General features: G+C 38.4%; 16 protein-coding genes and 1 pseudogene across 67 annotated transcripts in view; 10 read left to right on the forward strand and 7 right to left on the reverse strand.

The window, feature by feature from the left end:
- Nucleotides 1–56799, reverse strand: part of cacna2d3a (calcium channel, voltage-dependent, alpha 2/delta subunit 3a) — a 196633-nt gene extending 139834 nt beyond the window's left edge. For 2 of the 3 annotated variants that reach the window (XM_053236172.1, XM_053236171.1), the window contains exons 1-4: nucleotides 56205–56798; nucleotides 55421–55502; nucleotides 17615–17731; nucleotides 4100–4159 (exon numbers count right to left, since the gene is read on the reverse strand). In XM_053236172.1, coding sequence (XP_053092147.1) covers nucleotides 4100–4159; nucleotides 17615–17731; nucleotides 55421–55502; nucleotides 56205–56317 — 372 coding nt within the window. In that variant the 5' untranslated portion in view covers nucleotides 56318–56798. Of the gene's footprint in view, nucleotides 1–4099; nucleotides 4160–17614; nucleotides 17732–55420; nucleotides 55503–56204 lie in introns of all 3 variants that reach the window. The other variant, XM_026925413.3, reaches the window with a different exon arrangement.
- Nucleotides 56800–81425: 24626 nt separating this feature from the next.
- On the forward strand, nucleotides 81426–85489 carry parapinopsina (parapinopsin a). The gene is made up of 4 exons (XM_034306776.2): nucleotides 81426–82023; nucleotides 82256–82584; nucleotides 82998–83240; nucleotides 85130–85489. The coding sequence occupies exons 1-4, from the start codon at nucleotides 81684–81686 to the stop codon at nucleotides 85256–85258; spliced, it is 1041 nt and encodes a 346-aa protein (XP_034162667.1). The 5' UTR covers nucleotides 81426–81683; the 3' UTR covers nucleotides 85259–85489.
- Nucleotides 85490–88487: 2998 nt separating this feature from the next.
- On the forward strand, nucleotides 88488–92465 carry LOC113533337 (ATP-sensitive inward rectifier potassium channel 1). Its single transcript, XM_026925409.3, has 2 exons — nucleotides 88488–88674; nucleotides 90248–92465. Exon 2 carries the CDS (start codon nucleotides 90270–90272, stop codon nucleotides 91389–91391), a length of 1122 nt encoding a protein of 373 aa, XP_026781210.3. The 5' UTR covers nucleotides 88488–88674; nucleotides 90248–90269; the 3' UTR covers nucleotides 91392–92465.
- Nucleotides 92466–96648: 4183 nt separating this feature from the next.
- On the forward strand, nucleotides 96649–99789 carry selenok (selenoprotein K). 3 transcript variants are annotated; one of them, XM_026925562.3, is made up of 5 exons: nucleotides 96649–96771; nucleotides 98497–98587; nucleotides 98685–98762; nucleotides 99035–99124; nucleotides 99225–99789. In XM_026925562.3, the coding sequence occupies exons 1-5, from the start codon at nucleotides 96753–96755 to the stop codon at nucleotides 99226–99228; spliced, it is 282 nt and encodes a 93-aa protein (XP_026781363.1). In that variant the 5' UTR covers nucleotides 96649–96752; the 3' UTR covers nucleotides 99229–99789. The 3 variants fall into 3 exon arrangements, with proteins under 3 accessions (XP_026781363.1, XP_053092092.1, XP_053092093.1); XM_053236117.1 differs by lacking the exon at nucleotides 99225–99789 and having other exon boundaries at nucleotides 99035–99128; XM_053236118.1 differs by lacking the exon at nucleotides 99225–99789 and having other exon boundaries at nucleotides 99035–99119.
- A 1129-nt stretch (nucleotides 99790–100918) lies between these two features.
- actr8 (actin related protein 8) lies at nucleotides 100919–109774 on the forward strand. The gene is made up of 13 exons (XM_026925240.3): nucleotides 100919–101119; nucleotides 101997–102167; nucleotides 102348–102458; nucleotides 102554–102658; nucleotides 103543–103716; nucleotides 104561–104654; nucleotides 104836–104968; nucleotides 105333–105486; nucleotides 105578–105673; nucleotides 106058–106198; nucleotides 106400–106658; nucleotides 107227–107390; nucleotides 109230–109774. The coding sequence occupies exons 1-13, from the start codon at nucleotides 100988–100990 to the stop codon at nucleotides 109371–109373; spliced, it is 1878 nt and encodes a 625-aa protein (XP_026781041.1). The 5' UTR covers nucleotides 100919–100987; the 3' UTR covers nucleotides 109374–109774.
- Nucleotides 109775–110111: 337 nt separating this feature from the next.
- LOC113533248 (interleukin-17 receptor B) lies at nucleotides 110112–120364 on the reverse strand. Its single transcript, XM_026925242.3, has 13 exons — nucleotides 119031–120364; nucleotides 118905–118929; nucleotides 116214–116351; nucleotides 115647–115771; nucleotides 115318–115453; nucleotides 115110–115205; nucleotides 114279–114412; nucleotides 114103–114171; nucleotides 113874–113940; nucleotides 113101–113127; nucleotides 112950–113024; nucleotides 111524–111820; nucleotides 110112–110573 (listed from the first exon to the last, which is right to left on the reverse strand). The coding sequence occupies exons 1-13, from the start codon at nucleotides 119145–119147 to the stop codon at nucleotides 110212–110214; spliced, it is 1668 nt and encodes a 555-aa protein (XP_026781043.3). The 5' UTR covers nucleotides 119148–120364; the 3' UTR covers nucleotides 110112–110211.
- On the forward strand, nucleotides 116383–135515 carry chdh (choline dehydrogenase). 2 transcript variants are annotated; one of them, XM_053236115.1, is made up of 9 exons: nucleotides 116383–118469; nucleotides 121073–121320; nucleotides 123836–124570; nucleotides 125445–125596; nucleotides 126823–126952; nucleotides 127459–127593; nucleotides 128874–129016; nucleotides 130801–130903; nucleotides 133516–135515. In XM_053236115.1, the coding sequence occupies exons 3-9, from the start codon at nucleotides 123862–123864 to the stop codon at nucleotides 133932–133934; spliced, it is 1791 nt and encodes a 596-aa protein (XP_053092090.1). In that variant the 5' UTR covers nucleotides 116383–118469; nucleotides 121073–121320; nucleotides 123836–123861; the 3' UTR covers nucleotides 133935–135515. The 2 variants fall into 2 exon arrangements, with proteins under 2 accessions (XP_053092090.1, XP_026781042.3); XM_026925241.3 differs by lacking the exon at nucleotides 116383–118469 and having other exon boundaries at nucleotides 120603–121320.
- On the reverse strand, nucleotides 135292–253884 carry cacna1db (calcium channel, voltage-dependent, L type, alpha 1D subunit, b). Of its 27 annotated transcripts, none has more exons than XM_053236095.1 (51): nucleotides 253609–253884; nucleotides 236577–236916; nucleotides 235960–236065; nucleotides 194749–194888; nucleotides 191190–191329; nucleotides 189963–190115; nucleotides 189533–189729; nucleotides 185724–185827; nucleotides 184920–185089; nucleotides 181390–181467; nucleotides 180838–180925; nucleotides 179042–179068; nucleotides 178537–178697; nucleotides 177170–177395; nucleotides 176143–176350; nucleotides 175364–175484; nucleotides 174139–174253; nucleotides 173454–173511; nucleotides 173300–173354; nucleotides 173070–173196; nucleotides 172065–172194; nucleotides 169710–169769; nucleotides 169577–169636; nucleotides 166632–166738; nucleotides 166227–166314; nucleotides 164486–164593; nucleotides 164335–164387; nucleotides 162398–162544; nucleotides 162027–162228; nucleotides 161322–161480; nucleotides 161077–161187; nucleotides 160723–160806; nucleotides 159049–159132; nucleotides 157554–157589; nucleotides 156735–156863; nucleotides 156552–156617; nucleotides 156303–156394; nucleotides 154176–154335; nucleotides 153965–154092; nucleotides 153781–153877; nucleotides 153235–153337; nucleotides 151905–152006; nucleotides 148587–148720; nucleotides 147803–147919; nucleotides 146655–147028; nucleotides 145007–145033; nucleotides 144628–144771; nucleotides 143746–143906; nucleotides 143219–143340; nucleotides 141687–141995; nucleotides 135292–141491 (listed from the first exon to the last, which is right to left on the reverse strand). In XM_053236095.1, the coding sequence occupies exons 1-51, from the start codon at nucleotides 253754–253756 to the stop codon at nucleotides 141204–141206; spliced, it is 6744 nt and encodes a 2247-aa protein (XP_053092070.1). In that variant the 5' UTR covers nucleotides 253757–253884; the 3' UTR covers nucleotides 135292–141203. The 27 variants fall into 27 exon arrangements, with proteins under 27 accessions (XP_053092070.1, XP_053092078.1, XP_053092077.1 ...); XM_053236103.1 differs by lacking the exon at nucleotides 253609–253884 and adding an exon at nucleotides 250512–250649 and having other exon boundaries at nucleotides 179030–179068; XM_053236102.1 differs by lacking the exon at nucleotides 253609–253884 and adding an exon at nucleotides 245935–247482 and having other exon boundaries at nucleotides 179030–179068.
- Nucleotides 249438–261027, forward strand: dcp1a (decapping mRNA 1A). The gene is made up of 10 exons (XM_026925298.3): nucleotides 249438–249979; nucleotides 251196–251236; nucleotides 251382–251509; nucleotides 254359–254425; nucleotides 254986–255115; nucleotides 255241–255351; nucleotides 257271–257717; nucleotides 257880–257939; nucleotides 259013–259219; nucleotides 259360–261027. Exons 1-10 carry the CDS (start codon nucleotides 249743–249745, stop codon nucleotides 259438–259440), a joined length of 1509 nt encoding a protein of 502 aa, XP_026781099.2. The 5' UTR covers nucleotides 249438–249742; the 3' UTR covers nucleotides 259441–261027.
- A 6982-nt stretch (nucleotides 261028–268009) lies between these two features.
- tkta (transketolase a) lies at nucleotides 268010–285198 on the forward strand. The gene is made up of 14 exons (XM_034306267.2): nucleotides 268010–268233; nucleotides 269515–269632; nucleotides 270693–270806; nucleotides 271844–271941; nucleotides 273272–273463; nucleotides 273958–274076; nucleotides 274802–274995; nucleotides 275240–275404; nucleotides 277533–277689; nucleotides 278802–278932; nucleotides 279568–279651; nucleotides 280157–280250; nucleotides 282023–282145; nucleotides 284068–285198. Exons 1-14 carry the CDS (start codon nucleotides 268127–268129, stop codon nucleotides 284253–284255), a joined length of 1884 nt encoding a protein of 627 aa, XP_034162158.2. The 5' UTR covers nucleotides 268010–268126; the 3' UTR covers nucleotides 284256–285198.
- A 3106-nt stretch (nucleotides 285199–288304) lies between these two features.
- Nucleotides 288305–316778, reverse strand: gnb1a (guanine nucleotide binding protein (G protein), beta polypeptide 1a). The gene is made up of 11 exons (XM_026925261.3): nucleotides 316260–316778; nucleotides 299031–299143; nucleotides 298406–298444; nucleotides 298181–298287; nucleotides 296650–296713; nucleotides 295941–296103; nucleotides 295570–295636; nucleotides 294959–295160; nucleotides 293315–293531; nucleotides 291983–292098; nucleotides 288305–290269 (listed from the first exon to the last, which is right to left on the reverse strand). The coding sequence occupies exons 2-10, from the start codon at nucleotides 299085–299087 to the stop codon at nucleotides 291992–291994; spliced, it is 1023 nt and encodes a 340-aa protein (XP_026781062.1). The 5' UTR covers nucleotides 299088–299143; nucleotides 316260–316778; the 3' UTR covers nucleotides 288305–290269; nucleotides 291983–291991.
- A 9792-nt stretch (nucleotides 316779–326570) lies between these two features.
- Nucleotides 326571–379129, reverse strand: cfap74 (cilia and flagella associated protein 74). 2 transcript variants are annotated; one of them, XM_026925149.3, is made up of 39 exons: nucleotides 379050–379129; nucleotides 376295–376423; nucleotides 376123–376210; nucleotides 375902–376048; nucleotides 374915–375013; nucleotides 374731–374835; nucleotides 373394–373567; nucleotides 373041–373151; nucleotides 372858–372960; nucleotides 371732–371889; nucleotides 369846–370050; nucleotides 369229–369435; nucleotides 368647–368805; nucleotides 368402–368520; nucleotides 364796–364862; nucleotides 362178–362267; nucleotides 361870–362046; nucleotides 361632–361740; nucleotides 361389–361519; nucleotides 358116–358238; nucleotides 357914–358035; nucleotides 349436–349564; nucleotides 345491–345578; nucleotides 343907–344080; nucleotides 340628–340761; nucleotides 339497–339773; nucleotides 339335–339430; nucleotides 339032–339183; nucleotides 338259–338393; nucleotides 337564–337673; nucleotides 337409–337464; nucleotides 336431–336550; nucleotides 335736–335891; nucleotides 333834–333963; nucleotides 332885–333039; nucleotides 329176–329314; nucleotides 328691–328818; nucleotides 328364–328498; nucleotides 326571–326766 (listed from the first exon to the last, which is right to left on the reverse strand). In XM_026925149.3, exons 2-39 carry the CDS (start codon nucleotides 376377–376379, stop codon nucleotides 326656–326658), a joined length of 5004 nt encoding a protein of 1667 aa, XP_026780950.3. In that variant the 5' UTR covers nucleotides 376380–376423; nucleotides 379050–379129; the 3' UTR covers nucleotides 326571–326655. The 2 variants fall into 2 exon arrangements, 1 of the variants encoding a protein (XP_026780950.3); XR_008302121.1 differs by lacking the exons at nucleotides 326571–326766; nucleotides 329176–329314 and having other exon boundaries at nucleotides 328374–328498.
- A 5406-nt stretch (nucleotides 379130–384535) lies between these two features.
- gabrd (gamma-aminobutyric acid type A receptor subunit delta) lies at nucleotides 384536–409682 on the forward strand. Its single transcript, XM_026925859.3, has 9 exons — nucleotides 384536–384871; nucleotides 400444–400559; nucleotides 401351–401418; nucleotides 403107–403327; nucleotides 403821–403903; nucleotides 404890–405027; nucleotides 405223–405378; nucleotides 406397–406605; nucleotides 408427–409682. The coding sequence occupies exons 2-9, from the start codon at nucleotides 400448–400450 to the stop codon at nucleotides 408709–408711; spliced, it is 1272 nt and encodes a 423-aa protein (XP_026781660.2). The 5' UTR covers nucleotides 384536–384871; nucleotides 400444–400447; the 3' UTR covers nucleotides 408712–409682.
- Nucleotides 409683–425114: 15432 nt separating this feature from the next.
- LOC113533118 (membrane-associated guanylate kinase, WW and PDZ domain-containing protein 1-like) lies at nucleotides 425115–535602 on the forward strand. Of its 19 annotated transcripts, none has more exons than XM_053235858.1 (24): nucleotides 425115–425950; nucleotides 449951–450067; nucleotides 491760–491879; nucleotides 492753–492962; nucleotides 495537–495720; nucleotides 496746–496828; nucleotides 497773–497823; nucleotides 499783–499840; nucleotides 500060–500163; nucleotides 502307–502426; nucleotides 502818–503003; nucleotides 503848–504489; nucleotides 514877–514911; nucleotides 516939–517206; nucleotides 520704–520795; nucleotides 521118–521310; nucleotides 522189–522512; nucleotides 523815–524018; nucleotides 526169–526256; nucleotides 526534–526588; nucleotides 527567–527710; nucleotides 529214–529352; nucleotides 530971–531059; nucleotides 532608–532808. In XM_053235858.1, the coding sequence occupies exons 1-24, from the start codon at nucleotides 425656–425658 to the stop codon at nucleotides 532662–532664; spliced, it is 3858 nt and encodes a 1285-aa protein (XP_053091833.1). In that variant the 5' UTR covers nucleotides 425115–425655; the 3' UTR covers nucleotides 532665–532808. The 19 variants fall into 19 exon arrangements, 18 of the variants coding, with proteins under 18 accessions (XP_053091833.1, XP_053091831.1, XP_053091830.1 ...); XM_053235856.1 differs by having other exon boundaries at nucleotides 425118–425950; nucleotides 495501–495720; nucleotides 497770–497823; nucleotides 499780–499840; nucleotides 523812–524018; XR_008302134.1 differs by lacking the exon at nucleotides 530971–531059 and adding an exon at nucleotides 533796–535602 and having other exon boundaries at nucleotides 425120–425950; nucleotides 495501–495720; nucleotides 497770–497823; ... (1 more) ...; nucleotides 523812–524018; nucleotides 532608–533673.
- A 4683-nt stretch (nucleotides 535603–540285) lies between these two features.
- LOC113533345 (rhodopsin) lies at nucleotides 540286–541819 on the reverse strand. The gene has a single exon (XM_026925421.3). It carries the CDS (start codon nucleotides 541720–541722, stop codon nucleotides 540658–540660), a length of 1065 nt encoding a protein of 354 aa, XP_026781222.1. The 5' UTR covers nucleotides 541723–541819; the 3' UTR covers nucleotides 540286–540657.
- A 12900-nt stretch (nucleotides 541820–554719) lies between these two features.
- On the reverse strand, nucleotides 554720–555859 carry LOC113533437 (nuclear receptor subfamily 1 group D member 2-like; annotated as a pseudogene).
- Nucleotides 555860–573219: 17360 nt separating this feature from the next.
- LOC117597835 (cytosolic phospholipase A2 gamma) overlaps nucleotides 573220–576716 on the forward strand; it is a 20457-nt gene continuing 16960 nt past the window's right edge. The window contains exons 1-3 of one of the 2 annotated variants that reach the window (XM_034306704.2): nucleotides 573220–573344; nucleotides 576305–576339; nucleotides 576569–576677. In XM_034306704.2, coding sequence (XP_034162595.2) covers nucleotides 576305–576339; nucleotides 576569–576677 — 144 coding nt within the window. In that variant the 5' untranslated portion in view covers nucleotides 573220–573344. Of the gene's footprint in view, nucleotides 573345–576304; nucleotides 576340–576555; nucleotides 576678–576716 lie in introns of both variants that reach the window. The other variant, XM_053235821.1, reaches the window with a different exon arrangement.

Below are 576716 nucleotides of genomic sequence, written 5' to 3' on the forward strand. Positions count from 1 at the left end.
GCATCTGTGGGATATGCTGGACAAACAAGTCCGATCCATGGAAGTCCCACCTCGCAACTTACAGGACTTAAAGGATCTGCTGCTAACATCTTGGTGCCAGATACCACAGCACACCTTCAGAGGTCTTGTGGAGTCCATGCCTCAACAAATTAGAGCTGTTTTGGTGGCACAAGGGGGACCTACACAGTATTAGGCAGGTGGTTCTAATTTTATGGCTGATTGGTGTATAGATGAAGTAGGTATAAAAGCTTGTTGCTTGTAATTTGATAGCATTAATACGACACTAAACTACAGTCAGGTCCAGAAGTATTTGGACAATGACAGTTTTTGTGATTTTGCCTTTATACACCACCACAATGGATTTGAAATAAAACGATCAAGATGTGATCGAAGTGTAGACTTTCAGCTTTATTTTAAGAGGTTCCACAAAAATATGGCGTTTACCATTTAGGAATTACAGCCATTTTCAGCAAAGTACCTCTATTTTCAGGGGCTCAAAGGTATTTGGACAATTGACTGACAAGAAGTTAATTGACTAGGTACGGTCCATTCCCTTGTTACTCAAGACTTTTCGAAGGCAAAGAAATGGAATATTCTTCAATGGCCAAGTCAGTCGCCTGATCTCAACCCAATAGAGAATGCTTTTCACTTACTGAAGACAAGACTGAAGGCAGAAAGACCCACAAACAAGCAGCAACTGAAGGTGGCTGCAGTGAAGGCCTGGCAAAGCATCTCCAGGGAGGAAACTCAGAATTTGAGTTTTGAGAACATGGGCTCCAGACTTCAGGCAGTCATTGACTGCAGAGGATTTTCATCCAAGTATTAAAATTATAGCTATATTTACAATTATGTCACTTTGTAAAAATGCCCATGAGCCCCTGAAAATGGAGGTACTTTGTTGAAAATGGCTGTAATTCCTAAATGGTAAATGCCATATTTCTGTGGAATCTCTTAAAATAAAGCTGAAAGTCTGCACTTCTATCACATCTTGATTGTTTTATTTCAAATCCATTGTGGTGGTGTATAAAGGCAAAATCACAAAAACACTGTAATTGTTCAAAAACTTCCGGACCTGACTGTATATACTGCTACAGACATTTTCTATGAAGCAAGTACTGTGTACTATTAATTGTAGGAACATGTGCATTCCACAAAAGCATAAAAGTCAATAACATTCTGCCGTTCTCTCCCTAAAACCTGCAAAGAATCACAAGACTACTGCAAGGGTATTTCAGTGTATTGTGAAAGTAAAAATAACTTGCTGGTCAAAAACTATGTGGTTGACACTAATACTTTTGACTCTGGAGGACACTGACCATTGATTCAGATTCAAACCCCCTGGACCTATCTAACATCTGGACATGTTTGGCCATTCCCCTCTCATTATCATATAGTCATTGAGGAGATTAGGAAATGTTTGCATGTAATAATGCAGCTCTTTTCAAAGATTCAGGTCATTTGGTTCAGCTCACCAATAAGAGCCAGCTCTTTCGGCTCCTAAACAGAAATATCAAGAAATAGGCTTAATAACCTCATTTTTGTTTTATCAGAATCTCATCAAAAAGAAATATTTGATGAATTATAATTTTAGCAGTGCGTGTGCGTGCATGCAGAGGCCAGGGAAGAAAGGGAAGAATCACATGGATGAGTCACCATATTTAAGTGACACAATTGAGTGTAATTCCTTGTTTCATGCTCTCCCTTTCTCTCTCTCTCTCTCTCTCTCTCTTTGTCTCTTTATGTGTGCACTAATGTATTTTGAATGCCTTAAGCTTCATGCATGCAAATGTCAGATGCTGAAACAGGTGTATGCGTGGGTTCACCAGTACATGGAAGTTCAAGAGTGAGAAAAAAAGAGATATATTCTTTCTCCCTCTGTGTTGAGGTGGAAGCATCATGAAAATATTGCATGTGTCTGCGTGTTTGGTTCCCCATATTCATGAAAATAAGCACACATACATCGATATGAAAGGGAAAACATCATATTGCCTGAGGCTGCTGAGGCAAAATAAAGTCATCCAAATCCTCCAGTTTTTGCATGTGGGACTCAATAAGAAAATGGGTTCACATATTAAAAAAAAAAAAAGATGATTATTAGCCAATAGTCTGAAAAAGCCACAAGGGAGATACAAGCACTTTTTATGAAAGATATTTTTTGTTCATAGAAGCTGATAGTGTTACCCATTCATTTTCAAATCAAAATGTCAGATTTGATTTGCGAAGGCGAGGTCACACGCTTTGAATATGAAAACAACTCGATGAAAAAAATGTGGAAAAATGTCCTACATTAATGAAACAATTTTGTATATCAATGGTCGTTCCACTCGCCCATGCTGATTCACTCAACATTAAACAGTTGTATTACATTTGAAAGTGCCATTTAGCGGCTGATACGTCTGTACAAGTCCATTTGCTGCAGAGGCTTAACTGATTTAAGTGACTAGGCTGTGGGCGAGAGCAGTGTGTGGTTCTCATCTTTAGAATGCTGGCAAAGAGATAGGTATGGGTAACTAAATATGGTGATATGGACTAGACGAAAGCCAAACTGTGATGAAAGCAAGTGTCTCTCAGTATGAAAGTTAAAGATGTCCATTTTCAAATGATGTTCTATCAATGTACTGTTTTAGATTTCAAAATTAAATTAGTCCAAATTTAAGTGACATGGTGACAACCATTTGAATTGAGGTTTTAAGTATAACATATTTTAAACAATAGTAACACAGTGATGAGGTTAAATTTTACAGCAACGTGTATACACTCACCATCCACTTTATTAGGAACACCTATACACCTGCACATTCATGCAGTTATCTAATCAGCCAATCCTGTGGCAGCAGCGCAATGAAAAAATCATGCGGATACAGGTTACGAGTCTCAGTTAATGTTCAAATCGAGTATCAGAATGAAAAAAAAAAATCTCTGTGACTTTGATCATGGCCTGGATGTTGGTACCAGATGGGCTGGTTTGAGTATTTCAGAAACTGCTGATCTACTGGGATTTTCACACACAACAGTCTCTAGAGTTTACATACAATGGTGCGATAAACAAAAATCACTGAGTGAGCAACGGTTCTGTGGGTGGAAACGCCTTGTTGATAAGAGAGGTCAGAGGCAAATGGCCAGATTGACTCGAGCTGCAAGTAAGGATATAGTAACTCAAATAATTAATCTTTACAACCGTGGTGAGCAAAAAAGGATCCTTGCATGCACAAAACATTGAACCTTGAGGTGGATGAGCTACAACAGCAGAAGACCACATGGAACAGGGTTCCACTCCTGTCAGCCAAGAGCAGGAATCTGAGGCTATCATGAGCACAGGCTCACCTCAACTGGACCGCTGAATATTAGAAAGAAAAAAAATCACCTGGTCTTTTTCCAGTCTTCAAATATCCACTTCTGGTGAGTCTGTGCCCATGATAGCGCATGGAAGACTTCAGAGAAGTGAGTAATTTAATGCGTATGGTGGCTGATCAAACAGAGATGCATAACACCAGGACAGCTCTTAGTACACATTAATAATTTAATTGTGTTTGGCAGAGTAAACACACTAAGGAACAGAGAAACGATATTTATTAAATTTTCAGCAGTTTCATCCTCCATACTACATAGGGAAATGTCCATGGTACTGAATGTTTTTCATAAGAAACAAAATGGATTCTTGGTTGCACTGCTGCAGAAATGGATAACCTTTATCGTCTTTGTGTACCCGTGACTTTTGCTTAAGATTTTACTAGTTACTAATTTAACCTTGATATAATTTAGTTTATATGTTCACTGCTTGGAAAAAGCATGCACCAATTTTATCACAAGTACACAACTAGTTATAAAATGAGGCTGTTTCCATTTAATCTCAGTTGATAAGGTTGCTAAAGTCAGTAATCAGTTGATAATCTATGTTGACTTATATACTAAGTACTGACCTCTGTTCTGTTCAGAATGACAGACGATGTCCAGACTAGGAGGACAGATAGCTAAAGAGTGTTTAATCGTAAACACGGATTTTGAACACCTCATGTAAAATTCCAAAGCCAGGCAGTGACTGACAGTATCTGCTTATGAATTAGTGACCTTGCTGTGGTAAGGTAGAACTGTTTCTCACCTGCAGGTTGGGGTCTTCCTCATGCTGTAGGTGGGCCTCTTCTGCTGCTTCTACCAAACGCTGGAGAGACAGTGACAGAGAGAGAGAGAGAGAGAGAGAGAGAAAGAGAGGGGGGAGAAAATGAGAGCATATGATAAATGACACATATTGCACAAGGGTTTATGATTCATTGCACACACATTGTACAAGGAGGAGTTGATTCATTGCACAGTTTCAGTGATAGTAAACAATGCTTTTCATGATGCAGAAATTTACTCTCTTAACTAGAAACATAATTATGTCACTTCATGATTAACGTAGCAGCATAATTAGCCTTGTTGGACAACACTGCATAATATGCGCACTTCTTTTCTAGGTTTTCAGTTGATTGACTTTGAAAACGTATACAAGCGGTCTAACGCAATGCCACTATCTGTATCTTTTTAGTGCTCCATATATTCATATCTTTATTTGAATTTAAACCAGAAATGGGTGTGGCCTAACAAACTCTACCATTATGCCCCTGGAAATACTGGAAAATACTGTGAAAAAAACATCATCGGAAATGGCAACACTGTATGCATGGTCTGTGAATTCTAGCTCTGACAGATCCTCAACCTCAGCTGCATCATTCAAGTTTATAATTGGACTGAACTAGATATTTGGGCAAGACTGTTATTTATATTTCCACCTGCCTGCAATATTATGTAAAGAATATATTTGGTTAGATCAAAAAAAAAAATAAAAACTAGTAGCCTAGTTTAATCTACCTTGACCCTAACCAGACAGTTACTAAGAATGAATAAATGAAACCTGTAAATGCCTTCCACGTAAATCAATGTGGTCATGGTTTGTCCCAGTAGCACCATATCTGATCTCTCACTTGTAAAAACCTTCCACCCGATGTTTTTTCAACTACGTTCTCCCAAATTTGGTCACTTGCCAATGTCCACCCACCAGAAGCTCTCTCCATCATATGACAGCTACCAACCAGGAAGGGCGAAGGCTAACACATACTTCCTCTGAGACATGTTAAGCCAGCCACATCAGCCACAGAGTGAGGAAAGTGCTATCGACCCTCTTCCATATACATGACATTAGACACCCATGTTTGTCTAATGTTGCTTTGATGGACAGGAGAGAGACTATGTCATCCCTCCCACCTAGAGAGCACAGGCAGTCTTTCTCCCTTGGGTCCTGGCAGCGGATGGCTATGGCATTGTTGGGAGATCAAACTTGATCTCACCAACTTTTTTAATGTGTTCCATGATATCCTAATTCCGATGCACACCTAGTCTCAACCAGATACCCTAAAACTATTGTATCTGTTTAGAACACATTATCTATTCATTTCTAATTAATGTACCGGTATACTGTACACAAACATAAACACTTGAACACATCTCTAGTTAGTGTTCTAAGAATATACATGCCTCTCTCTCATAAATAGAGACTTTCATAGCAGACATTGAATAATATGTTTTTAGATGAATAACTGAATAATTAACCAGGAATTTAACAGGTTAATTAGCTCACAAGCTGAGCCAGGGTAGCAGGAGATTTTTCTATCTGATGGTTTGGTTCCGGTGAGGTTTGACACACAAAGAGAAGACAGCTGCAATATCACACATTTACATTTTTCTTTTTTTTTTTCTCAACATTGCATGAATCTATTTCTTTGTCTTGCTTCTCTTGTTTGGAAGAAAGCCAGTTATTACTTTGTTCTGTCACAAATATCCTATACAAAAATGTATGAAAGAAAAACAGCCTTAGCGACTACTTTCAGTTCCTTCTTTCTACAACACAGGCAAACAAACCACATAACGTCTTTCTGTATCACAATACACCAAGTTTCCCATATCACTCAAACCAAGCTATGAGAAGTCGATTTCTTATCCAGAGAGGCCTATGACCCATGACTAAGTTTTCTATTCCAAGGCAACAGTATTGTCTGCTCCAGTCTTTTGTGTGTGTGTGTGTGTGTGTGTGTGTGCGTGCACGTGCGTGTGTGTGTGCGTGTGTGTGTGTGTGTGCGTTATATCCGCTATAATAATGGGAAAGTATGAGGATTTACATAATATATAGGGACAGAATCACTAGCAAATATTATTAAGAAAGCTGTGCACTAATATACACAAATACTTCACAAATGAGCAAGCTGTTGTGTGTTTATAATGGAGGATTAATCCTGGACAAATTATTTTTAGATTTTAAGCGGAAAACCTACAGTAGACTTACAGGACCTACAGTAGGCCAGTGGTTTTTCTTCTGGATCATTGATCAGACAATATTCAGAAACATTGTTACTGCACTATTTTTTGAGAGGGAGCCAAAACATAACGCATTAAAAAAAAAAAAAGTCATGCAAGAGAGAAACATTCTGGCACAAGCATATATTGCAAAAGCACAAGCAACGTATCAAAATTTTGCTTGAATGCTTTGTATGTCACGTTCTACACCAACATACTAATAGATCAACCAAGCCCACCTATACCACTATACTATTTGAATAACAGTTCTACATACTAAATAATCTATTATAATCTTACCTCTTCTGTAAAGATATTGAGTGTAGCCCAATTCATGCATAAAGTTCATGCGTTTCACAACATATGATTAGACTTCAAACTATTTTAAAATAATTTTTAGGCTGGAATTTTTTTAGGCTATTAAGTATGCAGATACTTTCCATGTTTTGAAAATACCCACATTACTGTACACCATTACCATGTAATTTGCGAGCTTAATTGTGTTTGCAGAGAAGAGAAGTTTCATGAGCCCATAGTTTATATTGATATAAAATTATTTATTATATATCAATCTTATTCAAATAGAGTAGTGGTAAAGATTTGCTTGGTTAAATTACACTGGTGGAGAACACAACATGCAGAACATTCGAGTGAAATTTAGATACCTCATACGAAGCTCATATGAAGTGATAATTTGAATGCTACGAGATACTAACAGCATAGATACTGATGACTATTATGTAAATAAATTAGCTATTTTAATACATTTAAAAACCTATAACAAGGAAGTCATTCAAGTAAATTTCAGTATGTAGTTTCGTTGTTTTCTGATCTCGTACTAATTTCTTCCAAATCTGGCTATTTCATTAATAATTATAAGGTTTAGCCATATGTTGAATTTGACGACTAACATTGTACTGTGCTTTAAGAAATAACCAGCTAGTGCTGGGCGATTAATTTAGTTAATTCAAATTAATGTTTTAACACGATTTTCAAAATGTTATAACTGAGATTTTACATGTTTATATATTTACATATTTAAATTTTTAATTAAAACATCCATAAATGCTATTTAGAAGTTTAAACCAATATAAAGGAAAAACACAGCCTTCTTAACCTGATAAACACCTCCTATAGCCTGCCCTACATCCAAATACTGCACACTTAGAAAAAAAAAAAAGCCAGGATAAACAGGCAGACGAAGTGGGAAGTGGAGGCCCCCATGTTTGTATTTTGTTAGCAACAAGCTAGGCAGCTAACTCAGATGTGATACATATTTTCTTTCTCAAATAGCAAACTGTATAGTCAGTGTTTTAGACTACAAATATGCCTGTATGTTGACTAATCTAAAGTCTAAAATCTAAAGACTAATCTAAGACTAAGACTAATCTAAATCTAATACTTGTATATACAATGTAACTCAATTAAAGGTAAGAAGCAACCATGCTGATTTGATGTCACTCTGTAAATGGGGAAGGAACTCAGATTTGAGAAGAATACCCCAAGCTGACTTCTAAGTTGTGGTGGCATTTCATGTCAAGAAAGACATGGTCCCCATTTACTCTGCTGAGAAGGAAGAGTTCACTAAAATGTGCAAAAATAGTAACGACGCCATCTCTAGCAAATAGTGCAAATCATGTTTTTTTTTTTAAATATCCATTCTTTAAATATTCTTTATTTAAAAGAACCATTGTTAGCACTATTTGCTATAGATGGTGCTGTTACTATTTTTCCAAAGGCCATTCTAATAAATAAAAAAGTTTTATAAATGAATTGTGTAATTTTTCAATTGTATTATGTAAGAACAAAAAAAAAATGAACTCCTAATCGAGAAAGTTTTTTTTTTTGGTTTGGTTTTTTTTTGCAATATCGCCCAGCCCTGCATAAAGCCCAGATTGGCTCTTTTGTGAACAACACATACCTGTCAGCCTTTCCTGCCTGAATAGAATCCACAAAGGCCAGAGGCAGGAAATTTCAACCAAGAAAAGAGGTCAGCCAAAAGCTAGGATGCATGCTTCTCACATTTATCATCCACTAGTAAGTTCATGCTGTTTATCTACAGAGTTAATATTTGTATTTTCTGTCCCTTCTGTGTCTCACAAATGGGTTAATAAGAATGGATTGTGTTTTGTAACAAATAATATTGCTATATTTTAAATATATTTATATTTATTTGTGTTGAATAATCACAATATTAAAAAAAAGATGAAGAATATGAAAATATTAGGATGTAAATTTGACTTGTTTCCATTGTTTATGTCTGTTAGTATGGTCAAAACTATGTGACAGTATTTTGTCTGTAATAGATCATTTTTTTTATATCCACAAGAATGACTAATCAAACCATACTGCAAGAGCAGATCATTGGGGTGGGCCAGTTTCAGGTTTGAACATTTACGAGCTGTATAAATGAGACATGTCAAGGAAACCAAAATAAAAATATAAGGCTTATTCCTAGTTGCTTGTGTGCTCAACCCTATTTTGGATCCTCCTTTAAAATACTGCTTGTTTTTTCCCTGCCTTGCTACAGGTTTCAACACCCTTTGTAAAAATCCAGAAAATCTTTATATTAACTAAGATCTCTTTAGATATCTCTTTAAGATCTCTTTAGAAGTTAGTTAGTTAAGAGATCTAAAGAGATCTTTCTTAATGAAGATCTCTTTAGATCTCTTAACTAACTAACTTATTTCCAAATCCAGATACTTCTTTAATAATGAGAAGGTGTGGCTATATGTTGATAGTGTCATGTTTGAACATCTTAGAGCCGTATGAATGTGATAGCTGCGCCTATTTCCAGGGTTCCTAGGCCCAGTTCTGAGGACTTCTGATGAAATTTTATTGTGTTCTCTGTAATGTTCCACATCAGCATGTAACCCAAGCCTTTCAAGTTGGGTCAGGTGAATTAGAGCTTGCAAAAATGCGAAACTGCAGTTCTATACACTTGAAGTTGGAACTCAATGCCTTTAATAACGAATACCAAAACTGCAAGTGTCAAGAGAAGCAGATTCATATTTAAATATTGTGGATCTTTTTCAAAAACTCACAAAGCAACATTAATGAAATTAAGGATTAATATTAAAATTAACATTAATTTAAATTAGAACATGTCTACAGATTAGTTAGTATTAGCACTTACTGTTATTTTATACAATTTTCTTTGTTAAACAACATCATTTTTCAAAATCTATTTATTACTAGTCTTAGTTTATGTGGAGCATCTTCTTTATAAGTCCCTGCATATGAGCTGTTAATACAGAAACAATAATTTATTAGAACGAGTGTATTAATATTACATTTATACATCTGAGCAGTTGAGGGGTTTGGTTGAGGAGAGATGGGTGATGTAATCACACCACCACTGATAATTCCAAGACAGCTTACACAGTGAGTGTACATACTTCTACATACTGTATATACACTCTGTACCTTTTCCAACCCTGACTAAAATATGGAAAACTTTTGTTATGGGAATCAGAGTATTTATGTTACTCATACAGTATGTACGCTGCTCAGACTTTAAGGCTTAACCTTTAAAACCTGTGTTTAGATGCTTTGGTGCAACATCCTTATCAGCTTATTCAGTGCTAATCTTTTTTTCATGTCTGGTTTATATTTCACTACGCTTAGCATATAAGGAGGTTACATTTAAGAAGCATGATTCAGAGATAAATCAGTTGATCTTGTAGCCTGCATATCAGTTACGCAATCAAAAAGGTAAGAAACGGGCAAGCCTTTGCAACTTGAACAATGAACATGTCAATTATTGTTTCATGAACTTAATTAATGAATCAATGCAATGTTAAATGCAGAAGTGAATATTTATGTCATAAATCTTACATACACAGAGTTTATGTAAGACGTTTGGGGACGATTAACTTTTCAAAATGCCTTTCATATATTAACTCTTTCGTTGTTGGCATGCAATAACTAAATAAATAAATATGGAGCTCATCAGAGACTTTCTCTCTCTTTTAAACTGTCTGATCAAATTACTCCCAAAACAGCTTAACTGAGTTATGGTTGGGTGAGAACACTTCAGGAGACTCAATATCTTATTTCCATTCAAATATCTCTTGAAAATCAACCATCATTCAGAAAATGATCTGATTCAGAAAATTATCATTCAGAAGCCTATTTGCAATAAACAATGCAAAATAAAAATCTTTGCTTTTTTCTTTTAGAAATAAATGCATAAACATGTCTAGAAATGGATTTTATAATCTCATATTTAGTTTATTGTGATCTTAAAATAGGAAACAGGAAATCTTATTTTGACTATAAGAAAGGTATTTCCACTTGCTAAGATATTTTTGCAGTGTAAACCCTGACCTATTTTTACTAGCATGAGGATATGTTTTTGCAAGAGACTACAAAGCAATTCTATAAGTCACTCTGAATAAGTTTGGTTGATATAGAGTGCTGTTGTGCGAACTGTGTGAAGAGTTCTAAAAAAGTGAGCTTTGTAGCAACTGTACAAAAAAACTAAAAAGTATTACAGTTATACACCAGTATAACACATTAGCTTTCACAATAACACAAGACCTAAGCCCAATTTTCTGATATCCCTGTGTATGCACACAAACCTATACACAAATCCACACACTCAGTCATGCAGATTGCTCATCCATCCAACCGAGTGTTTATCTCCTGGTTTCTACACTGCCATTTATCGGTTGCTAGCACCTGCTGATTGGAGACGCACACCATGATGATGATGTACTGTGTGTGTGTGTGTGTGTGTGTGTGTGTGTGAACAATGACTGCTCCTCTTAGCGATGCAAAAACACACACTCAAGAAATAATCAACTTACAGCTCTCTCTTAATCTCTTATCTCACACAGTAGCATCACATTTATTTTGTTTTGTGTGTGTATGTGTGTGTGTTTGTGTGTGTCCATTAATCCATTGTGCATTTGTGTTCTAATGTCTTGAAAAAGCAAGGGTTACTTTTTAATAACAGTTGACTAAGAAGGGAATAAAACATAATGTGTTGTGCTGTTATAGGAAAATAATCAATGACAAAGTACACAGCATGATGATGTACTGTGTGTGTGTGTGTGTGTGTGTGTGTGTGTGCATGTGTATGTGAACAACGACTGCTCCTCTTAGCTACACAAAAACACACACTCAAAGAGCAACAATCAATAAACAATAAACTTACAACTCTCTCTTAATCTCTTATTTCTCACGGTAGCGTCACGTCTATTTTGTTTTCTGTGTGTGTATACATAAAGCTGAAAGTCTGCACTTATATATACATACATAGATAGATAGATAGATAGATATAGATAGATAGATATAGATAATAGATATATATGTGTGTAATATTAGAAATGAACTAAATTAACTAATAAACATACCTTAAAGTGTGGACTTTCAGCTTTAATTTGAGGGTATTTACATCCAAATCAGGTAAAAAGTATAAGAAATTACAGGACTTTTTATGTGAGACATTCCCCACCCTCCCCCCACCACCATCACCACCACCACCACCATCACCACCACCACACCTCCCAATCTCTGGGACTGAAAATAATTGGACAAAGTAACATAATCATAAATTAAATTGTCTTTTTGATATACCTACTTTCAAATCCAGGACTCTTTCTTAGTGTGTTTTTTCTCTTTTATAACAGCAATTTGTCAGTCATACACGTCATACTTAAACGTCGTACTAATGTGTAGTTTCATTTATTGTTCGTTCCTGTTATCACTTACTCCATATGGTGAAAATTTTGTGGACATCTGACCATCACACCCATATGTGCTTATTGAACATCCCATTCCAAATTTAATCCCCCCTTGCTGTTATATTAACCTCCACTCTACTAAGAAGGCTTTCCACTAGATTTTGGAGCGTGACAGTGGGGATTTGCACATTCAGCTAAAAGAGCATTAGAGATGTCAGGCACTGATGTCAGAGCAAGGAAGCCTGAGGTGCAGTCAGTGATCCAGTTCATCCCAACGGTGTTCAGTGGGGTTGAGGTCAGGGCTCTGTGCAGACTCAAGTTCTTCCACTCCAAACATTTCTGCGATATAACTGACATTATCAGGGTGCAGCAGTGGAGAGAGGTCTAGGGGTAACATCCCTGTAATTTGTAAATGATGTTGTTCTCGTGGCACTATCTGAAGTAGACCACTGACACACACTTGAATGTTTCTCTGCTGAGTGAGAAGTGGCTAGAATGTGAATCAGCATGTCCAAGTCTAAAGCCATGGTAAACTCCTAGTGGAGGGATTATATCTTACAGTTGGATTAGGAAAGTATGGGGATTGCCCAGGAGGAGCGGAAATCTGTAGCCGGTGATAGAGAAGTATGCACTGACCTTCTCAGCCATAGAAACCACCACCAGGAAAAGTGGAGGGAAAATGAATGACTGACCTAATGAATAAATGACTAGTAATGTTTATGAGGTAATACTGACATATTACTATAGTAAGATTTATTTTTCCCTTGACATTAGGCATATTAAATACAGTGAATCATAATGCTTATTTGTGGTCAGTAATGCTTATTAGATGGTAATGACACATTATGAAACAATGATTTAGTTCTCACATTACATCTAGTACATTAAACACAGTGATGTAACCCTAATGGCTGTTTCAGATTTGATAGATTGTAGTATACATTAGTAATAGTCTTAACTAAAGGTGTGATGTAGTGTCAAGTGTTCCTTTTCGAAATACATAAATCATTTCTATTTTACAATTTAATACGAGAAAAATGGTAATTTTATGTCGGCTACATGAAGAAATACGTCAATGACTAAACTATGAAAGATAGCTGGTGGGTGGAGGAAGATGTGAGCGAGTGAATGAATATCCCAGCATGCTGATCCATCCAGGCGTGACTGACAGGAAATTGCTCTGAATGATCATTGCTTGTTTGCAGCACACACACTGCACAAAAATGTATTAAAGCACTGAATTCGTGTGTTATTTATGTATATATAAACAAAGAAATGAACAGTAACTAATGCATCAATGTTAATGCAGAAGCCTACATGCTAACAAGTGCATTACCTAAGATATAACACATGACGGATCATGCTGTTATATAAAAATAATACACACCTGATGCATCATGCATAATGTGTCATGTGATGATGATCCGCTGAAATACAAAGTTGAAGTGGACTATTTTTTGCATAACTGCACGGTCTGGAGTGTGTTATTCCACGTATACCACAGTGATTTGCCAAAGATTACAATGTTCAGGTTATTTATGAATGACTCATCACACTTTATGTTTTTAAAGTTCATGTTTAACATCCACGAGACAAGTTAGTTCCCTCACCAGCCTCTCCTTTTCTTTCTCGGTCTCAAAATTTACAGCATGTCATTTTACCGAGAAACCAGAAATCTTAAACTCTTCTGTCTTGAATACTTTCCTGTGCTGGGAAACTTTACAAAGCACTGTGACTGTTACAAAGCACTCACAGCCGAGACTCCTTTCATAAATGTTAAATAAATGTCTAACAAAAAACCTCACCATACCAACTTCTTTGTTAAATAACAACATGCGTTTTAAATCCATTTATTATTAGTCTCAGATTATGTGGAGGATCTGCCATACATGTCCCTGTGTATGACTGCTTCTGTAAAAACAATAATGTATTTGTTCATGTTACAGCTGAAACTACTGCCTGAGCCATGCAGTTATACAATTATGCACACCTTGTGACCAATCAGATTCGAGAACTCAACAGCGATGTGGTACAATTAATTTTGTATCACAATTCCGTAGAATTATCAATTCCGATTGGTCAGAAGATGTTTCATTTTCTATAACAGCATCTCTGACAATAGTGCTGTCTGCAAGGCAAATTGCAGGTTTATATTAATCTTTTTGTTCTAATACATTATTGTTTCTATAGTAACAATTCACAAAGGTACTTGGCAGTATGAGTATGAGTATGGTTTTCATGGGAAGACATTTATTTAGCATTTTTGGAAGCAATCTCTAGTGTCGTCTTGTTCCATAACATTACACGTAACTATAAAAGGGTTAAAAGTGTGAGCACAGAAAGAATTTAAAAGTATGTGTCGTTCTTTAATTAAAATATAATTCAGCATGTGCAGTTATTGGAAAATCAAACCCATCGATTTTCACACACACACACACACAAACATGAATTGGAAAACAGGATTCATAAGTATGCACACAACCCTCCTAACTACACACTGGCACAATATATCAAACACCTACACATTTCAATGTACTTCTTAATTATAGCATACAGCATGCCAACATTCTCTCATTCTCTCATACTGTCATTCTGTTCACACACACACACACACACACACACACAAAATCCGATTACTCTGCCAGGAGTATTTAACAACTGGTGGGTTACTTTACCTGAGGCCATTTAAGCACTTACACACAGCTCATGGATTAAACACAGAGTAACATCAAACGCTGCCCTTATACACACTGACACAGTGCAGCAGAACAGACTCATTTTTATTAAAGACTTTTTATTAAAGACATTCCTGTTCATTTCACCGTACTCACAATCTAAAACCAGTTGCACATCATAAGGATTTTTACAATCTACTTTATGGTCTATTTTTAATATTATTTGGAAAATATTAGGAAAGTAATTTCAATTTATTAACTAAATACTTTAACTAATGGAATCAAAAGAGCACATCTGGAAACTTGACAAACTTTGAATGCTAAGGTGGTATAATAATAGTTTCTTATAAATCTTTCAATTATTAATGATTTAAAATGATTGAGAACCCATTACTCATTTACTAGCACCTGCACATTTGATAATCTGTAGAGTTTAAAACACTCTGTAAGGAATATGTTTAGATATAACTTATGAATACATTTAGAAATGTCTTGACAGTCAAATTAGTTATATGACTTGAATCCATGTTGTAAAATATTGTTAAACAGTTGTTGTTTTTTTTAACTTCATACATCATCTTTGTAATTTACTAATTGTGTTCTATATATACATTTATAATTGTATTGATATGTATCCCTATATATTAAATATTTATTGGTATTTAAACATTTTAGGAGCTCAGGGACATGTGAAATTCCACAAAATAACAGAAGCTCAGATTCAAGTCCTGTACTGTGGAGTATGAAGCAGCAACACTACCTGCTGGGCCACTGTGTACAACACCATTACATATATTAATTAATTAGATCATTATTTGAAATTAGTTATACCCTAATTTCTTTACTCATTCATTTATAAATGTTAGTACTAATGATGTACCAATCCAGTAATGAGTATCAGTACAGAACTGATTGTAGCCTGATATGGTGTACCGGTAATCATATCAGATTTGATGTACTGTTTAATCTAAACAATTTAAATATTTTAAGATGCAAACACATTATATTGACTAACAACACAGATCATGCTTAAGAAAACAAGACAACTGGTTTTAAATCCTGCAGCCATCATTCCTACTTATAACTTAGTAACAGAAGCTACATTAATTACTGTTAGAGTGTCAGTATTATTTGAGTAACATGATCTAAATACTGCATTATACTTATTATACTTATTATTAATAATATTTCCCATTTAGAGGTTCAGAAGCATCTCATGAGCCAATGGAAGGAACTTTTTTAAATAAAGAATAGTACCATATAAATGAGTACATGCACAGTCAGCTAAATCTATATAGCAAATAATACAATTTGAGCTACAAACTCTTCCATAGAGTTTAGTGGTAGTCAACTTCCATTGACTTAGTGGTAGGTTTAATGTAACTCACAGTTCAGGTAGGTCCTTAAACCAATATACATAGTGAAGTGATGAGTCTTCTCAATTACCAAGGCATTTTTTTGTAATTGCACACTATGCACTACATTCTTAGACCATACACTATCAAGTACCTGGATGTTTGTAGGGTAATAGCATCTCAACTTCAGCACTAATGTTTTGTACATACCGTAAGTATACCTGTCATGTTCCAAAGTATTTTTATTGAATATTTTGTCAAACATGAGACATATAATACAGTTAGACATCTTTTTCATTTTTAAAATAACATCCCTACCCACGACAATTCCCCTTGTTGCACAATTATACATTTAAGCTTTCTAATATGAAAAAAAATAATAAATTCTACTCCTCTGAGGTAACTGAGGGGTCCATCTTCTTTATCTGATCTAAAACAGGTTGCCAGGTAATGTAAAACATGTTGGTACAGCCTCTTATAGTTTGCCATATTTTTTCTAAGGCCATATAATGTAGTAAGTCCTTAAGCCATTGCTTGAAGGTTGGAGGGGATTTTTCTTTCCATTTGAGCAGTATTAACCTCCGGGCTAAAAGCATAGTAAAAGCAATCAGATTTTTCTTACTTTGATTAAAACTTAAGGATCGTGGTATGATACTAAATATTGAAATTATGGCCTCAGGCTCTATACATGTCTTTAATGTATCAGAGAGAAATTTAAATACCAACTGCCAGAAATCTTTTAATTTTGGACAAAGCCAAAACATATGAGATAGCATAGCTGGCTCAATTTCACACCTATCACAGTTAGAGTCTAAATTTGGTTTGAATTTGGCTAACGTCACTTTGGACCAATGCAGTCTGTGAACAATTTTAAATTGAATTACTCTATGTTTTAGACAAATTGAAGATGAATAAATATTATTTAAGACAGACTGCCACATTTCTTCTGATAGTTCTATATCTAATTCCACCTCTCATTTTCTTTTTAATTGAGCTAGGGGTTCCAGGTTATGAGAATTGATTACAGAATGAATTTTACCAATGGCTCCTTTGGAATATGGACTCAGGTCCATAACAGACTCAAGAAGGGAACAGGGAGGCAACGAAGGAAAGTGGCTCAATGAAGAAGACACAAAGCCACGAAGCTGAAGATATCTAAAAAAGTGGGAGTCAGGAATTTGGAACTTCATTTTCACTTGACTGAATGATGCAAAGTCTCCATCAATAAACATATCTTTTAATGTCCTAAGACCTTTCACAGACCAAATATTAAAGGTTTCATCCATAATAATTATAATAATTCCTTGAGTGCAAAACTTCTTCTAAATTGTGCCCATATTTTGAATGAGTGTTTAACCACTGGATTTGAAGAAAGTTTAAATATTGGTTCGGGTGGTGGGAGTTTTGAGCAGAGCAGGGCATGAAGAGAGGCCGGCCGACATGACATATAACATCCAATATAACATTGCACGGATGTATACCTGTCATGTTAAGACAAAATAGATAAAGAGAATATATTGATCAATATATATTTCATATCATTCAAATCAGCCTACCACACACCCACCTTCATAGCGTCTGCTTTTTTACGAAACATCTCCTCCATGTTTTCTGCCAGTTTCTTCACAAGTTTGAGCCCATCAATTTCCTCAACCCGTACTGAACGCTCGAACTCTTTGTATTTCTGAAAGAGGTACAGAAAGGGAGAGAAAATTCATCAAACTGACACACTGCCATGACAGTTTATTTCCAGTAATGAACAGTATCATGTTATCAGCATTGGGAATAACCAGTAATTGCGAAACAGTTAATATATATGTCTGATCGTAATCCAGGTTACACAGTGCTTATTTTGTAAAACATGAGGAACTGGAACAAAAAGCAAGATGTGGACAGGGAGGGAAAAGGTCCTGGAATGAACAGACTAGGAATGTAACTGAATATGAATATATTATTCCGATTGAGTATGTGGCTGAAACTAGGTGGATTTTTTTTCCCCATGTTTGTTTGGTTTTATATTTCTTTGTACCTGCCCACAATATTTTCTAATGAATTTAGCTGTCTCTATTTCCTAAAATAAAAAAAATAAAAACTAGTATCGTAATGTAAAGCACCGCAACCCTGACCAGGCAGGACGCTGTAAAGTCACTGCACAGTGCCACACATTCATGTTAATGAGAGTGGTCTATGTTTGTTCTGCGAGCTTCATATCTGGCTCACGCCTGCAAGAAAAAAAAAAAACTCCTCTCTTTTTTGTTACCCAGTGCACATCTCTAGTCTCGACCAGATGCCCTGTGTGAATCTTTCTAGCGAGCAAAGAAAAGAAAAAAAGAACTGTCCACCTCCAATTTGTATCTGTATTTAAAACATTACCAAGTAAAGCATAATTAGAAGACTAAAAAAAAAAAAAACTATGTATGCCTACATGTTCATTGTTATTACAATAACAAATAGTTACAATTACAGTTACAAGTTATTACAGTTACAATTAGTTATGGTCATTGTTACAGTATGTCACTGGACATACACTCATGATGTCTGCTCTAAAATAGATTTATTATTATTATTATTATTATTATTATTATTATCTTATTACAGCTTCAAGTAAAGAGTTAGCCATTATGTTCTTGTGTAAAAGGAAGCATGAACTCCTATTTTGGATATTTTTTGAATTTTTTGAATGGCACAACACATTTACTATAGAACCACATTTTTTCTTGTTAAAGAAATATTAAATGTGGCTAATCCCAAGCTTCTAACTTGTACAAATTGATCACTATTAAGGAAATATAAACTGTGAGATTCCAGTGATACCAGCTGACAATTTGTCAAGTTTAATGTGTAATGTGCATTCAGCAAACCCACACTAACCCTTTCTTCCAGAAAGAGAAAAAGTGGATTCCTATTGTTTCTTCTGGATATGTATTGCTTCTGTTCTTTTTGAAAAGAGATGATTAGCTCAATCTGTCCAACACTCCCCGCATGCCGTCCTCAACACACACACACACAATACGCAATTATTTCAACGTGTGCATCTGTGTGCACATGTTTGTGCACGTGTGTGCACGTGTGTGCACGTGTGTGTGTGTGTGTGTGTGTGTGTGTGTAGGACACCAACTTGAGTTTCCAGACAAGAATGTAGGGAGAGCAAAGAGTGTGAGAGAGAGATAAAATGAGAGAATGAAAAAAGGAAGACAGGTAGTCTATGTGAAGACTCAGAACAAAGAACAGCAGTGCTGATATGGGACATTTGCATTCGCTTCTTAGAAAACAACATCTATCACTGCAATAGACAATGAAAAAGGGAAGTAAAATAAATGAAAGGGAGACTGACCCTCTTAACGTTTCACTCAATCCTCTTCACTCTCTTTTCCTCTTTCTTCTTAACAATCGTTTTACTTTTTTCTCTCTCTAATCTTCCTTTCCACCCTGCCATTTCCAAACTGCTCAAAAGTTTGGACAGAAAAAAAAAAAAAAAAGCTTGAACTGTTACTCTTGACAACCTCTGTGTCCAATCTTGGTGACATACTGATGAATGAGCAGTGAATCAGAAACACAGCCAATGTCCCTCAGCCAGTCAGGGTGATTAATAGAAGACTGTGTAGCCAATTAAGGACTGAGGAGCGACTGCTCTCTTTTAGTGCAAAATAACCTTAAGACCATAGCAAAGACTGGAGATAATTGAAATGAGAACTAAGACTAGATTAACAACAAAAGCACAGCTCTAGGGAGTGGCAGCCATTGTTTCTTAAAACCAACTTTTCACAATGTGCGCATAAACCCTGCACTAAATTTAATGGAGTGCAGAAGAGCTCAAAAGTCCCTTCAGAACCTCTCAGGTTGAAAGTCGATAAAAGCAATGACATATGAACAAAGACACTCGACCCAGTCTTGAACATAGCTACATCTGGGGAACAATTAACTCCTTAATTAAAATGCTGCTTGAATGAGAACACAGCAGTAAAAGCACTTGAACAGAGCATGTAAAAGTCAGGTACTTTGATCTTGGCTTGTCACCAGATGTTGCGTGGGGACAGAGAGAGAGAGGGAGGGGGGGAGGGAGAGAGAGCGAGAGATATGAAAGGAAAATGAGGAAAAACAGGGATGAAAGAGGTTTTTTTTGAAGAGCTCTAATCTGGAGCCAGTACCAAATCCTTTTCCATTTCCCCTGTGTTTGTGCTTCCCCTTAACCTCCATATCATCCCCAAAGCCTTGCAAATCCACTAAAGCAGGGTCAGATGCAGCCTTTGGCCCAAACACAGACTCAAAGGCGAATGATGGACCACGTCTGTTTGCTTGTGTGTGTGTGTGTGTGTGTGTGTGTTTAAGCAAATTCATACAGCAGAGATTTCTGAAATGTCCCCAATATGCTGGTGCTCCATTCATGCATCATGAGACATGGGGCTCAGGGGCTAATCTTCTCTGTCCATTTAGGACACACTCCTAAAGCCATATGAGAAACTAGGTAACGCATAGCCTTTTTCCAATTTTTAGTGAAGTGTTCATTTTTGTTTTTCAAATGTTCATTTTGTTCTATCTTTGTGAGGACCTTAAATTCACAAAGTTATTACTATAAGTAGCATTAGTTATAAATAAGTAACACTATGCCTACACCTACACCTTACACTAACCTGAACTTCATTAACCCGAAGGAAATATTTTGGCTCTTTTAGTTTTTCAAATATCAAGCTTTAAATTTCCTTACAATCACCCAGTCCTCACAAAAGAATTTACTATATTAATATTCAATATTTTGTTTTTCAAATAAAATTTAAAAATAAAGTATGTTTAAAGAGGACTAGGTGACAGTCCTTTTAGTCCTCACAAACACCTAGATTTACAGTCCCCTCCAAAAGTATTGGAACAGCAAGGCCAATTCTTTTTCTTTCTTTTTTTTTGGTTATACAGTGAAGACACTTGTGTTTGAGATTAAAAGATGAATATGAGACGATATATAGAACTTTCTTTCCTGATATTAACATCCATATGTGTTAAACAACTTAGAACATGGCACCTTTGGTGGCACACCACCCAAATTTGTTCTATAGCTTTTTCCAGTTGTTGTTTGTTTTGGGAGGTTTCTCCCTTCATTCTCTTCTTCAGGAGGTGAAACGCATGCTCAATTGGGTTAAGGTCTGATTGACTGATAGACTGATTGACTAAAATCATCCACATTTTCCCCTTATGACGTCCTTTGTTGCGTTGGCAGAATGTTTTGGGTCGTTGTCTTGCTGCATGGTGATGATCCTCCCTATTAGATTGGATGCATTTCTCTGTAAATTGGCAGACAGAATGTTTCAATAGACTTCTGAATTCATTCTGCTGCTATCATGAGTTACATCATCAATAAAGATTAGTGAGCCTGTTCCAGAAGCAGCAATGCAAGCCCAAGCCATGACACTACCTCCACCGTGACCAATGAGATTGTATGTTTTGGATCATGAGCAAATCCATTCCTTCTCCATACTTTGTCCTTTCCATCACTTTATAGAGGTTAATCTTGGTTCCAGAACTTTTGTGGCTCATCTCTTTATTTCTTTGTGAATTCCAATCTGGCCTGTGATTTGCATCTTACGGTATGGCTTCTATATTTCTGCTCTCAAAGTCTTCTTCAAACAGTGGATTGTGATACCTTCACCCATGCCCTGTTTAGGTTGTCTGTGATGTCACTGACTGTTGTTTTTGGGTTTTTCTTCACAGCTCTCACAATGTTTCTATCATCAATGCTATTATTTTCCTTGGCCAATCTGTTTGATGTCTGGTTGTTAGTACACTAGCAGTTGATAGTATCTTTCTTTTTCAGGTCATTACAAATTGTTGTATTGGCTATGCCCAACACTTGTGCAATGGCTCTATTCAATTTTCCCTGGTTTGCTTTTCTCCCATAGATATCTCTCTGGTCTTTTGGTTTATTCTTTTTAACAACAAATGCAGTCTTCAGAGGTGCAGCCCAGGGCTCAAACCAAGAGTAGACATTCAGAGCTATTAATTGTTTAAACAATCAATATAACAGGGCACACCTGGGCAACAAGAAACACCTGTTAGGCATGTGTTTCAATATCTTTGCTCATTTCAAAAATGGGTGAGTTCAAACAAAAGGTGCTATGTTTTAAGTTGTTTAACACATCTAGATGTAAATATCAGGAAATAAAATGTATATGTGACAAATAATAAAAGACTTCTTCTAAAAGCTGAAATTCTGATTTTCATCCCATATTCATCTTTTGATCTCAAACCCAAATGTCTTCAGTGTATAGCAAAAACAAAAGAATTGGCCCTGCCGTTCCAATACTTTCGGAGGGAACTGTATGAATGCATTCGCACAGACATGGGTGGTACAATGATTAATGAATGAGGGAATCTTTATCCCAGTGAGACACAGCCTTAATGCCGCAACTTTCACTTCATTTAACGCGCCATTGACGGTCTGGCTCCCTAAGCCTGGTCTCTGAACAGCTGCCAGACACACACGCACACACACACAAACACACACACAAATAAATAAATAAATAAAACCACCAACTTTGTATCTAAGTCCAAGCTCAAATATATCAAGCCCGGTCCAGCTAATCAAGGTTTACTGAAGTTTGTAGAGTAGCTAAAATTTTGAATTAAAAGTAGAATTAGGATTAAATATTAAGGTTTTAATGTTGACTATGGGCCGTATTTCCCCAGTTCGTCACCTGCCAATTACCACCCACGAGCCAGCTCTCCCCTATCATACAGCTAAAGATGCTTCCTTTGAAAACATCATCAGTTATATCAAACTTTGAGACAGTGGATCTGGACTTAATACTGCTTCTTACATGAGCCAAATTTGTGCAAAAAATATGCTTAGGCTCAAGATCAGACTCGCACGAAAAACTGAGGCCCTGTCCACACATACACAAATATTTCTGAAAACAACATTGTTTTCTCTGTACGTCGGTGTCCCATTTACAAAACACCAAAAACAACAGTGTTTTGTGTCACTGAAAACAAAACCTTTTTTTAAAAAAAAAAATACACCCTCCAAGGTGGGGGAAATTTAAAACTGCTTTTCATTGCTTTTGCATGAATGAAAAAAAAACGTATGTTTAAGAAAACACAGACATCACAGCATCACTATAAAAATTCAGTAAAATTAGAGATTTCTGTTTTGTTTCTATCTATAAATCATTTATAGTGATGCAGCAAGCATAATATTTATTTATTTTTGGCTTCAGTGTGAAGGCAGATTGGATGTATAGCAGCAGAATAATAATTATGGGCTTATTCCATTTTTTTCCAAAAAAAAAAAAGTTGTTGCTTTTTTTGGATTGGATAAGTCCAGTATAACGCAATTGGTAGTGAAGGCAGATGCAAGTGCAGGTAGTTTATTAACAACACTGGCAAACAAAACACAAACAACATGAACAACATGAATCTTAGAAACCTAAACATGAACTATGATCCTGAGGCAAAAACATACATAGACTAAAGTACTCATGGTGAAAAAATACAATGCTACTAGTGAGCATTATACTACAACGTGATTCAGGTGTCCTGGTGATGTGCAGGTGGCTGATGGGAATCGTAGTTTTGCGTCATATTCAGTGCTACCATTACAGAACCATCCCCTTTAACGCACGGCTCCCGAAGCACAATATGTGGTCAAGAGGGGGTCCTGGGCAACCAAGCAAAAAGTCTCTCCTTCCCCAGAGGCCCCCAGTTTGACGAAGTGCAGTACCCTTAGCGTAGCAGGTAGGAGATACAACATCATCCACTGAGCAGTGAGGCGGTGCAACCCCCTCAGCATAGCTAAGGGGTGGCACAACATCCAAGGCGAAGTGCAAGAGCAGAGCAATGTCCCCTGCAAAGCCAGAGGGGGGAGCGACGTCCTCCGCAAAGCAAGAGGGGGAAGCGACGTCTTCTGCGACGCAAGAGGTGGGAGCGACATCCTCCGTGATACAAGAGGAGGGAGCAACGTCCTCTGGGAAGCAAGAGGGGGAGCGACATACACCACAAAGCAAGGGGAAGGAGCGATGTCCTCAGTGGAGCACGGAAGCGGAGCGACGTCCTCAGCGGCGTAATGAGGCGGAGCAACATCCTCAGCCGAGTAAGGAGGCAGACTGACATCCTCTGTGTGAGCAGCACAGAAAGATGGAGCGACATTCAAAGTGGAGCCAGGTGGCATAGTGACGTTCAAAGTGGAGCCAGGTGGCGTAGTGACGTTCAAAGTGGAGCCAGGTTGGGTAGTGATGTCCAAAGGGGAGCAGGGAGATGGAGTGACGCCCATAGCGAGGCCATGGGCCGTAATGGCACCCTCTGCATGACAGAGGGATTGAGGTACGTCCTCAGCTGAGCAACAAAGCGGAGTGACACCCTCAGTGGAGCAGGGAGGGTGGAAGATGGTTCCAGCCTGGTCAGGGGCCCCTCCTCAAAAAATGCACATGACTTCAAGCATGGCGCTGACCCATTCTCTCTTCCCCTGCTGTTCCCACATCAGGCAGTTCCTTTAAGGAGCCCCTGACGGAACTCAAAAAAACCTGGTGCATCCATTAGTCAGTCTAGCTTTTTGTCAGGAATTGGTAGCGGAGGCAGATGCAAGTGCAGGTAGTTTAGTAATAACACTAGCAAACAAAACACAAACAACACAAACAACGTGTATCTTAGAAACCTAAACATGAACTGTGATTTTGAGGCAAAAACATACATAGACTAGAGGGTGCTCACAACAATAAACGACAAAAGCTAGACAAAGGGCGCTACACGAGACAGGACTTATATACTAGTGCACATTATACTACAACATGATTCAGGTGCAAACAGTCATGTGACGGTGAATGTCATAGTCAGGTGATTCAGTACTACTATGACACATCGTTGTTTGCCAAAGATAATTTCTTTCCCAGTAATGACACTGTTTTGATCTCAGTCTAGTCTTATCTCTCTACTGATCACCTGATATTTTGCCTGTCTATCACCCTTGATTTTGGTTTGTCCTTTTGGATTTTTCTGCTTCATTCAATAAACCCTGCACTTGCAACTTGTGACCACATTCTGCTGCTGTGTAAGATATGCACCTGCCAGAAACAGTTTATGCCCAAGACACACCTTTTGCTTCAGTGGACACTCTAAACTTGCACCAAAGAACTGCTACTGTGACGATCATACTGAACAACCTTAGTAACATCCTTCAACTTACTTTCTTACTAATTACCACTATCAGACATTATAGTATAAAGTTCTAAAAGAGTAATGACTTCCACTAACGATAGTAATACTAATGATAGTAATAAGTCCACTTTCAGGTGTTACCCAGATGAGGATGAGTTCCCTTTTGAGTCTGGCTCCTCTCACGGTTTCTTCCTCGTGTCGTTTCAGGGAGTTTTTCCTTGCCACTGTCACCTCTGGCTTGCTCATTAAAGATCTAAATCCATAAAAGGATTTCTGTAAAGCTGCTCTGTTATAATATCTATTGTTAAAACCACTATATAAAATTGCACTGAACTTGCATCCAAATGTTTGGTTGGGTTGTGAAGATTTGTGATGTTTATGTGTGAATAAGATGTGAAGTATACATGGATCCATAAAAGTCATGAATAATTTGAATAATTAATATGAATAATGAACAATGAATAATGTTTCTCAAGCATAAACGACAGACAGATGTGAAATGTGTCATACTGAATTCTGTCAAAAACACTATTTGTAAGAAAGGCAAAATCATGATTCAACTTTAGTACAAACAAAATTCAGCTGGGACGTTGTTTTTCCCTTGTGTTTCCACGTGCACAGCAACAAATGACTGTAAAAAGAGGAACATCATGCGCAAATGAAGTGGAACAATTAATTTCACGCTTGTCCTCCCTGCCAGAGCTGCACACCGGTCAGTGGCTGAAAATGTACTGGTGTCACACTGGCACTGGTTATAGATGACCCACTGAATCATAGACAAGCACAAGTAAAACACACATACTGAATAAAAATTATTTCTCACTTTGGTATAAAAATACTCACAACTTCTACGATGACAGGAATCTGAAGAGAACAAGTTTAACACTAGCAAACAGAGTAGAAGCTAAAATCAGAATTGATACCAAGAAAATCATTCAATTACATCCAAGTTGCATTGCTGCATTACCCACACATAGTGAGGAATTAATTTTTTTATGCATCGCTGTCTGACAGTTTGCTTATCTCAAGGACAGATTTTTTGTGAAAAAATTATGAACAACTCTTATTTAGTACCTTGTGGCTACATTAAATTTTGCTCCCAATTAATCGGTGCACAATGTAAAATAAAATAATATGCAAAATAATATGATGTGCTGGATCAAGTGCTATTTTATAATCTGCTGACTAATTAGGGTGGAAACCATGTTGTTAAATTAAACTATGAAATTAAAAATATGATAATTATACCTAGGTCTATTCGTGAAGCAACATATTGGCAAAAAAATGAAATGGACTCCTATTATATGTCTATTTTAATGTTTACCATCTTCTCAATCATATGTCATTATATTAGTCTATTTTTACATTTTTAATTTTTTAAATTTAAACACATTTGACAGCAAAGGAAAATGCTAAATGCTTTTCCTTCAGTAACCACTTGGTAGCTTGGTCAGCATCACAGTGTACACATTTTCTATCCCACAATATCTTTCGGGCTTAAATGCAAGACCCCAATGAAAATCCCACTTCTACTCAAGAAAGAAATATTTGGACTTAAGTCACCAACTCTGAATACAGTCCAAAGCAGGTAAGTAGTTTACCAGTAGGTAGTATATAGAAGGTAAATTCAGAATTGACTACCAAGAACAACTACGCACAAGAAACAACATAGAAATAGACTTAGACTGTGAAACTACAGCAACATAAGAGCAATGATACAGAAAGTAAGGCTATCATACAAAAGACTAATTACATGATAATATATAGCAAGTGTCTGCTATGGGTTAAGAATGTGAAATTCACAGTCATTAGCCCAGAGAGACTGAACAAATCAGATGTCCTCATCTGGAAATAACAGAATTCCGCCTTAATGGTGCAACAAAAGTCAGAACCATCAAACTTAAATCTGGACAGTCAAAATGCTGGACAGTCAAAATGGTCACAATGGAAAGATTCAATGAAATCAAGGTCAAATCAGACAAAGAAAATCAGTGTTAGAAACTTTCAGGGCAGCTATAATGCCCCAGTGGATACAAATCTGCTATAATATAATCTTATAATGCCCCAGTGGAATTAAATCTGTGACTTTTATGTCATGCTTAATTATAATTATTCAGTGATAATGTAAAACAGAGCAGTATCTATTAAATCTATTACAATATAATGTAATAGATTTAATCAAATTTAGTAATACTTTAAACATGATTCTATCTCAGTTTTCATTTCACTTCCTCCTCCTCACTGTCCACCGAGACATATGTCCACTCTATTTTTCTCAAAGAGGTAAGATTCTGAGGTCGTGAGACATGTAACTCCAGTCACTCTGACAAAGAATGAAATCGTCTTCTCACTGATCTCAAATGCATTCACATCCAGAGCAAGAGAGTGACAAATAGAACTAATCCCTGAGAAAGGTGAATGATGGGTCAAACAAGATTACTTTTTTTTTTTTTTACTTTAGTGAAACCACAGAGAACTAACAAACAATACAGCTTCCTTTGAAATAGTCAGTGACTGTCCAGTGTAACTAAGACTTTACTTTTATACCACAAATAGTCCACGTATACATTATATGGAGTATGATGTGACCAACCATTATTATAGAGGTCAGTTAACCATTCTAACTGAAAACAGTTCTTCAGTACCTGCTTTATCCTGGTCTTGGTCACAGTGCATCTAGAGCATATTCTGGAAAAAGTGGGTGTAAAACATACACCCTGGAGCGGACACCAGTCCCTCACGGGGCATCAAACCCTTAGTCAAACATGCAGAGACCATAAAAGAGACCATAAAAAATCAGCACAGAGAGTAACTAGAGCTCAGGATTGAATGCCAGACCCTGAAGTTGAGAGGCACCACCTGCTGTGCCACCCTGCCACCACTATTTGAATAATCAGAGTATTAACACAAAATTCAGTTTTAATTTAGCTTTTTAATTTAGAAGTCCTCAAACTTTTTTTACAATCAATGCTACTACTATTACTACTACTACTACAATAATAATAATAATAATAATAATAATAATAATAATTCACTGACCCCCTCTGCATAGATTTATTTTACAAAAAAATACCATTGAAAAATTTATGCACATTATTTAACCCTTTAATGCATAAATTATTTGTTAAAAAAAAAAAAAACAGATCCTTTAGATGACTGTAATTACTAAAAATTGAATGTCAAATGATTTTAAAAAGGGATAGACCATTATATCTAAAATAAAACATCCAGTCTGTTTATAAAAAAATGGTTAAGTCTAAAACATTTAATACTAATGACCAAAATATTAGAAAATAGAAAATATTATTTTAAACAAAATAGAGCAGTATCCTTGACATGTACAAAATTTACACAATTTAGGACTGTTGATGCAACATATTTCGTAGGTAAAATGTACCTACAATATATATATTTACGTACTATCTATCTATCTATCCATCTATATATATATATATATATATATATATATATATATATATATATATATACAGATATATATATATATATATATATATATATATATATATATATATATATATATATATATATATATAGCATACAGTAATTACACAATGACCTCTGACTCCTTAACTGTGATCTGTTCATAAGCTCACTTTTACACAGATATACACAAATACACACCCTCTTTCCTCTCCACTTACTAGACCTAATCTAGTCACCCTTCTCTTTATTATGTTTCTGTGTTCCATGGAGCCAAACATCTGAAGAAGATAATAATGGAGAGAGAGAGAAAACAAGCTGCAATCTTCTAAATGGGCCAGCTATGTCTATACTCTCCCATTCACTTTCCCTCTCTGTTTCCGCACCGCATTGTCTCTCTCCCTCTTTCTATCTCTGAAATGTTTTTTCATGCTCAGTAGTGCAGACAATACAAGACAACCTCAGAGCCAACAAACACAATTCACCTTAAAGTTTGAGCCTCTTACAGACAGTGGAAATGAAGTTCCATTTTACAAGGTAGAAAAGCAAAAATGATCTATCTTGCTATTAGTCTGTCTATTATGAATTTTATTATACTATACAGAGCTCAGCTGGACAAAGTAAATAGAATAAAGTCCAGCAAGTACAGAGAGATGCCCATTAATCCTTCACTACCACATGAGTCAAATAAGCTCTTTCTGTTATACCCATTCGGCTCTATGCTCTTTTCTGTGCAAACAAGTAAACAGGATTAGAGTCTCAGAACACGATGTCTCAGAAACAGTGAGTGGAGAAACTTTTATCTCATATGAAGCAACCGGGGTTCACTAAATAATAATTATTAACCTATACAAACTATACACACAGGGGCATTGTCATGCTGGAACAGCTTTGGGCCTCTTAGTTCCAGTGAAGGGAAATCTTAATGATACAGCATACAAACATATTCTAGACAACTGTGTGTTTCCAACTTCATGACAACGATTGGGGAAAGACCCACATATGGGTGTTATGGTGAGGTGTCCACATACTTTTGGCACTATATCATGTACGATACCAGTCTATATTTACCAATATACAATTAAATAGGCCATAAGTATGTACAAATAACCTGGGGCATAAGAGAGTACTTACAGAGCAAATACTAATACTTTAATTGCAAAACAGTTCTACCACTGATATTAAGCAGAACAATAATCTTATATTAAATAATAATAATAATAATAATAATTATTATTATTATTATTATTATTATTATTATTATTATTATTATGTAATAATTACTTTTACACAGTGTTCAGCATAAAGCTGTCAGGCTAACTGAAACTATATTACTGCTGTTCAACATCTGCACCGCATCATCTCAAGCCTATGTCAAATGTCTCTTCTCACTAGTGCATAAGAACTTATATGGGTTTAGTAGTCCAACACTTTACAAGTCATGTGATCAAAAGTTTATATTATTGATACATTATCAGCAGCGGCTCATGACCATACATTTTGGTGGGGCCAATATTAATAAAAACATAGCCTTAAAAAAAATTAAGTCAAGAGACTTTCACACTTGACTACTAGTTGAGAGGCTCCTATCTAGTGAATTTTTTGAGTAACCCAGTAATAGTTAGTTATTACTGGTCGATAACATCCAGCATTCAATCTTGCAACTCATTTTGATTGGTTTTAGATATACCTTTGTGCTGAATACAGCAGGTGTGTTTCCGGTCACAATGTGCGAGGAACACATAGAAGAACCATTATCATTAACCAGGTTCCAGGTTGCCAGGTTTCAGGAAGATTTCTAGCCCAACTACAACTCAAAAACTACTTACTGGCTAAGACCTTTAATATACTTTTCAGTTTCCTAAAGCATGCACTTCAGAAAATGACATCATATGAAGTGAAAATATCTTTAATATAGTCAAATTTATCCAGCATATCCTATTAGAAAATTACAATAAACCAAACATAAGATTAATAAACCTATTTATAGACATTTGTTTACTCATTTCAAGCTAATAGTTATGTTCTCTTTCTCTATAAAGAAATTAATTTGCTTATCTGCCAAGAGAATCAGAAACTTTAAAACTTGTAATTAATAAAAAGAAATAGGTATAATAATCATATATTTGGTTTAGAGTAATTTTATAATAAGAATAAGAAATACTATTTGCCTATATTCAAGACATTTTCACTAGCTAAGATGTCATTTTTTGCAGTGTATAAATAAACATCATATAAGATTCATGTTTAAATAATAATAATAATAATAACAATAATAATGATAATAATAATAATAATGTAAATACCTTTATGATCAAGAATATCTATTGAGTATTGCCTTAAGTATAAGAATCCTAAATGATATAAAAACATTTTGACAGCGCTGACCTTGCTCAGGACAAAACTAATCTCTAATTGTTCATCTGTGAAGTTTGCAGGAACGGAGGGGGAACCACAAGGGACAACCTGTCCAATGTGTTAAAAGAGTTTGACAGCACTCTCCATCCATTCAAGCACAGGAAAAGGGCAAAGGAGAAGTGGAAAAGAAATCCAGCAGAGCCTGAATAAAGTGCTCTTGCCAGCTGAAACTATTTTGAGGTTCACATGATTCTTACGTCAGCCTGCGGCACCCTCAGCTCTTTTATCAATGTATCCTTCAGGGCTATGAAGTAAGAACGCTGGAGATGCATTATTGAACAGACAGGCTTTGCTGTCCATGATTACAACAACAGACTTGACTATACTTTAGTTGAACCAAGGTATAGGAGGTTAGAACAGAGAGAGTAGCAAAAGGAAAATAGAGAGGGGAACTATATCAAGAGGAATGTGTGATTTATATTTCTCTTGACCCTATGATGCATTTTTCTGGAAAGGTCCCAAAGCTTTTTTTCATGTACACAATTTCATGTACACAAAGACAATTTTTAGTAACTGAAACTTGTCATGCTGGAACATATTTGGGCCCCTTAGTTCCAGTGAAGGGAAATGTTAATGCTACAGCATACGAAGACATTCTAGATAGCTGTGTGTTTTCAACTTTGTGGCATCAGTTTGGAGAAGGCACACACATGGGTGTGACGGTCAGGGGTAAGTTATCCACAGATTTTTGGCCATATAGTGTATGTTGCAGTCTGTAGGGGGCAAATCTGAATATGTTACCAATGTAGCCTCAATGGAATTTGTAGGAAATTACACAAATGCACATGGACAGACTCCAACCTGTCCATCTTTCTAACTTCTAGAGTGCTCTCATACACACACATGCACACACACACACACCTCCAAGCAGCCAGGAATCAAGAGCTGCTGGTAGGTACACAGTATGAACATTTGTTTTCATTACCCCAACACTGTGTCTGGCTTATTGTGGGGTCATGGAGCACCCACTGATTGCTGCCTATGGCATGATGAGAGCAAAGCACACAAGATGTGTTTCCAATGCTCACATCCATCATCCATCATTGAGAAAGAGAGAGAGAGAAGGAAAAAATAGAGCGAGTACACAGAAAAACCAAAAAGCTAGGGAGTGTATGTATACTGTGGTACCATAAATGTGAGATGTGAGGCTGCTCCAGGCCTACATGAAAGCATGCTGAAGGGAGAAACACACCCAACAGCAAGCAATGCCTATCCCCCTCTCCCTCTCTCTCTCCTTCTCTCTGAATTAGAAATGGTGAAAATATAAGAGTGATGGCCTGGGAAATCCCTTCACATTGTCAAACTTTGACATTTTCTACTACATATAGCTCTGTAAACTACACTTTCCTGAACTGCAGTATGTTTCTCTTTTACATGCACTGTTTGTCAACCACAAGTAAAGTTCCAGGAATTTAAATTACGGTTACCCCCAAAAAGTGAAAACGGAGAAAACCACATTTAAAGATTTCAGTTCTAGTGAAAGACGCTCACCCACTTCTACATTTATATCCTATTCTACTTATGAAATACAGTATATACATTTTAACGATTTATAACTTTACACTGAAAATAGTTCTCACTTTGATTATCGGCATCACCTTTTTACATTCTTCTAATACACTGTATGTGTATGTGTTGGCATGTGAAAGAAATCAAATAAAAGAATTCCACCAATTACCTAGTCGCTAAACTTTATAGTAATAAAAAATCCATATCTTCATTTTATCCACCGGTTGGTTTATATGCATCTGTTTAATTTCACTTTCAAATCCATTAACCCATCAGACCTACATCAATTTGTATGTATTATGGGTGACACACAAATTCCCTGTTCCTTCCTCAATCACTGACACAGAAACCTGTTTATGGTGTAGTCATTTAACATTTACGCAAAACACATTTTTGTGGAATATTCCTTCAGTTAAAGGTATTTGTAAATTAAGCTGTAAATATTTATAATTTGTCTTTTCAGAAAGGATACTAGTTTTGAAAAGAAATGATTTTATGGTTATTCGTTACTACCATAGACATGGGATCATGGAAATGCTTCAGTTTCAGCAGGATCACTCATGAATACCAACATAAATATCTGTATTGTATTGCTCCATTGGTGAAAAGATGGATAATACTATATAATGTGCCATTAGACTTTCATTATAAGTGAGTTTCTAATAAACAAGTGCTGTGTTTATTTATCTCAGTGCAGAGAAACATGCATAATGTGCTATAGTTGCAGTATATAATGATAATGATGAGGTTAAAAATACTGGAATAATCTTTTAAGGTATTCACCTATGGTGTTTACTTCTTCAGAAAGGTTTGATAACATTGATACATTTTAATTACAAAAATCCACCAAAGCCTAGGCAAAAGTTCTATTATATTGTACTTTTGGTAGATAGAGAATCCTAATGCATCTAAAAATCAATATTTATACAATCCTTAGTGAGTAACAACCAGACTACGTTACTCCTGCCAGCTTTAGGGTTTCCAGTGTGATCCTGAGCTCAGGTTACTGTCTGCATGGAATTTCTCTCTAATTTCTCTCTACTCTCTATGTGTGTACGTGGGTTTCCTCCGGGTTCTCTAGTTTCTTTCCACCTCCCAAAAAACATGCCCGTATGAGCGCTGACGCTAAATTTCCAATTGTGTGTGTATTGTGTGTGTGTGCGTGTGTGTGTGTATGCACCAATGAGTGTGTGAATGTGTATGAATTTTTCATCACTCCCATTACAGGAAATCATTGTTGAATTCCACCTATACAATGCTCTTAATGGCTAAGGCTAATAATATAACCGATTTAACAATACATTCATGTACAGTATATGCCATTGCAGTGGCCATTTCAAAAATACACACATTTTAAAAATTCCCCTGCATCCCCAGTGTACTACACTATGCTTATTAACTAATCCACAATATTATTGGGATCTTTAGTAATGTCATTTTTAATTAATAATTGTCTGTAATTCACGACACTTATCGTCACAACAAAATGCTGGATGGAGGCTGATTCATTCATTCATCTTCAGTACCCGCTTTCACCTGGTCAGGGTCGTGATGGATACCGAGCCTATCACAGGAACACTGGGCATGAGGCATGAATACACCATGGATGAGACACCAGTCCATCCTTGCACAGTGCACCATGCACACGCACACTCCTTTGCGCCTAAGGGCTATTTACCATAGCCAATACACCTACTGGCATGTTTTCGGGAGGTGAGGGTAATCCAAAGAACCTCGAAGAAACCCAAACGCTTCCCACGGTGCCATTATACCATCCTCTTCTGTACACAAAATGAAACGGTCCACCTTGACAAACCATATCTCTTTCAAACCTCATGGAATTTCATCTCACTTATGGACATTTCAGACAAGACTTTTAAGAGTAATTGAAGAGGAAATTGAGAGGCAAACATTCACTTCACTTAATATTATACAAAGAGTGAAATAAAGAAACTTAAAGTGAGGTAACATGAAGTATTGGTGCAAATGGTGTGTGTGTCAGGAAGTGAAGCAAAATTTTACTGACATGGTTTTATCTCATTATTCTTCGTAAACAGAGCAATTATACTGCAATTTATTTATTTGTCTGAGAAACAATCAATGATAGACATAATGTGGAATTGCGGCAGCATGTGGAATTCAGGACTGCTGCAATTAACCTATTTAAAATGCCTCTTTCATAGGTGTGTGTGTGTGTGTGTGTGTGCACTCCAATCATTTATCATTTTCTTTGTCATCCTCTACGGCCTTGTCTTTCCTTATTCCTTCCTTCCATTCTTCTACACTCTTCTCCTCTCTTTTCAACTTATCTTTCTCCATGCTGGAACAATCCTGACAGCTATTCAATTTCCCAAAGTTAAATCTAATAACCAGCCGTGGCTGGAATAATAGAGCTTGAACCATGCAGGTAGAGACTCATCATCACTGCCAGTTAACACCACAGAGCGCGAGAGAGAGAGAGAGAGAGAGAATGAGAATACTTTGCAGCCTCTTTAACCTACAGACAGACAAACAGACAAAGAAAAAATATTGCTCTCAGGTTTGCCACCCTGTGCTACGAAACAGGAAACATGCACATACACACACACATACACACACACACACACACACACACACACAGTAACAATTCAAATCCAAATTATAAACATATGATGAAACTTCTGTAAAATCTCCAATTTTCTCACAATACTACACAGTTCCTGCTGCTGGATGATAATGTTGCCAGCCAGGAGTCACTAAGGCATGCCAGGCCTTGAAGCACAAAAAGCCAAATACTATGTCGTTCACCACCTACACAATGTCAGTAAGCAGCTATAGAGCTTAGCAAAAAGAGCTAACAGCTCAGTTTTATCCAACTGCCTGAAACACTTAACCTATTAGCACATTATTTAGATTCAGTGTGTAGAGTGAGAAACCCGTTATTCAATGCCCACAGTAATAACACTGCCACACATGATGAGAACTTTTTTATTTTTAGATTTTTTTATTAAGATTTTGAACGAACAAATTAATGTCACATCACAATTAATGTTCAGATACAAATTTTTGTATGAAATAAGAAAGAAATGTCTTCCAAACTTTGAAAATTCTCTTAGTTGTGCCTCAGATGGAATACTTAAGTTTCTCAAGCTTTAAGTGTGACATGACACTTTCTACGTATCTGGAATGCATTGGTGGCTTGACAGATTTCCACTGTAATGAGTTGTCACGCCAGTAGTAGGGAGAAAGCCAATGCTTCAGATTGAGCTGCTGACAATGAGAGATGCTCAGGGGTAATCCCAAGGATTGCAATTAATGGGTCTAGTTGTATGTTTGTAATCACTGTCATGCGGCAGATACACACGCAGAAGCAGGTAAACAAAAGCTTTATTATGCAAGCTTGCAGGCAAATCCAAAATGTGAGACAGAAACAAGGTCAGTGAACAGGCAAAGGTCAGGCGATGTACGAACAGCATAAACAGGGCTAGGCAAAGAGCAAAGAAGAGGAAACCAAAAACAAGATCAAACCTAGAATGGACTATGACCAGATATAAGGCATGGTAACACCTGGTACAAAAACACAGAGCGTATACTTCGCATTAAGTGCTTATATATTGTTGTAGAGAAATTGAGTCCAGGTGTGCATGATTAGTATTCAGGTAAGTTTGAACATGTGTGATGGGAATCTGAGGCCTTGGCGGCTGTGTTTGTAGGACACGATGGGACTCCGATTCCAGCATAGACGTGACACACAGACATAGGAAAGTGTTCCAAAGACGGCCTTGTGCCCAACGTTCCCAGGATAGGCATTGGATCCACCACAACTTTGATTGGGATAAAGTGACTACTGAAGATGAATAAATAAATGAATCCATCAGGCAGCCAGTGAACTGACCCCAGCGTAACAGTAACATGAGGCTCAGGACTTTATAAATAAGGCGAGTGGCAGCATTCTGAGAACTCTGTCACGTATCACGGAGTCTGGAAATAACTAGATCTTGCATGAGCTGATTCTGTGGTCAGGAAAGGTTTCTTTTAATGTTGTATTCTTCTGGTGCTGAGATTAAATCTGCAGGTTTTGGTGGTTGATGTGATGTGATAAGAGCCTCTAATCTAAAATCACACTAAAATTCCATTCTTTGGAGTGTGGAGTCTTTTGGTAGTGCTTTTTTGAGTTAAACTGTGGTATCCGAATACCTCCTGTCAGAGAGTTTTTAATAAAAAAAAAAAATTCTCATTTGTCTAGTTCTGCTACTGATACAATTCTCTTATTAGAATATGGTATTTCCTTAATTCCAATAGAAGTGCTGTGGATAGATGAAGCTATAATAGTGTGCCTGATAAATGATGTGATAATGTTTTTACCATTTACTGGCATGTATCCTCCATATGCAATGACTAATCATGAAAGGAGAAAACAATGCATCAACACTGCAGCAAACTCCGAAGCTTTAAACAAAAAGTTTCTCGTCACATCCCTGCATTCTCCCTCTTTCTGTCTTCATTTCCACACCTGATGAGAGGCCTGGCAATGCTCTAAATCGCCTGTCATGTCTGAGCACATCAGCTCTGTGTCAGATTTTTTTTCTGTCTGACAGAGCTGCGCATCATAAAGCTGTCTGCAGTGTAACAGGTAAACACCCTCTCATTTCAGAGATACTCTCTCCCACACATAGCAATTTTCACTCCCTACTATTCAGAAACCATTTTTATATTGCACTAAATTGCATTACAAACTGCAGTCATGTCAAAAGTGCCTTCCCAAATATGAGTAATTCCAGCCCAAAAAATAACCTCAAAAACTGCAGTGAAAGTTGACACAGTCTATGAGATGAAAAACATACTTTAATTTCCTATAAAATCAACATTAAACAGAACTGATATGATTCATAAATAAGACAAAAAGTCCAACAAAAAAAGGCAAAAGTCTTAATAATGTAATTCTCTCTAGAGTTAAGTCCACCTGTAATTCAGATTTTTCCCACTTCCCTACAGAGGGTTTCAGACTGGCACTCAAAGATGTGCAAATGGCAGAGAATGAGAATTCCTCCCTGAAGGCGAGTGAGAGGAGCGGAGGTAATGGTCTGTGACCAGAGCACGATGAAATCGATTTGCCAGCAAGCTGCCACTGAAGAGGGCCTGGCAAACCCACCTGGTTAAACTGTCACCAACAAAACAACAAGAAAAGACAAGAGGACAAAGAAGCAGGACGAGGTATTAATCTTTTTTACACTGTCTCTCTACCCTTCTGTCATTATCTAGATCTTTCTTTAGCTGAGAGGCTTATATCAGAGCCAAACTAGTTAAAAAACACAGCTGGAGTTCTGTTTTGTTAGCCTGTAACACTCTCATTACAATCTCATGTTACCCTCGCACTCTCTCATTTCTCTCGAATCAATTTTTCAATTTAAAATAGTTTATTGGCATGATTGGTTACATACAATATTGCTAAACGATCAATATAGAAAAGATATTTAAAATAATAATAATAATAATAATAAAGTGACAAAATGCAAGGTGCCAGTGTAGGACAAGAGTATAAGGGTTGCAATAATTATGTACATATACACCATAAATAAAATATAGTAAATTAGAAATAAAGTAAATAAAATTTATGTTGAGTGTGTACAATTGTCCAGTGAAATGTGAGCAGAGCAGTAATTGGTTTCTGAGCATGTGCAGCTCAGAGATGAATTTTGCTGGAACAGGTGCGTGACTGTCCTCCCCCAGTAGCACCTGCATTTGGTTCATTTCTGATAGGACGGAAAACTGTGGTTTCTCTCTCTCTCTCTCGCTCTCTCTGGAGGACAGACTGCTGCAGTCTCTCCTTGGGAGTACAGAAAATTTTTACAAAAAAAAAATCCATTTGTGCCTAAGTGTGTGTGTGCAAATGTGTGTAGGACTGTAACTCCTGAGCTGAGGTTACTGTCTGTGTGAAGTGTCTGTGCATGTTCTCCCTGTGGGTTTCCTCTGGGTTCTGGGATCTATGCTAAATTGCCCCCGGAATAGGCTCCGGTTCCACCACAACCCTGACCAGGATAAGGCAGTTACTGAAGACGAATGAATGAATTATCTAGTAAAGTTCTCTTGTGATTCTGAGGTTATTCTCTCTTTCTCTTTCTCTCCTACTGCATGCTTGGAAGCAGGTGTGTGAGAGTGTGCGTGGTGAGAGTTTCTGATATCTTTCAGCCTGTTTTTTCATGGCACGCTTATTGTTCATGTAATTAGTTTATATACAAAATTTTGTTTGGTCAATTTTTGTGTAAATCGATAGGGATGGCATCCACTGGTGAGACGCCATCCCTATAACTATGCCACAGCCTAAGGTGTGTCCCTGAGCTGCAAATATCTGTTGATGATGTTCCTCTCAGCATTGGAGAGAAAGTTGGATTTGAAATTCAGCTAATGGATCTAAAATGTAAAAGGCCGGGTCTAAAACGCTTAATTTCCTTTCAAAGTCAGTTGTACGTGTACTTAGATCCACCGACACAAACACTCAATATTTCCTTTTAATGATAAATAAGAGAGACAAGTGTTCATAGTGGAAATATGTGTGTCCACACAAAGAGCAGACTGCCAAAAGCAGTACAGATGAAAACAGTTCACTGGAAGTAGCACTCTTAGCCAGCTGTGAGACTGCTAAAGAGGAGGCAGCAGATCACAGTGAACTAACAAAAACACAGGATTCAGACATGGAAAACTCTCATTACGAATACACAGAACAAACATTAGAGGAAACTATTTTGGATGTCATGGAAGGAAGCACTGAGACAGTCACTATTCAGGCTATATCTACTGAGAAGAAGAAAAGAGAAGCATGTGAAACTGATGTCGGGCTTTCACAAACCGATGTTACAGTAGAGAACAGCACAGTGGGACACATACACATAGACAATGGTTGGAATAGTGTGAATGAGGAACATATGAGTGAAGAGTTTTCACTGGCCCAGTGCTCTCCGGCAGGATGGAATGAATTTAAGCGCATTGGTAGCAATACTTTTTACATATGGTCTAGGAGTAAATGTTTTGTTAACACTACAAGTAATAAAGGGAAGAGTACTGTTGATTAAAGCAAATATCAAAGGACTCAACTTTATATTAGGAAATTTCTATTCCCCAAACAACTTTCAGACAATATAATTGAGATGGGTGTATTGTTGCAGGAGGTGACTGGAACTGCACAGTAGACTCTACACTTCATCACACAGGTCAAGAACCTCATCCACAGTCAGCTCTCTACCTTTCACAACTGGTTGCTGAATTAGATCTTTCTTATGTTTGGAGAGTTAAGCATGGAAGTGATAAGCAGGACACTTGGGTAAAAATGACTGAGAATCATGTTAGTGCTGCAAGAGCCGATAGGTTTTATATATCTAATTACTTTTGTTGCAGAGTCATGAAATGTTGTATCAACCCCATGGGCTTTACAGATCACCATTTAATTTTAATATATCATCATTTCCTAAAACTAGTTCATGCTGGCAATTTAAGGTGATTTTCGTAGATTACTACAAAACTATGAATTGTGGAGAATTTGAGTTCTTTTGGGGACAATGGGAAAAACCCAGTTTAGGAATTTAAAACAGTGGTGGGGAGTTGGAAAAACCCAGATTTGGGTTTTTCTCTCAGCAATATACACCACTTTCCACCACTAAGAGGTGAGAAATGGGGTAGTGGTAGCTCAGTGGTTAAGGTGTTGGCCTACTGTTCAGAAGGTCATGAGTTCAAATCCTGGTACTGCTACTGCTGGGCCCTTGAGCAAGGCCCTTAACCCTCAACTGTATAAAAACGGCATGCAAAAATATAAGTCACTCTGGATAAGTCTGCCAAATGCTATAAAATGTAATGAAAAAGGAACTATGGAAGCACTTGAGCCAGACACAAAGCTTCATGAGCAGGAAACAACTGAAAGTGATAAGCCTAGACTGGACAACATTTTAAAGACAAAAGGCAACAATTAGCTCTGTTCCTAAGTGAGACAGTAAATGGGCCACTAGTGCAATCTCATTTTGTCTCACTAAAAGATTTGGATGCACCCAGTGCTTACTTCTTCAACTTGGTAGTAAAAAAAAAAAAAAAAGAGTGGCACAGCACAAACTCATGACTGGTTTTACACCTTCCTGAAAATAACATCTGAGAGTTCTGAAATGAGATGACATGCTGTAGAGTTTCTGAACAAGTCTGAAAACTGTGATAAGGCAGCAATATGCCAGCTTCTAGAAGCAATACAACATCTAGAAGCTGTGCAAAGAACTCAGCTGGACTCAGATCTTACTCTGGATGAACTTTTCACAGCTCTCAGGTCATTCTCCTTGTATCAATGGTTTGCAAACAGACTTTTACAAGCATTTCTGGCATTTGCTGCATAAGGCCTTTTATGAAGTTGTTCATGAATCATTTAATGATGGAATAGATTATAAATTATGATTGTGATTATAAATTATGATAAATAGATTACAAATCTATGATTATATCATATCCAATGTCAAATAGGCTTAAAAAATTTGTACAATTTATTGTGCAAAATGATCCAATATACTGTATCCCAGACAATCTTGGACAAATAACTGTCCCGATAATGGACAATCTTTTTTTAGTAAAAGATAATCTAGAATTGAGCAGGGTTTCTGATCATGCACTTGGTTTGATCTCTATTGACCAAGAAAGGGTATTTGATTGAGCTGACCATGACTATTTGTTCAATACACTAAAAGCCTTTGGGTTTGGGGAAAAAAATTCTAACATGGATAAAGGTTATATAGAGGTTGTTCCTCATTACTAAAAGTAGGAGGCTTGAGCTGTCCTTTCCTGATCCAGAGAGGGATTAGGCAGGGTTGTCTTATTTCTAGAGATATCCATAGCCTGGCAATTGGGCCAGCTTTAAACAATCTAAGAAAAAAAATAATCAGGCGTATGAAGTTTTTAAAGTCACCCTATAAAATAACTCTATCTGCATATGCAGATTGTGTCACAGTCTTTGTTGATTGTGTTACAGCCACCAAGGGACCTGGTCTTAGACATACAAAGAAGACTAGTCAATTTTTTCTCGTCTGGCCAACACTCGATCCGAGCTGTTGCTCTGTACTTGCCAGTGCAAGAAAGGGGACAAGGACTGGTAGACATTCCATCAAGAACCATGGTCAGATTTTGACTGAAAATGTTGGCTGTAGGACGCTCAAAGCTCAGACATGGTGTTTCGTGTACAAGCAGCCCAAAGGCTTCTATACTAGGAAGGTATCACCTGGATTTACACAGCATGTGGATTGGTAAGGAAGGCTGGTGGCATGCGGTTAGACAAACAGCTCTTTTTAATGACATTAGAAGGGACTAGTCTACCTGGTACTTTACCCCCTTATCCATCTGCCTTCCATCCCTGGAAGGTACTTTCAGGATCTAGTTCCAGGACCATGACTATATGAAGAACCACTGCTCAGCAATCTTTTCTGACCAGTCCAGCTCTCTCTTCAGCCAGATTTTGACTGAAAATGTTGTCTGTAGGATGCTCCAAGCTCAGACCATCACTGAACTCTGTGATAAGACTGCCGTAAGATCAACTAGCTGATGAAAATGTGCACAGAGGAAATAAACTTTCTACCCTCACTTTGTCAAGCTGCTAGTCTGAATGGATCGCTTTCAAATACATGGACAGAAAATCAAAATTATGTTTTCCCCTCATTAAAAGTACCCACTAATTTAGGAGACACACATGAGGAAGAAGAGCGGCTTTTATCTTTCACAACTCCACAAAAAGGAGTTCAGTCTGACTGGGAAAAAGGCACTTTACCTGGTCTGTGTGAAGGTGTTCCACTTAGAGGAGTTGCCTGGGATGATCTCAACAAGATGGGCTAAACTGTTTGGCACAGTCCTCCCCCATAAAGGCAGGTGGCAGTGCCTGTACAAGCTTCTGCTTGACAAGTGGACAGCTGACCTCCAGTGGAAGATTGTAAATGGGGTGACAACCACAAACAGATACCTGGCACATCTCAATCCAAGTATTAGTTTTTGTTTACAAGTGGAGTGTTTTTTTTTTTTTTTTTTATCTATGGCTAATTGTTCTGTTCAGCCATTTACCACAGCTGTTTCAACAATTTGGGGAGACCTTTTCCACAAAACTTATGTAATTGTTATCCTTCATTTTTTGTTAAGAATAGCAAAGCTGACAATATGGAAAACAAGTAAAAAACACATTCAAAGACAATAGTCTACAGATTTGGTTAGAATTTTCATAGGTTTAGTAGCTGTGAGAATTCAAGCTGAGTATGCATCCAATGATGAACGATTTAATGATCTTTGAAAACACTTGGGGTTTCAATAATGTCCTGTGCAGCTCTAATGAAAATGAAGTGTTTATTAATTTTTATTTCTTGCATCTTATATTATTTATGCATTTACTTTTTTACAGTGAAGGAATTGCCCCATGTGTAAGATTTGTATTAAATAAACGGGCATTTGAAAAAAAAATTCTCTCCCTCTCTGCCCCCACCTCTCTCTCTACACCTCCAAAACCTCAGGGTAACATTCACAGCAAGCTGCTAGACCGCTATGATCTCTCCACAGGGGTGCAAAAAATTCTCCAGCATACAACCCAATGTTTTTTTTTTAAAGTGCTATCTGTTTGTGTGTGCAAATGTATATACAAGTCTATGTTCCTTGCATGCATATACAGCCTCATGTCTAAAATCCACATGGAAGAGTCCACATGGAAGCACAGACTTAGTGAAAACCCCATTCCTATCAGAAAGTGCCTAAAGACAAAGAGTGGGGAATGGATGCAGTTACACTACAAAATGTACAGAGGCAACAAAAGGCTTTCATGAATTGAGCTCAATGATACATGAAATTAAAGTTCTATGCAGATATCTAACAGAAACTAATAGTAAGCTACACTTCAACAAGACTGTCTTGCTTATATAGATGTGATTAATGTCAAACCAGCCTGGACTACTCAGAGAGCACTAGACTGGAGACACACACATACTCTTTCTCACACCTACTCACATACAAATATGCACACAATTTGAGTTGTTAAATGTAAAAACATATCTTTGAATTTTGGAATGGATTAACTGGCAATATTTTAAGTGCCTTTGTTAGTGATACAGAAAAACATGCAATGGTTTGAAATGGTAAATAACGTGTTCCACTTCCTTTGGAACTAGTGGTGTCTCCTTGCTGAGTACATTAAGGTCATCCAAAAAAACATGGTGGAAACCATGGCATGTTTGAAAAGGATCAGCCAAATTTTTGTGAGGTGGCATGGTCTACCTGCATGCCAGTTGCATGTAGGCAAGTGAAATGTTGTCTCAGTATGTGCAAAAAACTGCACATAAATCCCTCATCATGCACAGTTAGCAATATTTTGGAGTATTTTGTGTCCTTTTTGAGTCTACCCTAAAAGTATACATGGCAGCACAAGGAGGACAGACTGAGAGTTTGAAGATGGAAGCACAGAAACTAAACAAGACGATTCCTTCAAACATGTCACAGTTTGGCCAAACCCAGCATTTCTTCGAAAGATATTGATTCTGCAGTATATTAATAAACCTATCATGCTACCAGCTTGTGCCATATTGAGAATGTGCCCAAGCCAGCCCAGCCTATCAAGTCCTATGTGGGAGTTACTGCTAGATGGAAGGTTACTGACAAGCCATTTGTGTGCTTTCACAGGCAACACATAGGAGCTCTGCTCTGTAAAGAAAGGTTAGCCCATTGGGTAAAGTATGTAAATGCACAAGCATTCCTGAACAGAAGTAAAAAGATGTATTCTTCCATTAAATGACATTAAATGCGAACTATGGCTACCTCCTGGGCAGCACTAGAAAGAGTGTCACTTGTAGACATTTGTCAAGCACTGACATGGACCTCACCATTTATGATTTCACAGATTGAATGTTGAATGTTGATCGAATACTTGGCAGTGTAACTTATGGTAAGGTACAGGCCACAACTGTGTTAAGTTGATGAAACCTTTTTGTGGGCATCCTCGCTCACCAAGGTGCTGCATCCGTAGATGGTGCACTAGCATATTAAGAGAGGTGGGAAAGAAATGCATAAACTCATTTTAATATTTATTGTTTGCAATCCTGGGATCAAGGAAGAGACCAATGATAGGATGTGGGGTGAAGACAGGAAAAAAACAGAAACAAAGGCATATGCATAACAACACAAAAGCACATAGAGAACTCAAAATATACAAGTGATGAAAAAAAGGCACTTGTCATGCTGGGACCAGTGACATGTCCAAAGACAGGGAATTTATGACAGGGAGAGAAATGTTTCTGCTCATTAATCACCACTTATGTCCTGATAATGCATCTGGTTTGTGCATATGCAAACAAATAAAGCAAGAAAATAAGATGCAATTATCCTGGTCTGGATCATGTTAAGAAAGTCCTGCTACCAAAGCATTTAAAAATTAGCAAATTAAATTCCATTTGCATTTTTGTATTTGTTTGTGGCCTTTTAAATTATGTTTCATGAATAAATTTCATTCAGGAAGCTCTATATGCAGTTAGGGTTTGGATTGCTGAAGTGCATACATTTGCATAACAGGCTGAAAATAGAAGTATATTGATCAGGCTGTCTTTTGTTTCTCCTTCAATTCATACACACACACACACACACACACAGAGCAGAATTAACCTTGAAAAGGGAGAGATTTCCAATACAATGGTGGTCAAGTTTCAGCTGGTGCAGGACAAGACAGAATTGTGGCAAGTGCACTGAAGGTCAGGATGAGACAGGGCATGATCTTGCAAAATACTTAAGTGAGAAGTAAAAGACCCAGAAAAAAATCAGGGAAAATATCTGAGGTTATTACTAAGGATACATCAATATTGTTTTTTCAGACTGAGTAGGAATACGAGTACATGTGTTCTGGTACTCTCAGATACCGATACTAATAGGAATACTCCAATGAGTAACCTACTTAGTATTAAGCAGTCAGAGTTGGAAAATATTTGGAATTTATTTGAAAGTTTAAAATATTCACATATTCTGTATACTTCAGTTCATATTTCCTGACTCAAATATTCAGAGAGCCTGAGGGACTACAGCATGTAGAACATGCTATTCCACCATGCATTTACATCTTCTTGGAATCTTTTAATGGGCTGGATAAGCTGTCTTTGAATGCCCACTAAGCCAAGGCTGTATGTTTAAAGTGACCAACTACTTTGCATCCTACTGCCATGTCAGCAACACTTTGTTGTGCAGCCAAAGCCTCTGTCACTGTCAACTTAAGTGCTTGTGTAACACATAAAAAGCTAGAGAGTCTAGCATCATTGATTCCTTTCGTGAAGATTTTTGCATTGTCATGGACCATGATGTAGGCAGAACTTTTAAGAAGAGCCAAGCAACAAGCATTTCCTCAAATGCACATGCTATTGCTTGGCCTGTGTGTAAGCCATTGAACCAAGGTAGTACAAACTGCTGGAGAGTGAAACCTACATCTATCCACTGTGCAGGGTAGCTAATGAGACACATTGGACAGACATTGCTGCTCCTAAGGACAGTGGTAAAGCTGACGGCTGTGATGTCATGCAACATGCTCTTGATATGCTTCTTTTACATGGAAATGGAATAAGTTATATGATAATGTGAATCATGTACTTGGGTGCTAACATATTAATTGTCAGAACACCTTATCGTCATTTACAGCACCCTTATCCAGAGCAACTTTTATCTCATTTATACAAATGAGCAGTTGAGGGTTAAGGGCTTTGCTCAAGACAATGACCAATAGTAGACAACTGTCAAGAGGATAAGAACTTTTGTTATTTTCACTGACCTAGTGCTGTCTGTAGACTCCCCTAAGCCGCATTTGCTTCAGTGCATTTTTTCACAAGTACGAGTACATGTAAATGAGCATGGTATAGGAGGGATATCCAATACCAGGTCACTCAGGGAACGCTGCATACCCAGGGTAAGAGTTTATTATGTATTGATCCTTATGCTCACTGGCACAGTCAGCAGCAGATTAAAGGAAAAACCAACATAGAGTGCCACAGTGAGTTGTTAGGCCACCAGAACAGCTTCAGTGCACCTTGGCATTGCCGTCGAGGAAAAGACCACACCCAACAGAACATTTTGTCAAAGGATAAAGCTGATCAGTCAGGCTGAATTTGTATTGATCAACTGGTTGCAGTGACCCTTGTCTCCAAGAGTACAAGTGGACACAATTCATGACAAAGTTTTTCCTTTGTCACCCCACTGTTGAAAACTGCACCCACACTGGCCCTTTCTGGATAAGACTGGACACCCCTGTGTTAGGAACACCAGAGAGCCAATGCATGTGATGCTTTTACTGAGACAAAGACACATTTCAGTCTGTAATGTTTGGGGTCCAGTTGCAAGTCGATAACCTACTTCTGGAATGCCTGCACTTCTAGCAAGCCTACTAGGATCCCAGGTTGGGGTAATGGGGTGTCTAGCATTCTGAGTTAATCTACCTTCATGCCAATGAGCTAGTATTCTTCAACACTGTCATCATGACCCATTGATCTGATGTAGTCAAAGTTAAATGAGCAATGTTTTTGGCTGTAAAGCACCCTACTAATAGCCCTTCTGTGCTCAGTGAGATTCTACTGTGGTGGGGGGTGTGCTGTTTAGGGCCATCCCCATGGGGTAAATGAGGGGAACTCCCAGTAAGTGCTGGGAGATAGGACGGGGATGGTGCCCATGGAAATGGTTCATTTGACCATTTGATTACAAAATCTGCACCCTTCTATCTAGGGCTTCTTTTGCAGTAGGCTCAAGGGGTAACCACAGCACAAAAGGTAGTTGAACCAAGCTGAACCAAGTAGAACCAAGCTGACAGAAAGTTGCCCCATATCCTGGCCCAGATATCCCACTGCCAGGAGTGAGATGTCATTCAACTCCCTTACAAAGGGTTCAATGTCAGCACATAAGAGGAACAGAATATCTAAAATGTAGCCAATGTGTGTCACACATGATTCAATATCGTAGTTTGTCACAAGGGAGTCATCAGTTTTTTTCTGCCCTGAGCACTTGGGCAGCTCACATCTGGGCATAATGCTTTGTCTGGTGAGACCACCAGTGATGCATATTGTCAAAAACTGACCTGCTTGTAATTCATCATAGTATCTAGAGCACTCCATGACCCCCCTCCTCACTCCATAGACCCACTTGCCCACTCCATGACTCCACCCAAGGCATGCACCAACACCTCTACAGCCCTTACTAAGGCCTGCACCAATGGCTCTCCTGTTATGCCCAATAGGCCAATAAAGCTCACAGCAAGCACCTGCACTCGCATCCTGCTTCACCTCCTTGCATGTTACAGTAACTTTAAATGCACCTGCTTCCCTACAAAAGAGCTCGGCATTTTGATTAATGATTACTATTAATTAACATTTATAACACAATTTTACACCCAGTTTTTAAGTAAGAATTTTTTTCTTCCAAGATGTCCAAGACTATTTTTTAGAGAATTTCCCAGAAGCTTTATACATACCTGTGCAGATCACCATATTGTGTTTAAAAAGCACAATATGGCATCACAAAATGGCTAGTATTCAAACAAGTAAAACCTAGTGTACAAAATACACATGTAACATGACAGTACTACTTTAATAAGTAGACACTCATAATATAAAAATTTGGCAGCCCACTTAGCAGCCTACATAGTCCCTAGTTCCTTTTTTGTGGCTGTCAATGTCAATAAAATGTGTTAATATCAATAAAATGTCAATAACAACTAGACTACTACAAACATATATATAACAAAATCACATCATAAATGTTACGCTTGGCTGGGTTTTGTGGGTTAGTGAAGATTATTACAGAGAAAAACATCATACAAAACATGTAATATTAAAAAGAAATAAAGTGTGGACTCAAGGGGAGCTATAGAGCTGGGATCATCAAATGGTGGCCCGTAGGCCAGATCCCTGCAGCAAGATTTCTCTGGCCCCAACCCAACCTTCAACACCTTATACAGTCACTTTAAAATTATGAAGCATCTGTTAAAAAAAAGAAATGTAAATGTCAAATATTGCCCTATCACCACGATATAACTACACATACAGGAAGTGATACTTTCTTGTTGGGGTTGGCAATATGACCAAAATATCTACTACAGTTCTCAAAGGCGTTTCTATGATACGCAATGGCTGTCAGGTGGCAAAGACAGCAGCGGTTGCAGGTTAAGTTTCTTTATTTTCACACAGGCAGACAAATCCAAAAGGTCAAGCAGAATTAGGGTCAATCCATGAAGTAAACACATTGAAATAAGGCTTGGTATTGAGACGTATGAGAACACTGAGCGTATACTTCACAATGGGTAAGTGTACTAAAGACCTTTAAATGCTGTGACTGTGAGTGCCATGTGCCATGAGATTAAGTGTGTGTAATTAGAAGCATGGTGAACTTGATTGAGTGAGTGTGTGTTAGGTGCTGTAGTTAATGGCATCCATGTCTGTAGGGATTGTGGGAGTTGTGGTTGCTGGCCACAATTGTGTTTATAGGACACTCTTTGTTTCAGGATTGGAGAGCAACTTCGCATTAACCCACACACATATGAAGTGTGTGCCTACATGATAACTGGATGGGTACATATTGACTACGAACTGGGCACTGAGTTGGGACTCTCTGCTCTCGGATGTTGTCAATCTCCTGATCAATCTCCCAGGTTAAAGCTCCCACAAAATAAGATTCTGTTCAAATTTTTTCCTCTGAGTTCTCCTTAGGAGGGGCAGGATATAGGCATGGGAGAGACTCTGCTTTGGTATTCTTTGATCCTGGCCAATAATAGAGGGTGAATTGAAATCTGGCAAAGAATAAGGCCCACCATGCTTGACAAGAATTGAGTCTCTTGACAGTCTTGATATATTCCAGGTTCTTGTGGTCCATGTATATCAAGGATGCAAGGCCCCCTCTAGCCAGTGACACCACTCCTCCAGGGCTAGATTGACAGCAAGGAGCTCCCTGTTGCCTATGTCATAACAGCCCACAGTAGAGGTCAATTTCTTTGAAGAGAAGGCCATTGCATGAACCTTAGGTATTTCACCAAACATTTGTGACAAAACAGCCCCCACACCTGTTTCTAATGTGTCCACTTCAACAACAAATGGTTTGGATGGTTCAGGGTGGCTCAAAATGGGAAGTGCAATGACAGAGCTGTAGCCCAGGATGAACCTCCGGTAGAAATTGGCAAACCCTAGGAACCTCTTTAGCTCCTTGATTGTTGTGGGAATGGTCCAGCTCCTTACGGCAGTGACGTTGTCCTTGTTCATAAAAACTCCATCTTGACAGATGACCCAGAAGAGATTGTGGACACGTGGAATTTGCATTTCTCCCCCTTGACAAATAGTTGGTTTTCAAGAAGTCACTCCAGGACTTTTCTGACAGGGGTAACATGGGCTTCCTTGGACAGGGAGTAAATGAGAATGTCTTCTATGCATGCAAATGACAAATTTCCTCATGTCCGGGAGGATGCTGTTGATCAGGCACTGGAGCACCGATGGGGCACAGGAAAGCCCTTAAGGCATTATACAGGATTCGAAGTGGCCAGAGGTGGTGCTAAAGGCTGTTCTCCACTCATCCCCTTCCTGGATGCGGATAAGGTTGAAAGCACTGCGTAGGTCGAGCTTAGTGAAGATCTTGGCCTCATAGAGCTGTTCCAGTACTGCAGGTACCAAAGGTACAGGATAACAATATTTAACAGTGACTTGATTCAGTCTATGGTAATCAATGCACGGTCTGAAGCTGGTGAGGTTGAAGGGTGAATATACCTTTGCCTCCAAGCCTCCTTGATGTACTCATCCATGGCTTGGTTTTCTTAGGCTGAAAGGGGGTAGATCCGATTACGAAGAGGTTTGGTCCGGGCCATGAGCTCTGTAGCGCAGTCATCGGGATGATGAGGAGGGAGACTTGCTGGCCTTGGATTGCTGAAAACTTCATTGAAGTCCCAATACTCGGGGGAAATTCCATCTTAGAGTCGGTCTCAGGACTCTCAACTGAAGTTGACACCAGGAGGATTGTTGACACTTGTAGGCAGTGGGTGTGACAGTGTGGTGACCAATAGATGATCCCCCTCTTGGACCAGAAAATCTGTAGGTCATGGGTGTGCAGCCAGGGAAATCCCACCACTTTTAGGGAACTTGTTAGTGACTGTGTCCAGCAAGGAGATGTGTTCCTGATGTAAGGCATTGACATGCAGGGTAATGGGTTCAGTACGGTGAGCTCTGGATCCTCCTCCAATGGGACCACCACCTAAGGCTTGAATGTGCAAAGCGTTACAGAGCGGCTGGATGGGCAGATTCAGTTTCTTGACAAGGGAGCTGTCCATTAAACTACCAGCAGCTCCGGATCGACCAGTGCTGAAACAGTAGAAAGAGCTTCTAAGGGTTCTACCTGTACTGGTATGGCAAAATTTGGTTGAGAGAGAATTTTAGACAAACAAGAAGAGTGGACTGCTTGCTCAGGAGTTGGCTGTGAGCCTGTGGGAGTGGGATGGGCTAGCATTGTGCTACTTGATGTCAGGGACTGCCACAGTAGAAGCGCAGTTTTTCATTCTGGTGCCTTTCTTGTTCCATACCAGTCAGCTTGACTTGTCCTAGTTGCAAGAGTTCAGATGAATTCGATCTAAAATGGATCATAAGGTTTTCCACAAACATGTGAAGTCTGTCATTAATGCAAAAAGGGGACACACCAAATACTAAGGAACTTTGAAATTCATGTAAATATTTCAAAGATCAGCTTGTTTTTTATAGTAAGAAGAGAGAGAACCCATCATGTATTAACTTCTAATAGCATTTACCTTTTGTCAACTTTTGCTACAAGGTGCTACATAAATAAAATGAAATGTTATTTACAGTAAGACCCAAAGATCCAAATCCAATCATACTGAATAAAATATAGTGTCCAATGTCCTAATGTAGCTTGAGAACAATAAAATTGCACATAAAAGAAGAGTCTCAGACCTGAAACATGAAAAGACAAATCAGAGGCACAGAAATCTGCTTCAGACTGTATTGTGTAGCTGAGCTGAAGAGAGATGCCAGCAGTCCATTCGCAGGCAATGTGAAATGCAAAGTCTGGGAGATTCAACTAATGGCTAATTCAAAGACACTTACATATGCTAATATCCACTTCACTGTTGGACAGCTTTCTGACTGCTAGCAACTGTGGTTTTATTCAAACACTGTTTAAGCTCTAGTGCTAAATTCATATTCAACCATGCACAGTGCGTTCTTTATACTATATTTAATTATTCTGTCTATGCACTCAGTGATCCCCACCGTTGTGCAGTTAAGTCCAGAGTAAATATGGCAGCACACACCCTGTGTGAAGAAACACTTTAGGTGTTAATTTCTATCTCACTGTGTGGCAAAATTACATTGCTCTGTGGTTGTAGCATCTCCTCTTTTGCCTGTAATTGCATTAGCATTTGAGACTTGGATTTCTACATTGAGAATGAATATGTATAGGAAATGTTGCAAAAGTGATCAATTTAACCTTGAATGTTTCAAAAGATTGATTATTTCCTGCTCCATCTTCAGAATTTAGAAAACTCTAAAAATAATACATTTCATTTCATATTCCATGTTACTTGTACACAATGTCACCATATACCTCTATATTAAACAAAAATAACTCTATGTTTAGGCCTACTTCAAATATAATTAAAATGATGTTTGCAATATTAACATGCAAAAAACCTTTTCAATGTGAATGTATAAATTACACTCATATTTATTTTGCAACATTATAACATGTATTTTTGGTAGATTTTGATCAAATCAATTTTCCTACATAGTAAAAAACATAACACCATGAGTCTCAATCAAATTCTTTCTCTTTTTATATGACAAAATAACGTCTAGCTCCAAGAGGAAGCACACAGAAAAGTGTGAATTTGCATCTGTGCACCATGAACTAGGAATGAGGGATTCAAGAAGGGGAAAGACAGAGGGCATAAGAGGAAAGCATGAAGGCAGCAATTTCAGTTTGCTGATGTAGAATTTTGCATTAACAGAGGGAAGGCAAACATGTGCAGAGATACAGAGATTATATGCACAGAGTGTCGCTTTAGGTATGAATGTGCAATCAAACCATCAATGTGAAATCATAGCTAACATAATCTGTGATTTTTTTTTTCCCTAAAAACGTAAGTCTTCCACAGTGCAAATTGGCTATAAACACAGATTTGGTATATCAATCTGTATACCTAACACTTAGAAACCAATGAATGCAGTTCGTGGGGATTTCTGCTCTCAGTCGTCTTGGTTTTATAACCCAGGGACCATTCATCACTCAGAAATAAAACACACATCATTAGAAACAGCAAGTAATCAAGTTTTGAAAATAATGTTCAGCATTGTGTGCAAACACACTTAATATACTTGACATTATGGGTCAGTTTGTATTCACAATAAACAGAAAATAAAACAGCTTTTTTTCACGGCCATGGTCCGGACCTTACCATGTTTTATGTTTCGCTCTGTGAGCAAGTGTATTGAGGTCAATACAATCCAGAGAAATAGCTTCATTCGTTTAACTCTAAAAAATACACATCACTTTTTTTCACTATCCTTATTTATTCCCAACATTTATAAAAATACTTTGGTTATTTTGTCAAAAGTTGGCAAAGTGTGACTCTGGTATGTGCCTTAAAATGCAACTGATGATATGCGCTTCTAGCTTTATAGTGTGTAAAGACACAGGAAACTTCAGCTGTTCACCTGCATAAGACACACACATAGCACGCAAGAAGACAGAAGTAGCTAAAACGGATATTTGTTCTGGTGCCAAGAATGCAATATTACACCTAACAGCTGAGAGTCAATATTACCTTTCAGTTGATTTCAAGTATTATAAACAGATGATAGTAAATGCACGTCATTCAAAATTATACAAGCAATAAAAACATTTTGCCAATGAGCAAAAAAAGTACAAAGCATTCCTTTTGGCAATCAACATGAAATTAAGGAAATTTCTTCCTAACAGTGCTTCTTCCATACTACTGTATGAGCATTGTATTTTCTAAAGTGCTTTTTAATACATTCTTTTATAACTATTCAGTCCAGATTTTAGTCCCATTTATCACAATTCAGTTCTGCTATTATCCTGTATACTATACACATACACATCTTTCTCTGCTCCTGCTAGTTTATCTCTTGCCACTATCCAGCACTTGTTTGTTAACCATTATAAAATAATCTAACATTGTTCTTATTTCATTAGTCCAAAAACCCACATAAAATTCTGTACATGCATGCCTACAGAAATACAGCAGACTCCAGCAGGAAAGTAGTGCTCTGCTGTCACTCACACTAATACTACATACAAATAACTCGTGAAGACTAAAAGAAACGGAGCACAAAGTGCAAGCAAGAGTCATTCACATCATTCATAAGTGCCCATCACACGCCCTTGGACTCCATAATGCCTTGCTCACAGCAACTCACTACCTTCTCCCATTTCACTGAGTCACAATTCTGCAAAGTGCATCCAAGCAGATTTTCACTGACTTTCACCTGGATCTGAAGTTGTGAAAGCACACATGTAAAACATAACTAGTAAAGAAAAGACAGTTTGTTGTTTTGTGGTTTGTTTTGTGTGTGTGAGCATGTGTCCTGGTAAAGAATGATTTAAATCACTGTATTTTACGTGTGTGTGTCTGTGTGTGTGTATGTGAGCATCTGTCCTGGTAGAGAGTGATTGAAATCACTGTATTGTATGTGTATATGTGGTTTGTGTATGTATGTGAGCATGTGTCCTGGTAAAGAGTGATTTGAATTTATGTAAGAATTCTTAGTAAGCTTATGCTGCCAATTGTGTTTTTGAACAAATGGATTTTAGCTATTATACTGCTTACTCACTACTGGCAATTAAATAAGTAAAATTAGGCACGTTAGGCATGTTCCATCAAATACCTTAATGTTTGTATTTAAGGACTTATTCATTATCTCAAAAACTAATTTTAAGTATTTTATGAAAGGCAAGTGAACTTTTCTTCCATGACAGCTACCAACTGGGGAGGGTCACGGCTAACATGTGCTTCCTCCGAGACGCGTGAAAGCAGCAAATTGCATCTTTTGGAACCGCTGATCATGCTGTGTCACAGGGCAACATAACACACTCGAAGGAAAGCACTATCCACCCTCTTCTGCATGCATGACTGGCTAGTGTTGCTGTGATTGACAAGGGATAGAACATGTGCCACACCTCCCAAGGCAATCTTGGACTCCCTACAACAGATGGCTGTGGCATCATCGAGACATGAACTTGCAACCTCTGGACAATAGTACGAACGTTGTTCTGTTGCCCCACTAGAGAGATGCAAGTGTACTTTTTTGGTCAATGAGTTACTGTAACATTGCAAGTTACTGTAAACCTATATTTGCATTACAGGTGATATTAGGCAGTGAAATTTAACCAAATGTTAATAGAGGGTGTTCACAGACTTTTGAGTGACAGTGTAAGTATTAAAAACGTGGAGCTGGAGAAAGCACATTAAGTATGCATTTTTTGGTTGCTTTGATGAGTAAATATGCACTTCCTGAGGGGAAAAAGGCTCTACTTCCTTTTCTCTGCACAATTAACCCAGTGGCCCTCATTTGAATTTCATATGTTTGCTAAAAATTTCTGCAGAATTGTGAGCATTGAGAGCAGCATGTCTTACCCAGTATAGAAAGATTGGGCGAGTTGTAACGGTAAGTAGCTCCATCAATCAAAGAGAATTGCAGGGTCACAGTTTAGCTTTTCAATTTACATTTAATTCTGTTTCCACTTCATTGTTCTCCTTTAGATACACACTTTGCAGATAGCAAAAATAAAGTGAATTATTTGATTTGATTACTCATATTTCTTTGTGGTCATGTTCTCCCAATTGATATGTATTGCGAATAAGTTGTGTGTGTACCTTCTGTAGGAGCTGTGATCCAGAGTACTTGGCTGCTATAGACTTCATCTCTCCTCCAAATGCTGAAGCCCAGAGCTTCACACTATAATGAGAATAAAGACAGGCAGAGGGAGGATAATTAACTGGCTGAAGTGCGGATAAGTACAACTCATATTTGTGTAGGATTTGGGGTATTTACCAAAGCATAAGGAAAATGTAGTTGTGCTTAATCATAAAATAAAATTTAGATTTCTGGGTGTCATGGAGGCAAAGTGGGTAGTGTTGCCACCTCATATCTCCAGAGACACCAGTTCAATCCTGAGTTAAGATTACCTTATGTGGTTCGCATGTAATCCCCATGTTTGAGTGGGCTTCCTCCCACTTCGAAAAATATGCAGGTGGGTTTACTGGCTACGCTAAATAGCCCCTAGGTGTGAATGTGTGTGTGCACCATGCCCTGCGATGGACTGGCATCCCATCCGGTATGAATTCTCCCTCCTTGAACTCAATGTTCCTGGGATAGGCTCTGGATCCTCTGCTACCCCTAACCCCTTTTTGGATAAAGCGGACACTCAAGATGACGACCCGTATCATTCTTCCTGTATCATTCTTATGAACTTCTCTTCTGATGTTTAAATGTTAGTTTCAACATATGTTTATGATATATTTAGGTTCCACTTAGGTGATCTCTGTGTATTTGGCTTGTCATGGGGGGAAAACTTGCAATTGTGTAAACCTTACCAAATACTGACTGTGCTTAAAATAATAGAGAGAGAGAGAGAGAGAGAGCAAAGTTGTAACTTACACTGCAGGAGGGATTCCCTGATGTGTCCCAGACACGTCGAGCACCGATGTGCTCCTTATAGTCCACATGAAGAGGAAACACACACCACACAAGTGTGAGGAAAGCACCTTCATACCTCTGGTCTTTAGAAAAAAGAAAAAAAAAAAAAAAACTCGACGTCCGGGTGTATTTTTAATTCTCGCCCTCTCTCCTGCAGTGTTAATCACAGCCTCAAACAGTGGTGTGAGAAATAAAGTTAAAAATAGCACCTCTAAATTAAACGCCCCCAAAGACAAAAGTAGACCGCTTTATATCCAGCCACAAGCGCAGGGCATCCCAGTCCGTTACTTCGGATAAAAAAAAATCCCAACCAAGAATAAAAAACGCTTATATTCTTACTCTGAGATGTGTAATATCTAAACTAAGGCTACTAGCAGCTTTAATGCTATTAAAGCTCTTCTCCTCATGGGCACAGCTGGAACTCCTCCAGTGAGGAAAGCGCGCGCAAACCATGACCTCTCTCAGGCAGCGCCAAAAGAGCGCGCGAGAGCCAAACCAACTGGGGAAAGAGTGGAGGGGGGACATACACAGACGAAAAAGAATGACGGAGCTCGTCTAGTCGTTAGTTTATTCTTTCTTCGGTTACTGTCTCTCCAAGAATGATACAAACGACTCGGGTATTTATCTTTATTTTTTTCTTCGACTTCTGACGCAGCCGAGCCGTTGTCAGAAACGGGAAACTCGCTGGAGTGTATCGTCTCTCTCAGCTCTCATGATGACATGAGACACACTGGCGAAAAATGAGGCAAAAATTATGCTAACGTCTTGACGACTCACAACGAGACGCAGATTAAGGAAGGACAACGAACAAACAGAGAGTTAAAAATGAAATGTAAAAGGCTTAACTGTACGTCTTCTTCCACGGTTTCAGACTCGCTGTGCTTCTAGCCGTTAAAACGTCGGAGCGCGCTGTTATTGTACTCTTTCATTTAATGCTACAGGCTTAAAAGAAATTTATACTAACATTAGCATGTGTGCTTTGCTTTCTGGGAACCAAGTAGCACTTGCACTATATAATCTTTATATTTTACATAGGTACGTTCATATATAGCCAAATACTCTATATGTTTGGAGAGCATGATCTATTAATGTCAGATCATCAGACTAACTAATCAGGAGATTGCACTGCAAATTGGAAATTATTTTCATAGATTGTCTTAATTATGCTGTTGTTAATCGTTATTGATTTTCCACTTGTCGTTTCCACTCTCACTTTGCCACAGGTTATTTAATAGTTTGATTATTTATTTATTTATTTTATTCTGGGTAAGTAAAACCTATCTTTGGTTTGCACAGTGGAATCTTACTCCAGAAACTGAGTTCATGCAGTCTTTGCATTTGCAGTTAGTTCATCATAAGTACACATAATGTCTTACACACTAAAATTAAGCCCAGATTCAGTGCACTCTGAATCAGTTGCTTAAAGTCGGTGCAACGCAAATATAGGCCACAGAGATCAAGCTGGAAATGCAGTTTTAGCAAATCAATGTGCTCAGCAGAAGCCACTGATAAATTATTCATCAACTGATTGTGTTTGATCTTCAAAAAATGCTTGAATGTGGAGGACTTGGCACACACATTATAATGACTCAGCAAATTTTAACTAAAACATGTGATACAGTGCTGATTTATCATTACCCAGAAAGCAGACCTTGTCAGGACACATAGTTTAGGCACGTAAAGGTCAGTTAAGGCCATGGCTAATATTGTGGACTAAATAGGTTAAAGTGACCAAAGTGTGAGCAGTCACATTTAGGTTTGCACAGCATTTACATAAATTCAAGGCCAAAATGTTGGTGACCCCTGCTTTATACATACGCTATATGGCCAAAAGTATTTGGACACTTGACCATCACACCCATATGTGGGCCTTCCCGAAACTGTAGCCACAAAATTGGAAGCACACAATTGTATAGGATGTCTTCATATGCTGTAGCATTACAGGTTCACTTCACTGGAACTAAGGGGTCCAAACCTGTTCCAGCATGACAGTGTCCCTGTGCACAATACATAAAGACATGGTTTGCCAAGGGTGGAATGGAAGAACTCGAGTGGCCTGCACAGACCCCTCACTTCAACTCCACTGAACATCTTTGGAATGGATTGGAATGCCGACTGCACCCCAGGCCTTCTCGGCTGACGTCAGTGCCCAACCTCACAAATGCTCTTATGGCTGGGTACAACTACCCACAGCCACATTCCAATATCTAGTGGAAAGCCTTCCCAGAAGACCAGAGGTTAATAGTTAGGAGGTTAATAGTTAGGGAAATTAGTGGATGTTGGTATGAGTGTATCAGCCACAGCACATTACCAGTCAGCCATTTTCCTTTGACTGAGATGTGGGCCACGTAAGCAGCTGTCCTGTGATCCACATTCACATGGAAGTAATTGATGGCCCAAATCTGGCACACACCTGTACAGCCAATGCAACACTGTAATACAGCCACATCTTTACAAAGAGTCAGCCAAATCAGAATTCTGCTCACATGTACCCAGCCTGAGAAATGCAACAACAAAGCCATGTATCAACCAGGAGTGGGTCATATTAAAAAGGGTGATTTGAACCACATCTAGGCCTTATGTCTAATATTTATATCGCTGAGTTCTGGTCCTCATGTGGCCCACATATTGCTGACCCACCAAAAGCCAGTAGAATACCAAACCTTAACTAAAACTACACCAAGCATTCACTATTCTTTCATTAAATCTACACCCAACCACAGTAAGAATTAAAAAAAAAAAAAGAATCACTATTTTATATAAATACCAATTATAATATGTTCAATTTTCAATTACATTTATTCATATAGCAGTTATAACAATAGATATTATCACAAAGCAGCTTTATCCGGATGTTTATCTAGATCATAACTGAGCAAGCCAGAAGCAACAATGGCAAACATAAATTCCATGAGACATGAGGGAAACACATTGAGAGGAACTAGTCTCAAAAGATCCTTGCCTGGGTGACACTGGAGAGTGGGATAATAAATCATTTCCGTTTTTAGACAGAGAAGGGAAACAATACTAAATGTATTAAATTGATGCCAAATGTCAAGCATGAGCATACTATAAATATAGGTCCTGGGGATAAGCATAAGACAGGTTTTATAATCACAGTCCCTCATAAGTCCCTACCGTATCCAGAAAAGTTTCATCACCTCAGCAGGAAAGGTGAGTCATACGCATAGCAGTTGTTGGAAAGTGCAAGTCTCTACAGCAGGGGTACTCAGATATAAATCTTGGCGGTCCACTCACCAAATTTCCACAGGGGCGAATGTCCATAGAGGACAAATCAGCAAAACAAATTCCATGCATCTCACAAAGTACAAGGTAAGGCTGATGTACGAACAAATTTGACTTATCTTCTCTGCCATTTCATCTTTTTGTTTTCCATGCAAGTATCACTGCACTCATACACCATATTATTTCAGCATCAGACAAAGTTTTCTTGTGTTTACACAAGACCAGTGCCACTCTATATGAAGCCTCTGTTGCTCATCTTCCTGTATCATTGTTTTAATCATTACAAGCCTGATATGATGATTTTCCCTGGTTTATTTTTGTGGTCCTTACCTCTGTTTTCTGTGGGTGGTTTTGTTCAAAATCTGGCATGCTTGTTCTCTTAGTGGAGCCTGATGTTACCACTCTTCACAATGGCCATGGTTTCATTACAAATGAAGCATATTGGCTTTGTGCTTCTCACAGACAGAATACCACATACTTTCTACACCACTCTTCTTAAATGAGCGGATTTCACTGTTGACTTTTCTTTTCTTGGTACTGAGCAATTGTAAACATGCCATTTTGCTTTTCAAATGCAATATTAGCATACTGCTGCCGAATGTGTTTTGACTAGCAGAAGCTGTTAAACTAACAGCCTGTCTCAGTTATGTTTATTGGCATAGAAACTGATTCACAGGCTTCTAACCCTACTCTACAGAATACAGGTGAGTTTGTCTACAGCAGTAAGGTTAATCATAAGTACATATGGCCCTGAGGTGAAGAAACAGGAACAGCAGAAGCAGCAGTAGAGCAGGTAGGATCAACCAGGCAAAACAAGAAGATTGGAGGAGCCGTATCACAATATCACAAAACCCAACAATTCATCAGGCAGTAGGATCCTGGGACATCAGCATCCTGCCACTCTACCATCACCATCCACTGTGTCCCTTGTGCAGAGACAATGGAGGCACATACACTTTTAAGTTAGACCTAGAAAGAGACACTTCTAATCAACTTTGCAAAAACTCCAAGACATTGTTCATGATGCAAGACAAGGGGTTTATTCCCGATCCCTGGATATAGGCTTACTGCAAGACAGTGCATTCACTGTGGTTGTGTCAGTCCGCACTAGTAAATGTAACCGTGTTGTGGGGTTCCTGAAAAGTTGCTGCATTAGCCACACAAGTTTCATTAAAACATTGAGTTTCATTTTTCCATCTTCCTTTTACTTTCAGGTTTAGGCACTTTCCCAGCCATACTGGGTGGAGGATCCACCTTTAATTTTGCAAAGGCAGCCTATTCGGTGTATTTAGTGCTGCTGCTATGCTCTGCTCCGCTCCTACTTTACACTCAGATGGATGCAATTCTGATCTTTTTACTCAATCTTCAAACTGCTTCAGTAACGTGCTACCAGCACTCCCTGCCAAAGTGGTCCTCAAGTACACAGAATAAGACACAGCCAGTGTTAGCACATCAAGGTCTGTCTTTATGCAAGGTAGTTATACCCACATAGTCACAACATCATGACTTTGCTATTGTTATTCGGCAAGGAAATGAGCAAACAGATATACTCCACCATTTCAGAAGAAAACTGCCCTGGTTGTCCTGAATGAAAAGAAGTAGACCCCAGCAATGCTTCTGTGCCATACATATTCTGTACATATGCACACTTAACCACGTAAAACATGTCACTACCATGTCACTGTTACTGCTGTGTTGAAAATGATCAGTGTCAAAGATTTCCCATGTCTTCATCTTAAACTTAAACTTTATAGCATGTGCATTTTTCCCAGCTTTTTTTTAGCGTAACTAAGCAGTGGTGCAGGCATACTCACGCCCATGCACCACAGAAGCAGATCTTATCTGGCGTTGATCTTATCTGGTGCTGCCTCACGGAAAGAAGAAGCATAAAAAATGGATTTCCGAGTGAAGCGTAGACTACACATGGCTTTAGCAGTCTAGGTACTGAAGTCGTGGAGCAAAAGTCACCCACTCCTCTTATTGTACATTTAAAATAATGAAGAGGTAAGAGAGTGGCAAGGCGTCACTAAATATATTAGCTTTGTGATCATCTATAGATGATGCTATGACCATATTTAGAAAGCAGTACTGTATATACAGTTCCCTCTGAAAGGCAAGGTCAATTTCTTTGTTTTTGCTATACATTGAAAATATTTGTGTCTGTGATCAAAAGATGAATATGAGATGATAGATCAGAATTTCAGTTTTCATTTCCTGATATTTACATCTATATGTGTTAAACAATATGTTTTAAGACATGGCACCTTTTTACCACTATTACCAATAATATTAATAATAATAAAATCACAAAAAGTAAAAACAAAATAATCAAGTAAAAGCTATCCTAAAGAAAGTTTTAAGAAAAGAATTAAATACACTAAAAGATTGGGTTTCTCTAAGATCAGATGATAGTGAGTTCCACAAAATGCCCTATCACCCATAGTACGCAAACAAGTCTGAGGAACAATTAAGAGACCAGAATTGGAGGAGCAGAGATCACGTTTGGGGTGTAATGGGTTAAAAGTTAAGCCAAATACTGGGGAGCCAAACCATGCAAAGCATTGTACGTAAGCATAAGTATTTTAAAATCTACACGAAACTTGACAGGGAGCCAGTGCAAGAACTCCAAAATAGGAGTGATGTGCTCACTTGTCCTGGACCTAGTCAGGATTTCAGCTGCTGAATTTTGAACATACTGTAGTTTATTTATTGTAGACTTAGAGAACCCAGCAAGGAGCACATTGCAATAATCAATGTGAGAAAAGACAAGAGTGTTGATCAGCATTTCAGCCACAGAGAAAGATAACATAGGGTGCAATCTTGCAATATTTCTGAGATGAAAGAAGGATGTTTTTACAGTATTCTGCACATGTGGATCAAAAGACAAACTTGCATCAAATATACCTCCTAGATTTTTTAATTTTGTTTGAAACTCCAATGTAGAGCCACACAGATAAATATAAAGAGTGAGCTTTATGAAACTGGTGAGGACAGCCAATGAGCATTACTTCAGTCTTATTATTGAAAATTTTGAGCCATCCATATTGGAACATGTGACTGACAGGTGTTCTTGTTGCCCAGGTGTGCCCTGTTAGCTTATTTGTTTCAACAATTAATAGCTTTGAATACCTACTCCTGGTTTGAGCCCTGAAATTCACTTGTGAAGACTGCATTTGTTGTTAAAAAGGATAAATCAACATGATGACCAAACAGCTGTCTATGAGAGAAAAGCAAGCCATTTTGAAGCTGAGAAAAGAGGGAAAATCAATCAGAGCCATTACACAAGCATTTGGCATAGCCAGTACAACAATTTGGAATGTCATGAAAAAGAAAGAAACTACTGGTGTACTAACAAACAGACATCAAACAGGTTGGCCAAGGAAAACTTCAGCTGTAAAGAAATGTGAGCTGTAAAGAAATACCAAAAACAACAGTCAGTGACATCACCAACAACCTCCACAGGGCAGGGGTGAAGATATCACAATCCACTGTTCAAAGAAGACTTCAAGAACAGAATTATAGGGGCCATACCACACGATGCAAGCACAACTCATCAGCCATAAGAATCGGAAGGCCAGATTGGAATACACAAAGAAATGAAGAGATGAGCCATAAAAGTTCTGGAACAAAGATTAATCTCTACCACAGTGATGGAAAGTCTGGAGTGTGGAGAAAGAAAGGATCTGCTCATGAGCCAAAACATACAAGCTCATCGGTCAAGCATGGTGGAGGTAGTGTCATGGCTTGCAATAGCATTGCTGCTTCTGGAATGGGCTCACTAATCTTTATTGCTGATGTAACTCACAATGATTTAACCTCCTGAAGAGGAGACTGAAGGGAGAACCCCCACCCAAAAAAAAGGGGGAAAAAGCTGATGCAGTTGTTGCAAGCAAGGGATATGCAATCAAAGGTGCCATGTCCTAAGTTGTTTAACACATCTAGATGTAAATATTGGATGTTAATACAGGAAATTAATGCTGAAATTCTGATCTACAGTATCTTCTCATATTATCTTTTGATCTCAAACCCAAATGTATGGGTATATAACAAAAACAAAAGAATTGGCCTTGCTGTTCCAATACTCTACTGTAATATGTTAAACTTAACCTTGTGAACTGTGCTTGACTTGTAAAAGCCTTACTCTCAGTTGCAAAAGTGGTTAATTTTAAAATGATGAAGTAAATATAGGCTTTTTTTGTTTGTTTAATAGCCACATGACAGGTGAGTTGTTGATAATAGAATACCAAATAGTCTATGAAGTCCTACACATGACATGATGTCCTTATTATATTCACACATAAAGGTTTTCACACATGAAGCACATTCTTCAGAAGTCACAGCAAGAACAAATTATTGAGAAGGCAAATTATCAAATGAGAATGATTGGAACAAAAATGTAGAAAGGATAGGTAATATGTGCATAGGTGGTCAAAGAAAAGAAAAGGTGCCATAAATGTAGAGAAAGCGAAACATGAGGGGAGATAGACACATGGGAGGTGATCAAAGAAAAAAGTCAGATGAAGAAAGAATGAGAAAGAAAATAGATGCCTGAGTGGTCGTCAGGCTTGTGGATCATATCAACTGAGTGATGCCCTGTCACTTAGACTCCACTCTGACTTTTTCACACATGACCTTTTTCACACATGACCAGGCACACACAGTGGCACACTCCCTCTTATTCTTGAATAGATTCTTTTGTGAGCTGAGTGCTCTGATCTCTTCACTAGAACTAATGGCAAAAATAGCCACAAGTGCTGATCCTACTGCACTGTCTCAAAAAAGTTACACTCAATTAGCATATATATCGTAAATAAGATATACTTGTTTTAAGTCCTGACAATAAATGACTGCAAGTGGTTGCAAGCATTCACACCAAGCTTAGTGTTAATAGATAAACTAACTGTAATAAGAAATCACTTCCTATGCACTAGTGATCAATAGCACTAGTGATCAAATAACATAAAGAGCCATCATCTTTGTTACTGCATTATTCATAAATAATCCAGGATGATTGGATTGTCATGAATTTTGAAAGAAAGTCTTACACAATAGGTTATTTTGAGGAGGGAGTTGTTTTTTCATGCTGCATCTATTTCTCATACATAAGTGGCTTTATAGAAAAATTTGGTAATGACTGGACAAAAGTTAGGCCAAAATGTAAAATACTATTATTTATTGCCACCATTAGGCTAAGGCAGGTCTCTTCAGTTTTGAAGTGGATACTGAACCATCCTGCCAAATTTGATGTTTCTATGCCTTACAATTTCTGCTTTCCACTGTGCCTTAAGGAAGAGGAAGTACTAGAACAAAAAGTAGAAAACACATTTAGACACAAGAAGGTATAAATAAACAAGCTAATCACAAAGTAACACAAAACAGCTGGACACAATAAGGTGACATGCAAATGACGGAACAGGGTCGAGACAAGACCAGGAAATAAGACAAAGAACATGTCACAATCAGAACATGTGCTGTGTACAGTGTGATGGGAAAAGCACCTAGCTCTGAGTAGATTCGTGAAATGAATCAAGGGCTCTTTTTAAACTTCCAAATAATGAGTATTGAAGGCACATTGTTAAATTAAGACAAATCTGCAGTGAATAATAATTACTTAATAATTGTTAATTACACCTAGGATTGATCATGCAGCAATGTATTGGCAATATATAATGGTGACAAGAACTTCCAGTTGGACCCACTTCTGGGTGACTTTCCCGTTTATCACTATATAAGCGGTTCATGGACATTTAGTCATTGCGAAGCCATGCCAATTTCTGAGCCATTTTTTCTAGTTTGCCTTGTTCTATATGACCATTGCCTTGTTTCCTGGTTTTGTGTTTTGGATTATCCTCTGGACTTGAAATTATCTAGCAGCTGATTAGATTATCTGGGAGCAGAAAGTACATCAAACGGGGCTACACTCAAAACCTTCTTCAGATGTGCTTCATGTATGCCCATGCCGTAACACCTCCTCCAGCATGTTTGACACATGATGTGGTATACTTTGGATCATGAGCTGTTCCTTTCTTTCACCATACTTTTCTCTTCCCATCATTCTAGTACAAGTTAATCTTGGTTTCATCAAAGAATCTTATTCCAGAACATGGGAGGCTTTTTTAGAAGTTTTCTGGCAAAGTCTAATCTGGCTTTCCTGTTCTTGAATGTTACCAGTGGTTTGCACCTTGTTGTAAGCCTTCTGTATTTACATTCATGAAGGCAACTCTTGATTGTAGATTTTGACAATGATACGCCTACCTTCTCTAGAGTATTCTTGACTTCTGTTGATGTAGTGAAGGGGTTTTTTTTCACCAAGGAAAGGATTCTGCGATCATCCACTTTAGTTGTCTTCTGTGGTCTTCCAGGCCTTTCAATGTTGTTGAGCTCTCCAGTGCTTTCTTTCTTTTTAAGAATGTACCCAACTGTTGATTTGGCCACACCTAAGGTTTTTGCTATCTCTCTTATAGATTTATGTTGTTTTTTCAGCCTAATGATAGCCTCCTTCACTAACATTGAGATCTCATTGGACTTGGACATATTGGTAGTTCCAGTCAAACAGCTGCCAAATGCCAACGCAATACCTGATATGAACTCCAGACCTTTTATCTGCTTCATTTGTCTTGAAGTAACGAGGGAATGGACCACACCTGGTCAATTAACTTCATCAGTCAATTGTCCAAATACCTTTGAGCCCCTGAAAATGGAAGTACTTTGCTTAAAATGGCTGTAATTCCTAAATGGTAAATGCCATATTTTTGTGGAACCTCTTAAAATAAAGCTGAAAGTCTACACTTCGATCACATCTTGATTGTTTTATTTCACATCCATTGTTGTGGTGTATGAATATCAGGATGCCATCAATATACACTACTGCGTACCTGTTAGGCATGTCATGGAGTACCTAAATAACAAAGGGCTGGAACACTGCTTGGGCAATGGCAAGGCCATAGAGCTTCACAAGATACTTGCAGCACCCCGTAGCAGTGGAAAAGGTCATCTTCCACTCCTCTCCCTCCCAGATACGCACTAACTTGTATGGACACCTCAGGTCAAGTTTGATGACTACTCAGGCTCTTGGCAATTGTTCGAGTGTGGCTGGAACCAAAGGCAGGGGGTAATGGAACCTCTTGGTTATTTGGTTTAAACTACAATAATCGATGCAAGGTCAAAGTCCTCCATCTTTATTCTCTGCAAAGAAGAAACCCATGGACGCTTGACATGTGGATGGATGGGTGAACTCTTGCCTTAGGGCCTTTTGAATGTATTCATCCATGGTGGTAGTTTCATTGATGGACACGGGATAAATGGGAGAATGTGGTGAGATGGCACCAGATAACAGGTCTATAAAGAAATCCCATGAATGATGGGGAGGTAGCTTGGTGGCACAATGCTTGCTAAGACTTCTGCAAGATGTTGATACTCTGGTGGCAGACGCTCAAGTCCCTTAACTACCAGGCTTTCTATTGATGTGGAGCAGCATTGGACTTGGAGACATCGGTCTGAGCAGTTGGGTGACCAGCTGATTATCTCCCCTTTCAACCAGCTTATAGAAGGTTCATGTTGCTTGAGCCAAGGAAGTCCAACAGAATGCCCAGGTGAGTCAATGACAAACAGTGAGATGGTTTCAAGATGATAGGGCCCTGCTTTTAAGATGAGGGATTTAGTATGGCACTGAACTCTCCCAGATCCCAGAGGTTGCCCTTCTAAACCTCACACCTGCAGTGGTGGTGAACATGGTTCTACTGGTATGTGGAAAGGCAATGAAGCTGCCTGCTGCATCAGAGTCAACTAAGCTCCAGATCCATGGGCTCTGATGTCACTGGGGGGGAGACTGGATTTTCCAGGTTTTGAGTATTGTGGTTTCCTTTCATGGAGAAGGTTGTCAAGCCTGATTGAGAGGGAAATCACCTGGTTTAGGACTAGGGATTCATCTCTGCAGGCCAATTTTCTTTGAATTTCCTCCCACAGTCCTCTCCAATAAGCTAGAATCATTCCACCCACTTTAGGCCATCAGTATGCAGAAGGTGAGGGCATACTCAGCAGCCAGCTTGTTATCTTGGTGGAGTTTGAAGAGCCCCTCCCCAGATGCCCTACTCTCAGATGGGTGATCAAACATCTCCTTAATCAAGGAAGTAAACTGCAACAGGGGTTCAGCTCACCTTGACAGCACTCACAGGTAGTTGGTTGTTCATAGCTGTCAGTTTTTGAGCCATGTTTTGGAGCATTTCAGTGATGTATGATTTTGTTGTAGGTGATTGATTTGCTGTAGATGCAAGTTAATGATGGCTTCAACACTGATAGCCACTGAATCAGCACCACAGGCAACAGGAACAATAGAAAGGATACAGAGAGACACAGATAGATGATGCTAAAGCTATATATATATATATATATATATATATATATATATATATATATATATATATATATATATATATATATATATTGCTAATGCGAATGGTACTGCTAATGCTAACGCTAAACAAGATGCTGACCGTTAAAAGAAATCTACACTGGAACAAAAACTGCTAAATGTTAAAGTAAAAGGTTAAGTACTAGCAACATTTATGAAACTAATGATTAAACACAATCAAGACAATGAATACTGGAATACGAATACTGGCAGAGCAAGAGCACATGGTAGGTGCAATGCTGTGCAGAGAAGGTGAGGATGACGGCAGTATATATAATGTCCTTAATGAGCTGGGGAATGAGTCACAGGTGTTAATATTCAGGCGAGGCACTGGGTGTGTGTTGCCAAGCTAGACTGAAGCTGAAAGTGATGCTGGGAAATGGAGTTCATTACAGAAACTTGTGTTTACCTTTTCCTGTCCCCAAACATTTTGGGCTAGTTTCAAATCTTTTTGTGCAGTTTCTAAGTTGTAATTGGGGTGCTAATGAGCTTCCACAAGATGTCCTTTCAAACTAAAAACCTCACATTTGTGCAACTTTTTTGTTTTGTCCTGTGGGATCCCTGTCCTGATGCACACACAAAGTCAGAACATTTCTGGCAAACCTTCTAAAAAAAATTAATAGTCCACCTACTATTCATATGTTTATATGTATTAGTTTAGGACACATTATCTGTTAAATCTGAATAATGCATTGTTAAATCTGAATAATGCATTGTTATTTGATTACATCCCTAAAATGGAAAGATACAAGCACCAAGGCTTCCTCCTGAAACTTGGGTTTTGTGCCCTAAGTTCCCTGGGATAGTCTCCAGGGCTCCCCTGCAACCCTCTGTAGGATAAGCGGTATGGGAAATGAATGGATGGATGGAGTTTGCTTTAACAAAACAGTGTTAGGAAGCAATAAATCTTTAACAGCATACCTCATATGATCTGACTGTCAAGGATTTGTGTTTTCAAGTGCCCTTTGTATACTGGACACATCAACCCACACACATGCTCTACTGCTCAAAAGTTTGGAATCACTCAGAAATTTCACATTTTCCATGAAACCCAATACTTTTATTCATCAAATAAGTTACAAAATAAACAGAAAATATAGTCAAGACATTGACAAGGTTAGAAATAATGATTTCCACTTCAAATAATAATTTAGTACTTTGCTTTCATCAAAGAATCCTCCATCTGCAGCAGTTACAGTCTTGCAGACCTTTGGCATTCTAGCTGTCAGTTTGTTTAGGTAATCTGCAGAAATTTCACCCTATGCTTCCTGAAGCACCTTCCACAAGATGGATAGGTGTGATGGGCACTTTTTTGAACCAGCCGGTCAAGCTGCTCCCACAACATGTCAATAGGAATGAGATTCGGTGATTGCACTGGCCAATCCATTACAGACAGTATTCAAGCTGACTGCTTTTTCTCTAAATAGAAATTAAATTAAGTAGGTTTTGCATAATCTGGAGCAGTGCTTTGGGTCATTGTCCTGTTGTAGGATGAAATTGGCTACAAGCAAGTTCTGTCCACAGGGTATGGCATGGCATCCAATGTCTCTGTTCTTTTGCCCATTTTAAACTTTTCTTTATTTGCCAGTCGCAGATATGGCTTGTTCCTTTGAAACTCTGCCTAAAAAGCTAGCATCCTGAAGTCGCCTCTTTACTGTTGAAGATTAGACTGGTGTTTTGCACGTACTACATAATAAAGTTGGTTGTGGACCTGTGAAGTGTCTGTTCCTCAAACTAGAGACTTTGATGTATGCATCCTTTTCCACAATTGTGCACTGGGGTCTCCCACTTCTCTTTCTATCCTGGTTACAACCAGTTTGTGCTGTTCTGTGAAGGGAGTAGTACACACCTTTGTAAGATATCTTCAGTTTCTTGACAATTTCTTGCATGGAATAGCCTTCATTTCTCAAAACAACAACAGACCGATGAGTTTCTGAAGAAAGTTCTTTCTTTCTGGCCATGATGAGACCATAATCGAACCAACAAATGCTGATGCTCCAGTTACTCAAGTAGCCCAAAGAAGGCTAGTTTTATTGTTTCCGTAAACAGAACTATTTTCAGCTGTACTAACATAATTGAAGAAGGATTTTCAAATGATGAATTTGCCTTTTAACATGATAACTTAAGATTAGGAGTGATGGTTGCTGAAAATATATGTCTATGTAGATATTCCATTAAAAATGAGCTGTTTCCAGATATGATAGTCCTTTACAACATTAACAATGTATAGACCATATTTCTGATCAATCTAATGTTATTTTAGTTGAAAAGAAAAATAGTAATTTTCTTTAAAAAAAATAAAAAACATACACACAAGGCAATTTCTGTGTGATTCCAAACTTTTGAATATTAGAGTACATTAGTGACACAGATGTATAGGTAGGTGAGTAAGTGTTACTGTAATATAAAATTAATAAGTATTCTGTCAGGCAAAAGAAAATTCTGTGTCAAAATCTGAGAGTCCTTCCACAAGAAATGATGATGAGAATGCTAATGAGCTAATATATCAAGACAGTGGAGAAAATGGTGAAAAAATGGGTAAGTAAATGAGGGAAATGAAGTTTGGTTAAAAGAGAAATGAAAGGCAAGATAGAAGAAGGGCAAAAAGAGCCTGAATGTCTTAACAAGAATCAGACAAGGAAAGAGACGACATGGGATAGACAGAACAGGTGGGAGTCAGCAAGAGGACAAAGCATCTGAGACAAGAGTAGGAGAACAGATGGACAGCTGAGTAAATGAGAGAGAATAGAGTGAGAGCAAGAAAGAGAGGGAGAATTACTGGACCATATAATGTACTGATCAGTATCATGATGAGAGACAGCGAATGCAGGAGTAAATAGGAGGGGGGAGAAAGAGAATGATAATAGGAACAGAATAGAATTGGAGAGAAAAGACAGAAACAGTGTTTCTCCCTAGAGCATCAATAATAAACTGTCTGGCTCCAAAAAATTAAAGAGAGGTTTCTGAAGCAATTCATGAAATATTAATATACTGCAATGTATTTAATAACTGCACCATATACAGTGGTGCAGTTTAAACATCTAAGTTTATTTTTTTACTGTTATATTGGAAGAACTATTTTATGAAATCTATAAAAACAGCTCACTTGACAATTGCAACTCCTTGGGCATGATGACCAGTGATGAAATGCTATATATCACAAACCTTGATCTTCTGTACAGTATTGATTTTTGTAACTGCAATGAAATTCTCTTCCATCTAATATTGGAACTGACCCTAATTCGCTAGCCAGCTGGGTGGTTAGTACTGCAAGAGATATAGAATTTCTCATGAAAAATGAACATTCATATCCAACAAGAACCCATAGCATTCAATAATAACCACTACTTATACAATACAACTCAAAAAGGAAGTAAGTGTTAATATATTTGGTTTCTCTACAGTAAATGATTAAATGGACTTAGTTATGATGGACTTCCATTAACCTCTGAGGGACAATGAGTGGTATTCCATTTCAAATGCCCTAATTGTAACTTCTGCTAATATGCACTTATCTTTAATTTATTCATTCATTTTCAGTAAGCGCTCTATCCAGGGCAGGGTCACGGTGGATCTGGAGCCTATCCCAGGAAAACTGGGCACAAGGCAGAAATGCCAGTCCATCACAGGGCACCATGCACACACACATATTCACACACTCATTCAGTAGCCAATCCCCCTACCTGGAAGTTTTTGAGAGGTGGGAGTTTTTGGAAGGTGTAAAACCTGTCATGAATATGCAGGAATTGGCATCAAAATCCAGCTTCCCAGAATGCACTGCGGCCTGCAGGCATGGCCGCCATAGACTACACTTCCCATAGCACACAAACAATGTCATGTTCCTGATCACTTGATTACTGATCCCTCACACTTGGACACATGCATCCTCAGATTGTAAATCAGTCAAACTCACTCACTCAACACAAAGTGTCATCCTGTGTTACTTTGTACATCCAAGCCTTTGTACTGTGTTTTGAGTTCCTGGTTATGATCTTGCTTATTGTTCTCTGGTTTCTTGACTCTGGTTTTGCCTCCTTAAGTCTATTTGTTCATCGCCTGACTTTTGCATTGATTCTGACAACACTACAGATTTATGTTTGGGATTTTTTTGCCTGTTGAATAATAAAGCCTATATCTGCAAATGCAGCCATCTCGACCATTCAGACAAAAGGTCTGATCCCTAAGGACATTTGATTATTGAGCCTCCTACTGCTAGTGATGCTGAGCTTTCAAATGTAGAATCACATAAAACAGACAAGTTATTACAACTAAGTGAACCCCTGAGAAACCCACAAAACTACACGCACACAAATCTGCTAGCACAAACGCCATTGACCACAAGAAGTGGTCAAACCAACATCCACCTCTTTGCCCTTCCTCAGCTTTAGATCTCACACCTCAGTACTAAAAGCACTACGACAACATGTATAATTAAATTTGTCCAATCTAAGAATAGCTAGAGCAGCAGAGGAAGTCAGAACCAAGAGTCTAGTAATTTGAGACAGAAAAAGACAGAGAGAGAGATATGGTGTGGGATTACAGGATATCTGTTCTATATATTTCACTGCTCACCCTAATGCACTCCAGAACGCCAATATTGCTTAATGTCACTGCATTTTTCTTGTCACGGTGAGAAAAAAATACTTCTATTCTGTGGGTCAGGTTGTTTTAAAAAGCTAAAATTAGTATTTTGGATCTAAGTCAGAGCATAATACCAAATGCTCAGAACATGAAACATTTTCAGCTTAATCTGTACGTTTTTATGAACATATTGTCAGGGCTCAAAATATGGAAGTTCACAAAACACTGGATATAAATGCATGAAGAAATTTTAATAAAAATGTAAAAATATCACAGAGCATAAAAACAAAGATTACACTTGCAAAATAACTTGGATGGAAAGAAACAAGAACATGCAAAGACTTTGAACACAAACCAGGTAAATATACAGTGTGACTCAAAATGAGACACAGGTGACACTGATGATACAAGAACCCAATAAAAAAGAAAGGGACGGAAAACCGTGATGCACACTGGGTAATGTGTGACAACACAGTAGCTAAATTGTATTATTATTGTTATGAGACAGGAAGTCCAGGAAGCTAGCCTAGGGCTGGGACTTAAAGTGCTTATCAGTATGCAGACTGATGAACCACATTCACTCTGTTATACATGGATTTATACATGGGATAAAGGTAAAATTTAAATATCTGAGATGGAACCTTTCTGAGTGTGTATATGTGAGCATGAAGCTGCTAAGCCTCATTTAATGGCAATGCATACGGTCAGTATTAATCACCTCCAATGCATCACTGATATTTCATTACTTTCCACATATTAATCATTGTTTTTGGTAGGCGGTGCTTATTTTTCACACATTTTTCAAACTCACATCCTGGAAGACTGCTGCACTGAGCAGTGTACTGTTTTCCCTTTTACAAGATTATAATTCTTTTATTCATTTATTAGCAAGTTAAATAAAGTGTGTGTGTTTCTGCAACAGGGCCCACATGGATAGCCTAAAATTGTACTTCTGAAACATAGTTTATGCCCAAGCCTCATCCTTAACTTAGTGGATAATCTCACCAGCAGTTCTTCTACCTAAGAACTGCTGCTGTAATCATAAATACCATGATCCTCATACTGATGATCCTTTGAACACACTTAAAACTATTTGACTTTACAGTATACAGTATAGAAGTGTAATGATTTACATGCTAACTCATGTTATAAACATAGCTCATTAACTGCCCCTGGCTTGTACATTAGGAATGCAGTTCTACATCTGGATTTCTGTAAACTGCTTTGTGACAGTGTCTACTGTTAAAAGCACTATAGGCATAAAATTGAATTGATTTGAATTGAATTGTGTGTGTGTGTGTGTCTTTAAGTCTGTGACTACTCAGAGTGTCTGGCGCTAGAGATTCTTTAATTCTAGTAATTTTCAAAAGAGGTTTAGGGCTTAGTGGAGCCGCACCTCCCACATATAGCTCAGGCTGTCTGTGCTACCCAACTGAGGAACGAGGAGACCATGAGTTCACTGCTTCCCAAAGCTCTGTCAAGCAATGTCGCATTGCTGTCTTCTTTGGGACTGCTGCCAGACTGCCATCTCTATTGACGGCACAGCTTAGAGAGAGTCACAAAACCACTGCCAGTACCAATAGCCCAGCCTGGGCTTACTGAGTATTGCATTCAGACACTACGTGGTTGGCACTAGCTACCCAGCCACATCTGTAACTATTACCTGGAGGAGGACATCTGTCCTAATTCCCACCTCAATAATATTGTTTTGTGTGCAGAAACACAAATTAATATGTTAATTTTATCAGAAAGGAAAGAAATGCTAAGGCCTTAAATTCTAAGGCATTTTTGCCCTGTATTTTGTAGTGCAAAGAATTAAAATATTAAACACAGTGATATTTTTAGACATAAATAGTGAAACAATTGTTATATTTCATAACAGTTATCATGAAATAGGCTATTTAAAAAGAAATTGTACCTGAATTATTTAGAGCCAGCTCACCTGCTGCCCTGACTACCAATACCTTTTATATCAAGAATTGGCCTTGCTGAGAAATATTGAGGCCGTTGACAGACACATTACAAGGAGAGGGTCACCTCACATTTGTCTGGGCCATCAGTGCTATCTAGGGACTTCCCTGCTAAGATTCCCTGCTAGGATTTCCCTGCTGTTCTTCTCCTGACTTTTATTTTTCCTAAAATGTTTAATGAGTAATAAACAGTGGGTAATAAAAATCCTTTATTATAGCACTTACACCTATGTCTCTGAGTCTTTAAGTTACATAGTCAAATATTAGTTAATTTATTAATTATTGCTGAGAAGACTGTAACATAAGCACTATATAGGTGCACTCTGAGTAAGCAAATCAAAATTTCGGGTCAGTTGTCACACAGCTTCACTCCTGATCCTAATCCACTTCAGTCCTGATGACATGGGGTTAATCACGACTGACAACCAAGCATCTGTCATACTTACATTAGTAACACAGATTTATAATGCATGCACTGTTTTATGCACATTATCTATGAATGAAAGGTTGCAAAATTTATAAATGCTTATTTTATTTCCTTTTCCTTAATATGTGACTAGAAAAAACACAGTCTGGCTTTCCAAATGTTAATTTTCCAAAAAAAAATATATATATAAGAAAAAAAATTCATTATATTATATTATATTATATTATATTATATTATAATAATAATAATGTTATAAAGAAATTGTGTGTTGTTTGAGAAGGTAGCATATTCGGCAGGCCACTTAATACATCTATAAATTCATCTTTAAAAACATCAGGTTCTCCAAGATGATTTTAACTGTCTACCAAATACAGATTTTATTTTGGTGATTTAGTTTAATTTAGGGTGGTTCAATGGTGCAGTGGGTAGTGCAGCCACATTAAAGCTCCAGGGTCCCCAGTTTTTGATGCTGAGCTCGGGTTACTGTCTTTGTGAGTTTCTTACTGAGTTTCTGTGCAAGTTCTCCGCATATCCAAGTGGATTTCTTCAGGGTTTTCTCCTACCTCCCACTCCCAAGAACATGCCAGTAGGTGGGGTAGTGATATAAATTGCCCCAAGGTGTGACTGTGTGTGCATGGGGCCCTGGGATGGACTGGCGTCCCAGCCGGGGTGTATTCCTGCCTCATTCCCAATGTTCCCAGGATAGTCTCTGGATACACAGTGAGCCTGATTAGGATAAGCAGTTATTGGAAGTCGGTGAGAGGGTTTAATTTGGTTGAGTTAACTGTTTGTTCTGTTTGTCATGTTCATATTTTTTTCATATTTTCATTTTATTTCATTATTTTAAACATCTTCCCTTTACAGAAAATCCTACGAATTTTTTGAATAGGTAAAATTAAATCCACTTTGTGTTGTTGACTTGCCTAAGTATCTAATTGGACCAAGTTCAGAGACTTTCACCATCCTCTAACAAGCATCCACCCTTATTCCCCTACTTCTTTTATGTTTGACCTACAATTAGTTTGCTTCCAAATGTATTCATTACCGTTATTTGATGTGGTCTGGCACACTTTATTAAAATACCCATACTGAGATCATTCTTCAGCATGAGTGATTCTTCAAAATCAAAGGTGAGTGTATAGTCTGCAGAGACAAACCTGGGCTCCCTGTAACAGGAAATTAAAGAGCTGCATCTAGAGAAAAAATGATTGGACAGCCTCCATTTTGAGTCAGGATCTGTCATACACAGTGCCGACAGGATGGCTCTGATATGTGATATCCCAGCCTGTCTGACACACAGTCAAAGCATCAGAGAAAGTAATAAATGTATATTTCATAAACAGTCTCTAAAAAACTGTTGCCACTGACAGTTTTATTCAAAACAAGTAAACAGATATGATATGCACTGGAGTAAAGGTTATAAACAGAAACAGGGAGAAATGAGTATGCATTCATCCTCTGCCAGGTTTCCTCTATCATTAAATTCCAGGATTCAGTCAGGGATTCTGGCCAGAGCATGTTAGGTTTTCTGCAGTTTGACTCCAAGTTCAGACAGGCAATACTAATGGTTTATGTTTGTTACTCCTGCTAAAGGGAGTAAAAAGAAGCTTAAATACACACACTCACAAAAAGACACTTGGTGCAATCTTTACGGTCTAGCCAAGCAAAAGTCATTCAAAGCAACAGCTCCAGTGCTGCAGGCTGCTCTCTGCTATCAGTCCAAAACACATGACTGTCAGCAAGTCCAAGCTAGCTACTGCTTCTTACAAACTGAGGATTCACTTACACACACAAACACAGGTTTATGTTATGCCCCTCACCCCTCACCCTCGAAAAAGCTCTGAGTTTGAATGTAACATACAAAATAGATGTGAAAAGTGAATTAATCTGCTTTTTCATCTGAAGCGGTTTAGAATATAGGGTTTCTACTGAGGTGCTAGCCATGGTGCTGGTTTTGTGTGTGTGTGTGTGTGTGTGTGTGTGTGTGTGTTTGTGAATATCTGACAGGCTTGACATGGTGGTGACATTTGGCTGGGCCCCAGGAGGTAAACTGTTTTTATTTTACTGCAGCTTCCTTGGTTACTCAAGTGCCTGTGTTAATACTTATATCGATAAAAGGAACTCAACAGAAGAGTAACGACAGTAGGACAGACGTGAGTGTGTGTGTGTGTGTGTACCCTGGAATTATATTTCTCACTTAACTCAGATCTCATTTAACTGATTATTCAATAAGAATGCCATTAAATCGTCAAGAACCTATGAATAATGCGCATTTGAGGGAACAGGTAATTACCAGTCAATTGTGCCAGGACTCCAAGTGGCGGTGGATTACAGGAATACACTTTCCATCTGTAATTTTCCAACTGCCTGCTCAAAATGGAACAAAAGTCCAACTTATAATACTCCTGCACACTGCCAGGAAACACATGTGCTTTTATGAGGAGTAAAAGTAGATTGAAGATTGGAGCTGAAGAAATAAATGACAAAACTGTTGTCACATAAGCCTGCATGACCCGAGAGGTAGCAATCTGCTGTCATCTACTGGCCATGTCCAGCACAGCACAATCCTTATACCATTATACAGTACAATACACTGACAAAGCCAAAGACTAGGAGAGAGAGTTGAGAGATTGCGTTTGTGGTCGCTCCTGTATGATATATATATATATATATATATATATATATATATATATATATATATATATATATATATATATATATATATATACATATATATATACACCGCGGCCTACAAACTTGCCTGCTCCAGACTACATTCCCCAGAGCACACACAAGCTGCCCTGCTCACAGTCACCCAGCTTGAGACACGTGCTCAATCACCCACACACAAAGACTCTTTAACAGAGACTCTCATCCACAACAAGAGTGCAAAGTATACGCTCAGATTTGTCTTTGTGCGCCTGATTATACCAAGCCTTTTTATAGTGATTGTTTCTCTGGTTTTGACCTGCTCTAGTTTATTGACTCACATCACTGTCTTGCCTTATTTAGTCTGTTTGCTCATCGCCTGACCATTGCCTGTTGTTTGACCACTGTCCAATGTTTTGGACTTGTTTACCTGTGTGTGATTAATGCTGTTTTACCTGCAGCTGCATCTGTCTTCACCTCCTTTACATATGTACTAGTTTTTGCAAGGTGTCTCTCTTGAACGCACAATACATCTTAATTCATGCACTTGTGTGCCAAGCAAGGAAGTCTTTAATAAACTTGAACTTGAATTTAAAACAAATAACAACACAGAATGTGTGTGAAAGTTCAAGAGTATGCATTATACAGCCACATGGTTTCATTCTGGCCATTTGAGTATGGCAAGGTACGTCTGCCATCAAAGTGAAATCGATTTTAAACTTCCACATTTCTCTGTGTTTTGGCTAAATGAAAATGTTTGATAGTAGCCCATCATGAATTAATTTGACATTGAAGAAAATTATAACACAGGGAGAACATCCACAAAAACTCCACACAGACAGTAATCAGAGCTCACAGGGGATGTAATGATACATTATAATGGTTAAATAGAGCTCTTCAGTAGTTCTCAAACAGCACCAGTGGCCGAGGAAATCGGGCATTTTAGCCGACTTTGGGCCTCTCTTTCTGCTATGGAACTCATTATGTTTCAGTCGATCATTTTCAAAGTCCCCAGCTCAGACACTTTGTTTATTCAATCAAAGTTTTGGGAGAATATTTAAATTTACTTATTTATTTTTAAGATATGCTGAACCTGTAGTACATTTAGTTTAGAGTATTAAACCTCTGTTCATATGTATTTAGTTTTCTACAGACAAAAATGCACACAAGTCTTTTCAGTCAATTTTTCTTCATTAAAATTTTGTTCAAAATATTCTGAGAATTGAACTGAAATGACATGATGAAGTCAGGATTTAACTGAATCATGACCACAGTGTACCATTACACCCCTAAGAGCTTAGGCTTGAAAAAGGGACCTTGGATCTTAAGGATATAGTGTTTGGCTTAGACATTGCCTGCACAATGTTGCCAATTCACACACGACATGCTCAGCTGGTAGATTTAGACCCTGAATTGGGGTACAATCTTACCCAAGCCCTGTAGCCTAAACAGATTTTTAGTTGCAATTGCCCACATCCAGCAACAGGAGACTCAGATTTCAGAATCATAAAGCCAGCATGGCCAAAATGACTCTCGGTGTGGTGTCTTTAGGTCACTACAACCCGGTTTTATGTTTTGGTACCCATTAGGGTCCTGCCTGTTTCACACTAACCCTAAACAGATGTATGCAATCAATCTTGTCTCCCCTGATGACCAGTGACCCTGATGATCCGGGTGCTGCTATGCTATTATATGCTTTTCCTCCTCTACAGCTGAGTCTTCGAACATTACACTGAAATCAGCGACTAGACCTCAACGTCCCACTTATGGATTCAAGATGGCCAGCTAGACCTTGGTTTCCATTACTGCTTTCACTAGTGGTTGAAATGCAGCTTCCTCCCCTAGCAGATCTGCTGTCCCAAATGGATGGAGAGATTTGGCACCCTCAGCCACGTCAACTCTGCTGTGAGTCAGGCCACATGGACTGAACCACCAATTGAGGACTGTAACCTAGCCGTCCAGGATACACTGTCGAATGCAAGGGCCCCTAGCACCCAGGCCTTATAGGCATTTAGGCAGAAGCTGTTCTGTGAATTGTGTGCACATTATTGGCTGGATTTGGTGCACAGCCCAATTCCCAAGGTACTATCTTTTTTTTTCACAGACTACTAGATGTTGGCAAGTCTCGATCTATGTAAAAGGTGTATGTATAGCAATGCACCAAAGCATTGTGGAGCATAGGCTTATCACAGAAAGAGGCGAAGCACCTCTATTGGCCATGGTTACCTACAAGCCCGGCTTCCCCCTTTTGGCTGGAGGCTCTGAAAACCTCTCTTTTCTAGCCTATGCAGGATGACAAAAATAATTAGATATCTCTGAAAACTTCCTTTTAGCTAATGATCACTTAGGCAAAAAGAGTGGAATTGCATGCTGTGGTGATAAGCTCATTGGCCAGATGATTCTGGCGTGACCTTGTGGTTGAATTCGGGATTCCAGCCCAAGGTCATATCACCCACTTTCAATGCTTTCAATGAAGATGAGCTTACAGGGCATTCCTTGCTGTGCTTGGTACATGTCCTTTGGTATGATTTAGACTATTCTATTCTCAAACCAACTGTTCATCTTCCATTGAGCGAAGATACAGGGGCCTCCTGGTCAATACAGAGGCTGGGTCACTGGGTGAACTGGGTGGCCTACTGATGTATATTGTGACATATGCCACTCTACAAGGAACATCTCCTACTCAGCGCCATTATGTAGAGGCATGCAGAATTAAGGAAGTCTGTTCTGCTGCTACCTGGGCATCACTATGCAATTTCTCCAGGTTCTGCAAGGATAACTTTGCCCTGGCTTGCTTGCTTAGTATACAAGCGTTTCACGTTTTGTGTGGGAGGGGTTTTAGAATGGTTTAACATCTGCTTCCATACAATATACAATATACATGAATTGTTATATCAGTTTACCTGCTTTTGCATTTACATTTATTTAAAATGTGTTTAATAATGAAACCAGTAACCCACAGTGTCTGTGTGGGTTCCCTGAGAAAAACACAGCCATAGCACAATGGCCTGTTTGTTAATAATTTATTGTGTAACTAATGTGACTGTGTGTAAAAGCTGTTTACATCAAATTGTGTTTATAGATGCACCAAATGTTGGAAATATTTGTGAACATCAGTGAATATAGATAATTGATGTAGGGCTTGTGAACAAGCCAAAAAAAGACTCTTGTACATTTTTGCATGTTGTAAGGTAACATTTAATCTCTATAATTATTGTTCTACTGAGCATAAAATAGATATCATGCTAAGCTATTAGTTGCCGATGGCCTTAATACTTTCAACTCCATTTAAATCCCAGCTGTCTTTCTGTCTTCACTCTCTTTCATCCTCTCATCTTTGACGTAGTTCATATATAACCTTCTCCAGTCAGGCATATTCCTTGAAAAGCCTACATATTACTAGGATATGTCTAAAGACCAATGATCTTAGTCACAAGTAGTGGTGAAGTGGTTTATTATAAAAAGCAATAAAGTTTCAGTATGATGTGGGCAGCATATGACATCAGCAGTGTCTCATAACCTATTTGAAACATCAGAAGTGAAAGAACAAAATATAGTATAGTATCCCAGCCACCATTCAAAATTTCAAAAACCATTTGAAAAGTTGTGTTAAACCATTTTAGTTGATTTACCATTTTATTTCTCTTTACATACTGATTGAAGACAATTTGATTATGTATTGAAATACAATTTCAACATTATTTATTGTTTAAAACATCATGTAAATAATGTTTCCTAGCACCTATTACATGTAGGAACAATGTCTTATCCTTTTAACACTCTTTTTGGGGGAGTAGTTGGAATGCGAAAGGCTTATGCCAGTCCCATAAAAATAACTGCGAACCAGCTTTTTTCCTTTTTAATTAATTTTTCTTCCTTTCCCCCACAGAGAATGATAAAGCAATCAAGAAGAGTACAGTCATAGATCTCAGAAAGAATAAGCTGGTAGAATAATTCCATGGACAATCCGGATCTAAGGATTTTCTCTGCTTATGTCACATATGCTTAAAAGCCTTTTTTGGTGGAACAGTTGTCCATAAAAACCAAGGATGGATCCCATATGACCTCATCAGAGTAAGCTTATTATGGCACTGGCTGACAAACCCTGAACTACCAGATCTTTCTTGAGCTTCTTTGCTGTGAATCAAAAAGAAAAAATGGCATCCATTCATCTATCCAACTTTTCAGAGGCTGACACAATGCATCAAGGCTCAGTAAATGATCACATCATGCCAAGAATAGGCTACACAATCTTGGCAATCATTATGGCTTTGTTCTCTACTTGTGGCATCATCTTGAATATGGTGGTGATTATTGTGACAATGAGGTACAAACAACTGCGTCAGCCACTAAACTATGCTCTGGTTAATCTAGCAGTGGCTGATCTTGGTTGCGCTGTGTTTGGGGGGCTACTCACGGCAGTCACCAATGCCATGGGCTACTTCAGTCTTGGCAGGATAGGATGTGTTTTGGAAGGCTTTGCTGTTGCCTTCTTTGGTAAGTTTCTCCTCCAAAACTTTGTTTTTCCTGAGTGTTCTGTATTTGAGATACTGTGCTAATGTTTTTGACAAAATGCAAACATCCAAAGCCATGCATTACATTAAGCTTGTGTAAAATCTAGCTAATGTAAGCAAACTGGGTTTTTTTACACTGTACCATGACTGTTTGTTTTTAATAAATCACAGTTAACTGGACTATGAAAATAATGATCTTGTTATACCTCTGCCAGGTATTGCTGGTTTGTGCTCAGTTGCGGTTATCGCTGTTGACCGCTACATGGTGGTATGCAGACCACTGGGCACAGTGATGTTCCAAACCAAACATGCCCTGGCAGGTGTGGTCTTATCCTGGGTCTGGTCTCTCATTTGGAACACGCCACCACTGTTTGGATGGGGCAGTTACGAACTGGAAGGGGTGATGACCTCCTGTGCCCCCAACTGGTATAGCAGAGACCCAGTCAATGTCTCCTACATCCTGTGCTACTTCATGCTCTGTTTTGCTCTGCCTTTTGCCACCATTATCTTCTCTTACATGCACCTCCTTTATACCTTACGACAGGTAGGTATAATTTTCAACTTAAAATAAGACAGTTCATTAATACCCAAAGAAATTGACTTTTGTTTATGTTGCATGAATGAGTTTCTCACATTTAAGAGTGGCCAAACAAAGACTCACATTTTTCATTTAATAAAGTAAATTGATGTTTATATCTATACTCAGAAACATTGCCTCCAGTTTCTAATGATATAGAATCATTTAATTTCATTATAATACAATTTGGTTTACAACTTGTTTTTGGACTTTAGCCAGTCTTTAGCTGAAAGTGTTTACTGGTAACTGTTGAAAGATAAGATTATTAAGCACAAGTGAAGAACATAATTTATTGGATCTTAACAGATTTTTTTTACACCAAAAGGAACAGAGGAAAGGAGAAAATCTAATTTCCTTGTATTTTTCTTGTTCCTTCCTAGGTGGCTAAGCTGCAAGTGGCAGAATGTGGAAGCACGGCCAAGGCTGAGGTTCAGGTGGCCCGTATGGTGGTCGTCATGGTCATGGCCTTTTTGCTTACATGGCTGCCATATGCAGCCGTTGCCCTGATTGTGATAATTGATTCCAACATCTACATCAACCCAGTGATTGCCACAATACCAGCCTACCTGGCCAAGAGCAGCAATGTCTTCAACCCCATCATTTATATATTCATGAACAGACAGGTGAGTAAAAAAATCTAATCACCACTTGCTATAACATTAAAAGTAAATAACATAGATTATCTCATTACAATGGCACCTGTCAAGGGGTGAGATATATTAGGTAGCAAGTGAACAGTCAGTTCTCAGAGTTGATGTGTTGGAAGCAGGAAAAATGGGCAAGTGTAAAGATCCGTGCAACTTTGACCTGGGCCAAATTGTGACGGCTAGACAACAGAGCTTCTCAGCTAGCAGGGTCAGAGCATCTCCAAAACGGCAGGTCTCGTGGGGTGTTCCTGGTATGCAATGGTTTGTACCAACCAAAAGTGGTCCAAAGAAAGACAACCTCAACCTATATTCAAGATATTTTCACTTGCTAAGATATATTTATAATATATTTATAATTTTTAAATATATAAAATAGAAATTTTATATATATATATGTATATATATATATATATATATATATATATATATATATATATATATATATATATATATATGTTTGAAATGAAGCAATCAAGATGTAATTGATGTGTAGACTTTCAGCTTTAATTCCAGGGGTTTAACAAAAATATTGCATTAACTGCTTAGGAATTACAGCCATTTTTTATATAGTCCCTCCATTTCCATTTCAAATCCATTGTGGTGGTGTACATAAGCAAAATTGTGAAAATTGGGTCACTGCCCAAATACTCCATGAAGACATGGTTTGCTAAGGTTGGAGTGGAAGAACTTGAGGGGGCTACCCAGAGCCCTGACCTCAACCCCACTAAATAGTTTTGGAATGAACTGGAATGCTGGCTGCATCCCAGGCCCCCTCGCCCGACATCAGTGCCCAACCTAACTAATGCTCTTTTGATTGAATTGGCAAATCCCAAAATCCAGTGGAAGGCCTTCCCAGATGAGTGGAGGTTATTATAACAGCAAAAGGGGACTAAATCTGCAATGGGATTTTCAAAAAGCACATATAGGTGTGATGGTCAGGTGTCCACAAACCTTTGGCCATGTAGTGTATGTATATATATATATACAGTATGTTGTCAACGGGCTATTCTAATAGCTCATAGCAACTTAACATGTGGTAGCCCTAACTCTTCTTACTCTAGATATTAGCTACCTTGTTAGCCACTAATTTTTTTCATTTCAACTACAACAAGCAGAAGCAAAATAGCAGACAAACTGATTATATTCAATTAATCAATATTATTTTTTTTTACCAGTGTTTTGGATAGGTATGAACACTTCAGCATTGCCAATTCTTCATGATCTTCTGGTGTTAGTTATGTTAGTTACCTAATTTTGTCATGTTAATTGCAGTTTCTATTCTTTGAACACCACCAGGAGGCGCCCTATGACAGCCTGTTACGTAATCCTTTTCAACAAATAATAGTAGTGTAGTCTTTTTGGGTCCCTGGAGGACTAGTGGTTAGGCCACAGCACTCTCACTGCTGTGGCCTGGGTTTGATTCCCAGCCAGGGAACCAACCCCAGCCACTGGGGTCGTGTACAACAGTGTGCTCTCAGTGCCAGTCCCATGCCCAGATAAAACTGGGGAGGGTTGCATCAGGAAGATCATCCGGGATAAAAACTGTGACAAATCAAATACATGGACCAATGATCCGCTGTAGCAACCCCTAATGGGAGCAGTCAAAAGAGGAACAACAACAACAGTAGTGCCCTTCTTTACATATCTGTTTTAAAAATCATGGGGTCCTCTGGTGGTCTGGGTGCCCTAATCATGTTTACATGTAAGTGTAATGAAAAGGGGAAAACTTAATGCCTTGTATGTACAACTTTGATTCATAATTCACTTTGAATATATGCAACTTATGAACTCAACAAAATACAGAATAATAAGCACTGGTTATTAATATTTTATCTATTTCTTTCCTTCCTGTCCCTCTCTTGCAGTTCAGGGACTATGCTTTGCCTTATCTCTTCTGTGGAAAAAACCCTTGGGCATCCAAAGAAGAAGGAGAATCAGGCATCAATACGTTAATTACTACAGTCAGCAAGAGCAGCTCAGTGTCACCATTATAACCATAAATATCAAAGTATTATAACCTAAAATAATCAAATACTCAATTATTTTCTTTGTTGTATGTATAATGTTTGTGAATATTTGGCAGTGTAGTTTACGTCTGGAATTTATTTTGGCTGGATATTTTTGATGAATAGTTTAGTTTCTGCTACACTTTTATCAGAAATTGGCAAATAAAGCATGGTTATGATCCTCTATATTTGGAAACCCATTTATGCTACTTTTCTGCCACTTTTTTTCACAAATTAATTAATGGGAAACCTTCTCATGATTGTGTAAGTAATAAATCATAATGGGGTGTGCTGTAGCACAGGCTTGTTGGGTGTGCTGTAATGGGGTGTGCTGTAACACAGGCTTCTTATCACCCAGGTACACCCTTTCCTGTTAATGTTGAGTATCATTCTCCATAGTGGAGCCGAATAGCCCACTACTGACTTAGCAGCCTACTGTATGTGTTCCCACATTATTCACTGACTTTGCCCATGTTACATAGCCGTTGGCAACCAATCCTCAGTGATCTATTTGAGCCTCAAGTGGGTTGATGTAACCCTAGTTTCCACCACTGCTCTCACTAGGGGTTGTAACACCCTGGGAATCTTTCCCCAAGCAGACTAATTGCAACACACAAGTGGTCAGGTGCGGCATCCATGGCCAGACTAACTGTGCACGTACGCTTGGAACCTCAATGCAGTGGCCACACTGATAGCTATGGCAGAACCCTAGCATGATGGCCTTGCCTGCTGGAAGCTTTAGATTTAGGCTTTTCGTTGGGCACAATGTTTGTCTATGCAGAATGTTGGGGTACAGGATGACTGATCCTAATGTTGGCCTAGAAACACTACTATCACAGTGGGCCACTCTACTAAGAGTCATGCCAGTCCAGGAGGTCTGCACTGCAGCTACCTGGGCATCGCTATACACCTTTTTTCCCAGATCTTATAATATTTACATCATTTTCCAGTGGAGCAAGAGCAGTAAGCATATCCAAACACCCTTCCAATCAGTCTGAAGGTTAGTCAGATCCTCGTGACCTACTGGTATAGGTTATCCAGGAGTTGAAACACCACCCCCTGGCAGTTAAGAAAAAAATACAAGGTTACAGATGTAACCGCTAGGGTCTTCCGTCACTCAGAACCTAAGCCGAACTCTGTGAGAAGATTCCAAAGGGAATGTCATTACTGCTGATGGCTTTTTATAGTACTGTCACCATGAGACATAGTATCTACAGTTCATGAAGGTATCCAGGTATTCAAACACCACCCCTGGTGCTTATCCAGTGTTCATAGATCAGGGGTACATCCTTAACCTTACATTAGTTAGTTAAGTTCAAAATGAATGAATAAATCATAGTATCTAATGTTTCTTCAAGTTCATTGAGTTTCATGTTTAGGAAAATCATTTTGGTACATTTCCACTTGTAAAATTTGGAAATGGGCCATTTTGAGCCCAACAGAACATAAGAATTAAATCCCAAACCTATTCTTCAGCATCAGTGCTGTTGGAGATGATGCTGAATTGGGTGTGGAAAAGATTTCATGTGGTACCTTCTACAGAGTTATTTTTCAGAATTTTTACTTATACTATTAACTATCACTATCGATTTATTACTTGATAAATTGTTTCAATGAAAATTTTCAGGTGGCTGTTCCAAGAAAAAAAAACATTCAGTGCAGTCATGGAAATGTATTTATGGGTCTGTTAACAGGTACAGGTGCTAAGTAGGCCTTGAGGGCTTTATTAAGAGATTAGGAATGTGAGGTTTCAGTTCTAGACAATAGTTAACATGCTATTTGAATGTTCTGGAACCTTCATAGGACAGATTTTTTTGGACTATAATTCCACAGTCTATCAGGAGTGCCTTTTTACTAAATCCATGCTCGTGCTAGGAACTGAGTCTATAAGATCTATTTTGTTTAAATCTTCTAAATTAAATTTCTTGATCTGCACTATTCTTGTGACGTAAATAGGCACAAAAAAGGAAAGTGCTTTTTGCATCTCCTTCTGGGCATTCACTGGAACATGGAATTTTGCAACCCCTACAGCTATTCTAGGTAAAGCATGACTTTCCAAGCAGTAAAGCAGCAGAGCATTAACTTGGTAAAACCCTTAACACATTTTATATTAACTACTAAAATATATAACAATCTATGGCAACTGGAGCATGGAAGATTAAATTTATTAACTCAAGTGTCTTTATCTATTTATTTGTCAATTTATCAATTGAAATTTAAGGAACAAATGAAATGAATGCATTTGCATCATATTCTTTATTAAGAAAATATATTACACAATCATAAGCCTATAACAATTGCATTTATAGATACTGTTAATATGAATTTGCTTCAATTAACTTTCCAAAAAGCGATTTTGACTAGATGCATCAAAGTGAAATATATTAAGGAAATAAATATTACCTTAGAATCACCAGGGAATTTATGTATTTACATAAATTTGTTGAAAAATTTTTAGACATAAATATTTAGATAGAATATGTAGATTAATATGTAGCCAAATATACCATATATAGACTGTCTAGGGAGTTTCAGATTACAACTGTCTTTTCATTGCACATTGAAATTTAGGCATAGAAACTGATCACCATCAACAAATCTGGGCTGTGTAGTGCTATTAAATGTGTTTATTTATTTCCATGTAATAAATGAATGATTTAATTCCCACACAGTTCTAACACATGCTTTGTAAGTTTTATAACAGTACCAGCATTGGTTTAATGAACCTTTTTGTAGTAATCTTTTGACACCTTCTTATCAAGTCAAGTGAGTTTTTATTATCATTTCTCTGTATAGCTGGCATGCAGTACATTGGAGCGAAATGTCGTTTCTCCAGGACTATGGTGCAACACATAACAGTACAGTAAAACAGTACACAAAACTACATAAAATGCAAATACACAGCAGTGTGAGATGAGAGCGAAACAATAAATACACAGAACAAAATACACAGAACAATAAATACAATACTGATCAATGCTATATACTGTACAAAACTGATCAATGTTATATACTGTACAAAACTGATCTAATTATCTAATTTAAGTAATGTAAGTTTTGTTTTATTGCCCTCTAGCTATCCCTGTAATACCTATAATTTCACTGTGTTGTGGTATCATAGTGCAAAAATATGCCCAACCCTGCTGTTAAAAAAAAAGGCACTGGATTTTTTTTTTTTCAGGTAAACATTAAACACACACGGTATAGCCTTCCTAAATGGAAGGAGCCATACAAAGCCAAGTCACACTTAAAGAAGGAGACCAAACGATATGATATTGCAATTATTAATTTACACATTTCGCTTGTGCATTAGTTTTAAGTATTTGCTGCTTTTATGATAAAGAGTGAGAGAGAATAGGGGAAAGAGCAATTTTTTTTGTATCATAGAAGAACTGCTTTAGCAGGTGAGTTCCACAATCAATTACAGCAACAATTACAACTACAGCACTTAATGAATTAATTTTAATTAAATTAATTTTTAACTCCTTTACTGTCTCTCTACTTCTAAATAATCTATGTATTTAATTATTGCAAATAAACATCTTCACCTTATTTTTCCATTGTTAATCTGCTCCAGTTTTCTGACTAGTAACAAAGAGTACAGTGATTTAATGACTGTCCGGACTAGATAGCAATTGAGTGACTTTTTTCAAGGTTGAGTGCTTTTTAATATGTGATATAAATGGTGGCTCAGTTCATATGTGATTTGTAATAATTTTTAAAAAATCAATATAGAAAGAAACAAATGGTTTGCATCACAAAAACACAGAATTACAAAATGGTTTATATACAGATCAAAGTGTGTCTAACCAAAGATGAGAGTATGTGAAAGCATAATTAAAAAAAAAAAAAAAAACACTTTCTCCACATCTCTGCTAGTCTCCACATTGTTTTAGAACTGCTCATTGTGCTTTAAGTAGTTTATTTTATTCTCATGTTCCTATTGAGTTATAGTAGACACCTACATGTATTGGAATCAAAACCTTATGATCACTTATGACTTTCTATTCTGTATACACAGGGTTTGAAGCAATCAGTCTCTTTCAAATTTTATTGAATGGGGACACATTTATTTCATGGGACGTGTCAGTATATGGGAAATATCTGTATTCAGAGCTTAGCCTGATTATCTCTTGGACCATTATGATTATTACAGCTAATCACATGAATCTGCTATCTCTGCCGCACTAACTGACTGCCATAAAAAAAACAACAATTAACATCACAGTATGATACAGCAGATCCTAACAATGATTTGCTGTAAAAGAAGAAGAGTAGGTTTTTTTTCAGAATGAACTTGGAAGTTTTCAGCACCGACTTCACCAGTAAGCAGTATGTGCATGCTAGGGGATACTGTGCTATATGCTTATTTCACAGGTCATTGTGCTCCCTGTTAAAGATTCTTATTCAATGCCATACAGAAATCTTACAGAGGAGTGAATAATGGCTAAGGTTGCTGTTGGGACCTGCAGCAAAAACAAGAGTCATTCATGTGATTTTTTTCATTAGTAGTGTCATGTTTATGTGTTGAATCCTGGGAAAGCCCATCAAATATCAGTGTAACTGAACTCTGACAAACAAAATCAAACAAAAATATTTTTTTTCTGCCAAAATGAATTGGAAATGTTTTCATTTGTTTTATAATCTTGCCAAGGCTTTCTGATAAGATTGCATTGGGTAAAAAGTCAAAGAGTTGGCAAAGGCTGTGGTAAAAGCAGGTAGTCTGTCTAAAGATGTCTGGACTTTCCTCACACAGTGAATGTCAGGCTTTGATCAAGCTGTTGGTTTGCTTCATGCCATAGCAATTTCAATTTCTAATCTGATACTGGCTGCTAAATTGTGCACAATACACCTGCATCATCACATCGTTAAAACAGAGAAGAGTGCTTACATTCTCTATACATGTTTCATTGAAGTCAAAAATGCAACTGTTTAGTTGAGAATGACTTAAAAAATGTTCTTTATTCTTTTACCCAGATTGGCTTTCTGTACTTGGAAAATGACACGCTCCTTGCAACAGTTGTTCAGAGACTACCTAGAAAAGTGGCACATTTACAAAAACCGTCTGGTAGCCAAAGACGGACACTGCAACATTGAATATGGCAACGTGGGGTACAGCAGTCGTTTTGCATATGTGCAGGACCTCTGGACCACCTTTGTGGAGATCCGCTGGCGTTACATTATTTTATTATTTGTGGCCTCCTTCACTCTTAGCTGGTTCATTTTTGGACTTATTTGGTACTGGATTGCTCATGATAATGGTGATCTTTGGTGGCAAAATCCACCTTCAGACCACAAGCCATGCATATATAATGTGTTTGGCCTCACATCTGCCTTCCTCTACTCACTCGAAACACAGACGACTATTGGTTACGGTCTGCGAGTGCTCAGTCCATACTGCCCTGGTGCTGTCACCATAATTATTATCCAGTCCATCATTGGTTTACTGATTAACTGCTTCTGGTGTGGACTGGTTATGGCCAAAATCGCTTTACCCAAGAAAAGAGCCAAGACCATTACCTTTAGTAAAATGGCAGTCATTTGTCCCAAAAATGCTGCCCTCTGTTTGCAGATAAGAGTGGCCAACTTGCGTAAAACCTTAATGATTGGAAGCCAGCTATATGGCAAGCTGCTTAGGACAACGGTCACTCCAGAAGGTGAGACCATCATTCTGGACCAAGTCAATATTGATTTTATGGTCGATGCTGGAAAAGACAACCTCTTCTTCATTTGTCCGTTGACCTTGTATCATGTAATTGACAAGACAAGTCCATTTTTTAAGTTTGCTTCGGACACAATGCTTCAACAGGAGTTTGAGCTGGTGGTGTTTCTCGATGGCACAGATGAGTCCACCAGCTCCTCCTGCCAAGTCCGGACATCCTACATCCCTCAGGAGATTAAGTGGGGTTACAAGTTCCTCCCTATCATCTCCCGCAGTAAAGAAGGGAAATATTGTGTGGACTTTTCCAATTTTGACAGAGTGGAACCAGTTCCAACTCCACACTGTGCTCACTGCTTCTACGATGACCAAAGCCATCATCACAGTCCCAAAAATGGCATTGATAACCAGAGTTTTGAAGTGATAGAAATTATTGATCAAGTCAGTGCTAATGAAATGTAAGATGAACCTCTTGATTCACCAAAAAGCTTATTTGCTCTATCCATTGTGCTCTACAGCAAAAAAAAAAAAAAATGAGCACAACATTAGCAAAAACATGTTCAGTAAAAATAAGCACTGCCTGAATATGTGCCTTAGGTTCCATTTTACAATTTACTACAGTTTAGTATTTTATATATTTAAGCTGTACTTGCCACTCTGAGTGCCATTTTAAGTTGCAATTCAGGTAACAGGTAACTAGATAGCTAGCTGGTATTAGGTATCTGAAAGCCTAAATAGCATTACTCTAACTAGCTACTGTGTATATGTTATATGTGTTTCTTCTATATTTATCTTGTGTATCTTGGACAGCTTGAATAAAATTCATAAGAAATGCTTAAGCTGATTTTTAAAGTAATTTTTTCCAGGCTCAAACCTCTTAGTGCTAAAAATATACCTTGTTGGGTTATTGTCTGTGTGAAGTTTCCAAAGTTCTCCCTGTGTTTGTGTGAATTTCTTTTGGGTTCTCCAGTTTCCTTCCATCAGAATGTATTGTTGTCTGCTTTGTTCTCAGTGTTCCCAGGATAGGCTGTCATATGTTAATGTTCATTTATCTGTCTGCTCTGATTGCTGTTTTGATTGTTTATACTATTTATACTATGCCTCTGTCTACTCTTTTCTGTATTGAAAATTATTTGTAAATTTAGGGTTGATTTAAAATGGTTAAAGATGCACTTCTAAAAATGGGGGCTTTGTCAAATCTAGGTAATAATTTTGTTATTTGTGAAATTGAAAAGAAATTTTCATGTTTTTTCGTTTTATTTGTTTTGATCTATTGATGGACATTTAAAATGTCCAAATCTGGTAAATCTATAAAATTCAATCTATGATTCAATAAATGTACTTACTGTAAAAAAAAAAATATATATGGTAGCATTACTAGGAATACTGCCATTGAGTAAATTTATCTTTATGTTCATATCTGTAATATCAAAGTATCTGTAAAATGTAACAATTAAAAACATAAGAAATGCCTTTAATATTTGTGATATTACCTAAATATCATTATTTTAATACTAGAATGCATAAGCCAAAAACAAACAAAAAAGGTGCAAAATAAAGAAATTAAATAAATTAAATTAATAAAAAATGTCTTGTTTTTAATCTTTATCTTCAACTTGATAAAATAATTTAAGAATTTCATGACACACAAATGTTTTAATTTTCAGTCATGTTTATTTGTTCAATTTCTATGTACATATAAACAGCCACACATCCAATAGGAATGCCTATACCCCTGCTCATTCATGCAATCAGCCAATCATGTGGCAGCAGCACAATGCATAAAATCGTGCAGATACAGGTCAAGAGCATCAGTTAATGTTCAGATCGAACATCAGAATGGGGAAAAGTGTGATCTCAGTGACTTTTAACGGTTGCATGGTTGTTGGTGCCAGAAGGGCTTGTTTAGAATCTATTTCAGAACTTCTGGGATTTTCATGCACAACAGTCTCTTGACCATTGGTGTCAAACTCAAATTCTGTGTGGGCCACATCAGCATTTTTTGTAAGCCTTTGAAGGGCCATAATCTAAAGCTATTCCTTTTTTTCATGGATTATTATCTATTCAATTGATTAATACCAATAACTAAAATAGCACAAAATAGCAAAGAACTATTCTAGCAAAATTTTAATAGAATGTGATACACTGAAGCGATACACTTTGATATCATTTTGTATTGTAATATTGTAATTTTTTTAGTCAGTTTTGGGAAAGGCTAAATATGGAAATATATAATATTGCTGTATTAAAGAAAGAAAGAAATTGTTTTGCTAATGGCACACAAATATAACTATTTTGACAGAATTTTCTATTCGAGACTGAATTTCAATTATAAATGACCAAATATTCAATTTAATTTTATTTTTGTAATGCTTTTAACAATGGACATAGTCACAAAGCAGTTTCACAGAAATCAGGATATACAATTTTAATTTAAATTTATCCCTAATGAGCAAGCCAGAGGTGACAGTGGCAAGGAAAAACTCCCTGAGACAACAAGGGGAAGAAACCTTGAGAGGAACCAGACTCCGAAGGGAACCCATCCTCTTCTGGGTGACACCGGATTGTGTGATTATTTGTCATTTCACTTCCATAACTGTATACTATAAAGTCAATGAGTGCTAAGTGTGTTAAACTATATCAGTTCAGGATATTGGTCATCTTTATCTTTATTTTCTGAGCTGCATAGGACAATTGTTCCTCTAAGAATGTCAGAAATATGTAAATATGTAATACAAATGCATCCACACACACACACACACACTCAAATAATTTTGCAGTAAATTACACGACCATCCACTTTGAAACCTATCACAGATATAAATGAAGTTTTTTTTTCTGTGTCAGAACTTAGGAGCTGGTCATTCTGCCTCTAATACACAAACATAAACTGCACAAACATGGGTGCATGTTTTGGCTGCACACAGCAGATTATATCACCAATACTTCTGTTTTCTTCCAAAATGTTTATTAACCTAAGGGTATTTTTAAGCAATTTCTGTGGAATTATGTGACATACCCAAAACAAAATGCTTATTATTCTGACATTTTTATAATGAAGGTCAATTTCTTAGTTCCAACTGACAGAAACACCTTACAATTTGATGAAAAAATACTTTCATCAGGTTTAAAGATTTTCAGGTTAAGAAGCTGTTCATAAAGATATTTTAAAAAATTAGGCATTTAGAGTAATTTTCTGAACATTTTCTTATTTGGAATTATATATCTCAGGAAATAATTGAGTCTGCTCTTTGTATATATGGTGTAACGTAGTATAATGTAGTATAATGTATAGTGTAGTGTTAAAAATAATTGTGTTGCCCAACATGATAGGTGTGGGCAGCCCACAATGAGTCAGTGCCATAGGGCCAATGTCATGCCAATGTGCAAATCCCCACTGGGCCATCGTGGGCTGCTCACAGTGGGCCCTCACTGGTCCGATGTGGGCATGGTTACTGGGAAGTTATAAAGCTGGCAGGTTCTGTGTTACTACTACGAAATTAAAAGTTAGAGCATTTTTGCACCATGGTTTGTTCTTTAGCCGGGTGCAAACCGGGTCAAAAACCTCTGCAAACAGGTAAGGGTTAGAACTGTGTTTGTATTGTAATATATATTAGGAACACTTGTACACCTGTACATTCATTCAGTTATCTAATCAGCCAATCATGTGGCAGCAATGCAGTGCAAAAAATCATGCAGATACAGGTCAAGAGTTTCAAGGTTCAAGGCTCTTTATTTGTCACATACATATTACATACATGTGAGGTAATGTAGTGAAATGTTTTTCCTTATTGCCTCATCCCACAGTGCAACAATGAACAGAACAACAACGAACTAGATATACACATACATAATAAAAACAGAATATAATAAAATCTAGTAGACTGTATGATAAAGAAGGTTTAGCAGCCTTTAGAGGAATGTAATGTAGAATATGAATATACATAAATAGAATATGTTTTAAAAAGCAGATATACAGAGCGGTAGTGTGCAAAAAAATTGTTTTTTTCATGGCGCAAACTGTTTCTGTATAGAGTTAAATATGTTTTTAAGAAATCAAATATACAGAGCTGTACAGTATATAGAGTTACTATGTAGTATGCAAAAAAAATTTCCATAGTGCAAGCTGTTTGTGTATGTGTGTCTGTGTGTGAGGTAGAAATATGTAGACTTCTCAAGTGTCCTCATTCAATAGCTAGATTGCTTGAAGGTAGAAACTCCTCTTGAGTCTGTCTGTGTTGGTCCTCAGGATCCTGTAGTACTTCCCTGATGGGAGCACTGAGAAGATATGTTTCCAGGGTGGTGAAAGTCTTTTGCAATTCTCCTGACCCTGGTCTTGCATCGCTGGTTGTAGATGTTTGTGGTGCAGGGGAGAGAAGTCCTTCTCCGCTGCCTCGCCACTCTGGACAGCACCTACCGGTCTTTGGCCAGATGTCGTAGATGGTAGAACCGCTGGTGAGCCCTTGTCACCAAGCTATTTGTGTGTGTTGTCCATGAGAGGTCTTCTGTGAGGTTCAGTTAATGTTCACATCAAACATCAGAATGGGGAAAAGTGTGGTTCACAATAAAAAGGCTATATTATCTGACACTTACGGATTCTGATAGTCTGCTACATTACATCATACCATTGAGTTCCAGATGTCTGAGATGTCTTAACAGCCCTGAGAAAGGTCCATAGCAAATCAGTAACAGGCACATATTCTCACATGTCTAGTTCACAGAGTCATTATTATCTTACAATGATATTGAGTATTTTGATAGTATACAATACCATTTCATATGCAACTGTCTGATTTTTTAGATGTTTAGATGAGGAGGAGATAATGCTATAGGAAATAAGCAGAAGGTGCATTTTACATGTATCCGCTAGCCCCAAATGCAGAATTCACAGGGCCAGTATTTTTTTAAAATCCTTTAATTTTTTTTTTTTTTAATCCAAATTGAAAGTTCAATTCGCCTACAGCTAATAGTCTCAAATGCCAGGTTTGCAGATCCATTAATTAAAAGGCTTACAGTCAGTTTTCTTCTTATTGAGTATTTTGATAAAGTGTTTCAAATTCAACTGTCAAATTTTTGCTGATGTTTCGATAGTTAGGAAATAATAGTATGGGAAATAATAGTGTAAGATTTCGTCATAGTGGGTTTTTTTGATAGTATATTATTCTTAGTTTTATATTAGTTTACCAGATTTTTGAGACGTTTTGAGAATGAAGAGGTAATGGTATGGGAAACTATAAGAACTGAGCATGAGAAATGAGCAGATTTTATTCACAGAATGCCTCGTGTTAGTGGAATTAGCGCACTTTATGCGCCATCTACAGGCGCGAGGTAGTAACTACAGGCGTGTTTTTTTTATTTCTCTTAATATTTCTATAGAATAAAATATAATAATAATATAAAATATTTCTTTTTCTCGTAATAACGCGATATTTTCATATCATAACGTGATATTTCCACATAATAAAGCGATATGTTCATATAATAATGTGATCTTTTTCTTGAAATATGGTGGTATTTTCATAACATTTCTCATTAAAGCGAGATACTGATATATTTTTTTTTTTTTTCATTCGTGGCATCACAGAGTTTCTGTAACACCACATAACTTTAATTAAAATTAGTATTTGATTTTATTTAAAAAAAAAAAAACGAAAAATCTAACCAAAAGGAAGAGACAGGTGGACAATTGCGTAAAAGATGACGTACTGACTCATGCAGACTCATTTCCGGACTAACGCACCAATAAGAGCGTCGTGCGCGCGCCAACGTAATACCGGATGCGGAACTAAATGATCCGCATAACAACAACACAGCGGCAGTAAGATGGTGTACGTGTCCAACGGTGAGTACTAAACTCTACAAACTCATCAACAACAGAACGAAACAGAAGTGATCTAACAGCATAACTGACTTTGTTTTGATTATTTAGACGTATTAATGTTCCGCTCATTGAACGAAACAACTGGCTGCTAATTTCACGAGCTAGCTAATGTTAGCGCGCTGGCTACTGCTAGAGATGTTCAGTGTATTAGGCCTCTTTATATCACTGTCAGCTTAGATGGCACTTTAATAATCCGACGAAGGTGGCAAGAATAATTTAAGGTTAATTTAGTGGCGTAGCAACATTAGCTACTCTCCCTGATAGTCTGGACAGTGGCTAATCGGCTCATTTCTCTTAGCCATGATGTTTAAAGCAAAACACTCACTACAGGTGAATGGATTTATTTGTTTGTTTGTAAACAATAGATATAGGTAGCATAGTGACAGCTGATTGCTGATATTATTTGTTTTGTATTGGAACATTTTATGTTAGAATTAAAAAAAATTATTTCATCATGAACGCTCACTTCAGAGAAATACTTATAAACAGAATCCATATATATATATATAATGTGTGTGTGTAAACTGCACTGGGACTTCACGGTGTGTATCACTCCATTCCTCTGTGTTCACTACATAAAACTCCACTTCTAGCAGCAGTTACACTGAAACTGTTACTACACTTATTATGGGCTGTCAGTCAGACCCTGCGTTGGCATGGCAACATGCAACACTATATCCCGCTGTGGATTCTTTGGGAATTGTTTTCCTTGACAGAGAAAAACTAAACAAAATATTCAGCCATATTGTTCTGCAGTGTCCTTCTGAACAAGGATAGGAATGAATGTGTAAAATTTGTGACTACAGGTCATTTAGAAACAGATTTTTGATATTGAATATAGGAAAAAAAGATTTTGATGGAAAATTGTTTTAATATATGTGGTTAAATGGGATTTACTATATCATAATGACACAAATCGATACATAGACTATATCAGACAAGTTTTTTAGGGCTATGTGACATGATGTGCAGAGTTGGCAGAGCTAAAAACCTTAAAAGCCTTTTTACGAGTGGACAAAATCAATTAAAACATTTTTCTGTTGAGTTTTTCTATTTTTATTACTACAGTTTAGAAGAAGACATGTTTTATATATACAGTTTATCCCAAAAATCAGAAAATTGTTTATACCTTTTGTGTCCTTTTTGCCTTTTCGTTAGTTTTTGTGTCTTGCCTTTAATCGTTATTTTCTCTACATGATAATGTGTAAGAAATCAGATCTGGGTAAATTCTGCATTACTGAGACTCTCTGTATGATAACTGCTCGAAACGTGACGAATCATTGAAATGTGAACAATTAATGCGAGTCATTACTCTGATGAAATCCCTATGTGAGATTTTTTTTGCTGGGCCTGGCTTACACAATCATTTAACACAAGTGGTAGCTCAGTGGTTACAGCTTTGGGCTACTGATTGGAAGGATGTTTGAAAACCATCACCACTGAGCTGCCACTGTCGGGTCCTCGAGAAAGCTTTTTAAACCAAATTTCAGCTGTATCCTGTCTCAGATGTATGTCACTTTAGAGAATCACGTCAGCCAGATGAGCAAATATAAATGAAAATGTGAATATTCTGTTCTTTGCACAATCATTACAGCATCCTTCCATGACTCCATTTGACCAAGAAAAAGAATATGATGATATCTAAATTACACATAAAAGGTTACGTATCTATATTTTTATTCTCAGGTCAAGTCCTGGACAGTAGGACACGGTCGCCATGGAGCCTGTCTTTCCTGAGCGATCTCTTTTGGGGTATAGTGGAGTTCATCGGCCTGTTGTAAGTGATTATTTGATTACAGGTTGATTAATAAATTGATTGCATTAATACAGGTGGAATACATATTATTAACTATAACACATCTGCTACTCTCTAGCTTTCAGACCCTCGTCCAGCCAGATCTGTCAAAAGACGGGACTCAAACTTCATCGTCACGCTTCAGTGATGGAAGAGGGTAAGTCCCAATGGGGCAGAAACAAAAAGGAAACCTGTAAATAGTTCTGCATTTCAGTTTCGTGTAACTCATAACTAATGCTAGTTTCGAGTACGTCTTATAGCTCTGACTTAAAACAGTGACCCGAGAGTGGTTGATTAAAATAAACAAGATGACCTGTTTATTATTTTTTTTTAGCTTGCCTTATATCTTTACCATACGTTGACATTATATTTGTACAACTATTTGGATATGCATTGTTCATCTTTGGGTGACTGTTCTATTTACTGCAGTCCTCCTGGTTTTCCTGGACGGAGACGTATGGGCAGGATAAACCACGGTGGAGGCCCAAGTCCTCCTCCAATGGGTGGTGGATGAGGAAGGTAAGCGAGAGTCTAACATGTTGCATTATATAGATTTCATTTTCTTGTCTCGTCAGATTCTGCATTTATTTATTTATTTATTTATTTATTTTGTCTGCAGGTAAACGCCTGCACTTTGTTGCAGGCGTAGAGGGGTGTGATGTGTTGATCCATGACTGAGCACTGCTCATAATGAGCTCTCCAACACAGAGAGCTGGACCGGGGAAGATGTCTTAGATGAACACACACAAACACGTTGCACCCTTCATCGTCATGCTGCTTCTGCGTTGCAGATTTTTGATGCTGCTCTGGGAATTCCTACTCTTAGGGGCCAGAGTGGTTGAACTCAGCAGCAATGCTTTTTCTTTTCTTTCTTTCTTTTTTAAATAAAGTTACATGCTGAAGGATGTGGTAAAATGTGTATGAATTTCAGAGTTTTGTCATTAAAGTAATAAAGTTGTCATATGGATTGTCAATGGATTGCTGGTGGGGTGTTTTTTTTTTTTTGTATGGGGGGAAAACTAATACAAGGCACATTTTAATGGGATGTACAAATGTGATCTTTAGTGGTACAAACGGTTTATTTTATGATTAAATTCTGAGTGGACTTTTTTTCTTTGTAACTTCAAGTTGGTCTGTTTTCACTTTACCCTCACTTCTTTCTAAATAAAGAGAGTGATGCAGCAGCGCTTTAGTGTTTTAGTCTGTCTTGTTCGTTCACCTCCTGATCTGCACACTCTGCTTAAACAGATCAGCTTCCATCACTTCATGCTTCATAATACCACTGTCATACTGTCGCAGATCGCTAACTAGCCGAGCCAAACTCGTAACTCGGCACAACTACTTTGTATAGCTGCATTGGCTTCTGGAACTTCTGGAGTCCAACATTTTGTTGTCTCCACTACTTTTCCATTCTATTCCCCCATTAATATGACATTACTGGAAAATGGTGATTGAGAAAACAAGATCTTGAGCTTTTGTTTTTAGGAGTTCTCAGCAAAACCTGACTTATGCTGCCTTCATGCGCTATCGGAATTATCCTACTTCCCACTTGTGAAGTGGTCATTATGAGTATGTCATGTTCACATGCTTTCTCGTCAGAAAGAACATGAAACATGGACAACGTCAGGTTCATTCATACATATTTACATAACATATTACTCAGCTAGTTTGTTGGCGATAAGGGAATTTTGGTTAAATAAAAGCTATTTTCAGAGTGTAAAAATGTATAGACTGCATAGACTGGTTGCTGATATATGTATAGACATGCATAGACTGGTTGCTGATATATCACATAAATGAATATGACCAAAACGGCAAGAGCTAACAATTAGCTGCATTTTGTAAAATGAACAAAACCTGTCATTCAGTACAGAAACCGTACTCTACTGTGTTGAAAGTATAGGACTCCTCCCATCTTGGAAACTCGGGTATCATAATTATCTCCGAGTTTCCCGGTTGTAATTAGGACATGTGCAGCGTCCTAGTGGGAAACTTGTATTTATGATAGTACACGAAGGCAGAAAGTTTTTATCCTGTTAAACACCATTGTAAGTGAGCTAGCATCATGTCGTCCCATGACGTCAGTGCGATACACAACACTAGCTTCTCACAGGAACAACGACAATATAGCACTAACCAAAAACAAAAACTGCACCAGACTCTCTGAAAATATCAGAAATATTTCAAGAAACATAATTAACTGTTTCATTGTGGACTTTTCCTTTAGGCAAAATAAAAAAAAAAGAAATAATAAAGTACCACAGTATCAGACTCCAGGCCAGTAGGTGGCGGTAAAACGCCAGAACGCTGCATGATAACCGCCTCATTTTAAAGAAAAAGAAGCTCGGTTCAGCAGTGTGTCCGTCAGGAACGTGCTGGAGAATGACACAAGCAGAGAGGGAGCAGGAAAATGAAAAAGAAAAAGATAAAGAGCGAGAAAAGGACAAAGAAAAAGAGCAACGAGGAGTCAAAAGACCGATTGTTCCTCCTGTTATCCCAGAGCCTTTACAAGAGGTAAGTGAATGTATCATGGCGTTAGCACAGAGTGCTGCACAGTTTGTTTAGCACTTTTCAAAAGCAGAGAGCAAGTTTCTGCATCAGAACAAGGCTGGAATGGTGATATCTGAGGCTGGAATGGTGATATCTGAGTGCTGAAGCAAAATAGACAAGCAAAGCTGGATTTTTATGTAGCTAACTAGATAACTAGGTTACTTAGCTATCTAGCTAACTAACTAGCTAGGTGAGCTGTCAACACAAACATTAGCTGTCGTAGTGCTCTCCGGAAATGGATGTAATTTTAATTAAATTATTTGACTGCTTAATTATTATTATTTAAGTAACTGCATACACGTCTTAAAATGCTTGATTTTTAATTTTTTCTTTAACCAAAAAAACAAACAAACAAACAAAAAAAAACAATAGTGTTGCAACTAACATTAGGTATTGTTTCCACTTTTGTATCCATAAAGCATGCTAATACTTTTCAGGCGTTAAAATAAAAAAATAATCTACAAACTAACGGTAAATATAACATCAGCTGATTAGCCAGAAGTTATTCAGCTCCTGAAACTTTGCCTTTTCATTCCTTCATGCATGCATCTTCTGTAACTTGGAGCAATTTAATCCACCTACCTACATGTTTTTGGGAGGTTGAAGAAAGAACCCAGAGGAAACCCACCCAAACACAGAAAGAACATACACAGAACCTCCACGCAGACAGAAACCATGTGCGGATTGAACCAGAGAGCTGAAGCTGTGGAAAAAAAAACAATTACACACTGCACCACTGTGCCACCTGCTGCCTTTTCTACAATGTTAAATCTGTGTGCTTAAATGTTAAGGATAAAATCCTTGAATTCTTGCAATCTAATGCAAATTTCTCCCCATTCAGCAAATTCAGACCAATTTCGTGGTGGTGATCAGCCCTGGATCGCAGTCCCTCCGCATAGGCCGAGCTACAGACACATTGCCGCTTACTCTTCCACATGTCATTGCCCGTAGACATAAACAGCCAGGTCAGGCACGCTATGAGGATGCATGGCTAATAAGAGAAGGCCTGAATGTAAGTTTGAATCTCATTCTCTTCCAAACAGATTATCCATAACTTATTGAAGATATTATTGCATTATGGGAAAATGATTTGACATGTTCTAAAGGTCTGGGTAATTGTCTGGCTTTGCCCTTTTCTAATGTTCCTATCTGTTTCTTTTTTTCCCCCAACACATTACTTCATCTCCTCTAGAGACCAGAGAGTGGTGAGCAGCGGCAAAATGGTCTCAAGATGGTGGACCAGGCCATCTGGTCTAAAAAGATGTCCAGCGGGGCCAGAAGAACTCCAGTGTCTGCGGAACAAGTATGCTGTATCTGTAGGCAGGCTTCAGAAGACCTGGGAGTAGATATATTAGTGAATTTATTAGTGAGTGTGTGTGTGTGTTTGTGTGTTGACAGGCTAGAGTGTACAACAGGCAGATCCGTCCAGCTGTTTTGGATCCCAACTCGAGGCAGAAATGGACAAATACCGTTCACCAGCCAGAGTATTTAGTAGGAGACGAGGTGAGAAGTAGAATGCTGTTGGAAGATAAATACAGTAAACACTAAACACTACAAAAACAAACTCGATTGCACTGTAGTATTGATAAATTATAGTTACAACATGCCGGCGTCCTTGTGCATGGGACGCCATGGCAGAGCATCTTCCAAAATTATTCTAGACTGTACCTGTGACACATCAGAATTTCGTTGGTGGTTGTGTCATTCATTCATTCATTCATTCATTCATTCATTTATTTATTTATTTATCTATCTATCTATTTATTTATCTATTTATTTATTTTACTGATCATCAACGGTCCTTTCTACCACAGATAGAAAGTGTTTACCTTGTCCTCTATTACTTTTATTTTGGCTTTGGCACCTGTTCAGACTAGTTCAGATTTGAAACCCTGCTTGATATCTTCTGGCTTACAGTGTATTTAATACATCAGACTGTGTGTTTTTGTTGAAATTCAGCTTGTTGTAGCAGCTAACTTCTTGTTATACTTTTCTGCGTATGCAGTGCATACTGGCTTTGCTTCCTGCCTATGATTCACACACAATGTTGGCATAATTACTGACCTCGAATATTTTCACAGAAAATGCTAACACATGTGGCCAGACCATTTTTGATAACTTGGAGGTGTAAGCATGTGGTGCACACACAAGCCGAAATAGTACATCTGGGAGACTAACATCTGGAATAATACTGCTAAAAGCCCATTAATTTTTTTTTTTTCTAAGACTGTGTGACCATTTCTCCTTAATAGATAAGGCTTTGACTGTGGTCATATAAACGATGGAATTTTTTCAAGGATTAAATATAAATTGATGAGTCATGACCTTTTCACTTCAGAGATTTTTATTTTCTTCTTTTTTTTTTCTGTGTGATTTTCCATGTCTAGGCATTACACGTGAACCCCACAGACTGTTACAGCTTACACTGGCCTATTCGTCGTGGTCAGCTGAATGTCCACAGTGGGCCTGGAGGCTCTCTGACTGCTGTATTAGCAGACCTGGAAACCATCTGGTCATATGCCATTCAGAAACTTTTAGAAGTTCCTCTCAAAGACCTGAAGGTATGGTATCCGAGAGAAAAACATTCCTTGAAAGGAAAAAATACACCTTAGTGACTTTTGTATTAATTGTTATAATTAACAATGCGATTTCAGTAGTGTCCAATATTTATTTTATATTGAAATTCTGTTTCCCTTTTTTTTTTTTTTTTTTTTTTTTTTTTTTAAGTTTAAACGTAAACTGATAGTGGTGCCAGTGGGATTTAGCCCTTGTTTCATCTTTACTTAAAGGGAATGCTGCAGCAGAGCTTTAGCCTTTTAGTCTGTCCAGCTCTCGCACCTCCTCTCGATTTGTACACTCTGCTCAAATAGATCAGGTTCGAAGCATCAGCTTTCAAGCTAAAGCCACCCTTCGATATAATCACACTCCTCATTTCGTAGATCGCTAACTAGCCGAGCCAGGTCTCTGCTGTAACTTTGTTGTTATATGCAACGTTTGTTGTCTCCACTACTTCCTTGTTGGATGTCTCATTAATATGACATTGCTGGAAAATGGTGACTATGAAAAGAAGCAGTTGTTCTTTTGTTTTTAGGATCTAACACTGAAACGTGACTGTTATCCCTCATTTTTGAGATTGTTGACCTTTTTCCTTCTATTAAACACTATTGTACTGCGCTAGCAATATTTACCTGTGACATTAACGGACAACTGATAACTTCTCACAGGAATACCAACCAACAAATTATCACCAGAATCATGCGAAACATCATAATATTTCAATATAAAAATGCTGAATGTGTTTAAGGGTGGAGTTTTCCTTTAATGTTTCACATCATGGATTAGATGTAGATTGAAAGGCTGGTACTTATGACTGATTTGTCTGCATGGCTTTGGTTGTGCTTCTAGTACTACAGATGCATCCTCCTGATTCCAGACATCTACAATAGACAGCATGTGAAAGAAGTGGTCAATATGCTCCTCGTTAAGATGGGCTTCTCAGGTAAGAGACTGATGTTGCAAATAGTTCACATTTCACTTACACACTCAAAAGTTTCAGGCCGTCTGTTCTACACGGTCAGGAACACACACAATAAATTGATGACGTTTGAAGGACATGTGTCAGAGATCCAGTTTCAGTGGTCTCTGATTTGACATGTACTCTGTGTTATTTGTGTGTTTAGCAATTATCGTACACCAGGAGTCAGTGTGTGCTGCATTTGGCAGTGGACTGAGTAGTGCATGTGTGGTAGATGTGGGTGATCAGAAGACCAGCGTGTGTTGTGTGGAGGATGGCGTGTCCCACCGAAATTCCAGGTGAGTGAAAGATAGAGGAGTATTTTTGTTTAGTGGACTGTATTATAATAAAGAGTGGGTGAATGTTTAATTGAATTTAAATTTTGGAGGATAATTATTTTGCATTTCATATCATGGTGCTTGAGGTACTAACTAACGAAGCATTGCCAAATCTTCACAATTATAACTACATCATCAATAACTGAGCAAGCTCATGGTGTGTGAATTCAGTAGTGCTTAACAAATCATGGGTTAATCATGCACTACTAAGCATGCAGTTTTGCCAACAATCCTAGAACGATGAAGCAAAATACTGATATTTCCATTTTTATATTCTGTAAAAGAGGAACCCAAGCAAAACACATGTATGCTTTGCCCTCTACAGGCTTTGTCTTGCATATGGAGGATCTGATGTGACGCGCTGTTTCTTTTGGCTGATGCAACGAGCAGGCTTTCCTTACCGAGAGTGCCAGCTAGGCAACCGACTGGACTGCATGTTGCTGCAGCAGCTTAAGGAGACTTTTTGTCACCTTGACCAGGTATGCATGCACATTCATCATATCCTGCCAAAATAGATGCAAAAGGAATTCTGGCCCACGTTTTTCATGTACTGAATGTCTTTTCCAACAGGACATATGTGGATTGCAAGATCATGAGTTTCGCACTCGCTTCCCAGAATCCCCAGTGATCCTCTATAAGCTGCGGCTCGGTGACGAGAAGCTACAGGTATAGATTTCTTACGTTGATTACATCCACGGTTCTCATATCATTCTTGGAGTCTGCAATTTTTCTAATTCTGTTACAGTGGTGGAAATTACAATGATTATGAAATTTGTTATATTTGTTATTTAAGACTTACAGTAATTCTCCTAAAAGACTGGTCACTTGAATACAGTTAGTTTAATCCACACCTCAGTAACATGAATAAAAGCAAGGCTATAAATATCAAGTGATATTAATAAAAATGTGATGTGTGAGTGGAAAATTCTTACTGAAAGAGATGTAACCTGTTATCCATTAATATATACACAGTCCTTTTGATTTTCTTTTGAATTGTGCGTTTGTGTGCGTGTGTGTGCAGGTGCTTTATTTGTTTTTCCTTTTTCATAGGCTCCCATGGCTCTGTTCTACCCTGCTGCATTTGGAATTGTGGGACAGAAGATGACCACTTTGCAGCACCGTTCCCAGGGAGCTCCTGAGGATCCACATGATGAACACTACCTACTAAGTACTCAGAGCAAACAAGACCAAGTACATACTCTCTCTCTGCTCAATTACAGAATAAGCTTATAGAACTGTCTCGTATTCTTTGTTTCGAAATGTCTATTCCGAGTAAGAGCTGAAGATGTGTAGGTTGCTGTCTTGTCTCTCTCTGTTTTAGCTCAATATAACAATCTTTATTTTACAATGACAGTCAAAAGCTTCCAGAATCTATTTTCACTCTTCCTTCAGTCTTCTAAATCCATGGAACGGAAGGGTCTCCCTAAGCCTTCAGGCTTCGAGGGTGAATCCAGCAGTCAAGGAGGTGACCAGACAGAGAGAGGAAACCAAGACGTGGAGCTTGGCCATTCACAGGGAGAGGCTCTGCCGAGCGGAGCTGACCCAGAAGACATGCCTTCTGTCCTTCTGTCCAGGAAGTCAGCAATGACCCAGTTTGAAGGCAAAGCTCTTGGACTGGATAAAGCTATTCTGCACAGCATCGACTGTTGTGGTAAAAACAGCATAGCTTATTTTGTCTCAGATGAATGACAATCACTTAAACATATTCATTATGTGATTGTGTCCATTAATTATGATATCCATTAGTAACATCACAGTGTTGAGCTGGCTCTTTTAAACAGAATGGGTCACAGATAGCACTTGCATGCAAAGATTAGTCTAGAATATAAACATACACACACCATCTACTTTATTAGGAACACCTGTACACCTGCACATTCATGCAGTTATCTAATCAGCCAATCATGTGGCAGAAGCGCAAGGCAAAAAATCATACGGATACAGGCCAAGAGCTTCAGTTAATGTTCACATCAAACAGCATGATGTTGCAGTGAGATGTTTGATATTTTATCAAATTTCACCAAGATTCCTGAATAATGTAGACACATTTCTGTATTTAATACAGAAACATTGCATCATTTTTTTACATTCAATTTTACACTTTTGGTAAATTTGCTTAAAAATGACAAAACATTTGGATAGACATAAAAGACTACATTCTTCAATAGTGTACAGGCAGTCAAGACTGCAAAATATTCATTTTGGATTTCTTCTCACAGCATCAGATGAGACCAAGAGGAAGATGTACAGCTCTGTGCTGGTGGTGGGTGGTGGACTCCTGTTTCATGGCGCGCAAGAATTCCTTCAGCATCGCATTCTCAACAAAATGCCTCCATCTTTCCGCCGTATGGTTGAGAACGTAGAGGTCATCACACGGCCAAAGGTATCTGCATGGATAGTAGCACTTTTTGCTGTATATAATTACTCATACAGTTACCAAGATTGTACAGAAATACTTATCTCAAGATAAATTATCTTGAGTGTACTTAAACAGTATGGAAACCCTTCTAATATTTTTATATTTTGACCTATTTATTGATTTGGTGGGTTTATTAGCATCTTTGGTTCAGATTTCTTTCACCTTTTATCCAAGGTTCATACAGATGATTGAATGAAATTGAAATCTTGAAAATACTTTTGAAAGTTATATTTTTATGGTTTGAATGTGTTTAAAGCAGTGCTCTCTTTTAAGTTGGTTTTAGCACTGGATGTAAAGCCTATTGTCAGATGACTGGTGCCTTCTAGACATGTCATATACTCACCTGAGTGCCTGGCTGTCACAACCTTAAACTTGTTTTTATATTTAAAAAAAAAAAAAAAAAAAAAAAAAAAAAGTTATGTGGGTGACAGCTACCGTGAAGGGCAAAGAGAGAAAGCATACTGTAATTTCTGCAAGAAAGAAAGTGACAATACGTTGAGTGTGTCAATAGTTTATAGCCAATAATGCAATAAAAATGTTATACAAGCATTTCTAGGCAAACTAGTCAAGTCTAGTTGTCCAGCAGCATTTCAACATGTAACTAAACAACATGTCACATGTAATTATTAACAGTGTGGGTAGCTCTTGTTATTTGAATAAGGCCATCATAAAATATTTTGTTGCCAATATAATTCATGAAGGCTTAATCTCATCTTTGTAATGACAAGTATATTTTGGGTCTGACTGATTTATTACAGATAAAGGAAACATAATCATGCTCAAAGTCCTTTCACCTCATAAAACTGAGCACCTTATTAAAATTCATGTATTACAGATATCAGTTCTTTTTGTTTCAGGTATCTCCGTTCCTCTCATGAAGCAGATGTTGCATGGGAAAGTAGCCGTCACCCAATTACTCAGGGTGCTTCTCAGAACTCTAACTGGTGCCTCCTTGATTCCTCCATCTTACCTTCTTCAGCGCATGATCCAGAAATCGATCAAAGCCCATCATCTTTGGATGAATGGATGTACCAATTCTTAAAATGCAGTTGGAGGAATTAAGGAGAACAGTGATACATGGGTGTTTTCTATGTGGAAGTGTTTTTTGTTGTAGTGTGTGATGCTGCAGTATAAACACACCACACTCCCACATAAAATCCCTTGCATGAAAGTCAATTACGATGCCTTACGTTGAAAATGGAGAAGTCAAGCGATGAGTAGAATCAGATTTAGGGTTAAGTCTGAGCAATTGTGTGTTAATTAAGGATAATTTAGTGTGTAATCGCTGATCTGTATAGACAGACTTGTTATACAGTTAATACAGCTGTGAAACACGTCATCAATAAGTAATGTCACTAAAGTCGCTTTAAAGTGATGGTTCAGAGAGCGAGAACTTATTTGGTAAATAAGCTTGTTTTCAGTTCCTCCTGTCCTCGTTTCCTTTTCTTGTATCCTTTCTCTGCTTCCTCGAAGAGAGGAGCTAAAAAGGAAGCAAGGAAGGAAAGGAAGCAAAGAATAAACGAGGTGTAATTAACGAAATGAGAAGCACCCTCGCTTTCACTCGATCAGTTTCAAGGAAAGAGCAGGCATTACTGTTTTCTACACTCTGATAACACTAAAGTCTTTTTATTAATAGCTAGGACCTACATGTGATACATTTAATCAGGTTGGGCAGCATTTCATAAAGCATTCTCACAAATGTATACATATAATGCAGTAAGGTCAGCAAGAAAGAACCAGGTATCATATCTTTGGTCAAATATTGTATTCCGCATCAAGTAACCCCTGATAATGTCACTGTAGGACATGGACCCTCGGCTCACGGCTTGGAAGGGTGGAGCAGTGTTGGCGTGTCTGGATACCACCCAGGAGTTATGGATACACCAGGGAGAATGGCAGAGATTTGGTGCACGCATGCTCCGTGAAAGAGCAGCCTTTGTATGGTGAAACTGTGTGTGTGTGTGTGTGTGTGTGTGTGTGTGTGTGTGTGTGTGTGTAAAATGTATGAGAATGGACAATTGTATTTGCTGTGTATATATCATTTGCTAAGGTAAATGTAAAACTCTATATATGTGCAGACCACACTATTTTTTTTTTTCACCATTGTTTCTAAAAAAAAAAAAAATAAAAAATTAAAAAAATAACCTACAAATACAATCAATGAAAGAAAGAAAGGTGTTATTTTTTTCTAGAAAAGAACTGGCCTTAGATTTTATCATCTGTACAAATGCAAAGCCCACATACTTACTATGTGGGTTCCTGTTTTTCGTGACAAGGATATGACCTTCATAGATGCATATCATCATATTTTGCAAACTGTCAGCCTCTCAGAAATCAGATTAAGCAAACATAAACTCTTTAGCTTATCAAAGTCAGGATTATCATATAGCTTGTTATAAGGTACACAACTCTGATCTGTAGATACTAAGTTCTGTCAACTGTTGGCCCAAGCTGAAAAAAGATGGTAGAACTAAAATCATTTGAAATAAAGTGTAAAAATATGACACAGTGGAAATAAATAAAACCACAGATGATCAGAATCAGAATATAGAATCCAGCACTTTAAGTATAAAATATTTCATATTTCAAGATAAGGTGTTTTTTTCTGTTTAGTCACATGCAGCTATTTTTTTTCTGGTATTTCAAATTGTGGAAAATATTTTCAACAATTTTCTTAAATGTATACCTTCAGGAAAAAGCAATAAAAGAATTTGAAAGGAAACCCAGTTAAACTGGCCTTTATCACAGCCTAAGGTCTGAACACCAGAGAGGCTTGCTTTCCACTCTAGTGAGACAAACCATTTCTTTTGTCCAACTGCTGCACAGCGTCTCTGACCCTCCTTGCGGTTTCTTTACAGCGGTATGACTCAGACCTGCAGCTTGAGATTGTTACTCCTTGCCTGGAGGACAGTTGATGGAGTTTCTCCAGATCTCTGGGCAGAATAAGGGCCTTGCAGCCTCTGAGCTCCACTGGCATTGTACTTCTGTGTCCACCATGGTCCAAGTGCACCACCAAGAACTTATGGTGCTGCTGTGGATCATGGGCACAGCTAGCAACCAGGTTTAGTGCCAATGAGAAAAGTTCGCAGGCAGACGCTGGGACGGTGTAATCAGTTACGACAGATGCCATGTTGAGTTTTAAGCAGGCTGTGGAAAAGTGTGGATTTCACGTTAGTTTCAATTAAGATATATTCTTAGACAATTCAGAACCTTTAAGGCTTTTTTTGGTTGTCCCTCTGGAGGGAAAATGTAGAATTTAAATGCAGTTGAATTCTTAATAAAGAAACTTAAATGATTGGATTCATATAATCAAAATGTGTTACTCAATTAACCTGAATGAACCTCCTTGAAATTCAAAGTAGTTTCATTTCAATGCTCAGAGATTCATATTTTAAAGTTTATTCTCATAAATTCATACAGCTGTTCACAAAATCAGGTTTCATAATTCATTTTTAAAATATTCAAAACATTGTATTCAGGTTACTCATTCCAGTGCTCAGTGACCAGTCAAATCCTGCTTGCAGAATTTACTTTGGCAAAATCCTCTCAGTCTGGCCTTGAATGAGAGCCTGTGCATGAGACTGGCATGATATGGGTTCATTGCATTCCAGACTTAATTGCCAGATGCTTAATTTGTATTTTTTTTTTTCCCGAAGGGAAATTGATTAAAATTTAAATCTTTGTCTCTCTTTTGTTGCTTCCATAGGGGAGACCTTAAAGGTTCTATATATAAAACAAGACAACAGTGTTTCCCTATCAGAAATGGTTCCAAGTAGAACCCTTTTTTAGAGGCTAAGAACCATTATTTAATGAACCCTTGAAGAACACTTTTCTAATAGTGTTGTACAATATGAATAAAGGATCACATATGCAATCCAATTCAATTTCACAGCTACAAAGCATTCCGTCGATATATAGTTTAACCGAATGAGCTATTTTTTCAACTTTGTTTCAAGTTGTTTTTAACCATAGCTGAAAATTCTTAAACATATTGGAATAGGTTCTGTAATAACAAGCCCTTCGGAAGTGTGAAAGCATTAACAAACACTACAAATAGGCAAAATGTTTGAAAGGAAATGTACCTATTGGCGTGTTACCTGTGTCAGTGTTGAGTTCATTGTTTTGAGGTGGCAAGACAATGAGAACTTTCTCAGCACAACCCACTTGTGAGTTAAGCCAGCGGAGCGGGCCCTGTTCCGCCAAACTCCCTCTCTGCCACAAGTCAATGACTACATTCAGCTCTCTGTGACTTTGCAAAAAGTCAGCTATGGCCATGACAGCATTCTGGAACACACTGTCCACTGCAGGATACACCACCAGCACTCCCACTGACCCTGCAGAGTCTAGTCCACGTCTGGAATAGCCAGACCTCATCCGCAGTCTCCAGAATTGGCCTGGAAGTGGAGAATTTAATCATGCTTTCATAAAACTAAACATATATTAAGCATTGACATATTTTTTTAGGGATAATGAAGTCATGATGATGAAAGGAGGTTAAGAAATAAATTAGTATACAATGCTTTGCATAAGTATTCACCCCCCTCTTGAACTTTTCCCCATTTTGTAGTATTACAGCCTGGAACTGAAATAGCTCACAATATTGAATTGTTGGGAAAACACACTATAGTTGGTAAAATTATTTACAAATAAAAAAAAAAACGAGTTGTCAGATGTATTTACCCTCATTGCTGTAAAACCCCTAAGAGAGAAGACATATAATTAGTTGAATGGAGTCTACCAGCGTACAGTTAAAGTGTCATGTGATCTCAGTATAAAATACACCTGTTCCCGGAAGGCTCCAGAGTTTCATATCTAAATAAGAGCAAACTGAAGACTAAGGAGATATTAAAACACATGCTGGGACAAAGTTCTGGAAAAGTATCAGTCAGTATCCCAAACTTTGAACATCCCACAGAAAAAAATGTAATTCATTATTGAAAAAAAAAAAAAAAAAATATATATATATATATATATATATATATATATATATATATATATATATATATATGGCACAACTGTGACTCTGTGCCTAGAAGAGGTCATCCACCAAAGGTCAGTGACCAGGAGCTAAAGAAGCTGTTCACAGGACAACCGCTGAGCTTTATGGACAAGTGGAGAACCATATGAAACTGGATGAATACTCACAACTTTTATGTTTTTTCTATTAACACATTGATTTTTCTCCCTCACTTCAATATTATGGACTTTATTTTGTGTAGGTTGATGACATATAATTGCAGTTCCAAGCTGTGACACTACAAAACGTGGAAAGATCAAGGCAGTAAGTACTTCTCCAAGGCATTGAATCTCCAAGACACCAATACAGATCATCACTTGAAAATTGTCTGCTCTTGCCTCTAAGTAGATACTGTTACATTTTCAAGCTCACTGAAATCAGAATCTCTCTAAATCGTCTACAGACCAAAGGAAAAATACCAGCAGACAAAGAATGGTGGAAGTATCCTGTATCATCACCTGTATCATCCCCTCAATGAAATGCGGAGGAACGAAAAAAATACTTACAGATAAACAACAAAATAATGGCTACTGCACACCCAGTGCTGATGAGCAGGACAGACGTTTCATATTCCTTTGGTTCTGGAAAGAAATGCCACAGTCGCTTATGATTGTATCACAGTTAAAAGATGCATATCAGTTCATAGATGCATCTTACCTTCTGCTGGTGCAGCTGTAGATGGGACTACAAATACACAACAAAAATCAGTTATAAGAAACAGGATATTCAGTCTCTCTTCAATCTCTTTTAGATTTGAAAAAGATAAATATCTACACTGTAAAAAAAAATCCATCGTTTCTCCACTGTTTATTTGCTTTATGTTCTGTTTATTTTCCTAATTAAAATTTTATTTGCTGTTTATTTGAATAGAATTTGGTCAGGGTTGTGGTGAGTCTAGAGTCTATCCTGGGAACTGGGTTCAATGCAAAAATACACCCTAGATGGGACATCAGTCTATTATAGGGCACTACATACACCACGGGGCAATTAAGTGCCATCAATTCACCTACAGGCATGTTTTGGGAGATGGGAAGAAAGTTGCATGGATTTGGGTAGAATATACAAAACTTCACAAACAGCTCATGTTCAGAAACCTGACCCTAGGGCTGTGAGGCACCAACACCTTCCCTAAGCCATGCAGTTCTACAAACTGTGAACTTTGACAATGTTGAGTTGCAAAGGTTAAAAGCAGACATTTGGGACATCATTCACTTTTGATGTATAAGCGATTCCCATGCTTTTCGCACCTCATTTCATTCTATCTGCTGCAAACTGCACTAATAGGAGACAACTTTAATTTATGCCCTGCAAAGAAATTTTTTTTAGTTTGACCTGAATTGCCAGATTCAGATTTTTTTTTTTACATTGTAGTGGTCATCTCTACAGAACAAGAACAGACTGCAGTCTGCAAATAAAACTGGAATACTCACCTTGACAGTCTATATTGCAGCAAACTGATTTGCATGTAACTCCACAATGCTCAAAAAATGGTGTTATCTGTAATGAATTCAGATTTTTTTTTTTTATTTATTGGTGCTCATAGTCAAAGACTGAGGTCTACAGTACACATAACCTAAAAGATTAGTCATGTGGGTTCAACTACTGTAATCCCAAAGTTTTAACAAATACATTTTAGCATGGATGGACACCTGGACACACCCATAGTGTAAGATTTTTACATGGTCCGGAATACTTCAGAGTTGCTGTAAGCGTCTCAATTTCTCCTCTCTATGAGACAAACAGAAAACAAACAAAATTTATTTTAAAAAGCTCCTCAAACAAAAAGTTTGCAAATAATCCAACCACTAATTAGGAAGTACTTAAGTATAACGTACCACCATCACTTCAGTAAAGTTTAGTATATGCGTTCCTCTTCGCAGTCTGATCTCGTACTTCTCTGTGTTCAAGTGAGAGTCAAAACTCACTTGTATTTCATCCTTTATCCGGACTATAGAAATGTCCCAGTGCTCTGACAAGGCGAGTAACAAAATGGTTGAACAGTGCACATTTTGTTTCTAGCTGGCTAATTAATACAACACTTTTCATAGTAATTAATTGGAATTATTTGGAAAATATTATCTTAAGAGATTCCAAACTGTCTTTGTGTTATCTTCCATGTATTTGTTAAACTCCAGAAGTAGCATTGATCCAACTTGATCTCCTTCTTGGAAAAACAAACAGATCTGTTAGCACTGCAGGTAGCATTGCTGCCCCACAACTCCAGGGTTCTTGGTTTGATCCTGAGCTCAGCTTACTCCAGATCCACCTTGACCCTAACCAGGATAAAGTGGTTACTGAAGATGAATGAATGAATGATTGTTTTGTTGAGGATCTTTGAATCAACGACATTTCTAGTCAGTAGATGTTTTAACAGTAACAGACATCATATTAATGACCACCGTATGCTAGCCATTATTATTAGGATAAAGTAACTTATGAACACCATGGAATGAATACTATATATGCTTTATACTTCTTAAATCTAACATCAAATGGTTTTACCTCTTACACAGGTTTGCTTAGACAGCCGATTATGGAGTTCAAATAAAGTTTGTATTCTGTTCCAGACATTTCCATTCTGTACCTTTTATTACTAAAGTGCACAGCAACCTTTATTTATTGTTAATAATAATGTGCTAGTACATCAAATTTCAGGGCCTGATTACCACAATGTAATTGCCTCATTCCATTTTTTGGGGTAACAAGGTCCTGCTTCTCCTTTAAACATGTTGGATGATCCCTCATCCGTTCATCATCACATCCTGTGGGGGCCAAAAAAACATTACAACATATCTGAAGAAGAATAAATGATCTCAAATAAAGAGATCATAGAAACACTGCATGATTCTATAAGTAGGTTTATAAAAAACTAACCAGGTGCTTCTATCTCTGCTTGCTTTAAGTATTGGTGTCGTACATTAGGTGGTGCTGGGGGAAGATTATAGACATCTACCTGGTAAGAGTCGCTGGGTTCAATATTGACATCTGTGGTTGTAAAACTGAACCAAAGCTACATAATACAGAGGGAACATTATAAATAAATGGGTTAGAGAACTTGTGTAGCACACAACAGCCCCTTCCTCAAATTCTTCTGCTATATCATCTAATGCCATCTGTCTTTGACAATTTTAAAGTTCAAACTATAAAATATGAATTAAAAAAATCCAATACAGCATTTAACCAAATAAAACTGAAGGCCTTACCTGCTCTAAATCACCAGTGTGGACCTGTTTTGAAGTAAATGGAGGTTGATATTCACATCTGTATCTCAGCTGTATCTGTATCATGTCAACTTCTATCCATGTGCTGTTAATACTGTGAATACTACCTAGAAAAGTAACAATCAAACGGTTTTTCCAACTTTGGGCATTTTGGTGACAGTCAGATTTTCAACAAAGAAAGCAAGCACACATAAAAGGTGAACATAAAAACAGAAGCCTAAATATATTATTGATAACATTGCAGAGCAAAAACCATACCTAATGTATGTGACCTGCAAGGAAAAGTTTAATCATAATCTTATAGACAAAAGATCTCTTATTTCACATCACAAACTTTGTTTCCCATTCTTACCTGAATGTCTTTTTTTTTTTGCTCATATGAACATATGAGAATCTATACAAAGCAGTCATGCTAGAACAGCTGAAGATGTGTGTATGTCATAACTTCACATGTTAAATGTTAGGCATTTTTCACAGGCTCTATTTCAAGTTGAAAAACAGGTCAAATGTACCATTTTATTAATAAATATCAGGAATCATAGTACTCACTGTCAATGTTTATAGCCCATGTTATGTTGAGAGCAAGAGAAGCTGGAGCACCATTCAGAGAAGTAAATTGAACTTTAAGATCATGTAGCGGAGAAGGATTGGATTTGGGAGGTGTCCACCATGTGTCAGGGTTCAAATCTTCAACAGATTGTAATGAAAAAATTAAAAGTCATTGCCACAGCTACCCAGTCCAAGACCAAAACTGTCTTATGGTAATCATTTATAATGGAATAGATTAGACACAAAAATAATCCAGTTTATTGTGATTGGTTCACTGAATTCCTGTTGTCATTTCATTTTCTAAGTAGTTCAGGGTCCATATGTGCCTCAACTTAAGCTTTAACTTGCAACTGCTTGAGGAAGGATGTTCTCTGTATTTGATACATACACTATATGGGCAAAAGTATGTGGATCTGACCATCACACCTATATGTGGTTCTTCCCCAAACTGTTGCCACAAAGTTGGAAGCACACAATTGTCTAGAATGACTTTGTATATTGCAACATTAGGATTTTCCTTCACTGAAACTAAGGGGCCTAGCCCAAACCTGATCTCAACCCCACTGAAGACTTTTGGGATTAATTGGAACACCAATTTTACACCAGGCCTTCTGATCTCATTCCCCGACCTCCCTAATGCGCTTATGCCTGAACGGGCACAAATCCTCACAGCCAAATTCCAAAATCTAGTGGAAAGCCTTCCCAGAAGATTGGAGGCTGCTATAGCAGCAAAGAGTGAACCACCTCCATATTAATGCCCACGGTTTTAGAAAGAGATGTCCAACAATCAAACAGGGGTATGATGGTCAGGTGTCCATATACCATTGGCCATATAGTGCATCATAATTAAGGCAAAGCTGTTCTCCCTAAAATATTAAATACTTTTTCAATTTTGTCACTAATTGCATCTGATTCATCTTCACTAACTGGTTTATACTGGTCAGGGTCACGGTGGAACTGTAGCCTATTCCTGTAACATTGAGTTTAAAGCAGGAGAATTCACACCAGATGGAATGCCAGTCCATTCACACACTAATTCACACTAGGGGCAATTTAGCATAGCCAAAGAGCATTGGCAATTTAGCTAACCCTAACCCTAACTCTAACCTACCTGCATGTTTTTGGACAGTGGGAGGAAACCCAAGCACATTGCTTGTTGGGTTTCTTATATGGTTTTTAACCTGCACATACCAGAGTGCTGAATGACTGAGATTATCTAAATGTATGTAGTGAAGACTTTATATGTGCCATATGCAACATGCATATTGTGAAGGTACCCGTTTGAAGCAACCATCAAGGAGGATGAGAAAACTACTCTTAACCTCAATGCATAGTTTCATTTAATAATACTTAAATTATTATTTAGTCCAGATATCAGAGTACTGCATATCTGTCCCAGCCTAGAACAATTCTTCATTACCAACATCTTTCTGACCGGTCCAGCTCTAGACAAAGTTCAAATGCTCACAACCTAAAGACTACCTGCAAGAGTTATAAAAGGCTTCAGAGAACCTAAGACTGTTTCATCGTAGATTATTTCAGCATTCATTTGATTCATTTGTACAGTATAAACTAGTCTTAACACTGTAGCTACTCTGTAAGACACATAAAACTGCAAACTTGATCAATGTGTTTGCGGTCAGCACTGAAGAAATCTGTCCAGATGGAAAACGATAATAATTAGTATTTAATAATTAAAAAAAAAAAATTAAACAAACACACACATTATATATATATAAAAACTGAAATATATATAAACTGAAATTTAAACCTTTTGGAGGCCTGGGTGAACTACAGGTATGCAACGCTTTGATATTGCTTTAAAACTTTCAACCTTTCTCTCAGTCAGAACTGTATTGGAACATCATGTCCAAAGTACAGCAAGAACTTACAAATTACACAAACAGGAGCTATGTCCAGAGTTAAGAAACCCAACCAGTTTGTGTATTTAAGAAAGGTTACTGGAACAAAAACTAAACACCATTGTTTGTATACGTATAGTTTTAACAAAGCTGAATGGTTCAGTAAATAGTGAGATGCAAACTGAAGCTACAATTCTTTAAAGCTAAATGCAAACTCCAGAGTTTAGCAAACTCCACCATCTAAAGTATGTGCATCTGTATCTACTGGGAGGCTGTGCTTTAGAACGTCTTCAAGTCTTGAGAAGGACTACGCATAATATGACGCCAAATGGACAACAGCCTATCGTTTGGATTGACTCAAGCTGAGGATGATCAATTATGAAGACAGTGTGTAGTATGTACGACAGCTGCATCACGATTCCATGCAGCTCACAAACAGTAAGAGCAGATATAGACACAAGAGGACCTGCTAATATTTTGGGAAATTTCTGCCACATCTCAAACAAAAAAATATTATTTTCAAAAGGTCCAGCATTTAGTAATATCAAGTAAGCTGAGCAGACCACCAGCTCTAGTCCCTTACAACTAAAAGGAATACACTACTGTCTAAATCATATGGATTAACCGATGTTAACAGTCAGTTACTGTGTTGGATTAGAGTTGTGACTGAACTGTTTTGGAAGGTACAGTATTTAGCACTCAGAAAGACATTCTACTGACACTGGAGGTAGAGCATCACTGAAATTCGAATTGGCATGAGTGTGGTGGTCAGGTATCAGTCTTGGTTAGACTGATAACTAATTTCATTCCAAAGATGCAAATCACTTACCATTTGTCTTGGTACATGTCACAACCTGTGTAAAAAGTCAACAACAATAACAATAATTAAAAAAAAAAAAAATGGTATACATGTGAATTAGTAATTTTAAGCTTCCAACCTGCCTACATTACTTACTATATTGAGAGCAGTGGTGTCAGTTACTGCGAGATGAAGCAGGCAGAGGCAAAATACACTTCTGATGCTGCGTAACAACTCCATTGAAAGAACATGAGAGTCTACAAAGAGCCACATGAAAAGAATTCTGACACTACCTGAGAGATCTAGCCAGCTAGATAAACTGTTTTTTTCCGCTCCGCCTCTTTTATGCTTGGTCAAGCCCACTAAAATAGCTCCCTCTAACTCAGACTCTGTATATTGTTTAAAATATACTATTTAAATCCAGATTAAATAGCCTATTCATATACAGTCTTCTCCGAAAGTATTGGAACAGCAAGGCCATTTCTTTTGTTTTTGCTATACCCTGAAGACATTTGAGTTTGAGATCAAAATTTGAATATGAACTGATAGATCAGAATTTCAGCTTTCATTTCCTGATATTTACACCTTAGAACACGGCACCCTTGGTGGAAGACCACCCCATTTTTAGGTGAGCAAAAGTATAGGAAAAGATCATCTTAAAGTAAATAACACTTAATATTTGGTTTCAATATTTAATATTCAATATTTGCTTGCAATAACTGCATCAGCTGAACTGCAGCTTCTTTCAGCTGTTATTTGTTTTGTAGGGTTTCTCTCTTCAGTCTCCTCTTCAGGAAGTGAAATGCATACTCAATTGGGTTAAGGTCTGGTGATTGATTTAGCCAGGCTAAAACCTTCCACTTTTTTCCCCAGATGAAGTCCTTTGTTGTGTTGGCAGTGTGTTTTGGGTCATTGTCCTGCTACATGATGAATTTCCTCCTAATTAGCTTGGATGCATTTCTCTGTAAATTGGCAGACAGAATGTTTCTGTAGACTTCGGAATCCATTCTGCTGCTACCATCATGAGTTACATCATCAATAAAGATTAATGAGCCCGTTTCAGAAGCAGTCATGCAAGCCCAAGCCATGACACTACCTCCACCATTTCTTTCTCCACCCTTTGGGTTTCCATCACTTTGGTAGAGGTTAATCTTGGTTCCAGAACTTTTGTGGCTCATCTCTGTATTTCTTTGCGAATTCCAATCTTGCCTTCAGATTCTTATTGCTGACGAGTTGTTTGCATCTTGTGTTATAGCCTCTATATTTCTGCTCTCAAAGTCTTCTTCAAGTTGTATTGGCTATGTCCAGTGCTTGTAGGATGGCTCAGATCTATTTTCCCTCTTTTGACGTCTTCAAAATGGCTTGCTTTTTGACAGCTCTCAGGTCTTCATGTTGGTTTATCTTTTTTTTTTTTTTAACAACAAATGCATTCTTCACAGGCAAACCCCAGGGCTCAAACCAAGAGCAGACATTCAGAGCTATTAATTGTTTAAACAATCCTGGGCAACAAGAAACACCTGTCAGTCACGTGTTCCAATATTTTTGATCACTTGAAAAACGGGCGGGTAAAAAAAAAAAACAAAGTTATTGAACACATCTAGATGTAAATATCAAGAAATGAAAGCTAAAATTCTCACCTATCATCTCATATTCATCCTTTTATCTCAAACTCAAAAAATGTGTTCAGTGTACAGCAAAAATAAAAGTTTTGGCCCTGCTGTTTCAAAAACATTCGGAGGAGACTGTAATTCTACACACTGCGCGTGAGAAGAGCAGAAGTAGCACGCGCCCATGGTGCTTCCACACTGGCAGTGATTGTACGGCGCAGCTGAACCCCGGCTTGTGTACCGTAAATACAAGAATGCGCATTCCTTTATTTTGTTTCTAAATGCAAACGGTGTTAAAATTAATACATCTAGGAGGAAAACCTCTTCAAGAGGCTTATTTTATTGTTTCTATAACTTTTATTTATTTTTGTCCATTGTTTTCCGTGTAGTGCGATTAGTATAAGAGAATTGTTTTAAGTAGCAACACAAAATATTCTGTTCAATGTAAAAAAAAAAAAAATCCACATTCAGAGAAGGACATGAAGGGGGAGGGTCACAGTACTTTCAAGTTTTCTTCACAGTAGACATCATGCAGACATTGCATGCTTTATGGTGAAGATTTTCATGTCAACCCATGTTTATTTTAACCAGAAACACTGCACTGAGCAGCGCAGCTAAAATAGACACGGTGCAGAAACGACCGCGGCGCTCCAGCTGTGCTCCTGCTCCTCCGCGTGCAGTGTGCACGCTCTAACCTGTTACAGTGGGCGTCGGAAAGGCACGCGCTGCTTCTGCTCTGCTCATGCGCCCGGTGTGCTTCCTCTGCCTGTGACTCCGCCCCCTCTGACCAACATACCGTATTGCGTAGGATAAAGTGACCAGTGCGCTTGGAGTAATCGGTAAGTGGCCTGTTTGTATGATTTGTATGATTTATTTATTTATTTATGTATGTATGTATGTGTATAAACTGTGGTCACTGCTGATTAAAGTTGCTTGAAGTAAAGAGAGAAAACGAGCTCTGGATTTTGAGCACTTGTTTATTTTTCTGTATCGGTTTGTTGTGTTTGGTCAGTTGTCGAGCCTGAAGTTGTAGCATTTGAGTTTACGTGTATGCTGAAAACCTAATTAAAAAAAACAAAACAAAACAACACAACCTCGAAGGCGAAAAGACTCCTGTCTGTAACTGCTTTGCTTTCCAGCCCTCCAAACAGGCTCTAGCCACGTTTCAGTAAGCTTCCAGTAGACCAGCTTACCTCCATTCATGACCTGTTTACCTCCATTCATTATTTCATTAAATAAACCCTAGTTTCAACTTTTTGCTGCTTTTGAATATTGTCAAAACCAAAATGTTCAGAACTAAGATAAATGTGCTTTAGTCAGATCCTTTTTTTTTGGCTTGTGCTGTCAGTAGACTGAGTAATTGTTCTTGTGCAGTTTGATTAACAGTAAAACAGATTATAACCAGTTTTCAATTTATAATCCCTGTTTCAGTGGTTTAACTTTAAAGACTAAGATAAAGGCGTTATCTATTGAGCACCTGCCGCAGGGATTGCTTTAGTGCCTCTTATCTGATACAAGTGATCAAAGGGAATGGATCAAACCCAGTCCAGAGTTTCTGGCAGCTCAACAAAGTATGACTATGCATGGCCAAGTATGACTATGACCATATGGTCAAGTTCTGAGAACTTATAATTAAAATAAGAACATGTCAGAGGGATAGAAAAAGATATGATGAGGAAACCCAATATCACGTAACATTATATATACTACTAGTCCCATCCGTGGTACATTCTGCATGTTTGGTTGTAGCAAGTTAAAAGTTACACTTAAAGTACAGTTACACTTAAAGTTACTCTTGGATGTTTTACAATACAGGCTTTATATATAGTTTTATAGTTTCAGTGAGTAAATATCTCACTTCATTCATTCACTCTTTGTTCATTTTAGTATATGTGCACCATCAGTTTATGCAGAGTGTGCAGAGAATATATTTCACTTATGATGTATGTATGTTTGTATTAAGGTTAAGTTATTTATAGCATGTGTTCACAAATGTTTTGCAGCCAAGGACTCATGTAACTGTAAGGACCCACTCAGTATAGATTTATTTCATGAACATAATCCAGCTAGTCAAATAATACGCTCATTATTTGAATGTGTGCAATAATATTTTGGCTATTGGAACCACAGAACTATTGAATTTCTGAACTGTTCATTCATAGAGCACATTTTATTTAAATTGTCATTAGATTCTAGTGGATATTATTTATATGAATTGGAAATTAAGATTAAATCCATTTCCAGTTCCAGGGATTATTGAAACCAGCCAATAGCTATAAGAACTCAATAATAAAGATAATAATTTTCATAATGATGGGTTATGATTTATGCCACCCTAATCCCTCTGGTTATGATTTATGGCTATGCTTATCTAAACCCTATTTGGGAACCGTGGATTTATACTGTAATGTTAGACACACGACAGAAAAAGGTACAGAAACATGCCTACACTTTTACTCTTTTCTTTGTGCTAATTGGAAATGCACCCAGTCCCTTTCACCCAACCCTAATAAACTTGTAAAATAAAAGGAGACAAGCCACATTTTTCATAGTCTTGAGTTTGCATTTTGCGGATATTATCAGATATTATCATACTCTTTTATGACACAATAACACTTGACTGTCATGTGTTCAGTAAAAACACAGATTACCAGTGAGACTGTTTTCCCTTTTGTTTTTAGAAGAATTAGACAAATCATTTGCAATAATCATTTTCACATTCTGACCAGATGGCACATGTCACGTAATTTTTCTGAAAGTATTTAGTTATAGGAAACATATATTATAAAGTGGAGTAGCACAATGGTGCCACCCCACAGGTCCAGGGTCCAGGGTTCAAATCTAAGCTCCAGTTACTGTCTGTGTGGAGTTTTTTGTGTTCTCCTCATGTCTGTGTGGGTTGCCACCAGGTACATTGGTTTCCTCCCACATCCCAAAAACATGCTGGTAGGTGGATTAACTACTCTACATGCTCTTGGTATATACGAGTTTGTGTATGTGTGTGATGTTCTGCAATTTGACTGGTGTCAATCCTGTCCATGGTATATTTCTGCTTTGTGGCTAGTGATCCCAGGACAGTCTTGAGAACCACCGTGGGCAGGAAACCAGTTACTGAAAATGAACTTTTATTTAAATATAAAATGTTGCCAAGGATCACAAGGCAAGGTATTAACTTGTACCAAACTTTGCAAAATAATGAAAAAACTGAAAAAGACTTATCTTATCCTGTCCTCGGGCTGACCTTATAAAATCATTCTTTTACAGGACTGTTATAGGTGTGGAACTATTTGGTGAATTTGCATATAGAGAGTTCCTAAAAGTGGAAACTAAATCTCTCTCTCTATGTTTTGGCAGTAAAGGGTTCTGAAAACTGGTCTGTCATGGTGCGTCCCCCCTTGTCTGCTTGGCTGGCTTTAGGACTTGCCAGAAAGGCAGCCTTCTCACATTCCAGACACTACAAAGTCTCCTGCTATAGCACCACTTCATCTGATCAGAAAACTCCATCCTTCAGCTATGTCATCGTGGGGGCAGGCTCAGCAGGATGTGTGCTGGCCAACCGCTTATCAGAGAACCCATCTGAGTCTGTCCTCCTCTTGGAGGCGGGGCCCAAGGACTTGCTGCTTGGGTGTACCCGCCTGTCTTGGAAGATACACATGCCAGCAGCACTGACCTACAACCTCTGTGATGACAAGTACAACTGGTTCTACCACACACTGCCACAGGCAGGAATGGACGGCCGGATCTTGTACTGGCCTCGCGGCCGTGTCTGGGGTGGCTCGTCCTCGCTCAATGCCATGGTCTATATCCGTGGGCATGCTGAGGACTACAACCGCTGGCACAAAGAAGGTGCTGAGGGCTGGGACTATGAGCATTGCCTGCCATATTTCAGGAAAGCCCAGACCCATGAATTGGGAGCGAACCAATACCGGGGTGGCAGTGGACCCCTGCACGTTTCCAGAGGCAAAACTGATCACCCTCTTCACCATGCGTTTATCGAGGCTGCTCAACAAGCTGGCTACCCCTTCACGAAGGACATGAATGGGTACCAGCAGGAAGGTGTTGGCTGGATGGATATGACCATTCACAAAGGTTGTTTTTCACTTTTGAGTATAAAATACTTCATCCAATTGATCCTGAATGTGCTTTAAACAGTTTTTGTATTAAGTTTTTGGATTTTATCAGTTTATTTTTTGGTTCAGTGGACACATCTGCTTAATGTTTGACAAAGTTCCAAGTGACATTGTGTTCTAGCTTCTACCCAGGATTCTACCATAGTTTTTTCCCATGGATTGCTATGTATGGTCAGTGGTCCAAAGCTAGAATAACAGATTTTAGCGTATATTCATTTTACAGATGGAATAGAAATAATCTTGAAGATGACAATACTCCTAGCTGGAATTCTTTCTACATTAAATAGATTGTATAATATATAGTTCAGTGTACATTGTATTATAGAGCACAGAATAGAATAGGGTATAGAATACCCTATTGACTTTACGCCATTTACAAAGGTATGGCAGTGGGAGCCAGGCAGTTGTTAGTGCCTAGACTGTGATTTCCAGTATCCAGACTGCCACTGTTAAGTCCCAAACACTTGACTTCTCCAGGGGTGCCAGGGCTTAATATACTGTCCCCGGAACTTCCTTCCAGGTTGGGATATACAAAGATTTTAAAAAATTGTGTCATTGCAGATAACATATTTAAAAATGTACAGTACTATTCACTATTTTGATATTCATTGGTGAATTCACCTTCAGCACAGGATATGGCAATTAATGAAAGTATCAATAGTAGTGAATCACTTTTTTTTTTTTTTTTTTTCAAATTTTTGTCACATTTTTGCTGTTTCTTCTTTTGCGTTGTATTACTTTTTTGCCTTGAATTAACTTGAACAACTTCTTCTCCTCCTGACCTTGGTTTATCTCCTCTTCCCTCTTAACTCTTACTTCTCGCCTTGCTTTAGGCAAGAGATGGAGCACAGCAAGTGCATACTTGCGGCCTGCTCTATCCAGACACAACCTGAAGGCGGAAGTGAGATGTTTGACCACACGGATCCTTTTTGATGGGACTCGAGCAGTGGGAGTGGAGTACCAACAGAATGGTCAGATGAAGAAGGTAGGGCAGAGGTCCAGGCATCATGGATCAGCACCTAGATAATAGTAACACTAGGGCCTTTCGCACCGCGGGAACCTTTTCATAGTACCTGAACTAAACACAGGTTTTTGTGATGTAAAAAGCTAAACCAAGATAAATCATGTCAGATCTTTTTCCATCTTTAATGTGATATAGCAATCAACAAAATTCAAGTGAAAAACAAATAGAAACATGTCAGAAATAGAAAAAGAAAAAACTTGCAAAACTGGTTGCATAAGTATGCATATCCTTTTATAATGGGACTGTGTTCAGAATTAACCAGTTACAAGTTGGTTCAAAAGTAATTATCATACACCTGTCAGTGAAGTGATTCTGATAACCACAAATAAAGATCAGCTGTTAGATGTACCATGAAACACCATGACATCTCACAAAAGGGCCCACCTAGATTTTTTTTTTCATCTCACTCTTGAAGTTACTATGACCAAAGAAAAATGCAGCATGGTGGAAAACTTACAGGAACAGCATTGCCTTTGTTACATTACTGGAGTCTCCAAGTGCATTAATATCAGCCCATGATTTGTCTTGCAGCCACCAGTATAGTTATAGCCATGCTGTTAAAGAAAATTAATCAACAACTTCTGACCAATCAGAATCAAGAATGCAGAAATACTCTATCAGTTTGCTCTTTCCCCAGAGACAGTAGTTTCTGAGAGTGTAAATGATGCTTGATAGGTCTTTAAGGTTTCTTTTCACCAGTCATCAGGGTGTGCTGTTTTTTTTTTTTTTTTCGTGCCAGCTGACACATTTGACTTTGTAATTTTGCTTAAAGTTTTGAATTGTTTGATTCTAATATGGGTTAAATTCTGTTGAAAAGGCTTCTTTCACTTTCTCTGGATGATTTATACCTTTTGAATGCTATTACTGCTTAGTATTCAGAATAATCTGAGGCCGTCAGGTGCAGTAGTGACCTATTTTTCTATCTGACTAAACCCTCTCCTATCTTGCTCGCACTGTCGGTTTATCAGTCTGAGAAAACTGCTCACACAGTTGAGAAACATCACCAGTGATCAGCTGATATATTCATTTTCTCAGAACTTTCTTTCTCTAAACATTCACCTTCCCATATACCCTTTTAGTTTATTTGAATATATATCAAAATATTCAATATATATAACAAAACTGCCTATTTATTTCAAATAAATATATGCACTGCTATTTTGCAAAAATTATTATTGTTGCTTCAGGTATTTGCTGATAAGGAGGTCATTGTCAGTGGCGGGGCCATTAACTCCCCGCAGCTGCTTATGTTGTCCGGGGTGGGAAATGCCGATGATTTGCGCAAACTGGAAATCCCCATCGTGCAACACCTCCCAGGTGACCCAGTAATCATTCTTTTTTAACTATACAACATTTTTTAATTGGTATAAAAAATCTATTAGGAAATGCATTTGATATAAAACAGACACAGGGTAGCATAAATGATCTTTGTCTGGTCTGTACGGCTTCTTTTTTATGAAATCTTAATAGATATTTATTGGTCTGTACTTTGACCAGTCATGATAGTCTTTCTTTAAGTGTTGCTTTCCTTTAGTGATCTATGTGTTGTAAATTCCACTGTAATGTAGTTTTAGGTAGAGAGCAAGAAGACTTTACTATACATTCTTACTGTGTTTGCTGTTTCCTCGAAGACATATTAATGATTAAGGAATGTTATATAAATGCTGAAATTGTCAGAGAGTTTAAAGGGGCTATATAAAAAGCGCTCAGTACAATAAACTTAGATGTGAATTAAGTAATGATTATCATGGTTTTACTTAACAGCAACTTGTTGCCACATCTCTTGCTTGATGAAGGGAAACATGTCTGCTAACTGTGTGTAGGTGTGGGAAGTAATCTCCAGGATCATTTGGAGTTGTATGTCCAACAACAGTGCACTAAGCCTATCACTCTGTACAAAGCTCAGAAACCATTCCACATGGTTAAGATTGGCCTGGAGTGGCTTCTGCGCTTCACAGGTAGGAGACCAGCAGTACCATATCCAATATTCACACACAGGAAAAAAAAAAAAAGTACAGTAGTTCAAACACGAAGAGCCCTGGCCTTTACTGTAACATTTAGTTAAAGACATATATTTATGTATGACTTAGTGTGGCCTGAATACACAAACACAAATAAGTCAGAAAACAAAACCAATGTACATTATGGTCAATGTTAAATAACTTCTCCTTGTAGATATTAAACAAAAGGTCATCTGAGTTCCTGTTACATGACCTCTATGTCTGTAAGTTGTGGAAGTGGGAGGCTTTTACTTTCATATGGGTGTGAGTAAGCAGTCAGATATGAAGCTCGCAGGACAAAGACCACATTTATTAACATGAGTGCGATCCATTTACAGAATCCTTAGTAACTGCCTGATCAGGATTGCAGTGGTTTAAATTGCTACTAGTTTGAATGTTGGGAAATAGAACCAACTAGAATTATTAGAAAATATTGTGGGCAGGTAAACACAAAAAAGTAAGAACTGCATAAGTGGGACTGAAAAAAAAAAACAAGCCCATTTCTTTCTCTAGTTGAGACCAATTATGATTTGGAATAATGTAGCTGAGATTGAGAAACTGTCAGGGCCACAATTCACACACCATGCTATCATCTCTACCTCTGGAATTTTTTCAAGTGTTTGTGGGGGCATAATGGTAAGATTTATATATAATTAAAAAAAAAATCATTAACTGCTCAGATTCCTGTCCTTGGCTCACTGGAGTAGAACCTGATGTGGTCTCCCGCTGTTGTAGTTTATCCGCCTCAAGATTCACCATGCTGTGCTTCTGAAATGCCTTTCTGCTCACCACGGTTATATTGTGGTCACTTATGTTACTGTAGCCTTCCTGTCAGCTCAAACCACTCTCATCAACAAAGGTGTTTCCATGCGTATAAGTACTGCTCACTGGATGTGTTTTGTTTTTCGCACCATTTTTCATTTCACACCCTCTAGAGACTGTTGTATGTGAAAATCCCCAGAGAATCGCAGGACTGTGCACTGTACAGAAGTGCACTAAGCTACGGAGCAAATCAGTTGTAATGACATGCTTACATAAGTAGTTTGGAAAATGCCATAACATTGAAACCATTGGGTGTTTTGTCATCTTGACGAAAAGCATGATGAAAGCAATCTTTGTCAGCTGGTGTCCGCTGGAATAAGCCTTTATAAATATTATAAGTCCTGAAGAGCCTACGCAGGTGTCATGTGGCATTATAAAATTAAGAGCTTGTCAGTTGACTCTGATCCATCTCACAGGTTATGGTGCTACAGCTCATCTGGAGAGCGGTGGTTTTATTCGCAGTCGCCCTGGCGTCACTCATCCTGACATCCAGTTCCACTTCCTGCCATCACAGGTTATCGACCATGGCCGTGTCATGCCCAAACTCGAGGCTTACCAGGTCAGCATAAAGGAATTTATCTTAGCTCTGCGGATTGTTGAAGAAATGTCGTGTTCTATTATATTCTGTCTTATGTATTCATATCAGTCAGATACCTGCATTAATCTGTACTACTTTTCTTGACATATACACATAGACTTTGCCTGTTTGATTATCTGTATTGTCTTAGTTGTGCTGTATATATTTATATGTCTACACATGAATTTTGTGTACATATAACATGATTTGCAGTGCTTGAAAACTGATGCATCTGCACGACAGGTTTTTTTTTTTCTGCTTGGAAGCTTATATTGTAATTTATGATTTGAACTGTATCATTGTTTACGACATACACTATATGGCCAAAAGTACGTAAACACCTGCCCATCACACCCATATGTGGTTCTTCCCCAAACTGTTGCCAAAAAGTTGGAAGCACAGAATTGTACAGAATGTCTTCATATACTTCGTTCCTTCACTGGAACTAAGGGGCCCAAACCTGTTCCAGCATGACAATGCCCCTCTGCACAAAGCAAGCTCCATGAAGACATGGTTTGCCAAGGTTGGAGTGGAAGAACTCAAGTGGCCTGCACAGAGCCCTGACCTCAACTCCACTGAACACCTTTGGGATGAACTGGAATGCCGACTGCACGCCAAGCTTCCTTGCCTAGCATCAGTTCCTGACCTCCCTAATGCTCCTATGGCTGAATGGGCAAAGCCCCACAGTCACAGTCCAAAATCTAGTGGAAAGCCTTCTAAGAAGAGTGGAGGTTATTATAACAGGAGAGAGGTGATTAAATCTGGAGTGGGATGTTCAAAAAGCACATATGGGTGTGATGGTAAGGTGTCCACAAACTTTTGGCCATATAGTGTAGTTTGCTACACAAAACAACACTTAATCTGCAGGGGGTTAACTGTGAGTGTCCTTTGATTGACCATTGTTGGTTCAGACTTTGGATCCAACGCAGCAATTACACTGAGCTAATTCTACAATTGGTAATTGGTGAATTGGTAAATTTCCTAATGTGGAACAAGAGCCCACACTAAAACTTTCTTAATGATGATGCTACATAACGATACCATCACACTGAGTGACCTTAGTATTATGAAGTTCTGTCTGGGTTAAGAATAAATGGCAGATAGAACTTATAATATTAAGGCCACAAGGGATTCTTTCAGTGGTTTACTGGCCTTGTTTGGTTAAATTAGTCTTGTTTGAGAAATTGCATAACTCTCAGGCTGAAAAAAACACTTTTTTAAATTATTATTTAAAGAAATCTTTTTTTTTTTATTATTGTACCAATTTTAGTGGTTTTTTAGATTTTAGATCAAATTCAGAAAAACATACTTTGTTATTTTGTATGCAAAGTGCACAAGATAGCAAATATAGTTTATGAAGATCTACAACAAGGCATTTCATATAGAAAATCATCTTCCAGACTTGGGCACAAGGAATTTATGGAAAGATTAATATCAAATTTTATGATGTTTATAAAAATCACACATGGTCCATGTCTTCCTCGCTTCAAAATATTTCCCTGGAAACCTGCTACATTATGGTTTATTTAAGAACTCATGAAATTATATGTAACACAAAGCTTTAAAAGTGATAGTCATACTACCTTTTTAATTTTTTATTGTCTCTTTTTCACTGCGTTACAGTCACAGTAATTAAAAAAATATTTATTTCTTACTGTATCAGGTTTATAACGTTTGTGTGAGCTGGATGATATTGCCCTTTTAGCTCCCTGACAAAATGAAAACGCAGGGTTTAGCAGTCTTAGCAATTTAGTTGTTTTATGCAGGTACACGTTGGACCAGTGAGGAGTACAAGTGTTGGCTGGTTAAAACTGAAGAGCAGAAATCCACTTGATCACCCTTTGATTGAACCAAAATACCTCTCAACTGGTAAGCCCACTTTAATCACTAATGGTTTATTCGACCAATGTTTATGTTGTCAGTTACCACTGAGATGCACACCATTAACTCCTGTGGATGCCTGACATGTCCTTTTTTATTATTTGTGTATACACGAAAAGAACGGAAGCAGAACCTTTATTGATGAAGGTCTAATGGCTGAATCGTAACACCCCACAAAGAGAGGCAAGCCATATGAAATCCCATTTGGAGTTTTCTAAAAGGCATGTAGGAGACTTTGAAAACATAGTTCTCTGGTCTGAGGAGACCAAAATTGGTGAAAACTCAACACTGTTCATTGTCCCCACAGTGAAGCATGATGATGGTAGCATCATGCTGAGCGATACCCAAGACCTTCTGTTTGCTTTTCTGACTAATGTCCTCCTTACCTGGTCAGAATTTCAGACAGTCTCCCCTAGGCATATTCATGGTTGTGCCATATTCTTTCCATTTTTTAAAAATGGATTTAAAGATGCTCCATAGAATGATCAACGTTTGGGATATTTATATCCAAACCCTTTCAAGTATGTTGTCTCAGATTTGTTGTGATGGCTTACTTGGTCTTCATGATGCAGTTTGTTAGGTCTGTTCTCTAACCAACTCTGGGGCCATCCAGGAAGAGATGTAGTTATACTGAGATCACATGACACTAATTTAGTTTACTTAGAGCAGGTCTCCATTCAACTCATTATGTGATGTCAACTGGCTGCACCAGAACTACAGTTGAGGCCAAAAGTTTACATACACCTAGGCTAAAGATATTCAAGCTCAAATTTTTCCCAACTCCACACATTTCATGCCATCATGCATTTCTTGTGTTAAGTGAATTAACATATCTACTTTATTTCCATAAAAACCATTTCAAAATAATAGCTAAGAGACAGATTTATTTAAGATTTTATTTGCTATATCAGATTTTCAGTGGGTCAAAAGTTTGCATACACTCTTTTTTAGTCTTTGGCATTGCCTTTAATTGTTTAAATTGAATCAAACTTTTGAGAAATCTTTCCACTAGCATCTCACAATACTTTGGTAGAATTTTTGCTGATTCCTTCTGACAGAACTGGTATAACTCAGGTCAGGTTTGTGGGCCTCCTTTCTTGAACACGCTTTTTCAGTGCAGTCCACAAATTTTCCATGGGAATCAGGTCAGGGCTTTGTGATGACCACTCCAATACTTTCACTTCGTTGTCTTTTGGCCATTTTATTACAACTTTAGAGGTATGCTTCGGATCATTGTCCTGCTGGAAGACCCAGTTGCGACCAAGTTTTAACTTTCTGGCTGATGTCGTGAGGTGTTACTTCAGTATTTCTAGATAATCCTCCTTCACCATGATGCCATCTATTTTAAAGTGCACCATTGCCTTTCAAGCAAAACACCCCTACGACATAATGCTGCCACCCTCATGCTTCACTTCTGGGATGGTGTTCTTTGGCTTAAAAGCCTCACCCTTTTTCCTCCATATTTAGCACTGATGATTATGACCAAACGGTTTAAATTTTGTTTTGGACCAGAGAATACGCCTCCAAAAGTCTAGGTCTTCATCCTGGTTATCACCTGCAACTTCATTCTGGATTTTTTATGCCAGTCTTAGAGTACATGCTTTTTCCTTGACACTCTTTCAGGCCATGGTGATGTAGGATTCTTAATGCCGGATGTACATACTGTGATATCTGATGCCTTCAACTACTTCAGCAGTTCCTTTATTGTTGTCTTGGGGTTCAGTTGAACCTTTTGGATGGAAGTTCTTTCATCCCTGGGAGTTTACTTGTGCTTCCTTCCTGAACATGGCAGTGTCTGGGTAGTCCCAAGTTTTTTTTATTTTTTTATCATTATTTTTTTTTACATTCAGTTGTTTGTATAGATGCTTGTGGTACATTTTTGTTTGCAAATTGCTCCTAATGAAGAACCGGACTTGTGAGGTCTTAGCTGAGTTGCTTGGATTTTCCCATGGTATCAAGGGCAAAAAGGCACAGACCCTTAAATACAGCCACAGGTGCTCATTACATCAATTTCTTCCATACTGTTTAAAAAGACAGTTAACTTGGTGTATGCAAACTTTTGCCCCACTGGAATTCTAATATTGTGAATTAAAGATGAAATAAATCTGTCTCTAACTGATTGTTTTAAAATGATCTGTGATGTCAACAAAGTAGATGCACTAATTGACTTGCCAAAACAAATGTAACATGGTAACATGAAATGTGTAGAAACTGAGATTGAATATCTTTAGCCGAGGTGTATGTAAACTTTGGCCTTAACTGTAATTTAGGGGTTTCACAGCAGTGGTGGTGAATATGTCTGCATTTATTTGTAAATAATTCTGCAAACTATATTGCAATATTACAGGTTGTTTTGTGTAAATTCTTGACATCCCAGTTAGGTCTCTAGTTCTATATTGTACACTACAGAATCTGGAAAAGTTCAAGGGAGGTGAAGACTTATTCAAGGCACTGTTAGTGTTCCACAGAGAAGCCAATCTTTGTAATAATGAGCAATAAAATAACTAAAAACTTGAATTGGTCAAACATAACAACAATGAACATGAAATGTGACAATTGTGTAGAAATTCTTCATGTTAGTTTTTCTCTTTTTGTCCCAGACATTGATGTTTGGGAGTTCCGGCAGTGTGTGAAGCTGTCACGTGAAATCTTTGCCCAGCCAGCCTTTGAGCCATTCCGGGGTGCTGAGCTGCAGCCTGGCATCTCTGTCCGTTCTGATGCTGAGATTGACGCTTTCGTGCGGCAGAAAGCAGACAGTGCCTATCACCCGTCCTGCACCTGCAAGATGGGCCAAGCCACGGACCCAATGGCTGTTGTGGACCACGAGACGCGTGTGCATGGCCTGCAGGGACTCAGGGTGGTGGACGCCTCAATCATGCCCAGTATAGTCAGTGGTAACCTCAATGCCCCCACCATCATGATTGCTGAGAAGGCCGCTGATGCGATCAAGGGGCTTCCCTCACTCCAAGATCAGGGTGTCCCTGTTTACCAGCCAGCCAGTCTGGAGACGCAGAGATGAGAGAGCCTGCTGGGATAAAAGGGAGGAGGATGTGGAGGAATTTATGTGAGTATATGCTAGGGGACATACCGCTGTACTGGGATGAGGGAATCTAAAATAGTCTTAACATACTGACATACTGATAGAAAGAAGTTATGTCTGGACACACACTGTCCTTTGACATGCTACATGATTTTTAAAGCAGAGAAGCCTGTTTTTAAATAACAAATTCTATATTGCTCTGATAAATTACTGTAGGCTAAGAGTGAGCCTTTTAATTCTGTTATAATAAATATTCAGTTTTTCAAACAAAATATTAATATTTGCACAGCTGCTACAGTCTTGTCATAAGGAAGTACAAAGTTGTAATCCGATACTGTGAAAGGACCCCTAGTACACCAAGTTGCTTTGGAAATGCCTTCATATTAAGTAGCATTTTGTATCAGTGAACAGTTGTACGAATTGTGCCTCAGGTCACTTTCTGACCTTTTATGCAGTACCTCAGGAACTTGAGTTCTTTCTTGATTTTTAAAAAAAATATATTAATTATATTATATTAAATATATTAAAAATATATTATAATTATATAATATTTTTTATATTTTTATATAATTATATAATAAAATATAATTATATCAAATATATTAATTATATTTTAAAATATGGATTTTTTAAATTAGTTCACTTAATTACACTATGTGATGGTTCTTAATTATTCACTATCAAGTCTCAGTGGACATTCACACCTATTAGCCTGTTTGCAGATTCCAAATCAGAGCGAATTCGACACTTATGGTTTGTTTACTATTTAGTTTGATTTGGTTTCACACTGCACATAATTAAATCAACCAAAAAGCAAAAAACTTTGGCTGAGGTCTGTGTCGGGCTGAAAACATACACGTTAAACTATTTCATTCCTTGGTCAGAAATATGCTGACCCCAGGGTTTGATTCAAATGGACTAAACACTGCATATGAAATATGCATGAATGCATACTTAATGTCTTATTGCACAAACCCATGAAGAAGCACATTGTTAACAGTGGGGATTTGGGGATCGTAAGCTGTGATATGTCTATAAAAAAAGGGAGCTGAATTTTCTTCTACAAGAATAAGCATTACTGATCTACTGTAAAAACAATTACTCATGTCTGTAATTTAACAAAAATATGTCTTAATGTCTTAAATATCAGTTGCACAACTGGAATTATGTGAGTCTATATGCATTTATACATTTCTGCATCAGTGCCTAACAAAGCATATGTAGAATCTACATTCTGGCAGTTCAGTGAAATGAAATGTGCAGGTTGGAGGCAATGCAAACTTGTTCACTAGTCTATTGGTTCATGATGTCTTGGTGACTACCATAGAACTGAATATTTTTAAACGGTTTATTTGGTTAGAAAATAATCCAGGCCAAGAACAAGAGAGAAAAGCTAATGTACAAAAACAGATTGTCCATCGATACAAAACTGGCAATTCTGGGCAATGAGCTACAGGCAGATCTCAGAATACTTCAAATAAATTGTTATTGAACAAAGGGTACGATGTCATGTACACAAAATCACTATATGAAAATAAACCATTTTAATTAAAACCTTTACACTGCCTCTTGCAAATTCTCTTTGTAACATAATTTGACACAATTCCTAATAAAATGGCTGTTCAATGCAAAAGGACTTGTGTACACTTGAATGCCCTATACCTAATTTTAAGGATTTAAAATGACATGAATGGAGCAAAGGGCAAGGAAATATATTTAAAATATAAATGACTGCATGTGAATTCTAGTGTTCCATTTGATATTTAGCTTTAAAGTTTGGTATCATTTCTATAACCTCCTGCTGTTCTACAGCAGTCCTGGCTTATTGTGTTGGCTTAAAAACAGCTAGTGTTTTCTCATCAAATGCATATTTTTGTATAGCCTGTTTGATGCATACATATCCAAATTCCAAATATGAAAATGAGATCACTGAGGACATTGCAGAGTGTGATACCAGAAATGTTTCTCAGAGCCCTTGTTGGTAAACAAGTGTTTCAAAGTGTGGTGCAAAGCAGTTTGGCTTTGTGCAGGTTTCAAGCATTCGTGCTATGCAAGTGATGAAGATGGAGTGGTTACTATGTAGAAAAATAATACAAACACAATTCATGACAGAATCAGTGAGTGTGCCATGGCAGTGAGTGACAGATGCAGTGTTCCCAGCATCTCATTCAGTTTTTTTTAAACAGAATTCATCCCTGGAGTTTTAGTTGTACACGAGATGACAAGCCTTTTCAAATGGAGCATATAAACTGACTGTGCAGTACAAAACTATGATATGTCCACACCTGGACCAACAAAGTTGTGATGTAACATGACATTTCATCAAATGGGCTTTATAAAAGATTGTCTTTGTGTACAGTAGCATGAAAAGTGCAAAAAGCAGTTTTTAGTTTCAAACATCTCTAGGCAAGAGTGAAAGTGTGAAAAAAGCTCTATGGCTCAGACAATAAGTCAGGTTTCATTTGTCAAAAGCAAACATCCTTGGAGTTTATACCCTTTAAAAATGGGTTTAAAAAACCAGAAGTACCTGTTACAGCTTTTTTACATCCTTATGGCTGGCAAAAAGATTAGGAAAAAAAAAAGATATAAGCCAAACCTGAACATGAAAATACTGGAAACTGTTTTCATAATGCTAGTTACTTATGTAACTGTGGTTTAATGAACCCCGGATAATCGTCGGGTGCAGCGAGAATCACCTGGATACGTTATTGTGCACGTGCATGCATACCGAGACCTTTTTATAAAGTCACAAAGTGGCATATGAGAGTATTTGCAATACATTTACAATAATACCACCAGCATATAGCCAGTTGTCCCTGGAAATTTCTCACTTAATTCTTGCTGTTGGCACACTGATTCAGAATAATGATGAACTCTGGCAGTTATCCATGGTTCATAGAACCATATTTGCATACATAACTAGCGTTCCCTCCATGTAACTGCCAGGAGATGTGAGAATCACCAGGATACAATGTTGCGAGGAATTGGACTCACCTTAGGACTAATATGAAAGCCCACCACAACTGCATCCCTGGAAGGATAATATTAACATTGTCGAACCTGGAGAAAGGTGGAAACAGCACAGACTACCTCGAGTAGCACTCCTCAGAATGCTGCCCAAGAGGAGGAGACAGTCCTCTTAGAGTGGCATATCATGTGGCCACTAGTGGGCTCACCACCTATTGGGCCAGTCTCTGCTTAGACAAGGGAGCCCCTCATATCTTTCCTCCGTGTCAGATGAACAGTTGGTCTGAGCATTGGATAGCTGCCATCCGGTATAAATAGTACCATAGGGTGTGTATCAGGCACAGCAAGGATTGCTTTGCAGGTTCGCCTTCTGATTGACAACACTGCCTGATATGACCTTGAGCAGGAATCCTGGATTCAACCCCAATCCCAGAGTAATCTGGTCACCAATGCATGCAAGGTGAACTAATCACCAGCACGTGCAGTTCTCCCATTTTTTGCTGCAAAAAGGCAGTGGTTGTTAGCAAAAAAAAAAAAAAAAAGGCAGAGATGCTCATTTCAGTTTGGCATCTTGCAAAGTTTCATAAGGATGGCCTTAAAGGTGAGATGGCAGCCACATACACCTTTAGCATACATGGGTTGTTCTTGCTGTGTGTAAAGAAAAGTCGGGATCCAGGCAACGCAAGGGATCCAGTCTATAGGGTTAACACCATTCACGGAAAAGCTTCTATCTAAGGGCATACACGATCTGTGTTCTAAGAAGGCAAACCTTATAAAGCACCTGTTTTCTGGGGCATGAAAATGAACATCACACAGGCTCTTAGCAGAAGAACCAATTTAGACTTCTCACACATACAATTTGTTGAAAACCACCATCCTTCTGATGAAAGAAGTAAGTTGATTAAAACTTATTGTCTGAACTGCAGGATCTACTTTTTTGGTCATGCCTCTTTCCTGAGAGAAAGAAATTCTTGGGTCAGTGCAAAAACTTTTTTGGGATCTGATATTGATGGAGCCCAATGGCTCAAAAATGTTCGGGTCAGGGGGAGTTTGCACCCCTGCGACACTGATCTGATGTGCTCTCACTGCCCAATAAGCAATGTTTCTGGCTGTAAAATGTTCCTGTCACTACCCACCCTTGTGGACTCTAGTAGGATAGGCATCTGTTTAGGGCCTATCCACCAAGATGGATGGGAGGCACTCAAACACCTGCTTGGGGCCTGAGGGCATGACCTGCATAAGGCTTGAGTAAGGCCAATGGAACCCTTGTGGGTGTTGGTATACAGAGCCAGGATGCGGTGACTGGACAGCAGTAATTCCGAAACCTGCGCTCTCCTTACCCAGGGCTACATGCTTAAAGTACAACCTGGTACACAGGATACATTTGCATGTCAAGCGAAGGACTGTGTTAACTACACTTGAAGCCGTGCATAAACCAGGTTGGCCCCATATCTTAGCCTGGATGTCCCATCTTAGGAGTCAATCAATCAGTTCCCTCACTTTCTGGATCCATTTCTGTAGATTGGAGTGATTGCACCAATCCTAACAGTAAGACAACTAATATATTTCCAGTGCATGCCACAGGTGATGCAATGTATGCCATGAGTGCACTGGCATTCAGCAGTGGGTATCTGTATGTAGTACTTTGTGCATGCATCCAGGCATCAGCAGTATGTTACAGTCCGACCTGCTTGGGATCTATTATATTTCTTAGAACGCACACAACAGTATGGGCGTGGGTGAGCTATCTGTCCAAATCCCTCTTTAAAACTCAACCAAAACTTTGCACTGTGGCATAGCGAATTTAACTGTGTTGTGCGAACGCGCGCACCGGGTCCTGCGGCTTGCCTAGCACTATCTCATCCAACTCGGGCAACTCAAAGCCACCACCAGTTTATGAGTGGCTGCCTGTTTCTGGTTCCTGCAAGCTAGCAGGGACCGACCCAGACCTATTTTCAGATGTGACTCAGCCTCGGGTTTAACATGGAGGTTCAACTGTATGGTCCAGTTAACTGCACTGTATAAGCACTGGCTTCACCATTCAGGGCATGTGAGAGTCAGAACCTGTATTTTAGATTTCCAACAGTGAGGCAGTGAGCACATAGCTGGTTCCAGTCTTGAGCTTCCAAACTATTCAGACACCAGCTGCACAAGTGTGAGTCTTGCAGCATGGCTCCTAAAGGCTAAAAAAAATGGGGGTAGTACAGCCCAAGTGAAGAGAACAAGGGTTCTGTGGCATTCTATGGGGAAAAAAGGGTGGTGGGAATGCATAAAGAAATTACACTCACCAAGGCAGAACAAAAAAGAGACTATCCCCAGCTTTAGAGGATAGAAAACCTGTATGGCTCTATATGATGTACATTTGGTCCACCATGTGTACAAGGTGAGCAGAAAGGGAAATATGGCCATATGACAGTGATATTTATTGCTAACATGTCCCTTGAATGTGCGCACACTCACAAGAAGGTGCCCAAGTGATTCTCCCTGCACCTGGCAGTTAGGAGAGGTGAAACAGAATGTGGCTTCAAATAACTGGACACATTCAATAGGTTGGCAAATAATTTAACCATAATTTACATCTATTATTTTGTTAAGAGACTTTCATTGGATTGGATGGCATTACTTGAAGGGTTGAGAACTGTTTAATTTCTCAAAATGCTATACTGTAAACAATGACTGCAAGTTATTAGATAATCCTCTGTGAAGGTTTTGAGCTGTCCAAGTGACATTTAGAACTGACAAAGAGGCAAAAAGAGCCTGTGGTTACACCGTAAGTCCAGCTGTCTAGACTTAACATTATGAGACATTAATAGACGCTGGTTAGTGTTATGCTAATAAGAACATTCTAGCTGGCCCACGCTAGCTTTAATTTATTCCTGGATTCAGTTTTGTGTGAATTATAGACCCTGTTCATCTGGACAGCCTAATCAGAAAGCAGCTTGTAAATGACAGTATGATACACTCATGCATTGTGACAGTTGTTTTGACAATCTGAAAAAGGGCAAAAACTTTCACTCCCCATCCCAATGTCTTTGGTCCCTAAGGGAACATGCTGACATTACATTAGAGCCTGACTGGTAGAGGTAGCAGAGGTGCAGTGTGGAGTTAGCAGCTCTTGGGTAGTGCAGATGTGTGTAGGTAGTACTTCACATGACTGGTCACCTGAGGAGTAGGAGTGTGTGATGAGGACAGCAGGAGCTTTCACACACATTCTTCAAAACCATGCAAAAATAAAACAGAATCTTAAAGGTATAAAGCATGAAAACATGGTGTATACTACATAAACATGTTTGTGAAAATAAATGGTATTTGAATGTCACTCAATGGTACAAAATGTCTTGTAAAGCAGCATTGGTAACGCATAAATCTATTATGTACTTATGCACACGATATGCACAGAAACGCACCTTCTAATGTGACTAACTTCCAAAATGTACCAATTATATATATATATATATATACAGTGGGACTTCTCTACTTAGTCCTAAACCGATTAAAAGAACTTTGCAGAGAAAAATGTTTTGTGCAGATTTACTCTGCCTCCAGGTTATGTGTACATGCATGCCGATTTTGAAAGGTATCATATTAGAAGGACAGAGTGGATCTTATGCATATTGTGTGCATTTTGCATTCACACTGGCTCAAACAATGGCTAGACTGAAATGTTATTCATAAATCCTTTTAGTTCTGGGTGTAATATTACTGTGTTTGTGCTAAAATATTTTTTTCTTTATTATATAACATAGTGTGTAATTACAGGGAGAAACTTGCCTAGACTTTATGCTGTGTTGTCAGATTCTCCCTTATACATGCGCAGTAAAAATGTGTTTTTCAAGTGTGATAATATTGTTACGGGGTGATATTGCTTAACAGTTTTATCTGGCTGTTTTGTTGACTCATTTTGAGTGACACTGGGAATGGACAATGAATGGCAGTGTATTGAAGCTAATTACTAGCTTTTGTATATGTGGGTAAGGCAATGGAGAGGGATATGACTGCAAAAATTTATTTTTTTTTTGGTTGATATGTAAAGAATGTGGAAAAATATTCTTGTAAAAAGCTGTTGAGAAACACACACATGCACACACACACATACATACAGTTGAGAGCTCACATTTCTTGTGTCTAATTTTTTCTGCAGCAAGCCCATGTCCCAGTTAGGTGACAGCTGTAGAATGGGATAGGATTTTGCTTGGTTGATCGGCCCAGAGAGTTGTTTGTCTCCACTCCCCTAGAAGGCACTATTTCTCCTTTCATCTGTTTGTTCATTTTTAGCAAATGCTATAAATTTGAGATGCATATAATTTCGTCTGTGAGGTCCTCCTCGTATTTACTGTTTGGCTCTGTCTCCTCATCGCTGTAGTTGTGGAGACTGTGGCCTATGATGCTCTGGGGCGTGCCAGTGCCATCTGATCCCATGCTATTGCCCAGACTTCCATTTAGCAAGTTGCTTGCTGCGCTTTCCATTTCATCAATAGTCATCTCGCATGCATCTGCGATCTCGTGTTTGGCTGCTGCCACAAAATTTGGGTCCTTTGCATATTTTCCCAGTCCCTCCGATATCAACACCTAGAGCAAAGATGACAAAAAATTATTTCAGTCAGCTGCTGTTTTACCACAATGGCTTTATGGCATAGATGATGTTTCCCTACCTTCTTGCCTAAAATGACCAGTTTAATTTAAAAAAAAAAGAGGGTTGGATGAACATAAGCATTGTATTATGCACCAAGAAACAGAAGACCAAGCAATAAAATTGACACTCACTGCCTCCACCAGACTATGAGCACTGCCTCTCTGCTGCAGATACTGACTGCTGTAGGTGGGTGGAATCTGTAAGAGGGAGGAAGTGGGTGTGACCGATTTGGGTGACCAATCATGGCCCTTCTGGGTGTACCAGGAGCTGCGGCGAGCCAATGCTGGAGTGCTGCTGGCACTGGGTGGAGCTCCATGCCAGTCCACCTGGATGAGAGGGGTGTAGGATGGGGGTGTGTCCGGGGGCGTGGACCATGAGTGGATTGAGCGTGTAGGAGATAGTCGTGCTCGGCTGGAGTCTAGGCCAGCTACAGCCATCACCTAGGCAACATGCATGGGATGGGTGATTTTCAGTAGTGGAGGTTATTATGTAATAAATAAAAAGTGTAAAAACAAAGCAGTGGTGTATGTTAACATTTCATACGGTTGTTCTGGGCACTTTTTTTCTGAGTTCCATGCAGGAGGCAGATAAACAGCATTTTTGGTTGGGATTTGCACATCCCTGATATAAAGGCTGACCCATTTTGAAGGCAGGCTAGGACTTAGTTTAGATCTATCTAAAAGGGTGTGCTATGTTATCAGCTAAAATGAGAAGCTAGCAAGAGATGCCAAGGAAACAAACAGCACATGCACAGCATGCTAGAACTGATGACGTATGTTGTGATTCCTCTTAAGACTCCCATTTGGTTAAAATGAGAAAAGTACAGGAAAACATTTTGGAAATCTGTAAAATTACATCATAATGTCATAAACGGTTAGACAATTAGTGTGAGATGAAATGCAATATCAGCATATTTACAAACAAAAATCACACAAATATTGATTTATTACTTCTTTTGGTTATACCCACAGTATCATATATTATCAGGATTTTTGTTATTTTTGTTATTGATTTTTGTTATGTTATTTTCAACTGACATCGAAGCAATAATATTGAGAAGCTAGCAAGAGATGGAAAGGAAACAAATAGCACATGCATAGCATGCTAGAAGTGATGACAGATCAGAGATTTTACAATTTGACAACATTTTACAACTTCTAGCCTGCTTGAACCCGAACGGCATTAATAATCAAAGAAAACAGGCCTACACTAGCTATAAAACGGATTCGCAAAAAGACCACAGGCTGTTTATGGGAGGAGCTGCCCAATCAGATATTCACAAAATGACCCTGTATTTGACTCAAATATTTACCATGCATCTCTGAATATCACTCAACAACCGGAGCCTAAACCAGGCTCAATCGTACATGGATGATACAAATAATGATTCAGTGATTATTCATAGAATTTTTTAGTGATTATGTTACAGTTAAATATCTGAACAGCCACCAAGCAGTAAAACCACATCCTATAGTGGGTCACATGAAGAACCGGTTTAGTTCATGACTCTGCTCGGGTTATAACTTCGAAATCCTATTTTGTAAATTTAAAAAATAAATAAATAAATAAATAAATCTGGCCTCCATGGTTTACTACAGGATAGAAGCTGCTTTGCAGTATCAACTGGGCTCTCTCTCTCTGTGTGTGTGTTGAGTGAGGTTACCTGATGCTGCATTAGTTGCAGAGGTAGAGCAGTGTGCTGATGAAAGGAAGGAGAATGAGGAGTCTCATCCTGGCTTCTTTGTCTGCACAGACACTCAAAGTTGAAGGAAGGTCTATGAGGAGCTGTGTGGTAACATAGGCAGAGAAAAATCACAAAGCACATTTAATCTTTTTAACAATACTTTCACAAACACTCATCAAATAGAATAAGGTTAATCCATTCAGAGTTTTTCACACCTTAAAAATGGCCTGAAGAGAAAAAGGTTGTAAGGTAGTAATACATTTTATTAATTTATCCATCCAGATTATTATGCAGTATACAGTTTAAATATATTATATACAGTTTAGTATATATAAATCTATATTTTTTGCTTATTAGGTGCTGTGTAGCAGATAAAAATTTTCCCTCGGTTCCATTTCAGTGATGATGAAACACAGAGGAAACCACTAAACCTACACTGATGTAACTGGAGATTGTCTTCATGTAAACAGATCAAATCTTTGTGCAGACTTTAGATATAATCTCACCCTGAGGTGTTGAGGGCAGAAGCCTTCTCATTGGCGATTTCCTAAGTTCCTGGCAAATGGGCTGCTCATCATCGTCATAGAAACACTCAGGGTCTTGGTTCTCATGAGGTGGGTTTGACTCCAAACTGCTCACTGTGTCCTGATACTCTCTGTATGACTTCCTGGAGCCAGGGAAGTAAGAAGAAGCATAAAGACAATGAGCAAATGTATGACTTGGTTAATAAATAAAAGTATTATACAGACTGATTCAAATGCTTTCGTAATACTTGGTATTAGGGCTGTGTGATATGGCGATACATATCATAGGATGGTAGAAAAATGTCCATTGATAGATATTTTCCTATATCTTTTATATTGTCAATGTCACAAAAGCTACTTTTTCGGCAGCTGATTTAACTCTCCGCAACAATCCGACACAGAACAGGCATCACCCAAACTAAAAGATGAGGAATTGTACATAAAAACAAAGGTACTTCTGTCATTCGGAGTCCTGAAACTTGAAGTTGAATGTGTTTTAATATTTACTTTTTATATTTTGTATTCATATTGTTCCCATTTTGACAGTTATCTTTTTCTTCTTCTCATTTGTGATAGTTTTGTTCAGGGTCACAGGAAAAAAGAAAAAGTGCCTTTCACTGGTGTTTAATTCACAGAATTATCAAAAAGCAGTCACGAATGCATAGTTATTTTGTATAGATAATTTTTTTCATTGATTTTACAGAAAGCATAATATGTCATGATATATATTGTTTCAAGATATGAAATTATCCATATCGTGATATAAGATTTTGTCCAGCCCTACTTGGTATGACCATGCCAGTAAAGCTGCTGTGATTTGAATGCGAGCGACTGCAGCAACAGGGTAACATGTCACGGAGATACCTGTCTCCAGCCAGCATGAGGTCCTCCTCCTGAAACTCCTCCCCACTGTAATACTCCACTGAAGCTCTGTCATCGTCGCTGACATCACCGTGGAGGGAGGCTTGTCGGCAGATGGTGGGGTAAAAACCAGCTGTTGAGTCTGACCTGGAAGTGATTGGATAAATGAAGCTATGAAACCTATGAAATTCATTTCTTTATTTATATAGATTGCACATATACTAAAATTAGCAGATCGTTTGCTAATCTGTCAAATTTGTGAAAATATTAGGATGATTTTATTTACATAATAATAAATGTAAGTTTAAGTTTAAGCCACTTTATGCCATGTAAACTAATGGATGAACAGGTTTATATAGGCATTACAACAGCATACAAGTACCTAATATAGGTCTCATAGTATCGTGGTCTGTCCCGTCAGGCAGGCAGAGAAATGGGCAAATGTGTGCATACATAGACGGACGGATGGATGGACGGACAACCATAAAAGATAAAATAGAAAACAGTAAAATAGTGATCAGATGAGGAAATATTTCTAAACAAACAATTTCTTTTAGCAAAACCTGACTCAGGTTCAGTGTATTAAAATTGAGCAGCAATGACAAGTAGCAGCACCACACATTCATTTATAGGAACAGGATTCAGAAAGGATCAGGTTGATCAGTGTGCCATACAGAATTACTGGCACCCTTCGTAAAAATGACCAAAAATGATCTACCATTTGCTCTGATGTCTTGTTTCTCTGGGATATATAAAAAAATATATAAAAAAATATAAAGGCAGCACATGTGAAAAAAAGACCATTTGCCATCTGTAACCATGGTAAAAACGAAATTAAAAAAGAAAAAAGAAAAAAGAAATTTCAAAACAAAGACCTGCACAAATCAAGTAACGGATATAAAAATACACAAATTGTTAAAAATTTCAATAAGCACAATTAGGGCCATAACGAATGTCTAAAAACTGGAATTGGACCTAAGCACACTGTTCCCTGACACAGTGTGAAGCACGGTGAAGCAGGAAAAAAAAACAACCTAAATATCACTTGTTGTAGAATTGCACAGTTTAGTTGATTTTTGTGGTTGTTAAGTTTCAAAATCAACTGTTAAATATCACTTTCATTATAATAAGCAGTTTGGACGCTTTGCAAGAAAGAAGCCCTTCCTGACAGAATCTGTCAAAATGCTCTGCTGTGGTCAGATTAGAGCAAAATCAAACTTTTTTGGTCACCATCAGCATGTTTGGCAACAAAAGGGGACCGCGTTCAAGGAAAAGAAGCATTCTGCATGCGGAAGGGGAAGCAAGTTCAAAAGCTCAAGATTGCTGGCTTGCCTTTTCCACACAGCTTACTACATATGGACTCTGCAGGTAACGTAACCGGAAAACCAGAAACAAGCATTTGAAAAAAGTACTCTACTGGAGAAAGTGTTCTCCTGGCTACGTACATATGGTATGTTACATATACAATACATGGGCCTAAAATCATTTTGAAAATAATGTGCACTCTTGGTGTCACAGCAGGAGACCAATAATTTTCTGCACACATTAGCCAAATGCCTATGAAGAGTCCAGTTCCTCAGGTTACATATACAGAGCTGTCAAACATCTATGTTTCATTTGCCTGTTGTTGCCTTTAACCATGTCCTGTTTCCGTGGGGCAGAATTATGAGGCTGGACACGTGCAAAATAACACTGGAAAAACCAGATCTTTCAGCACAAAAAAGAGATAAAGATAAATATTTAACATCTGTCTTTAGTCTAATAATTTCATAATTAGCAAAACATGATCCACATATGAACATGAACATGGATTCAGGTCAGTACTTCGGTCAGGTTGAGGAGATCAGCACACAGTGCTCTGTAATAGTGGCGCTATGCATCAGTGACACATTGTCCTTAAACTTCAGCCGGCAGGATATACATATTTGGAAAGAATGTAACTGTAGAAAAGCTAATCCTGAATATACACTCTACACTCCAATATGCATTACATTTCGTGTCAAACAAATCTCAACCTAAAGTGTGCTCACCTCTTAAAATGAGACTTTCGCTGTGATTCTGAATCACTCCTGAGGTTGAGGTAGGAACCCAGGGAAGACACCCGGCTTCTGGTGGGCCGATCTGTGTGAGGGCGGTACTGCCCTCCGTTGGTCAGGACAGGCATGCATGGCACATTGGCATTGTTGAGGTTGGAGTTCGAGGACTTAGGGGACTTGAAGTACAAGTTGGGGTTTGAATACGGACGATTTTGGGCGTAAAGGGGCTGTGGAGGAGGCTCAACTTGCACGTAGAAGGGAAGGGGTGGAACGTGGAGGGGTCTCTGGGTGACGTTAGTGGAGGTGGACGAGCCTCTGTGATCCCCGTTGACATGATTGACATGGTTTCCAAAGAGGCCACCATTTCTCTGGGAGAGACAGTGTAAAGATATACTATGATGTTACACATGATAAATAGTTAGACAGTTAATATTAGATATGTAAAGAAAGACCTATACGAACATCATGGAACTGTATTTCTATATTGTTTGATGAACTGCTGAAGACTGCTAAATCCAAACCTTGCAAGAATCTCCTATTAAAAATTAATACAGCATTTTCCTCTGACCCAAAAATGTAATGTGTATATGTAGATGGATACTGTCATATAATGAAAGGTGTTGCACTGGGTTTGATAGTTATTACCACTTCTTAGAGCATCTTTATAACCTCATTTTAACCAGCTTCAAGGATTTGCACTCTACTCATAACACATTTTTAATGAATCATCCGTTATATTCTTAATTCTGTTGTTTGGTTCTTGAACCAATTTTATCCCCTCAAACATAAGATAAAATGACATATCTACAATTAAAATTTTATTTGTTTTATCTTTAAAATCTATTGTAAAAACTATTATGGAATGTGATTGAATATTTAAAATTTATGAAAAGTACAACCTCCTGGATCATTAGGCTAATTATGTATAAGATCACATTTACTATTCAGCATGTTAGGTAAAAATCTCTCGTTCAACAGTTCAGGCACAGCATGAAGAAATGAATGGAGTAATTGTCTCCATTTCTTTCACAGTTTTCATAGTTCAGTGAAAACAGACAGTATAAGAAATTCAGCGTAATCAAAACCACAGGATCTGCAACACCATTTTTAGAAATACTGATGACTGAAAAACTCATTTTTACCCGATATATGTCTTCTTCTTCATCAGGGTTAAAGTCTACCAGGTCTTCATCTTGTAGGTCACATGATATGGCTCTGCGAATCTCAGGGCCTATGTCATGCAGTGTCCGGAGACCAGCCTACCATGAGAAAGATATATGAAATCACACACACACACACACACGTATGGAATTCTATCTGTTTGGGGTATATTCACTGACATTTGTTAATGCTATGCCTATACCCACACCTACCCTAGCAAAAGTCTTTTGGCTCTGTTAGTTTTTAAAATAAATGCTACAGTTTTTATTAAAAGAATTCCTCACAGGGACGAGCCAAATGGCTCCACAAGGTCAAAACTGTAGCATATTCCTACCATTATGGGGAGTCCCCAGAAAAGGGAGAAAAACATGGCCATACACACACATACAGTAAATACTCATTTCAAGCTTTTGGCTTTTTTTTCTTCCCATAATGTACATTTTTCGTACACAATGTTTTCACTTCAGATATCAATGCGTATATCAAACCCATAAATATGGCTTTAGGCCATTATGCAAATACAACAACAAACACAAAGGAGTTAAAAAATTCCCATCCGTGGCCAGGAGTCCAAGAGAGCAAAATTGGCCATGCTCTCAGGGAGGGAGGGGTGGCATAGGGGTGGTCTTGTGATAGGGGAGACCTAACTGGAGGGCAGGAATTGGCCATGGCTAAATTAGGGAGAAAATCAGGTGTCTTGGTGAGTCATTGCTCAACATAATGAAATGCCAACGTTTGTAGCTTGAAAGGCAGGTATTGTCTCACCTGTAGTGCAATGGCGGTGTTATGACTGGCAGGGTGCCGTCCCACAAGACCTAGCTCTTTGCGCTTCTTGAATTTCCTAAAGTAGTCCTGAATCAGGAAAGTGGCATAGAACTTCCCCACTGTGACCTCGTCATCTGAGTGAACAGACCACACAACCGCTTTCTTGATTAACACCACAATGAGTCACTGTAAAGTTTCTACAAGTGTGTAACATGTAACATGTCTGAGGTTGTCATGTATCTGGAGACACAGAACACCTTATATTACTGTCAAAAATGCACAGGCACTTATAAAACCAAATAAGCCTCAAGGTACTTTTGTTTCAGTGGTTCAGCTATCTAATCTAATGAAGTAATCCTAAAATGTTCAGAAGTCATAAAGAAATGGAGTCATTGTATATTCCAGTAGATTTCATAATATAGTTTACAAAGATATCAGCTATTGATACAGTCCTTGGAATCTGCATATAAAATATAATAAATATTCTACTATAAACTTCAGGAAGGCCAAAAAAATCACTCTTAATAATGTTCTATCTTACCACTAAAATGTTACTGGCATATTGGGTTTTTATATTATTGCACTGATACCAGCAAAATAAATAAATAAATAAATAAATAAAACAATGTGGTTCAGGGAAAAAAAGAGCAAATTCAATCCAGTCCGTAGCACATAAAGTTGAGGCCAAAAGTTTACATATACCTTGGCTAAAGATATTCAATCTCACTTTTTCACAACTCCACACATTTCATGTTACTATACATTTCTTTTTGCAAGTTATTTAGTGCATCTACTTTTAATTTAATTCACTTTATCAGAATTCCAGTGGGTCAAAATTTTACCTACACCAAGTTGACTGTCTCTTTAAACAGTCTGGAAGATTCCAGAAGCTTCTGATTGGCCAATGGCATAATTAGGAGTTATTCAGGAGTGTACCTGTGGCTGGATTTTTAGGGCCAGCGCCGTTTTGCTGTTGATACCACTGGAAGATCCAAGCAACTCGGCAAAGATTTCAGAAAAAAAAAAAACTGTGGATCTACACAAGTCTGGTTCCTCCTTAAGCCAGACTGACGTTTACAGGTGATCACCAGCCATATGGAGAACTGTTGTTTGGCCAGATGAAACAAAAACTGAACTGTTTGGCCATAATGATCAGAACAATGTGTGGGGGGTAAAAAGGTGAGGCTTTTAATCTGAAGAACACCATCCCAACTGTGAAGCATGGGGGTGGCAGCATCATGTAGTGGGGGGTGGTTTGCTGGAAAAGGGACTAGTGCACTTCGAAAAATAGATGGCATCATGGGGAAGGAGGATTATCTAGAAATACTGAAGAAACACCCCAAGACATCAGCCAGAAAGTTAAAACTTAGTCATCTCTAAGCATCCTAAGCATACCTCTAAAGTTTTAACAAGATGGCTTAAAGACAACAAAGTGTAAGTATTGGAGTGGCCATTACAATGGCCTGATCTGAATCCCATAGAAACTGAGTGGACTGAACTGAAAAGCATGTCAGGCCCACAAATCTGACCTGAGTTACACCAGTTCTGTCAGGAGGAATGGGCAAAAATTCAAGCAAAGTATTGTGAGAAGCTTGTGGAAGGCTACCCAAATGTTTGATTCAGGTTGAGGTTCAGGTTCACCAAATACTAACAAGGTGTAAACTTCTGACCCACTGAAAATCTGATATAGTAAATAAAAGCTGAAATAAATCTGTCTCTTAGCTATTATTTGGAAATGACCTCTTATGGAAATAAGTAGATACCCTTGACTTAACACAGGAAATGTTTATTAACATGAAATGTGTGGAGTCTTTAGCCTAGACATGTGTAAACCTTTGGCCTCAACTGTATAGCCTAAAATATCAGATTACTACTTGTAGAGCAACAACCTAAAGCAAGTTAAAGTAGGTCAAGTGATAACAGTAACCGTGTGGCCTAAGATTCAGCAAAGCAAATGTGTGGGAGTTGCTGTCATGTCAGCTGTGTGCAATCTTTTTTTGGAACTGGAAATGTTTACATATAAAGAGACTTGCTTGTATTTTTTGTTAGGATTGATTTGATTATATATTATATAGTGGAAGATCATCAAATAATTGCTAACATAAAATGTTAGGATTATGATATTATTTCTACATAGTTGAGTTGGAGACAGAGGATATAACCTCTTATCAAGTTTGCTTCAGCGAGCTTGAGCATCTTACTTTTCTACGAATGAAACACAGATAAGCGTGTGACTCACACAAGAAAAGGAAAAAAAAAGTATTTACAGGTGACAAAGCATGCAAAAACTAATGATGCGAGCATGAAGATTAGACTCTAGAACAACCATGAGTACCTCTTAAAAGCAAGACAAAGAACTGTTTTAGGAAACAGTGGAACTTAACAATATTTTGTATGAAATACAAGTATGAAATAAAAACCCCTTTCCATTGTTATAGGAAAATAATCAACAGTGGGGTGGTGTGATGATGTGTGAAGTCTGTTACCACTTCAATGTTGATTATTTTCAAAAAACAGGATGTCCCAAAGTGTTTTATTCATTGAATATCACAGCAATTCATCAATGCTAACATTCTTTTATGTATTAAAGATAGACATGTCATACTTTTTATCCATTTATAGTTAATGTTACAGTTAATAAAACAACTGTGAAACAAGTTCTAACCTTCTCAGGCAAAGCCTTTTTACACAGCCTTGCACTGCTGTCTTTAACTGAAATGTATTCTGCATGTTTAGCTGCATTTTTTTCTCTACCTTTTCTTTAGTTTTGTACTTTAAAATGTCTCTGATAAATCAAGCCTCAGCACTGGGTCAATTCGGGATAATTGTAGAAACCCAGCTCTCTAAAGTGTGTATGTGTTATTTCTATTTAAAAAAGATTTATATGAATCTGAAATAGTTAGGTAGTAGAAGTTTGTTTGTTCATACTGTATAATTTAATTATGTTGTGCAGTTCATGTGGTGTAATAGGTACTCCTTCATAAAAGAGTATAATTAAAATACTTTCTAACAGATTTCATAATTCAGAAGACACGTGAGATCAAAAAATCTGTTTCTGCGTATCTGTGTACACGTGTGTCTGTGTGAGTGCTGCGTGAGAGACAGCTGCTCATCTACTCAGGAAACAGTTATTCAGCTGTTCAGCACAAAAACAATTTCTGTTTTGTACAAAGTACTGTTTTGCTCTCATTCGCACGCTATTCACAGGAGAACATATCTCTAATCACAAACAGAACTTGTGTTAATGTGTTAAAACAGAAGGATTTGAATAAATGATAAGCATGCATGCACGTGTGTTTGTGATCAAATGTGTCTAACCTCCTGCAGGTGGTACCACTTGATCAAGGAGCTTTGAACTAGTTCTCTTCCAGATCTTCTTGATGACGGCCCTCAGTTCCTCATTGGCCTGTTCCAAATTTCCTGATATACACACATATATTTTTTTTGCAAACCAAAACACAAACACACACACACACACACACACACAAAACACCACAAATTCTTGATTTAGGGTTGCATGATAGAATTAAAATACCATTTTATGATTATTCATGATATATATGATTTACACAACATATTGTAATTGCTGTGTGCTTAGTAATATGTTTGCTGGTTGGGGAAAACCTGTTGGATGATGAAAAATCTTTCTATTCCCTACATACAACATGCACCAGACTTTAAAATGCTTTAAATCACAGTGCCATTGAATTATAGAATCAGGTGTAGTTAATGGTTTTATTTCTAATTTGCTGGCTGTAATTCCAATCACATATTTATATTCACACACACACACACACACACACATTATATATATGTTTTGCCCTTACGGGCCACTGTCTATGTACTTTTGGCTATGTAGTGCGTATATATATACATATATATATACGCACTACATAGCCAAAAGTACATAGACAGTGGCCCATAAGGGCAAAACATATTAACAAAACAAAAATGCATCAACAAATTAAAAAAAACATGACAGCAAAAGCAAAAACACATTCTGCAAATTCAGAAACATTAACTCAAAACAGAAAGGGTAGTTCCTTAGTGAATGTCACATGCTCGTTGCTGATTGGACTCTGACTGTATGACTATCACTAGGAAAAAGAACACGTTTTTGCACGTTTTCAATCTGTTATTTAGTTACCCTAGAGAAAACAATTTAATGGGTACTTGCTTATGCTATTATATTGAGGAGCAATTCTTTTGTCTGAATAACTTGGCTTCCTTTAAGCAGGTTTTCAGGTTTTCAGGCATTCTCAAAGTTAAAAGCATATCTAAAACAACATCATATGAATGCTCTTGATGAAAATAAGTATAAGTAACAGGATCAGTACATTCATTTAAGCTCATATTTCCTCCTGAGGTAAACATCCTCCAGCAGACTGACATATGCTGTAGCCAATCAGCAACGAGATTGTGATGTTCAATAAGGACTTATCCTTTCCATGTGGAATGAATGCTATCATATTTCCAAATGCACTGCCGTGTTTCCATATTTCCTGTTGTGTTTTTAGTGTTGTTGTCGTGTTTTCTGATTTGTGTTTGCATTTTTGGTTCATTAACGTACTTTGTACATATGGGCCACTGTGAGATGAAATTCCCTAAAACAGAATTTCTCTAAAATAGACTACAATGCACCTCTCACCTTCAGTTTTGATCTTCAGAGCCGTTCTGACCAGAGCAAAAAGGGTGGCATTAAACATGACAGTACCGTCGCTGTTTAGAGGCATGTTCATGGCAACCAGCCTCTAAAAACACAAAGGCAATGTTATATCAGGTTCATGAACAAAAGCACAAAGGTTTTGTTCCAGATTATGTCATTACCAGTGTGTGTGTGTGTCTGTGTGTGTGTGTTTGGTTGTGTAAGTGTTTCTTCTGTGTGGAAGACTGTGTGCAAGTGGGTCCTACGTAGTAGCTGAATCTGTTTGCATACATGTTTATAACCCCTTAATCTTCATCTTCATAACCCCTTAATTAGTCTCTAAGTATATTAAAATTTAATTTTCGATGTAATCTATGTTATTATTTTGTTATTATATAATTTATCTATAAATTATCTTGCCCTTATATTCCAGTTTGTGTGTGTTTCTTTGGATTTAGGTTTCATATTTGAGTGTGTCTTCATTCAAAAGTAAACATTTCCATATGTAATTGCTATTACTTGGCGTGTGTGTATGTGTTTTACTCTCACCTTACATGCCACCCTATGGGGACAGAGTTTACCAAAGCCCAGTGGTGGCTGAATCCTACGCAACAATGTCACAACATCCAAGTGTTTAATCCTCCCTCTGAGAAAGATACACATGTACTGTAAGAACAGAAAACAACACATACGCACGCTCATTTACGCCAATACAGAATGCCGAGGAACTTACTTTGCCTCTGGGTCATATTCAGACCAAATCCTCTTGAATTCATCCAAGTGATGCGGTCCAAGGATTGACCAGTCGCGTGTCAGATAGTCAAAATTGTCCATAATGACAGCCACAAACAAATTGATGATCTGGAAAAGAATTGTAAGCCACTGCAACACAATTGTAAAGCTGCACATTTAAATATATAACGTACAATATTTTTCTCAAATACCAGAAAAGCACAGAGCATGTAGAAGCTGATGAAGTAGATGATTGCAAAACCACTGCCACACGATTTCTCCTCTCCAGGGGTGATTTCAGATTCAGAGTCACACAGTTTACCAGGCATACATGCTAGCATGATCTCCTGCCAAGCCTCTCCTGTGGCACACCTAGACACAGACAGAGAGAGAGAGAGAGAGAGAGAGAGAGAGAGAGAAGTAAATGGGCATTAATGGCATATACTTACTTTTATACTGTATCAGCCAATTTGCAGGAAAGTGCACTTTACACACACCGTACTGACCAAAAGTCTTAGGCACCCTAATCTTTTAATACAAGTTTAGATTTTAGATCAAGTCAAATCAACTCAAGTGGCTTTAATGTCATTTCAATCATATACAGCTAGTTAGTACACAGTGAAACGAAACATTACATATGTTTATTTGTTATGTTTAGATGTTTATTTTATGACTTCTGTCTTATTGGGTCAGTTAAAAAAAAAAATCAAGTACTTTTCCAAAATTAAATGTTACAGAAAAATGTCTGTATATCAGTAAAGAAAGTAACATTATGTAATTGACCACTTTTCAGACAAAAAAAAACCATAATGCTGGCTGTCAGGTTTTACCTGCAAAAAAACAGAAACAAGTGAGAAAGTCAAAATCTCCAGAAGAACTGCTGCACATTCTCAAAGAGGTTTAGAAGGACTAAGCCAATTTCCTTATAAAACTGCACAAACTGTACCTGAGACTACTGATGCATTTTTTAAAAAGCAATGGGTTGTCATGCAAAATATTGACTATGTTTAGTTTACTGCTCTTTACAGTAGATTTTTTTATGTACAAACGTTTAATTTCATTATTTTTGAAGGTGTCTTTTCTTTACAGTATTTCTTTACATGTGCCCAAGACTTTTGCACAGTACTGTATAAGACAAATCAGTGTTACATCATAACAACAAAGAAATTACTTCCAGGTGGATAACAACAGTATTATCTTAGTTATGTAAGTATACAACTACTGGAACTACAGATAGTTTTCAGGTATCTTGTGAATAAATATTAAAATATTTTGTATATTTTGTATATATTTAAATATACTCCTTCCTGTTGATATTACTAAACCTTTATTATACTAAAGCTATTGGCTATTAAATAATTGTTTTTTAGTCTTCCCTTCCCACATCAAGCTAAAAGTGGATGCATGGATGCATGTTTTGCAGTACTGAGTCTCAAATTATAAAAAGAAAAACCAATCAACTTTACACTATTGTGGGGTATTCAGCTAAACTTTGTGACAGATAAGCGACAGATAAGCAACTACCATGACTGAATGGGGACAGCAGTTCACTTTAAATGCTTAACAATAGACGATTAGTTCATATCTTACATGGGTCAAAGTATGTGGATACAATATGTGATTGTTAAAAATCCCATTCCAAAACCATGGACATTAATATGGAGTTAGTCCCCCCTTTGCTGCTACAACCACTTTCACTCTTCTGGGAAGGCTTTCCACTAGATTCTGTAACATAGATGTGGGGATTTGATCATTTAGCCACATGGTACTGATGTCTGGTGAGAAGGCCTTGGGTGCGCAGTTGGCGTTCTAATTCATCCCAAAAGTGTTCAGTCGGGGTTAAACACTCCAACTCCGTCCTTGGCAAGCCATGTCTTCATACAGCTTGCTTTGTGCACAGGGATATTGTCATGCTAGAACAAGTTTGGGCTTCGTAGTTCCAGTGAAGGGAAATCGTAATGCTACAGCATACAAAGACATTCCATACAGGCCAGAGAGGGTAAATAAAATAAATGTGATTGGCTGCAACAAGCCATAACAGAGGATCTGCAACAGAAGATGCGATTCACTGAACTATATCCAGTTCATATGTTCATCAGTGCTGCTATAGAATTGAGTGCTTGGCTCGATCTGCTGAAATACTTTGCTGGGTTTGCATGCAGAACGTAGAAGTGAGAATCCAGGTCTTAAGAGAACAGTGCATGATATTAAAACACACACACACACAAACATACACACACACAGAAAAGTAGCTATAACCTTAAAATGAGTTACTTCCACTGTTGACCATTATCCACCTGGAAATACCTGTATGTGCATGAAAATTCATGGCTTTGTACCTAAACAGCAGGAGTACAGCTTGTGGAAAAGTCTGGAAGTTGTTGTTGCGATTAATGTGTGTGCCATCCACCATCGCAATCTTCCCGAACACCTAAACCACAAGCGAGACATATCAACATCACAAATCAACATTCTGGCTTTCAGATTCTGCACTAAAGTCGAACCTACCGAACCTATCAAGTACCTCATACACAGTCACTATCACACACTGCAGTCATATATTATCAAAACACAAACATGTCTTTAACCTGCATCCCGATTACTGCGTAGATGAAGAAGAGCATGGCTATCAGCAAAGCGACATACGGCAGAGCCTGAGGGAAACACAGAGGAGAGGTAGAAAGGAGATAATCAGCAGTGCTAATTATATCCATTCACCATCACTATTCCTGTTCGTGATGAGGTGGTGGATGAGGCACACTAAAGCACACCTGAAATGACTTGATGAAAGTCCAGAGTAGTGTCCGAATGCCCTCTCCTCTGCTCAGCAGCTTGACCAAACGCATGACTCGAAACAGACGAAAGAATGTGATGGAAATTCGTCCGCTATCCTCTGTGTTCTAAGACCAAAACAAATTAAGTGAGAGAATGTAAATGACAAAAAAAAGCACAAAAAAACTTTATCAGCGAATGATAAAGTTGAAATGGTGATGGGAAGTGTATGTCTTAAATGCACTCCAAAGTCCACTTTAGACTTACTAATCCCATCATCAAGCTCTCTCAATAGAGGAGAATCACAAAAAAATTAATATGCAGTGTTTTGTGAAGTACTTGTATTGTGAGTCTGTTTGCAATTCTGTGTCTGAAATATTACAAACAGAGATGCATGCAGAGAATATCATCCACATCCAATACTGAATGGACTCCACATGGACTCCATTTCCATGCATCAGCTATGGCTATCCATGCCTTCAGGTCAGACTATTTTGAAACATGCATTCAGCAGTTTGGACCTCTCAGGCATCTTGACATCATTCTCATCAATTAAAAAAGAAAACTTTCCAAAGACTCCCATTGTGCAACCAAAAAAAAAAAAAAAATCAAGTATAACAGAACACTTCACTCAAAATGCTAACACTGAATGACACTTAAATAAAGATGAATGAAAGGTAGTAGGGGCTTATTAACTTATTAGTACTCAAGCTAAATGACCCTGCTAGCTTTCATCCAATCGTTGCCATTCTTAGCTTTGCTGAATGAAGTAGTCCTTTGAAAAGTAGCACCAACAACGGAGGTACGGGGCTTCTTACCCCTCGCTCCTCTGCCACTACTGGAGCTTCAGTCTGCTTTAAAACCAAAGCACTAGAGTTAACAACTCCCTACATCATTCCTTTTACTGAATAACAGCTAGTAATAAAAACATTCTACACTTTAGTTTAACCAGTTTACTATTAAATTCAACATGCGTAACAACATGCACACTAACAATATGAAATAACACACTCTACTTCCTTAACCTAACATGTCTGATGTCTGATATTTCCATTCAGAATATATATGTTTTATGTATTTACATGTACAGTTGAGTGCAAAGGTTTGCAATACCTGTAATTTTTGAATGGTAAAAAAGGATTTTTTTTTATTTCAATTGACAATTCAAAAGAATTTAAAGTGTTAAACACGAAATGTGTATCCTGCAACAAGCCAACAATGCAAAACATAAGGTAAAATCAACAGGAAAATACAAAAAGTTTATTAACGAATTGATGAAATTAATTAAATTAGGCTCCTGAGTGGCAGGAGAACCAGAAAAGTATTCACCCTACCGTTGGGAGATCTCGAGTTCTGTCAGCGACACTAGCCAATCATAAGAGTCTGTGAGCTCATGTATGCGGAAGAGGGTGGATAGCGCTTTCCTTCGAGTGTGTTACCCTGCACTGTGTTGCAGCATGAGCAGAAGATTGAAAAGATGTGGCTGACTGGATTCACGTGTCTCAGAGAAAGTATGTGTTAGCCTTACAGCCTACAACGCACGTCTTTGGACTGGGGGAGGAAACCAGAGTACCCAGAGGAAATCCCCAAAGCACGTCAGAACATGCAGTTTCCGCGCACGCAGGGTGGAGGCGGTGTTTGAACCCCCAACCCTGGCAGTGTGAGGCAACAGTGCTAACCACTAAACCAACATGCCCGCATTAATACAGCTTGATAATTAAAAAAAAAAATTCCACTATTTATGGCGTAACATCAACTATTTGACATTTTTTTTTGTTACTTGTGATAGTAATGTTCACAAATTCAGAACATCTGTCAAACCTGACACGCTATATCTTGTTAGTAATAAATTACATTTCTTTTTTTTCATTTTATCCAAAAGGTTTGCAAATTTTGCACTCAAATGTAGCTTGGGAATGTTAATATTTCTATAATACTTCTACAAATGCAGATATATATATATATATATATATGTATATCGGAATTTTCAACTCTATAAATGACTTCAGAAAACACACACTTGCAAGTAGCAAATATCCAGAATATATGAATTCAACATTACAGTGCAAAGCATGGGAACATTAATACATCAAGTCTGTGAGTGTATGTGTAGGGCCTTGCAGATATCCAGAAGCATTGTTTTTTTTGTTTTTTTTTTACAAGGCGTTTATACATATTCAAATGTGATAAACACATCAGAATATTCATTCTTTGAATTAACTTAGGCGAGGCTAGTGTCTGCTAGGAAAAGACTGCAAGACCCTTCACTCAGGAGGGGGAATCAGCCAAGCAAACAGGTGCACCACTACTTACATTGATCTCTGTGATTGCAATGTCAACGACGCTACCAACAACAATTAAGGCGTCAAACGTGTTCCATGCATCGGTAAAATAGTGCTGCTCACACCCACCAAACAAGAGATGTGGGACAGGAGAAGAAAGAAAGTGTAAGGGGGGTAGAAAGAGAGACACAGAAAAGAAAGCCAAAGTTATGATGGTGCAGCCATTGAAACAGAGTTGAAAAGGGAGCACTGTGTTTCTGCACATTAACTTTATGGAGTTGCTAAATGCTAATATGTAATTTTAATGTTGTACATGATGCATTTTTCATCATACATATGAAAGAAAAATGCACGTGCAACCCTGCACAACATTATTTAATCTCCTTTACACCACAGCGCTGATAAATTCTCCATTCTGATTGGTCAGAAGGTGTGTAGTGCCGGCTGTAATTCAAATGAATAGGTTTATATTAATGTGCTCGTTCTAATACATTACCGTTTCTACAGTAATAGCTCATTCACAGGGACTTAGGAGACTTAAAACATGTTATATAACAAAAAAATATATAATTGTAGATATAGTAAAGTTATCTGTAAGGGGATGTTTATTTAATATTTAAGGAAGGAGTCTCTAGTGTCAGCACTTTGTAACAGTCAATATGTTTTTTGCAGAGACAAAAAATTAGGCTGGTGAAGGAACGGCTGTTTTTCGCTGTTATGAAGTAAGTTAGCTGTTCTCAAAGTGGGGTCTGGGTCCCCCATGGGTGATTCGGCTGTAGGTAATCACAGCTCTGCCGATATGCCAAATATGGCCTATATTCAATATAACCTAACTTTTGCTTATGCAATATTGCTTAATTGAGTTCTTATGGTTATCCAAACTAAATAACTCAAAAACAAGTAGGTCTATAATAAATGTCAACATGGACCTAAAGTGTTCTGTAGGTGGAAAGTTCAGCAATAGAACGCTCTATGGCTCTAATAAATAGCCAAAATATTATTGTCCACACTAATATTCATTAAAATAGATCTGTACTGAGGGGATTTGGGGAATGTATTTTACAGTTAAAGGAGTCCCTGGCTGCAAAAAGTTTGAGACAGCAGCAATAGTGATAACAGCAGATGTTCCATTAGATTGAACTATAAATGTTTAAAAAGTGTAAATGAAATTTTGTACTCATTGTGGGATATAAGTAAGGAATAAGTATAATCCATAAGTATAATCACTATGGTATAAGTAAGGAATAAAACACAATGGGGCATGCATTTATAAGTAAATAATTCACGACGGTGTTGTATGATGTGGTTCGACATGAAGCGGAGTTACTGTTACTATCCTCAAGTCATAACAGTCATGAAGTGCACTACTTTAGTTCTCTAACCTGCTGCAGTCTTTATTACAACTGAATGTAAATTCTGTGTAAGACTCTCGCAAACACAGTGCCCCCCCCAAGCAGAGCATGGTTACCATAGATACAGTTTAGATAGTTCAGCCTCAATGATGAACCACTGAAGAACGTACTGACACTTTCTAGTGCGGCCTGGATCTATGGTGTCCGCTCTGGTGGTTAAACTCAGTATACATAGAATTTGCAGAGGTGATATACAGTACAAGGTCTGTGCCCTACATTGACAAGCCCAGAGTGAGAGAGGGGTAAGAGGATGAGTGGAGTTAGGGGATTGGGGGTGGGGGGACTGTACTCACATCTACCTGACTCAGAATGATGTGTACTATGCTGCCAATCACGACCAGGGCATCAAACACATTCCAGGCATCGCCAAAATAACCCTAGGCAAAGAGGGTTAACATCCAGCCGGAAAGGAGGAAGGGGGGAATGAGGGGCAGGAGAATAAATATGGAGGGATTAACTTAACAGATCTTGGGACAAAAGTAAAAAACTAAGGGAACCTTTGGAATTTGGGAAGAGAGGAAAACCCTACATTCTTCCAGTACCACAGCAAAACACCCCCTCTAATTATTAAAATCCTATTCTTGGGAAGAATCTTCTAACGTGTAATTGTAAAAAGTCTCTCTGAAACAAAAGTTCAGATATCATACCCTGGGTTTGAAGGCGATGAGTTTAAGAATCATTTCCACTGTGAAGACTCCTGTGAACATCATGTTGAGAATGTCCATAGCATAATTAAAGTGATCAGACTGGCCATGATGCTGTATGGGCAGTAACAATGAGGGAGTGAAAGGAAATAAATATATTAACATATATTGCAGGATGATTAAAGCCAAAATTTCTTTTCAAGTTTCTGCATAAAAGCTGACACATTAAGGAAACGTTTCCTCCTTACCTGTACGGCCAGACAGAGTGTGTTGAGGATAATGAGAATGAACATGACATATTCAAAACCAGTGGAATTTACCACATACCAGAACTTATACTGGTAGTGGTTCTTTGGAATGTATCTCCGCAATGGACGAGCTTTCAAAGCATACTCCACACACTGACGCTGTTGAGGAAGAGACAGAGGTAGAAAGACAAACAATAAGTACCACAGAGTACCTGCACGTACAGCAACGTAAATTTGCATAACAGTTCAGAAGGAGGGAAGGGAAGGGGTAGGAAAAGAGGATAGGATATGAAAGGAAATAATAGGGAAGGAAATGAAAAAGAGGGAAGGAAAGGAAATAATAGGAAGGAAATGAAAAAGAGGGAAGGGAAGAGAAGGCAAGGGAAGGGAAGGAAAAGTAAGGGAGGATTTGAGGGAGGATTTGAGGGAGGATCTGGTAGACCACTACCAGCAAATACCACTATAAATCCAAGCATTAGAATGTGACCTTTTTTCCTACATTTCAGCATCAGCAACATTCCAGTAAACATCTGATCCACATTTTTACTTACTAAAGTTAACAGAACAGAAGTGTGCGTAAGACTTGCTATCCTGCTTGTGTGGATAAAACCAAGCAGAAAACAAATGCTCCATCCTGAATTAAATAAATCTTATGTCACTGTCTTATGAGAAGAAAAATATTTCACAATCCAGCAGCCTTCAGACCTGGTTTTTGTCCAGCTCACAGTTCTTGTACTCCTTCTCTCCTTGCTCCTGGAAGGTGACGATGACAAAACCCACGAAGATGTTCATCATAAAGAAGGCGATGATGATGATGTAGATGATGAAGAAGATGGAGATCTCGATGCGGTAATTGTAGATAGGCCCCATGTTTTCTTGGTTTGAGTCTATAGCCTTGTATAAGAGGCTTGAGAGAAAATAAATGCGTACAAATAGCAAAAAAGGTGATACATAGGTAAAATAAAATAACATGTCCAAAGCAGCATCTGCAATTGGTAAAGCTTACTATATATGTGACTCTATGAATGTATGTATGTACTGTATGTGTGCGTTTTAAAGACAGAAGGTGCTCTTACGCTGGCCAGCCCTCAAAGGTTGACACAGTGAAGAGAGCCATCATAGCATTCAGAACGTTGTCAAAGTTGAAGTCACTGTTGAACCACTTCCTCTCTCGCACTTGTGGCAATGCGTTATCACCAATATTATACAGTATGTATGTCCCCCTGTAGAAAGGATAGTAGAGGGTCAGATTACACACACACACACACACACAAGGGGTGTAACACAATGCCACTATCCGCATCTGCTTAATGCTCCAAATATTTATATATGTATTCTGATTTTTACAGTTATTAAGGATGAATGAATGATCCAGATGAAAGGTCTGGAGTTGATTCCAATTGTTGATTTGGCATTTGGTAGCTGTTCATGGCAACTCTCAATATGCGGTCTAAATAGGTGTCGATGCAAGTGAAGGAGGCTATCATTCAAGGAGGCTGAAAAAACAAACTAGACCAATCAGATAGATAGCAGATACTTTAGGAGTGGCCAAATCAACAATTTGGTACATTCTTAAAAAGAAGGAATGCACTGGCAAGCTCAGAAACACCAAAAGGCCTGGAACACCACAAAAGACAACTAAAAAATTCTTTCCTTGGTGAAGAAAAACCCATTCACAAAACATCTAGCCAAGTCAAGAACACTCTGGAGGGGGGAGGCGTATCATTAACTATCAAAGTCTATAATCAAGAGACACCTTCACAGATGGTTTACCTCAAGATGCAAACCTCTGGTAACACTCAAGAACAGAAAGGCCAGATTAGACTTGGCTAGAAAACAGCTAAAAAAAGCCTGACCAGCTCTGGAACAAGATTCTTAGGACAGATGAAACCAATATTAACTTGCACCTGCAAAATGGGAAGAGAAGAGTATGGAGAAGGAAAGGAAGGGCTCATGATTCAAAGCATACCACAGCAACTGTCAAACATGGTGGAGGCAGTGTTATGGCATGGGTATGTATAGCTGCCAATGGAACTGGGTCACTGCTGTTTATTGATGATGTGACTGCTGATAGAAGTAGCTGGATGAATTCTGAGGTGTATAGAGCTGCTCAGATTCAGTCAAATGTTCATTCATCCTACCAAAACTGGTAGGATGGTGCTTCACAGTACAGATGGAAAATGACCCAAAACATACCGGAAAAAAAAAAACTCAAGAGCTTCTTAAGGCAAAGAAATGGAATGTTCTTAAATGGCCGAGTCAGTCACCTGAACTCAACCCAAGTAAGCATGCTTTACAATTTTTGAAGACAAAACTGAAGGCATAAAGTCCCACAAACAAGCAGCAACTGAAGACAGCTGCAGTAAAGGCCTGGCAAAGCATCAGGGGAGGAAACTCAGCATTTGGTGATGTTCATGGTTTCCAGACTTCAGGCAGCCTCTGCATAGGATTTGCATCCAAGTATTAAAAATAATCCTTATATTTAACATATTTCTAATTATGCTTGCCCAATTGCACTTGGCTAGCTCGGTCAGTAGAGCATGACTCTTAATCTCTGGAGCGTGGGTTTGAGCCCCACGCTGGGTACCAAAAGCTCGGTCCCAAGCCTGGATAAAACATAAGGGTTGTGTCAAGAAGGGCATCCAACATAAAACTTGTGCCAAATCAAATATGTGGATCAAAAGCCGAATTTCCATAATGGAGATGAGTGATCCGCGTTGGCGAGCCCTAACAGGAGCAGCCGGAAGGAGAAAATGTTAGTTTGTCCAATTACTTTTGAGCCTGTGAAAAAGGAAGGACTCGAATTTAAAAAATGGCTGCAATTCCTAAACGGTTAATGCACTATTTTTGTTAAACTCGTTGAATTAATGCTGAAAGTCTACAATCTTCAATCACATCTTGATTGCTTCATTTCAAATCCATTGTGGTGGTGTACAGAGGCAAAATTATGAAAATTATGTCACTGTCCAAATGCTTATGGACCCGACTGTAATTATAGACTCTTAACACTCACTTGCATTCTTCTTTACTCAACTTGGCTTCGTCTGTACAGCGGTAAAACTTCCCCTAGAGAAAACAGATACTGCACTTTTATACCTCAATTCAACTGTTTGTTAGTATACTGTGCAAAAAGTCTCCATATTCATAAAGTTTGATCAACTTACCTTGAAGAGCTGCACCCCAATACAGGCGAACATGAACTGTAGCAGAGTGGTGACGATCATGATGTTGCCGATGGTTCTGATGGCCACAAACACACACTGCACGACATGCTACAAAGAGCAAATTGCATCAGATTAAAGGTCAGAAGTTTCATATGAAATGACCTCAGTGTTAATTTTGATGCATAATGTAGATTTATTTTTAGTTTCAAACAAATTCATTAAGGAAGACACAAGTGTTAATAAATAAATGCTAATGTCAGAACAAGTAAACACTATACAGAGTAAGCTACTTCACGTAAAATGTGTAATTTAAACTTCCTTTTTTTTGGGATTGACAGCAACTCCTGTAACTTTTAATAAACTGGCAATGTCACAAAAGCCCTGTTTATTGTGTTAATGTGAGTGTATTGGTGTATGAGTTGCCTGATCTGACGAAAGTGTATCATAAATAAAGAACATATATAAGAGTAAATGAAAAACAACCCCTGTTGGCAGTTCAAAAGCAGCCCAGATCTCCAGGAGGTTTTGTGAATTAGTCAGCCTTGCTAAATGAGTCACAAAGGTGAATGAATCGATTGCAGCCATTGCAATGCACTGAGTTGTTGCTTCTGCTGCTGACAGGCTTCACAATTGCAAACTGCAATCATACTCATTTGATCCAAGACTGACTGACTCTAGCATCTGTAAATCAGCAAATAGCTTGTAGTTGTGGACCTGTCACTGGCTGGAAAAACTGACTCATACACTGAAGAAAACCAGGGTGAATGTGACCTTTCAGGAACTTCCAAAAAACATGCAAGCACGCAAAGTTTCAGTAAACTCAGAACAACTCATACATATATATATAAAACTGACTTTCTGTAGGTTTACATTACATAGTCTATGTATATCTTGGTGTTTGGTCACGACAGAGATTGGCTCCTCTGTCTTTCACCGGGTCAGTGTGTTTCCCATGTTGCCTTATTCAAAAGCATTTCAGTGCATGCAACAGTAGTCCCCATTGGGCTAGTTGTGAAAAATTATTATTTTTCCAAACATGGACATACAATCATTATAAAAAGTAACACAAAATAGCAAATACTATTTGCTACATTATATTTCTTGTGCTGATTGTTGTCTATCTTGGACAGTGGCATGATCAACTGAATGAATCAATGAACAAATCTGAATGACTCATTTAACACAATTGAAACAACATGACTCAATGAAAGGACTGACATTTTTAACTGCATTCAGTGTGAGCTAAAAGATTTAGTCTTTTTTTCCTCCAATATGTTCTTTTTAATTTTCCAAAAGGCAAATGCAATAATAATTTCAATTGAATTACTTCTTAAATGAAACTACAGATCATTTTACAAATGCGTATCATTTTACAAATGCATATTACTGGAGTGCTAAAACCTTTGATGTGCTTTGGGTTAATCAAACTTCTGCAGTGAGTGAAACTATCTTACCGCAAAACTGTGTCATTAACATGCAGCATAGAGAAGTGGGCGACTGGGCACTTTAAAAATGTGTCTGTACTGATCACATTTATTACATTGCATACACTTAATTAAAGTAAATTAAAGTCAATGACTTTGATTGGGTGTCATCAGGCACGTTAATTCTAGTTATCTAGTATTATATTGGTATAATAGCACACATAAGTGCTTATTAGATACATCTAATAAAACATAAGTCACATATGCACACAGCCAAGCTCTATTTTCTCTTTTTATAAACTGAGCACTGGTCTTACTTTCAGTCCTTTGGCCCTGTTGATGGCTCTAAGAGGACGAAGCACTCGCAGTACTCTTAGAATCTTTACAACGGAGATGGCTGAGGACCTGTGAACACAACACACAATTTACAATAAACCCTTCTATCCAACTTTCTGTATAGTTGCAGTTAATCCAGGGTCCGAATATATTTGTATTTCTTAGTAAAGCATATTTGAGGCCTTTAAACAATTCAATGAAGCTATTACATTTTAAAACCATAATCTGTTTCATACTTCTTTCTCATCTCATAACAGACCAGTCATACTGAACAATTTTTGTAATTAAATGTAACTTGTAAATATTGCTGTTTTGTTGTGTTAAGAAGCTTTGGGGTTTTTTTTTTCTATGGTTGTGTTATTCTCTCTGTGCTGTATGGTACATACTGTATGCCAAAGGACACCAAAGAGACTCCAACAACTAGCAAGTCCAGCAGGTTGAAGTAGTTTCTGCAGAATGCGCCTTTGTGCAGGAATGCGCCATAGGCGGTCATCTGAATGAAAATGTCACACAGTATCAATAACAGCCCAAAAGACACAGAAAAGACAACATACAAAAGTAAAAGCCACGATCAGAAACTACTGCCTTCAGCAGGTCAAACATACTACTGCACCCTTATGTAACAGCGTATACACGTACCATCCTCTCAATTATAAAAGATTATGTGATATTAAATCATTCAGAGCAGTTGTGGTACTATTTCAGTAGGATTGTGTACAGTCTCTGAATGGGACTTCAGTGGAAAATTCCAGTGTTTCTTCAACATCAACATCAATCTACCGCAACTGTGTAATTACAACAAACATGAATTTCCTGTTTGCCTGTTCTGAAAACAGAAAACATGTTTACTCCAAGTCATAGACCTCAACTATAACCCTGTGCTAAACACTGGCAGCAACACAACACAACAACGTGGCTGAAATGAAGTTTCAATGACAGCTGGCGACTTCCAGCAACAGCTGGATAAACGACTGGGATGCATGGCCAGGGAATGTGTCAGATATTATCCATATATTAATAAAAACTGCATGTCATCAAAACAGCTTGTTTGCACCAGCAATTTCTGTTAATAATCATTACAGTGCTGACCTGCCAGTAACAAGCAATCGGGCACTAAATGTTATTAACAATAACTGTAGTCCTGGTTCCTGAACTAGATACTTGCATATTATTATTATTATTATTATCATTATTATTATTAGATTTATTTTTAATTATTTCACAAGTTCAATATTATTATTTTAAATATTATAAAAGAATAGTACTATTTATTACTATTTATCAAATATATTATTTATTAATTTTGTCATTACTATACATAACTGCTATTATTTATTATATATATCACAATTGTTCCACTCCGTTTAATACACCCTGAACTGCATCCAGCTGCTAATTCTACCACCACTGTAATGTAAATCACAACTGAACCTACCATTTCTGCTTAAGGTGTAATATTTGTATATTAGGATAGGATAGTAATTGTATTGTGTTGTCCGAGATGTGTGTGCTGAATGTATTGTGCTGTGACCAAACACCATGAAAAATTTCTTGTACATGTACATGGCGAATAAAAATATTCTGATTCTGATTATTCCTATGCTCCTAGTGGCAGCTCCTGAGCTAGCAGGTGAGACTTACTGTACTGCTACAGGCTTGAAGTGTTTGATTTACCCAAAATACAACACCACCTGTGTTTTTGCTGTTCTATTTCAGCACATGAAACCATTTAAGCCCATCAAACAGGTAGCAGAAATCATGAACAGGCTCATTCTGACACTAGTAGACAGGAATGCGCTACACTTTATACATTTTACACACAGGCATTTCCCTGCAGAATTTTTATTTGTGGTCAGACGGTGGATGTTCTGTAAAACTCGCTGCTGGTGTGAACACAGGGTAAGGCCAAAAAATGCTCCGTCCTTTTCCGAGTACAGGAAAACATCTTGTTTGTGGTGAATATCAACATGTTATGCATGGGGTAGACAGAGATTAGGTTGAAAAAAGGCTGGAATTTTCCTTTACGGGCAAGTACATTATTTCAATATTTATGCACATTATTTCAATATTCTATATATTACTGGTGTAGTTTATATTCAGATATAATATGCTGACTGATACTTCTAGTCAGTTTGTAAATGAAAGTAATTAAGGGTGCAAAAATAAGACTACCAGGTTTATAAATGATCCATAATAATGCGATAAAAATCAATAGATGGGGTTTTTGACATTATACGTCTTTCTTAACACATAATGTCAGTTTGTTAATTGCTGGTTGAGATAAGGAATTCAATGACATCTGCATGAAAATGATTAAAAAAAAAACAGACCAAGGCAATCATAACTGTGATTTATACTCTCTTTATACAGGTTCCTAGTTTCACAACAGATTGTGCCTTGGGATGCATGAAATGCCTTTCAATCCCTCTGAACTCCACCAGACAAAACACCACTCAGAAGCACAACACAAAAACAATTAGACAACATAACACTGTCTCCAAGTCAAACAAAGAGGGTGTTAAATCTGATCTGCACAACATTCTACCATCCACTAGCCCCTGCAGGCAACACTGTTCAGACATCAACCAAACAAAAGTCAAACCAGACGGTGTTTTAAAACACAGTCTCAAAAGTCTACCAGGAGGGCTATAGTTTCTTGGGATAAACATGCATTTTCAAAAAAAAGGGATTGGAATTATTAAAAACAGACAAAACACAAGATAAAGAACATTCATTTAGTACAAAATGGCAAATCAGTCCATTCCAATCTAGAAACACTCTACTGAGAGAGTTTCATAAATGCTGCTAAAAATCCCACATCTGGTTCCAGAAGAGCATTTTTTCACTTTTGATGCACTGAAATACAGACAGAAGTGCAGATGCAATGTTTCATGATGTGCATGTGCATGAATACCATGACGTTTATGGGTATGAATACCATGCAACCTCTTGCACCGAAGTAAACATCTCACAGGAGGCAAACCTGTAGCTAATGTTTTAGACCTACCACATATTCCAGAAAAAAAATAATGGAGTGTTACTATGGCGTTAAGCAATGGTGTTGGTTTAGAGACTTGATTTCCAAAATTTATTGAGTCACGTTACAGTGCACTGTAATAAGCCACTATAATTGCCAGCAAATTACAGATCTAAAAACAGACTATAAAACATAGTTTTTCATATGCCAAACAGGAATGCTTTTTAGATATCTTTGTTTACTTATGAAGAGGAGCAATGCTAACAAACACGTAACAGTGCAATGGCCTCTGTGAGACGACTTGACACAAACGGTGATGCAGCAAGGCCGACCATGCCAGAGAAACGAGTTTACCTTTAATACGATCTCAAAGGTAAATATACTAGTGAAGACATAATCAGCATAGCCTAGGACCTGTGGAAGCAAGAGTCATACCATTAACAATGCTTAGCTAGTACAAAACTTCAAGGCATGGAGAAGCAATTACCTTCAGTAGGATCTCTACTGTAAAGATAGCTGTGAAGGCATAGTCAAAATAACCAAGAATCTGTAAAAGGGCAACATTGACAGTTAAGCACAGACAACAGGGAGTGTTGGTGACAAGTCTAATTTACAGAACTTTCTACTCACCCCAAATGAAGTTAAACAACCATGACTTTGGATATCTAACTGGAGCTATGAGGCTAATGTAGATAACAAGTCATGAAAGTCAAACAAGTAATAAAATACAGTGCCTTGCATAAGTATTCAACCCCCTTTAACTTTTGCTACATTTTGCAAAGATACAACCTGAAACTGTGGAACCTTTGGAATTGGAGAAATTATCCAACATGCCTTCTGGCAAACTCCAAATGGGATTTTAGATGGCTTGCCACTAAGCAGTGGCTGTCCTGTGAAAAGCTTCTCCCATCCGAACTGTCTCTCCAGCTTGTTCAGAGTTACCCTTGGCCTCTTGGGTGCCTTTTTGACTAATGCCTTCCTTACCCGGTCACTGATGTCCAAGGATACAGGGGGGAGTACTTATGCAAGGCACTGGATATGCCCATGCACTGACCTCAAACCACAAGCCTTGATTAAAGACCTACTGATGTGGTTCAGGACACAGTAACTGAAATATAGAAAATAGAAATGTACAAAATGTCACCATGTATCGGAACACTGTTACTGTAAGAAACAGTGGAGAAGCTGAATCCAAGTGCAGAATTCACCAATCCAAATGACAAAAAAAAAACCCCAGAAAAAATAAAGATGAAATAACAAGGCTAAGGAGTAGGCAAGACTTCGCAATAATGTGTAGACCTGTGGTTCTCAAAGTGTGGTCCAGGGACCCTCTAGAAGCATAGCCAGGTGGTCTCTGTGCTTTTTTTTGTTTGTTTGTTTGTGTTTTTTTTTTTACATTTTGCTAAAGTGGTGACAATCACAACCCACCATTATTAAAGATGCATTTATAATTGAATTCTCATAGTTACTACCCTGTTTGGTCACTTGAACTACAAAATATTATTGTAGACATTTAAATGAGCCTATTATTTAAATAGTTGGGTTATGTTCGGACAGGGTCTGTGAAATTTATTTTACAGTTAAAGAGGTCCCTGAGGGCAAAACATTTGAGAACCCCTGATGTAGACAACTGGTGGTAAAAAAGCAGGTTAGTGTGGAACATATAAGTTATAGGTAATAGTTCAGATGACCTGGAAGTGAGTTAGTATTCTGGCGATGAGGACGTTTGGTGGCGTGGCATGGAATTGTCAGGTGACACCCATGTTATGAGGGCAGCATTCATGTTTTTTTTTTTTTTACTATACTTTGGTATCATCCTAAGCAAAACAACAAGTAGCTTTGGTGACTGCGTTTATACTAGTGATGTTGACAGCACACCCTCCAGGCCCCAAACTTTGAAGGCAGAATGGTTCAAATGGTTAATTTATCTGCTATTTTCCCATATCCATTTTCTGTACCACTTATCCTACACAGGGTCACGGGGAGCCTATACCAGGGGACTCCTGGCACAAGGCAGGGGACACCCTAGATGAGGTGGCAATCCATCACAGGGCACAATTGCGTACAAACTCCCATTCACACACTACAGACAATTTAGAGATGCCAATCAGCCTATAACACATGTCTTTGGACTGGGGGAGGAAACCCAGAGGAAACCCCCAAAGCACGGAGAGAACATGCAAACACACAGGAAATCAAACCCCCAACCCTGGAGGTACAAGGCAAACATGCTAACCACTAAGCCACAGTGCCCCCAAGTTATCTGCTATTTTACAAAACCACTTATTTGAAAATAATATTGCATAACTCAAATAGTCCTTTGAAGCAAGTATATGAAGATGTGCGCTTGTATTAATGTAAAAGATTTTTGGTAAGATTTCTATTAGTTGTTAGCTACATTAGCCAAAGAGCTCCAGTACAAAACTATAGAAGAAAATGTTTGCAACACAAAACAGGTTACATTTGATTAACTACATTTAGGGTAAGTGGAAAATTTTGTAAATTTGATTTTACAATAAACCATTCCTTTACAACACAATTCATAAAAGATTTAAATTAACTGACCAATCTATTACACACAAGAAAGGTTTCTTAGAAAAGAGCATTTAGTCTTGTTATTCTTTCATTTCTGCACATAGACAACTGCATGAAGGAAGTTAATAAGCCATGTGTTTTCAGATGAAGCTTTGGAAAGATTTCATGGTGTTAGAATCATGAATAGAAATAAAATTATAATAAAGTAAACAAATGCCTTTGAGCATCTTCACATTTACATATAGATGATATAATATGTCTACTTGCTTTGCTAAGGTTTCTGAAGGTACTTAAGGTAAGATCTTACGATGTTCCGTGCTGAGAGGTTCCGAATGGGGTCCTCGGCTGCCAGCGAGAAGGAGCTAAGCATGATGAAGACAAGGGTAATGTTGGTGAAGATCTGGTGGTTGATCAGACGATAGCAGCCCACACGGAACCTGTGGAAACGTGAGAATGGAGATCAGCTAATGTACATCACCCTCCAGAATTACTGGCACCATTAAGCACAATTAGGACCATAACAAAAAAGTTACGTATGTCTGAAATTGAGTTGGAAGATGAAAAGTGAGGAGGATGGTGATTGGGGGACAAAGGAGCCCAAAGATTACATTTTCAGAATTGCACAATTGATTCTTATAGTTGTCAAGTTTCAAAACTGAAACAAAGAGGTTTGGAAGCATTGCAAGAAAGAGCATCTCACTAAATACAGTGCTTGAATTTCACCAAGCATCATTAGAACTACTCAGATGAGATAAAATTCCAGCATTTTGCTCATGCACACCATCAACATGTTAGCTACAAAAACGAACCGCACACAAGGAAAAGCACCACTGATGCTTTCTGGATGTAGTGTAGAAGAGGCTCTTGTGAAAATTGTAGGCATCATGAATTCTCCTAAGTACAAGGATATTTCAGCCCGAAACCTGGTAGCCTCTGCTAGGAGGTCCAGAGGTTTTGGCTTTCAACAACATATAACCAAACATACTTCCAAATCAACTAGAACACAGGTTTAAAAAAACAAAACTAATGTTTTGCAAAGATCATTTCAGTCTCTGGATTTGAACCCTACTGAAATCTTGTGGTGTGAATTGAAGAAGAAGGTCCACAAGAATTTCACAAGAATATAAGGAATGAGTGTAACATGAATGACCCCTCGACAAGTGTCTTCAACCTTGTTAAGCATTACAGGAAGAGACTCAGTGCTGTTATTCTCTCCAGGCTAGGTGTCATTAAATATTTATTGTAAGACTGCTTATCATTTTAAAACCATTGTTGTGCAGAAATTTTTTTTGTGTTTGTGTGCTCGTCTCACGGATTTGTGTGGCTGAAGATGAAGAAAGCACTGCCCTCTGGAATGGGTGGAATCTTCTCCTTGAGGCTAAAGTCCGACAGCCTCTGAGGACGGGGTTCTGATGGAACATCTGGGTCATCATCCACATCTGTAAATGCACACACATACAGTATCAGGAAGCATGTCTTAAAGTATATCAGGCTATCTTTATAGTGCAGACTGAATAAAATCCATTTAAGCAGAAAGTGCACCTGTAGAATTAACTGCCTCTCTTTCCTCATCCCCCGTGTCCTCCTCTAATGCACCCTGTGAGACAATTAACACATTTTAAATGTGTAGACACCCACCAAGAACATTTTTAAAGGAACATTCATATGGAAAGCCTCAAAAAGAACTACTGCATACCTTAGTTTCGCTATCTTCACCTCCTTTATCCTCTTCTTTCTTGTCTATGCTACCTTTCCTTTTGAAAGAAACACCTCAGATTATTAAAAGATTACTTTTTCATTGTAAACTCGATCTAAGAAATCTTTAGCATTTGTATGAGTACCATCAACAAGAATTTCAACACATTTCCCTGTACTGAGAAAAATGGGAAACTTATTTATTCAAAACAACTTCAGTAGATATCTAAGGGCAGTTGTTGGCACAGTAAATAAATGCTTAGGCAAAGCAGGTATTTTAATAAAACCCTGAATTTAGTCAAAGATATTTACTTTCCATGATGGAACTACTTTTTCAGAGAATTCTAGTCTGGTAAGAGTAACTCTGGTAAGACGTTCTCTCATATCTGTCACATCACATGACCTTTATTGATAAAGTTTAATGGTTGTAGTTTTGAATCTGTACTATACAGAAAAATGTCAAAATTCTGCATTGTTGAACTTGTTACAAAACTGACATATTACTCTTAAGATGATAATTGCCTTTAGACTTAGACTTATTTCAGAGTGATGATGAAAAGAAAGTCATAAGCCGTCATATGCATTATTTTTATTGCATTATTCAATTTGTAGTCAGCTGCCTGATGCTCACGGAGGAGCATCTAAACCGAAATCCAATCAGACATTCACTTTGTGAAACCAATTACCTGGCTCTCTTCTTCCTCTTGTTCTCCTCCTCTTGCTCTTTCTGTGCCGAGTTCAGGCTCTCCGCATCTGCCAGGTTGTCCACGGCAATGGCCAAGAATACATTCAGAAGGATGTCTTATCTAATAGTCACGGATCATAAATAAGTGCAAGATACAGCGACAAACCCCATATCACCTTCGATACGCAAAAAGGACTGTGAATTCTATGAGTAAAATACAATCATTTTTCTAAACATGTCACAAGAAAAATGCTTACTTAGTTTAAAAAAGTGTCCATTAGTACCACAATGAATATCGTTACACTGTATAGAAAAGTCACGTACATTTGATATACATATATTTCCAGGAATCTGAAGATATAGGAATACATATAGAGTAATCTTTACAGAATATTAAACAATAACCGTATACTTGGAGCACTAAAGTCATAGAAGTCACAAAGAATAAAAACAGAAGAGTGGCATCTACTGTACACATATAACATGAAAAAGACTATTTTGTTATTAAGACTTTTGTATTCTTTTTACACCACAGCGCTGTTTAATGCATTTTCTATAACAGCAGCTCAGACAGTAGTTTCGGGGTGGCAAGGTTTATATTAATGCGCTCGCTCTAATATGTCATTGTTTACTAACAACTTCCTGTATGGCCAATAATTGCATAGATGGATCAAAACCATGTGTAATTGCTGATATGGTGAAGTTTTCTGTGAGATGTTGTTCATTTAGCATTTTTGGAAGGAGTCTCCAGTGTCAGCACTTTTCAGAAGTCAGAGATAAAGCTGTAACTTTACATTTTCCAACACATTTTCAGAACACAGAGCTTTGCAGTTTCTCGGTAACACAACAAGATGCAATTTTTCTGTCTTATTAAACTACAAAAGAAAAAAAAGAAAGGCGGCTGAGGGAACGACTGGTTATAGCTGCTCTAACCCAAGTGATAACCTGAACTAACTTGTTTCTCAACTTTTCCACAACATTAAATGTAAATATAACAAATAAAAAGTATGCGTCAATTTTTTATCTAACAAAAAATTGTAATCATTGTAAAATTGTGGGATAAGAGGAATGAAACACTTCAGGACCATGCTGTTATTGGAAAACAATCAACTTGAGCATCAAACCAACCTGTTGTTGATTATTATAGATATTATGTTGTGCCATTGTTATATTCAGCTACAAGACAATACATTCCTCCTTGAGGGTGGACATCATTTAAAGGATACAGTTTCCACAGATGAAAAGAATGATGAAGTAGATGCACACCATCATGCCTGAAGATGAAGGGCCTCCATATGCCATGATCCCATCATACATCACTGTGTTCCAGTCCTCACCTGTCAGGATCTGAGAACACACACAGGGTTGACTTATTGTCCTTGTGAGGACCTTCCACTGACATAACTATTACTGTATAATTAATGCTATGCTACACCTAAATCTAACTCTAACCTTAACCTCAGTAACCAAAAGGAAATATTTTGGCTCATTTATTTATTTATTTACCTGCCAAATGTCCCCACAAGGTCAAAACTGTCATATATTCCTATTCTCACTACTCTACCTATAAAGATTGATGTGGCAGTGCTTTAGTCCTTTATTTTGTCCAGCTATCGCACTTCCTCATCTGTACACTCTGCTGGAACAGATCAGGTTCCAAAGCTTCAGCGGAGCTTATTTATAATAAGGTGGAGCCAATTCTCTGCCATAAATCAGCACAACTGCGTCTTTTAGCTGCACTGCATTCTGGAATTTTGTCTTAACGCCTCTGCCAGGCCTGTCTCTCTGAAACCTTATTATTTATAATTCAACTCATAAGCTGATTATAATTATTAATTATGTTTGTGTCAAGCTGACAATAGTGTATCTTTCCAAAATCTTGCTTTAACTACAGGAGATACACGCCTCGCATCAAAAATTCACCAATGACTAGATACACATCAACAAACGAGTAGGTTAGCTTAAAAAGTACACCACACACACACACACACACACACACACACACCTGAAAGACAGTGAGCAAGGCCTGAGGGAAGTTGTCAAAGGTGCTCCTTTTGGTCACGGTTTCATCAAAGTTGAATTTGCCACCAAAGAGCTGCATTCCCAGCAGGCTGAAGATGATGATGAAGAGGAAGAGCAGCAGTAACAAGGAGGCAATGGACTTCATGGAGTTCAGCAGAGAGGCAACTAAGTTACTCAGAGATGCCCAGTGACTGAAGAAAAACAAAAAGCAAAGAAGAAATTTGTAAGATAGATTAAAAAAATACACCAAAATGAACAATAAATATTACAACATATTTTTACAACAGAGAACAATAAATTCTATGTGAAACTAAAAATAATGAGAAACGCTTATAGGTTTTATAGGTGATTAAAATGATGTCTTGTGCTTATTCACTGAAAATACAAAACTTGTAACTGGTATCATGTTTTGATGAGAAAAGACTCTACAGGATTAATAAAAAGTGTTGATAGATGATGTATTCTGTATATTCTGTATAATAAATAAGAAACTGACGGAACTTTTTTTATTTAATTAAAACTGTAACTTATTTTTACATTAAATTAAATTATTTTACATTTATTGTAAATTAAAATTTTAATTACAATTCTTTTTTGAAAATTAATTTATTTAATTTTGCAATTTATTTAAATTTTTTAATTGCATTTACATTTATTTTAAATTGAAGACATTTCAATTTAATTTTCAATTAAATGAAAATAAATTACATTTAAAAATACATTTTAAAATTTAAATGAACCCCTAAACCTCAAGTCTTTTATACAGCTATTTCAAATGCATACTATTCATTAATTATTATGAATTATTTAGTACAGCAGGGAAACTAATAGGACAAGTATGTATGATAAGGGTAAGCAATGTAGGTTTGGATAGGCTAATGAATTCTAGGAGTTTAAGGGGTTAAAAAAAGTAACAAAATGTGTGTGCAATCCACAAAGTGGATCCACAAAGTAGTTAGCAGCCCTGATAAAGTTTAGATTTATCAAAGAAAGTTCTGCTCGTCACTCACCGGGTGACTTTAAAGATGCGGAGCAGACGGACGCAACGGAACACGGAGATGCCGAGAGGCGACATGATCTCCAGCTCTACGAGGATGGTCTCCACAATGCCGCCGCACACCACAAAACAGTCGAAGCGGTTGAACAGAGACACGAAATACGCCTGCAGGCCCAGGCTGTACATCTTAATCAGCATCTCACAGGTGAACATGGCCAGCAGCACCTTGTTGGCTACATCTGCAGAAAAATTGTGTCATTCATCATTTTTACAGCAATTATTGACAAGCTGGATTAGACGACTTCTCTTTCATGTTTTCATGACACTTTACGTCAGTACTTGTAAGAGTTTTCTCTGTATCCAACCTTAAAGATACAATCCACCCTGAAAGACTTTCTTAATAATTAACATATGACCTTCAATTATGTCCAAGATCGATTCTGTAATGACATTCTGGGTTGGCTTTTTTAGTTTAGATCCTACAATGCCGTTCGACTACCTGCTGATAATGGCGCGGTGGTGCAGTGGGATTTAGCCCTCGCTACTTCTTTACCTAAAGAGAGTGATGCAGCAGCGCTTTAGTCCAGCTATCTCACTTCCTCATCAGTACACTCTGCTCAAACTCAATAACTGCAATTGTCTGCAATAACTCAACACAACTGCACCTTTCAGCTGCATTGCATTCTGGAATTTTGAGCCTGATCATCACTGTCTCCACTACTTCTACACTGGACTTCTCATTAATCTGACTTTGGAAATGGTGAGTGATAAAAGAAGCTCTTCGTCTTTTGTTTTTAGGAGCTAACAGCAAAACCTGACTGTTATCACTTATGTTTGAGATTGCAGAAATTTTTTTCTTCTATTAAATACCAACTGAGCTAGTAATGTCCCCCTATGACATCAGAGCGGGAGACAACGACTAACTTCTCACAGGAATAACAAAAATATATCACTAAATTGACACCATAATCGCTAAAGAATATTTCAACATAGATTTAATGTGTTTTACGCTGAACTTTGTTTAATTCGAACTGAGATTTTCAACTTTTAATATAAAAATCGCCATAAAACTTTTTATCTAATGAATGATCTGTACTGTGTAATGATTTGAACATGGTAAAAAATGATCTTAGTCCCTGTCTCATGACCTCTAGCTCTCATATACACAAATGCTTGCCAGAGATCCCCTCAACACGGCTTTTGGGTGTTTGCTTTCCATAAACATTGCCCAATAATCTATGATGCATTACAGATTTTAATGAATCTTACACTGTATTGTTATAAAATCGTAACAGAAGGCTTGGCCCAATGGGAAATCCATTCAGTAGTGTATAGACTATGAGGGTAAACTCTTTTAGCCGTGCGTGTGCATTTGTGTACCTTGTACTTCAGTGAGCCAGACAGGTTGGTTGTAGTGTTCAGAGGATATGGTGAGAGTGTTAAGGAACACCAGGACAATGACCAGCCAGTAGAAAGTGGTAGATTTCACCGCTGCTCTGCACTTCCTGCGACAGAATCTGTTCCAGCGTCGCCAGCTACGGCTAGAGAAGGACCGAGGCGTCAGTGAAATGCTTTCTCTACAGTAGGTATAAAAGTCATGCCACATTTCACAATGGGTTCAAAATGAGTATGGACCGATGCTGTATATTTGTGTGTACTCTTGTTGGTGATTGTTGGTGGTCACAAGCAAAAAAAAGTGTAACTGAATAAAGTAAAAGTGCATGATATAAAGTACACATGTTTATACAATTACACAACCACTGGCATGCAGAAAATGTGATTCTTTTTTTTTTTTTTTTTTTTTTTTTTTTTTACAGGAAATGGAGATGAGGCATGCAAGGCTGAGGTTGAACACAGCATAAGAAACACTTACTTGTTTACTGACCTGAACTTTGACTTAGTAATTTTTTGACTGAAAGAGTGACAATAATAATGCAGTTATTATAACACACTTCAAAATGCACTGTTATTAAAGGACACTGTCTTACACCACAATCAAATATTAACAGTTTGATCAAATGATTATGAGAAGACAAAACTCTAACACTTTCTATGAAGCCCATGTTCAGAAATCATTATAAGTGTGATTCTTTGTAAGCATTTTTATAAACTCTAATAGTAAAGCCTCCTAAAGCTCTAATAATGTGCTATATCTAATTCCTTCATAACATTTAATCATGTTGTAGTGCAAGTGTCACTATGCATTATAATGGCATGTGCTGTAATACAAAATGCCCACAATCCATTTGTAATGTGATTTTTTATTCAGTATTTTTTGTTTTCTATAATGTATCTGTTATGTTAGCGCTGTGTTATGTTAGTGTTATGTTACACTACCCTTCGGCCCCACCACATCACATGACACTCACACCTGCTTCCTGTTGCACCTATTTAGCGCCCATATTTGCGCTGCGGTTTCTGTGTGCTCCTTTGTCAAGTTTTTGTCATTTGTAACCTATTTTCGTCTGTAGTCTGTACAATCTCAATACCGATACTGAAACATTGTGTATCAGCCGATACCGATACCCGTGTCATATTATTTTCTTTAAAAACTACTAAGATTTATGTTTTTTTAACTGAAGCTCTTCACAGTTAAACCCTTTCACACAAAAATCATTTACATTGTAAATAGTTTTTCCTAACAAAAGAAAAACTAATCCAATTTCAAGCTTTCCAAATTCTAAATCCAGTTCCAATCTTTTCCATTTGTTACAGGATCCGATATGCAATGTTTTGTTCGATATCCAATCCACCATTTTTTGCTGGTAATGGCCCAATACCAATACTGGGTTTCGGAACAGTGTCATCTCTAACTCGTAGCAGCCCATCTGGCACCAACGACCATACGATGGTCAAAGTCACTGATTTCGATAATGTCTGATGTGAACTTTAACTGAAGCTCTATATCAGTATCTCCATGATTTTATGCATTGCACTGCTGCCACATGATTGTCTGACTGGATAACTGCATGAATTAGTATATGTAGCAACTAGTTAGAGAGGTGTTAAATGTGTCTGTGTCTTACATTTTGCATATAATATGGAATAATTTAACATATGCACTTTGCTTGACGCCTTCAGTGATGACATTTTAAATGTTTATAATGTATTTGTAATCATTAATAAAGATAACAGTTGTTCTATAATCATTCACGTCATTATTGGTTATAGAGATTATGCAGTACACCACACGTCATTATAATGCGTCACTTGTAGTACAACATGGTTATAAGTTATGAAGGAATTATTTATAGCACAGTATTAGAACTTTATGAGGCACTTTAAAGTGCTTACAATGAATAATCACAACATACAAAGACTAAGCAGTGTTATGATGATTCATGTTGGGCTTCATAAAAAGAGTTAACAAACACTTTAATTAGATAACTGATAGTTTCATGTATTGTGTATGTATCAGCTTTATGTCAAAACTACCTTTTATGAGCAGTGAATTAATATTAATGTAATAGTGTCATATTATTAATATAGTTTGTATTATACTCCATTTTCATTTTTGCTGTGAAACAGGAAGGGTGCGTGTACATTTCATATAAGTGTACATTTTTTAAAAGAAAAACGAAAAGAAAGAAAGAAAGAAAGAAAGAAAGACACAATGAAGTGGACATTCTTCAAGACACATTATTTAGTCTAAACGGTGTCTAAAAGGTCATTAATTCTCACCAGACTGGTCCACAACAGCAGATCTTGTCGTCGTCTCCATTTGGACTGTCTGTGTTAACAGACTCAGTCTCACTGGTTGGCATACTCGCTGTAGAAAAGAACACACACACACACACACACACACACACACACACACACACACACACACAATCACACTACAATATTGGCCACCCTTCATATTTCAGCTTTACAGAAAAGGAACACAAAGACCAGCATTTCCATCCCAAATAGTGAGTAGTAATAAATATTTATATAAGGTAAACAGTGATGACACCACTATAATGTGAGGCCTGTAATAAAGCTAAGATGGATAGCGTAGCTGTAATCTGCCAAAAACTAAGAGGAAAAGGCAGTCAGTATTGGAATTAAGACCAAACGGCAATCTGCCAGAGAGTAGCATATGGTCTAGATGGCACAAACTATTCATGCCGACCATGCTGAGTAATTACACTAAGAAATTCCACTTAAATTTAAAAAAAAAAAAAAATCAAATCCACCTCTGTTTCTCTGTGTCACATACATACACAAACAAACTCAGTTGGTAGGATTTACCCTGAGTCTCTGTGGACTGACTGAACCAGCCCGACTTCCCTGCCTTCTTCTCCTGGGTGAGATCGGCCATCGTCACCCCTTTTCAGTTTACACGCAGTTCATGCATGCAGGCAGTGGGGGGAGACACAGAGACAGAAGAGCGGAAAGAAATGCCGCTATCAGCATCTACTGGTTAAACACACCAAGCACTTTACAGCACTTTACAGCAGAAAGAGAAATGCAGAAGGGGGAAGAAATTTCAGGAAAAAGATCTGCAGGAAGGAACACTGTGGGTATTTTAACAGAGTGAGACTAATGAGAGAGAAGAAAGGAACGTGATAGACAAAAGCAAACAGGCCTCTGTTAATAGCAGCGACTACATTTCAAAACTAGCATGCTCTTGAGCCATATTATAACATTTACTAGTGTCAAGCTTTTAAAACTACAGCAAAGGGACACAGCAAAAGTTGTTCCTGATTATGCAATCACATGGCCAACTCTCAGAAGATGCAAACATGCACACATACACACTTGTGGAGAGTATTTATTCCATTAATACATGTGTAACCCAACTCAGGACCAAAGTTGGCCAAGTCTTGACAACACTGATACATTAGATGTCTGATGTTACCTGATTACCTGTAGTAGTGGGTGAAATGACAGTCGATCTGATTTACCGCTTGTAATATAACAACCCGTCTCTGTTTCAGTGACATTTCACTCGTCTCCTCTTTCCTCCAAAATAACAAATCTACATATGTGCTTTTATGAATATATTATTATAGAGAATGTGGTTAGAAAAATGCACATATATTCATTTTGAAAAAGGAAAAAAAAAATGCAGCATCGGACCTGCTCACTATGTTGTGACTGACTCACATGTTTGTCTTTCACAATTATAAACAGAGCAGACTTAGACAGATTACGAGGCAATTTCATAGTTCTGAGCCAAAGAACAGCAAAATATTTATCAGTCAGCACGGTCCAGAAGAAATTAAAGGGACATCATATTATATCATGATATAATGCTATGCTGTGAACAATTTTCAATTATACTATGATATTAATTTTTATTTAATTTAATGAGTACCACACAATATACAATTGAGTTCAAAAGTTTACGTATACCTAGGCTAAAGACATTCAAACTCCACACATTTTATGTTACTATACATTTCCGGTGTTAAGTCAAGGGTATCTACTTTATTTCCATAAAAGGTCATTTTCAAATAATAGCCAACAGACAGATTTATTTAAACTTTTATTTATTATATCAGATTTTCAGTGGGTCAAGTTTCCATATACCTTGTTAGTACTCGGTGGCATTGCCTTTTAATTGCTTGATCTTGAATCAAACACTTGGGTAGCCTTCTACAAGCTTCTCACAATACTTTGCTCAAATTTCTTGCTCATTCCTCCCGACAGAACTGGTGTAACTCAGGTCAGATTTGTGGCACGCTGACATGCTGACTGACATGCTTTTTCAGTTCAGTCAACAAATAGCCTACAGGATTCAGGTCAGGGCATTGTGATGGCCACTCAAATACTTTCACTTTGTTGTCCCTAGGCCACTTTGTTACAACTTTAGAGGTATGCTTAGGATCATTGTCCTGCTGGAAGACCCAGTTGTGACTAAGTTTTAACTTTCTGGCTGATGTCTTGGGGTATTTCTAGATAATCCTCCTTCCCCACTTTTCTGAAGTGCATTAGTCCCTTTTCCAGCAAAACACTCCCCCAACATAATGCTGCCACCCCCGTGCTTCACAGTTAGGGTGGTGTTCTTCCGATTAAAAGCCGCAGCCTTTTTCCTCCAAACAGAGCATTGATCATTATGGCCAAAGAGTTAAATTTTTGACTAGAGAACACTTCACCATAAAGGCTGGTGATCACTTGTAAACTTAAGTTTGACTTTTTTTTTTTTTAATGCCGGTCTCAGAATAGGGGCTTCTTCCTTGCACAACAGCCTTCAGGCCATGACAATGTAGGACTCTCTTAATGGCGCATGTATATACTTTGGTACCTGATGCTCCAACTTCACCTTCACCAGTTCCTTTGTAGTTTTCTTGGGGCTCAGTTGAACCTTTCAGACCAAAGCTTGTTCATCTTTGTGAGTTAATGTGTTTTATTAATTAATATATTTGTTTTATGTTAATCAAATTTTTTCTAATGTCTTGGCTGAGTTGCTTGGATTTTCCCATGGCAACGAGAGCAAAAAGGTACATCTCTAAAAGTAAGCCCTTTTACAGCCACAAGTGCACTCCCATTAACTTCTAATTATGACAATTGGGAAATCAATGTCTAGAATTTTCTAGACTGTTTAAGGAGACACTTTTGACCCACTGGAATTCTGATATAGTGAATTAAAGCTGAAATAAGTCTGTCTCTAATCGATTATTTTAAAACAAAGTGTGATGTGAACAAAGTAAATACCCTAAAAACTTGCATTAAAAAATATACAATAATGTGTGGAGTTTTGAAAAACAGAATTGAATATCTTTAGCCTAGGTGTATGTATAAACTTTTGGCCTCAAGTGTAGATGTTTTGCGACAGAGAAATACTGAAAGAGATGAGGAAGAAGGAGCCAAAAACAGTGACGTTGCACTTGTGGGTTTTTGCGCATTGCGTCACACCGTGCTTACATAAAGAGGATTGGGATTATTCTCTCTCTCATCCTGTCACTCCGCTTCTTTCCTCTACAAGACATACTGCTTGGCTGGTATAAAATTTTGCTCCCTCTGCCCTGAAAGCAGTCCATAATAAACCGAGCAAAAACAGATTAAATCGGAAATAGATTTACCCAGAACTACAAGAGAATTCCTTTTAAGGGTTTGAATGAAGAATGAGTGGCACAACTGGAAGGATGGACTGGAATGACTTGGTGAATACAAGTGACAGGATAGATGGTAAACAAGAGTAATAACAGGAAAGAAAGAGGATTAAGAATCTACTATGAAAGAGAGAGAGAGAGAGAGATAAAGCCTGACACTGCTACTGGAAGATTATGTTTGGTGGTTGAGGGATACCTTGTGCATTATGCCACTAACATCATACAAAATATTAGATACCAATGAAAAACATGTTTTCATTCAGGAATGATGATCAGCTTGATAAACTATATATCTTATAAATAAATCCTGGCAATATTATGTAATGTTTCTTTTTGTGCCAACCCAAAATTCAGGTTAATCACGGCATCTTGGCAATCTTCCAAAAAAAAGCCTAAACTGACTCTCCGTTCTCCGATTCCAATATTCACAAGGAAATCTGACAATGTGCTAACTGATCTCCACAACTGTCTGGACAAATACTTTCTTTATCTTTTCCATCATAGCAGACAAGTTACTAAGCTGGATATTTGGGCCTGCTGCTTAAAGTGCTGCTTGTGTTAACACAAGGACCAAAAGAACTTTGGGAAAGATAAAATAATTTTTGAGTTCCTCTTTAAATATTGAATAATTCTGGCAAATGGTGTGGAGGTTGTTGGGTACATGAGGTGTAATACAGATTATACATGTGTGTGTGTGTCTGTGATTGTGTGTGTGAGACTCACGGTTGCGTTTTCCCTCTTGGTCTCCATCCTCATCATTCTCTGGGTCAATATCCTCTGCCTGAGTGATCCAGTCCAGGTAGCCTTTCAGGTCCTCCTCCAGCTGCTGCTTCTCTCGCAGCTTCTGGAAATCTCCACGTGCCTTAGCTTTCTCACGCTCCTTAGAGAACTCTCTGTGTTCCCACACACACACACACACACACACACCACAGCATTTTGTATATAAAAAATATACACTCACCAGCCAATTTATTAGGAACACCTAATAAATGCAATCTCTAAATGCAATAATAAATGCACCTAATTCATGCAATTATCCAATCAGCCAATCATGTGGCAGCAGCTTAATCCATAAAATCATGCCGATACAGATCAAGAGCTGCAGTTTTCTTACAAAACACTGGATTTTCATTGGATTTTAATGCACACCAGTCTCTAAGTTTACACAGAATTGTGCGAAAAACAAGCAAGCGGCAGTTCTGCAGGTGGAAACCTCAGGTTGATGAGAGAGGTCAGAGAAGAATGGCCAGAAGGATTCGAGCTGACAGGAAGTCTACAGTAACTCAAATAACCACTCTTTACAATCGTAAAGCTCGTCTGGCATGGTCACTGAAATAAACATTTTTCCCTCAATTATGAACATTCACTGAAGCTCTCGACCTGTATTTGCATGATGCGCTGCTGCCACATGATTGGTTGGCTGGATAATTGCATGAATGAGCATATATACATTTATTACACACAGGTATACACACAGTACACAGTATATACAAGATAAAGACTTCAAATTACTGAATGGTCTCTCACCCACTAAGAACACCCAAAACGAGATTGAGGACGAAGAAAGAACCAAAGATGACCAGACTGACGAAGTAGACCCATGGCAGCTCAAAACCCATGGCATCATTCATCTGTGACACAGAGAAATACACACACAAACACACACACACACTCCATTTAAACTGAATGTTACAATGAAACAGAAACAGAGATTCTTAGTCATAGATGGGTTTAGGGTGAAAGACTGTTGAGTGGTGAAAACTCAAGGAGTAGCAGTTTATTATTAATTAAACAAACAAGATGGTGGCAGACTTCAGTCGTATCTCCCCTCATCGATGTCAGTATCGATGGTGTTGATGGTGATGTGGAAGATGTATAAATACAGCGGGGTGCATTTTGGACGACAGGCATCTAAGATCCACGAAGAACTGTCTTTCAAAGGTATAATTTTTGGCATGCACATCAGATTATTTGCTGTTAACAAACATCTTAAAGCAGATTATTTGTAGTATCAAGTGCAACAGCACCACTAGTGGTCGTAAGAAAAATACACACAATGGTATGAAGAAGCAAGGCTGAGGCTGATTTCTAGGGCAGTAGATTCACACAGTCTATCATTGACATATCAGGTGAAACTGCCCCTAGACCTGATCGCCTATTTGGACGGATATTTTTCCAGCTTACTTCACTAACTCATCTGTAACACGTCATCAGCAGTGATTGAGAAGGACATGTGAAACACACTCGCAGGTGTGATGATCATGGACAAGCTGGATTATTTACTCTATCATGCTTTTTTTTTTCCCCAAAATGCCTTTGAAGGAGAAAGGTGAGCATATGTTATTCAAATTACACAAAAGGACACAAAAGGACAGACAACAGAACCATAAAGTTCGTGTTTTTTTTGTTTTTTTTTAATGAAAGGGTTAAAGCTTTTCTGTGTAGCATGCCTGGTATTTGGAGGAACATTACAGACTTGAAATACTATTTAAAAAGTTAATAAATCATGAACGCAGCTGCCCATCTGTCTTTAAATGTGTGTAATAGTTTGCCCCACATCATTATTATACCCTCAATGAGACCTCATGATATAATTGGACAAATTGGACAATAAATCTTTGGTAACCTCCCATCTCATGGGAACAGTGCAATAAAGCAGGGTCACTTTAATACTGTTGTGTGTTTGTGTTTTTGTGCATTCTTGGTGTGTCTCTTTTATATTTTTATACTTTTTTAATATATATATTTAAATATATTTTATATCTTTATATCATGACAGCTTCTCTATCTATTTATCAGACTGTATATAATTACTATTATAAGTATAATGTCTCCTATCCTTTGCTGCTGTAACAATGCAAATTTCCCCACTGGGGGACGAATAAAGGATTATCTTATCTTATCTTATCTTAATTGTTCAACTCTAACAATTTCACTCTCAAGCTATTGAAAGCTATTGCATTTTTAGCTCTCCCATCTATTATCACAATCAGATGTCACTGTGAAGGGCCATAGCCACCTCTGTTTCTTGTGTTGACTGAGGTACTTCAACGTACGTAGGTCTCTTCATTGGCTTCCCTTCTACCAGTTTGTGGTAATTAGTGCAATATTCAGTGCTGTAGTGTGTTAGGGCGACAGCAAGTTCAATAAACTGATTTAAAAAAGGCTTGTTCAGTCTTTAGGAACTCCAATAAACAGAGCAGCGTCTTACAAATTATAGACATAACTGGCTCTTTGGATTTGTTCCTAAAAGACAATCCATGAAGGTTCTCTGTAGAACGCTTTAGGAAGCAAAGAACCCTAAGGAGTGGTCTTTTTGAGTAGTACCACACTGCGTATCATTAATGCTAAACTTCTTACAATATTATAGTAGTCTAACCTGTCTAAGTAACCTGGACTGAACACAAAGACCTAAAACTGTTTGGCTGTACATATACAGTTAATTGGTTGATGTCAACTTTAGAAAGTAAATATACTAATGTCCTATAACAAGTTATTTTTATATTACTTTTTTTTTTTGACAAAAACAAAAAAATGCTAGATGTTGCTTACAAATATCAGAATTATATATGTTTTCATGCACACGTTTCTTTATCTCTGTTCAATCTATAAGTTAGAGTTTGCTGGCTATGGAGGAAAAAAAAAAGAAGCGGAGGAGAAAAGTGAGAGAAAGAGACAGGGACAGTCAACTCATTGCCAGTCCCAACTTTTCTCCTCCACTCCCACTCCACATGTTTCTTTGCCACCTTCCAGTGGCCATAGCTTTTTTTTTTTTTTCTGGAAAGGCTATGTCAGAGCCGCACACACTTTCATAGCCCCATTTGCATTTGGAGAATTTGCCATGGTAACAGATGCATAGATGGGAAGGAGGGGGGAGAGGAGGAGAGAGAGGAAAAAAGAATGAGAGAAGAACAAGCACAGTGGAAGTGACAGTTGCTGTCCACAGTAACATTGGCGCCTATTCTTGCAGAAAAAAAAAAAAAAAACACAGGAGGATGGTTATGTCGGTTGATTTAAAGTTCTTTCTTAGTACTTTTTGTTCCATCTATAATTTACACATCCCAATGCAATTAAGGAATGAATCAAAAACCTGAAATGATATCCATGCACCTTTAAATATCCCGGGTGTGTGCTTCACTTGCACAGGTCTCAGCATCCACGTCCTCACTAACTGAGTTAATGAATGATTTACAACTAAACACTCAGTCACATTTATATATTTTATGTTGACACTAATCTACATTATATACCTTTAATAACTGATGACATTAATATTGATGGTGATGATTTAACTGCAGTAAAGTAGTTAAAATCAGGTTAAAATATTGTGCTGAAATTTACACACTCGAACCAGACATGACTTTGATCGAACATCTAACATGTTCGAACATCGAACATCAGAGATATTCTAAATTGATGAATAAAGAAACTGACTGTGGAATTTGCATACGCTTCTTTTTTTGGATCATTTTTCACCACACACAACTGCGATGAATATGGCTCAATTCCCCTGCTGGATTTTAGAATAATCTGGCAACCATATATATATATATATATAGCCAGTGGCAGTCAGAGATTGAGACTTACACAAATTGTGCATGAAAAAAGATAAACTATAGTATCCTTTATTTAACACACCAACTAAAAAGGTTGGTGTGTTAAATAAAGTGCACATTAATAATATATAATGTTTAAACTGGCAGTGATACACTGTTACCAGAACCACACAACAGCAAGCGACAATTGACCACTGATTTTCTACATATGTGCTATGATTTCAGTAATAATAACAAATAACACTTCAATTGAGATTTGTTCAATTCCATGCAAATTAGGCATTTGTTAAGTCAAACGATTGGCTTGAATGATTCCTCAAACCAATCCTGGCACTTGTGGTCCAACATTTTTTGAGTTGTCTTTTTTTTTTTTAAGCCTAGTCAAATAGGTTCGCAGACGCAACAGAAAAGCGTTCGCTCTATCATTCAGAGGTTGTGAGTTCGAATCCCGATGATGACACAGCCATCTGTGCCCAGGGGCCCAAGAGAGCAAAACCGTCTGTACTCATCCTTTACTCTCTCCCGCTTATCAATAACAGTGACACTAGCCAATCATGGGGGTCTGTGAGCTCATGCATTCAGAAGGGGGCGGATAGCACCTTCCTCCGAGTGTGTTACGCCGCCCCCCTGACGTTGCGTGAGCAGCAGATCAGGTGGTTTCACGTGTATTCTCACATGATTAACTATCCCGACTATGAATACTTAGTCTTCTGAGTACTTTTAATGTCATTCCCAGGTGTGACCTGTATGTTGGTTCTCTAGTGAGCTGCAGTAATTTACCCAATACAGCACTTCCGTCCAGCCCTCCATGGTGATGCACTGGAACACAGTCAGCATTGCGAACAGGAAGTTGTCAAAGTTGGTGATGCCATTGTTGGGCCCCTGCCAGCCGTCTCTACACGTGCTGCCGTTAACAGAACAGTGGCGTCCATGACCTGACAGAGTGCAGGGGGTAGGCTCTTCCTCTGCTAATGTCCCTACAGAAGAAGACAGAGAGAGAGAGAGATATAATGAGAAGGAAAACATGAACTCATGAAGCATTACTGAATACTCATAGCTCCACAAATCAGCTCTTTTATGATGCATTAGCAGAAATTAGTAACAACATACATTTCAACTAATGATCACAGAGAATAAGAAAGACAACTGAAAAGAAGGAGAAATGTTCTATGTGGAGGACGCACACACGCCCACCCATAGGGACACTCACGTGTGCCATTCATGTAACAGGTTGCGTGCATCTTCCCAATGAAGAGCTCCAGACCAATGATGGCATAGATAATGATAACGAAGAGCACGAGCAGAGCAATGTGCAGCAGAGGAACCATGGCTTTAATAATGGAGTTCAGCACAACCTGTAAACCTGCAACCACACCGCAACGTATTAGTAATATATCAGCAACATCTTCAGTGTAGGAGTAACATAGCAAAAAGCTTCGTTTCATGACATGACCATTTCAATAATGCAACAAGGATGTGGAGCAATGCCTACATCCAACCTACAGACTTCAGATATGTAAGATTTTTAAATCCTTGATACATATCTTCTTGTTGACTACATATCTTCCTGTATGTAAAAAGAAATATGTTAGACTGAATGGCACCAGTAGTCTGATGAGAAGGAAATGCTTATCAAGGCTATTTTTACCCAGCCCATTTTAAATGAGGGATCATTATAAGATGATTCACATGATTAAAAGCAGGAAAATCCCCAAATTATACAGTGCTATTATGCAGTGCTGAAAACTACCAACACAACACTGGCATAGGCGGAGTGTTATGAATCGTTAGAAGAGCATATTTCTAACCTAAAGACTCCTGCCCTACTGTCTAACAAAAAAACGGTTTGTAATATATTTCCAGGTATGCGCCACACTTAGAAATTATGCTTTTGTGACAGCATTTTACAGTGTAATTACTGTGTAATTAATATTACAGTTATTCTCTACAGTGAAGCATGGTGGTGTTAGCATCATGCTGAGCGTTACCCTTTGCCTTTTGTTTCTCCGAGCAATACCCTCCTAATGATGGATTTAATGGTGCTTCGTGGGATGGTTTAATAACTAAACCCTGACACTTTTGCATAACTTTGTCCTGGACTTGTTTTGATAGCTACTTGGTCGCCATGATGCTGTTTGTTTAGATATGTTCTCCAACAAACTCTGGGATCTTCCAGAAACAGGTTTATTTAAATTGAGATCATGTGACACTTTCATTGCACACAGGTCTACTCAATTCAACTAATTATATGATTTCTGATGACACCTGGTTGCACCAGAACTAATTTAGGGGTTTCTTAGCAGAAGGGGGGGTGGATTGATTTAAAAAATTAAATCCATTTTCCTTGTGTATATACTAATGTAACACACTGCATCTAAACTGATAAACTACAACAGTAAAGGTGTCACCATTTTAGATTTTTTTTTGTTTGACTCACTGGGCACTCCTGAGACGAGCCGGAGTGGTCGGAGCACGCGGAACGCTCGCAGAGCTTTGACATCAAAGCCACCCGGCTTCCCTCCGGACTGACCTGAATCTCCCTCTTTGGTCATCAGCTCCAGAACCACGCTGAACAGCCTTCACACACACACACACATAAAATATGGATTCTATTACTTTTAATGGTCAGTAACGTAGCTCTTCTGTAGATACTATCAGGGAATGTAAGCTGAGGTGAACTCCTAATTTGCTGGGGTTACACTGATCACCAGGGATCATCTTGTTCACATCTACTATTTCAAACCGCCTCCCTACAGGGATTCTATAGATATAAACGCCTGCCTCAAAATTCTGAACATCCTGAACATCTTGCAACACAACAAATAGATGTAAATTTGTGTGCTATATTTTGGTCTTGTTCTTTGTACTTCAGGATTTCATGGTATCCCTAAGAATCGTTGAAGTGAGTGGTACACCAAAATGAGAACTCCCATTTTTATGTTGGGCCATAAAAATAATATATTCTTAAAAATAAATAAAAACAAACAAACAAATAAATAAATAACTTGTAAATAATTGAAGATAACAAAAAATATGTGAGAATCAGATATAATTATTTTCCGTTATAATTATATTCACCTTACACATTGTTGCATTTAGTATGAAGAAGAAAGAAAACAGCCAAACTCTTAAGTGTAAAATCCACAGTAATATATATAGGAATTACAGCCATTTTTTCATAGTCCCTCCATTTTTACAGGCTCAAAAGTAATTGGACAAACTAATAATTATAAATATAAGAATTATTTTTAATACTTGGATGCAAATCCTGTGCAGTCAGTGACTGCCTGAAATCTGGAACCAATGGACATCACGAAATGCTGAGTTTCCTCTCTTGAGATGCTTTGCCAGGCCTTTAGTGCAGCTGCCTTCAGTTTTGTCTTCAGTAAGTGAAAAGCATGCTCAGTTGGGTTGAGGTCAGGTGCCTGACTCAGCTATTTAAGAAACTTCCAATTCTTTGCTTTAAGAAGCTCTTGGGTTGCTTTTGTGGTATGATTTGTGTCATTATCCATCTGCACTGTGAAGCACTGTCCTATCAGTTTTGAAGCATTTGACTGAATCTGAGCAGAAGATATTGCTCTGTACACTTCAGAACTCATCCTGCTACTTCTATCAGCAGTCACATCATCAATAAACAGCAGTGGCCCAGTTTGATTGGCAGCCATACATACCAATGCCATAACACTGCCTCCACAATGTTTGACAGATGATGTGGTATGTTTTGGATCATTTGGAGCCTTCCCTTTCCTTCACCGTGTACCATAGTTCTCCTCCTATAATTCTGGTACAAGTTAATCTTGGTGTCATCTGTCCAAAGAATGTTGTTCCTGAACTGGTCAGGCTTTTTTAGCTGTTTTCTAGCCAAGTCTAATCTGGCCTTTTTGTTCTCGAGTGTTACCAGAGGTTTGCATCTGGAGGTAAACCCTCTGTATTTACATTCATGAAGATGTCTCTTGATTGTAGACTTTAACAATGCTATACCTACCTCCTCAACAGTGTTCTTGACTTGGCTAGATGTTGTGAAGGAGTTTTCTTCACCAAGGAAAGAATTCTGCAATCATCCACTTTAGTTGTCTTCCGTGGTCTTCCAGGCCTTTTGGTGCTGCTGAACTTGCCAGTGCATTCCTTCTTTTTAAGGATGTACCAAATTGTTGATTTGGCCACTCTTAAAGTTTCTGCTATCTATCTGATAGTTCTGTTTTGTTTTTTTCACCCTAATGCTGGCCTCCTTCACTTGCATCAACACCTCTTTGGACCACATATTGAGCTGAAAGTCTATATTAGATTTATATTTTATGACTTCTACATTATCGAGTCAATACAAAAACATTTAGAATTCCAAACATTAGTTTTCCAGCACAAAATTAAATGTTACAGAATGTTTGTATGTCAGTAAAGAAAGCAGCAGATTACATAAGAGACACTTTTCAGACAAAAAAAACATAATGAAGGCTGCTGGGTTTTGTTGCATAAATAAGATGTAAGTGTGACAGTCCAAGTCTCCAGAAGAACTGCGGCTGGTTCTGCAAGATGCTCAGTAAAACTTACAGCTCATTTCCTTATAAAACTGCACACACTGTACCTAAGACTACTAATCTTTTTTTTAAAGCAAAAGGTCATCACACCAAATATTGACTTTATTTCATTTATTACTGTTTACTCTTCTTTCTAGTATTTTTTTAAATGTAGAAACATTTAGTTTCATTATTTTGAAGGCATCTTTGCTCTACAGCATTTCTTTACATGTGCCTAAGACTTTTGCACAGTACTGTATATCGATATAGATTTTTTTAAACATCAAAAAAATCTTACTTTTTTAAACAGTTTTAATTGCATCAGTAGAAGTCTTGGGCTAGGAATGCTCAGGAACACGACACTTGATAAGATATTCTTAGCTTGCATGAGAGAGAAAACAGACTTAAATCACGGAGTGGGAGGCGTCACTATGACAACCTGATGTTAGTGGCTTCAACAGAGAGGGTAGCGGCATTATGCTGGTTTAATTAGGTTCTGCATTTAGAAACTAAATCTCCCCAGTATGAAGAACATATAGCAAAATTCATGGATCAGAAAATCTACTTTCTTATAGATTTTACAGACAGTAAGTGACCTATCTGTGCAATCAGGAAGTGGATTTATTAAGTTATTCCAAATAGCATTACATGTATCACTCAAGGGTGGACAAATCAGATGCTTAGGTCCCTGGGACCAGCAGATTTCATCTTTTACAAATGACAAATAAGTTTTTATTCATAGTTGGACAAGTAGGCTTAACAACCAGAAAAAAAATGATTTCTTTTGACTTCTGCAAAAACAAAAGTTTTCATTTGGTGGGTATGTTTGAACGTAATGTGCTTCAGCGTGGTGCGACGCACCTCAATGCTGTAATTATAACACAGGCTTCCGTATCCCACCGCCTGCTGCACTACACACATCGGCAGAGGTACGACCTGGCTAACAGTAGAATGGTTTTTGCTCATCTGATGAATTAGTGTGCACAGATGACAGATGATTTTCAGATTCAGAAGTATCTGAATGCTGAATGTGGATGGAGTTTGTGGAAAAGTGAGCAAGATAAAGTGCAGCGCAAAGCCGTCGTATAACTCTCCTATTTACATGTCAAGAGAAAATACAGATGCTAACCAGCCTCGATTAATATTGTTACACATGATGAAAGGAGAGAACACCACATCTCAGCCAAAAAAAAAAAAAAAAAAAACACTAACAGCTTGGAGAGTTTTTGTCGAGGTGGCAAACACAATGTGCTACATTAGAAACATGCATAGGCCATACATTATCACTTTATTTTTTTGCCTAGACAAAAAGTTTGCCACGCAACCAAAACATGGGACTGGGCTAGCTAATGAATTTAAGATATTTCCACCTCTGATCACTATATAGTTTTTTTTAAATAAACATCAAAAGTGTGTAATAGGTTTTACGGACACTGAGGCTTTTTCTAAAAGAAATCAGGTTTAACAAATTATATGACTTACCCCACTATAACTATAATGAAATCCAGCATGTTCCAGCCGTTTCTAACGTAGGAGTTCTGGTGCATTACCAGTCCATAGGCTATGATCTTCAGAAAGGTCTCAATAGTAAAAATGATCAGGAAGGCATATTCTACTGTCTCCTGTGAAGAGGGAAACACAAAAGACAAGATCTGCGTTACATCCACAACATACTAACATACACAGGTAATTAAGCATTAGAATAGATTTTGTATATTATATCATATTATATTATATATTGTACATCTGTAATATATATTATATATAATAATCCACATTGGAGTGGAGTGGTAAGGCCCAGCACATAGTACTACTAGCAGTAGATTATTTTTCTATAACAGCACATCCACAAGTGTTTTATTCCCCACAATTATTCATTATTGTTCATAATTTGCCAATGATTACAATTTTTAATGACACATCATGCTTTTTTATCATGTAATGTTATGGAACATCCACAAGACAAGTTAGTTCCTGTTATCACTAATGTTATGTTATTACAGCAATAAACAGCTGTTCCATCACCAGCCTTGATTTTTTCTCTCTCTTGACATTAATCAGCTTTTTCTTTTTTTTTTTAATGCAGCTTGTCATGTTACCGACTGAAAAAAATACAAAATCAACTGTGCTGGAAACTCTTCAGTGGTGGAGATCTTACTGACTGTTACAATCGCTGACACTGGAGACTCCTTCCATAAATGTTACATAAACATCTCCTTACAGAAAGCTTCATCACATCAACAAATATACATCTGTCTTTGTTTAATACCAACACTTTTTTAATCAATCAGTTTATTACTAGCCTTAGCTTAGGTAGAACATCTGCCAAACAAATCCCTCTGTATTAGATGTTACTATACTATACATAAGATAACGAATTAGAACAAGCAAATTAATATAAATCTATCAGAGCCGGAATCACTGTCGTTGCTTCTGTTACGCAAAATTAATTAACACCTTCTGGTGACTCAGGTTTCAGAATGCAACAATGCTGAGGAATAAAGATATATAATACATTAGACTATATTAGTATAATCTTTATAAACAATACAACTGGATGTACCTGATTAAAAACAGGTATCAATGACAAGAACAAGACAAGGAACACTGCAACAAAGACAGGATGGACAAAGGAGAGAAAGATACAAGAGGTCTCTAATGATATCCTCTCAGAAAAAAAACAGCTCTGACACAGGGATGGGAGGTCATTAATGCACCGAGAGCTGAGAGCAGGGAGTAATGTAGCCTGTAAATGAACGTATGCCTGTGACTGAAGCCCTGTGGCTCAGGAGTAAAAATAGCCACAATGTGGTGAGTAGATTAATCCCATCTGAACAGTGAAAATCCAGTGAAAATCACAACCCATAGCCATAGCCTTTACTCAGATTTCCTGTACTTTTGCAGAAGCTTCTTTTTTCTTCTTCTTCATTTTTCACTATGGATTATACATTTGGGGTAGAACTAATGCATCATTTAGCATTCCTAAATATCCTGAGGAAACGAATTTTGGAATTTATTCAGTAGTGAGACTCAAACAGGGGTTTTGTCGACTACTTTCTTGTCGGTCTTTCTCTCTCTTACTTACTGTGATCAGAAAATAAAGATTTTGCAGGATGGTCCTCCGAACACTTTCCCATTTTGATGTTGCATGGTATTTTGAAATTCTGAGCTATGCCAAGAAGCATATATACTATGGATAGAAGTAAAAATGTGAAAACATTATTTGTATTTAACAGATATTGTGTCCTAAATGAATACAAATATGAATATGAACAACAGCAATGTTGTTTATTTATTTTTTTTAGCTTGCCAGAAAGCTTCAAGTGAGCTTTCTACTTTAATGTGGAGCTTTATAGAAGCTTGTGTGGAGGATTGACAGGTTTCAGCAATATTCCCACCTCAAATACAACTCAAAAAATGCACAAAAGTATTGAAATTAGCCTGAAAAGTTTTGGTAGAGGGAAATAAGTGGGGCATATTTCTGAATTGCAGTATACTATAACTGTAATATGTGGACGTTATATGCGGAACCTTGAACCCTTGCAACAGAGATGTGCTGTTCGGTTTTAACCTGACCTAAACACTGCCTTACGAAGCTCCAAAATAAAACCAAATGACCATATTTCTGTACGATAAAAAGAACTATACTTTCATATATAGAGTCGCCACTACATATTCTAGGTCACGCAGACCACGTGGATGTGCACAAGGCAATACAACTACTCTGTAGGGCTCAAAAAAACATCACTGTGCATGTTTTTCTTGGAAAATCATATAGTCATTATAATGAAATGCTGTTTAAAGGACCCCAGTTCGACTCACAGCAGCACCGCAAATGTGTGTCCCAGCTTTATAATAGATACCAGTGAACTTTCCTGATTTTTCTGCAATGTAACAAAACCCTACACGTAAAATAAATCTGATAAAATTTTATTCGATGGCTGTTGTCAACTGTAACCTAAATAACAGTTTCTTGATTTGGGAAAGATATAAATTAGAAAGTTTGCCAGAAATTTCTACAAGGCATGTGGTTCAGGAGTTGAATAGAGTTATGTTCTGCAAATTTCTATTTGTTGTTATATTCTACAATTAATCAAGGCTTTCTAACCAATCAGAATTGAGCATATAACAGCACTGTGGTGTAAGACTCTCGATAAACTGAAAAATGTTCCCACTGACATCAACTATCATCAGAAACGACCAGTCACCAAATTTCAAACACAACAGTCTCTACAGTTTGCCCAGAATTGTTGATGAGAGAAATCAGAGGAGAATGATCACACTGGTCTGAGCGGACAGGAAGTCTATAGTAACTGAAATAAACACTCTGTGGTGAGCAGAAAAGCATCTCAGAACACAGAACACATCAAATCTTGAGGTGGATGGGCTACAACAGCAGAAGACCACATCAGGTTCCACTCCTGTCAGCCAAGAACAGGAATCTGAGGCTATCATGAGCACAGATTCACAGAAACTGGACAGCTGAAGACTGGAAAAAGACCAGATGACTTTCATTCTAATCTTCAACAGTCCAGTTTGGGTGAGCCTGTTCTCATGAGAGCCTCAGATTCCTGTTCTTGGCTGGGCTGTTTCCACCCACAGAGCTGTCGCTCACTCAGTGTTTTTTGTTTTTCGCACCATTCTGTGTAAACTCTAGAGACTGTTGTGTGTGAAAATCCCAGGAGATCAGCAGTTTCTGAAATACTCAAACCAGCCCATCTCGCACCAACAACCATGCAACGATCAAAGTCACAGAGATCACTCTTTTCTTCATTCTGATATTTGATGTAAAATTACCTGAAGCTCTTGACCTGTATCCGCATGATTTTTTTTTTGCATTGCACTGCTGCCACATGATTAGCTGATTAGATGACCGCAGGTGTACAGGTGTTCCTAATAAAGTGTACTTTTAAATAGGAAACATGAAAACAGTTTGTGCATCGAGCTGAAGTGCTTGCCATAGAACTATTTTACAGGATTCTCTCTCATCTGTATTATCTTTTGTTGTCTTTAATACAACATCTATGACTGTACTGTACTTATTATCAGTGCACTTCACAAAAAGTGTTCATCAGGACTTAACTGCAGGAGAAGGGCAGACGTATATGGGCTCAAACGATTTTATATCATTCTAAGCACAACATTATATTTTATACTTTCCTGTTGTACCACATTTCATTTAGTCATACATAATCTTAAAAACGTTTATTCACCGGCTTGACTGCACAGTTCTAGATGTCGTGATTTATCTGTGCACTGTAACCTTACACCAGAACCTCCGTAATGTTTTACCTATTAACCTTTTCATTTCGGGATATGACTCATCAGACAGCAAGAAAAAAAAAAAAAAGTGCATAAAATTTCTCATGGCCATGTTATCGTGATCAGGAAGGGCTCACAGCTCCAACCTCATCCCTTTGAGCATATTTTTAAGTTTTCACCAAACCTCATTATGTTCTACGGTACATAAAAAGACCCTGAACACCAAACTAAAGCCCTGTCTGAGTCGGAACTGCACAATGAGGGGGGAAAAAAAATCCTCCGTTGTGTAAGTCCCATGGTTGCCCCGGCAACCTGCTGTGTTCTGGCCATGCTTATAATGAACGAGGAGAAGCTTGTGTGTTTATGTATCTGAGCTGAACCCTCATTCATCTTGAGGAGATTTCAGAAGCATTGGGTTACTCAGAGACAGCTGTGTGTGTGACTTTATATAGCCGGTACACACTGGTTTATGCAGGTGTTGATTATTTAATGTTTCTTTGTTAATGTTAGGTTGCATTTGATGCATAAATGTTAAATAATGTCAGTTAAGGGAACCGTAATGTCTAATTCTTACGTAAGAGGTCTCAAGCATCAGCTTTCACTTATCAGACACTGATAACATGCAAAGACGCACACACACAAACACACACACACGCACACACACAGACACGCACCCCTTTCTGCACTAGTGGGATAAATGGCTCTCTGCTAATGTATAATAAATATAACTATCATACAGCTGTACTGCTGACTCAAAAATCACGCATTGTATATTTTCAGAATTGACATTCAGCAGTACTGATATACCGTATCATGTGACTCGTTTCAGACGATTATCATATATCATATACCTCTCATACATATGGAGTCATTCTGAACTAAGAGTCTCTTCTGATCACGTCTGCTGTAAAAAGCTTGTCTTAAGCACCAGCCACTGGCAACCTTTATCAGTGAGCCTTAGTGTGTATGTGTGTGTGTGTGTGTATGTGTGTGTGTGTGTGTGCACGCAAGCATAACAAGAGGTTGTACCATGACAGGTGTCAGCACTGTCTAACACTGATAACACATAAATGCACATTCATACTTGCTTCTCTCTCTCACACACTCACACACACACACATCCCTGAAGGTAAATGACCCTCTTTTCTTCAGTGTATAAACAGCTGACAGCAGAGGGCAGAAGGCTGTGTGTTTGTGTGTGTGTGTGAGTGTGTGCTCAAAGGCCACTCTATTGTACTTTAAAATAACACACACACACACACACACACACACTCAAATATCAGGGTTAGTAGTAAATATGAGGCTGTAATTACACCAAAAAATACCCTTAAGACTAAAAGTAACTCCTAAATGTCTGATTTAGCAGAAACCCATGAGAACTGGGTGTTGCAAATGGACAGTAGCTCATCCTTAGATGTTAAAAAAGCTTTAAGTTTTACATCGATTTTAGTTTACGGATGAATTCAAGAGATCCTCTAGCTGCTGTTGTTAGTTATGACTCCAGATCTAAGAATTACCCTGTGAGAAGAGATACCAGATAAGGCTGCTCTCTCTCTCTCACACCATTAGGTTTCGCAAAATACAAAAAAAATCACACTCTATACAGATGATACCCGTTTTTTTGGCTGATTTAGATTATAAATATATTATTATTATTATTGTTGTTATTCTCAGGATACAAGACTGATTGTACAGCTTTGGTACGTAATCTCAAACAGATCGCAGACCCTTCCTTCATATCTTTTAAGCTCCGTGTCTGGTTTTACATCTTTGTGTGGCGGCCTGGGAAAACCCTTCACACGGTCATACAGTTCTAATTATGCTACAGATTTTCATGAACTGAAATATGATTGTCTTTTGCATATATCACAACCAGAACTAAGCAGAAGTTTTATCATTTGAAACTACAAAAGAAGTGAAAAGGGAGAAAATCACATTTAAAGATTGGATTTCACTCCAATTCCACTGAAAGATGCCCCAATTTAATCTACTTATGAAAAAACATTACTGCCACAATTTTAATTCTGGTTCGTTTAATTACGTGCAGCCTGAAACTGCAGCAAACAAACCAAACATATGAATTTCGCTCGGATATGGACCGAGCAAACGATCTAATAAGTGCGCTAAAAATGCTCAAAGGGCTTTACAATAGCGCAATAATACAGAAAACATGTGCTATCTACCCTCTTCCACATACATGAGCTCACAGACACCCATGATTGGCTAGTGTCACTGTGATTGACACACTGAGTGTTCCATCCCTCCCACCTGGAGGACACGGCCAATTTTACACTCCTGGATTCCCGGCCACGGATGGATGTCATCATCACGATTCAAACTGGAGCAACAGGCGCCATCTTACTTCAGCTCTTACCACAATCCAAAATAAACCACACTCTCTAGTAGGAGAAACAGATTCAGGAGAAGTTTGTATTCATGGAGGATTGTAGGTAATAACCGATCTAAAAAATATGGTTGATGATCTGGTTGGAATCTCTTATGTCCTTTGAGCAACTACCCTGCTGTAACACTTTTTTGGTATCTGTAGCAACTTCATCAATAAAAAAAGACCACTCCAGCATTAATATGTGAGATATATACCTACATCTATACATATACATATATATATATTTATTAAAGCATGCTAGAGGATCCAAAAGAAAAGTTAATATTTTTTTACAACAGTTCACTTTCTGCAGAAGACAAAGCTAGCAGACAGATTTAAGAAATATTATCAGCATCATATTCAGCTGATATTGAGTACGATGACTGGGAATTGATCGGGGACTTTACTTGGATTCGAGCCATCCAACTCAGAACATTGCATCACCTTTGTATCACACCTTGCATAAAAATAAGCCCGAGCCTACATGCTCCCGTCCCTGTCCTTGCAAGGTCACTCAGAGTATACAGATTTATTGCTTTATTTGTCTCCTTGCTATATCATAGAAGTAATTTATTATGTGTATGATCATTCATTTATGATTATTCAAGACTCATTCTAGGCCTGACAGATTATGAATTTATCACACAGAATGTTGAATTCCATCTGTAGCAAGTGGATCAACCCGATGCCTAGCTCAAGACTTCTTCTGAACTCTTCTTTGTTAGACGTCTGCAGTTTTGCGAATGGGTTTTAAGAAGATATTCTTAGCTAGGAATTTTTAGTGCCACTTAGCAGTACACTTAGGGTAAGATAACAACACATCCCCTGGATCTTTGGTAAAAGGTTTCAGCTGAATACTAGGCATGAGATGATACACTAAAACCACGATATGACACATTTCCCGATACAGGCTTCATTAGACGATATTGACGCGAGACGATATCGGCACAAATAAAATATTACATTATAATGCATTTATTTTGTAATGACAACAAATTGTACCACTGCAATATCAATACATTGCAGTGTAAGAAAAGCAGATCAGGATTTATAATATAAGGTGTAATTTCCCTTATTTTTAATGTTATTTTAATCTTTTTTCAGTGTCATAAATGTATTTCATGGCAACGTTATTAACACAAAAATAATTTTTGTGGTAGATTGTGCCTTATGATTAAATAACAAAACCCATGTCATCACTGCTCCTGCTGTTGAAATGCACAACCTACCAATTTAACTGTACTGATGAGAAAAACAATCATGAACAATCATGATATTATATTATTTTGTATATTTCCTCATTCCTCAAACATGCTTCTGATTTGTTTTGAGTGTGAGTTACATCAAGCGCAGCACACAGGCGTTGATTTTAACCCATGTTTCAGCCCACGGTCAAGGCAGCCGGAAAGCAAGCCAGAAACCAGCGTGCGCGTATATACAGCACTTTACGGTAACTACCTTTCAGATGGCCATCAGATTTGCTGTGAAATCTGGACAGTGTGAAAAACATAAGCAGTATGTTTATTACTGGCCTTTTCAGTATTATTTGTCCAGGTTCACATGAGCCAAAATGAAACAAGGCCACGTGCCAGTTTTGGTCCAGGGGCCTTGTGTGTGACGGGTGCCATAACACTTCCTACTGTTTAGCTTAACGTTTTGGACTATAAGGTAAGCATGCTTTAAGGCAGTTAGGTTCCCAATCACGAACTTTGTGCTCTGTATGCTACTACCTCTGGTGCTGCCGCTTAGTGTGTAAGAGAAGGTAGAGCTCATAATGAATATTAAACTGAAATATCGCAATACGTCAGAAACAGAGAAGCAAAATTCATCTCGCCAGTACTTTGTATCGTGACAGTCGAGACATGATATTCTGTCTCGTGCCTGCTGACTACAGAAATGGAAAGTGCTAAATTAGCCCAGAGAAAGCATACGAAAAAAGGAACATTACATGCAGTGCAGGCAATGAAGGCGCACCCACACATCTGTTGCTAATTTTGTGTGAATGTGTGAAGGATGATGCAAGAAAGTGTTAAAAACTGAAGCATCCTCTCAGGCTTCCCTAACTAAATGACTGAGAATTAAACTGCAACGCGAGCTCTATTATAAGAACTGAAATATATAAAATGATTAAATATTACATTCTCTTATACCCCAACGCTGTTAAATTCTCGAATCTGATTGGTCAGAATGTGTTAATTCATTTTCCATCACGGCAGCTCTGAGAGTCGTGCCGGCCGCAAGACAAATGACAGAATTATATACAGGAGTAACTCATTCACAAGGACTTGTACAGCAGACACACTACTTAGTTTTAACACGCGGGACAGACAGACAGGGTGCGAGTGTGTAAACTCGGCGTGACGTTTATTTTGGGAAGTCCATGACTCATAGTCCACAGCATGGGTCAGAACACAGGTAACACAAATTTACAACAGGATTTTGTATACCTTCTACAGGTTTCTCAATATGTCATGAATGTGCTGTTATTGAAAACAAGGTAATAACTGGCAAGAAATGGATAAAAAAAAAACATAATAAATAAATCAAATCAGTCAACTCATAGTGATAATTGATGGTTGTTGCTCTCTCATCCATGTAAAGCTGCATAAAACCTCCAAAATCATTTTACACATTTTGACATAAGCCTTTCAAAAATTCTTCAGCAGGGCTTCATAAAATATTTATGCAATCATGTATACATGTGCTATAAAGGCCCTATTTATGTAGGTACCCTTCAGATAAAGTGGTACAGGATTTTACAAGTGTTCCATGATCAAAAGTCGTGAAACAGGCAAGAGTCAAGAAAACCGGAACAAAAGTAGAACATAGAGAAACATGAAACCACGGCTTGGGTTTAAAGTAGTAAAAAAAAAGCACAATAAGAATTCGAAATGAGATGAAGACTCATGAGGGTATAAACAGACAAACGGATCAAGGTGAGCACAATTGAGAAATAAATCGATGTCAAGACGGGGTGGAGACAGGAACGAGCCTGGGAAATTCACCATGAGGAAATTCGTGGCAATAATCTAAAGCTAATAATAAACATGAAAAAGGTGTTATTTAACAAAGAATATCACCTTTCTATATATATCATTATATATATATATATATATATATATATATATATAATTATTAGATATTATAATAAATACAATAAATAATATATATCTAATATATGTTATTATATATATATTATAACTATGATATATATAATATTATAATCATTGATATGATGACGTGTTCTGTGAGATGTTTTTTGGAAGGAGTCTCCAGTGTCAGCGCTTTATAATAATCAGAGGTAAAGCTGATTCTGAGTCTTCAGGACTGACAGTTTTGCACGTTGCAGTTTCTCAGTAACAAGCTGCATTTTTTTTGTCTCATTAAGACAAACTAGAGGATATAATTAGGTCTTTATAACTGTTATAATGTGGAAACAGGAACCCACTTGTTTCACTGGCGTTGTACGACCTCTCACTCTTTAATAATACAGGAAATGAAACAGAGAGACGGCGAAATGGACAGCGAAATCGAAGGATAAGAGAGCGAGAGGATGAAGGAAACAGAAAGAGTAGAAAAGGACACACTGGTGGATCACTTGCGTAACTTGTCGTGCCACACTTTTTCTATCTTTGAGTTCTGTATACAGGAGCTGACGCCCAGAGATCCTGACAGACACATTCAGTTGTAAGAGTGTGCTATTTCTCAACTTATCCCAACATTTGTTTCCATTCAAACACCCCAATACCATTTAAAAAAATTTTTGCAAAATCAGTCCAATTGGTTCTGGATATTTGTAGAAATGCAGCGAAGCATGATATAGAAAGATAGCAACCATAGAAATAGTGAAACGTGCTCTAAAAATGTCAGCGAATCTCATTAAATATGATCTCCTACCTGCATTTTAACATTCACGTCCCCCCATCACCGCCCCAATCCACCCCACCCCCTCCTTCAAAGCCTATAGCTGCTTCTGACACTGACACACACACACACACACAAACACACACACACACACACACACACGCCTTTTCTTCTGCTGCTCACCTTTTCTCTTAGCCAGCCAAAGGCTATGCAAGCAGATGGCACAATTTAGAAAATCCTGCAATGATAACGTACAAAAGCAAGTCGATTACCCTGTGTGTAATGTGTGTACATGTTCTCTACACACACACACACACACACACACACACACACACACACACACACACAAGGCCATACACTTACAGTTTATCTGAAGAAGTAAAATATACTTTCACAAAGAAACAAACAAAAAAAAATCGAGACCAAATAAACTCAATACAGCATCAACACACACACACACACAAGGCTATACATATACAGTTTATACGACATATACACACACACACACACATATATATATATATATATATATATATATATATATATATATATATATATATATATATATATATATATATATATATTTTTTTTTTCACAGAGAAACAAACAAAAAAAATTGAGAGACCAAATAAACTCGATACAGCATCAACACACATACACACACACACACACACACACACAAAATACACATATAAGATACACAGGTAAGATTAACCAGTGCGTAAAAGGGTGTAAAAGGGTACATGTGGTTTTTTTTGCGTGTGTACATGTGTATTTGTGTGTGTGTGTGTGAATAGAACAGAATAAGAGGAAATCTTGCATGTTATTTACATGTTTATACATCGTGTAACGGTTAAAGTGTGCTTCTCTCCCTCAAACATATGCATCTGAGGGAGAAGCACACAAAAAGTGGGAAGTCAGCACAAAGGAGTGGAGCGCAGTGGATTTATTTAGCTACTCCGCTTAATTTATGTAACCAGCAGAGGCCAGTTTTGCACAGGATTTTCTCCGTCTGCCAAAACCAGGTGTAAATTAAGCAGCATGTGCTGATCAGAACAGTACAGCTCTGTTGCCAGAAACGCGGTTTTCCCACACAATTGGGTTGCTTTTAAACTACCGGTGTGTGTATAATTCTAGGCGTATTCTAAATTTGGAGATACACTCACTGGCTAATTTAATGCCTGTATATTCATGCAATTATCTAATCAAGCAATCCTGTGACAGCAGCACAATGCATAAAATTATCAGAAAAAAAGTCATCTGGTCTTTATCCACTCTTCAACTGTCCAGTTTTGATGAGCCAGTGTAGCCTCAGATTCCAGTTCAGATGCCAGGACAGGAAACTGATGTGCTCTTCTGCTCTTGTATCCTATCCACGTCAAGGTTCGATGTGTTGTGTGTTCTGGGATGCTTTTCTGCTCACCACGGTTGTAAAGAGTGCCTATTTGAGTTACTATAGTCCTCCTGTGAGCTCAAAGCAGTGTGAGCTCTCTCATCAGCAAACCGTTTCTGCCTGCTGCCGCTCACTGAATGTTTTTTTATTTTCTCACCATTCTGTGTAAACACTAGGGACTGTTATGTTAAATCTGGCACTTCAGTTTATTCAGCTGTTTTTTTTTTTCTCTTTTAGTTGAAAACTGAACGCACCATTTTTGAGAATTTCAAGTCACATTAGTACAGCGGTTCTTAACCTTTTTGCGAGTACATCCCATTTTTAAAGAATCCTGAGAACCTTTCCTCAGGAAAGTCACCATACTTCCCAATGGAACAGCAGCTGCTGGTGTTCTGCATCCATCTCTTGTCAGAGAACTTTGAAAAGGCGTGTGCTCGTATTTTATACACTCGTTCAAAATGAAAGTTTTCCCGCGACCCCCCTGCTACCGCTTTGCGACCCCCAGGTTAAGAACCACTGCATTAGTATATATATTGATAACCTTAGTAAATTGACATAATAATAAGTCAGACATGCTGCACACAGCGAGCACACACATGACACCACATCGGGTTGCACTGCGCTTCCTCACGCACACACATCTGTCCCTTAGTGATTTAATTTAATTTTAACTCTTAGTGATGGCCAGTGACCAATGGCAGAACTGGAGGAATCATCACAGAACAATTATTATGCACATGACAGTGTTACTCACTGCACTGACAACCAGTATCAACTCAAACTACAAACTACAACATCCTTGCAATTCAGTTGATTTAGAAACACACCTATTTCTCCTATAATTACAGATCCTCTTCCTAAATTAATCTAGCAATTTACATTAAATTGGTGTCCCCCTTTTGCTTCTTTTACATGAGCTGTCCACCCACATGAACCAGAGTATGATATTTCATCTACATATTTGAGTGAGCAGCCAGTATACGTGTTCATTTGTGAAAATGGCTAAGTTCTCAGGAATACAACTTGGGCTGAGGGAAAGGTGAGGCAACGAAGAGAGACATTCGCATGTTTGTGTGATGTAGAGGAAAGAGGGAGCGTGTAAATGAGAGATGTAGAAAGGGCGGAAGAGAGACTGAATTAGTGAGAAAAAGAGATAATCCATCATGTCCTCCCTCCCTCCATGCTTATGGGCTTTACAGCAGGGTGAGGATAAAAGCAGCACAATCCCAGAGCTGTTCCTGCACTACACACAGGCTTGAGCTGTTTATGTGTGTGTGTGTATGAATCTTATCTTTTAAGATGGTTTTATTAAATGTTATATATGACATATGAACAGTGTACTATTTGGGATTATAGGTTTAATTCCCATCCTCTTTCTTCAGAAAAACTGTTTGATATGCTTCAAAGAGAATGATTGACAAACAATAAAAGACATTAGACAAAAGTCATAGCGTTCATATATCTTACTCTCTACACTATAGAGAAATAACATTGTTGTCAATATGCACTAATTTGTCTGTGCAATGAGATCAAGTGCGTATGCAAATTGTGGGTGTGCTGCAGATGATCTACAAAGAATAACTGCATGAATTACATCAAGTGCGAAGTGTAAATGAGCTTTTTGTATGCACTAAAATTTCACGGTAGCCGTGGCGAGCTCAGGTCTCACAGAGATGACTCACAAATCTGTTCATGATACGAATAAATGAATGAAATGATGAAGACGTGAGTGCGCATTTTGTGAATAAGGTATATGTGATGATAAGCACTTTTCCAAAAGTTGTGTTTATATGCTGCTGGCATTGTATTTGTGGTGTATATCTGGGGGGGGAAAGGTGTAATAATTGCTCATCATTTTGAGAAACTTTCAGATTATTTTACTAGTTAACAGATTAATAGATTTGGTTAAACTTTCTCATTATTACGATTTCTGCAAATTTAATACATTCCCTCCAGATGTATTCATTTGAGCACATAATCGCAGCTCCCAAAGTGACTTTCAGGCTTAGTAGCTGGTATTGCAGATGTAAAATTAATTAATTTGCATTGATACTCCCTTCCCCCTTGAGATACAAACACCCCAAACTACACATTCATTAAAGGCACATAAAACGGACATATTATTTTATTCATGTGAAAGACGCAATTCAGTTGAGTCAATTGAGCCTGTTAGTAAATCCATGTACATGATAGTTGCAGGTGCTATTAAGTTTTTATCAATTTTTTCACACTTCTCATCGTTTCATGTTTTTACACATGACAACCTTGGTAAATCAGGGCCCAAGAGTCTTAAAGTGAGCTTGGGTATAAATGTGTTTTCTGGTTTTGTCTGCATGCAGGTATTTTCCCACATCAATCATTATTAATCAATAAACATATTTACTCTTGCTTGACTAAATGCTCAATACAGTACCAGTTCCTACCTAACATCGGGCCTCATTTATCAAGCTGGATATGAACAAATCTATTTGTAAATTGTTTGTAGGAGCATTTACACAAGAAATTTGGTTTAAAAAAATGTTGCTCCAAAAAACATCCGTATCCCACAAGAGCTCCTGAGTTTGTGTAAATTTACGTAAGGATACTCACTAATGTAAACTTTGACTGATCAGCTTCATATCATATAATTGGCAATGAGTTACTGCACTTTTATATATGGATTACCCTGTCAAAGTTTAAATATCATATTTATTTCAATTGCACACATACATGATCACTACTGAATATTTCGGGAAACCCAGTTGTTTCATATTAATGGGATTAATTAAAGAAATAGTATATTTGAAAAGATAATAATTACAGAAAGCAAGCCAAAACAAACCCATAAATTAAAACAACTAATACAACTGCAATGGTTCAGCTAGCGTGTAAGTCGGTTGCGTTTGCCATGGCATTTTCTTTTAAAGCCACTAAGAGCCAGGACTAAGTGAGCGATAAGTGACCGATCTGGTATGTCCCAATCTGCAATGTTCTGTACACTCTCTAGTGTGCTGCATGTCACCATCATGTGCTGCTAGATGATTTTTCATTGGTGTAGATGTGAGTCAAAATAACTTCCACATCTGCCTCTGAGAAATTGTTATTTATGCCATTTTGTCTTCATTTTTTGCACTTTCAGCTCTCTTTGAGCTTTGCCTTTTATGGAGTTTTGCACTAAATGCAAATGAGCCGTTGTGGTAGTGCATGCACGTTGCACTTTACGGGTTATACGAAAAAATTCAGCGTTACTGAAATTTTTTTTTAAATGTTTTAGATAATGGCTCAATCTAGCATTTTTTTTTTGTTCGATTTGGCTTGCTAAAACATTTACACACAACAGCTAGGGGGAGAAGCATGGTAAATGAATGAGGAGAAGCATGGTATAGGAGCTGGCTGACTGTTTTCCTACTATGGGAACTGTGATCAATGTGCATGATCAACCTAAAACACATGAGCAAGCTAACAGCCTAAAGGACATGCACACACACACATACAGAGAGAGAGAGAGAGACAGAGAGAGAGAGAGAGAGAGAGAGAGAGGGAATAGTTGGTGAGATTCAGGGCTGCTGGTGTCACTGGTTTTGCTGAAACTAATTACTCTGGACATGTCTGATGAGGCCACACACGTGGTGGGGCTGAACAGATAACAGCCTCCTGGGATGGCAAAGATGGCAAAACCACCTCTAACAAAAATGCCTCTCAAAGCCAAAAAGTTTATAAGCTCCCAACAATTTGTAAAGAAAAAAAATATCCTTGCTAAGGAAAATATACTAAGAATATACATAACTGACTTGTAATTCAGTTAAATGAGAACCCAGTCCTCTTTAGTGGGTGTGTAGTTCTTTGTAAGCTTGTGAAAGTTTCCATGGCCATGTTGAATTACAGAATTCTCATTACTATTCATACTGCATACTGTTCCATTAAGCTGTTCATATTTTTTGCAAGATTTATTTCAGCAGACACTTGCAAACTTCCTGTATATGAAGAGACGCCCATCATGACTACCACACAAAACCAACCTTAAGTGAAAACATAACTCTTGTTCTGTTGCTCCAAATCCAACATAGAATTATTCACTTTGTGAGAAAACCAAATCAGTGGAGTTCACATGAACCTACAGTATGTTTGGGCACGGGAATTGATTCAGTTTAGTCCCTTGACTGTCACTGTGTCCCTACCATTACAAACTGGACCTTTATTATCCCTGTTATACCATAAGCAGCATGGTGTATCAATTCTGCTTAGTGTGTTAGCATATTGTATGACCAAGCCTCAAACAGCAGACCTACAAAACTGTCTGTGCCTCTCTGATTTAATCCAGCGTCTGTGTGTGGGGGTTATCTGGAGACATTATCTGTTCTGTGACTGGCCTAAACAGATTAATAAAAGCTCTAATGGCGAACAGGGATCTGCACTTACCTGGAGACCACAGATGAAAGACAGCTCCAAATTTCATATCATTCATACAGTTTAAAAAAAAAAAAAAAAAAAAAAAAAAAAAGTCTTCACCCCACTAGTAGGCCAGGATATTACGCAAGGCCTGGCTGCGCATTTCCATAATGAAGAATTCAAAAGCAAGAGTGTTAAACAGCACTCCGCACTACTGCCAGACACAAGCGAGTGGCCTGATTGAGGTTTCTGCTCTAAATTAATCATCCCAACGACAGCTCTATTTATGAAACTGAAAGCCATACAGAGGTTGGATAACACAACCACTCAGTTTTCTGTCCCAACACATCCAGTCTCACTCTAAAGCCAGTTTTAGACTGCGCCACTGAGATTATTACTCGTCACACCGGACAAGATGATCCTAATAAAATCCTGGTTGAATTATATAACAGACTGTCCTATAACCTGAGTTCTCCACGTTGGATTATATGATGACGATCCTCTAAACATAGACCTGTGATTAAAGAAAATTATGTTCCGCGTACGTCATCGATCGGCACGGTCCAGGCTTAAAAACAGGAAACATTCTTCAAGGTAATAAGGATATTACTAGTGTCAATTCGCATGTTTCGTTCAGATTCCGTCATTGCCGCTAGCGTACTTGTAGTTGTCCCGTGGGTTCCACATAATCCTATGCCAACGTTGTTGTCAGCTGTCTTTGGTTGAAATGGCAGAGTGCACGTTTTGTGCACAATCTGCACGTTTTGTCTGTGACAGCAAAATCAGGCCAAAATTCATACAGTTTAAAGACAGCTTTAAGCAGAGGAGCTGTTTAAATATTTAAATCAAAGTGCAGCTCGAAATATCCCAATAAAAATGAATGACATTTTATCAGTAGACATTTTAAGGCTATATTTAAGGAGACACTAGGGATATGATGAGATTCCTGTATGTTAATATACAGTGGATATAAAAGGTCTATACACCCCTGTTAAAATCAAGTCAGACCTTTATCTAACATGTTGAAAAACAATCGAGCACTGCTGCCTTGCACCTCCAGGGCTGGGGGTTCGAATCCCGCCTCCTCCCTGTGTGTGCAGAGTTTGCATGTTCTCCCTGTGCTTCAGGGGTTTCCTCCGGGTACTCCGGCTTCCTCCCCCAGTCCAAAGCCATGCGCTGTAGGATGACTGAAATTTCCAAACTGTCCGTATTGTGTGTGAATGCGATGTGAATGCGATTGTGCCCTGTGACGGGTTGGCACCATGCCCAGGGTGTCCCCTGCCTTGTGCCCTGAGCTCCCTGGGATAGGCTCCAGTCTCCCCCCATGACCCTGTGTAGGACAAGCGGTATGGAAACTGAATGAATGAATGAATGAGAAACATTCAATAACCTGGTTGCATAAGCTCAGAATTAACCAATCACATTCAAACTCAGACTCATGTTCAAAGGAAATGATCACACTATATCTATACTTTGTCCAACTCCTATATATTGGATATTTTATCTGTTTATAGAAGAACAATGAACACTGTGTGTGTTAGAGTTAGAATGAAATAAATGGTGTCATACCAAAAGCAAAGGGAATGAACTTTACTTGTTTGACGTTCAGATATATTTCAAATTCGTACAAAGATTCCTCAAATATCTAGACCTCATTTCCTTCGTATTATATATTCCTGACAATCAACTAAGTGAGATTTTGTATTATTTTCTGGAGCTGGTTTGTGACTTCACACATGTATACAGTATATATAGCTTTCAGTGGTATTTCAGGACCAGGGACAGCGCTCTGTACCAACACCTACCCTCTGTCTTTCTGCTATGCAATCTATTAATATATACTAACAAGGCCAGCAAATTGTGTATGAGATACAGATCTGACTTCTTAATGCAAAAAAAAGAAAGAGGCTTACACATGATGTAAAGAAAGGTTAAAAGGTTAAAAGCCTTTTTAAAAAAAAAACCCTTTATTTTCACAGATAATCCTCAAAGCAAATTAGCTTTACAAGCTGGCCAGTAGGATAAGATAAGAAGAGTTTTCGATTGTTGTATCGACACACACGTGCGAACACACACTCTAGCCACACACATAGACACACACACGCTTGTTCTTCTTAAGGTATGGATGTTGTGTGTACTTGTACCAGTATGGAACAATTTTACACGATTTAAAAACAACTCATACCACACTGTTTTTGAATTCTGATTAGGCATAAAGTTTATAACTTTTATTTAACAGCACGGCTCTGACAGTAGTGCCGGCTGTAATTCAAATCACAGGGTTATATTAATGCGTTCGTGCGAATGCGTAACAGTTCCTATACTAACAACTTCTTCACAGGGACTCGTATGGTGCACGAGGCCCATAATTAAAGTCTAATAATAAATAGATTTTCAAAAATGTGTTGTTATTAAACAAAGTACAATGTATTGTGAAGCTTTCTGTAAGGAGATGTTTATTGGAAGGAGTCTCCAGTGTCAGTGCTTTGTAACACTCCATTAACCTCCCAGTAAATTTCCCAACATGGGACTGAGTTCCTGTTACTGATTACATTTTCAAGCAGTCATTTCCTCACCTGTCTCTTGTTTTTCTCTCTCTTGACATTAATGAGGCAAAATAATAACAATAATAATAAATAAACTGGAAACTGGAACATGCAAACGTCTCTGTCCTGAAGACTGGAGTCTCGCAAATGTTCCGTAGTATTAAATGCAATTATATACAGTTCAAACGCATGATGTGCTGCTCATTTACATAATATTGCACAGGCAAGAGTGCGGTTATACCGAATATCGGCATGGCTGTGATTTGGCCGTAGGTAATCACGGCTGTGCCAATATCCATCTAACCGCACGATTGCGAGTGCGATATTGCTTTCATACAACAGTTCTATAAACAAGAAATTAATATCGAGTGAGTGACATTTCAGACACAATATGGCCAAATGTCCTGTTTATTTTTGCTCCTCTAGTGAAAATATTTCCCAAAGAAGCCACACACTTTATAGCATGTTGGCTAGTTAGCTAGCTGGCTCACACTGATTTGTACAATCCCGTTAAAGGTGCTTCCGGTACAACTGGCGTCCTTTCTTCCTTTTCATCTTTATCTGATCTGCTTTTATATTTTTATAAGTCACAAATTATATTCCTGGAAAGTATCATTTGCCATGTGTTCTCATGATGTCGCTAGTACTACTGTAGCAACCGTTTTAAACTAGGAAGTGGAATATTTATGTGGCGAATGCAGACGAGGGGAGTGATACACACAGTGAAACATCCCAGTGCAATTACAGGGAATACAGGCACTCTTGGAATGCCGCCCGACCAATCAAATTAATGGACCGGAACTAACTGTCGTATAATAATAAATTTCAATTTGTAATCATTGGTAAATCACTGTGGTATAAGAAAAACACTCGGGATCAACATACAAACAGATTTAAAGTTTGTTTAGCCCATTTCTTTATTTGTTTATCTATATTTTAATATATTATTTTAGTAGCTGCAGCTGCAGTTGCAGTTAAAGAAATCCTGAAACTTCCCGTGTCTTTGGATACCCCTAGTTATAGTACAGCCTAACCTCTGACCTAACCTATTCTGAAATGAAAACAGGCCTAGGTCCAAATGAGCTAGCTAATTATAGGCCAGGTATTAAGCAACACACTGGTTCAGCATAAACATTTGTTCTGGCAGCCTCGCAAATCTAAGACACAGAACAGACAAAAACAAAGCATCGTTAAGACGTTCTGTGTATTCACTCAGCACAGGGCATCTGCGTGGAAGCACAAACTCAATCATGAAACGACTTATGTGTTAGTTATGTTTCTGGAATGAAACTGTTTATGTTACAGAGTCATTTAAACAGTCTGTGCTGAATGTTTGGTGAAATCTGATGTGTGTGATTATGATGAGGGTTGTTATATTAAGCACTGATATTAAAAATCTAAAGTCTAACATAATTATATTTTGATTGCTGTTGAAGACGAATATCTAATTAAAATCAGCTGCCTGGAAGGGGGTTATAGACATCAGAGTAGGATTATGCATGTGTGTGTGTGTGTGTGTGTGTGTGTGTGTGTGTTTTCCAAATAACTATCTATTTGCTGTACCTAATTTGTGTAAAAGAGAACAGAACAGTTTGTCCTCGTCCTGGAGACTATTAGAAAAGAGCAGAGGAAAAGGCAATGTTTTGCTTGGGCTAGCTGCAGCAAGATTAAAATAAAATGTAACTAGCAACAATGACAATGCTAAGAATTTTGCAATTCTGGTCCCTACCATCTGTTTCGTGAATTACAGATCTTCAAATACAGCCCAATCCCCGCCGCTGCGATTTGCTGCGTGGGTGGAAACTGAGAACTGTGAGACGAATGCAGTAGAATGTTGGAAGAAGGTGTTAAATTAGGTCACGCTACTTCGTTTGATAAAAATTTGAACAAATCTGTTGCAATGAAAAGAGCAGAGACTCAAAGAGAGATGCAGAGAGACATCAGCACCTCTGTTCAACACCTCTGATAATGCAAGTACTCAGGAGAGGAGTTGATACTGTTCAGCTGGGGAAGCTTAATAGTATCTCACATTTATATTACTTCTAAAGGTTTAGGTAGGAATCAAATGTGGAATTACTGACAGCAGCGGCTCGTGAACATAGATTTTGGTGGGATGGGACGACATTAATAATGACACAGCCTCAAACAAAAAACAAAGTTGAGAAGATATTACACTTGACTTATGCTATAGGTTACTATCTAGTGAATTATTAGCGTAACCCTGTAATAGGCAGTTGCGAGTCAACAGCTACATCATCCAGCATAGAGTCTAGCAGCTCGTTTTGAGCGGTTTTAGACACACCTTTGTTCAACTGTGTTTCCTGTTAACCATTAACCATGGCTGCCACTTTTCAGCCAAATTTCCAGCCCAACTATATCTCAAAAATCACAGCTACTGTTAAAAAGGAGACACATTTTTCTTCTTTTTCATCATGGTCACCGTGGAGCACACGCATTTCAGATGTACAGGCCTTGTCCACTTCATCATCACCCTTTCCCTCTCCAGGATATTTGCAGTATATCTTACAACAGAAATGATTCTGTACATCATAGACACACTGTCTGCACTTACACTTTGCCTTTGTTTGCGAAACTTATTAGATCTGATTCCACTTAGTTGCTATAAAAAAATCAGAGTATTTTTAAACTAGCCCAATCTGGCAACCCCATTAACTGTTCTGTCAGCTTCTCCTCCCCTGAGCATGGGGCAGCGTGAGTCCTGTCCCAACGGCCTCTATTAGTGTTTGTTGCAGTTAACATCTAGAAAGGTGAGCAAATATCTTTTCTATCTGTTAAACGGCAACATTTTTTAATCCTTGGTCACTCAAAATAGGTTGTAAGTACATCAGTGGATTATAAATGTATGTAAATTAAAATATTTTAGGTGACAAGCATAAATCTTTCATGCTATCATGCTAACCCTCATGATACATATCATGTTTTCAGGAATCGTGATATGATATTTTTGTCGTATCTCCCACCCCTAATAATATGTTTTAGTTTTAAAAGGTTAACTGCAGTACCCAGGGCTGAGCCTCACCAGCTTAAATCACTACTGCACACTGTGCACTAAATCTTCAGCTTTAGTGAAATAAATCCCGAGATCAGGGTGAAACGGTGTGTTCCGTCGCTGGCATTAGGATCCATACAGACTCTTAATAACCTGTTTCACTCGTTATTTACTCTAAGTTTAGCTCTCTCTATCTGTCTCTCTCTCTCTCTCTCACACACACACACACACATACACACACTTAGTAGTCAAGGAAACCAGGTTCGAGTTGAAGTAAATTCTAGATTCTTTTTTTTATTAATGCAAAACTGTTTCTGTACTCCTATGATGTGTCATGCTGTATTTAAGACTCTTGTTTCAAAATGATTCGACCTTTAAATCAGAATTCCTGCCCTAGGGAGGCAAACTAATTGACAAGGAGGAGAGTAATGCCAACCTCCTACCCGGACATCATGGACATCATTACACTCTCACGCCATGGATCACTCTAGCATCCTTAAGATTCAAACTTGTGATCACCTGAAGATATGCTTTTCTGTTAAACCACTCACGCACGAATGCTGCGCAAAAATGCACTTTCCTCCTGTACACACCTTTTATTGTGATATATCATGTAGCACAAAGAACCTAGCACATGCATGTAACAAGCATCAGCACTCCTCTAATTCCAAACACTTACTACATTAATTTCGACAAAAAAATACTATAATAATAAAAAACATGGAAAGCTTTGCATGCTCAAATTACAAAAACCTGGCCCCATATACAAAAGAGAAACACATGAGTATGAAAAGTGTATCATGATTCCCGTTAGTGTGAAAATAACACCTCCAGTGTTAAACTGGTCCCCAGTGTTTATTGTGTCAGTGAGAATTATCACGATGATGATTGTTCTGTGAGAGTTATGATCAGCTGACCAAACCCATACTCTGGAGATACAGTCTGTTACACAACAACATGCACCACCATCACCACAACCACAGTCAGTAACATCAAGGAAAAAGACTGATGTTTCCCTGATGATACATTTAAAAACTACCTTCTGAAATGTAATTAAGCGAGTAAAATTTTACTAGCATCCTTTCACAGAGCTATATATATATATATAGTATATATAGTGTGTATATATATATATATATATATATATATATATATATATATATATATACACACACACACACACACACACACACATACACACATACAGAAGTGTGTTTTCACTCATTGTGCTCCTAGGTATGTATTATATCTATCTGTATATATATATATATATATATATATATATAGAGAGAGAGAGAGAGAGAGAAAGAAAGAGAGAGAGATAGATAGATAGATAGATGGATAGATATACACCTATGAGCAGAGAACGAGTGAAGACACACTTTTCTGATCATCATCATCTAATTACACCCACGTCATTACATAATATCTTTATCAAGCTGAAATGTGTCTACTTGATTCATTTTAAAAGCTGGCAGCCTCTTTGGGAAAGTGAGAACGCCACATTATCACAACCTGATGCTGGAAATATTCAGCCTCCTAATTGGTAACATTAACAATTAACCTGTTTGAGTCATTTTGCAAGCTGAACCAAGCTTTGACATGACGTATGTGCTTACAAAATAGTTTTCACTAGCAAGCTTTCAAGCTCAATTAATATTAATTGTGATTTTCATACGATCTTGTAAAAAAAAAAATTACTAATACATGTATAAAATCATGTTTTCCATCCATTCTCTGTATCTGGACAGGGTGCCAATCCATCTCACACACACACACACACCCATTCACACACTACGAACAATTTAGAAATGCCACTCAGCCTACACCCACTGTATTATTTGGAAGCTTGTAAAATAGCACTTGATCCAGCACAAACTGTTATTTTGCATTTTATTATTTTTTTATACTGTGTTATGACAGGTAATTGCGCACAGCTTAATAAAACCACAAGATAGTAGATTAAGGCCAAGAAATCATAACGTATGTGCAGGATGTAGGCTATTTCATAACTCTTTTAATTCATTATTTTGAGTTATGTAAATAGTGAATTGATATAATGTCAAAGTTTTGGTTGATTTGATGCATTCTCCTGTAAAAATACAAAAGAAAAAAGAAGATAAACCAAATGAAGTCCTCCACGGTGGAATAAAAAACATGTTTTTGTGGACTTTGTAAGTGACAATACTCAAATGGGCCTCAAATGTTTTTGTGTGTATTTACAGCCCAAAAACATGAATTTCAGCATGACCAATTAGATTACATCAAGTGCTGTTCCTCGCTGGAGCTGATATCACGCAAGAAAAATGGGTTTCAGTCCACGGTCACAATCATCAATCATACATAACTGAAACATGCCTCTGTTTTACTCCCACGTAACTTCTGAATAGCATTTTCTTCTATAGTTACGTCTAAGGTCAACTCTAAATACAGCACATAGTATTAAGCTGATGGATTCACAAATGTCTACTATTTCACAAAGGATTTTTTTCAAGCTATTTTCCAAATAACATTAGCGTAAGTACGCTAGGTATTGAATTATAAAATACCAGCTTCACCTAACAAGGTTTGCATTACAACTCATTTTTGTTTGTTTTTCAGTTTTGTTTTTTGTTTAAGAAATGCCACACAGAACTCTGGCTACAGCTTTTTTTTATTATTTTTTTTAACCAAAATTAATTTTATCACCATTAAGTAATACTCAAAACTAATTCTGGTGAATATTCAAAAATACTGACTCATCTCCAAGGCCAGAATGATATTCTTCCATTATTCGGAACATCCTGTTCTCTCTATAGACGTCTTGGCACATACACGTGTACACGGAGACACAGAAAGAAGTACGCACGTACACACACACACACACACACCCACAAACATTCACGCAGGCTTTCATATCTCATGCATATGGAAGATTTATGAGGTCACGTTTCAGAGCAGAGGATGTCTGGACATGCCTCGAACAAGATTAACTAATATGACGACGTCTGGGCCCTTCAGTACTACAGTGATAAATGATGATAAAGATCAAAGCGCGAGTGCTCTGCTCTTCATAATGTTTGAGTGCGTCATGTCCAGTCATATAAACTAACATGCTTGACTAACATTTACATAGTCCATAGAGACAACAAGACCTTCGTGTGAGGGTTGAGTACAGTTAATATTATGTATATGTTTATTTGTATGGCTGTGTGAGGGCTTCGTACGGCTTCGCGGTGTTGAACGTTAACACTATGGCTCCTTATTTCTTGTGATCGCTACAGACAAAATTAAAATCTATTTCTGCCCTTCATGCCATCATGAGTAAAGGACCCTAAAACATCCCCACACCAAAATACCCTCTCTGTCCACCAGAGGTCTCAGTCACTACAGTTCCAGGTTTGTTGTCATGGTTACTCAAATCTCTCCTTTGTGTTACTTGACTGAATGCAGTGGATGCAGTAAAAGGGGTGTGAACTTCAGCAAGCTCTGCTTGCCCAAAGAAAGCTCATGAAGGCTTACTTACAACAACTACAACAACTACAGGAGGGGTCTGAGGTTCGAACTCTCTCTTCAACCTTAAGCTTTATCCCAAGTTACAAACTTCATATCCAGAAGACAATCTTTCCCCATTTAAACAGCAAATTGCCTATTCGGTTTGGATTAGTTTGACATGGAGATGCGGCAGAAAGTTTTATTATTACTGGAGTATCTCTAGGATTTAGTCCTGTCCAAATCTGTCATGTCAGCGCATTTTCTTATGGACTGCACAAGCACGCATCTGGAAAGATTACACCATATTTTCTCATATTTTTTTAGGTAATACATACAATCACTGAGCAATTTTTTTAGAAACACTATACTAATAATGGGTAGAGCCTCCCTTTGCTCTCAAAACAGCCTCAATTCTCCATGGCATGCATTCCACAAGATGTTTGAAACATTCATTTGAGATTCTGGTCCATGTTGATATGATTGCATCACACAGTTCCTGTAGATTTTTCAGGTGCACGTTCATGCTGTGAATCTCTCTTTCTACCATAACCCAAAAGTGTTCTATTGGATTCAGATCTGGTGACTGGGAAGACCACTGAAGAACACTGAACTCATTGTCATGGTCATGAAACCAGTTTGAGACGATTTTTGCTTTGTGACATGGTGCATCATGCTGGAAGTTATTGTGGCCATGAAGGGATGCACAATATGAAGTCAGCAACAATACTCAAATAGGCTACACCACCTCCACCAGCCTGGACTGTTGACACAAGGCAGGTTGGGTCCATGGATTCATCCTGTTGGTGCCAAATTGTGACCCCACCATCTGTGTGCCTCAGTAGAAATCGAGATTCATCAGACCAGGCTACGTTCTTCCAGTCTTCAGCTGTCCAGTTTTGGTGAGCCTGTGCCCAGTGCAGCCTCAGTTTTCTGTTCTTGGCTGACAGAACTGGAACCTGACGTGGTCTTCTGTTGCTGTAGTCCATCTGCCTGAAGGTTCGATGTGTTGTGCATTCTGAGATGTTTTTCTGCTCACCACAATGGTGGTTATCTTTCCGTCAGCTCAAACTAGTCTGACCATTCTCCGTTGACCTCTCTAATCAACAAGGCATTTCCGTCCGTGGATGTTTTCTCTTTATTGTACCATTCTAAGTAAACTCTAGAGACTGTTATGTGTGAAAATCCCAGGAGATCAGCTGTTATAGAAATACTCAAATCAGCCTGTCGGGCACCAACCATCATGCCACAGTCAAAATCACTTAGATCACATTTTTTCCCCATTCTTATAGTTGATGTGAACATTCCCCAAAGCTGCTGGTGCATATCTGCATGATTCTATGCACTGCGCTGCTGTCACATGATTGACAGGTAGACAGATAAGTGCATGAATGAGGAGGTGTATAGGTGTTCCTAATAAAGTACTCTGTGAATGCATATCCCATCCGAATTGAAATGTAGATAAAGATTCTGTGAGATATCCAGTGAGAAAAGGAAGTGGCTGCTCTTTTCTATCATCACTCAACAAGACCAAATCAAGTACTGGCTGTGCAGGACAACAAAATATAAATGATATTTAAAAGGATGTTTTAGAGAAATGACACATCTGGGGGTTTTAGTTCAGTCATGTTAAGAGTTTGTTATGTTAGTGAAGAGTTCCTAGCACAGGTAACGCCCACATACATGTTACGGTCATGTGATCTACTAACAAACCAGCGCAAACGGCTCATCCTAAAACAAGCGCTTATATTAAAGGTCAAATATTGTATTAAAATGAGTGTGACAGCCATGTGTACATCATGAAGACACTCATTATTGTGATTTAGACAGATTGCTTATGCCGTGTGCATCGATCATAATTATTACAGACGTCCTCCTGCAAAAAATGACTTAACAGACTTATGTCCGGAAATCGCATCCTGTCCAAACAGCACTAAATCTTTGACTCGTTTGGAAAGGAAGTTAGTAAGCAGTTACAGTGCCTTAACTCTTTGGGGTTGAGAGCTTAACAAGTGCAGCTTGTCAGGAGCAGCTTATACAGTCACCTCCAAAATGACTGTCATCCTTGTTAACGATGACTTCTTCTTTGTTTCAGGGTTCGTGACCTGCTGGGAGAGTGTGTGGCTTTCACAAACACCATTATGAGCGACGCTGACTTTTCAGAGGCTTCGGGTGGATGAGTCAGGGCCGCCAGGTCTATTTCCCATTAAACCCAGCCGAAAAACAACTACTAAAACCACACAGTTTTCCTTAATTAATTCATCAATGTCCTAAAATGGTCTCTTATTATTACATATAGAAGTACAGCCACAGGACACAAACCAATTTGCTGACATATAACATGACAGAGTCATTCAGTAAAATTGTTCTACTGTTTTTATGTCATATATTTTATTTACACTAATATTTCTACATGCATGCATAATAATAAAATATGCTGACTGTATGCACAGAAAAAAAATCCAGTCCACAATACCTACTTAATTTGCTAAAAATGTTATAAGCGTCCAACCTCCAAACTGAGATCTAAAAAAAAATCTACTCACTGCAGCACAGCAAAAAAAATAGCTTATATAATGTAAAAAAAAACATGCTTGAATTAGCAAAGAAGTGTCTGAATTAGCATTTTCTAATTATCATATGAATAAAGACCAGAAAATGGTGCCATACATCAGCATATCTCAGTGCTCTAATGATGACTCCGGGACTAAAGGGAATTTCATTGAATGACACCTAATTAAACAATTAAACACCGCCTAGTTCTATGTTACAGTGATGGATGACCATCTCAAAATGCAGGAAAAAGCCATCGCTGTGATAGTGTTTAGACAAAGGGCCAAAATTAACATACAGACTCAGCAAAAATATCATCTCCACATAGTAACAAGATACATGCCACAAAATACAGTAATTTGTAATGAAATGAAAATTGCTTCCATATGTGGTGACAAAAATGTGGCCTAAAGAAGCTTGATTTAATTGTGTTAACAATACTATGCTATAAATATTGTACTGGGGTGGACAATCACTAGCCCAGTGTGATTGGGTGTCCAGACTGTTTTTTTTTATTCGTAGTTACCCCTCAAGTAGGTTTAGCAGGTTAGCAGTCAGTGTGTTTTTCTCATTCAACAACGAGGGAAAGAAAAAATACATACTTATTATTCACCATCATAAACCAAAAGGTTTTATTTGGTGTGTACACCGATCAGCCATAGCATTAAAACCACCTGCCTAATATTGTGTAGGTGCTCCTTGTGCCACCACAACATCACTGACCCATCGAGGCATGGACTCCACAAGATCTCCACAAGACTCCACTTTAGTAGCAGATCCTTTAAGTTCTGTAGCTAGTCAGGGCTTTGTGATGGCCACTCCAATACTTTCACTTTTTGTTGTCTTTAAGCCATTTTGTTACAACTATCCTGCTGGAAAACCCAGTTGCGACCAAGTTTCAACTTTCTGGATGACGCCTTGAGGTGATGCTTCAGCATTTCTAGACAATCCTTCTTCCTCGTGATGCCATCTATTTTCTCAAGTGCAACAGTCATTTTTCCAGCAAAACACCGCCATAACACGATGCTGCCACCCCCATGCTTCACAGTCTCCCCAGGTTGTTTGGAAATTGCTTTTAAGGGAAAAAAAAAGGACTTGTGGAGGTCGACAAAGTATTTTTCTGAGGTCTTGGCTGAGTTGCTTGGATTTCCTCTTGGTATCAAGGGTAAAAGTTACTGGCCCTTAAATACAGCAAAAGCTACACTCCCAATTACCTCCTAATTATGACAACTGGCCAATCAGAAGCTTCTAAATGTCATTATATCAATTTCTGGAATCTTCTAGACAGTAAATGTTGGTGTATGTTAAGTAATCACCCACTCGAATTCTGATATAGTGAATTAAAAATGAAATAACTCTGTCACTAATTTTTTGTATTTTTCGTATTTTTTCATTTAGTACTGCCCTTCAGAGGCTTCAGAGGCTACAGAAGATGTTTCCCAGAAGACAAAATAAGTTAAATTTACCCTGATCTTCAAATTCAAAAGGTTTTCACCCCCTGGCTCTTAATGCATGGTTTTTCCTTCTGGAGCATCAGTGAGCGTTTGAACCTTCTGTAATAGTTGCATACGAGTCCCTCAGTTGTCCTCAGTGTGAAAAGATAGATCTCAAAATCATACAGTCATTGTTGGAAAGGGTTCAAATACACAAAAAATGCAGGAAAACCAAAGAATTTGTGGGACCTGAAGGATTTTTCTGAAGAACAGCAGGCAGTTTAACTGTTCAGGACAAACAAGGGACTCAGGAACAACTATCAGTAAACAAAAAAACACAGCTGTGGATCATTCAGGTAACAACACAGTATTAAGATTCAAGGGGATGTAAACTTTTGAACGGGGTCATTTTTATAAATTAAAAACTATTATAAACTATTATTTTCTCTTGTGGACTATAGGTAAACATCTTTTATGTGAAATATCTTATTCAGGTTAGCACTAAATAAACAATAACATGCATTTTGTATGATCCCTCTTATTTTGGTAAAATAATAAACATTTTGCAGATTCTGAAAGGGGTATGTAAACTTTTGACCTCAACTGTAACTAGCTAACTAGCTCACCATACTTCACTGAATTACATTAGCTACCCCCTTTTTTTTTTTTTTTTTTTTTTTAGCCACGTCAATTTGGTTTCCAAGCAACCAAAACATGGGAGTGGGCAGCACATTAGATCTTTTACTTGCCAGATGGGCTAGTTAATGAATTTATGATAAGTCCATCCTGGCCAAAAATCTACAGTCAGGTAGATCATATTCTCAGAATGATCTTTGATCATTTTAGTCTGGAGCAGCAATGACTGTATTCTTAAATTGTTTCTGTTTAAGTGGAAAGATAAGCTTTTCACTTGAGGTGCAAGATCAGCATTATAGCACACAAACAAGCGACAGCTTGCGTTTGCTGTGAGGCTTGTGTAAATCACCTGTGTTAAGTGCTGGTAAGCTTGCCAACACATCCATGCCGAACCTTTAAGAGCGAATGGAAAGAGACAGATGGGTGAATGGATGGATGGGCAGATGAATTGGTAGAAGGATGTCTGGGTGGATGAACCGTTTGCTAAAGCGGCAGTCTAAACGTTTGAATGGTTGAAGCAACGGATGGATGTTTAAAAAAGGACAATCTCAGTTCAAGAGTGCGCCTGAATGTTCTTTTTTTTTCTGCTTTTCACTCAATGTGTAATTTGAACAAATTGTAGCTCATCTGGAGCTGCCTCAAGTCCGTCATCCCTACTATTGACATTTCAGTCAGATCAAACACACAAATGCACACACACACACACACACACACACCTGTGAAGCCAACCACTGTTGACACCTCTACAGGCCAGACACTCCTGACACATGTGTGACAAAAAGCTGTTGACATTTCATCTAATCTAAATACGCGCACGGACACACAAGCATAGATCCGTTCACACGCGGGTCCACGCTCGCGTGGTGTGATGGGCTTCTACTGACGTCTCAAACACACACCACGAGCATGACCGGAGCTTGCAGCAAAGAACGCGAGCAGAGGACATAAGAGTGATTAAGAGGAAGCAGTAAAACACACACAGCTAATTTAGCCCTCCAGCCTAATGTTAATGGTGACCTTTACTACTGAGAGTGCAACAAATTGAAAAGTTAATTTGGTTTTAAATATTGTTATCTCCTGTTATGTATTTTAGATATGCAAATGACTATTTAGCCACGATATCTGTTTAGATCACCTGCTATAATGCTTGTGCTCGTGGGTTAGCCATTTATACAGTTTAATGAGTACAACTGGATAATAATCTCTTTTGTAATTTTCACTAACATTTCAATTATTTTATCAACCTTATTTTTGGATATTTAAGAACTTTATAGACACTGCATTAGAAAACACTTAGAGTGCAAACACTTTTTTCCCCTCATTTTGGTTAACAGTGGCTAACGAGAGCAAGCCTTTTGAGAAAGGGGTGGGCATTTCACAATCACGTGGAAGTTAACCAATTGTTAGAAATGAGTGGCTACAATTTAAACCAGTTAGTTCATAGAAAAACAAAGTAGGAGATTCGAAGCAAAACAAATTTCTTAGTTGTAGCTAAGCAAACTACCTGATACTACCGAGTGCTACCGACAGTTTGGAAATGCCAATCGGCCTACAACGTATGTCTTCGGACTGGAAGAGGAAACCAGAGTACCCAGAGGAAACCTCCGAAGCACGAGGAGAACGTGCAAACTCCCTGCACAAAGGGTGGAGGTAGGATTCAAAGCCCCAGCTAGATCCCCCAACAAGATCAATAAATAGTTGTTTGCGTTCTGCCAAAGCCTGAGACAGACCACTCCATGGAGAAGAAACGACAAACCTGTGATTTGCCTTGACACTAGCATCAGAGCATCTCGTTAGTCACTCAGGTTTGTGACGGCAGAGTGACTGTATGCCTTACATATCAGGGATCTCTCACGTCTGTGTTTCCCCCTGGTTCTCCTTTTAGTTATGCTGTTATAGCTAGTCCTGCCGGAGTCCCCTGCACTCCTTATTAAGTTTTATCTCCACACGGTGACTGTGAGTGTACCTAACCACTTTCCTTCTCTTTCTGCCGAGCTACACTCCTGAGCTGCTGGTGATCCAGACCCCCCTACGCTCTGGACCAGATGAGCATCACTCCTGAGCTGCTGGTAATCCAGACCTCCCCCCCTTCACTCTGGACCTGTCCACCGGCAATGCTTCACACTGCCACGAAGACGCTTCAGCTGTTTTCCATGGACTACACCAACACACACTGTACACACACACGCGCACTACAGTGTAAACCCATATGAGGATGGGTTCTCTGTTGAGTCTGGTTCCTCTCAAGGTTTCTTATTATCACCATCTCAGGGAGTTATTCCTTGCCACCGTTGCCCTGCTTGCTCATCAGAGACGTCACACACACACACACTTCACTTTACTTTTGTTTGTGTAAAGCTGCTTTGAGACAATGACCTTTGTAAAAAAGCGCTATACAAATAAAAATGAATGAATGAATGAATGCTGTTAGAGAAAATCAGTCAACTCCTTCCGACCAATCAGATTTGAGAATCCAATGGCGCTGTGGTATAACAACACTTAACACTCATTAATATCTTTCTCTAAAAAGATTGGATGTCCAGTCATATGAATTATGTTACATTTATTCCCTCTCTTTTTTTTTACCTTTTTACATTCAATGAATAAAGAACTTCGTAGTCCGCAGTGTTACTTGGACTTAATGAATGCATGTCATTACACTGCTAGATTGCACAAAAGAAGGGCAACGGAAACCATCATAGACTTAATATTGTATACACTGGAGCCAACTCCAAGCGAATCCAATTTTGAGTCCGTACGAGAGTCTTTGAATGAGGTCATTTTGCTTGTAAACAATTTTGTTTGGCCATCAGTGAAGGACGGGAATGAGTCAGTGCATTGCTGTGACCGAGATCATCTTGTTCATCAAGACCCAATCATTCAACACTCATCTCCAGGACTATCTGTTTTTGAAAAGTAATTGCAATTATTAGTCTTAAAGATTTCTTGTACTGCTTATTGAACCATCTGCTGCATATGTATGAAAGATAAATGGGTCACAGTTGTTATGAAGTTGTTGTTATTTTGCTGATATGTTTGTAAGTGACTGTGTCGTGACTCACTTGGAAGAATCAGATATAGACAAGGACAGAAGATTTGCTGGATTATACATGATTCTGTTATGTTTTAAAGATAATAAATCTGTGTGATATGATGTGAATATTCATTCTAAAACTGAAATCAAAAATCTAGAGAGGATTCTGGGGGGAAAATGTGAAACGAAATAATTGATTTTCATTTCAATTTCATGACTTTGCTTCAGAAGTGGTTGTCTTTTACCACAGCAAAGTATCAATAATAATTATTATTTTTTTTTATAAATTAGAGAACAACATGGTATGCTGTTTAATCTATTTCATGTTCTGGAACGTCCACGAAACATGTTCCTTTTATCACTTACATGATAACAGCTATAAATAGTCTAATTGTTCTCTCACCAGCCCTTTTTTTCTCTCTCTGTTCAGCTTAACAAGACAAAAAAACACAGCGTGTCATATTACCAAGAAAGTGCAAAGTGCTCCCTCCTGAAGACTTTCCCATGTCTGAAAACTTTAAATGCTTAACACACAAATAATTTCTAACTTTAATTAATAAGAGTTTAACAGCTGTCATAACCTCCACCTCCTTCCACTGCATGTGTGCTATATTTATTTCACGATAAGCTTCACTAATCTCCAGTCAGACACACTGCGCTTATGTACGACGTACGACTGAGTACAGTGTATGTGGTAAATAATCCATGATAACCTTAGCGTATACTTTTCTGTTATTGTTGCAAATTCCAGTTCATTACTGCCAGAATTTCATTCCAGATGAACTGAAGACCAAATTAAGACAAAACCTTTGCTTGGTGATGTAGTGACTAGTCACTATAGGTCAATTATGTAAGCTAGATGAGAGTAGGCACAAAGTACTAAAAGGTTATCATGCCACTTAAATGAGTGGTAGTAATAAATTCATAATAAAAATCATAATAATAGAACTGTCTATCATGTGATATCAGCTGAATTATTGATTCTTAAAAACTGCAATCAAAAATATAAATTATGGAGAAGATTCTGTGCCAGATAGCATTCATAACTGCAATCACATGGGGGGAAAACATGAAACGCAATACACAGATGGTACTGCTTTTCTTTTGTGACATGAGGACAACGTGTCACACTGAAAAGCAAGACGTTCATCGCATAGCTCTTACGTCGCGTTATCTCTCAGTGAAAAACAATTAACAGGGGATTGTTGTTTAGGACTGACTTTGCGCCAGTTTTCTCGTTGCATTGCATTTCATTTTCATCAGTGTGCTGCAGTCGTGCCACACTGAAATGCAATCATTGTCCATTCACAGCCACATCCAGGGGCGTGGCTATAATCGGAGAAGAGCCTGAACGCCCATATAAAGGTCAGTTCGTATTGCCTGCTAAAACATTTAGTCTAATGTCATTAGAAAAAACACATACTAGTTTACTGATGAACGGATATGATTATGGCAACTGAGGACACAGTTGCAGGTCCAGACGTACATTCTTGTATTCGCTTAATTTCCTGTTAGCTTCCATGGAAGTAGTGAATAAAAACGTTCAGCGCTTGTACCTGTTGACGAGTTTACACAGTCAGGGTTTTGTGTGCGTTTTTCTATTGACAGAAATGATGACCTGTTGAAAAAAATCCACTACTTCCATTTTACACAAGCCTCAGGCTAGACAAGCAGGAAGGCTGTGCAAGGTATCACTGGTGTGTGTGTGTGTGTGTGTGTGTGCTATGAGGGGGGTGGGGGATGTATTTGTATCTTGGTGGGACCAGCCAAATGTCCCCACAAGGAAAACAATATCTGACAGTTCTGACCTTTTAGCTAGTCCCCACAAGGTAAACTGTAGCTTTTATTTAAATAACCTTAAGAGGCAAAATGTTTGCTTCTGGTTACCGAGGTTAAGGTTGAAGATAGATTTACGTGTAGCATACAATCAATAAGCTGCATTAATAGTTATGTCAAAGTTATGTTTGTTATGTCCTCACAGGGATAGTATGATAAATATGTGTGTGTTTGTGTGTATTAAATGAGAACTGATCCTCTTGTTGTCACACACCCACTCAAAAAAAGCCCACATACAGTCCCTGCGCTGAAGAGCTCTCATATACTGTAGTACAAGACGGAAGAAGAAGAAGAAGAAGAAGCCTTTATTTGTCACATATACATCACAGCACAGTGAAATGCTTTTCTTCGCATATCTGAGCACAGAGTCAGCCATGATACGGCATCCCTGGAGCAGATAGGGTTAAGGGCCTTGCTCAAGGGCCCAACAAGGGTGCTGAGACTTGAACCCCTGACCTTCTGATCAGCGACCCAGAGCCTTAACCGCTGACAGACAGAGTTATAAAAAGACAGAAAGAGAGACCGGAAGAGGCTCAAGAGTGTTAGCCGGTTATCATCATCCACGTGTTACAAGCTATCCTGTTAAAGATGTTAAAAATAATATAAACACGTAATTCTTGATTAAAGGGCGTTAGAAAAGACAGACCGCACTGTATAAAACCACTGAGGAATCATCACTATGGTAGTAGGAATATTTTTATGGCTTCAGGATCGGTGCCTACTACCAGGTTATAAAACAGACATGGATTCACTTAATGTTCATCAGGGAATAAAGAAATTGCAGTGCTGCTTTCGGTGAGAACACTGTGTCTTCACTAATCAACTGTTTCCAAGTCAACCTGATCATTCGTCATTTTATTTCGGTATGACAAGCAATACTGTTTTAGTTTGCCAGCAATTTGTTTATCCAGCAAAATATTTCAAATGGTATAAGGGATATGTCAAACAACGAGCCTATGAGTGCCCTTTAGGTATTTATTGCAGTAGCTCACACACTGCAGAGCGAAGACTAGTAAACACTGCCCAATACAATCAATACACACACACACACTGCGTATGTTATATACAGTACATCCACATATCCTTTTCACTAATGTGTTAACTAAACGGTGTAGAAAAACTAAGACGGATATAAATTACATTATCCAAACCCCTACAGAACACTAAAATACCCTCCTTGTAGTGAGATCCACGCGCACACAAGTACGTACATACACACACAGTACTGCTTATTCTGACTCATTTCTGTCTGCTCTCTGGCTAAACTCTTAATCCCCACAGTTAGATAGACACAACCTGACATTTTCTGGGAATACTTTTTGGCACACAGGAATACACACACAAACACACACACACACACACACACAAGCCCACTCCACTTTCTAAGCTGCTCTTCTTGAGCTTTATTTATTATCTGAAAGCCTTCCAATGAAAGATCTGAAAACAGACACATGCGCGCACACACACACACACACACACACACAATACACAAATACACACACAATATTCTGTCAAGCAGTGGCTAAGATACCTTTGTGTATAACTGCAACTCTATCTGGTCCCAAAACCTGTGCATGTACAAAGAAAATCACAAAATGTTATAACACTATTATTTACGTTTGATAATAAAGTGCCAGAATTAAAGAAAAACTCTACGCTTTGAGACACTTGTATGTTTATACTGAAATACTTGTAATGTGCTGTATTTTTGATAGTCTTGTGAGAAATAATGATAATGATAGGGATAATGATCAGGTTTTGGTGTTACCTCCTAAAAGCAAAAGAGCAGGATCTTCTTTTCTCAGCAATGGGCAATGTCATATTAATGACCAATACGACACACAAGTAGTGGAGACCGCAAAAGCTGGACTCAAAGTTCCAGAATGCAATGCAGCTATATGACACAGTTATGCTGAGTTGCAGCAGAGACTCAGCTCGGCTAGTTAGCGATCCATGAGATTATAAATAATGATGGCGTTGACGGTGGTATTAGCATGAAAGCTGAAGCTTTGGAAGCTGATCTGTTTGAGCAGAGTGTACAGATGAGGAAGTGAGAGCGCTGGACAGAATAAAGGACTAAAGTGCCACTGTATTGCTCGCTTTAGGTAGGGATGAAGCAATGGCTAAATCCCACTGCACCACTTTCAGCAGGTGGTCGAATTACCTATTATGTAGTGTGACTTATTGGGATATTGATCGTTATCTTGGCGCCACAGAGCCTGTCTACAAAATAATGCCCTTGCCACTAGAAAAAATAAGTTTTTTTCTTTACTGTAACATACTAAATCCTAATACTTTAAATATTATCTGAGTTCAACTGTTTTAAATTTTAGGTTTATTTCTTACTTTCATTTTTTTTCAAAAGTTGACTTTAAACTTGCAAAATTATAAACCAACTCAGACACCAGGCATTTTTAGCATAAAATACAATTGGATACATAGAAGTAAGAAATCATTTACATATTGTATTACCAGAAGCTGTTAGCTACATTAACTATGGAGCTTTATCCTGGTCAGGATTGTGGTGGATCTGGAAATTATCCTGGGAACACTGGGCAAGAGGCTGGAACACATCCTTGATGGGACGTCAGTCCATCGCACGACATCATGCATATACACAGTCAGAGTTGTCCACTCACTGGCATGTTTTTTGGGAGTAGGAAGGATACCGGAGAACCCAGAAGAAACCCACAGGAACACTGGGAGAACATGGGAAACTCCAGACAGACAGTATCCCGAGTTCAGGATTGAACAAGAGACCTTGAAGCTGTGAAGCGGCAATGCTACTCTCTGTATCATCATTCTGCCCCGGTCTCAAGCCATCCATTACATATTAATACGATAATATCAGCCTCATATTACACCATATACTGGTAAATTCTCGATTTGAACTGGTCGGAAGATGTTGATTGATTTTCTGAAACAGCAGCTCTGTCAGTACTGCCAGCTGCAAGGCAAATCACTGGTTCACATTAATGCGCTCAGTTTAATACGTTATGGTTTCCATAGCAACAGCTAACAACTCACTGACAGGGACTTGTATGGTGGACGTACCATATAATCTGTTAGCATTCTGTCAGAATCTGTCAGAAAATTAGCCCAATTCTACAGGAACACCGCACATCTGGAATCTATGTGGACAAAATAGTTTGCACAAAGGTTTTTTAGTAAATCGAATAGAATTGTAGTCAGGCGCAGGCTTGAAGGACCAGTAAGGAATAAATGAATGGAGCAACAATAGTCCATCTTTTTGAGGACAGAGCTTAAATCATTAACAGCTTGTTGTTGATATAGTGCACATTCGTTTAATGATGGGTGTCATGAAATGACAAAAGAGGTGTTTTATGACAAAAATTGGGTTTGGCATCCATTTTCCCTACCACTTATCCTACACAGGGTCGCGAGCCTAGCCCAGGGAACTCGGGGCACAAGGCAAGGTCAACCTGGACGGGGTGCCAAACCATCGCATTTCACACACTACGGACAATTTGGAAACGCCAATCAGCTTTCAACACATGTCTCTGGACTGGGGGAGGAAACCCCAGAAGCACAGGGAGAACATACACAGAGGTGGGAACCAGACCCCATGGTGTGTCAGATCATTAGGAGATTGTGTTACTTAAAAGGCAGGAGTCGACATTTATAGCTCTCTATAAACTATCACTTGTAGTCGCTATTGTTAACGTTTATTTGTGATGACTACAAATGATGCAGTATTGCAGTTATTGCTCTGTTGTGCTGTAGGACCGCTGAAAACACACTTTTCGTTCAAGTGGTTTCACACTGAATTGTTTTAATGAGCTGCACACAACATTTACAAGAAAAAAATATGGAGACTGGCTAAAAAAAATCGTAACAGCAATAAAGATGACATATGAGAGCAGGGGCCCTATTTTTTGTGAACATAACCGGAATGCAGAATTAGATCTTGCTTATGTGTGTGAGTGAGTCAAAATTTGCGCTATTTTCATCGTCAGGAAAAAGGCTTAAAAAAGGTAGGATTTGAAATAATAGATCTAGATTTATCAGTTATTAGAGATAGAGTTACATTGATTAAAGCTATATTGAATAGGAGTTCTTGTTAAAAATGGAAAGAATAAAACTTATTCCTGAGCTGCTGTGAGTCACCGTGTCAATCCTGTAATAGGAATTCACAGTCACAGCTGTGTCAAGGGTGTCGTGTCGTAATTGGTGGGAAATTTACACATACGTCATACGCCAACTCAGATATGTCAAAGGTCACTGCACCTCAACTTCAGCCATGAAAGAAGTCTGACTGCATGGTGATAGGCAACCAATTAAAAGAGAACGAGAGAGCGAGAGGGCATGGGAGTGTAAACAAAGCGAAGAGGAGTGAGAGAGTCTGATATTATACAACTTTAAACATTCAGTTAACTGTAAAAACGTGCAAGGAAACTAGTGAGGGCCTGTTAACGTGTGACAAACCAATGAACGTGTGGCAGACGCATGACACACGTGAAAGCGCACTGCGGTAAGAGCAGCAACAGGACTCCAGTGCCACATATACCAAGACATACAACCTTTCCACGGGCACGTACTCTTTCGTACTCTGCTGTCTGTACTATATGGATTATGTAGCCCTTTATGTACATCTGCTGTTGATCAAGAATGCTTGAATAAAGGCAAACAAACTTTGACAACATTTTAGTAATAATAGCCAATAAATATAGCCGTAATTGGCGATATGAGGGGTCCAAGCACCCTTCGCACCACTCGCCCCCAGTGGCCAGTTACTGCTTCGTGCTTGGACCCCTAACAACTACAACAACAGAAGTAATAAAAGTACAGGAAATGCATCATTTTAATTACTCCATAGGTACAGGTGAGGAAAGGGGAAAGGTACCATAACCTCCCATAACCATATCAGTTGTATACACACAGATTCAAGCATGCACTGTCTCAGAGGCATGTATACACACAGACACGCATCCTTCTTCCATCACTAACACCACTGTGACAGCAGACATGTAGTCAGCGATGAGCTGCTGATGATGATCCATTCTGTCTGTGTGTGTGTGTGTGTGTGTGTGTGAGAGAGAAAGAGAGAGAGAGAGAGAGAGCTTCCACTGCATATACCGATTTTACTGTCCTGTGGTAATATGATAAAGAATATAAAGCTTCTCTGAAGACATTTGCTTGCATGCAAAATAACCACAATCATCTTACATGTGATATTTGTATTTGTAAATTTGTATTTCCGAGCATGACTACAGTTACTACAGTTAAGTCCTAAAATCTTCACCTCTCTGATAATATATCGTGTCTGAATTACAGTCAGGTCCATAAGTATTTGGACAGTGACACAATTTTTGTAATTTTGCCTCTGTACACGACCACAATGGCTTTGAAATGAAGCAATCAAGATGTGACTGAAGTAATTGGACACTTGACTGAGAATTCCTAAACGGTTAATGCAATATTTTTGTTAAAACCCTTGAATTAAAGCTGAAAGTCAAAAATATTGCATTAACCACTCGGAAATTATCAGTCAAGTGTCCAATTCCTTTTGAGCCTGTGAAAATGGAGGTACTACGTAAAAAAAAAAAAATGGCCGCAATTCCTAAACAGTTCATGCAATATTTTTTGTTAAACCCCTTGAATTAAAGCAGACAGTCTACACTTTGATCACATCTTTATTGCTTCTTTTCAAATCCGTTGTGGTGGTGTACAGAGACAAGATTATGAAAATTGTGGCACTGTCCAAATGCATATGGACCTGACTGAAAATCTAAATTTCAATGCTAATCTGTAAACATTGTAGTGAGTCACTTTTCCCTGGAACATAGCGTATTGTTTGTGGCTGTCCCATTTCCTCCATCTCTTATTCATACTCCTACTAGCTGTGGTGCTACCAGTCATTAGGAGGCTCCCCAAGCATGGGAATGATTCCATGAGTATTGTTTGTTTTGCTCATCAATGATGAAGATAAAGATATAGTGGATTTTTTTTAAATGAATGTCACAGTTGTATTGCTATAAAATCTAAATCTAAGCATATATGATCTAAAGCAGTGGACTATGAACCACAGTTCATGCACAAGATGCTAGCTTCAGGGAATAATCTTGTCTGAATACTGAAAATGAATCATAAAGACTGTCCTGTACTCATCCCAGACTCAATACACTCAGTACTGTTTGCCTTTACTCTTCTACACCTGCGTACTCGACTTATTTATAATCCCATTATCGGGTGTCACCCAGAAGAGGATGGGATCCATTTTGCGTCCGGTTCTTCTCAAGGTTTCATCCTCATGTCCTCATGTCCTCTCAGGGAGTTTTTCCTTGCCACTGTCACCTCTGGATTGCTCTTTATTGATGTAAATCTACTAAGTCTTATCTGAAAGCTGCTTTTAACAGTGACAACATCTACTGTCTTATCTGAAAGCTGCTTTTAACAGTGACAACATCTACTGCAGAGCAAAGTAAATTTAACTGAATAGAAGAAGTATGCTAGATTGTGACTGAGTTCTATGCATAGATTAACAGAATTTAGCAGAAACCTAATCAACAGCACAAACACTGGCCTTTGTGTTAAGTGTTCCTTGCTTTACATCATTATTTGGATTGTGTTTTAGGTGCAAACAAGCATTGTATTCTGTGAATACAGGTTATTAAATGGCCAGACCAAAGAAACATGATAGCACAAGTTGTACAGCTCTAGGAACAACACTGAGTAACCAATCACAGCCAAACACAAAGCACAAAGCGCCAATGATAAGAGATCTGAGTAAATACAGGCAAAGGATCATTGTGGAACACCTGTAGGTTTTGTGCCGCTCACAAGCCGAATGGCAACAAATTGGTTTATAATGATAGGGAATCTCTGCAAAGTGAAAGAAAGGCGGTGATCTGTCAGAGAGAGCAGGAGCCGCAGTACTCACCAGGTCATGATTGGTTGAATTGGAATCGTCTTCAGGGAAGGGGATGTAAACAGCTAAGGCCACGCAGTTGGCAAAAATAGACAGCAATATAAAGATATCAAAGGGTCTGGAAAATGCATGGTTAAGGAATATAAACTCAGTTACAGTTATCAATGTAATATTTTGCTCTGAACTATAAAACAGGCAAGAATGTAGATATTCAAATACTTGAAACTGTTTTGGGATAAAATGATATTCAGTGTTATTTAATTCCACAGATCACTAGTAGTAATCTCTAGTTTATTATCTAGTCCAATTAATACACATTTAATATCCTTTGTTCATTATAAAATCCTGTGGAAAAATGCCCTTGCAAAACAGACGTCTTTAAAGGAACACATATCACCCAAAAATGGTATGCTAACCATGCTATGCTAACAACGCTATGCTAACAATACAGTGCTACAGTGTAAGATGGCTTGGTAAAATCTTTCTACAAGTTTTAGTTTGAGCATTCTGTTTTTATAATTCACTGCCTTCCTTTCCTGACTGCAACTTTTGGGTGAAGTATTTCGTTAGTTCGTTAGAATGAGGTCATTTTGGAGTCTGGTCCCAGAGGAGAGCCGATGGAAGGATACTTCCACTCCACCAGGCTGATGCAGGCCCTGCGTATCGGGTTGTTGAGGGTGAGGCAGAAGAGTGCCCGCGGAGGCCTGCTATTGGTGGCGCTACCCTGCTTCTTGCTCTTGGCATACTGCTGCCTCTTCCTTTGCGACAGAGAGCCTACTGGAGCGCTGTCCGATGTACTTATGGTCTGGGTGCCATCGGCCTTGGCGTTTCTCGCCGCAGTGATCGCAGCTTGCCAGGACAGAGCGCCAGACTGGGGGAGTGACTGTCTGGAGAGGGAGGGGCTGTCTGACCAAAGGGGAGGAGCGTCGCCAGAGGAAGGGGCCCGTGTGCTGATAGCATAGCTTGCCCCTGAGAATTAGAAAAAAACACATAAGGTCAAGAGTTTGGAAAAATCAGATGGACATTATACACCCTGAGAGATACTGAGTAATGACCCAAACTATTATAAATGACATATTTTGTTCCGGCTTGATGAAATTTATTCTCGTATTTGTATAATTTGTATAATGGCTGCCAGTATTATGGCACCGCTTACAAACTTGTAATCCCTTTGGTAATATTGTATATAAAGTATTCAGGCAACATGCTTAACTGAAACAAAGAGAAAGAGAGACAGAAAGAATCAATATACTGTCATGTGAAAAAGCAGAGCTGTAACTGGCAGAGCACTTTCCAGGTCACTCGATCTGCCACTTGCTGCCCTGCTGTCAAAAGAACTACGCTGTAAGCAAGTAGCACATTATACAGACCAGCATTAATGCTTAATAACTGCATTTTGTCATTTTTACCTCCCAATGCAGTCATTGCCAATGTCAAGACAATTCTCATCCACCAGCTGGGAGGGTGAAGGCTACCACGTGCTCCCTCGGAGACACGTGCAGCTACTGCATCTTTTCAAACCGCTGCTCTTGCAACATCACAGGCAGCCTAACTACGCTCTTCCATATACATGAGCTCGCAAACTGGCTAGTGTTGTTCTGATTGACGGGAGAGAGAGACAGAGGAATGCCATACTTCCCACCCAGACAGCAGGACCAGTTATGTTCTCCTGGACTCCGGCCCGCAGATGGCTGTAGCATCGTTAGGATTTGCGATCCTCCCGATCCCCTGACAACAGGGCAAACACTTACACTGAGCCGTAACTGCCATTCGAGTACGGATATGTCGACACACATGCAGTTCCTCTGCTTTATTTGTGCAGAATATCACACACCCACTCAGGTACACTTCATGATGTAAATCAAATCTAGAAACACTTTATATGAAATGTACTTGGCACGCTACAAGACTATCACAAGACTATTAATATCAGCTCGAAAGAAGTGTTTGGATAAAGTGAATCTCCTTGACAACGCCTCGCAAACAGCAGCCTCTATGCTCTAACTGCAAGGATGCTCCACATAGAAATGATATGAAAATGCTGATTTTAAATTAACCCATGGTTCCAGTCAGAAGCAGTTTAGCGGCATAAAGACACCTGTTTATTCCAGTGAGGCAATATTATCTGGAATAGGTACGTGGCAATAATCACAATATTGCCACCATGGACACTTCCAATCGTTGTCGTTACCTCTACACCGCATTCTCAACAAATACATCATGGTTGTGTTCGTATGTCGGCAAAAGTTGTTTTACAAAACCACTAGACCGACAGCATGTACTACTTGTATTACTTGCTGGTTAGACTGTGCACAATATATTGCCTCCAAAACTATTAGTACCCTCACTGACACCCCTAACAAATATTTTAAATAAAGGCAAACATATTGTCATTCTTGGAATACTTATGTTACTTTTTCATTTGCTCTCCGTCTCCAGGAACTCTGCTGTTGCCTTTAAGCATGTCCTGTTTCCGTGGTGTATAAATATGTGGTTGCACACATAAAATAAATATCTTAATAAGATTTCTTTGTCATCCATTACCATAGGGAAAAAAACCCCCAAAAAAACACACATTTTTCAACACTGACCTGCAAAAATTACGTAATAATACATAAGCAGTTAAAAATCACATTAAGGACAATTAGTGCCTTAACAAAAAGTCTTCACATGGCTGAAATAGTAGGAAATGGGAACTTTGCCAGGCATTGGACCCATGAGTACACTGTCTCTGCACACACATCTGGTGGATGGTGGAGGAGGGAGAAAAGAGCTCAGATATTACAGTTATAGAAGCGCACAGTTTAGCGGATTGTGGCTGTTTCAAGTTTCAAAGTTGACGGTTTCAAAAAAAATGCTACTCTTATAACAACACGCTGTTTGGAAAGATTGTAAGAAAGAAGCCCTGCTTAAGAACATCTCATAAAATCTGGTGACTGGATTTTACCAAGCATCGTTAGTACTACAATTGGCATTATGTGTTGCGGTCAGAGGTGACCATAACAAACTGTTTTGTTCATGCACATCATCAGCATGTTTGGCTACAAAAGAAGACTGCATACAAGGAAAAGCAGCTGATAGCCAGTGTAAAGTATAGTGCTGGACTACTGACGCGTTGAGACTGCTTTGTGGCTGGTGGTTCAAGGGTTCTTGGTTGCGTCATGAATTGTGCTAAGTACTATTATATTTCAGCCTGAAATCCGGTTGCCTCTGCCAGGAGGTTCAGATCTGACCATAGAGTCGATACAGAACCGGATGACGAACCAAACGTATTTCTGGCTCAACCCAGAAATGATTCGAGAACAACACAATATCAATGTTTTGCAACGATCATCTCAGTCTCCAGACTGCAAACCTATGAATATAAAAGAGCTTCAAAGGATCTGCATGGAGGAGTGGACCGATATCTTCCAACAAGTGTTTCCAACCTTGTTAAACATTACAGGAAGAGACTTAGTGCTGTTATTCTCTCAAAGGAAGGCATCACAAAATATTAATTGAAAGGGATCATATTAATTGAATGCTGATATTTTGATTTTTTTGTTTTGTTAAAAAAAAAAAAAACATACTGCACTACTTAAATAACATTTTTAGACCTGGAATAGGAAAAAAATATGTTTAAATGAAATTATACAATATATGTAGATGTACATTACTGTGCAACAGTTTTTTATTTTTTAAGTACAAACTTTGTTATAGATTTTTATTTTATGACTTCTACATTATTGATTCAGTACAAAAACATTTTGATTTCCAAACGTTAGTTTTCCAGCACAAAAATGTTACTGAAAAATGTTTGTATGTCAGTAAAGAAAGCAGCAGATTACATAAGAGACACTTTTCAGACAAAAAAACATAATGAAGGCTGCTGGGTTTCGCTGCAAAAATAAGAAGCAAGTGTGACAAAGTCTCCAGAAGAACTGTGGCTAGTTCTGCAAGATGCTCAGTAACACTTACAGCTCATTTCCTTATAAAACTGCACACACTGTACCTGAGACTACTATTCTTTTTAAAAAGCGAAGGATCGTCACACCAAATATTGACTTTATTTCATTTATTACTGTTTACTGCTCTTTATAGTATTTTTTTAATGTAGAAACATTTAGTTTCATTATTTTTGAAGAAATCTTTGCTCTACAGCATTTCTTTGCACGTGCCTAAGACTTTTGCACAGTACTGTGTGTGTGTGAGCGTGCTTGTTGGATATATTTTATGTTTTATATGTAACTTTTTGCTTATTTGCATATAGGGTGCCAATATTTCTCAAGGGCATGGTATTCAGTGACTTGTAATACAATACTGTGATAATATCATAAAATATGATTACACACGTAATCATATGATTCTGTATGATTACAATAGTCAGTTATAATGTGGTGAAAATGGTAGATGTGTACTGTAGAGCAGGATTTGGAAGCGACCGTGCGTTTGATTCACACCGCAAGCATTCCATGTGCACTTCCGGCACGACAGCACGCTTTATTTGTGTTAAGAAAACTAACACCCAAATACACAACCTTGTCAATGAAATGTCAATGGATGAGGACAGGCGAAGTTGGGCAGCTGTGATTACAACACAGCTCAATAAAAAACGTGGCATGAGACAGTGGGACACTAAACAAACAGCCTATTAGTCTTTATTTTTTTTTAAATCCATAAGTATTGTGAGTAATGTACAATCATTTTGTGAAATTGCACGATCATGACATCTTTGTAGATTTTGACTTTAAATTAAATCAGCAGCGTGAAAAGGTGTGAGTGTGTGATTTTTATACTAAACTTAAGCAAGCGTCTGATAAATGATACAGGCGAAGCGTAAAACAAGGTCGGCGTGACGTACGCGCCTCTGACGCAGCTGGTGTGGACTGAAACGCTTGTTAAAATGGAAGCGTAACTGCCGCATGTGACATCTGGTGTAAACTGGCTTTACGATAGATTTCAGAAGCATCAAACCGTGAGAGCGTAATTAAGAGGTCTATGAAGTCTCATTCATCTAGGCCATTAAAATGTGTAGCAGTAAATCAAAGTGAACATCAATGAAGTTCTCTCATATTCACAAGCTATGTGAAGGTAGACTCCCAATTCCAACATGGTTGATGAAATGTATACAATTTTTTTTTTATAGCTGTAATATTTAACATGTAATAGCACTGAATCTGGAGAAGTCAATAAAAATTACACTACTCATTCAGAAATCCTGTGCTACAGATAGTAGTCTAGAACCTAAATCTAGAACCTTTATGTGTTTTCTGGTTTGTTTATTTGGAGAAAGAGTCAAATGTTCAACATATAACCCCTTCAGGAAGGTAATAACCCCAGAGAAAGAGCGGAAACAACAGAAATAAGCCTTGCTAAGTGGGTAAGTTCTGTAGAACTTTACTTGCCTTACTCACACACAGTACCTCTTTCCATTTTCCAATAGTCTCGAGGTGCGTTCAACGTTAGGGCTGGATGATATATGATTACAGTGTTGATATTGTGATGAATCACAGCATAAAATCCTGTAATGCTGCTTTCTGGGATGTAATGGGTATCATCAGTATACCATTGAATACTTCTAGTAACAAGCAGATTGGACATCAAAATCCTATTTTTGTACAGAATGGTTAGTTTTGCCTTCTCTGCTTTATATAGACATTGACCAAAAGTATTATTAAATTCTTCCATCCATTTTCTGTACCGCTTATCCTACACAGGGTCATGGGGAGGGGGGGGGGGCCTGGGGCCTATCCCATGGGGCTCGGTGCACAAGGTGGAGGACACGCTGGACGGGGTGCCAGCCCATTGCAAGGCACAATCACACCCACACCCACACATACACACACTATGGACAATTTAGACACGCCAATCAGCCAACAACGCATGTTTCTGGACTAGGGGAGGAAACCGGAGTACCTAGAGGAAGCCCCTGGGACACGGGGAGAGCATGCGGGCTCCGTGCACACAGGCGGGAATCGAACCCCCAACCCCGGAGGTGTGAGGCAGGTGTGCTCCCCATATTAAACTCATCATATTCATAGTTTTAAATGTAACACTGCTATTTTACAGACACAATTACATAGTGATATATATCACAAAATGCAATGCAGTGCAGATACAGAGCATAGGCTAGGCCTGATATAATTAATGTCTTGCCCAGATCTTGCTCAGAGACACCGATGTCCCACCTGTCAGTTATCGTGTTTCCTGTTATCACTGATAAAACCGTCAAATGGTGTATCGACACATTCCTAATGCTACGGTGCGTTTCGAGGCGCTCTGATTTCATTTGTCTGCTAACCTTAAACCATCTTTTTAGCACAATCCGAAGCGGTAGAGACACCGTGCATGTGGTATTCGAGTAAACACACCAGGTTGGATATTGTATATCGGAGAAACGCGTGAAAATAATGAAGGAAGAGCCGGGGATAGAGAGAGAGATAGAGAGATAGAGAGAGCGAGCGAGCGCGCGCGAGCATCCCTGCCAAGCGGCGAGTGTAGAAGTGCCAGGAGGCGCGCGCCGCTTCTCTTTTTACCTTCAGTCGGTTCCTCAGGCTCGTCCATGCCTTCCTCCGCATTGAAAGTCCGTTTAATGAGCCGGTTTCACCGCAGGAACCAGGAGACACGCGTTCAAATCGCTATTCACGCCGTTAGAAAGTGCCTCCAGTCCTCGCGTAGTTCCCTGAGCGCCATGGAGCGCTTGCGGCAACATCCGGGTGCTGTGCTCCTCACACCGCGGCTTTCCTCTCATCCACACCAGCTTATATCCGGTTCCCGCGAGTCACAAACTGCTCTGAAAAGGCATTTCTGTGCACTTCAGTACCACTACACCATCCCCAGCTGTGTGTTCAGAGAGGAGCAACAGTTTCTTGATGGATGTGTGAAGTAGACGACAGCGCCCCGCTTTCCACACTCTTCAGTCAATTTGAAGTCCCATTACATCGAAGTTTTACGGCACCGCGGACTCGTCTCCTGATTAATCTGCTACATTCAGGCATATTCAGCTATTACAAATGAGCGTTTCTGAAGACACTATTCCTACATGGATCCTCCAAACATTACAAGTCTTCTTCAGTCAATCATCTCACCTAGATTCTATAGACTTGTACCTTAAAACTGCTTCTGTAATCATTATGACTATGATGCTGATGAACACTGAACACTATGGAGGCCCTAAGGGGACAAAAATATGAGATGGGAGGAAAATTTATATTTCAATGCTTTTGCGTTCCCCCAAGAAACTTTGTGTTCGCTCGCAAAACTTTTGCGTTCCCCTGAGAAACTTTGCGTTCTCTCGCAATTTTTTGCATTCCCTTGCAAAGATTTTTGCGTTCTCTTGCAACCTCATATCTGTGAGAGAACGCATATATCTGTGCGAGAGAACGCATATATCTGTGCTAGAGAACGCATATATCTGTGTGAGAGAACGCATATATCTGTGCGAGAGAACGCATATATCTGTGCTAGAGAACGCATATATCTGTGTGAGAGAACGCATATATCTGTGCGAGAGAACGCATATATCTGTGCTAGAGAACGCATATATCTGTGTGAGAGAACGCATATATCTGTGCGAGAGAACGCATATATCTGTGCGAGAGAGCGCATATATCTGTGCGAGAGAGCGCATATATCTGTGCGAGAGAACGCATATATCTGCGAGAGAACGCATATATCTGTGCGAGAGAACGCATATATCTTTACGAGAGAACGCATATATCTGTGCGAGAGAACGTATATATCTGTGCGAGAGAACGTATATATCTGTGTGAGAGAACGCATATATCTGCGAGAGAACGCATATATCTGTGCGAGAGAACGCATATATCTGTGCGAGAGAACGCATATATCTGTGAGAGAGCGCATATATCTTTACGAGAGAACGCATATATCTGTGAGAGAGCGCATATATCTTTGCGAGAGAACGCATATATCTTTACGAGAGAACGCATATATCTGTGCGAGAGAACGCATATATCTGTGCGAGAGAGCGCATATATCTGTGCGAGAGCGCATATATCTTTACGAGAGAACGCATATATCTGTGAGAGAGCGCATATATCTTTGTGAGAGAACGCATATATCTTTACGAGAGAACGCATATATCTGTGCGAGAGAACGCATATATCTTTGTGAGAGAACGCATATATCTTTACGAGAGAACGCATATATCTGTGCGAGAGAACGCATATATCTTTACGAGAGAACGCATATATCTGTGCGAGAGAACGCATATATCTTTACGAGAGAACGCATATATCTTTACGAGAGAACGCATATATCTGTGTGAGAGAACGCATATATCTTTACGAGAGAACGCATATATCTGTGCGAGAGAACGCATATATCTTTACGAGAGAACGCATATATCTTTACGAGAGAACGCATATATCTGTGTGAGAGAACGCATATATCTGTGCGAGACAACGCACATATCTGTGGAAGAGAACGCATATATCTTTGTGAGCAAATGCAAAGTTTCTCAGACGAACACAAAAGTTTCAAGCGAATGCAAAAGCATTGAAATATATCTCATATTTTTTCCCATCACCATGTCCCCTTAGGGGCTCCAAAGAACACTCATTCAACACACTTTAGTAGCCTACTCCCTGAGAAACTTTTGCGTTCTCACAATTTTTTTGCGTTTTCTCTTGTGAGAGAATATATATCTTAGCAAGAGAATGTAAACGTAAGAATGTAAAAGCAAGAGAATGAGAACATAAATATCTTTGTGAGTGAAGGCAAAAGCATTGAAATATAAATTTTCCTCCCATCTCATATTTTTTCCATCACCATGTCCCCTTAGGGGCTCCAAAGAACACCCTTTCAACACACTTTCTTAGCCTACTCTTTTATTTTATAGTAGTTACTTGTAGAACCGTAATGATTTATACTGTGACACTGTCAGGTGGCACGCAGAAGGAGGATGTGTCACTTAGAGTCTCTCAAGCGTTCTTCCTCATGTCCTCTCAGGGAGTTTTTCCTTGCCACCCTCACCTCTGGCTTGTTCATTAGGGATCTAAATCTACATCAACACTGGGATTTCCGTAAATCTGCTTTGTGACAATGTTTACTGTTAAAAAGCGCTATATAATATAACTCAATTCAATTCTAACCTTATAGCCTTGAGTGACTGCACGGCTTGAGTGAATGCACGGCTTGAGTGAATGCACGGCTTCAGCCTTGAGTGAATACACGGCTTTTAGTAAGTTTGTGAAAATAAGCAACAGGTAGGTTTTAGATTTGCAGCTAAAGGCTATTGCACAAAACAGCACCTAAAAGCTTAATACTAATAAAATAGAAGTTGCCTGAGTTTACTTTAGAGCTTCTTGAAGTAGGTCTGATAACCTCTCAGATACAGATACTCAGACTTCTGACTTCTGTCCGTAAAAGAATTAAGACTACATTCAGTGATGAACAGTTTGCTGGGGTTCCCAACAACAGGTGGGATAATAATTACATTCTTAGCAAATTTGAGCTGAAATGTTTATTATTTTATACACTACAATAAAAATATCAATAAACACTACAATAAAAATATCAGTTTAATCATAACTTATTAAATTCCTAGTGTATTACTGAGTTTAAATTAATCTTAAATATAAAAAGGGTTCACCTAAGATACATCATCTTGTGGATTTGAACTATAAATAAATAATATTTTAAAAATATGCACCAAAGGTTATATATAGTGCATAAATCACTGCATGATAGAAGTCATGTTTTATTTTGTACATAAGCAGGCCTTTCCAAATCTTTTAAATAATTTAATGCTGTATGCTTAATTTCAATGTCTATGACAATGTCATATTATTATTATTATTGTTGTTGTTATTATTATTATTTCTGTATTCTCTGGAGAGGATAGCTTAAAAGATTTACTTTAATTTAGATTTAATTTAGAAGAATATATTTAACTGAGCAAACTTTGCTCGAGAAAAACAATGTAGCCAGACAGGGTTTTAATGTTAAACAAGTCAACATAAAGTCCAAGCCAAACACTCTTACCTCTGCGCCCTGGTCTCCAAGATATAAACGCCATTCACCTGGTGCTCATATGGAACCAAAGGACGACATTAGTTTGCCACATTCCGTAAAGCAAGCAGGAGGAACAGCCCATGTGGAAATTTTAGCCTACATGCATGAATCACCTGCTCTAACAGGCAGGCGAACAGTTAACACAGTGATAATCCGCCAATATTAATCCTGCTAATGTTACCACGGGGTGGCAGTGACCTATTTCTGCCCTCACTGACAAAAAACAGGCTTCTCCTTTCTAAATAATCTCATTGATGCACTGTTTATCACGATTATTGTTTGATTACTGTTGAGCTCATATTATAAAATGACCATTAATAGGCTATACGACAGGCTTACACACATGAATAATTTAGGACTGTGTGGTAATCCTGCAATCTTTTCAGAGGCCTAGCATACAAAAATCTGTTTCATAATTTCCCTGCCAAGAAGCCGATGTATCTCTGCAGACCGCAGATCTCCAAATGGGAGGGTCTTGAACTGTAAGTAGACACAGGCGTCCAAGTAGGAGGGTAAGTAGGGTCATTAAAGAGACAGTGGATTAAAAACTCAGACTTGCAAATACAAATAAGTGGAATTGCATTTATGAAAATACTCCCCATATTACTGCCTCCTCTTATTTTCAGGGGTGAGGGTTGTTTGTTTTCCATCTGGAGCTCTTTTGCCTCTGGCTCGGCCAATTTTTCATGTAATTTTGACAGGTATTGACCCTCAGGCCTACTCTCTACAAACCGTGACATTTCATCCAACTTGGCAGAGAGAGATCTGGACTGAGTACTCAAGTTTCTCTGCAAAATAGAAAATACCCTGCTGGAGCTGGAGCTCATTAATAACATAACTTATACAACATAAGCATAAGTATTATCTACTTTTCTAAATATATTTAAATGTACTTGAGATTTTACTTTCGTAATTTGAAATCTCGTTTCATAAATTTACTTAAAAAAAACAAAGAAAGAAAAGTCACTGGAGATGTTAGGGTTAAGTTATAGCCTATTAAAAGCTACTGTCTTTACTGCAATTAGACAGTTCTCCATATTTAATCTGTTTTACACTGACATCTTGTGGTGAGTGTCTTAGCTTACAAATGCTAATGCCATAATGTACAGGCCACATCACGGAACAGTCTCAAGATAAATAAAAATCAGTTCTCCTTTCTCTCCAAGGTTTTAATGTGTTCTTTATTAATTTTATAGATATTTTTAATGATGTGCCCCATATTTTGAATTGCTTTTGGCACTTTCCATCTGCATGAGTGGTCACTTGCAGCACAAAAAGAGGAGGCTATGACTTCAGAGCAAACAAGAAACAAGAATGTATTTGAAGTAGGGGTGTAAAGATACACTCCGGTCACGATTTGATTAAATTTACAATGCTGATTTCACGATTTCGATTTGATTCAATTCTAAGATTATTTTGAACAAAATGTAAATGAAGAAAAATTATGACTGAAAAGAGTTTTATTTCTGAATTATAAGTAATGCAAAACAATGTGCATTTTCCTCTGTATAAAACCAAATAAATCAAAAATTGCTATAAACAGAGGTTTAATATTGTAAACAGCCTTTACTACAGGTTCACCAAATCTTAAAAATAAATAAATAAATTTATATATTCTCCCAAAATTTTGATCGAAAAAAAAAAACCAAAGTGTCTGACCTTGGGACCTTGGGAAAATGATCGACTGACACATAATGAGCTCCATAACAGAAATAGAGCTCCAAAGTTGGTTAAGATGGCCGATTTCCTTGGCGTCTGGTGTTGTTTGAAAGCTAATAAAGAGTTCTTTTTAACTGTTATTACATGGTAGTGTATGTGTACAACATATAATGCATGTTGTTCATTGAAATCTGGACTTTCAGACTTCACAAGTGTTGATCTCGCAGGCTCTATGTCATGTATACATATATGGAGTAGCTGGGTACTTACAGCCCAATCTGAGAATAAAACAAAGGTTATATTTTTAATTGCTTTAATTGTTTACGTCAATTCTAAACAGTTCCATTTTGAAATATGGTTTGAAATGTTCTGCCCCTCAAAGCTATTTCACATTTGGAAAATCCCTTGTACCAGTTAAAGGATTTATTACGTTAAAGGGAGGGTTGTTTTTTTTTTGGATGACTCTTTGGAGGCCTGAGGGGTCAAGTCAACACTAGGAAGACTAAATTGCCCAGAATATAAGTCCTATTTTACCCAGCAGAAAGTAAATTGTACAGCCGCTCATAAATATAAAGAGCAATTTCTGGTTTTTATGTAACCATAGGTGTATTCCCGCCTCGCTCCTAGTGTTCCTGGGATAGGCTCTGGATCCACTATAACCCTGACAAGGATAACATGCTTACTGAAGATGAATTAATTCATTCCTCCATCTGTACATGATATCTGACTAAGTTTATTACTTCATTCTGCTAGTATAAACTAATAGCGATCTCAACAACCTAAATTAGTAAACCACACTAGATTAACAAGTAAGACTGCAGGATATTGAAAAAAATGTGATATGCAATAACTTGTTAAATAATGAATATGCAGTACGATATTGCTATAAGTGTGTAAAATCCATATTATATCTATCCTATATTTAAAAACTGAAAATGACATAACCAACATACATGTTTCATGTTGTTTTGAGGTAAAGAAAGCATTCTCTGCTATCTGCATAGCCCTAAAACTTTGACGTTTTGTGACTATTTGATGTATTAAGATCATTCAGTTATCGCAAGCCCTTACAACATTTGTGATATTTCGATAATTTCAATATATTGTGCAGCCCTATTAACAAGTCAGTTAGATAGCATGCTAGCTAGGCAGGCAATATAAATAATTTCCATCATTATATCCTCTTCCCCTTGTACTGCAAGTGGCCGCTCGCATAACGTAGGTGTTAAATACCTTCAAGTCATGGGGGCAAGTCGAAAAGAGTAGTATTATTAAGTATTTTATAAGCGTTAATCGTGTTTCCCAGTACTAAAAAGAGAACAGAATACCTGTTTCGAAACTCAGCTAAACAGACATCTAAAGGTAGATATTGAATTCTATGAATAAATGCTTAAAATAAATGACTGTGTAACAGAAGTGTAAAATGTGGGACAGTTTAAAAAGTCTTACCAAAGCTGTTCTTGTGTAGTTACTGCTTAATTCACAAATTACTATGACAACATGTTCCTACAAACCCATGTTTTACATACACATGTTCTTAGAACAACTGTTCTTAGACTTCTATTATAAACTAGTGTTTGAGTAATCAGGTTTTTCATTCTTTTCTCAGTAGAGAGTAACATGTAAAAAGTCTTGTAACTGCACAACACTGCTTTTTTCTTTAAACACCAGACTCAGTGGTTTGGGCCACCAAGGGGTCATCTCATAAACACCACTCATGTGTAATAGACATTTAATGCATAGGTTGAATTATATCAATAAATTGAAAAACATTGGAGAATTTCTTTAACTTGACTCAATCGTTTGGACCGCCAAGGGGTCATCTCATAAACACCACTCATGTGTAATGGACATGTAATGCAAATTGCTGGATTATAGCAATAAACTGAAAAACACTGGAGAATTTCTTTAACTTGACTCAATTCTCTGGGCCTCCAATGGGTCATCTAACAAAAACCACTCAAGATAATGAAGTATTAGAACAGTAAGACATTCCCAAAATGGAAAAGTGTTTGTTAGAAACTGAAACGCATCCTTAAATCTGCTGTGTTACGATTCTTTTTTTTTTTTTTTTAGGTGAAATACGCCTGAGCTGTTGACCAGCTGATGAACGCTGCGAATGCGGAACCATCTCTTGCGTGCCTTGGTACAACCCGGAGAGAAACATGAATTGGTGGTGTCCTCGGAATTTCTTCCGTGCTGCCGTATGCTAGCGTTCAAGATGGAGTCCGTCAACAAAGCTGGACATCTGATGAGTCTAGCGGCTCTGCAGCAGTATGACCCTTATATTAACAAGCTGCTCGATGTTACCGGGCAGGTAGCGCTGTATAAATTCAACTCAAAAGCAAACGAATGGGTAAGAAATCATTTCTATTCCGCGGCAGGCGCTGATTTTGTAATGCTCACAGTAACGGCGTTAGCTAACATTAGCCAAGTACGGGCTAGCTAAAAGGCTACATGGCTGTATGCCTTGTTCCCATATCCGTGCCTATAGCTAAGTGAAGCACGCATAGTTAGAAATAATGACTCATACTCCCTATGTAGGGCACTTCATTTCGAAAGGTGCGCCATTTCGGATGTAACCGTGTTTACTGCTAGATTCGCGTGAGCTAATAGCGAGACAGCGGGGTGAGTTCAAGTTTACAAAACGTCTCAGCGCTGTCAAGACCGTTATAATAGAGCATCCATGACCGTGTTAGCTAAACTCATCTTCCTCAAATCCATCTCAATACGCAGATAAAAAGTTTATTATTGTTGGCTGTCTTGCTCATAAAATAACAGGGAAAAAAATCAGTTTTGAACCAAAAAGCGTACTTGAGTATCCGTCTGTCTCAGTGAAAGTAAGAAACAGTTCACCAAACATGAAATTTCCACAATTTTCCTCTTACCCCAGATGTAGTCGATCAGCCACGACATCATGTGTGCTGTATGGAGTTTACTCCTTTAGTTCGGTACCGGAGCTACGATGCTAACGGAGCCGCAAAAAAAAAAAAAAAAAAAAAAAAAAAAGTTTATAGGCTCCATTTTTAGCATCGTGTCCACTGCATTCCCGCATCCTCACACACTCCCATCAAACCTCGCCGAGATTTAAAGAAAAAAAAAATCACTCTTAGACTTCCTAATAGTTTCTCCTAACACTGTACAGCGCCATGTTAGCTATAAAAACACCCAAAAGTTAGTAACAAAGCTAAAAAGTCTAGTAGCAGCCATCTTGCAGCCGGAATTACTTTCTTCTCCAGGACTTAATTTGGTATCCCTCCACGCCTTGGATGGAGGTGTGGCCCAAAGTTCTTTTTCTTTTTTTCTTTCTTTTCCTTTTTTTCTTTTATTTCTTAACTGAGTCATGTTTGAGGAGTTTTACAGTCGAGCATGAAGTGTAAAAGGACACAAAACACAATAAGTTTGAAGGAATAATTATGTTAGAAGTGTTTTGCGGATGCTAATATAGTTCCCATGATGATTGTTGTTGTTGTTATTGTTGTTTATTCATTTCTATGAATACATTCAGCTGTTTTATGTAACTGTGTATGTATATACCAGTTATAAAGAGTACTGTATTTTTTTTTTTACAGGAAAAAACTGATATTGAAGGCACCTTATTTGTGTATGCCAGGTAAATATTATCAGTATTTATTCTCATGCTATAGAATAACATGACTACCTTTCACTCACCTGACTATTCCCTTTAAAGTAGTGGAAATAGGTTTTCTTAGTATATAATGCACTTGTTTATGAGCGTAATCCTGTTATTTTTGCAGGTCAGCATCACCACATCACGGTTTCACTATCATGAACCGTCTAAGCACGGAGAACCTGGTGGAGCCGATTAACAAAGATCTGGAGTTTCAGCTTCAGGATCCTTTCCTCTTGTACCGGAACGCCAGCTGTAAGTCTTATTAAAATATCCACATGGAGATTTAGAGCCCACTTATAATTCCTGCTTCAGCATGTGCTGCCAGATTTCCATATAACAGCAATTGTCTAACTAAGCAGCTTTTCTTCTCAGCAGGATGCAGTTAAGATGTATTGAGCCATCACTAATAACAGGGTGATGTTGTGACAGCGGTGCCGTTTGTCTACTGTAACAGTGAAAAAACTTCATTTTGAGTTATTTTAAAAATCAGTTCTCAACATTGGCTCTAAGACGACATGTGTTTAAACATTTAAAAAAAAAAAAACAACAATATGTTTATCCATCTGAGAACCAGTCTCATTTTATACAAGGTTTGCATTTATGCAATAGCTGCATTTACTCATAATTTTAAGCATAGAATTACCAAATGCACAAAATGTTGTTAAGTGCACCCATGTGAATGGCATATGGACATTCAAACGAACTCTGAAATGATACTTTTCATGAATAAATAAAGGTCGCAAGGTTTCAGCTTTTTACTGACCTTGTCAGTAAATATTGCTATCATTTGAAATAAAGAACAAAATAACTTTTCCTTAGTTTGATTTCCATCTCAGGTCTAAACAGGAAGAGCATGCGCTCTTCTCCGTTTTTCCGCACCACACTGCAAAGAGCTTTTAGGAACTAGATATTAAATTACATTTGCTTTTGTTACGTCGTGGTGAACATGATTGATGACTGATGAATGTTATGTAATAGGAAGACATGATATTTAACAGGGTGTAGACTGATAGTAATTTATCATTAAAATTCATACAGTGTGCCAGACAGAACGGTGCAATAACATGCAGCACGATGGAAACGTGATCTTAATCTTTTGCAAAAATAGATTTATCATCAGCGCTGGGATTTTTAATTTCTCTACCAAATACAGGTGAAAAAAAGAAACCTTTTGGATCCCGCTTCAGTTTCGCCAAAAGAAGAGATTAATTTAAAATTTCCCAGATTGTAGGATATGCACCAATTTCCAGAATTTCTCCTAGATATAAACTTCTTGCTTCTGAGGCATTTAGTTTTCTCCTCAAATAATCATTCTTTTCGGATAGTCCTGTTTTGTTTTTTGTTTGTTTTTTTTCCTCCATAAGCTGTGCTTTCATTACAAATTGTTTCTATATTATCATGCAGCTAACTACCTGAAATCTCAATCCATGAGCTGAAAAGAATACATTTGGCATTGATTTTGTTATCTCGAGTTGTAGCGTAGAGAACTGTTTGTATATTTTTGGTGGAATTTGTGTTTAGAGCCCAGAAGGTTGTGAATTTGAATCCCATGTGTGGCATGTCTCCATTGCCACCATTAACCCTCAGCTTTATGCTCTGCCTCATTCAGAGGTTGCTTTTGATTAAAGCACACGTTTCATTCATTAATAAAAAATACACTAAGTATGGCGTAACGAGGTCTATTAGTAGCTGCTGTCCTGCTGTACTAGCACCACAACATCTTGGGTAGAATATAGGAATAAAATCTAAAACTAAATTCTCAGCTATGCCACACTTTCTGTGAACATCAGATTGGGTTCTTGTCAGTGCAACCATGTACTATGAGAAGGAGACATCTTTGTGACTGAAAGTAAAAGGAATTTATTCTTCATCTTGGAATGCTTAACATTAAAGCAGGTCCTTAGGAATGGGAGTCACTGCCGCTGTCTGTATACACACACTTTAGATCATGTCACAGGCCCAGTGCTATTCGTTTTCCAGGAATAACATGAAATGTTCAGGTCAATCATGAAAGCTTCCAGACCTTAGGAAGACGGATGGTGGTTTACACTCTTATTTGTGTTTTTGCTTTTTAAGCTAGTTATAGCTATGAGAGTGATATTATTAAATATATATACGAATGATGTTTATCTAAACATGTACATAAAAACTTACTCTACAACCATACTCTACAGAAGCACAGAAAAAAAACTGGCACTTTAAATTGTGTAAAGTTTCATAATTTTTTGCCACTAGATGTAGAAACAGTACTAATGATCCGTATATAGCGTTTGGTATGGGTTTATGACCGTTGGTTCCCACATTTGAAGATTATTCTACCAATTTTAAGAAGTGAGACACAAAAGCTTTACCTCTGTTGGTACCGTTTAAACATCGTCCGAGCGTCTTCTGAAAGACAATCTTCCCCTTGCGCCGGAGGTCATGAAGCTCGTGATTGGGGTTCGAGGCCAAACCAAGCAGAAGCATCCTCTCACGGTTGTCACCTTTGGCGAGCTCCATTCTTCCTCCAGTGCAACATGTCCTTCAAAATGTTCTAAACTTCCTTGTGAGCTCCGGTTTTATCAGCTGAGCTCTTGGCGTGACCTGTCGCTCTGCGCGCTCTGATCAAGCTCGGAGCTAAATCAGGAATTACAGACTAGTTAAAAAAAAAAAAAAAAAAGAGTTTGAACAGAGGTCTGGAGAGCGGCACAACATTTAGCCGTGTCTCTCCTAGCTGTACAAAGCTCTGGAGGGAGAACGAAGATGGAGGAGAAGGGGCTGAGAGAACGAGATAAAGTCCCCAAGGCTTCCACAGAGAGCGTGTTAGGATTGTGTGCTCTGTCTGAGCAGCACGTGTAAGGAGAATATGCCGGAGCTGTCAGTGTGAAAGAAGGCAGAACAGAATTCCTCTCTTATCTGACTAGATCAGAGCGGAAATAGGAAGGGGTTACTTTTGGAAGGGTTATCAGTGTGTAAGACTAAGCTTGAGTATACATGAACACACACACTGTCGATAAAGCAATGTAATACAAATTAAGGGATATGAGAAGATCTAGATGCTATGTAGACAGATTTGTAATTGAATCTGGGTTTTTTTTGTTTGTTTTTCTTTTCCTTTTCAGTGGGAATCTACAGTATCTGGTTCTACGACAAGGCCGACTGTCAGCGCATAGCACAGCTGATGGTACAGTAAGTGTCAAATGTTCATGAGCTGCAGAATATTTTATGAAGTGCATAAAAATAGAACTTTTAATTGATCGAGCACAACGTGCACTGCAGTGTGACGAGTGCTGGGTAAAAGCAACTGCCGATCGCACACTGAGGAACCCTCGTGGGAGCCTAGCAACAAGCTGAGCTTGTTACCATGGGTGCTTGTTACCATAGTGACCAGGTTAGCTCAGATGTACCATCTGGGTGTAAGGAGGTGCTTCTTCTGCAATCAAATACATTGAGAGATATAGAGATTTGAAACCTCACTGAGTATAAATGCTAGTTTTGCATAATAGTAATCTTATATAAGGTTCTTGGATAATCATAAAACTGTATTTTTATTTTTTTTTTATCTAGCTTTTCTTTTATAGCCCTGCATTTGTCCGTGTCTTATCAGATGAAAGTGTTTATCAATACACCGCTGCCATCTAATGGACAAAATGTGCAATTAACTCCAAAAACAAAAATAACAAAATATGTCAACAGTGTTGTGCGGTTTCACTTTCAGATTTTGTTCTTTGTGTTTGCGTGTATTTTAGAATAGTGAAGCAGGAGACACTGAGGGCTCAGCAGGCCTCTCCAGATCGAGGCCGAACGAATGGTTGTGTTGAGACGAGACCAATGGATATCCTGGAGCTGCTGAGCAAAGCCAAAGAGGAGTACCACAGGGTAAGGCTGCAAATCACTCGTCTGATATTCTCTTTGATTTTGAACAGATAGATTCGCTAATGCCTCTGTCGGTGTCTCTGTCTCTCTCTGTGTGTCTCTGTTTTTCTGTCTGTGTGTCTGTATAGAGTCAGTCTAATGATACCGAGTCGCAGGTAAACACAGACGTCACTCCAGCTCCAGACCCAGTTAAAGTAGAGAGCATGAAGCCCACGGTTATTGCTGCTCAGCAGGAGAAGGTACTGCTGCAATCACACACTCACTGTTTTTTTACATTTTTAACTTTTTTGACAACCAGTTAAATACAATTGAAATAATGTCATTTTTACTGATTGCAAAACGATTACATAATTACGTACACAAAATAATGGTATAATGAACAAATCGAGTAATTAGGTACGATTTAGTCCTTACAGTAATATTAAAGAGCCCATGAAAACAATATTTGTGTGTTTAGAGCTTCTTATGAGCTTTTTGGGAATGTAGACAGAAATAAGCCACTATACATCAAAAATATGTTTTGTTGATATTCTTATTTAAATTTAAATTAAAATTTTTCACAGTGAAAAGATTTTGATGCGTCGTCTGCACTCGCATAATCTGAGTCCAATCAAGTGTTCACTAGAACTTCTATGTCCTACCCCATAAACAAAGTTGCTGTGTGTGTGTGTGAGTGTGTGTGTTTGTGTTCACATTCTACCTCAAAAATCTTGGCTTAAACATGTACGACTTCACTCATCCTCATGACCTCATCCTGTTTCAAAAGGAAATATATCAACATCAAATCATACAACATCACCTAAGCCATTTCATGAGCACTTTAATAACTATTATTTTTATTTACTACAACGTTTTTGACCTCATCTCTGCCCACCGTATCTGTATTTTTTGTGATAAGTATGTTGATGTTTCCCTGTACTGCAAAAGAAGCAAATCTTTTCAGTTTAAACTTTTTAAGTTGTTGAATGTTAGAAATAACATTTATACATTGCTTTTATAAATTCTTTAGTCAACAGTATTTGTACGCTAAGCTCCAAGTCTATATAATCAGACATCATTTTGGGAAGGATGAATTTGTGTTTGTGGTAGCACTATGTTAGAACTTTGTGGACTACATAACACACATAACTGGGTGCACACAAAAGCATTAGGAAATCATAACTGCATTTTACTGTTTTGAGTAAGTTTCACTGTTAAGAGTGCAACAGTTGTAGTTTTGTCTGCATTACCTACAGTTTTACACGTGTACACCAAAAAATTAATACAGATACAAGTCAAGAGCTTCCGTTAATGTTCACATCAAACATCAGAATGGGGAAAAATGTGATCTCAGTGACTTTGACTCTGACGTGGCTGTTGGTGCCAGACAGGCTGGTTTGAGTATTTCAGAAACTGCTGATCTCCTGGGCTTTTCAAACACAACAGTCTGTAGAGTTTACACAGAATGGTGCAACAACGAAAAACATCCAGTGAGCAGCAGTTGTGTGTTCGGGAACACCTTGTTGATGAGAGAGGTCAGAGGAGAATGACCCGCTGACAGTAACGCTGTTGTAACTCATATAGCCACTCTTTACAACCGTGGTGAGCAGAAAAGCATCTCAGAATGCACACCATGCCAAACTTTCAGTTAGATGGGCTATAACAGCCACATCAGGTTCCACTCCTGTCAGTCAAGAACACGGATCTGAGGCTACAGTGCGCGCAGGTTCTCCGAAACTGGACAGTTGAAGACTGGAAAAAGACAAGGCGATGCTTTTCCAATCTTCCACTGTCCAATTTCAGTTTGGAGTATATTTTAACAATTTTTTGGTGCAGTTTAACACCTGTGCTTAGACTTGCATTATAAGTGAGTTTTGTGGAAGTGGGTTCTTAGTGTTTTGGGGTTTTTTTTTATCAGCAACAAAGACATTTTAAAATTGTTGGCTGTGGTGATCACACCTGTGCTACAGGATGGAGTGAAGGACTGCTGATGTATTCCTTTAATCTCCTTGCTTAATCATTCGCTTTGTCGTTATGAAGTCATTTTGAAAATGACCAAAGCTAGCTAGGATACATTAATGAGTTTGCACATGTCCAACAAACAGAGCGTAGATTTCACTCACTTTTAACCACCTTAGCATTTTCATTTGATCTGTGATCCTTTTGTTTGTTTCCATAGCAAACACACGGTGTGGTGAAGCAGATCACAGTGGAGGAGTTGTTCGGCAGCTCTTTACCCAAAAACCCAACCCCTCCAGCCGAATCGATTTCTGGCGAGAGTTTCCTGCGTGGAATGAGCTACGGCCCTCCTCCCGTACCCCTGGAGCCCATCCTCACGCAGTGTCTGTCAGCCAATCCCCTGCTCCCTCAGCACTCCATCTCTCCTGGGCTAATGGCTCCAAGCGGGGCCGAGAACGTTCCAGCACTTGGCGGGCATCGTGGGCAGACTGGGCCTCAGGCTGCGCCTCAGTATATAAATCCACTCAAAAATGATGGCCACGGGATCCCCAAGCCGACAGCAGTGCCAGGCTTCATGCCCAGCACGTTGGTCACGCCACAAAGTTTCCGAGAACCTACTCCCAAAGCACCAGCAGTTTTCACCAGCAAACCCGCAGCATCTGCACAAGTAAGGACTGACGGAATAGATTTGGCCTGTATTTCTTTGATTGATAGTGTAGTAGTAACACTCTTGTCCTGTATCTCTGACTGCTTTTCTTTGTGTCTCTTGCTCACTCCATTTGTCTCATTTTCACACTGTCCGTCTTTCTCTTCTCTCCATATGATGAAGACTAAAGAAGCTGGTACTTTTGCACAGCCACAAGCCCCGAATCTTGTCAAACCTATTCCAGTGAGTATACGCACTAAAACACTGTAAGACACTTTAGCGTTGCTGCATTTAGAATGCCAACATATGCAAAACAGTCAACTTCTTGTGAATATGCATTATTGGAATATATCTGTTTTTTTGTCAACATGTTTTCTTTTGTTTCTCACTGACATGTATTTGACTTTTTTTGTTGTTTTATTGAAGAGCTGGTGTAGGATATTATATGATGTGTGAATTCAAGTCAAAGTCATCATTGGGTTGTAATAGTTGGAAAAATAAAGGTAATATAGTTGTAATGTAGTTACCTGGAGGAATATGGAAATAAAGGATACATATGAAATGCATATTTTGTACATTTTTAAATTGTTTGTTAATTTTTCATTGTATTATTTGATGTCCCATGACACAGTACATTCACCGGCCATTTTAATAGGAAGACCTGTAACCTAAAATCATGCAGATACAGCTCAAGAGTTTCAGTTAATGTTCACATCGAACATCAGAATGGTAGAGAAATCTGATCTCAATGACTTTGACTGTAGCATGGTTGTTGGTGCCCGATGGGCTGGTTTGAGTATTTCAGAAACTGCTGATCACCTGGGATTTTCAAACACAAGGTTTCATGCATAGGTTTACACAGAAAACGTTCACTGAACAGCAGTTGTGAACTCCTTGTTGATCAGAGAGGTCAGAAGAAAATGGCCAGACTGGTTTGAGGTGACATAGGGTTGGAGTTGGACACTGCTATTACATACATCTTTCAATATAATTAGTAATATGTTGGTTATTTTTTGCTCAGAATGTAAGAATTGCTATACTGCTTACAGCACATGACATTTATTGTGTGCGATCTATTGTCTTGTCAGTGTTGTAGCGTGCACCTTTTCACCTGGAGGGATCCCCAACACAGAGTGATGACAAATTCTTATTGTTTTGTAAAAAAAAAATCAAAGCGAAACCTTACAACTGACTGCATTTAGTTTTTACACACTATTGGGGTCTTGCAGATCTCAAACATGTATTGGTGGCTGAGAATTTGGGACTGAAAGTGTGCACTGTGCATGTGCTTTAATGACTTGCTTGTCTTGTTTCAGACCAAGGCGGGGCTAGTTGTGCCAGGGGCGGAGCCGTCATTGCTACTTTCCCCCAGTGTGTTCCAGCAGTCCACTACAAAAGCACCAGAGCTGCCGAGAAATCCTGCTCCTCCGCCATCACCCCCTGCCTCTCTGGGGGCTGGAGAGCTTCCCTCAACAGTGTACAGCAAGGCACAGCTACAAGACGTTCTGATACATTTGATAAAGGTACACACTCAAATAGAGTATTAATATTTTTTATTTTTTTTTTTTTAAGTTTAGGTTTGTGTATACTGGTCATTTTTTTTGCTACACCGGGTGAATTTAATTTCTTAAATTTGGATTTGTTTCTGCTTTGTCTCTTTAAGAACGATGCCCACTTCCTCAGCACAATCCACGAAGCATACATGCAGAGCCTCACCAAAGACCTCAGCAATGTCAAACTATAGCCACTGACCCCAAACTCCCAGACTGAGTGCTCTTTCTGTCAGCCCAGGGGGCTGTATTAGGACAAAACCACCACATACTGGTGCACTGGTTCTCTCACTGTATCTTAGACACGGAGGGATGAATCCAAAGGCACACATCACTCCTTTCTTTCAGCGCTTCTCTGCAAGAACGCAAGCTTCAGGATGACTACATAGCCATGGTTGCCCCACATCTGAGCCCCGGCTATTCTAAATCATGAGGGGGAACACTTACTTCTTTTGTCTAATCGTTGTCCGTCTCATCCTGTCTGGTCCCTCATTGCCCTGTCTGTTATTCCATCTCTAGCTAATAGTTATGGCTAAGCTTATGAAAGCAGGTGCAATACTGGCATTTTTTTTTAACAGTCATGTTTAGGGATGCATTGATACCGTTTTTTGTTTTTCAGATTGAGAACATATGTTTTTTGTCAATAACAATACTGATGTTAAAATGAGAAACCTACTTGGTATCAATCAGTGACGTTGTGGAACTTTTTATTTAGCTCTATTTATATTGGTTGCTGCCGCAATGAACTCCTCATGCTCAGTTTTATGTTTGAGATGTTATGGTGTTAAAACAATATCTTTAATAGAACGCATCAGCAGCAGACCAGAGCAGTATCAGCGAGCGTATTGAAATGCACCTTGCTGTGAATTGCACCTTGACTCACAAGCAAAGTACAGACCCTAAGCACAAGGTGCTCAGTGCTCGCACAGTTGAAATGCTTTCTGATGCGAGGCAGTTCCTCTACATGTTCCCTTCACTAGTCCACCTCAATAACTGTGTGCGTCCAATTCACAGCACACTGCACTCATTTTTAATGCTCGCTGACATTGCTCTGCTCACTCGCGTAAGACATTTTATCAGGATACTTGTATTGTAGGAAGTTGCTGTAGTAGCTCTTCTTGATATTTTCACAGAGCACTGATGTATGTCCACATCGCTTTCATTTTGTGCCATCTGTTCATTAGCGTGACAATATACACTAGGCTTACATCACACAGTATGACGTGGTATCGGATGTTGGTATTGGAGCGTGTTTACAAGTAAATGAGGATGTTATCAGACCCATACCCAATACCAGTATCGTATCGCTGCCTCCCGACTAACCATGGCTCTTTCTTATAACTAAAATAATGCCCCACGATTAAGTTTTGAACAGGTACCAGAGGGAAGACCTGCACTTTTTCTTGAAGTAATATTTGGACCCAGGTCTTGAAGTGACATGTGGTAACCTTGATGGATTACACTAGTGCTCATGATGCATTTTAAACTGCAGTAGTGTTACTGCAATAAGCTTTATTTGCACTGGACAATAGGAGTACAACTGCTTATTATATATTGATAAATTAGTTTGAGTATAAATAAGGTGTTATGAGTTATGAAGTACCTTTTGAGTTCTTGGATATGTTGGGCATCTTTCATATTTCAGTCGCCAAATTTACTCTGCAAGTTTAGGATGAGTGTGAGGTTTTGCCGATTTGTGATTTGGGATAGCTTGCTTAATAAGCACAAGAACAAGACTGTCAAGATGAGCAGGTCATTTAAATAAAGTGGATTTGCATAAACTTCAAGGACTTGCATTGAGTTGTTGGTTTATAAGATACCAGACAGGTGTACCTAATAAATGTTCAATTTTGTGTGCATCCTTTTAAAGGTTAGTCAAATGCCAAATAAATAAATAAGCAAATCTGCAGTAGCATATGATGAGTCTGGTTTAAAACCTTCTCTATGATATTGATTAATTCCTCCACTATGTGGCGCTTTTTGGTTGGTTTTTTGTTTGGTGGGTTTTTTTTTTTGTTTTGTTTTGGGGTTTGTTTTGGGGTTTGTTTTGGAGTTTGTTTTGGGGGGGGGGGGGTGGGCTTGGCTTTGGTAATTCTGTCTTTTTTGTGTTTAGACACATACAGCCTGTGAGAATTTAAGTAACGTCTTTTTAATGCAAATATTTTTATCTGTATAATGCTGTTAATTGATTATCTCCCTTTATGTCTATTTTTGGCCAGCTAAATTACAAATAGCATTCTGTGATTATGATGCATATTTTGATTTTGTACACAAATGCCAGCAGGGAAATGGGATGCAATAAGAAACCTGAACCATGCAATTCAGATTTGGTTATAATGGAAATTTCACTAAAGTAACCAAGAGCAGCTTTAAAGTGCTATACTCGTTTGGAAGCTTGAATGCATCTTATGGGCAGCTCTGTTCCCCCACGCCTTTTTTTTTCTTCATTTGAAGGTTATTATAGGGGGAAAAACATATCTGTTTGGCCAAAAAAAAGAAAAGAAAAAAAAGGGTAAACATTTTTTCACATAGCCCAATTGTAGTCGATCAAATATGACACTTTTGGTGTCCAGCTTTTGTTTCTTTACTTAGACATTCAGCTACATGGTGAAATATTGTTGAGGTTTGTAGATACAGTTTATAGTCATTGCACTACTTAAGATTTAAATGTGGATTAGCTACATTAGCTTCATAATTTCAGTGCAACACAATCAATGCAAATGTGCTGGGTGACTGACTACATTTGAGTAAAGAAATGCTTTAGATATGATCCATCTTTTTTTATGTTAATTATATTGTCCCACCTCATGAATGTTTTTCCCTCAACCTTTCCATTTTGTTCATCTTGTTATTTCCTGTCTTTTTTTTTCTTTTTTTCAGAAAATGTAGAAGCAATTATTGCATCCTAGAACAGCAATCTCAGAATTCTGCTAAAATGCATGTTACTAGAGTATGCGCTAATGTAGAGATCACTTGTCATTATCCTTTTTGAAGTTCTTTGACAGGTCTGTTCAGCTAATTCAGTGTACAATAAAACTGTTCTGTTACCTCTCCTGATCATGTTTTGCAAAGTAGCATATTTTTAATGACATTTCCCACATGTACAGTTGAAATGCAGTAATAAATGAGTTGATTGCGATGACTCTGTATTGTTAACATCACGTATGTTCAAAACTGACACAGGGAACAGTGTCCATTATGTTTAGGCAGTGTGTACTTGTATGTGTGTAGCTTTTAATTCATGGAGCCAAATATAATGAATTTGGAACTTCACAATGCTTCCCTTAAACCATCTGATTTGAATCCTTCATCACTTGATGAAGGTGTGCCTGTGAAATGAATTACATTTTATTTCCACAGAACTCCAATAGACATTGTCACAAAGCAGCTTTACATAAATTATTATTAGATCCCTAATGAGCGAGCCAGAGGTGACATGAAGAAGAAATCTTGAGAGGACCCATACTCACAAGGAAGCCCACCTCTTCTGGGTGACACTTGATAGTGATATTATAAATCATTACAGTATATATGTGTAGATTAGTAAAGTCACATGGTGTGTTGAGGATGTTCAGTATGAGCATATTATGAATTATAGTCCTGGGATGAGCACAGGACAGTCTAATAACTGTAGTTTAATTACAGAGCATGTCTAAAATTAAATCAATTCTGTCTCCTCAAGCAGAACTCGGAGACAGGAAGGCATCACCATAGCTTACACATTGCTATTGTACACCCAAACACATGTTCCTCAAAAACCTAAGCTCACTTGTCTTTGGTCCAAGTGGTTTGGTACATTTAACTGGAATTCGCACTCATTACAATCTCAATACAAGCACAGGACACCTGTCCAACTAGATGGCTCAGAGACTTTATGTATGTTGTCCTTGTGTCTTGAAGGATGGTGAGGTGCTTAAAGGCAGGGGTATCCTGGGGATTGGTAGCTCAGTGATTAAGGTGTTGGTCTAGTAATTGGAAGGTTGTGAGTTCAAATCCCAACACTGTCAAGCTGTTACTGCAGGGCTCTTGAGCAAGGCCTTTAACCCTTAGCTGTTCAGCTGTATAAGCTCTGGATAAGGGGGCCTGCCAAATAAGGGCGTCTTCCCAAATTGCTGGTATGGATGCAGATTTTCTTTCCAATCAAGCAGGAGACAAACACCTGATTCTACCTGTTTACTCAGTTGATCTTGGCTTTCAATAGACTATTAGGTGTGGCTTCTGCTTGTTTGGAATGAAAACCTGGACCCACACTAGCCCCTTCTTGAAAAGACTGGACACCCCTGCTTGAAGGGAATGTAGTACAGAGGTACTGTGTAGATAGTAGGGGGCTAGTTCATTTTAGTTTTATAGGAAAGTATCAGTGTTTTAAATCTGATGGGGGCAGCTACAGGAAGCCAGTGAAGGGAACACAGCAATGGGGTAATGAGGAAGTACTTTAGGAACCTTTACTGCTTCTTGCTGTATGCTTGGTTGGGAGTGTGATCTTGAAGTCTCAGTACTGATAGCTAAAGCAGCAGAGTTAGATTTGGTTAATGGCCTGGGATGCAGTGGGTAGCATTGCTGCCTGACAGCTCCAGGGTCCCTGATTCAATCCTGAGCTCAGGTTCCTAAGCTCAGACTTCCTCCCAACTCCCAAAATCATGCAGGTAGGTGGATGGTTAATGTGTGGAGGTGTTAATGGTACCCTGTGAGGGACTGGCATCCTATCTGGGTTCAATTCTCCCCACTTTTACCCAGTGTTACTAGGATAGGCTCCAGATCCACCAGCCTGAACAGAGGAAGGAGGCCTGTTTATTTAAAGGGGTCTCTGTTGCGTGTATAGAGGCATGAGTATATATGCATTTTCTATGAAAATTCAAATAAACTGTTTATTTCCTTAAGTAAATTCTGTGTTTGTGTCTCATTCTTGGACTGGAACAAGCAGAAACACCATACTATCCATCAACCACTAAGAATAAATTTCATTATAAATGCTTGCTGTATTTTAGGAATATTAAAACATACAGTTGCTGATTCATAATTGGAGATTGAGCAAAAATGTTATTTTCAATAGACAAAATAATGCAAAGTTCAGAAACCTACGTGGCCAAGAATTGTGTCCATTATTATTGTATAAAAAGTCTACAGCTGCGAGACAATATTCAGCTAAGAAAAGCTTCCAAACACGACAACATGAAAAGTGCACACTGTAAGCCCAGCTTAACAAATATTGATAATCAGATAGCATTTCAGTGGGCTTGCAGCATGATTTCAATGATCCTGTCCTGAATCATGACTGTATGTAATATTTGATCTCATTCCTCTGTTTACTGAAAGGAAAACTGTGCAAACACAGTGGTTGATTGGTAAGGCTTAGAGAACATTTTGTTTCACAGTCAATCGTTATTAGCTTAGGTCTATTCATAGCGCTATCATTCGTTTCTCTGTTTCTGCCACAACCCTAACCAGGATAAAACAGTTACTGAAGATGAATGAATAGTTCATTCAATATTCTTTTTGAATATTCTTACTCAATATTTTGGCAGCAGCAGTATTTCAACATTCTAGCTTATTATCTTACAAATTTGACTTTTTATCTCAATATTGACTTTTTGCCTCAAAATTCTGACTTATAATTTTGACTTATCTCAAAATCTTGACTTTGTATCTCAAAATTTTGAGTAATTATCTCAAGATTTGAATGTTTTCTCAATTTTCTGACTTCTGACATATTTCAAAATTCTGACATCTCAAAATTATCTTATTCCTTCTTATTTTGACATATTATGATGATAGGTCTATGCAAATAATGTGTCTGTTTAGAAAGATAACCTAAATAGCTCACCTAGTTTAATATCTAACATAACTAGCTGCTCAAATTATATATCAAATGGTGAATTCATATTTATAGTACCTGCTTTTCCTGTTACACATGCATGCTTGCTATATGGCAAGTAAACAAAGTAACAAATCCTCATTACTTAGCTACATCACTCCACTCCTATTGCCTGTGTGAATGGAAGGTAAAGGCAAATATTCAATATCTTAAGTTAAGATAAGATAGAAAAATATTTGGCAGTTAAGAAAGTCTAAAAATAATAAAACAATATTTTGGTATAGCAAGTGAAGAATTTGACATAATTTAACATAATATTGCAATAATGTCTGCAAGAATACAAGTCTAAATTATGTGATAAGTCATAATTTTGAGATAATGTGTGAGAATTTAGAGGTAATAAGTCATAACTTTGAAGCAATAAGTCATAATTTTGAGGTAATAAGTCAGAATTACGAGGTAATATGTCCGAACTTTGAAGCAATAAGTCAGAAGTTTGAGGTAATAAGTCAGAATGACAAGGTAATATGTGAGAATTTTGAGGTAATAAGTCAGAATTTTGAGGTAAAAAGTCAGAATTACAAGGTAATATGTGAGAATTTTGAGGTAATAAGTCAGAATTTTGAGGTAAAAAGTCAGAATTACAAGGTAATACTGTATGTGAGAATTTTGAGGTAATATGTGAGAATTTTCAGAAAAGGCACAGTTAGTGTTGCTGCCAAAATAAGAAAAAATATGTCATGCAATTTTTTTTTTCTACCTGGTGGAATGGGTTTCACACCCTTGCCGTTGGTGTGAGTGTGCCTTCAGAGCCAGCTGCTAGGTTAACAGTGTCAAGGTAAGTAACCTTTGAGGTCAGGTATGAGTGCATATGAATTAGCATTTGGCAATTAGTCACACTGTACCACTTTTTTTTTAGTTATGAATGCACTTTTTTTTTTACAATTATTTGTACAATTATACAAAATAATATGTATCAACATGAATTTGTGTGTGCATGGTGTCCTGTATGGACTGGTGTCCCATTCAGGGTATATTCCTGCCTCAGGACCAGTGTTCCAGGGACAGGTTCCTGATACTGCAACCCTGACCAGAATAATGTGGTTACTGAAAGGGAGTGAGTCAGTTATATGTTATATGGTATATATGTTATTGCATATGTCATCTTATTGTGGCACCTGTTTCTCCTGTCCTGCTTTAAACGTCCTACATCTTGCATTTGGCCGATGTAAAATCAGAAGAGACTGATGCATATTTTCATGTCCCCTGTCAACCCATCTATCCATTTTCCATACCACTTATCCTACACAGGGTTGCTGGGGGAGCCTGGAGCCTATCCCAGGGAGCTCAGAGCACAATCTATAACAGCAGAATTTAAAAAAAAAAAAGTGAAATCTTTGTCTAAGTTCTGTCAGATTAAGCCTTTTAACCCTTTCATCCATAAATTATTTAGACGCATATCCAGATTCGTTTATATTTTCTGTTTTTTTTTTTTTTAACTTAAAATTGCATGATGTATGAATTTTGGTTCTGTCTAAGTGTTACTTACGTTAAAAAGTAAATAATTTGTCCATGAGTTTAAAAAAAAGGCTAAAATAGTATGCCTGAAATAATAATAATAATTATAATAATAATAATATAATCTTCCAATGTCCAAAATTTTTAACATTTAGGTCTTAAAATATATAATGTTCATAATATTACTGTTAACGCAAGGAGGTAAAAAAAAAAAAACATCTTCCCAAAATCACTATTTTAAAAATAAACAAGCAAAATTTTTTTTTTTCATTTTTCTGTTATTTATTTTTTTAATTTTATGTAGAAAGTTTGAAAGATTGAAAATGATAAATAGTCTAGAGAGCTACAGAAGTTTATGTTCATTTACAATAATGATCTCAAGTGATTTAGAGTTGATTTACAGTTGGAGTCATAAGTTATATACACCTTGCAGAATCTACAAAATGTTAATAATTTAAAAAAAAAAAAAGAGGGATCATAAAAATTGCATTTTGTTTTTAATTTGCGTAATAACAATTTATTATGTTAAATAACAATTATGTTAAAAAACAAAATGCAATCATAAAAAAAAATTTAAATTGACTGTCCATGAGTGTGGACATTCTATTCAAACGTGTATAACAGAGATAATGCAGAATAATTGACCTTAAAGGGATACTTCACGCAAAAATGAAAATTCTGTCATCAACTGTAAACAGTGCAGGGCTTCCAGGTCCGGTTGTATCGTGAGAACGTCCACTCTTGCGTCAACACAACACACATTCATCATGGTCCTCTCGTGAACGCGTGTCAGAGATCTATGCGGAAGTGAAGATATTTTGTGAATAAAGACTTTATTTAATTTTTTTTACACACACGTATTCGTATCGCTTCTTAAAATTGGAATTAATCCACTGGAGTCACATGGATTACTTTTACGATGCTTTTATGAACTTTTTAGAGCTTGAAAGTTTTGGTTACATGCACTGTCAATGGAGGGACAGAAATCTCCCAGGTTTCATTAAAAATATCTTCATTTGTGTTCCGAAGATGAACGCAAGTCTTATGGGTATGGAACGACATGAGGGTGAGTAACTGATGACAGGATTTTCATTTCTGGGTGAACTATCCCTTTAAGATAGGTCAGTTATTCTGCATGATCTCTGTTATACACTTTTGAATAACAAGAAGAGCAACTTGCATCAAAGCTGCTAAAACTGAAGTTAAGATGCTTGTGAGACTTCAGTGCAGCATGGTCTAATTTCTCAGACTTTACAGACACACTCAGACATTGCACTTCTTATTTCTGTGATGTCTAATAGCTGATTTCATGTTTAATAGTGATATTGAAATGAAGTCCTGCTCTCTGCCTCAGTCTATCTCTCTACCCACGCCCACGCCCACCTCTCTCTCTCTCTCTCTCTCACACACACACACACACACACTCCTGCATATAAATACATGCACACACAGTGCAGCGCGTGCCACCCACCTACCTCTTCTTCTTCTTCTTCTTCATTCAGTTTTCCACGCTTTTCATCACATAGGTTTATACACAGGACGTCATCATGGAGGACTATCACAAACCCGATAAACACACACTGCAAGAGCTGAGAAACAGCGCGAACCGACTCCGAATCAATTCCATAAAAGCGACCACTGCAGCCGGCAGCGGGTAAGAGACACACACACACACACACACACACACACTCTCTCTCTCTCTCTCTCTCTCTCTCCACACTGAGATACACTTACTGAAGATGCTCCAGAAGTCATTACTCTGCTTCCTATGGAGTTTCAGCATGAAATTCCGTAGTTAATAAAAAATAATAATAAAAAACATTATCTCTAAACTCCTAATGTGGCTCAGCATGACGCATGACTTTGTTTGCTGTGAGAGTTGTGTTGTGAGTTTGTTGTGTTGTGAGTTTAGGAAAGGTTGTGTGCTGCCACTGTACAGTATTAGAGTCCAAGTTATCTTAATGGCATGACATTTGTTTTTAAGTCTTTTAGATAGTCTAGCTTACTTACTCTGAAGTTCTAATATATTCTCAACAAACATAATTCTAATGGCATGCTACTATTATTAGAGTTTATTTATTTATTATTTTTTTTAATTATAACAGTCTTGCTATAAGAACAGCTATTCATACAGACAGACTTTTATGGAAAATGCACAACAGAGTGAGTTATTATTAACTAACAATAAAATATTCTTAAATTTTTTTTTCTCCTCAAATGATGTGCAGTCTGAAAGGTAATTTCCATATATTTATATATATATATATATATATATATATATATATATATATATAAACTTCTCAAACACACACACACACACACACACACACACACACATATATATATATATATATATATATATATATATATATATATATATATATATATATATATGTGTGTGTGTGTGTGTGTGTGTGTGTTTATATGATTATGTATATATAACTTTGTTGTAACATCTCCTTCACTCATGATAGGATTGTTTTAAGCCTAGATATTTAGGACTAGTTAATATTCATGTTTATATTTTTGCACAGAGAAACTTTTACCACAATAAGGCTGACTAGTATCAACATATTTTAGTAAATTTTGCTAATGCTTATCAAATCATTGGCATTTCAAATTTCCGTAGTGTGTGTGAGCATGTGTGCGATTGCCCTGTGATAGGTTGGCACCCCGTACATGGTGTCCCCTGCCCTGTGCCCCGAGTTCCCTGGGATAGGCTCCAGGCTCCCCCGCGACCCTGTGTAGAATTAGCGGTACAGAGAATGGATGTATGGATGGAATCCATTTCCAGATGGTTGCATTTATGTGACTTTACTGTATGTTTGTGTGTTATGTGTTTGCACGCCTTTTTATTTGCGGTATGTCAAAGTGTAAAGCTGTGTGAGTCTGAATAGTATCCTTGTGTAATCTTTGCACATTGTCTGTTCTGCAGGCACCCAACATCATGTTGCAGTGCAGCAGAGATCATGTCTGTGCTGTTCTTTCACACCATGAAATACAGACCTGATGACCCTCGCAATCCCAGCTACGACCGCTTTGTTCTGTCCAAGGTAACAGACACATTGCTTTGCTGTAGCTAATAGATGTATATATATTAACATTGTATAGAACACCAAGTTCAATTCACACAGACTCAAAATACACAAAAAAACCCTTATCAGTTGAATAAACCTCTCACTTTGATAACCTAGTTTCCAACACAATGAGCAGTCTGAGCAGTGCCAGATGATAGGGTCTGATAGGGTTGCGTCACATTGTGTGCGTGAAAGTTAACACTTATCCAGACCAGTTAAGGCAGATTGCATGGGTTTGAGAAGTTTTCCTTATCAGTTTTTGATTAGCTGCATTCTTTTGAATGAAAATAGATTAGATATGTGGTGCAGACAATCATCACAGAATGTCAACATCACAGAATGTCATGATATATAGACTCATGACAATTGAGTTGAAATTGTGACAATTTATTTTCAGTTCAGTTTAAATAACTTGCTGTCGCTTAAAATTTTATTTAAAACAGATGTTACTGCCAGAGCAAGGAGGATGAGGCATGGACCCAACCATAACAATTAGACAATACATGATTTATTATATAATCTGACAATCCTTATAATAATCTAACATATCCTTCCCAACCATGTTATTAGGAACATCTGCATCTGCTCATTCAGACAATTATCCAATCAGCCAATCATGTTGCAGAAGGTACAGGTCAAGTGCTTCAGTTAATGTTCACATCAAACATCAGAATGGGGTAAAAACATGATCTCAATGACTTTGGGTTTCAAGCTGACATCAACGATAGCTCAAATAAGCACACTTTACAACCGTGGTGAGCAGAAAAGCATCTCAGAACACACAACAAACCTTGAGGCAGATGGGCTACAACAGCAGAAGTCCACATCAGGTTCCACTCCTGTTCCACTTCTCTGCGGTTGTAAAGTGTGCTTATTTGAGTTACTGTAGCCTTGACCTGCATCAGCATGATTTTATGCATTGTACATACAATTACATATACCAATATGTACTATATCGTTGTGGAAAAACATTGATAGTCTATATTACATATCATCTGGGCTTTGTGAGTTAACTTTGTGTGTGTATGTATTTAAGGGTCATGCTGCTCCTGTGCTCTATGCTGCCTGGGCAGAAGCAGGTTACATCCAAGAGAGCAAGCTGCTTGGCCTCCGAAAGATTGACTCCATCCTGGAGGGCCACCCAGTTCCAGTAAGCAAATACATATAGAGGAAATTCCCCAATAGACTGTTTTTTTCTAGCTAATGTAATATGATTGAGATTTAAATAAGCACTTCCCCACAAAATACAGTAATGTTACTTATGATACAAGAAGTCTAGAAAGCACCACATAGACTTATGCTCCTTGGTTCCTATTAGCTTTAGGGTGTCATGATCATTTTCTATTTATTTTGATTTAACTGTAACTCTGCATCTAATTATAAGTGTAAGCGTAACTTAGTAAACATCCACAAATAAAATTTAATTGTCAATAAAACTTTATGTAGAAAGAGGACATAACATTCAACAACACTGTAGACAATTGGGACATTTGATACAGAAAGTGAATGAACTTTGGGGGTTCATGGGAAGGACATTGAAGAAAAGAAAAAGAAGAGAATGAATAGACAGTGAATCGTGATGGAGGGACAAAAAGATGTTCAGCCCTTCTGTTCAGAGATGTTTATTTAACTTTTATGGAAGGAGTCTCGAGTGTCAGTGATTTGTAATAGTTAGTAAGTTCTCACCACGGGAAAGTCTTCATTAGAGAGAAATTTCCACATTGCGGTTTCTCAGTAACATGACAAGCTGAAGTTTTATTAAAGAGAGCGAAAGAAAGAGAAGCTGGTGAGGGAACCACTGTTCATTGTTATTATGTAAGTGATAACAGGAACTAACTTGTCTCATGAACATTCCACAACAAGAACTAGAAACTGGTAAAAAGTATGATGTGTCACAAATTTTTTAATAGAAAATTCATCATTGGTATCATTGGCAAATTGCAGTGGTATAAGAGGAACAAAAACACATTATGCAGAATGATCTATTGTGTTATTTAAAATTTAGGATATTCTCATGCCAAATTGCACATTTGTGTTTCAGATTTTTGATGTTATATTGGAACGTATGTAATCTCACATTCATCATTATAGAACGTGGTAATATTAAACCATGAAAATTGTTGGAGGGTGTAGTTTTGGCCAAATGTGTATCTGTGTTCTTTTTTTTTTTTTTTTTTTTTTAATTAGAAACAGCAGTTTGTGGACGTGGCCACAGGTTCTCTTGGGCAAGGACTTGGCGCTGCATGTGGGATGGCCTATACTGGAAAATACTTTGACAAGGCGAGGTATAAAACAAAATACATAAAAGTACTGCTAATGCTAGTTTATGTTCAGGGACTATACATTAATAAACATGAACCATATTTGCAAGTAATTCAGTATAGCTGCAGAGATGATTAAACCTTTTCACTCAATCTTGATGTGAACTTATTGTGCTATGTGCTTTTTTGCATTTGCTTCCTTGTCTCTCTCCATATGGCCTTCCTTTCTGTATATCTGCATTCTGTCAATTCCTCGGCTGTAATAAGATCCTGCCCACCCCTGCACTCTTTCTCTGGCTGGCTGTCATTCTCACTACTGCCATCTTTTCTCCTTCTTCATCATCCCTCATCAGTTTGTCGATTTATTCTTTCCATCTTTGGTTTCCCTTGAACCCTGGCCACCCCCAAAGTTCATTCACAAGTAGCTCTTTTTGCGTCAGATATTCTAATTGTCTACAGTGATGTTGAATGTGATGGTCAAGATTAAGATTGATTTTCCGACATCACTAAAGTACAGCTCAAACCACCACCATAACTATAACCATATCTGATACCATCTGATATACTATACCACTATACTAGATATACTATATATACATACTACAGTTTATTATCTATAGGACTACATAGTCAGTGCTTAGGTAGTCTGCTTAAATGTTATTCACTTACTCATTTTACATGTACACAATCAAATCAGTAAGCTGTGTTCAGCTTTTGGGTGTGTACGATCTTGCCAGGTGTGTTTGTGTTGGAGTGGAGTCAGCCTTTTCTTTTCATGGCATGTGTGGAATGCGTATGATAATGCTCACTGTTCAGTCTAATCACACTACATTAATACAAACATGTCTATTTGACTGGAAATATGTCTGAGCCATTTAGCATCTAAAAAGAGTGCGTGTGTGTGTGTGTGTATTTGTGAGAGAGAGAGAAAGAGAGAGAGAGGGTGTCATTCTTTTGAAATTCATTGAAAAGAATTTCATTTAAAACCATTCAACTATGATAATTCCAAAGCATCTCATTTCTTTCTTTCTTTCTTTCTTTCTTTCTTGTTGCCTCCTTAAAACACTTTAAAACCTATATATATCATATATATATGAATTATATGAATATATGAATCATTCACTTTTAGTATCTAAAATGAACTTATGCTTTTAATGACATTTGAAATGAATTGTGTGTAGCATTTTCTTCACATTATACGTTATTCTAAAGTTGGTTATTAATGCAGGCTGCTAATTTGTTGCTCTGTGAAACTGTAAAATACATGTATACAATACACAAATACATTCCCAGCATTTTGGATTGAATCTATTTATTTCTTTTTATTTCCTTCTCCATCTTTCTGGTGGTGTAGTTACCGTGTGTACTGCTTACTGGGTGATGGTGAGCTGTCTGAGGGCTCAGTGTGGGAGGCTATGGCCTTTGCTTCCTTCTATCAGTTGAACAACTTGGTGGCTATTCTGGACATCAACCGCCTTGGCCAGAGCGACCCTGCACCCCTGCAGCACCATGTGGGGAAGTACAAGAAACGCTGCAAGGCCTTCGGGTGAGTGCGTACATGCGTGTTTGTGCATGGTGCTGTGTGATAGGTTGGTGTGCCATCCAGTGTGTATTTCCACTCCACTTCCATTGTGCCTGGGAAAAGCTCCAGATCCACTGTGACTAAAGACACTTTATACATGTGGCTAGTAATAGAAAAATAATAAAATAATAACACAATGCATCTCACATTCCTTATACTCCCAGGACACATTGGCAGGTACAGATTTACATTCCTCACTCTCATAACTACACACCTTTCCTTTTAGTTTCAGTTTTTCTGTGTTGTTTATTTGAGCTTAATTTTTTATATATGGTTAATGGTTGCTTTTATTGCTTTTCTTTTCCATCTTTTGTTCCATTTTCCTCAGTATTTTGTTGTCATGAATTTGTGTATGTTATATTTAACTTGGACACAGGAAACATATACTAATGATAGTGGTAGACTCTGCAATATTCACACCTTATTCCCTGTATGTGTGTGTGTGTGTGTGTGTGTAGATGGCATACTGTCATTGTGGATGGCCACAGTGTGGAGGAGCTGTGTAAGGTTCTGTCTGAACGCCATGAGCAGCCCACTGCCATTGTTGCCCAAACCATTAAGGGCAAAGGCATTCCAGGTACAATACACACACACACACACACACACACACACACACACACTGGAAAAACACAACATTATCCATCAACTTCTCATGTCCTTCCTGCACTGCTGTAATAGTTACTGTACTCTATATACACTACATCAGTAGTACAGTATGTAGAAAATAGATATAATTAGGTATGTACATTATTGATCCATTGTTCATCCAGAAAATTTACAAAATCTACACTTCTGAATACACAGGCTTATTGAGTCACAATTAAATCCTTACAAATTGCATGTGAGTACACAGCACTTACACATCGCTTGTTAATTGTGCGGAAACCAACAGGCTGTGTGTTAATCACTGGTGTCTCTATCATGTTGTTTTAGATCTACATTGTCTCACTTGACCTGCTCAATTCCATTATATTCTTATAGCACTTTTAACAATTGCCACAAAGCAGATTTATAGAAATCCAGATGTAGATGTAGCTCCCTAATGAGCAAACCGGAGACATCTAATGAGCTCTGTTTATGATATGAGAAAGAAACCATGAGAGGAACTAGACTCAAAAAAGAGAACCCACTCTCTTCTTGGTGACATTGGATAGTGGGATTTTGATCTGTACAGTATATAGACTTATATAGAAAAAAGGCAAATAATGTTGACCCACTGACCTGTTAAACACCTTCAACTTTGCACTCTGGCTGCGTTCCAAGCAAATCTGTAGGTGTGTGTGTGTGTTTTGTGTATTATAGCCACAGAGGATAAGATGGGTTGGCATGGTAAACCCCTGCCTAAGGACATGGCTGAGAGTGTAATAAAGGATCTACAAAGTCAGATTACGAGTGGCAGCAAGCTGTCTCCTCTTACACCAACTGAAGACGCACCTCCCGTCAGCCTGAAAAACATCCACATGCCCAGTGAACCCAGCTACAAACTCGGAGAGAAGGTACAGCCAAGAAACCCCGATATTAAGCTGGTGTTAACTCAGCAGGCTTTATAGACAAACCTCTTCACATTTTCTATTGGCACAAATAAATCTAACTACTTTAGTGACACATTTTATGTGTATACCTGAACACTGCAGAAATTCCACACCCTATTCCTTCTCTTGGCATCAAGGATTTGCAGATCCACATGAATAAATACTAACAGAAGGTTGCTGAAAGGACTGTGGCTTAATTGTCTTTCAGATCGCTACAAGGAAGGCCTATGGACTGGCTCTTGCAAAACTCGGCCGTTCCAACGAGCGCATTGTTGTCATGGACGCGGACACAAAGAATTCCACCTTTTCTGAGATCTACAAGAATGAATTTCCTCACCGCTATGTGGAGTGCTACATCGCAGAGCAGAATATGGTACATGACTACAGAAACTTCATTTCAAATTCTCATAATTACTCATGTAAACAAACAAGAGTAAAATCTGAAGTACAGCTTCAGATTCTTCCCTCAAAAAACTCTTAAATTTAGTTAAAAGTACATGTTTTAAATGTTTTTTCTGCCTCAAATCACACACTGAATTTAGCTACTGATAGTAAATTAGTGTCTCTTTCACCATGAGAAAACATGAGCTAAGGCTAACTAACACCTTTATTTCGAATCTCTCAAATGTTAGCTAGCAAGGTTGTGTGTAAATGTTTGCCAAAGCCAAACTGAATTAATATTTACACCAGATTTACAAAAGTTTTGTAAATTGCTAATTTTCTTAATATTTGTGGTATAAATTGTGTTATGTTGATAAATAACAATCACCTATAAATTACTGGGCTTGTGCATGCCTCAGCTTGGTGACGCCCAGAAAACTCCATAAAAAGCCAAATGCACAGAGCGGAAAGCGAAAAATGGCCAAAAAAAGAAGAATTTCTCTGAGGCAGAAGTTGACTCACATCTATGAGAATAAAAAGAGTATTTAGCAGCGTGTCCAGCAGAGTCACAGCACCTGGAAAGACCAAAATATGGAGAGAAATTACAGGCGAATTCGGTGTCGTCCATCCAGCGCAATATAAGCAAAACTGATTAAAAAATGTATTACTGCATTAGTTCATGAGTACTACATTTTTGTGTAAATGCTCATAAATCCATTCATATCCAGCTTGATAAATGAGACCAGATGTCTCTGACAGTACAAATTAGCTGCATGCTAATAGCTAGCTGTCACAATACAACCTTGATAAATACAATCTGTAGATCAACTCCTTGAAGCTGTCTGTGTAAAATAGTTACCTTATGACTATGCATATATATGATTATAGAGAAATTTGGTGTTTAAAACTGTAGTGAGTGGAAAGTAAGGGTGGACGATATGACCAAAATATCAAGCCACGATATGGGAAGACACTCCTACCATACATGTTATGCATTACGATATATATATATAAATGATAATATATTGAAATGAGAAAAAAAATGCAGTTTTAAAGATTTAGTACAAAATCTTAACAGCTGCTTCCAGCCAGTTTGTAATTATTAAAAAAATTAATTAAAAGATATCATGATATCTCAGAAGAGTGTATTGTGACCTATTTTATCAATATGGATATTAGAATATGGATATTAGATTCTCACCCAGCCCTAGTAGAAAGTAGAGATGATTCTTTTGAAATATAAGTAAAAGACAAAAGTTTTAGGTGAAAGAAAAACTCAAGTAAAGTAAAGATACCAGATTAAGTACAGTATCAGAGTAATTGTACTTTGTTTGTACATTGTTACCTCCCATCTCTGACCTTACAATGACATTTAAGAAGCTTAATACTATTGTTTTATTCAGTCATAATTCGTGAAATGTACTAAATGCATCACTCTTAAACAAGAATTCAGATCAAGAATTTCTGACAATCGTTAGCACATTTAATGAGCTCTGTTTAAGGCTCTTGGGCATGTAAGCTGCACAACGGTAGGCCACAGCTGATTATCAACGTCTTATGTTCTTTTAGCAAAAGCTGAGGCTTATTATATAGTACCTACAGGTACTATAAGGCAGTGCAAAATGATTCTTTTATTATAAGAGTGAGGAATGGAAGTGTGGTCTTGCGGAGGTTAAACATTAAAGCGTCTTCAGCGTGTTCAGCATGGCATTGCATGTGTGCTTCATTGCCTCAGTCAATACAGTAAGCTGGTAAAAACAGGTAGCTGCTGTGGAGCCATAGAAGAGGAAAGTGTTTTAAAGGAAGTAGCAGTATTGCTGAAATATTACACAGCCAATGGCAACCACTGAGGAGTAGTTGCGCATGTTTGTGTTTTGCAAATTTCTTAAGGCAACAGTAACATTAAGCTTGCAGCATTAGATGTAGATGCGTACTGCATTAATTGAAGCCACTGACAGACAAAACAGCTCTGGATTTATATAGTTCTCTTTTAATCTCTCAATATTAAACCAGTGCAGTTCTAGTAGGATGTGCAGGGACTCATGGAGATCTGGTTGCGTGCCTGTATGAAATGAACTGCTCTGAGTAATACTGTGTTGCTTCTGTGTGTTTTTTTTCAGGTGAGTGTAGCAGTCGGCTGTGCAGCTCGAGACCGCAACGTTGTTTTTGCCTCCACGTTTGCCACATTCTTCACTCGAGCCTATGACCAGTTGCGCATGGCTGCCATCTCGGAGAGCAACATCAACCTCTGCGGCTCACACTGTGGCGTTTCCATCGGTTAGTGTTCGCTGACCCCTGACCTCTGAACTTTTATTTTTTACATTATTGTGAACTATGCGAGTAACAAAACACCTAAGTGTGTGTGTGGTTATAGGAAACTAACCAATGACAGGGTGGTGTGATGCAGCCCAACACAAAGCAGAGTTACTATAACCACCTGATTCTCACCGAGCTCTGTTAAATAATGTTAAATAAATTAGGTTTTTTACAGAACGCTTCCCCATGTTATCCCCAGTGATAACAAGTTTTTTTTTTATTAATTTATCATTAGATTATTGTGGAGCAGCAACCATAAAAGTTGCTGTGAACAAGTTACTATACAAATGATACGTATTAGAGCGTGTGCATTAATATAAACCTGTGATTAATCTTACAGACTGCACTACTCTTAGAGGTGTTGTTATAGAAAATTAATCAACACCTTCTGATCAATAAGATTTGAGAATTCAGCCATGCTCTGGTATGAAGTGCTGAAATCCTTAGATTCTTATATGTTTACAGAAGGATGCATGTTTAATACCAGAACACATTACTAAGTAAGAATGCACATTTTTGTATATGTAGCCTTCTATGGTGATAATCACAGTGCATTTCAATCCCATAAACAACTCTGATGCACTTCTTCAAACCTGACCCTTAATGAGCAACATTCATGGGTCAGTTTGCAGAAGCCAAATTCCGCTACATGCTCCTTTCGTGTTAGCAAATATTTTCTTTTGTGACAGTTCTTCTTTCCTTGTTCACTTCCTTCTGGTTAGTTTCCTCACATCTTCCTCTTTGTTTTAACCATACTTGCAATCCCCTATGGCATCAATATTGTTGCTTCTTGTTGAGAAACTCATCTTATGCTAATACAAACAATTATTTTGCGCCAGCTCTTTAAACCTTTCTAGCACTAGCACTGTTCAGAAAGTTAATGCGTTGCTGGCCATTTATGCCAACATCACAGTGCAGACTAAATTGATCACTTTCTACATTTCTACTATATCAGTGTAGAAATACTGACATATTACATACCACCCGGGTTTTGTGTGTTGACTTTACCACTGACTTTATGGTGTTAATTCTTTATGTGTGTGTGTGTGTGTGTGTGTGTGATGATATTTCAGGAGAGGATGGTCCCTCTCAGATGGCACTGGAAGACTTGGCGATGTTTAGAGCCATTCCCACAGCCACTGTGTTCTACCCGAGTGATGCCGTGTCCACTGAGAAAGCAGTGGAGCTGGCTGCTAACACGAAGGTTCTCACAATTCTCTCCGAAGCCACAATATGCTAAACGTGTTTTACAGAGGGCTTGAAATTAACACCTGCTCCCCTGCCAAACGCAGGATAAAATTTGCAACTGGCAAGCAACTGTACATTTCTGATTATAAAAAAGCCAGTAATATTGAAATAAAAAACGTGTAGTGTGTCTTTGTGCACACATTGTTCACTCAGCTTGAACACTTTTGTCATGGTTTATTTATTATTTATTGTCACCTTGCAGAAGCTTAATTAGGCCAAATGTGGAGACGTTAACGCTGGTATGAACTGACAGCATCCACTGAAACAAGTGCAAAGGGGAAAGAAGGAGAAAAAAACCCCACAGATGCTCAAATAAAAAAGGAATGAATTGTCTGCTTGTTTCAGTGAAACAGAATAAATGAGTGATTAATGAATTTATTTGTATGTTTTATCATGTATGCAGTTACATTTGCCCTTTTATTTTGAGTGATTTTGTGGCAAATCCTGATCCTGGCTCCTAAATTTAGAAAACAATTAGTTACAGTGACTATTGAACTTCTTATTTCTTATAAGATTGTTCTTACAGAACAGTCTTAGTTTCAAGCCCTGGTTTCACTGTACGCACTTTAACCTTAATACTCCTTTTCATAGGGTATTTGCTTCATCCGAACCAGTCGCCCTGAAAATCCTGTAATCTACAACAGCAATGAAGAGTTCCGTGTAGGCCAGGCGAAGGTGTGTTGCTAAAAATTCTATCCTCTGTCAGTCAATGAACATACAGTTTCAGCAAATGTTTATTTCAGCAGCTGGTCAAGTACACACACACACACACACACACAGACCCATGACTATAACAGGCAGGAAATGTCCGTTCTTATACTATTTTCTCTTAGTCCATGTCTGACACATGAGAAAGATTTATCGTAGTTTAGATGAATATCACTGGAAACAACGTATAACAGAATGTTGTTCTACATTTACAGTAGTGGTTTAATAGCTTGAGTTTATGGTCTAAAAGAAAAAAAGTCTAATAGTGCACCTCCTATTCCTAACTGTATTTGTATCTGTTTAGAATACATTATCTGTTCAATCTAAATAATGTATTCCTATCTGGTTCCATCCTACATTTACAGACAGAACACAACAGACACTAACACCATGTATCAGACATTAATAGATTAAAGGTTTGTCTTGGTGATGACGAATAAGTTCTATCACATGTTGTGGTGTTTGCATGCAGGTTGTGTACAAGACTAGCAACGACCAGGTCACTGTGATTGGAGCTGCTGTAACTCTGCACGAGGCTCTTGATGCAGCTGAGCAGCTGAAGAAAGGTACAGCACGCAGAAATGAGCCAAATACATACAGCACCTGTAAATACCCAAGTGCACCTGTAAATGTGTGACAAAGCTCTTCTTACTATGAGACAGATTGGTACTCTTTAGTGATATCAAGAGGAATTACAGCTATATACTAGATATTATGAGCAGTAAGCTCAGTGAGAGTTTCAAACGCAGGTCCTTTATCCAGAGCCCTCACTGTGGTGTTGTGCTCACTGGCAGTGTTTAAAACTCTGATAGCATCCATTCATTCTGGAATGATGTCAATATGAGAAGGGAATGTGAGGGTTGTAAAAAGTTTGTTCACTTCCACTGAAAACTTTTTCAGTTGTCACCAATTAACCCCTGGACAGGTTGATATAAAACTTATAAATAACAAAAGTACATTTCATTGCAGTTTTTAAACAAAGTAGGCTTAAATACAGTGTCTGCTCTCTGAAACATTTTAGATCTTATTTAACATTAAATTAATAACAAAAGTTTCTCATAAGATGCCAGTTTTCATGCAAGAGTACTCTGTGTGTAAGCTTCTGTCCTGAATTACTTTTTTTACACGTATCCTCAGGGTTATGGCTGATAAAACTCTCACTTCTGAATGATAATTACATTATCATGAGATGAGCTAGTTTCCACGGGGTTGTTTTTCTTACAAACCCGCCTGTTTGCATCACACATGGCCATATTTTCTTTTATGTGCATTAGTGCTTTGAATATAGAAAACATTATTGGATCATTTATGATTACATTTCTTTATTTGGCAGCATTTAACATGAGATGATTACCTCAGCGCTACAACTGCTCATTGATTTATTTCTAGAAAACGCATAATATTATGCTGTATCTGAATTTAAAGTGTCTGTACCTGTAGCTGTCATTATAATAACCCCGTAATAAGCCAATAAGCCTGCAGGATTGTGCTCTTCTAATCTGGGAAGCGTTTAATAAGCATGCTAGCGAGTAGCAGTGTAATGTAAGAAGGAGCATCAGCCTGTAAATCTCTCTAAATCACTTAATTGACTATTTGGACAGGATTCAGGTTATCAGACCACTGCAGAGTTGGTCAAAAACAGTAGGTAATTTGGTCAGTAATTTCTTAGAATAAGAGGGAAAATAAGCACAAAATAAAATAGGAAAGAATAAAAGCACAACATGAGACAGAGTAACAGTGCCTGCATGTGCTGTTTTCCCAACAATATTACATTTTATGTATGCAGGCACTTTGCTCCAGAAAAACAGAACAGAAGTCGTTCTGTTGACTAATGGTCTTGAGTCCACATTGGTGCCATTGAAGAAGCCATTTGGAATCTCACTGACTGTAATGATGTAAAAAAAATCAATTTCAGAAAATAATTCAATATGCATGTATGTGTTTGGGGCTCAGATTTGGCATGGCTATAAACCCCGCCCCTTCATGCTGTGGAACCAATAATGGTATCTATCATCAATCAATGTCATTACCCGAAATGTAATTACTCAAAACAGTGTGTAGGAAGAGTATATTGATTGGGTAATATTATTATAGATTTTGGAGTTGTGTGCCCTGTGATAAACTGGCATTAAGGGTGTATTATTGTCCTTCAACTAGTGTTCCTGGGATACACTCCGTATCCACTATGACCCTGACCAGGATAAAGTGCTTACTAAAGATGAATGCATGAATGAATGAATTTTCAAGTTTTGTAATCTAGTGACATTATCTGTAATCTAGTGACATTATTATTATTATTATTATGTAATCTAGTGACATTATTATTTTGTCTTCTCAGAGGGCATTAACATTCGAGTGATTGACTTATTCACTATTAAACCCCTGGACTCAAAGACAATTATTGAAAATGCCCGGGCCACAGGGGGTCGCATCATCACTGTAGAGGATCACTACCATGAAGGTGAGTGTTATAAAATGTTAATAGAGATATATCACGAGCCTTTAGGTCTAACCATGGCCCCTTAAACTCTCAGATTATTATTAATCTTAAAGCATATTATACAGTAACTACTATGAGTTATTTGGTTGACACAGAAAAATGTGTATTTACTGGATGCATAAGACTGGATGAGACTTTAATTTTTTTTTGGTATGTATGTGCAAATGCACGTGGAACACAATTATGAATTTTCGTGCATATGTGAGGACAAGTCTGAATAGGGAAGTTGAGCGGAGAGTGAGAGAAAGGAGGGGTAGGCTGTGTCCTGTAGGCTTACACTGACCTACAAAACTGCCTCATAAATAATTTGTAAATATATTAATGGCCATTGGGGTGTTTAGACATGTTCAGTCATATAGTGTAGTTGTGTGTGTGTGGTGTCCTAGCTCCTGCAAGCACTTTTATCAGTATCAGCAGAAATTTAGAAAAGCCCTTGGGAATGATTTGTAGCAGAGATCAAGAAATTCAGTGGTTAAATGCAGCTTTTTAAATGATTGCTCTCCCATTCTTTCCTCTCCATTTTATCATACACTATATGGCCAAAGGTTTGTGGACACCTGACCATCACACCCGTATGTGCTTGTTGAAAATCCCATTACAGATTTAATCCCCCTGTGCTGTTATATTAACTTCCACTCTTCTGGGAAGGCTTTCCAGTAGATTTTGGAGCATGGCTATGGGGATTTGTCCATTCAGTCACAAGAGCATTAGTAATGTCAGACACTGATATCTGGTGAGGAGGTCTGGGGTGCAGTCAGCGTTCCAGTTCGTCCCAAAGGTGTTCAGTGGGGTTGAGGTCAGGGCTCTGTGCAGGACACTCGAGTTCTTCCATTCCATCTTGGAAAACCATGTTTTCATGGAGCTTGCTTTGTGCACAGGGGCATTGTCATGCTGGAGCAGGTTTGGGGAAGAACCACATATTGGTGTGATGGTCAGGTGTCCACATACTTTTGGCCATATAGTGTAAGTAAGAAAGGATAGAGAGAAAATTAAGATGAGGGAGTGACCATGCCTATTTAGTCACCATTAGAGGTGCCTCTACACCAATACAGCGTTTCAAGAAGGACAGACTGTAAAGTTGTGTGTGTAGGAGAGAGTGTTGTGTGAATGATACAAATGCTTTTACCCATATACTATATATCCACACCACTTCAGATAACAAAAAAGTGCTCGAGTACTTACAGACTCTGGCTTTTAGTATGTACAGAAAGTGAAAAAGCATTGAATGAAACAGTATTCTGTTCATATGTGATAATACAGGTTGTGTGTTTCTTAAATAGTACTTATGTGACACAAACTCACTGGGTAAAAGCAATTAAGCATTAATGATCTGATTCATGATTCATGACCATTTATGAAGCTTCTTAGTGACAAAAGACAAAACAATAAATAGTTATTATTATAAAGTTTATTATGGTTTATTATTATGGGTTATGAGAGGAGATAGAACGTTATAATACTACGGTCACAAAAAGTAAATACACAAATTGGTTAACATTTTAACATAATATCAACAATATCCCTAAGCAAAGATGTCTAATACTTCTAATACAAAATGCACTAATAATGAGAGCTAATAAATTAATTATGCTAACTTAGCAGCTTTTATTTGTTTTTAGAGCATTCTTTCATGAATGACTGAAATAGTGAAATATTATTAAATATTTTTATGTTCATTTTATATAATTTTAATATTGCACTGACTTATTTTCATTCTTTCTTTTTTTTGGATTAAAATATAGGCATGTCATAACAGATGTAAAAATAAGTAGGCACTTTCAAGCATCTGTTTTTATTTTTCCAGGTTTTTTGTTGGTTTTGGGAGACAATAACTCCTCCATGTTGTTTACATCAGGTGTTGATTATGATGTGTGATTGCGCAGGTGGTCTGGGAGAGGCCGTTTGTTCAGCAGTGGTGAATGAATACGACTTCACCGTGCAGCGCCTTGCTGTGTCTCATGTGCCACACAGCGGGAAACCCAGAGAGCTGCTCAAACTGTTCAATATCGACTGCGACGCCATTGTTCAGGCCGTGAAGAAGATAATCAATGATACTGCCAACAAGAAGTAACAAAGAATAAGCAGGGTCACGGAAACAAAATAGTGAGAGGAGAGAAAGAAAGAAACAGATGTTTAGTTGCTCTAAATCATGGAAACTGGATTTGTGTTATAATTATCTTCATCTTTTATGTTGAATGGTGTGAACTGGTGAAATAACAAACCTTACTAAAGTTCACGTTATATTACTTTAATCAGCTGGACATCAAGACAATCTGGTGCTTTTTGTCAATAAATATGACTACGAATTGCGTACTTTCACATAAAAGAGGCGTTTGACTGGCATTTCAAACAGCCGACCACGTTTACTCTCCACCGTTTCAAACAAATGTTTTGAATAACATTTAAAGATGTGATTCTGACAAAAAAATCCTTAGGTCCAGTGACTATATCTTGCTCCAAAAGCTCACTGAGACATAGTGTACAAGGTTTGCAACCTGTATATATAAGTGCATATGTATGAAAGTACAGGTAGCCAATCAGATTGCATCCTTGAAGATTCTAAAGCCCGTGGCCAGAAAAGTGTACAAAAGTTATCAGACGCTTAAGCTGAGTATGAGATTAACATTACACTGAAATCTATAGGTGTGAATTTATGATTAAATGAAACTTTTTTTATTGTTTACTGTCACTAGCATGGTTTTATCCTTTAACACTGGGTTGATCAACAATGTGAATTCTGATTTCACTCTCTACTGAACCTGAATCCATGAGAAATCAGTGTTGATGAAGCAATAAACGCATTGGGAAGCACACAACATAAACTCAAAGATCTTTTTTTTCAAAAGCTATTGAAGGAAAAAGCCATTTCATTTGGTAAAGTATTTAAGGTTTCATACTTTTTTCAGATTAAATATAATTTGAAATGAAAATATGAGACTATATTTAAATACCCTGAAGCAACTTTTTGCTAGTCTGCACTAGACTCCAGGATGAATAAACACCTGCTTCTGGTCTGTTTGTGGTGTGGTTTGATTTATTTCTGATTTATTTATTTATTTATTTATTTATTCTTGTGTACCATTGTATTCCGTGATTCATGAGATGTCAGAATATGAATCAAACTGAATGGTTTGATGAAGATGAAAAGGGTGTGAATCATATGCTATATCCTTCAGGGTATCTCAAGCCAGTCTTAAAATTATGAGAGATTTTGAACTGATGTGTTAGAACTAGACAATGCTCTCTTCCACCATCATCAAAACCTCAAAACAACTGAGGGAATATCTTTTAGAAGAATGGTGTTCATCTTCCAGAGAGTTGTAGAATCTGTGCCAAAAAGCATTGAAGCTGTTCTGGCAGGTGGTGGTGGCCATCTTCCTAAGACACTATGTCACCTATCTGTACTTGAGCATCATTGCTTAAAGCCAAAGTTTGACAAGCATTAATCAACAGCTGTGTCTTTATTTAATTGCCAACGTGTCACACTATCCCTTTAAGAACAGTGCTTTTGCTGAGTCATGTTGTCACACCTATCCCTCTACTAGAAGTTAATGTAAATGGTCAGCCAACTTGCTAAATCTTTAACCCTTCCTCTCATCTGGCTTGTTTCCTCACTACCACTAAAGTAAACTAAAGTGTGCCTTCGGTTTAGAACATGAGCTCAATGCTGGTAGAAGGCTTTTAATCAGATTGGCAAGGGGATTTATGTTCGGAGCCAAAGTAACGACATCAGGGGTGACTAAGCACATTTAGAGAACCTCAAGTTGGGAGCCAACAAGCCAAATAAGGCCATGTGTACGCTATACACTCTACGTACACACACACCGGCTTCCACACCGTTACTCATTCACTATTCACAGACAGCTAATTTTACTATCTTGACTAGTTTGCATTAACTCCAGAAAAACCCCAGGAAGTGAAGCATCACTCTTGTGCTCTTCAGTGTTGTGTAGATTGTATGTGTGTTTATTATTCAGCTGCTGAAGCTTCACATTTTCTGTAGAAGTGCATATAGTAGTTACCTAACTGTCTGTTCGCACTTCAGATTTGTCTTACTACTATTGTGAGGAACTTCCAGTGACATAATTATTAATGCAGCTAATTAATACTATGATACACCTTAATCTAGCTATAACATTAACCTCATTAACCAAAAGGAAACCTTTGCACCCTTTCAGTTTTTTAAATAAAAGCTGTAATTTTTATAAAATTCCTTGTGGGGACATTATGACTATCAGACATAATTATACATTTGTAGAAATTTGGTCCCCACCATGATATAAAAACATGTCCACACACACACACACACACACAGACACACACACAGAAAGCTGTGTTCTGGCTGTGTTGTGTCTCCTGTCAGAAAAGGCAAAAGAGAAATACCAGAATTCTCAGATGGATATTCAAATCCAGTAATACAAAGTGAAATATGTCAAGTAAAAACACTGCAAATCTCAAGAATGCTTCAGAAACGTCTGGAAGTCGCTGAGCTCTGATAAACTTCACAAGTCTGGGGCTCCCAATGACTCCACACATTACCGCCTTCTCAAATAAGTAAATAGCAATGAAGCTGTCTTTTTTTTTTTTTTTTTTTTTTAATATTTACTCAGAGTAGCTGTGTAGAGCTCAGTGCCTCTCAGGTTCAGACACTGCTTCATGAGGAAACACTACCACCTGCTGGAGAAAGCTCAACTTTTTTGTAATGCATGTTCACATTTTCTGCTTGCCTTTCATTCATTCCGTTAGAAGTTCAAAACTTATTTGCTGCTGTACATGTCTTATGATGCTGAAAAATAAAAGGTTTAAGTGGTTATAAAGCACTTCCCAAACATGTTTTCTCAAACATAAGATTAAAAATTGTAGCTTGCACTGCATATACAAGTTAATTTAAAGATTAATATTCATCTAAGAAATTAACCAGACATTTGATAGTAAATAAATACAGCTAGTAAAAATGTATAAAATTACATTGTGCAGATCTTTCTTTCTCAGCTGCTCAAGATGGTTGAGCAGTTAAAGGAAAAAAACAACATGGTGGTGGAGAGTGCTGTCAGTCATCAGTGTTGCTCTGGTGCCCTGTGGATGGGGGCGGGGTCATCCTTGAAGAGACCACTCCCATTTGGAGAGAATATTTCATCATAAGATAAAAGTGATCAGTCTGAATAACTTTAGATTGATTTGCAGTGACTTTCCTCTAAAGGGATGAGTGGACATAAACCATGCCAGCAATTTAAATCACTGTTGAACCAAAGAGCTATGCATCAATAAACTACTGTAGTTACTGCGAGATCCTGAAAGAGCCATTAATGTAAACATGATTATGTGTGTAGTGTTCAGACAACCTTCTTAAAGGAAAACTCCATCCTGAAACACAGTTAATGATTATACTGAAATACTTGATGTGCTTAGTGATTCTGGTGCTAATTTGTTGCTGTATTCTCGTTATTCCTGTGAGAACTTGGTGGTTGTGTGTGGCGAGGATGTCACAGGGGGACAATGCTAGTGCAATGTCAAACTCTTAGCTCCTAAAAACAAAAACACAAGAGCTTTTTTTTGCCACCATTTTGCAGCAACATCATATTAATGACAAATCCAGTGTTGTAGTGGATTGGAACAAACGTTGGCCTTAAAATTGCAGAACGCAGCGATACAACACGCTTCCACTGAGTTACAGCAGAGACTCGGGTAGTTAGCGATCCACGAGATTATAAATAATGATGGTGTTGACGGGGGAATTAACTTGAAAGTTAAAGCTTTGGAAGCTGATCTGATTGAGCAGAGTGTACAGAGGAGAGGTGAGAGAGCTGGACAGACTACAGGACTAAAGCGCCACTGCATTGCTCTCTTTGCATAGAAATGAATCAAGAGCTAAATTCCTCTGGTGCCACTATCAGCAGGCAGTCCTATGGCATTGTGGGTAATGTAGGAAGCTGAAGTGAAAACAGACCACCATATTGATGAAAGAATTTGAAACTAAAAAATAAAAATCACCTCAAAATAAATCTTGAACACTGAAGGTAACATGATAATTATAAAATCGTTCAGGGTGGATTTTTCTTTTTAAAAGACCAGCTTGTATCCTTAAAAATACATACTATAAAAAGCACCAACACTGAAAGGTCATCTCAAACTGCTTTATTACATCTTAAATAACAGTACATTTTAATATAGTTTCTATCTTGCATCCAGCTTTCTGTTGTACACTGAATTTAAAATTAAATACAAAAGATGGATGAGGATACAGTGGGGGTGTGCAGAGCTCTACAGTTATTTGTATGAAGAGAGACAGACAGACAGAAAGAGAGGGAGAAAAGAGGAATTGATTTAATCTCTTTTTTTTGTAGGTTTTCTTTATTTATTTTGTTGCCAACTCCAGGCCTAATGCACAACGACAGCACTTTTTTTTGTACAGAATGTCGCAGAGGGAGAACAGAATGGAAGAAATGCCACTACCGCTAAGGAAAGAGCGCCTCTCGTTACACACAGAAAGGAACAACAGAAAAATTCTGCCATTCAAATGCTGCAAGTTTTTTTTTCTTTTTTTTATTAAAGGACATTAAAACCTGTTTGTTACAAAATGTCTCTAGCATTCATTTATTTGTATCTGGAATTTTCGTCTTGCTACAGAAAGAATGAAATTTTTTGTTCTAGTTTGAGTGTGTGTGTGTGTGTGTGTGTGTGTGTGTGTGTGTGTGTGTGTGTGTGTGAGGGTCGGTGTACGAGTGTTTTAGAAACTTCAAGGTATGGATAGAACAGGTCAATCAATGTGTTTGCTTCTCGAGTGCATAGCTTTGCGAGTTTAATTGAATTATTTATGCACAGAGTAGCAAAAGAAAAAAAAAAAAAAGAATATAAATATCATTGTGATGATCTATTTAACAGGTTATTTTCTTAAAGAAAAACATCGAAGGATTTTCCATATGCACCTCTTTTTAAGCAATTCTACAGCATGCGATTCTAAGAGTTAACCCACTCATGGCAGACAACCAAAATAAAAGTTTTTTTTTTAATTTTTAACTTAAAAAGTTTTTTTTTCAATATCATTATTTTCAAACATTGATTTTTACAACATGTCATTCACAGAGAAGTAACTGGTTTTTCCAAGCACGGAACGGGCACCTGTGTTGAAACTGGGTAAAAATGGAAATCGAGTTACGCCCGAAAACCCTCAACTCCCACCCCAAACCCTCCCTCACCCTCCACACCAAAGCGCAACCAAAAACAAAAGGACATGGAGAAGAGAAAATAAAACTATTAAACGACAGGTTAATCTTCATTTCATTTTCATTACTCAAACCTCATCAGGCAAAAAAAAAAAAAAAACAAAACAAAAAAAACAATAAGAGAAATATATTTAAAATGGACCTTTTTCATTTTTTTTTTAAAAATGAGCATTCATCATTAACAGCATGTGCTTGGTTAGTCAACATTTTCAACATTATTCGTATTATAGGTATGCAATGCTTTATTCCTGTGCAAACAAAGACTCGTGACTAGACAGAAACAAAACAAAAATAGATTGTGGGACTAAATATACAGGTCAGGCTTAAACCGCTCCTCGTTTCTGACACAACAAAGCTGTATTATAACACCCGTGATTATTGTCAACATTATCCTCCATCTACAAACTCGACTCTAAAATATTTAGACTAAGACTAAGTGACAAAAGAGCTTTTGATCCTCATATGAAACACTAACCGTATGTAAACGGGTTGTAAAAAAAAAAAAAACCCAACAACTCATTTAGGGGAGAACGACTGCTGCCTATTTTCTGTTAGATAACGTTAGCGTAAATGACGACTGCAGTGTGATGAGCGCTTGGAAAATGGTCCCGGTAGGAATGCACAGTTACTTTTGGCCCCCTCCCCCCTCCCCCCACCATGTAATGTCGACCCCACTGATTTCCGCGTGATGTACTGAATGAAATAATTGTGCTCTTTTTATGGGAAGGAGAATCATTTTTGCCCTGTTGTTTCCTCAGATAACGGGGGTCAGTTGTGTTGCGTTTAAGAAGATTGGATATGCAATAAAATTTAACATTATGTTGGAATGGTCTTCCAGTCAACTTTGGAGTCCGGATGCCATCTGCAAGGAAAACAAGAGCAAAATGATCATTAAAGGGACTTGGAGATCAGAGAAATCATATCCTGTTTACACACACACACACACACACACACACACACACACACACACACACACACACACACAGTTATGAAAGCATGTTTACTGGAAGTTCCATTTCAGAGCTGCTACCATTTTCCTGTTTTTGACCTAGTTGCACCACTTCTGTATCATTTCCTGAGGTCATACTATCCCTTTGTGCCAGCAGGGGGCAGCAGAGCAGAGTGTTCATGATGACAAAAAGGCAGAAGTATATTATAAATCAGAAGCAGAATCATAGGTGAGCCTAAAGGCCATGGAATCGGCAGAAATTGGGGTAAAACACGTTCTGAGTTCATCTTTCATACTGAAGTCACAGTGTCTGAATTCGGACAAATGGTTATAATGTTGTAATGCTTGAATGCTAACAAAAGGCAAAAATAATTTAGCCAACAGGACACAACTTGGCGAATTAATCAGTAAATTTTTCAGCACAGAGGTAAGAGCAGATAGTGATAAGTTGACAGAAGAGTGAAAGTTCCTGTTCGTCAAAAGTCAAAAACCTCAGATGATAAGACTACAGAAACTAACAGGGGATGATACTTCCGATCAAAAAGACTGTACTTTCACTTTTGGGGGTAAACAGACTTTAAAATGCTAGAACTTTACTCATTATTTGGAATCAAATTTCAGAGAAACATGTTTAAGTTGAGGAAGGCCTGTAGTTCACACAACTATATATAGTACAAAACGTGGAGATTTCACCATGTGAAGGGTTTCCCAGACTGTCACACTTTGTTTTCAGGGAAAGTCATACAGGATGAGGTGCAATGAATAAAAGAGGTGCCAACATTGCTAACAAGAAACCCCGAGCAGACAGAGTGAGAGAGAGAGAGAGAGTGCGAGTGAGAGAGAGAGAGAGAGAGAGAGAGAGAGAGAGAGAGAGAGAGAGAGAGAGAGAGAGAGAGAGAGAAGAATTTCGCTACAAAATCCTAGCTTATTCCGGTGGACAGGACGGCTCAGTGCATGAATGATAAAAACATATTGGCTCAGCTGATATTTTACTGCAAAAATGTTTCCATTTATAAGCAACCAGCTGAGTGCATAAGCTAACCTTATATAACTGTGACTAAATTAATATATAAGATGGCTGCAGTCCAGTCTGTGTCCGTATTATTCTTCACATAAACTGTCTACAACTGCATGGAAAGATATTTAATGTCTATCAGCTGAATCATTTGCATCTCTGAGCCTTCAGTTTAGCGTAAAAGCTGGTCTTTACACTTGTCTTTATAGACCAAAATGTCTACAATCCCACCTAGTTGTTTCCTATTGGGTCACAAGCTCCACCTAGCTAAAGTTGCTGCAAAGTGAAAGGAACTGATACCAGAAACACAGGTACAGCTTTCATGGATCCGGGCCCCTCAATAAATCTTTTCCAACAAGTACAGTTTATTTGCACTTGAGCTATCTATCTGAACTATCTATCTATAGCTTTCAGGTATAGCAAGGAGTAAAAAAAACAAAACAAAAAAAAACAAACAGACAAAAAAAAAAATCATAAACATGCCTAAACTGTAGATGTCATCACCTCTGCTTATGTGAATGGACAATAACTAAGATGAAAGTTATTTATGTATGTATGTATGTATGTATGTATTTATTTTTTAAAAATATGTCTTGAAAGGAAGAGCTTACCTTGCGGCTTTAATTCCAGATCTTAAGGAAACTGTCCCAAGAGCCTGTGGCCACTGCCATTCCATCATCAGTAACACCCAAGCAGCTAACACGGTTATCATGGCCCGCCAGGACACCTGCAAAAAGGTATTTATATTCGGAATGTAGTCCATATGCCAACAGTGCCATCTGATAATCAAGGACAGTTTAGATGAGGAGTGTGTTAAAAACCCATCTTAACTAAACAGTATTTGAATTGACACATGGAGCTTTGCTGCAAACTACTAGTCATTTTCCCAACCAAATCACTGCACTAAACACACCATTACACCATGTTCACAGTGTGTAACTGGAGAGCAGAGATCATTTCAAGACATTATCTCTTATCTTTTATCATAAATGATCGTAAATGTACGGGTTATCTGTTGGCTGATCTCATCAGAGTCTGCACTTGTCTTGGTCAGCGTGTATGAGCAAGTGCTTCGACAGTAAGATGCTATGAGAATTCAATCTCCATTTCATGCTTTCTGATGGTGTACATAATTCATGGGGATGGTGGAGTGGCGCTGTGCTCCTCAATGCAAATGCAATAAACTATTCATGTGCTGGTTGAGTGGGGAGACAAAAGGATGGGTGTGGGTGACATGCAACTTACAGCTAGGAAAATGTTCTCGAGGGTTTGGAGAAAATGATTATCTCTCATAAAACACAGAAGAAGAGCCAATGTCTTCAGAACACTGCTGCTACTTAGGTATGTTAATTAATACATTCTATAATTATACCATTATAATAAATTCTATAACTCTACAATTATACTTTTAATAATTCATGTGTGGTGAGAAAGATTGGGGATACTGGTTAAAATGGTTAAGGTCCTGCACTAGTGAAATTTTGCAGTTCAGTGCTCACATTCTAACCATTACCATGGTAATTCAAACGAATGCACATGAAACTCAGAGTTTACTTACTGCTTCATTTGCTAGCAGAAGCAACACTGAAGATAATGTATTTTAAAATATTTTGAAATCGGAGCCATGCGGCTCTGTGTGTTCCAATAGATGGCATCTAATAAGCATCAGCAGATGCATTTCCATCCATTTCCATCATCGATTGTGGTCTGAATACGACCATAATTCCATTAAAGTACTGAATGTCATGTATACCCTTTATTACAACCCTATATTCTGTTTATCTCTATTCAATCCTGTAATATTAGCTCCATTAGGGTTTCTAATGGATCTAAAAATCCTTTCTGAATATCAAACTTCCTGTTCGTTCGTCATTTGCTACATCCTTCAGAATCCCCTTACACAACCCAGAGTACCTAGTTCATACAGTGTTCCCTGCACTGACCTGCACGGTCGGCTTTGAGGGTGTCCCACACATTGCAGTTGAAGTCATCGTAGCCGGCGAGCAGCAAACGGCCGCTTTTGGAGAAGGCCACCGAGGTAATGCCGCAGATGATGTTGTCGTGTGAGTACACCATCAGCTCCTGGTCGGCACGCAGGTCGAACAGCCTGCAGGTGGCGTCGTCCGAGCCTGTGGCAAACGCATTCCCGTTGGGGAAGAACTGGGGGGAGAGGAATAAAAATAAAAAAAAGAAAGAAGGAAAAGAAAAATGACATAACTATAGGCACAGGACATTTTTCTGCATTTCCTTGCTGAAGAAGATGCTTTTTTGCCCAACATGAAAGCAACAAAATCCAACAATGCCTCACAACAGGTAGCAATGCTGTCTGAAGACCACACGGACTGTGCAGAACTGGGTGTGACCAGTGATGGTAAAACTTGGCCCAGGATTGAACACCACTGACTAGGTTAAATGTGTAATGCGTCTGCTCGACTCCACCAGGGGGAGCTAATAACCCACAAGTAGATTTTGTGTACAGTCATCATTGGGAGGCAGAAAGGAAAGCTTGCTTGGCAAGTACCATACCTGCTGTCTTCTAGTGGCACAGTGCTGTATAGCACAACCAGGCATGATGCAGCTCAGCGTATTTTCAACCAAAGCTATAAAATATCCTTACCAGTTCCAAATTTTATATGCTAAGGAGCAACCACAATACAGTGGATGGCACCAGCAATTTTGCCCCTTTTTATGTCACTGTGCTTGAATGAAAATGAGTATGTCAAATGTTGTAGCCTACAGTTAAGAGTAGAACCAATGCAATCAGAGAAGAGTCTTATTCTTCTCTGCCAATACACAGAGCCTGGTCACATTCCTGCCGCTAGCACATTTGATTAATGAACAATCAGTGGCAGCTGTTTTGTAGTGTGCATAAAACAAGCGACAACAAACAAACTGCAGAATGACATTGCAAATTATTTAATACCAAATATTTGTTTAATATCACTCAATCTTTCACTCTGTCAATCTGGAATAGGAATAGATTCTAGGAATAGATGTTAGGACAGTCATTAGTAGTGTTACTCCTTAACCAATGTAATGTGCTCCACTTCTGAAAGCTTTTCAGTGTATAAGGAAAAAAAACCTAGGCGCATCCAAATACTGCGGCAGAAGTGAAAGTACAGATGCGTTCATCTCTACAGCAAAAAAAAAGACATTACTTAACCCTCTCACTAAAGAGAAAGTGTACGCAGCATTAACGACCTTAAACTCTATTCTGTTATGACGCCATCGCAAGTACTCAGTGCCGGGAAAATTCTTGACTACATCACTCATCTCACTGAATGTAACGTGTTTGAAAGGGCATCAGCAAATTTTCCATGAAAGCTGATTCACTCACTTGTTGCTGTTCACCTAGGCCACAAGACAGACGGCCGGTTTGGATTTGAGGTGACAAATGACCTTAATAAAATGGATCTGTCAGAAATCAGTCATAGCAAGAAGGATATAAACCTTATTTTACGTGAAATCGCTTGGTTGAATCCCCTCATGTTTCCTATATTAGTGTGCTGTGTAATGTTCATGATACTGTGGTGTAGGCAACAGAGAACAGGGAGATATTTTGGACACTGCATGTGTGTGATACATACGCAGATGGCGTTGATGTCGGACTCATGGCCAGTGAAGGTCTGTCTGCACATGCCCTCTCTGATATCCCAAAGCTTAGCAGAGGCGTCACAAGCACCAGAGACAAACAAGCGTGCATCCGGGGCCAGAGACAGAGACATCACATCCCCAGTGTGCCCTGCAAACGTGGTTGTCTGCTGCCCTGTCTCAATGTCCCAAAGAGCACTGCAGATGTAACAAATAGGATTAGTAACAGCACCAAAGAGAGAAGGAAAAATAAATAGGATGAAATAAATGAAAACCAACTATTTTGACACTGTGTCACTGATGATCTGCTATGCAACCTGTGCAACAGTCAATATTGAAGTGAATTATCCTATAGAGTCATCTAAATCCTACAGAATTGTTCAATGAAGCCATGTTAAGTAAACATCTGGAAATTGGAAATACATTTTCCCTAGTAAAAGGATTAAGCAAGAAAGTTGCTGTGTGAAATATTCAAATTGTCAGATGTTAGGATTTGAATCATCATACAGCAGTCTGCCCAGTCAGAGCATCATGTGAGTCTATGTAAGTGTCTGTGTCTGATGCAAATGGCTAAAGCAGCAGGGCTTGTGCACTACCCCAAACTCACCAGGTGGTGTCGCCTGAGCTAGTGACAATCTGGTTGTCGTCCAGGAAACGACAGCAAGAGAGGTAACCTGTGTAAAAACACAAGGCAGAAAATTATACAACTGGACAAGGGAGGACAGACACAGAGTGCAGTAAGATATGCCACAACGTTGCTTAAATCCTGTCTTAAAAGTATAACCATAGTACAAGATCACTATTTCACCAGCTCCACCTGATTTAAAACTTCTCATGAATCAAATAAGAGTCACTGGTGCTGTAAAAACAATCCTCCAGTGGCAGATCGGATGGCTTTATCACAATTCCTCTGCTACATTAATGACCTAAGCATGTCAAACCTTCATCACTGTTAACACAGAAACCCCACACACTAACCTGTATGGCCAGCCAGCTCACGGCTCACACGGACATTGCCCTCACGCGTCTTCAGATTGTAGATGGAGCAGATGTTGTCCAGGCCACCGCAAGCCACGTAGTTGCCGGATGGAGCGTACGCACACGTCATCACCCATGAGGAGCGCAGTGGGATGGCATGCACCTATAACAGGACAGTGCTCATATAATAAAGTACAATAATAAAGCTCCAATAAGGTTAACTCAGAGCTGCACAATCAATTGAATTGCAAACATGACCCTGATTTCTAGCTAACTCTGTTAAACATGGGTGGCTGCAAGTTTGGTGAAACTGGCGAAGATGAATTGATTAAATGTTAGATATCAGTTCGTTTTCACCCTGGTGCATTAAAATACCAACCTACCCATTCACATGGCTTAGCTGTATTTGGTTGTATAACAATCACAAACTTTATTCACAAAATTAACATCAACAAATATTGAATCAACAAAAATAATTGTGACAATCAATTTTGATCAAACCCTTATAACTTTATAGATCACAAGACCTGCAAAAACTTGAACAATAAAAAGCTGTTCAGGCTAACAGGTCAGTGATAAAAGAAACACAAACTTAGTACAGTCTGACCTAAGAACTCATGAAAAATACTAAGTTGCTTTTAGAAAAATCAGACATGCCTATCAGTAATTAACAGCGGCAGTGAACAGGCTTTTGGGAAATCAGGCTCACCTTGTTTGTGGTATAGCTGTCCCAAATGATAAGTTTACCATCCTGGGAAGCACTGACGAGGAGCCTACAGAGAGAAAAATACAAAAAGATAAACAGCGGTCTTATTTTTATATTGTGTGGGGGCATTCTGAACATATATATGCCTGGTAATACTGACAGAAGGTCAGCTGAATTCAAAATAACTGAAATTATTTTAATGTCAAAAATTCCTAAACATATTTGCATACATGCTTTGGGGTCTTTGGAGCGCTCGCGTGCATGCAAGTGTGAGACATTCCCTGGACTCTTTGTGGTTGAACTATACCCTGATAATATTATCAAACACCACCTCCACAGAAAACACTATCACTTAGTCAGTATACATATTCCTTCTGAGTTATTTGAATAAACAAAACGACCAGGAATATTTTGCACATGGGAGAGGTGGAAATGATGTGACCATGACTACATTTTGCTATCAAGAGAGTTAACATAAACTTTCCAGTGATTCATTATGATGCCACGATGATACTGGATGCACTCCACCTACCCAAGGGAAAACCAATAAAAACAAAAGGTGAAGGTGGGGTTGACAGACTAAGCAAAACAACAATCAGTACACTAATTTTAAATACCATCTCAAACAACAGAAAGGAATAAATGATGAAAATATAATGCGAAATGTTAACTAGCTGCAACTTTTGTGTACAGTGCTAAGCTACACTCACTGTTGATGGAAAATAAGATGCTTAGCTGAGATTGTGTGGCATTATCTTGCTGTCCGAGCCCAACCCAATAACCCAGGAGTGGAATTAGAGCCTTCTGCGCCAGTAGATTACCCACGTTCAGTTACATCTACTGATTAACGATGAAAGTAACAATAAAACTCAAAACATGGTAGCTAAAATGTTCTGAGACACTAACTGCATTTGAAACAAAATGCTACTCTGTAGGTTTGGTATGCACATCACACGCAGTGTGAATAGCTTCATCACGTTGCTTATTATGAAAAATAACCAAACTTCTGAAGAATGCAATTACTTACACAGCTACAAAGAACAGAAGCTATTTGTTGTGCACCTTGAAGAATAGAGGTTAACAAACAACTGCTTCACATACTTCAAAAACAACAAACAAAAATGAATGTTTGCGTGTCAAAGGACGGCCATTTTGTCAGAACATGCAGAATGCATTTAGCAGAGCAAAGGAGCATGACAAAGCACACAGGGAGTCTCTGGGGCCTAACTTCACCTGCAGCCTCCCAATTAACCTCCTGGAGACCAGGGCACATGTGTGTACAACAAGATCTCCCTTGCGTGAGCATGCAATCTTCACCACTTCACCACCTTCACCACGTCCAGAACTGTTCTTTTCATACCCATGTTTCCAAAGCCTTGCTTTAAACTGCATATCTATCTCCATCTCCATTGAATCGTCACTAAAATCTCATCATCTTGCGTGACTTAAAACAAACAAACGATAAAAACATATCCTAGATCTGGCGTTTGTTGAACTGGCTCTGGTGATCAGCACACAGTTTGAGTGAGATTACCGTGAGTCAGTGCCCCAGTGCATGGCGTAGATTTTAGCCAGGTGACCTCTCAGCGTCCGCCTGGTGCGCATCTGAATTCGCCCAACTGGGTCGATGTTGGCTGTAATCTGTGCAGATACACAAATACAAGAAAGCCATGACGCAAATACTGTTTATAATTTAAATTCTGTCAGACAGTTATCTTCTTAAAAAGTACTGATTCACAGTACGGGATTATACGCTCACCTGAGACAGAGTGGCATCCGCACATGCTTTCCGTGCATCCTTTTAAAAACAAACAAATAAATAAATAAAAATACAAAATAGACTTCAGTTTATAGAACTGCCATTGTTCCAGCTCAGATTATTTGCACTATGTAATTTAATGTGCCACATTTACATTACAGTTGTGGTTTTCTTTAATATCATTGAAATGTTAAAAATCTTTCTAATCCTGCAAACAAGTAACGAATAATGCTAAGTGTGTGATGTAAAGAAAGCTTCAGGTTTTAACATAAACTGTACATTTAGAATTTGTAGCACTTCAGTTTACTCCTTCCAAGGTCCGTTAGTACAGCGATGCTCTAATGAAGTCTTGCATGCAATAACTAATAACTTTCTCTTGTTAAATATTGCCAATATATGTTAGCTTCGGCATTAACATATACTGGCATTTAAAGCCACATAATCAACATATTGCTAAAGGAAAACAAAGTGGAGATAACTATTGTGTTGATCTATTACTTTTAAATACGCAGATGTCTCACACGCATACTTTATATAATGCCTACACAAATTACAGGCCAATTATGTATATATGCCAAGTATTCTCTATGGCACTCTGGACAAGTTACGCTGTGTGTAGACTCACTCTGATCTGGTTCTTCAGCTGCTCAGCCTCCTGACGTAGCTGGTCGAGTTCGCTCATTTTCCTCTTCTAAATGGTATGCTTCACTCCTGCCTCGCGCTGGGTCACTTACTGATCTGAGAACGACAGAAAAGGAGAGGGAGAGAGGGCGAAAAGGTGAGGTTAAGCCTGCAGCGTAAGCTTCAGGAGATACAGTGGTCAGTGAGAACAGCCAGTCAAATCCTTTTAACTTAATCTATCCTTTGTCATTTCAATTACTTCAGCAAGGTGATCTAGAATAAAAGCACCGTTTACCATTTGTGGAAGAATTTTCATTCCCTAGCTATGACACACACATTGTCAATTTTCAGAAATGCAATAAAAGACTTTTACAAAGCTCCAAACCAATATTGAGCAATGAAAACCAAAACATCTTGGCAAACAATTCTACCAGGGGAAATGTAACAGTGCTGTGTGAAGAGCGCATAACATTTTACAGGTCTGTGGTGAGGACCAGCAGTCCCACACACAGATTTAAACTCGGCCATCTTAGCCATCAGGCTAAGCAAAGGCAATAAATGTGCCATAATAAAAAAAAAACTGATCCAGGGATGGCACACTTGTGCGCTTTCTCTCTCTCTCTCTCTCTCTCTCTGCTGGTGTGTGTCCTTGCCAACCTATGAAGCTGTTACTAAGCAACAGGGTTCTGCAGCAGCCCATGCTAAAGATCACCATTTCAGCGCTGGTACAGAGAGAAAGCTATTTACAAATCGAGACTGACAGATCCCACAGCAAATTCAGCTGGCTTCACAGCTTCGGTGTGCTGAAATGTGGCTAATTCAACCTTCGTCTTAAGGTAAATGTACCCACTGTTGGGAAAATCTACCGCATATGGTACTGTGCTAGGCAAAGCCTGGTTCTTGTTCATTTAAAAGTGGTCCAGCGGTGCTATAAGAACGCATGTGGCAAATGTCCCATTTTGCAAATAACAGTATCCTGGAGACCATTATAGCCACCCTCGAGGGCAGAATGAGCTTTGATCCGTTCTGTACATGTGTGGCAAGGCACTTAACTGTTTCATAACGTACCCTCAGATAAAAAGAAGAGGGGGTCCAAAGGTTTAACATAAAATATTCCAGTTGTACAGACTGGTCAAGAAAAGTGATTGTACAGCTGAAAACAGAAAGAGAAATGTGTGCAGCCCTGACAGGACATGAAAGCTCTTCGCAGCTCTGGCCACTGTCCTCCTTCCCTTCCCTCCAAAGTCACACTAGTAATCCAGGGACACTTAATTCAGCTCGTCCACACAAATCCGGTTAACACAGAATCTGCTGATGATCCTAAAAGGACTGACTCTTCTGCTGACCCAAATCCAACTGCGAACACACTTACTGCTAACACTTTTACTTGCACAGTGCTGCTTCACTGCTTTAAAAAAAAAAAAAGAAGAAGAAAAAAACCCAACAAAATACACTAATACTACCTCTACCAAATCTAACTCTCACTTGAAAGATGTTTCGGATTGGAGCTTGAAATATCATTCGGGTTGCTTGGTAATTAACCTTCAGAACCCAAAAGCACTCCCAGTTGGCGACGTACCAAGAATTAACAGTGGTCCTTAAACACCCCAAAAAAAGAATCGTGTTAAACAGATTTTCAAAAACAGAAAAACCAAAGATGAGTTGCAACCACTAACCTATTCTCTGCCTGTTGGTAGTGTTTGTAGTATCACTGTCCATTCCAGCTAATAAACTTCCCTTTCTAGACTACAAAGTCCCAACATACATCTTGCATGACCAAACCTTACCTTACACCTTTATGTTTAGCCACAGATCCTGTACGTCTGATGGCCAACGACCTTCTGAATGGACACTGTATCCAATAAACACTTAACCTCGTTATGCTAGAATGCTATACGCTGATTGGCCAGTGGGGCTAAATGCAAACTTAAGCCTGACATAATCCAGGCGATAAAAACGTGTCATGCTAATATTGTTAATACTCTTTTTCACCACCAGAAGCGCAACAGGGTTAGCAGTAGCCTCCTCCTGCCCAGGTCTCCATGACCTGAAGATGGCCTTCCTGCCTCTGCAGCTGAAGCCCATCAAAAAATCCAGCTGACAATCAAGCATTCACGTTCTGTTTAAGAATTTCTATACTGCTGAAGGGTTAATACGCATTTACTAAAGCTTATTCCTGTTCATTTTGGTCATGCATTGCAGTAATCAAGAAAGAGTGAAAGACTAAAAATGGAACGTCAACAATTGTTAAGCAGTTCTCATCATGAACTAGCATGGCTGAAACTGCTTTGTTCGTAGAGGAATAAAGAGAAATGAGAGTGAGAAGAGGAAAATGACAGCAGTAAGGAAAAAGCCGAGACTAGAGAAAGAGAGAAGAAGAGAAAAACGGGAGGGAAAAAAAGACGAGCCGCAGCTCTTATGCGCTGCCTCCCTCCTCTCTCCCCTTCCTCTTTTTCTCTGCACTATTTTTAGTTAGGTGGTGGATGGGCTCGGCTGAGAGGGTGGAAGCGGTCTTCACATTTTCCAGCGAGGCCTATCAGCTCAGTCATCTCAGCACAATGATGCCCCTCCAACACACACACACACACACACACACACACACACACACACACACACACACACACACACACACACACACACACATACGGGTGGCATAAGAAAGTCCAGGCCTGAGCCACACTCATTTATTTCTCCAAAAGGCACTGATTATATTAGCAGCTAGTTATAGGCTGAGAGAGAGAGAGGGTTTTTTTTTTTTTTTTAGTTCTGTCATAGGCAGGAAGGAAAAAAATGGGACTGTAAAGGACTTCCTTCTGGTCATGAGAGAGGTGGGCGATGCCTTCATCAGATGCTTGATCAGCCTTCACTATTGATACCAAGATGGCTCTTTCATTGAAAGATTACATAAGATAGCACTTATAAAATTACATAGTGCAAGTACATTTTACCAAGACAAATGAGGCAAGGAGGAATTTCTCAGAAGGGAAAACAAGAATCATCTAAAATGTACCTGCTCAGCTACAGTTCAATGATATGGAATTTTCCATTTGTAGAAATTAACAATTTAAACTCTATGAGCCACTAATTTCCACCCAGGCACGTTGTATAATTGATGCACATATTTGGTGAGGACTTTATGCAAAATCTGTCATTACTTTAAGGAATTTTTACGTCTGTCAAATGAACACACTTTCAGCTTCACATCTGTGTAAGACGTGCACAGCCACACAACAGAGGTAAACCTACTATTCAAATTTGGGTTGTTATGATGGTTAGGGTTGTTATCAGACAGTGCATTTCCCTCTATTACCATCTTTTTTTTTTTTTTTTTTTTAAAAACAATCAAGTCCCAGTGGTGTGTCCAGCTGTGATGCCCCAAAAATTTTACAAGACCCTTCGTCTGGACTTCCCTTCGATCACACTACAGCAACCTCCGTTTCTCTGCACAAGGTACGCGACTACACTAAACAAAACTTTGGCTGTGTAATCCGCTACTGTTGTGAACATGTTACACTGTTACCTCTGCTACCACTCCGAGCACGTTTGTAACATTATCACACACAAGGCTATCAGACGAAAAGAAGAACACGGTACTGCTGACCAACAAGTTGTTGTTCTCAAAAATGCCTTTCAAAGAAGAAAAATACAGTGTATATACAAATTCACTAAAGGTCCACAACTGTCTCGTGTAGTTTTTAAATGGTAAGTAATAACGAGATACCACGAAACCATCATATTTTAAGACTAGGCTCTCATTCTGTGAAAATTCCAAACTGTAACACCGCTAACACAAATAGCTTCATATTTCTGCAAGAACGGATTTGTGTATCTTTAAACCTGTCTTCAGATGGACATTCAGTTCCTTTGACTTGCAAGATAAATGGATGAAAAGTTCTGCTGCACCGGATTTCTCAAAGGAAAACAGATGTCCTCAAAAGCGTTTGCATAGTGCATGTCAAATAAGAGAATCACACAATGTTTGTGGCTCCATTAAGAATGTTAAGCTTAGCAGTCTTTCAGAACTGTATACCTCCCCTATGTATATGTATATCTCCCCTGTCATGATCAGAAATGCTAAGAAACTGGCACAAGCTGTAGTGTTTTCACATATCATTACAATCTGAGAAGGCAGTGTGCTATTTTAAGGCCATATCACTCACCTCTAACAGAGAGATTAGCCTAATGGGACTCTGTACTCAAGAGGATGAGTCGGAGCACAGCTTTTCTAATGAGGACTATGGTGAAGGAGACTGGGGTGTGGTCACCTTCAGAGACACACACACACACACACACAGATCCATCACCTTATCCAGTGCTGCTTAAAACTTACATTCCTTAACCACAGTGGACAACGTACGTTTCCTTTCCTTTCCTTCTGGACAAACTCCATCAGACTAGCCTGATTCCCTAAACCTTAAAATTAAAATTAAACCTAAGAGAGTCAGTGATTTCAGAGTTAGGTTTACTCAGCGAATGCATCATTTAATCATTATTAAATATTAACATACAGACATACTAATATGCTCCTGAATTCATGTCCAAATCAAAGGACAAGTTAATGCGGTCTTGAGGACTAGGTGACCGGTTCAAAGTTTGCAGCATAGCTTTTCTCACACTGTGCCATCTATTAAACATGATGCCCCGATTCTGCTTCTGGGGGCTTAATAATTTAAGACCCCCCATCCCCTCCCTCTACCCTACAGGCTTATGGGTAGCTCCAAGGGATTAACTCCTTATTATCCAAAATGCCCTGCGCAAAATCTGCAAAGACAAGCCCTGATTCCATCAACCTTTTTTGGTCAAATGAAGTAAATTTATATGAGTGAGTGAACAGTCCTTTAGACTGGTTTTTAAGACTTTTAGACTTCCTGTAGACATGAGTAAGCCCCAACATATCCAAAGACTACAAACAAGGAGACACAAAGATAAAAACCTGAAGGGTGGATAAATATTGAGCCGTGATCAACAGTAGGAAGTGTGCTTAAATACATCACGCAAGGCATTTACAGTGATCTTCTGTGAGGGCTTTTGTGTTGCAACTGCAGAGCAGGAAGTAGAAATGCTGCACCCTGCTAAAAGCCTTGGCCATTATTAGTGGGGAAAATCTAACCCTGGAGCTCGCTCTCTTCCTGATGTGAAGTTACTTTTTTTGGAAGATGACCAAAAAAAAAAAAAAAAAAAAATCAGGAAAAAAACCTTGACACTGTGCCACTTTCACTTCACAAAAGCATTCAGTAAACTACATCTATGTTAACAAAAGGGTCACGGAAAAACAGCAGTAAGGACTAACTCTGTTCTCTCATAAATTTTTTTTTGGTTATGCACAAAACTGACCAACGGCACTGTGCGTATTTTGAATTCGGTGCACCTTGTTCTTTACACTTCAACCTAGTGACATCACACAACCAAAGTCAGCTGAGAGTGTGCTAGTGTGTATGTGTTACAAACAGGAAATGGAGGGTGGAGTGAGCCACAGGACTACAGTACACATATGGCTCATGTTCATGTTCTGAACCAAAACACAAACGTTCAAAAAAAAAAAAAAAAATGACAAGGCTTTCCAAATACTCATGGAAAGTTTGTTATGAAATAAGATGACATTTATTTTGCTAAAGGATGAAACTTTATATGGGGTATGGATAGTGTTTTGAGCTCAGAAAAAAAAAAATCTTGAAATTCTTCAGTGCTGTCTGTGCTCTGTTCACTGTAACACCAGAACAGGCTTTGGCTGGGAAATGTTGCTCTTAAAGACTGACGGTTTGAGCGAGGAAATAGCACCACACCTTTCACACTTCAAGACCAACTCCTTAAAAACGTTACCATTTCTCTAACATTCTCTCTTTCATTTAACATTCAGGGTTGGCCTGAATGAGTTGACAATACAGCACTAGTTAATCCATGTAACCTGAATGCACCAAGTTCTTCACTGCTCTTTGCTGGCTGTAGCCCAAGGTAATAACGCACTTATAAAGGATTTAGTGTATACGGTGAGTAAGTGCATGCAATGAAAGTTCCGGCTGCATGAGAGGCTCTAAATGGCTGCCGTGAGCATGTGTGTTTAGACAGACCAATGCGCTTACAGCCATGCGCTCAAGACAGACTATGCAATATTTAACAGCACTCTGCCAGCTGCCTCCCATTCCCTCTAACCATCCTCAATTTAAAAACAGGTTCGAGCGACGCAGGACTCGCTCCCTCATTCTTAGACTCCCTCCATCTTTCTCTCTCTGACGTAGGAGGCAGGCAGCAGGACCATCTCCATGTGGCCTGTTTCTCCAGGGGCATAAAGGAGCTCATGCATGTAAATATAATTGAAACACAAGGGGTCAGAAAGTGTGCTGGGACCACAAGTCCGGAGGTGGCTGATGGAAGATGCGCTAGTTGCAGGAAGCCACTCCTTAAAAAGCCTTGCTGTTTTGCCACTCCTTTCTTCTTCACTCTTTTCTTTTCACACCAGTGTACACTTCATTGCTTTTTCTCACAATAGCCGATCCAGATCATGTGTAAACATTTTACAGCAACTGTATTCCTTGTGTGTTAATCTTTCAAAAAAAAAAAAAAAAAAAAAAAAGTAAAAATGGTTCGGAAAGCAAATTCCCACCCACTAGCTGAATCATCCATAACGCACAAGGCATCCTATTTTGTATACTGTATCAACTGTACAAAAACAAGGCTCCATGCAAGTCATCCATTTTTGGTGCAGGAGCTAATCTACTGATCGCTGCATCCACATCCTCGTAATAACAGGCACAAAATCTGCCATCACGCAATCATTTATTCCAACAGCATCATTCTTAAGCTGAGCACCATGGTAATTGCTTTCGCTGATGTCCAGATACAGAAGATGAACCCCTTGTGGAGATCAGACTGCAGTCCCTTGTACTTTTTGACTCTTTCCTCCCACAGCCTGACTGCTCTCCAAACCATGACATCATGCCATGTTCTCCACACAGCAGGTGCTCCAGACAAACCATCAACCATAGACCCACTGCCCTTGAACATTTTTTCTGTGTGTCTTCTTTCTATGATCCAGGAAGCAGCTAAGCAATTTGTACCAGGTATTAACCATGTTGAAAGGATGTGGGACGGCTCAGATTGATGGAAGCTGGCCTATACGTGGGCATGAACCTACTGAACCCACATGTACGGGGATATGTAGGTTTTTCTCTGACGTCACAGAGTGAAACCTGTGCATGTCTGCTGTGATTCTGCATTTGCTATGAACGTGTTAGGACTTCGTTCATCATGGCTGCTGACCAGGCTGTTAGTTTGCTGCCTGTAATTTCTTGTAATTTGATAACATGTCTGCAATTTAATTTCACTTTGTTTTATTATTATTCCCTAGTGTAATGGCATGCTCATGTGTGCATTTTCAAATCGTTTTCGCATTTTCGTATGGATGGAGACGTTTTCAAAGACTCTGTTCTTGAAGGTGGGGGATTTTTTTTTTTAAAGGGTACAATCTACTTTTTCAAAAATATCTGTACACATATGGGTGGGACTTGATTGAGCAACAGGGACAGTCAAGCACACACCTAGGGATGTAAACCTGAGGATTCTACACAATATGACACAATTGTGTGACCTTTTCTGATAATTAATTTATTATCAATACTAATGATTTATTTCAATTGTGACAAATATTCTAATGATTTATTTCAATTATGACAAATATTCTAATATGCATGATACATAAGGCTATTATAATATTTGTTAAATCTCTGAATATTCACGGATCACAAGTAGCCCTATGAAGAATTTCACACATGTTGAAAATGATTTTTTAAATCTACAGGAGGGAGGTGCCAATATATTGTGCTGCCAGAATATGATGGAAGACTCAAGAGGACTGGGAGTTTGAGGTCACAGTGCAGTGCTTGTGCTTTTCTGGACTGAGATTATGGTCATTCCTAGAATCGGTTTGAGCTTCTCTTCTTACAAGTGCGAAGCTTGTGTGTAACCATCAGCACTGGGACAACTTTAGTTTTGCCTTCTACATTCTTTCTACTTCCTCTTTCAGAGATGCAGTGGTTAACACCACCGCCCTGTGCACAGGCAAGGCTTTAAATCCACCGAAAGGCAATGGTGCTTGGTAGAGTTGCACAAGGTACTGAAAGTTGCATACCTTGTCAATACTACAACATAGTAAACAACTCAATTCTATAAAACGGGGTCTGTGCTGCATTTAAACAGACCATCTGTATGGTCTGATCTTATATTCTGCCTATTGCCAGGTCAAATTCTGGATGCTAATTTGGCTCTTGAGGGCAAGACACACAAAGTGGCTTGTGGAAAAGATGAGCTCAAGCAGTCGTACTCGGGCATATTTTGGCTTACAGTGGTGATGACAAGCAGCCCGACAAAAAAAAAAAAAAAAAAAAAAAAAAAAAAAAAAAAAACTGCAAAAGGAGTTCAAAAAGAAAATCCTTCAACTGCAAACAGCTAACACCAGCAACTAGACTAAGCTACAGATCGACAAGCTTTCTGACCTCTACCAGCAGGTGAGATGGCTCTATGCAGGCGAGTTCCCGTAATTACGAAAATATTTTACTGAAAGTTTTTTTTTTAATAGCTAACTTGCTTAAACAGAGTCAGATTTTTTTTAATAAAAGAGACTGATAAAATATTGGTGTTCAAAACCAAGACTGATGTTAAACACAGAGGGCAGCTTAACCTCAAATTATGAACTGATGCTGTTTAACAGTATGTGTGGTGCGAAGGATCTCCCTCTGCTAACCGCACTTTTGCTCTGTGCTTGAAACACTATTTTTAGCTTCATAACAGCACAGCTTGGGGTCATATAGTATTGGGCTATAAATGGAACGGGTATAGCTAATTTTTTAGTTGGGGTTAACAATGGGGAAAACGTCTAGCATTTATGGTCAGACAACAACATTGTGCTCCCAGAGTCCTGACTGATCAGCACTACATGCCTCCAACACATGATATCAGAGCATTCTAAATGAAACCATGTTTCTGTTTTATTTAACTTACAAAGAGCTTAACTGAGGAAATCATACTTTAGTGCTGACGATATGAATTTTTCATTGACTTCCATAGGTGTGTGCTTTGTTTTATTGACTGATTGCCGAAGTGATTCTTTGGTATCAATAGTCTCGATACTACATCTGTTATTGGCATCGAAGTTTAATTCTGAAATCGTAACAACCCCTAGTCCTTGTTTCTGACACAACAAGTGAGAACAAGCTCACACAGATTAATAAGTCCATGTCCAATTTTGAGGAACCAGGACAGCTCAGTGCTAAGTGGGCTATTGGAGCAAACCAAAAATGGACAGCGTGTGTGTGGGTGTGTGTAGACTTTCCGTGAATGGTGCATGAGATGGTGGTTAAACTTACCAAACCTTACCAATAGCTACAAGATGCAGGCCTTGAATCACTGAAGCAGGGGTAAATCAAACACGAGGCATTATCTGAAGAGATGCAGTGTCCTGCATCCTCTGGGCACAATACTGACCAGCCATTAATCGATTCCTCTTTCTTCGTCTACTTTCTCCCATTAAATGGGATTTAAAGAACTGTTGCCATTTTGAAAGACATAAACGCTTTCTGAAGAAGGTAATTGTGCAACGTAGAACCAACACCACCCTCTAAACCTGAAGCACACAGACCCTCAGAATCTGGCCACACTGTCAAAACTGTCCATTTTATATCTACATTTAACATGCAGCATCTGCCTTTAAAAAAATGAAGAGGGAAGAAAATCATTGGTTTCAGGGCTTGTGGGCTACATTTATGGATATCATATTATATTATTTTAGCTAGTGTGAGTGGTTTAGTGGATTTGTTCACTTCTGGAACGTGATTGTAAAACTGTCCGCCAGTGAACAACGATTTCTCTGAATAATTAAAGAGAAAATAGTTTTTACCTTTTAAACTTATCCTCAGTAACATCTCTACCATACAATAAACTGTATTAAATAGAAAGCATTCATTTGTTTGTGCCCCTCCCTTTCAAATACATATCCAGTAATTCAGGCTGTAGGTTAAAGGCATATCAAAAGACCTTGGGAGGGGCAGCCCGTGCAATTCATCCTCTTCCAAATATAAACAGGGTCATTTTTAAGTGTAAGACTTCATTTACCAACTGAACCTTTGACATGGAAATTATTAATAGACCTTAATATCTAAGGAGTAAGTTGGGAGCAAGTGCCACAGCGGGTTTATTTAGGTCACATGCAGCACGGTAAGAGAAGATGGCAATGAGATGACAAGCTTTTGACTGATCACTGACAAAGATTTCAAAGAAACCAATGGATTGCCATTTCCATATAAAGCACAATTAAAAAAGGAAGATATTTCACACTATGTCGAAAAAGAGCTATAGGTGGATTATTTGCATGTGATCTCAGTACAACCCTTTACATGATACCAAAACCTATTAAAAGTCCAAAAATATGAAAATACATAAAGAAATGTCCTGTTCTTCTGTAAGGTTTGTCTAGACTACACTTGATTGCTAACACAATGCATTAACTGGTGTCTCTTGTAGAGAGTTTGGCTAAGCCGCCTATAGGTGTGCTTGCCTTGCTGCTAAACAAGAGTTTGAGCGTAAAGAGTGAACTCACTAGTCATTCCACTGCCCTTGTGTTGATGCCTCCAGCTAAACTGGTTCCTCTGGATAACGCTTGTGTTGTCTGTACCCTGGCCCTGAGACACTCACTTAAAATGCCAACACTACCAAAGATTAAAAATGTTAAAGACTCTTCCAGATGCAGCACGTCTACCATCGGGAAAGTGCAGATCGTGTTTCACAGTAAATAAATACAGGATCCTACTAGAACCTTCTTGGTTCTAGCACACACACACAAAAAAATACTTGTCCTTGTATCCTACATTTAGCTTCTTTAATAAAAAAGGAATTCACGAAAAAGCGAAGCTCAAGCCAGACAAGTTCATCTGTAACTGCACAAACACACTAACTCCCTCCACACAGCACCAAACGTTTTAGAGGCGCTACTGAGCAAAACTGTCGCATGACTCAAAGCTCATCGTTTTATTTACACACAAGGATAGTCTCATTTTGGACTTGGTTCTTCTGCTTCTAAACTAAGGGAAGCAAAATAACAGTGGGGAAAAAAACTTGGCAACATGCATGTGTATTTTTCTTTCTGCCACTCAGGCCCATGAATGTAAACACAAAGCCAAGCCTTTATTCAAAAACTCCTGTGGCAGTCGCATGCAAAAACTGCAACAGGTTTACACCATGGTATGCAAAATCCTCTCCCCCTGCCATAACGTTTGGTTATTCAAAACCGTACCGTAGCGTGCACCCGCTGACCGGTAACAGAGGAAAAGTGAGGACAGTTTTATGCAAACCACTCCGTGAATGGCAAAGACGCAATTTACAGATTGCTTAGAAGGGCTTTCTCACAACTTTTACTACTCTAAAGGTAAATGGAAGATAGAAGAAAAGTGTTGATTGAAAAAAGAAAAAAAAATCACATTAAAAGTCTAAGAACTGTAAAAGCCTCTACTTTTATTTGGCGGCTCTATTTAATGGAAGAAATAGGCTAATATATAACCGTATGAACTCTGCTTCATTTTCAAATTATAAATTTCCTTAAAGTCCAGTTTAATTTTCTCATTCTGGTTAAGCACTGGACATGGCGCTGAACAAGCTGAAACAATAAACACTGCATTGCTTCCTGACTGGATGTATATGTTATAGATGTTAATGCTTGACTGTATTGATAATGACTTGAAAATGTTTTGTATTTGTGTGAAGATAGTTCATTTCTAAGATACAGTTATGCTGTCTTGAATGGTTGTACTATCATCAGCATTTTGGACTTGAGATCACTTTGGCTACTAATCGGCTAGAAGGCTCTGGGCTACTAATCTGAAGGTTGTGTGCTCAAATCCCAGTATAAAGTAGCTACAGTGTTGGGTGCCTGTGGAAGACCCTTACGTCTCAACTGCGCAATTATATCCTGTCTCAGTTTTGTGAAAAAGTTTTAATCAAATGAGCAAATGTAACTGCAAATGTAAGCTAAAACTACCGGTTTCTGCTTAATAAGTCAAACAAGTTAGCTCAACCAACACAGTTAGAATTTTATTGTTGGTATGGTTGACCATTTTCATATCAGTCGTCAGTTAGTACTAGTGCTAACTAACCAAACTCTGCTAATAAATGGTATGGCTGTAACTGAGCAAGCTAAACTAATACAGATTAATAATGCTAACTGAACAGGCTACAGTGTATACTTCATCTATTAAGGGAACATGAACTATAGACCAGCCTGAGACTAGATACTCTGCACTGATACGTTGATTAAAGCGGTAAACTCCACCTCGTCATTCTGTGCTGGTGCCGTCGCGTATGTTAGAGAATTGTTGGATATTTGGCACTTTGAAATCTTTCAGTGCCTTGTTTTAAATACACTCATTCAGACGACGACATGATTTTCCATGAAATTTCCAGAGATGTAGTGACAAAATCAGGCACTAATAATTTTTTTTTTTTATCTCATCACTAAAGAATCAAAGTCCACTACCATACAAGTGCAGAAAAGTATTTTAAAACAACTACCCAGAGTGTTGCAATTAAAATCAAATAAAAACCCAAAAATAGTACAAACTAAACTACAACTGTGCTTGTATGGAGAGACTCTATTTACATCAGGTTGGACATGATTGCTAAATTAAGTCTATTACAATTCACAAGATACAGCCTTCTCAAATTAACACTATAGGCCTTTAAGCTCAGAAGATGATCAACTAAAGCTGTTCTTTCCCCCTTCCATAACTTCTACATTTCTAGATTTGTTAGCCAATCTCTATTTTTAGACCTGATAATCTATCACCACCTCCGCTTGTTTACTTAAACACCTGGCTACATTCCTAATACATAGATACATATGGACCACTGGGGAGAAGAGAGAAGATGGAAGCAAAGGCTTGAAAAAAATAGTTAACAGGAAACACATGCACAAGCAAAAAGAACTTCCTGCTACAGGATTTTTACTGGGCGTTGTACAAGAGGTCTACTGGGGCCATTTTTGTTGCTCAGGAACTGGTCATTTTTCTACACTTTGCTTGAAGCAAGGCAACATGAAGAGTAAAACCTTTAGATTCGAGTCTGCATCTTGCCTAAAACATCTTTAAAACATCAAATTTGATATCTTCAAACTGGATTTAGGCAATGAAAGAAGTATATTACCAAGTCCAAGACACATGATGTCTCTCTCTCTCTCTCTCACACACACAAGCATCAGGTCTACAAGCATCAGGCCCAGTCCTAAGGTTTGGTGACTTCCTTACTCAAAGACACCGGGTTCAACTTACCAGTTCATTACCATTACCAGGTTTATTTGGTGTTTTAGAGCAGCACAGATCATCTGCACAGGATTCCAGTCATAACCTGAAACAACATCCCCTGACAACAAGAACAGCCATTTAACTCAACACAAACTGTAGATATTACCAGGTAAGTTCAATGGTGCCAACAGGTGCGTTTTGCACGTTGCATTATTACAAATGCTACATTCTAGCTAACACATGTTTAACCGGCTTTACACTGTATGATGTCTGGCCCCATTTTGCTTTCACAGACAAAAATCTCACATCGTAAAAGAATTCTTTGTTCGTGAGTTGCAATCGGTGCTGGGACATGCTCACCAGCAGATGATTACATGCCACTGCAACTAAACACATCCTAGTATTAGCCAAGAGACACAAGTAGTTCTGCCAATGTCAGAAATCTTTTTATTAAAATCTTGGAGTGTCAGCTGCTTCAAGGCTCATCTAAAAGCCACCAATAGGAGAAAGACAAGTATACGCAAAAATCACGGGACAGCTACAAATCGGTAGTGGCAACGACAAAACGTAGATGAAATATTTGAATGGACAGAAATAATATCCTTAGTACCTTCAAGCTCATGTTGAAGGTTGCTTTTAATATTCGATAAACTGACATTCTGTTACAGAATGCAGTGAACTTTTTACTCGTATCATCTTGTACATAGTGATGTAGTTATCTTACAAGACTGCTGAAAGCACGGGCTAAACCTGGCTTTGACGAGAAAAAAAAAAAAAAATCACATTTCAGACACTCGAAAGACACAAACCTGACTTTCCTTCGGAACCATAATATTAGCTAGATACTTCTACTTGGATAGAGTTCCTTAATGAAATCCCACACACAGTAAGAGTGGTACAGAGTTTCATTCAGAAATTGTCTAAAATTACTACTAAATGGGCTTGTAACCTAGAGTGAAAGTCATTTGTGGGAATGAGAGAACGTCTGAGGAGAAAAAAAAAAAAACATTCAAACGACTCAAATCAGCTGCATCAATGACCAAGCCCATAATCCTAAAAGCTGAGGTCCAACGACAGCAAGAATTTAATCCTATTCGGGATTGCAGGCAGAAAATGGAGTGGGATAAACCCAGAGAGAGAGTGTGTGTGTGTGTGTGTGAGAGAGAGAGAGAGAAACATTAAAAACTAATGTCCACTATGTTACATGGGCTGGATAATTCCGAGCTGGTCATATGCTTCTCTCTTAAAGCTGATTTAACATCTGGAAGCACAACAGAGGAACACATAGGTTATGACACTGGTACCAGCCTTTAAGAAAGATGATGCCTTTATGCAAACTATATAGAATTGTCAAGTGAAGCATTATTTTAAGGCATGGATGTTTAAAAACGGGTGGCATGGCGCTGCACATTCTCAATACAGATGTGTGTGAGACTGAGCAAACAATGTCTTGTCTAAACGTGTGCAGAACCCAAGTCATGTGTGACTTCGCCTACATGGCGCATAGAAAGAAAAATTTGGAAATGTGTCAGTTGAAGAACAATGTACAAAATAGGCACTGTTATAACTGTGATTAAGTTCTACCGAAATATGTAGGAAAAAAAAAAAAAAACAGATAGCTAGTGCTTGTGTAAGGCAGCACAGATTCCTTAAAAACTCCTCACAGCTGTGCTAGACATCTGCATGATCTGACTTTTGACTCCACAGTCACTGTTTTATCTACATGAAAACATTTATGTTGGTATAAGTGAAAGCCCCAATAGTTATTCCACTCCTCCATGTTGTCCTAAATCTGCTGCCATTAAACACAGGCTCGATCGCTTTGGGCTTAGCGCGGGGGGGGGTAAGAAAAGAAAAGAAAAAAAAGAAAGAAATGCCATTTCCCACCACATCGGAAGCTAGGAGGAACATTATTGGAATATGGCTTTTGCACGTAACCACAGTGCCCAATGCTAATGTGCTGCTTGGTCGGAGGCAGGAAAGCGGCGGAGGGAGAAGAAGAAGAAGAAGAAGGAAAAAAAAGCGCTGCAAACGCCATCTTGTTGGCTGCAGCTGCTTCAGGTTGAGAATACAGCGAGCCATTCATTGTGCGCCGGGGATCCATTCAGCACTGTGAGCCAGCGCTTGAGAGATTTCGACAAGGTTTTACGGTGGTGTGGATGAAAATTGCAAAATGGCTGGCTTTATTTATTTATTTTTTTTAATCGAAGAGAAGTGTGTGTGTGTGTGTGTGTGGAGCGCTTCAGTACTACACCAGCCTCCTCTCTCACGCGCTCTACAGACACTGCAGTGACAAACCGGTTCAATCCAACACATCTTCCCTTTCTCCCAGTTTCTCACCCCGACCATTTCTAGAAAGCTCGGTTTGTCAAATGCCTCTCCGTTTCGGCTCGCTAAGATCGACAGCTTCCTTGTTGCAAAGAAAGCCGCCCTGTTTCCTCTATACCACCGCCTCCTCCTCCACCACCACGGCCGAGATTTGCAGCCGGGTTAAACAGAGAGAGAGAGAGAGAGAGAGAGAAAGAGAGAGAGGGATCACCCAAAAGCCAATTAACTCATTTCCAGCTCGTTAAAAGTGGAGGATCAGTTTGAAGATCCGATCAAAAAGAGAGAGAGAGAGAGAGAAAGCATACGTTAGACCTGAACTGAAGTTGTTCAGATGGGAAATGGCTGAGAGGAGGAGCGACATCAAGCTGTCACTCACATCATCCAACACACACACACAGCATTTTATTTCTCATCATTTCTCATAATCCTCCATGCACTGAAGCTAAAAGCATCTGTCCCAAAAAAAAAAAGTGGCTAACCCAAGCTGTAACTGCACCAACCATGACACACACACTCCTCATCTCATCTTATCTGTGTGTGTGTGCTGTTTACTCAACACATGACTTACATGATTATAAAATCTATTCAGATCAAATGGACAGCATTAAAGCAGAAATATCTGCAACTGCACCTTAAGATTTCAGAAGCTACTGGTTAACAGGATCCCCCCCCCCCTTCCTCCCCTCACAAAAAAATCATCACACACACGCCCTGATTTCAATCTATTCGAGAAATCCAGTGATCCCAGGCTCCATACTGGAAATAAGCAGCACAGGATCAGAGGGAGAATCATATGGAGGTGGGTGGTGATGGGACTGGGCTTCATCCTTCCTGCACACAAGGAGCCATTTCCAGGGTTTATAGCCAATGCATCTATGCCAAACCCTTGATTTGTTACCATCCCCATACACGAGTTAAAATTTTAGCTAAAAGATTGCCTATGTGTGTGTGTGTGTGTGAGAGAGAGAGAGAGAGAGAGGATGGAGTCAGAGTGTAGTTATAGCTGTGAATAGCTCAGCAACTTGGTTCCAAGATGGATCTCTATCCGCACCGGAACACTTCAAATGGAGGACGCAGGTTTCAGCAGAAAAACACTGCCTGGCAAGTGTGTGTGTGTGTGCGTTCAGTATGAAAAACAAGGTCACCACCGCTACAAGGAATTTTAATAATACCACCACACAAAACAAAAAAACAAGAATAAGGCACAGGGATTATGCAAAGCGTTTGTGAATGAAGAGAGGACTATTAGCTTGCTGGCTAACTAACACAGGAGGTGCTGTGAACCCGACAAGCTCGAATGCTAAACATTTTCTGGCACATGACCGTGATTTTTTACAAAGCTCTGCCATTCTCCAGGCTAGTCCTACAGGAATACCAAATAACTCTTCAACATGGAAACCAGATATCCGTATAAATGAAACTATTTACGAGCTATTGAATGAAATCTGGCTAATTAGCGGTGTGTTTACTCAGTTTACTAGCAGCTTCCCCCACCCCCGTCATACAAGCAGGGAAGTCAATCAACCCAATTAGCCGACTAGCTAGCTCTCTGCAGCTAAGCCGGAACAAAATCGAAATAATATTTGGAGAAAAGTCAAGGGAAACATTCAAAATTGTGCCCTTACCCGTTTTCAGTCGTGGGAATCCGTTGTTTATATCGCATTGACTGGAAACAGCAAAGATAAAGAGTTCCCCCTTTCTCTCCGTCGAGCTAACGAGCTTTACCGAGGAGCGCCACTCCCCGCACCCAGCTTTCGATACGCCAAACCGGGGGAACACACACACCGACACACCGGCACACCACGGGCGCGAAGACAGCGGCACGTTTCTCTCACACACTCACACACACATACACACACTCTCACTCACTCACACACACAAAACAATTCAATTCAGCTGCTGAAACAACGCGTCTTTTTCTGACGGTGACTCAAATCAAAGTTGTTTACTCCGGCCCCTATCCAAACGCAGCCTCTCTTTCTGTCCCGCTGTCGTTCTCTTTCTCTCTCTCTCTCTCTCTCCTGCTCTTTCTTTCTTTCTCTCTCTCTCTCTCTTTCTTTCTTTCTTTCTTTCTCCTCGCCGCGGTCTCTCAGGCGCTTCCTCCGGCCATCAAACGGCAGAGATGGGCGCGGTAACCCTGCGCCTCGCTCTGGGAAACCCCACGCTCTTGCCTGCGTCACCACGTAAACGCGCGACACAACCAGGGACGTAGCTAATGAAAGCTAATGCTACAACCTCACAATGCTAACCACCTTTCGAATATTTTACATTCCACATAGCTAAGTTTATTCAGAACAGACTCTTGTTAGTTGCTAGTTCTTTTTTGAAGGTTCTTTACAAAATATTTCAAGAACATTTACCAGATATAATGTGTAGACTAAATCCCTGACAGACTGATAGATAAATTATATATCTACTAGCTGCGAAAACACAGGCTGAGCTGGTTAAGTTGGTAGTTCATCTTTGCTAGCTGGTAGCAATGCTACATAACACTAAGACAATAAAAAACAACTCTCAAACATTTATTGATCAATTTAGTAAGTTTATAAGGAAGCTGGAGAGTAACTTAGCAGCTGGAAAAGATGGTCTACCAGCTTGAGCAGCTATCTCTGTCTGTTTTGGCATATTTTTCAGCTGAATGACATCCTTACTAAATAATGGTGCCATTCTTACACTGAGATCTTCCAATAAATGTAAAGTAATGGTCACCAGGTTTGGAGCCCTGACAGGTTAATGTACCAGCTCCCCTTAACTGTTTGATCAGTTGGGTCCTCATGGGCCCCTGTCTAATCATTGTAACCTTGGAATCATCTCCATGTGTGTAAACTATTCGTTGTCCATTGTTCTCAATCTCAAACAGACCCCATATCTGCGTATTGGCCTGGAGTTTTGAGGCAGTAATGTGATTTGCCGCACCACCATGGCACCCATGAATAATTTTATGAACCTAATCCAACTATTCAAATATGTGGCACATTAGGCAAATATGCAGCATGTTACATACTGGAACCATGACAGCTTTTTATTCCTGTACCTACCACCACAAAACCCAAACCAGTAACACTGTGTTAACATACAGATAGGAAATGTTTTGTATGTGGGTAGGTGTAGTGGGTAAGGGCTCTTCGGTTTGATCCAGAGCTTGTGTTGCTGTCTGTTACTATATGTTCTTCTCATGTCTGTGTGGGCTTCCACCAGGTTCTCTTTCCTCACACCTCCCAAAAAATGGTGCCGGTAAGCGACTTGGCTAGACTAAATTGGTGAATACGTGTGTGTGTGTGTGTGTGGTGGCCTGCGATGGACTGGCGTCTCATATAGGCTCTAGATCCATCATGACCCTGACCAGGATAAAGTGGTTAATGAAAATAAGTGAATGGTAACATTTTCCTAGTTTTGTAAAAAAAAATTGCAGATAGATTTGATTTGACATTATTTATAACTTGCTTTTAAGGTGTACACTTTAAATCCCATTCAATTCAAGTGACTAATCAACTAGAGCTTATATTAACTATTTCAACTAAACAATACATATACAATGTATAACAACTTTAATAGTAATTGATTGTGATCTCTAGCTCTGTAATATCATTACAATGAGAGCATATTTTTTGAGCAATAGGTCTTTTGTATAACATAATAGAAAAGCTCCTCACTTTTTATGATGACAGCCTGCACTAAAACATGTGTGCCAAAATGTTTACCTGGCTGCTATCACAGTTGCCTTATTACTGTTGAGAGGGTACATCAGTTTTTAATATTTATTGAATAGGAAACTCTGAAGTGTGTTTTACTTATATGCAAATTAGCCACAAAGGGATAAAGCAATACACAGTTTCCCTTACTACATCACCTATTGTTCAATTCATCAACAAATTTTAGAACATAAACATGCACAATCCTAAAGGCATAATCAGGAGCTTCTGAAACTGTGCAACATCCATATATCCAGTCATATGGCAAGAATGCCCATCTCAGATTCTGAAGAGAGAGTTCGGCATAGAGTTCGGCATCTCCCAGCTCAAAGACATCTGCAAATATGGTGATTAACTGTAATTTCCAGGCAGGTATGAAAAGGGAAATCACTGGATTGTATGATGTACAGAGCCACAGGCTCTTATACAGTATATTAATGTAGATATTATAATTGTGAGTTTGGAAGTACACTATCAAAAACAGGTTTATACTACAGAAAATAACCAGGCACCATCTAATTAAATAAGGGCTCTTGTTTTTATTGTAGTCATGCTCATTCGTAAGGGGGTGGTTATTTCATTTTCCCTTCGATGGACAGTAAGCTATAACCTTTTCCTTTTTAATTTATCCATATTGTGTGTGAAATGCCTGGTTGGCCTGTTTCATAATAATATTCGAAATGTTATTTACATAGACATCTAGACACAACTTCACTATCTGAAAATCAGAATTGAGGATTTAATTAAAATATTTTTATTTTTATATATAAGGTATATGTTTTAATTAGGTTTCACATTTGTTTAATGTGAAGTATAACCAAAGCCATAAGTATGTAAATATAAAGTACATATCATAAAGCTAAATAGCATAGCAACATGGTGTCAACAACAATGTCCTGTACTGTCTATGCTTCCATGTGTAATTTGACTTGTAAACTTAGAGTAATTAGATTCATGGTGAAGCCTGTTTTAGCTCAAGTGGCCAAATCAGCCGTCTGAGATGTTGCAGCAATGAGATATTTCACACGGTTGAGTACAACTGAGTACAACACAAATGCTGTGCCTACTAACTATACAGCAGAGAATTTTCCTCTACAGCACACGTTCTTAACCCTAGTACTATTCTCTGCTCTAACACACCCACTTCACCTGAGAAAGAGTTGTTAATTAGCTGGTTAGCTGAATCAGTTGGTTAGTTGTGAACAGGAAAAACAGTAAAATGTTCAGGACAAGATCAGGTTTGGTAACCTGTGCTCTTTAGGTTAGGAGGTATTATTCTTGTTAACTTATGAAACCAGACCTAATGAGAAAATTGAGCTCAAAAGATAAATGTCTAAATTGCACAAATTAAGGATGATGTGTGATTTCATCCAGTACTAGGTAGAGGTTGGACTGGACAGAAGTAGAATAAGAATGTGATTTGGAGATTTCAGATATATGCAAGAAATAAAACCTCAGGCATCCTTGTTATAGGAAAATAAGCAAATGATAATAATCAAATGGAAAGTTGGTATGATGCAGCCTGATGCGAGTTACTGTTTTCACCCCAAAAGTTGATTATTTGCTTATTTGCCTATAACAGCACATCCTAATAATTTTCCAATTTTTTTTATTAATTAAAGAATGACACATCATACTTTTTTATTTATACATTTATTGTTGTGGAAAGTACATGAAACAATTAAGTTACTGTTATTACTAATGTTAATAACTGCAAAGTCTACCACCCTGAAATGTTTCCTTTGTTACAGCTCTACAAAGTTACAGCTTTACGTCTGACCATTACGAAGCACTGACACTGGAGACTCCTTCCAAAAATGCTAAATAAATGTCTCTTCACAGAAAACTTTGCAATATCAGCAATACTTTGTTACTATAGAAACTATAACGTGTTACAGCGAGCACATTAATGTAAACCTTGCAACCAGAACTATTGTCAGTGCTGCTGTTATAGAAAATGAATCAACATCTTCTGACCAATCAGAATTGAGCATTCAACAGCGATGTGGTATAAAACTGTTTAAGGTTGGGTAATAAAAACAAATAATTTGTAGTGGATTAGTTGTTTGTTCGTTAAATATTGTCTAGCCAACTGTAGAAGTCTAAGCATTTTTGGGGCGACTCCCATGTCTCATAAAGCAGGGCACCATTTACTTCCCAATCCCATGTTTACCAAAATAGCTGCCAGTAATTGAAGCCTAGCTCACTTTCAAAGTGCTTCAGCAAACAGTGAAAGATACACATCATTCAACACGTTAGTTGCATCATGTGCCCAGCTTTCAAAGTGTATAATTGTGCTGTTATGCGCTTGCCTCTCACACTCATTTAGTTCCAGACAATCCTCACTGAGACCCACCCCCAGTGGAGGTGTTCTACAGGGCTGCATTCAAGAGCCACTGTACCTCTATGAGAAAAACAAAAGGAACAAAGTGAAAGGCAGGCAGTCAGGGGACTGTTGGCAGATCTGAGGGAGGCAGGGGAGGGAGTCGGTCTCCAACCCATAGCTAATTATCGCCAGCAGCATGAGTGAGATATTACTCCACAGAGACGATGAAGTGAGTTGGGTAGCATCGTTACTTAGAGACCTGGAACACAATATACCCTGATTCATTACCCAGTGGGTCCAGAGGGCTGCTATCATCCCACATACAAACACTTTGCCAAGGACAGAGGACCTCCTCTAGGAGTTCTTCACAGGTTAGGGTGGGGCAGCCACCTCAAGTGCAAGGGCCCTTGAGTATGACATAAGAGAATACTCCAGAATCTTCTGTCAAAACAAAAACACTTGCAAAAGATGTGTGGGCTATGCTTTAATTTTTTAGGGTAAATTTCTGTTCATTTAAATTTGAGAATGACATACTGATATTACCGGCAATGGACTGGCATCCAATCCTGGCTGTATTTCTGGTAATAACAATAACTAGCCAATAATATTCAGTGATACCAGTCACATTAACAACTGTAACAATAATGATAAAGACAGTAGTCCGGGTAGAAGTTGGACTGGTTGGAATTAGCTGTCATGTGATTTTGAGATTTTGGTATAGGGAATGGGATGCTTCCAGAAAGAGTTTCTACACCAAACATAAAGAGACATTTGAACTCTAGAAACTGGAAAATTAGTTGTTTACTCATTAATTATTTTCATATATAGCTTGTAGTGGAGGTGGATCAAATGTGACTTATTGCAGCACATGAATTCCAAAGTTTATAGAAGCATCTGAACTACTCAGAACCAACAAAATGTCTCAAAACCCACTGCATGGTACTTCATCTTGAAGCATCGTGTCCTGAAAAGTACTGGAATGTTCTTGACCTGACCTGAACCCCAGTAAGCATGCACTTTATTTACCATTTCAAATGGCTGAACCGAGTACCATGAGTGCTGTGCTCCAGATTGCTTATTGAAGGCAAAAAAGTCTTGTTGAAAAAAAGCAGTAAAATGGCAGCATTACAGGCCTTATATTGAATCAGCAGGGAAGATACACAGCATCTGGTGATGTAAGTTTTTGGCAGACAGTAATTACTGTTTTTAATTACTAAATGGATTACAATGTACACTATAAAAAGAACATTTACTATAGGAGCCACCCAATATAGATGTAAGTAGCTTTAAATAAAAGCTGACGTTCTGCATTATTACAGGATAAAAGTGATCAGTCAGAATAACTGTGTTGGTCTGCAGTGACCCTTCCCCCTAAGGGAACAAGTGGACCCAAACCATGCCAGCAAAATTCCTCCCACATATAGCATACACATATAATATTCTGATATAATTGCAGCACTACAGATCTGACTAGGACTCAGCTGGAGAGAACTATGATCTAAAACACGTAAGCATAATCATGATGAGATTTAGTTGCCTGGGATACTTTCTGTAAATGCACTGGGTACATTGGGCTGTTTCACAAAGCATCCCTTGGGATCCTGTTAGCAAGGCGGTGTGATACTGCAGAATGCATGTAGGCTGCAACACATTTATGGTCCAGTGACTGAAGACAGCAGTTATAAATATATATACTTCAGATTATCTTAGTTTGATTGTCCACCAACATAGTCCAAAGGGACATGCAATACTAATGCTGCTAGCACAAAATGCTGGCATTATTGCACAAACACCAGAATAGTATTCAACAAGAATCACAATCATCTAAAATGAACAAGAACAATGTACCAATATTCAAATTAATGTATATTCATGTACAGTATGTTTTGTGTGCTTTTACCAAGGAGTGTCTGCCAAGAGGGGTTGGAAAGTAATGCCATGTTGGGTTCTTTAATCGGTTTAAAATTGAGCAGTACTACTGAACTTTTCCTAATTTTACTAAAATATAATGGAAGAAAATACTCTTCGATGTCATTTGGGTCCAATGAATGGTTATCAAGTTTTATACTAAAATGAAAGTAAATTAATTTCACCTGATAACCTTATCAAAGCTGATACGCTAGCTCAATATTATTAGCCTAACACTAACACATTTCCTGGTGGGGTTCACAGTAACAATAGACTGAGGTCAGCCCTGAAGACTGCTACATTTACATTTATGCCATTTGGCAAACACCCTTACCCAGGTCAAATTACAGAAGTGTTAATGAAGTCCCTATCAATAAACACATCCTCATACTAGTTCACTAGGTCAGGGACTAAGAGTAGTTCATTCCACCAACTAGGTGCCAGAACAAAGTAAAGCCTTGATGCAAATCTTTCTTGTACTAGAGATGGTGGGTCCAATCAAGCATTGCTAGAGGATCGTCGGGAATGTGGTGCAGAGTGGGGTGTGATAAGTGCTTTAAGGTAGGTGGGCCCTGGTCCATTTTTGGCTTTGTAGTCCAAGTGGGACATGCCTGATACAGCTGTACTTGGTACTGACCATAGAGATGACCACACTGGACACCTCTCCAACCTTTGCAATGTCTTGGTATTCTGTCCATGAAAACCACAATCAGGAGCGCAGACAAGATATACTCTGACACCCACCTTAAAGGTTTCAACTTAACACCAAGAATGCAGACACAACTCTCACTTTGCTCATATAGAGACTGGATCACATGAAGTAACAAGCCAGATACCCCATACACCTGCTGTAACCCCCACAACAAATGTCAAGGCACAAGATCATTGGCCAAATTCACAAAACAGTGTAGACTGGATTAGTGTACCCCCATTCCCAAGACCCCTGACAAAGCAAGAGTAGAGAGCTGTCCACTGGGCTGAACCCATATTGTTCATCCTGAAACCTAGGTTCAACTATTGCATGGAGTCTCCTCGCAAGAACCCTGGCATAGACTTTTCCTGGTAGGGTGAAGTGTGATTCCCCTATAACTGGAACACACCATCATGCCACCCCCTTTTTTAAGAACAGGGACTACTAATCCAGTTTCCTAATCCAAAGATCCAATCAACATTGGGGTATGAAGCATGCCATGCAACCTCAACCTTCTCTAGTGCCTTCAGCATCTCAGGCTGAATCACTTCCACCCCTGCAGCATTGTTATTATGACACCCTCTCGAGCACCTGCTCTAACTTCTTCAAGAAGTATGAATACTCCAAAATGCTGTTTGGTGCATGCATATGCACAAACAACAGTGAGAGTTTTCCTTCTGGAGACTTGAAATCTCATTGAGGCATCCCTCTTGTCCACTAGGAAAAACTTTAACTTCGAGGCCCTCAGCCTGAGATTGGTGATTATCCTGACAGCCTGAAGCCTGTCTCCTGTGGGAACTCTGGAGTAGCAGTGAGAGATCACCCCTGATCAAATAGTTTGGTACTGGAGCCTGTACTATGTGTGGTTGTAAGGCTGACTATATCTAGTCCATACCTTTCCGTCTCACACAGTAACACCAGCAAAATGACGTTGCACAATCCCAAAGCCAATTTCCATTACAAGGGGCTAGTTCCTCTAAGACTGTACATCACATGCCTGCCATCTAAATGGCATTACCAGTTCAAGCTGATCCTGATATGGTGATCATGGGTGGCTCCAGGGGTGGATCCTGGTAACCCTAACCTTTGGACAGCATACACTTAGTCATCTTGCACCCTTCATAGGGGTATTTCAGGTCGCCCTCAGATCTGTAGGAGGCACTACTGGAAGCATTTGCGTTCTGGTGACATACCTCTAAGGTTCACAGAAATTCACAGAAAGTCCCTTCACCCTAATAAGGTCTTGATCCAAAAATTGACACTGTTCCCACAACTGTAATGCCCAATTTGGCATTGGTATTGGGAAAGAGATTTAATGTCCAACGCCCTAGATATCCCATTTTACTATGTATTCTGTACTACTGAGTGAGTAGATCATCCATCTTGAGGGACACTGTTATGCGGTTGTCTGTCACAGGCTAAGTAACGGTCTCATAAAACACTATAAACGCTTAGAGACAAAATAAAATTGGTCCTTTAAAAGAGCGTGAATAAACAATACAAATGTCACCTAATGATGCAATGTAGTGCATAAAAAAGACTGATATTGCATGCTGATAAGCTTATAATAACCTTGCTTTTTATAGCAGGGTCGAGATGCGTTAATCTGATTTGGAGTAATCTGCTCCAATCTGGCATAAATGCTGACCGCATGCCTCTCTCCCTCTAATGGGCCACTCCTATTGGCTGAGCCTCAGCTTTACTGATATATGCTGTCAACCTAGAGCATGTCATATTGACATTCAGATAGGCACCTTTCTACATAGTCTATACATTCCAAATTGAATTTGGTCAGCACTATTACTGTAAAGTTCTACCAATAATGAAATAAAATATATAATAATATTATACATATATTAGTATGCCTATTCAGTCACTTCATTTAAAGGGTAGACAGGATAAACATAAGAGCCCAGAAGGCTGTAACAAATTATAATACAGTTCACTGCATACTTAGAAACACACATATTTAAAAATTCTAGACACATTCAACTGTCAACTTTGTATTAATTTATTCTACTACAATTGATCGTAACCAAAAAGGAGAGAACTGATAGACCTTTTAACAAATATTATATAACTAACCATTTAAACTCAGGACTACCTAATTATATATCTTCCTTATTAGTTTAACTACAATTATTGAATTGCACTTGAAGATAAACAATTAAATAATAAACTGAAAAACTTTAAGGGGTTAAGCAAGGTGTAATTATAAATGCATGCTGAAGTTGTCTGGGACATTAATGTTCTTACGTATGTCCTTGTGTAAGATGCCTGAACCTAAATCTCTCAAATGGCAGTCCATACCATGAACCAGGCTACAACTTATAGAGATTGTAAACGACACCTGAGCAAAACATGGTGTGTGTATTGTATTGCGACGCACATTTAATTTTGGATATTCTCGGGGAAAAGAAACAACTTAGTAAACCATTGCATTGATAAGTGCTCTCATTTTGAATTCATTTTTGTGTTACTGTGTGTCTTCACATGCAGTGAAGAAGAGCTGTAACAATGCAGAATGTCATTCTTTCCTGGATTAAATAGGAAATTTGCATGAATACCACAGCCAGTGGAAAAGTAAACATAATTTATGATGTTATGATGATATGCTATCTAACCTACAAAACGCTTTTCAAATAATTTACTTAACATTTCTTACATAAATACAGCTGAATGGAAGCACCCCTATTCATAATATCTATGCAATATCTCCAAGTTAGCTCCCTGCTACAGTTGTACCTGCCTGTAAAATCTTTAATTACAGCTCAGTATCATGTTGCAATATATACTTTGCTATGTTTATTCTGTTTTTAACACACATTTATCACACATTTTATTGTCTATAGTTTGTACAGCTCTTTTAAACACAGAGCTTGGATAATTTGCATTGTTAAGCTTTTAAACACTCTCCTGAGCTATGATGAAAAATAACTGCTAAAGGGGTTTAGCTATTCAGGATACAGAGGACAGAAATATGTTTACTGCACTAGGTATATGCAGTTAAATGGCCACCTTTGCCTACCTGAATAACATCTTCCCTGCTGTTAAAGGAAACAAGAAAGTAACTCCTGGATGATGTAAATGATGTATCATGTGAGGAAAGAATGCTCTAAGACTCCCCCTTCTGTCTGCTTGAAATACAATACTGAACAAAATGTATCCCTCTAACAGAGTAAGCTGATTAAAGAAAGAATGTCTGAATAAAAAATTATTAAAATAATAATTAAAAACAACAAACCATACAGCTTATAAAGGTTATTTTTAATTATATATAACAATAACCATAAATAAAAAATATATGATTTTAAAACAAGGAAGGTTTGTAATTTATAAATAGAGAGTACTCTGTTGATCCCCAAGGAGAAATTATAATATAATAATTATATTTGGCTGAAGTCCTATCCAGAATATGCGTGGTGGGACGTGTAGGCCAGGAGTGTGACACTGTACACTTCAGTCTTATCTCCCTTCAAAATCAGCGGAACACACATCTGTACCACCTTGTTGGGCTAGAACACACACACACACACACACACACACACACACACACACACACACACACACAAAATCAATAACTGACAAAATACAAATTAAAACACACACAAAAAAATTTCTTTTGTATAAATATTTTCATAAATAATTTCATCCAGCTGTACTATTGTCACAGGGCTAATGTACCGTCATCACACCATCCCCATTTTAAGTCATTTTAACTATCCCCGTTTTGATTCTTGATGCAAAATGATATACAAGTTCCATCTTCATTCAAATCTGCCATGCTATCTTAGCAACTCAGTTTGATATTGTTGCAGTAAGGTACTGATCAGGCTTCATATAAGTTGTCTCACTGGTATAATGTTGGATGGTCTAAAACAACATTTTTCTCAGAGGTTTTGCATGTTTGACATGCCTCCACGTTACTGAGGCCTTATTTATTTAGCAATTTTCTACACCTTATCAAGTGGCTTAAAATTGAGGTTAATGGGGCATGACAACACTTAAACATTTCCTAAACCTAAATCTGTTTAACAGACTCACAGTGTCAGAAGGGTGATTTCAGATGCTTAGCTGATGAAGTCCGTGAGCCAATCACAAAATTATTAACATCATCTTAAGGCACCTTAAAGCTATATATTTTTGCCTTAAACATCAAAATACTGTAAGTTTGTGGCGGACTGGCAGCATTACATTTATTCAATCTCAAGTGGAATTTTTTTTAATGTGTTGTAAACCATGAAGGGTATAGAACTTCTATAACTTTTAGAAATTGCTAACTTTCACAAGTTAAAAAAACAGGGTTACTGTGACTTCCCTGACTATTATAGGTATATATTTTTGGTATATTCCTAGTGGGATTGACCGTATTGGATTACAAACCTTGTCTACCAACATTCCTTATGTTTAAATATGATAATGTGCATTAGGGGTGTAACTGAATACGAATACATTATTCAGAATGAACAAATATTAGATGTGTTCTAAACACAAACAAATACAGACACAAATAAGAGGCTCACTTTTTTAGAAAGCTTGCCAGAAAGGGTCACAGGACATCTGATTGAGATTAAAGATCAAAATCGTCATACGAATGGGAGGTTTTTACTTCCATGTGGGCATGAGCGAGCGGTTGAATATGAGGTTCATGGGACAAACAAAGAATTTGTTTACACCCTTCCTTCATTCATATCCGCCTAGTCATAGTCATGGTAGTCTAAATTAGGCCACTGATTTGTTCATATCACGTTAGAAAATATCTCAGGAAGGAACAACCAAAATTAATAAAAATAATAATAATAATAAACAGTTCTGTGCACGCCTCTAGTTGAGACCAATTATGAATTCAAGTGATGTAGGTGAAATTCACAGACCATTCTGACAGTGCTGGCATTTCAATATCTGAGGTTTTTTAAGAGTAAGTAAGTAAGATATATCCAGTGTTTCTGGTGGCATAGTGCTATGGTTCACATTAAAAAAAAAAAAACTCTCTGGTTTACGCCACACCCACTTCAGATTTATATCCAGAAACAGATACATGTAGGAATATTTGGAGCTCTAAACAGATGAAGATTGCATTACACCCCTAATGTGCATGTTACATTTCCGTACCATGTGTCCAGCAGGTGGTGTCCAAGTGACAGTGATGGCGCGTCTGTGACCTGCATCTACACTTCCTTTGGTGGGCTCCACACTGAACCCATGCTGCTGAAGACCAGCTACATTCTCCCATAAAAACTCTCCATTCTACAAGTGGTAAGAGAAAAGGAGACAAGATGAGAAGAGACAAGAGAAAAGAGGGGGGAAGATGACAGGAAAGCAGGAAGAAAATATAAGAGGAAAGACAAAAGTATAGAATATTTAAATTCCCAACATAATTAACAAGCTGTGAAATATGAGAGTGTCTTCAGGTCTGCGAGATACAGTATAAAAGTGTACCTTCTTGTTGTGCGGTTGTGAGCTGTGGATGCAGCCCACCTCTAATTCCCGCACTGCGGCTGTCATCTGGCCCTCACGGTACACATTCCTCAGAGTCAGCAACAGAGGTGTGGGCAGCTTCTCCCTCTCTGTGTGTGCGTGTCAACCAACAAAGGGACAATGACATTAATCAAACAAATGACAGCGAGCTTTTTAAATAAGTTCACTTTTTTTTTGTGTCCAGGCCACAACACAAACACATGCTCAAGCCTAACCACTGCCAAACTTACAAAGCTTATTCCTCATTAGTAACAAGGAATGAGTAAAATATATACATAACTGTACTAAAAAACGTGTGCAGTTATTCAATATAGAAAAATGACTACATCTGCAATCATATCAAAAGTGGACAAAAGTTGAAGTGTCCCTTATGAAGAATGTTTAAGATAAAGAGTGGAAAGAGATAATTCTCTGTAATATCACACAAGCTAGTTTATGTTCTGTACCTGTGTGTTCTGTTTTGCCTGCACTGTATATGTTTGGATGGATGAGTGAATCAGGGCACAGGTCTAATGGATCACCACCACATACAAACATGGTGTTGCACCGTGCTGCACCCCGTAACTCCAGATCACACACTGTTTGCTGTCTCCCACACACACACACACAAACACACACACAAAATGTTAAAATTAATAAAATGCTACAAATAAGCTACACACCAGCACCGACTCAAGGTACCTATAAGACAAAACATACATGTGTAAATAAACGTGTGGCAGCCTGGGAAAACCCTTCACATGCTCAAATTCTGACATTTTCTCCTATATATGAAAACTCAGCCAGAAGTAAAGTTGTGTAAGGTATAACACATGATGGACCATGCTGTTATACGAAAATAATACACACTGGGGGTGGGGGGTATGGGGGAAGAGTGATAGCGCCTGACTCGAAGTGTCCACAAAACAAGTTGGTTCCTGTTATCACTTACATTATAGCAACGCTAAACAGCCGTTCCCTCACCAGCTTGCCATCTCCTTTTCTCTCTCTTAAAGTTAAAATGACAAAAAATGTAGCTTGTCATTTTACCGAGAAACCGAGAAGCATAAACTCCTCTGTTCTGAAGACTTCCTGTGCTGGGAAAGTTTACAAAGCACCTGTTACAAATTGCTGACTCCCAAGAGTCCTTCAATAAATGTTACATAAATGTCTCCTATTAAAAAAACTAACTTCACCACAAAAACTTCACAATGTCTACAATACAGTGTCTAGAAAAAGTCTACAAACACCTGTTAACATTGCAGGATTTTGTATTTAGAAAAAAAAAATTAAAGAAAAATCATGTTAAGAAACAAAAAAAATTTTAGGAAAAAAGAAAAAACTTTCAATAACCTGGTTGCATAAGTATTCACACCCTTTTATAGTGGAGCATGTGACTGTGCTCAGAATTCACCAGTCAAACCACAGTGACATCACCAAGAACAAGACGTCTCTCCAAAATTGATGAAAGGACAAGAAGTAAACTTATCAGGGAGGCTGCCAAGAGACCTTAACAACATTAAACAAGCTACAGTAATATCTGGCAAGTACTAATCACTCCCTGTATGTGAAAACAGTCACTCATATTCTTCACATATCTGGGCTATGGGGCAGAGTGGCTAGGCAGAAGCCCTTCCTCACAAAAAAAAAAAAACAAACAAACAAGCCCAACCAAATTTTGCCAAAACCATGTGGCAAATTATGTAGAACATTTGGGCATTATTCTAAAAGATACACTATATTACCAAACGTATTCGGTCGCCCATCCAAATGATCAGAATCAGGTGTCCTAATCACTTGGCCTGGCCACAGGTGTATAAAATCAAGCACTTAGGCATGCAGACTGTTTTTACAAACATTTGTGAAAGAATGGGCCGCTCTCAGGAGCTTAGTGAATTCCAGCGTGGAACTGTCATAGGATGCCACCTGTGCAACAAATCCAGTCGTGAAATTTCCTCGCTCCTAAATATTCCACAGTCAACTGTCAGCTTTATTATAACAAAATGGAAGAGTTTGGGAACAACAGCAACTCAGCCACGAAGTGGTAGGCCACGTAAACTGACAGAGATGGGTCAGCGGATGCTGAAGCGCATAGTGCAAAGAGGTCGTCGACTTTCTTCACAGTCAATTGCTACAGAGCTCCAAACTTCATGTGACCTTCAGATTAGCCCAAGTACAGTACGCAGAGAGCTTCATGGAATGGGTTTCCATGGCCGAGCAGCTGCATCCAAGCCACACATCACCAAGTGCAATGCAAAGCGTCGGATGCAGTGATGTAAAGCACGCCGCCACTGGACTCTAGAGCAGTGGAGACGCGTTCTCTGGAGTGATGAATCACGCTTTTCCATCTGGCAATCTGATGGACGAGTCTGGGTTTGGAGGTTGCCAGGAGAACGGTACATTTCGGACTGCATTGTGCCGAGTGTGAAATTTGGTCTAGGAGGAATTATGGTGTGGGGTTGTTTTTCAGGAGTTGGGCTTGGCCCCTTAGTTCCAGTGAAAGGAACTTTGAATGCTTCAGGATTCAAACATTTTGGACAATTCCATGCTCCCAACCTTGTGGGAACAGTTTGGAGCGGGCCCCTTCCTCTTCCAACATGACTGTGCACCAGTGCACAAAGCAAGGTCCATAAAGACATGGATGACAGAGTCTGGTGTGGATGAACTTGACTGGCCTGCACAGAGTCCTGACCTGAACCCGACAGAACACCTTTGGGATGAATTAGAGCGGAGACTGAGAGCCAGGCCTTCTCGACCAACATCAGTGTGTGACCTCACCAATGCGCTTTTGGAAGAATGGTCAAAAATTCCTATAAACACACTCCTCAACCTTGTGGACAGCCTTCCCAGAAGAGTTGAAGCTGTAATAGCTGCAAAAGGTGGACCGACATCATATTGAACCCTATGGGTTAGGAATGGGATGGCACTTAAGTTCATATGTGAGTCAAGGCAGGTGACCGAATACTTTTGGTAATATAGTGTATGTTTGGTGCAAAAACAAGACAGCTCATCACCCAAAGAACACTATACCTATGGTGAAGCATGGTGGTGGCAGCATCATGCTATGGGGCTGCTTCTTTTCAGCTGGGACTGGGGTTCTTGTCAAGATAGTGGGAATAATGGATAGCTCCAAAATGCCAATCTATTTTTGCACAAAACCTGCAGGCCTCTGTTAGACAGCTGAAGATAAAGAAAAATTTCACCTTCCAGCACGATAACGACCCAAAGCACAAATCCAAGTCAACAAAGGAATGGCTTCAGAAGAAGAAGAAAAAGAACAAAGTTTTTATTTGTTTTTCACTCAAATTTTGTTGGTTGCTATATCACTTTAAAGGTGGAAAAAGATCTGACATGATTTATCTTGGTTTCATTATTTACATCACAGAAACCTACAGTTGTAACAGGAGTATGTAGACATTTTATATCCGCTGTACGTTCTTCTTTGTTAAATAACACGTTTAAAAAAAATGCTCTGCCATACAACTCCCTGTGAAGGAGCTGTTACTGTAGATACAATAACGTATTAGAGCAAGCACATATTAATAACCTATCATTCATGTTACAGCTGGAACTACTGTCCAAGCCATGCTGTTACATAAAATTACTGATTAGACTATGCAACATACTGATCACAGCATGACATTCATTGCATGCTACAAGCACACTTAGGCAAGTCAATGTTGGAAAGTATCATAAATAAAAATATTTTCATGTCCAAAATATATTACTGGGAGCAAAAAACCTCAAAGTTTTGGTTAAAACTCAATTTTTCATCATTTTGGGCTGTTTCCCAGAATTTTGCCACTCTACTGTGACTACACAGAAATGTAACGTACCAAAATCAGCAATTCTTGGTGTAATCCTTATGTACATTTGGATATGATTTTTGGTTATGTAAGGCCAAAAGTCTGAGGGTAATATCGAAAGCTGTTTTAATTTCATCTTAGCAAATGCCATTAGAACAGCATATTTGAGTTTTAATTTCACACAAGGATTTCTTAAACTGCTAAACCATTAAACAATGTATACTTCAGTTATAAATATAATTTGAATAAAATTTTGTGTTTGCTTTTTGACTGAGACAGTTGGACCTGGATGTGTAAGACTTTATAGGCTCTATACAAGTTATTTTTGATCAGTTTGCTGCAGGTGATTTACTGACTGAAGCTCTCTCACATGGTTCATAAGTTGTACATGGAGTGCATCACGGTAATGTAGACCCTCATGATCAGGCTGGAATGTCACAGTGATGTCCTGAGTTTTACCGGGGGCAATAGTGCCCTCTGTGGGTGACACAATGAACACACTCTGACCCCTGTAATTCTGAGTGCCTGGGAGAAACGACAGAAAAAAGCAAGAACAATTTAGAGCTTTAGAAAATTAGTGCTGGTCACATTTGGTATAAATTGTAATGGCATAACACATCTACTACTTGTTCCACCATTGATTTATGATTGTAACAAAAACTTAATATCTCATTAGGACCTACATTAGGATATGACCACCAAAGTGCTATAGCGATGTAATAATGCAATATTAACATTATTTGGTAGCAAGTCACTAAGAAACGTAGTGCAGGCACAGCAGACAACAGCAACAACATCTGAATCATGCTAAACTACTGGACTATATTCAGATGCAGGACCAGCGGTTCTCAACTTACGGCCTGCAGTCTTTTTTAAAATCAATATTCAGTAATTATCTATCATAGGCAGTATGTTAACCTACAAAGCATGGAAAAAAAAAATGGGTGCGATTGCTTTGCCAATAAACTACATATCATTCTCAGCAATGTGAGTAGGAACTTTCAAAAAAGTACCTACAAGAACGCACTTATTCTAGGTTAAAGCCATGCTTGACAAACTTTAGCATTAACTTTGTTGTTAAAGCAGGACTGCATGGATTTAAGATCCACCTGACATCAGCATCAGCTATCCTAATGATATGAGTACTGTATTATGCTATATTATATCACATCATTATACTTTAATAGCTGACTAATGCACACAGATATGGTAATGATTAATGTAGCAACCCAGAAGGCTTGCTTTGAAAAGTCCACATTGCTATTTCTATCCTGCCCTAAGTGTGCAGAATGTAAGACTATCTGTCTCTGTGCACTCACCCAAAGTTGTGCATGGTGTGGAATACTTGGAGAGGAATGCGGGAAGCAAGCGTGTGTTACTGTGTTTGGAGAGGCTGAGGCTGTCCAACAACACTCTGAACTGTACAAGCAGAGCGGAAGAGTTCTGAAGCTGCACATTAGTAAAAGAAGATGGGAAAAAGAAAAACAAGGGCATTAAGCACATTAGGACTGACTCCTTAAATTCTGATCACTAACAAATTGTAATTATCAATTTCATAGATGCAGATAAAAAATTCTGACTCTGAAGATCAAAAATCTGCTGGGTCACACTAACAATAAACTACTGATTAAAAATGCAGTAACTCTTTACGATCCTCTATATGATAAGCAGTAAAAATCCAAAAGGCCTTTGCAGACATTGCTTCAGGTCTGTATTAGCATCACTTGAAGGTATCAGTAACAAAAGGGGAAAAAATATACATACTCTGCTCAGGTCTTAATTTGAGTGCATGTTAAGTTATTTATATTAATTGACAATAAATTATAATATGAACAGGGCTTCTTCTTTAATACTGAAAACATCCATTTGTGTGTAAACTTAAACTGTAAATGGTGTGTGTGTGTATTAGCATCAGCATTACGATGTTCAAAGGTATGGTATTTTTACTAGGAAATCTTTTTACAGTACTTTTTCAAGCCATCTACAATACAGTGTTATAATGACTCCTGAATTATTAGAACTCAACATGAAAATGAGCAAAATTGAATGTAAAAACATTAAATGAGTGACATTTCAAGCTTTAATGTACAGAGATACTATGGTTTTATTGTAACTTTAAAAATATTCTACAAAAAATCTCAAATTTTTATATTTTTAAAGTATTTTATGTCATTAATGTTCTCAAGTATATTTTGAGAGATAGATATATGGTGGGGTCCAAAAGTCTGAGAGCACTAGTGAAAATGCTTCTATTTTGCATTCTTTTCTAAATTAATACAACAATTATCATTGCAAATTATGTATTTACAACAACTGGAGTGCAAAGTAGAGTCTTTAAAATATTTACATGAATTTCAGAGTTTCTTTGTATTTGGTATGTCACTTTTTTGCTTTAATGACAGTGTGCACTCGAGCTGGCATGAACTTTGTGCAAACCCTTATGATCCAGTTTAGATCAGATCCTTCAGAGTGTCGTCTGAACACATGCTTCAATAGAAGAGATTAGGCATGAGGAAAATCTGACCTTTTGTACAAAGCAGTTAACATGGTCAAATTCACATATTTGCTTACAAATAAATATGGACCTAGAAATAGTTCAGAATCTTGAATATTAAATATTCTAGATATTGAACATTTACTGTCTTTGTTTTTCATATTTCAAAATTCTAAAACTTTGTGTTTATTTCCAATTTTAAATGAAAAAAAGTTTCAATGTGGTCTCAGACTTTTGAACACCACTGAATATTTTTTAAGTTCTTATCAGAATGATTTTATGTATGATGTAAGTGTATAATTTAATTTGAGTGTAAAGTCTTCCCATCTTGCACCCAATCTTTTGGACAGATGATAGCTGTTACTCACAAAGTCTTAAACTGGCTCACATCCTTGATACTGAAGTCAGTAAAAGGTATAGCTCTGACCGACTAAAACACAGACACGCCTTCACCCCTACCATTCCATAACCAATTATCATTTAATCACATATTTTACTGAAGTGGTAATGAAGGACACAGGCTTACTCACAGCCAGTAACTGGTTACGTTTAAAATGAGGGCAAAGTTTAAATTTGTTAACTACCACCAAAAATATATGACCTCAGAATTTTTTTCTGTAATTAAAAAAACTAGTCTATACATTTTGATGTTCTGATTTTGATGTTCACTGTGGTTAAAAGTTGAACAGTGACAGTGATTCTAAAACTATTATGGCTAAGGTGTTACCGTAAGCACTTGGCTAGTGCTCTGTTTCTCCAGCACGTATCCGAAGTCCATGATTCGTCCCTCATGTGCACAGGTGACGAGAGGTTCGATGCCTTCTCCACACAGTGTGAACTCCAGAGTCATTTTACTGCAGCTCACCTCCAGTATTTCACGATACTGATTAAAAAAAAAAAAAAAGAATCACATTAGTTTATTTACAACATGCTGTACAATATACTTTGTAATTTACTTCCACTTCTACTTTGCATCATAAGTTTATTTCTAATCTACAGGTCAGTAACTTATAAACAAGTATAAATAGTATCAACTGGAACTTACCTGCAATTTTAATAAAACAAGAAAAAATGCTGTTATGAATAATTGCATTGTCTAATACCTTATAGTTTCATATTTACAAAGATCAGTCATTTATTAAGACAAGGACAAAGGTAAGACGTAATTTTTACCTACAATCTACCTAAAAGGCACAAGGGTTGAGTGATTATCTCTAAATATAAAGGCAATCTTGTGAAGCCTTATATATTAGTCCTACTTAAGCAGGAATGGCTGCCTAAAATGCCTTAAATTCTTTGTGCACGTGTTACTGAAACACTGGAATCTCCAGCTATTTTTGATAGAACTAGATTCAATACAATATGTCGTCTTTCTGTGAAGGCTTATTGCCTCACATTCCACTAGAGGCCAGTGCTGTTTACCTTTTTACCCAAAGCTGGTGTAAAAGCCAGCAGGAGTGTGTGTGTCTCTCCAGGCCTGACTCCTCTCATCGCATTCAACACAGCAAATGGTCCATTTAAGTCCAGCAGTGAAGACTTCAGCTACAGCTCATGTTAAGAAAGACATGTTGCTGGCACTTAAACATTAAGAGAGGGAACAAAAGGGGCTACTGAAGTAATGACTGTTTATAGCTGCGTTAAAGTAAGTGATAACAGGAACTAATTTGTCTCATGGACATACCTGTCAACCCTCCTGTTTTTCCCGGGATTCTCCCGTATTTTACCATTCTATCCCGCTATCATCCCGTTTAAATATTTTCCCGTATTTCTCACGTATTTTTAATCTTTCTATAAAAAAAAAACCCACTGGGTGTAATTGATATGTTTGCTACATTCACCTCCGGTAAAGCAGGTGGCAGTATACAGAACATTAGCTGTAACATCTACAGAACTCACTCAAACGGCACCCGCCAATAAAACAAGTAGAAGAAAAATAGTGGTCGGATTTCCCTTATTTTCAAATCCCAATGTTGACAGGTATGCTCACGGAAGTTCAAAAATATAACGTGTCGTGCTTTGATACATAAAATATTGTAACTGTTGGCAAATCGCTGTGGTTTAAGAGCAATAAAACATGTTGACGTGTTGCTCTTATAGGAAAATAATGAACTTCAGGTGTAGTAACAGTAATTCCACTTTGTGTTGGACTGCATAAAACCACCCCTCATTGATTACTTTCCTATAACAACATGCCCCGTTGTGTTTAATTCTTAACAGATTTAAAAAAAAATCAAGTGGTATCTGTAAGATGATATTAATAAGAACAAATGAAGTATAAAACAATAGCAAGTACAATGACTGTAATAATAATAATAATAATAAGAAGAAGAAGAAGAAGAAGAAGTAGAAAAAGAAGAAGAAGAAAAAGAAGTTGCTTTCAAGTCTGCTTCAGAAGGATACCTGCACAAACTCTGAACAAATGTTCTGGACTTTCACCTTTTTCAAAACCTTCTGACCTAAAGCAAAGAAAACAAGAAAAAACAAACATCAAATCCCTCCCAATCAAAGCAGCAGCAATAAAAAACTGATACTTCTACACAGGCAGACCATCTTACCTACTGCCACCTGGTTGAAGTTGATGGTGGTTTCACCGTTGTCAGAGATGACCATCAGCATGGGTCGAACAGCTGGGCAATGCAGCTCCAGGTACAGTGTGTTATATGGGCTGTAACAAGGGTTCCATTTTTATTAATCCAGCTCTGGCCTCAAGCGTACTGACACAAGAACAAATTAAAGTAACTCTTTACTAGTCAGCCCTCTGTACAATTCTCCCAAAAATTTAAATATAAATATATATTTATAATATAATATAATATAAATATGCATATAACTGCTTTCAATCATCCGGATCATTTTAAAATTTCTATTAAGGGTACATCAAGACCACTGGGAGAAAAGATTCTCAACAGCCAAGGGGCTTCAGTTTCTTCTGCTTGGAAAAGCCGTTAAAACCACAACCACAATGCCTACCTTGACTTACAACTACTAAAAAACTTCACAATATTTTTATGTTAAAATGAATTTGGTCAGAAATATGTGTAATTACTTTTCATTGTGATGGCTACAGTGGACAATACATGCATCAGTCACACACGTTATATGCATTAATCCAACAAAACGTGGTGTTATTCAATTTTATGTGTGTAAGTCCATCGTGAGAAAAGGTACAGATGCTAACCCTGTTCTAAGCTTAGTGTGTGACTGTTTATATAGAATGCATTGTGTGAATTTGTAAGCAAGTTCAGTTCACCTGTATAAGGGTTCCTCTGTCTCCTTTTGGTGTGTGATGTCTCCATTGGATACAAAGCATGGGATGACGAAACGGCTGCATCTATCTTTGAAAGAGCGGAGTAGAGAGGCCTTCGCGGCAACATACTCATCTGAGCTAAACAAACAAAAATTGTATTAGCCATGTTTTCACCTAACAAGCCCTTTTTGTTTAGAACCTTTTTGTTTAGAACTGAAATACACTATATGGCCAAAGGTTTGTTAACCACTTGTGGACCTGACCATTACACCCATTATTGGGCCTTCCTCAAACTGTTGCCACAATTGTACAGGATGCCTTTGTATGATATCTTTGTATGCAGCATTACAATTTCCCTTCACTGGAACTATGGGCCCAAGCATGACAATGCCCCTTTGCACAAAGCGAGGTCCATGAAGACATGGATGGCCAAGGTTGAAGTGGGAAGAACTCAAGTGGCCTGCACAGAGTCCTGACCTCAACCGCACTGAACACCTTTGGGATGAACTGGAATGCCGATTGCACCCCAGACCTCCTCGCCCCGACATCAGTGCCTGACCTCCATAATGTTTTTGTGCCTGAAAGCACAAATCCCCACAGCCACACTCCAAAATCTAGTGGAAAGCCTTCCCACAAGAGTGGACATTATTATAACAGCAAAGAGGGACTTAATCTGGAACGGGATGTTCAAAAAGCACATATGGGTGTGATGGTCAGGCGTCCACAAACCTTTGGCCACATAGTGTATGTCTTGTACACTTAAGAGGAATACTGACTCTTTCTGTATGTCCTCTGGGTTCAAGGCCTGCAAAGGACTCTCACTTTTGGGAGTCAGGGACACTTCACTGGTCTTCTCCTTCAGCTTGCTTGAGCTATGATTTAGGGGAGTCTTCTCTTTATTTGGTTCCTCCTGTATCTCATTTTTGTTCTGAAAGCATGGGAAAGGATAAACATAAATGCTGTTGCTATCTAGATGAGAAAAAAATACAGATACAAACAGACAACCGATGTATCCTGACAGATGTCACAGACTCTGTGCTTTTGCCACAGCTGTCCTCATCATCAACCTTCTTAGATACCTGTAGCTCCTCATTCTGTGCCAGCAGCCGAACAGCCTCTGCCTTGATGATATCATCAGACAGCAATGGGCTGAACGTAACTTGGACCAGACATCTCTGTGGACAAAAAAAGTATGATTAAGCTGCTACACTTGATAGGAGATTAAACAGAAAGATCAGTACCTGTCCAGGCAGCACACATCCTGTACTGGGGGTCACTGTAATTTCAGAGTTTTCTGGAGGAGTGAATGTGAAGAATCTGGCACCTACAGGAGCGACAGGGCCTTTGCCAATGCGTGGCATGGGGCGTGTAACGTCATTGAGGCTAGTGTGGGAGTTCAGCACATACAGCACTGCTGTGGACCGATCTCCTACTGCTGTGGCTCCAAACTGCACCAGTGAATTAGACAGCTCCAGCACAGGGCGCACACCAATCGCACGGCACGGTAACAGAAAGTTTCTAAGTGCAAAATAGAACAGACTTTTATGCGCAAAATTTGATTACACCACGTGACTGCTATAATCAGAAATCTTAATAATACGATAAAGGAAAAATAGTGATAAAAAATAAGTTAGTGTAGCTAACAAGAAGAAACAGGAAAGGTGCATGGGGGTGAGATTTATATACAGTATTTATGTTTAAACAGCAATAAATTAAAGCCAAGGATAAAGATTTGTCAGGGTATATAATGTCATCTCTCATTATTATATTATATTTTGTTTTAGATGCTACAGCTATGCAAAGATAAAAAAGGCTCAAAAATCCACAAATTAAAAAGTGTATCAGTAATAACTTATAATGAACCTGAGAGGAAAAAAGTACAGGGAAGTGGCAGAAAAAAAGAAACACACATTGCTTTGAAAATGGCATCTGAATATGACTGGGGCATTTTCCTTACCTATATACACCTAAAATATTTATATGCAATCAATCTGCTGCATTGCTTCCAGAGTCAACCACTACTGTTTATATTATATAACACAATGTACAATGTACACTGCTGTTTATGTTATATAACACAATGTACAATGTACACTGCTGTTTATGTTATATAACACAATGTACAATGTACACTGCTGTTTATGTTATATAACACAATGTACGTCTGTTGAAAAGCTTGAGACAATATGATCACACTATGTATTATGTAATTTCATTTTATTTTGAAATATATGAAGACCCTACAAATATAGGCCACATTTATTTTGATAGATTAAAAAAAAAACTGGATGCAGTGGTGGCTCACATTTTGTATTGACTAGTATTATACATCGGAATGAATAAATGTTTATAGTAGGTATGACTTGACATACCTGTTAATTCCTGACTTGCAGGTGAGCTGAAAGTTGTATTCGCCTGCTTTTGAAGCACTGAAGATCAGATCGATTTCCAGCGATTGTAGTGGAAGCAGCGTGCCAAAACCATCATTAGGCTGGACATCAATGGACTACACAAAAGAAATCAGCGGATCAGGGAATCGGCGAGTCATGTAGACCTTGTGGACATTCATAAATTCATAAATGTGAAACATATCATTCACAGTCTTTCAGTTTTGTTGTTGGTTTGAATCTTGTATCAGTTTAATAAGATACAGATAATTAAAAATTGTAGAAAATATTTTCAAGCACACTACAAGCACATTTGAATGGAATTATGCAGTTGATATGCAATGATAAAATCTTTAATGCCCTGACATTGCAACAAATATGGTTTCTGGTGTCTGTTTTCTCTGTCATACATCTCACATCAATGCTTTAGAGGCAAAAATAACAGGTTTCTGTCTTCTTTTTCATGGTGTTCAGTCATATGAGTGCTCTACCATGTTTATAACATTTATATTGGGTAATTTCTGATCTCTTGTATTACTTTGATTAGACATTGTCTATTCTGTCACTGTCTGATTCAGTTTTAGTAGCTGCAACTGACATGTTTGTACTTATTTTTGTGGATAAAATAATTAGGTCTGATGGATGTAATTAGCAGACTTTAAGGTAAAGTAGCCTGATTCACATGACATGTGGTAACATTAATAGTGTACATCCGCAAACCTGCACTGTGAGAAATGATGTCACGTGAGGTCAGGAAAACACTACTTGGCATCGCATTTGTGTGAAGAGATATACCATTCTACCCCATCCTACAAACCTTTCCTGAAGCAGCCAATTTAGTGGCAGATGGATTCTTCCCCTTAGCGACCCCCTCTATGCAGGGTGCCGGTACACTGGTCACAGTGGAAATTTTATGCCTAAGTGGTCAGTTTCTGAAAAAAGCTCGTGGGCCCGTGCCATATCGGTGACATTTATTATGTGTTCTCGCCTTTTTGCTGAGGATGACGGAGAAAGGCTGGATTCAAAGGCTATTTGGCAGCCATTTTGTTTTGCCGGGATGATTCATGTTTTCTTTGCATTCCAGTTTCTACAAAATATGTCATCAGAGCACCATGCAGCTTGTGACACGTTAAGATGACTATCTGAAGTGACATTCCACAAGATGCCTCACTTTGCGATGCTCCACACAGCAAAGCACTCTCATACACAAACTACGTATACAGTCATGGGAAAAAGAAAGTACACCCTCCTTCAGTTCTATGTTTTTATTTATCAGGGCCTTAATAACAATTGTGTGGTCCTCACCAACTTCTGCAGACAAACAAATAACCTCAGGTGACAACTAAAATAACCACAACAAATTCAATAGGTAGTCATTTTTTTCCCCAAAAAATAAATCAACGTTCAGAAACCAGGTGGGAAAAAATAAGTACACCCTATAATTCAGTAACATGTAGAACCACCTTTAGCAACAATAACTTGAAGTAAACGTTTTCTGTAGGAGTTTATCAGTCTCTCACGTCGGTTTAGAGAAATTTTGGCCCACTTTACAATATTGCTTCAGTTCATTGATGTTTGAGGGCATTTGTTTATGCAAGTTACATCAGTATTTATATGGGGAACTTTCTTTGTATTCAGAATTAATCTTCTAGATAATTAAAATAATCTCTGAGGTTGCCAGATTTGTCCAAAAATAAATCAGGGCATAGAAAATGTAGATTGAAGTGCAAGATCATGTTTTTTCTTTAAAATAATGTATGATATGATATAAAGAGACTATTTAAAAAAGATATTAAAATGATATATGAATAAAAAGATTGAAATAAACATCTAACAGGAGTCTAGTATAATGCCAATATATTGTAATTATCAAATTAATAACTGCAATGTGGTTTAATTTTAACAACATGGCTTCCATCCTCATTATTCAGAAACTTTTAAAATAGCACTTGATCCAGTGCATCCTATTATTTCTCACAATGAAGTACAGAAAACTGTATAGAGTATGTGTAAAATAATGTGTGTGCAGGACGTAGGCTAATTTAATCACGCTTTTAGTTTAAATTTTGATTTGTTGAATTAAAAATGAGGGAGATTTTTTTTCTCTCCAGAGAAGAAAATGTGCCCACCGTTTAAAGGATAAGCTGACCAAGCACTCATCTGCTACAGTTACAGCTGTAAGTAAGTGTAGCTCCCAATTTTATCCATAAATTTAAAAAACCCATCCTTGAGATTGAGAGCGGTGTCTCCAATTAAGATGCGGTCACCTCAAATCTCATTGAATAAACACCCACACCACGGTTGATACAATTGATTAATAAGTCGTTTCATATTCATGAAGACTGAAGATTTAACTTTTCACCAAGCATTAAACGAGTACTCATTAAAAAAAAAAAAGTGTGTGTGTTTTTTTTTAGCTGTACTAGTTCTTCTCTAATGGGGTTTTTGCTTGATAGTATTCTTAGTCCCTGACCTATTTTACTAGCCTGAGGATATATTTTTATGGAAATTTTTAAAAAATTAAAAACACTTCTGTAAGTCGATCTGTACAAGAGCACTTGCCAAATGCTGTACCATCCTGCATACAGATCATGCTGCCCGAGTAGCACGTAAGTCTGTAGTTAGTCTACTCAATTTCAGTATTAACTCCTAACTACGTGCACCTAACTCAACTCTAAATACCACCATAAATGTCTATTATACTGTAAGTTAGTGATGCAGCAAATAGTGGCACATTTCTATTACACTATGGTACAAATGTTTTACATAATATAAGCATGTTGTGTTATAGGATCTGAACTGAACTGATAGCAATAAATCACTGATGACATATTACAACAGAACAATCACTTGAATTGTTCTGTTGTAATATGCCATCTGTGATTTATTGCTATCAATTCAGTTCAGATCCTATAATACATGGATATGTAGCGGCTAAAACTAGAACTTATTTCCTCAAAAAGTCTTTAAAGTGCTTTCACTGGTGAGTGTGATTTCAGAGAGACAGAAATAGAGACTGTGTTAAACGCTTCACATTAGTGATGCCTTCAGGCTGGTCTATCAGTGGAAATGAGTGTAGCCCTATTTCCGATGTGCTCTAATAAAACAGCAGCACAGCTGATGCACATTAGAACCAGTATTCATAATCATCATAATCATCATAATTATCTGTTTTTGTTCACAGATTTTTTTTTTGCATACATGTAGTTACTAAATCTCTATAAATAAACATACTGGTATATTTGATTAGTACTCCGTACTCACCTTGGGAATGCCCACAAAACCGAAGTCCTGAGGCAATAAAGAGAGGTTGGTGAGACGCACAGTATTCTGAACAGACTCGAAAACGGTGCAGTGCCCAAAATCCACCTCGGTGTGGTCAAACTTCAAATCAGAGGTGGTCACAACCGCGTGGACAGTGAAGGGAACAGGCTTTACCTATTGGAAATGAACCTAATTAGCCTTGTTATTTTATGAATTGCCCCAAATGGCCTGTTAGAGAGTTATTACAAAAGTTATAAACATACCAGTGGTTGAAATGAGCCATAGAAGCACATGCTAGTGGGGAATGTTGACTGGCAAAAAGTGATTTTTGATTGAATATATATAATTCTCAGAAATGTACAGCTGAACAAATGGTTACATTACATTTTTAAATAAAACAGATGTAACAGTAAAATTTCTTTGGCTTCTGTCTTAGCTCTACTTCACTAACCTTGTTTACACACTGGCATTTATTTATAGATCGGAAGAAAAGGAGGGAGACAAGGTGAGAGAGTGAGAAGCTGTGTGTATTTGCATTTGTGTTTATTTTGAGCATGATAGTGCTGTGGCTTCAATACACTTGTGAGCGCTTGTGTGCATTTATAGATCTTAACTTGAGTCAGAAGGACAAGAAGGTAGGAACTGTGACAAACAAATGGGTCACGAATGAAAAGAAAAATACAGTAAGCCATTTTATTATGGAACATTTCTATCCTGATGGGTGTGGTCTCGTCCAGGATGACCTCGCCTATATCCACAGAGCACGAGGGCTCACTGAATTGTTGATGAAAATGATGTAATCATATGCTATGGCTTTACAGCCACCAGATCTCAAGCCAATTACATGCCAATGGGAGATTTTGAACTGATGTTTTAGGCAGTGCTCTGTACTACCATAATCAGAACACCAGCTGAGGGAATATCTTTTGGGAAGAATAAATGACAGGATGATCAAAATGATCAAATGTCCTGAGAATCATTGTAGTTTGGCTCACGAAGAGTAGAAGCTCCTAATAAGGTCCTAATAGAAGATCCTCACAACGACCAACGTTTGTGTGTGTGTGTGTGTGTGTGTGTGTGTGTGAGAGAGAGAGAGAGAGAGTATGTGTATCTGTGTGTATGGGTTTTGAGGATTTGCCATGGGCAATGTTTTGGTCAGGAACACAGGTTTGAGCTCAGCATGAGTCCTGGCCTGGAAGCTGAATCTGAGTGGGTGATAGGACAAGCGGATGATGTTAGATCCTGTTCGCCAAGGATGAAGTAGTAGAGGGGGGCTTTTTTTGGAAAGGGAAAGTTAACCAGAATCCAGGTCGGGGGATTATGGAAGTTAGTACTGCATTCGTATTGATTCTGCTATGTACTCAATACGCAGTTATAAAATACGTAGTGCTATAAAAGACAATGGACAAAAAAATACATATAGTCTCTTACCAAAGCAATACAGTGGGGTAAACTCTAGCTCATTGAAGGAAGGCCAACATCTTGAGAGAGAGAGAGACAGAGCGAGAGAGAGAGAGAGAGAGAGAGAGAGAGAGAGAGAGAGTAAAGGCAGCCATGATCTATTTTTGACTTATTTGCACCTACCTGATCAGCCACCTGTATATTCAGAGGTACCTCCAGGACTCCCGTGTCCTGGTCAAAGAAGGACTTGGCGTCCTCTGGCAGGCTACATCTATCAAGAAGACATGAAGGACAGGACAAAAATAAACAGCGGATCTGTGTAAATGTACTGCTGATATGCCTAGAATTAAAGTTAGACTTGCTTTGTCACCAGTGTCATTCTTTAAACTTGATGTCTGTTCACTGTTTTTTTTTTTTTAATACATTTTTGGCCACAACACATTCAATAAAGCTGCAATGTTCAGGCATGCTGGAATAAAGCTGAACAATAGGCATGCTGGAATATTAACTAATGTTATAAAATGGACGTGAGCTGTAGCAGAGCTTAAAGCTGAGAGGGAAGTATAGAACAAGGAAGCAAGAGCGAGAGAGGCAGCAAGAAAGAGAGATTGCAAGAGACAGGAATATATAGAGAGAGTGAGGGAGAAATAAATAGAGCGAAACAAGAGTTGCATTAGTAGTTCCACGTAGTCCAAGGGCTCTACCATGTGAGAGCATGGTAACCATGGTGATTGTGGGTGTAAGGCGCAGTGGAGTGGGATTTAGAGAGGGACATGCAGTCAAATGTCAGATTATGTAATACAATAAGCTCTGCTCAGTAATAATATGCCTAAATTAAACACCATGTAGAGTACAAAAGCTACTAAAGATGAAATACAAAAACAGGTTCGGGTGCTCAAAAAGAATTTTTTTGGTGAAAAATAGTCAAGTTTAACATGTAAGCAATGAGCAAAATTATACAATATATTTAAAACAGATGTAAGTCTCTATTCTTTGTACAGAAATTGTGTAAACATATTGTATTGCTGTAAGCAGTATTATTCTTCTCTTTTCAAGGAGTAAATGTTTCATATAAACAGGAAATTACTGTTTCTCTCTCTGTAGCCAGAGTTGCATGAAATAATTGGCCAGTTTTATCTTTGGAAAGTTTTTTTTTTTGCAGGTCGTTAAATTGCTGATCTTAAATGTTGTGAATGCCCCTTTAATTATGCAAGACCTCCTAATATAATGAGCAGGGCTATGAGTTTTGCAAAGTCCAAATTCATGCAATGCTAATAAAACTCAGCTTTTTTCTCACATGAGATCCAGCATTTAACAGTACAGTATGATCCAAACACACTCAAGCAATAAAGCCTGGTGTAATCCAGCACATTAAGCCGAAGCGTTAAGCAGAAACTAGGGCTCTGCCTTTTGTATTTGTGAATCTCCTCCCAAATAGATCTGATTGCATTCAAAACGTGCTCCTCCAATGGGGCAGATATATTAAGTTAAAATATTTATGAATTGAAATTTCTTTAAAAAAAGAGAAAAAAAACTTAACTCTACAGCTGGGTAATGAAGTGGATATTAAACCTTCTGTACCTCAATAACGCATCCTACTAGTGGCAAAATAAAAATAAAGCAAATCCAATTTGAGGATTATGAACAATGGTGTGTTTTTCGTAATGCTAAATTGCAAGGATGATTTAATGTGACAACTACATTTAGGCATCCCCAGTCTAGGATCTATGTGCCATTTACCCCATCCATGCTACCATCTGAGAGCTCTACACTGGCGTTATCAATCCCACACCAGCACCGATTTATTTAAGGAATCGCTTGTTCTCGGTTAATGGAGTCTCGGTGGGAGCATCACTCCTGAATTAGCTTGGCGTGGTGCTGCGGAAAAGCCTTGCGGGGCGTCACATGGCCCATCTGTCGGAAAAAAACAGGCTTGTAGCACAGTTTTGGCTTCTGATATAAAAGCACCCCACGCTACCATCCAAATGATCAGTATAATTCCATTTCTATTATTGCATTATTTCAAAAAACCTACTGCCTAATCCCAGTCCATGAAACTATTTTAAAGACAAATTCTCCTGAAGACAGATTTAAAGCTTATATGAAGTTCAAAGTGCTCATTGCTCTTCTGTTGACTTTATTTAAAGGTCCTATATTTGATCATTTTCAGGAAATCCATGACAGATCTCACTAGTCTGAAATATTCATAGAGCAGTCCTTTAATGTTCATTCATATTACAGTTGGTTTGCTACTAGCCTTCTTAACAAAAGTAGAAGCATCTTGCACATCAAGACAAGTACACCTCTTCTATACTATATGCTGATTCATTATTTAATACTATGTAACTATGAGATATAACAGTTGCCTGCAGCTACAGTATATTCACCAGTTTTCTTAGTGTTGCCTTGAGGAAGGAGCTGTGCACTCCCGAGTTTGAGGAGTTGAGAGAGCAGTTGGAGGATCACTGAAAACAAACTTTACAAAGAGATTATGGAGAGTTTTGTGTTTAGGGAACAAATGAATGTTTTTTTTAACTGCTCTACAGTAGAAATGACTCATTTCCACATTTTACTCATCATTTTGAATTAGTGGTATTGCTCATGCTAACCTGAAACCTGTCCCAGCAGTAATATGATTGGTTTACATCCATACAGTCCAGCTAATGGAGTAGAATATGGCCCTAATGACGTGGGGAAAAAAAAGCTACAAATTTAAACAAGTGAGGCTGATCTGGTTTGATTTCATAGAAATGAAGTCATAATGTATGAACACTGACTCTGCCACTAACCTGTATACTTAATGTAAATTGTTATGAATTTATTAGAACCCTTTAATGCATTTTGCTATCCACTTAGTTCCCCCAGTACATTATATTTTTCATGTGTGTGTATGGGTTTTTCTATGTTTACAGCAGACAGACAAAGAGCAGCATGGAATCAGTTCTAACTGCACTTTCTGCAGGATACTGGATAATGGTGAGTCACATGAACAGAAAACCTCACTGAGCTTGTGAACTGCAGCTTGTGAACATAGGCCGAGATTATTCATCAACTACACTTTCATACAAACTGAAAAAAAAAATTGGAAACAGTTTACTTATTTTAAAAAAAAAATTGATCACAATTTTACATGTGGTAAGTACTGGTCACAGTGAAAATGAGAAAACTGCAGCGAGTTATATAAGCAGTCGAGTAAGTCAAATCAAATCTCACAACTGGGCTTTGAGCATGGGGAAGAGGAGTGAGTGAAGCACAGCAAGGATAGACAGATAAATAGGACAGAAAGAGAGCACAGGCAGCAGTAATGCTTTTCTAATCCCTGTTTATAATGACTCTGATTCATTTATGCTAAAGCTGACATCTGATCAAATGTTATATTAAGATTTGTTGTGAAAAGCCGTGCTACTGGACACCAAAGCTTTCTTAGCTACCAATATGCCTCAACAATGAACACAAAAGAAAGGACTTCATCATACCTGGATATGGATAAGTGACAAATTAAAGGAAAAAACAGTGGCTCTGTTATACTGTGGGGGAATTTTGCTGGCATGGTTTGTGTCCACTTGTCTCCTTACAGGGTAGAACCATTACAAATCAATACAAAGTCATTCTGACTGATTAATTTTATGCTATGTTGAAACATTTCTATCCTGATGGGAGTGGTCTCTCCAAGGATGACAACTCCTCCATCTACAGGGCATAAGGACTCACTGAATGGTTTGATAAGTATTAAAATGACAGAATGATCCTATTATCTTCACACTCACCGAATCTCAACCCAACTGAATATCAATGGGAGATTTTGGACAAATGTGTTAGACATCATCATCATCAAAACACCAACTGAGGGAAGAATAGTGTTCATCCAGTACAGTTCCAGAGACCTGCAGCATCTATGCCAAGGTGAACTGAAGCAGTTCTAGCAGCTTCAGATGGCCCAACAGACATTATGTTGTTTTTTTCCTTTAATGTGTCAGCTCCCTGGCCCATCTTCAAGAAGTTCTTGCCACTGAGATTCTCAGTTCATTACAATTCAAACCCTTCAAATCAATAATACACTTATTTCATGATTTAGACATCTAGAGGAGGAAAATTTTTCTGTTTCGAGGAGCTTAGCTTTGTGGTTACCTGGGCAGGAATTTGAGCTGGGCATGAAAGCTGGACTTTGCCTGAATGTAGCCAGTTTTAGGCAGGATGTCCATGTGGTTTTTCAGCTCCTTACACACTTCGAATGTCAATCTGAGTGCTGTGCTGGCTCTGAAACACATGAAATACACATATATAAATAGTATGTATATGAAAAGTGCCCCATATTAATAATCAGTGACTGTATTTAAATGGATCTTGCCACATCCTCTACCAACTGTCTACATATCAGATATTTAGTGAACAGTCTTGCTCTTCTTTAAAAACAAAGCCCAGGCATCATGGTACTATTATAACAAAAGTTATTCTAAGCTGCAAAATGAGTCTTCCATAGTCCGTTTTCTCTGAGAGTACTTCAGACAAGCTGCTTTCCCTGAACACCATTCAGTACGTCTGTTTATTTGTACAGTGTCCAGCAGCTGTGCACTTTGTTTCTGGGTGGAAGCTGCAACACATACAGTACATATACTTGGCTTGTACAGTAAAGAAACATACACCTTTTACCAGCAAACTGAGCATGAGTATTATAAATACACCAAACAACGGCACACATGATCCACCTGAATAGATATTAATAGCTTCACATAAAATACAGTGTTCCATTTTCTCCCCATTTTTGAGGTGACCCAAATGATGAATCTACTTTGCGTCAAAGAGCTTCCAGATTGAGGGGTATAAATGAGGCTCTATCACAGGAATATTCTCCACAGAATTCGGACTACGCTCGCCTACTACTGAGATGGCACCATGTCAAGAGCTTATCTCTCTGTATGACTCACTGTCAATGGATGTTTGGTTATTTCTAAGCTTCTGTAAATGGTTGTGATTTTACGCCAGTACAGGACGTCTAAATATGTACAGTTCAGAGACTCCTGCACTACTAGCAGGACTGTCACCACCAACAAATACAGCTTGGCAACTTCGTAAATAGAAGGAGCAACTGGCTCAGTTTGTTGTTGTTGTATACGTAGATAAGCACTGATAAATATTCAAATAACATATTTGTTATGTGTATTATGCATATGTAAGTGAGTGCAGTGTCCTTCAAACCTCAGCAGTTCCTCAAGGGAAGTAGAGATGGGATATTTTAATGAGGAGCCAGAAATTCCCTGACATTGCACTATGCTGTCAGCACTTAATTTTCAAGCCTTCAGTAAAGTGACCTACATAGTAGAAAACTCAACAGATGTGCTTGTGCCACAGGCAAGGGCAGCGGCAGTCCATGGATATAAATGGAAAACTTTAATGGTACGCTATGCCCTAGTCACAGAGCTACTTCTGAGAGACCTCAGTCACTGTAGTAACTGAGTTAGCTTAAGTACTTACAGCAAATGCAATTTCTTTCTATGATTTCACATTAGTGCTTTTTATATCAACCAAAATGTAACAAAGGCCATGTCCCAGCATGCTGCATCTATAGCTTCTCCCTCAGCATCATGCACCCTGTGCTTTTTCTCTTGCTGCAATTCTAATACTGTATTTGACTAAAGCTCATAACTTGCAATTTCCAACCTCTGACTAGAAAAAGACAAAGAAATGCCCCATCAACTTGGATTTCCTGCTAAGTCGGGAAGGTGTCCTCAACCCCGTGTTCAATGTTAGCATGGCCACTCACACAATCAACAACAACAACAAAAAAAATCATGTCACTACTTGAGTTTATAGCAATGCTTACTTTAGATCAATTAACATAGACACATTAGTTGGCTAAATCTATAACACTGCCCATACAGTTCACCGTTTTGTGAAATTAAAATACATCATAAACTCATGATCATTAATGTTGGAAACTTTCATGTTCTTTGCAACTTGAACACACAAAGCTTGAAAATGACTTAACGTCTGAGTTCCCACCTCTGAGTTAAGTCAATGCAGCATAATACTTGCAGCTTGTCCCTAGTTCCTAGCTAATTACAGACTCTATACTGTATAATGCAACCACAAACACACAAACACACATTGCACAGCATGGCACCTTTCATATGCTCTTGCTTCACCACCTCTTGCTAATATTGCCTAAGTCATTCTTTATCCATTTGTTCCATTGTTCTTTTTGTTCACTGTTTTATTAAACACTATTCAAATTTTTTTCCACTTTTGAGCCCAAGTATATTTTGTTCCACTGAAATAATCACATTTGATTAATTAATCTGTTCCAAGACAAAAAGGGCACCTTGTTTTAAATTTGGCTGTGACATGAATGTAGCTCAGAGGGAAGGAGGAAGAGAGCAAGTGGTCCAGGGTGAAATGAACAAAAATTAATAGTTTAAAACTGACTTGATAAAATACAAAGTAAAAATTTAGCTGATCAAATGAATAAACAAAAAAAAACAAGTAGGAATTTGATTTTATATATTAAAGAACGATTTAATTTAAATTTAAAGAGTAGATTTGATCAAATATGGGCCATGTTTCTTATTTACCAGCACATTCTGTCTTCAGACTACAACTAAATGAGACATGCACAGCTCTCCTTTTTATCTAAAGATGAACTCATATACTGATAAATGAACTTTTTTGCTTTTTATCAGTGGTTGGTACACTTGCACAAGAGCAGGATTTTGTGCTGTAATACATGTATATTTAGAAACACATATATTTATATCATGGCTGGGAGACCTAGATATTTTCTGTTTGCATCCATATGCTAGGAAAACTCCTCCTCTGCTCTGTGGTCAGTGCGCTAGATTACTTTCACTAAAAAATAAAATCAGAGGAAATGCTTATTTATTTGAGACAATTCATTGATTTAAGTTATCTGGATCAGTTATATGTCCAGACATTGCATGAACCACTGCAGGCTTAATGAATTTTAATGAATGTGGAAGAATAAAAGGAAAAAAGGAAATGTTCAAATAGTAATTATAGAATATATATATATATTTCATGTTAAACTGCAATTGCAGTCAAACATGAAAATAAAAGGGAAATAGTGATTTAAGATATATTTACGCGGTATTGTCAGTTCCAGGAGTCCAACTGACAGGTGAGTTAGAAAGAGTTGAGGGTATGTGGGTGAGAGAGAGAGAGAGAGAGAGAGAGAGAGAGAGTGGTATCATACCCTAATCAGCAAATAATGTGGCCACAGTGCAATGCGTAAATTCATGCAGATACAGGTCAAAGGCTTCAGTTAATATTCAATTAATTATTAATTAAAATGCTTCACATTAAATTCATCTCAGAAAGCACAACACGCTGAACCTTGAGGTGGATGGGCTACAACAGCAGAAGACCACGTCAGGTTCCACTCCTGTCAGCCAAGAACAGGAATCTAAGGCTATAAACCTTACGCACAGGCTCACTGAACCTGGACAATTGAAGTTGAAGTTTTTTCTTTCTTGTGCCTCTCCGGTAAACAAAGAAATGCCTGATTTTCAGTGTTTTCCAGGCCAAACATTATTCATTTCCGATATTTCTTCAATATAAAACCTGCAATCACCCTAGACCTTTATATGAAATGGAATTCCCTCAAAGGTGTGTTATGGAAGCTGGAAGCTGCAAAGTCCTTCCGCAATGAATCCTCTAAAAGCTACAACACCTCATTTGATCAAAATGGTTTATTTATTTATTTATTTCAATTTTTAACCTGTAATTATTATGAATTGTAGAAATATTCTACTATACTGCTCTGCCTTAGAGAAACCAATATAATTATCTATGATAATTAAATCAATTAAATTATATTAAAATTAGAATTTTCTTATAATCATTCTATTAATGTTCCGCTGTTTTTCAATGTCAGCAAATAATAGAGATGGCCCATGCTACTCGCTTCCATGGGAAAATAATAATTCAACCAGTTGAACGCTGAATGTTCTAAATATTACCAATGTAATGAATTTCATCAGTAATGTTATAAGTACATTTTAAGTCAACAAATTCAAGAAATATATATATATATATATATATATATATATATATATATATATATATATAACTACAGTTTAATTATACCTAAAAGCTACAAAACTCCTTCTTTTCTGCTTGATCAGAATTGTGTGGGAGTGTGAGATCATACAACGACTGACAGTGGTGTCTCCCTAGCAACATCAACAACTTGTGATATGCTAATGATAGAAACTGTTGATACTAGAAAAGGAGGTAAGAATGACTGAGAGGTGTTTAAACAGTACCTTTGTTTTTACACATTAGTCATGAATACTGGGTGGTGTACACTAGTTTGAGCTGACAGGACGGTAAGTCAAATAATCACTCTTCACAACCATGGTGAGCAGAAGAGCATCTCAGAATGCACAACATGTCGATCCTTGAGGAGGATGGGCTGCAACAGAAGATGATCACATCAGGTTCCACTCCTGTCAGCCAAGAACAATAATCTAAGGCTACAATGGGAACAGGCTCATCTTCAACAGTCATCTTCAACAGTCCAGTTTCACTGAACCTGTGCCCACTGTAGCTATAACGCATTTCCACCGGAACTGCTACCCACCATTCTGTGTAAACTCTAGAGGCTGTTGTGAGTGAAAATTCCAGGAGATCTGCAGTTTCTGAAAAAAAGACTTAAACCAGCCTGTCTGGCACCAACAGCCATGCCACAGTTAAAGTATATATATATATATATATATATATTAGTCCCATCTAAATCGAATCAGCCAGAAGAAAGAAGAAAATAGCAGATAAAAAGAAATTCAGAAATCTCTTAACTGAAAAAACAGTAACTTGTTTTTCTTTTATAGATGGTGTTAAATTTGCCACAGAAGCTATAGATAACAGTAAGAAGCTAATTATGAAAATGAGCTGACAGGCGCTTTAAACTTTAAGCCTAATTAGACTAATCCGTGCTAGCTATTGTTTTCTCTAGGCAGCATCTTTGTGTTGTCCTAAGGCATTGAAGTGAAGCTCATCCAATAAACGACAAAACACAGCAAATGTCAGAGCAGTATTTAATTTCAGCCATAGCCTGCACTGGAAAATATATTTTGACACATACATATCACAGTAAATATCTTGAAGGATACAGGAATTATCAGTGTACTATTGTATCTTATTAAATTCATTCATCATTTGAATACAAGTCTCCATGAAATAAAACGGCCTAACTATAGCTGTATAGTCATCACAAGCTCTTCACTATAGCCGTCTATATACTATATATACTATATACTATATATGCTGCTGTGTTTTTTTTCTAATTCTGTAAATATGTATATGTGAAGTAAAGCAAATACATGCAGACATATTTTTTTATTATACCTAAATCTTAGTGAATCTTAAATTAGTAATATATTGCATAATTTTAGACAATTAGATGAATAGGTATTAGGTGAATAATTGCAATTAGGTGAGCAGGGATCCTTATTCTCGTATAAACAGAATTGTAATTGAGACCTTCAAAATCAATGAAGAAGTGATTTTTGTAACTCTTAGTTCCTGGATGGTAGAAAAACGCCCCCTATACTCTGTTCTGGCAGCACTGTCACTTTCAATGCCTAACAGGTCCAGAGGATGGACAATGGTGTAAGTCCCTGTGGTTAGTATATACGTGTGTGTGTGTGTGTGTGTGTACCCTGGCTCTACTACACACTGCCAATAGTCCAACCATATTATCCTTTTATTACTGTATTCCACCTTTACACTGACATAATACATTCTAAAAAGCTGCTGCTGTCAACTCACTTAGTAAATATGCAGCACTGGGAGGAAAACTTGGAGTATTGTCTATACATATATATAAATACACACACACATGTCTATATTAAGAATTTTGCAGAACAAAATCAATAGCAGTGCACAACTCACAGAGAGAAAAAAGGAGCAAAAAGGAGTTGTGTGTGTGTGTGTCAACTGGGAGAAGTGGGTTGTGTTTGTGGACGTAGGTTTGTGTGTGTGCAGTGTACATTTGTGTGGATGTGTGGATGTGCATGAAAGAGGGAGGGTGCGTGCATGTATGTGTGGGAGTGTGTGTGTGTGCGCTCGCGTGTGAGTGTGCGTGGGAGGGGTCGTCAGTAAGAAAGGCCTGTTAAACTAGGCAGAGATGACAGGATGAAGGGCTTATTTTAAGCTGCTTTCAGACAGCACTGAGCTCCATGTCAACGTTTTCTGTCAGAGTGTTTTAGTTCAGCTGATTCCTTTCACTCTAATTTGAATGCTTTAATCATGTGATTCACATGTAGAGAATTACATGTGACTCACACACTTGCAAACTCATTTTATTGAGAGCTCTGAATCATTTTTTGAGCACTGTTTACTGTGTGACAGTGTGAATAAACATACATCACACACACACACACACACACAGTCACCAAGATATTTAATGTTCTAATAAAGTTCAACAATACCGTCAGATCTGGCTGCATGACATAAAACATATAAATGCACAAACACCTACACACTCACACACACAGAGGCAAACATGCACAAAACATGCTCACCCATACAGCTACCTACAGGAAGACTATAAATAACACACACAGTAGACGTTGAATATTAGTCACCAGTTATTGCATATGCAAAATACACAACAATAAACGAATTTATTATATTTTTGCATTACCCAAAAATCTTCTGTACAGCTACTGTATATTTAAAAAGCGATGATGAATAAATTAAAATGCCATCCATCATTCTGATGGATAGAAATTAATGTATCTGTTGTAGTTTCAGGTGAAGAGGGATTTTCTGCAAGCATTTAAGTCTCCATACAGACTCTTGATTCGTGGCCATGGTGACATGTTTCTAGATTTTAAAATCATACTGTAATGGCACTTGTCATGCCTGTTTCCAATATGGCAGATGAGCATGATTTCAACCGACAAAATAACATAAAAACACCAGCAAAGATGCAAAACCTAATGAGTATTGTGTGAGCACTCATCCAACTGGATAATTTGAATTATGGATGAGTGACCATGCATTTCAAAGGCTTACCCCCATTTTAAGCACCACTTTGTACTGGTATTCATTTTACACCTGCAATGATTTGCATGTTATGTTTATTATACGCAAGCATTTCCACCAATATTCTGACAAATCCTGCCTTTTGCACTTCAGCCGATGATGTCTTTTGACCCAATTGGGTTTATCTGCTTATAACATACTTTCACACCTCTACTTTAAAAAAACACAAGTATTTTGCACCAAAATTATGTTACCATTTTTGAAAATCTGCTTTATAACATCGTCTAGGCTTTCTTCCTTCAGAGATCACATTAGGTAAATAATGTGCCAGTTTAACAACTGTGTTAGTAAAAAAAAAAGGTTGCCTACAGATGCTTTTGTTGCTAGCTATGTGTGTTTTCCTCACACAACAAATATCATGCTGTGATCAAGCTGTGGATATGTACCCTAGCATAACTGATATAAGCCTAATGTCACTGGGAACAGCCCCACCATTTATATCAGCTGTTATAACAAATGTTAATGTTCCTATACACAACTCTATACATTTTAAATTACACTATGTTAAATTATGATGTTTTGTTGAACATTATTATTGCACCTAGTAGTAAAAAATGGGAACTGAAACAAGCATTAATAGAGGTCCACTGGGGCAAGGACATTGCTGTCCCATGATTGGTGGAGGAGCAACAGACAAAACATTTAATGGGGTTGCCATATTGGGCTAGTTTAAAAAAAAAAAAAAAAACTCTTCGTCCACCAAGATCTTGTTTTATACCAAATCATCAGGATTAAGTCTAACACATTTCTGCAGACAAAGTGTATATGCATACAGTGTGTCTAAATGTGCCTTCATTTTCCAAAGCCTGATTTTTTTTTGGCTAGTTTCAGGTCTATTGTGTGGTTTTTGAGATGTAGTTGGGCTGGAAATTTTGCTGAAACTTGGCAACCCTGGTTAATGAGATTAGGGCTTCTGTGTACGCCTCGCTGGCAACGGGAAACACACCTGCTGTATCAAATACAGTTGAACAAAGGTTCACTCAAAACCACTCAAAACGAACTGCTAGACTATGCTGGATGGCTGTGTGCTGTCCACTCTCAACTGCTTATTACAGCGTTACTCTAAACATTCACGAGGTAGTAGCCTATAGCACAAGTCAAGTGTGACAGCTTTTCGACATAATTTTGCTTGAGGCTATGTCGTCCTGCCCCATCAAAATCTATGGTCATGAGGCACTGCTGCTAATGTGGCTTTCAATTAACACATAATTGTAAGTTGCTTTGGATAAAGGCATCAGCCAATTGAAATTACTGTAAATGTAAACAAATTTAGTTTGTAAATGGTCTAGATGCATGGAGAGACACTGTAGACACTGCCACCTCTACAAGCTATAATGGCTGAATACTTATAAAAATAGCCTACATAATAAAACTTACTGAACTAATCAGTGATCATTTTACCACAGATGTAAGAACAAACAGCGATCAGTCGAGTGAAATGCCACAAGCTGACATTTCGTTCATATGAAAATGTGACAGATTTCACCATGGAGGAAACCACACATATATTACGGCACCAAAAATATAACAATCCTGTCTCACCTGCTTTGCACTTCAATGCAGTCTTGGTAAAGGCGATCATACATGCAGATCTTTAGGTCCATGCTCGGCTTGGTCACCCACACGGGAACACTCTCAGCCACTCCGTAGGCTGACACCACAATCTAGATATAAAAAAACGTATACTCAGTTCACAATTGAGACCATTATGACAAAAGTTTACTCATTTTGTAAAACTCCTTACCGCTTCACAGTTTGGTTGTGAAAAGGTGATCTTAATATCTAGCTTAGTTTCTCCTGGGATGGTCGGTGTGAAAATGATGGGCAGTTTGATGCTAGCAAATGGGCCCACCTCACCCTCAAGAACCTAATGAGAAAATGAATGTGCAAAGTCTCATGTTAGATTTTCTACTCTACTGAAAACCTAGAAAAAAAAATCAGTAGCTCAGAGTCTACAGAACCTAATGACTAACGATCAATCAATAATATAACAATAAAAAAGCATACTGGTACTCCCCTCGCTAATATTTCAGTCATTTTTTTCTTTTCTCACATATTTCTTTCAGTGATTGCAGCTGCTATTATATTCTGCCTTTCCCTTTTTTTCTTTCTTGCTTTCCTTTTATTTTTATACCAGTCGAATCCTAGATATGACTGAATCAATCACATGGGTAATTTTGTGCAATTAGCTAAGGTTGGCTGTGCTTGTGCAGCATCAGGGTAATCCATGCTCCAGTGTAATTTCAGTTTCTGTACAGATACTGAAAGCCTCTCATAATGATCAACAGGGCATTAACACATAAACTGAGAGATCATAGAGATATAGCAGACGTGGCCATAAGTAGCTATGAGGCCACAGAGTTCTGGACATGGGTCGTTTCTGAAGGTTTTTTTAACCTCTCAAATAGCATCTCCCGTTGTCAAACTCAGTATGGAAACAAACACATCATGATAATGTGGTTTTATGTTTAAGATAAAATTAATCAATGTAACTCAAGTCAGAATACCTTATGGAAGAAAAGAAGTAAAACACAACAGAGATTTGAAATTAGAAATTGGTGTAGTACATATTCATCATTGTAGTATATGAAGTTGGTCACATTTCTGCAATGTGGACCTCACTAAAAATGAAAATCCCTCATTATTGTTGTCTTTTCTGCTGCTGTATTTGGAAATCTAATGTCGTGCATGAGTGATATGAATGCATGTAAGACGTGTCATTATTTGACTCATATTTGGTTGGGAAATGCCAGACCTATCTCCAATTTCTTGTTAAAATGTGCCTGTGGCTAAAAACCCTAAAGTAGAAAGGACAGACAGAGGTGCTGCATTTTGCTTTCCATAGTGCACATCTTTATATATGCCTTTTGTATTTTTTTTTTTTTACTTTATATTTCAGGCAATTATGCTGACAAGACTGTCAATAAGTGTAATGGGAGCTCCTTATAGCTAGTTTACCTGTGATTACACTTTTCTGCCACTAGGAGTTTCTGCATATGTGTGGGCAGAAGTAGTCCTAAGAAATGTGTGTATGCAAGGTCTATGTACAAAACTATGCTTATGGCCATACCACCCTGAGAACGCCTGATCTTGGCAGCTAAACAGGGTCAGGCCTGGTTAGTACTTGGATGGGAGACTGCCCAGGAACACCAGGTGCTGGAAACTCTTCCAAGACCATCAATACGTGCTCCAACCAGAAGTGTGTGCATGCGTGGCCTCTCTTACAGCCCAGGACAGTTTGGCCCTAAGAACAACGAGGGTTCTTACAACCCTTCTTACAACTACTGTTCACAGACTTCAGCTCAGCATTCAAAACAATCATTCCTCAGCACCTGATTGGAAAGCTGAGCCGGCCGGGCCAGAACACCTCCCTCTGCAACTGGATCTTGATCATCTCAAACACTACCGCACTGAACACTGGGCCCCCCCAGGGCTGTGTGCTCAGTCCACTGCTGTTCACTGTGCTGTCTCATGACCGTGCAGCGATGTACATCTCGAATCACATCATCAAGTTTGTTGATGACACAATCGTGGTGGGTCTCATCAACAAGACTGATGAGTCAGCATACAGAGAGGCTGTGCAGTGGCTAACAGACTGGTGCAGAGCCAACGACCTGTCTCTGAACGTGGACAAAACAAAAGAGATGGTTGTTGACTTGAGGAGAGCACAGAGAGACCACTCTCCACTGAACATGGTGATCCTCCATGGTGATCGTCAAGAGCACCAAATTCCGTGGTGTTCACCTGGCGGAGAACCTGATCTGTTCCCTCAACACCAGCTCCACAGCCAAGAAAGCCCAGCAGTGTCTCTACTTTCTACAAAGGCTGAGATAAGCCCATCTCACACCCCCATCCTCACCATATTCTACAGAGGGACTATATCGAGAGCACCCAGAGCAGCTGAATCATTGCCTGGTTTGGGTAATTGCACCATCTTGGCTCGCAAGACCCTGCAGTAGATAGTGAGGACAGCTGAGAAGATCATCTGAGTTTCTCTTCCCTCCATCACAGACATTTACATTTACCTCACACGCTCCATCTGCAAAGCCACCAGCATTGTGGATGACCACACTCACCCTTCACACAAACTCTTCACCCTTCTACCGTTTGGCAAAAGGTACCAAAGCATTCGGGCCTTCATGACCCGTGTACATGACTGTGTAACAGTTTCTTCCCCCAAGCCATCAGACTCAATAATCAGAGACTGGACTGACACCAACGCACACACACGATCAACTGAACACCACTCCACTCCCTTCGCAATTTTTGCATATTTCTTAAATTGCTGCTAAAACACTGTACATAAAATACTGTACTGACCACCTGCACTCTTGCTGCTAACACTGTATTTATCTTAGTAAATACATAGTGTCATAGTATGTTATGTTTACATTTACAGAATGTTACTACTATATTGTTATATCTTTTTGCAGTCTGTTACACATGGCTCTCAGTCCACTTTATTGACACTAGAACTGTGCACTACTTGGCGCTGCACTGTCCTTTAGTGTGCCTATTGTCCTGTTTTAGGAAATTTGTACTGGACTTGTTCTGTTTGCACAGGTGCACTTTATGTAGTCCTGTGTAGGTCTGTGTAGTCGTTAATTAGTTCTGTGTAGTCTCATGTAGTTTTGTGTTGTTTTATGTAGCACCATGGTCCTGGAAGAACCTTGTTTCATTTCACTGTGTACTGTACCAGCTGTATATGGTTGAAATGACAATAAAAGCCACTTGACTTGTCTTGACTATAAACAGATAACAGAGGCTGTTATAGAGGCATCAGTGGCCTAAATTTTCTTTTTACCTAAAGGGCATTTGAATTAGTTTTCAGTAGCTAATGTTTCTGATCTGTCAGTAAAAAAAGCAAGTTTTACATTTTTGTTCACCCTGAGCGCAAAAATTGAAAGAGATCTAATCATACATCTAATATATAAACATTATGCAGTGTTTAAGGTGTGAAACCTTTAGCACATTTCTAAAAATACTAAGCATGTCACACATCCAGGAAGAAACTTACTTTACCAATGCTGATTTCAGTGATCTCAGAGTCATGGTCCTGCTCAACCTCTGTAACCTCACCCTCCTCCAAACCATCAGGTCCTGAAGCCTCAACACCTACAGATGTGTCACAGCTGGTTAGGGATGTACCTAAAATCACAGTTAATCCAAGTTATTAGTAATATTTCATAGTTTAAATTCTCAGAAAAGCAAATTTTTTGCATGGAAGTAAAGCAAAATTTGGATCAAATTTGGTGTTCACCTGATTTCAATTCCGTTTGAGTAATGCAGTTAGCGTTTTCTCTGTCTGGTTCATTTTTTTCCTCATGACATAAAGCAGCACCTTTCACACTTCTGCTGTCACCAGGTTCCTGATAGAAGCACTATTATTCAAATACTTAGACATGCACACTGATTATCAAGTTAATTTAGACACATCTCTGTCACTGGACAGATGTTAAGTTGATGTGCTTTTTCTGGTGGCTAAGTGGAAAAGTTACCTGTTTGCTAGGAGAGGAATGCTGTGATAGATTGTGCAACTGAAGGCAGTTTGTGGAGAGGGGAGCCAGTGAATAGCGAGTACCCAGTGCCCCCCTGTTGGTCAGGGTGATTACCCGTGAAATTGTCTCCCCGACCACATGCGTGCCAAAGTCAATGAGGCTGCTATCAACAACCATCTGGGGAAAAGAGAGAAAAGACTCAACATTTCCAGAAAAAAAAACCTCACAGCACTATCTTATCTATAAAAAATACTTATATGTGATACCAGAATTACTTGCAACAAAATTTAACAGACAGTAGTCCTCACATCACATTTTTTTGTTCTGCACTTGATTATGACAGAAAAGGGGCCAGTAGCTGACTGAAACTGGATCTCACCATCCAGATCTTCATTCAGCTGCAAGAGAGAAAACATACAGTATATTGAAGTTCATGTGTCTGATTATCTAGGAGGATGTTAAATGATCCATGTACACAAAGAATGGTCAGCCCCTGGATTTCCATGTGTTTAATCCCTTAAACTCCCAGGACCCATTGGTAGGTCCCGACATTTCTCACAGTGGTAACTGCAAACATTTCTGATTAATTTATTTGATAACTGAAAGCTGGGAGTTTAAGTGTTTAAACATATGTTAAATGTTAACGTATGCCAGCATATGCTAATATTGTGTAGGTCCCCCCTTTGCCGTCAAAACAGCTGTGACCCATTGAGGCATGGACTCCACAAGACCTCTGAAGGTGTGCTGTGGTATCTGGCACCAAGACATTAGCAGCAGATCCTTTAAGTTGTGAGGTGAGGCCTCGATGGATCGGACTTGTTTGTCCAGCACATCCCACAGATGCTTGATCGGATTGAAATCTGGGTAATTTGGAAGCCAAGTCAACACCTTGAACTCTTTGTAACCATTCCTGAACAATTTGTGCAGTGTGGCAGGGCTTAATATCCTGCTGAAAGAGGCCACTGCCATTAGGGAATACCGTTGCCATGAAGAGGTGTACTTGGTCTGCAACAATGTTTAGGTAGGTGTCACGTATCAAAGTAACATTCACATGAATGCCAGGACCCCAGGTTTCCCAGCAGAACATTGCCCAGAGCATCACACTGCCTCCGCCAACTTGCTTTCTTCCCATGGTACATCCTCGTGCCATCTCTTTCCCGGGTAAGCAAGGCACATGCACCTGACTGTCCACATGATGTAAAAGAAAACATGATTAATTAGACCAGGCCACCTTCTTCCATTCCTCCATGGTCCAGTTCTCATGCTCACATGCCCATTGTAGGCGCTGTCGGCAGTGGACAGGGGTCAGCATGGGCACTCTCACTGGTCTGTGGCTAAGCAGCCCCATACACAGCAAGCTGCGATGCACTTTGTGTTCTGACACCTTTCTATCACAGCCAGCACTAACCTTTTCAGCAATTTGTGCTACAGTAGCTCTTCTGTGGGAGCAGACCAGATGGGCTAGCCTTCGCTATCCAAGCGCATCAGTGAGCCTTAGGCGCCCATGACCCTGTCGCCAGTTCACCGGGTTTCCTTCCTTGGACCTCTTTTGGTAGGTACTAACAACTTCACACTGGGAACACCCCATAACACCTGCTGTTGTGGAGATGCTCTGACCCAGTCATGTAGCCATCACATCTATACTATGGGTTGAACTTTCCCGGCTCTTGTCAGAATCGCTCAGATCCTTACGCTTGCCCATTTTTCCCGTTTCCAACACATCAACTTTGAGAACCGACTGTTCACTGGCTGCCTAATATATCCCATAGGTGCCACTGTAATGAGATAATCAGTGTTATTCATTTTACCTGTCAGGGGTTTTAATGTTATGCCTGATCAGTGTATATTTCTTATTTCCCTTTAGTTAATACAGCACTTGCAGTTCAACCCATAGTATAGATGTGTTTCATATAAAACCTTGTTTTTTATAATGGAAAATTAGATCTGATTTTTCCAAAACTCCTAACAGTTCCATTTCAGACTAAGCCATCATGAATGCTACATAGCTTATTGTATCTGGGTGTGAAAAAATACTAGATTTTATGGCAAAGGAAAAATATGAACTGAATTAAATGATCAAAAAGTGATGTGTAGGTGATGAGTGCAATCCAGTTTAATCCTGAGCTCAGGTTAGTGTCTGCATGGAGTCTCACACATTCTCCCTCTGTCCGAATGGTTTTCTTCTGTGTTTTCCGGTTTCCTCCCACCTCCCAAAAACAGGCCAGCAGGTGAACTGTCTACTCTAAATTGGTCCTAGGTGTGAATGAGTGTGACAGTGTGTGTGAGGTGCCCTGTGATTCCTACAAAACATAATTTCCCTGGTCCTGGAGCATCCCGAGTTCTGCATATTTTTGTGTTTTCCTGTTCTAACACCCTTTAAAGGAAGGGCTGTTAATTTGTTGTTTAGTTGAAACAGGACATTACACCAGGGAAACATGAAAATCTGCAGGACAGGGCGAACTCAAGGACCAGCATTTGGAACCTGTGCTATAAAAGTAATAATTAGACGCAATGTTCAAAAAGTGTTCTGATGTGCTCTTACAGAAACATTTTGAGATGTTTCTTAGTTGTGCATTGACTGTATTTCTCTATGGAAGATCCTTCACATATACACAGTATGTATTATATATGGCTTCAACCCTGAGCAATTCACCCTAGCACGCTGGTGTGATGGCCTGTGATGATACCCTTCAATGCACTTGGCAAGCTGAAGTGGCAGCTTCCTGTAAAAGTTATCAGTGTGCTTTAACACAATTTCCTTTGCACACAAGAATCTTTAAACCCATCATTTCAATATACTGAAGCTTCTTGAAATCTGGTCTGTGAATTATTGTTATGTAAGCTCTGTGAATTTTTATCCTTCTTTCTCCAAAACTTGCTATATAAGCTGTATGTTAAAGCAGGAAAGTATAATGAAAGTACTCACCAAAGGTCTGAAAACAGCCTCAAGTTCACACGCCATGCCTGCTGACATTGGCCCAGGAGGCTCAAAACTTGAAAACATTAGAGAATTAGATTAGTGAAGAAACTACACAATGAAAAATATACAAAGTATACATACAAATAATTGCATGCCAGTTTTCACTGTATATTTGATAATGACAAGATAACTGATGAAACAGGACATATAACTCCAGAATCTTTCTTTTCAAATGAATAAATGTAATCACTCTTTTATTTGGTTTTTATTCTTTCAACAATAAGATAGCATTTGGGGAAGTTTAATGACTGGTCTTTACAATAGACTTCTAACACTTGCTGTTGTGGCATGGAACAAAGAATAGTCTCAGTGATGTACACTTTGATAGTGCTCATGACAAAAAAAAGACGCAGGATCAAGAGAGAGTGTTCGTTTGCCTGTAGCTGTTGGCTCAGCCTTAGCCATCAGAAAATAAAGCAATCATCCGTGTAGGATTTTAAAAAAAAAGTGACAATGAAAAGCAAAGTGATTAGATGCATGGATGGTTGATAAATAACTGGCTGATGTCCAGTATCATAAAAGCCGCTTCTGCTGGTACCAGGTTTTCCCAAATCCTGTGTTTATTTAATCTATTCCTTTCACTCATTTTTTCTCTCTCACTCTTCTGACTATATCCTGAAGGCGTGTAAGCACTTTTCACACTGTTACAGGAGCGTAGGCACCTCATGAACTCTTCTCACCCTTGCATGTCAAGATTTAAACAGTTACACTTCTTACAAGTATACCAACAACTCTCCTTATATTCCTGTTCTTGTTGTTTTTGATCTCTCAGAGTGTATCCATCTATGTCTATACAAGTAAATGGAGAAGAAGGATGAGTCCAGCCCTAATGCAGCAAGTAACTGTATTGTGAATACTGGTAGGTTGATCTGGTGCACATCCATTTAGGCATGAGTACAGAAAATGTGTAAAAGAGATGACTATAAAACATTCATTCCTCTTCAGTAACTGCTTCAGGAGCCTACCCTGGGAACACTGAAAGCAAGGAGGGAATACACCCTGGATGGGATGCTGGTCCATCACAGAGCACCATTGCACACATACATTCACACACTCATTCACACTTAGGGGAAATTTAGCATACCCAAATCACCTACTGGCACTTTTTTGGGAGGTGGGAGGAAACCAGAGATCTAGGAGGAAACCCACGCACACAGGGGGAGACCATGCGAAACTCCACAGAGCTCAGGATTGAATCCTGGAGCTGTGAGACAGCAACGCTCCCTGTTGCACCGACTACAAAACACGATCTATTAAAATAGATCTATTAACGCTATTAAAACTGACTATAAATTGATCTTTAAGATGGTGATATTTTAAGAGATTGAAAATTTACTGTTACAAGCTCAAGTTGCATCAAGTTAAACATCAAGTTACTAGTGAGATCCACCACACACACACACACACATATATATATATATATATATATATATACATATATATATATATATATATATATATATATATACATATACACATATATTAATTCCAATTCTCAAGCCTCTGAGCACACTCTGCAAAACTCCAGCCCGATTTAACCTGCCTGAAACTCATTAGCTTCGAAATCGTTCTGCTCTGCAGTTTCAGTCTAGCGTGAGTGACATTCGCACCCGTTTTTGCAAACTGGTGTTGTCAATGAGTATCAAGCATAATTATTTTAGAACTGTATCTGCAAATATGGCAGGGGAGGACAACTTGGTTAGAAAAGTGCCTTCACAGAGGCTTCAAATGTCTTAGCATATATCATATTTTTTCCCTATGGTTTTACATGGTCTGTTTTATTTCAGCATCTCACGTCATACAACAATCTGTCTTTCAGTTAAATTTAGCTCACAAAGTCACACAGGCTGATACAATCTGCCTAATTTATCCCAAGTGAGCTCAAGGTAACAAATTCAGCTGAAAAGGCTTAATTAATGAGCTGGCTCACAGCCTAAGGAGACAGTAATCTGCTGATTTACCCTTTAATGTCACCTGTTCAATTATTACAATGTTAAAAGGGACTTTGGGCTAAATATGAAGGGGGGAAAAATCTGTTCTTCAGCTTTCAAATATCAAATCTGATTTACGGACAGATCTGACATCTGTTGCATGTGAAATATGGTTGAGAGGATGAAATAGTAAGTGATGAGAACATGCTGAGAAACATTTATCATCTGCAGATTGTAGGGGAAAAGGCTTAAAATCAGTGCATTATACAAAAATAGAAGAACTGCTTTAAACAGTATGTGTGCCATCAACCCATTTCCTGTTTTTGGCAAACTGAGACATGAAGCTGTGTGTGTGTGTGTGTGTGAGAGAGAGAGAGAGAGAGAGATTCTGATACTCTGGAGAAGGGGGATCTGGCTCAAAGCACAAAAAACACAGGGAGAGAAAAAGACAGAGAGACAAAGAGTGAGAGAAAAGAGAGCCGTTTTTAGAATTTCTGGGGGCGTCAAAGGAGGCATGGACATATGGCAAACAGAGCAGAGTCTTACTACTGCTGCTCACTTCCACAGATTGGTTTTGCTTACACAGATATTGAACCTGACAGTGGGGTATGAATAATGTACATTAATAATAAACTTCAGCAGTGCAAGCATTTCATTTCAATTCTGCAATCTCTACTTGTAGCTGTTTGACTTCTCACTGTCTCATCCTATCATGATCATCATCTCATGACCATACATTGTGTCGTTAGTATTTATTTCTAATGATATACTGTATATAACATGGATCGAATATTTGGGAGCAGACCTAATCATATGTACTTCTCACACTGAATTCTCGAATAAATCAATGAGGTGTATTAAATTATGTGTTTAGAAATCATTTAAAAAATAAACTGGACAGTGGTCTTCAATTATCAAGCTGGATATGAATTAAATTATTCATGAGAATAAGAAATGTGCTATTCACAAAAATCCAGATAGTTTGATTCCTATGAGAACTCATGCGTTTGTGTAAATTTATGCTTAAGGAGACTCACCAATGTGAACCTTGACTGGGCTTCAAATTGTATAATTGGCCTGAGTTAATGCATCATATTTAGATTGTGTTGCCATCTTTAAAAGTGGCTTATTGATTTCAATTACTGGAAGATTTAGCTCTTACCATGCTTAGGAGGTGCTCTTTCACTGTTTAGATTTTTTTTTTTGTCATCTGCTCTCTGAGCCTTGCCTTTTATGGAGTTTTTTGGGAGTCATTTTGCTGAAAACATGCTTGGCAATTTATGGCACTTACCAGCATTCGCATGTGAGTGGAAAGAAAATCAGCAGTACCAAAACTTTTGTAAATCTTGCAGGAATTTTTTGTTTTTTAGTTTGATTTGGCCTATGAAAATATTTTCACACAGCTTTTCACACAAAATATTACAGTAAGAATTCATTACTACAAATCACTGGAATATTATGGAACAATTTCAGTTAAAATTGATGTAAATGGATATATTACATATATTGTTAGTTGTTGGAAAATTGACTTAACAGAAAAATATTTACAAATCTCTCACTACCATACTCTTGCTCTATTATGTTTATCAGTTTGTCAAATTTTACTCAATATCGTTCTCACCTTACAGATAAGAAATCCATGAGGTTTTGTGAAACTCCCACAAGTCTGCAGTAATTTGTGACATTAGAGATGTTTGTAAGTACTACTTTTCTCTGATATGTCTTTTCAAGGTCAAAATCCTGCAAAACAGCATGGTGATATATTAATGTATGATGCACATGAAAGATTTCAAGTATGAAATCGTGCAAGTATTTACAATACTACATCTGAGAGAGTCAAAATTAGAAGTGTCATTGTGCGTCTACCTTAAATAAGACTGTTTCTGGTTTGCTGACAAATGGTGGACCTTTCAGCTCTTTGCCACTTGTAGTTTTCTTGGTTCCTTTTGAAGTTAGAGTTTTGTCTGGGCCTGTCTTCATGGACCTCAACAGAGATGTTTTGAGAGGAATGTCTTCATCTGACATCTGAAAACATTAAAAATTTATTTCAAAATGAATATTTGAATATACAGATGTTGAAACCATAAATTACTCATTCACCACTAGGAAAAGAGGAATTCACTCAACCAAAAGGAAATCACACAAGTCAATCAAGTCAAATTTTAGTTGTGGTTCTTTGATGATAACATTTTGGTATACGATTTTTATTGTCACCAATGTCCTGTTCTGAATAGTTCCTTGTACTGACCTGAATAATTATCAAAGTCATTCATGCCTCAGTTTTTTTGTGAAAAAAAAGTGAGGAATTTCAGTCAGCAAGTTCTGGGAGTTTAAGAAGTCCTTTAAGTGGCATTAATATATTGGATATGCCAGCCAAATTTGATACCATGTGAATTAATGTTACAGACCATAACTGTTAGAATCTGTGTAGCTTAATTTTGTCATTACCGTGTAATCCCTGTGTTTCCGATCCCACAGGCCGGTGAACTCCGGATGGACCAGACACTCTTGGTCTCCTTTTCCTTCCATTAGCCAGTCTGCCTCAATCCTTGTTCTTCTGCCCTGTTTCTCCATGGAATTCAGAGAGGAGCTGATGTCACTTCTGGAACATGCAGGAGATGACACAGGGCGGGCTGGGCGCCTATCCTGAATTAACTACAAGAGTGAAAAAGCACTGAAATATCTGCGTGCAAAGGAGTCAGAATAAAAGATAGAATGATCTTCTGGTGTTCTGTAGGTGGTCTTGTAGTCTATAGTAGACAATAAGCCATAGTACACACTTATATTCTAATTTTTGTTTTTGCATTGTCTATAATCTAAACACATTCATTGGTTCATTAATTCACTGAGTGAACAGAGTTATTTAGAGCAGAGAAAAATGCTAAATATGAAAAAATACACAGAGAACAATATCCCCTGTGTGGGAATTGGGAAATGCTACTCTATACTATCATCATGAAAATGAAAAATAGACCATTATAGAATTGCTGTAAACATAGACCATAATGTAAAACACACTGATATTTTTAGTACCCCTAACAGCCATACTTTAACTGTTTTTCTACCTCTCTATCTGAGTGTGCTGATAGAGGCAGTAAGTTCTGCAACAGTCTTTGTTCCCGTCGCTTTAGCACCATGCTCTGAGTCACACGTGGTGGTGGATGGATGAGGAGCGCATGTCGTTTATTCAGTCTCTCCTTTTGCTCTTCTTCCAGGAGCAGTTTGGAGACTATCTCCATCCGTCTGGTTTTCTGCCTCTCCTGGAGCTCCCTACAAAATTCAGAAGTTCAGGTTATATTTCCTGTTGGAGCTTCAGATTTTTGTCATGTAGAAATACCTGTCCTATTGATCCAGTCTAGCTATTTTGACTTAACATCAGTAAAAACTGACCACCAAATTTCATCTTACTTAACAGAAATATAAGCAATATTTATGGTAATTAACACAAATAAAATGCAAATAAGAAATGATGGTCACCTTCTTGTTTTGTATTTATAAAACTCAGTCATTTTTAACACTTTAATTTTACCTTCTAACTCTTACGTCAAAATGATAAAGAATAATATCTGTAATATAAGAATAGTTACTAAAAAATTAATTCCTATTTATTAGAAAAATGTCAATTAGCACCTAAAGGACTCAATTTTCATGCCAGAGCAAGTGTAATTTCCCAGTTAACACCAGTGTGTTCCTATTTTTTTGGGTGCAATCCGATTTTTCATCCTAACTCAGTGCACTCTTGTAAAGTATGTAGAGGGGCAGTGGGATTTTTAACCCCATTTTAGTGTGTTACTCCCTCCCAATATCCTAAGAAAAAAAAACAAAACTTTTCCCCTCCCCCTGATTTCAAGCCTTAGTCATGTTCCATTTTGTACAAGCCACCTTCTTGGATGTTCACTATTTTATATCACCCTCTTCAACAATAATACGCTTCTTCACTCAAATACTAAATGAAAAAGAGTAATTATTTTATCCATAACAAATAAGAACAAATAACTCAGTCGCTGGTGTGGAGATAAATTCACAACAAAAGCTTTTTTGGTGCTTCTTTAAGTCATGCATAAGGTTTTATTTCAACCTTCTTGATAAAGCTCTCAGGCACAGGGTTTTAATATGTAGCATCTGTTAAAAAAAGACATAGTGCTCTGTGTAGAGCAACAGAAAATTGTTCGCTGTCTAAGAGATCTCGTCTTGAGATCATGAGTTTGAATCCTGACGATGCAACAGCCATCCATGGCTGGGAGACAAGGGAGGAAAGTTGGCTGTGCTCTATGGGTGGGAGGTAAGGCATACTCTCTCTCACCTGTCAATCACAGTGACACGAGTCAATTGTGGGTGTCTGTGAGCTCACATATGTGGAAGAGGGCAGTTCCTCTAAGTGTGTTACAATGCCCCTCATATACTGTTTTAATTGTTAAGAGAATAATATAGCATAGATCCTGTGTTATTCTGATATCAATCTCTGTATTAGCCTGATATCAGTCTATTTAACCGCTTGCATCCTTTTAAATGATTGTGGATTTTGGGCGATTGACATTCAAAATAAAATGTGCACTTTGAATCCACGTCTGCGCATTTGGACACAACCACTAAAATACTGACATAAAATTTAGTGACAAAGAGAGCAAATATATTTGCTCTAGGTTCTGTCATCTAGTTATTTCTTCCACTAAAAATTGATGTAAAAATCTAAGTGAAATCTGTTTGTATGTTACTGTGAAAAAGTCACTGTGCTGCACTGTGCATACTCAGTTCCTAAAGTATTCATCCAGTTCCTTACCCCATAATCCAACCCCTTTTTACATCTGTGCTGCTCTGTGCCATGTTACCACCTGTGCAATGGTGAAAATATACAACACTGTGATGCCTTGCTTTTGTGCATGTGCCTCAAACACCAAAATAGAGTGCGATATTTCATGTTGGGAAAAAAAAAATTAGCATTAATCCTCACTCCTGCTTTCTGTGGAGGTCCTCCTGTGCTTTGTGCAGGTGCATGAGCTTGATGCTGTTCATTCCTGCTTCTTGCCATAACTGTTTACGACACTTTTCATCCTCTTTCTGCTTCTGCAAGCAGGCTTTCTCCTTAAGCTTTCTCACACGCAGAGCTTCCTACAACCAGAGACATCAAACACATACATGATACACACACTGATAACCGTAGATCACTTCGTGAGACTTTGAAACAAACAAACAAGGCTCATATACCAACTGTTTTTTGTGCTTTTTGTTCATCACAGGGAATCTGGACACTTTTTTTTTTCAAATGCACATACAAAGCTATTTAGAATAAGCATGTCTGAATGCAACAGGTCACATGTTGAGCCTCAAGGTTCGACATGTTGTGCATTCTGAGATGATTTTCTGCTCACCCTAGTTGTAAAGAGTGGATATTTGAGTTACTGTAGATTTCCTGTCAGCTCTGGCCATTCTCCTCTGACCTCTCTCTTGAACCAACCATTTCTGCCCACAGAACTGCCACTCATGATGTTTTTTGTTTTTCACACCATTCTGTGTAAACTCTAGAAACTGTTGTGTGTGAAAATCCCAAGCATATCAGCAGTTTCTGAAATACTCAAACCAGCCCATCTGGTACCATCAACCATGCAAATTTTTCCTTTTTTTCATTCCGATGTCTGATGTGAACATTAACTGAAGCTCTTGACCTGTATCTGCATGATTTTATGCACTGCTGCTGCCACATGATTATCTGAATGCATTACATGAATAAGCAGGAGTACAGGTGTTCCTTTTGAAGGCCAGTGAGTGCAGATATTAAAGTCACTATTTATGTTAATTTTAGAACAAAATGTCAGGAATAAACCTTTAGATTACGTGTCAAAACGTTTCATTAGTACATTATGTGAAATGCTCTGGATTTCCACATATCCTGAATTAATGAGCTGTCACAAATGCTTTAGGCAAATCAGGCTAAAGCAAACTAAAGTGCATGAATTTATTTCCACTTTTAGAAGAAAAGAATTAGATGTTTTATAAGAAGGTTATAAAACGATGCCTAAAAACTCAAAACTGTTATAGAGTCATACATTCAATGACTGACTTACATTCCTGTCACATACCTGACTGGCCGCGATATTGGCTTTCAGTGATTCTGCTGCTTCTATCCTTTTCTTCATCAGCTCCTTCCTCATCTTTTCTCTCTCTTCCTCTTTTTCACGCATTCTTCAACACAGAGATAAATTAGTGTTCTGGGTAAGAATTTACGAACACTGTGGGAAATGTGTGCGGATGTCATACAGTACCTCTTGAGAGTCTGTTTAAGGAAGACTGCTGCTTTCTTTCGGCTTGCCCGAATCTGATCCTGCTTTCTCAGGTCAAGCTCTACTTGCTCTTGTACGGCCTTTTCCTGCTCACTGACACACAGCAACAACATTTCTACCTTAATATATATTTTTAAATAAAATCTATATTGTATATTGTATATATTGTATATTGCTACATCATTTGCTAATTAAAATCTTGCTTTACATCATTTTAATATACTAATAAAATGTTATAAAATTTTCTTAGAAGCTGTGCAGTTTTTATATCTATGTTCATCAGAGTTAACTACATGGGACTTGCTACAGCAAATGTAAAATGTTCCACTGGGTACTTTTTGGCATGCAGTGCTTTCAGTTTGGCCCCTTTTGTGACGCTCTTTTCCCTTTGGAGTCTTTGAATGTGCTTCTCCTGTTTCAATGCCTGAAATTTCTTCTCCTCATGTTCCACCTCCTGACGCAGGCCTAGGTAATGACCAAGTTCTACCTCCACTTGACAAAGCTCTAGTCTGGACAAAAGAATGCAAAATTAATCTGCTTTTAGAAGCTATCAGCAGACAGAGTGACAAACCTTGAGAGAGTTTAATGCACAAGAATTTGGCCAAAAGTTTTAAATGACCTCTTATCAGTCTGTTTTACTTTTAATTCAAAGGCAATTAAATAAAAAGTTAGACACAGTTAGGCAGAGTTAGAGTGAAGAAAGGGTTATTTTACTGGGTATTTATAATGTGACAGTGTGCAGTTAGGACTAAACGATATGTCAAGGTGACTGGAACTGTTGTATAATGTTGAAAATGTTCTTCATTACTTCCACTTAGGCTTTAAACTTTTACCCCATGAGGCCTACTTCCCAGTTTTTTGAGAACTTGCACACAGTATAAGAAAGTCATCCCATTTGCCAGGGGCTTTTATTGCCTATTATTAACTGGCTAATAAAATAAAATAAAATAAAAATAGAACAACATGAAAAAATTATACAGCTTATTATACACCAGTACAGACAACCACGAGGAAGAATAATGTCTAGCCCCACCCTCTGAATTGCGTGGGTGGCTGGGGTGAGTGCTTTGGACTAAACACAGTGAACAGCAAAAAACATAACACAGTACATTTTTGATATAATCATTTTACAAATTGCTTGTCTAACATCCCTCATAGAAACTATGTTTCTGACCATTTTCATAATAAATATAATTAGTTGATACATGTTACTATATACATGTCTAATGTTAGTTAAGTCAAACATATTGATGAACTCGAAAGATTCTCAGTTTACCTTGACAGAATACAACGGCACTGCAGCACGGGCCAAAACATTACTATTGTGAGAAGGGGGAAGAGTTCAAAACATCTGCGCAAATGTTCAATCCAGATTCATATGCTGATTGGTGCAAAAAAAGAAGACTCTTTTGGTTTGTTTTTGAGAATGTTTCTTGTTGAGTACATTCCAGTGTACTCCAATGTTAAAATGGGTATATTATATTATATTATATTATATTATATTATATTATAGTATAGTATAGTATAGTATAGTATAGTATAGTATAGTATAGTATAGTATCCTATACAAAATGGGTATATCACCCCTCACGATTGTAATTCCAGTATGAACACCTCGGCACTAAACTTAGACGTTTCAAACTGACTTCAACCTGCATGTGTTAAGACTCACTCATGCTCTTGCAGGACCATGGCTAGATGAGCCTCCAGCTCCTCCTCTGCTTGAAGTTCGGCACAAACACACTTGTGGTGGGCACGTAGGCGGAATACGGCTGCGCTATGGACAACAGCACACACTGAGGTTACAACAGATACTTCTCCTTCCCACCTACGATGTCTGTTCTTTTGCATTTTACCTGTTCTCTGCCTGCTTCTCCCTTTCTATGTCATTTTCTAAGTTGTCTCTCTGTTTTTCCAGCTCAGTCACATGAAGACGACAGGCTTTCAGTTCCTCCCTGTAAAAGCATGGGTGAGAAGCAGGAAGGCTTGTTAGAGTTTAAAAATAATAAAAAAAAAAGCTTCCAAAGCTTTGATGGCAAAATGTGCCTTTCCAAATTAGCTTGAAAAGTATTTCTTTTAGCAGCAGTCACAAGGGAACTGGAAAGTGATCACACCTCAGCACACCACAGACAGCAACACAGAGAACATAGAGAAGAGACAGGCAAAAAAAAAAATACACCAGTTTTTCTCAAGTTATGTAAGCTTGATGATGTGAAGCACTTCAGCCCTTAGACTGATCCTTGTGCATAAAATATCTCAAAGGTGGAAGAGTTTAAATGGTTCTTTATTCAAATAATATAGAAATATATAGGCAGGATTTCACAATTTTTGCTCTGTATGTAATATAATAATAGTAAAAGCTAAGCTACTAGCTCCTAATGTGCAGCCATGTGGAAAGAAATGGTTAGTGGCTCTTCCAAAAAAGCCTGATCAGGACATAGAGCTTGATAGAATAGTGAAGCCCAAGGGTGCAATTGAAATACGGAGGCCATCTGAATGCGCACAGCACTGTGTGTCTCATGTCAGAATGTTGCAGATTTATGACAGCATGTTTGTTCCTCGCTGCTGTTCAAATACAATGTAACCTGTGAGTCTCTCCATCCACCCACCTAACAGCTTCTCCACAGCTTGGGCTAAAGGCTAGAAACACATATGGAAAATACTTATGTTTTTTCTGGCTTCAGAGCTTGGTTTAAAATATATCCACCAATTAAAGTGTGAAGTTTCCTTCTGTTAAATGCAGTGGGAAGAGATTATGGTCTACTGAGTTAACAGAGATGATGGTGTATCTGCATGCATGAACAGATGTGTGTACATATATATGTGTGTGTGTGTAGGCAGACCTGGCCTTTAAGACGTTAAACTCCTTCTGTTTGTAAAAACGGTCCAGCTGGTCCAGGCCCCTTCTCAGCTTGAACATCCGAGTGCTGTCCATGTTATTCTTCTCCCTCTCATCAGGCTCCATATCTCCAGACTCCAGGTTCACATCCCTGATGGAAAGACTGAATGTGATAAAGAGCCTATCGATGTTTTTTACACATGAAATGGCAAATATTTGGCTCACCATTCGGGGTCATCCATATCCACAGAATAATCAGCAGCAAAGCCATCTTCATCCTTGAACACAGCCTCCCATGTTCCAGTTTCTTCTGCTGAAATGCAGAGCATGTGTGTACATGTACATAACTACTCTCATTTATGATAATACAAAAATTCTCTGATGCATTGTCTTCTACCTTTTGTGTCCTCATCAGTCCAGTTGTTCTGTGGTGTGTCATGTTCAGATGCTTCTGCCAAGTCCTCAGATGCACTACTGTCCATCGCGATGTGGATTGGAGCAGCCAAATAAACCGTTTATATGTGACCTGTAACGTTATTAATGCTTGATAACAATTTAACATCACTTCTATTCAGATCCAAATTAAAAGTAAAAAACTTTACATCAGAAAATACTAAAACTTGTCACTTTAATAGGAACACTTGTATACCTGCACATTTATGGAATTATCCAATCAACCAATCAAATGGCACCAACACAGTGCATTAAATCATGCAGATACAGGTCCAGAGATTCAGTTAATGCTCACATCCAACATCAGAATGAGGAGAAATGTGATCTTTGACCGTGGCATGGTTGTTGGTGCCAGACAGGCTGGTTTGAGTATTACAAAAATACTACTTTAGCCTATGGTAACTCAAATAACCACCTTTTACAACAGTGGTGAGCAGAAAAGCATCTCAGAACACCCAACATGTCAATCCTTAAGGTAGAGGAAGCACATTTTCTACAAAAGCAAAAGGTTCCACTCCTATCAGCCAGGAACGGGAATCTGAGTGGGCACAGACTCAACAAAAGTGGGCAGTTGAGTATTGGGAAAATACAAGAGATGTGTTTTCCAAACTTCTACAGCCCAGTTTCTGTGAGCCTGGGCCCACTGTAGCCTCAGATTCCTGTTCTGAAATACTCAAACCAGCCCATCTGGCACCAACAGCTATTGCCAGTAAGATCACATTTTTTTTTACTCATTCTGATGTTTGATGTGAACATTAAATGAAGCTCTTGACCTGATTTTATGCATTGTGCTGCTGCCACATGATTGGCTGATTGAATATTGCATGAATGTGCAGGTGTATAGATGTTTCTTGTGTATTTTTGTGTATTAAGTGTGTATTTTAACAGTTGTCTACAAGTGACAGCAACTGCCTTCAGTGACCTGGGGTTGGGGGGGTGTCAAGATATGTCATAGTGTACTAAAGGATGTGCATTTATGGCCATTGGTGGGTTCTTGTAGTGATTTTACCTTTACAGGTAAGGTATTGTATGTTCTCTATTATCAGAACAAGTATTAAAAACAAGACAGTGCAGGTAGAAATAACGAATTTGGTGACATCGATAATTTTTCAGATTTTTGGATCATTTTAATCGATAACATCTTTTTTAGATTGTAGTAATAAATATCTTAGAACCTAATTAATAAAATCTGTCACTTTTTGTGACACCTCATATCATATAATCCCTGAAAAATTAGTTTCCTGATACACATATGGTGCCAATTTATATGTCATTGTCTTACAGTATATCTGTCGAGTTCTTTTATAAACCTTATAGATCACATTTAGTAGAGTGGAAACATGTTAAACCAAACTGTAAGTCTGTTTTGAAGGGTTTTTCCTCCAAAATTTATTTATTTATTTTTTATTCAGAACCAAAAATCTCTGTTTCTAATTGACCTGCATTCATGAAAATGGACATGTTCATTCCTATGTATAAGAATATTACAGCGGATTGTTGAAATGCTGACAATTGTTTGTGTTTTACATTTGATTTTATACTGAAAAATGGCATACAATATTATAGCACGTGTTTTCTTGATGAAATAAAGAAACAAAGAAATTATATATAAAATGTCCTTCATAAAAAAAATAATTGTTGTGCAATATGTCGAAATAAGATGTTTTATTGTTTAAGATGTTTTACTGGATGCTTTTCTCATAATAAGATGTTTTTCTCGTTATAATGACATTTTCTCACAATAACAAGGTTATTTTCTAATAGTAAGAAGATACAAAACTCATAAAAATGAGATGCTTTTCTCACAACAACGAGATGCTTTTCTCATAATAACGAGATGCTTTTCTCACAATAACGAGATGCTTTTCTCATAATAACGAGATGCTTTTCTCATAACAATGAGATGCTTTTCACGTAATATTGACATGGTTGTCTTGCAAAAACAAGCTGTTGTTTCTAATAGTGAAAATCTTGTAAAAAAAAAAAAAAAGAGATATTCTTGTAAAAAAAAGAGATATTTTCTTGTAATAAAGAGACACTTTTCTCATAATAACGTGATGTTTTCTAACAATAGGCCTACTGAGATACATAATACCAGGTTATGTTTTTAATAATAATAATGACCCTTTTCTCCTAACAACAAAGTCTTTTCAGGTAATAAAGAAATGCTGATGGGGTATTTTGCTGTACAGTATTATTTCTGTATATAGATAACTCACTGAAAATGAATTTGTCTGCAGTGTACTCTTGAAAGAAATGCATTTATTTTGCATGCTATAACACAACAAGTGTAAGTGTAAAAATATTGAAAATAAGTAACTTCACTGTGTATTATTCTAGCTTCTATAACACAGATAGAAATTAACCACCACTTATTAAAGCTTTTGTACAGAATTCCACACACATGCTCTAGTTTTACCTCTAAATGTTAAGTCTAACATTTCTCTTTTACTCATGTTTGTTTTTAATTCATATATTTGTATAGGCTAATATAGTGTAATATAGTGGTTTATTTACAGACTGCATTACTTAGCTAAACTAGCTTCCACTTTTCACCCTGAGTAGTTTCCTTGACCTTAGCTAAGCTAAACTTCCTTAACTATAAAATTAGCTAACCCGTTATGCTAGTTATTATCGCCCTGAATGTACATAATTACAGTTTTTGTCTACATTTTTCTATTTTTTTTTTTATTTCTTACCAGCTTCTGAGAAAGCACACCTCTCTTCACTGAGCTGTAAGCTAGCTGCCCTTTCTGTTGAGCTCGAGCTCCTGTTTGCTGCGTTTCCATGGCCACCGGAGCCAGCTGAGCGAGCGCAGAGACTGCTGGTTGAATTCCAAATAGCGTCCTGTTTGGCTCTACAATGCACTATATAGGGTGTACAAGCTGCTACTTTATACTGGATGTAATGCACCTATATAGGGAGTGTGGAGCCATTTGGAATTCAGCCGTCAGTTCAAGTTTAGCAGCCAAATGAATCTGTTTCTTGAGCTTGGGGAGCATTTAGATGCACAGTGGGTTCAGGAAAACTGGAAATATATGGATGGATGAGAGTATTTATCGTATTTTATTGTGATAGGGTTTAAATTTTAAAGCTTGTTGTTTGTCATGTATATGTAGCTCAATGTTTTTGATAGCCAGCAGAAATAAATAGGATAAAAGCTTGAAACATCTTCATAGACAGACCTGTTTGAGAACAAAAATAGAAGTAATATCTTCACTGCATTACTTGAGGCAAAACATGACTTTAATACTCATAAGCTGAATTTCAGATTTAGATTCATGTGTAATGGACCATAGGAGGTTTTGCGGGGTGTGTGTGTGTGTGTGTGTGTGTGTGTGTGTGTGTGTGTCTATGGGTGAGTGTGGGATGTTCTTGCTCTTATCTTCATGTGTGTTTTTGTTCGCATTTAAGCAAGGAAATGCTTGTAAAGATTCTGTTCTTGCTAAAATGCACAACTAGAGAAGATAAACATGGACAGGAGGATAATCACAGGCAAATTCATTTACATGATCAGATTTAAATTAAACAGCATGCAAATCATTGCCCTCCATCTTTCACTGTAATGGCTGTGTTGATAAGGATCTCCTTCTCATCAGCAGAATTTCTAGTATAGCCGAGGAAAAAGAAGCACTGAATAAGCTGAATATCAGTTCACTCAATCCTTCAAATGCTTCTGATTTGTCTGTGTGTGCCAGATTCGGCTTCTTATTTTAATACAGTATGTGAGTTGAGTATACTGTATAGTGAACACCAGCTTTTGTGCCACAGTTAACATACAGCTAAATGAGCAGTACTACATCTCAAATTATCCAATGACACTTCTGATGATGAAGGTGTGCGTAGCGTCCTGAGGGCAGGAGACAACGTTCTTCACTCTGAAACACCTACTCTCATCCCTTGAGGCCTGAAATGTAGAAACCAGGGCAGATAGGGATACATGAGGAAACGCAAGCTGCGTCTCAAACCTCCGGAGAACTGCAATGACACAGATACTCCATCCACTAGCCGAGAGCTCCCTCCACATTGCTGGGCAAATAAGTGAAAAGCCAAATGTAAGCGGGTCATGGTTTGGTAGCACGTGTAGGACAAACCTGTACTGCTTCTAGACGTTGTTTTTTGTGGCATTTATTTTTTTAGATACAAAATGTAATACTGCAATTCAATGGACTGTAAGGCGCATTGACTTGTGAAATCTGCTTCCTGGACATGATCCTTCTCAGCCGTCATGATGATTTATTACAGCGCTTAGTTTTTATAAAACATAAAATGGGTTGTTTTGTGGTAAATGGCTTGCTGGCCTGTTTTGAGCAATTAAGCTTTCAGCACAATATCAGTTATCCAGGATCCACTAAAGTCATTTCTTTTGGAGTAGCAGGATTTGGGTTGCACTTGAAAAGCTCCAGAAAACAGGTCAAACGGGTGCATAGGAATGTATAGGGTAAGAGTACAGACAGACTAAAGTATCCATAGATCATCATAACTCCGTCAAGTGACCATTATCAAGCAGGCTATCAACTCATTTTAAACAATAGGCCAATAGTTTATGGTTGTTGATGTTTGTAGATAATCTATACACACTCTATAACTGGTGGACTGCAGTCCGGATTCAGACCCAGCAACCTCAGAAATATGTGAAGGAAAAAACTGGCCATCATCTCTAGTGTTTTAAACATGAACTACCATGGCTTCTGCAGCAGATCCTCTGTTTCTGTTTATCCAATCACATGCATTTATGTACAGTAAATGATTTAGCTGAAGGCAGCTCATCAGGCCAGAGACTAGCTACAGCTACTAGAGACATCATCTCAGAAAGGGAAGAGTTTTCACAGATTTGAATAGATTCCTCATTTTATTTATCCTCTCTTGTCTGATAAAGGACCTGATGACATGCGTTTATTCTCCCTGCTTCAAATTAAAAAGACATCCAATCTATTCGGAGTATGTGGTGCTAGTCAAAAGTGGTAAGGTAAAGCACCACTATTAAAATATTACCACTTTGAATTATGTGATTTATAGCCATAAAATCATCATTGCTCGCTAAGCATTTACAGCAAACTGGTGTCACCATTCAGTCATGTTAGCTGCTTATCCAGATTTTGTAAGCGAGGAATTTTATGTAACTAGACCTTCTACACACTTGTTTGGTTTTATGCCATGTTTTTGAAAGATTGATAAAAATCAGTTGACATAATGAGAATCAGTTGCTGGCTGGTTCATGACAAGTGGTTTGAAGCGTGTCTGCAGTGGTCTATTCATAAAAGAATAGACCACTGTCATATTTCATAAAAGAAATCAACAAAACCAATTCTGAAATATTTGGTTACATTAGTCGGAGTGTGTATGGTTAAATTTTAAATTTTTTTAAACAGTGTAGGTAAAAAGTATCCCTTATATGCACGTGGTATTCATGATATGCTGAGATCTGAAAATGGTGCAAGTTATAAAAAAAAATATCTGGAGCTCCATACTGGCCTACATATTTACTTGAACAGAAGCTACAATGTACACACACACACACACACACACACACACACACACACACACACACACACACTGTACATTGTGTCGAGGTGGTCATTTTAAACCATTCTGAACAAAACAACACATATAATGAGTAATTACTCTCCAACACATACTCACATTCAGTAATCAGTTTATCCTTGGGGTCATGGTGGATCTGGTGCCTATGTATATCCTGTGAATACTGAGTGTTAGGTGGGAATACATCCTGGATGGGATGCCATGCATCATGTGCAGAAACACTGACATACTCATTCACCCACTAGCATGTTTTTAGAACAGGATTGAACCAGGAACGCTGGAGCTGTGAGGCTGCAATGCTACTCACTGCAGCACCATGCCACCTTCCAACATGCAGCCATACATAAAATAAATATATAAGCAAATATATAAATGAATAACATCAAAGAGAAAATGGTACATGCAGGGAAAAGAGTATGTAAAAGTTGCATGATTATACCATATTTATAATTATAGACTGTATTGTTTTTTATCCAAAAAAACAATGTTTCTAAAGTAATCGATGAAAGGAATCAACTGGCACAGATGTAGCTCTTCGACTGAATATCCCAGATAGCCAGAACGCTGCATAATTTCAGTGCTTTGATATGCATGAAGAACTTTTTCAAAGATAAGTAACAAATCCAATTCAGGCACAAATGAAATCAGCAAAACAGTGCATACTAATGAGTGTGTAGAGTAGACTGCATTTCTATTCTGTAAAGACAGGACTGTGAACAATGTTTAGTAGAAGATTAGATTTTGTCTTGATGCTGGCAGCAATACGTCCTCACACACACACACACACACACACAGCCTCCCACATACAGTGACCCCTCAGCTTATGCACACTTATACACCACATATATTAGCACTCCTACAGTGAGGCATTAACCCATAAAGTGCAGATTTATAGAAAGACTGCTGATGTTAATGCACCACTGGACAACTACACGAAACACTGAGCGGTTCTCTGTTAATCAATTCTGTGTTTTTTCTATGTTCTCTCCTCTACCTGCTCATTGCGCTTCAATACATTCACACCTACTGATGGTTAATGCATATTCATGTGCAGATATACAGATATACAGATATGCAGAAGCTGAAAGAGACTGCAGGGATTTTTTTTCTTAGGTTGTTGTGGCAACTGCATTGCATTGTGTCTACTGGAGCCTATATAAGTTGAGAAAATCTGAAAATTGCACACGTGCATGCACACAGATGCACACAGACACACACATCAAAACACCATGCACTTTAGTGTTAATTTAACATCATAGTGATAATATAACAGATTTTATTTAACGCATGCAGTGTTGAATTAGTGGGTGGCACGGTGGTGTAGCAGGTAGTGCTGGTGCCTCACAGCTCCAGGGTGTCTGGTTCAATCCCAAACTCAGGTTACTATCTGTGTGGAGTTTCTAGGTGTGTTTTTTCCCCATGTCTGTTTCCTCTGGGATCTCTGATTTCCTCCCAAAATTATGTTGGTAAGTCGATTGGCTATGCTAAATGTGTAAATGAGTGTGTGAGTGTGTGCGTGTGCATGTTGTTCTGTGAAGGATTGGCATCTCATCCAGGGTTTATTCCCACCTCTCCCCCAGTGTTCCCGGGATATTTCCAGCTCATCCCAAGTGTTCCTGGGATATTCCCTCCTTCCTCCAGTATTCCCAGGATATTCCCAACTTGCCCCCAGGTGTTTCTGGGATAGTCCCTCCTTCCTCCAGTATTCCCAGGATATTCCCAACTTGCCCCCAGGTGTTTCTGGGATAGTCCCTCCTTCCTCCAGTATTCCCAGGATATTCCCAACTTGCCCCCAGTACTCCCGGGATATTCCCACCTCGCCCCCAGTGTTCCCAGGATAGGCTCCACAGCAACTCTGACCAGGATAAAGCGTTTTATAAGATGCGTTACAATCCATTTATATTCATTTTGGCTAACATCAACACTGAAAACCCTTCCTGGCATCTTTATTTTTAATAGTAAAGAATGTTAATGTAGAGTAAAGCCTGTGTAGCAAAATCTTTACTCTTAAACATACTAGAAAATGATTAGAATAATAACCTAGAAGAATCAGTTTGAGGTTCCTTTTCTTTCAGTGCATTTTGGAGAGCACAAAGATGTTTTCAAGATGTGTTAAAAATCAAGGAAGACCAGGACCGATCAAAAGTATGGATGGATCTCTGTTTTTTTTTCCTTTTATTGGTGCCACAAAGAACTAATGAATCAAATTACCACCATGTTTAAATGATGATGATGATGATGATGATGATGATTTAGGTTGTTGCTGTTTTATTGTGGCTCCAACAACAATGGTTAAAGAATCATAAACATTAAAAAAAAGTTCTCTATGGAAACATTTTATTGCTATGGCATCACTTATATTCAGAATATATCCTGACACTGGTAACTATACTTATAATGGATGAGCTAGGAAGATCATTGTTCTAGCTCAACTGAGAAATCAAGCAAATGTTGTTGGGTAGCGAATGACTCTCAGAGTTCAGCAAAAAAAAAAAAAAAAACTGGCGTTACATAAGAACCTGATAAAAATATAAATAAATAACTGTGGGTTTTACGCGCTCTCCATTTAATCTGACGTTGTTCTCCAGTTCAGATGGGATGATCAGATGGGATGATAGTGCTGATCAGCGGGTTTAGACTGCTCTCTGACTCTAAGGGGAAAAGAGAGATCGAAAGAGAGAGAGAGAGAGAGAGAGAGAGAGAGAGAGAGAGAGAGGAGAGTTTCCGTTGCGCTTGAAGCGCTTCAGCAGTTGGGACAGGAGGACGCAGGGACGCAGGGACGCCTCTCTGACCGCACCATGGATCACCCCGAACGCTTACTTTCCTCACTTCCCCTCTACACAACATAGGACCCTTACCCCAACTCTGATCTAATCTCTTCACCTCTGGAATACTTCAATATAATCCTGCAAAATGGAAATGACGTTCTTTCTTTCAGCGGTTTCTCACTCATCCTCGTGGGGAACGAACTGACCAGGTAAGAGTTGTGCGCATGAGGTTCTGCTTCAAGCCTTCATACTGATTAAAGTGTTGAATGAAGTCCTGCACTGCTCATCTCGCTCTATATGAACATAATTTAATAGCCTGCTGTATGGGTTCAAGGCGCTTTTTTGGTCTTTCTGGTCGGTGCACGCGCACTCGCACCCGCTGCAGCAGCACGAGGATCTTCACTGTATATAGTGATTTATTAACTCGTTCAGAGTGCCACAAACTTATGCATCCAGCTGAGTCTATTGGACTTGCAGGTGTTGGTTTTTTACACCTTTTGCTGTGTTTTGCGCTCTCGAACCCTAGAATAAGCAGCGCACTTTCAGGGCGGTTGTATTGCGGGTGTTATCTGGTATCTGAGCTGTCATCTCCATCCTCTAAGATCTTATCTAAAGCTACCAGAAGAGTTGTTGTGTATGAAGGCAGAAAATCGATACGTGGATGAACCCGACTGTAACCTAGATTATGGCTCTGGATAGGTAAAAAGAACGCGCGCGCACAGAGAGAGAGAGAGAGAGAGAGAGAGAGAGAGAGAGATTTTACAGTATTAGTTCAGTTCACTTCATCAGTGCTTTATTGGCATGAATGTTATAAATCATGTTGTTGCCAAAGCAAATAGTGCAGGCAGATTAAACCAACATTTATACAAATAACACATATATATGCATTTAAACATTACAAACATAATAAACAGGAACAATAAAATATATATACATCAAGCAAATGACAACAACAAGAACCTGACAGGTAAGTGTGTGAACCCAGTATTAACTATTGATCAAGTCCATTGATCAAGATTTGATTACATCTGTATTGCAGTAGCAGAATCATATGTATTAGTGACACCTGAGAAATGGAGAAATGGATGGAGTTTCCCCCTCATTTCATTTTATTTTTTACATTTCTTTCTATTTTTTTCTTTTCTGATCTTAATACTAATTACACGTTTTACTTATACAGCAAGAGAAAACAAATCAAACAGAAACAGAACAGTTAGCACAGACTATTTATAAATGTGGCTGTAATCAAATGGCCATGGTTTATCTGGTCACAATTCCGTTACAACACACAATGACACACACATTGCCTATTGATACCAGGCAGCACCACCGGCTCTGAATCCCCCCCCCTCAATACATAACTCAGCGCAAGAGTGAGACTACCAGGCAGGTGATCTGTTACAGCACTGTAGCATAGTGGGTAGTGTTGATGCTTCACAGCTCCAGAGTACTCCAGGGACTCTGGGGACAGGTGAACTTATAGTAAATATCTGTGTGAATGTGTGTGTGCATGGTGTTCTGCGATGCACTGACACTCGGTGTTCCAGAGAATGGTTCATGATCCAACGCAAACCCAGACTTGGATAAAGCAGTTACTGACACTGAATTAGGAGATACTGGTTAAATAAAGTAAATAGTGTGCTGGAAATACTGGATTGTGCACCTGATTAGTACATTTTAGATGTAGCCTTTAAAGCAGCAGAAAGTGTGTGCAAGTGTATACACTTCCAGAAAAAAGGGCTTGTCTGTGATTCAGTGGGTAATTAAGGGTTCTTAGATTCCAAAAAAAGCATTTGAACCTTCTCTAGTAGGGAAACACCCCTTTGTAGGGTTATACAGAGAAACTTTAAGGGTTCCCCTAGAGTGGCAATTGATTTCCGAAGAGTGTCAGAAATATATTTTCAAGGAGATGACTGCTTTTTTAAGATCTCAAACAGCAAATGAATGATGGCTTAATGTTAGCCCTCACTTACATCCTGTGACACAGCGGTGCAGAAAAACACCAGTGAACTCATCTGAATATGTCTGCCACAGCACAGTTGCAACTCAACCCCAATGCAGATATACGGTATCTCCAGCCAACTAGCATTACTTCATTTGTATAACAAGGCACAAAACATTTCTCAGTCATAGAATTTTAAATGAAACATTGCACTTGCTTTTTCAAACTGATACAAGTCCTTCATGTTATCAGGTGGCTTCAGCATGATTTTTCAATAGAGCATTATTTTTGGCACAGAAATGAAATGCTGCATGACCATTAGATATGGTTGCTTGCATTTGTACCACTTTTGGCCCAGATTTCAAACACTGTGAAAACCTTAAATATAGCTACTTCCAGTCAGGCCACTTTTGGTCCATGTTGTAGTGGCCATTATGTTCCGAAATATAATTAAGTGAATTATATTTAGCTGGGAATCATCTACTATCTGGGATGTATTTACACATTTCAGACTATTTATATAGTAGAAACACATAGAAAAGCATCATTCTGTAAAAAACAGGCTACATGTCCTTTTTACGCTGAATCCTCAGTAAAAGGTAGAAAACATTTCGACTGTAGGTACCGTATACCTCTCACATTCTCAAGGGCAATAAGTGCTGGTGAACTTGTTAATGACTTTAGTAGGACATTTGGTAAGAGAAGGGAAGCAAAGGGAAGGGAAGGATGTACTGCATTTTCCATTAGTGCACCACGCCATGCATAGAAGCAATAATGAAACATCAATTATTGGTTCATTTCAAGCAGTAATTATTCATTCAGTAATCTCAGATGGGAAATACCTAGCATTTTAATTCACTGTGTACTTTGATTTTGGCTAAACAGGTATGTAGGGATGTAGTTACAAGAGTGAGGAATGTAAATATGAACATACAAACCTTTATGGATTAAGGAGATAAACAAAAAATGGTATTGTGTTGTCTTAAATGTAAATGAAAGCAATGTTGTTTGACAAACGTAATCTGTTATATTGGGTTATGCAAACTTGCGAAACAGTGTGAACCCGTGTCTTTCGCTCCCATTTCATAAACTGCATCTTTGTTGACTCATTATGTCAGTCACGCTGTTTTCCAATGATTCATCCAACACATTTTCTTCTGGCACTTTGAATTTCTGTATCCCCGTTCTCAGGAGTGAGTGATTTATTTTTGGCGAGTGTGTAGGTTTTTTTTTTTTTTTTTCGTTAATATCCCCCTTTTTCCTCCCCCTCACTCTTTTTTGTGCTGCACAGTACATGCCAGGAAAGTGTGAAAGCAGCTGGTGTTACCTTGTCACCTTCTGTGAGCTACAGCTAACAGTTTTTCAATTAACCCTCTGCACTTGAACTAGAGCTGAAGGTCCCTCGATGCTTTACAGGTTTTACAACCAGTCAAACAAATTTCCTGTGGAACTTTTATGATGCAGAAACATACACTTATACATGCATGCACACATGTACATGAAACACTTTCATAATGCATTGCACCATGAGTTTATGTAAGTTCATTTTTACATAAAATCACATGATGATTTTATGTAAATTCATCCTCAGGGGGATGCTCCCTTCTCTGCTTTACTGTTGAGCTGAAATGTTTATCAGATTTGCTTGGTGCCTGTTAGCATTCAAACCATTTCGAAGAAAAAAAATCACAATCAAAGGGTTGCTTTTAAATAGCTATCAGCCACCTCAATAGAGTCTCATGATCTTTAACAATGCACATGAGGCAACTTGTACACAAAGACTACAAAAAGATTAGTGATTATAACTTAAATTCTTTTATACATTATTTATATGCAATCCAACAAACTGTCACTGACTCATTTCCTATTGCTATGAATTTTGGGTGAGATCTGCTTTGTCATCTGGGCTATAAATATGGCACTGATCATTGTTGGTCCAAATGTTGTCATGCACTCTACACTGAAAAAAGTGAATATGTGGTCTTTTAGCAAATTTAATTTAACAAATATCTATGTATTACAGGATGTCGCAAAAGTCTCCATTCATATGGGAAATTAACACTTTTTAGCAAAATGTCTTCCAAAATTTTTCATACTTGGTTTATATTATATATTTTTTCAGATAGCTTTTAAAAATCCCTTTGACAAAAGAGTAACGTATTGAAATCATTCTCATGGTTGGATCAGGAAGCTGTCGTAAGGCTGCGATGGACTTTAACAGGAAACATGGCAAGCACATCACACACGACACTGTCGCCAAACTTATTAACAAATTCAAAATGACTGGAAGTGTTGCGGACCAACCGAGAAGTGGACGTCCACGAACATCCACTGACGAAGGCACAACCGACGTGGTTTAGGTACACCCTGTAGCTTAATTATGTAGAATGATCAATTCACGTAGTATTATTGTAATCCAATTACGTTATAATATCTTGCGAGGATGTTGGCACTGACAGGAAGAAATGACTGTACTAGTAAATTAATATGAGTTAATCATGGGTGGCATGATAGTGCAGCAGGTAATGTTGCTGTCCTACAGCAACAGAGTCCTGGGTTTAATCCTGAGCTCGGGTAACTGCGCAGTCTTTAATTTTATTCCAAGGGCTTTGAAAATACATGATCAAATCATGTTGGATGTACAAAAACAAATGGTGTTTCTGTAACTCTGTCATTCATTCACGTGGAACTGATGTACACCTTTGAACTAAGTAAATTAAGTAAATATAAGGAGTTTTTCAGTGTATATAAAATATTAATTAAAAGAACATGTTAACAAGATGTTAATACTTAAATATTACCATTATTAATAGCTGTTCATAGATGCTGTATATGTTTTATTATTTCCTGATCTATTAAGGATTAGTGCATGTGTTTATTCTTTATTAAGTGTTGATACATGCTTATTTGTGGACATTAGAGTAAAGTGTCACCATTTGATTTGATTGACATGACATTATAAGACTAATTGTCACCAACTATGATCAGTATGACCATCAAGGCCTCTGTACTCTACCCCCATTTGTGTTGGTCATGGACCTTTTCTATGAATTTTCCATCTAGACCATGCTAAAAGACCATTTTATGTTTGATGTACTGATACCCCATTTATCACACAGCCGTTATATTGGTAATACAACTGATGGGCCGCATCATTTCAGTTTATGCTTCATCACCTGCAGTCGGCTCTCCCTGTTGTAACGTTGCATGATAATTTACGCTCTGTTTAACAGTCATGGTTGAAGCGTTGCAATGATGCAGGGGCTGCTGCAGGCAGGGAATGAGATTCAAATTCGCTATCCTGATTTAAAAAGGTATAGCATTTTTATGTTTTATATTAGAATTCCTGAAGATGATTGTACCATTTTAAGGCAATCGCACTAGACAATGCATATATGTATGTATGAACAATTAATAGAGTCATTAGATAGAACCTGCACGATACAATACTACAATATACTGTACAGTCTAACTATATTTCATGAACATTTTTTAGATTTTGTTTAGAGAAATAGTTTAAACAGAATTGTTACGAGGATCTCAGTCTTTAGCAGATAATCAGAAAAAAAAAAAAAAAGTGAGTTTGCATGTTATGTTGGTTCTTTAAAAAAGCTGGTTACCAAGCATTATATTTGAAATCTTGAGGCATTTCTCAAAGATCGCACCACACCAGGAAATATTTTTTTGTTGATATTTATAACAGTATAGATAGAGTATAGTATAGATTCCATTATTACATTTTAATTTTAATTGTTGGCAAATTGATGTGGTATAAGTGGAATAAAACATGTGCTGTTATAGATAAATAATCAGCTTTAGTGTGGTAACGCTCATTCCGATTCATCACACCACTTTATTGTCATTGATTTATTCCTTACATAAGGGCCCAGATTTTGTTTGATATGTTTTTTACTTTGGTGTATTTGGTGGACTAAAAGTGCGGCAGAATTCAACTCACTGCAATGGCAAGCTGAGGGCTCAGCAAATGGCTCTCTCAAGATACTGCAAATCCAACTGACTATATACAGTATGTGGTCCTATCATACTGATTTTGTTGCATAGTTCTATGGTTTTGCTGTTGGTATCACAAAATAAAGATTGTAGTTGATTACACTTTCAGTTTAGATGTTGTGCATACAATGGCAAGTGTTTGCATCTCTAGTCTGTTGTTTTGAACTTCCTCACTGCACCATGCGCATTATTAAGGGATAGATAAAGCCTCGAGGTAGGCTGCATTAATGAAGAGAAATAAAAGAGCAAGAGCCGTGGAGAAGGAGAGGAAATTACCTCTTAACAGTTTCAAGTGAACGATGTTGAGCTGTGAATCCAGACATTTAGCAATACTCTTAGGGCCAATCAGAGGGATGGTGTTATGAGTTTACATCTTTCTAATTTTCCTCCAAACCATCTTCCTTTAATTTCTTTTCACAATTCATCATACCAGTTACAATCAATGGCATAATTGTAGTTTCAGTAAATATAACTGTAGAGTACAGTATTGGAGTAGCAGTAAATATCTGTCAACACTCTTTACGTGACAAATTTAACTTTTATTGAATTTTAATGAAAAAAAATTTGATGGCTTCTGAATGGTTAAACATATTGTTCCAAAAAACTTCTATAATATTACACACCTTCTACAGAATATTTTGCAAGTATAACTGTTACTGAGTATTTGTAAATAGCACAGCATTTTTAATAAATTTGAGTTTCTGTGAGTAACAGCAAATTCAAGGCAAAATACAATTACAACAACTGAGACATATTAAACCACAATTTTTATTTATTCATTCTTGAATAATTTTTATTTATTTATTCATAGATTTTCTTATATATACCTTTATTAAAAATGTGTTTTAACCCCCTTCAAGGATCGAGAGCTTGTCATAGTGAGGGGGCTTGTGTACTTTCTCGAACCTCAGGGCTATATCCACAGGATAAAGCTTAATGCTCCCAGTAGGGCATCTGTTCATGAACAGATATTAGGGAAGAGGTAAGACAAGGAGTGATCCAAAATACACTCATTAAAAATCCAAGAACAATAGGTATATGCTGCCTGGAATAGAGTTACCAGGACCCTCCACTGGAGCCAGGCCTGGTGGTGGTGTGCCTAAGCGAGCACCACCCACATAACCCAATACGGCACGAAATGGCGATGTGGAGCCATTTTGTGCGTTCACCACATGCAAGATAAAGGGTGGGGTTCCGGGGCAATGCCAGTTGTACTGCAGGCAAGTGATAGACAGTCCCTTGCAATGGCAATTTGCTTTGGGAGTGTGGAATGTCACTTTGCTGTCAGGAAAAAGCCTAATTTAATGAGATGGAATGGTGTAAAGTAGATATGCAGTGCAGTGAAAATGTATTTGCACTCTTCCTGATTTCTTCTATTTTTGCATATTTGTCATAATTGTTTGAGATCTTCAAACAAAATTTAATATGACAAAGACAACCTGAGTAAACATTAAATGATCATTTCATTTATTGAAGGAAAAGTTTTATCCAACATCAACTGGCCCCTTAGTTAATCAAACAATTAACCAAATTTAATAGACAGCTGGGTTTAATCAGACTAGACATACCCAGGCTTGCTAACTGCCAGCCCTGATGAATTCAAGCATCACATAAATAGAACCTTTCCAGCAATGTGAAGTAGGCTAAAAGGTCTTAACATGCAGTGCACTATGCTGCAATCAAAATAAATTCTGGAAGTGATCAGAAAGAAAGTTATTGAAATATATCAGTCTGGAAAGGGTTAGAAAGCCATTTCTAAGGCTTTGAGACGCCAGTGAACCACAGTAAGTGCCGTTATCTCTAAATGGGAAAAAAAAAACTTGGAACAGTGATGAATCTTCACAGAAATGGCCAGCCTACCAAAATTCCTCCCAGAGGGCATCAATGACTCAGAGACTGGGCAAAAAAAGTCAAAATTTGCTTCTAACATCTTACCTTTGCCAAAAAAACACCTTGATGACCGAGTCTTTTGGGATAATGTTCTGTATACAGAAAATGGAACTCTTTGGAAGACATGGGTCCTGTTACATTTGGTGTAAAGCCAACACAGCATTCCACAATAAGAACATCATACCAACAGTCAAACATGATGGTGGCAGTGTGGGTGCTTTGGTGCTTCAGGGCCTTCTGCTCTCTTCCAGAAAATCCTAAAGGAAAATATACAGCCATCAGTCCATGATCTGAAGCTCAAGCGCAATTGGGTTAAAACAATGATCTGAAGCACAAGTGCAAGTCCACCTCTGAATGGATCAAAAGAAAGTGAACTAAGGTTTTGGAGTGGCCTAGACAAAGTCGTGACTTGAACCCCACTGAGATCCTGTGGCACGACCTTAAATTGGCAGTTCATGATCAAGAGCAATCCATGTTAATGGATGCTCAAGAGCAATCAATGTTTGGTTGCAGTCGTTGCTGCTGCAACTGGACCAACCAGTTATTAAGTTTAGGAGGGCAATTACTTTTTCACATGGGTGATATAGGTGTTACATAACCTTTTCCTTCAATAAATGAAATGATACTTTAAAAACTGTGCTTTGTGTTTTTTCATGTTCTTCTTGTCTTAAACAACATTTTGTATGAGGATCTGGAACCATTTAGTGTGACAAATATGCAAAAAATTGAGGAAATCAGGAGGGGGCTAAATCTTTGTCATGGCACTGTGTTGACTGAGGGTGATCTCTCTCCTACTCCAGAGTTCCTACAAGAGAGAGGCCTCAGGCTGGTGTGGGCATACTCACCAGTCCTAGGCTGAGGGCCTCACAGTAGGAGTTTTTCCCAGGGGACAAGAGAGATGTCTCCATGAGTCTCCATCAGGAAACTCTCGCTGTTGTTGTTGCATATGTGCCAAATAACAGTTCAGAATATTCAGCCTTTGGTGAAGATGTAGCATGTACCACCATGAGAGTACCTCCTACTGACTCCATAGTGCTTCTGGGGGATTTCACTGCTCATTTTGGAAATAATGGAGATACATGGAGGGGCATGATTGGGAGAAATTACCTATCTGATCCGAATCCATGCGGTGAAATATTATTATACTTCTGTGCCAGACACAGATTGCAAATAATAAATACTTTGTTTAAACACAAGGCTGCTCATAAATGTACTTGGTAGCAGAGCACCTTGGGCAAAAGGTCAATGATCAATGCTAAGGCATGGGTGGAATTTAGAGAGCATGCACAAAGACTTTCAAGTGGCCCCAAATATGTTGTGGCAAACCCTTAATGGCCTCAGGAAGGGGGAGATGAGACCATGAACAAGTTCTGCTAAGCAAGTGCAAGGAGAAGCATTGACCTCTACTGGGGACATTGATGAGCAATACAAGGAGCACTTTGAGGAACTTCTTAATCCAGTGGACATGCAGTTCTATAAGGAGACAGTTTTGGAGTCCATCTCTGTGGCTGATGTCACTATGGCAGTTAGAAATCTTCATAGTAGCAATCTGCAGGGGGGGATGAAGTGTGGCCAGAGAAAGTTAGGGTCGTGTGGTTAAAACATTTCTTTATTGTTGCATGGATATCTGGGGTAGTGCCTTTGGACTGGGAAACTGGAATGGTGGTCCCTAATTTAAAAAAAAAAGGGGGGGGGGGGGGCAGAGGGAGTGTTTCAACTATAGGGGGAATCACTTCCCAGGAAATGCCCAGGTTCTTGAGAGGAGTCTCCATTCAGTAGTTGAATATAGGAGAAACAACAAATCTAGGAGGAACAACATGGGTTCTGCCATGGCCATATAAGAGTATAAGGACCAACTCTTTTCTCTTGCACAACGTAGTGAGGGGTCATGGGAGTATGTTAATCTAGTCTACATGTATTTTGTAGATTTGGAAAAGGCTTATGATCATACGAGAATGCTTTGACAGTTGATGTAGGCGGTACTGCATGAGTATGGAGTATCTTGGTCACTACTTTGTGCAATCTGGTCTCTGTATGATCACAGTGAGAGTTGTATTCACATTCTTGGCATTAAGTCAAAATAGTTTAAGGTGAGTGTTGGACTGCCTCAAGAGTTTGTCTTGTCTCCACACCTGTTTGTGGTTTTCATGGACAGGATATCAAGACGTAGCCAACTGAGGTGCTGTTGAGGCAGATCCAGGAGTCAGTTGAGGTGGTTTGGGCACCTTAAAAGGATGCCCCCAGTCAGCTCCCTCTAGCAGAATCAAGCACGTCCTACTGGATGGAGACCCCGGGACAGACCCAGAACCCTGTGTTCTGTGGCTGGAGACAGAGAAACATGAACTGACCTTCTTAGCCACCAGGAAAAGTGGAAGTAAAATGAATGAATGAATTTATGAGTGTATGTATGTATTTTATGACTTTAGTAATAGTAGTTAATTAACAGTTAATACTACTAAGTAATTAATTAATATAATCATAGGACCTAGTCTTATTTCAAAGTGGCCTTACTGCTTTTTCACTTGGGATGTAATGTTCCACTTTGAAAAAAAAAATTCCAGCTAATATAACTTAGGAGAGGTTTAAGCTGTGTTGTGTCATGCACACTGCATTATTGATAACCAAATCAGTCCCTTAAAAAAACTTAATAAAGCAGCTAATGACTTCCAGGTATGCTGATGTGGAGCAGAATGTAAGATGACCTAAGCCTCATAGCTAACATCACAGCTATAAAAAGATGTTAAATGTTAATACAATGTCGTTACAGTCCTCATATTTACTTAATTATATTTGCAGTGTGTTAGGCACTAATGGGAAATATCACAGTATGACACTATTATTCAGTATTTTGGTTACATATTACAATTATGTGCTTTTGTTAAAGATTATAAGTGTGGGTTTCATCCTCAGATACCTAAATTAGTGTCAAATGTCAATTTGAATATACACATTTTTATTCATTTATATTTATTCATATGCTTTTTATTCAACAGAAAAAAACACCATCTGGCCAAAAACAAGTATGAGAGAGTTGTGGGAAGAACAAATAGTCACAACTAAAACACAAACCCACAATCAGAGTCACAGAGAGACACAGATAGAACTAAATATGAGGGTTGGAGTATGTGCTCCAAACACTAGTCACGAAGCAGTCAGTCAAACTATGCATGATGCAATCTTACAATTCGAAGAGGACTGACTTGCACAGATTGTAAAGTAATACACATAATCATGAGCAACACGGGTTATCAATCACCTCAACAGGTAACACTATCGGAAAAGAGAACACACTAGGACAGAAGAGGGAGAGTGCAGAGGATATATCAGTGTTGATCTGAGTCTAACTGCATTTCAGAGGTTTATGAGATTTATTTCCATTTACTGATATACACCCTGCTGTAACATACAAAATAAATAGAAGTGCCAGGCGAGACTGTTTCACAAGAATGACGGGTATATAATGGATTTTAATAATACTTACTTTAGATAGAAATGTGTGCACGACATTATTGTATAATCTCCAAAAATGTGATAATTAATTACATCCACTGCCACACTGTAATTACAACTGTCTTCACTTCGACTGTCCCATCCCATCAAGTTGTTATATGTATGAGCAAAAGCTGTAGCATGTACAGAATATATGTAGTGTGAATTACCAAAATTGTCCTGTCTAGGTAATTCATATTTCACTATTACAAGAAACCCATTTGTGAAGTTGTTTAAGCTAGCTAATATTAGCCGGCTAGTTGAATCATGCCAAGTTTGCTAAAGAACCTGCTCACTTTTAGTATGTGTAATTTTATTCACAGTCTAAATTATTCTTGACTATGAACTATCAAGCTAACAATAGATGATTGGCTTGCGACTGTTGGCTCTATATGTGTTCTGTTCTCTTCTTTTAGCACAGGGCCACCAGAGAGACAGAGAGTAACTGTGCTCTCACTCAGCAGATGTGCTATCTGGCTCTGAGGCTTCGCAGCATGTGTGTGGCAGTTGTGCTGCTTCCTGCAGGCATACACATTGTGTGTGGCTAACACTTATTTCAAACACTTATGCTACCTTCTTTCTCTTAGCTAGATGGCTAACTACACTGGCTGTTGGATTGACCTGCCATTTTCCAACATTAGGATAAATAATTCAACTAGGACTCACTAAATGTGCCAGTTATGTGCATGTTTTTATTTTTATTTTTATACTACTTCTGTAATACTAAGAAGACAGCAATTACAGCAGCAGATAATTACATGCACAACAGTTGTGCACACAAATCCTGTGCAATTGTCTGAGCAGTCTGTAAGTCCGTAGTTCTGCCTGAGGTCTGATTACCAATAATGCCAATCTCAGTATTAACTCCTCATTACATGCATGTACCTCAGTGCTGAATAGGGATGATGCAAATCATGATTCGAATACTGAAACTCGAAGAGCACCATGCACAAACACATTCATATGCTCATTCACACCTAAAAGCAATTTAGCTTAGCCTGTTCAACTACTGGTGTGGTTTTGGGAGGTGGGAGGAAACTGAGGACCCAAAAGAAACCCACATGGACATGGGGAGAACATGAAAAACTCCACACAGACAGTAACCCAAGCTCAGGGATCCTCAAACTGGGGATCCTGGTGCTGTGGGCAGCATGCAAATTAAGTTAAAAATGAGAAAAGCTATGGAATCAAACAATGGCCTGTGTGTATGCACACACAAATTATTGTTTTTACAGAGGAACAAATACTACAATGAGATGACTCACAGGGTGGAGGCGAGCTACTCTTAACAAAACATACAGCACTGATAGAACCCAACAGAACTCATATTTAACTAACTCAAACCCAACCCCACAGTTAGAGCTTATAATAACAACAACCGGAGGCATTTCACAAGTGCATATTACAGTTATAATGTAATATTATATCTATAGCCAACATGGTTATTATTATTTTTTTCTTTCTTTCTTTCTTTCTTTGTTTATTATTTTTTTGCCAGAAAGGAACTGTGCTGATCAGGAAAAAATATTCATACTAAATTAGACTAAATTAGACTAATTTTTGAGAATAAATGATGACCATATAAAGAAAAAAAGTTCTTACTAAGAATGATTTTTGGTAGAGACAAAATGTAAACACTTTCTTTAGTTGTTTGAGTGAGAAATTTGAATCAGTGTGTAATTTTTGTTTTATGCAATGAATAATTCTGGAGCTGATTTTATGTAAAGATCAAATTTTCAGCTCTCTTGGGCCTCTAGCTTTACACTGCCATCCTGTGGCAAATTTCTGTGCTATTTATAATGTATATGGACCCAATAGTCTCTATTAATAAATAGATTTGTGGATAAAAAATTCTTATAGGAAGGCCACTATATAAAAAAAAGCATTGGGAAATAAGCACATAAAATACACTCTATGGCATCACAAACAGATGTTCTTGTTGAACATTCTTTTCCAAAACCATGGGCATTAATATGGATTTGGTCACCCCAGCCCCCACTCTTCTGGGAAGTCTTTACATTAAATTTCTGAACATGGCTGTGAAGATTTTCCCATTCAGCGAGTTTGGGCACTGATATTGGACAAGAAGGCCTGGGACACAGTCAGCATTCCAGTTCATCTAACATGGCAAACTATGTCTTCATGGAGCTCGCTTTATGCACAGGAGCATTGTCATGCTGGAACACGTTTGGGCCCCTTAGTTCCAGTGAAGGGAAATTGTAATGCTAATACAAAGACATCCTATACAATTGTGTGCATCCCACTTTGTGGCAACAGTTTGGGGAAGGAACACATGTGGTTGTGATGATCAGGTGTCTACAAACTTTTGGCCATATAGTGTAATTTATGGTCTGTCATTTTAAGACCAGTCCAGTAGATGGCCATAAGAAATATGCAAATATTTTCTGAGGACCAAAAATTAAAATAATGCAATCTTCATTTCAAATCGGTTAAATAGTTAAAATGACCAATGCGTTCATGTGTTCAGACTATTTTACCTAAAAGTTTTGGAAAAGCTGATTTCCTTCATACTCGTATACATATATTGATGAATGGCAGGCATGTGCACTCCCACAGCTAAAATGACAGGTGAATAAATACTACAATGAGGAGAGTCACAGGGCAGAGACAATCTGCTCTTAACAAAACCTGCAGCACTGATAGAACCCAACAGAACTCATATAAAACTAACTCAACCCCACAGTTAGAGCTTATGATCAAAATGAGAGACATTTCACAAGCTCATATTACCATTATAATGTAAAGGTTTATCTACAGCCAACAGAAATTTTTTGAAATGCAGTCCCCTCCAAAAGTATTGGAACACAAGATTAATTCTTTTGGTTTTTCTATAAACTGAAGACATTTTGGTTTGAGATCAGAAGATGAATATGAGACGATAGATCAGAATTTCTTGATATTTACATTTAGATGTGTTAACTTAGAACATGGCACCTATGGTGGCAGACAACCCAATTTTTAGGTGAGCAAAAGTATAGGATAGTCTTAAAGTAAATAACACTTAATATTTGGTTGGATATCCCTTGCTTGCAATAACTGAATCAAGCTGGTGATCTACTAACATGACCTAATTAGCTTGGATGCATTTCTCTGTAAATTGGCAGACAGAATGTTTCTGTAGACTTCTGAATACATTCTGCTGCTACCATCATGAGTTACAACATCAATAAAGATTAATGAGCCCGTTTCAGAAGCAGTCATGCAAGCCCAAGCCATGACGCTACCTCCACTGTGCTTAGCTGTTGATCTTGTATGTTTTGGATCATGAGCAGATCCTTTCTTTCTCCACACTTTGGCCTTTCCTTCACTTTATAGAGGTTAATCTTGGTTCCAGAACTTTTGTAGCTCATCTCTCTATTTCTTTTGCAAATTCCAATCTGGCCTTCCAAATCTTAATGCTGATGAGTGGTTTGTATCTTGTGGCATGGCCTCTATATTTCAGCTCTCAAAGTCTTCTTCAAACAGTGGATTGTGATACCTTCACCCATGCCCTGTGGAAGTTGTTGGTGATGTCACTGACTGTTGTTTTTGGGTTTTTCTTCACAGCTCTCACAATGTTTCAGTCATCAGCTGCTGTTGTTTTCCTTGGCAGACCTGTTCCATGTCTGGTTGTTAGTATACCAGTGGTTTCTTTCTTTTCCAACATTCCAAATTGTTGTATTGGCTATGCCCAATGATTGTGCCGTGGCTCTGGTCTATTTTCCCTCTTTTCTCAGCTTCAAAATGGCTTGCTTTTCTCCCATAGACAGCTCTCTGGTCTTCATGTTGGTTTATCCTTCTTAACAATGAATGCAGCCAAAACCCAGGGCTCAAAACAAGAGTATATATTCTGAGATATTAATTGTTTAAACAATCCATCTAATAGGGCACATCTGGGCATCTCAAAACATGTATTAGTGATATGTTCCAATGTTTTTGATCACTTGAAAAAAAAAAAGATGCCATGTTCTAAGTTGTTTAACACATGTAGATAAATATCAGGAAATGAAAGCTGAAATTCTGATCTATTGTCTCATATTCATCTTTTGATCTTCAGTATATAGAAATAAACAAAAGAATTGGCCTTGCCATACCAATACTTTCAGAGCAGACTGTACAAAAGATATTTAAACTTGACAGCATAATCCATATATAAACGTGCAGGAACTCATTGTGATTTATATGTTTAGAGGTTTATATTAGTTAGTCTTCTTATGCACAAATTTATACATACTCAGGACCATGAGTAGGATATGAAAGATTTTCTGAAATTACAGAATTTTCACGAATACCAAATTTCTTGTGTAAATGCTCATACGAAATATTTACGAATAGATCTGTTCATATCTTGATAAATGAGGCTCATTATTATGAAATAGAGCACTGTACTTATGTTCAACATGTATAAAAGACAAGAAGAAATGATTATGTGTGCTTTTGCTCTTGTAGGGCCATGCTGAGTGACATTGGTGACTATGTAGGTACGGATATTGAGATTTCCTGGTTGCCTAATCTGGATGATTTAATGAAAGGCTACGCTCGAAATTTTCGTCCAGGGATAGGAGGTGAGTCATTTGATTGCACTTTCACCCCTAATTACATTTACAGTCTTTCTTAGCATAGAGAACAGCATGCATAACCTAGCAATGCTATGTGGTTATCAGCTCTATTTCTGCTCAAGTTCTACAGTTAGCTGAGATTGCTTGTCAAAACCGTGTTCCAATTCTTGAAATCTAATTTTAAAGCATTATATTTAGGCCACACATTTTAATGAACTCTCTCTAATTCTGACTTTGCACATTAATGAGCATTTGAAGTGTGACGAGCAAGAGAGCCCACCGAACTGCTAGTGCAGTTGTGAATTTGTTATTAAATGCAAATGCATTATGAAAATGAGCATTCCTCGCAAAAAGAATGCCCATCAAACAAACAATTGTCCTAGTGCAGTTTTCTGTGTCTCACAGTCAAGGTGTACATGCACACACCAATCTTTAGAGTTTACACAGAATGGTGGGAAAAACAAAAAGAACATCCAGTAAGTGGCAGTTCTGTGGGTGGATGGATCTATAGGTCTATAGGACAGATCCATTCAAAAATCCTGTTAAGGGCCACAAATGTATTCCTCCTATTAAGGTTAATGTAAAAAAGAGAGTAACGCTTTCAGACAGCTGGTGTGTCCGTGTATAAAAAAGGCATAATCAAGAGGCGTTAACATTTCAGGCTTTAAAAAACCACATTTGCACTCATTAACATGGCTGTTAAGTGATTAGCGTGTTTGAGCATAATGACAGTGTTGAGTCTTTAGGGAGGATGAGTAGGAGGTAAATGTTACTTTGTCTTGTGTTTCTCTTTAAAGGACCTCCAGTGAATGTTGCCATGGCTATTGAAGTAGCCAGCATTGACCATATCTCAGAAGCCAACATGGTATGGATTGAAAAAAAAAAAAAAATTATTAATATTCTGCTTTGCCTGGGTTAAAGTGAAATTGTTGCTTGTATGCTGTTTGCAATGTTACACACTTTAGTTTTGCATGATGCTGTCAAGGTAAAGGACAAAATTTCAATATAGAGTTAAAAATTTCGGCCAGTATTTTGGGACTAACACTGATAAGGTGAATTTTTAGTCATAAGACACATGAAATTTGAACTGGAAAAGAATATAATGGATATTTCAATGTAGGTATGTAGTTATGTTTGGCCTTTTAGTTTCTCACTAAGAATAATATTACCTAAAGTTATGTAACACTTTACATTAAGGTTCTGTCAGCTGACATTATTTAACACATTAATTAACATGAACAAACCATGTACTTCAGTGTTAGTACACCATACGTAAGATTAAGAAAATAATTAACACTTTATTTATTACAGGTTTTCTTTGCAACTGCTAACAAGCATTTTTTTGGTACCGTGTTTACTTCTTCAGAACTTTTCATACTACTTTCTGCAGAAACATCTCTCAAAATACATTCGTTCCAATAAAACACAAGACTACTCTGCCAACCACATTAATGCAGATCCCCTATTTTACATAAATCTATGAAGTAGTAAACAATTATTTACTCTGTGGTTTGTAATTAGTTGTTCTTTGGTTGATTTATTCAGTGTAAACAATACATTGATTAGATACATTGACAGAAAAATTACAAAACTATAAAAAAGTATTGTATATTGTATATAAAATAACTCCAGATGTGACCTGTTTTTAGTGTATATTAGATATCGGCACATGGGTAGGACGGCAAATGGGAGTGTGCATCAGCTGTGTTTGATCTCTTTACATATATTCAGTCAGCATTTTGTCTCTATAACCTTTATAATTTTTTGGACTTTGATTGTTGTCCAATATAGTATTTATGACATAGAAAACTGATATCCAGTTTATTTTCATGTTAGGTTTAGGAGTTAAGTGTAACCATTTTGTAATAGTGTATGCAAGTATTTGCATTTGGTGCTATAGAAATACACAGTTGTGCTAAAGATTTAAAATTGAGAAGTGAATGAAGGAATTTTGAGAACTGGATCCTATTGTGTTCAAGCAATGAAAATATGCTTCATGCTTTGGGTCATACAGAGTAGTTGTTCTAACTGAATGAAGGAGTTTTGAAAAAGTGAATGCAGTACTGAAAATGTTCCTTAGCAATTGCACAATTTAAGAAAATGTACTTGATGTTAAATAATAAATAATAATAATCCAAATAAGCATAATAATCAACATGTGTACACCAGTGTTCATAGCATTGATGAGTAAAATGAAGCCCACAATGACCAGTAAGATCCAACACCTTAATAATAATTTAATAATAAAATGATAAAAGTTACCATGATTGGTAACTGGTAAAATTTAGAACTGAAGCTGAAAAGCAAGTTGCAATATTTACAAGAATTCAGTCGTCAATGCAAGTGTATTTCATTAAAATTTAATTAACTTTTGCTTTATTAACAAAAGTCAACTAATACATGTGTTAACATTACTTATGTTTTATTAATGCTGTTCATGGTTTGTTAATGTTAAATAATGTTGTTTGTTAAGGAAACCTTAATGTAAAGCGTTACCCAAATATATCTTTTCTGGGTATGTGTGTGTGTGTGTATGTGTGTGTGTCCTGGCAGGAATATACCATGACTGTGTTTCTGCGTCAGAGCTGGCGAGACGAGCGCCTTTCTTACAACCACACAAACAAGACCCTGGGGCTGGACAGCCGTTTTGTAGATAAACTCTGGGTTCCAGACACGTTTATTGTCAATGCCAAATCGGCCTGGTTCCATGACGTCACTGTCGAGAACAAGCTCATACGGCTACAGCCTGATGGTGTCATCCTCTACAGCAGCCGGTGTGTGTGTGAGTGTGTGTGTGGTTATGCATCGTTCATAACATAACCACAGAATGACTGAATTATTAATGAATAAATGAATACTAATGGGACCTATGAAACAAGATGTATTTTTGGCCAAAGTCCATTGTTCCAATTCCATTTTTCTATAATTTTTGGTGTTCTTAGATTAAAACACTTGCATATACAGTAGGAGAACAAAGGAATGTTATGCTAATAATATTAAGTAATATTACATTTTACATTATATATATATATATATATATAATGTAAAATGTAATATTACTTAATATATATATATATATATATATATATATATATATATATATATATATATATATATATATAGCATAGTGATAGCATTAGAACTCTGACTAAACACTCACCTGTGGTATAATAGTTCACATTTTAAATTCTCATTAAGAGGTTTTCCTGATACCTCTTGTAGTTAGTCAAACTTAGTGGTTTTGGTGTCTCTGTTTCTCTTTTCCAGAATCACATCCACAGTAGCCTGTGACATGGACCTAACCAAGTACCCAATGGATGAGCAGGAGTGCATGCTGGACCTTGAGAGCTGTATGTGGCAAGAAATTTGGAAAGAGAGCGAGAGAGAAAAATTAACTTAATTTGGACATGTCATGAATCTGCATAACATCCCATAATTTTGAAGGAAAAATCAATATAGTTTGGCCCAGTCTTTGTTAGAGAACATACCTACTGTAAACAAACAGCATCCTAAAGTCATGAAAATCAAGGAGCTATTATAATCCACCACAAGTCAATGACTGGTAAGGAGGGTATTAGTCAGAGAAGCAACCAAGAGGCCAACGGAAACTCTAAATGAGCTGGAGAGGTCCACTGCTCAGATCGACAAATGAAGTTTTTGAGCTTGGCACAAAACTCAAAACCGCTCATCACCCTGAGAACATCATCCGCACAGTGAAGCATGGTGGTGGTAGCATCATTTTGACCGTTACCCTGTGGCTTTCTGGTTGCGTCTCTGACTAATGCCTTCCTTATACTTTTGGTGGACGGCTTCTTCTAGCCTCTAGCTTGTGCCATATCCTTTCCATTTTTTAATAATGGATTTAATGGAGCTCCACAGGATGCTCTAAGTTTGGGATATTATTATAACCAAACCCCAGTTGAAGGTTATAGATAACTCCTTGGTCTTCATGATGCTGTTTGTTTGGGTATGTTCTCTAACAAACTCTGGGCCCTTCCGGGAACAGGTGTATTTATATTGAGATCACATGACACATAATGATTTACACATAATCAGTGGACTCCATTCTGTTTATGGGTCTTATGGTGGTAACTGGTTGCACCAGAGCTAATTTAGTATTATGGGATATTTAAATTTATGACATATAATCCCAATAAAATTCAATTCAGCTGTAAAGTGGAAATGCTACAAAGTTCAAGGAGGTTAAATACTGAATCCAGTGTGTCAGATAAGGATTACAGCAAAACTCTGCAAGGTGGTAAATCTTCTGGATCATGGTTAGGCAGCCATGACATAAACTCTCCTGTCTTATCACTCTGTATTGCTGGTTCTGCAGATGGCTACTCTTCAGAAGATATCATTTATTACTGGTCAGACAGCCAGAAACAAATTCATGGCCTGGACAAACTGGAACTGTCCCAGTTCACTATCACAGACTACCGCTTTATCACTGAGATGATGAACTTTAAATCGGGTGAGACAGATGATTTTTACTGAATTATTTATAATAATGTACCAGTACAAGAATATATTTGACTTTATTATAGTAAATCCCTCCATATGAATTTCTGCCAACATCTTTTAAGGTCATTCCTTGTTTACAACCGAAATTATGAATGAATTATTCGATCAAAGAGGTTGGCTTTTAATTATTTTTCATTTAAAATAGCTGGGCGATTCCCTCGGCTCAGTTTGCACTTCCGGTTGAGGCGGAATCGAGGAGTCTACATCATCCAGTCCTACATGCCCTCTATCCTGCTGGTTGCCATGTCTTGGGTGTCTTTCTGGATCAGCCAATCAGCTGTGCCTGCAAGAGTATCACTAGGTTTGTCACTAGATTTGACTTATCTAGATTTATCACTAGATTTGACATGTAATTATCATATTTGGCATAGATACAGTAGGCTACCATGCAATTTTTGGTGTGACAACTCTTCACTTCTGAACAGCATCAGGTGCACTGTCATGCAGTTTTATAAGGCAATTGACTGGTAGGTTATTTCAAGCATCATGGAGAATCGGCCATAATTCAGCAATGTTTTTATTGCAAATGTGGTCTATTATACAACATTGCTGCTGAATTTTGATTGATTTTGATTGGTCAAAGGGTGTTGATTAATTTTCTGTAACAGAAGCTCTGATAGTAGTGCAGCTTCAAATCACAGATTTATATTAATGTGCTCATTCAAGTACATGATCATTTCCATAGTAACAGCTAATTCACATGATCTAAGTCTAATAATAAATGGATAAAATAATGTGCTGCTACTTAACAAAGAAATACATATAATTGTTCTCATGACTTTCCACGACATTAAATGTAACTATAAACAGATAAAAAAGGATAACGTGACATTCTTTAACAAATAAAAATTGTATCTTTGAAAATTGCACTTATAGGAACATTTGGGCTGATAACAGCAACGCTGCTTCGTGTTGGGCCACATCACACCACGATCACTGATTATATTCCAATAACAGCATGCCTGCTGTGTTTCATTTGTTTCATGCAGAACACTTAAAATAAGCATTTGAGACAAAATGTATAAAATAATTTATGTGTGTCTATGACTTTTACACAGTACTGTATATACTATAAATAATTTAAACATGCTAGATGTGATCATGAATGGACATTTGCGCTCAGTATCATGGGACAAAAGGCCCGGTTTTCAATCATGGAATGCATTTTTGTTAATGACTTATTCCTTATTAAATGGTACTAAAAAGTAATAATAATAATAATAATAATGATGTGGATTTCTATGTGCTAAACATATGTAAGGTATGTCCATATGTGAATAGATGTACTGTATATTAAGGAATGTAACCTCTGACCTCAGGAATCACTACTGTGCTGACCATGACGACGCTGATGGTGAGTGCCCGCTCCTCGTTGCCTCGTGCCTCCGCCATAAAAGCCCTGGATGTATATTTCTGGATCTGCTACGTGTTTGTGTTTGCCGCCCTGATTGAATATGCCTTCGCTCACTACAACGCCGACTACAGCAAGAAGGAGAAGGCCAAGGTCAAAGTGAACAAGAATACAGAGGTAAGAGAAAGGAGTAAAGGTCAACTTTCATGTAGATTGTCATGTTGATTTCTTGGGCCTGAGCTAGAATACAGTGTGTTAATTGAACACGATAGAGCCAATGTTACATGAATGATATTCAATTAAATTTTTTTTTATTATAGCGCTTTTAATGATGGACATTGTCACAAAGCTGTTACAGAAATCCGTATATGGATTTAGATTTAGCTTCCTAATGAGCAAGCCAGAGGCGACAGTGGCAAGGAAAAACTCCCTGAGATGATATGAGGAAGAAACCCGACAGGAACCAGACTCAGAAGGGAACCAATATTCTGTTAAGTCACATCAGATTACATCAGACCAGTGCAATTATGAGTCATTACTCATCCACGACTGTATACGTTAATGTCAAAAGCACTGCGTGTGTTGAAAGGATCTTCAGTATGAGCATCAGAGTGATTTTTTTTTATTTAATTAGAGTTTTTCCCTTTGTTTCTATAGTACCCTAGGGAAGCTGTCCACTGAATAATGAAGGAGACTTGAGCGTAGACTGTAAGTGCAGTCAGTGCAATCATTAGGCTGTCAGGTGAGAGCATCCAACGTCTTTAGCACATCCTTTAGCATGTGGAACCATCCACAGCGATCTCACGGGAAATTTTAGGCTAGCCGTGTGTGGCCATCCTCAGCAGCACCAAGTGATTCTCAGGTGAAGGAGTCTCCAAGAGGAGTAGAGCATCAGGATGGATCAGACAGGTCCTCACCAGCACCGGAATGATACAGCAGTGTTTGTCCCTTCTGATTTATTGTCATTTTATTTTCAAATCCACACAGTAGCACAATAAACATACTGGTTTAACACTTCTTGTTGTTGGTAAAATGAATAATTCTGATTGTCCATTCTAATTGAAACTAGTGGTTTTCACTCATCTAACTTTTAATATGTTTGTCTTTTCCGTAGGTTAATGTAAACTGAATTAGAGATCAAACTGCATTAGGTTTGAGTACAATATAAGAATTATAAGCTTGACAGGGCCGTGGTGGCTTAGTGGTTAGCATGTTTGCCTCACACCTCTGGTGATGGGGTTTTAAATCCCACCTCCGCTCTGTGTGTGCGGAACTTGCATGTTCTCCCCGTGCTTCAGGGGTTTCCTCCCCTATCCAAAGACATGCGTTGTAGGCTGATTGGCATTTCCAAATTGTTTGTCGTGTGCGATTGTGCCCTGTGAAGGGTTGGCACTTTGTCCAGGGTGTCCCCTGCCTTGTACCCCAAGTTCCCTGGGATAGGCTCCAGGCTCCCCCCTGATCCTGTGTAGGATGAGCAGTACAGAAAATGGATGGAAGATTGACTGACATATCTACGATACTGGGCAGATGCACTTTTTTCCACTCATTTCAGTCTGACACATTAGGCTTATGATCTATATTCTATATACAAGAATGGGAATCTGAGGCTACAGTGGGCACAGGCTCACTGAAACTGGGCAGTCTGAGATTGGAAAAAGACCAGGTGATGTTTTATCCAATATTCGACTCTTCAGTTTGGGTGAGACTGTGTGTGCTGTAGCGTTAGATTCCTGTTCTTGGCTGACAGGATTGGAACCCGATTCAGCTACCTGGATACTTGAGATATTCTCCTCTTACCTAATTAGTTTTATATATTTGTTTTATATATTTATTTATTTAAATTATATGTTTAATGTGTAATTTTTTTTAACCTTTAACTATTTTATTTTGGATCTTTTACTTTTTTACTGTTCTATTTTGTAACATGTCCTTGAGTGTGAAAAAGGCGCTATATAAATGAAAATATCATACAAAAATATTCTTATGATTACTTTACAGTCCATGGTGAAGAATGGAAAGCAGGCTATGGTCCTCTTCTCACTGTCAGTGACAGGCATGAATCAAGGCCTTGTGGTCTCCAACCGGCAGAACCGTGCCCAAAGTGAGACATCCGTAGAGCCTCAGGAAGAGGCGGAAACGGCTAAGCAAGAGAGCAGTGAAGAAAGGAAGTGCTGCAAGTGCAAACCCATAGACGCTGACACAATCGACATCTACGCCCGTGCCGTCTTCCCTTTCACTTTCGCCGTGGTCAACGTCATCTACTGGGTGGCTTATACCATGTGACATACAGATGCCAAGTCAGCTGACATCTTGAGATTTTGGATTTTTACATTATGGGAAGATCATTATTGTCAAACTATGATTCAGATTGTTGAATCCTTATGATTCAACTCAGACTGCTTAGGTTTTGTGTGGCTCTACATCTGATAAAGCCAGATAATGAAGATGAGAACATCTGGTAAGGAAGCAATTTTCCTTTCAACAAGATGAAGGTGAGTGGAATATGAGGAATCGCTGCGAGGGCTGCTGATTGTCTCGCCTCTGCAACATTACATTGCCTTGGTTTCTCTTTACATGTTACTATTATAATATATTAGATATTATTTTGTGACATTTAATTGCAATTCTTTTTCACCTGAAACCTGGGATAATTAAATTGAACCACACAACATGACTGCATGGCTGCTGTTTTGATCAGTAATTTTTTTCATTCTTATTCTGCCATGGTTTTAAGTTTCCTGCCATTCTCTAGGCTTTGGACTGCCTTCAAATTAATTTCAGACTTTGCGAAACTGTATCCACTGTTTGATTTTCAACATGAGGTTATTACTTGAGCAAATGACTGAAATGTTGGATCAGTCATGAAAGAAGGCCATAGTTTAAATAATGACGTTAAATAATGACAATTTCTTTCACAATGCCTACTTGCATGTTAATATATTTATAATGTGACCTTAGGTAGCCGAACTCTAGACTTATCACAGACCAAATGTATTTCTATGTAAAGTTTTGAGTATTAAAATGGCCGCAAGATATTGAAAATGATCTACTGCCCTGAACAAGCAAGGTATGGAGAGAGTTTATGGCCAGCTTTCTTAAATAATTCAGTTCACTTTTCTTAATATAGTTTTCCTTTTGAAGCTCCAAATAATTAAATGACAATACTAAAGAGAAAATTGTATTGAGTCTATATAGAGGCGATGACTGCTGCAATAAATTTGAGAGTGATAAAAGAAACAAAATGTGTGTGATTTACTTCAGTATGCCACAGATTAGATGATCCATGCAAATCTTCAATGATCATATGATGCGTCTCCTGGGGAAATAGAAATTCAGTGTGTGTCTACATGGAAGCCAAATACACTCTGCTCAAACTGGAATTGATAGCTATGATAAAGGCTCAAGAAACCTCAAGAAACCTCAACATGGCTAAAGGCAGCCTTCTACAGTAATGGATGATGTTCTTGGGTCATTGGGTCACCAGTGCAATATTGTCCAACACTCCAGACCTGGAGAAGCTGCAGAATTTAGGCTTGCTCCCTATAAACACCACTTTGTCTGGAGTTGATGTGTCTACTCCATTGCACTGGCTAGCAGAAACATGGTCCTCAGAGTGCTAGAACAAGTAACCAGGTTATCTGAGCAGTTAAGGATAGAGAGGAGAGGGTTATTGCATTCTACCAGCTCAGCAGGCCGTAGCGCAACTACTGTGCCACTCACTATAAGCTCCTGACTATCGCTCGTGGCCTTATCTCTACAGCAAAGACTTTAGACTGCACCATGCCTCACTCACCTTGCCTGTGTGCATCATAGCGCCTGAGGGTCAGGTGGCAAGGAGGTTGGAGGCCTTGCAGACCTATCGCTTCACAATCTGGCACTGCACAGGGTGTCTACACACCAATGCTGATACCCTGTTGCAGTGACTTTGCACCGAGGAAGCCTGCAGGTACTGTGACCCATGGGGGGCCAAAAGGAACGAAATGTCAGAGACAGAGTGCATAGTGACAACATCAAAATAAATGGTGTGGCTGTGGAGTTGGGGTCAGAAAGTGTCTGTCGTATATTTCCTGGGATGACCATGGAGCTGTACTCCTTCACATAGGAAAGACTGACACTGTGTGGTGGACTTTGGGTTGTGCACATTTGTGGTTCATCGAGACAGGCTGGCGCACTATGGGGTACCTGCCAGAAGGCGTACGGCAAGATGTTTTGAGTAGGGGAGGCTGCCAAGGGAATGTAAAAGTATGATGTAATTTTTATTTTATTTTTTATAGTGCAGCAAAGATTGTATATAGCTTACATTCATGGAACCATTCAGCTATCAGCCATTTTGGTAACCTTAGTATATGCGCCATTAATTTTAGTTTAGAAATATTACTTGAAAAAATATGATATCTTTTTCTGCTTGCTGTTTGCCATTTTTGTTAGTGTAAACTTTATAACCTTTAGTGCGAGGTTCTTTGATTGGCCAATATAGTATCGTTTAAATTATTATTATTATTATTATTATTATTATTATGTTTCTTCAATAAATAATCAAAAATATATATATGGTGCAACATTATACTACATTACTGTTTAAACCAAAATTGACCCATTGTTTTTAACCTAATTAATGTTTAATTTTTGCAAGTTTCTACTTTTTTAAAGTTACTGCAGCCCTGGCAGCCCCCCTTCCCACATCTATGCCTGCCAGCATGAGTTCACACATACAGCTTACCACTACATTGTTTCCTGCTGCCAGTGCGATGCTTTGAGAAAGCAGGACGCGCAAGATACCTTTCAGTCTAATGGACTGTGTTATAGACTCAGGGTACAAATGGGTGTTTGTTTTCAGGCTCAACTCTGTTTAAGTTTCATAGTCTGCTAGTTCAGCCTGGGCAACTGAGAAAGAACAAAAAATAAAGTGTGTTTCTGAACCCGGGTGTGCTCCAGGGAACCAATCTCTGGTCTGCCTGAAGGAGAGGTCTGGGGTTCATTTCAGGTGAACTACGTAGTGGTTTATAATACTTTATGTAAAAACAAAACAAAATAAAAAAAATTTATCACATTCAATTGGAGAAAAGCATGTCACGGTTTACAAAAATGACAGAGTGCATTCTCAATATACAGAGCAAAGAAAGTGTTCAAATGCAAGTAAATACAAATCAATGATTCCGTTGTTTTGGAATACAGGCAAGCAGATTTGATTGAAAGACTTCACTAGAACTCTTCATTAGCTGTAAAAATAAACAAGAAATATAAAGGGATGTACTTTTAGCTCCTATTTTACTGAGATCTCCTACACAGGAAAAAGTGGCATATTGAATTGCACCATCAATCCCAAACAGCAAAGCAGCACTTTAGGAAAGTAGTTCATTAAACAACTAGCTAGAAAGATAAATTAGGCCAAATGTCGAGTGTGTGCAGTAGGAGGAGAGACGGCTGTCCTGTGCAGCCTCAGCTTTTAACTTCTTTTGACAGCAACCTTTATAAAATAGACTCCTTGGTTTTCTTATTTTAACTTCCATGGTGGAATGGGCTGACATTTAAAACAGACGAAGGCCATGTTAAACTAAATTATGTTTAAATTATAGCAAATGGGATCATGAAATGCCACTGTGGGGTTTGTCCATTTGGCTGGGCAATAATGAAAAATTCTGGTGTTTCTTTCAGTGTGCATTTACTGTATTCAGTAACTATTATCTATGATATAAGGTCTTGTTCCACTAAATGGATGAGAAATGGTGCCCTCTACTGAATACAGAACCACATCACCTGAAGGCTCATACATACACTCCTGGGCAAAAAAATGGGCCAAGCACAAAATGGCAAAATATGAAGCTTCTAATGGTCTTAACAACAAATCATTAGTCAGGAAATTAGCAAGAATTGAACAAATACTATAGATCTCTCCCTGATCTATCAATCCTGGTTCCATTTATGAGCTTATTGTCAGGGCTGCATCAGGTGTGGCATATAGCCATATACTGACTAATAGTTTAAGAAAAAAAAAAAAATCCCTGAAGATATTTTTTGGAAAATTTTGTACACCCAGACATGTGTTAGTTTGAATTTTACATCAAACATTTTAATCATTATCATGATGTTACCTTTGTGAATTTTCCTGTTTCTAGCTTGTCAAGTCAAGTCAAGTGGAGTTTATTGTCATTTCAACCATATACAGCCAGTTCGTACATAGCAAAACAAAACAACGTTCCTCCAAGACCAAGGTGCTACATACGACAAACACAGAACAACACAGAACTACAAGGGACTGCATAAATTTATACATAAAGTGCACAAGTGCAAACATGCTCAGACAGTACAATGACTCCTGACATAGACAATGGGCAGAGTAAGTCCCAGTGCAGCACTGACCAGTACACAGTTCTATTAGAAAGTGAATAAAGTGACAATAATGCAAAAAGAGTACAATATAAGTTGCTGTAGGTGTAAACATAGGAAGTAGCAGCCTATGTACAGTATAATAAATATTTGTAGCAGCGTAATGTAATGCGGGGATGTGCAAAAAAAATTGCAAAGAGGATGGAGGATGTACAGTTGTGTGTGTGTATGTGTGTGTGTTCTTTCAGTCCAGTTTCTGAGTATTCTCAAACAATTCACTGTAGCAAAATTAAACCAGCAAATGGTGGCACAGGACGTCTCAGGAGTTCATTTAATTCTTCCTAATTTTCTGACCAATGATTTGTTGTTAAGACCATTAAAAGCATATTATTTTGCCAGTTTGGGCTTGGCCCATTTTTTTTGCCCAGGAGTGTAAAGCTGGATCAAGTTCTGAGAAATGAAGAGTGACTATGAAAATGTTGCCTATGAGAGGGAATGTGTGTGTGTGTGTTGCTGGGATTTCCATTAAGATGCTTAAAAAATGACAGTGTTACTATCAAAGTGTTACTAAGCCATGTTAAACTCACAACACACACACCAAATCTATCACTGTTCTTATTCCTATATGCCCACACGCTGGTCTGCCATTTTTCTGTAATACGCATGTAACTGTTTAGATCAGGAGTGCAAAACATCTACTAGTAGATCTCTGTTTTTTTTTAATTGATGCCCAGTTATTAATTTATCCTCTAGAGTTCGTTCCTTCCCAGTGCTCCCAGTGACAGTAGCACAAACAGGCTGATATACACATACAAGCTAGAATTGTGCAAAGCATTGAAAAGATGGTAAGGTGGTTTCTGAATGCTAAGTGGAAATTGAAATAGCATCTCTCTTCTGGAAAACCATTTATGAAACAGTTTTAAAAAATTGCTCCCTGCAAGCGAAGGCACCATGACACTAGTCATGGTAAAAATTATGACAAGGTAAGCACACGAACTGCAGCTTTCAAAAAGCAACAGTCTCTTTCCAGTCATAGTTGTGAGATGAATGGTTCTACTGTGAAGGCAAGCAAATGTCAACAAGAGGTTACAGCAATTTATTTGCTGCATGTTTATTTCTAAGAATTTACAGCACTACACAGTACTAACAACTTACTTTGTTTGCTCTAGTCTAGACCATCACTGACACACACACACATACCTCCAATACTCAGAAACTGAACTGAAGGAACACACACAAACATACCTCCAATACTCAGAAACTGAACTGAAGGAACACACACACATACATATATACACACACAACTGAGCATCCTCCATCCTCTCTGCAACTTTTTTGCAAGTTTTTGCACATGTTTATGCTGCTACAATACTCATTATATTATACTGTACATAGGCTGCTACTCTTATGTTTACACTATTTCAGGTACTTGTCTTGTACTCTTGTACTCTTTGCACTATTGTCACTAGATTCACTTTAAACAGAACTGTGTACTGGTCGGCGCTGCACTGGGACTTACTATGCCCATTGTCTGTCCCAGTAGTCATTGTACTGTCTTTTACTGTCTTGTGCTGTCTGCACGTTTGCGTCCCTTGTAGCTCTGTGTTGTTCTGTGTTTGTCTTATGTAGCACCTTGGTCCTGGAGAAATGTTGTTTCACTATGTACTTGTATATGGCTGAAATGACAATAAACTCCACTTGAACTTGAACTTGAACTTGACACCAATTTGAATAAACTTTATAAAATGAACAAGGCACATCCCACTAGGCTACCACCACCATGCTTGGCATAATAACTCTTGCTGTGATTCACTGGAGTTCCAGAGCCTTAGAAATGGCTTTCTAACCCTGTCCAGACTGCTATATTTCAATAACTTCCTTTCTCATCTCTTCCAGAATTTCTCTTGATTGCACTATAGTGTGCTGCTTGTTGATACTGCTTGTTGTAGCCTACTTTACATTACTGGAAATGTTCTATTTAAGTGATAGATTCAACAAGACTGGCAGTAAACAAGCCTGGGTATGTCTAGTCTAATTGAATTATCAATTAAATTAGGTTAATTGGTTGATTGAGTAACTAAGGGGGCAATTACTTTTTCCATACAGGACCAGTTGGTGTTGGATAACAAATACAGATAAATGTATCACATTACGAGCTCTTTATCACTTACCTCAAATAACCAAAAAACCGTGACCGTAATCCCCATCACTACGCAAGGGATTGGCATCCAGTCCAGAGTGTATTCCTGCCTCATGCACAGTGTTCCGAGGATAGGCTCCAGATCCACTGTAACCCTGGTAAAGCAGGTACTGAGGATGAATGAATGAATGAATGAATGAATGAATGAATGAATGAATGAATGAATGAATGGATAGATGGATAGATGAATAATCCCCTTCTTTACACAGTCTGTTTTTATAACCACACAGTTTGACCAGCAGATGGCACAATAGTCTCTACATTTATGGGGTTATCTGAGGCACATATTTGCATGGCCTGCAAAATGTAAAACTATCCTTATCCTTTATTTCTTTCTTACTCTAAAATTTAATCCATTTGACTGAGACTGAATAGGAAAGTTCAGATTAACCCTTGAACCTCAGGTGCATACAAATATAGACATTTATCTACATGACAGTGTAGAAATTAATGTCCATGACAGTGTAAAACTGTAAAAAATATTTTATTAAACATAACAAAATAATAAAATATTTTGTCATTTAACACAGATTGTACTACAATTTACATCACATGGTTCATTTGAGCTACACATTAGAGAAAGAAATTCTTAAGAAATTGCATAACAATATGTAGGCCTTTCAATATTGATCATTGTTTAAAATAAAAAGAAATGTAAAGATGGGATAATGAAGTCACATGTCACTAGCAGTCCTAGATATGTATTGTGGAGTTAAATGGTATTAGTGTAGGCTAAATAATATTATATCTAAATGCTTCCTCCTCAGAGAATCTCTTATTGACCAAAACCTAGACATAAAATGGAGACAGTCATAATTGCAAAATGCTGAACAAACAAGCAAATGCCTAAGCGGAAAAATATTTCATGAGGCCAAAATAAAAACATCTGGGCCATAGCATACATCCTGGTTTCTCATTGTGTTGGTCATGTGACAAGGCTGGGACAGGATATCCTGCTGCTGAAATAGCCAACACATCCCTCTGACAAGCTACCCCTGAACCTTGTTCCCAGATCAGCTTTCCCTGAGCTTATCCTGAGCTTTAAATGGAAAAGAGACAATAAAACTTATCTTAGATCGGTGTACAGCAGAATTACACGTCCTGTCTACAACACTTCCTGTCTTACAACTGAGTCCAAATTGCAGGTGGGTTCAGAGCAGCTTTGAGTACAGCTCACGTTTATATTTAAAAAGAAGCTCAAAAAAACCCTAACAAAATCACATGAATCAGGACATAATTAAACAATTAAATAACAATTATGAATAAATTGAATGCAAATAATTACACATTCTGAAAAGTCTAAGTAGATACTAAATGGTGTTTTGATAATTATCAGAAAATGAGTCAAAAATAACAGTATTTGTGGATTTGTAGAGCATTAAAACAAAAGTCTGTGTCTGAAAGTTTCTTGTGCTTAAGCCTTTAAACTTTTTTTGAACATTGTCTGAACATTGAACATTCAGATATAAATCATTATACTATATATAAGTGATCTTCAACTTCTCCAGTTAGTTATTTACAGCACAGACATTCATATATGACATCATCATTAATAGCAAAGACATTCATATAACCACAATTTTTAATTTACAGATGAATGTTATAGAGCAAAATGGCATTGATTTCTCACAAAAAGCATTTTAGAAACTGATGCATAAGCTTCAGCAACTGCATTCTATTTACAATTTGTGAGATTTTGAAACGGAATGGGGGTGACATATGGTTCGGGTGCATTTTAATACCTTCTTCCAATTAAAAAGTGATTTCTGCTCATGAAAAGACAATCTGTGTGTCTGTGAGTTTGTCCCGAGGGCAAACACTTGAGATATTAGAGAGCAATGGAGAATAAACCCCCATGACGTCTACTCAGAGGAAAGGTAATATGACTTGTGAGAGGCTGGCCTCATTATCATCATTATTATATATCTGCCCTAATTAACATAAATTATCATTCATCCTTGTGTAGACGTCTGTGACCTTGATGGAACTCCACTGGGTGTGTCGTCAGAATGAAAAAGAGGCAAGTGTCTGTGTATTAGGAGTGAAGCAGTATGGAAAAATTACAGCACAATAACTGTACAACCTAATGCATTTTAAAATGATGTGTGGCAGTTGTGAGCATCACTGATGAGAAGATGCTGTCACAGCAGTGACACTGACATTGCAGTGTGTATGGCAAGGAAGTATTTCAGTGCATCGAACCGAGCACTCGAAGTATACTGTACCAGAACAAACTCTGGTTCTACGACTTTAGTTTTTAAACACGAACCATTGTGGCTTTTTTCTGTACCAGCCAGTCATGCTTTTATGGAAATTTTGGAGAGTTTTCTCAGGCTTTTATAGATTTTGAAAAAAATTTCATTTACTCTCTCTGGTCTGATTAGTGACAACATGGCGAAGTAGACAAAAAGAAAACATTAGACAATCGGAACAAGTATGTATTTGTTCTCCTTTTATGCAAAACAAGCGTCTCATCTGTTCAGAGAACGTGCCGCTAGTCAAAAGTGCAAACCTGAAACAAAACACTACAAAACAAAATGTAACTGCTTCAAAACGTACATGTCTAATTTATAAACATGAACTAATCACTAAAGCATTAAAAGATAATAGTTTTCAGAGGCATAGCTACAGGACCGGCAAGACAGGCAGTTGCTTGGGGTCCATGTCCATGAAAATGTCAAATCTCAAAGTGCAGAACTTCCCAAAAACCTCTGATGAGTGATGTAATACTAGGACTAGGGCTATACTAGCCTATACTAGAAGCCCCTAAAGCAGGCCCCATATCTCTAGCATTTGGGTCTTGTGCAAGTTTATTTTGTTATACAATTGTTGTACTTGAAATGAAGAGAATGAAGAGAACATACCTGTCTGAAAGCCAGAAAAGAAAGAGAAAACATGAAGACGTGTAAAAGAGGAAGCAGAACTGCAGTAAGTGGTGGAGATAATCTACTAATGAAGTAATTAAGGATGACGGCGGTGGTCATTAAGCTGTATAGTAATATAACGCTCAACATTATTTTGGCAAGCAAGCAGCTAGCTAGGAGCTGGCACTCCATTTGGAAAATGTAATGTTAATCATTTAACTAACTTTCTTGGTGGAATTTTGTTCAAATTGTCTTAGCTTCGTATTTTAAAGTATATACAACTTATAAAAGCTAACACTTTACCAAAGGTGTTCAGTTGTTGCCTATGTAATGTAGCTATGGAACTATGGTTTATCTAATTAGGAAGCATGATTTAGCTCTAGATCTAGCATGAAGAATATAATGCTAATGCAATTCTATTACTATAACTATGAAAATTAAAAAAAAAAAAGTTTACATTCTGAAATGCTTTTTTGTGGCTTTCTGAATCAGGTAACATAATAACAATAAAGAGGAGAATAATGCCTAGAACCCCTACAGTCCCTAGAATCCCTAGAGTAGTTATCTCTAGAGAGAGAAAAAAGTAGTATCTCGTACATCATCACATGATACATGAAGAAAGTGGTTCGTTTTCACAAAAGTCATTCTGAAATTTTCTTGACAACCAACTAGCATGTGCCATTACAAGCTAGCCACTTTACCACACCCCCTGAATTCAGTAAAGGAATGTGATTGGATGATGTTTGGGCAAGGCTCCTGCACTGTTGACTGAAATGCAGAGTACTCTGTCATTTGGAAATATGAGACCACATTTAGTTTTGTGGTTTTTACAGTGCCACACAAAGAAACACAGAATAGCAGTAGATTTGATTTCAAAGTAGATTGTATTGCATTTTAACACAAATTCAGCATGTCAGTCTTTATAAGCAAATCCCCACTCACTCTTTCTCAATAAAGATATCAAGTGACATGAAAACAATAATATTAAATGTTTTGATTTATCCACTTTAATGATTCTGTTCAAATGTGGTGCAGATTTCACTCAATGCATGTCACAGTTTATTTGGGTTACATAAAAAAGAGAGAATTGCAAAGGTGGGAAATCATATCTACCCAATAACAGCTCAGATTGCTTCTTTTTCTCTCTCTCATTCTCTCACGACTCTCATCTGCCCTTGCCCTTCACTTCAGCACTTCCTCATTCTTTTTTTGTCACCATTTTCTGATTACGAGTTTACTATCGTGCATTTGTCTTTGTAATGCCTCTCATTTCCTCTCATTGAACTGCTGTGTTCATTTGTTGATGAGTCAAGCCTAAAGTTTGCCCTTAAATGTAAGCAGATTTAAAAAAAAAAAAAAAAAAAAAGCCCATTAAGCAGGTTTCCGCACTCCACTTGTTCAGATCACAAGGCTCTCATGAGATTCTAGCCCTTACACTATTCATCTGGTGCATTTTGCATTATTTAGAAGGGACGGTATATTTTCTGGCAACTGCTTTCCCTGAGATACATCAAGCATATGCTTGCACAATAGTACTATATGGGAGATCACAATCCTCTTTAATATACCAAGTATACTATGCAATATTTTGCAATACATATCAGTGTTAATCATAAACAGTGTTAATAATGCAGTATAAATTTGAGATATTACCCTAAAGGGACATGACGGTTCATAAATATTTGTTTCATACCATTTGCGAAGTTTATTTAATATGTAAGACTGAATTGAAGGCCTATAAACTATTTTATTTTGGAAACAAAAAAAAAAGGAAAAATGTAAATATCAGTTGAAAAAGAACTGTAGTATATATATTTTTTATTCTGAATTATGCTAATGATATTATGCAGAGAGTGTGTGCATAGCAAAGCAGTAATTACAATGTACTTTTAAGCTATATATGTTACTGGAATTGTAATTATGTAAACATTGTGGATATTATTACTGGTGTTCCATTTTTAAAATGTTGGTAAAGGAATGAATGAATTTCTGTAAAGCTTTCCTAAATGTGAACACTAAATGTCACAGTATATTCACTCCATCTGGTTTACACTTCACATGCAACACTGATATAAAATGCAGGCTATACTATGTGTGGTTAATAGAATGTTATGGCATTGCTGTCTCATGGGAGAAATGTGATAAAGGCTGTGTTTATTCAACAGCAAGGGAAAATCAATCAGACTGTTCAATTGCCAGGTTAATATTTAATTACACTGCATTGATCCTGTGTATTTGGATTTCCAGACAGTTTTCATCCTGAGTCTTTGAAAATGCTTGTTATAAAGAGTTATTTGCATTGAGCAGCTTTAGCTCTATGGTTCCATCAAAAGAAACTTGCACAAAACAAGGTAGCCTAGTCTAGAAGGCAACATATGTAAAATACATGATCAATATCCTGTCTAGAAGGCATGAATGATGGTGGTGGTAATGGTGATGCTACTGTTAGTGGTGGTGGTGATTGTGATGTTTCTGTTAGTAGTGGTGGTGGTGATGGTTGTGTTGATTGTGGTGATGGCGATGGTTCTGTTGGTTGTGGTGGTGGTGTTAGTGGTGATGGAGTGGTGGTGGCACTGGTGGTGACAGTGATGCTCATGATGGCATTGGTGATGATGGTGCTGATGGTGGTGTTGGTAGTGGTGGGGATGGTGATGGTTCTGTTGGTTGTGGTGGTGGTGTTAGTGGTGATGGAGTGGGGGTGGCATTGGTGGTGACAGTGATGCTCATGATGGCATTGGTGATGATGGTGCTGATGGTGGTGTTGGTAGTGGTGGGGATGGTGATGGTTCTGTTGGTTGTGGTGGTGGTGTTAGTGGTGATGGAGTGGGGGTGGCATTGGTGGTGACAGTGATGCTCATGATGGCATTGGTGATGATGGTGCTGATGGTGGTGTTGGTAGTGGTGGGGATGGTGATGGTTCTGTTGGTTGTGGTGGTGGTGTTAGTGGTGATGGAGTGGGGGTGGCATTGGTGGTGACAGTGATGCTCATGATGGCATTGGTGATGATGGTGCTGATGGTGGTGTTGGTAGTGGTGGGGATGGTGATGGTGCTGGTTGTGGTGGTTGTGGTTATGATGGTGCATTTATATTTAGCCCATTAAATTCCAAGGAGATTGGGTCCAGATTTCATTCCTCACTTTCATAACCACCTAACTTTGTTTTTAAAACTTTCAATTTTCTCAATCATATATCCACATAGCCTATATCAACGTGTAAGCCTTTTATTTATTTATTTATCATTTTTAAATTGTCTTTTGCTACATGTTACATTGCATGACCAGCAGAGAAAAAAAAATCACTGTGTCTAGAGTCCACATTTTCTATCCCTCGATTTTTTCCCCAAGTGCTTATGTTTAGGCAGTGGTTTAGACGTTATTGAAAACTCAGTGTCAGATAACCATCTCAGAGGTGTGAACTACACGCAGATGATTTGCATATTCTGAATAGGGAGTCCAACTTAAGCAGCTGTGTAAATCGAATCTGCATATGAGTAACTTTCCCTTGTAAATATAGATGCAACTTCTGGACTTAAAGCACCACCTTGGAATATGGCCCTAATTCATCAGGTCAGAGCAGGGCTTGGCACCTCTCAGTATCTTTATTACTCCCTTATTCATTTCTATACAGTATAGTCTTCATACAATTACAACAATAACAAATTTTGTCATTTTGGGTCTGTATTCTGGCATGTCATATTTGAAATGAAGTGCATTAATTCACTTACTGAATGAAGGATATAGTAATCAGTAATCTCTCTCTCTTTTTATTTTATTTTTTTTAGTCCCCCTGTATTGGTAGTTGGACAATTGGATACTTAGGCATTTCTTGGCCATGTGTGTTGCATCATGTGTTATAGAGCTAACAAAAGGTCTACAGTTCACTCCTGCTTCTGGTGTCTGTTGTTACTGTCTCTCAACATGAGGACCTGCAAAGCATAAAAATCAGTGTACATTCATCAGAAATAGAAAAAAAATAGAAAAATCAAAAAGAGTTTAGAGAGGCAAAACAAAACAACAATAAAATTTTTGGAAGGAAGTCGTGTGATATTAATATCTGTTGAAATCTGCTTGTTCATTGTTCAGGTTTCTAGGTGTGCTTACAATACATCAGAACACACCTCAGCTCTGTTTGCCATCCTGTCACTTTGGTCTACGGCTTATTCTGTCTACAAGATAAACGTTCTTTATAACATATAATGTTTATATAATGTTTGTGCATGTTTGCCTTGCACCATGGGGGTTGTGGGTTCAAATCCTGCCTCTGCCCTATGTGCACAGAGCTTGCATGTTCTCCCCATGCAGTCCAAAGACATGTGTTGTAGACTGATCGGCATTTCCAAATTATCTGTAGTGTGTGTGATTGTGTGCCTTGTGATGGTTTGGCACCCTGTCCAGGGTGTCCGCTGCCTTGTGCCTCAAGGTTCCTGGGATAGGCTCCCCTGAGACCCCGTGAAGGATAAGCAGCATGGAAAATAGATGGATAGAAAATGGATGGATAACTGAACCCAGAAGTGACACCCCCAGGAAGCCAAAACCATCTTCTGCACTTTCTTTGTCTATTTTTTAATGAACATACAAACTTCCTAAAAACCTCTTGATTTGTCATGTAATCAGTAAACATAAACATAACATATTTGCTTTTACTTGGCCACCAAATAGCACAATGCAAATTGCATGCTGAATTCATTGTACACATGGCTAAAACTTGTTTTCAATGTTTTTAGAAGATATTTTGAAAGTCTGTAGATCATAATATAGTGTCTGTGGCTCACAGCTGTAGGGTCCAGGGTTCGATCCTGAACTCGAGTTACTGTCTGTATGGGGTTTCACAAGTGCTCCCTGTGACCATATGGGTTTCCTCCAGGTTCTCTGTTATTTCCCACTTTTCAAAAACATACTGTTATGTGGGTTTATTGTCTAAATTGCCCCTAGGCATGAATGACTGTGTATATGGGTGTGTGTGTGTGTGTGTGTGTGTGTGTGTGTGTGTGTGTGGGGTCCCATCTGGCTTCCACACAATGTGTACATATCATAAAGAAATGGAAACTTTCCATCCCAAATTTCCAATTCTTGACTGGGCTATTATCTCAAATCTGTGTCCTTTAAGTCCTTGAAGAAGACTTTTATATAATTTCTGAAAAAACCACAACAAATGTTTGAAACCCCTCTAGGTTTAAAATACCTGTTATAAATTAAAATGCATCTCTTGTTTACAAAATGCAGTTTTTATGAGAGCCAATGAGAGTACCAATAAATGCCAAGAAGCACTATCTCTACCCTTTCAGCCAATGTTATTGCCATTTTTCACTTGTAAGGAAAAAAATATAAAAATAAGTGTAAATAAATAATAAATACAAAGTCATGTATACGTAGGTTAACTCCCATTGGTTCCTGATTTTTCAGACACCCTGTGCATTTATTTAAATAAATATGTATAATTTCTAAATACAAAAAAGGATTTCTAATATGGTACGTCCCCACATTTGTTAAAAAGGACCCTTTCAAATAATGTATTGTTTCATGAAGTTTTATGATTTTAACGAAGTAACACCATTTTCTTAGAACTGTACAGAGCGAATAAGTGTTCCAGCTTTATTTTGACTTATTCATAATCATTTTTTTTGTACCCACTGGTACCGATCATACCACATCAAACCTTTTACCTACCATCAACCCTGTTACTTATTAAGGTAATAGGATTCATATGTTGACATTTTGCTTTAAGAATGGGAAAAGTCAAAACATGAGTCAAATGTTTAAAGATCAGAAATAGTCTGACAGCCACTATAGTATATTATCTTATTCAGGAATGTGGATGCATATGTAAATGATTCATGTCTTTAAACCTTTGTGTATGAAGAAATATGTTGTAATTATGTATTTAACCTGTAAGAATAAAATAAAAGATGGAAACATGTGGAAACATGCATTCGTCAATGTTTAGGATACAAAGGCTTGTGGAAACATGCATTTATCTAAAAATGGTAAAAAGGAGACAGGTAAGATTCGAAATGAGAAATATGCCAGTCTAATTTGCAAACATTAATTCATTCATCTTCATTAACCACATTATCCTGCTCAGGGTTGCAGTGGATCTGGAGTCTATCACAGGAAAACTGGACATAAGGCAGGAATACACATTGGATGAGATGCCAGTCCATCACAGCGTACAATGCACACACTCTTTCACACCTAGGAGCAATTTAGCATAGCCAATCCACTTACCAGCATGTTACCGACATGTGAACCTCTACACACACACACTTTCTCTCTCTCTGTCTCTTTCTCTCTCTCACACACACACACAAACACACACAATAACCTGTGTGTGTGTAATCTGGACTCTGGAGTTGTGACTGCGCCTACGTGCCGTAAGCCTTTGTATCCTAAACATTGTTGTCAACCCTGTTACCCTTATTTCAACTCTGTTTTTGAGTCATATTTTGGTAATAATATCATAAAACACAAAATAAGATGAAATTAATTCATTGTATTTTTAGAGGAATGGAAGCTCAATTACATATTGTAAAACCTTCAGCTTTAGCAAGCAAAAAATGGCTTTGCACCTTGAAACTCAAAAATACAATAATAATAATATTTATTTTTAATAATAATTAATAAAATAACAATAAATAAAAACAAAATCCAAAATAGCCAAACATTTTAAAAAAAATAATTTGATACCACATAGAGTTGCAAAAATACAACACATATTTTTTAAAATATATTTTTTATATAGCCCATATTTTACATATTTTTTTCATTTTTTTTATTTTTGTTAAACATCCAGGAAATTATTTCAATTACAGTAATTGTCATAGTAGTAAAGTAAGCATTGTAATTGTGTAACTGGCACTTGAGATGTGCCAATATATGAAATATATCCTAACAAAGTAACAAAGTTATAAACCTGAAGAATTTGAATAAATATATAAAAAAAGCAACTTACTTGGTCAAAAACTATGGTACCTACTCCCGATAATCCCTCTACTATAATGAGTGCTTCAGACTTTATTAGCTGTCATAACGTCATTCGCAAACACCGTAAAATATCGCGGGATTTGCTTCCTATTTAAAGTGGTCCAAATAATTTGGAGCTAATATAAGATGGCATTAGGACCCTGGGACGGGCGTGACCAGGGTGTATCCTAAATGGCTCACTAATGAATATAAGGGTCACTACATAGGGTCTAGAAACCAATATTTCATACAGGTTGTAGTGCACTTAAAAGGAAAATAGGTTTGTTAATCAGGATTCCGCCCAGGATTTCCCCTCTCCAGAACCTCAGCCAAGCTAAGCAGTGCGCATGCGCCGTCTGCTCACTATCCGCTCGAGAGCCGATCGCGCGAGCGCTGGTGTAAAGGCTACCTGCTTAAAGGAGACGCAGAAAAATAAACCAAGAAGATGTTTTTCGAGTCAAACTCTGAGGTAAAATGAATTAGAAACATTCTGAGAAAGTTGTAAAAAAAAATTGTAATTGTAATGTACAGTTTATAATGTTCAGTCAGAAAGTTGGGCATGTCGGAAAGTTGCAGTGACAGAAGTCTGACAGGAGTCTTCAGAAGGAAATAGTTTCACGCGTCCTAAAAACAAACAAACAAACAAAAACAAACAGAAACAAACACGCCATACAGAGGAATGCTATATTGGATAAGGTTCTGTTGGAGTTTTTTTGAGAGAGAAAATTCTTTGTGTGTAACAGAAGAGTGAAATATGACTCAGCTGGAGCGTCGGTCCTGGTCAGCTGAAGTTTCCGCTGTTTCACCGGCCACTCTTCTTCACACGAGCTGTGTGCACTGAGACACGGAATCCGGTCTGAGCTGGATTATAGTGGACATGTCTAAAAGCATCCAGAAGAGAAACCACTGGACTAGCAGAGTGAACGAGTGCTCGCTGCGCAGGAGCAGAGACGGGGAGCTGAATGTGGAGCTGAGCGGCGGGGCGCAGAGCGGACAGTTCACCTACATCGCGGTGGTGGGGAAGGATGTAGTGTATCAGTATGGACAGCTCTCAGAGGGAGAGTTACTGCTGGAGGTCGAGGGCTTACCCGTGTCCGGCTTGCCCCTGTACGACGTGCTGGCTCTGCTGGAGAGCATTAAAGACCCCGTGCGGATGAAAACAGTTCGACAAGGTGAGCTCTTTACTGACACTCTGTTTTCTGAGGACTTTCTCTGAAAAAGTGCTGGGTGACTGCAGGGCAAATGAATAAACATTATAAACCTAATAAACAACTAACTAGGCATGACGAGGCAGGTGACTTTTCAGTGCCTTTGGGAACTCTTTGTGGGATGTTTCTCATGTGTGAAGTAGGACAGCAGAGAGAGAGAGAGAGAGAGAGAGAAGTGTGTGTGTGTGTGTGTGTGTGTGTGTGTGTGAAAAGTCTACACACCTCTCTTAAAAGTGCAGTTTTTTGAGATGAAACCAAGATAAATCATGTCAAATCTTTTCCCATCTTTAATGTGATCATAGCAACGAACAAAATTCAAGTGAAAAACTAGGGAAAAAAAGAAAAAACTTACAATAACCTGGCTGCATAAGTGTGCACACCCTTTTATAATGGAGCGTGTGACTACTCAGAATTCACCAAACACATTTAAACTCATGTCCAAAAGTAATTAACAGACACCTGTCATCAATGAAGTGATTCTGATTAACCGCAAATAAAGATCAGCTGCTTCTGTAGGATTTTCTTGACATCTTCTTGGTTTCATCCGACCGCTGAAGCCACGGTCCGCAAAGAGCTTACAAAGCATGGAAGGGATCTCATTGTCAGAAAGATATCGATCAGGAGACAGGTATAAAAGAATTTCTAAAAACATTAGATGTACCAGGGAACGCCGTGAAGGCCATCATCAACAAGTATGGAATTAAAGTGACATTACCAAGAAAAAGATGTCCCTCCAAAACTGGCGAAAGGACGAGAAGAAAACTTATCAGGGAGGCTGCTAAGAGACCTACTGCAACATTAAAGGAGCTGGTAATATCCCTTTTATACAAAAAAAAAACATCCAAGCCAACCTAAAGTTTGCCAAATGTGTGGCAAAAAGTGTTATGGTCTGATGAGACCAAGGTAGAACATTTTTGCACAAAACCTGCAGGCCTCTGTTAGACAGCTGAAGATAAAGAAAAAATTCACCTTCCAGCACGATAACGACCCAAAGCACAAATTCAACACTGCAAAACATGACTGCAAGGGTAAATATCTTGAATATAGTCAAATGTATCTAGTATTTCCTATTATAAGATTATCATAAACCAAATATAAGATTATTAAATGTCCTTGTAGACTTTTTGCTAATATCAAGATTGAGTAAGAGAGAGAAATGGAGAAAGAGAGACAGATATATAAAGACACATTCACAGAGACATGCTGACAGTAAAGAAAGAGAAACAGAGAGAAAGTGATATATATTTAAGAGAAAGAGAGAGAGACAGAAACAGACACAATAACAAAGAGAAAGAGAAAGTCACATATACACAGTAATCTGGTACAAAGAGATAGACAGAAAGACCCACAGACAGTAACAGAAAGAGAGAGAGAGAGAGAGACAAAAAGAGACACAGACAAAGCCAGTAAAAGACAGAGGGAAAGAGAAACAGAAAAACACATACAGACCATGGGAGAGAGACAGAGAGACACAAACAGACAGTAACAGAGAGAGGGAGAGAGAGGGAGAGAAAGACAGAAAGAGACACACAGACAGTAACAGAGAGAGGGAGGGAGAGAAAGACAGAAAGAGACACACAGACAGTAACAGAGAGAGGGAGGGAGAGAAAGACAGAAAGCGACACACAGACAGTAACAGAGAGAGTGAGGGAGAGAAAGACAGAAAGAGACACACAGACAGTAACAGAGAGAGGGAGGGAGAGAAAGACAGAAAGCGACACACAGACAGTAACAGAGAGAGGGAGGGAGAGAGAGAGACAGAAAGAGACACACAGACAGTAACAGAGAGAGTGAGGGAGAGAGAGAGACAGAAAGAGACACACAGACAGTAACAGAGAGAGTGAGGGAGAGAGAGAGACAGAAAGAGACACACAGACAGTAACAGAGAGAGGGAGGGAGAGAAAGACAGAAAGAGACACACAGACAGTAAAAGACAGAGGGAGGGAGAGAAAGACAGAAAGAGACACACAGACAGTAAAAGACAGAGGGAGGGAGAGAAAGACAGAAAGAGACACACAGACAGTAACAGAGAGAGTGAGGGAGAGAGAGAGACAGAAAGAGACACACAGACAGTAACAGAGAGAGGGAGGGAGAGAGAGAGAGACAGAAAGAGACACACAGACAGTAACAGAGAGAGTGAGGGAGAGAGAGAGACAGAAAGAGACACACAGACAGTAACAGAGAGAGTGAGGGAGAGAAAGACAGAAAGAGACACACAGACAGTAACAGAGAGAGTGAGGGAGAGAAAGACAGAAAGAGACACACAGACAGTAACAGAGAGAGGGAGGGAGAGAAAGACAGAAAGAGACACACAGACAGTAAAAGACAGAGGGAGGGAGAGAAAGACAGAAAGAGACACACAGACAGTAAAAGACAGAGGGAGGGAGAGAAAGACAGAAAGAGACACACAGACAGTAAAAGACAGAGGGAGGGAGAGAAAGACAGAAAGAGACACACAGACAGTAAAAGACAGAGGGAGGGAGAGAAAGACAGAAAGAGACACACAGACAGTAACAGAGAGAGGGAGGGAGAAAGAGAGAAAGAGACACACAGACAGTAACAGAGAGAGGGAGGGAGAGAAAGACAGAAAGAGACACACAGACAGTAACAGAGAGAGGGAGGGAGAGAGAGAGACAGAAAGAGACACACAGACAACGCAGATGCACTCTTTTCTGACGAGGTTGCTGTTTGACAATGAGCCATTTTGACACTCTCTTCAGGGCATGTTGTTGACCAGCAGTAAAACATTCACCTTGTAGTAGACATTCAAAACACACACACACACACACACACACACACACACACACACACACACACACACTAAAGAGGCAGTGGTCAAATACACAGTCTTTAATGAAGACAAATGGAGTACACATTGTCTAGAAACCCCTACAAGGGCCGCACTGGGGAGATAAGTGGAACTAATCAGGAGCCCTGGACTAAAAAGTGGCCCCACAGAGATTGTACTTGCACAGGACCCAGACCTTACATGTGCCTTAGCACGTGTAAAAAAACCTGTATACTTAAACAAACCCACACACACTTGTAGAGGAAACGATGCATGTGTGTGAGGGCTTTAGTAAGGTAGTAGGAGCACTGTGATGTTCTCTAAATGTAAAACTCACTAATGTAGATTAGACGTACTTCTGACAGAAGCAGCCTGCAGTATCACGTGACTCCGATTATTTCTGGAGATGCACTCTGTGGGACTATGATGGGCCTGACCCACATGCCCTATATGTGTGCGTGCATGTGTGTGTGTGTGTGATGATGATGATGAAAAGATGATGAGTGTGGAAGATGAGCAGCTGATCTTCCAGTGTTAATGAGCTCTTCCTTTCAGTACCTACAAGGTAGGAGCTATATGTATGTGAGTAGGCATCAGTGACGGTCATTTTTATTTTCTGGTAATCATGAATGTAGCCAATTATTAATCATGAATTGGGCTGTGCTGTAGTTCAGAGGGTAGCATTGCCAGCTCACATCTCCAGGGCCCCCGGTTCGAGCTGTGTGACTGTCTGTGTGGAGTTTCTGTGCATGTTCTCCCCATGTCCATGTGGGTTTCCTCTGAGCTTTCTGGTTTCCTCCCACCTCCCAGCAGCATGCCTGTTGGTGTAGATAGGCTATGCTGAATTGTGAATGAGTGTGTGTGTGAATGTGTATGGCAACTGGTATCCTATCCAAGGTGTATTCTTGTCTTGCACCCAGTGTTTACAGGATAGGCTCTGGATCCAATATGGTGTTTAAATAATAGCTTTAACAGTGAGCGCAAAAAAGGCTGACCTGACATACAGAACAGCGTTAGAAGTGTGAACACATATACATATGGGCATATAAATAACAACGGTGGCCTGCCAGTTCATGTTAGTTACCTAACAAAATGTAGTATAATGTTATTCTACATATGTTAGCTATGTGCTTATTTCAGCTGTAGTTGTAGCTAAGATTAAATAGAAATTTACTGTGATTGCCGCCATTTTGGGAATTTTGTTTTGAGTGATCTCAAGGTCTGTTTCCAGAAGAAAGGGGATTGGTGTGAGTGACCAATCATAACTGTGGGAACATATGCCTTGTTCTCGCCCCCAAAGTCTCAGATTAATCTTGACTCGCAAGCAGAGCGTTTCTTCTACGAATGAGTGAAAGCGAAGTACACACACGTTTCCCTGCTAATACACACAGAATGGAAGTACACTCATGAGCGAAAGCTTTTCTTCACACTCCGTGCTCGCGAATAGCTTTGTGTGCTCTCGATTCACAGCACCTCATGCCCTCTGTGTGACCAGGATAAAGTGATTACTGAAGATGAATGATCAGGAACCAAGTTCATGAGAAATGTGACCATATGATATTAATATCATGATAAATTATGCCACAGTGCACACTGACCAACTCCACTGTTCCTCAGAGTAACAGGCTGCAGATTGGATGTTAAAACCTATGTAATAGTGTCATTTTTTTTGCCTTATTGTCAAATAATTTATTTTTGTAGGTGTTTAAAAATGCGCCATTGTTGGTGCGCATGCAGAGCAGCGTTAGAGAGTGTGGTCATTAACTTGAGCAGTGAATTGCGTGCACACAAAGTTATTTGCGTGTGTGGGACAGTGAAGTGAGCACTTCACTTCTGCAAGCACTGAGCACTGAGACATGCATGGCTCTTTTCCCAGGGTTTACACTTTGCTTGCCAGTCAGGATAATTAAAATAATAATAATAAAAAAAAGAAGGATTTTTGTAATTTTTATTTTATTAGTATTAAAAGTTTGTGTTTAATAAAAAGTAAAACATGTTAAATTGAAAATGCATGTGTTCACACCAACAAAAAATCACCCTGTTGAAGTCTGCACCAGGATTGTCTGCTTATATCTCCGGATAACACAGAAATATCGGTGACCAGCATTCTGTTTCAGGATTGTATACAGAGATAAATGCCTGAGAGTGACGATAAATAATGAACACATGGACAAGAGATTAAGATGATACAGGATAAAGTGTTGAAAATGTTCTTTTCATCTCACATTCCAACAGAAGCGTCCATGTCATCCATTGGTCATGCTAATTTCACACTTGCACATTCTCTCACACACACACACACACACACACACACACCTGTGTTTTTTTTTTTTTTTTTTCAAAGCTTCACGTGGCCTTGAATGGCTCTCCGTGTTTTTATAACTTGGGAAATCATTAACAGTGTTTTGTAAGAGTGGCTGTTGCTGCATTAATGTAGCAATAACACTACACCTCAGTTAATCTCATATTTCCTAACCAAAAATTATGCACTCATGCACATACACAACCCTGCTTTCTTTTGGGAATAAATGTTGCTCTTTGTAAGTTACATTGGCGTGAAATAAAAATAAAGTCACCAAGCGACAGCAATGACACGAGTTCCGACTCTCAGTGTAACACCTGAGCTCGGTTGTTTATGTGTGTGGTGGTGTTTGGGGAGGAGGGGTGAAATGTGACTTGCTTTAGCTGATATCATATCAAACAGAAAATAGGGAGTAACAATGTAGATAAACAAAGGACAAGAAGCACAGTTAACTTTGAGCCTCTTGCTCCATTTCTTTTTTAGCAATTGGAGCATTGGTCATACCATTTATTTTAGTGAATATTTAATTAGTGAGCTAATCACTTCTTCATGCTCCTCCTAATGGTAGGTGTTTGTGCACACGTGGGAGTGTAAATAAGAGACTGAGGTCATGTGACTAATGTTTGCTTTTTTTTTTTTTTTTTGCTGTTTTCGAGCCTGAGAGCGGTCCAGAGAACTGATCCCTGTTCGTCTTGAAAACGGTCTGGGGTTCACTTCAGCCGAACCGTGGGAAAGAGCACTGTAATTTGTTCACTTCTGTGGTGCGAGTGCTAACATTGAGAGCATCATGGAAAATGCACATCTCACACTGAATGTCTTCTTTTATAAAATCTTCTTTTATATGAGATTGGCCCCTCGTTCGTAAGTATTCCTGCATGATGATAGACCATGCATCTAAAAAAAAAAAACCACTGTGCTTCACTGCTTGAGTGTTAGGAAAATGATAAAAACAGCAAATGGATGAACCTAGTGCATACCCTCTTGTACAGATGAGTGTACAAAAATGGCATATGGATTTGCCCAACCAAGCCACGGTTCAGACAGATTTCTTTTATGTGAATGCAAACCTGTGATTATGAGCCTGCCCCAAAAGAAATACAGTATAATCAAGAAAGGAAATACTTTCAGGATTTGTTTAGAGATATTGAGCCAAGAACATAAATGTTGGAAATGTTCATGTTGGAAAACAGATAAATATTACATATTCCAAAGGGGCCCAACTTTATAAAGTCTGTATTTATAAGTATGTACAACATGTCCATTATGAAATGAAAAGTGTATCTCAGAGCTCAAAATGGCCCATGAAGAGGCGATGTGTAAAAAAGGTGAGAGAGAGAGAGAGAGAGTTCTTGCTGACACTTTCCAGCAGCTGGAACAATGTGAACAATGTAAGTCTTGTTCTGATAATGGCTATCATGAGACTGACTGGCCTGTGCTGTTTTTCACCAGTAGACCTCTCTGGAGTCACGCTGACGGCAAACACACGTTGTCAAGGTGCAGTGAGGATCAAAGCCCTGGCAAATAAAAGTGTGACCATGCGGAAACAGATCAGGCTCAAAGGTTGTTCCATGCAGGTGTTTCCTATTGTAAGAGCCAGTGGTGTGTGTCTGTGGGCCAACAGAAAGTAAAACAAGAGATGAAATACACATAACTGACCTCCAGTTGCTTACTTTTTGTATCAGGTTTTCGTCCTTTTGCTGTTTGTTAAACCTGTACATTTAATTTATAATGCTAGTTCTGCAAGTCAATAAAGTAGAAACCTCTAAACACCATCATATTGCACTCAAATTTGAGGTTTGAGAAAGAAACTCTTATTGGACAGTACATTTTCACACAAAATGAATTACAGGGATGTGACACGCCTTAAAATGAAAACAGACACTAACAAAAACAGGTCAACATGAAAACAAGGAAATTCCCTCACTAGTAGACTAAAAACATGGGTCATGATTTTCATGGATAGCTCAGGCAAGCTAAAATCAATGAACCACTAAGAACCTGTGTCACTGTCTATGTAGTAGGTGTGTAAAGATACACAGAATTAAAATTTGATATGTTTTTGATTTAGCAAAAAGCATTGAGCAAGTATGTCCCTTATGTTGCAATTTTCAGGTGATGAAAACATTCAACATTATAACAGTACAATAATTGACATATTATAATGACACAGTGTCAATTCAGACTCTTAGCAGCATACAGAAAAAGAAAAGCTGTGCGTTAGAATGGAACAAAATTAAACTCTTCTGGCAGCTGTTGATGGGTTTGGGCAAAAAATCAGACAAATCTGTGAACACACTGACACATACAATCTGATTCTGGAAAACTTTAGAATTATTATATACTGTATGTACAGAGTCATATGTATACATTGTGCAGTTGACTCTGATAGTCGTCTGCTCAGTACAGACAGAGAAGGAGAGATGACACATATTGACATGGAAAGACAGAGTTGATAGAGGGTCAGAGAAACAAAGAGAGACATAAGGGAAGGGATGTAGGGTGGTTACACCCCTTGTTGAGTGAAAAGGATGCCAGACATTCCTGGGAAGTGGAGCCTCCTGGTTTGCTTCAGTGAGCCAGACGTTCTCTTCCCACCTCAGCCCCTTACCACCCCACACCCAAACCCCTGAGTCAGCACAGTTTCTACTATTGCTTTCTCTGTCTCTGTTTTCTCAGATTGTACCTTTTAGTCTCTTCCCCTGTCTCAGTTTGTGTTCTAATCTCACTTACGTATATATATTACAGCCAACTGTCCCGTCAGTGCTGGGTGTATACAGTATCTCTTCAGTTCTGGGCATTTCTCTCTGTAAATTCAGTGCATGTGGAATTGCAACAGTAACTGCTGACACATATTGTCAAATACTATTCTAACATTATCTCAGACACGCCACATAAAAAAAATGTGTAATTGTTGTTCTGTGAGATGTTTATTTAGCATTTTTGGAAGGAGCCTCCAGTGTCAGTGCTTTGTAACAATCAGAGGTAAAGGTGTAACTTTAAGTTTTCTGACACTAATCTATAGTTGTTGTGGTATAAGAGGAAGAAAACAAAGGGCAAAGGGTGTGGTAATGGCACTCTGCTTCACATCAGGCTGCATCACACCACCCCGTTGTTGATTATTTTCCTATAACAGCATATCGTGTTTTATTCCTCACTCAGCTCATAATATTATCCAGCAGCAAACAGTGAATATTAGCAGTTAGAGTCATAATGTGTAGACATTGCATAAATCACAGAAAATGTTATCGCTTTCTAACCAAAGAAAGTAATGAGGAGGCGATGTCACAGGATATTTTTATTTATGTACTCAGTATTATTAGCGAAACCAATGATAATTACGTACATTATTATCATCAGTTATCACAGATTTTATATTGCGTATGCTACTTGGAATGCAATTTAAAAAATCTACCGTCTTCAGTTCTTCACTCCAATATTCATACGTTTATTTAATCAGCCAATCCTGTGGCAGGAGTGCAGTGCGTTGGACTTCTGATCGGAAGGTTGAGAGTTCAAATCCCAGCACCACCAAGCTGCCACTGCTGGGCCCTTGAGCAAGGCCCTTAACCCTCAACTGCTCAGTTGTATAAATGAGATAATTGTAAGTCGCTCTGGATAAGGGCGTCTGCCAAATGCCATAAATGTAAATGTGCGTAAAATCCCGCAGATCCAGGTCAAGAGCTTCAGTCAATGTTCACGTCAAACTTCAGAATGGGGAAAATGTGATCTCAGTGACTTCTACTGTGGCGTGATTATTGTGCCAGAAACTGCCGATCTCCTGGGAATTTTACGCGCAGCAGTCTTTGGAGGTTACTCAGCAAGCTGCGAAAACAAAAAACATCCAGTGAGCAGCAGTTCTGTGGGTGGAGATACCAGGTTAATGAGAGAGGTCAGAGGAGAATGGCCAGTCTTGTTTTAGCTGTCAGGAGAAGTCCTCATGACTCCTTTCAACTTTGGTGAGCAGAAAAGCATCTTAGAACGTATAACACGTCGAACCTTGAGGCAGATGCGCTGCAACAGCAGAGGACCACATCGGGTTCCACTCCTGTCAGCCAGGAACAGGAATCTGAAGCCACAGTAGGTACAGGCTCACCGAAACAGTTTCAGTAGCCATAGATTCCAGTTATTGACTGACAAGACAAAGAAACCTGTTGTTTGCAGTGAGCATAAACTGAGGCTCTGGCACTGTATCTGCATGATTTTATGCATTGCACTGCTGCACGTGATTGGCTGATTGGATAGTTGAATGAATATATTACAATAAAAATGTAATAATAAAATAGAACGTCCATGTACTGTATGCTCTTATTTTTTTCTACACTTAGCACCAAGGATCATATTATATTTGTTTGTATATTTGTTTGTTATAACAAACAAAGCATAAAAGCTTACAGAAAGAAGATGTTATCAGTGGGTTATATTGAGGTGGAAACAGTGGGAGTGTAGATAACATTCTCTCTTCTTCATAGATTTAAAATGTATTCCTCTGCTGGTTGTTTCTCTCAGGAATGTTGCTCTAAGCGATGACCCACTATAAAGGAAGAACAGTTGGCTAATCTTTCCTTCGACACACTGACCCTGATGTGTACTCAGATTACACCTACCACCTAAACATCTCATACATTTAGTTGTAAACCTGCTCAGCCTTCTTCTGAGATTTCATTAGGGATCAAGGTGAAGTTATGTGTATTTGAGCGTGTGTGTGTGTGTGTGTGTGTGTGTGTGTGCAGTCTATAAAACCTTTACTCTGGCAGTCCTTATTTATTTCCTTTCCTCCACTCCTGCTCTCTTTCTAGAGAAGGTGTGTGTTTTCAGGTTAAAGAAAAGACTGCAGATCTGCTAATTATAGTAGAATTCCTCAGAAGCACACTTTTTTCCCTCAATTTTCCTTGGATGTTCTGTCAGGCTTACTGCCTCATTGCACCATGAGAGTTAGCTCATATTCAAGAGTTGTAGGTTTCAGTAGTTATTGTATAATGCTGCATATGACTTACTTCTGAAGCAGGAACAACTAACAGTCTAACAGTCGCTTGCAGAACTCGGGAGTCGAGGAGACCAAGTAGGAATTCCGAGTAGAGGGAGAGTGTTTTCTTTGTTTTTTCTGTAGTCATAGGTCGGAAATGAGAAGTCACGACCTTTAATCGAATGCAGCATAACTTTAGGTACCAGTGGACAGGAGTTGTTAAGATTCACACATCACACATAAACTAATACAAAGCATTATGCTATTGTTGCAAAATGGTATATTGTAGGATTCATTTTGCAGCACATTGACTGTATTCGAATATAGTATTATAAGGTCATCAAGTTACTTAAAACTTTTTACTTTTCAAGTACATTTTAAATATCCAAAAATATTTCTTTTTTTATTTTTTTTTTTATTTAAGATATTTCTTTTTTTTTTCAGGTATTCATTATGCCTGATGCAGTTGTGTGTGTGTGTCTGTGTGTGCAGTAAATAAGAGAGGGAGGAAATGGGATAACCACTAACATCACGCTTTTGGATCAAATGTATAAACACTAGTCATTGTTATCGTTTTATTTGACCTTGTTATGTACATTCTAAATATCATTTACGTTTCTTTCTTGATTATGTTTATGATTATGACCGAAAAACATTAATGAGCGAAAAAAAACTCTATTCACTGAGCAAAAATTAATAGTATTGCACTGTGCAATAAGTGTTTTTTTTTCTACAGTATGTATTTTTTTCTACAAAACTCTTGTGAAGAATATACCCTGTTATACTCTATGCAGAGCACTTAAGTAGTAATTTAGTAGTAATAAAGAAGTAATTTAGGATTTGGCCTAACCTTCTTTGTGGGACATAAAAAAAATTCCTGCATGAAGAGACAATGTATGATCCATTAGGACACATTTATTCATTTTTTAAAATGTAGTGTCATTATTAATATTAATATTAATTAATATTGTCATTGAGTTATGAAATAGACACTCCGAAGTTTCCACACTCATCCCGTCTCCATTCAGCAACTCGTATTTGCATATTCATTGTGCCACACTTCTGCATTAAGCACGATATCACGCTTAGCAGTATTTTAATACTGAGAGCAGCACAGTTGTGGAGTGCAACTAAGAGCTGTGCATCGGGACTAAAACAAGTCTAAGGAGTGATGGTCAGAAGAGTAATACTGTTCAATATTTCTCTATAACATGTCTGTCAAAAACAAGCACATTGCAGTGGAAAATGATACTTGATTAGACCACATTTAATGCTCTATTTTTGTTGCCCCCCCCCACCCCTGTCCTAGCAGATATCAAATACCTGTTCATTATCTCTTACAGAGATCCATATATTAAAATTAGGCAGAAGGAACATCTCTAGCCATATCACAGTGTATCAGTAACAGTGTGTAAGAGCTGGTCTTATCCAATCCAACATTTCAATAGGCAGAAGTATATATTCCTTCTTATAGGAACATATACTGCATCATCTGATGGATGTAATTATCCTCAGAGGAATATCAGGCTTTTCTCTTCTCTTTATTTCCTGACTTCCCTGTCATTTTCTCAGAAATCCTCCTCTGTGTCATTTACCAGTTTCCTTTAATTACACACCAGGAGAAATCCTGAGGTCTCATCACTCATCAACCTTCTGGTTCTCTTTTGCCTTTCATCTGACATAGCTGAGACACACACACATGCACACACAGACGAAAACATCCTCTGTCTGCCTTCTACAGACGTAATTTCTAATTGTGTGCTAGTGTTATTAGACGCTAAAGTGATTTAGTTAAGCTCTACAGGTGCGTGTTGTTACTCAGTTTAGAAGCATTGTTATATAAGGCTATTTTATAACGGCTCCTTCTTTAATTCAGGCGTGTCTTTGGTCGTGGAAGGAGTGTGAAGAGGGAAAACAAATCTCTGCAGGGTTGTGGTTCTCCAGGACCTGAATTTGGCACTACAGCTTTAGTTAAGAGACCAGTTTGTAAGTTGTACAATTTGTTAAGTAGCTAAAGCATTGTTATTCTCCTGAAGAACTGTATTATAGAGCGTCACCAACATGTACATGTGCATGTTCTTTTCAGACCACGGATAGTATTCAGAAATGCCAAGGCTTAAATACATTCTCTGTGTGTAAGGATGACTGTCTATTTGTGTGTGTGTGTGTTTGTGTTTGATAGAGTAGATGTAGTTCTAGACCATGTTGGAGGTGAGTTTATATCTACTCAGTCTACACACAGCTGTTCTCTCACCAGGAGCTGTCTGGTGCTGTGTGTGTATGTATGTGTGTGTGTGTGTGTCCTCAGAACACCTGGTCACACCTGGTGCTTAGACTCACTGCCTTTTTTAACGACACACACACACACACTTGACTCCTGTGGTATATGACACTTTTTCACCTTAGGGCAAATCTCAAATGGATTTTTCATCAATTAATCAACCTCAGTGACAGACCACTGTAGAAGTTTAGAAGTTGAAAGCATTTAGTGACTATTTTATCCTCTAAACCTTCATTTAAAGGATTAATGTCTTCATAATTCTGTAACGACTCACTAATCTCGTAGACAGAGAGGTATGCCTGTTAAGCCTTGGGCTAGTTGTGGGTTAAGAGTGATTACGAAATGAGTCTGTGTGTGTGTGTGTGTGTGTGTGAGACTGTATGGGTGTGTGTTTAACTGAGGGTGCGATGGTGTGTGTGTTGTCATGGTAGATGGGTTTGGACTCTGAAACTAGCCATGAATAGTTGAATAGTATTATCCTGCCAAAAGTTCACCTAAAAAAGTTAATGTATTTTAAATTTTATAGTCAGAGTAAATTTTATTGTGCTGTGAATCTCCTGTTCTACCACATGCCACTATCTGGTGGCAGGAGGCCATTGAAATCACACTGAACTCATGTTCATGGAACCAGTTTGAGACAACATGTGCTTTGTGACATTATCATGTTGGAAGTAGCCACTATGTTGTTGTTGTTCCTCTTTCGGCTGTTCCCGTTAGGGGTCACCACAGTGGATCATTGGTCCGCGTATATTTGATTTGGCACAGTTCTTACGCTGGATGCCCTTCCTGACACAACCTTCCCCAATTTTATCCAGGCTTGGGACCAGCACTGAGAGTGCACTGTTGCATGCAAGCCCAGCGCCTGGGGTTGGTTTCCTGGCTGGGAATCGAACCTGGGCCGCAGCGGTGAGAGCGCTGTGGCCTAACCACTAGTCCTCCAGGACCCGCATGAAGTAGTCACTATAAGAACAGTAAATTGTGGCCATAAATGGCTGCACATAGCCAGCAACATTACTCAGATAGGCTGTGGAATTCAAACGATACTTTTCTTTGGGATGAACTGAAACGCCAGCTGCACCCCAGACCTACTTACGCCAAAAATCCGTGTCTGACGTCACTAATGCTCTTGTGGCTGAATGGATGAATCCCCACAGTCACACTCCAAAATCTAGTGGAAACTTTTCCCAGAAGATTGAGGTTACTATAACAGCAACAGATGTTTGAAAAGCACATATGGGGGTTATGGTCAGGTATCCACAGACTTTTGGCCACATAGTGTATGAAGTGGCGGCATGATGGAGCAGCGTGTAGTGTTGCCACCCCACAGCTCTAGGGTCCCTGGTTTGACCCTGAACTCAAGTTCTTGTCTGTCTGGAGTTTTGCATGTTCTCCCTGTGTCTGTGTGGGTTTCCTCCCACCTCCCCAAAACATGCTGTTAGTAGGATTGGCTTCACTAAATCACCACTAGGTGTGATTGTATGCGTGCATGGTGCTGTCTTCTCCCAGCTTGCGCCTAGTGTTCCTGGAATAGGCACCGGATCCATCACACCCCTGAGCATGAAGATCAGGGTCACTGAATAAGGTTACTGAGATAAAATGATTGATTAAATTTGTAGAGAGTAAATGTGGGACGCGGCATAAGTGACACAAAGTTATGGGATAAAAAGGATATGAACAGGATAAAAACATGAAGTGTTTTATTGACCCAGTGTAAGAAAGAAGTCCTTTGTGTTGTTTGTTTTAGTGATGTGTGTATTGTTGGGTCTGTGGCAGCTGAGAGTGTTTTGAACATGGTTGATTCAGTACATTTACTTTTATTCTTTTGTAATTCATTTTTCTTGGTGCTTTTATATAGGGTACAATCAAAGCATAGAGATAAGCAGTTGAGGGTTAAGGATCTTGCTCAGTCTGCCAGGCCTCTGTCACTGTCGTCACTGTCACTACAAACTCCCCTTTACCTCTCCTTTCGCATGTGTATTTCATCTGTTTTGCACAATTCTTTCCAGCTGACTGTCTTTCTCTGTCTGCCTCACTCATATGAGTTGATTAACTGAGCATGAGTTTCTTTTTACCTAAATTTAGCTAAGAGTAGATGTGTGTGTCTCTATATGGGTGTGTACAGCAGTGTGTGTGGGAGAGAGAGAGAGAGAGAGAGAGAGAGAGAATGTCGCCTAACGCCTAACTCAATGTCTCAGTATTCTTTTTCCTGACTCAGCAGCATGCAGTGAAAATGAGCTTTCACAAACAACGGCACTCAATAGATTATGTTTCTATTTTAATAGGTGAAAGAGCAACAGTGAAAACAAACAAACAAAAAAATTGCTATAATTTCAGTCATATTTTTAGTCATGTCAGTATTTCACATAGCAGCATACATTCAAATTCAACATATCTCTTTCTTATATTCAAATAATTTTTTAATAATATGCACTGCAGGGCTGGGACAGCACCCCCTAATGGTCACCATTCTTTACTCCAAGATTATAATAATGCTTCTATGCATCAGGCTGTTTAATGTAAAATAATACGGGGTGTGTAAGTTAGTAAGACTGCTGATGATTCATGGGATTTGTCCTGAAGAAAAACTGAGAACTGACCAAAAAAAAAAAAAAAAAAAGCCTCAAAATATACTGCTATCAGAAGCAAATTTCTGTTTCCTGTTCTGTCACATGTTCAGCAGGTAAAATTGGGCACAAACACAATAATCGTAGTTTATGTGAAGGAGATGATGCTTAACTCTTTTTATGAAACTATCCTACTGTCTTAAACGTACACAGATCAAACCTAGATGTAAGACTGGCTTCATATTTCTTTTTCCCGTGCGTTGTTGTCTGCACATCTCGCCTGCTATAGGAAGACAAGCTCACAATGCCCTACATTGTCTTACATTATCCTATCCACTTACATCAGAGGTATTTATACTTTGGGCTGCGCAGTATAAATTGCAGGTGGAGTGGTGGGTGAGGGCTGAGATAGAAAATCCCCCAAAATATTTTAAAACAAATGTATTGGACATGCCAACCTTACACATTTTACATGGGAATGCAGTATTTTAACATCGCTGGAAAGCAAAAATATAGCAAAAGAGCTGTCTTCTTTTTAAACTCTCTGCTTGAAAGAAACACAGTGCACTCACTTTCTGTCAAGATAAATGGAGAATGTTTTGAGTTCATTAATGTAAAATAAAATCAATGTATGCCCCACATATGTATCACTAAATAAGTATATAGTTACCGTAAATTAATTATATTTATTAGGGATCCCTCTGAAAATTTTCAGCCTAAAATGGTCCAAAGAGAAAAAGGCCAAAAATCTTGACCGAAAAAAAAAAAAGATTAAATAAAAGCCTTCAACAAAGTGTTAAATCAAACATTTGGAAATAATTTATTAGTAATTATAGTTTGACATTAAAAAAAGTCATTTGTTTGTTTTAAAAGAAAAAATTCTTTCTGAAAGAGCTACTGTATATCGAAATTGTACTGTTAGTTATGTTTTTTCACTACATTTACTCCTCCTTAGAAGATTATTTTTTATTCTGTTTTATTTTATTTTATTTGCCTGAGATAGATAGTCACGTACTGATTTTCTAATATCCCAGATAAAAAGTATTAATTTGAGTGTGTAGTGGAAATCACGCTCACAGCTAGAGGACATGTCGCGGGTGAGCTACAGAGAAGAACTGCATGAAAAATGTCACTTTCAAAATACGGGAAGGGTGCAGTATATAAATGAAGATATATAATGAAAACAATATAAAAATGAAAACAAAAATGGGAGTGTTGCATAACATAATAACATAATACAGTGAGACAGTTTAGATGACCTCTGTTTGTTTGGGTGAAGTTTTTTTTCCCTTAGTACACGTGTGCCACGTTACCTGCTAGACATTTATACTACACAGATGATCTGTCACGTCCTCATATCACAGCCATAAATCTGGCTAAACTATTACTCAGAGTATTATTATTATTATTATCTACAGTTTGTTTTGCAGTGTTCCTAAAGCTCTGAGCTCTAGTATTTTTCTGTTTAATCTAATGGGGATTTCTGTAACATAACACTCAACACTGCATAAATTTGAGTATTTCTTAATGAAACTGGAGGAAGATACAGTATAGGGTTCTATTTTGGTGCAGGTACTAACTTAAAGTAGTGATAGCTCAAACTAGAGGGGGAAAAATGGATATTTTTCTGATGTGAAACCTTAAAAAGTCCTGCCTTATTTCCTAAAACCCAGTCTTGTGGATGTTCATAATATATGCCACCCCATTTCAGCATAAAACGTTCCTTTACCCAGCTACATCCTGAATTATTTATCCTTATACTATAGCTCTGTTGAGTTCTCCAATCCGATTGGTGAGAAGGTGTTGATTTAATTTTCTATAACAGGTCTGGCTGCAAGACAAATCCCAGATTTATATTAATGTACTCATTCCAATACGTTATCATTTCTATAGTAACTCGCACAGGTACTTGTATGGTAAACGCTTCACATTAATGGATTAAAAAAATATGTGGAATTGTTGATAGGGTTTGATATGTTGATAAGTTTTCTATGAGGAGATATTTCTTTAGCATTTAAGGAAGGAGTCTCCAGTGCCAGCTGCAAAGTTTTGTGACACAGGAAAGTCTTCAAGTTGTGGTTTCTCAGTAATGAGAAGCGGAGTTTTTATTTTTTGTCTTATTAACTTCATAAGAGAAAAAAAGAGGGTCTGGTAAGGGAACTACTGTTTATTGGTGTTATACGTGATAACAGGAACTAGCTTGTTTTTTGAATGTTCCACAACTTTAAGAGTAACAGATAAAAAAGTATGATGCGTCGTCCTTCAATTAAATGTTTTTATATTCTGCAAATTGTTGTGGTATAAGAGGAATAAAACACGATGGAGATGATGTTTTATTCCTTCCTTTAAAAAAAGAACAGACTGCTAGAAAAGCACACACTTCATCACACATATAACATATAACATATAATTATTCAAGTTAATAAAGTGTCTAAATAAATACCAGTTTCAGCAGACTGCCTATACAGAAACATGGAATTAACCAAATGACTGAATGAGACAGAAAATGCTATGTACATTACATTAGCTGCCAGTAGCTTGACATTTCTAGCACTTAAATGATTTATGTGAATTCTGTAAGAAAATCTGATCGTATGCCTTTACAAAGATGTTACTGTGCTAACACTCTGGTGCTATTTTTTTATTTATTAAAGAGAAGGAGAGACGCTGATTTGATATCATCAGCAGTAAGGCTGCTTGGAGAAGATTCTGATTTTGTTTTATTTTATTCTTTGTCTTCATTTATCTATTTTGTAGTCAACACTTAATTTTCTCTCCTTTTGCAAGTTCATATTTTATTGTTGTACATATTAGCCTAAATATATGCAAATCTAAACATTGTGAGATATGCATGCATGAGATATGAGATATGCAGATATGCATGCATTGTGAAAATGTTGTGATATGAGGTTTTAACATGTCAAGCAAATCTAATATATCTCACCCACAATGCTAGCACTAAAATACTTTTCATATTTTATATAAAAGACTTTAAAATGCATAGTATATTTTTTTTTAAAAAAGTCTTTAAAAACACTGTACTTTTGATGTCAAATGGACATCCATAATGCTGATATGTAAACTCTATGTATTTGTCTGTCTCTCTCTCTCTCTCTCTCTCTGTCTAACTTACTGATTGCTGTCAGGCTGAATTCTGCCTAAAATGTTACATGATAAGTTTTGTCTCTCAGTTTTTACGAGTAACCTCCATGATGCTGGAATGTCTGTTTTATTGACAGTCTGTTGTTGTTGTAGTTCCTAATTAAGCCAGGAGAGGGGATCAGGGATTGCACTGGTTCTAGACTGCATGTGATTGGCTGGCTGGAGTGGGTTACCATGGTAACCAGGCTGGAGGAAGCAGAATGGGTCCATGGATTAGTTAGGCACAGAGGGCAGCATTGAGCTATGGAACACACAAACACATGCACAAACACACAAAGGCCAACACTGAGCCTTCAGACATGAACTGAATCACAATAAGAGAGCACACACAACGCTTAGTCCAGCCCAGTGTATCTAGTGTACACGGAGCACACACACACACACACACACACACACACACAAAAGCCTGATTCTCAGAATCATTTGATTTGGATAATTTACCATAACAGACACAGGAACAGCATGTGAGTGTGTGTCTAGGGAAGCACATACACACAAAAGTGTACACACATTACACAGGAGTTTACATGAAAAACTGATGTGTCCAAGAATGCACATTAAAATAGGGAGAACTTGAACACACACATTCTCTCTCAAGTCTCAGTGTGAGTGTACGTCTGATAGTTTGTGTGTGTGTGTGTGTGTGAGAGAGAGAGAGACAGAAAGGTGTGTGTGTAGTGTAGTATAGGCCAACTGAAATTCAATTGAGCTTAGAATGTCTAACTAGATCTGAGGTTATGTAATGTTTACCGGAGGCCTACGGAGTGGGTTTTGTGTGTGTGTGTGTGTGTGTGTTTAGTTCTTTGTTATTTAGGTTAAATCAACTTCTTTTACTCCTTGATGCCTTGTGTAAGCTTTCTAAGTCAGAGCATTTCTCTGTCTCCCTTGTCTACATGCCTCTCCTTGTCTTTCCCTCTCTGTCTCTGTCTTTTCCATGTCTTCATGATGACATGCTAATAGTAAAGAGAAGAACACAGAGGTGGCCAGACTCCGAGAATTCTTCCTCATTCCAATCAGAGGTCTGATATCAGGCGTGTCTGCCTCAACAGAACTCCACAGCTTGTTTTACTTTGTTTTGCATATGTACAATAAGTGAGGAATAAACACAAGAGGGTGTGCTGTTATAGGAAAATAATCAACGACAGGGTGGTGTGATGCGGCCCATGCAAAGCAGAAGTTGATTATTTACCATTAACAGCATGGCCTGAAGTGTTTTATTCCTTTATACTACATCAATTTGCCAACAATTACAAATTCTTTCATTTATTAATGAATGACAAGTTGTACTTTTTATCTGTTTATAGTTATGTTTAATGCTGTGGAATGTCCGGGAAACAAGCTAGCTCCTGTTACCATTTACTTTATAGCAGTGATAAACAGTCATTCACCTGCCTCTCTTTTTTTGTCTCTCGTGAACCTAATATGGTAAAAAATTGCAGCTTGCACAAACTCCTCCGTCCTGAAGACTCTCTCACAGCAGAAAACTTAAAATTACAGCTCCACCCCTGAGTGTTACAATGCGCTGGCAGTGGAGACTCCTTCCTTCAGTGGTACATAAATGTGTCCTCACAGAAAAATTCACTTTATCAACAAATACACGTTTATAAAAATCGTTTTTGTGGCACGTCTGCAATACAAGTCCCTGTGTAAATTACTACAGAAACAATAATGTGTTAGAACAAGCTTATTAATATAAACCTGTGATTTGCCTTGCAGCCAGAACTATCCAAGCTGCTGTTACAGAACCTTAATCAACAGAATAAAAAAATCAACAGCAGTGTGGTATGAAAGATCACAGTCATAAGGAACATGATGTAATCGAATGAGTTGGATTTTCCTTGCGCATCATGACCAGTTTGAAATTATGCTGCTATATTATGTTGGAATGCTTGAAAAAACATCTGCAATGGCTAAATATGGGCCACCATTTAAATAAACCTTATTATCATATGACTTTCTAGCACTCTAATGATCTAGGTTAATGTGTATATGAACATAATTTAAGAAGCTACACTTTCTTTTTTCATCAAGCACCATATTTGTTCATGACTCATTGCATGCTCCATGCCTATACAGTATGAACCCTAGAACTGTGAGCTTATATATAAACAGGGGAACCTGTGCTGAGTCAGAAAGAGTGTGTGTGTGTGTGAGAGAATGTTGGGTCTCTGCATGTTGACAGTGTGGGTGGATATGTGTGTGTTAGGTATTCTCTGCACAGCCAGTATATGTTAGAACAGTGTGTGTTCTGTGGAGCACAGAGACCTCCTGCTCACTGTGAGCCTTGTGTTGAGCTGCAGGACGTGCTGCGTAACAGATCAGATGATTGATTTATAAAGACACCTGGGTCGCGTCTCGCTGTGCTTTAAAACACCGAGCTCAGCGAGCATGCAGATGTTGTGTGTTGTGGTAACAGAGGCATTACTACAGTAGGGATGGGGAGATGTCAGAAACTTCATATCACAATACTTGAAGACATTGCAACAATAGAACTGGATTACAGTGTATAGGTTTCTAACAAACTGCCAACGAAAAAAAATCTTGAGTTCAGTGATACTTTTATTAACGTCCTTTATTAGGGCCACAGAAAGGCTATTCTATTCCATTCTATTCTGTATTAGCAGCACAAAAAGTCTATCCTAATCTCTTTTTCATTAGGGGCACAAAAAATTCTATTCTATTCCATTCTATTTTTATTAGGAACACAAAAATTCTATTCTATTCTATTATATTTCCATTAGTGGAATAAAAAGTATCTTATATTCTATATTAGTGCATAAATATTCTATGCTACAGTATATTAAGGGCACACTCATTCTATTCTGTTCTATTTGTCAGGTGGCAGAGATGGCGACAGTTGCAGAGAGTGTTTTTATTAAAAACAACTGGCAGTGGCAAACAAATCCAAATCACTAAGCAAAATCCAAAAACACAGAACAGGCAGTGGGTCAAGCGATGTGCAAACAGTAAACAAGAACGAGGCAAAAATCAAGAGACGCGTGTGAAACACGCTAGGGTCAAAGCCAGAAATAGCAAACATGTATCAAAGGCTCGGTATGTGAAATGAAGTGTCACAGCTGAACGAATACTTCATGAAGTGAAGGGGTAGTCGGGGTGCTTGTGTGTGTGAGTGTGTGTGTGTGTGTGTGTGTGTGTGTGTGTGTGTGTGTGTGGAGGTGATTGAGTTCAGGTGTGTGCAATCAGTAATCAGGTGACTGTGAACGTGACCGTGAACCTGGTGTGTGGGAGGTGTAGTCCAAGGTGTCCATGTTTGTAGGTGGAGGTGCATTGTGGGAAGTGGAGTTCAGTGCAGATTCTGCTGTAGACATGACACTCTTCTGTTCTATTCTATTCTATTCTATTCTATATTGGGGCATGAGCATCCTATTCTATTCTATAAAGTTTAAATTATTTATTGGAGCCATAGAGTTTTTATTCCTGAACTGTACACTCAGAAAACACATTTTATTAAATTTGTCTTTAGATTCCAGTAGACATTGATTTTAGTCCTACTTGTTTATGACTTATTGTAGGATTTAATCCAGTCAATTCAGATCAGTAAAATAGGCTATAAACTATCAAGTGTGAGAATTCAATAATAAATACAATAACTTTGATAGCATTGGGTTTTGATTTCTACTAATGTAGCAAAATTCATAAATCACAGTGCACCTGCCCATGTGTCATGGTTCTCTGAAGTTCCCAGAGCCAATTTAAGAACCATATTTCTAAATAAAACTAATGATCAACAGTGAAAATGTTTATGTTTATAAATATAATTTCAGTGGCTTTCCAAGCTAGTATCATAAATTCTATTCTATTCTATTCTATTCTATTCTATTCTATTCTGTTAGTGGGTTATTAAATGCTTTCAGTATTTTAGTATTTGCCAGTTGGCTGTGTTGTGTTCTTTCAGGCCAGCCTGCTGACTGCACCGGTACGGATTATTTTCACATACTCACGATCACAAAAATCAAGGCCTGCTTTTATATTCACGCAAGTGGCTACATACATTACATGCCTTTCCCATTTGTTTCTTCTTTTTCTTAACCACCCCCTTTTCTTTTCTCTTTCCCTTCTTCTGCTGAATGCCCAATGGGGCCCACAACGCTGGTTGTCAGCTGCGAGCGGTTGCTAGGTAACAGCTACCTGACCGCGGTTAGCTGCCACTGAGTGACACACATACAAACCGAACGCACTGTGTGAGGAATACAAGATAGAGGAGAAGAAATGATATAGATGCTGCAGTGACTCATTTTCTGCCATTTCCACTCTATAGTCTAACCGGAAGAATCACTGTTCTTCTCCATTATGCTATTTGGAGGAGGGAGAAAATAAGTGTCTGTGCTAGACAAGAAAACAGATTAAGGTTTACTGTGGTGTCTGGTTATAGAATGTTATAGATTGTTTTAATCTAAGACTAATCCCAGCCTTACACCTGACTCACCCCAGTCCTAAACACTTTGTTCTTGTGTTAAGACAGATCCTGATGACCCATGATGTATTAAATATTAGCTCTGTATATCACTGACTTTTGTAGCAGTGGATATCCAGGCTAACTTTGTTTCAGAACCATCTCAGAATGGTCCTGAAACTTTCTGTCTGTTCTCTCAAAGGTGAAACTTACTCTTACATTCATTTCTCAGTTGAATTTTGTGTACTGCCAAAGCATCATGAGCTGCTTGATCATATATTTCTATACTATATATCTATATATTACACTACCATTCAAAAGTTTGGACACACCTGCTCATAAAAGAGTTTCCTTCATTTTACTGTTTTCTACTTTTTTAGAATAATCATTAACACTGAAATAGGGTCCTTGGTGGTCTAGTGGCTAAGGATCCCGCACGCTCAATGTTGTGGATCGGGTTCAGTTCCCAGGCAGGGAACCAATCCAGCCACTGGGAGTGTACTCTCAGTGCAGGTCCCAAGCCTGGATAAAATGGGAGGGTTGTGTCAGGAAGGGCATCTGACGTAAAACCTCTGCCAAATCAAAGCGGACCAGTGATCTGCTGTGGCAGCAGAAAGAACAATTAACACTGAAATAACAAACAATGCATTAAACCAATCAAAGCTATTTTATATTTTAAATTCATAACAGTATTCCTGATGAAGCTTTCTATAATCTCAACCAGGAGGGAGCTTCACCCAGGAGGCATATCTTAAAGTTCACAAAATCGGACTACTTCTTTGCAGATATAGCAAAAAAGGAAAAGTTTAAGTTAAAATATTTTTAATAACAATACTTGACAGAAATAAATTTATATATGGGCATTATCATATTCAGTCTAGTATATCCAAACTTATGACTTGTAGCATTTATAGTTTTATATATAATCAAGCATTGGCTAAAGCATCACGTTGGCTAAAGCGTCACATTTTTTATTAAAATTTTTTTTTGCACTATGCCACTTATCCTGTTATATGATATGAATAATCATTACTAGTCTACTCATGAAAGACATAACTGGTAGGAGATCTGAGCCAGCATTCTCCATCAGCAGTTCAGTTAACAGACTGTTAGTTAGCTAATCTAGCCACTGAAACTCTGATCCACCAACATCAACTTAGAAGTCTTTTTTCTGAGACAAGCTCAAAAGCAGTTCCACCTTCCTTACTACAGTCTAACATTTATTTGCCTGTTTCCTTTAATATTTTACAGACATAATGTTAGTGCACAACATTATCCTTCCAAAACCTTAACAGAAGCCCAGGAATGGCTAGTGTCTCTCTGATCCACATTTCACTACTGATACAGTAGCCTGGACAAATTGTATTGAAATTAGACTTGGAAGGGATATTTGGATTTGCCGACTGTATGTATTGCACTTGATACAGATGATTTAACAGGTTATTTTCTGAAGCCACATATTAATATACTGTTTGTGTGTGTTTGTATAGGAAATAAACTCAATAAGGACCTGCGGCACTACCTAAGTATGCGCTTTCAGAAGTCCTCACCAGACCACGAGCTTCAGCAGACCATCAGAAACAGCCTCTATCACTATTCTGTGCCTTGTGAGTATCAACATACTCACACACACACACACACACATTTGTCTTATTAACCTCAGTTATCAAAAGAAAAGCTTCTGGCACTTTTCTATTTGTTATATATGTTAACAAAGAGCTATTACTAAACTAACGTGATTATCGGTAAACATCGCTGCCTCACTACCCCAGCGACGTGGGTTTAATCCTGCGCTGGAGTGAGCAATGCACAATAGAATCATGTTGGATTTATGAAAACAAATTGCATTAATGTAATGCAGTTTCTTCACATGGAACCGATGTACGCAAATAAATTAATTAAATTCAGTGAGCTAGAAGAGGTATTCTCACTTCCTGGCTGACTGTTTGTTAAAACGCACATGTGTGAGGAGTCTAGCCAAATTTCAATCTTGCTACCCTTAGCTAGCAAGCAGTGCGTGAAACCAGGGGCATTCTATGATACACACGCATCTGCTGACAAATGCTGTGCAGCCAAATAAGCTCCAGCAAAACTAAGCTTGCATAGTTTCCTTGTTTAAATAAAAGTTGCAGTTTTCCAACCAAACAGTTTTCCAACCTTGGATCAAAACATACACACCCACCTCTCTCAAACTTTGCATTCTGAGTCCACGCATGCTCTTGTCGGCAAAATCCTGAGTGTGAGTGTTTTCCCAATCTGACGTTGCTCTTGTGTTGTCTCTTGGGATATTTAATATCATATTATCCAGCAAAGCTATAGCAGCAGAGGCCTGCGAGGAGAAAGCCGTAGCAAAATACTAATGATATTACCACACACCATTATATCCAATAAACTCACCATCCACTTTATTAGGAATAAAGTTTATCATGCAGTTGAATGTGAAAGTGTACAGGTGTTCCTAATAAAGTGGATGATAAGTGTGTATGTGGCAACTGTAAAATATTATAGCCCAGCCTGTTGTTGTGTTATGTTTGTAGTTGCTTAGAATATTTAATGGCCAACTTAGGTTTTGCTAACCCAATAAGTCAGTGTTTCATATCATAAGTCATGACATTTCTGCCATAATTCTTAACATATTAAATGATTAGACTCATACTCATTCTGATAAAATGGCTACTGTCAGGTTTAAATTGTGTTACTTAATTGTAAGCTTTCTAAGCTGTTCATGTCTCCAATCCATATAATAATAAAGCTTAGAGAATTGAAGTAAACCCACTTTACTTCCTGTTACATTACATGGAATAATCCTATTCTTAATACGATACCAGTATGATATCAAATCACTGAATAATGATCTGATACTGACATCCAATCACTAACCAAGCTGACTTTCTGGAAGCTTCTATAGTCAGGTTATGTGAGGCATCGCCACTGTGAAGATGATGTGCTCTGAGGAGGGGTGTTGTTCTAATGGATACCCAGTCCTGAATCAGCACATTCTCATTACAAAGCAATGGGGCACATAGCATTTCATGCATGTATGTATGACATAAGAGAAAACGGGATTCAATCCTCTGTACTATGAGATACCCATTTTCTTATACGTTTATATCACTGTGTGGAGATCTCAACAGGGTTTTAGGAGAAGAGTGATTCTCCCTGGATTCTTCCCTGATCCTCAGTTGAGAAACTCCATGTCGTGTGTCACAAATCCAGACCCATTTCTTTTCTCAGACTGTTCCCAGTTTTCCTGCTGTTGACATGTTTCCTGTCATTCCTTCCTGGCTGCCATATGTTAATACTCTACTATTGTTGTATCAACAATTTATCATATAGACAGGGTGAGCTCCTGTGAGTGCAGTGGCCTGAGTAATGTAGCAGTCTACACTCTCGCCCTTTTTGGCTTGTTGGCATGAAACCTGCTATCACTGCTAAACATCTCAGGGTATAAAACAGAGAATGGGCTGAGTCAGATATAAATCCCTGAAGTTTAAAGCATAAACTGTGGCTATTTGCAGAGTCCAGCATTGTTTGGTGATTTCCCTGCTCCAATCTGCCTGATTCAGCTCATCACACAATGGACAGGTTTTGTTAGAGCAGCGCTATACTGTGCTGGACTCTGCACCACTCCTGGTCTAAAGGATTTATTAAAAACCGAGATGAAAGAAGTACAGGGAAGCTTTACTTAAGTCAAAGTACGCGTACTGTTTCAGAACCTTAATTAAAAGTAGAAGTATGGAGGCACACATGTACCTGGGTGAAAGTCAAAAAGTATCTACATATAAACATACTCAGGTGTTCAAGAGTAAAAAGTTAATATTTTTAACTGATGAAAAGAAATGACCACTAGTTCATCCTGCCCGATCCTTCTCTAAGCAATCAGTCATAAGGAAAATATTCTGCTAATTCAGACAAAACTGGAATATGACTTGCTGGATAGGTGATATTTAATAACGCTTTTGGAATGAATACTAAAGCACATTACAAGTAAAAACAAACTAGCTAATTTAATGAACACATTTACAAAAGTAACTAGCTACCTAATTCACAAAGCTTAACTAGCTAGCTAATTTAACAAGTGAATGTACAAACCTTAATTAGCTACCAAATTATTTAGTTAATTTAAAAAAACTTAACTAGCTAGCAAATATAACTAGCTAATTTACAAATCTAACTAGCTAGCTAATTTAACAAGCAAACTTACAAAACTTAACTAGGTGGCTACCTTATCTAGCTAATTCACAAATGTAACTAGCTAGCTGATTTAGAACATTGAACTAGGTAGCTGATTTAGTGAGCTAATTCACCAGAGTTTACTGTCTAACTAATTTACAACACTTAACTAGCTAGCTAATTTACAAAATTTACATAGCTAGATAATTTAACTAGCTAATTTACAAAACCTAACTAGCTAGTTAATTTGCAAAACGTAACTAGCTAATTTAACTAGTTAATTACGAAACTAGCCATCTTACCAAACTTAAAGTTGACTTATCTCATCATAATTCTTTAGATTCTGAGGTGGATTTTTAAAGGCTAATATTTTATTTTTATGTAAGAGGTCAAAGGAGTAAAAAGTCTTGGAAATGTACTTGAGTAAGATATGAGCACATGTATTCAATTTCAATAAAGCTCTGTATTTTCCTCCTCTATATTTGCCTCTCATCTCTCTCTCTGTCTCTCTCTCACACACACACACACACACACACACATACACACACACACACACACACACACACTTGTGCCATGTGCTGGTTAAATCCGGTGAACTGGTCCAGTCCTCTGGATGTTAGGGATTATAATGATTTACCGAATCTGTGAATCTGATGTATTGGAAATTGAGCATTTTCATTTACATGACAGTGTAAAAGACAGAGAGAGAAAGACAAGTCATGCTGCTTAGTCAGTCTGTTATGGCTACCCAATGACACAGTACTATCGCAATACTCAAACGCACAATGATTTTATTGTTAACCCTCCAAATTACTGTTACTCCCCCGCGTTGCATTCAGGACGCAGCTGCCTGAGAAGACATTTGTGGTGGTTGCTCTGTGAAATAAAGGCCATTAATAGGGCAGCGTTACGCAGCTGTCTCCCAAACATGCCCGTTCAAGCACAGTGGACTCTCCAATATTCTAAACACTGATATTTGATTGCAATTTAATTTGTTTATAATTTATTTTAGACCATGGCCAGGATAAGGCAGATACTGATGATAAATGACTGGATGTATCTGATCATTTAGTTGCAGCTGCATAACAGAAAATTCATTCACTATGGCAGAACCAATGCAAATCATTTTGTGTATATTGAATCATTCTGGATGAGTTGCATTTTTGTAAAATCTATAGATTATCTTTAACTAGTAAACATGTTAACCTAAAAACAAGCACTATAGTAAGATAACTAAAAGCACATTGAGCTTTAATCCACTGCCCTTTTAACTGAAGCAACAAGAAATAAGCTAATTAGCTAATCTATTGTGGATTGTGTACATGATGACACAGTTTAACAAAGATTAACAGCTACCTAGGCAGCTACATGTTTTGCAGTTTGCAGCCCATGTTGTAGAAAAATAGTTTCTTATACAGTTCACTGAGATAGACTTATTGGGCCTCATTTATCAACCTTTTAGTGAGATTGTGTGTAAATGTTTGCATAAGCCAAACCGAATTTAATTTTTTTTTTTTTTTTACAAAAGATTCAGAAAGGCTGATTTTCTTCATTTTAGAATGCGTAGGTGCATATCGCCCGTGAGTGCAAAGCGTGTTCCCGACACAGCTCATTTTCATTTAGTGACACCCACAAAACTCCATAAAGTTTCAGGTGCATGAACAGCTGTGAGCACGAAATGAACAGTGCGGGTAAAGGCAGACAGACAGAAATGGAAGTTATTTTGACTCACTTCTATGCCAATAAATATATTTAATAATATATTTGAATATTAATAAGTGAGTGCTACAGCTTGAGGCATTTGTTTACACTTTACGACTGTGCATTTCATTTCATATGGCACCATTTCTTTTGTCATAATTGAGTCATTAGTTTTATTTGTCTTAATTTATGGGTGTGTGTTGGCTCACTTTCTTTGTTTTTTTTATTCTTTACTTAAAGCCAATAATATAAAACGTGCCTGACCTAGTGAACTAGCATGAGGATGTGTTTTTGATAGAGACTACAACGAACCTCTGTAAGTCACTCTGGATAAGGGCATCTGCTAAATGCTGTAAATGATAAGCAATTTAAACTTAAAGTATATTCCATACATAAAAGTGCAGTAATCCATGCAGATTATATGATTTGAAGTTGATCAAGTTGTGGTTAACGTTAGTCAGTCTTCTTATGCGTAAATTTACAGACACTCAGGATCACAAGTAGGATACGAACGTTTTTCAGAATGTATGAAATTTTCATGAATACCAAAATTCTTTTGTAAACGCTCGTATTAACGATTTACGTATAAATCCTTTTGCATCCAGCTTGATGCCCATTGTTGCTATTTCTGTTTGGTATCATGGCAATTGCCCTGCGGTTATGGAAGCAAGAGGAAACTTGTTGTCTGACAGCATGTTGCATACAGTGCTATACCAATTTGGATTGTAACTAAGTAGCTAGATGAATGAGAAATGTACAAATGCACCAAGCATCTTCATGTTTCCACTGTTTGTTAATTTCCCTGGTTTAAACCTCATCTTGATTAAACTCTGCATGAAGTGAAATGAACCACTTTTCTAGGCAAAATTATTTTTGGCTTTGTGTCTTTTTCCATTCATGTAAATGGATTTTGTTGTCAGGCAAATTTTTGTACTTGATTACTACCTGCTAGTTTTGTTTAAAAAGACGGTTGGTGTTTTATCAAAGCTGAGAAGCCAGCGAGCGGTTGCGAGTAAACAAATGTCACATACACAGCGGGCTAGCAGCTATGACGTAGAAAGCCCACAGTGTGATGTTTTATTTAATTTTTTTTATTATTCATTATTACTGAACCACACATTGTTAATGTGCAGAATATTTGGAAAGAAAGGAATTGATGTTTATACCTCAGCACTGGTTAATTCTTGATTCTGATTGGCCAGAAGGTGTTTATCTGTTTCCTATAACAGCAGCTTGGTTAGCAGTGCTAGCTGCAAGGTTTATATTAATGTGTATTTTAATAGTTTCCTGTACACTACTGTTAATATAATAACAATGTGCACAGGACGCTGCATATTTAAAAAATGTGTGTAATAGTATATATGGTGAAGTTTTCTGTGAGGAGATGTTTATTTAGCATTTTTGGAAGGAGTCTCCAGTGTGAGAGTTTTTAGACATGGGCCAGTTTTCATGACAGAGGGCTTTGCAGTTTCTCTGTAACATGACAAGTCGCAGTTTTGCCTTATTAACTTCAAGAGACAGAAGAAAAGAGAGGCTGGTGAGGGAACAACGGTTTATAGCTGCTATAAGGTAAACGATGACAGGAACTAACTTGTCTCACAAGCATTCCGCAACATTAAAAGTAACTATAAATGGATGAAAAGTATGATCTGTTTGAATGATTCATTATGAAACATTATTAAATAAAATTGTTAGCGTTGACAAAAAGATGTGGTAGAAGTGGAATAAAACACTTAGGAATGTGCTTTGCATCAGGCCAAGTCACATCATAACATCATTGATTATTTTCCAATAACAGCATGCCATGTTGTGTTTTATTCCTTACATAAAGTTCTATATATTATTTGCTGTAATATGCAGTAATTTTCTATTTAGAGTCACTAAAGAATAAGACAGAAATGCTGTGAACTTAGAATAATTTTCACACTTCAAGTGTCATTATCTATATTAGCTGTATTCACGAAGTACTGATCAGCCTGTACCTATATTAGCAAAGAAACACATCTGGGATGTAAATAAATATTTTTCAAAGGCAGTGAAGTCTATGAAAATGGAAACCTTACCATCATATATATATACAGAAAAAACTTTAACATGTCCATGAGTTAAAAAAACAAGGAGGGTGAGCCATCCTCTGTAAAAGCGAGTTAATTCTGGTAGCTGCAGATGTTGCCTGTCGTGTTTCCTGTCTCATTAAAATAAAGGATATGCAAGCTGCAGTCTGTTATAGACAGAGACACAACATGAAATATAGCTGTGCTGTGATGTGTAGCAGAGGTTTTGCTGAGTAGAAGGTTTCACCCTCTTACACATAGCTCAAAATGTGTTTAGAGTCGACTAAACAGACACAGTACCAGCAAAGTGCAGATTACATCATGCTTGTGTAGAGCCTAAAGTGTAATATTTACTCAGTTTATCCTTTTTGTTCAAGAATGCATTCTGTAAGGAATAAGACATGGTGAGACATGCTGTTAACTCAATAAGGTTAAAACAGACAAATAGATTATTATCTATATTATCAATATTGTCTCATACATTTAAGCACTATTTTGGTGTAAAACTAATTTTTGACATAAATGTCAGATACAACCTTATTCCAAGGTCTGAGTTTTTTCTGTATATTACTATATTTTTCTCACAGCGACACATAGGTAAGTTAATGATATTTGCCATCACATGGCAGTTAGTGTAACAAGACACTTTCTCTTAGACTAGTTTTACCTCAATAAGTAAACAAAATCATAACTGTTACAAAATATGTGCTGACTAATATAAGTATCACAAGATATTACAAAAAAGGATTCAATTCAATTTTATTTGTATAGCGCTTTTAACAATGGACATTGTCACAAAGCAGCTTTACAGAAATATATAAATTCTGGATATACTCCCTGAGACGACGTGAGGAAGAAACCTTGAGAGGAACCACACTCAGAAGGGAGCCCATCCTCATCTGGGTGACACCGAATAGTGGAGTTATAAATCATTCCTCTTCTGTATTCACACACTAAATACAAAAACTATTTATTTGAAATAATTTCTTTCCAGCATTTGAATCAACTAATATTACTATAGAGCTCTTAATTAAATAACTAGGCTTAATTAAATATCAGGTCACTAACTGCAGCACAACATTACTGGCGTTCATAAGATAATCTCTCATGGCATCAGAATATTATATTAATATTAAGTTCTTATGTTGACAAATCATCAAGCAATCTAAGGTAAGGTGGCAGTACTCTGTATATTTTATTACTAATTCCATCCTGAAACCCTGCTAAATGCTAAATTCATTTTGCTCGCCGTGTTTGCGCAAGGGGAATCGACTCCACAGCTGTGGTGTAGACTCTCAGGTTAGTTTTCAATGCCTGAAATGAGTGAATCTTCAATGTGAGCACCTTCAATGTGAACTGAAAGCAGGATGGTGACTTGATGACTTCATCAACAACATAGTATAATAACAAACTTTATTGTATACATTACGAAAATAAAACATTTCATAGCATTTATCAACAGTACTGTGTCGAAAAAAGTTATAACTAGCTAGTTATTAGTAACTACTCTTAGTAATTGATTCAAATCGCTTTGGTACTTGTGGTGTAGAGTGACGTGACGTAACACAGACCAACTTATAATAAAAGTAATTGGCAATAGGCGTATACGATATAACACCATTATCGTCTCTTCACAATAATTACACTGCCACGATATCCAATGATGTTTACTTTGATTATGTTATGTTATATTATATTACCAGATCTGCCAACTTTTATGCATTTTGAATAGCAGCTCCTCAGTGTAACATCGGAAGTATGCTAGTACGAGTTATCACTCCAAATTATGCCAAAAGAGCAGTCTTTTTCTCCCCAATAAAACGGGAGATGAGCCGATCGGCATGTTAATTCGTGATGATTCGTGCAGGTGTTCTAACTTCTCCGATATGAACTGACGCCATCTTGAAGCCCCGCCCCTTTCCTCCATCACACATGCTCTTGGGGTTCTTGGGACTTGTGGTGCCTTTGCTTTCTGTCACGGAGGATGTTTTGAGTTAATATGTATGTCTGACTTGGTGAAGATTAGACACAGTATAATTAACATCATACACTGTATGGCCAAAGGTTTGTGGAAACCTGACCAATAGGTGGTTCTTCCCCAAACTGTTGCCACAAAGTTGGAAGCACACAATTGTATAGGATGTCTTTGTATGCTGTTACATTACAATTTCACTTCACTGGAACTAAGGGGCCCTGTGCACAAAGTGACGTCCATAAAGACATGGTTTGCCGAGGTTGGTGTAGAAGAAGCAAAGAGGAATCTGGAACGGAATGTTCAAAAAAACACATATGGGTGTGATGGTCAGGTGGCCACATACTTTTTGCTGTATGGTATATATTTATTAGGGACGTTAGTGTGCAGTTTTGGCTGAAAATGGTCAAAAACTGCACTGGTTTTAAGCAGAAAGAGAAAATGGATGAAAATTTTGGCCTAAAAAGATTAAATACCTGCAAATAATGTTAATGTTGATTATAATTAGGAAGTGATTAAGCCATGTGGACATATGGACAACCGATTTGTTAAAGGGTTTTGTTGAAAATGTTCTGTTGTGTTTAACTGTTTACTGCACATTATTCCAGAATCACCTAAAAATCCACCATTCAGCTGAGTTTTTGCAATTGCTGCTGCCGGCCCTCAGCTGATAATATTTTTATGCCTTCCCATACTCGCCCTAAAACCTGAAATGGTGGAAATGCGTGTTTTCCTGTCTTTCTATTGATTTTTTTGCAATTAAATCATTTATCACGAAAATGGTAAATCACGAGCAGAGAAAAATCAATATCACCCAAGCCTAATTGGCAACTATTTTCAGTATTGAATTGTATCCATTTTTGTCGATTTGTTGTTGCAGATTTAAAATTCACCTCACACGGGTTAGGCTGGGATTTCTGTCTGAAGTTTGAGCTGTAGGTTATTGTGCAGGTGAATCTTATTTGCTTAGCAGCGTGTGTGTTTCACCGCAGAGCTTTCCTGTTTTGCATGACAGGGATTGACCAGAGTTTGACCTTTCTCTGAGCTGCCAAAGTTTGTTTTTAAATAGATTTGTAGAGAGGGACACACACCATAAAACAAACAAACAAACTAACAAACAAAAGAAAAACAAATACACCACCATCATGATTGTCATTACCCTACTATGTTCTTCTAATTGTATACTACAGTGGGAAGGAAAATGAGTACTGGCCCTTTAAGACAAGCAGGTAGGGGTGTGTGTGTGTGTGTGTGTGTGTGTGTGTATGGTGTGTGTGTGAGGGTGTGTAAGACAGGCTGTGTGTGCTTCATTGGTGATGCTGCAGAATGGAGGACAAGATGGAGTCACACAGCTGCACTCCTTCAGTGCTCTCCTTCTGGCTTCTTCTGCACAACTGTGTGCACACTCAAGTGTGTGTGTGTGTGTGTGTGTGTGTGTGTGTGTGTGTTTGTGTGTGCATGGGCCTCGAGTTGTTCCAGCGGTTTTGCATCTCTAAAGAATGAAGGACAATAGGCTGATGTCTCCTGGTCATTGATGCTTTCCAAGTAGGGGGTTGGAACAGAGTGAATGAAGTTTTCTGTGTGTGTGTGTGTGTGTGTGTGTGTGTGTGTGTGTGTGTGTGTGTGCGTGAATTTAAATGTTGCTGCAGTGTGACCCCGGAAGGGAACCCGTTGACGGAAATCTCCAGTGTTTTTCAACCTTATCTTCTACCTCATCACTAGTGTATGTGTAATTGCTACTGTTTAAGAATTTCAAAACATTTACTTGTAGGTAGAAAACAGATGGAAAACATGCCTACATGAAACTCGCATATAACAAGCCCACAGGCAGCAGTTAAACAATTAAAATATGTATGTAACAGTAATTTTAAACGGTTGCGCTCTGACAATAAAAGGTTTTAAGATGAGACAGATACGAGAGAAAATCTGAATCTAAAAACTTATTCTTATGGAGCTTATTCAACTTTTGAACCCTGGAGCATTGGAGTAAAAAGCAACTGTGTAGTTCTTTACACCTACCTGAAGGATTTGTGTTACCTGAGAAACAGGGAAACATCAACAGACTTGTTTGTGGTGATTATACATACGCTGGAGATTGAGTTTTGCATGTAGAAGCAACACCTGAAGCTCTAAAGTGTGGCAAAAGATGTTAAAGCACTACGGGAAACTGTATTATACCACAGAAGATTCTGAAAATGGATTGATTTTCTATAACAGCACGGCTCTGAGTGTAGTTCAAGCCGTAGCATTTATACTAATGATCTCGTTCTAATGAGTTATGGTTTCTATAATAGAGGGAGTTGTATGGTGGACGCTCTACGTAATGTAAACCGAATAGATACTGAATCAAAAAACATTGTTATATAGCAAAGAAAAACGTATAATCATTTATATGGTGAAGGTTTCTGTTAAGAGATGTTAATGTCACATTTATGGAAGGAGTCTCCAGTGTCAGTGTAACAGTTCTCCACCATGGGAAAGTCTTCAGGAAAGAATTTGCACTTTCTGGTTCCTCAGTAATATGACAAGCTGCGTTCTTTTGTCTATTATCTTTAAGAGACTTTATGTTGGTTATGTCATTCTCAATTCTCAATGTTGGCTATGGCAAATCTCTGTTATATAAGAGGAATAAAACAATTCAGGATGTGCTGTAACAGGAAAATAATCAACTTTGGGGTTGCAACTTCATGTCGAGCCACATCACATCACCCTGTCGTGGATTATTTTCCTATAACAGCACAACCTGAAGTGTGTGATTCCTTACAAATAATGGTGATTAAAGCATTCGGACGCAGTTAAACATGTGCACACGTACACACACTGTTTCAAAGTGTACACTTTCAGAATCACATCCCCAAGTTAGAAATGATAGAAAGTACATTTTTGGCTTTTTATACAGTCAGTGTGGCTTTGTGTGCTTCTGTATCATCTTCTCTAATCTTTCACTCTGGCCTGAAGGAGCATCTGCATCTTCCTTCACACTCAATCTCTCTCCATTTCTTCTCTTGGTGGAAGCTAACAGGTGCTTAATGCTGCAGTTTTGCTAGAGGTTGCAGCAGTGTGTGCATATGTGTGTGTGTGTGTGTGTGTGTGTGTGTGTCCCGCAGCAGGAAAAGGCTGTGGATGTGTGTCCCCCATCTAAAACATGGCCATTGTTATATGGTGCAGTAAATGTCGGTGACAGGGCAAGTTTCTCTCTCTCTCTCTCTCTCTCTCTCTCTTGCTCTCTCTCTCTCTCTCTCTCTCTCTCTCTCTCTCTGTCTTTGTCTCTCTGCTGCTTCATTTCCATTCCATTCTGTCCTCCCAGCTGCTGCTGCCTACTAAAGCGGAGTTATCCCTTATCCCTTGCAGCCCTCCCTCTCTCACTCTATCTCTCCCTCCCCCCACCTGATCTCTCTCTCTCTCTCTCCACCTCCCCTGCTCTCTCATTCTTCAAATCCTCTGCCGACTGCCAGCCCTCTCGTGTTCCACCGTTACTCTTTCATTTGGTTTGCTTTTCACGCTCCCGTTGTCGCTATTTCTCCCGCTCAGCCTCTTTTCTTCCCTTCTCCTTCGGCGCCTCCATCTCTCCATCGTTTTTTTTTTTTCCCACGCCTTTCTCCCCTCACCATGATTGCGCGGGAGACATTTATCTGCTAGCCGTTGATACAAAGAGAGGATTACCGCTTGATCGGAGAGGAGCGTGTTTTTGTGAGTGTGTGTGTGTGTGCATGCGTGTGTGTGTATATATGTGTGTGTGAGAGAGAGAGAGCTGGAGGAGACTGCTGTCCTGCTCTCCAATTCCACATCCAGGTAAGTGCATTTTCTTCTGTTTTCTCTGTAACAGCATGCAGAAATAACACACGTTGTACATTTGGAGTGCTTGGTGTTTATGGTTGGGGAAAATCAAGTGCAGGATTGTGGGAAATCAGGCCCTGGTGTGTCAGATGATTTAGCGCCATAAGCTTATAGACGGATGGCTGTAGGCTCAGCGCTGCACTGATGTTGTAAAGATGCTTTGCTCTAGCTTAATAATGACGAGCTTGTGTTGTGTTGTTAGTCTAAGGCTCTGTGTTTTCATCTGGAAGGCTGCATTGAATAAATCAGGTTCTATATGATGAGCTGCTCTGAGGTCGGCTGATTTGATTCACGCCGTGTTGACTCAATGAAGGCCGTTCTGGCACATCAAAGCCACGTCACATTGTGTTAGGATGGACTATAACCGTGATTGTGCTCTTGCAATCTGTGTTTTGTTCCATGTTGTACTGGTGAAGCTGTGTGTTGTGTTGTGTTGAGCTTGTAGGCAAATCTGGAATTATTTAAAACACTTCAGAGTTGTTGCTTTTTTTTTGTGGTTTTGGAGAAATCTGCTGGTTTGGGCTGCATCGGTGTAGTGAACAACTGAATCATAGAATAGAACAGAGTGTGCTTACAACGCCAGATGATGCCAGTTTACACATTACTCTGTGTGTGTGTGTGTGTGTATGTGTGTGTGTGAATGTACACAATGACTGGAAAGGCCTGAATCCACTAAAAATTGCCTTATAGGAATACCACATTCAGTAATGGATTGGTTAGTTAGCTTTATGTAAAAGAGATCATGGTCACTAATTACCTCTAGCTTTCGTTCACTGTTAATAATGTTAGCATTTTGGGTGGATATTTAGAAATTTGACTGATTCCTATTTATACTAACAGTTAACATTTTCAACATAAGGAGATGTTACTGCTGATTTTTATATGTGAATGCTAATGACCAGTGGTGATGGTAGCACTAGAGCTTACAATCGATTTAGAACATCTGGATTGTTCGGAATACTACTTCAGCACGGATATAAATGTTTCTGGCCCATCCAAGTAATCAATATTTACAATAAATAAATATTTTTACAGTTAAAAGAGTCTTTGTGTTTGTTCTTCAAACATGACACGATCCTTCGAATAAATTTGATACTGTGGCTTTTTAAGAGCCCACGGGGATCAATGAAATCCATCCAATCAGAGTGTCTATGCTATTTTTATAACCTGTAAACCAGTATGATTCATGATTCTAGATGTATTTATGCTCATTTTCTATACATTTATATATTGTTAGGACTGGAAAATAAAGACTAGTAATTTAGGCTCAATAGGCTTCACTTTCAAGAAATTTCACTAACGTCGTAAGCCCTTGTTTTTGTAGAGCATCGTTTGTTACTTCATGCACTGTTTTCAGCCTGCAGTGTTATTGCGTTATGTTGGAGCTACTCAAAGCATAAAAAAGAGACATACTACGATCTGGTGCCTCATGCTTTGATAATTAATGAAACGCTGGTTGCTTTGGGCAAAACATTTTCTGGTTCGAGCTTTAGTGTAGTTAAAGACTGAAGCGCCAACCCAGTGTTACAGAAAAAAATGTGAATATGAATGTACTGTCTCAAACATTGGATGCATTATCAACGTATCAAACATTCACTTAAATGCTCCACAGTAATTTAACTGTAATTTAGCCATGCCTACATCTCCACTACTATTTGAATAAACAGTGATTAAATACATTTTAAAACATATTGAGCCCAGTTCATGCGTAAAGTTTGTGCTTTCACGTCATATGGTCATTTTTCTAAACGCAGAAAGTCTCTGTAGTCTCCTTAGCCTACAGAATACGGCACTCGTACGTTACTACAATACCCAGAAGCCTCGTCAAAATTCATGCTTTATGACTGGATGGGGGTGATGAGGCCTAGATTCAATTAAGGGTGGGCAAAATAGCAGAAATATCATATTGTGATAATAAGACGTAATACATGATATGTACTATAATACTTAGTTTGATTAGTCTGAGGTTTTGCTAAAAAACAAATGTTATAAAAAAAAGTTGTGTTTTTTAATTTTTTTAAATGTTATATTTTTATTTTATTACTGTCATTATTATTTCTCGGATTTTCTTCAGAATTTGGGCATGGCCAATTCCAACCAACCAGCCACTTACTATCCAGGGAGAGTGAAGGCTAACGTGTGCTTCCTTCGAGATACATGATGCCAGCTAACCTCATGGTTTTTGGACTGCTGCTCGTGCAGGTGCACAGGGCAGTGCAACACTATCTGAAAAAAGTGCTGTCTGCCCTCTTGCACATACACAAGACACTCACGATTGGCTAGTGTAGCTGTGATTGACAGGAGAGAGAGAGAATCCCTTCCACCCTGAGAGCATGACCAATTTTTTTCTATCTTGGCTTCTAGCCACTGATGGCTGTGGTATTGTTAGGATTCGAACCTGCAATCCGATAGGGAGGCGGAGATTACCCACAGTTCTCCGAAAAGTGTCTGAGATGTTAATATATTGACAGTACGATATCGTATTGTCTTATCATCCAGCCTTAGTTTCAAAAATGTAACTACGTTGTTACTGTGAAGAACATTATGGTTTCCCAGCGTTACAATACTCGGATGTTATGTTATGACATAACTTTGATATTATGACATAATATTGATATTGTATCATAATATCACTCGTTCCTAGTCAAAATCAATTTGTTTACACACGATCTTGTTTGTGCGTGATTAGATTTTCGTGGTCAGCACATATTTTGGATTTGCTAGGTTTTTGTAGTAAAGCTACTCCATTTTATCTTTATTGTGTTTTGATGATGAAGCTGATCTGGATGAAGAAAAGAGCGATGTTGCAGACGTGTGGGCGGGCCTGAGGGAGGAATGTAGGATAAGGGGACCAAAGAATATCAGACATGTCCAGCTCATAAAGGACAGATGGCCAGTGCGCTCTCGCTCTCTCTCTCTCTCTCTCTCTCTCTCACAAACACACACACATTTATCTAATTCATCTACTGGCTTTGTGGTGGGCCCAGTGGTACACAGAGCCTCTTTTCACATGATGAAGCAGCCGGCTGCAGGCAGAGAGAGAAGGAGAGAGAACATTTCCCATCTGCAAAGAAGAGGAAAAGCTTGCAAGCTTGGAAAAAGAGTGTAGAGCTGTTTGGAAATGAGGGATGTGTGTGTGTGTGAGAGAGAGAGAGAGAGAGAGAGAGGAGATGACGAGAGGAGGGGAAGAGAGGAGGGGGTGGTTATTGTGGCACAAACGGTAGAGGTCAGGTCCAGATGCTCCCAAAACAAAAGAGTCTTTCTCAGGAAGCAGCAGGGGAAGCGTGGCACTCGGCATTTTGTGTGTGTGTGTGTGTGTGTGTGTGTGAAACTCACTGCATTGCAGGCTGTTTTTCTAGTAGTCTGTCTTAATGACCAGTATTCACCCAGGCTCCAGGCATTAACTGGCTACAGGCCTCTGATATGTGTGTGTATGTGAGAAAGAGAGAGAGAGAGAGAGAGAGAGAGAGAGAGAGTACAGGCTTCCACCCAAATCGAAATGCTGTTTGCCAGAGTTGCTGATTGGGTAGAAATGAGCTACTGAATAGGTCTTTTTTTTTTTTTAAATGTGAAAAGGAAGGAATTTGTTAGCGGAAGGAAGGTAACAGTGAGGACAAGCAAATGCTTGCCAGACCTGCTTTCTCTTCTCTCGTTCAAAGAGCTTTTCCACCGAACATTAAGCTATAGCACAGTTACTCATCCAGTTACTGAGTACCTGTGTCAGTATGTGGACACCTGACCATCACAGCCATATGTGGTTCTTCGCCAAACTGTTGCCATAAATTTGGAAGCACACAATTGTCTAGGATGTCTTTATATGCTGTAGCACTAAGATTTCCCTTCTCTGGAACTAAAAGCACATATATGCTTCACTTTCACCACGTGTACATGGGCGAACAGCAGCTACACAAGCAGCATTGTTCACATACTCGTTTGTGTATCTTATGTACATCTGGAGGATTAAATGTGATGTTCACTAGATGGCTCGTAAGTGCCAATATATCTTTGTCCAACTGGATTCCAGGTCGAACTGTATGTTTAGTGATTTCATGCACAGTGATGTTAAACAGACTGTCAAGCTCCATTTCTCTTTAATTTTCTGCAGTCGGTGTGATTGACAATATTGGGCTGTGTCTCAAATTGAAAACTCTCACCTTACATTTAAAGGTATCTACTAATCTAGAAAATCCAGAAGAGTGGTAGTCAAATTAGACCTTTTGGTAGGTTAAAAAGGAAAACCGTTAGTGTTAATACTCAATAGAATAGTATACAAGTATGCAATTTGAGACACGATGTTACTTTGTCTAGACAGTTGGGGACACAGTGTCACATTTTGTTATACTGTCTCCACTGTTTATGTTGGTATTGCACCATGTGGACCCCCGACGGCCATCTTGCGTATGCATACGTGTAGTTAACAGCAAGTATAAATCAGCCTTAAGGGGCTTAGCCCAAAGCTGATCCAGCAAGACAATGCCCCTATGCACAAATCAAGCTCCATAAAGACATGGTTTGCCAAAGTTGGTGTGTAAGGCAAGTGGTCTGTACAGAGCCTTGACCTCAACCCCTCTGAACACTTTGGGATGAACTGGCACTCCGATTGCGTGCCAGGTCTCCTCGCCCGACATCAGAGCCTTTCCCTCACTAATGCTCTTGTGGCTGAATGGGCACAAATCCTCACAGCCATGCTCCAAAATCTAGTGTAAAGCCTAAAGAGTGGAGGCTGTTATAGCAGCCAAGTGAGGGACCAAGTCCATGTTAATGCCTATGGTTTTAGAATGGGATGTTGAAGGACAGGTTGGGGTGTGATGGTCATGTGTCTCCACAACTTTTGGCCATATAGTGTAGGAGGAGTTATCTGGAGGGTTTGGGCTGCCGACATCATTTTTGACAAAATGGTAGTAATAACAATAAACACTAACAGCAATAGCAACGTAAGAGGTCCAGTTACATTAAAGCTCCGTTGCAGTTATGAGATACCACCACTGAAGCAAAGGTAGTAGCTGGCTAGTGATTTCAATGCTGGCTGTCTTCACACGAGGCATGAATGTCTTTGCGTTACTAAATAAAGCACAGGTACTTATTTATGATGTGAGTCACTTGCTGATACAAATAACAATAAAATATGGAATTACGGATTTGCTACTTTATCATGCAGTACCACACTGTCTGGTCGAAAAGTGCTATAAATCTGTTTATAAGTCTGCTGTAACCCCTGCCCCCCCTCGCTCTCTCTCTCTCTCTCTCTCTCTCTCTCTCTCTCTCTCTCTCTGCCAGGAGGGAGGATATTGCCACGAAACATTAATCACACATTAAACATTAATCATTGACAGAGGAAATTGTTTTCTTTTAAGCTATGTAAGCATACTTGCATAGTGTTAATATAACACATCCAACTTTGGAATTATTGGCACCCTTCAAACAAATGAACAAACCTAATTCTATGGAGTAAACATTATAAGCATTGATTGAAATTTTCCACTCTGGACAATGAGAAAAATTACTTCCTTATGCGGTTACATAATATGTTCTCTCAAATATGTACGTGGCGGAATACCTAATGAACACCCCCGATGAATATTTTAAACAAACAAATAAAAATCTTCCTTATGTTTTGCTCTCGGTTGCTCTGCTTTTAAGCAAACATGAAGCTGCATGCATGTAAAATGCCCTTGTCATACATCACTATGATGACAGCTAGAGTTTTCAAAACAAAAGTGATAGATTGTTGTTATGCACAAGTCTGGTAATGGTTATAAAAAAAAACAGTACCATTAAAAAAATGAACTATTGTGAAGTGAACATTTAGATGACACCTTAGAAACAACTCAGAGTCAATAAGCGGTAGTGATACAGCCTTACAGCTCCAGGTTCTGTCAGGTTCTCTGGTTACCTCCAACCTCCAGAAAACATGGTCGGAAGTAGATTGTTGACTCTAAATTGCCCCTAGGTGTGAGTGAGTGTGTGAATGTGTGTGTATGGTGTCTTGTTCCAATCAGACTGTCTTCCCACCTCATACACAGTGTTCCCAGTGTAAGCTTAGAATCTACTGCAACCCTAACCTGGAAAAAGCGTTTACTGAAGACGACTCAATGTATTTTTATGAAGGGTGCCAATAATTCTGCCATCTCTACATGTAAGTAAAATGGAACTAGATATAAAGTCTTGTTTATAATTTTGCTGGAATAATAAGCTTTGGTTCCAGTCGCAGTGTGAAATGTGCTCGATACTCATGAACACAGGTTGTTATGGAGAACTGGAGCTCTCGATTCCCAGGCTGATACTGGAATTGTGTCAAGAGCAGCAGAGCAGATTAGTGGGTTACAAAGCAATCGCAAAACCTGTACAAATTAAACACGAACGTATTCTCTGTTATATTAGTTTTAAATACATCACAATAATGACCTGATCCTCATTCAGAAAGCAGACAGCACTAATTCCTTAGAAAGATTCTGAACACACATTAACTAACTCCAGCTGGCTTAGTCAGCTATTTTATACTTAAAAAGTTATTTTATTCAGTTCTCTTTCAAACCTGTGTGTCCCCAGCTGAGCCCTGTTTCACTGAACACTGCTGATAGATCAGATAAAGCTGGCTGAATTCCAAGGTTGTAAAAATGAAAGCTTTTATTCTATTCATTCTATTACTGTAAATGAGACAGACCCATTCATCGCACATATTTCCTATTGTAAAGACACAGGTCAACTCCTTGGCCATCATGCAAAGGATTATGCCTAAAAACATCTCAGGTGAATGGTATGTGGTGGTATTGATTCTTATTGGGCACTTTGGGAAGAACTCAGGCCTCTAATCCAGGAAATGTGACCACTACGACTTATGGGAGAAAACATTAGTTCGCTTGATGAAACCAGAGATGCTGCTACTGACCAATGAGTCTAGCGTTATCTTAATGAGATTCAATATTGACTGATACGCCACCCTGACACAGCACTAAACTACACATCGCACATGCCCACTAAACCTCAAGATACATACAAAAATGTCATTATGTGCAACTGGTTTGTGGCCCAAGTTTTACTGTGGGTTTTTTAGAATTAGCCAGTAAGCAGAAGTCAAACGTTTGCCTATTTTCAGGTGTCATAATAGAAGTGATACACACTCAAGGACCACTTTCTTAGAAATACCTGTACACCTGCTCATTTGTGTAATTAACAACCCAATGCATAAAATAATGGACATACAGGTCAAAAGCAAAAGCACACAACAGTCTCTAGAATTTACACAGAATGGTGCAAAAAAAAAAAAAAAACATCCACTGAACTGCAGGTCTGCGGGTTGTTGAGGTGAGAGGCCAGAGGAGAACGGCCAGAATGATTTGAGCTGACAGGAAGGCTACGGTAACTGTAATAACCACTCTTTACAACCATGCTGAGCAGAAAAGCATCTCAGAACAGAGATGTTGATTACATATTTTGTTTGATGTACTAAACTTTGGGCATATAACTTTGTCAACCTCCCAAAGCTAGGTGTAAATTAGTGGCAGGCGTGTTGCTCTGAGCTTTGTAGCCAGCGTTGCCTCAGAATTGGGCTACTTTTTGACTTGTCTGCACACTTTTATAATCTGTTATAACGTGAGCTCATTGTAGGACCTTGGTGAAAAAGCTGTTTAAGGAAACTGTCTTTTAGTACTGCTTATCCATCAGGCTGCTTTTGTCACACACATCTGGCAACAGTGGTTATAGCACTTAAGTCAGAAACACATACATCAGATTTTCTGATACCTAACAAAGAATTTCAACACATTCAATAGAAGGTTTGTAACAGCGCCAGTTTTTTTTAATGTTATAGAAGCCGCAGTCGACCACAAGAAAAAAACGGAATACAGTTTAATCGCACACTTTTATATGAAGTAGCTATCTTATTCCTTACACATCAGCCTTTTCACTAAAACCAATTAGTAATCAAATGGCATAATAGATGCAGTAATGCTTTCCACAATGTTTACCTGTCCTTGACAGGAGTCTTCATTTAATAAAAACCTCCTTTGATCTTCATCCCAAGCTTTTTGACAGCTCTGTAGTTGACCATTTTTACCACTTCACGTTGGATTTTAAACACTTTGCCCTCATGCACAGTGCGTTTAGTAGGAGGTACCAGGTGCGGTGTACGTGATGAGTTACAGCCTTAGTAAATTAAACATCAATTTCAGTTGAGCAACCTGACGTACGTTCATCTACCCTCAGATTCTAATGAGAGTGCTTTATGAACCTGAAGGCATGTGCACTTATTTGGTGACTAGTTACTGTAAGACTATAACTTACTATAAGATGAGATTTGTCAGTATTTGTTCAACTAAAGACAAATACACGGTATGTTGTGTGCAACGTGTGCCTATTTCCTGCTTCTAATTTCTGTTCTAATTTCTAAATCTTAATACAGGGTGTTCAGAAACTTGACTGGCAGTGTAAATAGAATTTTTGGTACGTTACAAGCTTTAAAGCGATGGTGGATGGTGGGTAGAGACTCTGGTTAGTCTTCAGAGAGTCGTCCACTGGTGATTTTCACATTCCTAATGAAAAACAGGATGGAGGGATGAATCATTCTGTCATCTAAAAATAACATCCCTAGTTTTTTAGCCTTCCTTTTTTAGAAGCCACAGTGCAGTAGTGTGTGTGTGTGTGTGTGTGTGTGTGTGTGAGTGTGTGTGTGTGTGTGTGTGTGTGTGACCCATTTTTAACATCCCTTTGGCCTAATGCTGTGAGAGAGGTTGCTTATAGCGGCATGTGTGGTGTGTGTGTGTGTGTCTGTGTGTGTGTGAGTGTCCACTGAGGATGCTGCATGTTTAAACAGTTCTGCTTTGGCTCAACAGGGCCAACATGATACCTGTACTTACATTTCTTAGCAATATGATGGTGGCGTGAGGTGTGCTAATCTTCTCGCACATCAACATGGTGTCAGTTAGTGATGAGGGTTAGGTACTGAATGTACTGACACACAGCTAAATGTACTGACTGCAACTTACATAGTCTGTCTCTAATAACACTAACAAACATGCAATTATGTCTCATTGTCATCAAACTAATCAGACCTGCTACGTAAAGGAATAAAACACTCCGGGTCGTGCTGTTATAAGAGACAATCATTTCTATAGTGGAACATTTGCATTAATATGAATCCAATTTAAATATATTACAGCTGGACCTACTGTCAGAGCTGCTGTTGTAGAAAATTAATTCACACCTTCTGACTGGAGAATTCGACGGCGCTGTGGTATTAGTGCTGATAATGCTGAGCGATACAGGGACGCATGAATCAGACAGAGAAACACGTCCTGGGAGTAGTGCTTGTGTTAGATGTAACCTTGTTCGATCTTCAAGATCTCGTTAGGATTTGCTGCCGCAAGCGGGAGTGCTGCAGTATTGATTATTGGCTGATCAATATTATCGACTAAGTGCCACCACCGTGTTGAATTGTTAAGAAGATTACCATACACTTTGTGGGTCAAAATGCACACACAGACACAAATACCATCTACTTTACAAAATATTTACAACTACACCCCGGCCCATATTTAGCAATGGATTTTTTTAGTGCATATATTGAGATGCTAGTGATCTGTGGTGTTATTTCCCCACCTCTACCTCATTTATCTGTTGTTTCACTGAATCCTCCATCTCCCCAGTAATTACCAATACTGAACCACAAAGCAGCAACTTCTGTTAGATAATTGATTGATAAGCAACAGAGTGCAATTTGTTGTGAACCACATTCTGTAATTTGTAGCATCAGGTTTAGACATGACCAACAAAAATTAAATAAACTATAATGGTAGTTTGTATATTAGTTTGTGGTTTTTTGTGGATTTTATTGGTGCAAAAGAAAGCCACAGTTAGCAAACAATGGTAATACTATGATTATTTTGGAATGTCTGTCATTGTTTTTATAGTACCATAGTTACTGTGATGTGTGTAATAAACTGAAACGGATTATATGTTGAAGGAAACGCTTTATTAGGAGCACCTGTACGCCCGCGCATTCATGCAGTTATCCAAACAGCCAATCATTTAGCAACATAAAATCATACAGATACTAGTTAGGAGTTTAAGTTAATGTTCACATTAAACATTTGAATGAGGAAAAAGTGTGATCTCTGTGACTTTTTTTTGTTACTGTGGCATAGTTGTTGGTGCCAGACAGGCTGGTTTGATTGTTTCAGAAACTAGAGTTTCTGCACAGTTTACACAACTAGAATTTACACAGAATGGTGCGAAAAACAAAAAACGACCAGTGAGTGGCAGTTCTGTGGACGATAACACCTTGTTGATAAGACAGGTCAGAGGAGAACGGACAGACTGGTTCAGGCTGACAAGAAGGCTGTGGTAACTCAAATAACCACTCTTTACATCCATGCTGAGCAGAAAAGCATCTCAGAAAGCACAACAGGTCAAACCTGTTTCTACAAACTGAACAGTGGCTCAGTAGACTGAGCTTGTGAACTTTTTTTGGTGGGCTTTTTGTGCTTTTTAAATCTTACTTTGTTTTAATCTTACTCGAGTAGATATGTAAATACAGACGTGTGCTTTTTAGTGTGCTGGATTCTGCTCTCTTGTTCTGTCATTTTTTTTCTGTGGCTGAATATTAAACTGCTTGTAGTGCACTACTAGGGTATACAAGGCAACGTTATACTCTAGCTAGAGTGCAAGAAACGCAGTTGTGAAAAAGTCAATCAATGTAGTGTAATAGCCTCCCACTGAACATTGGTACCTGTTTTAAATGTGTTAAATGAGACAAATAGTATTTACTCTGCAAGAATTTGGGCCCAGGCCAAATTGGAAAGAGGGACCCAACCATGGTGACCATAAAATGTGGTACCATTGTACCATTGGTTATCACATATTTTTGAACCCTTTTGCTTATTAATAAATAAAAGTAGAAAGACAACTTCTGAGATTTACATTTGTCCCCCAGATGTGCTATATGATGCACTAGAGTCAAACCATAGTGTATCCTAGCAACATCATGCTACACTAGTGAACTGTCGCAAGGGTGCCACCAGTGTTGGAGTTTAAGTGGTTAAGGCAGAAATGAGAATGAGAAACCCTGAGAGAGAGCAAGAGAGAGAGAGCAGGAGGATAAAAAGAGAAAGAGCAAAAGAAAGAAGGAGGGTGACGAAGAGTGAGAGCCACTGAGCTGAGACGTGCCTGTCTTTGGGCGTGTGTGTGTGTGTATGTGTGTGTATTAGTTGCCTCCATGATGGGTAGGAGCAGTGCTTGACGATGAGTGTGTGTAAGACAGAAGGAGCGAGAGCTGGAGCCACACACACACACACACAGTGTTATACTCCAGTGATTTTCAACCCAATCTCTATCTGAGTGACAACATAAATCAAATTCTGTTTCACTCTAATAATGAAGGTCTTAGAATGCGACAGAGATGTGAGTATGTCGTACCAAAGCTGTTTTTATGTAGCTTATCCAACATTTTATCTGAACTTTTAACTACTTATGCTCTTCTTACCCTACATTCACCCTGACAAGAGACAAGGTGACAATTCACCATTCATTTTCTATGTAAATGTGTGACACGGAGCCGGGATCGCAGTGACAAGCAATATTTGAATCGACACTTTCTCAATTCTATGCAAATTAGGTATGATGTGGTAAAGCGGACCAATCCCACGGCTTGCGTGGCCCAATGTTTCTTCACTTCCCCATTCAAAGCTGTAGCTCCTACCTGCAGTTAGTTCCCATTCACTGATTGATACACAAAAAATAGAAGAAAAATTTTTAACCGTGGTGTCATCTTATTCTGTCATATATGACCTGTCATTAAATGTGTATAGAGACAGCTTGAAAGGAAGTAGCATAGATTGGTGGTTCCTTTGGTGTGTGTGTACGTAGCTAGTTCATTTAGCTTGCTGCCAACGAGGCTAGCACGTAACATGCAAATCGAACAACAAATTTTTTGCACTGATTAGTGCATTACTTCATTCATATTTAACTAGCTAGCTATATACAGCTACTGCCATTTCTTACTGCAACAAATAAATAAATAAATAAACAAAAAGCTGGTCACTACGTACCCACAAGAGACAAACTACATGTGACTAGAAGCTTGCTAGTACCTCAGTAACACAAAGCCATGAATTATTCCCTCTGAAAACCTTTGAAAACACAAAAACACTACAAAATTATGTTTTGGTTAAATTGTATTTGACTTCCCTAACAACTGCCCTTATGCTCCTTACCTTGGAATTGGGAAGTCGGGAATTAAGCCATTTCCATGCGTTTGAGCTATAAAATGGGGGAAAAACCACGTATGCCTTCATGATCATCTTTTGTTAGCAAAAAGCTAGCCAGCTAACTGGGATGAGTGATGTATATTTTGCTCCCCAAAACAGTGAACTGCATAGCCGGTGTTATAGATTTACCAAGCGAGTATGTCTGTATGTTGATTGATCTAAAGCAAACACTCATATATTCAGTATAACTCATTTACAGATAAGAAGCGCTTCTTTGTTTACTTCTGATGCTTTGAGCACCCAGGTTGACTTGTTGTCACTTGCTGAACTCGGAGTTGAGGAGACTGTCCCGAGTTTCTGAGAAGGAATTCCGAGTTGCGGGGGCGTTTTTTTGTTTGTTTGTTTTCTCTAATCAGAGGTCAGGAATTCAGAGTTACGAGTTTTAGTCAAATGCAGCATTAGACTTTCATAGGGGTCCAAGCACCTTCTTTTTCTTCTTCTTCTTCTTCTTCTTCTTCTTCTTTTATTCAGTATTATTGTGTGTGTGTGTGTGTGTGTGTGTCTAGAGGCTGTCAGCTTTTCCATATCTGGCAACTGCCTGTGGCTTTAACACAGACACTAGTGTGTGTTTGTGTTTGCATGTTTGAGAGAGAGATAGAGTAGAGTGAGACGGATGGAGACACAGAGTGAGTGTGAGTGTGTGTGTGTGTGTGTGTGTTGATCAGAATCCCACCCCTCATCATCAGTGACATACTGATGAGCTGCAATGAGCTCCATTACGATGGAGGACCTGTGTATGTGTGTGTGTGTGTGTGTGTGTGTGTGTGTTTGTAATTGAACACTGATCTGTTGACACACTTGTCAGTTGTTCAGCTTCAGAAGGCTGGAAAAGAGAAACACAGCTACCTATCTTCACTCTTTCACCATTTCTTTCACCCCTCCTTCCCTCTGTCCCTCTCTCTCTCTCTCTCTCTCTCTCTCTCTCTCTCTCTCTCTCGCTTTTTCAGTCTTCACTCTCTTACTGAGTGTCGACTCCTCCCTCTTCTTCTCATTCTCATTCGAGAGCTTTATATGTGCTATTTCCCCTCGCTCCACCTTTCTCCCCTTTTCTTTCATCTGTTTGTACGTTGACTATAAATGAAAGAGAGAGAGAAAGAGAGAGAGGCAGACTATGTCTGAATGGTGAATTGGAGTGAGCTTAGTCAATCATTAAGCTTCGAACTGTGTACCATTGGTGGCTCTTCTCCATCTTTTCTCATGAACCCCCTCTCTGTCCATTACACCCCCCCTCACCCTTTTACCCACAAATTGAAAAGAGGGAGAGAGGGAGCGCTGGAGAAGAAAGCAAAGCCTCAGCTGTGAATGTGGTAGCACTGGCCAAAAGAAAAGGCCTGGTGTGAACGTCTGCATTGTGTGTGTGTGTGTGTGTGTGTGTGTGCGTGTGTGTATGTGTGTGCGTGTGTGTATGTGTGTGCAAGAGCATGCGTCTGGCGTCCCGTTGATTTCTATCCAGCTGCCCTCAAAACAAGCTCAGCTGGAGAGCGTTCTACTGAATAAATCTTTAAAAGGAGCGAAATAGTGAAACAGACAGAGGAGAATGGAGATAGTGAAAGAGGGCTCGGGGTGTGTGTATGTGTGTGTGTGTGTGTGTGTGTGTGTGTGTGTGTGCACACCTGTGTTTTTACTGCGTGACTCAACCTCAACACCAGAAGGCTGGTTTATGTTTCCTTCCGAACAGAAGGTCAGAAGAGGAGTCGGGGGTGGGGCGGCGTCTGGAAAAATCACTCCTTAAAAGAGAACGCTCAAAACGTAACGTGATTGGTCAGACGTGACATACGATAAGGGAAGAGAATTGGCGGGAGCTGGGACTCTGTTTGAGGAGGGGTTGTTAGTTTGCCTGCTGCGTTGATTGTGACATTGTTTCATTTTGTAACTCACGAGTGGAAACTCAGTAGCCCGGGACGTGAAGATTACATGTCTGGACTTGTAGTTCTTTCATTCGCAGTTGCCCGGTGGACAAGTAGTTTTGATAGGCTCGCAGTCACCAGCGTTTTTTATTTCTCCCCTTCAACAACCATAGAAAGAAGAAACCCTATGCGACCTGCTGCACCACACACATCAGCTGTTGCTAGACAGATTAATTAGTTTGCATGCATGATATATGAGTTTTTTCAGAATCAGGAAGATGAAAATAAAGTACAGCGTAAAGCTTAACTCATATAACTTTGCAGTTTACAAGTAAAGAAGGCTCCCGTGTGGCAAAACACAAAAGCGTTCACAGTAATGTCAGGAAATCGTGAGTTCTCATCCTGACAGTGTCATAGTCTGTGGTCAGGACTAAAGAGAGCGAAACTGGCTGTGCTTTCTGAGTGGGAGGGATGGAATACTGTCTCTCCCCTGCCAATCACAGCGACACTAGCCAATCATGTATGTGGAAGAGGGCGGATAACGCTTTCCTCAGAGTGTATTACGCTGCCCTTATTTTATGAATGATTCTTGATTACGATTTAGATTTTTTTTTTTAGTTCCTACATAATGCAACTGAAAAATTATGCAATTTATTTCAAAGTGTTATTGACTGGAAAATGTAGATGTGCAAAACTAGTAACAGCACCATCTATAGCAAACAGTGCAAACAGTGTTTCTTTAAAATAAGACATATTTAAATCAAGGATATTTAAAAGAAACATTGTTTGTTCTATTTGCTATAGATGGTGCTGTTAGCAGAAAACTGTACTTCCCAAACTTTAACCAGTAAAAGCCAAAGGGGGGGGGGGGGGGGGGGGGGGGTCAAGGTGCGTTGTTTAGAGGCAGTGCAGGTTGTAGCAGGTGTCTATCAAGCATTTTTGCTTCATATTGGTTTAAAATTTTGAATAGCTTTTATGGATTCTAAATTTAAAAACTGTAAATATGTATATGTAAACATCTAAACATACAGTGGGGTCCAAAAGTCTGAGACCACATTGAAAATCTGGGATTTTTTTTTTTCATTTAAAATTGGAAATAAACAGAAAGATTTAGTATTTTGAAATATTAAAGCAGAGAAAGTAAATGTTCAATATCTACAATTTAATATTCGACATTCTGCACTATTTCTAGGTTCAGATTTAAATGTAAGCAAATGTGTGAATTTGACCATGTTAACTGCTTTGTACAAAAGGTCAGATTTGCCTCATGCCTAATCTCTTCTATTGAACTGTGTGTTCAGACTCTAAAATGGATCATAAGCTTTTGCACAAACTTATGGAGTCTGTGCCAGCTTGAGTGCACACTGTCATTAAAGCAAAAAAGTGACATACTAAATGCTAAGAAACTCAAGTTGTTGTCAGTAATATCATTTGTAATGAAAATAGTTGTATTAAATGAGAAAACAGTGCATAACAGAAGCATTTTCACAGTGCTCTCAGACTGTTGAACCCCACTATATGTGTAAACAACAATCTCGATTAGAACATTTTGAAAATCGCATTAAAACACTAATTTGAATTAACTGAATTAATCATGAAAATCGCCCAGCGCTGCTGCCCTGTGACGCAGCATGAGCATCCGTTTAAAAAAATGCAGTTGGCTGACTTCTCGAAGTAAGCACGTGTTACACTTCACCCTCCCCAGTTGCTAGCTGTCATATGATAGAGGAGAGCTGGCTGATGGGTGGGAATTGGCAGATGACCAGAGAATTGGAGGAAAAAAAACACTGCGAGAAAAAAATAAGTGTGCTAGATATGTCTTTATGTGCAATTTGCAGAGAAAACGTCACAGCTAATAACCAAATGTTAGCCAATGACCTGCTGTTTTTGTGTCAGTGACGTTTCTTAGACAAGGATAATGGCTATGGCTGAGTCCTTCCCTACGCAGGAATTAACTCATTTCTGTCTGTTTTAATTAGCTAACTAGCTCACCATACTTTAATTATATTATGTTAGGTACAACTTTTAACATTTAAACATTTTAAACAACCAAAACATGAGCTTGAGCAGTATAGTACAGTTTTCACTTGCCCGCTGGGATAGCTAATGAATTTAATTTTAGTTTATTACTGTTGTTGTTGTTGTTGTTGTTTTGGTTGTCAGCACAGTGTAGCTGTTTCTTATGAACAACTAGCCAGATTGTGGTAATAAGAGAAACACAAGCACAAGTCATCATACCTGAATGTCACTTTTTCTTGTAGCTTATAGATCACTTATAATTCTCTGTGGAGCTTTACTCTAGCTGAGCAAACATTTTTATAGACTTTGTATCTTCAGCTTAGTTTAGCTAACTACATTTTTAAAGTTAACCTGCTGAATCGATGCTGCACTGATACACCCAATACTGTAACCTTCTCATTTCCAAATATACAACTGGCCAGCAGAGAGCTAAGAACCTCATAGTGTTCTGAGAAGCCATGAAGAATGTTTCAGACTTTCAGTTCTCACATACAGCTTTAACCCTTTACTCTGTAACATAAAAGAAAAAAAAAAACCTTCTGCTCTAGTAGCAGCTCATCTGCAACATGCTGCCGATTTATCCCTGTTTATCCTTTTATTGAAGCGTGTGTGTGTGTGTGTGTGTGTGTGTGTGTGTGTGTGTGTGTGTGTGTGCGCGTGTGCGCGTGTGTGTGATGATCTGTTTGTGGCTGTGGTTTAATGCTGTAGGTAATCGTGTTTGATATTGATCATGCTGTTTGTGCCATATCTAGCTCTCGAGAACATGTCTTGATAGATTTGGTCATAATTTGGGGTGCACTCCAGATTCTGTGGATTATTATTGATGCGTGCGTGCGTGTGTGTGTGTGTATATGTATGTGGTTTATGGTTTGCATAGAGTGTGCTTCTAAGCACTTGAGTAGACACACATTAAAGTGAAGTTCAATCAGTGTGTGTGTGTGTGTGTGTGTGTGTGTGTGTGTGTGTGTGTGTGTGTGTGTGTGTATACACGTTGCAGTAATTGGTCTGCAAGCCCTGGAGTCCTCCTCTCCCTGTGTGAATATTTTTCAGCAACTTAGTGAAAGCTCTCTGTCTCCTTTCTCCTCACGATTTCTCATATCTCCCACCCTCTCTCTCTCTCTCTCTCTCTCTCTCTCTCTCTCTCTCTCTCTCTTGGTGTTGTGATAACAGTGTGTACTCCTCCCCTTAGTCATTTCTTTGTGTTTGTTCTAGAAACTTTCCTGAATGTGATGATGTAATGCTGTCTGTCTTACCAGCGATGTAGAGGCAACGAGAAACAGACTGGTATTGTGTGTGTGTGTGTGTGTGTGTGTGTATATATATATATATATATATATATACATTCAGATTGCCTGAGGCTATGTCCACACAAATCTGGATAAATCTAAAAATGCATCTTTTTCTCTACGTTTTGGCCTTTGGACCACACTGATATGGTATTACTGTCCAGTGAAAATGGAGCTTTTTCGAAAATGCTGTCCCAAGTGGATAAATTTGAAAACGCCGTTTTCACGTAGTGTGGACTGAGAAAACGGAGATATTCAAAAACAATTATGTATTGTTAGTCATGTGACGCAGTCATGTGACCCAGTAAACTCAGCAGGCTAAAGCTTCTTACATTTTTACACGTGTGCAGTAAAGGGATGTAAGCGATTTCGGACGTTTCAGTGTAGATGAGCAAAGACTATGCTTTTTTGAAATCACACTGGAATGGAAAAATAAGGCTGGTAGCCAGGTAAGCACTTTTTCGGTGAATTTCATTCATTTTCAGTTTTCATATTTGTTACTGTAACATTTGTAATCTCTGCATAGAACAGAAGGAGGACCTAAATGTGTGTATGGATGGTTTATGGTTGGTTTAGTCTTACAGTAGTGTATCCCCCCCCAAAAAAAAAAAAAAAAAAAATAACACACACACACACACACACATATATGTACACATACACACACACACTATTAAGTAGTCACTGGGGGGTTAAGAGCAACAGATGTTTGGCTTGGTTTGGTCAGACAATGAGCTCCCTGAGCTGCTGACAGCAGGCAGACGACAGGGTTTCAGATATCACCTCATCTCCCCTCACCAAGTGTGTGCACGGTGTGTGTGTGTGTGTGTGTGTGTGAGTGACGGATCTCTACATGCTGTTGGGATTCTGTACAGAGCCCATGTGGCTGTTTGCTTTTTTGCTTGTGTATTTTAAGAGAAAGTGATTAAGTTATAGTCTGTCATACTCTTTCATGCGCTCTCTCACAACACACAATAAGCAGCATGTCTGCGCAGCTTAGTCAACCGTCTGCTCAATCCACACCGCTTGTATTCTACAGGTGCAAAGAGCACTTTGATTTTATCAAAAAAACTGATACATACACATTCAACAATGCCAGTGAACCATCAAGGTGTGATCAGTCATAGTAGAGCCAGCTGTAACTGCAAAACCTTTCAGTTAAAAGACAGTAAACAAACAGCATCTGTGTGTATTGAAGTATTATTGTACAAACACTTTACACTGCAGCTGCATTGTAGTAGATTGTGGTTTTAAAGTGCCCCTGAACTCAAAATTGGTGTTTCAGGAGGGTTTTTTTTTTTTTTTTTTTACCTGCCCTTTAGTGTTATGAACACCAGAATGATACTATATCTGGAAAAAAGGAATTTTGGAGATATTCTCTAACTTAATTCTTTTTAAAGAAGGAGGAGTTTGTACAAGGTCATGATTACGTGACAACACCTCTAAGAAGTGCCTTTAACAACTTGGAATTCTTCAAAGCTGGAATTTGTCGCTTCCTCAAACTGAGCGATTCTGTCTTTATACACCATCAGTAAACTTCTCCTTCTCCATCTCCTTCTCCAGCTTCTCCATCAGTAAGTCTCTTTGCTGTTCACCATATTTAACTAGCTCACTAAGCTACTGTCAGGTTTGTTTAGATTGTGGTGTATCTTGAACGCTATTGGCTGTTGTGTAAATCAGTCGGGCCCTTCAAAACGACTTCCTGTTTCAGAAGGAAATAAGTCAGCATATGTACGGAATCAACTCGCATCTAAGAAGCCGTTTCATGGAGAGGGAGAATAAGTAGGGATATATGTATATATGAAACGCAGCAGGTTGGAGACAGAAATACTGGATAAAATGGAAATCTGATACACGTTTCAGAAACACGTCCGGTATTATTTTACATTTACACGTGAAAGAATATACCTGGGTTGTAACATGAGTTAGTTTTACTTTAGTACATTTCTTGTCAATATAATGGAAGTGAATACCAGCCTAATAAAGTATTGATTATCTATAATACAATGTGAACAGTAAACCAGTATAGATTATTGCTTTTTCACATGGAAAAAAATCATTCACTATCTGTAAATCTAGGCCTCGTGTTTTGCTGCATGGTTGCAGCTTGGACACATTTGTATATTTCAGCAGATGTTATCAAGGGCATCGTGTTTCATAGGCTGAACTAGCTTTCTCTTTTCTATAGGTGTAATAAGGTTATATAGAGAGTTGTATAGCATATTAAAGCAGGCATTAGAGAAGTATATGATGCTAAATTGCTAAAAGTGGTGTGTAATATAAACTGGAGAGGGCTGGAGATACTGGAAGAAAAAGCTGTGTAGCAGTAAAACTGATTAATGGCCATGTTTTCTCATTGCTATAGTGGCTATGTGTGTACCCACCTGAGTTCTGCCTCAGGGTGGACAACTACAACTATCTGTGCTACGCAATCGGAATTTCTGTGTTTGTTAGAAAACATGATTTCACTTTCTCACTCATTGATTTACTCAACAACGAGCGTACAACACCAGACACCGGCAGCTATTTTAGATACTCTTTAAGCTACACAGTTGGACAGTTTTTGTGGAAACTGTGGTTTGACGGTCCACTCGTGAGGCAGTGTGCTTCTTAAGTGTCCAGGTCGACGTCTGTCTTTCAGCCCGGGAGCTGTAAGAGGAAAGTGGAGGTCAAACGGAGGTGAGTGTAATGGAGTGTATTGGCAGGATCTGCCCGTTTTAATTATACAACAGCAGTGGGTCATTTTTAAGTGTCACTCGCTGATTCCTTCCAGGAACATGTAGTTACATAAAAATTATTCCAATTTATTTCTGGAGAATTTGACCATGTAAGTGAATTAACTATATCTGAGTCACATTTTTAGTGATCAGTAGTGTGTCAGTAGGGTGCAGAAATGTGATGTCACAGTGACGTTAGAGATATTAATTAAGGAATAAATCACTTGGGGGTGTGCTGTTATACGAAAACAATTAACAACACGGTGGTGCGATGTGGCCTAATGCCAAGCGGAGATATGGATTTACTTTCCAATAAGTGTGTAATTCCTTTTATACCTCAACTATTAGCCACCACTTTATCACTTACATTATGGCAGCTATAAACAGTCATTCCCTCACCAGCCACTCGTTTTTTCTTCTCTCTCTCTCTTGTAGTTAATAAGAGAAGAAAATGCAGCTTGTCATGTTAGCAGTAAACTGTAAAATCCTCTTTCCTGAAGACGTGTCAGCAAACTTAAAGGAACAGCTTTACCTCTGACTGTTACAGAGCACTGATGCTGGAGATTCCTTCCAAAAATGCCAAAGAAACAACTTCAAACAGAAAACTTCACCATATCTACGATTACAGATGTTTCTTAAAGCCATTTAGGTGGAGTGTCTGCTGTACAATTCTCTCTATTACTATAGGACGATAACTAGAATGACTGCATTTGCCTTGCATTTGGCTGTGCTGTCAGAGCTGCTGTTACAGGAAATTAATCAACACCTTCTGACTTGATTGATTCAACAGTGCTGTTGAGTGAGTTACTAGCTACTAACAATCTCATTAGTTTCCTTCTTGTTTTTTTTTAAATTTTTTTATTTTTCAAATCAGAGCCATTATGCCACACCGCCAAAAAACAACGTTCAATTTATTTGCATGATGTAAGCAATGATGTAAAACATTTCAGAAAGAGAAGACAGCTGCCTTAATGCCGTGTTGCCTCAAGTGTCTTAGAAGGCATGTTTTGATAGCTTTGAAGCTAGCTGTAAACAAACTATTTGAGCTGTGCTCTGGAGGCAGCAATACATCACAGCGTTGCCAAAATACCCACATGTGCTAATACGCACTAACCCCAAAAGCTGTATTATACATGATCTTTGAAGAGACTAGAGTGAATGTTCTGTGACTACACCAGCTATCAAATCAGAAATCAAAACAGGAACAAACTGTAGTATGGTATACTATATATACTCTCGTATATGCACACCATCTGTTCTGTCTGTGCTGCTGTTTTCTGACACCATTTTTCTTCTCACTGGTTCATGGAACGGACGCAGAGTGTTATGGTATATGTAGAACTGTGAAGGGTAAATGTAATGTTAAATGAAGGTATGTATCTCATCAATCAGCATTATATACAAACAGTCAATATGGACACCATTGGCAGCCTTTGTTATGTTTATGGATGTACTAGTAAATAAATAGTTCATGCAGACAGTATGTTGGATCAATCCCACAATGCAGTATGACATGCTGTTAATTCTTAAACCCTATGTTTTTTCTTTTTTTTTTTGCTGTATTCTTCAGTGTTGATTGGCAGAGCTGAATGTGCTCTCACCTCATCCTCAGAATTGTTTCTTTTCCCCTTATCTAATTGCAAATCTCAGAGGAAACAGCATTTGCATAGAAGTAGCAGTGATTCATGGGTACTACCACTCCTTCCTTACACAGATGGGTTATTGTAGATAAGATGTAAATGTCCAAGAGTTCAAATAGTAGATGTTTGGCAAAATATTTTTGGAAGTTCACATTAGCTTATTAAGCTTGCAGTTGCTCTATAGAGTTTTGCCCTGTTTTACCAAACTTTGCCCTGATTTATACACCAACAGTAGATTTCACGAATTTTTTAATACAAATGTAAAGCCGAATGTGCTTTTTATGTCTCTTTAGCCTTTAGAATATATATCCTAGGTTAGGGTAAGTAAGTGTGCTATCTTTTTTGGTCAGCCATGTGTACACTACACACTTTCAAATTCTCCAGAATCGCTGACCCTTTCACACTACATGACTGTAATCACTTGTGATCAGTTGTTTATTGTTGTAGGGGTGTATGCACTACATAATCACTCACAGGCGAGGCCCACACACTACACGATCTTTCACCTGGAGACATACAGAACACGCCTGATCCTCACATCCTGCTTTCTCATGAAAGTAAGAGTGACTGTCTCTATTTAGTGCAGAAACACTTAAAAAAATAAGAAATAAGAGAAAATATGGAGGAAATATTGTTTGAGAGTCATGACATTTGTTTTTATTTTTTCTGATCCTACAACCATTTGGGTAGGACATACTATATAATTTCTTATAGAATTTCTTATATGATTGTGCATACATTTTTCCCTCACCTCCCACGCAAATAAATGGATGATAAACTGGATTCAGGGATCTGCTGCGCATGACAGCAGATGAATTTGATTTCCTCTTTGACCCTCATTGGCTATCTCTTATCTCAGTGTTTCAGCTAGTAGCAGAAGGATCCACACTACGCGATTCATCTCCAAGGGAATCAAACATGCATGAAAATATCAAGAGTCTCGCTGATTGCTCACAGACTGAGAAAATTGTTACACACAACTACACAAAAGTTGGGTGGGCGGAGTCACCAAGCCCCAAAATTAGTCAGCAACTGCAAAATCAGGACCAAGTGTGCTCTAGGTGGATGAAGGACTTCATTTCCCGGAGTGCAGTGCAGTGTAGGTGAGAAAGTAGGTCACACCAGGGTTCCCTGAACTCTTCCATATGCTATTTATAGTCCATGTGTGTGGTTTTTCTGGTACACTGTGGTTTCTGTCCTGTTTCACAAAATAGGCAACAGGAATTTAAAACCAGGATAGCCTACATTTTATACACTTGATTTTAGTGGGTTATGATTTCCACCACTGTAAAAAAACAAAAACAAAAAAATATATACTTCACAAACTCCTGAGGGAAACACATGATGGCTATACATGATGGTGTGTAGTTTTACAGAGTGTTCACTTTTTCATTGTTTTTCATTTTTGTTCATTGGATTTGCAAAATATGACATGCCTCTTATCCTGTTCTTTTTGTCCTTGTTAATTTATTAAATCTGCGATATGTTCACCTTAATTAAATCTACAATTCAGTCCCTTTCAAAGTGAAGGCTGCATGGCTGCATTTGTCCATCTGTAAATCTGCTAGCTAATCTAGTTAGTTTCTAACATACACAGAGTACCACGCCTTTACATTTCACCACCCAACTGATGTAAAAAATATATTTCACATTGTATTTGAACTGTTTTATTTCCTTGTCTATCAATTTACTCCCATAGCTGGCTTCAAACATCACCACTGTAACATCTGGATAGCTGAGGATTAGAAAATAATTATAGTGGACTAAGAGGTAACCTGCATCAGGAAGCTGTGAGCAGGTTTGCAGAAAAATACAGGGTGTACCAAAAGTCTCCATACACAGGGGACTATGTACGCCAGGAATACGTCAGTTGTACCTTCGTCAGTGGATGTTCATGGACGTCCACTTCTCGGTTGGTCCGCAACACTTCCAGTCTTTTTGAATTTGTTAATAAGTTTGGCAACAGTGTCGTGTGTGTGATTTGCTTGCCATGTTTCCTGGTAAAGTCCATCGCAACCTTGCGACATGCTTCCCGATACAGCCATGAGTATGATTTCAATACGTTCTACTTTTGTCAAAGGCATTTTTAAAAGCTATCTGAAAAAATATATATTATGAACCAAGTATGAAAAATTTTGGAAGATATTTTGCTAAAAATGGTTAATGTCCCCTATGTATGGAGACTTTTGGGACACGCTGCATTTACCGTACCATACAGCCAGAGGCTTTCAGAGGCTTTTATTTATCACTTGGGATTACTTTAATTTTATATGATTAATTGTGAATTTACATGAATTGTGAAACTACATAAACTGATTGTTGTAGCTCACCATCCACCGTCCATAGGAACACCTGTATACCTGCTCGTTTATGCAGTTATCTAATCAGCCAGTCATGTGGCAGCAGCACAATGCATAAAATCATGCAGGTACAGGTCAAGAACTTCAGTTAATATTCGCATCAAACATCAGAACGAGGAAAAAATGTGATCTCTGTGACTTAAACCATGGTATGGTTGTTGCTGCCAAATGGATTGGATTGAGTATTTCAGAAAGTGCTGATCTCCTGGGGTTTTCACACACAACAGTCTCTAGAGTTTACACAGAATGGTGCAAAAAACATCCTGTGAGTGGAGGGTCTGTAGGCTGAAACAGGTTGTTGATGAGAGAGAACAGAAGAGAATGATCAGACTGGTTTGGTCTGACAGGAAGTCTATAGTAACTGAAATAAGCACTCTTTACAACCGTGGTGAGCAGAAAAGCATCTCAGAACACAGAACACATCAAATCTTGAAGTGGATGGGCTACAACAGCAGAAGACCACATCAGGTTCCACTCCTGTCAGCCAAGAACAGGAATCTGAGGCTATCATGAGCACAGATTCACAGAAACTGGACTGTTGATTTTTTTTCTAATCATTAATCTGTTAACCTGTTACGTGGAACATCTACCGTACAAATCCCTGTGTAAGTTGTTCTATAGAAACAATAATGTATTCTGTAGAAGTGATAATGTATTAGAACGAGTGAAGTAATATAAACCTTGCAGCTGGAGCTACTGTCGGAGAAGCTGTGATAGAAATTAATCAACTCCTTCTGAAAAATCAGAACCAAGCATTCAAGAGCGCTGTGGTTTAAGAATTTATAAGATGTATTATGCATGAGAGTCGTAATGGTAAAGGAATTGTAACTGAAAATGTGCTCTGTGGTGAATAAGTGTTTCAGTCACTTTAGTTAGAACAGGTAGAATGGCCGTGGTCATAGAGAGATTTCAGCCGTTGCATGTATTACTGGATATTGGCAAGTTAATTTGATTATCAAATGTGATCCAGGTGAAGTTGGCATGAACTTGTTTACACAGCATGTTACACTGCAGTGCTAGGTTTAACAGTCCGATGAAAGGCACACAATCAGCTCATCTCAGAGTGCTTTATTTGACCAGTCTGGCCATCCATCACACTTAGGCTTACCGTGGACACGAACATTAAGTCCAGGTTAATACACAGACGCCTTCACGACCCCATCAAAAAAGCCAATTGATTTGTTTCCTTCTCCTTCTATTACCTCTTTCCTCCATTTCCGCTTTAGAACAAAATCTCCTTTAGGCCATGCTGCAGACCGTTACAGTATTTTGTTAGTGTATATGTGTGTGTGTATATATATTTGAGTGCCCATGTTTTGTTGTGTACACAAATACAGATGTGGGCGAGGTTCCTGTTCATTGTATGAAAGATATCATTGTAATATTATACAACACAAACTATTTGCAGTTATACAAGAACAGGTAGGAACATAAATGCATTGTTAGATTGCTTACTGTTTATAACGTGTGTGTGTGTGTGCGTGTGTGTTTGGGGCGGGGGGGCGGTGGACAGGAATATCTGACAGTTTTGAACTTGTGGGGATATTCTTATTGGTCCCTACTAGGAAAACTTTTTTTTGTAACAAAACCTGCAGCTTTGTTTAAAAAAAAAAAAAAAAAAAAAAAAAAAACAGGTTTCTTTTTGTTGCTGAGGTTAAGGTTAGGGATAGATTTAGGGATTTAGGTATATAGCATTAATTATCTGCCTTCTAATTATGTCAATGGAAGGTCCTTACAAGGATAGTATGAGAAATGTGTGCACTCATAATTGAGGATCAACATTGTGCTGTTAGGGTGTGTGTGTGTGTGTGTTTGTGTTTGTGAATAGTGTGAACATTAAACATGGATTTAAATGGCCATTACATGATTGCTTTCCATAGGTGCCTTGTCACATTTCTGTCTTTCGTTTGTGCTCTCTCTCTCTCTCTCTCTCTCTCCCTCTGCCTCTGCCCAGCATTTAAGCTTTAAGCTTGCCATCCCTTGATGACTGGCATGTTTACATAGACAAAGTGCATGGCAGTGACCCCACCCCCATTGAGCCCTGAACCAATAGACATTCAGGGTGGAGAGCTAATTTGCCTTCTTTGTGTGGAGCTGGTAGAGCAGAGGAGCCGGAGCAGCTGCATGCTCACAACTGCTGCTTTTTAAAGAGTCCTGATTTCACTACTTCTCTCCATGCTAGCTACTAGCCTGCTGATTGCCTTAATTCACACTCTGCAGTGATCTTCAGCTGCATGCCAGGAGACAGGGGTTATTCGTGTGATCGTGTAGCCTCAGACATGGTGTGCTTGTCAAGTTGTTATTGGTCTCGACGCTCTCCACGTGCTCATGATGGCTGATGAAGACATAGAAAAGATCGGAATATAGCTACAGCTGTCACGTGGGAAGCATCAAATCCAGCATGTGGGTATTCTGTTTTCTTTCTAGTAGCACTGTGCCTACAGTGAGTGGATTTTTTTAGTACTTCTTTGCTAACCAGTTTACTACCCTGCCTTTGACCTACAAGCTTAACGTTGTGTTAATATCACAAGGAGCATGGCAAGTCTCTTGTTTCTTGAGGCATGTTCTCATCAAGGCTTTGACGAGATCTGCATATGTACACAAAGTTCCATATCTGAATAATACAAGACGTTTCCTTCTAGAAAGTTGGACAGAAGGTTTTTTTTTTTTTTTTTTTTAGTGGTTGTCCGTAGCAACAGCTCAGGATGTCTGGCAGTCGAGGTGTCTGCTGAGATGTACATTTTCATCTCTGTGTACAATTATTATGGCGTTACTGTCTCCACATGACACTTCAAAAATGAGCTGCAGTATAGATTTTTTTACCCTAGTGAATGACTAGTCCTCATCATGAAAAACTTTGCCATGTTTTATATTTCTTTCTTAAACCTCAGGGCTGGATTTGGCTACGTGAATAACACTTCAGGACAAAAGTGGTTCCAGACCGTATATACACTGAATACTGTCTGCAGTGTTAAAAGAATTACCTTGAACACAGATACACTAAATGTATTGCTGCGTGTTTTTTAAATGGCACTTTTTAATGTTTTAGGCATTTATTATCACTCTGATAAACTATTGTGCCAATACTTAAGTTAGAACTATACTTACATATATAAAATATCAGCAAAAATGTCATTATATTGTTGTATATTGAGATAAGAATATGAGTAGATGCTTTTATCGGAGCTGGTTATGTAAGAAAAGACAAAATGTAGCATCTCCTACAACATCATGTTCTATTAGTACTTACTATGGACAATATAGCACTAAATAGTGTTCTGTTGAAACATACTGTGTACATGCCAGTGAGGCACTTGATCTCATACAGCACTGCATTATGGATGTGACCCCAAGCTAACAGCATCCTCATTATCCCATTTGACCAAGCAATTGAGCAGAAAGCACTCTCCTAACCAACTGCTAGCTAAAATTGGGTTAGGTTTGGGTTAAACAGATTCAAATTAAAATAAGAAATATATTTTTTTCCTAATGCAGTGGGAGCACCAGAACACAGGAGGTCAGCTACCATCCCCAACTGTTCTCAAGCCCATCGCTCGGGTTAGTTAAAGAACCTGTGAGCCCTGGTGGAGAATCCCTCGCTGAATATGAAAAGACCCATCTGTTTTTTCCATCTTAACTAGCCAGAATAACAATAGTGATTTAGGGGAAGACAAAGGAAGAAGCTCATAATCAAGGAAGTGAGCGGTGAAAGACAAAACAATAGCTGTGAGATTTAACTGTCAGACACTTTCCTGAAACAATGCCCTGCCTGGATCCCCGCAGAGATGCAAAAGGAAGCCCGAAAGGAAAAGGTTAGATAGTCACAGTATTTATGTCCGAATCCACCATTTCATCCAAAACTCACGTAGCTCATAGTGCTTTGGCTTATGTCAGTTTCCTTCCAGCTGCTCTGTCTATCTGTTGTGTGAGTGACTAGAAGCATGAAATAGTAGTTTTAAATGTTAAACTCATTTTAAACTGATCAGTGTTTGGAAGAGACATGTTATAAAACGAAGGGCAATAGGTTTCCTGTCTACCTCATTGACTTTAAGATTATATTGCAAAATTGAAAATGCATACTAAATGCATGCTTGGGTGAATAGAATGAGAAAATAGATATAAATTCTTGAAAATATTCAGTCCTGGAAATCTAATATTAGGTTATTAGGGTGGGGCAATGGTTAGCGTTGCTGCCTCACAGCTAGAGGTTTCGATCCTGAGCTCAGGTTACTGTCAGTGTGGAATATTGAATGCTTTCCCCACGTTCATGTGGGTTTCCTCCAGGTTCTCTGGTTTCCTTTCACTGTCCAAAAACATGAGGTAGGCAGATTGGCTACACTAAATCACCCTTAGGTGTGAATGTGTGTGTGCATGGTGCCCAGCTGGGGTGAACTCTCCCGCCTCATGCGCAGTGTTCCTGCTATAGATCCACTGCAGCCCTGACCAGGATAATGTCTTTACTAAAAATGAATGAATGAATAAATGAATGACATGCAATATATTTGAGCGTCCATTAATAGCCCTAGCTGCAGCTTAGCTGGTTTGGCATGCTTTTGTGTCACATGTAGACAGATGAACAGATGAACCACAAGTGGAGATTTCTTTCTTATCTTTCATGTCAAATTATCCTTATGTTGTTTTCATACACTCCTTGACCTTTGGGTCACATGTGACGTTCTTCACATTGTTCTGAGTATCTTTAGTGGAGAACAAATTTCGAATTTAACAGACATGATAAGGTTGTTGGTGGATGTGAGTCATTTTAAGATGAACCTTTGGGAGAAACAGTTGTCGTGTATAATTGAAAATGTCTCTCAGCTGGAAACGCTCCAGTAAATGATATGCTAGAAAAGAGTGGGAATCTTGAAGTGGCCTTCTTCATGCTCGTGTTAACATGGCACATGTTTTAGTTCTAAGGGATGTTGTTGTAAGAGAGCCACTGACAGTTGCAGTCTCTTGTTGTTTAATCCACCTCTGGTTTTGGTTCTTATATGGATTTAAAATTTGTGGCATGCTTTGTTATCTAATGTTTTGCTTTGGCTAATCAAGTTCCTCTTTTGGTCATCTTTACTGGTCCTCTTGTGATTGGTTATCTTGATGAGATTGAGGGATTGGTTAAAAAGTCACATACTTTGCCAAAAACTGGGTAATAGTGAGTGAAAGCTACCTTTTTTAGTATTCTCTTTTTGATTTGCATTCACATCTGTGCACACACATCTGCCTTCATGAGGATCTCAAAGCATGTCTACTGTATCAGCTTCCATGCATGTTGTCTTAAAATTCAGTTTTTCAATCAGAATTCTGTAAAAATTCAAAATGAAGAGCGATGTCTGGAAAGTAGAGAACAGTACTCATTCAACACTAAAAAAAGGTCTATAGCTGTGATTTCTCTGCTGAGCTATGCGCCTTACGTGTCCTCTCTTCCCTTTTCAGGTACCACACGGCCACCTCGTGAGGGTGAGCTTCCAGGGGTGGATTACAACTTCCTGTCCGTGCAGGAGTTCCTGGAGCTTGAGCAGTGTGGAACCCTCTTGGAAATAGGAACGTACGAAGGTGCGTGAGAACGTTCAGGTGTTTTCTGTTTACTGCAGCCAAAGTACCGGAACACATATTCCCCTGTCCTGTCATTATTGACATGATGAAATGGAAACTAGTAGTGTTGATCACATGTATGTGATGGAAATACACACACAGACACACACTCACTTTCACACAGGTGCAGGGATGTTGTTGCCTTGGCATGCACACGTTCAGCTGGACAGGAAGGCAGGAACATGCCCACACGTGCACACACACACACACACACACACACAGAAAAAAGTGTTCTGTCCTCATAGTCCTTCTGGTGGCAACTGACTTTGGCACTCAGCTTTAATCTGTCTGGCACTGTGTGTGTCGCTTCTCTCTCTCTCTCTCTCTCTCTCTCTCTCTCTCTCTATGTCCATTACTTAATCACAGTCAGGAGACTTGAAATATGGGCACACAAGCAACAACAAAATATCATAACATTTTTCATCTATGCATTAATCTTCAACTAAAACATCTGAAGGTAATCAAACACATTTGGAAAGATTTGATTTTCAAATGTAGACTGCAGGGAGGATAAATAACCACAGATCTGTCAAAATTACGCACACCAAGATCGAACAGAAGAACACAACTGTGTCTGCCAGAAAAGCTTTCCTCCATTCCTTTACCATTCCATCCCACACATTGTTCTGGACTGTTCTGCCTCACTTTCTTTTTTTTGCCTCTTCTCAGCTTTTACACTTCTCTCATCTCTCTCTCTCTCTCTCTCTCTCTCTCTCTCTCTGTCTCTCTCTCTCTTTCTCTCTCTCTCACACACACACACACACGCACACACTCTTCTTCTTCTCTCTCACTCTCCCAAACATTAACATTCTCCCTTGATCCCACGTTTCCTAGGTAACTATTATGGAACACCCAAGCCACCCAGCCAGCCTCGCTGTGGGACAGTGATTACCCAGGATGCTTTGCGACACGCCCTTTTTGGCTCCTGGAATTCCACGCCCAAGCGCACAAAGTCCTACAATGATATACAACATGCTCGAGTAGTGCCAGTTGAGCAGACAGAAGATGCAGACTTCAACACAGACATGAATAACACTTTTACAGGTATATGCATGTCTGAGAGTGTGTGTGTTCTAAACTGATAGAAATAGGAGGTGCAGATAGAAATAGGAGGTGCACTCTTTTTGTTTGTTTTTGTTTGTTTTTGTTCACAGGGCATCTGGTTGAGACTAGGATTCCATGGGATGCAACAAAAATAGTCATGCAAGCGGGAGATTTTACTTTTATGGAGGCGCAAGTGATCAGATATGAAGTTCAAGTGATGCATTTACATAGTAACTGCCTGGAGTTGCAATGATTTAAATTAGACCACTAGTTTGTTTATATTTTGGGAAATAGAACCAACTAAATGCACTGCAAAATATTTCGGGCAGGTACAAAAATAATAACCATGTGAGTGGAAGAAAAACAGTCCTGCGCACATCTCTTCTTGAGACTAATTAAGAATTAAAGTGATGAGGAACTCTCAAAGCCAGAATTTCCACCTTTGGGTTTTTTTTTTTTCTAGTGTTTTCCAGTATTTCCAGGAGTGGTTTAGGCCACACCCACTAGAGGTTAAAATTCAGATACAGATACCAATATTTGGAGTACTAAACAAATACAGATAAAGATACATTGTGTTGCATCCCTAATGTGTGTGTGAGAGAGGGAGAGAGAGAGAGAGAGAGAGAGAGAAAGGGTGGTCACTGTAAATGTGATTGCTGCCGTTATGTGAGTACAGGGCAGGTCCATCTGGTGAGTGTGTGTGTGTGTGTGTGTGTGTAGTGGGGTGTTTGTGTGTGAATAATCAAATCACATGCAGAGATTGGGGACCTCTGCTTAGTCTCTGTGTGAGTGAGTGAGAGAAAGTAACAGAGAATACAGTATGATGCGATTATAAGCAGAGTAAACTCACCATTTGCACATTGAAGCAGTAGAATCTTTATACTCCATCCCATCATTTCAAACAGGAAGTGTTTCAGCAGCTCACCCTAAACTTTCTCTGTCTGTCGATTACAGGAAAGAATGTGAGATGGTGTTGATGGAATTAGAGTGAAACAATGTGTCATCCAACATGTAGGCGTTTAAATAGTATTTGATGCACTGGTCGAACGCGGTGTCACACTTGATAATTGCTAGAAATGCACATAAAAACAAGGATTATGGTTAGTGCTGTTTCATGCTCATGAAATCCAACTAAATCCAACAGCGTTCCTCGTTTTAATCATCTCTTTTAATCATCTTTTTTTTTTATTTTGAATGCATAATGCTATTACTTATGTTTCATTACACTCCAACCCTGTTTGTGTGTTTGACTGCTGTGAACGTACCCATGAGCTCAAAAGCATCATTTTTAAATAGTTAGCTGCTCTTACGGGGCAGATTCTAATTGCATAGCTGGATGTTTGGCTCAAATTTGTTAACACAGTGCTAAAATGTACATTTCAAACAGAGACTTTCTCATAACTAGATAGCTAAAAACTGAACTAATTTTAGTCAAACAAAAATGTTTTGACAGTCAGTATAATCTTAAGCTGTTCAGTTTCGGTGCCTCCTGTAGCCTCAGATTCTTGTTTTTGGCTCACAGGAGTGGAACCTGGTGTATTCCTCTGCTGTTGTAGCTCACCCACCTCAATATTTGACATGTGCTTTCCGAGATGCATTTCTGCTCACCATGGTTGTAAAGAGTGGTTGCTATAGCCTTCCTGTTAGCATGAACCAGTGTGGCCATTCCCCTCTGACCTCTTTCATCAACAATGAGTTTTTTGCACCATTCTGTGTAAACTCCAGAGACTGTTGTGTGTGGAAAAGATGAGCAATCATTCTGATTTCTCTTCAGTTTCTGAAATACTCAAACCATTCTGTCTGGCAATCCAGCAATCATGCCATGGTCTTGACCGGATGCTTGATGTCAACATTAACTGAAGCTCTTGACCTGTATTTGATTTTTGCATATGACTGTATGCATTGCCACGTGATTGGCTGATTGGATAATTGCATGAATGAGTAGGTGTACAGTACAGGCATTTCTGTTAAAGTGGCTGGTGAGTGTATTTTGAGAGGTTTGGCTACTGCTGAATAAATCACTGACAATATGTCTAGTCTCTGTTAGCCAGTTAGCTATTATGGATGGCAGGAAGACATGGAGGCGTTTCATGCGCATTTATAGATTCTGGCATCTGCTATTAGAGTTAAGTTGTAGAGATGTTCCTCCTGTAGTCTATTTTATTAGTTTTACTAGACATGATAAGCATGAACCATGTATATAGGTCGTTGTAATCTTTAAATTCTTGTTTAGAGGCACTTTAATAGATCTGATAACGTTGATAAATAAGAAGTACTATACTCATGCTGTGAGTATATTAGTTTGTATTTCGGTGTGTGTGTGCAATTAATTGCACAGAGGCTGTATTAACATTCTCTTTGAGAACCTTGTTTGGGCCCTGGGCCAAGAGAAGGTGATCTGAGGTCTAGCTTCTTGGTGTGTATGTGTGTGTGTTGCTGCATGTGTTGGTTCTCATTTCTGTGTACGCACTGCATTTGCATGCAGCTATAAACCTTTTTTCTTGTGTCTCCTCCTACCTTTTTTCTGTATCACCTTAGCACGTAGTCTCTTCCCCCCACCACTGTTGTTCACAGGAGACTCCAGCCGGCAGGAAGTGCACGCCCCTTCCAGCGCGCTCAACAACGTGGCTGCGTCTCCCGCGGCGACCATGGCCAGCTCCCATCATCCTCAACTGCCCTTGGAGGAAGACCCGCTCGGGCCGTTGCCAGACAACTGGGAGATGGCCTACACCGAGAACGGAGAGGTCTACTTCATAGAGTGAGTGCTACATTACACGATGCAATACCAAAGACAGAGGGCAACCTAATTATCCACAAGACACCATTAAGAGTTGGAACTTTATCGAATCTGTGATGCATTTCAAAGCTGTATTGCTGACTTGTGTGGCCCCATGATGATGAGATATTTTATTTCAGTTTGAAGTGAGTATTGTTTTCCCAGCACTGTTACTGTCTTTATTACGTATCATCTCTAGTTACTGATCACAGACATAAAGGCATATAGAGAACCCAAATTTAATGGAGAACAAACGGACTCTTGATTAATAACCTAAGACACTTTACATCGAATATCAGGAATGGTGGCTAAAATTACTGTCTGCAAAAGTCATAGCAATAAATCATTCATCACTGTAATACTTTTAGAAGTCACAGACATTTTGTAGACATTTTTGACCCATCATGCATTTGTTGGCTTTTGAGTATTTTTAAAAGAAGTAGGCTCTCAAGTGATGCAAGAGAGATTGTGATTTCAAATTTCCAAGATGCCACAGCTATCCGTGGCTGGTAGCCAAGGAATCAAAATTGGCCGTGCTGTCTGGGTGGAAGCAATGGCATACTCTGTCTATCCTGTCAGTCACAGCTATGTTAGCCAATCGTGGGCATCCGTGAGCTCATTTATGCAGAATAGGGCAGATAGCGCTTTCTGAGAGGGCAGATAGCGCTCTTTTTGAGAGCTAGTGTGTGACACAGCATGAGCAAGTTCAAAAAGCTAGCTTCATGTGTCTCAGAGGAAACACTTGTTAGCCTTCACTCTCTCTGATTGGTAGACAGGTAGGGAAGGGGCAAATTAGTCTTTAATGGCAAGCATGTACCGGCTCCAGCAGTACATGAGCAATGCAGATCAGAATAATTTAAAATCGGATAGTCTGTCCAGAAATAATAAATTATCATTGTCATGTTGTCATTACATGCTGCCTCAGCACTACCAGGGTTATATAGTTATTTAAATCTTCAACTTTTGACCATTTCTGACACCGACAAATTTGTATTGTTTTCTTCTAGCCACAACACAAAGACAACCTCATGGATGGACCCTCGCTGTCAGGATAAACAGCAAAAGCCTTTAGAAGAGTGTGAAGATGATGGTAAGAACAAGAAACACAATCATCATGCACGCTCTTAGTTTTAACCAGAGTTGAAAATGAAAATACAGTCAAACTGCACTGTACAGGAACTGCAATATCTATTGTAAAGGTTTTTTAACTAAGGACTTACTCTTTGTAACCAGACACCAGGTCTTTGTGTTGGTTCTGTACATACTTTTTGCTCAAAAGACTCAATCATGCGCATTAAACTAATGTTGATATTTGATATGCTTTCTACGGTTCATATATCTGGTTTTTAGTTAAGCACCCCTTTTAAATCTTTATTCACCTCACTGGATCCTGAATACATCTTTTCAAGCCAGAATTTTTACAAGACAGATGCACATTTGGCTTCACTATCTATAAACACGACCCATTTCAGATTGTCTAAAACTAAAGATTAATATGGATTTAACGACAGTTGAAGGAGGGTTTCGGTGATTCATGAACTGTAGACTGTCCTATTGCAAGACATGCTACACAACCCCCCGTTTAAACACTTCATTAACTATATTTTATTAACCTGTAAAATTTTTATATAGGCTAAAAAATAGATGAAGCTTGTGAAAAGCTATTAAGCATAGAATAGAGGTCATTTAAGGTGATGTGCAATGAAATACTTCACCTTATGTATAATGAAACAAATCTGGCTTTCTACAATACTAAACTTACCAAACCCTTCCAACAGTCATGATACTGATTATATGACATTTTTGTGGAATGAAGAAAAATAATGTCTCTGTCTTTTAAGGGATCCATTTCAGAATAAACGAAATAGTGCCACCTGGTGGAGATTCATAAAATTTAAAAAATAACACAGGACCAGTTTAAATGATAGGAACTCTTACAAATAAATAATATTTTACAGCCTGGAATCAATAATCTGTCTCTCTTTTTCTCCCTTGCTTTTCGACTTCTTTTTTTTTTTTCTCCTTTTGGAGAAGAAGGCATACACACTGAGGAGACAGAACTTGATAGGAACTTGATTGAACTTGGTAGGTTTTCGTCTTTCTTCTCTGCTCTCTTCCGTCTCTTCCTCCTGAATCCTGTACTCACTTCTCCCTTTTTTCATTCTCCTCATTTTGTTATTACCAGGCCTTAAGCCAGGCTTACAGTGTAGGACGAGAGAAATCTTGTCATCTGACTACTGCTCACGCTGCATGACTCGATCTCGCAAGTAGATCTTGACGGTGAAAATCATGTCCCAAAGGTGCTCACACTGTACAATACCTTGGTAAATGCCAGTGGTAGATGCCATTCACCTCAGTCTGAAAGTATTGGCACACAGGCTCAGTTTGTGGAAGTTAATTAGTGCTGCATCTTTTTTCTTCTCACTGATAATGCTATTGGATTCAAACTTTTGAAACTTTTGGCCACTCAAGACGCATAGCTTACAACATGTTAATATTGTACCCAGTAATCACATCTTGCTGATGATAGCATAGTATACAATGTTATTTCATTTTCTGATGTGTCATAAATTTGAACATATTTATCAAGCATCGTTTAACCTTTTGCACTAAGCGGTTCACTCACTCATCATTCCAGAATCATACAGTGTAAGCCTGGCTTTAACAAACTTAATTGTTGTTTCTGTTTTCCTTTTTATTAGACATGTAAACTCTTCTATACTGTCATGATGCCTTTACACAATACTTTATACACTACAGGATTAAAATATTAGATTGTGGATTAGAAATTCTGTTAAACTAGTGCATAACCTGTTTAGTTCAACATAACATTGTGATAATTTTCTAAATCCTGGATGCCTCAAACATGTTTTTTAACTACAAATACTTTTCACCAGCTAATCTTTTTACCCCACAGTTTATCACAGTTGACTAAACTGAATAAACAATTATACCAATGATTTATAAGTATTTTTGCAAGCAGCCGTTAGTGAATTGCATTGAAATGTTACATTTTTTTATGTAAATATGGACATTTTCGCATCTCAGTGAGGTGACCCCAAAGCAGAGGCATTTCAAACAGGAGCCCACGTCAGTTAAAAATATGGGAACACATTTTAATTGTTTCTGGATGAAACTTTGAGGCTGATATTATGACAAAGAGTGTGGGTAGCTTGAAGAATCTTATTCTTATTGTTAGTATCATTAATGTTGTTTCCTTAGTCTATGGATGGTACCACAATATGAAATGTAAGTATATATGAATGATGTGATATTGTATAGAGTTCCCTTCTTGTGTCCTCAGCAGTCCAGTTAGAAAGATGAAGCCAGGAGTGGACAAAGTCTGTATACCTCTAATGATAAAAATCTAGACTGTGTTTTGATCTCCAAGCATGTTTAGACTTTTATATGGCTTATATAAGTCATTGTGTGTAGTGTAACATAGTGTAGTATTAAAAAAAAAACATGTCAGAATAGTGTGCAGTTGAAAACACACCTTTGCTGCTGATGGATCCTTCGAATTGCTTACAGCATATGGACAGCTGAGAAAGAGTTTGAAGGACAAATCCTTATTGCTTATCCGTCCAAGTAGACTGTATTAGAGAGTGATGTGTGAAACAGGAGGAAGAGTCACATTAGAGTGAAGCACTTAGTGCGAGTATGGATTGTGTAATGTAGTCTGCTGCGTCATGTTCAGCAGTCAGGCTTGTTGAGTCCATGTGAAACCCGGTACAGTCTACTGCGCAAGTGCTAATGACACTCCATCAGACGAATAGCTGAGAATGTAGCTGAGTTTACACTTGCTGCTCTAAGTGTAGGCTTTTCATAACTGTGTATGTGTTTGTGTGCAAGTGTATATGTATGTATGTATGTATACGCTGGAATGCACAAGTATTCACACACCCCACACAACAAATTGTGGAAAAGTTCAAAGGGGGCAAATACTTATGTAAGCCTTTGTATATATGCACAGTGGACTGTTGAAAAGAATTTCAGCTTTTTCTTGCATGATCCATATGTCTCTTTTTTCCCTCCCCGCAGCAGAATTACCTCCAGGTTGGGAGAAGATAGATGACCCAGTGTATGGTGTATATTATGTAGAGTAAGTCTAAGACTCTCTTTTCTCTCTCATGTTTCTCCATCAAAACACACTCAAGCAAACAGTTCTAAGCTGGGTGTTTTTCCTCCAGCTTTTCCTTTTTTCCTTTGTAAGCTGGGGATTTGTAAGTGTCTGTGCACCAGATCCCCTCACTTTATTTCAGAGACAATAACTTTTTTCTTTCTCTTTGTCTCTCTCTTTATGTGTGTGTCTCTCTCTTAGTCACATAAACAGAAAAACGCAATATGAGAACCCGGTGTTGGAGGCTAGACGTAAAAAGCAGGTCGATATCCAGCAGCCACCAGAAGGTGAGCGCTACGTCAGAGGTTCGTTCCACTTTTTTTCTCTCTGTTTCATTGTCACCGTGTCTATTGTCTGCCCCAATGTTGCATGCCTTGATTAAAATAGTCAGACAGTCTTTTAAGAGGCATTAGTTGAACACTGATCATTTCTTTTTCAAATAAATGCTTCACTAAGTAGTGGCCATTTAGCATTATACAATAGGTTAGCCCGTACTAGCTTTAATTCATTATTGACCACATTTGTTTTTATAAGGACTGTTCGTTCTAAATGCTAATGTAACTTATTGTATCTTAAGGTAAGTAGATAAATGTTTTAAAGAAGTCTTTTTAAAGATGTCATGTATTTGAGGCTCTGACTAATTTTGTAGTCTCTCTATGTTGATATATTTGTGCGTGGGTTGACCGAGCCTTAAACATTGAAAAATAATTTTATAAACTGTCACCACATCAAACTTATTTAGTACAAGTTTGGAAAAACTAATGCTGCAGCCTAAATTATTTATTAATATACTAAATTAGTTTCTTCAAAGTCATGTATAAAAATGCAGGTATGCATCTCATGTCTTCACTACTCAAAATGTTATATAGATACATTTAATATATTTGTTTAAAGGTACTTTGTTCATTTTGTTGGCTAGATGGAAGCCAAAACATATATATATTGCCAAAATTTACATACATGGGCTGATGATAACTGTTGAACATTTTGGCCATAATTCCAAAAGATATGCTTTGTGGAACAAAAATACAGCACATCACCAAAAGAACACCATACCTACAGTGAAGCATGGTGGTGGCAGCATCATGCTTTGGGGCTGCTTTTCTTCAGCCAGTATTGAGGATTTCCAGTAGATTTGCCAGTAGATTTTGGTGCAAAACTTTCATACGTCTGCTAGAAAGATGAAGATGAAGATGAATTTCACCTTTCAGCATGTCAGTGACTCAATGCACAAAACCAAATCAACAAAGGAAAGGCTTAACCAAAAGAAGATCAAAGTTTTGGAATGGCCCGGCCTGAGCCCAGGCCTGAATCCAACTAAAAATCTGTATGGTGACCTGCACAGCAGATTCCCTTACAATTTGACAGATCTAGAAAGTTTTTACAAGGAAAAGTGGGAAAATATTGCCAAGATGTGCTAAGCTGATTCTTACCCAAAAAGAATGAGTGCTATATTACAAGCAAAAGGTGCTTCAACAAAGTATTAGTTTAGGGGTGTGCACACTTTTGTAACCAGGATATTGTAAGTTTTTTATTTTCCTTTTTTTGCCTAAATTGTTTTTCGCTTTATTTTTATAGGTTGCAATTTTGCATTAAAGGTGAAAAATGTTCTGTCATTATTGATCTCGGTTTCATTTTTACATCACAAAAACTTGCCATTTTAACAGGGATGTGTAGACTTTTTATATCCACTGTAATGTGTGCTTTGTTCTTTATTGTTGCTCTTTAATTGATGAGCTGTTAATGGGTTGTTAAAGTATTAGTGTCATTTAGATTTTTGAAGATGAAAAATATTATTTTTGAGAATATATAACATAGATTATGATTTGTATTTTGGCTTCAATGAACATTATTCTGAATGGCAAATTTGCATTTACGGACTTTAATGTCTAGTGATTTTTCTAGTGGATGTTACATTTCCTAGTAAGATTTAAGCAAAATTAACAGCTTTGGGACACAAAAAATTATCTTGTTTTTGAACCATGTTTATACAGCAGCTTACATACATATGCACCCCCTTTATACTTTTCCAATTATAGTATTTTTTCAGTACTTTTCCAGTAGTATTACAACCTGGAGCAGAAAAAGACTCGATTAGGATTTTTATCATTTGATTTACACAATATGTCTAACATTGAGCAGTGCAGTTCTTTAGTTGTAACACAAAGGTTATTTAAACAAAAAGTAGAGATTTATTTGTTGCACTCTTCTTTGTATTCGGTGAACTTTAGTGGTTATGCCATATTCTTGGGATATTTCCAAAACCTGGTTGATACGTTGCCCAAGACTTGATTTGTTCAAGGGGTAAATTCTTCACAAGCATAATTACACACCATATTACTATTTTGTTGATATAATCAATAGTTCACAGCTCCTTTTTTTTTTTAAATGTAATAATATCTGTTGGGCATATGAAGTCACCAAGTCTTTGCCTCTTTCCGTGTACAGAATGGATAGAGGAGCACTCGTCTGCTGGCGCCCCGATCACCGCATACATTCCAAACCACTTGGAGACGTACCGAGAGCCTCAGAGTGGCCCACAGCTCCCGCCAGTCCCAGGATGCAAACGTGAGCATCTGTCTGCTGTTGTGAATAACGAAATTTTTGCAACTATTTTGCGACTATTTTGCAATTGATTCTCATTGGAAGAGTATCATTATAGTGTATATTGTCAGCTAAACCCTTGTAGAACAATTAACAAATCTAAACAATTAAATGTTAAATGCTTTTGTAATAGAAACTCCTGTCAGAACAAGAAAATGCACCTCCATAACACTTTTATTTTGTAGTAGCGAAATAATCCTACAGTGGTGTCATGCTAATTCTGATTCAGTCATTACGGAAATTGAGATGTGCCATAAGTGCATCCTTATTGCTTCACATATTTGGTTTTGGTGTAGTATCTTTAAATATTGAAGACCTCTTCTAAGTGTGTGTGGGTGTGTGTCTGTGAGTGTAGGAGGGAAGCCGTTCTTCACAAGAAACCCCGCAGAACTCAAGGGCACATTTATAAGCACCAAACTACTGAAAAGCAGACGGGGTTTTGGTTTCACTGTGGTAGGAGGAGACGAGCCAGATGAGTTCTTACAGATCAAGAGTCTCATATTAGATGGACCAGCAGCCTTGGATGGCAAAATGGAAACAGGTAGGCACACACACACACACACACACACACACACACACACACACGCACAAAAACACTTACACACAGGCAAGTGGATTTATGGTATAATCTTGATAGCATACTGCCACTCATGTGATGGGCTTCAGAGACAAAATGTCATTTCAAAAATGTCCTTAATGACATGAATGACAGTACATCAAATATCCTACTATTCTTTATGCCATCAGTGTGTCAATTACACTGTCATAGTCCATGAGCAACAACCTGATGGACACCTCTGTGGCTGCATTCACTTCTTAAAACCTTCTCTTTTGATCCTGAGCGGTGCAGCAGAAAAGTGTTTGCCCTATTGATTCAAACTTACAATCTCCCGATGATGCCACAGCCATCTGTGACCGGGAGCCAAGGGAAGAAAATTATCCATGCTCTCTGGATGGCATACTCTCTCTCACCTGTCAATCACAGCAACACTTGCCAATCGTGGGTGTCTGTGAGCTCATATACATGGAAGAGGGTACATAGCACTTTCCTCTGAGTGTGTTATGCTGCCCTGTGACACAGAATGAGCAGCAGTTTGAAAAGCTGTTAGCCTTCACCCGCCCTGGTTGGTAGCTGTGGTGTGATGGGTGGGAATTGGCAGGTGACCAAACTGGGGAGAAAACGGGGAAAACTCTTGCTGTTTGGTTCAGTGCATCATGCGCATGTGTGTATTCTCCCGATGACACCTGTATCATCTGGAACAACCACTCAATTTTACACATCTGTATCCATCCAACACACATCCAAACCCAAATATTTCCTGTCTTGAAAGGACACTTCTTTTATATACCAAGCTCAAGTGTACTCATGTCTGTGTGTTCTCCAGGTGACGTCATCGTCAGTGTCAATGACACCATTGTTCTGGGCTACACACATGCTCAGGTAGTCAAGATCTTCCAGTCCATCCCTATCGGCTCAGCCGTGCAGCTGGAACTATGCCGTGGCTACCCGCTACCCTTTGACCCTGATGACCCTAACACCAGCCTGGTGACCTCAGTGGCCATCCTGGACAAAGAGCCCATCATCGTCAACGGCCAGGAGGCCTTTGATCCGCCACCCTTGGGCCCATGTCAGTCGGGGATGGGTACAGTGGGCCCGGTGGGCATGGAGCCACGCCCCTACAGCCCTACAGCAGAGGGGATGATGATGCCAGAGAGCTACGGTAGTGATGTGGTAACCCTTGCATCGTCCATCGCAACGCAGCCTGAGCTCATCACCGTGCACATGGAGAAGGGTGACAAGGGCTTTGGCTTCACCATTGCTGACTGTGGTGGCATCGGCAGTGCCATCGGGGGCGGGCAGAAGGTCAAGCAAATTGTGGACTACCCACGCTGTCGTGGCCTGAAGGAGGGTGACATTCTGGTGGAGGTGAACAAGAGGAACGTGCAGAACATGAGCCACAACCAGGTGGTGGAGCTGCTCAGCAAGTGTCCAAAAGGCAGTGAGGTCACCATGCTGGTACAAAGAGGTGAGCACGTTGTAAATGTGTGTGTGGGAAGGGCTGTAAGTGAGATAAAGTTCTTGATAGATAATCATGATCCTGGAGATCTGCTGCTAATCAGCACCAGCAAACAACTGAAGCACAAGGAATTAAATGCTTAAATATCACAAAAGAGTTGTTCTTTTTGGTCGAGGTATAAAATAATAGAAGCTATGATAAAGTGTGATAGAAAGAAAGAATTTTCTGTATTTACATGCTCAGCTACTTGTGACACTACATAGTATGTCAGGATAGTATGCAAATGTGTTAGCCTATGCTTTTATACTATTTTTGTACTTTTATATTTATTTTGATAACCAAGAATACCTGTTATGGACATTTATACCACAGTGCCTTTGAATTCCCACTTCTGACTGGTCGAAAGGTCTTGATTAATTTTCTATCTAATTTTCTATAAGAGCCACTCTGAGAGTAGTGCTGACTGCAAGACAAATCATGCATTTATATCAGTGTGCTTGTTCTAATACATTATCATATCTATAGTAACAGTTAATTCACAGGGACTGTATAGTGGACGCTACACATAATCTAAGCCTTATAATAAACAAATAAAAAAAGAGGTTGCATTACAAAAGAAAAAAACATGATTGTTGAAGTGGTGAAGCTGTTAGGAGACTTTATTTAGCATTTATGGAAGGAGTCTCCAGTGTCAGGGCTTTATACAGAGATAAAGCACCTTTAAGGTGTAAATGATAGAAGACATTGTTTTTTAACTTCAAGAGAGAGAAGAAAGTGAGTCTATTGAGGGAACGTCTAACTGCTATAACGTAAGCGAATGACATGAACTAACTTGTTTCGTGGACGTTCCACGACATTAAATATAACTATAAGTGATTAAAAACATGATGTGCTGTTCATTAATAAATAGTAAAAATCATGGACATTCATTGCTGTGGTATAAGAGGAATAAAACACTTCAAATAATCAACTTTGGGATACTAACACTAACTCTGCTTCTGGTTGGGCCTCATCACAACACCCTCTCCGTGACTATTTTCCTGTAACAGCACACCCCGTCGTGTTTTCTGCCTTACATAGCCTATTACTAGGCTCTCTGCAGAATATTGGCATTAGATATTCAGAAGCAGGACTGGACGCATGTGATATATAATCAAACATACTGCTTTGAAGCTGTGCTGCAGATTTAAAGAACTGTTTTCTAATGGGATGTCTTTGCTATGAATGTATGAATGTTGTACTTTTATTTTTTCCCTGGAATGAATGTGGACACAAAATGTGTATGCTTATTGTTAGATGTGTGCACGTGTAGTGATGATCATGACAGGATATGTAGGTTCTTTAGTCAGTGTGGATGTAGGTTTGGATTACAGTGAGTATCTCAGGTCCTTTAAAAAAAATATAACTTTTTTAAAAAAAATTTCAAGCACTAAATGTATGTTTATAGTGAAACCAATGAAATTATCAATCTGAGGTCCTCTCTTCACATTTTTTTTTAATTACCATCAACCCTTTACCTTTTTACTTAAATAAAGGTCCAAAGGGTTGCTTCAGGGTTAGAGGCCAATGCTAGCATTTCTGCTGGAGTGGTTCAATTTAGGATTTGCATAGCTGTTGTTGATCCTACATCAGCATTATGCGATAGTACTCTGGCACTTCACTTGTATATTGATTTGGGATAAAACCCAGTGGCACTCAAAATGTAGGGCTGCTGCTATAAAGGCAGGTAGTTGAGCTGGAAAGAATAGAATTAAGCTTTTCACTCATCATCAGGGACTCACTTCCTTGTTACCATGACAGTTCATATAGCACACAGCCACGCATAGATACACCAAGGTGAATCAGGGAAAACGCACAAATGCAGAGAGAGAGAGAGAGAGAGAGAGAGAGAGAGAGAGAGAGAGAGAGAGAGAGAGCGAACACACCCTGTTGCCATAGCAATAACCCACACACCTCCCAAAGCCTGGCCTTCTGCCTGTGTGTGTAGGATATAGATGCACAGGAGTTTTGTTTCCAAGCTTGTCCTTTCCACTGCACTTGGGTTCAAACCTTGCTGCTGAGTTATCTTTGCTGAATGTCACGTGATTTTATTTTGTTGCAGAACAGCTCAAATAAATAGATAAGTGAATACAAATTAGACTAAATTAGATTATTTAACCTTTTAAATTTGAAATGGTTAACCATAGAACCCAGGGTTTAATGTCACCACCAGCAACAACACCAAAAAACACTCTTTCTATTTCCTCGGGATTTTTTTTTATTTTTATTATTATTATTATTTATGTATTTGTGTGTGTGTGTGTGTGAGAGAGAGTGTTAGAACTCAATTATCATTTTTTTCTTAACTAACAATTAACTTTAAACTTAAACTAACATTTAAACCTTCAAAAAAAAAAAAGAAATGTGATTTGTTGATAGTAATTTTATAAGTACAGGTGTGAACGGGGTCGAATGTGTCTCAAAGACGCATTGTGATCATTCCACATGTTTTGGGATGCATATGTCCACATCTCATTTGTAGTGTGAACACAAAAGCAGTGAAGGACTTACTGCATCGTTGCCGTAGCTGGAATATACGTAATCATTGTGAGACTGTTTGGAAATTGCATGAAACATTAGAGCTGCAGCTTTCCTTAACAGACCACGCAATTAAAAACTTTGAAATGGTCCATGAGATAGGATTCACAGGACATTTCTGCCTGAAAAGAAATGCCACAGAAACTGCTGTAATAAACATCCACGTATTTCATATAAACGATATATCAGAAGTGTTCACTGAAGACGCATTCATAATGCCAGTTATGAGTGACTGTCCACTTGTGATTGGATCACTTGACATGGATGTTAATAACAGGTGTGAACAGATCCTTAATTATAGTCCTTTGTATCACTTAAATTATTTAACAGGATTGTGACCCAATTCTAAACCAAAATACTATGCATCAAATCTAGACAAGAGGAGTTAAAATTGCATACCATGTTGTCTTTTTGTAAGCTTTATAAGTTATAGTTTTGGGCATATCAAGACACTGTGGGTGGACTCAAGATCAGTATTAGCACTTCTTACTTTTTCAACAAAATAAATTTAAAAGTGGATTTTACAGTTTGGCGTTGTTGCATCATAGTTGCTTACGGATGGTAGACTTCTCAAACTGCCGTCTAATTAGTGAAGAGCTCAAGGCTAGTCACTCACAGAAGGTGGAAAAATTGCATTAATTCACTTATCAGGTGAAAATATACTTTAAAATAAGTATGCACAATTACGCAGAATGATCTAGTGCAATGTAATGCAAAAACAAATCAAACTCCAAATAAGGGGATTATATGGACCTGTTTTGCCTGCAAGTCTTTTCGTTATGATTAGAGTTGTTTAACTTGCAAAAGCAGGTCATGATACAGTCTTCTTGTAAAGAACTTGAAGGTGTTTGGTCATTAGAGAGCTGTATTCCTTCCTCCTAGACTAAACACTTCACACATCATTGTTTTCAGTGTGATTTAACTCATGAGCTAATTAAGCCTTTGTGAGCTGAAGGCAGCGTGCTGTAGCAGCAAAACCTGCACGAATGACTCTTGTTAGAAATTGTGTGGAGCTTGAGATACTGAAGGATTAGACTTTTTATCAGGCTGACACGAATAAGCAGCGAGGTAGAGAGTTGTAGTGGATTAGGAGTGTGTGTTTGTGAGTGTGAGGAAAGAGGAAAAGAAGAGCATGTTCAAGGGAGAGAATTTTCTCATGGTCAGGATTGAGACACACACACACACACACACACACACACACACAAGATGACTATGGAACCGAGAGCACTGCTGTAAATCTCTTCCATCTTGCCTCCTGCTTGTTTCCATGACGATGCTCTGCTGCACTGCAGTACGAGGAGAGAGAGAGAGAGAGAGAAACATACAGAGAAAGAGAAATCGACAGAGAGGAGTCAAGGTTTACTTTCCATATAGAAACAAACATACAGCTAGTTTTTTTTCCTACTTCCACAGCAAACAGGTACTCATTATAGATTAAAGCTTAGAAGCAGATTGATATCTCTAGACCAAATTCAAAAGACTATGCAGGATATTTATAAATAATGTATAAAATAGTCAATGAACAGTGTGCTTTATTATAGTGGTTCTCGAAGTAGGGTCTGAGGTTCATGAAGCATAGCCGGGGGTTTGTGTGAATTTTTTTTTTTTTTTAATTTTTTTTTTTACAAGGGTGAAGAGCACAAGCCACTGTTATATAATGACAATAAATATAATAACTTTTATAAGTTATATACAGTGGCGTCCAAAAGTCTGAGACCACAGTGAAAATGTTTTTTTTTTATTTAAAACTGGAAATTAAACATAATTCTAAAACAAAACAAGGAAAAGCTGCTAGGTCACTATTTAAATTTAAGCAGATTTGTGATCTTGACCATGTTAACTGTACGAAAGGTCAGATTTTCCGTGAGTCTTATCTCTTCTATTTAAGCACGTGTTCAGATGAAACTCTGATAGATTTAATCTAACATGGATCATCAGGTTTGTGGAGTCTGGGTCAGCTCGAGTGTACACTGTCATTAAAGCAAAGAGGGGACATACCAAATACTAAGAAACTCTGAAATTCATGCAGATATTTCTAAGATTCTACTTTTCACTCAAGCTGTTGCTGCTCATATCATTTGTAATGAAAACCTTTGTGTTAAATTGAAAAAGAATGCTAAACAGAAGTATGTTCACTAGTGCTCTCAGACTTTGGGACCCCACTGTATATATTTAACTCAAAAACAAATAGTTCTATAAATAATATCAACTTGGACATTGATGTTCTGTTGGTGGAAAGCTCTACAACTCCAATAAATAGCCAAGATATCACTGTGCATATTTTAAAAATGAGCCTGATATTTGAAAAGTTGGATTTTTCTTTTCATAAAATAAATCTGTAATAAGGGGGTGTATGGAAATTAAGTTAAATGGGTTACAAAACGTTTAAGAACCCCTGCATTATTATATTGTGTACAGAAGATATGTTTTGACATGATCTGAAACAAAGATGTGGTATAGGCTGTATGGATTCACATAATACAATCCAATATGTCAAGACAAGGTACGCCAGATAGGATTTATTGTCATTCCTCTCATCACTGGCAGATGTAGGCTAATGTTAGGAATGAAAGCGTTCCTTCATAATCACAGTGCTGCACTTAAGCAATGACAGACATAAGGATATGTAATACAGTGACTGTGCAAATTAAATATATACAATAAACTATACAGACTATAATAACAGACGATACATTCTAGAGTGAGCACTAAACTCTGCACAACACACAGTATTGCTTTGATAATGTGAGCAGTGTGAACATGTAAAATGACGTGTGTATGTGTGTGTGAAATTTATCTAGTAGACGTGGGAATCAATCTAGTAGACTTGGCCCGGATGCTCCGTAGACTTCTCCCAGACGCTATGGTGGGTTTTTTGTATAATGGAACAGGAAGATAAGGTCAGTGCGGATGTTCCTCGCGTGTTCCTGCAGCCTCATTTGTAGGGATGCACAGCCACCTCCAGCACTACACAGACATAGTGTAATATTAATGATATGACTATTTTATTTTCTATTGCTGCTATACTGACACTCCTACATGTGGACAAATGTAGATGAGTAGCTGAGATGTTTAGATTCATGGCTAGGTTTAGTCACGTCCGTGTTAAGTTACATCATGACTTCAGCTGGTTAGAGAGGCCCATCACATATTGGGAGTATCTGTCATGCAATCTATTTAGGTTATAAAAAGTGACAAGAAGAAGAACAAGAAGAAGAGAACCATGATGAAGAGCTGTGGACTTTAACCTCTGTGTATGTGTGTGTGCATATGTGCTTTTGTGTGTGTGTGTGTGTGTGTGTGCTCTCTTGGAGACAGATGGCAAGGACATCCTTCCAAGGATGTACAAGATGCAAAAGTCTCCCACACAATTACGCACACACTTACACAGACACACACACACACACACACACACACACACACACGTAACATCCTCCCAATTTCAGAATCACGATCAGATTATCAGAAAAGTTCACTGCTATACATAGATTTTATCACATACCCACAGACACTCACATATACTTTCTGGCTTCTTGTCCACCTCCTCAGAGTCAATGCTTATAAGAAGATGCAGCACACAGACACACAAACCCTGCATATGCGATTCCCTCCACAACATCCAGAGCATTTACAGTAAAGAAAGCAGCAGAATTAATCATCCAGTTTACACAGCAGCACTTACATGCAACTTAGTATGAGCAACCTACAGAAGCTTATTTAATTATCGTGTGTGTTTATTTATGTGTGTGAGGAAACCAGTGGTGTTACTGTAGGTGTGAAAAGAAGTTTTTTTTCCTACAAAAGCACATCCCAGAGTGTGGTATTCCTCTTGTACCACATCAGTTTGCCAACGATTACAATTTTTAGTTTATTAACAAACAACACGTTGCACGTGGAACCGTTTATAGTTACATTTAATGTAATGCTCGCGAAACAAGTTAGTTCATGTTACTGCTTACATTATTACAGCTATAAACAGTTGTTTCTTCACCAGCCTCTCTTTTTTTCTCTCTTGAAGTTAATAAGACAAAAACACAGCTAGTCATGGTACCAAGAAACTGGAAAGTGCAAAGACCACAAAACATAAAACACTCTGATCTCTAAAAAGCACTGACTTCTGAGACTCCTCTCATAAAGATTACAGAATTTTAGTAAGCTTCACCATGTCAATGATTATACATTTTTATTGTTGCTAAATAACAATAATAATGATAATAATAACTAAATAAGTTTTTTTTTCATCTGTTTATTATTAGCTAAGATTATGTGGCACGCCATTCAGAGCCATGGAATTATCATGTTAACCAGCTGATGAACTGATTTGATTTTGGAACTGATCTAACAGTGTCAAGGTCACAGCAACATCAAATGTACGATATCATTTCTCTTAAGTAGCTTCCGTCCTGTTTGTCATTCAAAGACGTTATTTGCGCGTTCATGGTCAGGAACTCAAGACCCATTTTCATCACTATCTACGATTTTGCCATTGGGTCCGTCCATCTTTCAGTGTGTCTGTGCATCTGTCCACAATTCTCATTAGCATGATATCTCAAGAGCAAGTGGCTGAATGTTTGTAGGATTTACATGGAATTGTCACGCAGATGAACTGATAAGATTTTGGAACTGATCCAGAGAGGATCAAGGTCACAGCAAGGTATGAAATAGATTTTCTTCTATAGCTTCCTTTACCTTTAAATGTATATTTTAAGGGTAGTTCTGACATGAAAATTAATAGCAAGAAGGACTAGACTTGTTGGTGGCAGAGGCAATCAATCTGCCATCTAAAAAAATAAAATAGGGAGGAACATAGTGTGGTCTGTGTTTTCAAAATGTGACAGTTTGCATTTTATCACATAGAGGGAATTAGGGGTGGGTGATAAGCCTCAAAAAATATCACGATATTTCGGGATATTTTTGTGATAAAGATATACACAACAAAAACAAAAAACATCCAGTGAGCAGATGTTCAGAGGGCAGAAATGTCTGGTAGATCGGAGAGGTCAGAGGAGAATGGCCAGACTGGTTTGAGCTGCCAGAAGTCTACGGTAACACAAATAACCTCTCCCTAGATCCACAGTGAGCCAAAAAGCAGCTCCGAACACACAGCAAACCAACTGTTGAGGGGAATGGGCTACAACCCACATTGGCTTCCACTCCTGTTAGACAAGACCAGGAATATGAAGCGAGAGTAGACACAGGCTCACCGAAACTGGACAGTTGCAGATTGAAACTAGATTGAAACTAAGTGACAGATAGATTACCTCTACTAAATGTACACTAAATTATCACCTTAACATTTTCAGTGTAACAGTAAACGTACAGTTTCATAGCTCTTCTCCATCACCAGATAGTAATCGACCCATCTGCATTACTGACGCTAATGTAGCAGCTTACTTGGCACGGCATTTGTCATACATTTGCAGCAAAGTTGTTTGTGAGAATATTTCCTTCCTGGGATGTTGTACCTTGGGTCTAGTGTTCTCGGATTCATGCATGTTTGACATTCCTCATACTCTCTGATGTAGCTCCCCTGTGCCGGCTCTCGTACTGCTCTCTGCACTGTTGGCCATATTTGTTTACTGTTACGCACCATAAACACAATTCATGTGTGCTTGCTTACGTCACGGTATGTCGCGATACAGCAAAACCCTATCGAATTTAATAACATATCCATATTATCATGAACAATATTATGTTGCACACCATTAGAGGGAATGCATTCATCCCCTTTTTTGATATTTTACTCTAAACCACCTTTACTGTGCTTAATTCGCAGTCTATGTGGCTTGATAAAGTGAATCTCTGAGGACTTGGAAGAATGAGAGAGGAAGAGGGATGTTGATTTCCAGTACTGTTTTTAACACAGCCTTGTTGATTTCCCTTGGGGGAATCACCTTAGCAATCATAGGGGTCATCGCAAAGGTTATTCACTTCATTACTTGGAGACATGCAAGTCACAGGAGTCATGATTACTGTAGATGTGGTGTGCAGAACTTACCCATAAGACATTGCCATCTGTTGCAATTTTACACTTAATATTTGAAACTTAAACTATTACTTTGAATTGATAGCTAATTATCAAGTTAATAACTGGTAAGAACAATAATAGAAGTTTATACATGGTTAAAAGGAAAATACAGATTAAAAAGGAGCTGCAAGTGCTGTAGGTGTTAAACATTTCTAATGGCGGTGATAAATCACTACTGAATTGCAGCAGGTGAGCTTATGTTCACATTCCAAGCCTTATCGCTCAATTCCGATTTTTTTTTGTTCATCACTAGCCTTAATGGTTCTCGTTCACACGCCACATCTGTATCTGTTAGATTATTTGATTTGAAGGTCAGTTGACAGCTGAACAGATGTTCATGATTAGTGTGAAGAGACGCTGGTGTTTTATTCTGGTAGTCTTTCTTTTTTTTTTGTTTTTGAAAGCTGCTGCCAAAAGGAAGACAGTGAAGTGACGGGGGAAAAACAACACCTGAATTTGCATACCTGATCAGATTGTATTAGATAGATACATTATGAGAAGTGAAAAGATTGGATTTTCAAGAATTTTCATTTTTATATATATAATATTTTCATATATATATATATATATAATATGGAATTGGAAAGAAATTGATTTTTGTGCTCATAGAGCTCTGCAAACTTGTGCCACTTTAGCTTTGTAATGTGAATGTAGCCCGAAAGTCTGCAAGAGCGTAAAATGGGAAGTGAGCCAGAGAAAAGGAGCGGAAGAGAAGGAGAGAGCACTTTTAACATTTAATGACTTAGGCAAAGAGCGATTCAGAGATGTGTACTTCAGGCAGAAATGCGACTCGAACGTTTTTGAATGGTGTCAGCGCAGGACTTCTTTTTCCCTCTGAACCTCTGAAGTCCCCCACGAGTAAGAAATGCAAAAAGAATGAATGCACTTCTTGCTGTGAATATGAAACTGAATATTCATAAAGACGCTAGCTGTGGTGTATATTTTGTATGCAAGAAGAAACTGGCATCACACATACGTTCAGATATATGCTGCTTTATCATTTTGAATTCAGGGTTCTGTATAAGCCTTTGGATGGAGATAGAACTGGGTAGAAATGATTAACCTGACCTGTGGGGCTGATTTTATTTGATTTGTTTCACAGAGCCTTCCCGGAGTGATGAGATGCAAGTGTGTACATGTATATGTAGATTAGAATGGGAAGTGGAATATTGAAAACTCTGTGTGTGTGTGTGTGTGTGTGTGTGTGTGTGTGTGTGTGTGTGTGTGTGTGTATTATTTAGGTGAGGAAGCAAAAAAAAAAGAGACAAGGGGCGGGGGTGGGTATTACCATGAGAGGTGGAGGGCAAAAAAAAGAGAGAGAGAGAAGGAGATAGAATGAATGTGTCTTGCTCTCAAAGCCATGGAGGCTGTCTAATAGTCACACACACACACACACACACACACACACAGGATAGCGTGTGCAAACAGGCAGTCAGCGCTCTCCAGGACGTAGCAGCATCCATAGATATCTACATTCCTTCGCTCATTCTCCTCTCCTCTCCCTCCCTCCCTCCTTTGCTCCCTCACTGAGAATCAGAGATTGGTAGAGAGGCGTACCAGCGTCATAACCGTGCCTCCTCTTCATACATGCTCCCAAAGCACAAGGAGAGCGCGAGAGAGAGAGGGAGAGAGAGAGGGAAGGAGGCAGGGAAAGAGAGCAAGTGCTCGGCTCCTTGGGTTTCTGAGGCTGCACACTTGTTTGTCATTATTACTCTTTTTTTTTTTGGTGGAGGGCAGGACTGGGAAGAGAGGTATTAATGCTTTCTCTTTCTCTGTGCCGCTGTTTCACAGGGGTGGTCCAGGCCAAGAGGAGTCCCAAAGTGGTGGTGAGTAACATCCTCAATGTTCTGTCTCCCTTTTCTTTATCGTACTTCATCCCAGTTTTGTGTCCTGTTCACTTTCACTTTAATGGAAAACCTTTTACAAGGTTATGCAGTGATAATGAGAATAATAAAACCTGTAGAAAAAACAATATCTTCAGATATGATTCAGTATATTATTATATAAGACATAACATTGTGAGTTCTAGTTAAAAAAAAATTTACAGTTTAAGGTCATTGCTTTGTCTGCCTTCTCTTCTCTTCTCTTCTCTTCTCCACTCTTCTCCTCTCTTCTCTTCTCTGCCCTGATTTCCTTTCCTCTGTTCGTATTTTCAGAGTTACCGTCGCTTTCTGAACTGCAAGTCTTACAAGGATACTCATCATCATCTGTGCTACTTTCACTGTCATTACTCGACACCTTTCCTCCTCTCCCTTTTCTTATCTCTAATATGAGCAACATATTGTGAAAGTGTGTTTGTGAGTAGACAGAGGTAGAGGAAGAAGAGACAGTTGCATAATCATTCAAATGAATGACTCAAGAAATCAAGATAGTGATGGAAGTGGAAGTCTTAGGATTGTTCTGTATTTGTTTGCTTGTTTGTTTGTTTCACCCCCTAAAAACAACCAAAAGCGTATGTGCTGAATCATGCTTCTTTTCCCAAGTGACCCCACATGAAATGCTCTTTAAGATGTCACCTTTGTCTACCGAGACACGAGCCTTTATTATCTCCGTTTTCCACCTTCACCTGTGCAAATCAGGGGAACCAAAGTGATCGTTTAGAATGTATGGATTAGATTTGAGAAGTATTTGAGTAATTTGTGAATTTCGAAAAGTGTTCCAGTCATCAGTGGTGGAGAAGATTAGAAATGATTTTAGATCACTAAAAAGCTCACTAAAATTAAACTGAAATCAAAGACTTTTAGAATTCAGGAGATACAGAACTACAACTGAATATCATATACCATTTAATATAGTTAGAATTTTATGAATGAATAAAGTTTTTTTTTTTTAAGGAAAGTCTTTGGAATTAGTGATAACTATGTAAGTCATGGTTTAACCTGAGAGACTGAGAGAAAGAGAAGGAGTCAGATAAGGAAGAGAGAGAGAAGTGGATGTGTAGGCACTGTAGTGCTTTTAGTTTCTGACCAGAGTGATTGCGAAGGTCGATTATTAATGTTTTAGGATCTTACACTGAGAGCCTCAGCCCTGTGTGTGTGTGTGTGTGTGTGTGTGTGTGTGTGTGTGTGTGTGTGTTGGGGGGGTGGGGGTATTTTTATGTCCCTGAGCCCCACAAGAACATCAATAAATGAACCATTTAAAAAAGGATGTTTTGGTAATTTTGGACAGGACTTTAGAATCTGAGCTGTCTGTCTGTTGCTTAGGTAATATTCATTCAACTAGATGGAGGTCAGGATGGAGGGAGGGAGAGAGGAAGGGAGAGTCAGGTGAATATTTCTGTAAAGAACTGAAAGACGTGTGTGGGCTTCAAAGCAACAAGCTTACACACAATTTCACACACAGATATCCAGATACATAAAGGATGGCCTTGCATCTCTTCCTTCTTCTCCTCTTCTCCTTCTTTTCTTTCCTCTCATTTGATTCTTGGCTTTGTCTATCTCCAAACTCAACCCCAGTATCTCCAGTGTCACCTGATCTCACTCGTTCCATCAGTCGTCCTCTGCAACTCTCTGTTTTGCATTGGCTTATAGTTTTCACTCATGTCCAAGTCAGAGGCTGTTTCTCACTCGCTGTCTGATGTTCTGGCTCAGATCTAAAGAGCTTTGTTGAAATGGGAAGGGAGTTCAGTGATGAGTGCTGGCAAAGCACCTCTCTCTCTGTTTCTCTCGCTCATCCTCCACCCTCCACCCCAGGATCACTTGATGATTTATTTGGAGTTGCAACAGTTAAATGTAGACAGGAGCTGACTTCTGCTATTGCAAACCCACGTTTCTCTCTAACTCGTCTCTCACCTTCTCTCTCTTTGCCCTCCCCCTCCAACTTTCTGTCTCTCTCCCACATCTCTCTTTGTCAGCAGTTGGAGAGGAAGGACAGCCAGGGAAGCTCTCAGCACAGCGTGTGCAGCCACCGCAGCACCCACACAGACTCACCGGCCCGCGCCGTACCAGCCGTGCCCCCTGTGCCCAGTGAGACGCTGGCAGCTCCGCCCCCAGTGCCCCCTCCTCCCACCCAGCCCCTTCCAAGCTTGCCCCCATTGGAGCCACCCACCAATGGCACTCTTCAGAAGAAACCAGATCCTTTCAAGATCTGGGCACAGTCCAGGAGCATGTACGAGAGCCGAAGTGAGTAACATGAAGTGGTGAAGGCACAATTATATTAATAGTGGCCATTTTTGTTTCCAAAAAATGTTTGTAATAACTTATTACCTTATGAGTTCAGTTATAAATTCTTCTGTGTTATAATTTCCCTCAGACGTAGGAAGTAAGGAAGTAAAAACAAAAGCTTTTGAAGTATTTACACCTTCAGGGATCTCTGAGCTTCTTTTAGGCTGAAGAACATGCACAGTCTTGATGTCTCTTTATCAGTCAGTCTCGTTTAGTTCACACTCAGATCAGAAGGATGAAGTAGAAGTCTTATCACAGATCAGTCGAGAGCTTCTTTATGAGATAATTCTCTGTTCTACTTTCACTCCACAGGGTGAGAGAACATCAGGCACAACTTTTATGACAATAACAGCACTTAAATGTAGACTTCATTATTTCGTGATATTTAACATACCAGGTCTTGCCACATGACGTATAATAACTTCTTCAAATATAGTGACTTGTTTTAAGTATTACATTTAATCCTTTTGGCTTAATAATGCAGCTATTATATTTCTATGTGAACCAAAGTGGAATGTGATATTATATTAGATTTCATTATTCATTTTAAACATACTTTCCATCCTGCAAAGCAGTTTATGACTCCATATATTCTTTTAATGTTTCTGGTTTATGATTTTGTGGATAGATAAACAATCAGTGCATTTGAATGCAACCTTGTTCTTTTGAGAGAGAGAGGGCACCAAACATAGAAGCATTCTCATCACTGAGGCTAACAATTTAGGTAGCTAGTTATTAAGTCTTTTTTCATGGACCAGGTAGAGGCAGTGGAAACAAAGATAAAGTCACTGGAAATATTAAAAGTTCACTAAAATGTGTTGGTAAATAACTAAGCAAAAGAGAGGATAGAGAGAGAAGATTAACATCCTTTTCCCATATAATGAGTTCACAGATGCCCATGATAGGTTAGTGATGAGTGATGACAGGAGGACAGAGGAATCCCATCCTTCTCACACAGAGAGCAAGGTCAAATGTTTATTCCTGGTGTTGTGGTTATACACACTTGTGGCATTGTCACAATTTTGTTGCACCACCCAGTAGACCAGGTTTTGCCATATTAAAAAGGCACCGTGCCACAATTTGTGAAATCTGAGCTGTAAGAAAATTTTCATCACAAGTGTGAAAACCCCAAGAGTGGGTCTTTTATGTGGAATCGTCTCTTAAACCTACTGAACAAAACATCATTTGAATGTAGCATGTTATGAACTTAGTAGTATGGCACATTAACACACAGGATAATATTCCCAGGAGATATGTATGTCGTATGAGGAATAACTGGTTGAAGATTTTTTTTTTGTTTTTCTTAGTAAATATCCTGTGGCTGTGTGCTAAACATAATGTGATGATCTTTGTGGTTTCTAACACATGTTATGTAGGTAGACTGCCTTCATACCATGTGTCAGAAACCGTGAAGATGTATATGAACAGGACTGTAGGTCTTATTTTGGGTAGAAATTAATATTCTGTTTGTGTGCTTGTTTGTATGAGATACATTTTTGATATAGAATCTCTTACTACTAATGAGGTCTCATAACTGCCCACTCTCTCTCTCGCTCTCTCTCTCTCTCTCTCTCTCTCTCTCTCTCTCTCTCTCACACACACACACACTTTCTGTAACTCTTTTATACATTATGTATGACCCTTTCAGTTCCTCCCACACGTTGGTACAGATGATATGAGAAGCAAGGCTCAGCTCGCAAGATGTGATGAAATCTTGTGTCTTAAGAGTGGCTGTTCATTGCAGTAGTATATTATAGCAAAAGAGCTGGTTAAAAATATAAAAGATGATTTGCTACCTATTTTATAATCCCTCTGTGGATAAGCACAAAGCAGGAGTGTTAAAGGTGGAAATGTATGGTTATGTCACTAAGAAGTGCCAGCTTTAAATATGAGGATTCATTTACTAATTGTGGTCAATACGAAAGGCAGTCTGTAGGAGGAGATATTTTCCTTTGTAGATGCCACTCATGTTGTCTGCAAAAGACTTATGAAAATTTAAAACCGTGCACTCTTATCTATAATTTATCTGGGAACTGTATTGTAGCTCTTTCTCAGCTCAGGTCAGAATAAGTTCAAATATGTGTGTGTGCATGCATGTTTTGCATGGCAGATTGTTCATTAATAGCAGCATTTGGTGCCTTCCGAGTGTCCAGTGATGCTGCCAGCACCCAGTCAGGCCTGTTAAACGATCCACAAGGAGCAGCTAGGACAGTTAAACGATCGGTGCTGGGTTTTGGGGTGTTGGCCAGGCGCTTTACACAAGCTCTTTAAATGGCTCGTGCTGAGCTTCCTGTGGGGGCCATTTTCCTGTTTGTCCATGTGGAAACTTGTGCCTTGCATTGTGATTGGCTTAGATCCTGGCCCTTTTGCTCATTGTGTGGCCTGATTGGACCAGATAAAGGCCAGGGGCAGGCTAATGAGATGTGGGAATTGGGACCCATCTGCTGAACCTTTGTCCACCTCACAGTCATTCACACGTGTGTTCTTGAATCAGTGCCAGTTTAATTCCCCTACCGGCCTGGCATTCTTACACTTTTGGACTGAAATCCATGAGAATCCCTTTCTCGCCTTCTCAATTTGCCCAGTCATACATGTGTATTTACTTCTTTGCCCTCTTAATGAGTGATTATAGGAGCACATGAAAATTTTGCTTTTATTTGAAAAAGTAAAAGAGCTAAATATTTTTTTCTGGATACAGATGTTACAGTGAGGCATTGTAATATTTATCTACACAATTAGATAAATACCCCATAATAATCTTAATGCAACATTGTGTGTGCGTGTCTGTGTGTACACACTTAGTATAATGATACTTAAATCATTAGGACTGCTTGATAATTGACATTTTTAAAGTATGTTTATAGTATTTTCTGTGATTTATAGAATTTTACTTCATGCTTCATGCAAGTTTCATGCAGTGTATCTGCTCTGATACATTTATATATAGCGCGGTTGATTAGTTATAATAGCAGAAAGAACAGCTTTGTTTTTGTGTTCTCCTTCTCCATGTCTTTCTCTTTGACCCCATTTTAGGATCTCTAGAGAGAGAGAGAACATATGCATTAGGGTATGTGTGTTTGAGAGTGAGAGCAAAAAATAGCAATTGATACCAACAAGGAGTGTGTATGTGTGTGTGCATGTCTGGAAAGCCTTTATTGTGATATTTTCAATATACACATTTGTATGTGTTGCTAAATAAAGCCTTATAGCTTGAGCTTGTTTTGAATGTGCCTCAGGTATAAGTGCAAGAAAAAGTTTATACATATATATTTCTTTTTATATTTCTCTGTTGTCTGTAGTCCATCACTTTAGACCTGTAGATTTGTTACTTGAATAAAACTTGGTTCTTCCCTTATAAATTTGAGTGCATATTAACAGTATTGTGTTGCATTGTTACGTTAATACTGGCTCATTAATTAATTCATCCATAAATTATTGATCATTGTATATTGTAGTGCCGGATTCTCAAGAACAAGACATCTTTCTCTGGAGAAAAGACACAGGATTCGGCTTCAGGATCCTTGGCGGGAACGAACCTGGAGAACCGGTGCGACGCTCACACACTTTGCTATTGTATAAATCTATGGATCTATGCTCTCTGAGTTAGAAACTAATTAGAATTCAACACAAATACATGTTATTTCAATAACTTTTGAAATAACACCCTCATTCAAAGAGAGATCAATAGTCTGACTTTTCTTGTCCAGAAATGCCAAAAGTATCTGAGCAATGTGTTTATGGCAGCACACCTAGCTAATGCTTAACATAGCTCATTTATTTGATTATGATAGATCTCATGATAGAGAGTGTGTTAATAACACAGGAAAGAGAGGCTAATAGTGTGTCTGTGTGTTTTATTAATGTATTAGATCTACATCGGCCACATAGTGAAGTATGGCGCGGCGGACGAGGATGGGCGCCTGCGCTCTGGGGACGAGCTGATATGTGTGGACGGAACAGCCGTGGTGGGCAAATCCCACCAGCTGGTGGTGCAGCTCATGCAGCAAGCGGCCAAACAGGGCCACGTCAATCTCACAGTCCGCCGCAAAACAAGCTACGGAGGTACACACACACATATCCAAAAATACACACACCACCTTCCAGGTAGATCTGTTTTCACTTAGTTTAGTTTGGCTTGAACTAAAGACAGAAAAAGAAAAAAAGCTTATTTTATTTTTGCACAAGTTAAAAAGTTGATGCAAGCACACAGTATTATGAAAGATTCATACATATAAAAGGTACATACACTCAGCTGCCAGTTCATTAGATACACCTAGCTTATTCTTATACTTTACTGGAAATTTCTTAGGTACACCTATCATATAGGTCATTTTAGATGGACCATTTTCAGCACAGCAGTTATTTTTACATTGACTATGATTTTACATAAAAGTCGAAATAGTGCCATAGTGCTGTCGAATGCTCAATTCTGACTGGTCAGAAGGTTTTGATTAATTTTCTCTGACAGTTGTTCCCGCAAGGTTTATGTTAATGCTCTTGATCTAATACGTTATCATTTTACAGGACTTACACAGGGACTTGCATAGCAGACACTCCACATACACGGATTAAAAATGTGTAATTGTTGATATGGTGAAGTTTTCTGTGAGAAGACATTTGTTATATACCATTTATGAAAGGAGTCGTAAATTATGTAAGTTTATGTAAGTTTCGTGACACTTCAGGAAAGAGGGAAGAAAGAGAGGCTGGTGAGAGAACAACTGTTTATAGCTGCTATAAAGTAATGTGGATGTTCCATAACGTTAAATATAACTATAGATGAATTGATGTGTTGTTATTTAATTAATAAAAAATGGTTATTGTTGGCATGTTGCTGTGGGGTAAGATGTATAGCACTTTGAGATATGCTGTTATTGGAAATTAAACAAATTCTGTTTGGTAAAGTTAAATCTGCTTTGTGTCATGTAATTTGTGTGCAGTGTGTAAGGGTGAGGGAGACGTGCCTCCGTCTCCTGCCTCATCTCACCACAGCAGCACTCAGGCTCCATCTCTGACTGAGGAGAAGCGCACGCCGCAGGGCAGCCAGAACTCCTTGAACACAGTCAGCTCTGGCTCAGGCTCCACCAGTGGCATTGGCAGTGGTGGTGGAGGTGGAAGCGGCAGTGCCGTGGTGCCTGCCGTGGTGCCTGCAGTGCCCACTGCCCTACAGCCGTATGACGTAGAGATCCAGAGGGGCGAGAACGAGGGCTTCGGCTTTGTCATTGTCTCATCCGTGTCACGGCCTGATGCCGGCACTACATTCGGTAAGCGTGTGTGCATGCATGCATGTGTGTGCGTTTGTGTGTGTGCACTTTATATACATATAGTCCATCCTCATCACACATTCAAATTTCTCAGCGAGTGCAGAACTGATGTTTAGTTCGTAGCTGTCCACAGCACTTAAGTGAATCTATGGGTGATGAAATAATGTCAATTAGCAGTAGCAGTAGTAGTTTAGAGGTGGAGGGAGAAAGAGTGTGTGTATGAGTGCATGTATGTGGTCTGCTGCTGCAGTGTCACCACAAGGTCTCGCTGATGATCCAGTGACCCTCACACTTGTGGAGAATGATAATGATCTCATTATCGTAGGCTAAATCAAAGGTAATTGATGAGTGGTTGAATGGGCCGCAGCAGATGCTGTGTTTCTGCAGGGTCTGCACTTTGGGATTGCTCTGTGTGTGTGTGTGTGTGTGTGTGTGTGTGTGTGTGTGTGTGTGTGTGTGTAGCCATATAAACCACACTGAAAAGTATTGCATGGTGCACTTGACTTCTACATATATATTGTGGCACGAGTAAGGATACATGAGACAAAAATAGAAAAATAGAACTTCATTTAATTTGTGTTAATATGTCCATAATCTTCCATTAACGTGGAGAGACTGTGTGTGTGTGTGTGTGTGTGTGTGTGTGTGTGTGTACACGTACGTGTGTACGCATATGCATGTAAACATGTCAAGAAGTGCCGCTGACACAGGTGATATTCTGATTAGAGTTGTTTTACATGACAGTTATTTATAAGTATTCCACTACACACATGCACACTGAAACACCCTTATAGCCATGATTTACACCTCCACACCTCCTCGCCCACTCTTATTCATCAACCAGCTGTTTGATTTAAAGGTATGCATGCACAGAGCATTAAATTAAAAATGCACACCTCTCTACAGCGTTGGGGGATGAGAGTTCTGTTCCACCTGAATAATGAGTTCCACTGATTTGCCTCTTGCTACCAACTTAATTACATGTCCAATTAACTGGAGCCTGATTTGACTAGATTATTTGATTGGGTAATGAGTGATATCAGTGAGAGAAGTTGGCTTGGTTGCTTGGTGAATTAATTCTGTTCTTCTATTTTTCTCCCCTTTCTCCCCTTTTCTCTGCTTCTTCAACCTCGGGAAACAAATTATGGTCTTTGTCTCAAACTACATCTTTCCATTCATTTCTATGTTCTTGTAACTCTGGTTCTTCATTGCTCTGTGCCTTCCTTTCTTGTCTCACACGCTTATACACACACACACACACACACACACACACACACACACAAACTGCTGTTGATGCAGCAGCTGGAAACGCATGTGTGGCCATGCCCCATAAAATAGGGCGGATCATCGAGGCCAGTCCGGCGGATCGCTGTGGGAAACTGAAGGTGGGCGATCGCATCCTCGCTGTCAACGGCTGCTCCATAACCAACAAATCCCACTCAGACATCGTCAACCTGATCAAAGAGGCTGGGAACACGGTCACACTGCGCATCATCCCAGGAGACGGTGAGTTTTAAACCATGCATTATCATATTTTTGGACCTACCGAAGCACACGTATCCACTTTCATTACTGAAACAATGAAACCAAACTTCACATGCAAAACAGTCTGTTCTACCTGTCAATTACTGGAAACTAATTAAGTTCTCAAACAGGATTACTAAATTCTTCCCTAAAATAATTTGTTATTTGCTTAAAGACAACCTGAAATCAGACATGACTTTTCCCCTTGTTAGCTTAAATCTTTGGTCAGATTTTGCATGATTCAATTATATTAACAGCTTAAAAAAATCAAAAATTGCTTTTTTTTGTCCATAACCTTACATTAAAGTGCAGAGACATTTTCATGCATCTAAGTGGCCTCTGACTTTGGACTGTGTCACAGTGATAATCAGACAAAAAATAGAAGCCAATCAGCAAACACATCTCAAGACGGCCAATTTTCATAAGTCAAGCAACAGTATAATACACGCCCACTGACAAGGTGCTTGTGCGAGGTCAAAAAAAGAACCTTTTTTTTTTTTGTTAAATGGCAGTGGTTTTCACTGGTTTAGGAGCTGAACCATTACCTCACCAGATATGAGAGTTTACTAATGCATGGAGTGAACATTAATAACATAATTTACCTCTGATTGAGAAGTTAGATCATTCACTGTCTGTTCACACCACAAAGGTATTGTGATAGACAATGATTACATCAGGATAACAGTTACATATTTCAAGGCTTTGAGCTATGTATGTGGAGCTGATCAGAGGACTCATTGCATAGTTTTAGCAATGTAGTTTGTTGCAGTTGGCAGTAAAATGGTTGTTTTCACCTGAATGATTACATCAGGATAACTACTGATTCATGGTTCTAACAATAATCTTCAACTCCCATAACCACCCCCCCCGGCCAACCCCCCCCCCAACACACAGACAAATACCCGCTCATGACTTATTATAATGATAGTCATTAAAAATAAATGAGTTTCTCAAGCTGTTGTTATGGTGATGTGATGATGCCGCCTGTAAAGCCCTGATGTCACTGCAGCATTTCACGACTGGAACTGAACCAATTTTGCCTGCCAAGAACCAAGTCTTTTGCTTTGGAGCATGTTAGAATGTGGAAACAAGCTATCTAAGTACTTATCTAGATCTCATACCATTTAGGATCCCATTCTGTAGTTGCAGAAATGACAGAGTATTCAACATTGCAGAATTACATAAGTATATCACACTTATTCTTGTTCAGATTGTTAATCATGCTTCAGAAGAGTCACATTGATTATACTTCCAACCCTAATTTAACACACTGGAGGCTAATATCAAGAGTTATTTAATCAGATGGCAGATGTGGCTGTGTAGAATCTTCCCAAGTCTGCTTCAGTTTCATTGCTGACAGAACATTCTCAAACCAATTCAGTGCAGTGTCATGTTTTTAACAAAAAAAAAAGGAAACAGTAAAGAGTGTGCATTTGTATTTGTAGGCAAAGAAATAGAGAAATATAGATGTACATGGTCATTCAAGCAGCGCAACAGTGCAGCTCCTGGAGTCTGCTGATTAGCTGAGTGCAAATATCTGTAAACCAGTGGCAGTGTGTGTGCACTGCCATTCATCTGTCCAGCTCATAAATATCTCTGTGAGAATGAGAGAATAGGGCATGCTGCACTGTGAAAACGAATTTTAACTGTAGGATTGTTGACTGCACACACAAACACACACCCAAGGAGGATGGCAGTTTGTGTTAAAGACTATGACAGGAGCAGCTATTTTTATCTCTGTCACCACAGGGGAATACAGAGGGAGAGACCGCAATAGAGAACTTATTGCAGGGTACCAGAGCAAGGGGAGACAGAGTGTGTGTAGGGAATAATGGAGATAGAGGGACTTGGAATAGGAGAGAGTCAAGGCATTGCTGGCAGTATCTGTAATTCTGTGCTCAGACAGGGTGTTTCTGAAGTCAGTGTATGAGTAATCATCCTCAAAAATCTAAAAAGTATTCATTTATCTTTTTAAACTAGATTTATTTTGCCATGGACTCATAGAAGCCTTTTTATTTTTATTTTTCTTATTTAGGGAATGAATTTAGATGCTAACACCATATAAGTAACTTCTTTGATACTCACATATTATAATCTCCCTGGTGATATGAATTTGTCTCTCTAAAAAAAAGAATCTTCAAATGCCGCCCTGCTGACCAATGCCGAGAAGATTGCCACAATCACCACCACACACACACCTCAAAGCAGCAGTGAGTCCAGGTGAGTGAGAGGCACAAGCATTGCCCCACACATACACAAATAAAAATTCATTTACAATACTAACCTTAAACGTATTACTTAGTTGTTTTTACCACGTTTCTGAATCAAATCACGTTCATGGCTACAAAGCACACACACACACACACACACACACACACACATACCATACTCATTCTTCTTTGATGCACTGATGGAGTATTTTGTTACATTTTGATATGCTGACTGACTGGCTGCTTTAGGGTTGTGTATATAGTCATCCATCTTTATTTCCCCACAGAAACAACAAATCGAAACAGGCTCCGCCCCAACCTGGAACGCAAATGTCTCATCAGGTAAGTGCTACATTTCTCTCCCAGGTGCTGATCTGATCTGTGCCATTGTTTTGTTCTGTAGTATTAAGGCTGAGGCTGGCAGGAAAAATCACAGTAAAATCACCGGTGTTCAATCAAATATTCATAAGCACAACACAAACTAATAGAAATGGAATAGCTTTAAGAAGAATGCTGTTCGTCCCTCCAGTACAGTTCCAGAGACTTGCCAGTGTGCATAGCTTTCTAAGACATTGTATATGGTTTTTCCTTTAATCTGTCACGCATCTTTACATATATACAATATGCAAATCATTTTGGAGGGAGTTTGTCTTGTAGATTAGTTTGTATTAAGAATATTAGTGTTGCTGAAAATTTTGTGTTCTCACAAAACTTATTTCACAGACAAGTCAAGTGGGTTTTATTGTCATTCCTATTGTCAATTAGTCCAGGTGCATGTTGGGAAAGATCTTGATTAGTCCAGGAGGGTGTTGGGAAGGGACTTGATTAGTTCAGATGGGTGTTGGGAAGGGACTTGATTAGTTCAGATGGGTGTTGGGAAGGGTCTTAATTAGGGGAAAGGTCTTGTTTAGTCCAGGTGGTTGTTGGGAAGGAGCTTAACCAGTCCACGTGGGTGTTGGGAAGCATCTTGATTAGTCCAGTGGGTGTTGTGGGGACAGCAATGTGTTTAGTAGTGAACTGAATAGTTTGAGTCATCTGTCCACATGCAGACTTGTGCTAAAACATCCAAGGCCAAAGATCTGTTTGATATTTTAATGATATCTATACTTGCCTGCCTCACTAAAAGTGAAAATATGAAATAAACTTCATTTGAATAAAATTTGCTAAGTGCCCTTCCTGTAGGGAGGATATACTACTGTACCTTGCCTGCGGGATGTAATTTTGAGACAGTCATCTATCCTTGATGCTGCTTTTAGCTTAATTTCTGTTGGGGTATGTGTGTGTGTGTGTGTGTGTGTGTGTGTGTGTGTGTAAATGCAGGATGCTGAATATTACTCGGTGGACCTGGAGAGAGACAATAAAGGCTTCGGCTTCAGCCTGAGAGGAGGGAAGGAGTATAACATGGACTTGTATGTGCTGAGACTTGCAGAAGATGGAGCTGCAGTGAGAAATGGCAAGATGAGGGTGAGACTGGGTTTCATATTTATGTCAGACGTCAAGGGTTACCATTCTTGGACATTCTTGACTTTTGGCATAACTTTAAAATGTATTAGTTATTAAGTCATACCTTAATATTTATTAATTACATTAACTTTTAATTTGTAGCATGACAGAACATGGCACACTCCAGAATTATTGGTACCCTTTATGAAAATGAGCAAAAAAACATTGTATGGTTTTAAAAAATCCATGTTGTTTTCAAACATCTTGTATTTCATTTCATTTAACTGAATTGAATTTATTTTTAATTTAATTAGCATTTTTTTCCCCCTACAATACACTGGTTTCCAAATTATCTGTACCCTTCCAATTGATATTTTGTGATGGCTGCCCTGAAGAGGATCATCACTGACTCATCACCACTGACTCATGGTTTGTGCATGTGGACTTTCCTCTTCAATTCTGACCACACTGTTTCAGTGGGGTTCAAATCCAGAGACTGAGATGGTCATTGCAAAATTATTATTTTTTATAATAAGGTTCCAGTGAGTATTATTATGTTTAGCTCATCATCTTTTTGAAAGCTCCATCTATAGTCAAGTCTGAACCTCCTGGCAGATGCAATTAGGTTTATTCTGGTACTTCACACAATTGATGATGCCATCAATCTTCAGAAGAATCCCTGAACCACCAAACACAAAATAGCCCCAATGCTACATCACTGTATTGTACACTGGCTATCGAATGCAATTCCTTGTATGCACTTCCCTTTTGTAGCCATTTTGGTCTCATCTGACCATAACATGTGATTTTGAAACATGACATCCACAAGAATCAACTAAATGCTGTAATTCTAAAACTATAATTTTTGGGCACTTTATTTGCTCCATCGTGTGGATGGACAGTGTGCTCATGGGTCCAATTCTTGGCAAATTTCCAGGCATATGAAACTTTTTGATATGGCCCCAGTTGTGCTTAATTGTGATTTTAACTGCATGTGTTTTATATCCATTACCTGAATTTGTTCATGTCAACAACCGTTTGTCTCTTTTGTGTTGAAAGTTCTTTGCTTTTTGGAAGATGGTAATGGAAGAAAAAGTGATTTTACATGGGTGCAACCACCTGTTTATACACCACAGAAACAGAGCGTGGTTAGAGGCAACAACAGAATCCCTGCAGACTGAGAGCAAAGGAAATACAAGTTTCTGAAAAATGACAATTTGTTTGCATTTATTTAAAATATTTTGCCACATACTGTATATATTTGAGAGAAACTACTATTGTTTTGCTAGAACAAAGATAAATAGTTTCTCTGAGTCTGAGTGGTTCTTTGAGTGGAAAATTGCAATTATTTAATGTAGTGTTTTTTTATACAATAATTTGTGCTCATTTTTATGAAGGATGCCACCACTTCTGGGTGGCTTTGCTAGCGGACAGCTAGTTTGTGCTTCTTCTTACATTTATTTATACCTGAATTTCACCCATCAGAGCATTATGTTTTAATGTTTACAATCTTCTGGCTTTCAGGTAGGAGATGAGATTTTGGAGATTAATGGAGAGAGCACTAAGAACATGAAACATTCCCGTGCCATCGAGCTCATCAAGAATGGTGGTCGGCGAGCGAGACTGGTCTTGAAGAGAGGTGATGGCTCTGTGCCTGAATATGGTGGGTACATATGATATACATATCATTTTTCAGATATTTATTTTTATTTCTGTTGTAATCTTGTGTCCTCTAAAATGTTCTCTATCTCTCTAGTCTTTAATTTACTTTCCTGTAATTTGTCCTATATTTAACTTTTTTTTAATACAACACAATACAAAAACATTTATATTATATATAAGACTACCTTTAACTGAAATACCTTTTCCCCCAATTTCTTTATTTTGCCTCATGCACTTCAGGCCTAAAATATGGAAGCAAAAATGTGATAAAGTTTATAAAATATGTTATTAATAAGTCAATTTGCTCATAACAATCAGCTGTACTTTGGTATTGTTTTACAGTTATAATTTTATGATAAAAATTTTATTCTGTTATCCCATAAAAGTACAATTTACAAGTTTATTTTTACAGGTGTCACCTGTAAATGTTTTGCCTGCAGTGTAAATTTAATTAAAACGTTCTGTTTGTACCATTAGGCTATTTTAAGAGAACAGTGTTCATCTGGTATTAGAGGTGTGCATGGGACTGTTTTTAATCACTCCCACAGTTATTTTTGTATATTGTACACTGCAATATATCTTCAGGATTTGAACTCACAGTCTCACAAACAAAAGGGGAACCTTTTCTGCTGCGGCACTCAGGTATCTGCGAACTTAAGGCCAGTTTATGCTTGACTCAAGACTTGTGCATGCAGAAGCAGCGGAAACACGAACACCATTGCTCACATACACATAATCTGAAGGATTCAAATTGACATCCACTAGCTGGCACATCAGAGCCAATACATTCCTGTCTGTCTGGTTTCCAAGTCACATTAAAATGTTTAGTGATTTAATGAACAGACCTGTTAAACAGACAAATGGGCTCTGTTTCTTCTAAAACCTTTCCACTGTCATTTTTGTTGTCAAATTAAAAGCTCTGACCTTACATTCAAAAGTATTTAATAATCTAGAAAGTCCGAAAGATTGGTACACCAAACAGATCTTTTATTAGGTTTGAAGAGAGATTTTTAAATTTCAAACACTAACTGTAATAGGAATGCCAGTTAGTGTTAGTACTCTACAACATTCTGGAAAAAGTTCATAAGTATGTGATTTAAGACACGTTAGTTCGTTTGAGTTGCGGACACAGTGTCACATGGTGATCTATTGTCTGGTATTGCACCATTCGAAACACGTAGCATTCAGTTCTGAGGATGTGCACAAGCACCTGCAGGCTACACACAGCAGCCATTTATAATCAAGCTAAAACCAAGTATAATCTAGTTAGATGGTTCTATTTCATAACCTATAATCAAATGAGTAATTTAAACCACAAATGAGTAAAGCCCAATTTACACCAGACAAATTAACACAATGCGCAGTGAGCCACATCAAATACACTCCTATTTTAATCAACATGACCTTTCTTCCTCCCAAGTTTCATATCTGCTTTTTTTTTTTTTTTTTTTAAATCCTAGTCCCTATGCACACCTGGTGTAACTCATAAGTTCCAAACAGCTCTCTGTTTTCTCTGTCTTTACTGAAGATCTAAAGATTTCTTCTCTGTATCTTCTTTTCTTTGTGTATCTCTGCTCTTTCTGATTTTTTGCTGGGCTCTCTGTCTCTCTCTGCCTCAGCGATGATGGCTCCCCATCTCGCTTCATGTCTAAGGAATGATAAACTAGGAGAGCCCTGCTTCTACCTAATGGGCCAAAACCAGACCACGGTTTGTAGTGCGCCATTTGTATTTGTGAATCCTCCCTGTCATGCTCGTTAAAGCCTGTGGATTTTGCTTACACCATCCCAGCCCTTCACCTCACCACACCACCTCACGTTTGCTGCGCTTTCATCTTGCCACCGTGCTGTTTTACCCATAATACACTGCACTGACTGCTGACCCATTGCTGGAATCCATAAAGCAGTATGGATTTGTGCTGTTGCAGTTAGCATTTCAGCTCACAGGTGCATGTCAGCATAATGCTTGTGAAGATGATGTTGATGATGATGTTTATGCTAGTTTGTCACCACACTCTTCCCTGAGACTGTTGTCAGCTATACTTGTAGTTCAGACTTCTGTCACAAGGTTTACCAAAGGTGTAACTGGTATGTAGTTATTGTATGTGACAACACAAACACTTTGCATATTTTCTAATCCTGTTGTCACCACACATTAGCTAGCACCTTAATACTTGAGTGAGTGTTAAAACCACATTTCATGCATTTGTAAAGCATCATATAAGCTCTAATCATATTTATGAAACGTAAGCATAGATATACTGTGTTTCATTAAACATTTACAAAATAAATCAAGACTGCATAATTATCATGAGCCATAGCAATGTTAGCATTAACAGTGCAATTAGCAACTGAATTATTCATCATTGGATAGGTGTTAATTAATGCTATAATTATATATAAAATATAATGGCGTTATTTATTAATATTGACTGCAACATTACTTACTACATAGTTTTTAATTAGGTCTGATTAATATTTAATAATTCTAAATATCATTATATAAAGGTTTAATAGCCCATGATTTAGCAATTATTAATGGTCATAAAGCAACAACAACATTAACAAACTTATTAGGTCCTATTTTTATAGTGTTACCCAGTTAGTCAGTATTCATATTCATTAAGAACATGTTTGCCTTGCTATAATATGTTTGCAGCACCTGCTGGTGTCGACTGTTAGACAGTTGTAGCAAGTTCCTCTGCTTATGTCTTTCCTCTTTGTGTTCACAACCTATATATAAGGTTGAGTATGAACAAAAATTGTGAGTCACAAGAAAGCTTCACACAGTGTGTGTTCCCACATTGCATGAATGTTCTGTTATTTGTCTGTGATGGATCTGTGAAAGATATGTGTTGTCAGAATGTTTTTTTTTATTCTCAAGAATGACATCACTTTGTTACTGGAGCACTAGTTCTACCTGTCTCTGTTGTGCTACTGATTGCATTACACCAGGGCAACACCAGCATTAACTTATGACATAGCATAATGACTAATGCCAAAATGTATCTTGTTTTAAGCATGTATGATCAGTTAGACATTGTTTATTTTGTCAAAATGAGATTTGATAGAATTTGGACATTTGAGTTAAACTCATTTTTAACTAAGGACATATGAAAGACCAGAAATTTTATGTTTGGAATATTCTTTGAGTTTTAGACAACATTATCTTTGCTTAAAACATGAGATATAAGTATGTAAAGTGATTTACTACTATTGCTGTCTAAGTAATTTAAATGTAAAATATGCTCCTTTGCAGACGGGCCCAATGACGGGTACCCTGCCCCACCCGGGCCACAAAATATTCCGGAAGTGAGAACGCTGCTGCCCAACAGCCGCTTTCACCTCCCATTGGAGAACAGCTACACATCAGAACACCACACAAACCCCTGGTCCCAGGAGCAGTGGCAGAGAGGTAGAGGGCGTGAACGAGAGAAGGATCTGAGTAGGGAGGAGTACAGAGACCACACCCATCACCCCAAACACCCTCAGAACCACACCTGGAGCAACAATCGTGCTAATACCCGAGGTGTCCACTCGCCTTTGCATTCCCCTTCACATTCCCCTGAAAACGACAAGAAGAACTCTGGCCGTAAAGTCAAGAAATCTGAGTCAGAAAGCGGCATCGCCAAGCTCTTCAAGACACTGAGGAAAGAGAGTGGCTTCGGGAAGAAGCCTACAGACCGGGAGGCTCGAGGCCGCCATCGCTCCCCGGAAAGAAGGAAAGGCACAAAAACACGCCGTGGCTCTTTGGATCGCTCCCCAACACGTAAAAATGGCTCCTCTCCAGACCGGCATAGGGCAAAATCCATGGACCGAAGGGCCGAACGCTCACAACGTGATTATTCTCCAGAACAAGTCTCTCGTGGTTCTAATCACAGTTTCACCCGACAGATTGGAACGCCGGAAAGGCATTTCCAGCCCCAGCAGAAATGGCAGCCACAGACCCCCAGCCGGAGCTACCAAGAAGAGGGCTACCTCACCTCCACTCCAGAGAGACCCAATAACAGCCTAAAGAATGGGCTTTCTTCCTGTGAACGGGAGGAGAGGTTTTGGAGCAATGGCACACCCCAGAGACGCTACCGGAGAGAATCAGACAGCAGCAGCAATAGCAGTTACCTTGAAGAGGCGGCCGCTCCCAGGCTGAAGGATTACTACAACGCCATGAAAGCCAACAGCACCATCTCGATTCCCCAGTCCAAGAGACGGCTTTACAAAGAGAACCAAGCCGACCTCAGCATCTGAGCACGGGAAACCCATAACCATAAACTCTCATCCAGCTGGATAGCTGATAATATCACACTGGTTTTAAAAGCCCTAATGAGGTGACTGATTGATTGTTTGAATGAATGGTAAATGGAGTGACTGATTCTTCGATTGGTTGATTGATAAATTGATTAATTGATTGCACAGTCGACTTATTTTATGTCTGCACATTTTATCCCAGGACAAGAAAATTCTGCAGACCAGCCACAAATACAGCAACAGAACAATCTTATGTCTACTTTATTCATTTTGTTTGTTTGTTTGTTTATTTGTTTTATATCTCTACAGTGTTGTATTGATCAGAGAGTGAGCTTTTGTGCAAATCGGTGTCAGATCAGTTAAGAGAGCACGTTTTTCCCCTCTGTTAACTTTCATTTCATTTTTGAAGTAAATTTTTTTTAATTATTATTTTTTTTTTTTTAATGCTGTGTGTCCTATATATTCCTCATAACTGCAATTTTAGCAGATCAGAGCACAAGGGTGTGTGTACATTTTATGGATGAATACATGTGTTTACATATGTGTGTGATCATCTCAAGTGAAGGCAAATTTAAAAAATATATATATATACAAACTATGATGCTACTGTCTAATGAAGTAATATATTTAAAGTGTATTTATTTTTTTTAATTGGCACATAATGAAGTGAATAAGATGGTTTCTCCTCCCTAACTGAAATTCTGTTGCTTGATCTACTGTGTGTGATTATCTGACTGAAGTTCTCGCTTGATTGTGTGGACTGCTGCACAGGGCCAGAGTGCTGCTCTACCCATAATTCCCCTTTGACCTAAACAAGCCAAATTTCTAATCCATCCTGTTATTCAAAATGTCTCAAAAAGGCCGTCATTCATCAGCAGTGAGTGACGGAACAATAACAGTAAGATTGTGTCCAGTGTCTACCTTGAAACCAGTCTGGGAAAAAAAAACAAAAACAGTGATTCACCTGACAGACATGACCCTAGTAAATGTGGAGATTTTTTTTGGTTGTCCATAGGTTTTCAGGGCTTAGCAAAGATATCTTAGCAGAAAGATGCCTTTCTCAGTTTTAAATCAGAGAGCAAGCCTGGATATAACAAACATAAACCATAAGAAAGTTCTGAACAAGGGCAGATGTGGTACCGTCTGTCCACCTGAGCCATTCCATGTCTTTGCACTGGAGTATGATTAATGCTGAGCTATGCGTGTCTGTATGAATGCATTTTTTTGTGCCTGTGTATATAACATTTCAGATTTGACAAGCCGACATGAAGTCTCTAAACATGATGACGGAAAACACAGCAAGTTGCATCGCTGCCATCTTCATAGTACTGTATGGAACCACTAACCTGTCAGCCACCGTCGCGTGTACAGACTTTTACTACTGTATGTAAGTAATAGCAACCTGTGGAAAAGATGAGACCGTTGCCTTTTCTTGTACAAAAGAGAATTTATGAGAACCGTCCATCTTGAGGAACATGATATGGTATGTTTATACTCCTCAAGCAGAGGCGGTGAGTCATAGATAATATGTGTAATTTATACTCTAAATCAGGCATGTTTCAAAAATCCAGAGACGACCGACCGACGATCTGTTTTTTTTCCAGGGTGGGGAAAGATTTGGGGTTGATCAGGCGTTGTTTGAGAATGAGATGGGGCCGACTATCTCTTGTGATGCATAGCCTGCCTTTTTATTGTATAGCACTTGTATACTGTCTGTGGTCTCTCTGCAATGTTCTCTGGACTTTTGCTTTTTCTGTGTAAATGAAAGCAGTACATGTATATGGGCCAATCTTTTTTATGAAACACTATGCATATATAGATACTACATTGTCCATAGCTTTATTTGACTCATGAAGCTATTCATAATGTTAGTCTAAGTACAAGTAGATGTTGACCTATCCAGTAAAGCTTTTTCTTTCCTCCTTCAAATGGATCGCAATGTATATGTAGCTATCAAAAAGAAGTCTGTGAATGCTATTTTTATTATCAAATAAAGTTTTCCATACAAATTCATAAATTTCCTCTCTTTTATATGAATCCACGTAAGTAGTAATAAGTAGTGTATAATACAGAAATTAAGTAATAGAGTGCAGATACTTAGTGTGATCTATGTACACAGCTTTATAGATCTGACATCATATAAATAATAAACCTTTGTTTATGTTGCAGTTTAAGAAGCATTTGAAGTACTATTATTCTATAAGTTTTGTGTATTACTCTGCAAGTGCATAGTATGACATTTTATTTTATAATAATAATAAAAAACATGAAACAAATATGGCAGAAGTAGACATTTCATTATCCTAGCAGTGCCACTTAGGCTTCCACTTGAATTACAGATATACAGTAGGTTTGAAAAGTATTCAGACCCTTTCAGTTTTTGCACACTTTTTTGTGTTATAGACTTAATTTAAAATGGGTTAAATGTACTTTTTCACTATCATTTCACACATAATAACCCATATTGACAAGGTGTAGACAGGTTTTTAGAAATTTTTTGCTAATTTATTATAACTCAAAAATGGAAATCACATTTAGATAAGTATTCAGAGTATTTGATTTGCTTTGATTTTTTTTTTTTGAGATGTCTGCAGAAATTGACTGGAGTACAACTATGGTAAATTCAGTTAATTGGACATTATTTAGAAAGGCACACACCTGCATGTATAAGATCCCACAATTCACAGTGCATGTCAGACCCAAAACCAAGCCATGAAATCCAAGGACCTCTCCATAGACCTCTGTGATCAAGTTGTGTTGAGACATAGATCTGGGCAAAGGTATAAAACTGTTTCTAAAGCTTTGAATTTTCCCAGGAGCACATTGGGCTAGATCATTTTGAAATGGAAGAAATTTGGAACTATCAGGACTCTTCCTAGAGAGGACTGTCCTACAAAATTCAATAATGGGGCTAGAAGGACCTTGGTCAGGGAGGTGACCAAGAATCCAATTGCCACTGTAACAGAGCTTCCACCTCTGATGAGATGGAAGGTCAACCATCTCAGAAATATTCCATCAATCAGGCCTTTATGGTAGAATGGTTAGACGGAAGCCACCCCTAAGTGAGTAGCATTTGTCAGGCATACTCTGAGAGCATGAGGAAAAAGATTCTCTGGTCTGATGAGGCACAAATTTAACAAGCTGAACTTCAAGCTATACGCCTGGCAAAAACCAGGTACTCTGCTAGTTCATCAGCTGGATAATACCATCCCCATAGTGAAGGATGGTGGTGACAGCATCGTGCTGTGTGGTTGCTTCTCAGTGGCAGGGATGGGGAGATTAGTTGGAACTGAGGGAATGATGAATAGAGCTAAATACAGAGAGGTCTTTGAAGAAATGCACATGGCATCAGACTGGGGCGAAGGTTCACCCTTCAGCACAACATCTACCTGAAGCATACAGCCAAGACAATGCTGAAGAGGCTTTGGGACAAATCACTGAATGTCCTTGAGCCTAGACTTGAACCCATTAGAACATCTGTAGATAGACCTGAAGATGGCAAATTACCAGACTTTCCAGGAACAAAGGGACAAACTGCCCTAATCCTGGTGTGCAAAGTTGTGGAGACTTACCTAAGAAGACTCAAAGCTGTAACTGTTGCCAAAGGTGCTTGTACAAAGTACTCAATAAATTTGCATAAATTTCCAAATACTTGTTTTTGCTGTCATTATGGGTTATTGTGTGTAGACTGCTGGCAAAAAAAAGTTTTGCACACTTCATTGTGTTACAGATTTAATTTAAAGTGTAATCTATTTTAAATTAAATCTATAACACAATGAAGTGTGCAAAACTGAAGGGGTCTGAAAATTTCTGAACCAACTGTAAATGTTTGGCAGGTTGCAGCATCATCTAGATCATTAGAAAGTTCTCTTAGTCAAGCGCTCTCTCTTTCTCTCTGTGTGTGTGCGTGTGTTTCACCCAGTTAATCACATTGCCGTCTGTGAGTATGACATCGTCATTAGCCAAACCCTCCCATGAGAGACTGATGCGGCCAATGGACCTTGATGAGTGGTTGCCATGGAGACTGAGTGTGATGGTTTCTTGAACACTTCTGTGGAATGTGAAAGAAGGCAATGTTACTGACAAAATAATATTCATGTGCAGTAATGTTATGCGGTGTCATAACATCACTACGTTAGGATGGTTTCCCTTTTGGGTATGGTTCCATTCACGGATTCTTCCTTATGTCTTCTCAGAATATAAATCTACATCCAGCTTTCAGTAAAGCTGATTTGTGGTAAGGTCTCTTGTTATAAGTGCAATACAAATAAGCTGAGTTGATGTGTCAATGGTACTGCAATACCTGTAGAGGCTGAATCAGAGACATTAGAGCAACCCAAAAAGGGTGGATGAATAAATTGTTAACTCATCAATTACATAAGGCAGTTTTTTCCAAGAGCCACTCTTTTATATTGGGCTGTTCTAAAAATGATCAAGAAATGTAGAAAATGAATTTCCTTTTGTATTATCCTATTGTTAGAATAACTCCTGAGTAGTGAGGTTTATGCTTACAATTTAAGATGATACTATCTACAGTGGACCAAATCTCTGGGTGAGTATGCTCACATCAATTCACTATGGGAACTATATACTGGAGATTTAGATTGAGAAGTTTTTAAATTCTAAATGGCTCATGCAGAAGACATGGAAACATATCACAAAACAAAACTCAGATTGTGTGTAGTGTAGGTATTATTATAGACTGGCACTGTAACAAGAATGTCCTAAGGTGTGTGCTGAATGTCAGTAAGAGAAGTGTACATTTCAGTATGGAACCAATGAAATAGCACACATGCTCCATGTCCAGATTGAAAAGAGATCATAGATCAATCCATGTAAAATATATATATATTACATAGATTGATCTATGATCTCTTTTCAATCTGGACATGGAGCATGGAGGTGCTGCTTGTTGATGAGAGAGTTCACAGGAGAATGGCCAGGATGTTGTGGCATGTTGTGTGTTCTGGGATGCTTTTCTCCTTTTTTGCTCACCACAGTTGTAAAGAGTGCTTATTTGACTTACTGTAGACTTCCTGTCAGCTTGAACCAGTCTAACCATTCTCCTCTTGCTTTTCTCATCTATAAGGTCTTTTCGCCTGTAGAACCACTGCTCACTGGATGTTCTTTGTTTTTAGCAGCATTCTGTATAAACTTTAAAGACTGTTGTGTGTGAAAATCCCAGGAGATCAGCAGTTTCTAAAATACTCAAACCAGTCTATCTGGCACCAACAACCATGCCACCATGTCACTAAGATCAAATTTTTCTCCATTCTGATGTTTGGTGTGAACAATACCTTGAAGTTCACCTGTACCTGCATGATGTTATGCATTGTGCTGCTGCCACATGACTGGCTGATTGGATAATTATATGAACATGCAGACATACTGCTGTTCCTAATTTGGTGCTTTCTAGGCCTAGATTCCACATTTTTATGCCTGATATTTGAAGCCACAATAAAGACTTGTTCCCCAACAGAAACATCTTCTATTTACATCTTTTCAAAATTAGCCAAGTCTTGTTATTGCTGCCACAAGTATCTTGCTTTGCAACAAAAAGTGAAATTACTTCCATAAATATCACAAAGCGGAAAAACAGCTTCTACACAAACATCCTCTAATTAACAAAACCACTGAACAAGGTATTTCTTTTTATTAAAAGATTGTCAACAAAACACACAGGAAGCAACAAACTATGCTTTTAATGACATGTTTTTAACTGTAATTCCACACAACTTTCTAACAGGTTATACAAGTTGTGTAACTGCAGTTCTTCTGATGGAACTTAGAAACATAATTAGACAATAATTGATAGTTATATAACTAAGGGCATTTTCTACATCAGCCACATTCTTTTTTACATGATTTTTCATATATTTTCATGTATATGTCACATCTGCCATGGACATGTCTGCAGATTCTCTGGCCCACTTAACACACCTAAATATTCAGGACCTGTAATTACTAACCACTAAATGATCTAAGTGCCCACTGTTTAGTTGCTGTTTAGATGCCTTGCTGATGCTGTTGTCCACGGTGTGTTAATGTTGCTTGGACATTATTTAATTTTCCTGTCCATACACAAGTTGCCTTGTGTGTGTGTATTCAGCTTTGTTTCTGCACTGTGAATATATGTCTACAAGGTGAGTAGGATATACATAATCATAATCTGCCTATGTATACTTGTCATGCTGACCTTGGGAAAAGGTAAACATAGCTTATCATGTCGTAGTCAATATTTATGATGTAATGCCACATAAAGCTTGAACAGCCCTTAATCCAAGGTGACTATGGGCCTTGATTCCAAAATAGACTTTAATAGACTTGATTCCAAAATAGACCTACAATGCAAGATATTAAATATTACCATGAAAGTACTTCTAGTTATTGGTTACCTTTCCTGTTTACTTCTCTACATTTACTTGACTTCATTTAATTACATTTTATGATTAATTAACCTTTAATGTACTTTTAATCTGCTTTTTTGCAGATATCCCTGAAACCAGATATTATGACAAAGTATGTATTATAAGTGAAAGTGAAAATCATCATTCACTGAGATCCAGTAAGAAGGAGAAAATACACCACAGTGAATCTCTCATTTCAGATATGTCTGTTTTTATTCATTTGAAAATGCTAGTGTAACATGTTTGGTTAACAGTGCAGCTCAATTAAAACATGAAAAGGGTTACTCATTTGCAATGTGCATTTTATTTTTATTTTGCCTTGATTACATGCCTCTACAATCACGACAAAGCCAGTAACATTAGGAGTCCAACATTAAGAGTGCTAAGGTATTATTTCCTTTTGCCATATTTAAAAACAAAAAAATATGCACATCTATGCTGGACTTTAAATTATAGAAACAACATGGACGTGGCTCGTCCTTTCTCTCAACTGTCTTTAGTTGAACCAATTGGGTTGTATAACCATACAAAAGGGTGAAAAGACTTTACTTCTGCGAGTCGTTGTGGTCACTTGATTCTCTGGGCTGTCTTCGTCTCGATGGCTGTTGTAGGGGTGCCCAGTTGGTCTTGCTACAGTGAGTAAGTTGGCTTGTGTTTTTATGCCGGGGAAACGGAGCTGGAGGACACGGATGAGGCCTCGGTCTTGGAGGCAGTGGTGGAGGCGCCCTCCTCTTCCTCGAAGGGGTTCTTGCCACAGCACAGGGTGGTAATCATGCAGTGGCGGAACTGCTTGTTCATGCAGACATAGATGATAGGGTTGAAGCATGAGGAGCTTTTGGCAAAGAAGGCTGGGAGGGTCATGAAGACAGGCCCGAACTCACTGCCCTGGTGGGTGAAGATGTACCAAGCCACACTGGCATAGGGCAACCAGGCAACCAAGTAGCCAATGAACATGATGATGACCATGCGTGTGACCTCACGCTCAGCTCTCTGGGTGGTTTCAGACTCCTGCTGTGCAGCTGCAGCCTCCTTGACAGTGCAGACCAGACGGCCATAGCAGAAGGTGATGATGAATAGAGGGATCAAGAAGTGGACCGTGAACATGTAGATGACAAAGGACTCATTGTTGAACCCCTCTGCACGAGTGTAGTAGTCAATTCCGCATGAGCACTGCATGCCCTCAGGGATATAACGAGACCAGCCGACCAGGGGGGGCACAGTACAGGCCAATGCCATGACCCAGGTGAATGCTACTCCCATGATGGCATGGTTCTCTCCAAATCTGAAGTTGCTCATGGGTTTGCAAACAACTATCCATCTCTCAATGGAGAGCACGACCAGGCACCAGAGTGAGTTGATACCACCAAAAGTTGCAAAGAAGGCTTCCAGGTTGCAGCCAAGGCGCCCAAAGACGAAGTAGCCATGCATAGATGTGTATACCGTGGTCGTGAAGCCACCAAACACCATTAACAAGTCAGCAACAGCCAAGTTCAAGAGGATGTAGTTTAGGGGTGTGCGCAGCTTCTTGTGCTCAATGGTGACGTACAGCGTAAGGAAGTTGATTGGAAAGCCGATGATAATGAGGAAGAACATGTAGGCTCCCAACATGGCGTATGCCCATGGTGCCACTAGGTAGTACTGAGGATATTCGTATGGACTCTTCACAATGCCAGTGGCATTGGACATGGGCACGTAGAAGAACGGCCCCTCTGTTCCATTCATGGCTGTGGTTGAGTGGTGTGGTGCCCCCTCTGCACTGGACTTTGGTTACGTCTGAGGGACGGTGGTGGAATGAGTCAGGTCTGTGCTACAAATGGATCCTGGGTGTATGCCGTTTGCTTTATATTGTACCTGGGATTACCATTGCTTTCCACGATGTCAGCAGAAAATGATTTAGGCCACAGATAATTAAATAATCCTATCCAATGCTGCACTGCATTTCTGGTAACTCATCAAGTTATTAAGGTTACCTGTCCAACTCCAGCAGAGACCCGAGTATAATTATCACCAATAATTCTCCAAAATATATTATTTGCTTTACTCTATTCCCTACACAAAAATCACCTTTCCAAATCAGATTTTTATAATATAATATAATATAATATAATATAATATAATATAATATAATATAATATAATATAATATAATATAGAGTATATTATAATTAAATATGTTCCACATATACCTATGTGGGACAATCTGCTGGGACATGGATGAAATTTGGCCATGGTTTGAGAGATGATATTTTACATCCAAGATCTAGCTACCAGAGGTATCTAAGTATCAGATTAGCAACAGACTGTAAAGAACAAAATCAATCTGCACAAAGGCAAAATTATATTATATTATATTATATTATATTATATTATATTATATTATATAAACATTTAATTATTTATATTAAATTATATTTATTTAAGAAGAAAGCAGCACTTTCTTCACTCATTTTCTATGTTCTGTATCTAGCCTGGCCTTTAAGTCTCAGATGACAGTTCTAGATCAGAGACTACTGGACACATTCAGTAAGCATTAGTTTTTAACCAAGCAGTCTGAGATCAATGGTCCATGTTCATAGGCTAGCGAAAGAAGAAGAATAAGTACTAATTTTGAGTCAGCTTAAAAAGAAGGTATTATAGGATGTATTAAGTCTCTGACTGAGACTCTATGTTGTTATAATTATATAGATCTGGGCAATGCACTGACACTAGCAGCGCTGTGTAGTATATGGACTTTTGTACCATCAAATAAACATACACCCACCTAAGCTCATTAAATTAAATCCCACTTGAAAGGAGGACTGTCTTCCTCCAACCAACAGCATATATTTAAAACACATTTCTTAAGCAGTTTCGATGTTATTTAAAGCATGAATGCACTCAGACTACCCTTTAGATGTAAAAAGAGCTGGACTGTGGCTTTGGGATGGAGTGCGCTGGGCTTAGCACCCTTCCAGTGGTGCGTCGCATGGAGAGGATTTAAAGATTAGAAGAATTTTTGCACACTTAAGGGCATTAAGCAGCTTCCTAGGATGTCTCACATTCACCCTTCAGGTCCTTAGAGGACTGTGCAGGCCTATAGTTCCAGAACAGCTATTTTGAAAAGAATGATTTCTGCTTTTAAACTGAACTGAGTTCAGTAGATAAACTTGAAATTGTCCAGTAATTATAATGCATTAAACCAACTAGCTTTCAGCATATATCTGATCTTAGTAAAAATATGGAGAAACAAAGACAGTAGCATAATATGGTATATACTAGCCTAACACATAATAATCTATTATTCCAGGTATATAAAGCTTATTGAGGTTTTATATCATTTATAAGCTGAAGTACAATGGTTACAAAGCTAATTTTTATTGTTTTTACAAAGTGAATTTCTAAACTACCTTGAAAGTGAAATGGTTAAAACACTCTAAAATTATGAATTCTGTTGACAAGAAATTACCTCATTGAATGCAACATTGGCTGAAAGTATACTCTTTGTCCATGTTTTTCACAAGTGACCTACTACCACTAGTGGCCACTAGTAGGTCAGTTGCAATTACTATAGATAAGAAAATGAAGGGGAAAAAAACGTATATGGATAGTATAGTGACTCAGAATATGTTGCAGAAGTCAACATGTAGGATTTATTAAGGACTTATTACATTTAGATGCAGGTTCTCTCAGTATTCATGCTACATTTGATCAACGTTATTACCTGGGTGATTGCACAACTAAGGAGCCAATTTTGTCCCACTGATATTACATATAGGTAAAAGACATTTTAAAGATAGGTAAAGTGTGCTTCACCACAACATATGTTTCTGACAAATAAGTTAACATTAATAACACCTATGTACAGAATGTAGGAAACATCACTTTTGCCTGTCCCACCCCACTAAAACATTTTTACCTTGAAATATAGTCATTAAAATACTTCAAAATTTATTTTTGTATTAATCTATTAACATTTTGGGCATGATTCATCCATTATAGATTAAGAAAAATGTACATTTTAGTGTCTCACAACATTCACTAAACCTAAGTCACATGTTTAACAGGAAGTTGCATCATATGAATAGCCTGATGATAATCTTGATTTTTAATGATGTTGTAATATAGACTGATAAGGTCACCTTGAAGGTACAACCATGTTATCCAGTTTACATACTGAAAGTAAATTATGGATTTAAAACAACAATATTTGAAAGTAAATCATTAAGTCCTTCATGTTTTTTTTTTTTTTGGCATTAGCATGGATGACCACAGTTATATTTTGTGTATTTGCTAATTCTATGCTAAAAACTCAAACCTATTATTTTTTAACCCTGTTACTAATTTAAGAGCAGAATGTAGACATAATCAGCAAAGAAACCTGGTTGAAAAAAAATATTATTGCTGAAATACACACAGCCTCCACTCCTCTGAGAAGGCTTTCCACTAGATTTTGGAATGAGGCTGTGAGGATTTGTGCTCATTCACCCACAAGAGCGCAAGAGGTCAGGCACTGATGTCAGGCGAGGGGGCCTGGTGCGCAGTCGTCATTCTAATTCAGAGGTGTTCAGTGAGGTTAATAATGACGTTTAACCATTACGTTTAACCATTGCACTGAAATATATTCCTAAAAATCCACATATCTGTATTTATTTGCTTTGAATTAACTTCAAAAGTGTTCAGGGCCCTGTGGAGGCCACAACAAACCATGTCTTCATGGATCTCATTTTGTGCACGGGGGCATTGTCATGCTGGAACAGGTTTGGGCCCCTTAGTTCCAGTAAAAGGAACTCTTAATGCTAACATACAAAGACATTCTAAACAACTGTGTGCTTCCAACTTTGTGGCAACAGTTTGGGGAAGGAACACATATGGCTGTGAGGGTGAGGTGTCCACAAACGTTTGGCCATATAGTGTAGATTCAGAGTTGAAAACAATTTATTAAAATTGTTTCATTTTTAAGTATTACAGCAGCTAAATGACACTCCAAGGTCACTCTGTATTTTACATAAAGCTGCTGTCCACATAAGCACCTTAGTCTTAGGATGTAGAGGACCTGATACAGCTGCTGTGCAAATTATATTAGCTCATTTGCTTGTTTAATGCCCTATAGCGATCTTAAGAAAATTAGGTGATGCTGAAATAAAATAATACTGTCACACCTAAGGCCCTAGTAAAAGTACATAAAATGAAGTGTTAACTAAAAATTAAAAACTCTTACTGACTAAAATTATTTATCATATTTTATTTTATATCATTTTTGTGATTATTTCTAAAGCATTTTTTAAATTTCATTTAAATGCCAAGACAAAGGAGTGAAACATTTGAAATAAAATTCCAGGACTTTATCTGAAATCAGACTGGAGTTTTCCATTAAGCACATTGCAATATTGTAAAAATGTATATAAAAAAAGAAAATTAGATTTAAAATTTTCATATTTTACATAGAATTAAATTTGCCAAATACATCTGAAATCAATTTGGCATCACAGTATTCTTACTTGGCCCATAATGCTCTCATCCTCCCAATGTGAAACATTTAAATGCTTTTCAATAGACATGGTTGGGGAATTTGTGCTTATTATGCATGCTATCCTTTCTCAGTAATAGGCTACTACACCAGCTAAATTTCCCAAAGGAATGAGCCACTCACTGTCTGACTGTCCATAAGAATGATGTGTGTCTGTGTGTGTTTCTTGCTGCATGCCACAGCAGCCTGATAATCACTGTGATACAGAGAAGACATTTGCTGTTCTCTCTACATCAGCAGATTTTATTTAGAACTATTTAGATTGTTTGTGAGGCAACTTCTCTTCCCTTCCATATCTAAGTTGAATTGCTGCTTAATATTTAATTTTGTTTAATATTTTTATATTTTCTATCAGCAGCTTAAAGAGCAACATTCACCTCTGCAAAAGCTCTGGATTCTCAGACTGAGACATCATTACACCCTAACTGACAAACATAAAGTACAGTGCATACAGTATAAAGTGTGGCAATTTATTCAGACACCAGCAGAGGACTCTGTTGGCTGCATAGTGCTAAACTGTAATAAGGATCAGGTATTCAAGCTCACATAACCACAAGAAAGATATACTGTTAAATCTGTGGATGTTAAACATACTACTAAGAACTACTACTATTCTACCAAAATTATATCTATACCTTATTTTATGCACCATACTCCTACTTTGTTATCGTAATTCTGGTAATTGACAGAAATTTACTGCAACAGCAGTGCCCAATCACTATATCTGGCACCTGCTGCTTTGCACAGCTTAATGTTTTCCTTCATTTAACACACCTGATTCGACTCTTGAAGTGTTTGGTAATTAGCTGATGAGCTGAATCAGATAGATGGAAAATATTAAACTGCACAACCCACTGGGTGTCACCACAGAGTTCTCTTGTTAATGTTTACTTCCTTTTCCATTTTTTCTTAGTTTCTGCGTCACTTCTACCTTGTCCATGCCATCAGATCATTGTTAGATGCTGTGGCTAGCTTGTTCAGGCTAGAGGTGTGCATTGGGACTGGGATCCCACAGAATCTGACTTTATTCAAGGCTAAAATACTACCACTTTGTACTTGTTCCAAATTCTACAAATCTCTTATTTATCTCTTAATCTCCACTTTGTACTTTTTACAAAAACTTCTACAAATCTCTTATAAATATCACACTACTGAACAGTTAATCTGAGAAAATGACACTTCTAGAAAAGATTTCATTGTCTGAAATCACCTTCATCCAAACATGCTGGCAGTGTTTATTTATATTCATGTTCCAGTCTGTTACTGTAACCTGCAGTAGCCCACACATTTGCGCACATGCATTAGTTCATAAGACCATGTGATGTTGAATGTGAATGCTCAAGCTCACTATTCCTGTGCCTTGATTTGCATTTGGTTGAATCATTTACATACTGCAGTATCACTGCACCTGCGTGGTGACACTAATAACCCCTGTGTCTCGTTTCCATGGCTCTGAGGGGAGGCCAAGCTTTGTTCTAAGCTGTTCTAAGGTGGCTTTCTCTTGTACTAAGCCAGAGCTGGGGTTTAATCACTCCCCTCTTCCCTCCCTAAACACACACACTATAAGAGAGAGCCTGACCCTCCAGTTCCCTACCAATCAGCACCTTAAAGCCAAGCAGCTGTGGAAGCAGACTATATCCCTCTAATAATGGACAAAGTAAGGCAATGTTCTGTCAGGGCTCAGCATGCCGCAGGAAATTAATCACACAGGCAGTGTTCCTGAAGGGTCTGACTCACTGCTGAAAATGGTGTTATTTTGTTCCTGGAGGTTTGATTACAATATGTGTATGTATGTGATCATAAATGTGAACTGGGGACTGTGTACATGTGCTACCTCTTGTGGGTTGGTAATAGTGCTGCAGTGAGTCTATTACCCTCTTTTGCACACCGGAATTTGGGTTAATGGTGGACAGAGAGTACCATTATAAGTTCTCTCAAAGTTCAAGTCAAATCCCTCCTCTCTCTCTCATCTCTCTCTCTCTCTCTCTCTTATATATACAGTCATGCACAGTTGGGTTGAGGTCAGGTGACTGACTCAGCCATTTAAGAAAAAAAAAAATATATATATATATATATAATTTTTTTTTTTTTTTTTTTCTTCTTAAATGGCTGAGTCAGTCACCTGACCTCAACCCAATTGTGCATGACTGCTGAGCCCTGACAGAACATTGCCTTACTTTGTCCATTATTAGAGGGATATAGTCTGCTTCCACAGCTGCTTGGCTTTAAGGTGCTGATTGGGAGGGAACTGGAGGGTCAGGCTTTCTCTTATAGTGTGTGTGTTTACGGAGGGAAGAGGGGAGTGATTAAACCCCAGCTCTGAAGGCAGCTGCAGTAAAGGCCTGGCAAAGCATCTCAAGGGAGGAAACTCAGCATTTGGTGATGTCCATGTGTCCCAGGCAGTCAGTGACTCCAAAGGATTTGCATCCAAATATTAAAAATAATCCTTATATTTATAATTGTGTTAGCTTGTCCAATTACATTTGAGCCTGTGAAAATGGAGGGACTATGTAAAAAATGGCTGCAATTCCTAAACAGTTAATGCAATATTTTTGTTAAACCCCATGATTAAAGCTGAAAGTCTTCAATCACATCTTGCTTCATTTAAAATCCATTGTGTTGGTGTACAGAGAAAATTATGAAAATTTTGTCATTGTCAAATACTTATGGACCCAACTGTAGTTTACTAGGAATCTATAACCTTATGAGTGAGTAGCCCTCACTCCCACCTCTGAAGTAGCTGCTTCTACTTCATATTAATTTTTGGACGCAGCTTTTAAAGGTGATGTTAGGTGCAGAGCTATGGAAGTTCCCAGTGAATGGCCCGTAGACATTGGTTAATCATAGAAATCATTGTAGGCCAACTTTTCAGGTGTTGGCCATTCTGTGACAGCTTGTACCTTTGCATCATCCATAAGCACCCCCTTTCTATTGATGTATGCTAAGAAGGACACTCAGGACATGTGAAACTCACATTTGGTTTATTGTTGTTGTCTTGGAATTTGTGCAAGACTTCTGTGATGTGTTGACTCTGTCGTAGAAAGTCAGAGTGTATCACAATGTCATCTATATAAGGTATAATAAATGCACCTAACATGTCCCACTGGACATTGTTTACAAAAGCTTGGAAAGCTTGGAAGATCTGAGGGGGCTCTGACCAAGCCATATGACATTAAGTATTCATAGTGTCCAGAAGTCATACTAAATGTATCTAAATTAGTGTACTTTGCTTCGAATGATGTTATAGGTATTGTGGAGATAGTTTTGTGAAGATTATAGCAGATCCTAGTTGTTTTGGTTAAGGACACAATAATCAATACTCTATAGGGGACGTATTCCAAGGCTGGGATGTTGACTGACACTTCTACCTCCTTCCATAGATGTGGAGGCAGTGGTTATAATTGGATGTGAAATACAAGCATCATGGCACTCAGGGGGACTATGCTATGATTCCTTGTTCAAAACAGGACATCTGGAGCCAGAATGATGTGGTTACTGGGAGAATTTTGGTTAATGTGACAAGGAGGGAGTTTTTTTTTTTTTAAACTATGTAGGGCACTTGTATCTATGCATAGGAGAATCATTTGATACGTGATGATTTTCTCACCTACTAGTTTACCATCCAGAGCATAGATGTCAATTATGGTCTTTAATGGTTTAGAGAGGAATCTTCAGCTGATGAGTAGTGTTTGGAGTCTATGAAGTTTGCAGCGGCTCACATGTCAATGAGCACAGAAAGGGATAATGTAGTGTCTGATAGGGAAGCATCACCATTATACAGAATGTTCTATACAATCTCAGATAAACCATACTCACTGCACCATCATGCACTGTCCTGAATAAAGAGCTGTTCTGTGAGCAGGTCAGATGATTCACTGAGCGATGTGATGTAATGCCTGTTCACAGTTGAACCACGATTTTCCAGTCTTTTCTGACGTTCTTGGCCAGTGAGCTTAGTGTGACTGATCTGCATGGGTGTACGAGTGTGCGAAATTCCAGGGTGAATTTGGCTGCAGTGCAAAATTCTTGTCTTAAGGGCTCCATCTTTGCTGACAGGCAGGTGATCAAACACTTTGCAGAACAGCTTAATGAAGCAGTCATAGGACTGTACAATTTATCTGCATTCAGCCATAAAGTGGTGGCCCAGTGTAGCGCTTTTGCAGTCAGCACTGAAAATAGCTGCAAATCTTATCTTTTTCTGCCTTCAGATGTGCAGAAAACCTTTACATTTGGTTGGGTTCCTATTATACTGTATTTCTCAGGCTGGGCTATGAGAGGTTTGGAGTGAAAAGCTGACATAGTTGTAACAGGGTTTGGTCACCTATTACACAGCCCTGAGCTGTGATGGCTTGGTGTAGATAATTGAAATCTGCTGCATCCATGTTCACAGCAAAGTCTTCTGGCATGGAGGACAGACAGGAGAATGCAGGTACATGTTTAGAGATTTATTAAAAGGTCTTCTGAGCAAACAAACTGGGGTAGTGGGCAAAAATATTTCACCATAAACCTGTAGTGTTCAGGTGATCAGCAAACAAGCAAAAATAGGTAATAGGCATAAATGAAGAAGACAACTGAACAAACTGAAGTGCAAACCACAGAAACAGACCAGCAGTGCTCAGTAATGTCAGGTTAAGTAATGTCACAAAGTATGATCTTGAGGAAGACTTCACACTGATTGCTTGTGAGGTTATTTCAAGGTGTGGGTTAATGAGGAACAGGCATGCATAATCAGAAGTCTGGTGATTAGAAACAAGGATTGGTGAGTTGTAAGCCCTCTTTCAGCTAACATGGACATAGGCAGAGGATGGTGGGAAATCAAGTTTGTTAGTGCAGGCATGGTTTATTTTTACAGGTCCTTTTATACTAAGTAAAAGACCTATGGAGAACATGCAGTCTGGAAAACTTACTGATATGATGGATTTGGGTGGCACTAAAATCCCAGAGATACAGTGGAAATAATTACACTACTCCACCTCCCCATGTCAAATGAATCCCATCTGAATATGATTTAAGATAGAGAGGATTTGTTTTTGTCTTTCCTGCAATGAGATTTATGTTGGGGAAACCAAGCTGTGAATAGTTGATCATTTTGTCAAGCACCTTCATACCATAAGAATGAATGATTTCTTCTTTCCAGTGGGCGAGATCCTTTAACAGCAGGTAACATAACATGTTTGCACTGCTAGTTGTTGCTACAGAAGCAGTGAAGTGAGGAAGAAAGAGTTCATCTTTGCTATCTAAACTGTTAAATCTCACAGAATGAATGCCATGTTTTTACAATCATTTTGAATATCAACTGGTTCCACTATTACAGAAGTACACGGCAGTTACTCCTCTTTATAGATAGATAGATAGATAGATAGATATGAAATTCACGTTCAAGACCTAGACCCCAATGAGTTGCTATGTGAAACAGATACATGGAATAAGAGGAGATGCCAAATCAGAAGAAGTGCCTCCATGTAATATACCACTGCCAGATATCAGAGGGAGCTGACATGGGAACATCCTGCAAGTGGATGGTGTAAAAGTTTCTGAGGCGCTAATCATGGCTGTGCAAGAATTAATAGTTAGCTCAAGGTCAATCAAAGAAGGAGTGTATCATTTAAAATAAGCTCCAACATGCAGACTGTCTAAAGGTGGCACTGAGACAATCCAGACATTAGTAGCATGGTACAAGATGCAGGAAGGAGCAGCATATGAAGGTATATGGGTTGTACAATCCAAGTCCTCATGAGAGGGACCACAGAAAGTCATAAAAATACAAGGCTAAGATCTTGTGGGACATCATTATCCTGACACATAATCAAGTAATATTAAACTAATCAAACATTATAATTACAGTTAAGGAGCATACAACAGCAGTGACATAAGTGGCAATCACAAGTGATGATAACATCCAAAGGAAGGAATATTAGAAGCCAGAGAAATATCAGAGGCCAAATAAGAAACTAGAAAGAATGTGGAGGAATTAAAAACAAAATCACCCCACTGGTGATAGGAAGACTCAGGACTGTGACCCCTAAGCTAGTAGTGTGGCTCCCATCTCAAACTTCTAGGCCTCTGGAAGGAGTTCCAAGCGTCAGAGAAAATATGAGTTGTGCATATCAGCTGAAGGACATACCAGAAATTAAATCTTTTACATTTATCCAAACTAAATTTTCTCTTAATGCAAAATCCAACCCAAGCATAGAGCATTGACTAGCACAGAGATATCGCTACCATGATAGCAGAGTTCCACGTATGTGTGAAAACCAATTTGAAGAAGCCATATCAATCACAGTGTGGTAATAATATATGACTCCAACATTTTAAACAGCCATTGAAATCAGAAGAAGAAGAAGTTTGGTCTATCTGGGAGCTTTTGAATAGAGATCCATTCTTCCCATCCAGGCCTGCTGGTTTCCTAAAGTGAACTTTAATTAAGATAGATTCTTTTCATTAATAATTTATGGATTTTAAATGATGGTGATGAATTTGCCATTTTTTATCTTCAGCTTCAGGCTCTCCCCTGGCTCGGTTAAAGAATTGAGTTTTAATTGTTCCTGTGGATATGAAAGGGCCTTTATAATTCACCACCTTGCCCCTTTCTTTAAAAAAAAAGAATCTGGAATTGTGGACTGAAATTGAGCACTGCAATGAAAAAGATTTAGGATTCTTTTTCCTACTGTTACCCTACTGTTATCTATATGTCCATATTCATGTGCATATTTGTGATATTTAATTAGAATGTTTGGATATTTCAGGTTTATATTTCTAGTGCTTTGCAACAGAGCTGTGAATGTTTTATTAAATAACCACGTGAGATATTAAAAGGTAGTGCTGTGGTGAATTCATAATGTTAAAAAAAAAAAAAGAAATTAACAAATACTACAAGGTGTGTATGAAGTGCCCCACTTTGTTAAAAAGCAATATGCCTTTTCAATGATAATATAAGCCAAATCATGCAGCCAACAAAGTGTGTGTGTTTCAGAGAGTCAGAGAAAGTACAATCAACAGCTTATCAACTCAAACTCCTGTTCTCTTGGGATACTGCCATCATCATTCTCAAGCTACAAAAAGGAAGTGCTTGTACAAGCGCACACACACACACACACACACACACACACATGCAGCAGAGAGACAGCTTTTGGGCACAGAAGGCGACACTGTTGCTGGATCATAAGGATTTAGTGGATTTGCTGCAATTGTCACAACTCTGTTCAAACAAACCCATAATACTAAACAAGCTAAACCCATATCCCTACTGAAACTCTTGCAAACACTGCTGACAAATGGACTGCATTATTGTCTTGCTGATTTGTAGTCCAGGTTAGAATTTCTTTGGATTACACAGTGTCTAACCCAGAATTTACATGGATGAAGGTACAGCTGTTTAGCTTCTAAATTACAACATAACACAGATCCTTGTTTTATTTCCTTATAAGGCTATTACAGTATGATAACCATAGAGCACAATATTATTTCACAATTTTCAAAGAAGGCAACAGTAACAGTACTAATTTATATTCTTAGCGAAGCTGTGAGGATATTTTCAAAAAAGGAGCTGTTAAGAAGATTGCTTAGCCTAGTGTAGAGGCGCTTATGTCTCAGATTATCACCAGATTTGTTTTTTCGAAGTAGGCTAACCTGTTTTTTAAAAAATGTAGTGGAACATTACCCAGCATGCACCTCACCTGAAACAGATTTGAGAAGATTTATTAAAATAACTCGGAGGCTGAGGATGGAAAAGGGAATACAGAACTCAGAAGTATTTTGGCTCTGAGTTCTTGGTGCTGCAGCTTGATGCCTGAAACCCCTTGAGGCTTAAAAATAAACAGAAAACATGGAGGTGACAGAGAGATGGTGGAAGAGCGTAAACAACACAGAAACAGATAGAGTGTCTTTGTATGCATACTGGTGAAGAGGGAGAAGTGTAGGCAATGTCCTTTCCCCCAACTTCAGCTCTTACGTAACTCTACTGATTGCCAGCGTGATAGTGTCTGCAGCTGTCTGTGGATATAGTGAGATAAAAAGTCACATATATCATTTAATTGAAGTTAAATAAATAAACATCAGAATAGAGCAGTGATAGCTAAGTGGTGAATCTCTTAAGGCCTCCGCATACTTTATGCCTAGACGACATTTGCAAGTGTTGACGAAACACTTTGTCTTTGTGAGCTTAGAAGCTTGCATATTCTCTGTTTGTCTGTGGAGTTCACCCTGTTGCCATGTGCGCAGTACAGCGAGCGAAGCCTCCACACCATGGCCGTTTGCTCTGCAATTACATCATAATGTTCATGGAAGCCAGCCAAACGCCATCTTAGCATGAAGCATTCTGAGGCCGTTGAACTTTCAGGACCCGTCACCAGGTTCAGACTTGCATGAGTTTTAATGTATTATTGAATAATTCTTACTAAATAATGCATTATTAAATGCTTTAAGATGAATAACTGAACACAAAATTTGAACTGTAAATGGTTAATTTTGGACAGTCGATGTTCCTTTCCTCTCACATTGCTAATCTGATACACTCATGCCAAGTTCTCCTTTACAACATCAGAAGGATTTGTTCAGGCCACTCAGGTGCTTGTTCAGTCCCTTATCATTTCGAGACTGGACTACTGCAACTTGCTCCTGGGAGGTGTGCTTGTGCAAGGCATCTGACCTCTGCAACTGATCCAGAATGCAGCTTGTTTTCCATCTTCCTAAGTTCTCCCACACCACCCCATTGCTATGCTCCCTCTACTGGCTTCCTGTAGCTTCCCGCATCAGATTTGCAACACTGATGTTTGCCTACAAAGCCAAAAACGGACCAGCACCCACCTACCTTAAAGCACTTATCACACCCCATGTTCTCTCTGATCCTCTAGCACTGCTTGACTGGTCCTACCATCTCTCAGGGTACAAGGAAGGCATGCATCAAGACTCTTCTCTGTTCTGGCACCTAGGTGGTGGAATGAACTTCCCCTGGATGTCCAAACAGCTGAGTCACTAGCAGTCTTCAAATGATCTAAAGACCTACTTCTTCCTGAAATACTTAAATAAGCACTTTAATTTAAAAAAAATATATATATATATGTTGTCTGTGTGCTTTTCTTAGTCCATGACCTAATGAACCAATATCGGGATGTATTTATTGATAAAGACTTCAAAGCACTTCTGTAAGCCGCTCTGGATAAGGCCGGTACAAAGGTATCAGCCTTTGGGTAAGGATACGGCTGGTACAACGGTATCAGCCTTTGGATAAGGATAAGGCTGGTACAAAGGTACCAGCCTTGAGCAGGCTGACCTGGTCATGCTGGGATAGATCTTTGAATCCTGTGATACGTTTTGCAAATTCCACCACCTCCCTGACAGCTGGGGTGAAGCTCATAGAGAACTCCTCCCAAATACTGTGACCCAACTTCTGAGGATCCACATAGGGTGATGTATTCATGGGGCAAACCTGTGAAAGAGTACTTGTATGGACTACTGAAATTTTGGTATTGCCATTTTGGTATTGGTACTCTGTGTAACTCACCAGGTGCATCCTGTTAACCCTTGCAACTGTTGGGACACTATAGCTGCCATTGGCATGGGTTTCATTGTCATTATGAGCTCTCAGACAAAGGTTCTGCAGAGGTGGTCCGCCGGAGAGGCTGTTGGGCAGTCTGACAGGACAGCTGCTCTGAGTACTATAATTTCGGCCGGAGTCTTCAGTCCCTTGTGGACCACAGCTCAACTGTGGCTTCTGTTCGCTCACTGAGGATGTATTGTTCTCACGGTTCCAGACATCCTGAGTCTTCTCTGTGAAATGGCTGTAGTTGTTAGGGGCCTCTGAAGGCATGCTGCCTGGCTCCTGATTGTACATGAATGTCTCCTGGTGTGCCCTGGTAACTGTACCGATAACCTCCTCCTCCCCGCTGTCAGTGGCACTGGAGGAGTCTGAGCTTGGGCTTGTATCCATGGCGATCGGCAGCTCGGGGTCAGGGCTGGTTTCGGATCGGTTGCTCCTGGGGAGGTGGAGGGGGAACGAGAGGAAGGGCCAGAGCTGTCCTCTGAAGCTCCATCGGTGGCTGAAATCTGGTTGCTAAGAGGCAGGGGCTGATTGCCATGGCTGTTGTTCATCATGTTGTTCATTGCGTTCTGCATCTTGAGCAGCATGCGCTGCTTCTCTCATTTAGGAATCCAGCCAAAACGCACAGCTGAGGAGCACAGACAGTGTCAGTTCACAGACTTTAACAGACACTTATGCTTAGAGATAGATAGACAGATAGAAAGAGAGAGAGAGAGAATAATGTTTCTAAAAATAATGTTGTTTTTAAATGTTGTTTTAAAAGAAAAAAACTTTGTTTTTCCATAACAAACATTTACCTGGAGGGGATTTGTCCATAATTGGGTTTAACTGATAATTAAAATCCCCTCCGATAAGGGAATATCTGACATTAAGGTTTACAAACTCAGTAAATGTAGTAACCAGGAAGTCCCCTGTGTGACCAGGGGGACAATAGATATTCATAATTGCAATTTCCTCTCCATATAGAGTACCCCTCCCAATCACATAACGGCCCCCTGCATCCTTTAAGCAGTCAATAAGTTTAAATGGTAAGTTTTTCCCAATTAAAATAGCCACACCTCTGCTCCTTGATGTGAACGAGGAAGAGAAGACATATCCTAATCCCCCCCCCTAAACATTTTCAAATGTTCTTTAGCATCTAGATGGGTCTCCTGCAGTAAGGCTATATTTCTAGCAGCAAAAGGCAATTCTCAATACGCAAACGACCAGTGTCAGAGCAGCAATACCAATATTGTACGCCACAAATATTCAGTATACTTCTGTTTTATGGAGATAACGTTAGTGCAGTAAAATAAAACTATGTAAAGAAGGATGCCTGCAGCAGAAACAGAACTACAGTACTCACGACATGGAAGAGATCTTAAGTCTACATGCGTGCAAAAAAAAAACAAGTTCTGGTTCTTTCTGTCGTTAGCTCCCTGTTAACAGGAGCCGCAACCAGCGACTCCAAGTACCGTTCCACTTCGACCGGGTCCTGAAAAACCCTAGACGACCCGTGATGGGTGATTTTGAGCAAGGCGGGCTAGGTTTGTCTGTATTCAGTGCCGATAGACTTGAGGTGTTTCTTTACCTCGTCAAAGCCTTTATGCTTATGGACCCCAGCAGCCGAATAGTCCTGAAAGATCATCACTGTGGCGCCCTCATGTTTTAGCGTTTGGTTGTTTCTTCCCATCTCCTATGCTGCACTCATAATCCACTGTTTATCTCTGTAATTGTGAAGTCTCGCCAGCGCGAGACGCGGTTTCTGGTTACGGGAGAGGATCTGTGCCGCTGTGTGGTGCGCTCTTTTCACTTTAAGTCGGCCAGCCTTCGCCTCGATGTTTAAAAGTTTAAGCAGCCACGTCTCAAAAAAACGTGTAGGGTCATTTCCCTCGACGCCCTCCGGGGGTCCAATAATGCGAATATCAGGAGTGCTGGATCAATTGTTCTGTCATTAGCCTCGGCGCTAACTCCCGTATTAGCCCCTTCATTAGCCGCGCTGTTCTGCAGCGTTGTATACTGGAATTCTCCTACGTGGCATATTGTCAGACTGCCTCAAAAAGTAGTTGTTAATACTCATTGCAGACTACAGACATTAAATGTCCGTGCTGTGGTTATATTTGTGGGTTTTAAGTGTTAAAGTTACTAACCAGGCGCGCTTGCTCTCCCTAACGCTACCTTCCTTCACGCCGCCATCTTGAAAACCCCTTGACGCAGGTGTATTTAAATGTGAGTAAACATGTTCCTTGTGTTAAAATTGCATTTGCTGAACTACTGTAGAGTAAACTGTTGAATTGTTGAAGGTGTGAAGACACTAGACAGTATAGTATAGTTGTGATTTTGCTGTAAAAACACGTTTTATTATGTATAGCTAACAACATGAAATAGACATCTGAGTGATGTATGTGTGCTATTATGCAGAATTCACTGTTATCAACACTGTTTACATGACATGAATGTAAGTAATGTAAATAAACAAATCTACATAAAGTAACTAAACATAAGTTATCTATTTTATTTGTCTGTTAGTACTGTTGAGAAATTGAGGAACATTTGTGTTGGATAAAAATGTTAACACATCATCAACTACCTCAACAATTTAAATGTAGTATTGAGCACATAAATCTCAGAGGTAACTTGAATCTTGTCTGGATGTTACAGGGTCAGTGGCCTGTTGCATGAAGCTAGTTGAACAAACTCAGTTTCAGAGTAGGTTCGGAGTTGACAAATCCATATAAATCCAACCTGGTTTAGATCAGGTTCAACGGGCTCACAAAGCCTTGGTATAAACGTTTTCTGCCATCTCAGGTTTAATCCAGAGTTTTGCGATTAACTCTGAAGCGCGTGCACCTGAAAGGGTGACACGTGCGGTAAACAGCCAATCACACAGAACATGCAGAGCGTCTGTTTGATTCACTTCTCGCGAGAGAGCCGCGCAATTCACTTCTCTTCTGACGATTAAGAGATCGTTATGAAAAATATCATGAAATTACGCATTTACAAAGCAGGAATAAACACTGCTGCTGCAGCGAAAGTTTGATAAGGCAACTGAAAGAAAATATCTGACTATATCAAATTATGTGAATTAAACAAATAGGCCTTATAATTTATATAGTTTCACAAAGACCGCAAAAGAATACATGTAAGCTTAACCTGTTTTAAAGCTTCATATGAATGCATGTATTATATTTATTTTAATTTAAAAGCAATGTTTAATATTGTCAATTAATATAATAATTATATGAATACATTATATGCACTATACATAATTATAATTCATATAATATAAATATAATAAATAATTAGAAGCAAAAGATGAACAGTTTTGTCTCTAAATGTTTTCACTATAAACTGATTTAATTTGAAGCGAGAGATACAGGGGGAGTGGCTTTATTGCATCAGATACATGTCACTTTACTCACAGCTGATTGGTCCAGTTTGGGTTTGCGATCTCTAACCCAGAATAAAACCCAAACTGGAGCAGGTTAGCCGTGTAGCGTAGGTTACCATAGCAATGAAACCCGCTAAAAACCAATCCACTTTCATGAGCCCGTAAAACCAGAGTTTGCTCAAACTAATCTTTGCTTTGTGCAAAAGGCAACAGATGAGCACGTGTGTGTTTATCCGGTTAAGGGAGGCTGCTAAAGGAATGCTGCCATCAAAGGCTTTGAGTGAGTATACTACAGAAATGAATAAAAATCTATTTAAATCTTAAGTTGTAGTTTATTTTAATTATTGTAATTTCAAACAGAGCTATTACAGCACTTTTCTTATTCTTGATTTCTGTGCGTTTGCTGCAGAGCTTTTGTGGTGGAGCAGGGCCTGCAAGGCAAGGTGACGGCAGCATTTGTGGAAAAAAAGGGGAAAACCTGAAATAAAAAGTAAAATCATTTTGTTACTTCTAATACAGAAATCAAATGACATTGCGCTGTTAAAAGGACTGCTTTTGTATGATGATTGTGTATTTTTGTAGGATCTGAAATGTCACACAGCATGTGGAAAGCCACAGCAGCATCCTGGAAATGGTGTAGTGCCATGGATGAGACCCTCCATCACTCCACCTGCCCTTATTGCCTCATCTGGACCGGATGTCGCTGTGGTCTCTTCATCCTCAGTGAGCTCAGAGCCAGTGAGAGCATCTAGACAAAGACCAAAAGATTGAGGATGTGATTTTGGTCAAGTTTGTTCTGCTGGTTTCTGTTCATACAATGGAGCTTCAAAAGCATCATCAAATAATGTCATGAAGCTTCTGGACGTCAGGCTCCATTAACTGATATTGTATGAACAGAAACCAGCAGGACAAACTTGACCAAAATCACCTTTTGTGTTCAAAAAAACAAACAAACACAGGGATTGAACAGCATGAAGGCGAGTGAGTAATGACTGAATTTATATGTTTGGGTGAACTAACCCTTTAAACCCTCAAATAGAAATTCCTATGGGTTAGGAATGGGATGGCACTTAAGTTCATATGTGAGTCAAGGCAGGTGACTGAATACTTTTGGTAATATAGTGTATGTATTTATATTATAGTAGTACCTTGAAGAAATAAATGTAAAAAAAAATAAGCAGCTTTATTGAGCGTTTGTGCCCGAGACACTTACAAAAAAGGATTTACAAAAATCACATTTAAATTTATGCATTTGGCAGATGCTTTTATCCAAAGTGACTTACAGTGCTCTTATTACAGGGACGATGAACCAGCAACCTTCTGCTTATCAGTTTAGTGGATTAGCCCACTACACCACAAAAGTAATAAAGCTACAACAAAAATTAGCATGTAATTGATGAAAAATATGAAATGAAAAATGGCAAGAAACAGAATGCTAAAATGAATTGTAAAACGTTTTAACCTGTTTAAATGTTTTACAGGTAGTCATGCTCATGGAGAGCAGGCACATGAATGTTTGAGGTACATGACGGACGGCAAAGACAGTTGAATGTGTTCACGGTGGTCAGCTGCTTCATCAAAATAAAGCCGCAGAATTGGCACAGCTGTGTTGAGATGGCAGTAGGATGTGGGGTTCAGTGCCTGTAAATACTTGATTGTTAGAACAATAAGTTTGAATAAAGCTTTGTTTCATGTGTTGTGGACTTGTATATGTATTTATTTTGTCATGAACAACAGTTAAGATGGCATTCCAGGGACCAGTTTACGACAGGTCCCCTCTCTAACTGCTGGTGTGGGAGAAGATGTGCCACACTGTGATTGGATCTTTGGTGAATGAACATAAACAAATGTTCAGCAATATCAGATAAGATGTTAAGACAACTGCCAGACACCTCTCCCAGAGCAGGAAGGGGGACCTTCTGCACCCACCACAACCAAGGAGAGGACTTCTCATTGGTCAACACATTGACTCTAACCACCAAACTCATTCCTAAGGTTTAGGCAAGGACTGCCATAAAAATTCCTTCAGGACCTCCTGGATGCAGCAGCAGTGACTGAAATAATGAGAGTCAACAGTCTTCTCGAAAGGCGAGATCTTCGAGCAGCTCCCCGAAGTCTCCTTTGTGCAGACATTGATAGGTAGGGTTGTCAAGTTACTGGTGCTATGAGGTGTTATTGCACCTGTCACTCATATCTTTTTATTTTTATTTTTTTTATTGCAGAACTTATAATTACATACAAAATACCGTGTTTGTATCTTTAACAATGAAAAAAACAAATATCATGGGTTTGTGTACATCATAGTATGAGATTATATACACAGAAAAAGCACAATGATGAGGTTAAATATCTCATCATAATGCATCAACAATTTTTTATTTATTTATTTATTTATTTATTTTTTTGTTATTTATAAGCCTGAGGGATGAAACGAGAATTAAATTTAACAAGAAAAAGAGGAAAACATAAAGGAGATTTAAGCCACTTTTGCTTGTGGATGAAACTTTTTGCATATAAAATAAAAAATTTAACAGCATATTCAAACGAATGTTTCTCCAGGACCAAGGTGCTACATAAGACAAAAACAGAACAACACAGAACTACAAGGGACTACATAATTTATACATAAAGTGCACAAGTGCAAACAAGTGCAGACAGCACAAAACAGTACAAGACAGTACAAGACAGTACAATGACTACTGGGACAGACAATGGGCATAGTAAGTCCCAGTGCAGCACCGACCAGTACACAGTTCTGTTTAAAGTGAACCTAGTGACAACAGTGCAAATAGTACAAGAGTACAAGACAAGTAGCTGAAGTAGTGTAAACATAAGTGTAAACATAAGAGTAACAGCCTATGCACAGTATAATATAGTGATTATTGTAGCAGCATAAACATGTGCAAAAACTTGCAAAAAAATTGCAGAGAGGATGGAGGATGCTCAGTTGTGTGTGTATATTGGTATGTGTGTGTGTTCCTTCAGTCCAGTTTCTGAGTGTTGAGGAGTCTGATTGCATGGGGGAAGAAACTATTGCACAGTCTGGTCATGAGGGCCCGAATTCTTCGGTACCATTTACCAGATGGCAGGAGGGTAAAGAGTGTGTGAGAGGGATATGTGGGGTCATCCACAATGCTGGTGGCTTTGCGGATGCAGCGTGAGGCATTAATGTCCGTGATGGAGGGAAGTGAGACCCCGATGATCTTCTCAGCTGTCCTCACTATCCAAGACGGTGCAATTCCCAAACCAGGCAGTGATGCAGCTGCTCAGGATGCTCTCAATAGTCCCTCTGTAGAACATGGTGAGGATGGGGGGTGGGAGATGTGCTTTCCTCGGCCTTCGTAGAAAGTAGAGACGCTGCTGGGCTTTCTTCAGATGTTCAGTGGAGAGTGGTCTCTCTGTGCTCTTCTGAAGTCAACAACCATCTCTTTAGTTTTGTCCATGTTTAGAGACAGGTTGTTGGCTCTGCACCAGTCCGTTATCCGCTGCACCTCCTCTCTGTATGCTGACTCGTCGTTCTTGCTGATGAGACCCACCACGGTCGTGTCATCGGCGAACTTGATGATGTGATTCGAGCTGTGCATTGCTACACAGTCGTGAGTCAACAGAGTGAACAGCAGTGGGCTGAGCACACAGCCCTGGGGGGCCCCAGTGCTCAGTGTGGTGGTGTTGGAGATGTTCCCGATCCGGACTGACTGAGGTCTCCCAGTCAGGAAGTCCAGGATCCAGTTGCAGAGGGAGGTGTTCAGGCCCAGCAGGTTCAGCTTTCCAATCAGGTGCTGAGGAATGATTGTGTTGAATGCTGAACTAAAGTCTATGAACAGCATTCGAACATATGTGTCTTTGTTGTCCAGGTGGGTGAGGGCCAGATGGAGGGTGGTGGTGATGGCGTCATCTGTTGAACGGTTGGGACAGTAAGCGAATTGCAGGGGGTCCAGTGAGGGGGGCAGCAGGGTCTTAATGTGCCTCATGACGAGCCTCTCGAAGTATTTCATGATGATGGGTGTAAGTGCAACGGGACGGTAGTCATTGAGGCAGGACACTGGAGACTTCTTTGGCACGGGGACGATGGTGGTGGCCTTGAAGCACTTCGGAACAATGGTGCTGCTCAGGGAGGTGTTGAAGATGTCAATGAAAACATCTGCCAGCTGGTCTGCACATCCTCTGAGCACCCTGCCAGGAATGTTGTCTGGTCCAGCAGCCTTCCGTGGGTTGACTTTGTGCGAAGCAGCGATGCCCCTGTCTTATGGGCAGAGATTGATGTCCTACTGGTGACGGACGCAATCAAGCCGGTCCCTCCAGCTGATATGAAGACAGGGTTGTACAGCCCCTACTTCATTGTACCCAAGAAAGGCGGTGGGTTACGGCCAATCTTGGACCTGCATACCTTGGATTGGGCCCTGCACAAGCTCCTGTTCAAGATGCTAACACAGAAACGCATTTTCGAGTGCATCCGTCCCCGAGATTGGTTTGCATCGATTGACCTGAAGGATGAGTACTTTTATGTCTCGATTCTCCCTTGACACAGACCGTTGCTATGCTTTGCGTTCGAGGGTCGAGCATATCAGTACGAACACCTACCCTTCGGGCTGTCCCTGTCGCCTCACGGCTTTACGAAGGTCACAGAGGCAGCCGTTGTTCCACTCAGAGAACGCGGCATTTGGGACCAGTTGTGTGAACACAAGGACATGGTGCTCAGTCACCTCAGCCTGTTGGGACTTTGGGTCAACTAGGAAAAGAGCAAACTCTCCCCCGAGCAGAGGATCTCTTTTCTCGTTATGGAGTTGGACTTGGTCACCCATACAGCGCGACTCACAGAGGAGCACGGCCGGTCAGTGTTGAACTGCTTGAAACCGTTTTAGAGGCTCCTGGGGCATATGGCATCCGTGGCCACAGTAACGCCGCTCAGATTGCTTTATATGAAGCCGCTTCAGCACTGGCTTCACGGTCGAGTCCCGAGATGGGCGTGGCAGAGCGGCATGCACCGGGTGTCCATCACCACATACTGTTGCCAAACCTTCAGCCTGTGGTCGGACCCTTCATTTCTATGGGCAGGAGTTACCCTAGAACAAGTGTCCAGACATGCTGTGGTATTCACGGATGCCTCTGCCACCAGCTGGGGGGCCACGTACAACGGGCATGCAGTCTCGGGTCTGTGGATGGGGCCTCAACTGCATTGGCACATCAACTGCCTCGAGTTGCTGGCAGAATGTCTTGCGCTGGGCCGCTACTTGGCAAGCATGTACTGGTCCATACGGACGAAGAGCAGGTCTTGTTAGTTGCGCTGTACTGGCCCAACTGGACCTGGTTCCCAGAACTCACACTCCTCGCGACAGCCCCTCCCTGGCCCAATTCCTCTGAGGAAGGACCTGCTTTTTCAGAGACCGGGCACCCTATGGCACTCGCGTCCAGACCTCTGGAAACTCCATGTCTGGACATGTCTGGACAGGATGTGGAGGTTCTAGGTGATCTACCCCAAGCGGTGGAAGACACCATCCCTTCTGCTAGAGCTCCCTCTATGAGGCGCCTCTATGTGTTGAATCTGTTTGTTGAATGGTGTTCTTCCCACCGGGAAGACCCCTGCAGATGTCTGGTCAGAGTCATGCTTTCTTTCCTGCAAGCGGGTTTGGAGCGAAGGCTGTCTCCCTCCACCCTGAAAGTGTATGTCGCCCCACATCACGATGCAGTTGATGGTGGTCACGATGCAGTTGATGGTGGTCACGATGCAAGTCTTTTGGAAAGCACCCTTTGAACCTTTACAGTCAGCTGAGTTGAAGATTCTGTCATTGAAGACAGTACTCCTGACTGCATTGGCTTCCATCAAGAGTGTAGAGGAACTGCAAGTATTTTCGGTCAACAAATTGTGCCTAGAATTCGGGCAGGCCAACTCTTACGTTGTCTTGAGACCCCGGCCTGGATACGTGCCCAAGGTTCCTACCAATCCCTTCAGATACCAGGTAGTGAACCTGCAAGTGCTGACCTCGGAGGAGGCAGACCCAGCCCTGGCTTTTCTCTGTCCCGTCCACGATCTGCAGCTATACGTGGACAGAATGCAAAGATTCAGGACCTCAGACCAGCTCTTCGTCTGTTACGGAGGCCAGCAGAAGGGAAAGGCTGTCTCCAAGCAGAGGTTAGCCCGCTGGATAGTGGATGCTATTGTCTAGGCGTACCAGTCCCATGACGTGCCTTGCCTGTTCGGGTTGCGAGCACACTCAACTAGAAGTGTTGCTTCCTCCTGGGCGCTGGCTCAAGGCGCCTAACTGACAGATATTCTAGAGCTGCGGGCTGGGCGACACCTAATACGTTCACTAGCTTCTATAGCCTTCATGTAGAGCCGGCATCTTCCCGTATACTCGCCCCCAGTGGCCAGTAGCGCGAAAGACTCGTTCTAAGTGTCGGCTTGCAACGCCACTCCTGCCCGCTGGGCCGGATACGTACGTCTGTTTGCTCCAGTAGTGTTCCCCAGAAATGGCTAACCCTGAGAGTTCCTCCTAGTGTTAATTTTGTCAGCTATTTTCAGTTTTAGTCTTAGTCTTAGTCCCGTGTTAATGATCCTTGTTAGTTTTTATCATATTTAGTCAACCTTATCCTATTTTGTTTTAGTCAAGTTTTAGTCGACTAAAAGTCTCAGAATTTTAGTCTAGTTTCAGTCAAAGAAAACCTAAATTATTTTAGTCTAGTTTTAGTCAATTGAAAACTTTAGCAATATTATTTTATAATATAATTTAGCAACATTTTAGCAATAAGATTCTTATTCATTAACCTTACAGTCAATCTAGTCTAGCCAAAAGCATTTTTACCACATTAGATTTATGTTATTTAAGACTTATCTTTTCATCATCTGGTGAAAAACACAGGTTGAATAATTAAGAATGCATCTTTGGAGAAAGGGTGTGGTCTGATGGTGTCTGTTTAAGTAATACATGTTCTGATTTGCATATTTATTTTTAACCATCACTACAACTGTTGCTTGTCCAATACTCTCTTTATAACTACTACACAACAATAGAAGCAGTACGGACAATACAATGTTTTGAAATATTTTTTTAAAATAAATTCTAAACAATGGAAATAAAAGTAGTTAGCCTTATAAAATTGAAAATACAGTACACACACCAACTGTAATGTAACTGTTTAAACTTTAATACTGATGCCATATAAACTAGCTTTTTAATTACAATGCAAGATTTGTTAGAATAACAACCATAATAAGGAAAAATGCAAATAAAAAGTATGTGTGTCTGAATCTTGTGTTGTTGAAACTGAAAACTAAAACAGAAAACTACAGCCAAAACAATCGCTGGTAGCTAAGCCACCACACCATTTGGATTTTTTTAGCTTGTGAAAAGCACTTCTTTCCATTGTGGTTCTTGCTCTGTTGCGGCGACCACTTGTGAGATCCCCAGTTCAGATCAAAGGCCAGAGGTTTCAGACATGATACAACTCTGTGCAAACATGATACAACTCTGAGACATCCAAAAATCCATCCCAGATTCCTCAGTGTTAGCATGGGACAGCCTTTCTTTGTATTTCTGAATCTCCTGCCTGATGGAGGTCTTGGAGGTGCTTGGCCTTGATGGACGAGTGGCACTGAAAAACCTAAATCTAGGCCGTTTTGACAAATGGGTTGTCTCTGTGGTATCCTGACATGGTATTTCCTCTTCTTCTTCAGACATCTCATCTTGCAGTCTTGGTGGCACACTGTTATTAATATAGTTTTCTGCCCTTTTTAGAAGATTCTGAACTTCCTCATCATTGTTTTCATTAAGGGCTTCAGCTGATACACTGGGGTCAACAAAACATGCAGCCGCAGCAAGAGGAGAGAACTTGTTGGATGTGACATCAAGGAAACGGCTGAAGCGTTGACACATATTTTCACTCATCTTTGGTGCCAGTGTAGCTATATCCCTGTAGCTCCTGGCATGAGTTAAGGAGAACTCAGACAGGTGACTCCTCAAGTCCAACAGTGCAGGCACAACAAGGGATAGGCAACTGGTGTCACTTTCAAGCATTTTTGTGTGTTCTGCAAATGGAAGGAGCAAGTCTCGGAGGATAACCACCTTCTGCCACTCACCTTATGCCAAGATGTGTGTCGCTGCCTCCGCAAAATCTACAAACTACTATACCGCGCTCTGAACTTGGAAAAAAAAAACTTCACTCATGCCATCCAATGAATGAAAAGCGTATTCCAGAGGATTGTAACAAAAATAAATGTTGACGAAAATAAAGAGAGTTTTTTTGGTTAGTTTTTATTTTTTTTTAACTTCATTTTAGTCTTGTCCTTTTTTTCGTCAATGATATTGCATGTTGTTTTAGTCACAGTTATCATTTAATGACGTTGGTGTCGTCTCGTCTTAGTCTTGTTTTAGTCATAGAAAAAAGGGTCGTCAACTAATATTTTTCATCATATTTTCGTTAATGAAATTAACACAAGTTCCTCCGTCACCCCCCGGCAGTCAGACGTAGCGTACTGTCTGACGCCAGGCCTACACTTGTATGCTTGTGGAACTTGTGGTAGGCTGGGTGTCCATATGTAGCAACCCCTGCGGCGGTCTCATATGTGTATTCTTCCACGGTACGGCTACCCTGTTTGGCTAGAACTAGGCTGGAACCACCCCAGAGACATCCATATATTGTACTACCCTAAATGGCTAGTCCATATGTGTAACTGCCACATTTCACCTTCCTACGGGCAGGATGTGGCCTCGGCAGCATTTCCTTTTCCTTCAAGGGCAAGCCAATAGTTAAGCCAATATCCAATAGTCACACTGGTGGGTCTTGCGGAACAGCAGTGACTGACCTTCTCTGCTTAGAGCCCTGACTTTCCACTCCAACAGTTGGGGGGCAGACCAGGAGTCTCAAGCAGAGCGCTGGAAGGGCCAGCGACAGTGGCGTGTTGGTAGATATCCCCAATTTGTCGGTCAGTACCGATGTCGAACGTGACCGACTGAAAGGGAACGTCTCGGTTTCATATGTAACCCTCGTTCTGTGAAGAAGGGAACAGAGACGTACATCCCATCGCCACAGTTGCTGTACCTCCGCTGTACGGCCAAGTCACTAGCTCGGCTTCTCAGCGGAAAAGCAAATATGCGATACACCTGCTGCTCATTATATACCCACGCTGCAGTGCAGAGCAGCTGATGCAATTATCACATGCCAATGTACATTGGCCCGTTTAGTTACACTCAAAGTAGATTGGTCTCTCAAAGCGAACCCCAATATGTCTGTTCCGACGTACGTCTCCATTCCCTCCTTCAGGGAACGAGGGTTACATATGTAACTGAGACGTTTTCAGTTGAAAAACGGTCTTGGGTAAGCAGCCCCTAAGTTAGTAACTAATGATTTTTACACTGGAATTGAATCAATCAAAAACTTACTTTAGCTGGACAATAACTCTTTTCTAAAGCTGCTGTAAAAGCCAAAACAATCTCTGTTCCACTGACCTATTATCACTGTAAAGCTACTAACATTAATTGTAAACAGTTTGTTCTTCATTAAACAAGAACTTTTTTTTTTTTAAAGAAAGATTTTATCAGGACATTTTTTTCATTTTCTTACATTTTCCATGTGCTTTCCAGGACTGGAAAATTGGTCATTATTTTTCCAGGATTTCCAGGTTTTCCAGGAGGTGTGGGAACCCTGTAATAGCATCTCCAAATCACACATATATTTGTCAATAAGTAAATAAAATAGCATTCATTGTATCAATAGCAGTCACACTTTACAGTTACACATGAGATAAGATTTGAACCATTTCTATTTGAGCACATACTCCTACACTCTTGAGTGAAACATCATGATTAATAGTATAGAGATCAAGTGCTTGTAGAAATGGATGGATGTGTGAAACAGGAGAGTCCCAGTTCCTCCATTAAGAGATAACCTGATAAGCTGGTCCCTCAACGCAATTGATACGATCCTTTCACTAGGAATGCTGGTTTGGGAGAGCCGACATGTCCGGACGGGACTTTTGCTGCTGGATACACGATGGACTCTTGGAACAAGTGGAACATCGTCTGTCTGGCACCTCTGTCCCTAGAAGACGTCGAAGATGTCTACATATTTGGATTTTTGATAGCAGGTGTCCTGATGATTGGCCTGGGGATGTTCCTGATCTATCGACAAATTGGAAAGCAGGCAGCCAATAAAGAATCCCCCAAGCTGTCAGCTGTCATCACACACCATTGTGGAGCCGTTGCTGACCAGGTGAGGGCATTACATCAGAAGGTGACACGGATTGAGGAACTGTACCATCTACAATCCGTGGACATCCCCCGACGCTTGGATACCATCACGAATATGTTTTCGGAACTGTGTAAATCCAATGCGACCCAGTCCGCAATCATGGTCACGTGCCAGGAGGAGATGACTAGGGGTCTCACGGCCCTGCAAGGGGACATAAAGTTGGGGGCCATGCAGAACCAGGTGCCCGACTAAATTGTACGATCTCCTGAGTTCTTAGATTTGCTTGATTATATTTGTGCATTTTCCTCCCTGGCTAATTTTTCTTTCTCCCAGAGGACCTTCATCGCAGAATATGCTTTGTTTTGACTCTGATCTGCACCGGACACTCCAAAGACTCACAGCTGTGATAACAACAGCTCCCCAAAGCACACCATATCAAATTCGGCTAGTACACACTGTTTTCGTAAATACTCTGCCCTAGTCAAGGACTGCCTCAGTGTCACATTTTCCTCTTTTTTCTAATCTCTTGTCCCCCTCCACCCTCACGTAACTGCTCCATTGTATGATGTCTTATGTGTTTGTGACTTTGTTTATTGCTTTGACTGTTCTGTTAATGTTCTTCTATCGCGGATGAGAGAGGACGTTAGCACCTCGCATGGCTGCTTTAAGGACCTCTTCTCTCCTTATAGGGGGAAGATGTGACCCGTCATTCCATTCATCTCGTTGTAGAAATACAATGACAATAAATGCTATCTATCTATCTATCTATCTATCTATAACCAAACACATATTTTTGATATGATAGTGGACAGATTTAGTTAATGCTTGGATCTGAAGCTAAGATTCAGAAAGACTTGTGACTTGATTTTTAGTCTGTAGACATTTGGAGTGAGGGTAGGTGCTTTAATGGGCCACTAATTCATGACATAAACTTTAAAATCAGGGAATGAAAACTTGACTTTACATGTAACATGTCCACCATGTTGTAGTGCTGATGGGAAAAGACTAGTTTCTCAGATGGTTGTGGAATAAAACAATGGAATGCCTTCTTATTTATTTTTGAATGTTTCTTTAGTCTAAAGAATTGTTTTTAATCATACGATTGATACACATTATGTGTTAATGGCAAGGAAGTGATATTCTATGGCATAAATCAAGTGAATGAGTTGAGATCCGTGTTTCAGTTGGCAAACTGTGTGACATTTATTTTGATTTTTTTTTTTTTTTTTTTTTTTTTTGATTACAGCTTTAATCTGCTCAATAACATGCTCAATATCTCATTTCACATGCCAAGAGCAACGGTTAGCATTACTGTTTCTACATAAATGTTTCTGTGTAAGCAGCTTGGAATTTTAGTTTTAGAAGAGAACCTTTAGTTTGCAGCAATTGTGATTTTAATATCTCCTTATGATGAATCACTTATTTTACATTTCTTATCTCTAAGTAAAATAGAGAATAAAATAGACAATAATATAGATGCAAAAGCATGCAGGTGATTTCCATGGAATGTTGAATTCTTCTGAATCATGTACAGCAATCATCTGGATAATTACAGAGAATAACATGTCCATCAACTGTCAGCACCTGGCACACGCACTGGTTCCAGGTTTCAGTTGACAAAGTATTTGGCATTTATTTCTAACTTTTTTTTTAGATGACAGCTGTTATTAGTTCAATAAAGTTCAATGATGAAAACTATCTCTTTTAACCTGCCAAGACCAACAGTTAGCATTACTTGGTTAACTGCATCATCTTGTTTTTTATTTTATTTTTTCCCCCTTGTTTTGTTTTTTAGGAATGACACGCACAGAGACACAAAATACACTTTGATGAGCAGCATTGACAGAATAATTACAGACTTGGATTGATTTGACACTATCAAATTCCTAACTTGGCTTTGTAATCAATCAAGAACTTTTGTTGCCCAGAAACTGATACAACAACATAAGACAGTCTGCTGTGATTAAAAACTGACAAACACCAATTGGAAATAATGACACCACCAGGGTAAGTGATAAAGTTACACACCAACCCCTGAAAACCATTTTAAAAGGACAATGACTTGTGAATAAGTGTAGCTGACACATGTGGACTTTTTAAACTTTTTTAATTTACATTTTGCCTTCATTGTTCTTTTGAAATAATGGTACAATGTGACAAATGGATTTTGCAAATGCTAGGGAATAATTCCATGTAAGTAAATAATTTGGAGTTACTCACCAGTTGGTTGATAAATCTATTAGGAACTGCAAAAAATCTAAGTTGTAGAAATAGCATTGTACAGTACAGTACAGTACAGAAATAGCATTGTACAGTACAGTACAGCATGGTAGACTGTAGATTGTACAGTACAGTCTGCCATGCTGTCTGTCTGCCATGCTTCCTTCCAAGGCAGCATCTTCGCTAAAATGGAACCTCATAAATGAATGATTTGCTGGATATCTTTTGAATCAGCCTTCGCTTCACCTGTGATGCCTTAAAATCTTTCCTATGTAGGCAGCTCAGAATTAGAGTTTTAGAATAGAACCTTTAGTTTGCAGCACTTCTGATTTTAATATCTCCTTATGATGAATCACTTATTTTACATTTCTCAACTCTGAATAATATAGACAATAATATAGATGCAAAAGCATGCAGATGATTTGCATGGAATGTTGAATTCTTCTGAATCATGTACATCAGTTATCTGGATACTTGCACAGAACAGCATGTCCATCTGGCACATGCACTGGATGAGCAGAAATCTTAGCACTGATAACAGTGATACTCCTAATTTCTATTGCATTAATTTGAACATCTAACCATAGGTATTTAACTTCAGTTTGCTACCATAGTTGTGCCAGCACCTCTCATTTTGTTGTTCTCGGAGTTAGACTGATTGATAACACTTCACCTCTATACATTGATCAGCAGCACACTACAGCAATGCCTGGGAGCTGGAGCCCATTGGAGCTTCTCTTAAAGAAAATGTTCTACATAGAACCTTAAAGGGTTCTGTCAGGCACTTCATATTAGGAACCACTACAAGTTTCCATTTAGAGCCCTTTTTTTCTATATAGAATCTTTTAACTAGTGTAGTGGAAAATTTTATTTGCATGTATAATCAGTTTTTATGTCTAAGTCATGAGGAAGAAGATGTTTTGGGAAAACATTTGCTATTGCTCAAGGAGGAAAATAAGAAGTGAAATAAGTCCAGTTCCTGTTAATATTAAGCATGAAATATTCCAAAATGTCAGCTAGACAGAAGAAGAACGTGCAAATGTTGTACATTTTTCTTATTTTGCCTAAATATCATATTTTTTCATTTAGTACTGCCCTTCAGAGGCTACAGAAGATAGTTACATGTTTCCCAGAAGACAAAATGAGTTAGATTTACCCTAGATTTACCCTGATCTTCAAATTCAGAAAGTTTTCACCCCCCCCCGGCTCTTAATGCATGGTTTTTCCTTCTGGAGCATCAGTGAGCGTTTGAAATAGTAATAGTTGAAATAGTAATTTGTAATAGTTGCATAGTCTCTTGCGGACTATATGTAAACATCTTTTATGTGAAATATCTTATTCAGGTGAGCAATAAATATACAATAACATGCATTTTGTATGATTCCTCTTATTTTGGTAAAATAATTAACATTTTGCAGATTCTGAAACTGTATAAAAGGGAGCACCAGACAAAGGGAAGTACCTTTTCTGGGTGCATGATTTTTGTAATGCATACTGAAGACGTCTTGCTGCAGCAATAAATTTTATTCTCTTGCTTTCTCTGCTCAATCTTGTCTGCTGAATTTATTTACCTCTATTTCTAGATTTCCACGACAGTAGCCAGTTAAAAGATTCTGTATAGAACCCTTTAAGGGTTCCAAACATGGGATCCTATTTTATGGATCTAGTTTTTGTGTTATTGCCAGAATATTTTGTGTATATGAGAATTAAATAGTTCATGAAGACACTTTATCATCAGAAGAACTTAAAATAACAGCCATACACTGGTAAACCCAGGTGAAAAAAAAGTACACTTCTATAATGTACTTAAAGTGCTCTATTTTCACGCACTAATTTTGTACTTAATATACTAAAAATTCTTATTTAGTACTTCTTAAGATAATCTTAAGAACATCTAAGTGTACTCAACTGTGCTATTTTGAGACACCATGAAATATGAAGTAAAATGTGCTTTTAATATACTATCTCTGTATTTAAAACATGTATTTAGTTAACACTTGTAGTACACTATGGGTTCAAGTGTACTGTAAGTGGTAACTAATTACATTTATTTAGTTACTTTGGTAGTTTTCCCAAAATCTTAAAACTTACAGGAATCTGAGGAGAATGCATTGTTTTCTCTGAATAAAGATGCTAAACAAGTAATCCTGCACTTCAGACATGCAATACAAATTTAAACAAAAATAAAAAAAATGTTGGGGTAGTAATAATGAGAATAATAATAATCATAAATACAAGGCCATAACCATGTCTTGAATAGAGGGTGGGGCAGACAACCAATTCATTGTTCTGATCTCTTGACTTCACGGAATTTACCTGCTCGAGTTCTAAGTAAATTACATGGAAGTAAACTTCATTGTCTCGGCATGTTTTTTTTTTTTATACATTTATGGGAACCATCTCCACCCCTAATGATGCAGTTTAGTTTCAAAACCCTATAAAAAGGCACGTTCTGTCTTGTCAGAGAGAAAACGGCTGCTGTGTTGCTGGTGAAGTCTCAGGATTTTACAAGACTATACAAGAACAGTGAGTATACAATTTAAAGCTTTATGTAGCTAATATCTTTTCAGCAATATTGGGGCAATTAAAAGGCTTATTACTGAAATGTGACAGCAGTAGATTGAATGAATCCATGCAGCCTTTTTCAGTAAATAGATTTAATAACAATCAAATAACATAACAATGATCTGCATATATATATATATATATATATATATATATATATATATATATATATATATATATATATATATATATATATAGATATATGTGTGTGTGTGTGTGTGTGTGTGTACTGTATATATACTAAACTAAACAAGATAATGTATGTTACTATAGGTTTTGACAAAATGATAATTGCTGCAGTCTATTAAAAAAAATAAAATTTGAATTAATTATTAAAAAAATATGTTTGAATGATTCAAGGATTCACTCATGAAGACTTTTATTGTTTCATTACTGGACGAATGAGCGTTTTTGAACGAATCTCTTGAATAAATGATTAAATAAAAATAATTTTTAACAGTCACTTGTCGCCACTTACTGGGGTAACAATATAATTGATACAATCTTTCTTTGAAGCATCTACTTACTTTCATAAAGATTTAGGCCTTCTCAATTTTGATCAATACTGCAGACATCAGTTTATATCTGAAATATAAACTTTTATCCAAGTATATTGTTCTATATTATATCCAATAATTTGAATGTTTGCTAGACAGAAAAAATGTTGAAAAGACTTTCTGTGTCTTTATTTATTTATATTTTGAATAAGCCTAAACAAGACACATTTATAGTAGCCTAAATATAAATAATAATAATAAAAAAAAACTAAAATACTGCTAGAATATTTAACTGGAATATTTAATTAGACATGATGAACTAAATAGACCACTATAAAAAAAGAAAGAAAAAAAGAAATAGCATATCGGACTCGAATCGTTGAATCTGTTCATTAAGAACCTTCCGAACGAAGTGATTCACTAGAATGAATCAGACTTTCCAAAGCTACATATGAGAGATGGGGCCGTTTAGATGAACCGATTCTCCAGAATGAATCTGATTTTCTAAAGCTACACACGAGAGGAGGACAATACTGAACCTGAAAGCTCGATTTATTTTCATTGTCATCACTTAATTTTGTAGAAATTGTTTACACACAGGTGACTATGTTACCGTAGAATAAAGTGTTACTGTAGAATACATAATCACTGTAATAATGAAACAAACGGGCACACATAGGCTATTACAAGCGCGACTCATGGACGGAGCCACACGCTGCACAGAAACAGCTGCTGTCGCCACTCTGGAAAGCGGAGTTTACCGGCGGCATGAAATAAAAATGTTTTAGGTTATGTGTGTTTTTAATAACACATTTTTCAAATCATATATAGGCCTTCACAACAGATATGATTATTTCCAGACCAAAGTAGTGTCTTGAAATAAAACGAAATATTCTGGCCCCTTTGATTGGGTGGGCCAGCCATCAATCTGGGTGGGTCAGTGCCACCCTGGCCCTTCTGTAGCCTCGCCACTGGGCTAGCCTATAACTAATGAGACTGTTAAAACCGAAGCAACACTCATATAGGTGACTCACATTGCGCCCCTGTATGTTGCTTTGCATAAAATTACACGATATACAGAACAATAACGAATTTATAGATAAAATAAAATGTACACAAACCTGTATTTTACCGAAGACATGCACCAATTTGACGGAGCTGAGAACTGCTCTCTCTGGAAGAGGTCGCGAAACACAACACGCTATCTGGGTAGCACAAAACTACCCAAACACTGGGTTGTTACATCTGACCCAGGAGCTGGGTAACACAAAAACTACCCAAACACAGAAAATAACCCCAAAAAAAAAGACCCAAAAGGCTCAACCCAGGATTTGAATCCTCTTACATTACTCCTGTTTTTGTAGAGGCTCCTCTTGCCTCTGTGAAGCATCACTCTTTAAGTCTTGGAGTTTGGAATCAGAAGATTACAAGAATTTTATTACAAGCAAATAAAACCCAGTTGGTCTGCAGAATACAACTGCCAGACCAGCTCTCGCACAATCTTTTTATACAGTTCTCCTATAGCTCTCCACCCAGGTGGGATCAATACATCTTATACATTTTCAAACTCTGCACCAATATTGTTTCATCAATTCTTCGATTTGTTGGCTGTGATTCCAGTCTGTTTTGAAAAGTGGAATGAGAGACCCCAACCTGTTTATATTAGAGGCCCCCACTCATCCTATAATATTCTTTAATGGAAGAACGAGACACACAGCTTAGGCACATTTACCATATATCTAATGGCAGAGGCTCCAACATATGCAAGCACATTCCATTCTCTTACAGGCCTCTACACAGACATAGTCAGATACATGATTATAATAGGAGAATAAAAATTGATATATTATACTTAAATCTTTATATTCTGATTAATAAAAATCTTCCATATTTTACACAGACTACACTGGCTGCCCATCTGTTATTCAAGATACTTCTCATCACATTCACAGCCCTCCATGGCTTTGTGCTAGTCAATTTACTGGTATTTGTGCCATTATTTACCTCCCAAAAAAAGCATGTCTTAAGCCAGATGCTAATTTGCGCTGCTCTTGGTCATTATGGAAATGATCCGGCTGAGTCTGCGTTCTTTAATTTGCGTGTTATCAGTAGATCATGCGCAGAACTTTCCACTCCCATTTGCGTTTTTTTGGGATTGCGCTCTCACGCTAATTTGCCCTGTTTAGTAAATCTGGCCCTTTTAAGCTGAAACAATTATATTTAGCTTAACGTCACCTTTATTTACTTTTGACCATTAGTCTAGGTTTAGTCTAGTTTGTATTCACTTGTACTTGACAGGTATGACATGTACTGGTTTGCTATTTGAAAAAAAAATCTGATCATGTTAACATTTAATTAAGTTTTTTGTGGCATTCAGGACCCTTGGTGATTTTCAAAAGTAATATCAACTCTACTGTTTTATAGATGAGTGCAGAGGAGTGCTTCAGACTCAAGGAAAGGTAATCCTGCTTAGATTCCTACAATTATTGAAGCAGTGCACTTCGTTACATAGTACTGCTGCATTACTTACTCACCTAAAGTCTATAACAAAATGGATCATTCTGAGAATAACTGTTCAAAATGAACATTAGACAAAACTGTATTCAAATCAAGACTGTATGAAATCCAAATATATTAAACAGCAGTGTGTGATGATGTTCATGGTCTGTCTGTCTGTCGCTGCAACAGTGAGGTGAGAATCGAACACTCTCTGAATAAGAATGAGGAGAAGTTTGCAATCAGAAGGATAAAGACTGTTCAACAAGCGCTGCAGAAACTTGGGATACACTGCAGTCTGGTAAAACATCTTATACTTCATATATCTGCCTGGCTATAC

The sequence above is a fragment of the Pangasianodon hypophthalmus genome, chromosome 8, assembly GCF_027358585.1.
Source record: "Pangasianodon hypophthalmus isolate fPanHyp1 chromosome 8, fPanHyp1.pri, whole genome shotgun sequence".
NCBI lineage: Eukaryota > Metazoa > Chordata > Actinopteri > Siluriformes > Pangasiidae > Pangasianodon > Pangasianodon hypophthalmus.

Bases quoted from the DNA above. Each gene is read 5' to 3' on its own strand.
- cfap74 (XM_026925149.3), bottom strand. From the start codon at position 376,379: ATGGACAGTAGTGCATCTGAGGACTTGGCAGAAGCATCTGAACATGAC. The intron at 339,184-339,334 runs GTATCTAAGAAG...CCATGCTTTCAG, and splicing joins CACAGAATGAGGAGCTACAG to AACAAAAATGAGATACAGGA. The intron at 326,767-328,363 runs GTACGGAAATGT...TGTGTGTTCTAG, and splicing joins CACCACCTGCTGGACACATG to CCCAACAAGGTGGTACAGAT.
- actr8 (XM_026925240.3), top strand. From the start codon at position 100,988: ATGACACAAGCAGAGAGGGAGCAGGAAAATGAAAAAGAAAAAGATAAA. The intron at 103,717-104,560 runs GTATGGTATCCG...TTGTGCTTCTAG, and splicing joins TTCCTCTCAAAGACCTGAAG to TACTACAGATGCATCCTCCT. The intron at 107,391-109,229 runs GTATCTGCATGG...ATGTCACTGTAG, and splicing joins AGGTCATCACACGGCCAAAG to GACATGGACCCTCGGCTCAC.
- LOC113533337 (XM_026925409.3), top strand. From the start codon at position 90,270: ATGACACGCTCCTTGCAACAGTTGTTCAGAGACTACCTAGAAAAGTGG.
- LOC113533248 (XM_026925242.3), bottom strand. From the start codon at position 119,147: ATGTGGCTCTTTGTAGACTCTCATGTTCTTTCAATGGAGTTGTTACGC. The intron at 118,930-119,030 runs GTAAGTAATGTA...CTTTTTACACAG, and splicing joins ACACCACTGCTCTCAATATA to GTTGTGACATGTACCAAGAC. The intron at 115,772-116,213 runs GTGAGTACTATG...TTACTTTTCTAG, and splicing joins ATGGGCTATAAACATTGACA to GTAGTATTCACAGTATTAAC.
- tkta (XM_034306267.2), top strand. From the start codon at position 268,127: ATGGAGGACTATCACAAACCCGATAAACACACACTGCAAGAGCTGAGA. The intron at 268,234-269,514 runs GTAAGAGACACA...TCTGTTCTGCAG, and splicing joins ACCACTGCAGCCGGCAGCGG to GCACCCAACATCATGTTGCA. The intron at 274,077-274,801 runs GTACAATACACA...TGTGTATTATAG, and splicing joins TAAGGGCAAAGGCATTCCAG to CCACAGAGGATAAGATGGGT.
- gnb1a (XM_026925261.3), bottom strand. From the start codon at position 299,087: ATGAGCGAACTCGACCAGCTACGTCAGGAGGCTGAGCAGCTGAAGAAC. The intron at 298,288-298,405 runs GTGAGCGTATAA...GTATCTGCACAG, and splicing joins CGGATGCCACTCTGTCTCAG to ATTACAGCCAACATCGACCC. The intron at 293,532-294,958 runs GTATGTATCACA...CTCTCCCCCCAG, and splicing joins CCGACATCAACGCCATCTGC to TTCTTCCCCAACGGGAATGC.
- chdh (XM_053236115.1), top strand. From the start codon at position 123,862: ATGGTGCGTCCCCCCTTGTCTGCTTGGCTGGCTTTAGGACTTGCCAGA. The intron at 124,571-125,444 runs GTTGTTTTTCAC...GCCTTGCTTTAG, and splicing joins GGATATGACCATTCACAAAG to GCAAGAGATGGAGCACAGCA. The intron at 126,953-127,458 runs GTGACCCAGTAA...AACTGTGTGTAG, and splicing joins CATCGTGCAACACCTCCCAG to GTGTGGGAAGTAATCTCCAG.
- dcp1a (XM_026925298.3), top strand. From the start codon at position 249,743: ATGCGGAACCATCTCTTGCGTGCCTTGGTACAACCCGGAGAGAAACAT. The intron at 251,510-254,358 runs GTAAGTCTTATT...TTTCCTTTTCAG, and splicing joins CTTGTACCGGAACGCCAGCT to TGGGAATCTACAGTATCTGG. The intron at 257,940-259,012 runs GTGAGTATACGC...GTCTTGTTTCAG, and splicing joins ATCTTGTCAAACCTATTCCA to ACCAAGGCGGGGCTAGTTGT.
- parapinopsina (XM_034306776.2), top strand. From the start codon at position 81,684: ATGGCATCCATTCATCTATCCAACTTTTCAGAGGCTGACACAATGCAT. The intron at 82,024-82,255 runs GTAAGTTTCTCC...TACCTCTGCCAG, and splicing joins CTTTGCTGTTGCCTTCTTTG to GTATTGCTGGTTTGTGCTCA. The intron at 83,241-85,129 runs GTGAGTAAAAAA...CCTCTCTTGCAG, and splicing joins ATATATTCATGAACAGACAG to TTCAGGGACTATGCTTTGCC.
- selenok (XM_053236118.1), top strand. The intron at 98,588-98,684 runs GTAAGTGATTAT...GCTACTCTCTAG, and splicing joins GTGGAGTTCATCGGCCTGTT to CTTTCAGACCCTCGTCCAGC. The intron at 98,763-99,034 runs GTAAGTCCCAAT...TATTTACTGCAG, and splicing joins CGCTTCAGTGATGGAAGAGG to TCCTCCTGGTTTTCCTGGAC.
- LOC113533345 (XM_026925421.3), bottom strand. From the start codon at position 541,722: ATGAATGGAACAGAGGGGCCGTTCTTCTACGTGCCCATGTCCAATGCC.
- cacna1db (XM_053236095.1), bottom strand. From the start codon at position 253,756: ATGGAGCTCGCCAAAGGTGACAACCGTGAGAGGATGCTTCTGCTTGGT. The intron at 173,355-173,453 runs GTATGCAGTAGT...ATTGTCTCACAG, and splicing joins GTGAAGATAGCGAAACTAAG to GGTGCATTAGAGGAGGACAC. The intron at 147,920-148,586 runs GTGAGACAATAC...TTCTCATGGTAG, and splicing joins ACACCGCCATTGCACTACAG to GCTGGTCTCCGGACACTGCA.
- gabrd (XM_026925859.3), top strand. From the start codon at position 400,448: ATGCTGAGTGACATTGGTGACTATGTAGGTACGGATATTGAGATTTCC. The intron at 403,328-403,820 runs GTGTGTGTGTGA...TCTCTTTTCCAG, and splicing joins GTCATCCTCTACAGCAGCCG to AATCACATCCACAGTAGCCT. The intron at 403,904-404,889 runs GTATGTGGCAAG...CTGGTTCTGCAG, and splicing joins CATGCTGGACCTTGAGAGCT to ATGGCTACTCTTCAGAAGAT.
- LOC113533118 (XM_053235841.1), top strand. From the start codon at position 425,656: ATGTCTAAAAGCATCCAGAAGAGAAACCACTGGACTAGCAGAGTGAAC. The intron at 496,829-497,769 runs GTAAGAACAAGA...CTCCTTTTGGAG, and splicing joins AGAAGAGTGTGAAGATGATG to AAGAAGGCATACACACTGAG. The intron at 524,019-526,168 runs GTGAGTTTTAAA...TCTAAAAAAAAG, and splicing joins GCGCATCATCCCAGGAGACG to AATCTTCAAATGCCGCCCTG.